The sequence below is a fragment of the Pholcus phalangioides genome, unplaced genomic scaffold, assembly GCF_987345545.1.
Source record: "Pholcus phalangioides strain wild (caught in Gottingen) unplaced genomic scaffold, Ppha-v1.0 ptg000003l_1, whole genome shotgun sequence".
NCBI classification, from domain to species: Eukaryota; Metazoa; Arthropoda; class Arachnida; order Araneae; family Pholcidae; genus Pholcus; species Pholcus phalangioides.
In genome coordinates, this window is record NW_028301596.1 from 6,167,736 (window position 1) to 6,598,724 (window position 430,989).

A 430,989-nucleotide genomic window follows, 5' to 3' on the forward strand; every position below is an offset into this window, starting at 1 on the left:
TTATAAGCATGAGGAAAATCCCTGTTGCTGATTACCATATCGCTAGGAAATCATTTTATTTATCGAGTAAGTAACAGATCAAACATAGGAGATATGGGAAGGAAGGGGGGGGGGCAACTGGTCTAACGTAAATGTATAAATATGAATTGACGTCACCATTATTCTCCCCCCCCCCCCCGCCGCCTCAGTCTTTCAGGTCTATATCCGCTCATGGGATCAAATTCGCCAAAACTTCGCCGAATGAGTGTTCATTCACCAGTGTTGCCAAACTTCGGCTTACCTCCTCAGTTTACAGTAAAATTGCTACCGTTAACAAAAAGCTGGCGTGAAACCTCCTGGCTTGATTCTTCCTAAACGCTAGACTTACATAACTTGGCGGTTTAGCGGTGAAACAACAGAGTAACCGAAAATAAAAGAGTTAAACTTTGAGCTTTCACGTACTGAACTGTACCTAGAAACAATTCAGATTTTGATGAGCGACTATCTACTCAAGTAAATTCAACATTAAATTGTAAAAATACGAACACTTTGGCATAACTACGACTTGGAATAAATTTCCCTTGGCATAACGTGTCTTTATCAACGCAAGACTCGCATAATTTGGCAGTTTGGTGATGAAATTATCCACGCCATTGACAATAAAAGGGTGAATTTCTGAACACTTTCGTGTGAAATATAGCTGGGAACAATTTGAATCTCAACAAATGATGACTACTTAAACAAATTCAGCGTCCCACAACCTAAAACCTCTAAATTCATGTATTATTTCTCATTAAAAATGAACTGTTGTCTTGAACGTGATTCTTAATCTCTTACTTACCATGTATCCCTCTGATTTCGCGGACCCCCAGTATTTAAGATTGAAACACTGAACATTTAATGCAAGTCGTTCACAAATTCCATCTAGAAAGACCCTTTGAACCCCTAGGGGTCCGCGGACCATTGTATGATCAAATGAGCTGTTTTTATAAATAATGTTCGAATTATGTAAATAAATTTGTGTTTGTTTTCATTTCTTAATCGAATATTGGCGTGTTCGTTTCGTAGGAATGAATCATGTTTTTAATGCTGAGGATTTCAAATTTAAGTGCACAATTAAGTGGAAATAATCGATTTATACGCAATATTCTGTTATCGATTATAATTTTCAAAGCCAAAAAAAAATTGTGTTAACACTTATATATGCGTATAAAAAAGAAGCACACTGCCATGTGTATAAGTGTCACGCTTGTATAATTAAAAGGATTGTATACATAATTGAAAATGTAATTCTGGATATGTTTGTCAATCGATGTTATAATACGAAGTGTGGGAAAAAAAACTATTATTGTGAATGGGTAGGGTAGCTACTATTAACCGTGATGAAATTACAATTTGTAATTGTGTGTAATTTGTAAAATTACAATTGCAAATGAATACAGGGCAGATACTATTGACCACCTAATAATTACACACGTGATCCTTGTGAAAACTAATATAGAAATGTGCTTTCCGTTTTAGGATCTGACGAATATTAAGAGAGTTATAACGTTTCAAATTTTTGCGACGTGCCAGTTTTCTAACGGTCAGTTACGCGCCGAACATCCTACGGGGAAAAAAAAATTTCTCATGCAGCGGGTTGCCACTAATTGAAAATGAACTGAAATATTCAATCCCGTTCAGGTTCAGTTATTTTCTTTCACGATTGCCACTTTTTCCTCTTCGTGTAGAGTGATGTTAACCTTGTTATTACGTATTACCTTCGCCCCCACTATATTGTCAAATTTATCACCAGATATATATATATATATATATATATATATATATATATCTTTCCTTCGCTGTTAAGTTTTTTTTTGAGGGGGAAAGAACAGGAAAAAAAACTGGTTTGCACACCTTTAACTTTCTCTATCACGCTCAGGTTTGTAGCATTGCTACCAGCTTAACCGCTTTACGATCAAAGGATGTAATACTGCGTCCAAACGCCAGTGGAATGACTTGAAACAAGTTCTCTCTGTTTTCTTTCCTCTCTCCTGATCATCTCGAAGCTTTGTTGCAACCTTACAATTTTTTCCCCTTTTAGTTTTTTTGTATATCCTGATAGTGATTTTTTTACTCACATATGATGTATCTTTCTTGTGAGAGTGAAACAGGTAGTTATAGAAACAGACAAGGGGGGGGGGACAATATAGTGGGGTGAAGGTAACACGTAATAACAAGGTTAACATCACTCCACACGAAGAGGAAAAAGTGCCAATCGTGAAAGAAAATAACTGAACCTGAACAGGTAGGGTGAGGGTGAAAAGGAATCTAACTTTGTACCTACATTCTTATCACCTTATCTATTATACTGTCTTACTCTTTCACATTTTTTTTTTTTTTATTCTTTTTCTCTAACGTGCGGTTAGGTTAGGACAAGGTTACTATATTTATTGCTGATTCATTAAATATAGAGCATACGAATTTATTACCAATTCACTAGTAAGCGAAGGGGTTAAAAAAGGCCAAGTTATACGTTTGTCGTACGTCTTGTGAGTTTGGCAGGATTCGAAAGTGGCGTCAATTTTTAACGAGTTATAACTTCATAGTTATTGGTCAACTCAAAAAACTGAAGACTCTTTCCCACATTAGTTTATCACAAGGAATCACGTGTGTAATTATTGGGCGGTCGCTAGTATCCACCCTGTATAATGCTTAATATGCATTGTATATCGATGTGATATATGTATACACAAGCTTTGTAGATATTTTTGGAGAACACAGTCGAACTCGGTTATAACGATAATGCCCATAACGTTGATAAACGACGCTACTAGCTAAACTCATGGAGGTTAACCCCTTAATCTTCTGTATCAATAGAAGAAATGCATTCGAGCTCTCTCTTCCATCCTTTCGAAAACTTCATTGGTAATCCTGTGTGAGGTAAAGAATGAGAAAAAAAAATTCATTTTTTTCCCCCTTTTCCCCTTTAGCATTATATTTTATCTTTTCTCCCTTGCTCCAGTTAGACGACTAAAGTGTCCGAGTGGCGCAGTGGTAAGATACTCGCCTCCCAATATGAAGGTGACAGTGGGTTCGAATCCAGCCAAAAAGAACATCAGGAAAAAATTTTAACCTATCGAGCTTGGGGTGATTACCCATAGGTGGCACCTGCATTTCCTATCCAACTCCACTAGTTGGAAATTGCCATATGGCGGTATGTGACTGGAGTTGGTGTGCGGTAAAGTAAGTTTAAAAAATAAGCTATTAAAAATATATTTGTGTGTAGGGAAAGGGTATCTCTCTGGGAGTGGGGAAGGAACGGAAAACTGATTTCAGTTACTGTTCATCAATTTTTTCTCATGTGTAAACAACGATACCAGTTTTGCAGATTTATCTTCGCTCGTTCATCTGCACGTGGCACAAATTTTTGTACCGAATTTTGTGATTTATTTTTTACACATTTGTGCCGTTTTTTCAACGATACTTATTTGAATTTTTAATAATTACTAAAGTCGTAATAATACACACACGGCGTTTTCATATTGTAAATTATAGTATGATAATTGAAACAAAAATTATAAATTTAGATCGCATATTTATCAGGTTTAACGTTTGGTCCTCAATTTTTTTAGAACTTTAATCACGATTAGTGATTGTGCCTACTTCTTGATAGTGGTTTTGATGACAATTGGCGATGTCCCCTACTACGGATTATTATTTAATTAAGATCCCAGTTGACCGAAGATTATTTTTTCTCAATGAAATATGGTCCTCAGATCATTTGAATATTTTTTTCGTGAAATAAATTTTTATCTACTGCGGTTTGTAGCAGCTCTTTATTTCCACACCCTTCAGCAATTCTATCAGTAATATTAGCAAATTTCATTTAAAGCCATAAATTGCAATTTTTGGCAAAATTTAGAGTAATCTCGTATTTAGGATCGCAATTTCCTGCATTCCCCTTCACGATGTATGGTAAACCTAAGTATGAAGTTATAGTTTTATTTGAACCGGTACGGATATATTGCTATTATCAATCACAACAGATAACTTTATCAAATCTGCCTGTGGACCACCTACGCCATCTTCGCGGACCAGATTGAGAAACTCTGGGCCCAGTTTTGACCCGGAGATGTGACTCGCTTTCATATTGAAATCTGAGATAACGTCGAATTTTTTTTCACTGTTTTATTGCGATTTTTTGTGGTGTTTTTTCCTTGATTCTTACACTAGGAAATCAATATAAGGGACGAGCCAGGTCCTGTGCAGAGCTCAATGATGTTGGAGGGAAGGGGACAATTCCGTGATCGTCTGAACATCGTTATAACCGAGTTTGACCGTATTTATTTAAGCACGTATCACCGTTTTAATTGATGCATCATTATCAACATGGAGTGCGTGACATTCAAACAATTGATTGGCACCATAATTATCGCCAGTTAACTGCTGTAGTTATTCTTGAGTACTGATTATTATTATCGTGCCTTTGTGATAATCATAAAATCCACTGCCAATCGAATTCTAAATTGATTCGATGAATGGTCAATAGACTTAATAAGTTGGAATGCAATTCTAATTATGTGTAATTTTTATAATACAATAATACTGTACATAAAATATAATTATTGTAATTGATACGAAATATCAGTTTAAACATATCGACGATTAGTTCTATTTTACAATTTATTTTTTTTTGTCTTGCAACTTAGGCCGTGGCCTATGGTTAAATAAGCATGAAATTACGCGAATAAAATCAAAAGTGGATATGAATATCATTGATTAGCGTGTGGCTAAACTATTCCAAGACACCGAGACTTGCATCATAGAATGGCGCCTTCGTTGCAATTTACTGGTCGGTGAAATAAAATAAATCACTGGACAGATAATAAATTTACTGGACATAAATAAATACCATTTCAGTATGAATTGGACCGCAAAATACGTATATCGAAACAATCTTAAAGAAATATTGTTTATATATTATTATATATTATCTCTAATATAATAGAGCCTGTGTTGCCTGTAAAGATTTTAAATTGTATTATAGGCACTGTGCATAAAGAACTAATTGTATTGCTGGAATTGGCTGCTTTTCTACTTCCTCCGCTATATTGTTTTCGCATTTGCTTCGGTGTATATTTACCTGCATTTTTTGGAGAATTTAATAGGCCTATAGTCAGTGGCACCTTAACGAGAGGGGGGGGGGGCCACAGGGCCCTCCTAGTCAAACATGGTCATCATCCACGAAATATAATTTTGTTAATTCTAATTATTTGATTATCTTTTAAATCTTCTTTTAATTATTTAATCCTCGATTCCTGAAAATATTTTTATTTGTTAAGTCTAAATTTTTATTAATTCAGAAATTATTCGCCTCATCAATTCAGAAACAATTTGTCCTTATTACAAAAATTACTGTAATATAATTATATAAATATGATATAAATTTGCCAAATAATAGTTTAACATTATTACTTTTGAATCTCAAATAATTCGGTATTTGTTTCATCAGTTCTGAAATTTTTAATTTAGTTATAAATTTGCAAATATACAGGGTGAGTGTGGCATGTTCTTCCAAACGAAAGGGGGTGATATAGACGAGTTCAAGTGGAAGATGAAAACCTTACCACCTCTGTTTCATTTCGAACCGTTTTCGAGTTATGGTGGGTAATCGATTATGGGGAAAAAAATGCGTCAAATCTGGAAAAAACAGAATTTGTGATGTTTTTGAGAGACCAACACGTAAACTGCATACACATTTGGAAAGAGCACAAAAAAAAATCCTATGAAAAGTGATGCCAGTTTCATCGAAATATCTGGATTCAAAGGCGAGCTACAAGCGATGAAAGATTGGAGAAGTTCAAAATCGAATTGTGTTGCCAAAGTTTTTCATCGCCAATCACGCGAACCACCTTCTTGCTACAATCGGTCAAATCCACCAAAAAACGTGCCAATTGTACCAGCCTTTGAAACAGCCTACAATAAACCATATCGGCTGCAGCTATAACCATATCCTGGGACCGTCACAGCAACCTTCACAGTGATAGACGAGCATCTTACCACCACGCCACTCGGGCGCAGTATATATGGTCTATAGTAGGCTCTTTCGAAAGCTGATGCAATGTTCAAGTTTTTGGGAAATGACCGATTGAGATACGTAGAAGGATGTATACGTAATTGGCGATAAAAAAATTTCGCGAAAATTCGATTTTAAACTTTACCAATCATTCAGCACTTGTAGCTCGCCAATAAATCCAGATATTTCGATGAAATTAGTGTCCACCTTTTTTTATAGAACTTTTTCTGCTCTTTCCAAATATGTGCTTAGCTTCCGTGTAAGTCTCTTAGAAACTTCACGAATTCAGGTTTTTTTAGAAGACGCATTTTTTTTCCATAGTCGTCTATGCACCATAACTCGAAAACGATATAGGACAGGGTTGGTGTGGTGTTTCACGTTCCACTTGTGTGAGCTCGTCTCTTTATCACCCCCTTTCATTTGGCATTACATGTCACATTCAACCTCCATTTACGATATAAATTTGATAATATTTATTATTACGTATTAACTATGCGTCATGTAATTTATAATTATAACTTAATGGTATTGTTTATAATTTAATAATGTTATTTTCAGTTTCAAATTATTAAGGAATTTTTTTTGTTTCATCAATTCTAAAATACATATTTTTATTTAACAATATTTATTGTCATTAACTACATGTGTTACCAATTGTATTATCATCATTATGTTATATTATTTTTATAGTATATTATGATACGCTCTTCCGTTTATTACGATATTATTTTCCGTTTAATATATGGTAATATTTTCAATATTTAATTTGATATTTTAAATTTTTATTAATTTTGAACTTGTTTCATCAATTCAGAAATAATTATTTACAACTTAATATTATGAATTATTTATGAATTATTATTTACAATTTAAGTGTTCAAGTTGTTAAATATTAATTAGCATTGTTTATAATTTAATTATGTTATTTACAACTTCAAATAATTCAGGAATTATTTGTTTTATTTATTCTGAAATAATTATTTATAATTTAAAAATATTTACTATAATTTATTATAAGGTGCATCAATTGCATTATCATAATTATAGGTTATAGGATATTGCTTTTAATTTAATGTGATATTATTTTTAATTTAATATTATTTTGGAAGTAAATTATCCGGGAATAATTTTTGCTCCATCAATTCAGAATCACTTCTTTGAAAAAATTTTAAATAATTATTTATACAAATACAAATACAAATACAACGCCACAACAGGCAAATTGCCCAACGAGGTGGCTGATCCCCGAGCCCCTACCTACTACACCACACATGCAACCCCCCAACCCCCACGGAACCCCCCAACGAATCGGTACGTGCGGGAATGTGCGTGTACGTGTAGTGCAACCTGACGTAAAGTTTGTTTCTGTGTAATGCTTGTTATGTGTAGTGCTGTCATCTGCCCCCAGTTTTACTAACTATGAGTGAAGTGTTATGATTGAATGATTTACCGTTGTAGGACTGTTGCTCTCTGTGGCGAGACTTTTTTAACGGGGAGATCGGCTCGCATTTGCGCCTTGAAGTTGGGAACCACAGAAAACCAACTTCAGCCGACCACCACTGTGGGGTTCGAACCCGGATCCTCGCATCACGAGTCCGGCACTATAACCACTCGACCACCACAGCGGCAATTTAATAGTACTTACAATTTAATAGTAATATTACTTACAAATCATATGTTATTAAGTATCAATTGAATAATTTAATAATATAATTCAGAGAACTTAGGTAATTCTATATAAAATTATTTTTTTGTTTCATTTTCTCATTTCTATAAAATCTGAATTTTCATTGGTTCTGAAATTATATGTTTCATCAATTCTACACATGGAAATCACTATCCTAAGCATATGGGGGTGGCCCCGTGGGTGACCCCAGCCTTAAGAATGCTCCAGTATACGCTCGCATGTATTATGAATAAACGCTTTATTTATGAAGTTTATATTCCGTTATTTGCTGAGCTCATTATTTGTAACGTGTAAAACTATCAGAATTTTATACATAATTTACATATCAGAAAAATTGTTATGAATCGTATCATGAAATCAATACAAAAAGAGAGATAATAGAAAAGAAAATGATGCTATTTAATAATTAAATGCTTAGATAGTGTGATTTCCTTACTTATTCAAATGCTTTGATGGCGTTTAAGAAAAATAAATAAATAAAAGATGCTATTTTTTGCGTATACGCTTGTGCTTTACGTGGAAAACAAACGCGTTCCGCAATACAACTTGTAAAGATTGTAAATTAATTGTAGCTCAATAAAAAGATTTTTTTTCCATTTGTGGTGATAACTTTATTTGTATGATTTCGAAACTGTAGAGGCTATCATAAGTTTCTAACGTTTCAAAAACGTACTGTCAAACTCCCGGTTATAGACATCGAATATTCCACGAAATTTTGTCGTTATAACCAAGGTTGAAGCCACACAAGACATGTTAAGAATGCAAAATATAATCCGATGCAATCAAATACTGAAAAAAAAAAGTTGTTTCTTAAATGGTAAGGGAGACCATATTTTTTTACAGAACATTGAGATCATGAATACGAGACTGCCAATTCTCGCCAAAAATGTTCCGATTGTCGGTGTAAATTCGTGGAAATCATCCCATGCGTTTCCAATTGGTGTTCCGCTGAACCCTGGGATTTCGTAACAGCTTTTCTGGGGTTCCGCATAATCAAACGCCACGGAACCTTCAAAATTCCGGGAACCCAGAGAAGCTCTTTCAGAGAATAAAACTTTTTTTACTACTATATTTTTCATTCGTAAAGCTGTTCTTTATTTTAAAATATAATGAGATTTTGTCGTTTAAAAAAAAAAAAAATCCAGGCATCGAAACAACTTAGAAACAATAACATTACATTTTTTCAAATATAATTTTTGAACCAGAAGTACATAGGGGAGGGGAATGACAAATCGTCAATAAATTATTTAAATTTACTTGAAATTTTACTGAAATTTCAGTCTAGGATGATGGATTCGATCAGTGATGTTGCTTATATTTAAAAATGTTGATGAATGTGAAGAAAGCCAACATTACAATGCTGATAATAATTTACACACACTTTATTTTCACTTATCGTATTTCAACGTGGATGGAAATCTTTTTACCAAAAATTGAGTCCCAAAAATAAGAGGGGGTTCTTATAAATTTATCTTTTAAACTTTCTTCCAAATGTTAAGCCAAGAAAAATTCCTTATTACACGTTAAAATACGGTAATTTAGTTTTCCCTGGCAAAATATGTGTAGTGCACTTTTGGGTTATGAGGTTGCGTGATTTGGATAAAATGATGGATTCAGGATAATTGATTAATTTCTTAAAATAATTATTTATTTACAACACGAAACATAAGACGAAATAAAAAATCTACGGAGCGACATGTTAAGCTCTTGATGGTTTGATCGCTTCTCCTGCGATTTCCCGCGTGACAATCCAATGGCGTCGGCTTTACAAGTGCCGCCATCTGTGAGATAAAATACAAATCGAATCTCACCACATGAGTTTCCCCCCAGTGAAGGAACATGGTGAGAGAACGATAAATGAGATACAAAATGAAAATGTGATACAAAAAATTAATCATAAGATGCAGAATAATAGATGTGCAAGACATAATACAATGATGCAGGAAATCATGTGCAATAAGTATACACTCAAAAAAAATATGATGCAAAATGTACAATTAAATGCAGAAAATTCAATAAGCTGTACAAAATATATATCGGATGCATAATATAAATGAGATGCATGAAATACAAGATGCAAAAAAAATCAATGAAATGTAGAATTATATGATGCAAAAAAAAATATTATGATGCACAATTCGAAACAAAATTAATTTCGGTTATCAGCCTAGGAATGAATTTGACTTTTCTGCCAGACCTAGTGACATATGGTTGTACTGGCACAGTGTCATTTTTCTTTTCTTCGAGCTTGTTTTTGTCAAGTTCCACACAGACATCGTTAAAAATAAATGCGGGTTTCACTCTATCAAGTGAAACACAGGTCTTTCTCCCATTTACATTTAAAGTGATATTTTTTTCATTACGAGAAATCACTTCATGGGGTCCAGTATATGGTTGTGTCAAAGGTGGTGTGATCTTGTCAATTCGAAGAAACACATGTGAGCAAGTTTGCAGTTGAGGATGCACATAAATTTTGGATTGACCATGAGCTGATGTTTTGCATGGTTTGATACTATTCATACGCTCTCTGAGCTGTTGTACGTATGTGTATGTTGATGAGAGCTGACCGGGTGTATCCGTGCAGAGATCTGCAGGTAATCTCAAAGATGTACCAAAAACTAACTCGGCACTAGAGGCTTTGATATCCGGCTTGACGGCTGCCCTGAGACCAAGTAAGATGGCTGGCAATGTGACGGTCCACTTTGGATTCTCATGTGCCTTCAATGAGCTTTTTAAGACACGGTGGAACCGTTCGACCATGCCATTGGCCTGTGGATGGTAAGCAGTGGTACGAATCCTGCTAGTGCCAAGCAGGTTGATCAGTTCTCTGAAGAGTGATGATTGGAACTGCCGTCCTTGATCGGTTGTTATGGTTGATGGACATCCATAACGGCAAATCCAACCATCGAACAAGGCACGACAAACTGTGTCTGCTGTGATGTCTGCTACAGGTATGACCTCCGGCCATCTGGTGTAGCGATCAATTACTGTTAAGCAGTATGTCTTTCCTTCTGAAGGAGGCAGAGGTCCAACCAGATCGATATGAATATGAGAAAATCTTGCATCGGGTGTTGCAAAGGTGCCTAAAGGTGTTTTGGTATGCTTATGAACCTTTGAGCGTTGGCACTCATTGCAACACTTTACTCAATCTTTGATGTTCCTTCTCATGTTAGGCCAAACGTATCTTGCAGATATTAGCTGAGTAGATGATGTTACACCTGCATGAGCAAGATTGTGGAAATGATGAAAAATAGTCTTGCGGAAGCTCGCTGGAACAAATGGTCTTGGTGAGCCTGTAGACACATCACACACCAGTTCTGTTGCGGTAAATGGACTTGGCATTGACTTGAAAGTCAGTGAATTAGAGTTGTCTTGCTGTAACTGTTTTAATTCAGGATCCTCTCGTTGAGCAGTTGCAAAAAGGTCAAAATCCAGGAATGGTGATTTGGAAATCGAGTTGATTTCTATTCTTGAAAGAGCGTCAGCTACCACATTATCTGCACCTTTAGTATGACGAACATCAGTGCTGAATTGCGAGATGAAGTCGAGGTGTCGCCATTGATGTGGGCTGCATTTATCAGGATTTTGCTTGAAGGCGAAGACGAGAGGTTTCTGATCGGTGAAAATTATGAACTCACGGCCGTCTAGCATGTGCCGGAATCTTTTGACAGCAGTGTACATTGCTAACAGTTCTCGGTCGTAAGTGGAGAACTTCTGTTGACTCTTTGTCAGTTTCATGGACAGGAATGCAATGGGTTCCCATCCTTTTCCATTTGATTGCATTAGCGAACCACCGACTGCTAAATCACTGGCGTCAACCCATAGACTTAGCTTGGCACCAGGAATTGGATGGTGAAGTAATGTTGCACCCGCTAAAGCTTGCTTCGCATCGATGAATGCTTGCTCGGCTGGATCAGTCCACTGAAGGATATCAGCTGGCTTGGTTTGAGTAGCTCTTTTGGATTTCTTTTTGTTTTTTATTCCCTCCAAAAACTTGTGTAGAGGTGTTAAGATGTGTGCAGCTCTGGGCACAAAACGACGATAAAAGTTGAAGAGACCAAGAAAACGTCGTAATTGAGTGATGGTGTTTGGCTTAGGAAAGTTCAGGATGCAATCAACACGATCTGTTAAAGGCTCGATGCCAGATCCAGAAACTTGGTAACCCAAAAATTCAATTGATGAAACACCAAATACACATTTAGAGGGCTTGATGCTGAGGCCATATATTTGCAGACGTTCGAATAACAACCTTAGATGTTCGATGTGCTCTTCTGGTGATTTCGAGGCTACCAGTATGTCATCAACAAAGGCATATACAAATGGAAGTCCACGAGTGACCTCGTCAATAAACCTTTGGAATGTGGCTGCAGCGTTGCAAAGGCCAAATTGCATTCGAGTGCTCTCGAACAACCCAAACGGTGTGATAATAGCACTTTTATGGACATCTTCCGGATGTATAGGAATCTGATGATAGGCCCTAATGAGATCTATATGGGAAAAGATTTTACTACCATGCAATTCAGATGTAAAGTCCAGAACATTTGGAACACTGTACCGGTCTTTCACAGTCTGTGCATTTAAAGCTCGGTAATCACCAACTGGACGCCATTCATCACTGTCCTTTTTCGGGACCAAGTGCAGAGGTGATGCATAGCAGCTGTTAGATGGTCGTAAATGGCCGAGGTCAAGCATCTGCTGAAATTCTTGCTTCACGATTTTCAATCGATCAGGAGCCAGACGTCTTGGTTTGGCATGCACAGGTGGACCAACAGTCTCAATATGATGCACGACAGAGTGTTTCACAGGTTGTCCTGGTTGTGGTGGTTTGATGATGTCGGGAAACTTGCTGAGAAGGCTGTGGTAGATGGTGTCACCTTCGATGAGTTTGATTGAGTGAACTTCTGCAATGTGAAGATCACAGTCAGTATTGAGTTTTGTTGTCCTATCCAGCAAACATCGTCGTCGGAGATCCGGAACAAGATCAAAGTTGAACAGAAAGTCTGCCCCAATGATGGGTGTGGAAACATTAGCCAGTAGGAAAGTCCAAGTGAAATTACGACGGAGATTGAAATCTAATGTCACCCTCTTTTGACCATAAACACTAATGGATGAAGCATTAGCAGCAGAGAGCTTCATAGTGGCGTCGCAGCGTCGTTGTGATGGTGATGCTGGAAGGATAGAAACATCGGATCCAGTGTCAATCAGGAATCGAATTTTGGAATTTCTCTCCATGGTAAAAAGGCGACGAGATGCCTGTGGCAAGGAGCATGTCGCGATTACTCCTCGCCCGCCCCGTTTTTTTGAAACTTGCACGGCGACACGCACTTTTTGGCGTTGTTGCCGAATTTGTTGTGATACCAGCAGTTTTCCGATCGTGGATGCGGACTGCGCGCACGTGAGGTACGTTGGCGAGAGTTGCTACGCGAACGCAGGACGTTTTTCAACTCGCGGCGTAACTGAGCCACTTCGTCCCGAAGTTGCGCGACGGAATCCGGCTGTTGCGGTTTCTCAACTGCGTCAACATGCTGAGGGTTCACTTCATGAATTTTGTCGGCGAGTTGAGCAGCTTTCTCGAGAACGAGTGGAGTGACAGCAGCGAGAATGGACTGAGTTGATGCCGGTAGGTGTTGGAGAAAAAGCTCCATCAGCAATTCTTCGGAGACAGAATGCGATTCCGCTCGTCGTCGCAATTCGCGGAGAATGTCGGATGGTTTCCGATCTCCAATGACCCGCATGTTAAGAGCTTTCGAAGTTGAGTGGACGACGACTCGCTCGACCGTTTAATAAGTTCCGATTTCAGCCTTTCATACGGATCCGTGGCCGGCGGATTAACGAGAATGTCTCTGACAAGAGCCGCACTTTCCGGAGGCAGATTCGCGACAACATAGTTGTACTTTGTGACAGATTCGGTTATCGGTTTCGGAACAGCGAGAGCGAAAGTGCTTTCACACATGATAAACCACAGCGCTGGATCATGGTGGTTAAAAAGTGGTACCTGAACGGCACTTACTTCCATGATGAAAATCCAGGAAAAGTGATGTCAAGTTCCGGAAAGCGAAAGTTCACTCACGGGAAACGCCAGTAGATTGCCTCGTGCTGCAGTGAAGAAACTGGAACTTGTTTGAAGTCCGCGGTCACCATACTTTGGGTTATGAGGTTGCGTGATTTGGATAAAATGATGGATTCAGGATAATTGATTAATTTCTTAAAATAATTATTTATTTACAACACGAAACATAAGACGAAATAAAAAATCTACGGAGCGACATGTTAAGCTCTTGATGGTTTGATCGCTTCTCCTGCGATTTCCCGCGTGACAATCCAATGGCGTCGGCTTTACAAGTGCCGCCATCTGTGAGATAAAATACAAATCGAATCTCACCACACACTCATCACGTCACGTACGGGCGATACTGATAAGTGGTTGAATTGAAGTCATACTTTCGCATGATTTCTTTCATAGTTAACATACTTCATACTTACCAATTGGGAATACATAATTGCCGGTAAAAGTGACAAATGTAGAAAAATGTATCACACTTACCGAAGCGATTGTGTATTTGTGTGTGTGTTGGTGGTTACACATAATTGAGCTTATTTAATGTTACTGTCCATTGGTTAGTTTTTTCTTGCTACGGAATTTCAAACCACGCGGAAAGGGGAGTAGGATGATGACAGCCAAAAAGGTATTTGGTCTTGAAACATCTCAACATTTTGACATAAATGTCAAGCACAGACATTATGAGTTGAAACAAAAAAGAAAAACAATATCAGTGCCACCCCCCCCCCCTTTTCTATTTTCAGTTTTATTGCTTCGCCTGGAGCAGGGGGGGTTCTTTCTATACTCCCTTAGAATTTTTTTTTAATCTTTTGGGAGTTTTTTTCTTTTTTTTGCCAGAGGAATCAAAATAGAGTGTTGTTTGCATCCTATTTTCTTTATTTGCTTATTTCCTGAGTGGAATACGTAACCCCTTCTTCACTTCGTACACAGCATCTGCTGTTGGTGAACAAACAATGGTATTCTAAAAACGGGTATGGCAGTTTTCTTCTTTCAGAGCTGTTTTTCTGACTGATTTTTCATGTTAACAGTGGGGTAAGCTGGACTATTGTTAGAATAGCATCTGCCCTGTTTGAAGGCAACTTGGATTTGTCCGGGAATTTCGAGGGTGCTTGTTAAAGTGTGTAAAAATGTGTGGGGGAAAAAAAGACACGCAAACGGTCATGCCTATAAAGACGTTTCCGAGTGGGACAAAAAATTCCCCTGATAAAAAAAAAAGTGATTCCAGAAATCTGCAAAAAGAGTAAAAGACAAATTTTCTAAAATGCTGGAAGACGCTTAAAATGACACAATTTTTTTTCAGGACAGATGGTAACCCCAAAAAAAAGTGACAGGTTTACAGGATTCCGAAACTTAGAAATGAGGACACATACGCTTGCTCTTGACTATGTCACTTACATATTTTTACAACAGATGGAGCCTTCGTATCACCAAAGAATAACAAAATTGTCTTCTAACCATAACAGAGACACATTTAATATGTGTACAATATTTTTGGAAGTAGGGAAGTACAGCTTCAGGTTTCCTCAAAGAGTTCAAATGTACTTGGAGGAAAACCCAAATGCAGTAAACACACACCGGATAAACAGATTCTTGTTCCTCAGTTCAATGAAAGAAGAAACAAAGAATTCTGGAAGCCTGAAAATGAGTGTAGTGACCTTATGTTCTTTGAATAGTGAGCACTCATGATGACAAGCATAAACAGAAATTTATTAATAAAAAAAAATAAAATAAGAACGTTAACATGAGACGACGATCCTACTCGATCGCTTTTCCACACACTTCTCTCCCTCTGTTTATTTTCGAATGTCCAATTTTGTTTTTGCAATCTTCCGTCTCCTGAGGCTTTTCTTCTTTTTGCGCTCTCGAGCCTTATACCATATTGTTATGTCAAGGTTCTCAACTGAGAGACGCGCTACAGAACACTACACCCCCCACGCAAGATTGGGTTTACCTATAAACACAAACTGAATTCTCTTGTTTGTTCTGCTCTTTGACGAATTTCAACAGCGTGGCTCGAAGTATCTCAGCAACAGTCCTGTATCAGCCAACTGTCTAGATGCCCTGGTCGTTATCACCTCGATGATCTCCACGTCGCGTATCACCGAGATTCGGAAGAAATCCGTCTGGAGGAGTTTCTTGAGCACTTTTCCAGTCGCCGCGTCCCTGCAATGTATGGTACACTCAAGGAACTTCTCGGACGTCAATTCGTCGGACCGATTGGCATGGATCAGCACGTTCACGTCGATGTTCAGAAACGACCGCAACACGTCGGACATCAACGTGATTAAACTCTCGTGTTTTATGTCGAAGCCCTTTATCAACAGCAGGACGAGGATGTCCCCGGTGGCCTCGTGGAAACCAGGATTCGTTCCGCCCCGGAAAACGTGTGACAGATGCACGTACTGCATGAAAAACTGAATGTGTCCCATCTCATGGCGAATAGTGACGAAATCATCCTCGGTTCTGTCTGCGAACATTTTGATCCAGAAGTCCAATCCATTGGACAATTCCTGGACAGACGCGTGGCAAACAATCTTCTTGCCTTTGGATCTGTCGAATATAGACATCTTCCAGAAGACCTTTGTCATCGGCTTCAAGCTCAGCGAAGTGAAAAACCCTTCAGCCGTCTTCACTTCCAGCACTGTCATATTTTCCCCTTTTGATGCCGGAGCGACGTCCACCGATGGCTTCTCGGTAAATTGCTTCACGTGGTCCATAATGCTACCCCATTGCTGGGTCCACATGTCCCCTAAAATATGCGCCGGAACGGGTCCGCGTTCTTGAATCTTGTCGCTACCATAACAGTTCTTGGGCATGTACTGGACATAAGCGTGGAGTTGCTTGTACGGCGGCTTTACCTGATTCCACAGCTTAGACACGGCGTCTTCGAGTATGCCGCACTCGTATCTATCCCGCCACATAGATCTGGTGTCTTCAAAGTCATTGAGCTTCGCGGTTTCGTTGCTGGTCTTCTCGAACTCCCAGAAATGTTTTCTGACGGGTTTACCGGTGACATCTCTCCAAGATGTCCACAAGTATGCCATTTCGTTATAGTCACGAGCTTCCGCTACGATTAGGATCGTACGATTAGGAACTGGATCTTCTTAGATCCAGTTCCATTTGTAGGGTGCACTCCGATTTGCTTCGGCTCTTGGTTGTATTGAGATGGTGAGTTTCTCCAACCTTCTCGCGTTTGATTTCGTAGATTTTGGTGGTGTCGAAATGCTCAGCCAGGTCATCCACCAGCTCAGTCTGCCCTTTGTATTTGTCCTCTGGTAGAGATGACATCTTGTCCTCCTTTTCAATATTCACACTCACGTCCTTCTCACTTCGCTCTGTCGCAGGAGGCTTGTGCTTTTCCCTTTTAGTGGGGAAGGACAATCGCCCTTCTTCGGTGTCTGCAGCCTCGCAAAGTAGTCCATGTACGTTTGGTGGAATAATGCATTGTTCTCGAATTTTATCCGTTACTGCAGCGAGAATTTCAACAGGTTTACAAAAATCTTCGTTATTTCCTATTTCCAACGAAGCACTGATATTCACAAGGGATGCTTCAATTCTTTCTCCAAATGCACTCGCTAAGATGATTTTCCCTTTCTTAGTTATTAGTCCCTGTATACAGTCAGAATGAATCACTGGGATTTGACAACCAGAATCCACTAAGCTTCTGATTTTTCTATCATCTACGCAAATGTCAGCATAACGTAAAGGGTTCAAATCCAGACTCGATTCACTGGAATTAAATAATTCCGATCGAATTTCTGCGATCAACACATTATCTTCCGATTTCTCTTTTGTGTTAGCCTTATATCTTCGGTCACAATCTCGAGCGAAATGGTTCTGTCCACAGATGTAACACTCCTTTGGAGTTTTTCTGATATTCGTGTTCTCGGTCTTTTTCCAGTTCTTATTGCTACGATACTTCCGAGTTGGTGGTTGATATGCTGTTCTTGTCGATGTTCCTCGTCCCTCTCCATAGCTGAAGTGTTTTTGCTGCGACAATGACCTTTCTTCTTCGAAGAAATCCTTCTGCCCCTTACCGATGTCTGCCCTGACGTTCTCGTAGTCGTCCAATTTATTAGCAAGGACGTTGGGTCGCTTGAATTGAGACCACTCATCAATAAAATGATCTCGAATCTCTGACGGTACTTTCCGTTTTATCTGATCCGTAATAATCAAATCAGACAGTTCTTCAACCGTGGTAATCTCCAGGCCTCTGATCCATTCAGTGAAGAAGTTTCTGAGTTCATAAGCAAAATCACACCACGTTGCTTCCGATCGTTTACTGTGCTTCGTGAACATCTGTCGAAACCTCTCGGGAGTAAGCTTATATCTCTTCAGCAAAATGGATTTCACTTGGTCATAGTCATCTGTTGTCTCTTCGTTTTCTCTAGCAATGACTTGCGCCACATCATAAGGTAATAGTCCAATCAGATATGAAACCCAAAGTTCCCTTTTTATTTCGGCTCTTTTCGCTTGCCTTTCAAACAGCACCAGGTAGAGGCTAATCTCGTTGCTCTTCGGATCGAACTTTTGCAAAATGTTCTGTAGCTCTATCCTTGGCCTTGCCATTGAGTTAATCGGGGATTCACCTGCCGCGCTGATGCGAATCCTTTCATTTTCTAGTTGCATTTTTCTGAGTTCGAACTCCATTCGTCTCTCCTCACTAGCTTCCATCCGTTTTCTCTCCTCACTTGCTTCCATCCGTTTTCTCTCCTCACTTGCTTCCATCTCTTTCCGTTTTCTCTCCTCGCTTGCTTCCATCTCTGTCCGTTTTCTCTCCTCAATTACGGTGTTCAGAAACTGTTCGATGAACTCTTTGTCATAGCATTCTGCCTCGATTATTGCGGATTTGAGTTTAAATACTTTCATCTGCATAACATTTTCAAGCCCCATTTCCGCAGCGACTTGCTGTAAGTCCTCTTTTTTGCCTCTGGCTAAGAAAGCCATGATTCTCTCAAAGAAAAGAAAACCAGCGAATTTTCTTATGAAAAAAACACTCACCGCACTTTTCCTTCGTTCTTCCAACACTCTTCAAGTGCTCTTCGTATCGTCTCCTCACGACAAAAGTTCTCTTCGCGTCGCCTTCTCACGACGAAAGTTTTTCCGTTAAATATTGTCCGATATATTGCTCACTATCCTGACCGACTGCGCCAATGTAGTGACCTTATGTTCTTTGAATAGTGAGCACTCATGATGACAAGCATAAACAGAAATTTATTAATAAAAAAAAATAAAATAAGAACGTTAACATGAGACGACGATCCTACTCGATCGCTTTTCCACACACTTCTCTCCCTCTGTTTATTTTCGAATGTCCAATTTTGTTTTTGCAATCTTCCGTCTCCTGAGGCTTTTCTTCTTTTTGCGCTCTCGAGCCTTATACCATATTGTTATGTCAAGGTTCTCAACTGAGAGACGCGCTACAGAACACTACAATGAGGACTTCGAAAATTACTGAGTGGATGTTAAAATAACAGCTGTCTGGTTTATTTATTATCGAAAATCACATTGCTCGATCTTGTGTAAATCAAATCAAAGTTTGGCTGTATACATCGTAGAATGATTATTGTAATGTGAACTGTCATTTATCAACGACAGTTCACACTCAGAGGAAAAATTGTAACAGACTTCTTGTTATAAACAAATTTGCTTTCTTTCGCACTGTGAAAAAATATAAATGGGGGATGGGGACAGCAGAGAATCTGGTAACGCTAGTCTCAATCACCTTTAACATCATCCCACTTAAAACGTTTTTCAGTCCACACTAGCATAATTAGTAGATTAGGCTTACTCACAGCCCTAGTGGGGGGCCATCAATTTGCTCACCATTATTCAATATCTAGGGGCAGCATTATCCGAAAAAATAATTCTGAAGAGTAATTTTACTCCTCCCCAAAATTTTACAGGGTAATTTTGTAAAACATTGGTATTTCTTTTTCTGAAAAACAAAGAAATAACTGTTTAAAAAAAAAATTACTTAAAATTTTTGAAGGAGTACTTTCACTCCTCAACCAAAAATTTGTAGGAGTAAAATTGAATTTTTATGCATATTGGCAAACACTGCCCTGGGGTAATGTCTCGAGATCTGTGACTATATATACAGTCGAATCCCGTTAAAACAAACTCCAAGAGACTGAAGAAATCACTTCATAATAACAACATTGTTAATAAAGGCATTCCAGATTTTTTTACATTGTTCCTCTGTAAACTCATCTGGGGATTAGAAAGGTTAAGTTAAAACAAGATTTTCGCTATAACGGTGCTCATTAAAACAGGAATCGACTGCAATACTATTTGGCAGAGCTTCTGCATATATCGATCTAATTATTTCTGATATTATCTTCAGGGTTGGTCTGATTTTACCCAACCCGAAAAAACCCACCAAAAATTACACCTCAAAACTTCACTTTTTTATAAAAATTTTGCTTTCTAATGGTGTTATTGAAGTGTCACACTAATGAGGAAATAAATTACTCTATGTATTCAAGGTTATTTAGATTACAGCAGTTAGGGGGAAAACCCTTGAAAGGACCCATGACAAAACCCACCAAAAATTATACTTCAAAACTGCACTTACTCGAAAACAGTATAATACAATAGCATCATTAGAAAGCAAGCTCTTTAGATAGAGTATGACAAATTTTTCTCTAACCCCTGTAACCTAAACAGCATCGAATACAGATTTATTAAATACATTAATAAATATATGTATTCAATGCAATTTAGATTATAGGGAGTTACAGGGAAAAAAACACATTTTATCATAATAATATGCAAAATGATTTTCCTCCCACCGCAGAATTTTCTGTAATGAGCCACCACACTGATATAACAATTACGTAAATTATTTCCATACATTACTAGGCCTATTATATTTACGTATAGGCTACAGCATATATATATAACTTGGGGATAATGGGTACTCCAGTTTGGGAGGAATAATAGAACAAATGCTTGAAGAACGGGACAATGGAACAAAAAGTTTGGAGAAACTGGTTTAATATATGATTTCCCAAACCCTTTTTTTCCATTTACAGGCTTTTTTCAAATAAAAAAATCTCTTCTTACGGCTTCCCTCCCCCTAACTCAAGCCAACCCACAGGATCCTATACTAAAACTATAGCTTTTACTACCTGCCCCCAGATGGCGATATTGGCCACTTGAGAAGCACTGCTTTAATAAAATGATAAAACTCAGAACAAAGGCAATGGAGATATCAGGAACCTTAAAAAAAACGAGCCATCATCATCTTTGCTTACGACTGAAAGTCTTGATGGCTCTGGTGATGAAAAGACTCCCACAAAAGATGAGTGGCTGGTTTTTTCACCACCAATTTGGTGGTCCTCCTGTTAACTGACCAGTACCAACGTTAAGGACACATGTATGCATCAACTAATAAATGAAATTTTTCCAACAAATGTTCAAGTGGCACATGTGCAATCAAGTGACGTAACAATATTTTTCTATCACAACATTCCCACAATCAAGGGTACCCGAGATCAGGATATCAAATATGACCTTACAAATATTTTTTATTTGATTAGATAAACAAGAAAGCAATATTAATTAACACGTTTACATGTTATCACCTATAATCTGAAATTATAACAAAAATATATTTCTGATCACTCAATTGCATATGAAGTTGAAAAAGCGAAATTATTGATGACGAAGAAAGATATCAGCTCAGTTCTAATGAATAAAATCCCAAAATGCCTGAACACGTTGGATTTGAAGAATAAATTGGAAGTAAAAACATTGATATACTTCGTATCAAATGTATTTTCCTTTACAGTGAAATTATGCAAAAAAAACTTTTTTTCCCCATTGAGAAATAAAAGACCTCATTATAAGACAGACAATGTTTTGCCCCATTCTTTGACAGTTTTTCCTTCGATGAGGAAATCAATAACGTTCATCGCAGGCTGCTCCCACCAATCACACAGCGCAGCTGCAATGGATGCGTAATGCATTTCTCCTCGTTGGAGATGTTCAGATGCTTTGTCGATGGTCTTAGAGAGTTTGGACAAATTCGGCTGCTGCATTGAAAAATTTCTATCTACTTGAATTGTTGATGGCATAGCTATTACTTTCTTGTGGGTTGAAATTTTATGCAGAAACTGATTGGTACTTTCAATAACACTGTTGAGTGCATGTAAATGATTGCCAAAGTTCAGCGCATTTCGTAAAAAAATTGTGTCTACATCTTGGAACAAATGTACTTGGAATTCGTTTGACAAATCACTTTTCACTGTTTGTTGAAGCATAGAAGACATCAATAATTTCTGAGGAGTATCGTAATGAAGCTTGGAAACTACATCAGAAACAATATTGTATTCGTGTTGAGCACAGTCTGAAGCTTTACTCCATATACTCTGCTGTTCGTTAGAAAGATTCTGGATAACAATCTTGTTTTGGGCTAGAAGCAGGGCAACAGTGTTCCTCATTTCTTTGACATTGTTGAGCAACTCTTGGGTTTGAAACACTGCAGTATCTGAACATTGGAGATCTGCATCCTTCAATATCATCGTGCTAATAAGTTTTCTCATAACCAAATTACAAGACCTCAATACCTCACACAACTTTTCAGCTTTCAACACCGAAAGCTTACCTTCCATATCCTCGGCATACTGATCATCTTGAAAACGAAGGAAAAGAGCAGCATTCTCATTGAAAAGACAATTAGTTTTCTTGATAGCGAGCTTATTCATGAAAAATTTACGGACATGAGCCGCTTGTAGATTTTGAATTTGCTTCAAAGAACTTTTAGAATTATTTTGGCTTTTAAAAACCGTCAAACTCTCAACAGCAGCTCGTGTCATTTGCTCCTGTCTACTCTCGCTGATCTGTTCCGAGAACATCTGCAGGACATCTCTCGCAGTAAAATTGTTGATGGATCCTTCAACTTTCAACCAAACATTCAACACATCACTTTGCGGTTCAGAACCGGGCAAAAATGTTCCCGCACACAAAACAGATATCCCACATATCAAATTCTTGAGATCTAATAGCGAATACAGTCTAGAACCACAAGGTTTATCTGAGACGCAATCATCATCTTTCTCGAAATAATTATCCCTGGTGAGGGGTAGATTCGCCAACTGCATAGAGTCCGCTAAATAGGAAGTTCTACTGCGTGCATTATGTAGAGCCATTTCCCATGTACCAGATAATGAATGTTCACCGTCACTGACAGCACCACTACACTGCAAATCTTCCTCCATCCTAGAGACAAGTTTTTCAAGGATCTGTTTCTTGTCCACCAATGAACAGTAGTGATGAGCCATGCGAGATATGTGTTCATCGGCATTCTCTGAGGGTTCCTTTTGATTGAGACGATGATAGACCCTGAGCTTATTGCGTATATTCAAGACCCTCGATCGGGGCAGCACGTGCCGAACCACGTGGCACCAAATGGGTTGAGTCCTCTTGTCAAAGACATCGTGTAGTTGACTGTACTGTGCACGGGAGAAAGTCTTACAAATAACGGGAAAATCCTCATTGACCCAACGACTGAAATCCTCGGGCATCTGGTTCTTAGAAAACATTGTTTATTCTCTTTAAGATATTTACGTGAATTCAACCTAATATCATGAAGCTACCTTCAACGTAAAAGCTTTGAAAAAAAATACAACAAAATCATTTCAAAATTTCCCCGGGTTTTCGGTTGTTTACTTTTTGAAATAGCTCTACGTTGCCACTACGCTTAAACCAAATTATAAAAGTTAATCGAAATTAATCTCAAAATGTTCATATTCTGAAATTATTTTATTTTTGAAGAGCTTTTAATTAATATAAAGATCTATTTTTTTTGTAAATTGATCCTTGTTATTTTTTCGCTGTTTCGAAGCTTTGTTGAAGCTGTTGCATAATTAAGTCAAGTCAAGCGATGCTTCAGTTTGTTGTTTACACTTGTCTGTGGGTAGGTTTCGCTATGGCAATTAGTTATGAGGGTTGAAAGGTGAGATTGGTGAGCTTTATTTGCAATTCATGTCAAAAATCTCGAATGAATCCAACTTGTAATTATTATTTTATGTCATAATAATGAACTTGTTCAAATTTTTAGTTTTTTTTCTTATGAAATCTCTTCACATGGCAATAAATTAATGTGAACAAAAAATTGTTTTCAACAGTCATGGTACCTGTAAATGCCTTACAAAACCATACGACAAAATTTCAGAATTTTCCTCTCGTTTAAATTGTTTACATTTGAAACATCCATATGTTGCCAATTTTCTTGAACAAAATTATGAAAATATACCGCTAAAACATGAAAAATGAAAATAAATTTTGAATTAATCTGAACATATTCATATTTATAGGTTATTTAATTTTAAAAGAGTTTTGGATTAATGTAAATGTTAATTTTCCTTGAGAAATGTCAATTTTATTCTAAGTTGAACCTTGTATTCTTTTTTCTGTTGGGATTGCTTTGCTGAAGCTGCGAATAATTAAGTCAAGTCAAGCGATGCTTCAGTTTGTTTACACATGCGGGTGAGCAAGTTTCACTATGACAACTGGTCATGAGGGTTGAAAAGTGAGATAGGTGAGTTTTATTTATAATCCGAGTTAAAAATCTTGAGTGAATCCAACTTGTAATTATTATTTTATGCCATAACAATGCGCTTTTAAATTTTTTTTCTTATGAAATCTCTTTATATGGCAATAAATTATTGTACGTAAGGAATTATTTTTAGTAATCACATCATCTGTAAGATGAACATCGAGCATCTTTAAGGGGATGCCTGTGGCCCTGAAAGCTTAATATCCATCGCTCAAACTGACACTGCTCTGGCGGGGCAGGAAAAATTCATCCGTGTTTGTTTTTTTGTTAAACCTTTCACGTGTTGAATTAAATAAGAAAGGATAAGAAAGTAAACAAAATACGTTTGTTTAGGCCCAAATTATGGACCCCTGGATTCATTCATTCTCGCAAGAAAAAGCACTGGAGGGAGAAATGTTAGGGTCATTTGTATGCCAGTATACACTTATATATCATGCAAGATTTAGAGTTAAACAATGTCATTCTCTGCTGTTGTTACAAAGTAAAGGAAATCGATCCACCAATCACTTGTGCTTCGGGTGAATGCTCTATTATAAAGCGATGGAGAACTTAAAATTTTCTCCTCCCATACAGCATATGTGAACACTAAATGGGGCCGCACATGGGCAGCCTCCTAGCTCAGCTAATAGTTCTTAATGACAATTTCCCACAAATATGGGGAGAGGGGTGTATAAAAATAAAACTATGTCATTCTCCGCTGTTTATACAAAGACAATATCAAGTAGAGATAAAGATGAGGAATTTATCAAATGCATTTATGCTTGCAAACAAAGGTACTACTGTATCCATACAATTTTTCAATACAGTACAAAGTAAACAACTTTGATGAAAGAATTTCACTGTATTCACTATGAGTCTGCGCTGCATTACAAAATTGTATGGATGTAGTAGTAGCATGGTAAAGCATAATGCGTTTGGTACCTATGCTGACATAATCCAAAGCAAAGATGGCTATAAAAGAAGTGTGGGGGGGTCTAGGCCTCCAAACTCGTTAAGATGTATCAAGAGGAAAAATAAGAGAACCATTGACTCAGTTGTTATCTCATCACTGTTGTTGGTCAGCCAGGGGCAAGCACACACTTTGCCCCCCCCCCTTTCCCGTAATGTTGAGGGGGAGGTTAAAGAGGGATAGAAATTTACACTTCCTCTGGACCAGCACCTAAGGTACTCGACCCGCCTGCTTCGCCCCCTCCAGTTGCAGCCCTGTATACAAAGCCTTGTAGACTGGTCCTAATCAAGGATACTTTTGTATACATACTGTGAGGCACCGCTTAGCTAAGTTTCTTGAGAGCTAAGCATACTTTTTCTAGAGAAAAATTGTCCAAAGTAATTTTTATCAGTTTTTCAAGATTTTGATGGCCGCTCTACATGTTGGTAGGCTTGTTGTGAATTCCAAAACTTTTGTATTGTCCTCGGGCTCCATTTCAGTAATAATGCTGAAAGCAAATTCTAGGAACCAGTAAAAATTTTATAATTGCTGAATTAAGATTCGTTAAATCCTGGATTATGGTAACATCAAGTTAAAAGGTGTTGGCAAGTTTAGTTCTGATTAACAAAGTAGTATTTTTCAAATTTTTTTTATTATAATAGCGCGCCTGAGCTACCAAAATATAATGATATGTCAGCTAACAAATGTAATTCTTTCTGGAATTACATTTGTTCAATCAAAAGTAATTTCCCATATGTTTCTATGACAACTTGTTTAACACACTTAACTTAAGCCCTGTTTACATGTGCAATATTGCAGTAGAATTCTGAGTTCTAGCACCCGCTTGACTACTTTTTTCCTTCGTAAGAAAAGAAATGAAGAGCAGTCATTGGTGAAAATTCTTGAAGTGGGTATTAAACCCACTTTTATTTCCCATGTAAATGAGGCTTTAGAACTAAATTCATCAGGCTTGAGTGGCTGTAATTCTGAAGGTGATTGCCATAAAAATTCAACTTGCAATGTGATGAATATTTTTTTTTTTTTTTTGAGGAAGTATATTTTTTACTTTCTTCATTCTAATTTACTTTGTTTTAATGTTTCTAATTTTAAAAGATCTACAGAGATGGCAGATGATCCTGATAGAGATCTCATACCTACCAGAGATGTGAAAAGTTCTTACGTTTCTCAGAATGCTGCTTCAGCTGGAAGTAGCGATATATTAGGTATGAAGAATTTCAACCTTTATTATACTTGTGCTAAACGAATGAGATTTTGGGCTTTTATGCATCAGAAAATTTTTTGATGATTGTTGTAAAATAGTTATAAGGAGACTGAATATACAGCATTTCTTAACCTTTCTGAACCACAAAACCCTGTAAAATATCTGATCAGTTCGACAGACCACTAACTTACGGACTATGAATATGATCTTTTATTTGAACCTATGTGAATATTACTTTGAATAATTTTCATACAAGGTATAATTGGAATTAAATTTTTCAAGTCTGTCTGCAGACCACTACCCTATCTTTTCTTACCACCTATGGTCCATCGGCCACCTATTAGAGTAATTCTGTATTCAGATATGCCAAGTTAAAATCAAATGAAATTATTCAATCAATCTTAATAATCGACTAATATAAGATTCATGCGCATAACTCTCCCAAATCAGGTACAGAACGGTCTACATTACTAGAAAGAAAAATAGCTGAGCAATTGTCTAGGAATAATCTGGAAGACCAGCTGTATCATCTGCGAGATGAGAACTTGGAGCTAAAAAAGACGTCAAGGAAACAAGAGGAACAATTGAAAAAGTAATTGTTCAACTGTTCTTTTTTTATATAATTGTTTTAATAAGCTTTTCTTAAAGTTTGCTTTGTGACTGAAATTTGTTTGGCCACAGTTGATTGACTGATAAGTAAATAAAAAAAATGTTTGCTTCATTTATTGGAATCAAGAAATGATATATTTGGTTTCATGAAAGGCTAACGTAAAAACAATTGAGTATTTTGTTCTGTTTATGAGCTTGTAGTTATTTTTATCAAGCTCTATACCAGTGATTCCCATCGCCGAGAGGTGCAGGAGAGCAATCTTGGGGGGTGCAAAATGGCAAAAAATATAACAACGTGTGGACTGATTATTCAGGGAAATCAAAATGATGATAAAAATTGATTTTTTCAATTCCTAAAAAATATATATTTTGACTTCTGCTCGCATAAATGTGTTACAATTTTTCATTGTAAAAGGTTTTTTTTCTGATTAGTAAGTTGTATTTGTTTTCCAATTTTGGTTGAAAAAAAAATACCATTATTTACCTAAACTATTTCACGGTTTGTTTAAATTGGTACCTCGTGTTATTGCCATATTGCGCTTAGATTTGATACTGTCGTGAAACATGTCTCTGGAAAAACTTCAAAAAATTCAGTCTCAAATGCCAAAGAAATAGTAATTTATAGTTGTTGCTGCTGGAATCTGTTAGTTAAAAACTATGTTAATGTTGTTTTTTTCCAAATCTCAAAAAAAAATTAAAAAATAGTGTTTTTTAGTTTCATTTTTGAGTTAATAAAAAGGAAGTCAAAATTAAATATTAGCTATAGCAGAGAAGACATTAGACAATTAGTAAAATAATTCATAGAAATTAATTATTGGATAATTAATGTAATTAATTACAAAAGAAAATCCTGAATCCTGGGTGCAGGAAGGTAAGTCACATTTCTCTAGGGGTGCAGGAAGGAAAAAAGGTTGGAAATCACTGCTCTATTCAGTAGGACTACTACTACTACTTAACCTTACATACACTTCATACACATTCCTATGTGGAATTTCTAACAAATTGGTACATGCCGGAATGTGCATGCACATATTGTGAACCTAATGTAAAGTGTTTCTTTTTTTAATGCTTGGTATGTATAGTGCTGCTATCAATTTTTATAACTATGAGTGAAAAATGTACTGATTGAATAATTCTACTGTTGTGTACAGTAGGACATGTAGCACTTTCAGAGACGCACAAATTTGTTAGAAATTCATTAAGAAATACTTTATTTACAAGATGCATGTACGGTGTAGTAGTAGTATTACTTGTGCAGTTTTAATCGTCCATGTTTTTGGTGAATCTTGTATGTGGTTCAAGCATGCAATATACATAAGAGGGAGGGGAGTAAAATCTCATCAAATCAACATTATCTTCTAGAACTCTTATCTCATGAAAAAAATTATTATCCTATGTCATTTTAGAATGATGAAGTATTCTATAAATTTTTTGCAAACTGTATTAAACCATGGAATTGAATGTTTGGCATTACTTAAAGCAATAAGGCATAATATATAACCCATTTATTCACTTCAAATCTGATTTCAGGTTGGCTACTAAATTATCACGTTTGATAGCAGAAAAGAAAAAGCTTGAAGTAAACTCTAGTCCAGGTAAATAAAGTTTTCATACTGAATAAAGGGTTTATTCCTTATGCATATTAACTTTTGTAAAATCAATCTAATTTGAATATCAGTTTGAATTAATCTTGGTGATCATTGCTGCTAAATTATATGCAGTGAAACCTCACTACACAACGATACTGAGTCTGTATATATAAAATTGATACTCTGTTTGTGTGTGTGTGTGTGTTTTCTATACAAATCTACAGCTTTAAACTAACCATCACCAGATATTGCATACAGTAGAGTCTCGATAATTCGAGGTAGGTGGGACCCAGGCTATCGAAAAATCCAAATTATCTGGAAAACCAAAAAAATGTTTTAAATGTTGGTTTTTTTTAAAAAAGAAACCAATCCAAAGCAGTACTGGGCTACTTACTGAATTTTTAATTCTTGAATAAGATATGGATGCCACATAGGACGTGTTTCAACAAATGAAGAATGTGAAAAGGGCACGGAAATAAAAGAGTGATTGAGAAGATTTGGGGGATAGGATTGATGTTGAAGGACAATGAGACACTAATAGCTTTCATTCAACTGACTTTCCAATGAGTTTATGTAAGCAATTGAAGACAATGCCATTGTCCACTAGGAAGAAAACAAACTTGTTCCTCTTTCTCAGTGACTCCCCCAAAAGTTAGAATGGTCTATGTCTCCATTCTAGAGAGTCTAATATTTTATTACACTAGTTAACTATTATATAGCTTGTACTGCCCAGTACCTTTCAAACTGAAAATGACTCTACAATACGTATGTATATACTATGTAGTGTACTCCTGGAAGAAAGTGAAGAAGCTGGATTCTTGGAGGGAAAAAAAAGAGAGAGAAAGAGGATCAGAATCAAGAAGAGGAAATTAAAAAATTTTTAGTACCTCCGATTATCTGGGAACTTGAACTTTCGGTGCTCTGATTTTTAAGACTCTACCACATATACCAAATGGAACCCGACTTGAACAATAGCCTACTATATAGGCTACTGGAACAATAGGTTCCTCAGAGCTGGGAAAATGTCCGAAATAGTCAAATAAAAGTGTCAATGGTTCATGAGCCTCAACAGTGACCTGCGGAATTTTTACTTTGGTTACCGTAGTTCCCAAACTATTAATTTCAGACATATATATGCCTTTACAATGTAATAAAACATGAAGATTCAGAATCATAAAAAATTCACAAAGTGAATAATGTCTGTACTTGCACTTGCAAGATATTGCCGAACCTCTCTGATCAGTTTTTGAAGATAACTAACTGGAAATTTCCTGAAATTTATTCAAATGCTCAAACATATAACCAATCATGCTTGCTGTCAAAGCATATTTTAAGTATCGTTTTTATGTGTTCCTATTATAAGGTCGGAAACGAGATATTGAAATGGAAGAAGCAATGGAAGAGTTGCATGACAAAGTCAGGAATTTGGAGAAAAGTAATATTCAACTCAGGGAAAAGGTCTGTATGTTATTATGGGTGATGTCTATTTGTACAAAATTCATAGGCCCTACTGTATTCATACAAATCTAATTTGCTTCTTATTTCTTAGTTGCCAAAATGCATATTTTTCCTTAGTATTGCCATTGATTATAACATAATACCATGATAAACAACTTCAACTTTGGAGCATTAAATTTCAGTAAATACATCTAAAATTACAGTTGCTAAATGAAATCGATTTTTCTTCCCATGATTGTGAACAAAAATATGTGCGCATTTAAACACATTTTTTTTTAGTTAAATAATAGTTCAGTTCTGTAGGTATCATATTTTCCTAAGAATTACCATCAATAACCACTCTATAAATATCTTGATGGGAAAAAATATTTTTTTGTGTGTGTTTAGGTGCTTTAATGCTTGTGGGGCTGACGTCCGACTCATGATTATATTGTGTTTTCTTGCATAAATATTTACGGATAGTTTAATTTTCAAAAGTCTATGTAAACTGAAGAAAATTAGACTTTTGTACTATGATTGCACTATGATGTTGATCACTGTCTCCTGTCTCCAAAAATATTTGTCACTCACTGAAATTATGAAATCGTTTCTCTCTCTGATTAGTAAGCTATTTTTTCATTTATTCTGAAATTATATGTTTCAAAAATTCTAAAATTATATGTTTCAAAAATTCTAAAATTATATGTTTCAAAAATTCTGAAATTATATGTTTCAAAAATTCTAAAATTATATGTTTCAAAAATTCTAAAATTGTTTCTTTCATTAATTCTGAATTTTCATAAATTCTGGAATTACTTCTTTTATTAATTCAAAGTTTTCGTTAATTTGTTCCATAATTATTTCTTTCATCCAGAGCCGCCTTTATGATAGCCAAACAGTCTGAAATTTTTTTAATGTTTTTGTGAGATTTTTTTTTATCTTTATGATTTTGCTATTTGATTTTGAAAAATAGACATATTTCTTTATATATTTAATCAGATTTCTTTAATATAAAATTCTTGCTCAGCTTTTGGTGGCAAAGCAGCAAGTCATAACACAAGCAAGACGACCAAATCCATATCCACATGTTCAAGCAAAAGTCAACAGTGTATGTATGATGATTATGCACGTAACACTATGGGTTTAAAATAATTTTTTGAATATAAGTAAAAACAAATTTCAAATATCGATGTACCTGTAATACTTTCAACTAATTTCCTTTGATTTAAAGCAATGATAAAATCTGATAGGCTGATGTCAAATCAATTACAAGAAAGTAATAAATCTATTTTGTGCAACGAATACATATTTATAATAATAAAAAAAAAAATACCCACCACAACACACGCGTAACGAAAAGTTTTTATTGGCACAAAAGAAGAGGTATTTGTAAAGTAGTACTTTTTTATTACTATTGATTTTTCTCTTGAGGTTTAATTAATTTTTTTTCCTCAATTCAGGGAGGCTTTGTGTTTAAGAACTTATTAAAATTCTGTAATAAGCTAACGAAAAGTTAACTGAATTTAAAAAAGCAATGCATTTTGTCAACATTATCATGACAGATGTAAAAGAATCAAATAGGTCTATTTATGAATCATTGACTTGTTTTTTAATGTTGAATACTAGAATTAAAAATTAATCCATTCTTATCATTGCTGTCTGGCTAAAACAGGGGGTTCAACCTTTCATATGCTGGGGGGCCAAATTAAACTTCCCACGTAGCCTGCTGCCCATCAGCTGATGTAATTTAGTGACATCTTAATAAATCAGGGGCATGGCCTCCACATCCTGTAGCGGGACCCCTAGGCTGGAATCTTTTGCGGGCCCCTTCTGTAGTTGATTTATAGCGTGAAAAAGCAAAAAAATGATGATAACCATCCCGGGCCCCAGGGCTAGAGCTCCGTCAGCTTCCCCTATGTGGGGGCCATGATCAGGTGCCATCAGGGCCCTGAGTTAAACAGGGACAAAAATAATTGAAGACTTTCATTTATTCTGAAATTATTTCTTTTATTATCAATTTTGATTAGTCCTGAAATAATTACTTTTCACTAATTCTGAAAAAGTTTTAGATTAATGATTAAATTCATTAATTGTGAAATTAGTTTTAATCTGAAATCACTTTAATTGATTCTTCGTGATGTTGATTTATTATGAGTTACTGATTGTGAAATAATTTAGAAATCGCAAAATAATAATTAGAAATTATGAAATCGTTTCTCTCTCTGATTAATAAGCTATTTTTTCACTGAGATTCTGAAGTTATATGTTTCAAAAATTCTAAAATTGTTTCTTTCATTAATTCTGAATTTTCATCAATTCCGGAATTATTTCTTTTATTAATTCAAAGTTTTCGTTAATTTGTTCCAGAATTATTTCTTTCATCCAGAGCTGCCCTTAGGGGTGTGCAACAGTTGTGGTTACACTGGGGCCCACACACAGTAATAGAAATGAAAAAATATGTATCAATTAAACAATGTGTCTGAGCTTCTGTTGTGAAGACATTAAAATTTATATTAGGGAAAGGCAGGTTGACACTCAGGAAACCCATATGCATCCTTTTTTCATTTAAAATCATGGAGGGGGGGGGGGGGCAATAACAAATGTTTCTCCAGAGTGATTAAAAGCAGTTTTATTTCTAGTCATGGGCCAAAGGGACACAGTGCCCCGTACCAAACAGGGGTCCCCAAATTATTGAAAGCTTCCACTAATTCTGGAATTATTTCTATTTTTTTCATTGATTCTATATTTTACTGAATTCTGGAATTATTTCTTTCATTGATTCTATATTTTACTCAATTCTGGAATTATTTCTTTCATTGATTCTATATTTTACTAAATTCTGGAATTATTTCTTTCATTGATTCTATATTTTACTAAATTCTGGAATTATTTCTTTCATTGATTCTATATTTTACTCAATTCTGGAATTATTTCTTTCATTGATTCTATATTTCACTCAATTCTGGAATTATTTCTTTCATTGATTCTATATTTCACTCAATTCTGGAATTATTTCTTTCATTGATTCTATATTTCACTCAATTCTGGAATTATTTCTTTCATTGATTCTATATTTCACTCAATTCTGGAATTATTTCTTTCATTGATTCTATATTTCACTCAATTCTGGAATTATTTCTTTCATTGATTCTATATTTCACTCAATTCTGGAATTATTTCTTTCATTGATTCTATATTTCACTCAATTCTGGAATTATTTCTTTCATTGATTCTATATTTCACTCAATTCTGGAATTATTTCTTTTGTTAATTCTGAATATTCTGAAGCAATAGGGGTCATAAACATTTTTGGTGCTCCTGAAATTGTCAAGACTCCCTCCTCTGTCCCTGCTATTGTCTTTCCACTGGGCCCTGACATTTGATAAGGGTGGCTCTGCTTTCAGCAATCCTGAAATCATTTCTTTCATTAATTCCAGAATTATTTCTTTCATTAATTCCAGAATTATTTCTTTCATTAATTCCAGAATTATTTCTTTCATTAATTCCAGAATTATTTCTTTCATTAATTCCAGAATTATTTCTTTCATTATTTCTTTCATTATTTCCAAAATTATTTCTTTCATTATTTCCAAAATTATTTCTTTCATTATTTCCAAAATTATTTCTTTCATTATTTCCAAAATTATTTCTTTCATTATTTCCAAAATTATTTCTTTCATTATTTCCAAAATTATTTCTTTCATTATTTCCAAAATTATTTCTTTCATTATTTCCAAAATTATTTCTTTCATTAGTTTTAGAATTAATCATTTTTCAGTGTTTTCAACCATTTTCTAAAATGATCAGCGGGCGAAATGTGGCCTGTGGGCTATGTGTTAAAGACCACTGGACTAAAAGAAAGAAAATAGTAATCTGAAACAAAGCTTTTGTAACCATCATTCGGCAAATAATTCATGCTTTCAGATTATCAGGCGAGGTGGTTGAACATTTTTCTTTTGATGTCTTATTCAGGGTCGTCTTAAGAGTATCATTGGCTCCAGGGTAAATTATCTGAGCCCCCCCCCCCCCCTTCTACCTGACTATAAATGGTAGCATGCCAATTTGCATGCTTAATCTCAAAAATCTCAAGATCACATAACAAGGCACCCTTTGCACTTGAGACACCCAGACCGTGCCTGGGTAGACCCATGCATTAAGACTGCACTGGTTTTGTTGATGCAAGTAGCAAGTGTTTTCAATAAATAAATTATTTTCAAGGATTTTTTACTTATGTTTTTAAAATTGCTCACCACTCATGCAAACAAAACATAGAAAAAGAAAAGCATTCAACCACATCAGCCTAATAACTCAAAAGCTATGAATTTTTTGTGAAAAGAATATTTTAAAATTTATTTACAACATTTGTTAAGTATATCTATTTTCTGGAATAGTAATTTTAAAGAATATCCAGATTCCTTTATGAAAAGAATAATGAAAATCTTCAATCAACAGGTTTCAAACATCTTTCCTCAGTGCGATAATTAATAATTTGTTATAATGATGGATGTGTGTGCAATATATTTGTTTTGTTTGTTATGAATAGGGTCGACCTCGTTCTGGTATTTCCACTTATGTGAGTTCTAGTCATGCCAGGGCTTCAAGCGCCCAGACCAATCTTAGGTAAAGCTTCATGTTTGTAGATATCATTTTATTGTACTGGACATTTTGTGTAGTTTATACTGATTTTCATGGGTTGTTTTTTTTCTCATTAAATCCTTAACATTATAGGAAGAGCGCTCAAGGACCTCTTCCTTCATATGTGATGCAGCTTTTGGATGAAGCAAGAAACGAACTGTTTAATTTGTAAGTGATGAAATTTTGATTTGATATGAAAATATTTTGCTTTTGACTTCATCATATGATCCAATTTTTCTATTCTTTCCTTTTTTTTGTGCATGAAGTAAAAGTATAAAAATCAAGTTTATGCAAATGCAATATAAGTTCAGATAAACAATATTCTCTTTAATCATTATGTAAGCTTCAATGAAAAGAATCTTCAAATGTGATAAAATCGTTTTTTATCTCATCCCAGGAAAGAGCTTGTATCTTCTCAGAAAAATGAAATTGACATGTATGAACAAGAAGTTGAAATTTTGAAAGAGAGGGTAATTATATGTATTTTACTAAAAATAATTTGTTATGCATGATTTACAATTCCTTCACTTTAATGATTAATTTTTTTTTTTCAAGTAGTAATAGCATGAATAACTTAACTTCCCCTAATGTATGTTTTTTCCCTGTACTGGTTTTTTGCAATGGTTTCATAATTTTTTTGAGAAATTAAATAGAATGCTAGAGTATAAAATTAAAGCCTTTATTCCTGAGCATGACATGATTGGACAAGTCTTTGTATAAGCTTTGTTGCATGCCCTGGTAATCAGTATTACAAAATTTCAAAGCCTCCTAAGTCACGCTGAGGCATGAGTACTAAAGGGTTGCCAAATATTGTTTCTTTTTTTCCCCCCTCTCTAGTATGACATTATTTTCATCTATAAATTATTATTGTATGAAAATTCTTTTTGTGTCTTCATGCTATCATAATATTCAATTGATTAATTTATCCGAAATATAATTGTTTATCTAAAGTTGCGCATGAAAGATGCAGAGTTCAATGAAGAAGTTGCTGCCCTGAAAGTCCAGATAACACAGGGTCAGAGGTAAAAAAAATTAATTTATAAATAAACTTTTATATCCTGTTTGTAATAATAATTCATGTATCATGCGCAATGGTTACCAAAAGTTAATTTGCGAATTTCCCCCCCCCCCCTGCCCAGGGCAGACTATCGGGCATAACTAGGATTTTTTGGGGGAGGGGTAAACATGATTTTGCATCCCATCACTGAAAATTGATTATTTTAGAACTGCTTCTTTGTTCCCCTTAAATTTTCCACCCGGGGGCTGTTGCCTTCTTTTTCTGCCTCAGGTTCCTTCCCTACCTGATTATGGAATTATTTAGGTAGTGAACTGAATTCAAAACTATATCAAGCAAGATACGCATACGAACATCTATGCATGGAATTTTATTGGGCCCCAAATAAAAAGGGATTAATATTTTTATTTGAAAAATGCATGAATACCCTTTATTTTCAAGGGATTTACCCTATTATGCAAAGAAATGGGGTTCTTGACTTATATTCTACAATTTATTCTTGTTTTTAACATTCAGGCAACATGTACAAGAAAATCTTGATCTCATTCGACTCCATAGAGAGCTGAAACAAAAAGACTCAAAGCTAATATCCTTGCAAGCTCAAGTAGCAGACTCAGAAGAGGTAGTTTTTTTTATGAAACTTTGTATTAGAAAAATCTTGTGCTGAAAAACATATACACAATTTTTTTCATTCAAGTAGAAACATTTTGACTTTGCACATGATATTTTTAATTATCTATGTTCTAAAATGATGACTAATATATTAGTTTGAAAGTGTTTCAACAAATAAATGCAAAGCATTGATATGTATGACATTACAAGTAATTTACCTTAAATTATTATACATTGGTATCTTGATCAATCATGCAAAAAAATTTATTTTGAGTAACCTTTTTAATAACTTTCAATCTCTGAAATGTTCCAGGATTTTTTAACATGCAAAAATAACATAGAAGATTGAGTATGCATGAGAATGAATTACAAATTTGGTAGTTGAGCTTGATAACACCAGAGGTTTATTTTGTTTTCGATTCATGACAGAGATTAAAAGCACAGAGAGCCTCTTATGATCATCTCACCAAAGAAATAGAAGAAAAAAGTACTTGCATTCAAGAAGAGCAAAAGAAAAGCTTGGAGCTGTTTACAGAACTTCAAAGAAGCAAGGCGGCTTTGCTCCCGTTGGAAGATGTAAATACTTTTTCTTTCTTTGAATATTTTTGAATCTCACATATATCTCGGGCTGAGAAAAAGCCATCTATCTCTCACATATGATAGTCAAATAAAATTTTCATATGCATAATTGAGTATATATATATATATACAACTGTAATATAAACTTGTAATCAATCAACTCAAGTAATAACAATGGTAACTAAAAGTGGCTTGCATGTAATTCATGTTATGAGCAAATAATATTTGCTAAACACATAGACTTGCAAGCAAATATTATGAACCTTCTAAAATGTACTTTTTCATTAATGGTCTTATCAATTTTGTTTTACTTTTTGAATCCAGTGGAAACAGGGCTTCAATGTATTTCAGTATCTATTAATGAACACAATGTTAGCAGACAAAACTTTTGGTCCCATAGTAAGAGGGATGTATGAAGGAATGACCTTCATAGATCGGGGGGGGGGGGAGCACAAAGAATTTCTTACTTCAAAAAGCATTTTAAGTATTGTGTATAAGCAAACAGTATTTTTTTAATATCATATAAAGCTATTTTCTTTCAAAATGTTAGTTATTATACAAAGATATTTAAAAATGTTTTAATTTTTATTTTCTTGGGAGGTGGTATATCCTTCCCTGCGAACGCAGCTGCATGGTAAGTTCATTATCGAGAGGTTTCATTATATTATAATTCAACTAACAAGTATTAAATATGAAAGGTAAAACTTATATAACTTGCTAAAGCTGCGCCTATTAGTAAAAAATCAAAGTAATCAAAAATATTATTTTTCTGCTTGGAATACAGTCTGCTGAAACATAATAACTGATTTTTGTATGAGTAATAACATTTTGGGTTTTTCAGAAAATATCAATTTATGTAACAGTGCTCAACAAATGACCAATATAAAAAAAAATATTAGGCAGCAATCGAGTATTTCAGGAGCCAAACATATATTTTCCCCAGCCAGTAATTACACATAGGAAATTTTAGGTGTCAGTACCAATTTTTTTTTTTTTTGGGTTTGTCACTCACTGTTATTTGAAAATGGTTTTTTTTCCCCCAATATGCAAGATTTTCATAATGTAATACTGATAACACTCATTAATGTGTTATTCTCAAAAGTTGAGGCACTTTTTTCTATTAGTTTGATAGTCACATGAGTATTGGATTAAGATTGACGAAAAGTTTCTGAAGAAAAAATTAGTTTTCTGATGCAATCAATTAGTTTTCTGATGCAATCAATTAGTTTTCTGATGCAATCAATTAGTTTTCTGATGCAATCAATTAGTTTTCTGATGCAATCAATTAGTTTTCTGATGCAATCAATTAGTTTTCTGATGCAATCAATTAGTTTTCTGATGCAATCAATTAGTTTTCTGATGCAATCAATTAGTTTTCTGATGCAATCAATTAGTTTTCTGATGCAATCAATTAGTTTTCTGATGTAATCAGTTTGATTATCTGAGTTGAAAATCCACCCAAACTAGGTAAAATTTGATTTGATACTAGGTCTAATGGATAAGCTCAAAAATCTCTGTCAGTGGGCAAGAAAACCTACCCATTAAGAATCTGTTTTCAACGTTTAAATGACAGTATAATCTCTTGCATGCAATTGATTACTGTGCAACATTGATGGCATACATTTTATATATTTGAGACAAATTATTGAACTCACTTAATGCTTATGAAAATTCTTCCAGCTTCAAGAAAGTCTGAAGTCAATAAGGAAAGAAAATGATCTACTTAAAGAAACAAATGAGAAACTTATCAATAGGTAATTTAATGCTACAAAAAATCATTCCATACCTTTTGCTCACTTTGTATAATTGCTTAATAATGATTATTTAATTCTCAAGTGTTTAAAACAATTTCAAAAGCTGTCTTCTCATGGATGAGGATGATTTTAAAAATTTTATTTAATACTTAAATAGTGTGCTTGGTCAAGATAAAGAAAGAAGTAGTCATTCTGCTGAGCAATCTCTCAGGAACCAGATTTCTCACCTTGAGTCTTCATTGAATTCAGAGTTGAAGAGCAAGGAAATCTTAGAAGAGAACTTAATTGCTGAAAAAGGTTTGAAATGATTACCGTAATGTAATTTCTTGCCTATAATCTATAGTGGTATATAATTCTGCAGAAAAGTCAAAATGTATAGAGACACACATTTTTCTCTTTACATTTTACCATATGCAAATCAGGGTTGGGTTTTTAATATCAAAAACTGGTTGAAAAACCGTCAAAAACCTAAAATGTTTTTAAATAATATTTTGAACACAATAGGTTGATAACATGAGACTTACTTTTTTTATATATTAAGTTTTATTTTTTTAAACACTAATTTATTATAATAATCAAAGCAAAATATTGATTAGAATTTGAAATTTTGAACATACAAAAAAGTCTAGAACAGATTATATGTGATTTTGTGGTCTATTTTATCTTAACTACTGATTACCTGTGTTCAATTTACTAAGTGAAATAGAGCTGTTTATTCAAAATATGTGTGATGGGGCATCAGCATTAGGTTTTGGCTTCAGAAACCAACAAAAACATATTTACTTATGTATTAAAACAGTCAAAAATTTATTAAATGTTGTCAAATAGTTCTTTTTTTAACCTGATAGATATGTTAAATAACAAAAAATAACTTACTTTTATGCAGATTAAAGTGTTTTATATTTTTAATTACCGTAAGTTACTGTATAATATATCTATTTTGATATTTTAAATTTTCTGATCTCAAAATTTTATTCCATATTGAAAGTTCTTGAGCAGCATCTGTTAATGCACTAATTAAACTTATTTATTACCACCTAAACATTTTATCAACTTAGGTTGTATAAATGCAGAGTTTTAAAGAGTATTTCCAATCAAAGCAGAGCTGGCTGCACTTGATATTCATTGATCATTGATCATTTTTGTTGCACCACGGTCATTTTCTGCACACAAGGGCTAATTAGACCGGGACCTACAATTTATTGCCGATTCCGAACAGCAGGCTTGTTGTTTCGAGAGGTTGGTGCGCTAACCCGTCAATGGGGGACTCCCTGCGTTAGCAATTTTTTGCTGCGATCAAGTCACCGTGTTTTGTTGTACTTCATGTCGGGAAAGTTTTCTGACAAGGACGAACCGGCTATCGAACTAGCGACACCTCTAAACGTCCTTTGGTACTTTAGGCGAGCATCTTATCGACCGGGCTACCGCGCCCGCACTCGATATTCAAAGCATTGTTTTGCACGTTTGGATACATCTTCAATTGCAAAACCATTGCATTATAAATTCAGTTTTTTTTTCCAATTCAATTCAATTTTATTCATCACATCATCAAACTTACATTGCACGAAACGAAGAAAATCCTCCCAAGGGATCGTTATCAATCCATACTGGTGGACACGATCATTGTTGGGTTAATTTTCAAACACAAATAGTAGATAATAATAATCATAATTAAAATAAATAACGAACAAAACAAAAAAAACGTGAGACAGAGAAATCATCTATGAATATGACATACATACACACATATATACGTAGGCACAAAATATTACATTGATTTAAATTAAGATGAGTGATTTGTTTTATTCATATCAATAAAATAAATTATAAATGAAGCAAATAATTAGTATTAAAATAAATAATAGCAGCAACGGAAGGTGCGATTCAGAATTTTTTGAGTGATTTTTGAAATATATACCCCATACAATGATAGTAAATATACCATATAATAGTCAAACTTGGTCATCAACGGGAATTTTTAAATTGGAACATGACAGTGAAGACTTTGGGTAAGGCTGATAAATCGAAATTTCAATGACAGATTCGTTCCGGGAGAACAGTCAAGTGCCCGAGTGGCATGGTGGTAAGATGCTCATCTATCATCGTGAAGGTTATTGTCAGGATCCCGGGTTCGAACCCAAAGGAGGATATAGATAAGATATTTTCCCTAACGGACTCGAGGCGACCACTGATTGACAGCGTCTTCACTTCCAACCCATCTCACTAATGGCAGTAAATTGCAGTATAGCGATACGGCCAGAGTTGGTGTTTGATGAAGTAGGGAAAACAGTCAAACTTCTGTGTGAATGCGGATTGCTGTCTTCTGTTCACTAGAGGGGGAGTAATGTGGTGTCTTCCCCAGTTATATATAATTTGCATATTTTCTCCTTGTGGCAACACCACAGAAATCACCAAGTCAAAGTCGCCCGGCTCTATGCTGTTGGTGTTTACATTTGTCCATCTCATCTATGCACATGTCCCTGTGCTCCTCTAAATCTTGTTTCATTTTACTTCATAAATATTGTAAATAAATAATTGTTATATTACTCAATCAAATGTTTCATATATTATATCTTGAAGCCAGCTCCCTTAACTATAAATTCTATTAATTTTATGTGTTACTCAAAATTTCTGAGTTTTTATGGCATCTCGCATACAATTATTTTTCTTGTCCTTGTTTTATGACATCCTAGTAGGAATTGTTAATTTGTGTAAATAGCAAGGTCAATTATATTTGAATCAAATTACTAGTGCAGGAGAACTTTTCTCTTGTTAAATATTTTCCTCAAAATAATATGAATTTGTGATCATCTTGCAAAATCATACCTTTTCTTTTTCTTTCGTAGAAAAATGTAGTCGATTGGATGTGGAATGTAAAGAGCTTCAAGACACTTTTTCGGAAATGAAGAACCAACTTGCAGAAATGGAGTCAAAACTTAATATTTTAAAATCTGTGAGTAACGTACTTATTATTATTATTACATATACAATGAAATTCTGTTATAACAGCATATTGATGATTTTACAAAATGTTATCGTTACAACCAAGCTTGTGATGTTTCTAAGACCTTTTTGATGAAAAATATAATCAGATGAAATCAAATAATGTGCATCAAGTTAAGTTTTTTTCATTTCATTTTGACTATGGTGATCATATTTAATTGAGAAAAATATGGGAAATTGTGGGATAGTTGATATAAAACATCATTGATTTTCACCAAACATATTGCCTGTTTGTCTTTGACATCACAAAATATTGCTCATAAGTAACACTTCGAGAAAAATACAATACTACAGCAAGTCTACTGAATTTCACAGGAAAAAATTAAGCATGACAAATACAGTTTCTTTCCCATAAGAGTAATCTATATATATATATAGACATATCCTGACTGACTGATTCATCATCGCCGAGCCGAAACCAGGGGAGTTATGAATATAAAATTTGGTCAGTAGTTTTATTTTATGAAGTGAAGAAACCCACTAAGAAAGGGTTTTTTCGAAATTCGGCCCCTAAGGGGGTCCAAAGATTATACAGAGAAATCATGCGAGCTGAAACCACTGGAGCAATATTTATGAAATTTGGTTGGTAGTTTTATTTTATGATGTCAGTCATAACCGTGATGTTATGACCGACTCGGAAAGGTATTTACAAAATTTGACCCCTGGGGGGAGGGGGGTTCATAAGAGGGTTCAATGGCTACATAGAGAAATCATGCCTAACCGAAACCAGTGAAGCTATATTTATGAAATTTGGTCAGTAGTTTTATTTCATGACATAAAGACTCACTCTAAGAAGGTTTTTCAAAATTCGACCCTTAAGGGGGGTTGAAATGCTATGTAGAGAAATCATGCCCAGTGAAAACCGCTGAAACTGTAAATTTGAAATTTGGTCAGTATCTTCATTTTATGATGCAAAGACTCGCTAAGAAAGAATTTCCCAAAATTCACTCCCTAAAGGGGTTTTAAGGAAGAATTTTTTTGGATTATCAAATTCAATTGAGCAAAGCCGTGGGTAACAGCTAGTGGCTTATAAGTATCAAACAACTGTCGACGGGGAAAAATGGTTTTGTTTGTTTTTTTAATTCAGTTTAACCATTTCTAATTTTGGATGTAATATATAGCAAATCCTAGCAATCATCACAGTAGTATATAATCAGTGCTAAGAAATCCTGATAATTTTTTAATGTATGATCCCAGATGATATGCAGTAAAATGTGATACTGAATTTCAGTCTGATGTGTCTAGGATCCGCTCGCCTCATAATCCACTCATATCCAGAGAGGAGAAATATTTCAACTATTTGTAAACCACTTTAATCAATTTAACCCTTACTGAACAACAAAATTCAATCTTTGTTTTTCAGTTGCGTTATTTTTATTTTATTGTGTTTATTTTTTTTTTAATTTAGAAAAAAATTCAAAATATATTGAGAAAGCCTCCAAGTTGCAGCATATCGTTTTCAAGAAGTCACATAATATGTTTTATTGAAAATTTAATTCTTACAATATTGTGTCGATCAATCACTTACAGATTGCTTAACAATTGAAGGGTTAAATAGTTTTCACCTTGAAATTGTTTGAATGAAGTACAAAGATTCACAATCTCATTGCTGAGACATTTCTGAAAACAAAAATTACACAATTACTCTTTTTTTTTTTCATTGCAGTTAAGAAAATGTAAAAATATAATTTTTATGTATTTTATACATTTTATTTTAAATATATTTTAGGAAGATGTTGACTTTGATGAGCTGGGCGAGGCTCTAGCTTTGGTAAAGCTAAAGAAACAGCATTCAATAAAAATGAATTTTATGGGTGATATGCAGATTGAAGAAATGGAATCCGACTTGAGATCCAAATTAGAGAAGGTAAAATCTATTATATGTACAGTAAAATGCCTCAACTTCTGAAATTAACTTGTACGTTATCTTGAAGTGAATTTTTCCACACAAAGTAGTGGAGATTCCATGGATTTATTTCAAGCTGCATAAATTCAAGAGTGCATGGAATACTCAGTGTTTGGTAGTAGTATGGAATCTTGAGCTAACTAAGTTACTATAAATTGAAAGCTATCAACTTTTATAACATTAATTTCGTTAGAGATGACTGTTTTTTTTAAAAAAAAGGAGGAAATTTTACGTTTGATTAACATATTCATAGGATTAAAAATTTCTTTTAGGCAGAGAGAGATCACGCAGAAACCATAAAAGAATTGAATGGGGTACGTGAGATGCTCATGACACAATACAAGATAAATAAGGACTGCCAAGAGGAAGTTCGGGCTCTCACAGAAAAGCTTGCACAACAGGAAAATGAATACCAAACCAAATTAGAAGAGTATGCCAATCTACTTGATCTCAGAGCTTCTCGAATACAGGTGATCTTCATCACTTTTATAGATTATTTTTAAGTGTACCTTTTATAACCTTTAAGTGTACCTTCAGACTCACTGAAGTGTTGGTGGATTCATAAAATTCTCAATTCAGCAACACTTAAATCCTTTTTAACAGCTTATTCAATAAGCTATCAAGAAAGGTGAAAAGTTGAAGCTATAGAATTTGGATACATTTGGTGTTTTGATAGTCGAAATTACAATAGTTTTTTCTTTTGTTTCTCTAAAGCATGTACAGCACATATTAATTTAGAAGAAAAGACACTGCTAGCCTTTTTTTTCTATTTGGAAAGCTTGCAAATTTCTTTGCTTAACACAAGGTAATCTATAATGCTTATAAGCATGAGTTTAATAATGTAAGAGTAGATCAACTTTGCCTAAGAATATTAAGAATTCACCAACAAATAAAGAAAATGCATGAAAAATGCAGAAAACTCCTAATGTATTTTGACACACAGTGAATGCCGTCTTCAGGAGAAAAAATATTGAACCGCTGATCACATGCTGACAGAGGATCCCACTTGGGTTGAATACCAAATCTTAACTCTCAGTTGCTCAGTAGAAAAAGTATGTCTGTTCAATTCAAATGTTGTGGTCAGAATGAAGATGAGAGCCTTCGTGTGATACTAATTCAGTATCCTAGTTGGACACTTGCAGAATGAAGCTGTCAGATTGGTCTATTCAAATTTTGTTATAATTTCTGCTTGTAGTGAATTTAAGCCATGGCTTTGTGATTGGTGGCATAGATTTATTATCGTTGACTAATATATTTTTGAAGGCCCAAACATGTGCCTTCGTAGAAATCTAAATCAACTGTTGACTTGACTTTGTGAAAAACTCACTTCCTGCAATTTAAATATATGGCCCTCTTGCCAACAGTAAGTGGCGATGGTGGATTTTTCACATTTCTGATTCTTAACAAAAAGAGTGTGCTCATTTTATCCTGCATTAGTATTACACGCAGGCTCTCAGCTTCATTCTACCCACGATGTTTGAAGTGAACAGACATGCTTTTCCCGCTGAGCAACCGAGAGTTAAATTTGGTGTTCAGCCCAAGTGGGATCCTTGGTCAGCGTGATTAGTGGTTAAATATTTTTCCTCTGAAGAAGGCACCCACTGTGTGTCGAAATACATTAGAAGTTTTTTGTATTTCTTGTGTATTTGCCTTATTCTTTGGTGACTTCTTAATAAGCTTAGTAATTGTTTAAAATATTTTGTATGAACTTTTTCAAAAGGTATGAGGAATTGAATAAATCTTTTGAAGGAAATGATTTTCAGACCTCCAAAAACAAAGATGTAAAAATGTAGGGCTGGATTTGGTATACATGCATTTAAAAAATAAATATGTTTTTGGTGAAAAACTAAATGATCTGCTTTTCAGTGAATTGATTCTATTTTTGATATTTTTTAGAAATTAGAAAAGCAGCTGAATGATATTGCATATGGGACAAAGAAATTCAAGATTAAAGATTACAAAGAAGTAATTGAGATTTTTTATCAGAATTATTATTTTTTATTTTTTTAGCCAATTCTTATAATAGGCATTGGAATATAAGCAGCATATCGGTTTTTCCATTGTCTTAAATGCATGATTTTTTGCACTTTAAGAGACAAGCACAGATTCTTGTTTTAAGTGTGAAACCTTTGAAAAGCTATGATTTGAATTATAATTATTATTTATAACAATATTAATAATTATTTTCATCAATATTATGCACAGTAGTTTTACTTTTCATGAAAATGATATTGTTAAGCTAATGCATTAAACAACTTTAAATAATGTATATGCAACTTATTAATTATACCTGAAGAAAAATACCATATGAATCCAAGGTGGCTAATTTTTGGACACTTAATAAATAAAATATAATTTGTAATTAATAATAAAAATAATTTTTAAGATAGTTGTCTCATAAATAATGTCTCATAATTCTTAAAATAATTTTTTCATACTTTAAAGGAGATTGAGTACAGTGGTATGAGCTGAATTCTATCCAAATGAATTGTGTTATGTTACTTGTATCATGAAAACTTGCACCTTAAAGCAAATTTTCCCATTTAAAATATTGAAGCTCTTCCTTGTACATGTCAAGCTTTTTGCTGAAATTTTTGCTTAGAAGTTAAAATATCTGTACTGGATATTCTTTGCTTACAACTCAAGGTAACTCTATGTTTAGGACTTGAAGTACAATTTATTTATTTTTAATTTCATACAGGACCTTGAAGATATTGAAACTCTAGATCTTAGTAGAGGAGAAAATATTTTTGAGATACACATCAAGAAGGTAGGTACACAAAGATTTTTTCCACATTTAAAATTTGATTTCTTTCATGTGGCATCCATAATCTTTGGCATAGAGTCTATTGCATCTGTATCTGCATTTTTTCTCTCCTTTCCATTCATTTTTCAATTTTGATTTTCTTTTTGTCAAGTGAATAATTTTTGTTTTCATAGATGTCTATTTAAATTTTATTGTTTATAGTACTTTGAATCCTGTCGCTACCAGTATAGTTGTACAATTTTTCCTTTCCAGTTTGTTTACAGTGAGGAGGGTGTGAATTTCTTAAAGAATAAAAATCCGTCCAGTTTTATGACGTGGAATTTTTATGAATTCCAGTTGCAATCAACTCCTGTCATCAAAGGAAAACAGTAATATGACACATATTTTTGAGTTTTTTATTTCTCTCTTACATATGAGGCAGTTAAAGTCAGAAAGTTGGAAGTCACATTTTCAACAATTCTGACTTAAGTCCAGAAATGCAATTTAGAAGTGCTAAGCTATTAAAAGAAAAATGTTTCAAGTCTCAGCTTTAACAGTTTTCCACTAGATTATCACAAAATTTTTGATATGAGACTCTATAAAAACAATTCTAGTAAAACCATTTCCTCAAAATGAGGATTGAATGGTGAATCTACTTTACACCAATCTGACTTTAATCTCCTCATACTGTAATTCCTTATTTTTCCTCCTTATTTCGAATTTTTATTAGTTGTGTGATTGTTTCTAAATTTTGAATTGTCTTCAATTATGAATTTTCATTAATTTTTACTAATCCTGAAATTTTAGAAATTTGCATTTATTCTTTTAATCACTGAATCATTTTCTTTTAATTCTAAATTTTCATCAATTGAGGAATTATTTTTCATCAAATCTGTATCTTAATTATTAATTTCCCTAATTTTGATGTTTTATTAATCTAGTTGTTATTTTTCATTAAATTATTAAATTCTCTCATTAGTAGAGCCCGGAAGTTCAGGAAAAATGCCATAAATGCCATTTTTTGCCTATTTTCAAACTTTTTTGGTAAAAATGCCTTTTTGAAATTTTTGTGCCATAAATGTTCCTATTCAACCTGTTTGTTGTTGCTATGTTTTGGTTTTTTTTTTCACCATAAATACACTGCAAACAAACATGCCTATTTATTAAACATACATACATATTTGGTATTCGATTAAATTTACCAGAGTCGCCTCCAGGGGTGTGCAACAGATACGGGCACACAGAAAAATGGGACAAGTTAGAACTAACTATAGAAATGATAATGATTATTCCAACTAATACAACAAATAAACTAGAATTATTCACAACTCAAGGGAGCCCCACAGATCATTTTCTCTATGGGCTCCACATCTGGTAATGGTGGCCCTGAAATTTGCCTATTTCTGAGGGTCTACCAACATTTTATTTTGGGCTTGAAATCAATTTAACTTGGATAATAATGCAGTTATTATAAACTATATTTAAATCAATAGATTACATGCAACCAATTTTTCAGCTAGTTTTTGGACCCTTAATACCTTTGTTTTTAGTTATTTTTTCTCCTTTTCAAAAATTATAAATGCTTTTTTTAGTGCCTTTTTTCCTGCCTACTGGAGGCATTCAAATTTTGTGCTACTCATTTATGCAAAAATTTATTTGGATACAACAGATATACACACCATATTATTTCACTTATAAATGAAGGCTTAGTAACAAGGTGGGGAAAAATGAACAAAAATATTTTGGAAATTTTTTTAATAACATTCAGAAAGTATTATGTACTATGTTCTAAAATCTTTGATAAAGGATTTTTAATGAGACTTTTTAATGCATATTTTAAAATAATATGTATATTCAAATTTGCAAAACTTTACCTTTGGAGTAATTTACTAAAAGTTTCTTTCCTTGGAGTGGGTTCTTTAGTGATTAGCTCTGATAATTTTTGTGTTAGATAATTATCTACTAACTCTTGGCAATTACCAATTACTGGAAGTGAATTATTTTCCAAGATTTATTGTACGTGTGTTATTCTTCTCTAGTACATCTCTGACTTATAATAAATGTCCTTTTTTTGTGTTATAGGCCAAATTTTGACAGCACATCACAGTTTAAAGTCAAGATGGATGATTTTTTTCTTTTTTATTTACATAAGGTATTTGATTTGGCATTATATATTTGTACAAAAATCTTATATAAACTGGTATCTTGACAAGATACAAGTAATCCAAATTATGAGCAAAAAGTATTTCTTAAAATACACTAGTTCTTTGCAAATAGTCAAACTTTGGATTACAAGTAACTCGGTTTATTGAGTGTTTTGCAAGACAAATCAAAATTTTTAATCAATTTTGACTATAAATGAGCAATATCTCACAATACAAGTGAAAATTTAAGTTATTACATGATAAACTATAAGTTTTTCAAAATATGGGCAGCCATTGTTCAATGCTGTGTGGGCATTGTGCCGGACTCTCATTGTGGGGATCCAGGTTTTGAACTCTGTTGGCAGCAGTGTGGTGATCGATCAGCTGAAATAGGTTTTCTGTAATTTCCCAACTTTAAAGAGTGAATGCTAACCTATCTTTCATTTGAAAAATCTCTCCTCTGAGAGCAGGTAGGTTTTTACCTCAAAATATAGAAGGCAGATGGGAATACCAGTATAACATGAAACAAAAGCAGAACTCTGACAGCATAAAAATGTAAGGGCCACGCAAACACACACACACACACCCTGGAATGTTTATGAGATGCATGTATGGTTAGGTAGTAGTAGCTACACCAAAGCTTTCTAAGTGAGTACTGCTTTATTATAGGCTTTGCATTGTCTATCTGACACACATGATCACAACTGTCTTGGCTAGTTCAGTAGCTGGGACAAAACTTTCTTTGGGATTGTTCTTATTTAATGAAAGACAAAAATAAATTATTATATGATTTGATATCACATGCATATCTGAAATTGTTATTTTACTGAATCGAAAATTCTCAATTTTCTTAGAACCATACCACCATTGAGCTTCACGAATCATTTGGTACAGATTATCGGACGATAGCTGCTTGCCAGCTGAATTTTTCAGAAATATTTGAGCAACCTCAATGCAGACTACATGGCATGCAAGATATGATAAGTTAGTATCATTATCTGAAGTTTTATGTGCATGTGTGGGAGAGCGGAAGTGTGATTGGAAAAGGGATTATTTCAAAATTAAGTTTGATATGAATAAAAGTATATAGGCTTAGTTGGGTGGACCCCCCACAACTAAGCCTATATTGTACAGAGAAAAGCTACTCGGGGCTCCATTCTAATTTAAATACTGCACCCCCCCCCCCTCAATAAATAGAAAATTGCACATGGCCTGCTTTTTATATCTCACTGTGTATTAGACAGTGAGGAAATAAATTCCAATTATTATTGTTTCTTAAAATCTTTGTGTTCTTTTTTGCAAGGTGTTTGTGAAACAGCAAAAGGAATAGTTTTTGGAACTCTTCATTATTGGGTTCGATTCAAAGTTGGTGTTGAAGAGGCTTTCAGATTATATAAGGTACTGTGCAATGTATAACCTGTATGTACTCATTCATATTTATTTATACAAATATGTTTTCATGAAAATTCTACTAACATTGAACCATAACAAAAATCTGTATTTTACCCAAATAACTTCAAGGAATCAATCTGAACAGAGAATAACATCATAGATTTTGTTGTCAATTTGTATTTTTCAAGTACAATTTAAAAAATATATAAAGATTATAATTACTTAAAAAGAATGCAACATAATTAACAACCATAAGTCTGGTGCTTGATTTCATAACTTATTTATTCCCCTAGAATTTTCTGTGGTTTTTTAATATATAAATCAAAACTACTCTTTTTCTTGCTATTAAAAGTACTGATAAAACTATAGATTGAGTTTCAAAAACACAAACAAAGTATATACAGGGTGGACAAAAAGTCCCTAGAAACTTGGGACAAAAAACTGGAAAAATTACCGGAATAAAAAAACAGTTTGCAGGGTTAGCATCGCTAGGTCACAGGAATTTGTTTAAGACAGGAAAAAAAACTAAAATAACAGCCATTAGGTGACACTGATGTACACAAGTCAAAGAAAAGATACTCAAATAACGAACAGAATACCTCCAAATCATTTATTACAGCAGTATGTGTTCCACATGACCACCACCACAGGGATGCGCATTACAGGCAAGTCACAAATCCAGCAACGGCAGAGTGCAGCAGGTCCACATACACGGTTTACAGCTGTGAAGTGGTTGTGGATTAGGAGTGCAAGTTCTTATAACTGTCTCATTTGCATATTTCCACCAAAGTCGTTCGTACCAGCGCCATCTATCGGCTGTTTTTTTAGTTCTCTCCCCTCCCTCCCCCCTCCCTCTTAAAAAAATTCCAGTGACTAGCGATGCTAACCCTGCAAACTGTTTTTTATTTCAGGTATTTTTCCTGTTTTTATTCATTTTTAAAGTTTCTACGGATTTTTTGCCAACCCTGTATTTAAATTAAATATGAGTACATACATGCCCATAATTCATTTCATATTTCAAAACTTTTAATCAAGAGGCATTTGAGAATTTTTTTTTAAATTTCCAATAGGAGCGATTAAAAGCATTGAAATACATTCAAAGCAATGAAAAGACAACTGCGTCTGCTGTTCAGTTATTGAATAAGTCACCTGAAAGCAATCCGTCCATGAATAAGCTTCATGTTAAAATTATCCGTTGCACCAAACTCAAAGGAAAAGAAGAGGGTAAGCTGTTTATGTTTGTTTGTTTTTTCAACTGGTGAGTATATACATGCGTACACCTCAAAAACTAACTCTTAAAATCTTTAAAGGATTTTTATTTTATTTGAATATTGCATGTATAATTATTGATTTTGCAAGTTAATTTTCAATATGCTGTTATTAAACCTAACCTCTGCACAATTTTTTTTTTATTCATTTATTTGAAAAATATTAAAGTGTGATACCATATCTGTTTTTGCTGAAACTTGACACTTTTGATGTTGTAAATAGTTTCAGAGCTTTTCTGGCATCTCCAGTTGAATATTAAAATGCAAGCATATTGCATAATTATGACCAAATAGTTATTTTGATGGAAAATATATGCCATCAAATGAGGCCTGTGTATACATTAGAGGGTTAATTGTATCATGTTGTTGGAAAGTTATCTGTATGGTGGATTGTTCATTTCTTCTTGACTGGTTTTCAATCCACTAGTTTGTTTAGTTATATCGAACAAGGCTTTATTTAAATTTTTGTGTTAAAACTAATCAAGCAGTGTTAAACTGGTTTTATGATAATAATGATGGGCCTTCTAGCTCTATATAGCCAGCAGATGCTATTTTACCAAGCCAATGCTCCCATCTGTAATAATGATTTCGATAGTGATATGATTTCATATCATTATATGATTTTATTATTATCTCTAATAATGATAAAGGCTTTTCTTAATCTATCGTCTTTCATTCTTTTAATTTTGAAATAGATTCTTTCTTTCTTTAATGATGTAAACTTAAATCAGTGCCACTATTTCTCTATTGCAGACTCTCAGCCTTCTCCATTCTGTATTTATAAGTTATATGATCTTCCTGACCAAGACACAATAATAATTCCGTCCTCAAACAATCCGGAGTTCAGTGATCACCGCACTTTTCCTTTCTGTGTCGATACTCATCTGGAAAAATATCTTAAAACCCAGGTAATTTTCATCTACATTGAAAATATATTACCAGTTTTTGCTTATTTTCTTCATAACTGCTTCAAGGCAAGAATGTAATCCAATCTCTCATTCAAAAAAAAGTCTTTCTGCAGAGAGCACGCAGACCTTCAAAAATGATTCTTAAATAACGCCAAAATTTAGGCATCAGTCATTTTCACATAACGAAAGTAAAATTTATGAATTTATTTTTACTAATTTGATTTTTTTAAATTATTATTCAGTGTCTTGAAATTTTCGTTTTTGACGATGATGACTCTGATGCAACATCTTTCATTGGACGAGCGAGTGTACCTCTCTTACCATTATCACAAGGGAAACATATCAAGGGTCTTTTTCAATTACAAAAGGTTAGAATCATCCTCATCGTTTGAGTACTTTTTTCCTTTTAATTATTACATATTTTCTGGTGATATAGGTATGATTCAATTTAAAATTAAAATGCAAGATCGTGAATCTTGCTGTAGTTAATCACAAGGTATCATTCAATATTTTCTCTATGAAAAAAATTTTAATTCTGAAGCATGCAACTATGCTAGATTATTTGAAAGTATGTATTTCTTTTATTCATCCATAATGTAACAAATACTTTGAATTTATCTTTCAGAATAATCAAAATAGCTGTGGGTCTATTGAAATTTCAATATATTGGCAGCATCCTTATGTATCTCCATCTGTTTCTATACCTGAATGTCTGGAAAAGGTATTCATCAATTAGATGTTACTAATGTATATTAAAACATTTCTTTAAATTAGGCGGGTTCTTAATCCCTTGTGTTCGATAGACTTCCTATGCCATGAAAATAAGCACTTCCCTCTTCTCAGAATAATATTCAGAATAAATATAAAAGTTATTTTTATTTGTTTTCTCATCCAAGCTCTCAGACCCTGCAAGACCTTTCCAAGAACCCCTCATTCAGAACCCCCGGTTCTAAATGATCTAACCCTTAAGGTACACGAACAAGATATCTCGCCCCTGTGTAGATTGAGGAAATGCATTCGAATACTCTCTTCCCACCTTCTGAGACTCTTCTTTTGGTAACCCTATAAACGAAAACTTTTTTTTTCTTTCCTTTTACCTCAGCATTTTGTATTTTTTTCTTTTCTCCTTAGCTATGGTTTGACAAGCTAAAAAAATATAGTATTGCATAAGGAAAGTGGGGTCTGGGAGAAGGAGAAAGAATGAAAAAACCTGCTCCTTTGAATTTTTTTCTCTCTTGAAATCTTTTTTTCCTTTCATTCCCTGTGTATTAATAATAGCAATTTTTGAGATTTATCTCTGCTAGTTGTACATCATCATCCAAATTTGTTGCCAAAAGCCTGTATGTAAAGAGCTTAGAAATATATGCTTGGTTGTAATTTGTATACCACAGTGAAAATCTGGTATATCAATAACCCCTATAATGATTATCGCTCATATAATGGTGTATTACTCTACATTTCAGACACCCTTCCCATACTGCAAATATACTCCATCTATAATGATAAATAAATCCTGTGTAACCATACTTTTAATGGAGCACTGTTATCAAGAGTTTCAAAATGTATTTTGAAATTTTTTATTGCACAAAATATATATACAGTCGAATCCCATTATAACGGATCCAAGAGACCAGAGAAATCACTTCGTTATAACAAAATTTCGTTATAAAGGAATTCCAGTTTTTTTGCATTGTTCCTATGCAAACTTATCTGGGGGATTAGGAACATGTTCGTTAAAACGAGATTTTCGTTATATCTGTATTCGTTAGAACGTGATTCGACTGTACTTTTCAGCACATGTAGCATTGTTTACATAGATTGCTTTTTTTGTTCCTTCAGCCAATTGAGTATCCGGCACATCTGAAACCTGAAATCACAGTTGAAAGTGAATTGGAAGAGTCATCGATTGAACCTGATGATGAGTTTGACTACTCCAGAAAAGTTGTGCCAGTGCCAAAACCAAGAAAAAGACTTAATACATCAAAACATTTGATGCATTCTACTCCTATGAAAGAGTCATCAAATGATAAAGTTATTGCATCTGATAATTCAAATGTAAGCATTGCATTTTATAAAGTTAAAAAATGTCCTGATTAAGACACATTTTAGAGTCGATAGTTGTCTGGAAATGATAACAACTTAAGTTTGTTGCTTCATGTGAGGACGACTTAATCTGAAAGCTGATGACCAAATAACGTTGAAAACTTTAACATATATAAGGAATATTTTCCCTCTCTCTTAAGTATAAAAACATGGTATTTTGTGTTCTTTTAGTGATCGTAAAATTTGATAAATATATAGACATTGATTTATGATTGCTACAACCATGGTTTTTTTTTTACATAAAGGGAGAGCAAAGTGCATCCAGTGCTCGGAAGTCAATCAAAGCAAATGTCAGTGAAAATGATTCTAGTGTAGCTGAATCTGATACTACCTCTCAGTCAGTTGCTGAAATAACTGGACCAAAATATTTAGATTCAGCAGATAAAAGCCTTGATGGTGACGGTGAACCCCGTATTGAAAGTCCTGAGCAGGGTGAGAAATTTTCTCACTGATTACTTCAGAGTAATAATTCTCGTAATTATGAAATTCATTATAGATCTAAGTGAGCATGTAAATGATTGATATGATCATGGAAGACATTCTGGTCAGCTTTGTTTGACTGATAATCTCCTGATGATTTTTCAAATTAGTGTGAACTTTTATGTTCAGGTTACTAATTCTCAAACAGTTACTTTATTAGATTGATAGAAAAATTTCTATAAAGTGGAACCTTTCGATAACGGACACCATGGGACAAGACCAAACGTTTCGTCTGCAAACAGGGAGTGATCATTAATAAATAGGGAAATATATTTAGGTCTTATTTCACGTACTTCAAAAGTATGTTAATAGGAGGTGTCTGCTAATAAGGAGTGTCTATTATGGAAGTTCCACTGTACTACATCTGAATAGATTGATCATATAGACCTGACTGGATGGAATTTCAAGAATGTGCAATCAAAATATGAAAATTTTGCAATTTTGATTGCACATTTTGCAATTTTGATTGCACATTTTGCAATTTTGAGAAGGCAAATGATGCCTTATAATCTGGCAGTAATTCAATGCTGAACTAATGTTGAATTTCAGGGCAATGTTTTCATGCACAAGGTGTCTATGATTAAAGTTCTGACCTCTGTCTGTAGCCTTAACCTTATTACGGTGAATGTTTCTATGGACAAAGGCAAGTCCAGAAAACATACATGGAAAATTTTTTCATGAAATTTATGGTTGATATCTCTGAACTGAACAATCAGAAGGGGGAAATACCAGGTACAAATTAAGAAAATTAATTCAAAATAACAATTCGGCCTGTAAAATTTAACTCCTTATCAGAAGATTTTCAAACTTTAGAAACTAAGTCCCTTCACAGACAGAAAATCTTAGCATAGCTTTTAGTGCTGGATTTGTAAGGGAAGGTATTTGTAAGGGTATTTGGTATAGTATTTGTAAGGGTATTTGGTATAGTATTTGTAAGGGTACAGGTATTTGTAAGAGAAGTTTCAACAGCAAAACATTTTGTTGTAAACCCAGTGTCACATACTCTAGTGAAGAAATAAGAATGTAAATGATTCCGCTCAAATGTTTAGGAGTGTGGTATCTCAGGTTGAGAAGATACTTGTCTACTGTACTGAAAGATGTTCAAAGGTGTCACGAGTTTAGTACCGATTCCTCCTTGTTAGAATCTGTCCTGATTCTGAGGTACAACAAAAATTGTGATAAAATGACCACAGAACACATTGTTACCACAGAGTTCCCCACTGGGAAAAGGAGGGGGGGGGGGGTTAGTGTAGAAACTCCTCGATTAGATGTATGAAAAAAATGTTGGATGCTGCTGCTTGGATTGGGCAAGAAACTGTGGGTCTTGGTCTAATTAGCCCTCAATGTGTAGAAAATGATCACGATTTGACAAAAATGATTAAATTACCATGATGTTTAGATGCCCATCCATTAGGCTTGAGTAATTTAGTCTCGTGTTTGCAAAAAAAAATTAGCTTGTGCACTGTATATTCATAAAGAATCCACTGTAGTTATGGATGTCAGAGCTGATTTGTTTTCCCTCTCGATTTCTTTCTCCGTCCCTTTATCGAAACTCTCCCGAATTTTCATAGCTTTCTGATGGATAGTTGAGGCTGTAGATAGCTCAGGACTTGCCATCTTTAACTATAGATCAAGGCCTGTCATTTCAGCTTTTTCCGGGAGGAGGGGGACAAAGAACATGTACCCAATGCATGTATATATGTATAAATATTTTTTTTTCACCTTGTTTTTTTTGGCTATTTCTATTGTATTCTTTAGAGCCGGGAATGATCCCCCCCCCCCAAATGACGGGCCTGTATAGATGCTCTTTCATGCATATGCAACCCCAAGAATTTCAAGTGATGAGTTGAGTTCTGCATAGTCATGACAATATACTGATTCAAAATTTATAAAGTCACCAATGCAGAAGAGTTCCCCCCCCCCTCTTTTTCTTCTGAATGCATTCAGATTGATTAATGTTCATTCATTTAAAACTTTGTCTTTAAAAAAAAATTGATTTCAGGAAAAATTTAATTAGAGCAGTTTTTGTGAAATGCTTATGAAGTAAGCTTCTTTTTTTTCCTGTTTAGGTAATACTGTGAATTCGCCGGAAAAAACTCCGGGGAAAAATTCAAGGAAAAAGTTTATATCTTCTACAACAAATGAAGTAAGATGATATTCATTTGTCTGTTCAACTTTTTTGTTTTCTCAGATTTTCAGAGAGCGTGTTAAATTTTCCTTAATTTTTCTCCATTGTCAAAGTTCTGTCTCTGCTCAGTACTGTCCTGAACACTGAGGCGCTTAACAAAATGAATTATGAGTTACATGAAAAATTTTTTTCAAAGAGACCGTATTTTACAGTGTGTAAGGAACCTCTTTATTCAAAAAATGGGGGGGGGGGGTGTTGTACATGGTAGTAGCAGCAACATGGATGCTACTGTGATGAAAATGATTCTGATGGTGATAATGAACTAGTTAATGTAGCTGATTGTGATGTATCAGATAAGATTGATGACAAATTTAATGGTTTCTGTGATGAATAATAGATAACTTTTTCCAAATTGTAAGCCCAAAAAATCGGGGGTTCTTTGTACAGGAGGGTTTTTATACACGTCAAAATACTGCAATTTTTTTTAAATTAAATCTGAAAGCATGATAAAATATGTGGAACAAAAACTGATAGAAAAAAATAAATTATCATTACTTTGTTAACTGCAATGTTAAAATGTGGATATTTTAGTTCTAATTTTCGTTTCTGATATTGTTTTGCAGCCAGATAGTGATGATACTGTTGCTGGCAAACCACAAGAAATGTTTTTTGAAGGTAAAATATGATGTTTTTTGTATCTTTGCAAATATGCTTTGGAAAAAATCTTGAGAATTTGTTGGTTATGATAGACCAGGTTGTTAAAAACCCCAATCATAGCAAAGGATAGGAGATCCTATTCCAAAAGATAGGAGATGGATATTTTTGGGTGTAGTTCTAGTTTTTAATGGTTTTGCATTATTTCAGGTAAGTTTTCCTAACAGAAATCACATTGCATGAGTATTGTACGTTTTTGATATCAGTTTGCTTACTAAATATGAATGAAAAAATTGTGGAGCACTAAAAAGTATGGAAATTGGTAGGCAAGTACTTCAAGCTTGGTAGAGCCTCAGATCACCACTTTACCCAAGTGCCCATTACACTGTTAAGACAGCCTTGATTAGATAGTGTTTTCTTGATCAATGATGTCAATTGTTCTCTATATGAGTTGTTTCTTTCAGAAATGTCAGATGATGATAACCAAGCACTTTCCCTGTCTGAAACTTCCTCATCAAGTGAAGCGGAGGTAAAAACTACAATTTCAGTAGAAACACATACAAGTACACAATCTCATGCTGTAAGTAAGCAATCACTTCTAATGCTGTAGATTATACTGTGCTAATCAGAAACTTATTTTGAAATAAATTTTTCTTGCGAAAATGTTTGATTTCTCACATATTTCCCATAGATACCAGGTATAACAGTGGGAATTTGGCACTTGACCTTGAAACCTGGTTCATCGGTTCTGAATGACCCTAACATTCAGATGCTGTATGTCGAGTACAGGTTTCTGGACTATCCATTGGAAGAAATGGAAACCCCGTTTTCACTTCCCAAGCCTATTCCACCTGATGTCATTACATATGGCTACCAGAAAGGTGATCAGCTGACTTTAATTTTTGAATTGTGTTCAACACACACAACACAACCATAGGCTATAAAGTTATTGAAAATATTTGGAGGGCTCTGAATTATTGGGTAAGGGTATACCTAATATTTCACATAGGTTACTGTGGAGATGAGAGATAGCAAATGTTAGGGGCCCATGGGCTGGATATAATGAAGCACACATGAAAACACACATCACACATTGATTTTGAGATTGTTTCTTTGCACTTCAAAAATTGCATGGAAATCTTCTGAGCCAAACTTTTCTAATATTGTCACCCTATGTGGCATTACTGATTTGTTTTTAAAATTAGAGATTTGTTCCGGACACTTTGCATTATAAGACATAAGACCATTACAAAAAAGTCTGGTAAATTTTTCTTCTTGTAAAAACAATTTATTTTTTGTAGCTTCACTTGCTACATTCTAATCCAGTGATGATCTTTTGTAACCCTTTCATGAGTTTTATAAACTGTCAGTATTGTCAATAGGTTGTGCAGTACCTAATTCGCTGAGTTCGTTTGTCAACAAAGTTCAAATGGAGTGGAAAGATTTTATCTCTTTTGAATGAGAGAAATGAAAATTTGGTGAATTTTTTTTTTTTTTTGATACCCCATCTTTTCGAGAATATTCAGAGAGTTGTGGCAAGTTATCAGAATAACTCTCTCATGGTTACGCATCTTCAAAATCAGGTGATTTTTCAATAATTAGAATAAACTATAGAAAATCCTAACAAATTTGACGGTTCTGACTTTGAGTGCAGTTAAAAAGGTGTTGATACACAAAGGGCACAGTGAACTGAAACATTCCGTTTGGGAACCACGGATTCAGAGCTATGTATCAAGAGGAGCGACAAATAACATATGATCCTAGTGTCGTCCTGTATTTTATGGGAAGCCAACTATTTCCAATATTATACTGCTCATGGCAGTGGGGCAATCGCCCCCTCCAAAGATTTGAACCTGCATTGGTTTACGATGTGGATTATGTGTGTTCCTGATATTTCGGTTTTCGGAGATTGCCGATAATATGCTATGTTGGCTGTGTGGTTATTGTAGCTAAATTGTTGTCACTGTTTTATCAGATTGTTACCATATTTTCATGTATCGAATACTTTGAAGCATTTTTTACTTATTTATTTTTTTCAATCCAGGTTTTATTTTCTAGCACTGGACATTTTACTCACATACTTTTTTAAAGTCTTTATCCTATTGCCGAATGTGAATTTGACTGGTGTTGTGTTGTTGTGTTTTTTTTTTTTTTTTTTAATTAATGCCTGTTTTATTATTTTGCAGTGTTTGCTTTTGATCCTAAAGAAAATAGAGAAAAATATGGGTTACTGTCAGATATGTTCAACCCTGACATGCCTGAGGCAAGCTGGTATGACAGTTTATTCATCATAATTTTGTAAATAAAAAAAATAAACTACGTGTTCTTCATCTTATATTAGAAAAATGTGATAGTAGAATTTCCTGAAGGTTTTGTATCTAATTAGAGAGGCCATTATAATATATACGTATGTATCATCTCTAGAAACATGAGTAACTTATGAATAGATTAATATGATTGTAACAGAATCTTATTATTACAAGCAATTTGCAATACTGTATCAACGAGCTAATATTGAAGATCTGCATTGCATAAGACTTGTGCATTATAATGACTTTTCCCACTATTGTCATTGTCTTGTTAAATCAGACTTTTTACTGTATTTCATGACTTTTTTTTCTGAGTGTTCATAAATTTTTAAGCATTTCAAAAATTTGTAAAAGCCATAGGAATTGATGTACAGTCGAATCCTGTTTTAACGAATACCATTGTAGCAAAAATCTTGTTTTAATGAACACTTTTCTAATCCCCCAAATAAGTTTACATAGGAACAATGCTAGGTAACATATCACAACACTAATTGTTCTGATGACAATTTTCGCAAGCCAGTGAGAATATCGTTAATTGAAGAATGTGGCATATTTTTTCTCTGTCTGATGGATGCAGAAGATTTCATAACAAATGGTCTTCTTTACACAATACAGGTATCCCTTGCTATAGGGCCATTCAAATATTATGCCATCTCGATGAGGTGGGGGTTCACATTTGTTGACTTTTGGTGACGGGAGAGGTCACTCTCTATGTATATTCTTGAACTGCGATATCATTCAGGGGCATACGCAGGATCAACCTGTGAAAGGGGCACAAAAGGCTTAGGAGGTGGAGTACAGTGAATTTCTTAGAGGGAAATTCTGAGTTACCAGCCTTCAAATAGCATTGCAATTAAAATAAATTGGTTATAACAACATTTAAAGGTATTTTCTTTCTATATTTTAATTTTTTGAAAAATATTTTTTGTATTGTAAATAAATTTTTTATTGTCTTGGGTGACATGAGTTCCCTTAGCACCCCCCCCCCCCTGGTGTGTACGCCTATGGACCAAATATGCAGTAGGAAGGGGGGGGAGGCAGAGCTGATGGAATTTTGATGACTGGGAGAGAGAGGGTCGTTTACTGGCGGGGGGGGGGGGGTTAGAAGTGACTAAAAGTATGCTCGTGTAATACTTGGATGCTCCCCCCCCCCCTACAGTGTTTTGCTCTACATGATTTTGATGTAACACGACTTTTAAAAGTCAATTTTAGGAATTCCAATCTGCTAAATTTGGCTCAGAGTTTAACTTTAATCCTGGAAATGAACTTGTAAATTGAAGGTATATAACCTTGTTGGGCATTTTGCCTGTTGTGGCCTTGTGTATAACATTTAAATCCTTTGACAACAAAATACATTTGATTTGATGATGTAACTGAAACAAATATGAGAGAGAAATTCCCAGATACAACTCTCCAGATCTCACTGATGAACAACCTTTGGTTACACATTGACAATGCCATGAAAAATTTAGTTAAAAAAAAACCAGTTTCAGTGAAACTATAATTTTCATATATGCGAGGAATGTGCGGAATTCTCTGGATTTGTTACTGAAGTTTTTATAAGGAGACGAAAAATGCTGTTTGTCAGCTGAATCTCAACTGCTTCATTAAAAAGAATTATCAGCCTATCATCCCAGGCAGGTTCTTCAGAAAAGGAAATATCCACATCCACTAGAATCAATCAGAAGTAGTGAAGACGGAAAAACTAGTAATTTAATTCACTCATATTGCATTATAATTCACAAGATTTAATCTTAAGATTGAATAACTAATTAGTTCCTTTGCTGTTGGAATCAATTTTTTGAATCTTTCTGAAGAAAACCAACTCACTATCCTTATCTTTCTCACGTTAAATTCAACTCTTTTCTAGCAGTTTCGTTTTATGCAATTATTTTAAGAATCCAATTAATCCCGTAAAATGAGGAACAACTGTATAAGACAGGCTACTGTAGTACACTCAATTTCATATAATCCCACAGCGAAAAATCAGTTGGTGTCAATTTTGGTGAGTGAGGGAGAGATCATTAATTTTGCAGTAATGGCTGAGATTTTTTTTTAAACTTTTCATCAAATTTGTTAAAAATTGCTTCACCGAAGATTTGACGTGAGGTTTGCCGTCTTGCATAAATGAGTGGAGAAGGTCTCGGTCTTCAGTTAATGTGTTTTCACTCGCTTGCAAAGTGCAATAATTTTTATACACACAGATCAATTAAGCAGTATGCTTCTAAACATTTGTCTGAATGCAATTAAGCATAGTTTACCACATAATTTTGTGATTTGAATGTGTGAAGCATTGACCATTGACAAAAACTGCAATAGGTTATTTTTTTTAAAAAAACATATGAATTCTTAAAAACTTATGAATTCTTTCAATTCTTAAGAAATGGCACAGAGTGTAAATAACATGAAAAAATAGCATTGAGAACCATAAATAATAATTGTATTCTGTCATATAGGATCAAGTTCACCATAGTCAGTGAACCACCTACAGATGAAGAAGACCTGGAATGTGAAGATGTTGGCTATGCATATGTCGATTTACGGGAGGTAAATGTGTATACAAGCATATTTGTATACTAATGAATGCATCTGAAGGCAATGCAATCTTGATTCCCTTTTATTTTTGATCAGTTTAAATTGGTTTTGATTGAAGCTCATTTTCCAATATAAAAAAGTGTTGATTCTATATCATCAAATAGTTTTCCATTTTTTTTATGTGAAAATTCTCTTCTCAACTATCTTGCAGTCATATTTTTGATATCTCAAAGTAATTTTAATCTCTCATAGGATGTATTTTCTCTTTAATACCATAGTTGTGGAATGGATTACATTACTTTTTTTTTAAATTATGGGTATAGTTTTTTTATATGGGTATGGTATCTGATTTTCCCCCTCTTTTAATGCCACATCCATGATAATGATAGCCTTTCAGTTCAAGCTTGCCAATTCTTAACATCTTTAGCTGGAGTGTTGATTATGTTTTTTTTTTTTTGGGAGGGGGGGGAGGTCATAAAACCTTGTGATGCTCTTAGGATGTAATTACATAAATTTGCATTAATGATGTAAAAATGATTGAAAAAGAGCTAAAAGTGGCCAAAACAGATGAAAGTTGATAATTCATTCCGGAGAAACTTTTTTATATACTTATGACTAGGGCTCGAATTTTTATAACCTAAAAATGTTGAAAATATGCAAGCATTTATGACCTAAAAAACATTATGACCTTAAAATTCAAAAATATGATCTTATAATTTTCCCATTTTTTTTCCCAATCCTTTGATTCTTATTTTAATAAGTTAAAAAATAAACAAAAAATTCATCAGTTTACCTTTTTAATTAAAGTTTTCTCAAATTGATACCTAGCCGTTTTTCTGCATATCTGGTGTTTTACAATTGTAGGTAGGTCTGGTGCTCCGGGTACCAGACCAGCAAGGGTGGCAAGTTTGTCGTTCAAAATTATCAGGAAGGGGACACTAAAATGGGTACTTTACCTGGACGAGAGTGTCAATTTGTTTTTGGTTGCGAGACTTTTTAATGAGGAGATTGACTCACTTTCGCACCTAAGTTAGAAACCGACAGAAAACCAACTTCAACCATCCAACCACTACTACTTCACCAACTCCAGCTATATTGCAATTTACTGCCATTTATGAGTTGGTTGGAAATGAAGGCGTCATCTGTCTGTCGTTGCCTCAGGGGCTCATTAGGGAAAATTCCTAATGTTTTTCTTGTTATCTACATTCTTCCCTCGATTTGAACCTGGGACCAGACGGCAACCTTCACAGTGATAGACAAGTATCTTGTCACTGGTAAGCCAATCACCATATCACCACCTATAAGATTCAAACTCAGATCCTTGTGATGCGAATCCCTCATGATAACCACGTGACTGCAAAGTGGCTACCATCAGTGCTGAAAATATTCTCTCTGAAATCGTGGAAAAAATTCTGCACTGTTTTACTCTGAGCATGGAGTATGTCATTAATGTAGGAAGTGGTGTTTCAGCACTTAAATTGAAGTGGTGACTTATCCATAGGTAGCTCAAATCTGACTCCAATATTTATTTGAATTCCAGGGAACTGTGAAATATAATATTTATTATTTTTAAGACATGGTATGGTATGTTACACATAAAAAAACGAGTGTATATATTTACAAACACTTAGAAATAACAACTTGGCTCTGTGACAGATAAATCCCGTCTCCAGAACAGTGGAAGAGAGATAAGAAAAGGCTCCCATTTGAGAACGATGTGATGACAGATACACGATAATAGCATCACCAACACATATGCACACTTGCCGACAGCGCCACTACGAGCACTCAGATTTAGGCAGAGCCAAGGTTTTGGTGATAAATGACCAATAAAAAAATCTATTCCTTGAAAATTCAGAAAATATGACATATATAAATCTCAAAATGTTTAAAGTATGACCAATAGCTCCAAAATGACAAAAATATGATGTCAAAAAATATGACATATCATAAAAATCCGAGCCCTACTTATAGATAGATAGATTATATAGTGTAATATTCACACTAGTTTAAACGATTCCCTACTGTATTTTCACAGTAATGTATATAGACAAGTTCAAACTTTTACAATTTCAGGTGTTGCGACACAGCGAAGATGTTGTAGAAAAGAACCTCATAAGTAAGTTCATTATAAATTGACTTCATGTATAGAGTGTAATATGATATTCTTAGATAGTGTAGAAAGCTTGACCAGAGAGGTTTATGAACCTGAAACCAGATTACAACCTAGAAAGTCTGGGAAATTCTGTGACTGCAAAAAAGTACAGCTTGAAAAACATCCCGAAGGTTAAGAATAAGATTTTGAATTATGTTTCTTTTTTGAGGAGTTTTATTCAGGGAACTTGAAAGGGAAATTTCAAAATTTTTGTCAGGTAAATGATCAGACAGATTTTGCTGGGAACCCTGTTTAATATTGTGTGAATTTTCTTGGAACATCTAAAAAAGCCATCTATCTCAATCTAAAAACCTCTTTTTGATCTCAATGTTTCTGTTTGTATCGAATCTTTATATTTCAGAATATAATAAAATAAAATTCGAGTTTTTCTTCCCTATAGTCTAAATCATATGCATCACCTTAGTTAATTGCCAGAACTTTGTAAGATTTTCAAATACTGTCGAGGCTCGTTTTTAACCTCTGCCAATGTGAAAAATAGTTTGTGAAATTTTGAAAGTTTGTAAATAGGAAAGGTGTTTAAAGAAACAGTATATTATCACAAAAATTAGAACTTTGCCTGGTTTTAATTTATACAAAAAATTGACATGCTTTTAAGACAAATAAAATTTTAATTGGTCGACTGGCCAACACATTTCGGCTCTACAACAGAGAGCCGTCATCGGGACCTCGTGGTCAGAAATCACACAAGTGAGTCGTTGAAGAGCTGATGTTTATGTTTGGTCGTCCGGAGAGTTTGCCTTTGTATTTGCTGAGGCAGAGTGGTCTTTGGATGCAAATTGGGGCACCATCTGTTGCAAAGTGTTGAAAATTCTGTCTCGACTGAGGTTAGTAAAACCTGTCCAAGCTGATGAAATAGGTGGCGTGTTCCTTCCATCATTAATGAGGAAATCTTGACAAGTTCTGATAGAACCTATCCCTAGAGAAAATTCAGTTCGGAATTATATGTTACTTTTTCGAAAACAGACGCTTTCCTCAAAATCAAAATTATGTGAAAGTTGCCAAGAGTGTTGGGCAATAGCCGAACTGTTGAGAAGGGACAGTCAAATAGTTCAGCTATTGCCCGATACTGTTGGTAACTTTCACATAAGTTTGATTTTAAGAAAGCATCTGTTTTAAAAAAAGCAGCAATTCCGAACAGGATTTCCTTGTTAATGATGAAAGGAACACGCCACCTATTTCATCAGCTTGGACAGGCTTTATTAACCTCAGTTGAGACAGAATTTTTAACACTTTGGATGAGAATTGGGGCGCCATCTGTTGCAAAGACCACTCAGCCTAAGTAAGTACAAAGGCGAACTCTCCGGACAACCAAATATAATACATTCAATGACTTAGTTTGATCATCTAATGTAGTTGGAACGGACATACTTCAGTACATAATGCTAAATAGTACTTCTGTATAATCAAATATTAATCAATTTGAAGGTTCCTTTTCACTTGTACTAACTTTTATCCAATACACATCGACAGATGTAAAAATCTGGTCAACATTGGCTTTGCAGCTGTATCATAAAGTATTTCATCAATATTATTTCTGATAATGAATTGTGATGCTGCGTGTGTGTTGCCAACCAAGCAGTGCCTTATTGGAAAATCACTCCGAGATATCATTTTTGCTTTACTAGCAGCAAAATCTCTTTACCTTTGTTATTTTCACCTGCAGAAGAATTTCAGACTTAAGCAGCGATTCTCCGTCCCCCAGAGGAAAAAATTATCACTAAGGAAAACTGACATCGGTTAACAGAAGTTCTAGGTGATTTTGGTTCTCCCTCAGGTGACAAAATTTCAATGTCTAGGTTTCAGGCATTTATGGTTGTCAATAAATGAAATCAGCGTAATTATGTTTGGTAATATTAGACTTCTGTATGAATTTGCTGAAATTTTTGTCAAGATAAACCCCGAATCTGCATTATAACACTCATCCAGGAAAATAGAATGCAACCTACAATTTTTTTTGTCATTTATATTGCCAAATGATATTTAAAAAATTCATATTATAATTCATATATGTATATTTTTTTGCAGTATATGATGCTAAAGATAACGAGATGGAAATTGGGAAACTTAATGTTACTGTGCAAGCTCTCGAAGTTTTGCAACTTCTTCAAGGAATGGTATGAGTGTGTGAGGGAAAAAAATCAAAATTTTTAATGAGATTATAGATTTTTTTTACTAGTCAGTTTCAAGTCACCAGTTTTTATACTGCCATTGTATGACAATGCAAAATTTACATTAAATATTTTTAATTTAATGATTGGTTTTTTTTTTCTCTTCTCCTATCTGTTCAAATCAAAGGAGTGTCGTCATTCGATCATTTTCTGCACACAAGGGATAATTAGACTGCAATAATTGTATACCTATACTGTGTATTTACTGCTTAATCCACAAACAGCAAGGTTTGACATTTTTCCCCCCACATATGTCGCCAAGGAGTTAGTTCGCTAGCTCCTCAGTAGTCTTATTGCAATATCTCTGCATCAGGAAAGATTTTGACAAGGACGAATCGGGGATCAAGGTCGTGAGAGTGTCATTAACAGCGATCATATCATTGCACCTTTCCAAGCGTGACCAAAAGCACAATATCTAATTATATATATGATGCAAATAGAATGTTTTATTTAATTGATGCTGAATGGCCCTTTGGTTGTATATCGAGTGAATTGGCATGTCTGCACCAGATATATGATACTGAGTTGCCACCACTCATTCACATTAGAAAAAATGGGGGTTCATAAATAAAAACATTTTTCCTCTACAAAAAAAATATTAATCCATGAAGTTAATTTGGGCTCAGTGGCATTTCCAGCCGTATTCACCAACACTGTTTAAACTGCAATCGCAAGTGAAAGGATTGAAGATTGAAACGGATTGGTTAAATATTGAGGATTTTAACCAATCCATGTTGATCGCTAATCCTTTAACCTGCGATTATGGTTTAAACTCTGTCGTCGAATACGGCCATTGATGTTACATAAACACAGATCCTAGGTGTTCATATTTTTTTTCTTATAGTTTGTATATTTTCATATCACCTGCTTTTTTACCTAATCGCTTAAATTTAATAATCACAAATAATCAATATTCTTAATGATTAAAATTTGTTTTAATTAATAAGCAATCAATTTTAATTAAATTTTCACATACCCTGACTGCAAATCATCTCCTTTTGAGTGAAAAAGGAATGGCCATGTGGTTATACATCTCTTGAATGTTATAGACGAGAAAAAGGAAGCAACATTAAAAAAAATTCTTTAATTTTCTTTTCATGAATAAAACTCTTTTATACATAACCATACAAAAAAACAAATCTGTACAACGGCGTAATTTACATGAATAAATAATGAGATAACTGTATGATTTTGATGTGGAAGACTTATCACAGTAAAAATCAGCTAGCGATTTAAAGAATTTCATCAACCTCTTGATTCTCCTCTCAGCCTAAAAGAAATGGAGTAAAAACAAGACATCAGTGTTTGTGAGGTCATGCTGTTACTAGAACACAACACGTCAATTAATAATTGCAGACGATGCTTGTTTTTACAAACTCATGTTCACAGAAACAGCATATTGTTTGGGACAAGAGGACTGGTTCGTAAAATCCAACAGCAAACTGAACTTAAGCAATAGCCTAGATTATATGCACTCAAAAAATGGAAAAATATATACATTTAACCTTTTTAGCCATGCAATCATGTTTATAAAATGCATATTTTTGCAAAAAATGTTTTCCTCATGAAATTATGGTACATACTTATAATGGGAGTAATTTTGATTGAAAATTTGTTCTTAATATTGGGCCATAACTAGGATTTTTGAGAGGACTAAACATGATTTTATATAACATGATGTCACTCTCCACTTGTTAATGTGAGATATACAGAAAACTGGATGTTGTGAAGATATTTATTATTAGAGATGTTGATTTTTTAAGGAATTAAAAAACTCATCTCTGCCTCCCGGTAGAGGCAGAGATGAGGTTTTGCTTTCCCCACAACTGTGAAATTCAATAATTTATAATAATATTTTGTTTCGCCTACAATTTGCTACCAAATTGGTTGGGGACCCCTCCTCAAGTTCCAGCTTGTTAGCTTATATTAACACATCATAAACGGGGACTGAGATCTCTGTCCAACCTTGTCTGACTGCTACTTCACCACACACCAACTCCGGTCACAACATCACCTTACGGCAGCTTGCTCTCAATGAAGTTGGGTTAAAAATGAAACCACTATCTATCTGTGGTCGCCTTAGGTCTGTTGTGGATAAGAACTTGTTACCTATGTTCTTGCCCAGAATCGACCCCACAGACTTTAACAGCAACCTTCATTTGGTGGAAGACAAGCATCTTACCACTGCGCCACTCAGGCGCAACCTTGACATGGTTGTCTGACTAGAATTTAAAACTTGTAACTACAGGAAGTTGCAGAGAGTGTGGAATCCTGTTACATTTTTAAAGCCATAAGAAAGAAATGTTGGAATTAAGATACTTTCCCCTCTCCTTCTCTTTGTCCGCTGGTGAGAGGGTTGCAATATATCATACAATGTTGTGCCTAAAAGAAACCATAAAGCACTTTTCACCATTATAGCTGAAAATTGTCTGTATAAGATATGTTAGGGGGAGCAGGCTCATCGCAATCCATCTTTAAACAAAAAAACTGTTTTTGCTACTCCCCAAGTGACTTCTAATCATTTAAAAAAAAGGGAAGATAGGGTACAGGAAAAATACTGACATCACACTTCACTCAAAGATGATAGATGATTCAGCTTGGGGTTTCAAGTAACTCTAGCTCAGCGTTTCCCAAAAAAAAAATTTCCACACATTGCCCCCTTCATCAGATTTTTTTTTCATCTTGTTTCTCGCCCGCCCCCCCCCCCCCATTCAAAACAACACATAGAATCCTGTGGCATTGGTATGCCATATTCACCAGTCTGTGGCCCCCAAACGATATCCATCTAGCACATTTGACTAGCAGACTGAAAATGCTGTTCATCCCCTGCCTAGTCATTGAACCAATAGAGAAAAGGTCCTTGGTGTTGCGTCATTAAGAATCGACTGAAAAAAATAGGAAGCTAGAAAAGATTCCGAAGGCTTTGATTGTAATTTATTATACCTTGAAAATATATTTATTTACATTGTTTATCCTATGCGATGATATAAATATGTTTTGTATTATTGTATATGAAATAGAGATGCTTTTCCCCCCAAGCCTCAGAAGGCAATGGTCAAACATTGCTTGTTATACACACTTAAAAATATTAATTATAATGGAGATTTTTCTTCAGAAACTTACATGATTGAATCTTCTCTGTCAGATATCACACTCAGTGTTGATTCGCTATCAAAATTTGGAATTTCATTTATATTCACCCCTTTGGAACCATGAGAGATTTCGAAACTGAAGCAATCTTTAATTGACTCCGGCTCCCAAAACGTATCTTTTGAAATGACCTCCTTCAGATGACTGAAATCACGAGGCAAACCACACACACTACTTGGACCAGGTGGTAACACGGCATCTTCAATTACATCGCATGGTAGGGAAGATGAGGAACTGCAAGTTTCTTGGGCCAAGTCAGAAGTCTGGTTGATCATCAAAATTGGAACCTCTATTGTCGTGACAGTCTCTTCGTCTGTGGGGAGGGTGGCATTTTTTCGAGACACAGCAGCAGCGTTCATTCTTGATATTTTTGAATTTTTTGCTGTCTTTGAAGGAGTAGTTATATTTTGGGCTTCGATAATGCTTTGATGTACGCTATTATGCATACGTGACAATGTATATGGCTACAATTGGATAAAAAAAAACACATTCATAATGTGCATAAACATAATCAATATCCTTGTAAAAGACACAAGTTTAGACTAGTTTAAACCGTGTATTTTCTTATGTCATTTCATTTATTTAAAAACACAAAAACTTGTCTTTTGTTGAAATATGAGACTGAGAAGATTGTACATTGCTAGTTTACATGGAAAAAGTAAGTTGTCAGCTTTTGATAAGAAAACCAATGCCCTGTAAGAGAATGTACAGGGAGCAAAAGAAATGAGTCACAACATAATGGGCAAGCACTCCAACAGTGAAAATTCACAAGCCCATACATAATGAATGACTACTGAATTTGACTTACTTTCACTTCACTACTCTGCATCAAATGATGAGATTTATTCATGTAAAATTTGCAGTCATGTGCTACCACAGCCTACATAATTGCTTTTTTTTCAAGCACTCCTATGCATTCCAGATGTGATTCCAAAGACTGGACTCAAATTTTCAAGATGTAGACGTAAATATCTTTACAGGACACTCATTCAAAACATTTTCCAGAAACAAACATGGTTTCAAGACATTCATTCCCGAAATAGGCCAGTTACTAGCTCACTCATATGAGAAAAGACTTTGGAATTTGCATGTTTTTTTTTTTTTTTGGATGCGAAATCTATCAAGCATTGCATGCATTTGACCATGCATGTACTTTAGAGCAGGGGTTCTCAAACTGCATGGCGCCAACTTTTATCAGGGGTGCCCCTGACAAAGGATTTATAATAATAATAACAACGTGATCCTCACGCATTCCCAAGGGATCAGCATGATCCGTCCAGGGAATTTGTTAGTGTTAGTAAACATCCATGCCCGAACCGGGATTCGAACCCAGACCTGCACAGCTAGAAGCTAGTTCCCTAACCACTCGACTGCCAGGCAGCGAAGTGTTTTCGAAGTGTTTCTTTGCTAAACTGCTCTGGGAAGCTGCAGATAAATGTTGATTGGGGAAAAGGCGTGCGAGTTGAAGAAGTTTCAGAACCCCTGCTTTAGAGGAATTTTTTGTTTTCTCAGCTTCCACAATACTTTTACAAAAAAAGAATAGTTTGCCTCAAATATGTAAAATAAGTCATAACTTATCCAAAAAAATTCAATGCTTAATCGGTTTGAGTTATTTTTTAAATTTGTAACTTCATTCTTTTTATTATTTAGAACATAAGTGAGTGATTCTTTCCTTAGAATCAAATTCTGCTACAACAATTTTTTTAAACGTGAATGTTAAATTCATACGCGGCAAAGCGAATGGAATACTACAAGCTCCCACTCCGGCAAGACTATATTCTCAGAAAGTTATTTTACACGTGCTTGAGGATCACATCAAATGCAGGAGATAAAAAACCAAGGCGATGAAACTTAACTATTTAATAACAACAATTAACTAATGTAATTTGTTAACGATTAACAAAGTTAAAACATTTTTAGGTTGTAGTTATAAAAAACATGCTAGCAGCATCTGACCCGAGGGAAGGTTAAGTGTAGAAAGCCAACAAGAATAGTGACAACCTCCATTTTATAGCCAAAGACCGAGGTAGCGCATGCGCCGCTAAAATAAAATCAGAAATACCTTTATAACAAAATTTTGTTATAATGAAGTGATTTCTTCTGTCTCTTGGAGTTCATTATAATGGGATTCGACTGCATTGTTGGTTTATATTTCATTTAGATTTCTTTTCTTTAAATAAAAATGTTTTGCATCTCTCACTGTGTCAAACACCTGTCATTCCGATTGGACAAAGGTATGAAAAAAGTAATTATTCAACCTTTCAAGGACCAAGAAGTGAAATGATACTGTAAAAAACTTCTGTGGTGAATCTCTTTGACAGATAAAAGCAAATGCACGAAATTTCCCAACTTGAAACCACAGAGTCACATGAGAAACACGTTTTTTAAAAAAGGTGGTTTCATTATGAAAGAATTTCACATTAAAGGACTTATTATTAAAATTATTAAATTGCAAAACTGTTTTTCTTATTCACACAATGAAAATTACATCGTTCAAACTTGGAGTTGAGCTTAATATACATTTTTGCAATTTGGAAACCGCACCCCTTGGTTGCTAGTGATAAATGCTGGAAACTAAATATATCTGCATGTAAAAAGTTTTTTTTTTTTTTTTTTTTTTTTTTTTGTAAATCACTCAGAGCAGGATTCATGTTTTTCTAATTGAAATTTTTAGCACACAAGGTCAACATAAAAAGTCAATTTTTCTATTTTGTCATGTATATGGCCCCTCGAAACATTTATGAAATTTTAAGTAACAAAATCATTTAAAAAATTTTTTTAATTGGAAGTATGTTTCTATAAAGTTAACAGCTGCACAGATATCTGCTGTGCTAACAATTTGGAACAGCCTGTAAAGTTTAAATATCTTATAATATTGTGTAAAAGATGTATCCTCGTCTGATATTAGAGAAAATACCTTCTAAATTTCTGAAAACTGTTGAAATGTTCAAGTTATATAATTTCCATGAGCCAAATATCATTATTTGAAAGAACTTAAATATTTTACCTGTTGGTTTTCATTCTGCATGTGTTGCATCGTCTTGCTTTCCTCTAAATCCTTGCTGCTACCAGCTGCTGCCTCTGGAAGGGTCTTGCTCTTAGTGACAGATCGAGTAACGTACCTCACTTGAGCAGGTTTCAATACCTTCCCAGTTTGTATAAACACTTTCCCATCCATGAACTGGAAGAAAAAATAAAATAAAAGAAGCTTATTTAATAATTCAGTTTCAGAAGAAACAACTTTGATCCACTTTCATGAATGATATGAGGGACATTCCAAAAGTGAGTTTCACCTCTGGTTATTATTTTTAAAGACAAGCTTTTTATCGCAAATAAAAACATGAAATATTAGAACATAATGTAATGTTTCTGCCAGTTTTAGATGTAGTTGCCACATTGATCCATTTGTTGTACAGTGTGCAATCAACTTGAAGAAACCTTCCTCTTATAACTGCCTGAACCCTGCAACTTGATAAATTCTTGAATGGACCTCTGCATTGCTTTCAAAGCAGTGATACAAGATGAATGAACGAATGCCAAACTCTGCTGCCAGTCATATCTCTTGTTGCGAAAATCTCGTCCAGCCCAGCTTCGTGACAGAGTCTGGAACCATTCATTATTGATTTGAAAGAAAATTAAAAGGGAAAAAAAACCAGCACTATGACAGTGCTGAGCTGACATCCCAAATATTTTATGGGGCTTTTACCACTTTTCATGTACTAAAATAACTGTCTGAAAAATTTCAGGACTGAAAAGTGGTGAAAATCAAGAATTTCTATTATTGATATCTCGCTTGATTCATACAAAGTAAATTCTGTTTGGTACAATACAAAAAGGCGCAAATTTCACCAATTGACATTAGTTTAATTTGAGCCTGTATGAATGCCCAGAGTGTTTCAAAAAAGATGAGTAAAACTTTGAAAGGTTGGGGGAATGCATGGGTCAATAACCAAACAATAGTTATGCAAAAACGCTGGAATTCTAGTTCTGAAAATTACAATAACAATTTCCCCAATGCATATCCTTGTCTTACAAGAACTTTAAAATAATGTATAAATTTTTTTTTAAGCTTACTTTGACTCCACATTTTGGACAATGCCTGATACGATTCATCACTCGAGCATCAGTAGCTCCAACATGACAGGCACAGGGACAATCTTTCCCACCATATGGATCGGGCGTCTCAGGTATCTTGACGACTTCTGCACCATCAATGTCCTCCATTTCTTCGTCACTATTTGGAATGATAACCTCTTCGAAGTCAGTTGGGTCTGACATCAGACTGCAAATGATTATTTTAACTCACAGATATTCAAAAAAAGTACACAAAAATATGTTCTCAATTTTATATCTTTGTAAACATTTTTCTCATTCTCTCTCTCATAGATAAAATCAGTCACTTATCAATAGAATTGAGTATTTTATGACAGTAATTTATCCTTTCAAACCAAATAGTTAGTACAAATGAGAGAATTTACCGAATGACTAAATCAAGTATGCAACAGATTTTTATGCAAGCTTTGTCATTCAATGCTTGAGCTTGAATACTCTTAGCATAGAAAAAAATGTTTACACCCATGTGAGTTTGTTTGTAATACATTTCCTGTGTTAGGAGAGATATGCACAACAACCAGACATATACACATGGCCCTATACATCCTGGAGCCGAGACCTCAGGCTATGATTTTTTACAAACTCTTATAATAAGAGATTAAGTGATTTGTTATAAAGGGTATTTCTATACTGTAAATTATTCATGCAGGGCTCCCACTCAAAAAATGAGAAAAAGTAGAAAAACGCAGGACTAAAAAGTAGGATGGGGAAGGGTAACCCCCTTAGACAACATAATCATAGCATAATGGAAAAAAAAACCCTAAAAAAATTTTTTTTGCAAAAAAAATTTTAAATTTTGAATTAACTTTTTTCCCCCCTAGCACTTTCAGTCAAGCCAAAACAAAATGACAAATGACTTGGTTACAAAACCAATTTTTGACCAAAACAGTGCACTAGCAACCACAGATAATTCTTTGCTGTCTCTCCTCATATATATTACATTCTTTTTTGGAGTCTTCCAAAGTGACGAGCTTGTCAACTCTCTTCGACAAGGCACGGCAAATTTCAAAGACATACATCTTTTAAGAATGATGCACCTTCGAGACCACTTTCGAAAGCACAATGCAAAAAATATGTAAATTACAAGATCCGACGTATATATATGGCAATATATCAATAATTTCCTGCTCAATTAAAATCAATTACACAAATTTTGTCGATAGGATTTGGTAAAAAAGTAGGACAAAAACCGAGAAAGTAGGACAAAACCGAGAAAGTAGGACATTTTACCAAAAAGTAGGACGAGTGGGAGCCCTGTTCATGGTATAAAAAATTTATAAAATAATCTGATTCATCACGGGGGGCTCCCATGTGCTGGCCATGCACACACGTACAATGCTGTTAATGATTCATAAGCACAACAAATTATTTGTTAGAAGATTTGCAAAGACATTCCTATGAGGTGCACATGCAGTTTTATGCAGAGTGTTTCAAAATTTTTGCACATTATAGATTACAAATCTATTTTGAAATGAATATGACTATTTGAAAATATTGAAAATTTTGGCCTTTTCCACAGACACATAGGCACATTTGTTTTATCAGATTGTTCAAGACTTGACAAAATCTGTGAGAATGAATGTCTGATATTGCATTAATGATGTTAGTCTTGAGTGCATCTATTGTATGTGGATTATTGCAGTATGACACATTTTTAAGACATCCGCCAAAGAATAATGTCCTGGGGTTACAAGTCTGATGAAAGAGGCAGACTGAGTCTACGCATAACGACATAATTGACAAAAAATTCAGTTAAAACATGAAAACTTTCTTTTGGGATATGGTACTATCCTGCTGAAACCAGTAGTACCATTCATCACTGTTCATCAGTGAAATAAATTATTATATTATTATAGTGAAATAAAAATGTATATACCACACAATCCAAAGGCGTGATATAGCACACCAAATGCTTTTTCTTCTTAATATATAAAGGCATGTGTTCATGAACAATATAAGGGTTTGTAGTGGATCACTACCAAAATTTTGAGCTATCTTAAAAATATGACATACTGCAATAATCCACATATGATTGATGAACTCAAGACTAACATCATTAATGCAATATCAAACATTGATTTTTGCAGACTTTGTGAAGTCTCAAGCCATCTGGTAAAACAAATGTGCCTATATGTCCGTGAAAAAAAACATTTTCAATATTTATAGTAAATTCAAAGTTGTTTTAAACTCTTATTAAAGGTAATAAGGTACAGATCAAACTTATGAATTTATTTCAATTCATAAGTTTGATCTGTTATTTTCTGTTAAATAGTTCATATTCAAAAAAACATTCATAAGAATTTTGAAACACCCTGTAGTAGTACAGGTTGTTCCAACCAGTACAGAGAAACCCGGTTAACTCTAACTAATTGAGACACAACCTGTTTGAATTAGAGAAACATCAGAATTACAATGTTCATTATTTAAACACATTTTTTTTTCAAACATTTAGTGACAGTCACACCATATATGACTAACATGTTTGAATGACCAGGCATTCCAACATGTTAGTGTCAAGATACAAACCTAGGATTAATCAGGGTTATCTTAGCAAAGTTCAGGGAGCCTAGAGCCCAAAAACTTTTGAAGCCCTCCTTTAGAACTTCTGTAAAAACAAATGTCTTTCACAGATAAAATGCTGAATCAAATTGCAAATAACCAGCGTGAAATACTGAAGAAAGAAGAAAAAAATTATGAACGAATATAAAAAAAATCTTCAATGATTTGTGGAAAGAACGTGACATAAAAACTGAACCTGACATATTTGACTTGAGGGTTTTGCATCTCAAAGGTTTGGCTGTTGAAATGCCACTGCTTTTAACCTCCTCAGTGCTGTCCTACGTACCCAAAATGTATGATCACATCACTGTATACTGCCTTCATACATACTCAGTACGTCGTAGCAGACAACTGTATATCTTAATTTTTTAATCCAGTATATTATTTCACAACCTCCTGCATGTTTGATATCATTCGAAAGAAGAATAATGTGGCTTTGTACAAGCATAACTATTATTTTCATTTATCATATTTTATTGTGATTGATGAACGTTTGCTGCCTAGGAGATACCAAGATATTATTGTAAAGAGCATGTTTCAGACCTATTGAGCTAAAATGCCCTGTATAATTGAGTTAGTAGTTCTGTGTTACAGAAAAAGCTAGGTTATAAATCTGAAATTTTGGCAGTGGTAAGAAGAGAAAAACAATATTACCATAAAAGAAAATATGACACAAATTTTTAGGCAATACAAGTGAGACTACATAATATTGTTAAGATCTTTGACAAGATGTTATTTTATAAGCACAAAAGATTTTCAAATTAATTCAACTATTAGTTTGAAAGTTATAATTTCTTTACTAAACATCTGCAAAAACTAGCAATTCCATTTAAATCTCCTCCGAGCTTGAGGAGTTAACAACCATCAAGAAACACATGTACTGAATGGGCGAGTAAAATTGTGCATGGAAAGGGCTGGCTAAAACACAAGAACATAACTAGGAAAGCCACTTGGTTCATGAAGGACAGCATGCTATAGTAATTACAATTAACTTCAACAATAGCGAGTATAAAAAGATTTCTACACGCTGTTTAAAAATAAAAAGATGTTCGTCAATTTAGGAAATTCAACAAAAAAAGAGATACATTTTTGAGAGAGAGCAGAAGAAAAATTTTGTAATATCACCTTGTACAGCAAAACCTCTTCACACCGTCATCCTCTCACACTATCAGTCAGTTTTTTAATGTCCCAGCTGAAGAATAAAGCAATTGGCCTTAGAGCCTACTGATATATATATTACACTGATATACTTTTACCCTGATGTACTGTCATTTTCCATGTCAAAACTATTCTTTTCCTCTTTATACCAATCTTGTTTGACTAACATTTTTTAATCTCCCCGTGGAAAGAAAGCCAATTTCGTTACCCATTTTGAAGCTGGATCAAAATTGGTTTAAAGTTTGCCCCATATTTATGGGGGATACAAACACAAATGAATGTCATCATATATTATTAGTTCCTTATCCTTTGTTCAAAGCTTTACATTAGTTGTGGCTCTATTTATCATTATTGCCTTTTTCGTACTTATATGCAGTATTTGGTAACAGGTGTAGTCACTTTTTTTAGGTCTCCAAGGGTGGAGGTACAAAAAGAGGTTCTACTGTAATGGTGTTAAAAAAATAAAGTCACAAACCAGGGCTTGACAAATCAAACACACATACATATTCAGAGAGAGATGCCAAACATAGATTTTTCTAGAGAACGTTCCAAAGTAATTTTTTTTAATTTTCTGGAACTTTGGTTATCCCTTTCCATATCAGTTGACGTTAATAAATTTAGAAAATTTTTCTTCAGGCCCAATCAGAAAATTCTAGATGGCAATACTGATTTTTGGTGACCTTGCACCTGGGATTTATCAAGCCCGAGTCATACCAAAGAAATATATAAGATAAATAATAAACTACAGGACATGCGGATAAATATCACTGATCAATACATAAACAATATCCTGAAATATAAAAATTAGATTTGAAAATTTCTTTTAACATACCTTTCAGGAGGTTTGGCATCAGGAAAGAGCAAGGTGAATTCCTCAATAAGGTGTGTCTGATTCCTCAGGAGTGGCTGAATTTTCTGTATTATTTCAGAGGCCTGGATATTTGATTTGTGCTGCCATTGGTTCAGGGCTTTCAATATTTTTTGAATTTGATGGGGTTGATTTTTAAAATGTACCTGTAGACATGTGAAATAGGGGAAATTGAACAATTGCACTATCAGTGAAACTAATATTGTACAGAATTATATTTAATGGATTGGATGGGAACTTCAAATAGATGAAAATTGCTTTTGTATATCAAAAAACTACTGTACAGGTTACTGTTTGTATGTATAAAAAATTAACATAATTTCCTGAAAAACAATCCATAGATGCAAATCTGCTACTTTGAGAAAAATGTCATTGTATAGTCTGCAACAGTATATAATCCCCATATGCAAATTTCATTGATCAATAAGAAAGTTTTAAAGAATGCAAAGAGTTGGTTGTGACATTTTGGAAGAAAAACATTTTTAATTTCCTGCAAAGTCTTTTTTTTTTTAAATATTTCTGTTCCAAGGTCTCAGAAAAAAAAGATACAAATTATACACAGCAGAATACTGATTTCCATTCTAAAATGTCCCTATGTTTAAATGTATGTAATGTTTACTTAAATTCCTGTTTTTAAAAGTATAATTCATGAATTATACGCCAGGCTCGTCATTTGGGGGGGGGGGGGCTTTTGAAAATACACTACAAATGGTATATATATATATATATATGCATACCTTCAGTACATGTTCTTTGCCCCCTGGCAAAAGTTTGCCCCCGCCCCCGGAAAAAGTTGAAATGACGGCCCTGTTACATGCACAGGAAAATGCACTACTCTTTCAGTCTAGATATAACAAACTCACTTCAACTTTTCGTAGAAATTTTCTGATTCTCTGCAATAGGACGTGTTCTGCGTATTTCCCACATTCAATTGCTTGCTCTGGAAGAAGAAAACCGGCAAAATCATCTATCAAAGCAGGATGGCCACAGAGTATGTCTTCGACTTCTGTAAACAACTAGGAAAATAAAAATAAGAGTATAAAATGAATTAAGAGCCGCATAATTTCCATGACTGGTGATTTTTCATTAAAAATTACATCAACTAATAGAGTTGATAAAGAAAATAAGGTTGCACTCGTGGTGGGATGAAGAGGTAACAGTTACAAGAATTGAGACTAGGAAGAAAACATTGCATAGGGAGGAAGAGATGTCTGCACATAGTACGAAGGAGGAGAATACAGAAAATGACTGGTTTTAAAATATAAGGGTGTGATGATGATGATCCCGCTGCAGAAGCTTTTTTTTAAGGGGGGGGGGAAGAAAAAAAGGGAGAAAACACTAATCAACAGATTGAGGTGAAAACAAACATGTTTGTCTCGTACCTCATTGAGTGGCCTCTTTCTCTCCTTCGTCTTGCTTCTTGAGTATATGTGGGGTGTGTAGAACAAAACAATACAATTATTTTTGCCACTAGTCTTTATTATACACTCCCATACCTCTTGGTCACATCACTATGTGTGCAGCCTAAGAATTCTCTAATGCAAAGAAAGGGGCTTTCCAGATAATAAACTAACTGCCAGATTTATTTGCCAGTTGAAGAATTATTTTGATTACAATTTTTTCTAACAAATTAAAAATGTTTAGGAAAGTGACATCATTTCAGAAATGGAACTCCTAGAATGACTGATGAGGACATGGTATTGGTGAAATGCACAGCTGCAAAAAGTTTAAGTCACTGTTCATTTACTAAATACAGGAGAAGTTGAGTAAAATAACGATACACGATTGAGTCATGTCTGCCCAAAAAAATGAAGAGCAGACACATTTGAAATATTGCTAGAGGTTTTTGTAAAAAAAAAAGTAATGTGAGCTGAACAAATGTACTCTGATAGCACAAGCAGTTCAAATGGGCAGGGAAGAAATGCTTTATTCACATGATCAAGAGCATCTAGCAACATCAACTACAGGGGATGAAAATTCTTAAAAGAAAACAATATCCAGGCTATTTTCCCCCCACTATGTATCCTAGACCTTGCTCATTATGCTTACTGGTCATCTCAAAACCAACGAAATAACTGAGAGACACTATGACATTTCCAGATGATATTTTCTATATAAAAGTTGTGTGAGCAGTTTTAAAGATACTCTCTTCTAATAGCCTGATGTTTGTATTCAAGATTTGTGTGAGGAAATGGGAAAGACACCTCTCAAATGCAACGGGAACTACTTCAAAAACATGTTCATTTGGAATCATGTGAGAAATAAAACTAGACTAATTAGGCCTACTTCATGATCAGCCCTTAAGCCTTAAACTGCTTCCACTCTGAATAGACATTGTGATGTAAATAAGATGCTGAATCACTTTTTGATGGTTTACAATACACAAGTAAAAAAAGCCGCCGCCCCCCCCCCCCAGCACATAATGAAAGGTTATATTTACGACTAATTATGCAGTTTTTTTTTAGTGTGGTGTAATGAACATGAATGATTTCAATCAAACAATTTTCATTACATAATCAAAAATTAATAAAGAAAATTGTGACACAACAATAAAAGAAATTAGAAATGGCTGAAAATTTTACAGAGTAAGTAATTTCCAAAGCTAAAAAGCTTCCGAAGAATGTCAGTTTCTTGAAAAAATATTATTTATAAGGTGAGCAAAAATAATACTCAGAACAGTTTTTACCTCCACTGGTGATTTTGTACTACTCTCATATTCGCAGAGCACTGTCAAAAACCTCTCCATCTTCTCTGGCTGATCTTTTAATGCACCCATCACCCTAACAAGATAGGACTGTGCAAAGAGTTTATCTCTCTCCTCTTTCTGTAATGAAAACCAACACATAGTTACAAAAAATGTGTGAAAATGAACTTCCAGAAAAAATTTATAATTTCAATATATTTAGTGAAAAAAAAGTTTTAGAGTTTAACAGTGAATTAGAGTCATCCCTCTGTATTTACAGGGGTTACAAACTGAGGTTTAGTAAGAATATGGAAAATTCACGAATAACATGAACCATAAAGTTTTGTTTTTTGGGCATCTCGCTTATACCTGCTTAGGAGAAGGGGGGGCGTTCCTTTTTTTTTGCAATGTTTTCCGAAAAGAACATTATGAACATTAATGCCTGTTAGTTGTTTCTTCTTCATCTCAGCAAATTTGTTAGAGCATAGTGACAAGGCTTTTTCTATCAATTTTTCTAAGTATGAAGAATGTGTCATTGACGAGTCTAGCCTCTCACTGTGGATCAGAGACATGTGGATACAGGGCTATAAGGTTAGTAGGTGGGGCTATAGCAATGGCTGATGAAATAATTCCAAGTTCATTTTCCTCAATACATATTGATTGTAGATTCATCGATGACATAATAATTGGGAACCACAGCAATGAAGCTAAACATGGTCAATATTTCAAATTGTTCTGTTCTTTACTTTCAGGAACATTTAAACAACAGTCTTCTAGGAAAAACAGAAAAACCTTTATGAAAAGTTTTTTTAAAACGTGCAATTTATATTTTGTTCTGATACAAGAATTAACACTGCAGCAGTAGTTTATAGAAAATTGGGAAAGAGATTGCGATACTGTGAATATGAAATCCACGAATACAGAGGGATGACTGTACATTTAGCCAATCTTACTCAAAGTTGCAGAGACATCAAATATGTGCATCATTTCTCAAATTAGAAGTATGATAAAATATTTACTAATGTACTGAATGCAGGCCCATCATTTGGCTTTTGAAAATACATTAAAAATAGTATATATATACATACATACATTTAGTACACATTCTCTGCTTCTTCCCTCCCCCCCCCCCCCACTTTTGGAAAAGTTTAAGTGACGGCCCTGACTGAAAATGCCTCAACTTTTGAATTAACTACCATATATACTCGTGTATAAGCCAAGTTTTTGTGTGGAAAAATTTGTTCCCCAAGTGGGGTTCGGCTTATACTCAGGTCAGTTTTTGATGAGAAAATATCTACCCCACAATCAGTAGTAATTTTTGTAGCAAAGTTCGAGAAACCGGCATTATAGGTATGGGATATGTTTAAACCCCACAGAAACGATAATGTCAAAGCAGAGGCAAAGAAATTCTAAACATCATTGGTGGTGGCTAACGTTGATTGTATAGCCTTTAGTAGATGTGAGCATAAACAAGCCTCTCAAAGACTATTTGAAGAATTTGGGGATCAAATGGATGAGTTCCGATGATAAAGAAACTACAAAAAGTGGTGCCTTGAAGAAACCTGACATTGATGCTGCATGAGCTTGGAGACTTAGAAGAAACGGATTAAAAAGTTTGAGTAATTTTCTATTGTAAATTTCCGTAAGCATTTCCGTATTCATTTTACATGAAAATATAAGATTTTTTTTTTCCCTGAAATGCACTGTTTTTTTTCTTTTTTTTGGTGTCGGCTTATAAACAGGTTATTAATTCATTGCGGTTTTGGTAGTCCTAAAGTGGGGGGTCGGTTTATATCCAAGTCGGCTTATACACAAGTATATACGGTTATTGAAAAATATGAAAAAAGAGTCAACTAAACAAAGTTAAAATTTTTTCAAAGTGTTACAAAATTAAAATTGAAGACAAACAACAGCATGAAACCTACCCGAGTATCTGAATCTACGACATTGGGTTCAAGGAGAGCCAATGTGGATTCCAAGTCCCTTTGCTGCTTGGTTTTTCTCGTCGAAGAACTTCTCTTCCTACTTATTGTGCTACTTGCAACCATGAGCGCTGCAAGATCTTCCTCGTCATCAAGAGGCTCACTTTCACACGAGGATCCTTCTTGTAGAGATGTGGCAACAGTTGTTTCATTTAGAACAATATTTTGGGATGTTTCTCTAACGATGTTGTTATGAGAGCTTTCACTCTCCACAGAGCAGTCATTCGAAATTTCAGAGATTTTTGATTTGTTTTTATTTCCCAAGGTCTTGATCTTTGAGGTGTTTGTGTTTGCCTTGCATGTCTTCTCTCCAAGTTCATTTGTTTCACTGGTAGTTTGAACTTCATTACTATTTACATTTGATAAACTAGATGCACCACTCACTCCAGGTATAACTTTGGGTTTTTGTACTTTTAGGGTGTCTGGGTGTGCTAAATTATTCTTATTTGAACTTGGGAACACTGGTGTTTCTGTTTTTGTTATAATGAAACCAAGTTTTGGTTTTTTGGTTACAGGCAAGCACTTTTTTGGGGGAAGTAAATATTTTTTAGGTGGGATTGGTCCTTTAGGCACAATGTTCCTGTACTGTCGTGGTGGCATTGGAGATGGCATTCTCACTGGATTCGATGAAGGTTCTATTTTTAATGGCGGGACAATGCGAACCCGCCTTTGTTGATTGTATTTCTTCAATATGGGAGATATCTGTTTGAGAGGTGAAGCAGTATTTTTGGGTAATAGAGGCAGAATCGGACGATACCTCTGGGGTCTATGAAACACTGGCTTAATTCTTCTACGCCTTACACATGTTCTCTTGTATTTGCGTTTGGTGATATATCTTACCTGTAATGTGGAAAAAAAATTGTTCAGAACTTATTTCTCAAAATACATTCATGTATAAGTTACTAGCTTGCTAATGGATTTTATTGATATTTCAAAAAAAGAAAACAGCAAATGAGCACTTACCAGCCAATCTGGAAGCAGCTCCTTTGGTATCTCACGAGGAATTACCAAATTTTCTGGATCAAATAGTCGAACATCTCGACAAAATTTAGGAACTTCTTTTCTGCGATACCATCTCTAGGTGGGGGAAAAGGATTTTGCCTTTTTACAGATAATATAACAAATAATACATAACCAAGAATAGATTCAATTTGTTGCTCTCTGTATGAATCAGTCTATTTTTAAATTTTCAAAGCAGCAAAATTTCATGATGAGTACGAGCCTATTTTCAAATACCCCATAAATTTGGCATTGCTTATCAAAACAGACACAATAATTCCATTATATAAAAAAGAACCATTTAACATTATGGACAGATCATTATTCCCAAAACTCTTTTAAAAAATGTGAGGAAATTATAACACACATCAAGACAAAATTTTTGCCACGAAACCCGACTGCAATTTATATACTCTGCCACAAAAATTATGAAAAACTTTGAAAAACCAAAATATGTCTTGGACGCTATAGTGGGCAACACCTACAGCCAGTGCATAAGAAATAAAAAATGGGGGGGGGGGGGATAAAATCTAAAAGGTGGTCCAGAAATTCTTCATTCATAGGTGTAAGCTATGAAAAAAATACCCACAAACAGATACTTTGACTCATATACACACATTGTGATGTTTCTTTCTTTTCTCTGTTAGATGATCAACCTACTCATATTTTTGCACCCACCTATGAAATCTCATTGAACAGGAAACAAATTCGACAGGTTATACAGATCATCACTGGTCATGCTAACCTAGCGAAACACCTACACAACTGCGGCTATACAGATTCACCTATTTGTCCTGCGTGTGGAGAAGAAGACGAAACTCCACTCCACTATGTGGGACGATGTCCCGCCTTCTCTATCCCGAGAAGGAACTACTTCGGTGATCATCAGGTGACACTAAGTGAAGTTGTTAATGCTCCCAGCATTTATAACCTGGTAAATTTTCTCAATTACACTAAACACCTAAATTCATGGTGAGTTTCAATTCTGCTTTAACTTGAACTTTCATGCATTACTATTTAATAACTTCATGTTGAGTTCTCAGCCATATCTCTGAGACTTTCTCTGCTCCTTTTCTAAAAGGGCACCGCAGACAGGAGCAGCCTCAAATTTTCTGACATGGCTTTACCGGTTGCGGTTCTCCATAATCTCCCATATACAGAGATTCAATATAATGTGGTAACAGATACCATAACTTTCGTCCCCGGAGCAGCCACCAAACTCTGGGTATTTCCACAGAATAATGTTTTTCTTCATTCTCGCATGACCCACAACTCATGTTGAACCACTTGGTGTTAGAGCAATGGGCAAAATTTGCCTAGGCTTTTTCCCTATGGGACGCCAAATGATGATGATGACCCGCCTATGAAGAAAAACTCTTATCAAGAAAACTAAAAGAAACTAAATTCAGAACTCACCTTGATAGGATTTGAATCAGATCCCAAAACACCTCGAGAGTTCTTTATTCTAATTCTTATCTGTTCTTCCATTTTAGCCGGCACAAGAAGACCCTGTATCCAATGTATGGGATCTCTCAGAAATGAAAACTGTTCCAATCCCAAAACGATGAGGCTAATTTTGGATTGAAAAAAATATATATACAGTATATGTTATATTCATTTATTTATTTGAAACAAAACAATATAAAATCAAAAATCTTACAATTTCAATAATATATGTTACGGTCTATGTTTGAAGTCTGAGCAATGTGTGAGGTGGCATATAAAAATGCTAAATTTCGAACTCAGCTGTAATGCACGCACAAATTATATGCATGCATGTCACATTATGCTCAAAGTTTTCTAACTTTGAGGCATGAATGTGAGAAGGTCTTCCAATTAGAAAGTTATTCTGCAGAGAGCAGGCAGACCTACAACACAATACTAATATAACAGGAAAATTCAAGCATTTACCATCTTTACTTCAAAATATAGAATACAGATGGAAGTACCAAAGTACCAGCAAGAATACAGAACAAGCACAATTCTGATAACATAAATATGTTAGGACCACACATATATTCATGTACACACATTCTGGCATATAACTTGTTAGAAATGCCATAGACGAATGTGCACGGAGTACATGTATGGTTAAGTAGTAGTAGTAGTACATGTCACATCTAACATGCATTTTTTTATATGTTTAGTCCCTACATATTATATCATACAAATGTATAGTATGCAGGGACTTGATAAGTTTTTGAAAAATTTAGAAGCTGGAGAAAAAAATTCTTAAGAGCCAAGCATGATTATTGCACAAGAAAAACGGTCCTAAATAATAGAAATATAGAGCGATGTTATCTTCTCAGCCCACAGCACATCGAAGAAAGATATTTTCTGGATATTCAGGATGAGCATTAATATTCAGAAAGTCTATTTGTTTGGTGAGGTCCTAAATAATGTTTTTCTGAATTTTCTGGGACTATTCTCCCTCATCCCCTTCTTATATTAATATATGCACAGCAATGAAATCAGAAAATTTTGCACATCATCTTTAGGCTATAGTGTATCAATGCCAGACAGTAAATTTCAGGTGCCAAAAATTTTCTATTTTTGATTCTTCGAGTGGCCATCACAACATACTTCCTGAGATTTATCAAGTCCTGATAATATGTATAGGTCTATTCAATATCAGGAAATCATGTAACACATAGCTCATCCTTTCCCTTCTTTCATTAGCAACAGTAAAAATGTCAAAAATTTCATTAAATTTAAAAAAAAAGGAATCTTTCATTAAATATTCAACTTGTGTACAAATCGTGTGTAATCATTAACATATGAAAACCTTCACAATATTTTAGAACAATGAGTTAGTGGTTTAATCATCACAAAATGTTAAAGTGTCAATCTTACTTGTCTTCAGCTCTGGTGAAAATAATTTTGTTATTTGTGAGTTTTCTTCTAAATCCTATCTTGGGTAACAAATCTGGATATATAAAAACCTTACAGTTAGAAATGATGCGTTTAGCTTCATCTGGTACCCCTGGGGAAAGATACATTTTAAAAATATTTAAAAAAAATTTTAGTACGTCAAGATCCAAAACACTGAAACAATATTACTGGCACAACTAAAATTTGGAACATTTAAAAAAAAACATGCTGCACACTGATAAGTTAAAATTTGACTAAGTCAGATAAAACGCATGACTTGAATTTATTACAATCAACGGTTCTTATAACAGCCCCCTTCGTTTCATGGCAAACGGACGTTATACTAGGAGGTGGTGATATCAAATGTTTTTAAAAAATGATAAAGAGTTTAGCTGCTCCGGAAAATTGAGTATTGTAGTGATGGATTCTAAAAAAATGCTTTCATTCTGTTACAATATTGCAATAAAAAATATGGGGAAAAAACACAATTACAATACATAATACAGTACAGTATGTACATTTCCACTTACAAAATATTATGTAATGGCTAAAACCTACATTTATTTTTTACATGCAGCAAAATAAATTTACTTACACCTATATTCTCCCATGACAAATTAAGTAAAACCACAGCAGTACAAATTTAGGATAAAGAAAAAAATCAATCACATGGAAAGTGAGCCACCACATGAAAAAATAAAGGAAAATGGTAAGCAAAGCTTCCACTGATGGCACCACAGTTAACCATCAGGTTTTCCTTATCTTTAAACCAATTGTTTTTAACCTTTTGATCATTTTTGTTTTACCATCTCACACCCCAAAAAATATTCTGCACCCCCAGTTAAAAACCACTTCTTTAAACCATCAATGTTTCACACCCTTTCTTCTCAGAGCATCAAATGTCAAGGTCAAACCATTCGATGGATTTTGTCCATTTCTTTGGAAAAATACAACAAAAACGGAACAATCAAACCGAGTTTAGTCGTTGTAATGGATTCAATGTTTGCCGGTCGTTTATTGGATAACAATTTGGCAGAAATAGCAAAAAATTTGGGACCTGTTGTTCCCGTCATTATAATGAGCATCACCTGCAATTACAGTACAGTACAAAAGTTTAGGCACACAGTATATTCTTTAATCAAATAAAAAATAGCTGAACTTCATCCAAAATCACAGAAACCATTTATTCTGGAATTATAACCTCATGGTTGTGAAGGTTCCATAAAAATTAAAAGAAAACAAAACTAATTTTTCCACGTCTCAAAAGTATAGGCACAGATCAAATTTATGCAAATTTCAATATGCCATATAGATTTATATTACAAAGGAATGTTTCCCATTGATGCAACATGAACCTTGAATGTTTTTGTGGGTCAAGCACCATACAAAGTCTACTCAGTTCTTGAATAAGGATGTACTGAAGATATAGGTACTGAGATCACAAGGGTAACTCTGTTTCTCAAATTTCTATTGAATAAAATCAATCTAAACGAGGCATCTATAGTGTTAGCACATGGTGAGCATTATAAACCAAAATCAAGATTTAGAGATTTAGAAGACTCAGAGTGACCAGTTTACGTGATGACAGAAAAATATGAAGACGGCTACAAAACAAAATCACCCTGCTAGTGAAATAAAACATAAAACAGAATTGGATATGCCAAGAGAAAATGTTCATAGACAAAGTCTGCTTTTTTCAAACAGAGAAATGATTTGTGTACCCTTCTTGAAACATAAGACTATGTGTTAGGGCCTATATGAGCTTGAGACCATATACTGTATTCAAACTAATGGCTGAGTATACTCTTCAGTGATGAAAGAAAGTGGAATTTAGCTAGCCAGGTGGTTATTCTTATCACTGGTATGATTTAAGAAAGAAACCCAGAACTTTATTCAGTAGGTAGACAGGAGGAAACTTGGTAATGAGGTAATGATACAGGAGTGTTTGGTTATGATGGACAGATCTCATTGGCATTCTTAAATAGCAGTGAGAATTCAGAAATGTACCAAGAAACACTTGAAAGACATTTATTACCATTTGGAGAAACATTAGGTGATTCAAGTTAGACTTTTCAGTGGGATAATACTTCTATCCCCACCTCTCAAAATGAAAAATAATTATCGCCCAATATCGTTAACCGATATATCCTGCAAAATTTTCGAGAGATGCATCGTCAATCAGTTACTTCCATTTGGGCGACGATATGGGCTTAATCCCCTCAGTTCAGTTTGGCTTCATTCCTGGCCGCTTCTTACCAGTGCAGCAGTTGATTTGTCATGATATATGGGAGAGTGCTATAGACTCTGGACAAGAGATTGGTGTAATTTACGTCGATTTCCAAAAGGCATTTGATAAAGTAGACAGATTGCTACTACTGAGGAAGCTAGCTTACATGGGGGTTCCGGATAAAGTTGTGAGGATAATTCAAGAACTGCTGTCAGACAGAGTTCATCAAGTTCGCGTAGCCAGCGTGATGTCTAGAGAATGTCAGGTGCCACACGGAGTTGTCCAGGGATCGGTGTTAGGCCCGATCTTATTTACTTTGTACACTTATGATATTACTCAGGCTGTGTCACCCATCTCTCTATTGCAATTCGCTGATGACGTGAAGTTATTCTCTCCAGTGGACTCATCACTAGGGGCTTAAGAATTGCATGCCAACAACTTTTCCAGTGGAGTTGTCAGTATAAGCTACCTATTTCATCATCAAAAAGTGGATCAATGCATTTAGGTAGACGCACCGATCCTGAATAATACCAACTAGGTAATGAAACGTTACAGCAATTGGATACATGCGTGGATTTAGGTATTGTAATGAGCCGCATTCTGGATTTCACTGATCATTATCATGGCATAGTCTGCAAAGCTAATAGAATTTCATATATGTTACGTACGGCATACCGTAAGTGTGATGCGCATATATTGTCATATGCTTTCTGTGTGTACGTTCGCCCGACCCTGGAGTTCTGTTCGCAAGTATGGAGCCCTTACAAAATCAAGGACATACAGTTCCTTGAAAAGCCACAGAGGTCGTTTACTAAACGAATACCTGGCATGAGCGGTCTATCTTATTGCCAGAGACTTCAATTTCTGGGTTTACACTCACTGGAATGGCGTAGAATCGCTGCAGATCTGAAGATGTGCTACAAACTAGTACACCAAAATGTTTATCTACCATCGAGAGAGCCTTTCTTTGAGATCATAGACAGGCGAGTTAACCTACGTAGGCATCGCTTCCAAATAAGAATACCAATGGTTAGAAGGGATTGCTTTTTCCACGGATATAGATGCCGTGTGGCAAGAATATGGAACAGTCTTCCATCAGAACTTGTATGTGCCTCCTACGCAAGATTTGCTTCCACTATTGGGGATTTCGACCTGGCTCCGTATGCGAAGTGCTTCCCGTACTGACTATTATTATTTTTTTTTTTTTCTTCCAGTATAAGTGCATTTCATGCCTTCTGGGGTTATTGTAAATAAATAAATAAAAAGTGGTTCAGAGTAAAAAACATCTCAGTTCTAGATTGGCCAGTTTTCAGTCCAGACCAACATACAACCCCCTATAAAAAACCTGGCACCCTTACTAAAGCAAATGGAAAACAATATTTTTTGGTTTCAGAGCTGAAAAACTGCATTTAAAACATATGTGATGTGTTAAACATATGTCCGAAACATATGTGATTATAACCCCTTTAGACCTGCTGGAAGGACTTTTAAGTCCCTTGGGGTCACAAAGTGTTTGTAGTTATGTGTTTTTATTTTTCTACCTATGTGTATGTTTGTATTTGTGTATATGTCTTTGTTTTTATGATTTGTTTGTTTTAAAAAATGCATCATTTGATTTGTCCAGAATTGCTACAAAACTTTGTAGTTTCATTGAAAAATTGTGTATTTGATATCTTAAAAAACAATAGCAATCACATAAGTTACTAAAATTACTTATGTAATTTTTTAAAAAGAATATTTAAAATTTACACCTAAACTTTTGTGGTATAGATTTTCATTGTTTTCGCTACAATATTCACGATTTCTGTTTCATTTTTTTTTTCTTTGCGTTACTTATTATTTGCTGCAGGATTCGTGCACAAAATGCGTAAAGCCTCACAATTTACATTAAATAACTTAAAACTCAAAATTAGTGTTGTGCATAAACTTTTGTGCTGCACTGTATATACAAAATACAGTAGTCTTGCTTATTCAACATACAGACCAGCAAAAAGTCGAATAAGCAAAAATGTCAGATAATAGGGGTGTGTTAAGAAAAAGCCTATTAAATGTCAAACTGTTATAATTTTACATATTACAAACCTAATAATCATGTTTTACAATGAAGCAACAGAAAAAATTAACTTACCATTACAGAATATTCTGAAGTTAAATATAGTACTTAAAAAGTTCCGTCTTGTGATGATTTAAAGAAATTTTTTATCGTTATCTGCTTTCCTGATAAGTGTCATTTCTTTGCTGCCAAGTCTCGCCATCTTTGCTGCAACATTTATGTAGACTCCTGTAGCTGCTCCTTGATACTCAATGTATTTAATTGCAGTTTCTAAAGGCTTAATTCCATCGTTATGTGAAGTTCCAAGAGGCTCAACATTTGTTTGATTTCTTTTTTGAATGGGACATCGGATAATATGGAATGTCGGATAAACAAGACTACTGTATATGTGTATTATAATTGTGCACTTCGGTTTCATGAGAGAAAATATTTTATTTATAAAATAATTTATTTTCAATATATAAACATCTATTTCTATTACTCTCAGAAAAATCTGTCCCTTCAAGTTTTCAATTTTTATCAGTCAACTGTATTTCTACAAATTAGAATAATGCTGACATGTCTAGAAACATGCACTAGTGATACTCACTGGGATATCTAGGCACAGTGTCATCCTCCGCAAGAGGTTTTCTCATCACAACTCCTCTGGTCCTTAAATGTTTGATTATCTCAATAGCACCGTCCAGGTTTTCTGACTGGAAATAAGATGGCCTGTTAACAATTCTAGAATGCTTCTCACTGAAGGCCTTCAGCTCTTTCTGAAAATCGGAGAAAAATAATTCAATCACCCAAAACATACACGTGCAAGCTTCAAACAAAAACAACCTTAGGGAGGAATATTCTGAACTCTATTCAAAAACTTACAATGAAATATAAACTCTTCAAGAAGTTATCAAAATATGTGAACAAGCACTTTGTCTGAAACACACCCAAGATGTTATATAGCGTCAAGGCAAAACCTACTACATCAGAATTTATAAAAGCCACTGAGTTACATCTAAGCATACCTGTATTTAGCTTACAGTTTCCAATCCCAATAATTTTTATCGTGGAAGTTGGTTTGCCAACTGAAAACATGCATAGTCAAAATAACAAACTTTGTGGGATTTGACAATGCTGAGAAACACTGCTAGAGTCCCATTCATCTTACTGACAAGCAAACACATTCTAGTATTGAAAAATGGTGTGATCAGTGAAAGTAAGGAGCAGTGGCGACTCGTGGTCAAATGTTCTGGGGGGGGGGGGAACACCAAATTCAAAGATAACAGCAGTCAATTTTCACAAATGTGATTTTTCTGATTCCAAAATTAGATAATTTGTATGTTGAAATTCTATTTTCAATACATCTGTTCAAATAAAAAAAATTCATGCCCAATCTGGCAGCATAGAAGTAAGCAGTCAGTACAGTAGGCCTATGCCTGACTATGATGTTTTCCACAAGATGCTGGATTTAGTTTGTTTGCATGTGCATTAGTTGCATATGTATGTGTAGAGAATGGAAAGAGCCAGGAGAGCAGCATTCACTAATCTTTGCAAAATGAGTGCTCGTCGAGAGGAAAAAAAACAACGTAGTCGAAGGAATTATAAGTCGGGAAAAGTAACAAAGAAAACAAAAATTGGCTTAACCCAGTGGTGAACGAACTTTTTAGAAGCGGGCCAAAAAACAAAACAAAAATTTTGTGGGCTGGACATATTCATGATTGGAATTTTTATGCTTAGAAATGAAGTGGTGGTATGTGTTCTATACTTTGAAGACTGCCACAGTTTTATTGCAAATGAGATGTATTGGTTCATCCTTTGCAACTATGACAAAATAAATATAAGTACAGTATATTTATTGCATATTATGTTCAATTTATTTGCATATGCAAAGGTTTTTAAATCAATTTCTATTTAAATTCTCACAACTATATTTTCCATATGCAAAAAATGGAACAACCCCTGGAATGAACTTTTTGAAAACTTCTACACTATTACTGTATTTTGAAATCTGCAAGCAGCAGATGAGATAGAACCTCTATGCGGGCCACAGTTAGCCCATCACTAGCTGAACTAAAGAAGAAAAACCAATTAGGTTAACCAAATAAAACAATTTGCATATGGCATACTGCAGGAAAAAAACCTTGAAGAAATATATAAGTCTAAAACCAACATATTTGTATAACATTCATTGTAGAAGCTGATGATATCCTAATGTTTTCTCATAAAAATACAAGAATTTTTTCATGAATGAAACATTTTACTGCCAAAATAGTTACAATTGTTATCGACAGATGACACCTGGAAAATTTTCTTAACTTTAGCACCCTCTGCCTGCAATGACTAACATAACTATTCTGATAAGAAATTTTTATTTAATAAAATCCTGTCTTTCTATGCAAACTATATCATTTATATTTTTCAAATTATTAATTTTTTACCTATTTTGTTGCTCTGTGATCACTTTATGGATATTTATTCAAGGAAAATTCCCCTCACAATCTCCCTGTTGAGTAAATTCTTCACACACATTTTAAAAAATGTGCTGCCATCTGTCGATGAAAATATGTAGGCAAGTACACGTGGTACAATATTGAACTGTATGTATAATTTTTGAAAAAAAATTTTTTTGCTTAATATTTATAAACTCAACATTTCCAAAAATGTCAAGAAAATTCCTACGCGGATCAATTTTTCCCAAGGATATGGGAAATTTATCATTAGTTTACCATCACTGGGGTATGGTTTCTAATGTGCCGAGAAGACATAATAAAATGTGTGGGATTTCCCCCCTCTCCACTGTTACATTGCTATATTCTTACATACAGAGCTACAGACCAGGATGCTACTCCTCAAGCGCCAAAAATATGAACTGAACTTGTCGTTTACTTGAATCTGTTGTCTAATCGAATCATATCGAAACCATTTTTCACTTCAGGATATTTTTTCAATTGAACAGTAATAAAATGCACAAAATATATATTAGTTCTGAGACATTAAATTAACATTCAGATAACAGACCAGTGGTCGGCAAACCATGGCTCACGAGCCACATGCAGGCCCCCTTGAGTGTGGCTCTTCCACAAAATACCACGTGTTTGGTATTTTGGAATTTTTAGTGCACAAAAATTCCAGATTTTTGCAAAATCATGTTTAGACATGCATTTTGTTTTCATTCCCTCCCTAGTGAGTCATATTTTTCGAAACTGGGAAGTTTGGGAAAAATTTCAAAAACTAGGCTTTTTCCTACGGTACTACGGGGTAAACAGACGCAAAAGACGAGTCTCCACTCGGAACATGGGGGCAGGGCCAGTCTTAGACCAAGTGGCGCCTGGTGCAAAAGCAGTAGTTGGCGGCGCCCCCCCCCCAGGCGCAAATCGTGTCGGAGGAGGAAATTTTTGCTAGTCATTACTTGTACCGTAAAATACGGGACAGATTTATTCTACCATATTATAAGAGTCTTGGTGTGGTGATAGTCCCCATCACACCCCCCCCCACCTCTTGGTTGGATATTAAGGGATGAAGAAATCGGAAAAGCTATCTTCCTGGAATGGGATTACTGCTATTCTACTTATAAACAAGCATAAAACCCAACTTGTTTGATTTAACTAAAAGATTTAAAAACATTAAAAAAACAAAAGTCACACATTTATGCAGGGTACTCATCATGAAGAGGATCTTCATTTGAATTTTATGGTAAAATACGCAGAGTGCAAGCATCACGTACAGGCTAAGCTGCTAATAAAACTGGTTAAATTACAGTGATATTTTTCCGTACGATTTCTTTCATATTTAAAGAACTCGTGGACTTCATTTGAAATTATCACTTCCAGACCAGACCCAGTACTATAAGAAACGGAAGGGGCAGGTAAACACCAGCTAAAGCACAGGGACCTGCAGCTTGGGCAGGTTCCCCTAACTATTCTGAGGCAACTTGGACGTTGGACGGTACCCCGAGCCGAATGGAGGGGGAGGGGCACTTGTAAGTCCTCCTTTTTTTGAGCATAACTATTTCAAGGAGACTCCAAGAAAAGACTGCTCCCGAGAAAGCAAGCTACGGCCCTGGAGAAAGGGCAGAGCTGTCTCAAGAGCATCATGGGCCCTTGGACAAAGTGGTTTTTCTGAGGCCCTATCTAGTAAATGCCCTGGAGAAAGGGCAGAGCTGTCTCAAGAGCATCATGGGCCCTTGGACAAAGTGGTTTTTCTGAGGCCCTATCTAGTAAATTCTAGGAAATTTTAACTAGATCTCATTTTTGTGAGGCCCTCTTCTCTTGAGGCTTCTAGGCCATGGCCGGGTGGGCTCATGCGTTGAGACAGCACTGGGAATGGGTTGTTTTTCTCTCTGTAGATTTTTTTTTTAACCTCGGGGACTTCTGCTTAAATTTCAACGATAACTCACAATTCTCGAAGTTTGGGCCGAACATTCCTGAGGTTAAAAAAAAGAATATCTCAAGCGAAAAGAAGCAATCGCACGTTTGTGCATACAGGGTGCAATAAAAGGATTATGCATAATCGGAGGTAAAAGTAACAAATGTTGCAAAATTTATCGAACTTACTGAGACCATTGGCGATTATGCATTACCGATATGCTTTACCGATTCAACACACTTACCGTAACATACATTTAATGCTATATTTTTTCAGCTTCAAGAACCTCATTTCGAATATACGAAGACACATATCCAAAATTTCTCTTATTCGAAATGGATTTCCCGCTGTTTGTTTTGAATATGTGTGAGGTACATTACTTTATTTCCATTTCCATGGAAGCCCCTATTAACCTAACCTATTCTGCTGCGTCCGTAGATTATACGTTTAAAAAAATTACGTTGAAATAAAAAAAAAATGTTGGAATGAATTTTTTATTGTGGATCGAAGTTGCATGAAAAGAGTCTTAACTTTGAATTTCTTTTGGCCTTTTACCTTGGATTTGGCGCTCCTAGAGCGGGCAGAAATCATTTTCCTATTTTTTGCCCTTTTACCTCGAACTTAACGACCCTCCTACAGAGGGCACAAATAAGTTTTCTTAAATATATATATTTTTTTACTTTTCCACTTCAGATATAACAACCCTCCTAAAGCGAGCAGAAATAATTTTCTGTAATTTCTTTCAGCCTTTTACGCCGGATTTGGCACTCCTACTAGAGGGGGCAGAAATCATTTCCCCTAACTTTTTTTCCCCCGGTCTACCTCAGAATTGGCGCCTCTCCTACAGCGAGCACTAACAATTTTTCCTAATTTTTCTTTGCTCTCTCACTTCGGATTTGACGCCCTTCTGGAGCGTACCCAGTGCCACCGAGCTGCCCCTGGTTGAAGTAATAGGAAAGTCTGACGAGTCGGGAGACTGGCCAGTGATCGGGCTTTTCGAAAAATAACCGTACTATTATATACACTCAAACCTTTTTGTTTTTTTTTTGAAAAAAAAAATCTTATCTCGGTCATTTTTCATGTAGCTATATTTTATAAATACGTATCTTTTTATACGTAAGATATTTTTCTAGTAATGCATATTTAACGCGTTTTGGCGCCCCCTTCTCATTTGGCACCCGGTGCAGTTGCACCGGTCGCACTGCCCTAAGACCGTCCCTGCATGGGGGGGGGGAGAGAATGCAATGTTTTCCATACTAAAGAACGTCTTCCTCTACCCGGTCAGATCATAGAAGACGATGCTCCTGGGCCACCTGCTTTCATGACAGCCATGGACAGGCTTAAGTATTTTGCAGCCCGGTACAAAAAAAAAATTTGATCCCTTCTGAATAGGGGTTTCCAATACCCCAGGAGGTCCACGGGTACTCTGATGCCCGCCAAGTTAACATTGCCATCCGAGAATGACTGTATAACTACTATTTCATGATTGAGATGATGGTCATAAAAAAATCGTTAGGCAATAAATATGGACGGAAATATCAGCTGCCCTGTGAAAAAATTGCGAGTGTGCCCCCAGGCACTTGGGGGTTCATGGAGGCACTGCCAGGGCTAAAAAACCGATTATTTACCCATTCCTGTAAACTCAAAGGTTATCTACCTTGGACTGAATTTTAAGCTTTCGCTTTGTTGAGAAATCAAAGTCAAAATTTAATCAAAACATTTTTATCCCTCTTTTGCGGCCCAATGCAGCCGCACCCTTCGCACCTGCCTATGTCCGGCCCTGATGATGGCTCTCCCGCAGCCTTTTCTCTCCATCCAACATTGGTCAACACTGCTAGAAGCGATCCACCATCTCCCATTAGAGTTGGAAGGGGTCGACCTCAGCGAACGTACCTCAATCAGATCAAGGACGTTTTTAGCAAAGGCCAGCTAAGGAGTACCCTAATTAAGTTAATAACAATGTACCTACCTATATAGTTAAAGTTTAAAAAATTTGGCTCTCAAAAGAAATTTCAATCGTTTGACTGTTGATATTTGGCTCTGTTGACTAATGAGTTTGCCGACCACTGACTTAGACCATCAGTTTGATGCCTACAAATTCTCTAGGGTGAGGGGAGGCCTTCACGCATTCCTTACGAGCAGCTGGTAACGAGCCCTTTGTTGCTGAGCCAATCAGGATAACTGAATAGAATAATCCTGATGGAAGTAAAAATTCCAAAGATAAAGAGGCAATTAACAACCCATTTACTAATAGACAAAAGCCCCTCTTAACCAGTGATAGGGCCAATTAATTTCTCCTTTTTTAAAAGTTTGAAACTAATAAAATACATTTTTCAGATTAAAATTTTTCATGAATGCATTGACACTAACTTCATCGTGTTCTTAACTGTGTTTTTAAATCAAAAACAAAAATAAAATTATAATAATTGAAATTACTAATTATTTTTCAAAAATTGAAATTAGACCAAAAATCATGCCCGCATATGCCGCCATAACCAGATGACTGGTTAACAGACACTCCTCTTTTATGGCCAAATAATAATTTTCTTATATATTTAAAGCATGTATTTAAAACCCGATTAATGGTTACCCCTCTTTTACAGACATTTTTTTTCATCCTGCAGTTGTCAGCGAAAGAGGAGGTTTACTGTATTTCTTTTAAAAAATACACTGAAATAAAGTTTTCATTCCTTCATCATCCTAGAGAAACACCCCTATCTCACCCCTATGTGATTCAACTCACTTTACGGAATTATTTCATGCAAGTTCGAATCTTCCTTTTGATATAAATGTTTACATGAATCTGAATACTGCTTTCAAAATAAATTCTTATAAGACCTATCTGAAATTATGTAATCAGTTATACATAAGGAAAGTTTACCAGCATTTGTTCGGTTGTTTGATTCACTTCGATAAGCTCTGGAAATCCAGATGACAACAAAAACCCCTGGCACAGTAACTGCACATGCTATTAAAGAAATTAAAAGAAATCATTTTTAAACATGAATGATTCAAATGAGAAAAAAAAATCTGTATTTTCTAAATGATCAATTTCAATTTTGCTTCTGTTTATCAACAAAATATCATTCTCTTTCAAGCTCCACACAAATATTCAGAGGGGCCGAAACATCCATGACACATTTTAAAAATCAATAAAAAATCTAACACTGTCATAAAAACAACTTAACACAACACATAAAATATGACAAAAACAGTGCGTAAATAATGTTTATTAAGATTTGCAAACACAGAATTTCTTGACCATGCTTAAAGCCTGATCTACGTTAACACAGACCTGCCAACCTCAGGAGAAAAAAAATCCCACTCTATCCATAAAAGGGTTAGGACGTTATGTCCCTTGGGGCCCAATATGACTATTGTGTTCATGTGTTGTTCTTTCTATGTGGTTTTTGTTGTCTTTTATATGTATTTTGTGTTTGTTTTTGCAAATAAAGAAAAAAGGGTAACAAGGAAAAAACATTGATCCATCAAATGGATGCTAAAGGATTCTGACATCTTTCAGTGTACTAATACAGAGGCAGCTTGAGACATCACTATGGAGCATAAGCCGCACTAGTAGAACTGCAGCAAAAACTGTGTCGGAAGTGAAATGAAGTGATGTATAATAACCGGATCGGAGGAAAAGGCCATGGAGCCGAAGGGAGACAAGTTGTTGACTGTTGGACATGAGAGCATGTCGAACGCTCTGGTTTAGGCGTCTATGTAAATAAATATAAACATAAGTTATTCTCGTTGGCTCTAGTGTATACTTAAATCGTGATATGTCTAGCGAAGCAAAAACTCCCAGCAGTGTTCCACGCTTTCTCATCGCTGGGAGTGCGGGAATTTTCATGCGGGTTTTTTTCATACGAATTGATGTCAGCCAACAGCTCATCGATGGTATGTATCAAGATGGTATATAATGCTGACCAGTTTGTCACATAAGCAGGAAAACGTCAATATTAGCGATTCTGTAAAAAATTGTATTTTTAGAAGCAAAAGCATATAATCGTATTAACTTGCTAAAATCTTACTAAACACGATAAAATTGTAACAGTTGGCAGATATGTAAACGGGTTTTGATCATCAGTCATCGAAATGTTTCCGGATCTTTGATAATCATTCATATATGGTATAAAGGAAATTCATTTTCATTAACATATTATAATATATACTCCCTCTTTCTGATATTTTAAACCACACACTTGATGACAATATAAATCATTTGATCATTGTTTTAACTCATCGAGAGGTTGGTGGGCTTACCCCTTGATGGGGGGGGGGGATCCCTGGGGGTAGCAATTTTTCGCCATTTCATGTCACCGTTTCTATTGTACCTCTGTGTCAGGAAAGTTTTTTCTGACAAGGAAAAACTGGGTATCAAACTCGCAACACCTCTAAACATCCTTTGATACTTTAGGCAAATATCTTATCGAACTGAGCTACCGCACCTCAACGATATAAATGTTTGAATTTTAAATGGTACATCCTGATTCTTATGTTGAAGGTTCTGTCTTCACCTTCTGTATTTAGGTTCTGTCACTGAAAAATACTAGCTCTTTCAACACCAGAAAGATCAAAACAAAGTTTTGTCGCATAAAACAAACTCCAGCATGGTTTCACAATAATAGGAATTGTAACTAATTGTGAAAATGAATAAAAGAACTTATTTAGACGAATAAATTTTGATGGAAACAAAAATTTTCTTTCAAAATTCATTTCATGCATGAAAAAAAATACAAAACACTATAAAATATTGATAACAAAATCTCACCATTCTCATTTGCTCTGCAACCTGAAGTTTTTCTTTTTCTGTTATCCAAGTTGTTCTTGGCTCTTCTTCCTCCTCCTCTTCTTCAATCACAGTAGATGTACTAAAAAATAATAAAGTGTAAATAAAGAGAAAGAATATGTAAAAACGATGTTTCTTCTAGTTTTGAAAAAATTTACATCATATGCAATTATGTCATTGTGTACTTTCACATTGTATCAGAAAATGAAGCTTGATGTGAAAAAAAGGTTTTTTTCAAAGGCAATTTCATTTGCCTCGTAAGTAATCCATCAAAGTTAGTTAAATTTCTGCCATTTATTACACAATTTCTTTCACCATTATCAACCATTTATATTTTTAAAATTAATACAATGTAGAATATATGTATGAATATAACCTTCATTAAATAAATGAATATTATACAACAATGACATTTTTTATAATATGGAAGATGCACAGAAGTGCAGAAATTTACAGAAAACCGAACCAAACATTTATGACTAGGGCTTGGATTTTTATGCCCTAAAGATGAAACGCTATTGGCGTTTATCAGCAATCAATTTGCTGATAGGTTAAAAAACATGAATTTACCGATCAGCAATGACGTTTCATCTTTAGGGGCATAAAAATCTGAGCTTTATTAATGACATATAACTAAAATTATAAAGTGGCTTTGAAAAAGAATCATTTACAAAATTTAAAAAATTCTGCAAGAGAAAAGAACGTAAATTATTAGATGCTTCCCTACATACAAAGAGAAAAGATGAGCATGCACAAAAAAAATTACACTAACTCTATTTCCTCTTCTTTTTGTTTTTGTTCTCTCTTCTTTTTTTGCACTTCTTCTAATAAGGTGAAATCTTTTTCAGTGTCTTCTAAAAGTTCCTTCATCAGATCTTTAATTTCCCTCTCTGTTTGGAGAGAAGAAAAAAAAAATCTTTTCAATAACATCAAAATATGTACTTTACAAACTGAATTTATCAAAATAGATATTTTCAGATACAAATTTGAAAAGTATATAATTACATTGTAGTACCTGTACATAGAAAGCATGTCTCTGACAAGAGAAGCATCTAATCAGCCATTTGGAATTGGCTTTAAATTTAGGTCTTGCCTGTGAAGTCACAATGATTACGCTCATGTCATGAGACATACAAGATTATTTTTTTTATCTATACCTGTATATTCCCTCTACTTTTGGTCTTGATTTTATTTTATAAAAATGCCATATTATTTTTAATGTCTGCTCGAATTCATTACCTTAACTGAAATTGCGGTTAAAGACGATTTTCTTAATTGTTGATTAAAAATATTGTTATGATCTATAGACGATAGATGGCGCGATTTGTTCGATGGCTCTCAGAAATATCGAAATCGGTTGATACCAGTTTCGGTTTGGCGGAAATACCTGCTGTTGGCGGAGAACTGGTGGGAACATTCTAAAAAGTCCCCCCCCCCCTTCCAGAGAGTGAGTCAACACCCCCATATGGTGGCGCCACCAACTTGGAAACTGTAAAGTAAAATTTTGTAGAATGTTCCTTTTCTCTAAGTTTCGACAGACCTTTAAATAGTAGGGAGTTGTTGTGAGAAGAGGCTCGAATAGACAGACCGGATGAAAATTCAGTTGTGATTGAACTTTGTGAGAAGCTATTAGCTATCTGATTAGGTTGTAAATACGTGTAAATTGCTGGTCTGTAAATAAATCTGTGTTTGTCCGTTGAACCGCTTCTTGTTTTGCAATCTCAAAGTCTTGTGAAAAATTGCCCAGAACAATATTCATATTCAACATGTTCAATATCTTTCAATAAAATGCATTTCAATTCAATGGAAATTTGCACTAAAGTTAACTTTTTAATTTCTGCTGAGACAATTTTCTTTACTGGTAATTTTAGCAATAATTATTGATTCCATAAATAATAATCACTGATAATCCAATAATCACTGATAATCCAATAATCACCAATTTCCCCTTACTTACTATCCCATTTCCAGTATTTTTATGAGTGAAATATTGTTACAGTAGTTAGTTTGGTCACGTTAATCATTTAAAATATAATATATATATCACATAAAATTCATAAGCAAGGAAAAACATGATTTTAACTAAAAAATATGTATTTATATACTTGAAACTTTAGTAGCTTTGTCATTCCTGAAGTCCCACTCATCTTCTTCAGTTTTTTCCTCTTCTTCCAGAAAATTATATTCTGGATCATTCAGATCATCATCATCGGGTTGTTCTTCAATAGAAGCCTCTGCATCTGAAAGAGATTTCCACATGACTTTTAACACTGACTTTCAAACTGAAAACTGGTGATGGAGGTGAGACCAGTTCAATTTCAAGAAAATTTGACTAAGTCAAATTATGGGATTTTCTAACACTTTGTTAAATATATGTATTAATTTCATATAATCCGCTTTAATACATAACAAAAAACACTCTTCCCTTTACTCACATAACGTTTTTTTATCATGATTATTTCAAACCACAAGAATGAAAGTATGGATGAGTTTTTTACACATCTGACGTTAATTGAAAAAAATTCTTAGAGCAAAGGGCCATTGTTCGTACAAGTTCATTTACAAGTATGCAATTAAAATGAAAATTTTACAAGTTCATACTTACAATATCTAATAAATTTTATATTAGCGAGGGAAAAAATTAACAGAAAAGAAACAGGAAAAAGAAAAGATAATTATTTTGCTGCGATCTCAGCAAATTATAAGTGTTTAAAATATTAATATTTATACAGAGAAACCCCTCTTGATTTGAAATCAAAACTGGATCAAACCCGAAAAGCAGATGGTGAATTTCCTATCACATTTACAAACCCAAGAAAACCATTTTCCAAAAGCAGTTTCATTATTTCGCCCCCAGAAACTACAACTTAAATCGCGATTTAAAAAATGATAAAAATGTAAACTCCTTTAGAAAATCGATTATCCATTCTATAAATAACCAATAACATACAACTTCTATACTTTAAATGGAAAATAATTGCTTCAGAAACCATTTTAAAATGATAATAAAATTGAAATTTACATGTGATTGGATTGATTGTGAAAACCATGTTTAAGGCTACTTTATTCACTCTGTTTTATATGTGTGTTTGCCACCAACATAAATATTTTATATAGTTTGCCTTGGAGGGATTGCACTGATCCCTTAGGCGCAAGAAAAATGTGGACCATGTATGTTGTTCCTTTATGTTCGTATTTGTGTCATGCTGTATTTAATTTGTGTTTTTATGTATTGTGTATATGTATATGTATGTTAATAAAATTTAAGTTCAGTTGCCACAGTAAAGCAGTTAATTGTTAAATGGTGAAGAATACTGAGACAGGGAGGTGAGCAATAACTCAAAGCTAGTAAAATACTGTCACGACCCTATGGCAACATCTCTTTAAGGAGCACATATCTTTTTACTTATTTTGATCTGAAAAAAAAGAAGATAAAAAACAGGAGTATCAGGTCAATAAGCGTATACAACTTTAAGTTGTTACGTTCCAGTTGATTAAGCACTCTGGCAGGGAAAGATGATTGTGGTCTGTCAGTCATTGGAAGCGAAAAGACGAATGTAGTCAAAAAGACCATTGTTTGTCCTGTTTGATTATTGGGAAAGCCTATGAATACAAAGAGAGGGTGAAAAAATTTTGACTTTTGTCAGTCCTTTGTTAGAAGTAGGCAGCATCAGAGGAATGTTTCAAAGGGGGGAATGCACAATGATACTGGGTACTAATCAATCCTCAGTATAACTTTTGAAAAGGGGCAAAAAAAAAAACTATCGTGTTCAAGAATTTTTTTCTAACAAATTTTTCAACTTGCTATAGACACATAGAAATGAATTACCTTTTGGGTTAGATAACCCAAGGTAACGACCAACGTTAGTTGACCAAAAATTGCAATTTTGGGCCAACTAACGTTGGTCGTTACCTTGTATTATAGACACATAGTTTGTATCTTCAGCATTTACTTCTTGAGGATGCATTGCACATCACTCGTAATGCCAAGATTCTGGCTGAAAAACATAATCAGTATATCAGACATTTTTTTTACATTAATTACATATAATATAACATTCTACATACCCAAAGGCTGATATAATTCAGCTAAAAATTTCAACCATTCCTCCTCAGGAATATCATCAGTGTACCCATCTGGAGAGATATCGGGAGCAACAAATGATGCTTCAATTGTTTCTAAAGAAGTGTCAGTCAGTGGAAATTTTGAGCGAGTCCTCAATGCAATGCGATCCGCCTATTCAAACACAAAATTAAGAAACAATGTCTTATTATTAATAAATAATAAAATACCAACAGAGGAAATGGATAAAAATAAAATTTCTGGAAAAAAAATTCTAGAATCTTCAACATCTAGTCACCTAATTCGTCCTTCAACACTTAACTTTTGAAACAAGATCACATACTACTATGTTCAAGTTGCAAGATTTATTTTATTACAGATGAATGAATACAGGGTTCATTTTCTTTTTGTCCCACCTTCCAGTGCCATTGTCACTGTAATTCTTTGGAACCTAAGTATTGTTACCCTTTAAGCAAATTCTTTATCTGAGAAAAAAGGAAAAAGTCATACTGGCAAGATCAGGGGGAATAAGCTGGTTGTAAGTATTGGAATTTGATGTTTTGGCAGGTAATTTGACACCAGGAGAGATCGGTGAGCTGGCACATTGTTGTGATAGAGCATCCATGACTTGGCCTTCCAAAGATCTGGTCACTTGCATCTTATCAAATCGTGCAGACGTTTAAGGACTCATTTGGGTCCCTCCTGGTATTTGAGTACCTGTCAAAACATCACATTCTGACATTTCCACAACCAACTTATATCCATCCCTGATCTTGCCCCCATGTGACTTTTTCCTCAGATAAATAATTTGCTTAAGGGGACAACAATTTTCAGGTTACAGAGAAGTGCAGCAAGCAGCGACGAAGGCACTGGAGGATGTGGCAAAAAAAGGCTTGCAATCTACATTTATATCTTATATCTTTATATGAACAATGGCAAAAATGCATAATTACAAAGGTAGTTCCTTCGAAGGTAACACCAAAAAGACAGGTTCACCTGTATTTGTTCTTCCGCAATAGAATAAGTTCAAGAATTTTTTGAACCCAGTAATACACTTATGTGAATGTGTGAAATCACACTTGAACAATAGACCACAAGCAGAAATTTAAAAAATTACCTCCAACTTTTCCTTGGCCTCAGCACTCTCAGGATCAGCTATGACTAGAGGACCAAATAAACCAAATGGTTCCATAAGTTCCGGGTCGGTTTGCTTATTCTTTTCTGAAGATGCATCTCCATCGTTTTTGTGACACTATACAAGAAGAAAAAACATTCCTTTAGTAAGGAGTTATGTATTCCTTTAGTTCATTACTAATGAACTTTTTGTGAAAGCCTCATATATATGATTTATGAAAACATTAGGGAATCAACAACCCTTTGTAGCATAGTTGTTAGAAGTTCCTCATAGGAATGTTTGTAAGAAGCATGCAAGGTATTACAGAATTTGTCTTTTTAAAACATGTAAGAAAAAAAGAGGCATTCTCAGGAACAAATAAACTGCTATAAGCATATCGTGTAACTTACATTGTACTCTTTCGGTTTATACTCTTCGTCAGATGAGCTGTCATCAGGAAACTCTTGTTCAAGCAACTTCTTAGATGGTAGCTCGGCAATGAGAGGTTTTACTGGAGTTGCCGCTAGAGAGACTGGCCAGGGAAGCTGAAAAAACAAAACAAAAATGAGTAATTAACTTTTCAAATAGATGACGCAAATAAATAAAAAATTTTAAATAGGCAGACGACATAATTACTATACACTGAAGCCTGTCTAATATGGACACTGTATGAGCCAGAAAACCATCTTGAATAGAATCAAAAAATTATCCCATCGATGATTAATGCTTCAATGCACCTTTATTAAATAGAATACTATTTCTATGTTGCGATGTTCCATTTCATTCAGGTTTTTATAGTACCTCTTTCACAAAAATTGAGGCAAATGAGAGTATAGGGAACTTTCTTTTTTTAATCAAACACAAACAGCAATATCAAATCAATCCCCAGTGACCCAGTCCATATTCCATAGCAATTTCTAACCCATACATCACAGATACCAAAGTAGAAGTAACTACCAGTGAATTTTTTTTCCCCCATTATTCACTATAGGTTTCACGGTAAGTTTTCTTTAGTCAATTATGGCAACAAAAAATTCATTACATAAATCCCCAAAGCAGAATATGCTGAAATCTATGATACAGCACAGAGAAGAGCAATTAGTGCTACTGCAGAACAATCTAGAAGAATTTAAAAAAAAAATTTAAAACATGCAACTACAGGGATTTTTACTGCAGGACATTTCTACTCAGCCGAGGGCTCATTGCAGAACAATGCAAATTTCGTTCTGCTCCCATTTCCTCCAACAGATGTTTAATTTTATGTGGAAAAGCGTCAAACATTTCCTGTCTACAATCCATGGTGGCACATATGCAGATTTTTGGTAGTTATCTGTATTGCTATGAATTATTTGTCCATAACAGTCTGCTACCTCTTACTTCAGGGCTTGAAAATTTGAAATTTAGGGGCACCACCTCAAAATTCCCTAAAAGGCAAGCATATATATATATGGTATACACCCCCCCCCCCCATTAGCAAGCATGCTGCGAAACTCAAGAAACACCAGCTTCTTATCATGGCAGAAAATAGATACTCTACCACAAGGGCGTAGCGAGGGGGGGGGGGCTTGGGGGGTCTGGTCCCCCCCCCCCGAAATGTGAGAAAATGACCGAAAAAAGGGAAAAAGATGGCCAAATCTATTGTTCTATCACTTTGGTCCCCCCCCCCCGAACGAAATTCCTGGCTACGCCCCTGCTCTACCGGTATACTTTTTCTCCCTCGTTAGACTAACTAATCTTCCCAAAATGGGCTAATCGGATAAGGGGTACCTTTTTTCTCAGAAAAAGATAAAAATAGTGTTTTTTTTCCCCTCTTATTACAGGACAAGGTAACCCCTTCCTGTGTTGGTAGTCAAGCTGACAAAATTTCCAAACATTTTTTGTTCTCAGACTTCAATCTAGTAATCAAACATGTAATAGAAATGTGTGGCGTGCATTGAAGCCAATATCAATTTTCTAGTCCTTATGGCTCCCTGGATTCATGTCAAGCCCTGCCTTAACTATAAGTCTAATATGTCTATTCAGTTATAGTCATTACAAATTATGAAATATAAACACAAACTTACAGGAGCTTGCTTCTCCCTCAACTCCTTGGCTTTTGATCTCGTCAGTTTAGGTTCAAATATGGGTGTATCATCCTCTCCTGGGTTCATTGTTCTACAGACCATGTTCAACACATGTTCATTAGTAATAACATGCTGCAAATACAGAAGAGAAAATTAAAATGTGCATACCTAAATCAAGCATTCATAGAAAAGCATTCGGAAACATACCAACTATGTATACACAGTGGCATGAACAATATACAAGAGTACCTCGGATGCAGCTTTTCTAATAAAATATTTTGGAAATAAAATGTTTTTGATGAAAAATAAATACTTCTTACATGCAATATGCTTTTCACATTAAGCACAGATAAGTTGTTTCTCATAGCTTTTTCTTCCAATAACTGATCAAAATCTGCACCCATATTATCGAGCATCTCATTAATGTCTTCTTCACTAAGATCATTGGGTATTTTCATGCCAACTGGCATGGTGCTGTAATTATTGCTACATGTTGGCGAGGAACTTTCAATAGTTACGTTTGCAGCAACTGATTGTACTGCAATAGTAGAACGACCACTACTACTACACACTGCAGGTAGGCTAGAATGGTTCTGTTCAGTATCAGCACTGCCAATCCCACTATCCTGCGAAGCTGTAATAATGCTGTTTTGTGAAGCAGTAATTGTGCTATTTTGCGAAGCTGTAATTGCACTGTCTTGTGAAGCAACAATAGCACTATCTTGCGAAGCGGTAATAGCACTGTCTTGTACAACTGCTCCAGATTCCAGCAATAGTCGCTTCGCAGCATTGTCGTTGAATTCAGTCGAAGAAAATCTTTTGCTTGGACATACCGGGGTGGAACAATTGGTTTCTGTTGTTGACTTGAGCTTGACTGGCGAGGAAGAGCCATGGTCCATGACTTGAACTTGGTTGGGAGATTGTGGATCTTGCAGAGCAGTACCGTCCCCCATCAACAAGTGCAAGCATTTAAAGGGGTTGGCTTGATCTTAATGCTTCCAATGCTTCCTGTGAATTAAAAAAAAAAATGTCTTTAATTCTTACAAACTTGTTCCGAATCTGTCTACATATTAAATATTCAATTAAAAACCAATGGATTTCACTTTGGTGGGAAAAGAAATACTCTATATTTTTCTCTAATTTATACTGTATGTGTATTCCTTTACTATCCCCCCCCCCAACGAGGAGGAAAGAAGAATATATTCAGTCGATGTCGCTTATTAGAATCATGGATAAAGTTATTCAGGTATCGCTATCACTTTTGCAAAGAACTGAATGGGCCAATATCATAACAGGGGAAAAAAATTTCATACCTACCATGGACCTCCAGATAATACAATTAAAAAAAATTTTGTCGAAAGGTTTTTTTGTTTTTTTTTGCACATTCTGAAGCTAAGGTTCTACCAAACTTTTCCCCCCCTATAAGCTATTGTTCTCAGTCTGCAAGACTATAGGAGGCTAAGAGGTGATCTCTCCCGCCTACCTTGTTGACAAACATTTCCATACTTATAATTTCGTAATTAGTCCATAGTGTATTCGCTGTGACCTATATAAGCATGGAGCTGCGCTTTTGCAATGGCCTTCCTATAGTAAAGGCAAATGTAGGATGAAAAAAGAATTTTCTGTTCAATTTTTGATCAACTTCCTTCAACTGATCAGATTCAAACTTCTTTTCCCCCGAGAGACCTTTCCAAGGGATTTATGTATTGTACATTAAAAGGAATATCGTAATTTGTTATGCACCCCCAGGGCTGTCATTTCAACTTTTTCTGGGGGGGCGGCAAAGAGCATGTACTAAAGGTACGCTGATATACATATTTATATGTATATATATACCATTTGTAGTGTATTTTCAAAAGCTGGGGGGGGGGGGGCAATGGTCCCCCCCCTAAATGACGAGCCTGTGTTATGCACATTAAATAATTCCATTATAATGGCTAAATAATAAAATTGCGGGAACGATTGGACATTTTGCAACCAATTATGTTCTAAAGAAAAGCAGTTGTCCCATTTTATCAACACCTGTTTACCAAACAGGATATATGGTCACCAAACTTGTAAACAGATCTTTTTCTGGATATAGTTATCATTCAGTTATTTCTATCAGAAACCTTGAGCCCCAATGTCATCACATGAAGCAGTGTAGACTGTACTTAAAAAGGATTCATCCTTTTAAGTATGGAACTAACTGTACTTTTGTTTGGGTGATCTCCACTATAAAATAGATAGTTTGCACTTTAAAAAATAAATGCTTTCCAATATTCATTTTACAGTTGAGTACTGAATCCCACTGAGTCTTTGTAACAATTAATTATTGTTATTACTAATTGCTAAATAATTATGAAAATAAAAGCAAAATAGTTAATTTTTATACTAAATCCAACTGAGTTTTGTAATGATGAATTATCGTTAATTGTGACAAAATAAAAGCAAAATAATCGTGGCACCCACAGTTAATTTTCCATAAGTGTGATTAGGGCCAATGTGGAGACTTTTTTTTGCTAAGATTGGAAACCCTAATGGCCAAATCGATATTTGCTGATTTTGCCGACTTTCTAACAATCGCATTAATTAACCATTAATTCAATATTTCGTGTACTTGGTTTATTATACTTGGTTTTTTTTTTTTCACATTTCCTGCATATTTCAATTGATTTATTTCATATTACCACATAGTAGATTAATTTCATGTAATAATTTGCATTTTTTGTGTAACTGTATGTGCTTTTGTTATATCTTGGCGTGAAAAAAATTGCCGCACTGATCACGCTGTTGAGAAATTTACTGCGCTTACTGGCAGCTGATCAGACTGGTTAGGAAGGATGGGAAATATTTTACAGGGTAGCAGAATTCTCGCAAAATTTTCAGGCTCGCCATTGCAGAAATAAAAAACTTTTAACAGAATATCTATCCCTCTTTTCAACAATGTGTTGGCGATTCTTTCCTTTCGCAAAAAAAGACATCTGAAAGCATGACTACATTTCACTCTCGGCAACTTCCCAACATTTTTCACCAAAGAAAAAAAATCTAACACATTGCCAAAAAGGGAATTATACTATAGGTGCTCCAAAAATGTCTTAATAGCACAGGCAGGGAGCCAAGATGAACTACATATATTTTCACCCCCACCAAATACACACCCTCTGTGGTTGCGGTACTATATCTCTAATGCATGTCAACATTCAAGTGGTCATAGTGTTTCAAGTCAAAATAAAAAAGCGAGTCATCAATACATTCAAAAACTAATAACTTTACATCATATTATACACAATCTCCACCTAAACCTGTATTAAGCCAATATATATATGTAGTAAATATAATGAATTACATTTACCAATGTCCATATATAAATTTTAAAAGAAAAACATGCAATGAATGCAATCAAGCCTTTATAATAAGCAAATATATTATACAAATCAATGGTTATAACAACTTAATCAAATGAATCGAAACTGATAGATGAAAAAATAAAACTTGAGAAACATGATTACAATTAAAAGGCCTATGGATACATACTTAAAAGAAACGAAAATACCAATTAGACTATAATCTCCATTAATTAGTTGTGTTTTAAAAGAAATCTCCATGAAAAATGAGTCGGTGTACGAAAATGAGGGAACAAAACAACGAATGAGACTACATAAACGATGATTTATGACCAATTATATACCAATCATGATAAACCCGCTAAATCTCAATGAAACCCAAGCCCACCAAAACATATTTCGAGGAATTAAGATACTGCGATGCGCGATTATCCTTGGTTATTTTCGAAACAGTCTACCGACATCGTGAGGTAAATGATATTTGTTCGCTTTCATTCGTCAATGAACCCACAGATCATAGAAGTGATGCGCCTATAAGAGAGTATGGACTTTAGTCCTCCATCTTTGAACGAAAAACTGGTTCTCTGCTGCCACTGGGCTATAAGTCTCGCGCACGTCTGTGGGACGTGCATCTTCTTCTGGAAGGGTCTTCATTCCAGCTTACTTATAGCTCAGTGGCTGCTGCGGACGTCTAATCTAAAGCTGGCATTGAGGGCTGGCATATTACTCGAAGGAGACACTGCCGCCCTTAAAGGAGAAATAAAGGCGGTAAAAAATAAATAAATTATATTTTTTCTCAATGGTGCCGCCTGGTCTCCACCTTGGCCATGCTGAGTATAGTGTCGCCAACATCATTCGTCGGGCGATCACGTGACTCGGTGAAAACACACGATTTCCCGTTATTTTCTAATGACATAAATAGGAGTTTAAAACAATAAACGAAAGATATAATTTCAGCATCGATGAAAAAGTGAAAATTCCAAAATCAATGAAAGAGCATTTTTTAAAATCGATGAAAGAGATTATTTTTAGTATTAACGAAAGATAATTGCAGAATTAGGGGGGAAAAAAAGAGACAATTCCAAAATTAATGAAAGATAATTCCAAAATTAATGAAAGATAATTCCAAAATTAATGAAAGATAATTCCAAAATTAATGAAAGATAATTCCAAAATTAATGAAAGATAATTCCAAAATTAATGAAAGATAATTCCAGATGGATGAAAATTATAATTCCAAAATTAATGAAATAAATTCTAGAATTAATGAGAGATAATTTCAGCATCGATGAAAGTGATAATTCCAAAATCAGTGAAAGCAATAATTCCAGCGTTAATAAAAGATAGTTTCAGAATTAATGAAATATATAATTCCAAAATCAATGAAAGATAATTCCAGAATTATTGATATATTTAATTCCAAAATCAATGAAAGATAATTTCAGTATAATGAAAGTGATAATTCCAGCATTAATGAAAGAAAATTCCAGCATTAATGAAAGAAAATTCCAAATTGATGAAAATTATAATTCGAAAATTAATGAAAGCAATAATTACAGAATGATGGAAAGAGATCATTCCAAAATTAATGAAAGCAATAATTACAGAATGAAGGAAAGAGATCATTCCAAAATTAATGAAAGAAAAATTCTAGAAATAATGAAAGAAAAATTCTAGAAATAATGAAAGAAAAATTTTAGAAATAATGAGAGATAATTATACAGCATCAATTAAAGGATAGTCGCAGAATTAATGAAAGGATAGTCCCAGCATTAATGAAAGAAAATTCCATAATTGATGAGAGATAATTTCAGCATTGATAAAAGTGATAATTCCAAAATTAATGAAAGTGATAATTCTAAAATTAACGAGAGAGATAATTACAAAATCAATGAAATATATAATTCCAAAATCAATGAAAGATAATTCCAGCATTAATGAAAGATAATTTCAGTATAATGAAAGCGATAATTCCAGCATTAATGAAAGATAATTCCAGAATTAATGAGAGATAAGTTCAGCATTGATAAAAGTGATAATTCCAAAATTAATGAAAGTGATAATTATAAAATTAGTGAGAGAGGTAATTTCAGAATTGATGAAGTGATAATTTCAGCATTGATGAAGTGATAATTTCAGCATTGATGAAGTGATGATTCCAAAATTAATGAAAGTGTAATTCTAAAATTAATGAAAGTGTAATTCTAAAATTAATGAGAGGTAATTGCAAAATCAATGAAAGATAATTCCAGAATTATCTTTCATTATACTGAAATTATCTTTCACTATACTGAAATTATCTTTCACTATACTGAAATTATCTTTCATTGATTTTGTAATTACCTTTCATTAATTTTTCTCACTTTCATTAATTTTGGAATTACTGATAATTCCAAAATTAATGAAAGTAAGAATTCGAAAATCAATGTGATAATTTCAGCATTAATGAAAGATAATTTCAGCATTAATGAAATGATAATTCCAAAATTAATGAAATGATAATTCCAAAATTAATGAAATGATAATTCCAAAATTAATGAAATGATAATTTCAGCATTAATGAAATGATAATTCCAAAATTAATGAAATGATAATTCCAGTATAATAAGCAATTTATCTTTTTTACTGTCTTAGACGAGTTCTCCACTTTTTTTAAATCTTTAAAAGCAATATTTAGAGACAGCTCTACATTTCTATGGAGAAATTGCCAGGCAGGTGTTATTCATCGAGTCACATGATTTCTTTACATTCGATGCTCCCTCCAGTAATATAACCTTGATCAAAGCTGGGTTTTCCTAGGATTAGGTTTTTTGCGCCGCGTGAAGCAAATTAGACCATTTTGCGCCAGCAGAAACGTGTTACATAATCACGCTACGCATTTGTTTTCCTAGCGTGGTGCATCAGATCAGTACGGCTATATTATAGTATATGCATCAAGCTTATATTACTCGTAATATAAACTGGATGATATGTAACATAGCCTTGTTGACGCTCGCCTGACCTTTGCCCCTGATGTAATGGTAATGCATGTGTTATGTTTTATTATTGAGTTTGTGTTGTGTCTATGATACTGTATGTTTATAATTATTTCCTGTCGACTAAAATGTGTTACTTACGGACGTTTTCGGTGCCGACGTGTTACGAACTGTTTTAGGAAGAAAGGGAAACTAGTTTCCGAACTTGCCGCTTGGAACGCCGATGTTGATGGGGGCGCATGTGCGTTACTCCTCATTTGCATGCTTAGTGATTTGGGAGCTATATATAATCACGTCCGTGCTTCAAAGCGGGCTTCAGTCATATAGCGCTAGAATCGCTAATCATCCGAACAACTCGGCTGGTCCGATGTTCCCGTCACGCAAATTCCCGTCAGTTGCTCTCCAAGAATGCCGTTCAGGGATGTCTGCTGGTGTCTGTTCTCGATCTTAATGCCTTCATAGATCTTGCCGACTGCGATCTGGCGTTGGCTGGCATGGTCAATAGCAGTGATCTGATAGTTTCCTCGTATGACGCTGCAATCTGATGCTACCCTTTCGTCACAACGTCCACCATCGGACTCCACCGCTTGAACACCGAAATCCACGTGTAGCACGCCGATGTCCGCGATCTAACGACGCCTCTTCGTCAACGCCCTGGGTTCGTCGAGATATCCGTTAACTGGACTCCATCACTTGATTGCCGAATACCTTGTGTGGTTCTACCGGTGTTTGGGATATAACATCGCCTCATCTACGCTCTGGGTTCGTCACGATATCCGTCATCTGACTTCTACTGCTTGATCGGTGAAGACAAAGTGTGGTTCTGTCGACGTCCGTGATCCGATTCCGCCGCCTCGTCGACGCCTTGGGTCAAAGCGCTTGAAGAGGCTGCAAGCGCTTTGCCTTGGGTTCGTCGCCGAAGTCTTGTGTGATTCTACTGACATCTGTGGTCGAGCATCGTTTCTTGAAGACCATAGCTGAGTGTCACTTCTGCCCTAGTCGTTTCACTATAAGTATACTTTGCGATTTTCCTACTAGTGAAGGGTTTGCCCTTGAATTGATGTCTTAACTAATGTTTTAATTTGTAATAATAGAAATAAATAGTTGTTCGAAACTGTTTTGTTCATTGGCAGATAAAGACATACGTTGCAGAGTATATTGCCTTGACATCAGCTACTCAATGTTCTGGCACAGGACACCTGCTCCTAGGAAAACCCGGCTTAACAGAAGTGAAGAGATCGTCAAGACTAAAGCTGTCCTAGAGCCCTAAGCAGGCATAGAGGACATTAATCTATCTGTGTCTATCAACAAGGGCGCGGTAGCCCGGTCGATAAGATACTTGCCTAAAGTACCAAAGGATGTTTAGAGGTGTCAGTTCAATACCCGGTTCGTCCTTGTCAGAAAACTTTCCTGACACGGGTACAACAAAAAACTGTGACTTGATCGCAGCAAAAAATTGCTACCGCAGGGAGTTCCCCTATCGAGGGGTTTAATGTACCAATCTCTCAATGATTAGACCATTTCGTGCTGGCAGAAACATGTTACATAATCACGCCACGCGTTCGTGTTTTCCTATCGTGGAGCATCAAATCAGGGCGGCTAATAAACAGCATATGGCCCTGACATCCGCTACTCTGTTGTCTGCATACTCCGGTTTGAAGGAAAGGGAAAGAAAATAAGGAAAAAACACACGAGAGTGAATAGAACATCGGCAAAACGCACTGTGCATTTGACTCCTCCAGAAGCAGTCGGCCAATCGTAAAGCGCTGTCATGAGCTGTATTGCGCTCTGTAGGAGAACAGTGATACTGCTTTTCTTATTGGGGAATGGACGGCGTGTCGCGCTGAGCGATTCACTTTGCACGAGGCGCAAACCTGCTCCTAGGAAAATCCCGCTTAAGGCTGGCATTACACTGTAAAAGTTTTCTGAAAGCTCTTTGACAAAACTTGAAAAATACAATCAATAAACTGATCGGTTAGACTAGCTTGAATTTATACAATCACTTTTACAAAACTTTTATAGCGTAATCCCGACCTAAGGCAAGGGAAAGAAAACACAACAAAAATGTAGAGGAGATTGGTGAAACGGACGACGCATTTGACTCCTCCAGAAGCAGCTGGCCAATAATGCCTGACGTAAAGCTCAGTTGTATCTCTGTTGTGGGCTGTATTACGATCTGTAGGAAAACAGTCAGTCATACTGCTTTCCTTATTGGTGACTGTATGGCGTGTCACGCTGGGCGATTCACATTATTCACGACCTGTCCCAAAAGTATCATTTTGGAGTTTCTAGAACAAATTAATTGGACTCATAGATTCATATGGAAATAATTACCTCGGTTCTCATCAGTTTCGGATTTCCTCGATTTCCACGAAAACCGAGGTATCACTGTATAATATGTTTTAGAGTGGGAAAGAAAATTTCCCCAGGGGGGAAAAAATTGGGAAACAGAAAGGAGAACAAAAGGGTGAATTTTCTAAAACATAGAACGCTTGAAATGACATCACAGAGGAGGATGTCTAGACATACACAACCAATTCCGGCATGCACGAATTGCGCTTGTCAGAATTTGTTGTGTATGTCACATGAAGTTTCTTTCTGAGCAATACTTTGTCATGTGTTCAAGAGATGCTGCCACTTGTTTTGCAAAATCAAAAACTCTGCAAGTAATCTTTTCCTGTTGTATTATTCACAGATTTTTTTAGGCCTTATTATAATTATAATCCACAAAGACAGACAAGGTTCAAGCAAAGTCAAGGGACTATGGCTGGAGAGTTTCCTAGCACAGCACACACATTCCTCAGATCTCTCCAGCATGGCCAAATCATATGAGGTGACACTGCACATGGCACAGAGCCTGGGCCATGTCCAGTTGTTACAGCCTATCAAAGTGCCCACAACAAAGTGATGTTCTGTTTATTACCATTGGGAAGGGGAGCTCTCTCTCGAATGCATATGAATCCCTCGCCCCCCCCCCCCAGGTGCAGTATTAAGTGTCATTGAACGTTCTCTGGAACTTTGGGCATTCTCCTTGTGTTATCACCCTTACTTTCCCCCCCCCACTCTATAAATAACTCTTTGTTACCTCTTTAACTAGCGAGCACTCATGCTCACCTGATGAACAGGTCTCAGAAACACTGCCAAAGTGCTCATGGGCTAATGAAGACCGGAATGATTCATTTTAAACAGATGGTGTCTAGTTACCTTGAGTGAAGATTAAAAGACAAAACTAACCACCAAAGAAATATATCGACCAATATACACTCAATAAACCACAATAATTTTATATTTCCCGCAATTAGTCCAAGCAATGAATTTTCAGTGCTTCAGGAGTATTAAATGTTCCATCAGCGTTCATCAAGTTTTCCATCACACATGCGAGTAACACAGGAACATTCACCACACTTCCATGAACGACATCAAGGTAACCTTCAGCTTTATGACCTGTCCCATAAGTCATCTGCAACCGCATACTGAGAAAATCGTCACACTGTACAACATCACCACACGTTATATAATCTTTCCGAGCGGGTGACCACAGTTCAAAGCAAACTTTTCGACTCTCAGCAATACCCAAATTCCTTGCTGATTTTTCAACGACTCTGAAAGGTATATCCAGTAACGAATAACAAGACAGAAGTAACTTATACAGGCTTTCATAACAAGCATCGGTATGCGAGCGTTCAGATACAGCCATCGAATGGATACCAGTGCACTGAACAACATCAAACAACGACATTTCCTCCTGATTTCCATGAGAAGCATTGTATAAACGACCCACAGAGTGATATTTTATAGGCAAAGTGAGTTTATTGACGTTCATGTTCACGAAATAAGCGCATAAAGATTCCAGTGATGCACCGCCGACAAGGTGCTGCTTCTGTCCAGTTTCTCGACTCTTATGTTTAATAGTGATGACATCGTTAACGTCATAGGGATCTTTACAACATGCTTCTAATAAGAATGACTTGCAAAAATCAACGCCCGATAAAGAATGGTAATCATTACTCTGGAAGTGAGAGATGAAAAACTCCATAACAGCTTGCTCGAGGATTGCTAGTTTTCCAGACAAATAGTACGCAGTAGGGCTGAACGTTGAAAATTCTAAGCACCCTAAATTCTTTCCGATAGTAACGTGGCTTACCACACCGAACGCAGAACTCTTGGGGGCTTTCACAACGTGATATATGTCAGATTTCTCTGGGGTATTTGGATGAATAAGGTTCGGTATTTCTTTAAATAGGGGCATAGCGATGTCTTCGATTTCATACACATCTTTTCGAAGAGCTGAATACTCTGTATGTAAAGAACTCTTTTCACTGCATAAATGTTCATACTCTAAGCCCTCTGGCTTCAATGACTGCAAACGATGCACCACTTCTTGAAGCCATTTTGATTTTTCTTTTGCATCATTTTTTAGAGTCCACCATTTCGTAGCAATGTCTCCTATTCGTTGAATGTCCATTGAAATGCCTCTGCAGTCGCAGCTGTGCTGTAAATCCTTGACATGTTTTGATATATACCTGGGATCGATGGTCGGCTTCACGATTTGGTAGACGGCTTCACCGTGTCGACCTGGTACGAAAAGAGTCGGAATGTTATGCCTATCAATATCACGATTTTCAGCGGTTTCCAACACGTTTCTTCGCAGTTCACATAAAAATGGACGTCTTAAAATTGGTGGTACTTTACAAAGACTATGCATGGATATCCTTGAGCACTTACAATTATTTGGATGACTGTGTCAACGTTATTCAATCACGATTCACAGCTTCAATCAATATTTGGAAGAATGTTAACGTTATTCAATCACCATTCACAGCTCCAACCAATAGTTGTTGAAAGAATGTCAACGTTATTCAATCACCGTTCACAGCTCGAATCACTATTTGACAGGATACCAACGTTGTTTAAGACTCGAGTAATAATCGTGCTCTGTATCTGCTGAGGGATTTAGGACTAATGATTGAGTATGTAATTAAAAAACGCTATATTCAATCAGCGTTTACCGCTCATCAAAGCATGTAAACTCGGACGGCCTTAACCTGATATATATATTTAAATCTAACACATGACCATATGGACATTTTCAGTCTGTCACTGAAATGTCCCTTTTTTCAACAAACTTCATTTAAATTTTTATTTTCCAACCATTACAATTTTTTAGCAATTCAATTCATAATTGGCAACTTTTCATTAGTTCAGTGATTTTTTTTGTGAGAATTTTGCCAGAATTTGGGAACTCCATTTACCCGTATTTCCGTCAACAAAATATGGTCAAGAAAATTAAAATTCATCTGATAATGCTTAATATTTTTTTTATTCGAAAATCAAACAGAAAGTAAATATTTTTATAAGAATTTTCACGTTATAATCGAAAAAATAAATAAATAATCCACAAATTTGGTAAATTTTCAGTTAATAAACTTTGTACAACGAAATGGCAACACCACTCGAAACCTCTATTTGTTTCGGAATAAGCGTGTGGTTGAGAAAAGTAAAATGCGCATTCGAAGGCCAAGAGGTTTATCCGGTATGAATATGGTTTTGGCAATCGCTTTGGGTTTCGCTTCATCTCTTTACATCACTTATCCGCTGATGGAGAACGCGCGGAAAGTCAAGGAGTCCAGACAGGAAGAGGTTTCCTCTCATCGCCCCGAGTGATATTCATTTATAGACCGCAGCATTGTAAGTATAACCTATAAATTTCAAAATAATGCTATAATTTATTTGGGATTAGAATCTAGTTCCTCTTTGAATTTGAATGGAGGTCTCGATCTAGTCAGCAACCTATCGAATGCAGGAAAAGGCAGTTTAGTTATGCAGTTATACTTGTAAAATGTGTGCATTCTAACATGCATATCGAGTTACATAGGAAAAAATTACGCTTCAGAATATAACCACTTACAATATGTAAAATTTTTAATTTATGGCCTAGCCGGGGGGGGGGGGGTTCTTGTTTCCCTTTGTTTGACCAAGGGTTGCTCTTGTAAGTGCTACTCGAAAACACTAGTCACAAAAACTATTCGCCAGGGCTTGACGAATTGAAAAAAATGTAGGCGCCAACCATCCTCCTACTGTGAAAAATCTGGTCCAAAATAGTGTATTGTTTGACTTGTCCGAGACTCACATTGGGTAAGTTTATTAAGATTCTCTGGAAAGTAAAGTATCTAGTACTAACCACCCACCAACTCTGTGATATTGCTTAACAGGAACTGAGATGACCGCCGATAGATGGGCCTTTATTACCGACCCAACATGATGGGTCAGAAATAAAGGCCCATCTATCGGTGGTCATCTCAAGTTTGGTAGGGGGTAGGGGTGAAAAAGCAGTATAAGCAATAAGCACAGGGCCGTCATTTCAACTTTTTCCGGGGGGGGGGGGGCAAAACACATGTACTCAATGTATATATATATATCTTGATGGTGTTGAATAGCTTCTGCTGGGCCAAGTAACTTGAAACCCTGCGGAATTTATTTTTGTAGCGATTTTAATTTTGTATTTTTGTGACTTTTAAATTTGGTAGTATGAATTTATTGCCCATTCAAGTCTGTATGGATTATTTCGATTTATAACATGCATTTTGGATTATTTCACGTGTATGTGCCCTAATACAAATACAACGCCACAACAGGCAAATTGGCCAACGAGGTGGCTGACTTAAGAACATCATGGATCCCCGAGCCCCTACCTACTACTGCTACACCACACATGCACCCCCCCCCCCGCGCGGAACCCCCCAACAAATCGGTACATGCGGTAATGTACGTGTAGTGCAACCTGACGTAAAGTTTGTTTCTGTGTAATGCTTGTTATGTGTAGTGCTGTCATCTGCCCCCAGTTTTACTAACTACTAGCTATAAGTGAAGTGTTATGGTTGAATGATTTGCCGTTGTAGGACTGTTGCTCTCTGTGGCGAGACTTTTTAACGGGGAGATCGGCTCGCATTTGCGCCTTGAAGTTGGGAACCACAGAAAACCAACTTCAGCCGACCACCACTGTGGGGTTCGAACCCGGATCCTCGCATCGCGAGTCCGGCACTATAACCACTCGACCACCACAGCTAAGGATTATTTAGATTTTTAACGAGGATTATTGTTATGCGGTGGGGGAAAGAGGATGGGGGAAAACCTGGAATTCACCTGTTTTTTTTCCCATTCTCTTTCCCCCACCGCATAACAATAATCCTCGTTAAAAATCTAAATAATCCTTAATGCACATACACGTGAAATAATCCAAAATGCACGTTATAAATTGAAATAATCCAAAATGCACGTTATAAATCGAAATAATCCATACAGACTTGAATGGGCAATAAATTCATACTACCAAATTTAAAAGTCACAAAAATACAAAATTAAAATCGCTACAAAAATAAATTCCGCAGGGTTTCAAGTTACTTGGCCCAGCTGAAACTTGACTGTGAGCAGAATATCCTGCAACGCAATGGAAGTGAAATGATACGTGTAGTTTAATAATGCATTAGCACAGAAAACGTTTCATCCAATCGCTAACATAGGTTCATGCGAATATGCAAATAAGACGTAAGGAAGAACGTAGTAAAATTCCTACATCTTTGGCATGATACTAGGCTTGGATATATCTACTTCCACTATGGCAGCTGACCCTGAGAAAATTCCCCCAAGACAGGAAAGGTGCTGAGTGGAATGGTTGTAACAGAATACTGTAACTTTAAAGAAGTTGACAGCTCCACGAATCGCACTACTCATTCTTTGTGCTATTGTATTCTTTCTGTGTTATAAAAATTCTGGCACTGATTCTTATGTATTGTATTTTGTAGGAAGATTCGGAAAGGATTAGAAATATTTCACCATGGATCTCACTGAAATACGGTACATTGCTGAAGGCTTCCGATCAGACCTAGAAAGTGTTTTAGAAGAGTATAGCTCATACTCGACCTTTGATTTTAAGATATTCTCGGAAATCTGGAGGAGGAGGAAATTCACCCTAGTCTTTTTGGGACGAGAAAACGAGAAAGAGTTGAGCGAGTTCACGCAAGAAGTCTTTTTCATCACTCTCAGTTGCATCAAAGAATCTCTGTCTATTCATCTCCGCGCTGGAGCTCTGTATGTCCTCTATGCCTTGTATGTTAAGCAGCCTCAAGAACATATGTGTAAGATCAGACTGATGCCTAAACAGTGGCTCGATTTAAAAAACCTCTATGAGTATTCAGTCGAACAGTGCATAACGCATCTCCTTTTTATATATTTGAAGTTGATGAGGTTGAGGGCTTTCCATTTTGTCGCATGCAATAGACTGATGGGACCCAAATCGACGATGACATGGGACCTGGTGTCTGAGCAACCAGATAATATCAAGACCGACAAGAATTCTCTCGCTCAGTTAAATAGCATGTTTGATTTCGAGCATTTGAGTAAGGTACACGATAAGTATGAGAGCAAAATGAAACGCATTGCAGAGAAGTATGAAATGCCTCGTGAATTGTGTGAAAATGAATACAAGGCTATGGGCAAAGATTTTCAAAAGTTGTTAGAGGCAGAAACATTTGATAGTTTCTTGAATTCTACACCCAACTCTCGTATCGACGATGATTGTATAGGTCTCCGTCGCTCACAGTTGAGAATACAACAGTTTCGAGCCGAATGCAAAAGTAAATTTTCCACACGTAGGAAAGAGTTGCTCTGCGACTCAGAGGAGGAGGAAGACGAGACTGAAGTTATCTGCAGCCCCTTAAACCAACTCAGTTTTGGCAAATTTACTTTCAATACTCAGCGGTTGAGAGGCCGCAGGGCCAGGAGATGCAGGCCCAGGAGAGCCAAGAGAAAGCGAGGCCGTCCCAAGAAGAATCCGACTCCACTAGCCGAAACGAGAGAAGAGTCAAAAAACCTTGTCAAGTTTGAAACCGAAGAGGAGGCGAACTTGAAGCAGAAGCCGTTTGAGAAACCTAAAAGATTGAGGTGGCACTACGAGACATATTTGATGAAAGACACTGACGAAAACTGTAGCAAAGAAAAGTAATGATGGATGCTGTGAGAGTAATAGCCATTTGTTAGCTAGCCATTCTTTCTTATGCTTATTTAATAATCTACTGAGTTTACTTTTAACATTGGAGTTTATTATTTTGTTTTGACGAAGACATTAATACTATAGCATAGAACACTAATGAAGGGGGTATTAATTATTTATGTAAAGAAGACTCCTGATTATCCGTGCAGTTGAATGCCTTGAGTGCTGCGGATAATTATCTGATTGGCACCACACACCCACATTGTGTGTAATTAAATTTGTCAATAGCTTTAAATACTCTCAAAACCAGGCCCACCATTTTCCCTGGCTTTAAAAAATACAATAGAAATGGACAAATAAGGTGAAACATATATATACCAAGTATATTATATAGAGTATATGTTCTTTGCCCCCCCCCCCCACAGTAAAAAGTTGAAAGGACGGGCCTGATCAAAACTCTTCGGGAACGTTGCAATGGCAGAGTAAGAAATTTTGAACAATAAAAAAAAATCAGTTTACCACTGATTCACCACCAGAGGGTGTTTTTTATGCAAAAGTGACAAAAATACTCTTAATGGTATAATACTCTCGTTTTCTCACCGCTGAACATCTTCAGCTGTGACCAGATACATTCCAATTTCTTCTTTTAAAGATTTTATGATTGAGTTTACAAAAATATGTTTTGCTGACGAAACTCTTTTATAGTGGGTGTATAGTGATTCTATCAAAAGCTATGCAGAGATTTCTGTTCTGTAATGGTACTTTGAAATTCTAATCTCTTCATAAAGACGTTCATAATTTTCTGATGGATAGTCAATACCGTAGACAGCTAAGAACATGTTAACTTTAACTATAGGCACCCTGTATTCTAAAAAATCCTGTATAATTCACAGATAGTCAGGAGTCTACTGTAGAAATCTTTTCTGTCGAAGGTTGAGTTTTAGGGCTGTCACTGATCAAAATGAGCAGATCCGATCTTTTTTTTTTTTTTTTTTGGATTCAATTTTTAACTATGCAGTAGTTTTTTTTACGATACTCGACATTGTTCTAACATTGATGATGTAAATTGAACTCGAATGAACATTTAATATATAGATTTAATTATCTACATGATACTTCACTTGGTATATATTTTTATATAAAACTTTTGTAATAAATATCTTGGTATGTACGCATGAAGATCACTAAAGTTACTGTAGCCGTGCTATGTAAAGTATTCATTCACTATATACACAACAGTTCATTGCTGATATACAAGCCCCTAGCGGCCGCAAGAACCAATGAATGGAAAATGAGATTTGAGGTATATGTGTTTCAAAGCATGAGCTCGAGAATGAAAAGACAACTATAGCTCTGTTAGAGTCATAGCATCAAAATTTAAAAAAATTCTAATGGTAAAATTCACTTTTATGCATTGATGTGATTGCGCAGCGAAAAATTATGAACGGTGTTGCAACAGTACTTGTAGCATCATAACCACTGCCACAGGAGGCAAACAAGAAAAGATCGTACCAAAGGATTGGTGTGCTAAACCCTTGGCAGGGGACTTCCTGCGGTAGTAATGTGATCTGCATTGGTTGTTTCCTTGTCTGTTCAGTGCCAATGTTTATCATGCCCCATTTATGGTTTTTTTTTCATATACAAGTACAAGGCCACAAAAGGCAAAATGCCCAACAAGGTGGCTGAGAAAAAGATACCCATGGATGTCATATTTCTAACATACAGCAACCCAATTAAAACTAATTATAAAAACAAGACTATATACATGATGAACTATAATACAATACCCATAATAAATTTTCTGGTTGGCTTATTGCGACAATCACTTTGTAATGCATAAAATTGAGCATTGTCATTTGAATTTTTTTAAATTTTGGTTGCTATGAACGTAATCTTAAGTTGCGTTTGTCTCTTCATTCTCGAGTATGCACTTTGAAATGCCTACCATATTTTAACACATATAAGGAACCGCCTAATTTTTTAGGCTTAAAATTTGGAAAAAGTTTAAAAGATACATCTTTAACACTGTCCATGTATTAGAAACCCCTCCTATTTTTGAAACCCAATTTTTGGCAAAAATGGGTTCCTTATACATGTTAAAATACGGTATATTTTGAATTTCGTTTCCATTAGTTGGAATTTGTAGCTGCTATCAGCTTATATATATATCGGCAAAATTATTTTATAACCATCCCCTCACTGTTGGAAAACAGTACTTTCATTTTCTACCTTAATTATTAGAATTACTGTTTGTTATTATTAATTAGTCTATTAAATATGGAAATTGACCCTTTCTCATTGGGGGCCATTATGACGGAGATGTCACAAAATTTAAAAACGAATAAAAATCTTCAATGATTCAGAGTCCTATTGGCCTGCTTGTTATAACATTGTTGCTCCTATACAATTTTGTGTAAAATACCTTTTCCATATAGAGTTACATGGTTTTTAGGATTTTCTGTGTTTGACAAGTGGAAATGTATTCTAAATATCAACACGCATTTACATCAGGCCTGTATCACCTGCATAGATAAGGAAGGGGTTTTTTACACACATACTATGTACTTCGGTGATAAGGGACACTCATAAATTTGCTGATTATAGCATTGTAAAAGAGTTGAGAAAGAAAGAGAGTTGGATAGTTCATCTAAATACCTTTTCTGTAAGCAAAGCCAAAGATGTTTAACAAGTAAAAGATATTTACTTACCATTCTATTTGTTGCCTTCAAAAGACAAGTTGGACTTTTTATGAATATTATCTTATGTTTGAATGATACCAAATACATTTATCTTCTAAATTTTTAATATTTTATGTGTATTGTGATTCTTTATTGTAGTTATTTCTTCATATACAGTAGAACTTGATAAAACGATGCTCAAGGGAGACCGGAGAGTAATCGTTATATGCGTTAATATATCTATTGAGGGCATCGTTATATAGGGTTTTCTCTGTGCATATATTTCCCCTTCTATTATTTCACGTGCATATTCATTATAATTGTGAGATTGTGTTAACATAAAAAAAAATATGAATACTTATATTTAAAATAATTGGTTTCGAGACATGTTACCAACGGCACTAGTTAGCTCGATGCATGTTCTTTGCTGTTTGATTTTTGAAATAAAGTATATATTTCTATATCCTTGGTATTTCATTCAGATCATGTGTGTGCTTACAGGCATAAATCTATTGAAATAATTTTTTATTACAGTGGAATTTCGGTTATTGAGCATAATATGTTGTGTGAACATGCTTGTTATCTGAATCACCCATATATCAAATCAAACTCTTCCCCATAGTACATAATGTAAACCTGGATTAATCGTTTCACAATTATTCATTTGCTTAAAAATGATTAATAAAAATGACACTAAATCAATAAATAATGCAACACAATAAAGTATAACGTTTACAAATTAACTTACTCTAAATGACGAGAGAAAAGACGAATATATTGTTTAAGAGATTCGCAGATACTGATGCGAGCAAACTTCTTTTTGTGTGACTTTGAAAAAGCAGCTTATCCAATGACACTTTTGCCTTCTTTTTTAGGATTCAGAAATGGGAAATTGCATTGTGGTTGGACAGATTCATTTCTCGCACTGCTACACCTTTACTTGAGTGATTCTTTTCTATAAAATTTTACAACATGACTTCCCTCATTTTCAAAATTTTTTATGATCTCATTTGAAGTGAGAGAGATTCCCCTATTCATTCCTCTGTAGGTGAGATTTTATTCATGAGCTCTTGCTGTAAGCATGTAATGGAGATCCATCAGTTCATTTGTAGTCAACTGATGGCCAAGTTCCACCATTTACGTCTTCAATTTTATCCTCACTCACCTTCAGCCCCACTGTTCTGCGATGAGCCCTTAGCTGACTGGAGATGTTCTGCGGTAAAAATCCCTATACATGTCTTTTTTTTGCACTTTTTCTTAAAATTCTTCCAAATTGTTCTGCGCCGTACATCACAGATTTTGGCACATTCTGCTTTTGGGCCCACAGACATAATCTCTTCGACAACTGGTGTGTCTCCTGTTCATGAGCTAATATCTCAAAGCCGTGTTCAATAATGAAACCCCTTTGATGACAAGGGCCCCACCCCCTCTTGTCATCAAAGGGGTTTGAAGGTTGCTTACATCATCAACCACCCCCTTTTTGAAGATATGAAATATTCTAGGCTGCTGACAGGGGGGGAAGGGGGTCAAAAATGGCTGAAAATCTGCTTACGTAATACTTGAATGACCCCTTATGACATTTTAGCAACTATTTTTTATTAAATATTTGTTTGTAGAATAGGAGGAAACATTGATGATGTTTTTTTGATCAGGCTGCTTTACTGTGACACGACATCCTATGAACTATTCACTGGGAAATTTGTAACAAAGTGGTACATGATGGAGCATGTGTTCTTGAGTGTATCTGTGGTCCTAACGTTTCGTGTTCTAATAGTGCTACCATTTGTTTTCCATATTTTGAAGTGAAAATACCAGATACCTGAATTTTAATGTTATGTATCTTGTTGAAGGTCTGCCTGCTTTCTGTGAAGAGTCTTGTTTTATAAAAGACTAATTAACCATACATGAACCTGGAACAGATTCTCTGTAGAATTTCTAACAAATCTGTACATGCCAGAGCATGGTGTTTGTGTTTCCTCCCCCACCCCCTCTAGTGAATTTATAGTGTAAAAAAAGATAATTGTCCCAAGGCTGGGTGTGGTCCTAAGCTATTTATGTTGCCAGAGTTATGTTTCTTGTTTGTTCTTGCTGGTACTGCCACCAAAGGCCTTCCATATTTCAAAGAGAAGAATGGTAAATGCTTGAATATTGAAGGTGAGCCTGCTCTATGCGAACAGACTTTTTCAAATGGGAGATCATTTATTTTTTGACTAGTATTTCCCTGCATGTGCTTGATAAACTAAGAAATATGGTACTCCGATTGAATCAGAATAGATTATAACCAAAGGTCAAAATACTTCATCAAAATGGTATTCGTAGCGGGTTGTGTGAAATGTAAAACATCATATAGGGTATCCCAGGAAATAATTCATGATTTTAATCATGCACAGTTCTTATCATGATATTGCACAGATAAATATACAGGTTGAATTGTATCATTCATGTTGTGTAATTTTTCATTAACTCTTCATTCTGGGGATTGGTTAAAAAAACCTGAAATTCAAGTTTTTTAACCAATTCCAAGGTTTGTATGGGTCGGGAAACTTATTAATATAAATCAGAGTAAATAGCCCATTTTCGTTCTGAAACCTGAAAATTTCTGACAACAGGCCTGGAAAATCGTCACAATTTTCGTCTGATTGAAAGCAAAAAAAAAAATTCCTCACAAGAAGGAAAATTGAGAACCTAAATTGTGCAATCTGATAACGTCGTACATGTTGATTGGTAATCTGTAAATCAAGTATTAAAATGTCAAAACTGCCAAGGAGAAATGAGGATTTCGCAAGTCTGTGTGGAAAAGCATATCGCTGCAACCTTATTGTAACTGCATACAGTGTGTTTCCAAAAACTTATCATAACTGCACATCGAGAAAGCCATGTGTAAAAAGCATCAGGAAAGCTCAGTTGCGATGATTTCGTAAGATGATTTCACAGTGACTTCATGATTTCCATGTGGGTATTTCTTATTTAAAAATGATGAGTGGTAAGAAAGCCGTTTTCAATCTAAAATTGGAGGGGGCAGATAAAAAAACTGAATCTTCAGTATGCTGATTGGATTGAAGCAGTCAAAAATGATTCATGTAAAGAGGACACGGGACGTTCAAATCATAAAAATAACAATTTTTATTTTTTTACATTAAAAAATAGTAGAAACTTCTTAAAATAATTTAAAACAAACTGCATCAAAATCCATTCAGTAGTTTTTTTTAAAATCGATTTTAATAATTCAAAAATCAAGTGTTTACATCATCTGCCGTCATTTAAAGGGACCCTGAATTTAAATGTCCTCTGTCAATTTCAACCTAAACCTTTGTTTCAACTTATTTTTTTGAAGTATTTGAGCTCTTATTCAAAAGTATTGAATGAAACAAATGTTCGGATATATATTGAGCATATCTATTAAAAATAAAGATTCTTTTATCGGAATGGAATTTTCTCCTTCCAAAATTCCATTTTCCATTGCTCTGTTGTTTACATCTCTTGTTTGTTGTTTCGGCGAGTTCTTCCTTGTTTTTTATTCATCTTTTTGCTTTTGTCTCAAAAAACAATGGTCCTTTTCAAAACCAGAGAAGCAAATTATTTCCAATTTTCTTTAATTTTCCGAAGAATTTTACAGTTTACATCTTGTAATGCATTCCATGTGCTCGAGGTGGCGGAAGCCCACTTCTTGAAGGTCAAAGGAAAAAAAAGCTTGGGCTACTGAAAGAGCAAAGTACAGGTGGGAAAAGAATGATTCCAGTGATTCGACAGGTAATGAATCTTCCCAGAATTCTAATGCACTCGTTAGTGCTAGTGAAATGAAGATCACTGCCATAAGACCGACCAGCTCACAAGCTGAAATCTCAGAGGTGCCTGCCTACACTCTTGTAGATAAAACTGTATGGCAAAATATTTTGGGGAATTGCCCATGTGCTGAATGTGGAACCACGGCTCTTGGTATGGACATCTCTCAAAACTTTGGATTTGCATCTAAGCTGGAAATTGTGTGCAAAAAGTGCAAACATAAACATGGTGGCACTTTTTCAAGTCTGCGAGTGGAATAAGGTAGACGCTTCCAAATAAATATGGACATGGTCAAAGCATTCTTGGAATGTGGACGTGGGCATGCTGCAATGGAAAAGTTCTCGATTGCTCTTGGTATCAAGACTATGGACCACAAAACCTTCTCTTCATACATTCATCAGCTTGCTGAAAGTGGTATCGAAGTGAGGAAGAAAGTCTTAGATGCCTCTAGGAGAATTGTTCGTGAACATTATATGGATCTTGACTCAAGTATCACTAAGGAGAGTATAATTGATATTCAGGTATCATTTGATGGCACTTGGAAAAAGAGGGGCCATTCCTCCAACTATGTATTGTCATCGACATTATCACAGGTTTAGTGGTTGATTATGAGATTTTGTCAAAGTACTGCCATGAATGCACAGCAGTTGAAAATAAACTTGCTGTGGACTCCAGAATGCCACGCATGGTTCAATGTACACAAATCCTTATGTTCAAAGAACTTTACTGGCTCAGCTAATGCTATGGAGTTGCACAGATGGTGTGGTCTCTTTCCGTAGACCTGTGGAATGCTCGATACACCACGATATTGTGTGATGGTGATTCAAAAACATTCAATCTTCTTAGCACGCAATGTATTTATGATGGTATCAGTATAGTGAAAGAAGAATGCGTGAACCATGTAGCCAAAAGACTTGGCACGAGTCTTCGCAATAAGGTGAAAGAATGGCGTGTGAAGGGTGTGTGTTTGGGTGGGAGGAAAAAAGGAAATCTTACTGAAGCAAAAATTGTGAAACTTGCCAACTTTTACAGGAGAGCTGTAAAAGACAATGTGTCTGGTGTGAATAAAATAAAAAATGCAATATTTGCATCACTATATCATTGTATGTCAACCGATGATAAACCTCAGCATGGCAAATCTCCTCAAGGAGCGAGTTCATGGTGCTTCTACAATCGAGCGAGTGCAACAAACTCAGTGCCTGACTCCCATGATAAAATGAAGCAGTTGTTTGCAAATAATTGTCTGAAGCAGTTGTTTGCAAAATAATGCCTGTATATCAGAGGCTTGCTTGTAATGAATTGCTAGAAAGGTGTTCTATGGGAAAGACACAAAACTCAAACGAAAGTCTCCACAGTGTCATATGGTCCCATTGCCCTAAAGAAATTTTTGTCTCAAAAAAACGTGTTGAATTGGCAGCCATCTCAAAATTTAACATGGGATGCGAGTCATCATTGATCATGACAAATCCAAATACAAACTCTGTTTCTTTGGGTTCCGCTAAGCGTCGAGATGAGCGAAGGATATCACAGGGTACCAAGCGAACCTCGTTAAGTTTCAAAACTGACGAAGCCAGGAAAAAACTAAAAAAAACTGCAACTGAGAACAACAAAATAAAATTAGAAGGTCTATCTTATGGTGTTGGAGAATTTTAAAAATAAATTTTGTCATGTATGCAGGGCTCGGCACGGGTCACTTTTTTCACTAAAAGTCACTTTTTTAGAAACTGGTCACTTTTATTACGTATTTTCAGGCCCAGGTCACTTTTTCCACTTTTTTAGCAAAAAAACCTCGGTCTCGCGCGCTTTTCTGCTGTCAGTGTTTTTCTTTTCTTCAAGGAGGAACTTTACCTGTTCAATATCGCTAATTTTCTCCCTCCCTTCATTGAACTACTATCGAAGGCATCTTATCTTCCCGGGAGTAAGACGCCTTCATATACCTATCGTGTATTAAGGAGTTCTACCAATACCTTCTAGAGCAGAAGGTATTCTAGAAGGTATTGGTTCTACCCGGGAGCATACCGTGTGACGTCAGCATAACTTGATTTCAAGGCGCTTGGAAAAAGAAAGCTCCTTGGTTAAAGAATCGTCATTTTATGGAAAAGCCGGTCGGAAAAAAAAAACTAGCATAAAAGGCGTACTTACAACAAAAAATTTCCCCCCCCCCATACTACCATTCTTTCTTATTTCCCCACGTGCTCACTCGTTCTTTTATTTACATCTTATTTTAAAATTGATCCTTTATTTTATTTGTTTTAAAAAATTTTAGTCCTAAGGGCCGAATTCCTTTCTTGGAGCATCGAGCAAGTTACATTTGTTGTTTGTTCTATCGTTACTTTTGTTAATTTTTTTAAATGTTATTTGAAATGACGATTAGAGAGCCCGTGCAGAAGCTAACTTACGCGCAGCGGGAGAATACCAAAGCGCGTATTAAAGACGCGTATTATTAATACGTATTAAGCGTATTAATACGTTTTGGAGAATACTCTTGTAGCTGGCCAAGGTTAAAGAAGCTCGCATGTATTTTGAATTTACTTACAATAAAAAAAAAATCATCCGATTGAAAATCGCGATCTATCGACAAATAAAATTCGTACTATTTTTCTAACTGGATTTAAATCTGAGCAAGAAACCGTACCCCCAAATTTGATCGAAAGGAGAACTATTTATGAAAAGATCACAGAATCCTGCAATTCAACATTTAGTTTAACACAAGGGTTTCCAAATCAGATGAAAATTTGTCATCAGGCTGATAAAAACTCAGTTAACGTGCATGGGAGCCGTAACTAGAGGCGGATTTAACGATGGGCACACACCGAGCGCGCCTTTGGCCCCTACTTCACATTTTTTTCCTAATTTAAAGGGCCTAATATTAATTTTTTTTATTCCCGGGCCGTAACTTAATTTAGAGCATCTTCACGATACTGATTGTTACTTAATATTGTTGGATTGTTTTCCTTTTTTTTTCTCTCCATGCACGTGCGGGAACCGGTTGTTCCGACGCTGTATGCAAATCGGCGGCGGCGTACTCTCACGGGAGCACGGATATATACATAGACTTAAGATATAAAGTATTAGTATATAGTATTATTACTCTGTGGATATATAGACTGGTTTTTTCTTTATAGGTGAGATGTCTGTTTTTTCCGCATGGATGTATGTCGGGATTCGATTTGTTTCTCCCTTTTGATTGCCGGCCGTATTTTTGATGAACGAAAATGATCTTGTTTTTTGTTTTTGCAACTTTTACGGAAAAAGAGTTCAAAATGAACTTCTGATCATTGTTTTTCTTCAGCTCAGTCGGTGCGCTCTGCCCCCCAACAAATATCGACATCTTGCGCGCCATTCTTGATGTGTAAAAAAATCTTATTTTTAGACCTCGGAAGTTATTAAAACGTTTGTCTCGAGTCTGTTATGACCGCAATAGGAGAGGGCGGGGGTCTGGTTCCACGGGTGTTGAACGAGGAAAGGTGCCGAGTTTACTCATTTTCTGTTAAAAAGAGTGGATACCGGCCCCGAGCGATAGTAAATTTTCGTTCGTACTTGCGACCCGGATTGCTACATACCGTGATCAGATCCAAAAGCGGGGGGGGGGGGGGGAGAAAACAATGCCTTGGACGGCGTTTTTGATGGAATGGTATATTTAAGAAAAGGCAATAAAAATTCCTTTGCAAAATTATCGAATTTCACAGTCAAGGGGCAGTAAAATTACGTTTCCCCTCCATAAAAAACAATTGTATTACGGCCATGGTAAATCGGGTGTCCCGGATGGGGACGAATTCACTATTTTTGTTCGTTGAAAGTTACGGGAGGAGTCAGCGCTAACGTGGCGACTTGTTTTCGCGCTAAAATAGGTAGCCCTGACAGCAGCATCCATAAACTCTGTATCAACCGCATTTATAAACCCCGTATGTTGTTGATTCAATTTTTGTGTTCATTTCATCCTAATTTTCCGTATTTCCCGATATATTTCTATCGATTTTCGCATATTAGGTTAATTCATATTATAAATTATATATTTTTTTGTAATTTTTTATGTGCCCTTCGTCAGCCATCTTGAATTGACTACCGCAAAACGGCGATTCCTTGGCTCGAAAAAAAGTCGCCACGTTGGTGCTTACAAGGTTCATGGGAAATTTACCGGGCAAGGCCGCTGAGTCTCTTTTTCTGTTAAAAATTACGGGGGGAAGGCCAAAATTATACTTTTTCCAGGGGTAGGAACACTGCGCCAAAATTAACATCTTGCGCCATCCTGCTCCAATAGTGGTTTCGTATTTTTCTGCGCCAAATAGCTAATTTTGCTTCGTATGCCCAGAATTTCTTAAAGGTCGCCAAAAATTTTTTGTTCCTGCTTACCGTGAAACGATTCTTTCTAAGAGCGTGTTTTATATATATTCCACTGTACGCCTTATTTAAACTATCGGCCTTTCCATCGTGAAACCGCGATAATATCCGTGATTGTGCAACTGAAGATAGTTTGCAATAGTCTTTCAGCTTTAAAGTGCGCCGCTGTGGTGGTCGAGTGGTCATAATGACGGACTCGTGTCGCGGGGACCCGGGTTCGAGCCCCATCGTCACCACAGTGGTGGTCGGCTGAAGTGGGTTTTCTGTGGTTCCCAACTTCAAGGCGCAAATGCAAGCCGATCTCTCCGTTAAAAAGTCTCGCCACAGAGAGCGACAGTCCTACAAACAGTATAAATATTCAGTCATTACACTACACTCACTTCACTTCTGAGATATAGATGGCAGCACTAAAAAATCATACACAACACTAAATACGCACTCAGACTGTTAGGTACACATACTTACACTTCCGGCACAACTCACTAGGTAGTAAATTGCCCATGGCGATAGACCTGAGTTGTGCTCGGCTTCAAAAAAAAAAAAAAAAGCTTTAAAGTGCAAATGCGAGTCAGTTGCCGTTTAAAAAAAAGTCGCCACTGGAAGCAGCAGAAATTACGAATGTTAATTTAGAAACTGCCGAATAACGAGTGTCAGATCACCAATCTCGCCAAATAATAAGTACTTAATCGCCAAAGGTCGTGTTGATTCTTCCGAAATTCTCCCCCCTTTTGCAACAATTTCTTTCCGAGTATAAAAAAGTTATAGAAAATTTTTTGCTCATTTGAAGTGCTGCTGTTCAAGACAGCAAATAGTGCCCTCAGTAAGCAAAAATCATCTTAAATAGACTGGTGTGAAAAATTTTATGACAGCCTCTCTTTCAAACGATGTGTCAAAAGCCTGAAACACCAAAAACAAGCTGATGAAAAGATTTTTGATAACAAAAGACAGTGCAGTTTTATTTTGAAAAGGGAGGAGGGTTAACGAAAATATTCTTGTTAATTTCCCTGCTCCAATAAATATCTGCTGAATTTGCTGCTCCAAAACTGCTCAGAATCCTGAATTTTGCTGCTCCGAAATGGACTTTGTCACTTCCCACCCCTGTGTTTCTGGGTAAAGGAGTAAATGTGTTTTTTTTTTGCAGGGGTGTATGCATGGCCCCCACATCCTGAAGCAGGGCCCCTAGGCTGGGATCTTTTACGGGCCCCCTGACCAGACTTTCACGGGGCCCCCCTTTATGATGAATTTATAGCGTGAAAAAACAAAAAAATTATTAAAATCCTCCCGGGCCCCAGGGCTGGAGCCTTGTCAGCCCACCCTTTGTGGGGGCCATGGGTGTATGTTGTGTGTAAAAAAAGGGAAAATATATATTTTTACAAATTTCAAAACTGGTTTATTTTTTCCCTCACCCAAGGACAGTATTATTTTGGTGCCCCGCCTGTAAAATAGTACTCGCCCACTTTTCCTAGTCCAGCCATAGGTGGAGATAGACTTGAAGGTCTTAGGGGTGTGGCACGATGACAATTGATATACATCATATACATGTATACATCAGTAGGCTCTGCCATTGACGCTGGGGGGGGGGAGGGTGGATTGCCCCTCCCTCAACATATAATAATTAAAATAATTTAGTTAATTTAATAATTTGAATACTTTATTCAATTTAATAATTTAAATATTTTATTCAATTTAATAATTTAAATATTTTATTCAATTTAATAATTTAAATGATTTATAATTCAGTAATTTAAGTAATTTTTTAATTTAATAATTTAAAATGTTAAAAATTTAATTTTATGGTTTTTAATCATTAAGTAAATTTCTTAAAATTTGTTGGAACATATTATACAAACCTAGGTATGTAAATCAAATTTGTACTAGTTAAAAAAAGTTTGAGTACATTTTGTATACTGTCATTCATAGCATGACATGAATGAAAAATCCACTGGAATGTAGATGGGACAAATTCTCTCATCAAATTTTGTGTTATTTCATTTTTTTCCCTTCTTTGAATGTGAAAAATTTTTCCCGCTTTGAAGTTTTTCCTGCTTAAATTGATTTTAAGATGGGTTGTGCAAAGCAACATGGGGGAAGGCATTGCTGCTGTTACTTAAAAGGGATGTAATGTAGTTATTCTCTCACTCATAGTTGTTGATAAATTTGATAAGTTATTCAAAACTTTTCTGGTTAGCAGAATGCGTTTGAGTTTGATTTAATTATTTCTATCTATTATGTAAAAAAAGCAATTTCAATGAGTTCTATTGAAATGCAAAGTTAAAACTAAATTCAATTTCAATTCATTCAATTTGGTAATAAAAATTCATTGTCCATTTGGTCTCTCTCTAAAAAATTTTGGTCACTATTTGGTCACTTTTAAACATTTCGGTCACTATTTGGTCACTTTTTCAAACATTTTGGTCACTATTTTCACTAATTTTGAGGCCATGATCCGTGCTGACCCCTGTGTATGCTGTTCTAAGGGAAAAAATATATTTTTTGTTTCTAATTTTCTCGCTGTTTGTTGTTCTTCAAAATTTTTTTTTCAAAATGTCCCTTTCGCATTCAATTTCATTCAATTCACTCCAAATTTGGTGCACTTGTTTCTTAAGACATATATGAGATATATAAGCATCCATTTTTTGATCCAACAATATTTACTACATAAAAAGTAATTTGATTGTTTAAAACGCCTAAAAATTTTAGTTTTTCACTACTTTTTTTAGGTTTTTATTTTTTTTCTCACATACCATTAGACATATCTTAAAATTCATGCTTACAAATGTTTATGTGAGTCTGTGGAAGCCACATGAAAAAAATGAGTTGATTTCATCAAAATAGGAAATGCAGGGAACTAATATCGCTTATTTCAGTTTTGCGGTTATTTTTCGACAAATTATACATTAACCATAAAATTTTATCAAATAATTTGATTAGATACACAAGAATACATTTATTGTATATGTTTAAGACATTTTGAAACACAGCAGAAAATATTAATGAAATATGAATTTTCATATTGAACGTCCCCTTGTGTGGTGTCTGCTTTGCAGCAAAACATTCAATTTGAGCAACATGGACATACAAGCTATTTAGAACCATGCCAAGCATGTGAAATAGGAGGTTTTTAAGCAACCCTCCAGAAGTTGAGATTACTAAACTTTTTCATTCTAACTTGAGTGTGAGCCAACTGCAGAATTGTGATGCAGCGAAACTAACTACATTGATTAATTATGTCACAAAGGAAACAACATCAAAGGCTTAAATTCTGTGAGCATTGAAACTAGTGATGTCCCACTGATCCTAATGATAATTCAAGGATGTTGGGGAAATTTTTAAGGTAATTTTTTCAGACAGTGAATATTGGGGAAAAAGGGAAATCTCACATTCTTTTACTATGTTCCATTTTCCCGTGAGATGTATTTAAAAAGCATAAATGCATGAGTTAATAGGTTACGATTATGATGTTATTATGATATAACAATTATAATCAGTTAATATATTACTAACAAAATTAATTTTATAATTGATTTATATTACATTTTCAATTAAAAAAAAACACAGAATTTAAAAAAATTTTGACTGGAAAAGTCGGGGGAATTTTTTTTTACGAAAATTAGTATAAACCCTGAATCCCCACTCAACTCCAAAATCCTGCTCTTAGGAAAATACTGCTTTAAACTAGTTTGCAATATGGCTGACACATACAGCTCCCCTGATGGAAGGTTCAATTTTAATAGTAGCTTATAACAAGAATTTTGATAGTTTCACCTCAGACTTGTGAACAATACAGTACGTGTGTAAGTTATATTCACGTTTCAAATATGAAGTCTCATCTTGGATTATTTTCTGAACATAATTTAAATAGGTGATCATTTCCCGCAATATTTCCAAAAACAAAGGCTTTATTACACTGAACACTTTCAACCCAAAGTCTTTCAAGCTTATTTGTTCTACAGCCCCATCCCTGTTAAAAAATGTTACAGTGTCCCATTTCATTATCTTGAGACAATCCACCTATTGTACCACAGACTCATATTCTTTCTTTGCATTCAAATTTTTCACATGAGAACGATTATTCAAGTCTCGAATGTGTGCCAGCTACTACTTTTTTGAAATTTTTTATAACATATTTTGAGAAACTCATTCAAAATTCAGGATTTTCAGTGACCGTATAAGAATACCGAATCGACTGGCTGCTTGACCGATCACGTGCTTCTCGTCTCTGTACTTTTTTCTCACGATCATGCACACTATAATGATCAGAGGCTACCCGTTTACGTAAAACCGATCTCATCGCTAAGAAAATTGCTATGCATATAACGATTATTAAAAGTCCCACTAAAATTGCGAGAGGCAAAGTAGAATCAGAGATGACACTGGCAGTATGCACGGCATCAGCATCCCATGCCATGTGCAGCAAGTCCTGGCAAACTGACGTGACTGCTCCGTTGTCCAAATGATACGCGGCTAAACATACTCTATGAGTTATGCCAGGTTGAAATATATGTGCCAGTGAACCATCCTTACAAGGGAACAACTTGTACGCTGCAACTGATGAGTCAGATGATATACTAACATTTAAATGGCAAACTCGGGTGGATTCTCTTCTGTTGGTTTCCCATTCGATGCGAGATGTGGTTGAACTCAGCGGAGTAATATTAAAATATGTAAAGTTGAATGACTTTAAAGGCGATTCAGTCTCGTTCACAGGTTTCTGACTAATGCTGGCATCAGTAGCTTCTGTTATGTTTTGAATATTTTCTGTTGCAGTGAAGCAGGTGGTTCCGATTAATTTGTTTGTTTCTGTGACGTGTACGTTGATGCATGCTTTATAATTATCTGCGGTACCTTTGAGACAATAATCCTCATAATAGCGCAGAGATCGTGGACATGGCAGTTTCTTGGTTATTCTTTTCGTTTTATCAGATATTGAACAACTGATATTGGTGTTGATAATGGAAGTGATCGTCCAATTAAAACATAGAATCGAGTTTACCAGGGAATGTTTAGAAACATCTATTCCAGCTTTTATGGGGGGATTCAATTTTGCTGGGACAGTTGAAAACATGGTCGATACAGACACTGTATCATTTATAGATGCAGTTGTTTCTGTAGTATTTGCGATTCTTGAAACAGATATATTTGTATTTTCGATGGTGGTGGGTTCTGTTTCTGTCTCGAACGATGTTTCTTCTGTCGGCAAGTTAGATGTGGCATTGAAAAAATTGCTAGTTGTAGTACTTTCGTTGTGAGTGGTTGTAGAAACCGCTGTCGTTGTTTCGTATTCATAATCATCATCCAATAAAAATGAACTTGTGCATGCTGCACTCATAATGCATTTCATTTCACTATAATCGATGTCTATGATCCTTTTGTTGCGATGTTCGGCAGGTGAGTCGCAAAGGATGACGTCTATATCAGAACTATCCAGAAGTGTGTTGTTTTGAAGATATCCAGCAAAGTAAGATGCCAAACAGGAACATTCAAGGATGTTACCTGAAACAAAAATATTTCTACATCAGCAGAAGAAATACAAAGCTCGTGTCACTAAAGTTTTCACTGTATCCGAAAATTCTGCGCTTTAAATACCATAAACCAGAGTAACTATGTGACATGCCCCTCAACACACTTTTAAATTTGCTGGGCTTTCCAAAGGGATTGAGGGAAAAAACATTTTAGCAGAGTGTGCCCAGATGCTTCTTTCCTCTCTGCAGGGGACTCTCCGAAGTACATGCACAGCATGTTAATAGCCTTGTAAAGCTATTTCAGGTAATGTGCATTAAGTGATTTTCAGGAAAGTGTTGAAACTTGGTGCTGATGTATGAAACATAGAGCAGCTGTGAATTTCAAAGTCAGTATATCTGAATACATCTATTATAATAATTTGCATTATAATAATAGTCCTGCCCCCCTCCCTTCCGACTTTGAAGTCTATCTCTGCCTATGGATTCTTCATATGAAAGTGATGCAGAATCAAGTAACAGTTGGCTTAAAACAAACTCTGAATCAGAAACAAATGTCATTCCTGCAATCAGGCAGCAACATAAAAAAAGGGGACGAGGATCTACGTTATTGTAGTTTATGAGGCTAAATATTATGCAGGAACGGTTATGCCAAAGTTGGTAAATGAGGTAATTTAGTGAATGTGATCTACAAGCACTGTAGATGGCATAATGAGGACAAAATCTGGTACCAAGACAAAGAAATAGTGAGGAGGATAGGTACCTCAAAAGGAGGGAAGAGAGACATTTTTTATGTTCCTGAAATAAATAGGTTGCCAGCAGAAGTATAATTTAAAAAAATTGTGCCTGCATATTGAATTTTTGATTTTGTACATCAGTTTCTTGTATTTACTTTCAATTATTGCATTCATATGTTCATTTAAAACGAATATATAAATTCATGTTATTTTGCCAAAATTATTCAATATGTTTTATTTTGCCCTTTAGAGGCCTAAAGTAACCATATGCAAGTACAACTTTGTGAGACATGTCAAAATAAAGACTATGATAGGAAAAATAACTCACAGCCACAAAGTTATACTATAAGCAGGGGTAGCTTTGTTACAGTTAATTAGTGTGAAATATCTGTCCAAATAATAATTAATGAAAAAACTCATCTGTAATTAAAAGATGACAGATGATCATGACCTACAACATAATATTTTTAAAAAATATTCATATTTTCATTTAGAAACGTTAAAAAAAAAACGTCAAAAATTGTCACGAAGCAGTCCTGGTTTACAGTAAATAAAAAAAAATCTGAATTTTATTGAATTTGATTGCCACCAATTTTTTTATTTGATGGATGGAAATCAGAGAAAATCTGAGTAAAATAGTGAAACCAGTAACTAAAATATTTAAATGTTTTTGGCTGGGTGAAATAGTGATATCTTGAGTAGCACATATACCAATGCCTCTTAGATGAGGACTAGTCCATAAAAGAGGTTTTGCATATTTCTGTGGTGTTTGGTCAGAACAAAACTCAAATCACATTTTTGAGATATAAGCATTGTCATTTAAAAATCAAAAATAAAGCATACACACAAATGAAAATATATCATACATCAGCATGTTGTTTAGCCGTATGCACATATTTGTGCATTTATATTCACTTCTAATTAATTATAATTAGCAAGATTTACTTTTAGATCAAAAAGCCATATTTTGGAGATATCATGTTCTGATCAAACACCACAGATTTGTGTAGTGAGTTGAACGTCACATGATTACAGCTAAGCTGACCTATCTCTCACAACAGACAAAGCTGTCTCAAGTTCAGGGGCTAAGCCCAAGTATTTTTCGGAGCTTCCCTGCAAAATGGCACATCTTTTTTTAAATTAAGTAGGATTTCTTCCGATTTTCAGAAGGTGCAAAGTGAAGGGGGATAAGGAAAATATAGTCTATCTAGAAATCAAATTTACAAAACATCTGGCTTGTCATTGCTAAAATAAAAAGGGGTTTCTTGACTGAATATACAGGTATATAATTCTAAAACATATACTGTAAAACCTGTCTATAACGACATTGTAGGGACATAGAAAAATATTGCTGTAGCAAGGCTCGACAAATTGAAAAATATTTAGGCACCAGCCCAATTTTTTAGGAGCCAAACATGGTATTTTGCTCAAGAAAAACTGTTCTAAATAATGTTTACTTTTCCCATGTTAAAAAGATGTAGCATAATGAAATCAGAAAAATTTGAGTCGCCCTTAGACTAATTTAGAAATTTACTTCAATTTATCAACCATGTTTAGAAAATTTTAGGCGCTAATACTGATTTTCTAGTCACTATGGTGACCTGGTGCCTGGGATTTGTCCAGCCCTGTTAAGACAGGGTTATTGTTGTAGGCAGTTTGAGCATTTGCAATATTTCCAGTTGGAGAGGAATTCTGTCAGGATTAAAGAGAATAAATTGTTACAAGCAAGTTTATCTACCATTAATTAAACTTACCTTCAAGTTTTAGATTTTTCAATTTCGGGCTGTACTTGAACGTCCCAGTTCTGACAACCTTCAACTGGTTGTGAGCGAGTTCTATGGTTTCCAATGATACGAGATCAGATGTATATTCACAAATGAGCCCTGACAACTTATTGCCATTCATATTCAAATGTTTGAGGTTTGTCAAATTGTAGAACACACCGGTTGCCATGACCAAGACGTTATTGTTCTCCAGGTTCAAGACTTCCAAATTATGCAGATTTGAGAATGCATTGTCCTGTATGGTTTCTATGTGGTTGTCACTCAGATTAAGAACCTGCAGATTCTGCAACCTCGACAAAGCATTTGATTGAATTTCCTGAACTAAGTTAATGCTCAAATCCAAAAATGTCAAATTATATAGATTTTTGAATGTCTCTTTCTCCAAATTGCCCCCAATGGAACAATTGACGATTGATAACTCCTGAACTGAAGATATTATATCAATATTTGTGAAATGGGAGATACTGTTACCATCTAATACCATTTTCTGGAGTGATGAAAGACCTTTTACAACATCCACTGGCAAGATTTGAATTTGATTCAAACTAAGGCTGAGAATTTTCAAGTTCCCAAGATTGTTGAACGTGTGAGATTCAATATTATGCAAATTATTATTATCCAAATAAAGTTCTTCCAAATCTGTTAAAGAAGAAAATGGCTCGGAAATCATCAGTGTGATACTGTTGTGCTGAAGATTTAATATCTTCAAGCTTTCCATTCCTTTGAAGTCATTTTGTGTGAGCGAAACAATTTTGTTTTTTGATAGATCTAAAAAATGTAGTTTGCTCAACACATGTAGAGCATTAGACGGTACATTGGGAAGGAGATTCCCATTCAAATTCAGTTGAAATAAAGATTCATTTACTGTAATAAAGAAATCATCCGGAAATGAACTGAGTCCTGAACCCAATTTCAAATTTTTCATGCTCATATAATGAAACTTGTGAAGGATTAAGTTATCAATATTTATTATTACATAATCAACAACACCAGGTGGATGATACGAAGAAGAAATGTTGAAAATGATGGTTTCTATGTCATAGGATCCATCTTGACGCCCATCGCATTCAACTGATTTATTAGTACATGAACAAGTCAAGTTTGTAGTTGTTGGTCCGCAGCTCCATGCAGAGAGGCAGTTTCCGAGTTCAAGAACCACCAGGAGACAAATGACTTTTCCCAGCATGATGGAATAGCTGCTAGATTGTGATGCCACCAAGCCTAGGGGAAAATTTAATTGATTTTAAAATAATTAAAATACACGTTTTGAACTCACTATACATATATCTTAAAATTTATAATTTTACAGTAGAGTCTTGATAATCCGAAATGAATGGGACAGAGACTACTTCAGATTACTGAAAACTTGGATTTAAAAAAAAGAAATAATAGAAACAACTTCTTTCAGGTGTGTGGGGACTCACTATATTGTTGCCCATTCGTGCAAAATATCATGTATCACAATTTTCTTTTTTATGCCACTAAAACCTTCTTCACCTGTGTTTCCATGTTCTGTAAAAAGGTCAATGTGTTTGACCAATGGACAGCTGTAAAAATGTAATATGACATTTTTACAAAATAAAGGAACACAATACATGTGAAGAAGCTTTAAGTGGCATGAAAAAAAAAATAGAAGAGAATTTTGACACAACATTTTGCAGAGACAGCAAGAATATTGATTCTATGGGTAAATATATGTAGTAAAACATTAACAAAGTAGAACGGCCATTCTTGAGTCACAGAGCTGGAACGTCATTAGTGTCATTTGATGGAATGTAATTGCAATTTACTGACTGAATTCCACACTGGTTAGGGCTGCCACGACCCATCACCACTTTAAAAAGAAGACTGATCAGGGCCTCCAGCTCTAAGAACCCAAATTATGGATTCTATTTTTTTTTTACAATATAAATTTTCTATAGAGGGACTAGTGAAAAATTATGGTCTAGGGGATCCACTGGCCTTTAGGGATCAAGACCCCCTTTCAAACTGATATTACTGTATCGTGAGTATGATTATATTACTGTATCGTGAGTATGATTATATTACTGTATCGTGAGTATGATTATATTACTGTATCGTGAGTATGATTATATTACTGTATCGTGAGTATGATTATATTACTGTATCGTGAGTATGATTATATTACTGTATCGTGAGTATGATTATATTACTGTATCGTGAGTATGATTATATTACTGTATCGTGAGTATGATTATATTACTGTATCGTGAGTATGATTATATTACTGTATCGTGAGTATGATTATATTACTGTATCGTGAGTATGATTATATTACTGTATCGTGAGTATGATTATATTACTGTATCGTGAGTATGATTATATACTCGTATGATTATATTACTATATCGTGAGTATGATTATATACTCATATGATTATATTGAATTTTGAAGAAAAATTAGACAAAAATAAACAAAACCGTTATCAGTGAAATACAGTGATGAGAAGGAATTTTAAAAAGTTCCAGCAGCTCAAACTTTTGAGACTTGAATTAAAAACACTCTACTGTATCAAACTATTTTTAACATGACAAAACTACAACTGTGGCAGAATTTACAAAAACAAATTGACGAAGAATGCACTTCTGCAACTGATGCATGAAAATAGTAGAGATTATGATGTGTATATGATACGGTAAACAACTTATATCAGTTATTATACATAATAGCCAGTTATACATAACAGAAGCGTTCAAAATCATTGGTGGTCTGCTGGTTCAAGACCAGTGATTAAACAGTCGGACCACCATGAAAAAAATTGTGGTGGTCAGCAAGAGCAGTAGTCGAAAATGTCACCAGTCAGTTTGGCACCTGTGAAAATGTCTTATTTTTTTCCTGAATCTGCTAAAAATTGCCAAGATTGTCAATAAAGCCCCAGAATCAACAGTGAACTAAAGTTCTAATTGTTTTTTATGGCTTTTTGCATCCCTTGATGGTATATCACTGTTCTAAATGACAATATATTTGAGAACATGAATTAGTATTCAGAAAAGATTTTTCATTTAGCGAATCAGTAAGTTCTCATATTCACTGGTTCGTGGGAAAAGTGACTTTCATTTTTCAATTCTAAGGCTGATAATAGCCAGTTATTATGCATACTTATCAATTGTCTTGGAAAATTTGATAAATTCAATACCTTTACCAACAAATATGTATAATACCAAAGCGCTATTGGTAAATTTGATGAATGCTAAAAAAATTTTCAGTTTTACCAGAGATTTGGTGAATTTGATAAATATGAAAAAATTTCAAATGAGTCTGGCATGTGTGATGAACATAGTCTCAACCAGATATAACAATAATAAATTTTATGATTGTACCATGATGTAATGATACAATACATGTATGAATGATCATATATAGTATATCTTGTAGTACAATTTATCATGTTTATAGACAATGTCACGCTTGGGAATTATGCATAATTGCTGGTAAAAGTCATAAATTTAAGGAAATTTAACAAACTTACCTAAATGATTGTGCATAATAACCAGACTTATCACATTTACCGAAACATATATATATATTAGAGATGCACCTTGTATGAAATTATACAGCATACTTTAGAGAGTATGCTAATTTTTAAATATCTTTCACATGTGTGAGGGAGAATAATATGCATGCCACTAGTGTTTGAGCTAAGTTCAGTGAACATAGCAATATCAGCAATGGCTTTAATCTACAAGATTAGCCTGAGGAAAAAGTCCAATCATACATGAGGAACCATATATTTATAAATTTGTGTGAATTATGTACATGAAATGAATTGTATCTTTTTCATCAATGATCACCAGTATGATGTATATGATGTATGAATAAAAAATAAATAGATGTATAAAGATTAAAGACAAATTCTGTCTCAGATATAGCAATACTATCAGCAAGGATTTCTTTCCCCTTTAGTCCAGTGTTTTTCAACCTTTCTTATCTCGCAGCACACTTGAATTGAGATTTTGAAAGAATTGTTTTAATGATTCAATTACTAACCAAGGCAAAACAATTTATTTCTAATTGTAATAAAAAAGGCAATTAACATTTCTGAAATAAAAATCATAAGTTATGAAATTATTTTTGGACTTCTTTAGAGACAATTTATTCAATTTCTTTTGAAAATGTTCACAGCACACCTACGAACCTCTCGTGGCACAGCAGTTAAAAGCCCCTGCTTAATGTATGGCATCTATCTTGAGTAGGTCTAAATATGGGGAATCACTATCAAGCAGCATATTTCTTATACAGCTGTCTGGAGCAATGTAGTGCCATTTTGACACAAAATTTACTTGTAAGTATGGTTTTTACTGTGTAGTGAATAGAGAGAGAGAGAGTTTAATTACATTATAGAAGAACTCCCTTCATAAGGGGGGTCCTTAAAACATGAATATTATTTTAAGGGTCGAAGGAGTGGGGCCTAAATTCATGCATATTGGGCTATACAGAAATTTCAACTAACTGAAGTAGCTCAGATAATCAAGGTTTGTCAAGCAATGTCAGAGCCAGATACATGCATCCCCAACAGTTTGTACCGTACTGCAAAACATCCTTGGAATTGGTTCAGAAACCAAGTTTTTTTTTTAACGTGAACCTCACATGTTCCCAAGGGATCAGCATGATCCATCCAGGGAACTTGTTAGTGTTAGTAAACATCCATGCCCAGACCTGCACAGTTAGATGCTAGCTCCCTAACCACTAGGGTGGAACAAAAAAAAGGTGTTTTTTTTCACTTTTTTTGGAAATTTATGTTGCCTTAGTATTCAAAAGATGCCTTTCAAGGTTTTCAGACGTTATACCAAAATCTAGGAAAATATTTTAATATCTTGAGGTTCCTCACGGACCCTAAAGGTCGAGCAAAAAGACTTTTCTAAGTGTACATTATAAAAATCTTTTTGAACATTATATAAACAGTATATATATATATATATATATATATATATAAAATAATCCCTGTGTGGGGGGGGGGGGGAACAAAACTAAAAACTATAACCATGTTCCAAATTATAAAAAAAAACAAAAAAAAACCACAGTTTGACAATATAGGTGTCAGGAGAATGACTCTATTGCTGCCTCTGTTATCACACTGTTATAACATTTCACTTTTTTGCAAAATAGACCACCTTTTATTCAAACGATGGAAGAGTAGTCTATGATTTTATTCTGACTTGAATAGCCTTCACGATTCTCGGTTGTTGATACAGCAAGAGATGCTTCAGTTACGAGTCGTACGCACTGTTCAACTGCTTGTGTGTGACACGGAAAATTCGGTATAGATGGAAAAGCAGGTTCAGATCGTTTTTGTGGGTCCAGTTTCTGATTTTTTATGATAGGTGGTTCAGTCACTTGCACTTGATCCCATGCAATTAGTTCCGAATAGTGCTTAGCAGTAACGTTTATTTTCGGAACATGGAATGTACGGATTTCTGCTTCTGATAATCCTTCATTTCTAATTTTTAGAATTCGCTTGATTCCCAGTTCTTTGCCCGTACTATTTCCACAAGATATCTCTGATCTGCACTTAAATCATTGTTGTCACTGTCCACTATCGGAAGGTTATTAGAGATTGGTTTAAATTTCAGAATAGGTAATCTGACACAATTTTCCAAACTTTTTCCGATATCACCTTGAAGCCTGTGTGGATTGATGGAACATCCATCTAGATGCTTCACAAGATGCCTTAGAGGTAGCTCATTGAAGTGAAAAAGACAAATAAGCCATTGCAAGGGATGGCCTAGTTCTTTCTCTATCAATCTGAAAACACCATTTTTATAACCAGTATTGGTAAAAGTTCCGTCGCATCCAATCTCCGTCAATTCTTTCGTATCGAAATTTTGCTTCAAAAAGTCTAGGATTGATGATTTTATATCCCTTGCTCTACTGCTTCTTGGAGTTGTGTGACCAAGATAAATTGGTCCATGTTCCTGCAATATGGTTATGTGTTCTTCAGATATGGTTCTTCTATGGAAAGAATCACCTTTTTGACATTAGCTAAGGTTTTGTCTTTTCGACCATCAAAATATATTCCTCGCGCATTTTGTTCTAGGAATTTTATCTTGCAAAATAACTCTCTGTGATGCTCTTTCACGCCTTATTTTCATCCGGTCTATTGTCGTATTTGGCTTCTCTTTCGTCAATAACCCAACATCTTCCAGCACAGCATTCGCAATAACTGCAGCTGATCGATCAGACACATCAGTTCTATCACAAGCAAGAGCAACATTTGGTACTTTAGTTCTCATCTGTGAGGATGATGGTAGAACTTCAAAAGCAAATGAAGTACTTGCTTCGGCACCGATTGATGAACCAGCTTCAGTACTGGCAGATGAAAATACTAACTTCAACGGCAAACTGTGTTTTGGCTCATATAGATCACTTTCCTCAGAATCGTTGGATATAGATGAGTTTTCAGTGTTTGGTGAAGTAGTTTCCGCCGTTTCTTATTGAGATGACTTCAAATGGGATACTACTTTCATTTTCCTTTGTTCATTGTTTTTCAATTTCTCCGTTGTTAGGATATTACTCGACCAATCGCCATCTTGCGTGTACTTCTTTGATCTTGCAAGGAATCTTGCTCTAAATTTGGAACCTTCCTCAACCTGTCACACTTACTGTTTTCAAAATCCCATTTGCATGCTGCAATGTCGAACAATTTCTGTGCTTCGCACTGAAAAGATTTCAAGTTCAACTTGAAAGTTTGAGAATCTTTCCTTGCTTTCATATGTTTCTGAAAATTCTTGTATTTACAGTAAAAGTCTTTGAAAATTTTGCATATCCATTGGTGAGAAACCGTAGGAATTGAAGCAGTTTTCCAAATATTTTCTATCTTTATCACGATAATTTCAAAAATGTCTGCAATAGCTAGATTTTTTCGTGATTGCTGTGCCTTCATATCGCGTTAAGTCAGCAAATAACAAAGCATAACATCGCCATGGGTGGGCAAGACCCGAGAATCCAACTCTTTAGGATTTCCTACAATGTCACAATAATAAAAGCTTCTGGTCGTTATTTTTACTGCTATACATCCTCTCAGTTAAGGGGTAAGATTGCTGATGAATACTGAAAACAAGGGGAAAACATTGAGTTCACTGAATGAATCACGTGTTCAGGGGAATACGAAAGCCGCCTCCGCGGTGTCATGTTATAGAATTCCACACGTGCGTAAAACTTCAGGGGCGATGAGGAACCTCAAGAAGTATGAATTTTGGGGGAAAAAATTAGGAATGACATTTCTTCACATAAAGGCATATTTTAAATTCTATCACAATGACAATTTCGAAAAAAAAAAATTTCGTTCCACCCTACTAACCACTCAACAGCCAGGTGGCGACAAATCTTAGATCTACATATGTTCGATTAATACCCATTTAGTTCTACAATACTTCTGATATAACCCTGGGTCTATACATATAGGTTTTTGTATATTATGCATGTTGTTGAAATAAATTCCAAAACCCTTAAAATCTTTACTTTAAAAGTTGGAAATCAGAAAAATCGAAAGATAAGCCCAGAGAATATTGCAAAAACTAACACTTTTCCCATCTTGAAAAAAAAGTTTTTACCTTTTCCTTAAGTAGTTTTTTTAATGGAAAAAAAGAAAACCTGATTCAAAATTTATCAGATTTTCAAACCATATAAATGAGTTTAAAACCTGAAGGAGTAAGAAAATGCATAAGAAATTGAAACATTTAGCAAAAATGAACAAAAATTACCTTAGTTTCAGAACACTACTTGTTTCGATCACACTTATGAAAGCAAGTTTCATACACTAAATTAAAGTTATCTAAGAGTTTCATAGCCAACTGATTTTCACAAAATATAATGAAATGGAGCCAGTGAATGGCATTTGATTTGTCTGACTTGGCCAGGTACTTCCTCTTTCCAAAGACAGGAAGTCGCTTCTTCCTGCATCCTTCCTGTGTCTTACAAGGAAACAAAACAAATTTGACGTATTTAACAGAGTCATATCCTAGGCCTCAATGATTGAAAACAATCGAAGGGATTTTGTTTTTCCTAGTATTAACTCTTCCTTCTCAGAAATTTTTAACATTTGACGTGGAAAATTTTAGTGAAGTGCATACAAAACCAAGCTAATTTTTATGACACAACAATACAACAAAAATCATATACAAGTTCATGATGACACTATTTCAAGGTCACAAACTTCTATCAAAAAATACAATGAAAAGCATATATGTATTTGAAGCTGTAAAATTCAAGCAAAATGCCATAAATTCTTAATTTTGCCTATTTAAATTTTTTGTCCCGAAACTTTTTTTTTCTACCCACAAATAGATATTTCTGGTTTTTTTTTCAGTGATTGAAATTCAATATCTAAAAAAGATATATATTTATAATGAAAACGGGAATGGAAGGACAAAAAGCAAAACTTTATGATAGTTTCATACAAATTCATGCAGGAAGTGTTTGACGAATTGAAAACTATGACTGGAGCAAGGACAGAATATTTATACATACCATTGTGATTTTCGTCACTTTTTGCAAACAGCAAGCAATCTACTGGATATTGTTTCTGCAGTGCATGATGCTGAACTATTAACCAGAACTATTTTTTCCCGGGAGCGAGAACCCTAAAAATTAAAATTACAGAAATATTTAATGTATATGTTTTGGTAAATGTGATAAATTCAGTGATTAAGCATAATCTCAGATTTATCAGATTTATCACTTTTACTGAAACATTACAAAAATTCAAATTACAGAGGACCCAGCTTATAATGTTCCCACTTAGAACATTTTTCAGCTTAGTATTACATTTTTGTGGTACTAACTCTAATACTCATTGAGAGATTTCCCATTTAAAGTGTCTTATTTTACACAGTGTTTTTTTATGATGATTTTTTGAAACAGGAGTAAACATGATCCACTGTATTCCTCTTAATTGTATCATTTTCACAGCTGTATCAGTAGATATCATGAGGAAAAGAAGAAAAATACAACAGCTTAACCACAGCTAGAGTTAGGTAATCAATAGTCCTTCATTACATATTTGTTGGGGGTAAGCAAGCCTCCTATATATTTCTAAGGCTACCCACATACCCACACCATAAACACATTTCCAGGGGTCTAGGTTATGAAATACATACTTATGCATTTCTAGTGACATGTATGCCTCATGTATTTATGGGGGTGGGGTACTTGAAGTATGAAAAGTTGGGCACCACTGAACTATGGTGAAATAGTAAAAAGCTTTCTATGATTACCAATCAATTCTCTCAGCAAAGTTAGTTGCAACAAAAAGAAAAGGTAAATATTCAGATTAAAAAAAAATCAGATTCTTACTTTATCAAGGCTCACATCACTTTTTCTCAACTGAAGAATCTCTGAAAGGTATCGGACAAGTTCTTTATTGGCTTCACCATCAACTGCAGGGGCTGCGATTTGAAGGCTCACAACACCATCTGTGATATCTGTAACATTTATACATGCCATTGAATCTGTAAATTAGGTCTTATTCTATTCAATAAGTCTTTATACAGCAATTGAACACACTGTCTGCTGTCTAGCTCAGTGCTTTTTTTACTTTTTTCAGCACATGGCCTAATTTCAGACCATATTATTTTCTCATAGCTCAATCTTGCCCCCACCACCCCATCCAGAAAAGCGAGACTGTTTCTAGTCATTGAATTAATTTTTTTTTGTGTAAATTTACAGTAAACAATAATTTTATGCATATAGAAATGTCCTCTCCCCTTGTCAATACAAGATTCATTGAAAGACTGGTTATTTGTGGATATGAAGATTACAAGGAAGAAAATTCAAAACTGCCCCCGTGGGGATTCGAACCCCGGTCTCTCGCTTGCCGCACGAGTGCTCTACCATCTAAGCTATGGAAGCAGATAGAATATTTCAATCTCGGAGCGTATATATATGTTGAAAGGCACTGTACATGGATGGCGTCAACAATTAACTAATAGCTCGTGAATGATAAAGGCCAACCAGATGGCCATATGCATATAGAAACGTCCTCTCCACTTGTCAATATATATACGCTCCAAGGTTGAAATATTCTATCTGCTTCCATAGCTTAGATGGCAGAGCACTCGTCCGGCAAGCGAGAGACCGGGGTTTGAGTCCCCGTGGAGGCAGTGATGAATTTTCTTCCTTGTAATCTTCATCTCCACAAATAACCAGTCTTTCGATGAATCTTGTATTAATAATTTTATATACAAAGTTGATCTCTGGGTCCTTAGACTAGAACAATGTTCCCCAATCTTTTTTTGCCATATGCATTCCCCCCCCCCCCCCGCAAGCCATCTTGTAAAATCCTGATGCCCTCATAAAAGACACACACAGGGAAGGGGGGGGGGGGGGGCAAGATTATCAAATATTGAAAAAAAAATGTAAAACAGGTTAAAATATTGTAAAAATTCCTTAAATGCTGTTCCAATCTATTACTGTGAATTCAAAATTATTTTTGAAGGTTAAAACTAGAAAAAATTTCTTTGGAGACATTCTGTCTGTACTCTTCCGAGACCTTAAATTAGCCTGTGCGCTCTCTTCCCCTCCCCATCATTTGATCATTTTTGACGCACCACGGTCATTTTCTGCACACGAGGGATAATTAGACCGGGACCTACAATTTCCCCTCCCCATCAGAATCCATGTGGAGGGAGCCCAAAACCTGGAAAGCCCTTATAACTTGGTCAAAAAAACCATCGGTTTTCAATCTTTATGACAGTGTGGGCAAAAAAAAAATTCTCATGAAGCCCAATAGCAATAAGTCATTGATTCTCACAGTAGCATCTTTGCAGGTAAACCCAATGGAGTCCACAGCTTCCAGGAAAATAGGGAACCCTATGTTATAGCTAGTATCTATGCACTGGCTATATATATATATGCAGGGCCATTCAGAATAGGATGTGGCTTTGATGCTTGTGAACTGTTTACATTTTGTTGCACTTTTGGCATTTTAATTTGATGTTTTTGACACTACAAATTGTTAAAATTTGCTGCTCTGCCACACTTGCCACTCAGGGCTATATAGCCAGCTTAGCCCCCCCCCCCCCATAAATATTCATCTGAGGTCATCTCAACATTATGTGCCTATTAGGTTAAACTGATTTTGTGTGACCTCACACTTAGCTGGGAGTGACACTCTGTAAAATCATGAATACCAATTATAATTTTACTGCTTATATATCTATTGATATCTAATATATATTTTTATTTTGTAAACTTTCACTTCTTTTTGTGTTTTCTAACCATTATCAGTAGCTCTAGAAAAATGAACCATCCTAAACATGTACAACTCAAATTTTGTAAACAAAACATGTGAATGATGATTGCTAAGTGTTACCAAAAAAAAAATTTCAATAAAGGAATAAACAGCAAATATGGGGGCCGACAGTACTCTCTTCCCTGTAACAAGAATTGTCTATATAACAATATTAATCACTGATCCCAGTACACTTTTCATAGTGCTCATATATTCCCAAACATAGTAATGGGTTATAACACACCACTTTTTCCTTTTTCTTTCTTTCCTCTTTTTCTTTACAGTCATCATAAGAATTACTACATAAATACAGGAAATGCCATGGAAGTATTTAAAATGTTTTTTAAAGAAAACAAAAACAAGGAGAAAAAACCAGATTATCAGATCATGTGTACAATGGAATAAATTCACTTCAGAATGTCCAAATCTAAACATGAATCAACAGGTGAATTAGGCTTACAAACCTAGAGATATGAGGTGGGAATATTCTCCTGGATGTAAAAATTGAAGAATAATCGAGAATATTTATTTTTCTTTTAAATAATTTAAATTTTTTTACTAATTTTGTTTTTATTGTGAAATATAAATCAATTTTCATTGTCTGAGACATTTACAACAAAACAATTTTTGGTATAATCACCCCCAATGACAACTTTTAGTTCGAGAATATTCTCCGGGTCATGATGAGAGGTTTTAAAAGTTTGGGTATAAAGATTTTAGAAACCTTGAGATTAAAACCTTAAATTATTTTAAAATTGGATAAATTTTCAGAAATAAATTCACAACAAAAGAAATTAAATCAAAGTTGATTGATAAAGGAAGCTATTCTTATATAATCACCTAAGTCATTCTAAGAAGATACAGAACTGTTGTTTTCTTCAATGCACATACTTAAATTCTGTATCACTCACATTTCTTTAAAAGTTACGCAATTCAGTACTGTTGGTTTAATTTTCTTGCTTTCAAACTTTAATAATGTGGTCTACATACTTGAATATCCCCATCTTGACGGGAAGAGAGATGGGGACAGAGAATATTCTTGAGAATAATTCTCTCAAAGGACTACTATTATAAATTACTAGAGAATATTTTATCAAAAATAATTATTATTCTCAAGTTATTTATCAAGATTATTTATTATAATACATGTTATTACATATATTCTTGATAATACTCTCCGGAAAGATTTTGGTAACTGAAGGAAGGACTATTATTAATAACTTCAGAATAATTTTATTTATTTTCTATAAGAATATTCCCCAGTAATTTATGAAAGCAGTCTTTCCCGAGAATATTCCCAAGGATATTATATGTAACTATATTATAAATAACAGGAGAATATTCTCATCAAGAACTTATAAGAATATTCTCAAGTTATTTATAATAGTAGTCCTACCAGAGAATATTCTCCAAAAGATTATTCTTGAGAAAATTTTATATCTCTATACAAACCTGTAACTGCACTCTCTTTAGCACCAGGTTTCGCATGAATCCGAATAACAATTTCTTTTTTCGAATTTTCAAACACTGGATTCTCTTGAACACTGCTAATCTGAGCGAATAAATAAAATAGATTGATTTAAATGTAGGCCTACATAGAATATATACACACAACACTTTTCGGTATGCACTAATTTATTAGAAATTCCTCCAAGATATGCTCACAATGTGCATGTATGCAGGTTAGTAGTAAACCGATTAATCCTTCGTTAAAAAAAGTGACTGATTGCAGAGCACCAGAATGAAATGAAAGATTAAAATGTACCAAAACACCATCACATCAGTACTTTTTCATTTAAAAAGTTTGTCTGAACCCTAATTTTAACAATTCTCTAGTTGCTGTAAAAACATTTTTTGAACCTTGTTTAACCAAGATATTACTATCTACAACTCTAAGTTCGAGTTGCAAACAAAGAAAAAATAATCACATAATCTGGAGGGACACCAGAGTCAGGGGGACAACTGTTCCTACTACCTTTTCCAAAAAACGGGGGAGCTAGGTGCGATTTATGCTGGTAGTCTCGATTACCCATCATCTAACCCAATATTTCTCTACCTGGAGCCCCATGGTGCCCTTCTCCCTTGCAGTCTTAAGATATTCTGAGGAGGGCCACGAGTAAGAACCAAGGTGAAGGGGAGCCATAACAGGCTGCTAAGGAGGGTACACAAACAGCAGAGAAAAATAATTCAGCTGCAAATAAATGAAGTTTTTAAGTGAAATATGGTGGGGGAAAGAGTGACTAATTTTTCGGAATGAAATAAAACTAACCATTGAATTAGAGTGTCTCAACGCATGAGCCCAATCAAACACAGCCCTGGGGGCCTCTAATGTATAAGATTAGTAGGATACATCTAATACTATAATTTTTGAGAGTATGCACAAATCAGTATAACAGTACTTCTAGCCAAGTGGGCACCCTCTCAATACTGTTTAAATGACTGCACAGAACCAGGGCCATCTAAATGTATGGGCTCATTCGATCATGGCTTTGGGCCTATCAATAGTGTGTGTGTGTGGGGGGAGGGGAGCTACGTGATGAGATCTGGCACTATGATTTGTGAGAATAAGTAAATATTTAAGCTGTTACTTTTTGATGTTGAGATGCTGCTACTTTGGGCTAAGGGTGGAGTCTCAGAACATTTTGTACTAGGGCTAATGGTGTTGAGAGAACACTGCATAGAGCCCTCACTGAATAAAGTCAAGCGTCAACACTACAAATGAAAATTTTGTTCATTATCAATTTACTTAAAAAAATCAAATAAGTAGGATGGCTTTCCTTCATGGGGGGGAAGAGGGTCCTGGATAAAACGGGGCATGCAAAAAAATATGGTTCGAAAGGGGCCACAGACGAAAAAAAGGTTTTTGACAAACCAATCTAATCAATAAGTCTGTGACGTATTGCGATATATTTGATGCGTCATGCCCATGTTTTAGGACATCAACAAAAATGTGATACTATGTAAAAGTCAATGACAATTTGAATAGTCAAATCAATGCCTTTTCTGAATTTTTGTACCATTCTTACCCCTTTTTTTATTTCGGCTCCCTCTGAATTTCCATCTCTTTTCTTGACACTTTTCTAAATTTTTACTAATAATTATATGTTTTCTTAAACTTTGAACAAATTTAAATATTTGCCTTCTTTTATCGTTGCAAAATATGTGTGGACCCAGACATATTCTACCACATTATTTTAATACTTAAATTAAGTCATACCTGTTTAGACGATTCACTTTTGTCTTTTGCATTTTGTTTTTTACTTTTCGGCATCTTGGCAGAGCAATGTATGAAATGGACGTCAAGACTTTTTAGTTTTGAAGGGAATGTCCTGAATGATAACATAAATCTTCCTTAAATGTACCTGAAAAAAAGAAATTGACACAAATGAAATATAACACACACACAATGAGAGGGTGTAAATATTTTATTTCATTACTACCATTAATATTGATGAGATTGCAGCACATTCGTGGCATGGCCAGGGATCATGGGACACTTCCATATCTCTGACTTTGACATCAAAGATGCCTGAGAAAGACCTAAAGCTCGAAAGTCGTTAATGTGCCGATTACCTAGCTAATCTACAGGTTAACTGATTTGATACCTAGATAATCTGTAGAATAACTGATTTCTGCCATTTAGCGGTAACATATAGGGCAGAAATCAGTTATTCTACAGATTATCTAGGTATCAAATCAGTTAATGTGCAGATTAGCTAGGTAATGTGCACACTAACAGCTTTCGACCTTTAGCGGTAACATATACAGTCTAACCCGTCACACATTCCTTCCTCCTGATGTCGGCCAACCCAGCTTAGCGTCAGAAATTTGTAGTGAACAAATCTCCCATTTCTAGCGATCACACAAGTTAATATGTGTAATCTAGGGATTTACTGTGACTCAATGTAAAGCCAAAATACATTGTTATAGTGTCGTATGCTGGGAAATAAATAGTGGCATTAAATTATGGTTTGACTGTATTTACTGACATCATTATGTCATAACACCCAGACATTAAAGTCCATCTCTGCTTCTGAGCATATTCATGATATCCTGTGTTTAAGTTCATTAAATCAAGTATTTTCTCTGCAGGAACCTACAATAAAGGTAAACAAACAAATAAAAAAATGTAATTCCTGATATATTTTGACACACTATGGGTGCCATCTTCAGAGAATGTATATAACCACTATCACCCTGACTAGGATTGGCTACAAATCTTAACTCCCGATTGCTCAGTGGAAAAGATATGTCTGCACAAATGAAATGTTATAGTCAGAATGAAGTTAAGAGTTTGCACGTAAGTCCAATGCAATGTTCTGATTAAATAAAAGCTATTCGATTAATCTATTCAATTTTTAAAAAATATAATCCAGCTAGTAATGAATCTGAGCACCGGCACTGAAATTGGTGGTGGTGTTTCTTTATTATTGTTTCCTAATATATTTTTGAAAACATGAATATATGTGCCTTTGTAAAAGTCTACATCAACCGTACACTTTGATTTGTGAAAAACTTCACAAATTTTGAATCGGTGGCAATCAGAACGTTGCATTAGGCTTAATGCAGGCTATCAGCTTCATTCTGCCCATTGAAGTTTGACTTGAACCCCAAAGCAGAAAGTTTTGCATTGTTCGGCAACAAGCCTTCGGCTGACTAACTGGAAATTTTCCTGCGGTGAAAAAATTCCCATAATAGTGTTTCCCACAACATTTCTTAAAATTCTTGCAAATTGTTCCTGCAGCAACACTGATTGTTCTACAACCTATGTCACAGATTTCGATACATTCTGCTTTGGGGTACTTGAACATACATATTTTTTCTGATGAGCAAAAGGGATTTAAGGTTTGGTACGCAAGTGGGATCCCAGGCCAGGGTGAGTGGTTATATTTATCTTCTGAAGGTAGCACCCATAGCGTGTCAAAATGCATTAGGAATTTCATATTTTTTTAGTGTAATTGTTTTTTTTTTTGTAAGTTCTTTCTTACAAAAAAATAGAGAATATATTGAGAATATATTGGGCAAACGTTTCTTTACTCTTCCAAATCAAGCATTTCCTGAAAATGTTACAAATACTAAAATCGAATGCAATATTTCCCAATATAGGAAATATTTTCTTTTCAGGGGGGGGGGGATCGACTGGATGGAGGGGGGTGGGGAGTTAAAGCTACAGACATAGCCTATGAGTTCACTTATTGGGTGGGGGGAATATTTTAACTCTTATCTAGTGTCTTTCGATAGAAGCTGGTTCGTGTATTTCCCAGACACTTGGACAAGAATGAATGAATACCAGGACCGTGTCACCAGACTTATTCTGTTGCCGATATCTCTCCAAGCTCAGCCATGAGGCAGACTCTAGAACAAAGTGTGTGTACTTACCAGTCTGAGTATGTATTTAGTCTTTGTGAATTTGTGAATTTTTAGTGCTGTCATCTATATTTGGAATTGTGAGTGAAGTATAATGATGATTATTAATACTGTTGCTCTCTATGGAAAACTTTTTTTTATGAGAGAAAGTGGCTTGCATTTCCGCCTCGAAGTTGGGAACCACATAAAACCAGCTTCATCCGGCCACCACTATGGCATTAGTGGGGTTTGACCCCGGTTCTCGTGATGACAGTCCATCACTATGACCACCACAATGGCTAAAGACACTTGCACAATGGCTGCTTTGAAAAGACTTCAGACATGGTCCGTAACACAGGTGGAGACAAATCCCAGGAATCAGATCACTATGGCGACCAGAAATATAATATTTGTCACCATAATGATACTCAAGGGACAGTAGAGATGTATTATAAAGGCTATTTGTTGCATACATAAAATGTACAGTTAACGCTTGTTATATAACCAGAGCCACAACTAGATACTCTATCAGCCGAGGCAAGCTCATCCCCTGATAGTGCCTGGGCACCAGACCCGCCTGCTCCTTCCTAGTTGTAGCCCTAATAAAGACCCCTCCCCCCCACATTACACCAACCATTTTATTGCTATTACCAGTAGAATGAGTACCAAATGCTTTCATATAAGAAATATCCAAAACTTTTATCTTCCAATATAATGACCACCTCCAAAGCAGAATATGCTGAAATCGGCGTATACATCACCGATTATGTGGATCCTGTAATGTAAGCATTCGTGATCCGTTGTTCAGTAATTTGTTAACGATGAACCCCCAAGCCTTTTGGGGGACACACAAAAATTTCTTCCCAGAAATGTTGAGTTTACCACCCTTCAAAAAGCATTTAAATTAACAGAAATTGGTTAATATAGCATTCTCAGTATATAAATGTTTTTTATTTTCAACATTTCTCAATTTTTTAAACGAAATATTACATTTTTTTTGTTAAGTTTTAGTTTTTTAAGTTTTGGTTGGCTTGGGGAGGGGGCACGGGATCCCTGAGACCCTTTTACCTTACATGTTTTGCTCGCTAATGTATACGTGCTTTAGTACCTGCGTCCAATAAAACACATAAAACAAGGGGATTTGTAGGGTGACTATATGACCACGTTTCTCGGAGAACATTCCCTTATTTTTCCGTAACAATCTTGAAGAATTTTAAGAAAAATGTCAAAAACACTATTATAGGAATTTTTACTGCAGAACATTTTCAGTTAGCCGAGGGGTCATTACAGAACAATGCGAAGCATTCTGCTTTAGGGATGACCGTTTACAATTGAATGATGGGGGTCATTATAGTGCGTCGACTGTATTAACTGTAATTATGGCAAGTGCATGTAGGACCAAATAGTAACATCATTAATCATTTATAGAGCAGGGATAAATCGGTCAGCAAAATTTTGTAGTCATTAAGCATTTCTTCCCTTCCCCCCCCCCCCCCGAAAAAAAATCGGTCCAAAATAACGTATTCTTTAACTTGTCCAGGACTTATGTCAGTGCTAGCTGACATAATTTCCGATAACTTTGCTGTGTACTAAGGCTTCAATTCATTCATCATACATGAAAAAAAAATTAAGCATGAATATGAATTTTCTAGTCGCCATGGCAACCTGGGATTTGTCAAACACTCACTAGCCATCATCATATAGGATTTTCACTGCGTACAAATAACAATTTAACAGACTAATACATAATTTATACAACAAGATCAGTCGAACCTTCCACTACAACAACTAGAAGAATCATACTTTTTTTTGACAACGAAAAAAATGTGAAACGATCAATCAAGCATATGGAACCCAGTTGCTACCATCCTCTGGCATGAGATTACCCGTCACCAACAGAACGATATCCACAATCCACCATATGCCAACACCACCTAGAGTCAAGAGCTTGCCAACTGCAGTGCCAGTATGGCCGAGGCAAAAACGGTCCATGCCGAGGAACCCGAGAAGAACGGAGTACAACAGAGTCGTCGCAAAGTAGTGACCAGAGTATTTAATACAGGGGAAGCCAGGCTTGAAGAACGACCTGTCACCGTGACACTCGATGCCCAGGAGGACAGTACAATTGACGGCCGTCAGCTCCACTTCCTCGTAACGTTGGCCACCGAACTTCGTGCAACCGTAACCGAGTTCCTGTTTTGCCGTCTCGTTGTTCTTCAGATCGATCGGATCATCGCACGTCAGGAATTCTATCGGCAAGTGGTCGCATCGCACTAGCGGCGCGTGTGGCAAGTATTCGTTGGCACATTTCTCTTTGGTGCAGTGGCCGCCGGACGTCGATTCGTCGTCGACGCACTCGACGAAAGCAAGCGCAATGAAAATTAGTGCAAGGCAACTCACGTTCATATCATTCAATGATGATTCCCACAAAAAATTTGAAAAAAAAAACCCGATTATCTTCTACAAATCATGCGAGAATTAACGCTGATCATTTTCTACTAAAGAAATTTTGTTTTAACTTTATTCACAAGCTTACTGATTCCCCATCGCGACAATAAATTCACTGTAAACAAAATAATCGGGCAAAGAAATCACAGATGAAATTCAGATAAACGCCATTACCTTTAATGCATTACGGACGACTTTGACCGGGGGAAAAACCCTGACGATAAAAAAAAAAAAAAAAATTTCCCTTGAAACTTTTTGCCATCTATCTAGGGTGACCATACGTCCAGTATTTCCCGGGACAGTCCCGGTATTTTCTCTTTTTTTGGTCGTCCCGACTTTTTGGCAAAAGTGTCCCGGTTTTTCCCGTATTTTACACGAAGCCTATTTGAATTTTTATTCTTTATTGAAGTCGAAGATTGAAATTATTTTTCAACTCAAATTATTTTATGATAGTTACAACTATATATGGGATATTAATCTCCCACATTTGCCTTGGTAAACGTTTTTTTTTCGTGGAATACACTTTAATCCACTGCAATTCGCAGTAATGCATCATTTCCCGCCATTGTGATTTTTCCGTAATTTCAACAATATTTGGCAACTTTGGTTTTGGCGTCGTTTTTGGCGATAATTGGCGATGTCCCGTATTTGGAAACCAGATGTCCCGTATTTCTCTCGAGGAAATATGGTCAGCCTACATCTATTGGAAGAAATTAGTTTCTTATATTTTAACTGACCATACTACAGGAAATTAGGATTCCAAAATACGAGATATTGCTATTTTTCGCCAAAGTATGCGACATTTGGTGCCAAAGGTACGAAGAGTTCCCAATTACTGCTAATATCGCCGAGAAATTGCCAGTGGTGGGTAATGAAGCAATACCGAAAATCATATCGCAGAGAATTAAAATGAATTGTCAGGGGGAAGAAAACGTTCAACATGACAAATATGTGGGAAGAATGTCCATATCCCAATAGCACAACGGCATCGTTAGGATATCGTACCGATACCCGTTCGACGTCGGATGAATACCGAAAGCCGGAAAGACGTCGGAAATTTTTACGTGTCCGATATGAAACGATATAGTAAAAATGTATTCACTCAATAAACGCCCAATATTCTCTTTTTTTCTCTAAAATAGTTTTACTCTAAGTTTTGCAGCATTTCGTTTCGAAGGAGAATATTTTGAACGATAATTAGTCTCTTTTGAATCAATTCAAATTTCCCTCGGAATCTCTGTCGAACTACGTCGACAAAAGTATGCCATTTCTACGTCGTTTGTATCGGTCATTATTATCATCACAAGTAATTAATAGGTTTGGAAAAATAATTTTAATATCTATTTCACTAAAGAGCAGCGGTTCTCAGCCTTTTTAGACCCGCGGAGCCCTTTCTGATCTGCAATTTCTATGGCAGAGCACCGTAGGTCTATTTTTTATTTATTCATCTAGTACATTATTTTTGTTTTATGGCTACCAACTGAGAGAAGATAATTGGTTGATATGAAAGAAAATCTCCTTCTTTTGATTTATGTTATTTGAAATATCTATATATATTTTTTTCAAATTTACTGGTTTTTTTTTTATTTTTCTCGAGCTGCCGCGGAGCACCGGTTGAGAACCGCTGCACTAAAGAATAAAATTCAAGTTGAATTCGTCGAAAATACGTGAAAAACTAGACATTTTTGCAAAAAAAAAAAAGTCGGGATGACTAACGTGAAAATACGGGGATGTGCCGGAAAATACAGACGTCTGGTCGGCTCACCCAATGCGGTAAAATACGAGACATCGACAAAAATGATGCCCAAGGTGAGAAAAGTTGCCAATTACTGCTAAAATCACCGCAAAAATCTTCCGTCTTTGGCGAAACTAGTATTAAATGCTGTCCCCCAAGTTTCCCCGCAATTCCCAAACATTTCAGAAGTCAAACAACCATTAATTAATAAATTGATTTAATTATATAATTTATAATCCACAATTGAAACAATAAGTATACCTACCAAAGTAAACTTCCAGCAAAACTGTAACATATAAGTTAAACACTAAGCTCTGTGATTCAGTAAGGTTGAGAAACGCGGATATAACATATATCTCTTCACTGATATGAGTGTTTGTGTGTGTGTTTCCCCCCTCCCCTACATTTACACGTTTTGATGAATAATCACCGTCATCACCGTTGATATTCTCGGAATACAACAGCAAAAGTTGCAAGCATGGCTGCAAATACTAATCTAACCAGCTTGATCTAGGATTTTATGAAAAGGACTCAGAAAAACACTAAACGAATTCACTAAAACGAAGAATTAGCTGAATGTTATAAAGACAATACTTAAAGGAGTGGATCATGTAATGTAAGCATTCGTGATCCGTTGTTCAGTAATTTGTTAACGACGAACCCCCAAGCCTTTTGGGGGACACACAAAAATTTCTTCCCAGAAATGTTGAGTTTACCACCCTTCAAAAAGCATTTAAATTAACAGAAATTGGTTAATATAGCATTCAGTATATGAATGTTTTTTATTTTCAACATTTCTCAATTTTTTAAACGAAATATTACATTTTTTTTGTTAAGTTTTAGTTTTTTAAGTTTTGGTTGGCTTGGGGTGGGGGCACGGGATCCCTGAGAACCCCCCCCCCTTTCCGGGTGTATACCTCTGGTTTTACCTTGCGTGTTTTGCTCGCTAATGTATACGTGCTTTAGTACCTGTGTCCAATAAAACACATAAAACAAGGGGATTTGTAGGGTGACCATATGACCACGTTTCTCGGAGAACATTCCCTTATTTTTCCGTAATTTCGGCCTTTCTGACTTCGTTTTATAAAAATGCCCAGTTTTTCCATGCAACGTCGTTTCATATTTTCGCCATAAAAATCCTAGCCTTAATCATAACTATCGTAATCTTTGATTTTAGTGAAAAATTAAAGCTCAAGTAAGCCCCATAATAATTAATTGGGCGTTTTTATAAAAAAAAAAAAAAAAAGACGACTGGAGAGCAGAAAATCACAGGAAATTATGGTAATGCCAAAATAATATGGCAATTAATACAGTCATATGGTCACGGAATATAGACGTGAAAAATTTAAACACACCAAATTTTTATATTATTACGCAGTGGAACCCCGGCTCGGACCAATCATGGTCTAAGGCATAGTTTCCCAAAGTGGGCGATGGAAAGATCCGAGGGGGCGATAGAAGCCACGGGTATAACATAGGATCCTATGGGTTGGCTTGAGTTGGGAGGCGATGAGCGAAAAATTTCTCTGAAGAAGGGGGCGATGGAACAAAAAGTTTGGGAAACTATGGTCTAAGGCATAGTTTCCCAACCTTTTTTGTCCCATCGCCCCCTTCTTCAGAAATTTTTTTCTCCCAGCGCCCCCCAAGCAATTTAACCCATAGAATCCTATGCTATACCCGTAGTTTCTACCGTCTCCCTGGAACATTCCGTCACCCCCAGGGGGCGTTAACGCCCACGTTGGGAATCACTGGTCTAATGTATATTTATAATTTTCATATCTTTTTTTATATAAAAAGTCATGAAATATTTTAAAGCATAAAATCGATATTATAATCCCCCCCCCCCCCTAAAAATATTTCTAATAAAAGTTCTCTCAAGCCTTTTAGTTGCTTTGAGGTTAGGAAAATTTCTACCGCCCTTATCAGACGCGAGGCCCGGTGCGAAAATAATGGTGGGGCCAGAGGCATCTTGATAATTTCGGGGCCCCTTAGCCCCGAATTTTATATTGGGAGAATGTGTGTGTGTTCTGCGGGAGAGGGAAATATGAAAATTCAGATTAAATATATATGGAAGAAATAATTCTAGGTCCATGAAAATTCAGAATAAATGTTGGGCGGCTTTTATATAAAAGGTACCAAAAGCGACATTTTTAACATTTTTGAGATATACCGAGAGACATCTGAAGTATTGAAAAAGAGAGGTGGGATTTTTTTAAAATCTAAATAGAACCAAGTGACATATAGGCTGTGATGCCGCCTGTGTGCACTTGAACCAACTACCAAACTGAAGAGATAACTGAATTGAAGATAACTTTAAATAGCTTTTTTCTCAGTTTTGATTTAATGGCGTGTTTGGTTCCTTTTATATGAAAGCCGTCCAATTCCAAAAGTGATGAAAACTCAGAAAGATCCGGAATTATTTCCTTCCAGATGAAAACACGTTTCCAAAATTTGTGAAAGGAATCATCATTACTGTAAGTGCGGGACCCGGTGATAAAAAACTTTCAAGCATGACAAGAATGTGAGATGAATGCCCATATCTAAAGTCATAATTACAGTAGTATATAATTTATATAAGTATCATAATTAATTAATTTTCAAGTATTATAATTTATAAAATTAGAAAAATAATTTCTATCCTGATTCCAGTAAAGAATGATACTTGAATTATCATTCCCTGAAAATACGTGCGGAAATGACTCATTTTTATGAAAAAGTCAGGAATGGTTGCTTATAATCTTTGTTGAGACAGAGCGGCGGGTCATAGGCCTCCGCAGTCTGCTTGTGACGTCAGTAAGTAGTCCATTTTCCCTCAGAATATTCAGGGGAAAAAAATTCCCTGCTCGTGTCAGTATCATCGTTGTGAGGAAAAGAAATGATCGGGTTCAGAATTGGCGATTTCAATCCCCTACATCCAATCACTACGCGGTGTTTGTGAGTCAATCTGGAAGATTCTGCGCCAAAATAAGAAGAAATGAAATAGGATGCTGTCTTTCAAAATGTGGCAAACTTGCTAGGTAGTCTGAATGACGTTTATGGCAAACAGTGCAGAGGCCTCTGGACATGTTCTATGTTGTGGTTAGGAGGAGGAGGTTCAAAATTACGGGAATGTCCCGGGAAATATGGTCATATTACATATGACTCCTATTTCTCAGAAGCATTTCCTTATTTTCATGTTTTTCTTGAACGCTCATCTCACATATTTGAGCAACTTTTTTTTTTTGCAGGTGTACATCCGTCTCCCAACATTTTATGAAAAAAAAAATTTTTCCCGTGTCTGCAACGAAGATTACTCGAATTCATAATCTTAACTGAGTCGTGGGAGAAGTTAATTTTCATAATTTATTAATTACGACGCGATAATCATGACTATTGTATACGTTTTTTGTAATCACCTCACAATTTGCCATCAATGTTTTTTCGTAAAATACATATTAATTCACTGCGACCTGTGGTAGCCCCCTTATTTTTGAAGCCCATTATCAATTTTTTAGCACTTTCAAACGTAATTGGTAATTTTGTCGAAACTGGCGCAAATAACGGCTACGGGTGTTGAGCCGCCTTAATACGTGTTCGTTTTGTTTTCATCTTGAAAAACATCCAAACAGAGTCAACGAAATTGGGGAAAGGACGTGGGTTATCGAACGTCACGTATATACGAGGATTAAGAGCGTCTTTTCAATCTATATCCCGTATGTAGAGCAAGGCTTTAACTGAAGAGGCGTGCGACAAACTTTAGGGGTGGCAGAAATTTTACATGGGAATAAAGACCATCATTACAAAAGTATCGAATTTTAAAGTTGTGGGGGCGGCAAAAATCCTAGTTACGGCCCTGATGTAGAGTGCATGTGTTTCATTCTGATTTTATAAACATTTTCAATTATTCCAGACAGGTACCTTGCACTCTATCGGGGCCTTCGTGATTTTCTCCTTTTTACCGGAGAGGGAGAAATGAACATCACGAAGGCCCCGATTCCATCAAGTGATTCTCTACATCTTATACATTTTTAGTTGCTTTGAACTTAGGAAAATTTAAGTTTTTTGGTTTTCAAGAGCTTTGGTGGTCATGAATACATTTCCCATAAAATTATAGAGATTTACTGTCGTACATCCTTTTAGCGGAAAATTAACGAGATATCTCGCCTCCTTAAATGCTTATTTTAGCATTGGTAAGCCCAAATATTTTGTTAAGTCGATTTCTCAATGGAACACTTTTCCTTCGGTGGTTCGTTCTCTGTTGCCCGGAGTTGTAAGTGCGTGTACCTAACAGTCTGAGTGCGTATCTAGTGTTTTGTATGATTTTTCAGTGCTGCCATCTATATCTCAGAAGTGAAGTGAGTGATGTGTAGTGACTGAATATTTGTACTGTTTGTAGGACTGTTGCTCTCTGTGGCGAGACTTTTTAACGGGGAGATCGGCTCGCATTTGCGCCTCGAAGTTGGGAACCACAGAAAACCAACTTCAGCCGACCACCACTGTGGTGACGGTGGGGCTTGAACCCGCGAGTCCGTCACTATGACCACTCGACCACCACAGCGGCTTTGAGAAACACAGGTATACCCCATAGCTTTCATCTGCTGAAGATCGGAAGAAAACCTATTTCATTTAAAACAATGCGGCAATTTAAAGGGGGATTTGGCCATTTTTGAAGGGTCGATATACTGTATTCCGTGCCCAAAGGTGAAGTGTTCATACAGGGTGATCAGCGAATAAGCCCTTATTTCAAAATTAAATATCTCTATAACAAAGATCAATAGAATTATGCGGTAAACGGTACGTTTATTAGCAAAAACTGTAAGAATGTTGTATATAAATTTCGAAAATTTAGTTTTTTTTTAAATTTTTTAAAATTAAAAAAAACAAAACGAAACTGGAGATTTTGGGGTTCCGAAAATCCTCATTTGTGTGAAGAGAAACCACTGCATTCGCCTAAAGTTACTGCATGGGCTGCGGTATGCGCCATGTGTGCTGACAAATTGTTCCAAAATTGTAACGTAACGTTCAGTAGTAATCGTTTCTCGCACGAAGGAGGGGCCGATAATGCCTCTGGCGCATACCGCAGCCCATGCAGTAACTTTAGGCGAATGCAGTGGTTTCTCTTCACACAAATAAGGATTTTCGGAACCCCAAAATCTCCAGTTTTTTTTTTAATTTTAAAAAAATTAAAAAAAAAACTAAATTTTCGAAATTTCTGTACAACATTCTTACAGTTTTGCTAATAAACGTACCGTTTACCGCATAATTCTATTGATCTTTGTTGTAGAGATATTTAATTTTGAAATAAGGGCTTATTCGCTGATCACTCTGTATGATCGAACATGAGCTTGTTTTTTGAAGTCAAGCACATTTATTCTCTCGAAAAAAATAAAGAAATTTTTTGTCTATGGTAGTGATTTTTTAAAATTTTTGCTACATGTACGGCTTTTTTCTTTAACCTCACAAAATCTATATGCTCTTCTCTGTTTATTTTGCTACCAACACTGGCAAAATGAATTTTTATCCCGTGTTACCTTGCAAAAATAAGAAAGACGAGATTTCACAAGAAACCGAACAGCTAGTAATCTCATCCATATCTGATACCATCATTCATCAATTAAAAGAGAGAGAGAAAGCATAAATATCTTTTTATTTCACACACGATTACAATTTTAGTATTTCTCACGTTTTGGGGGGAAAAAACCGACTTCCAAATCTATTCTCAGAGGTAACTTTTAATTATTAAAAAGTTTTAAATGTTGTCGTACATCACCTCAGAAGTCGTTGTAGAAAAAAAAAGTTACGAAATTAAAAATTTTATATGACTAATCTGAAGTTATACTGTGTTTAACGAAAAAAATCTTCCATGTTTTTGAAGATTGATGAAAAATTGAAAAATCCTCCGTGATCACAGCTGAAAATTATGATCAAAATTAAAATCGAAGCTTTGAATTTCATCATTTTCAGCGATATTTCTCATTAGAAAATGCGACAATTTGTCAAGATTTAAGAATATGTAAAAAAATTTGTATCTAATCACATAATTTTCTGTAGATTCCATCAAATGACGTCAGCAAGTACAATCATCTTGTAAAGTTGATTTCTCAATGGCTCCCTTGTCTAATTCATGATTCATCTGCTGTTCCCAAGAATAGTTTGGTAGACATTTTTCCGTATAAAAGAACAACTTCAAAGCAAAAATAGGGATTTTTCACTCTAGCACCCTCTAAAGTAAATTCACAGCGTAAAAATATAATACAAAAAATAGGATTCATCCCGGGTCCCAGGGTAGAGAATTGGTCTCTGTCAAACCACCTCGTAAGTGGAGGGGAGGGGTAGGAAGGAAGTAATGAAATAACTTGAACAGAAATAATCCAGCAACAAGGATTTTGGACTTCAGTGAACGTGCCGCGAAAAAAAGGCTAACTCAAAATAAATCGAAAAATTGATGATGCTCAACCCTTTGAGTGTATGGGTTGGGTTTGCGTGAATCTCGTAGGACATGAATTCTTCTCATTTACCGACAGTTGGCTGGAACAATTTTCTTGAGGGTCTCGCTAATTTTCTATTTAAACTCGTTTATTTACTGCGCCAAGTTGGGGCGCGATGAAAATTTTTTTCCTGTAACCAGGCAAGGGCAACTGCCTTAAGGCCCACAGCCAAAACGGGGGTGAAAAAATTTACTTATTTCGCATGATAGCCTTTTCCAGAGCAGGCAAACTGCTGCCCCGTGCAGAACTGTTGGAAGATTTATCTGTATTCATGATCAGCGATACCCAGTGCCATCTTCACACATGGGCCCACTCGGGCACGGCCCGGCGGCCTCAAGGGCAGAGGGAGCCTAATGATGATGAGATCTCTAAGATTTTCGATATTAATCATGTAAATTTGTAAGCAGGTATTTCTAGACAGGCCCGAAGGCCTTGATGATACCCATTCTGTGCGGTGCTAATTGACATGGTCATTTTACAAAGGTTGTAAAAATGAGATATGAATGTATATATTTTTATATTTATAAGACCCCCCCCCCTTTTTTTTTAATGTGCGTGAAATAAATAATTTTATGGTTCCTATCAGAATTTCTTTTTTAGTATGATGTTATGAGTAATCCACAGAACTGTTAATTTGAGATTTACTATAAAATAGTACAGCACAAGGATGTAGCGAGGGAGGGGGGGGGGACTGTCCCCCCGAAATGTGAGAAAATTACCGAAAAAAGGGAAAAAGGTGGCAAAATCTATTGTTCTATCACTTTGGTCCCCCCCCCCCACCCGAACGAAATTTCTGGCTATGTCCCTGGTACAGCAATGGTTAATTGCATTCGTTTCAGGTTCATATTGTTGCTAAAATGATGTAATGATAAATGTGTCAAAATACTAAAAAAAAGAAAAAGTATAAATATTACATGCAATATACAATTGAGTATGGGTCTGTGAGACTCAACCTGCGCACTCACAGAACATTTTCTCAACCGTGAACTGGAGGATGAAGGGTTAAAAAAAATAAAATAAAAACAAATTCATGAGAAAAAAAACAAAATTTTATTGTACAGGCAAGAGTACAATAGGAGCTCAAAATACCACAAAAAAAAAAGACATGACATTTCACACCTAATGCCACATGGGAGCGCGCGAAAAATGACAAACTTTTGAAAATGATGAACAAATAATGATAAAAGTCGATTTTTCTCATAGTTGCTCAATATAATGAACAATAAGGAAGCACCCGGAAAGGACAAGGGAGTATTGTCGCTGGATTGTTTTCATATCTTTGTGAAAATTGAATACTCTGTGACATCTTAATATCACCAAATTGCTTACAGAAACAAATTTAACTAGCTTTAATATGTGTGGAGATACCTATATTTATTTTTCTAATTACAAGAGACTATTGTTTATATGAAATACCATATTGTTCAATGAAAATCATTTGGACGGATAGATTTGAGACTATCCAAGCAAAGATAGTTCCCACACAGACACAATCAATCCACAGAAACGTAAAGAAGCAGGTTTTGCATCATTCTCAAAAAGAATAAGAACAAAATGAAAACTTATGTAAATCTTTAATGTAAACTTTACAGCTCAGTAATCATAAATTTATGTGAATTTTGTTTTTCAAATAGCATAATGAAATGCCACAAAGGGTAGATGCTTCTTACAATTACAGTGTGAAAAATGTAATTTATACAGAATTGCCATCATCATTGCAAAATATGATAACAGCAAATATGATATATGATGTTAAACCAATCACTGATATACATATTATATATATACGCAGAGATAGAGAGAGAAAGATGCAATATATAGAGTATAATAATGATATCAGATCGAAAAAATTGTCAATTGACATTATATTCACAGTATTGTGCATATGAAATATGTGCATAAACCTTTCCTATGAATACTCATAATGTAATTTTAATTTTTTCCTTTACATAATGATTGCACGTTTGAATTGCATTTGAACATCACTAATAATAATAATAATTGTAACATAATAGTTATACAAACATAAAGCTGATTGCAACGGTACAATGTTCTAGAACGTTGATGGTTTTCATCAGAAATCTAAAAATAAATTAATCACAGAATACCAGCATATAACATAATTTGTTCTAATTAGTCTGTTTTTCTTCTGGTTTTTTTCGTTCAGCATAAAAGCATATGGCAACATTGCTTGATCTTGGATAAGAGAAATTTTAAAACTTGTTCTCTCAATGCAACAAAAACCACAAATATAGCTTTAAAAATTCAAATGTAATTTTAAAATGAAAACCTGAAATTGAAATGAAACACAGCATATTTTTCACATAAATAAGAAATATATAGGTATTATAATTATATTCACAAACTGGTTTCACTTCTGTACATGATTTCAATTGAATTCTGATCTTTCTTCATGGGTGAGTAAAAAGTATTTATCTACGATACATTTTTATTCAAGCGCATTCTTGTTGCAAAGACTGGATATGTTTCAGATCTAACTATGTTGAGTCAAATGCTTGATTAACTGATATAAAAATACTGAATTGAGTGTTGGTAAACTAAGAACTTTAAGTCAAAATGTTGAGTTGAGTCATGGGCGGGGAGCTGTTAAAGGTGGAGCCGACTGATGTAATGTACATGCGTATATATGAATTGACATCATCATCATGCCCCCCAGACTATCACGTCTACGAGTTGAGTTCTCCAATAAGAATGCTGAGTAAAGTAAGAATGAAAAGTCAAAAAAAGGTAAACTTATGCAATGCTGAGTAAAGTGTTGGTTAACCATTTTGTGGGCAATTTTTTTCTTTTGAATTTCTGTATCTTTTTTGTGATTTATTGTTTTGAGAATAAAAATAAATGAAATACTTTTTATATTTTATTGAATATATTAGACTCATCTAATGGAAAGCCCAAACTATTACAGTGTGATGTGCACTTCCCAAAGTATTCAAGAAGGATGCAGGTGGGAAGTATACTTACCATGGCCTTAGAAAGGGTTAACTAAGAAGCTTGAGCTAGATTTCGAAGATAGGTTATGTTGACGAACCAAGAATGCTGAGTCAAGTTCTTTATTATGCCAATAATAAAAATTTGAAGTATTGGCAAAGTAAGAATGCAGAGAATCAACTGTTCATAAATTAATAAAAATGCAGAGTTTAAAGTGGATAAAATTATATATAAGAAATATGCGCTGCATGTTGAAATTATATTTAAACTGAAAAAAAAATACTATGAGAACATGTATTCGAGAAAACTCCTAACATACAGAGAAGGAAATTCTTGCAATTGAATAATAAATAAATTACGCATAAAATGAACACCCATGACTTTCAAAGCTGCATATTTTAAGCTGGTCAAACACCTTGAACTGTTAAAAAAAAAAAAAAAATTAAGTACTCTGTATCCCTGAGATTCAACACAAACACAGCCCTTACAAAAAAAAAAAAATTACTTAAAAAAAAATCTCCACAGTAAAGGCTATATCACACGACCAGCTATCAACCAATTACTGATGCGGACATCGAAATAATAATAAAAAAAAATTCAACATGAAAGGCAAAGGAACTGAAAAAACAAACATATTTATATATACAAAACAACTGACAAGAGCATCACTGAAGAAAGAGTTGTCGAAACATTTAAAATTTATTTTTGTTTTAAAATTCAGATGATGTCGAAATTTCAATTCTGTCAGGTTTTTTTTTTGCTCCATATATAATCATTGAATACTACAAAATAATAAGTTCTAAACAGGTCTCGGAATACAATACTGGCCACAAAATATTTTCCAACACAATTTGACATAATTCACACCACACACACACACAAAAATAAAATTAATCATCTCCGCACAATAAGTTATAGCATTCGAAATAGAAAAAAATTTTTCTCTCCTTGATCAACACATAAAACGTGAAAAACAAATTTTATATACAAACTATACTGCAAAAAAAAGTATATAATACATCACTATTGACTGCCAATGATTTGCTTCGAAAGATACAATATCCTTGTTTCAATTCCCAACTTTTTAAAGTGATAAATTTTTTGTCGAATTTCATGCATCAATTGAAATATCCAGTAACCCTTGACGTGTTGCGTTGAAAGAGTAAAACAAACATATAACTTTCATGGCTTGTTATGCTCTGCAAATTTCTAAACTAAAGTAAGTAAGAGCGAGATCAACTTTAAAAATGTGTATTACTGTAACATATTGCTTTTATAACAATGAAAGCAACAATGTTTCATATTCACCTGATTTACATGAATACAATTAAAAATTAGGCAGATATCTAAAAGTAACTGATGAAATAATATGAAAAGAAATGAGACAGGCATATGGTTAAAAGTATTTTCGTAGAATAAAATCACCACGAGGGCTTGAAATGATGAGTATATCACATATATCCGCAGACTGATAACATCTGTATGTACTTTACATACAGCGTATGTTACCACGTAAAATTGAATTTTACGTTATGCTTGGTAATACTTTGAAGAAATAAGATGGGAAGGTCATAACAACATAATAAGGATAAAGATTGATGTGGCACGGAAACACAAAATAAAAATTGCACAGTTCATATCAGTAATTACAGATGTCATCGGTCTGCAGTCAACATCACAAAACTCCATAAAGAACAATCACACATACTTTTTTCTTTCGTAAACCTATGCAAGAGAAAAAGAGAGATTCATGTTCAATGATGATGTGCACGAAAATGAAGTTGCGACAATCTTGTAAAATACAGAAGTACTCAGTTTTAAAAGCATGTAATGAAGAGAACGGGAGAAAAAATGCTCAGAATCACCAACCACGTGCATTTCTTCTTCTTTGAGATTTATCTTATAAAGCACCACTCTATACATTTGAGAAATATTATAATGAATAGAAAGATATAATTATATATTTATATGAAGGGTCAGGTCGTATCATCAACAGTTTTGCAGAGATGATATCATTAATGACTGCAGGTATATGTGTCCACCGATAGCACTGTCTTATAAATTCGACTTAGAAAGTAGTCTGAAATAACAGTGAAGGTTTCTGTTTATTTGGTTCCATGAATCCCCTCCCGCTTCTCATTATTCCAGTTCACTAAAAATTGGATTAATGGTCATTAACCAGAGGTGGCGTTGATATAACTCCAGAGTACAGTTTGCATCACAAAAGAGAGAGAAACATCTTGCTTTCCACAATGAAAATGTTCTTCTTCTCTTCAACTGTTCGTTCTGTTTCCTTCTCCGTTCGAACACTTTGACCCAAAGCAGCAAGGCACCATTGGCAGTTGTGTGAGTTTAAGTATTTTGTCCATTTGTCTCTAGGATAGGCGACTTCTATGGTGGCCATGAGCTGCAAAAAGTACACCTTGGTACATGACCCCATTTACTTCCATACTGACCATCAAGGAGCCGTCCATATGAGATCTGCCATCTGGTCCTGCAAAAAAAAAGAGAAACAAAACATAAGCATTCTGAACATCATTAATTAATTAAAATTATGGAAATACAATGCAAAATATAAAATTTCTAAGCAAAATCTGCTGTACAAACAATTTGGGACAGCCTGTACAACTTTATGTATCAATGTCAAATCATGCAGTCTAATCATGAGTAATTCAGTGTACTTTCTAAGAGCACCGTCATTCTTGACTACCAATTCGATAGTAAATTTTTGATTAGAAATTAAATTATTCAATTCGTTAAGTGATCAGGTGTATTAAAAATTGTATTGTAATGTTCTCGCAATGTGAAGAACATGGGAATGTTAATTCGATTTGGTAGTTTGTTTCCTGATGTAAGTAGGTACAGGTAAACAAAAATGACATTCACCTCGGCTGCTAATTTTAAGATGTGCGCTGGGCATACTTTGTGACAAAAGTTTTTCTTCTTCACTGCGTAACCTCTTTGAAGGTGGAGGTGCATCAGTGTTGTTGCTGTTGTTATTGTTGCTGCCACCACTACTGTTGTGGTTGCTGCTTTTTCTAGGTGCCATGTCTAATGGCTTCTGATCACTTCCTCTGGGTACCTCTAAGTTGAGTGCTTCTTGTTGTGGAAGGGCCAACGGTGCTGCTGGGACACTGTTGCAATTGTCCTCTTCGCCTGGGGGAAAGGAAGTTAAAATCAAATTATAAATTTATTGCTATATTTGCATAACTCCTTTCATAAAAAAAGAGGAAATCTCTGAAATACAATTTATTAGGAAATATGACATTAGTTCGAGCAATTTCTGATGCTGACAAAGATAAATCCTCGTCATTTCAGATTAATTTTTCTGTTAAGATATAGCACATCTGTAATATATTTCCAAAAAGAGGGAAGGAACGCTTCTCTAGAAATATTTTTATCAGAGGAAGGAAGCATAAATATCTCAAGTAAAAATAGATTAATAGTCAATCTCTTGAAGGTCGACATTGTGTGTGTGTGTGTATTTTGATAAATTTTAAAAATTCCGCTTAATCCAAAACAACGTTTGCAACACAACGAAAGTGAAAAATAGTCGCGGGAAAATTTTTGAGCGACGAAAAGTGAGGAGGGAGGGAGGGCGTAAAATATTAAAAGACTAAATTTTGAGGGAAGTTTCGCAGAAAAGATGGCGGAGGAGTCATAGGAGAGGGAGGGTTGACATTTTTACGGTTCCGCGCAATTTCTCTTGCGCTTATCTCGACGAAGTTTTGCGCAGGGATTGACAAGAGCCGAGGATGAATGTTCATTAACTTCTCTTGGCGAGAATGTTATTAATTAATTATCGCATCAAGTTGGTAAAAATTAAAAATTCCAAGTTTTAAAAGAGGGACGAGGGAAGAGAATGCACGACGACCAAAGCAAAGAGAGAGAGAAGAGAGGAAACATGGGGGGAAGAAACGAAAAATTTTCAAAATTGGAAACTTAAAAAAAAAGAATGTTCTCAAGAGGTATACAAGTATTGGTGGGGTATAAAGGGTTCCAGAGGAAGGTGGTAGTAGGGAACGGCTCTAAAGGCTTGATGTGAGAGCAGCCGTTACAATTACCGTGCTTCTTTTGATGGCAGAGACTCTCTCTCTCACACACACACACGAAGAGAAAAGTTTTCCCTTCCAAGATTAGCAATCAATTAGCAAAACTATTCGTACTTGAAGCTTTTCGTTCTGATGCCAAAACTAATTCGAAGCAAAACTGCCGCAACGTTTCCTACCATTCATCATAACTGGGTGAGGTGGACGAAGAAAAGGATAAGAGAGAAGGTTCGTTTCTCTACACACCAGCAGCCAGAACTCGATCTAAACGTCCTCTATGTCTTGCTATGGTCCCTCCCCAACACGCTTATACACACACACACACACACACAGAACCTTCTTTCTTACCCCCTTCATCATTTCTCCCCCCCCCCCCCACCCTTCAGACGTCCGCATAAAATAAATTGAGAGCACGACAGGCTCTGGTCGCATTCATTTTTCAAGCCGATCAATCATCAATTTTGTTTGCTTTCTTCACCGCCGGCTCGGATTCCGTTCACCACCCGATTCTGTCTTATAATTCGGGCACCGGTCGTCAGATGGCAGCACCAACATCACGTCGTGTCCTTTCAACGCGAAAAGTTAACTTTTTCGATTCGGGCGGTAGGGGTTGGTGGAAATTCCCGCGAAGTTTACAACAAGCTTTGTTATTCGCCTCCCAACTCCACCCAAAAACAAGGGAGAAAATCAACAAAATTCTATGGAATTTCTTCTGAGACTATCTTTTCTCCCACATGATTGAATTTTTCATAAGGAAAAAAAAAAATCTAAATACAAATATAAAAAGCTCGTGATAAGATTTCATAATTATGACTAATCCCAGATCCTAAATGTACTCATCACACCGACGACGGTCGGAGAAAAGAAAACTACATTCAATATTAACTATCAACGACACGGATTTCATCACCGCTCGCAACAGGTTTCGGTTTTTGATTGCGGCATGTATTAGCAACACAAACATGTTAGTGATTCAAGAACTACTACTTTTATTTTTTATTTCCGACCCGCCTACGCAACTGGCTAGCAGGCGAATACCTGAATTAACCAGTCACCGTTTTGACATCCTATTTACTAACATTAACCGGTTAGGTAGCAGTTGAATTATTTTTAATACAACCACCCAATAAATGTGTCATTAATTTCAGGAAATGAAAATACTTTCAGCCCTTCTTAATCGGGTAATTTATAACATGCTCTGGAACTAAATTTTCTCCCATAAAGACAATGTGAAAGTTCTCCGTTCGATAGAATAATAACTTTTCCCTGCTTAATCGAATATTGAAAATTCACAAGTCAACTGCAAATATATATTAACAACTATATGTATAATTCTCATTAGATGAAAAATTTAAAAAATTATAGCAAATATGTTGTAAGTCTAGGATTTTTATGTATTAACCGACAAGTTATTATATTTGATCATTTTATTTTTGTTTTCTATCAAGTACATAGAGGGAGCTAGCTCACTTTATAAATAAAAGTTAAAATCTTAAAAAAAATCTGTACAAACGCAATGGCTTCACGCGATGTCTTGAAATTATAAAAAATGAACGCGAAAAGAAATTAAATTTCACGCAATAAATTTTAAAGTTTCAGATGCAGTGAAAAACAGAAAACTCAAACCGAAATTGCCAAAGAGTATGGAATTTCTCAAGCTCAAGATGTTGTCTGAACTCCCTTCCGTTTTCTGATCAAGCTTTCGAGAAATCTAATTTCGATGGAGTCGACCAAGCTCTATATTATTACAAAGGTATGCTGAAAAAGCCAAAAATGCATTAACCAACGGCGCCCAAGATTAAGCAAAAAAGCAAAAGAAATCGCCAAAGATGTTAGTTTCATTATCGTTGTAATTAAGAGAGAGGAGCTCAAATGACGCAAACGCAAGGCCCGAGTATATTTGGTATAAACTGTTCAGTGATCAGAAAACAAACTCGAATGATAAACACGTTTATATAAATATTTAAACGTTAATTAAATAAATCTAAGCGCTCGAATTCGCCTTAAAATCACCTAATTAGAAATCCGCTAACAAGAGACCCTGAATATACCAACAATTTCATTTCCAATAAAAATGCTATCAATTAAAGAATCTAAAACATGTTCAGAAATATTCGAATGAATGATTTCATTTACATCCATAAATTTCTAAAAATATTTCTCATCAGAAAATATCTATCTACACACACGCTAATGTATTTTCCCCCCTACTGTAATATATTACGCATTATAATTTCAAATTCTTTTCTTTTGTGTTCAAGTCTTCACCACAGAACCGACGTTAACGGAATACCAATGTCAACGAAATTATCCGATAATAGTTAATCTTAAGAATGGAGGGAGGGAGAAAAATTAAGAAAATAGATAAGGAAGAAAAAAAAACAAAACTAACACATTCCTGAGAAGAAGGTAGCATCAATGTAATAGAGGAGAGAGAGATAGAGACTAATTCAACTCTCTCTCTCTGGATATATCTCGAAGCCTATAAGTTACGTCGGGGATGTAGGGAAAAGGTTTTTCTTCTCTCTCTAAACAAATTTTACAGAACATCCTACTCAGTTATTTGGCTCCTCAATCTTATCAACACCCTCCAAAACAATAACAGCAGCAGCATCAACCGCGGGTGGTTGGTTGCTTTTATATTTTACTTACTTTCCCAAGGAGAGAGTCTCCACTCACTCTCACCAGGAGAGAGAGAGAGGAAAATTAACCACCACCACCATTCATCCAGTATTACCCAAAACTAGATCCCATACTGGAAAACTCTCACTCACTCTCGCTCCTCCCAACTTTTCGGTTGTTTTCTCGTGGCTGATGCCGCCAAAATACCTTCCACCAGCCTCAACTCACTCACAATTCTTTTAACCGATATACACACACACTACGCCACTTGCCTTACGCCATACAACCCGACCTTACCCCCCTCCCACATGCCAAAATTAAATTTACGATTTCGCTCCACTTTCACCTGCTTTACCGCGGCATCAACTATTAATAAGAAATGCCAATATTTATGCCACTAATTAGATAACTTTATAAACTCCATAGCTCGCGAATGTTAATCAGGAATAACAATATATTTTCGTCAGCCCCGTTCCATTAATTTAGCAGTCACGGGGCGACGCACGCTCAGGAGCAGAATTAATGGACGTTTAATGCACAAAATGAGAAGAGTACAGATAATTGTATTTTTCTTCAAGTTTTCTCATTTAAATATATACGCTCGCGCTCTCTCTCTCACTCTCATGCATGTACGTTATAACGTGGAAAACCAAAAGGAGGTAGCATTTGGGGGGGTTGTAGGGGGTTTAGTCGGAGAGAAGGGTTTACGACTAATTTGTAATTAGGTTTTCTCGAATTTCGTATATCTAATTACTCGGCTGTGTGTGTGTATGTATGTAGTTTTAGATGCGGCAACGATGTCTAGAGTTTTACCGAGAGAGAGAGATCCAAAAGAATAACAGGAAACAGCTACGGAATTTTCCAGATTATTATATATTTTTTTTTTATGTGGATATATTTTATTTCTTCAACTCGTTTTACCTTATCATTCCCCGTTATGTTTGTTTGCCAGAGATCTCTCTCTCTCTCTCTCTCTCTCAATCTACCATACCGTGACTACAACAACAACATACGCCACTGGATTTTCTTGAAAGATCTACTCTACTCTTTTTACTCCATGTATGTTTGAAATTCCTACCCATACCTTCCTTCCCCGCCCATCCCGAAGCTTGTCTTAGTAATCACGCAAATTTGTTTAGTTTCATTTGATAAAGCATTTAGAGATAACTTGATTAATTTGTCATTAATTTATTTTGTTGCTTGCGTTATTATACGAGAGAGCAAAAACTTCCGACATGAGACGGAACAACCGGGGGAAAAAATAAAAAAAACCAAAAGCATATTTCATCAAACAAAAGATGCTCAGTTATTAAAGTAATCAGTTTCTCCCTCTCCCTGTATGTTGTTAAGTTCAAACAACAACAATAAAAACAATATTGATACTGAGAACAAGTTATATCGGATACCCATATATCCCATCCGATCTTCGTAATAATAATAAATTAGCTGGTATATGCCAATAAGCCTTCTACGAATCTCATATTCTAGAGACGAGATAGTGATCATTAATTACTCATGAAATTAATTAAAGACACGTGGTGAAAGTTTTCGGATAGACTCTATTCATTATTTTCTGAAAGGGAAGAGAGAGAGAGAAAAAAAAAAACTAATTTCTCTGTATTGAATTGTGTATTTTTCTCCTAGGGATAGGAATTAGAAATTCATAATGGGGCATAAATAAAAAGATCATGTTTTTCTTCGATATTTTATGACAATTTAAATGATTGTGGAATATTTATTTTAAGTAAAAAAAAAAATGGTAATTTATGAAATCATTGAATTTTGACTGATTTTCCAATTGAAGAAATTGGTTTTGATTAAGGAACAAAAAAGGTGATTGTCCTTAGATCTCGGGTGTGGCCAGACTTTTCCCAAGCCGTGCCACGATCAAGATCATTTTCGATGCACGTGCCTTTCTACGAATTTTAACAAGCAAACTATGTCTCGTTTTTACGGGACACGATTTCTCTCCGTTCCTGCAAAATAGCGTTCGACTGCATGGCCGTAACTAGGATCTTTGCCGCCCGGGGAAACATTATTTTGCCCCCACCCTCAACTTTAAAATTCGATAATTCCATAACGGGGTTCTTCTCGTTCCCACTTAAAACTGTCACCCCCTAAATTTTGCCACCCGGAGCAATCACCCCTCCGCCCTCTCTAGTTCCGGCCCTGTTCGACTGTCCTCTTATTTTCCCAAAAATGTTCTGTTTGTCCCTCTTTTGAGTTCTGAATTATTTTTATTTTTGAGTCATAAATTCGATTATCGTAATGCAGATTGTGCATGTATATCAGCAAAAGTTCAGATTATCTACACCATATTGGGCACAGACACCAAAACCTGAGGACCCAAGCTGCTTGCGGTTCCCTCCTCCTCAGTAGATTTTGTAAAAGGGCTTAGCCCTCCAAGAATTCATGGATATACAATTTAATTGTATTATATACATGAGCATTGGGGTACGCAAACGGGGATTTCAGGATTCTAACCTCTCGGGCGAAAATTATAGTGTTATTTTGAAAAAAAAAAAAAACGTAAACCCCCAGAAGGAAAAAAAATCTGAACCCCCCCGAGAAAATTCTGCGTACGCCTATGTACATGAGTACAATGGTATTAAATGCATGTCCTCCATACGAACGATCTTGAATCTCGTACACACATGGATGTTGCTGGATGCTCTTCCAGCAAGTATGTCTGAACATGAAAAATCGAACAGAAAAAAGAAGTCTCTCATCATCTTATAGTTATTATTTTAAGTGTGCCTACTAAATACAGGTTTGGCAGCCTACAAGACCATCTATTCATAAGAAAAGGATTGTTTAAGCGATCTGTAAATGTGACGCTTAGTTCATTTTTACAAAATTGGGCTTGAGGTGGCAGGCTATATCAAATAACGACGAGAGCCACATTTGACCCGCGGGCCATGGGTTAAACATATAAACATGGGGCTTAGACGGGTGGGTCGCAATGAATTTCCTAAATAAATTTTGAGTTCTTAGCCTCCAAATAGTATTGAAATTAACAGAATTAGATCAGGAAATACTATAGGAATAAGATTATATATAACAGGACAAAATCAGACGTTTATTGAAACCAGATTGTAATCTGTTAAATATTTAATATATTATTTTACTGAGACAAATATACATACCCGTAAAACACATAATATTCACTTTTATTGACTGTACTACAAAATATTAATTTCCCGTAATTCATTAAGCCGTGGCTTATGCAACTTTTAGTACCGATTTTTAACTGTTTGTGGTAGCTTTTTTCTCCTGGTATTGCAAATGTGTAAAGTTCGATCAGTAACATTATAATATGTTTGAAGAAAACTGAAAATAAGAAAAATGTACAAATCCAGTTTTATTCAGATTTTTGCATTTTCTTTAGTTTTTGAATGAAAACTACGTGCGGCTTATGCGAAGCTGCGGCATTTCTAAGGAAACTTTTTCTTCCTGGTCATTATTCTTTAGGAGAGTTATTTACTAGAAATTACGGGGAAGAAAAAATATCAAAGTTCGATCCTTGCGTTCTTCAATATCTACAGACACTCTAATATTCTAAAAATAATACCCAAAAATATCGAAATAAAAGATCTATAAACTTCTGGAAACTGGCGAATTTTCAAGAAACTTGAGAAAACTCTAGAATCTTAGAAGAAGAAAAAATTCCTTTAAAAACAAAAAAAACTAATAAAAACGTCAATTATTTTCCTCATCATCCTTTTGTACTATATAATTTTTTAATGTAATTAACCTTCACAACAGAGGATTACTGGTCCCTATTTTTTCACTCTCTCCTTCACCTTAAATATTAACTAACACCAATATTAATAATTCCAGGATATATAAGGGGGGGGGGGAAATCTTAAGCTTTAAGCTTTGTGGTGATAATGATGACGATAATAGTAAGGGGGAAGAAGAAAAAAAGTTAGCATAAATAATAAATTTAGTAATTTTTTCCCATCGTTAAGACCAAGTAACAGGTAGGTTAACAAGACAAGGGGGAGGAGGAGAAAAAAAAAATATCCCGGATGTTAAAAAGGGTTAAAAACAAAACAAAAAAAACTTTTAAATAATAAATATTAGGTAGATGATACAAGTTTAGAAATTCGAGAGTTGAACGCCACAAAAGAATCCAGAAGAAAAAATGACATGAAAAGTTAGAAAAAAAAAATTGGAAATTTTTTTTTCCAGGGCAATAAAGTCCATCCAGTAATCCCTTATTAAATTTTTATCCACTGAATATATATATATAAAAAAAAAAAATTGAAGAAAATCTTTTAACAGCTTTGCATAATAATTACTAAAAACATCAAGGAATTTGAAAAGAATGAATTGATCTTGAATGGATGATGATGTATAAGAGAGAGAGAGAGAGGGTGGAATTTTTTTTCCCCCCTCTTTATTTCCCACGGTCGGCAATTTTTCCCTCCAACTCCCCTCTCTCTATGTGAAGAGGGAGTACGTAAGAGGGGGAAAAAAAATAAGGAAAGAGGGAAAAGATGCATGCTAGAATAATTTTTCTTACGCCCGTTACAAAAGGAATGATTGGAGATAATCCACCATTCAATTAACTTTTTGCTCCCGACGAACAAAAGATGGAGTTTTTCCCTCTCCCTCCAACTCCTCTCTCTAAGGAGTGCGTGTCAAAAGTGCGTAAGACATCTGATAAAGGAGGAGCTAACATGAGTCTTGTTTTTTTTTTTTCACTTATTTTTCTACTCTTTTATATCCTCTTAAAAAGAATTTTTTTTTTTTTAAATATTTTTTTTTTAAATTTATTTTAAGCGATCAAGTTCGTTAATCACCAAATTCACCAAAATATTTTTTCGCCAAAAAAAAACTCAGCCAATTTTTTTTTTTTTTTAAACTCCCACACCGATATTTGTATAAAAGTCGCGGAAAACCGCTATTATTTTTTCGATTAGTTTTGTTTTGTGGGTTGTTGAAGAAGTTGGCTTTGGTAGAAGAAAGAGAAATTTTATTGAAATCACGTTAACTTACATACCGTCGAGTGATGTTATTGGGACCACGTATTATTTTTTGATATCAACTGCGAGTAGCTAATGAAGTGCGCTATGGGTTGTTTCGGTGCGAATCTAAGGTGAAATGTAAGCATTCTGTTCTGTTACCGACAAAGGTTGAAAACGCAATTTATCAGATTTTTTTCACAAAAGGATCGTCGGCTTTTCAGGAAAGGTTCACAGTATGTCTAAAATAGTGTCCGCCAAATAATCATATTTGAATATCGCGTGATTCACAAATCAAAATTGAATTTTACTTCTCCCCCAAATTTCGATGAGGATGAAAATATACGCCTTCACTTAAAAATAATTATTTGAAATTTAGAGTTTATTTCGCACAGATTAAAAAAAAAAAATACCCCTTAAAATAGTGGAGAGAAATGAAATTACCCTTCAAGATTATATTTTCAGATAATAACTGGTCTGAAAGTAGGCAGTTTGTGAAATGGGTGGAGACAAATTTGGTGCTAGACAGAATGACACCAAATAATGGTGATAGTAGTGCAGTGTGTGTCTTTAATATTATTGAAGATTTTTATCAATACCCAAGTCCCCCCCCCCCCCATACTTGTTTGATCCAGGGCTCGTTGGCCCAGCTGTTGAAGAAGCATTTCCGTAAGAACCCGAGAAGAGCACCATAGAACCATAAAAAAAAAGGAATCAATGCTATTGTAGCCATACGGTCTGAACACCTTGCTAATATCATATTAAACACAGATGCAACTAGATTGATTGACCATCACGTGATCTCTCGGCGAAGAGATACTTTTCAATTATTTATTCAAAAATGTGATGCCTGTTATAATTAATATAAAGAAATAAACAAATTAGGTATTTTGGTAGCTTCATAAAGAGTTGGTGTTGAAAGCAAAATACTGTATACACTATGCAGTAAAACTTCTCTGTAAACACATAATTCGGAAAGTTGGCCGCTTCTTGGAAAATTTCAGACCAGAAAAAAATTGGCCCCGCTAGGAACCGGCTCCTCATCACAGAGTTATTCCTATACATACATATATTCTTCAGTATTGTTTTACTAGCTAGTAAATCTTCCAAAATAATGAATTTTAAAACCTTACTTTAACACATCTATAATTTAAGTGAATTTTTCTCATTGATCAGAATTAGGCATGGGATGATTTGTCCGAATAACCGAATATTCGGCTGAATGAACGCCAGGGGCTCTGCCACCGGACTTATCCCGTTGCCGAGATCTCTTCCAGCCCAGCTTCGTGGCAGAGGCTTCGACAAAGCGAGTGCACCTAACAGTCTGAGTGTGTAGCTGGTGTTGTGTTTGATATTTCAGTGCTGCCATCTATACTTCAAATTGTGAGTGAAGTGTAATGATTGAATATTTGTAACGTTGTAGGCCTGTTGCTCTCTTGCTCTCTGTGGCGAGACTTTTTAACGGGGAGATCGGCTCGCATTCGCGCCTTGAAGTTGGAAACCACAGAAAACCAACTTCAGCCGACCACCACTGTGGGGTTTGAACCCGGATCCTCACGATGCGAGTCCGTCACTATAACCACTCGACCACAACAGCGGCCCGAACATTCGGCTAATGTTTCGGCCGACTACCGAATATGCGGCGGCCGAATATCTATTTTCTCAAAATTCATCGCAATTGTGGAGGGGGGGGGGGGTGTTGAGAAAGTGTGTGTAAGTCACATTGGAATTTTTTTTTTCATGACAAAGAAATTTGAATTTGAAATCACTAGCAATCATCGTGTCAGGAAAATTATATTGTTGCTATCTATAGGCTATTTAATCAGCTTCAACTTGCACCACTTCATTTCTAATTGAGTATCAAAATTCTTAGTTATTTTATGTGACTATGTACACGTCAAGCAAATCTGGACTTGCACCATTTCTCAACCCCCCAATTAAGGATAAAATTGATGTTTTTAACTGAAAATAAATTATTGAAAATTTTAAATGATTGATATCAGATTTTGATTTATGCACTTTATCATTTAGGAAAATAATGAAAAACTGGCAATTGAAAGGTTTTTTGCCAAGATACTGCCTACCAAATTTAATGATATATATATATATATTTTATTATATAATATAGTACTTACAGAATCTTTTTTTTCAACACATTTATTCTCAACTTGTAATGCATCATTAAATTTACGACTCGTTTTCTTATTTTTTCTCTTTAGATGTTCTTTGCCTCTTTTAATACCTTAATACTATCTCGTCTACGTACATCCTTCAGTTAGTGAAGTTGTGAAATTTATGCTCACTTTTCCACCTTATTGTAGGATGATTCTATATTTTTAGTTTCACGTTTTCCCTATCCTAGAAATTCACCCTGACATAACCTTTCTCACAGAAAGGTATATATACCACAATAAAATATAACCAGTAAATTCTCAATTTGTGGGATAAATTCCAATTAATATAATTTTTTTAAAATTTAGATTTACCTAGATTAACACAGATATTCAGCCGAATACCTAAGCATTATTCGGCCGAACCGAATATTCGTCCCATCTCTAATCAGAATAAAGATATTCCAAGAGAGAAGAAAAACGAAACAATCCAAAATTACATCTCAATGTATAATTACGTCTTCAGAGATTAAAGAAAAAAAATAATAATATCCGTAGATATTAATGAGCGCAAAACCAGTAAAGGACAAGTTATTATCAATTTTTTTTTTTCGGACCCTAGAAAATGAACTGTCCGTGGAAGAGGGGGACGCGTCCATCACGAAAAGGGCAAGCGAGGTGGTATTCAATACTAAAAAGAGATAATAATAATTGAACCAATCGCCATCTCTCTCTCCATGTCACGTGATTATCTACAATATTTTTTTTTTTTTTAAAAGAATAATAATTTCTTTCGCATGCAAACAACTTGACTTACTGCTAATGTTTCTGATAATTGTTTCTAGTATATACGTATTGCATTTCTTTTTCTCTCTCTCTCTCTCTCTCTTTCTCTCCCATGAACATATGACGTTATAAGCGAATGGAATTTCTTATCGCACAGTTGATGAATTTTCTCATTTTTATTTTCTCTCTCTCTCTCTCTCTTATAAGAGGGGACTGCCAACTAGAAGAATAATTACTCCAGCACGCACTAAAATAATAATATAATAAAAGATTAAAGGAAAAACTTTCATATCTATGTATAAAATTCGGAAGGAGTAATGATTGCAGAGCATCAAATAATAATAAGTTGAAAAAAAAAAAAGTTTCATATGAACGGATTTCGTGATTAGACGTTTGGGTTACTGATGATAATTGAGTTTCTTCTTTTCTTATGAGTTTTCAAGGTGGAATGAGAATCAATGCCCCCTAAGATCCGAAGGGCGACCGCAAAAAAATAAAAATGTATGTTTGGGCATGTAATAGCACGACTTTCATGTGAAGAAATTAACTTAGCCGGAGAAGGGGGGAAAAAAATATAGAAACGGCAAGGGAGGGAGCCCTTGTGTGAGTTCCGCGACCTCCAAAGCTTATTGGACTGGACCTGGCACAAGGGTGGGCAGCGACACGGACACGAATGTTAAGATATATATATATATATATATATAAGATACAGATGAAGAAATTATTGCGGCTGTAATAAAAACTATATATATAAGATGATGATGAGAGAGGGACGTAAGACGGACCTAACACGTGCGTAGGATTATACCGAGATCACGATGTTACGGCACGCACTATGACTGTCTTCTTATGAATGATGTCGATGAAAGTAATCACAGAACTCAATTGATTAGGAGAAACAAAAAGAGAGATTACGATTAGGATCGCGTGAAAATAATACACGCACATACGGACATTCCTGTGTGATTGCTTCATTAGGCAGTTTCTGGAGACAGTGGTGTATGATGTGCGTTTTGAAAACTGGGTGACTTTGGGACTGACCGATATGGTTCGCGTCGGCTACTTCCAGGGTTGATTTCTCTATTCTTTTATATGAATGTAAGTTAGCATTAGAGCCCTAACTAGGAGCAATCGGGGAGGGGGGGGCAATACCACGTGGTCTCACCATTTAAGACAATTAGATGGTTTCGACACAGGTCCAGGAAAAGAATCTGTCTTGATGGTACAGCCACTTTTTTTTTTAGCTTAAACTAGACTCATATTTTATTGACAGTGTGGTAAAAAAAATTTTCTACTATATTGATATAATAAGATTAATCAGTGACAACTTTCGTGGACAACTCCACTAAAAATGTTTTCGCAACAGAAACCAGTTAATTCGATTGTTTCGGCAAAGCAGAATAGGGTGGCAAGATGTTGCTCGTGAGAGTTACCCCGAGAGTGGGGGGTCCACAAACCCCAAAGAAGACCAACACTGCTTCGGAAATTTCGTGGATCCGATCTTGAAGGCTCCACATATGAAGACAATATATCTATCTCCTCCCTCTATTGCCATTCGAGAAAGCTAAAAAAATAATAATTTCAATAGCTTCCCGAAAATAAGAGATAACGTGTTCTAACAGAATTTATAAAACAAAACCAAACTTTATATATTCTGGGTGATCCATTATGAGTAACCTCTCCGTACTAAAACGGATATCTAAGAACAAGAATGACAACCGAATTGCGGTTTTTCCGACGAAAAGAAAAAAAAATAAATACAAGAAACCGCTCTCTCTCTCTCTCTCTCTGGTACCCATTGCAATATAGGATGACCCCAGCGGGCAATAACAGGAATTACGGAAATAGCGATTAAATTATTTATAGAGAAGAGATAGTTTAGGCCCAATATAACGGTGGCGGCCATCGGAAGTGTCTCTCTCTCTCTCGTGGTAAATAAGGTGGGGTCACACTTCTTGTGTGTATAGTGATCACCAGCTAGAAACCATTTCTCTAGTAGTAATAATTAGAGAGTGGCTCTCTTCCGACCTCTCGTGTACGATGTATAAATGGCTATTTTTCCTCTATCTCTCTCGCCTCTATAATATCTCCCCTCAACTTTCTATCGAAGCCAAATTGTTTTCGTATTGGCCGTTACGGGTATTCCGCCGACCCACGTAGCTCTAGAGTTTTTCCCGCTTTATCTATTATAGTGGTCAGTCCGAAGTATAGGGCTTGAATACATTCATGTATAAGAGGCTATTGAGAATGGGTTTCAGAATGACCCCTTCGCTTCATTTAGTATGCACTGGACTCTCGTGTTTTATTGACTGGTAGTATTATAGTACTATCCTAAAAAACAGATTTTATCGGGGTTTTTTTCCCGTCTGGAATTGACCAGTGGTCAATGGGGGTCAGAAGTTGCTTTTGTTGGGTGTCTAGAGAGGAAACTGCTGCGGAGATATGTTTTTTCCAGCCCTCTACTCTATAGGAAATATAGTGAGACCTATCTAAAGGGCCAACTAGGCACAACACGGGCAATTTTCTTTTATCTGGAATCGAAAGCTCTCTAGTGTGGTTTCACTATATATTATGTATAGAATCACTGGCTAGGCCCGGAGTGGGAATAATCACTAGGATCACTTGAAAGAACAAATAATTTTCGATTATTCATAACATATTATTTAGTCGTTTGTATCATTTTCATAACGGAAATGCAGCCGCCCTAATAATCATATTTCTATTACTTCAACTCTTTTTCAGCCGGTCCGGCCCCCCCCCCCAAAATAGACTCGTCCAACTGTTGACTAATCTTTTTTTTACCCTTTCTCCTCCCCCATCTATTAGACTCAAGGAGTAACGCCATCTATAGAAGAAGGCCTACACGCAAAGCTAGTGGACTAGCTATCACTGAAGAAGGTCGTCTCATCTACAGCCATTGGATATGCTACAAAAAAGGGGGGGTGAAGATGGCTGATGCGTCCGCCTGCAATATCCAATGGCTATAGGTGAGATGATCTTCTTCAGTGACGTCACGAGCTTCACGCGGAAACCTTCTGCTATAGGTGGCGTTGTTTAAGGCCAAAACACACTACACCGACTATACGTGATTTAACGTCATGTCAGAGACGTTGTGAATTCTGATTCGTGGAAATTCTGTGACGTGGGAAATTCATGTCACATAATTTTCATGTCACAGAATTTCAATGAATCAGAATTAACAACGTCTCTGACGGGACGTGATAATCAGTGTTGTGTGTTTCGGCCTTTAGACTTGTTTTTCAGGTTTCCGCCTCTGACGAGATATTTCGTTTCCTTCCTCACCCTTCACAAATCCAAAACATATCCATACTCCCCCACTCTGGGCCGTCTTCGGCCATTTTGGATTTTATAGAGTTAAGCGTGGAAAACCCCTCCTTCACCGAACTGGCCCAGGCCAACACCATCTGTAGCAGAAAGCTTCCGCGTGAAGCTCGTGGCGTCACTGAAAATGCCTATTTTTCCCTATAATTATTGGATATACTGCAAAAAAGAAAAGAAAAGATATCGCATGCGTCGGCCTGCTATATCCAATGGCAACAGGTGAAATGGACTTCTTCAGTGACGTAAAAGTTTAGCGTGGAGGCCTTCTGCTATAGATGGTGTTGGCCAGGTGCAGTTGCACTAGTCGCATATCCTCGAAGTAGAGGCTCTGATCCTCCAAATAGTGGTTGAAAAACCTTAATCACCTAATGCTTAATCGCCTTGGCCATCATTTACCCGCGGTTTTCTTGCCTTATCTTCACCAACAGCAACTCACAAAGTGAATGACTGCGAAGAGAAGCACGGAGGCAGCTCTGCGCCCCCAGACATCGTTCATCCGGGGTTTTTTTTTTACCCGTTTTTCTTTTAAACATCCGCTCCCTCAAACTAGTCGTCTTTGCCTCAGTCATCATTCACTCCTAGTTCTCTTGTCTTAACCATCCTGTGGGCGCCTTGTCCTCTATGACAGTGGTTCTCAACTTTTTCAAGTCCGCGGCCGGTTTCATTCATTTTTGTGAATCGAACAGGATCCAATTCTCTTTACCTCTGAACTCGTCAAGAACATCTAATGGACACAATTTAATTTACTATCCTCAAAAAACATTTTAGCTTTCTCATTCCTAAATTTTTTAATAGCCTTCCAAATGATCTCATACAGTCCCCCTCATTTTCAATTTTCAGAAAAAACCTCAAAACACACATGCTACAAATTTTCGATATTGAAAATTATTTCTGATTTCATCCACGGAATTTGAATCACTCCCTGTTGTGTGCGCATTACTGTCTTTTCACCTCCAGCTGTCGAATTATTCATTAAAATACCCTTGCTGTCAACTCTGCTCTGCCAGTCCAATTCATACATAATCATATGTTGATTTATAGTTGTTTTTTTTATGATGACTAAAACACCCCACTGTGACCGTTGCATTATTTATATATATTTGTATTTTATGCATTATATGTGTTTGTGTAATCACATTCCCCCCAACCCCCCCCCCTCCTATTTTGAAAACAAAAAATCATGAAAAATACATCAATCTCAAAAATCAGTACATAGTGACTATTTTACACTGTATGATAATTGAAATGTTATTGAATTAACTTCATTGTAACAACCAGTATGGGACCTTGGTGTCTCCTTGGTGGTTTTCACTAACCTAATGTATTGTTATCATTCATCTAACATAAAAATTGAAATTGAAGGAGGTCAAACACACGATCAAAAGAAAATAAATGAGGGAAAATGAAACAGCTAATCTCTCGCGGCCCGGTATGAATGATATCAGGGCCTGGCGGTTGAGAAACCACTGCTCTATGACAGTCGTGCAAATTGCCGCGTAAATTTCAATCGTTATATAAGAGCACATCAATATCTTCGTCTCGGCATACGAACCTGGACAAAAATGACGCTCCCGAAAGCCCAGAAGCGCAAGTCCCACCCAAGGATATAGGAAAAACTTTTTTTTTCTTTCCCGCAGAAAATCCATTGACTTTCGACAAGTTCATAACTCTCTATATTTTTAAGGCATCAACTTTTCAAATAGTGTCCCATAAATTTGGACGGATTTAAAAATCAACAAATTGACGTACCGTCCTTTGATTTGCGCCCTTAGGCCGGGATTACACTGTAAAAGTTCTAAAGAAGTTCTTTTACAAAACTTGGGAAAAAAAAAAACCACAATAAGCGTATCGGTTACAATCGAGCGAATGTAATCAATAGCCTTATTGGTTGTTTTTTCGTTTTGTACAAGGTCGTTTATAAAACTATTACAGTGTAATCCCGGGCTTAGACTTGTCGAAGAGCCATTTTTTTTTAACTCGTGCCGAAAAAAAATCGAAGTTTAGAAGTCTAGCCAATGATTGAGTCTACGTTAACAAAATGCATGAAAAATATTTAGATCATACAGCAAGCATTTATTTTCACTCAAGAATAATCAGATTCTTTGACAAGTCCAAGGGCGCAAACTGCAATCCGGTACGTTAATTTGATTTTTTTTTAAATCCGTCCAAATTTATGGGAGACCCTATCATTGTAAACACGTATTAAACAAATTTAACGACCGAAATAACTGAATAATCGATCCAAAAATTCGTCATCTTAGATGACCACTCGAACCCATCGTAAAGCCACGCTTTCGGTCGAATCACAGCCACTTCGGAGCTAATGAATAGGTAAGATATTCACTCCACACACAAGCGTATATCAAAATGCATTTTCCAGGAGAGAAAATGATTGATTATAAACACGACTGCCGCGACGGAACCCTTCGCACAGCTCCAAGTCGTTTGCCAAATGGTTAACGCATCAATCTGCAGCTTGAATAGGAATCCCGGGATAGTAGTATTCATCATTGAACCAGGAGCTGAAATACTATCCGCTGATTAACTTGATTAATTCAAGACCGGGCATTCACATATTTAATGGTCTCTGGAACCCCTTTTTTCTTATCCTCGAAGTAGAAAAAAAAAAGATATCATGATCTCTCTTCTAGAAAAGAATTCCACCCGAATGAACTTTACATTACGAGCATTTTGTGTATCTTGTCATAGTAGATAAACGGAAAATCCATTATAAGGTCAAGGCTTGTTTAATAAGCCATGCCAAGCAGGCATTTCGTGTGTGTATATACAAAAAGCCTAGAAAAATAGACAGCGGATAGTTTTTCATCGGTCCGTGGATGCTTTTCTTTGCATGTCAGGACACGGGGGACCCCCTGCAGTGACCACTTCAACTTCTCCCTTTGGCTCGATATCCAGGTGGAATTTCTACTGCCTCTTGGCTCCATATACTCCCTTCTCTCTCTAGTTATATTACATTCATGATTTATAGTATCACGCACGGACTCGGGAATCAAGAAGGACCGGATATTTCGCAGAAGAATGATACCCAAAACTTAAGACAAGGGTGTGCCATTGGATATATCATATACATATTATTCTTTTCTTGGTTGTTTTTTTTTTTTTTGGTGAATGGTTATATGATGCATGATTGCTTTTTGACCTTTTATAATAGATATCGGGAGTATATGTGTCTTTAACCCCCCTTTTCTTCCACGGATTTAGTCTGTAGGTTTATTACTGTGAGGAAATTAATCACTCCTGAGATATGCGAAAGAGGGTATAAAAGTCGCCAAAAGGAACAACGATCCGTGAATGGATGCCTCACGGTTCAGATGTCTATGGGTGTCATTGTCTGGATTGGAAACTCAGCACAGACACGACTTAATTACTGAAATAACCGGTTGGTAAATCCTTAAAAAAATATTTATCGGCAAAATTTGTGCTTTAAGATATCTTTGGGAACTTGCTGGAACGGAATATTCGTCCGATTCTGGAGCACAAAACAACCATTTTAGTCAGATCTGCGTATAATTACGATCCCGGAAACAAATTCCTAATAATCTAATATGCATTGTTTGTCCAAAAGTTAAGCATAGCGTGTTTCCCTGAAAACAAGCCCTAGTATGATTTTTCAGGATGCTCCTAATATAAGCCCTACCCCGAAAACAAGCCCTAGCTAAAATCCTCCATCTGACGCATTTAGCATGTCATTGCAACACATTACGGATGCACTGAACTATATAAATGATAATGTTTTAATTATTATTTACTATCAAACAATAAACAATAATAAAATATAAATAATAATAAAATATAAATAATAATAAAATATAAATAATAATAAAATATAAATAATAATAAAAATATAAATAAATAAATGATATTGAAATTTATACTTGAAATAAATTATAATATAAACAAGAATTGAATATTCGTTAACATTCAAGCAGGCAGGCCTTTGTAAACAGATAAATTTGAGACTAACTTTTATTAAAGAAAACGAAGAAAATTTCTACTCACAGCGCTTCTGATTATAAGGCCGGGATTACACTATAAATGTTTGATGAAAGATCTTTCATAAAACTTGAAAAATTCAACCAATAAGCGCATCGGTTACATTCGAGCAAATGCAATCGGTGATTTCATTGGTTAAATTTTTTAAGTTTTTTAAAGAGTTTTTACAAAACTTTTATAGTGTATCCGTCCTAAATAAAAAAGACAACACCATATGGCTTATATTACATTGTAAAAAGTTTTAGAAAAGTTTTTACTATGTCCTATGGCATATTCCGGCTACTCAATGCAGGGCAGTAACTAGGATTTTTGTCGGCCGGGGCAAGCATGATTTTGCCTCCCCTACAACTTTAAAATTCGATAATTTTATAACTGTTTTCTTCATTCCCATCTAAAACTGCCGCCCGGGGCAGTTGCCCCATCCAGTTCTGGCCCTGACTGAATGAATGCCGTTGTCATAGGCCAGGATTACACTATAAAAGTTTCGTAAAAGCTCTTTGATAAAACTTGAAAAATGCAACAAATCAGGATTTTGAAAAGCATACTTTTTTTGTATTCAAGAATTCAAGTATTCTCAAGAGAAATTATAATTAAGAGGTGTGTTACTGCATCATGTATAATTATGAGGATTGAATTATAATAGAGGTGTGACCTTTAGAAGGGTTTATTGAATCCAATTTTCAATCCGATTATTTCAAAATAATTTTCAACCCGATTATTTCAAAATAATTTTCAACCCGATTATTTCAAAATAATTTTCAATCCGATTATTTCAAAATAATTTTCAACCCGATTATTTCAAAATAATTTTCAATCCGATTATTTCAAAATAATTTTCAATCCAATTATTTCAAAATAATTTTCACCATCGTTTGAAATTTCATTACCATAACTATCAACCAATATAACCTCGCTCCCGCTGCGTAATTCCCATCTCTAACTTTTGGAAAACAGTGTATATATCAGACTAATAGCAATAAACTAGTCGGGATGCTGACCCAGACCAATTTATGGCGCTGTATAGTATTTTCATCGACAGCATATTGCCGCTCTTGAGCCTATAGTGTCCGAATAATACACAGTATATCAAAAACTTTACACTAATTACCACGTTAATAAACGTTCTAAGAACATTCAAACAATTAGGAGACAACAATAAAAACGTTATCGTATTCGGTATATATAGAGGGGGGGGGGAAACGTCACGAACAGCCTAACGTTTGTGTCTTAATGAAGAACAATGGACCAGACCAACAAATCCTTTAGAATAACTGATATATCACCCGAATAAAACAAAAACTTTTAAAACCGTCACTGACGTCAATTAAGATAGAAATTTTAAGAAAAAAATATATTGGTAAAAAAAAAAAAAATGCTAATGCGTTTGACCCAAATACGTACACTTAGGAATCGTAGAAAAAAACAGCAACAAACAATTGCCATTTAATGAACGAAATACAAAGAACTAATAAACCCTCGGAGAAAGGAACAAACGAACCGACTCGCAAAAAGACAGAGATCCGAAATACTCGATGAAGCGCAGGTGCGACCTTCTCCAAAAAAGAACAGCAACAAAAGGGTTAATGACATGCAGGAATGTTACAGCACGAGGTGTATATGCACAGCACTACATACTATAACAAGTGGACGATTTGGGTCACCGGCACGATTCTCATCAAAAATCACTTTCATCTCCTTTAAAGAGAACCGACGAGACACCTTTTTTTTTTTTTTTTTACGAATCAATTAAAAGACGTGGTCTCGTTAACAATAAGAAATTTCGATGACTGTTACGACATGGAAGTGGTGTCTCAATGTTCTTGTCTCAATAGGGTTCAAGTATTGATGTGATCCCATTCGAGTCGGATTTTCTGTTTGCGATTGCTGTAATCTGCAGCCCGTAAACTTTTGACTTCGCGTGGCGCACCTCTTAAATTTGAAATATTTCGCGGATTTTTAGGCATCTCGGCGGCTCCCTGAATTGACATCATGAACTTCTTAAGAATCACAGCACCTATTAAGGGGCCCTTTAACATGATGAAAAAAAAAACTTTCTTATTTTACAGGATGGTTAAAAGTAAACACACTACTCAGACATATGTAGCGCCTATTCTGATGAAACTTCGCATATAGGGTATATGGACCATGGAGAAAAGATTCAATAAAACACTAGTTAAATTTTTGACCACCATGTGAAAAAGTGGCGCTATTTTATTGCAGTTATCTCTCCCCTCCCTCTCCCATCGGTCTGAATAACTTACAAAGTTTCAATGAAATACGTCCATCACAACGGGCGATACATTTGTCTGAGTAGTGTAAGTAAACTTACACTTACTGAGCTTAATTATACTGACATTACTCCGACCCATGTAGTGCCCGTCGTGGTGGACGCATTCCATTGGAACTTGGTATATTTGTTATTTGGACCACGAGGAAAAAGGTATATAACGGCGATTTAAAAAAAAATCGCCACATTTTCCCCTGGTGATCAAAAATAGAACTTTTTTTAATTGAATCTTTCTTTCGTCCCCCCCCCCCTGGTCAATACAGGGCCGCAACTAGATGCTTGGTCGCACACACACGAGTACGCATTCCCCCTCCCCTGTAATGTTGAAGGAGAGGTAAGAGAATGAAATTTGCGCCCCCTCTGGTCCAGCGCCCGGGGCACGAGACCCGCCTGCTACAACCTAGTTGCGGCCCTGGGTCCATACATTCTATATACCAAGTATCACCAAAACATCTCCACCAGAATGGGCGCTACATACGTCTGAGTGTGGAGAAAAAGTGGGGAAAAGTTTATTTTGAATGATCGTGTATTTTTTATTGAAAATATTACTTATCCATTGATTTATTTAAAATTTTTACCACACGTTTGATTGTGTGTGTGTTATCCTACGCCAGTACACAATTTTACATATCTGCAATACTTAGTTTTTTTTACAAATTTTCAAACAGCTTGCACGCATGCTAAAATAACATGACATAAATGAAATTGAATAAAAATTGATTCAAAATAAAGGAACTGTTCAGTTCATAAAATGACGAAAAAGATTTGAGATTCATTAATAAATACTTGTTATAAAATTTATTTAAAAAATTTAATTTTGAATAACACTGAGTCATTAAAATAATGAACTGAACAGTTTCCTTTATTTTGAATAAATTTTTATTCAATTACAGAGATTTCATACAATTTTATCATGCACTGTTTCCAATGCATTTTTTTCCGTTGAAAATTTGTAAAAAAAAATTGATATTGAAGATATGTAAAATTTCGTACAATGGATGAATAATATTACTAATAATATTCCTACATAAGAACGTTTTTTTGCCGGGTTAAAACACCTTAATACGTTTGACATGCATTCCATCAGTGGTTTGAATCCTATGGTATACTACCTCCTTCCACGGGGTGAACGAAAAAATAATCGGGGGGGGGGGGAGGTACGGGAAAAATAATCAGCAATGACAGACAAGACGTGCGAGGTAATAAAAAAGCACAAAACGCTATGAAGTTTAGTGATGTGTCTACAAGTTATCAAGGGTCTGTCCAGCCTTTATGGTTTCGTTAATTTGTATTTTGTGAAGGGTCCGAAAAACGACCTGAATTTCGGCTAGACAGGCCCCTGGTTATGACACAAATTGCAAGTGTGGGGACGCTGACATTTCTGTGGATACGCAAGTTTCTCGAGCATTTCTAGGGGTGATCAAGTCTTCCACGCATATTCAGCGGTGTGAGCAGTCTCCCATGCATTTCTCAGGATGAGCAATTCTCCCACCTCATATCTACGGGAACGTGTCTCCACACATTCAATGAAGTAAGCGAACAAGCCTCCAGTGCACTTTCAAGATGTACGCAAGTCTCATTTCACGGTATACCCCACATTTTCTATGCTGTTCTGGAGGAAGGGGTGGGGGCGGGGAATCGACTTGAAGTGTACGAATTTACGGTACTGGAAATATGAAATTTCAGAGAGAAAGACCACTGTTTTGAATCATTGGCGAATTTACTTTTCAGTTAGTGGCACCCTGGAAATGAGATTAAAATCTTTAAATTTCTTGCGGCATCCTTTGCTCAATGTCAAGGAACTTCGGTGGCACCTCAAAGTGCCGTGACACACCGGTTAGGTGGTATCGCACACGGTCAGAGATACGGGGGCGGGTGGGCGTTGGGGCTCATTGCTCCCAGGGTCAAAGGTGGAGTCGACTGATCTAATGTATATATAAATTGACATCATCATCGTGCCCCCCCCAGACTACCAAGTCTATCTCCGCCTGTGGTATCGCAGCCCTATTTTTTCTTCCAACACTATTATTTATCAAGGAAACAGATATTTTCTGGATATTATATCGAGGTGAACTTGGAAAGAAAAATTATCTGGTCTCCGCCGGGACTCGAACCCAGGACAAGATCTCTTGCAAACGAGTCACACTTAGAAGTAGGTCAACTGTTGCTGATAGGTGGCTCTATAGTTCCTGCTGCGATAAATTTGACACGATCATAGACACCAATATTTCCGGGGATCCACGAGTAAAAGTATTTGGGAACCGCTGCGCTCTGATGCAATCCGCATCAAGTAAATTAAGAGATATATTCTCACAGACATGTAAATGTCTTTATTAATTATTACATAACAGAAAAAAAAGCAATAACAACACACTGACAAAAAAAAAAAAAAAAATTATAATTATCATCAAGATTATAAATATGCACATCCGTAACTCGATTATCATTCTTCCTTCCTCCATCTTGTTGTCTATTTCATCCGCGATAAAAACCATACATTTTTCTATTATTATTATTATTTTATTTTCATCATTATCACGAAACAATGACCTCGTTGCTACGCATGGGTAATAAGCAGTTCATTGTTTCAAGATAACAATGAATAAGGCAAAAGACACACACACACACACAGATATATAGGAAATAATAATAATAATAGTAAAAAAAAATGGCGGACTGGTGTACCGAGGCGCAACGCAAAAATAGCCAAAATCAACGAGCAGGAAGCCAAGAAATAATAATAATAAAAAAAAATAATATAAATAATAGTAATAAAAGGGATAGTAGAATAGAAAAAAAAAATTGATAGCACAAAAGAGTTTTTATAGATTTTAGATTGCGTGTTTATAGATTATTTGCGTGACTCGCGATGATTGCCAGAGACTTCATAATCGCTTAACGTGATTACGCCAGTGTCCTTCAGATTCTTCTTATTCTATTTTTTTTGTTCACATGGATTACGTTTAATAGCATTTTTCGCTTCGGTGGGAGGATATCGCCTTTAATATTGCCTGCTACTTGCAATATCATCATCATTTTTTTATTATTATTTTTGCTCCGACTACTAAATATTTTGTTTTTTTTAATATTTCAGGACAGAGAGGATTAGATTACACGCACGCCTTCGTATCCCAAACCGAGATGTGTGTGTACCGTGTATGCTAATATGGCTGATTAATCCCTTCCCATCACCGACTTTTTTTTTTATATTCCTTCTTCCAGGTACCGCCAACAAACGATAACGCTTATTTATTTATTACACGAGATGATGATCATATTATAGATAAGAATACAATACTGTCATCTAGGCACGTCACATGATATATGTTTATATAATGTGGATAAATTACTTGGACGTTATAGGTGATGTATACTTGATAGGTAATTTTTTTTTTTCTCTCGGGAAAATTTCTTTCTGAATTTCCTTGATTATTTCAGCAGCGGTTCCCAAATACTTATAGTCGTGGACGATCCCACCACCACCACCAGAAATCTTAAAGTCTCCCATGGACCTCCCATTTGTAGCATCTGAAACTACAGCCAGCCATATACAGAGAGAATGTTCTGAAACAATGGAGGACATTCTATCCTGTACTAGTAAAATGAGATTGCCACAGCAATGCGATCTACTGGACTACAAAAGAACTAAAACAATGTTTCACACCCCTATCGAGAGATGCCACCACAAGTATAATTTCTGACAAACCGTAATATTACTACTGCAGTATATCAACGTTGTAGCGGTGCTTTTGCGCTTTAATCTAAATAAAACTTTTTAAGTAATATATATTTATATTTTTCACTTCTTATTTCAACATTAACTTTTTTTTTATGATTCCACAATAGGACTGTGAACCCCTGGGATTCCAGAGACCCCAATTGGGAACTACTGACCTAGAGCATTAATTTCCTGAAGAGTGACTCCTAGGACAGCAAAAACTTTGGACCCTAACATTTTCAGTATCAAACTGAATAAAATTTTTTAATAAATTTATATCAGTTAAAAGTATCAGCTTTTCTCTTAGCAGCTGCCCACACCTCTACCATAGCTATTGAAAAATCCAAGTACTGTACCTGCATAAGGCCTGTGGCACACATGCTACTAAGAACGATGCGGCACGCACACGCACCGGCCTTTTCAATAAGTTTTCTTCTCGGCAGTCTAGCAAATTTTTGTAAACAGTAATTTGCTCCAGAGAACGAATAGTTAAGTTTTTTGAGCGGCATCGACGAGATATCTCGCCTCCTTAAAAGCCTCTTATTTTAGCATTGACAAGCCTAGATATTTTGAAAAGTTGATTTTTTTTTCCTCAATGGATAACTTTACTTTATACCTCTTACTTTTGCACCAGCTGAAAATTGGAAGAAAGCCTACAGCCTACGTCTGAAGGGTTAATCAGTGAATTAAGGGCTGTAATACTGAACATGGGTACAGCGTTATAGAGATCGCAAGAAACTATAAGTTAAACGTGTATAAAATCTAATTCACGTCTTTCTTTTTCAGTTTTGGAATGAAAATCACTTGCGGCTTATACAACAAAGATGAGGCAATTTTACGGAAACTCCAGTTCATTTTTCTGGATGCTGCTTCACATCCCAGTGGTTCTTTCTTCGGCACGTGAAATAAATACCGTATTCAATAATTATGGATGAAAAATGTCAAAAAAATTACTAACATTTATTTTTCTATCACGCGGTCAAAAAATTAGCGCACTTCTATTCTGAGCGTTCGTAATTTTAATCCTCTCAAAGGTATTCACAAGCTTTCTCTCCTTCTTAGGGGGGCCTTTTATTTTAGTAATGACAAATCCAGATATTTTTCACAGCTGATTTTTCACCCACATTTTCCTACCCTTCTTACTTTGCGCCTGCTGAAAATTGGAAGTGAACCTGCATCGTAAAAAAATATATGGCATTTCACAGAGGGTTCAGGCCCAGTTGTTCTAAAACTTTAGTCACCTTCTGCTGCTCCCTTGCCCGATTGGTTCGACATGGTTCATTTGCGGCTCCCCAGAATAGTTTAGTAGAGTGGTTCAAAACCTTTTTTTTTTTTACTCGCGGAGCCCGCATAGGCGTGTTTTTAATTAATTTATTTATTAAATATATATTTACTGATTTATTTTATTTTTTCTCCAGCGGATGTAAAGCCCGTCGGACATGCACAAGGAGACTAAAGGGTTCTGCGGAGCACCGGTTGAGAATCACTGGTTTTAGTGGATATATTTTACCTTAAAAAAAACCACTTGAAAGCATGACTAGGCGCACAAATCAATACCTCCAATCACACCACGAAGCACACTTTGAACAACACTGGTTTAGTCATTTCTGCTACGCCGGTCAAAGGATCAAGTCCACATCAATTGAAGCGATTTACTACCGTTTTCCAACTGAAGAGGCGGGTTCCGTAGGTATATTTCGTTAATGGACCCTAACAATGTGCATGCCTCTGATGCCGCGTGTGGTTAGTGTAAGTTAGTGCTGCCATCTCTCTTTCTGATCGGAAGTAGAAAAATTCACGAATGCAAAAGAAATAACGAAGAGAAAACATGCATTAAAAATTGATGGAATAAATCAGTGGTTCCCAATCTTTTTTTTCTTTTCCGCACCCCTTGGATAATACGCTTTTTATATGTTAGGGTTTTTTTTTGTAACTGGTTACATTAATATTATCCGATGATTAACTTCAATGAATTCTTGTACTTATTGTAAAATGTCTTTTCGGCTACGGCTAATATTTAATTTTGACTTCTTTTAAATTAATTCAAAAACTAAACTAAAAAAAACCACTATTTTTCCGGGAGAAAAAAAAGGATTCATTGAATAGTTCTTCACTTATTGATTCCAGCCTCAACAACTATAAATTAACGATTTTTAGACACTTGACTGAATTTTCTGACGTTTTCCCTGAGCCACGCGTGTTCACGACAGTATCAAATCTAAGCACAACATGCTAATAACACGAAGTATAAATGTAAACAAACCACGAAATAAGTTTAGGTAAATAACGGTATTTTTCTCAACCGAAATGCAAAACAATTACGATCGCTAATCCAAAAGAAAACTTTTACAACGCAAAATTCGTACGGCTCATTTCCGTGAGCACAAGTCACAGGCTGAAGCGTCAAAATATGGGTATAATTCATATTTTTTTTAGTAATAGAAAAATTCAATTTTTTATTATAATTTTAATTTTCCTGAATAATCAGTCAACATATATATTTTTTCCCATCTCGAAACCCCCCAAATCGCTCTCCCACACCCCCGGTCGGGAACCACTGAACTTTTAAATTGATGAAATAAACTAAATTAGATCAGGACCTAGCTTTCAATGCTGCTCTTTCTCCGGGATTCATACCAGATATTAAAGCAAACACCATACACGGAAGAAATAAAAACCACGTCATATATAATCACAAATCGAATACAGAATAAAAAAGATGTCTCTGAATAAAACTCCAATTATTATAGAATGAAAAAAAAAAAAAATTGATAAGTTTCCATTAACATCTCTCCGAAACTATTAACGAGACTTATAATTAATACAAAAACCACCACAAAGACAACGAACAACGGTATTATAAAGACATTTCTTACCTAATTCCCGTCAAATAACCCATAAAAATTACTTATCCTCTCCTCCCATACAAAAAAAAAAATTAACTTAGACATTATCCTTATAACATTAATAAATCCATCATAACGCAAAAATAACAAAAATTCCAAAAAAAAAAAATTTCTCTTTGCTCGACAGGAGCAAGAAAATACTCATCAACTAACACGAACGGGGGAAAGAGGAGAGAAAAAAAAATTGATTAATCAATTAATTAAGTAGCGATACCTCGAGGGATACTCACTGGAACGAGATTCACAATTTTAAAAATTCATATCAGTATGGGGAACGGGAAGAATAAAAAAAAATTAAGAATGAGGAAGAAAGAGTAAGAAAAAAAATGTATATCTTCATTTTTTTTTTTTTTTGATAAAAGAGACTCGAATTAAAAGCCATAGAGTCATTAAGGATCTTATTAGATTAAATGACATCAATAAATCAATTGTTAACAAAAAAAAAAAGAAGACAAAAGATGTCTTCTATTTTCTTGTTGCAATGATGAAAAATTTATGACTTAAAAGCATTTCGTTTATGAGGAAAGAGCGCGTTTGAATTAATAATTTCGTCGCCTCTATCTGAATAATAACACGTGTATGTGGATAACTAAAAAAAAACATTATAAGCTTTTTTCTTCTTCTTCACCCTTCAAGGTAGTAAATGATTATTATAATAATTTTATTAATGAGTAAAAATATATATATATATATATTTTTTTTTGTATATATATTCGTGACGTTCCTAGCATGTTTTTTTTTTTTAGGGTTTTTCATGTAAAAGCTGTGATTGGATTTTTCGAAAAACATCATCGTGTTATCTCTCTGTGGAATTTGGATGTATTAAAAGAAATTGAGGTTTTGCGTGATGAAAACGCGGTTCATATGGTATTAAGTGTTGATTTTTTTGATTGCTGTTGCTTTATTCGGAAATATTTTTTAAATGCCTTTTCCTCTCTAGGGGGGCCAAGATTTAAAAAAAATCAAAATAACGGAATAGTATTAAGTTGAAATATCGATAAAATCTAAATCTTAACCGCGTGTATCAGTTAAAAAATTTGGTAAAATCTAAGTACCGCTCCGATGTTTTCATAGCTGGCGCCACTAAAATAAGGTTTAACTTCTTTCAAACCGAGCACAACTCCGGTCTGCCGCCTAGGGAAATTTACTACCGAATGCACGTGCACTTGAAGTCTGAAAGCGTATCAAATGTTGTAAGTCAGTTTTTAGTGCTGCCATCTATTTTTCAAACTATGAGTGTGAAATGCACTGACTGAATATTTTTACCAATGTAGGTCTGTTGCTCTCTGTGGCGAGATTTTCTAACGGGGAGATCGGCTAGCATAATCTTGTTAATGGAAAAGTAACAAGCTTTTGGAGACAACACTTACAGACAGAAGCGGATTTAACGGCGGGAGGCCCGGGCGCCCCGACATCTTACGGGGCGCCCCCGCTCCGAAAAACTCAACCTTTACACTTTTTCTAATTTAAGGGACCCAATATTTTTTTTTGCGCCCGCGGCCTCAACCGGCTTTAATCCGCCACTGCTTCATTAGAGGGACATTATTTGGTCGAAGGGGTGCAGAGAAGAGCCACGCGTGCTCTTGATGGCATACGGGGCAGAAACAACGAAGAGTGACTTCGAGAGATAATGTAAACATTTTGAAAATGTTTACATTGGAAAAGCGCAGATGTCGGGTGATATGATTGAAGTTTTAACATTAAGTCACCAACGAATAAGGCAAATACACGTCAATGTATCGTGTTATCTTTTTATTTTACAATGGGATATACAATTAGAAAGTTTTTGGTATTTTTTATGTATTTTATTCTGATTGTTGTGTAGAGTTTTCGTACATATTTGATTATTTTATCAATGCAAGCCGTAATTGGGTTTTGACCTGTTGCATGGGGTTTTTTAAATAAAATAAAAATGAAATTACCGTGGTATCCCTTTTACACGTCTTTTATTTTCATACGACGACATTAACGCGATTAAATAAAAACAAAAGCGACGAAAAATATGTCGTTATTTATACCCGAGGTCGTGTTTTCATCGACGTTATAAGCAAGGCTGATTAACAATGTTTTCTACGGGAAACAGCGGCGACCACCAATTATTGGCGTTGTAACAGAGGTTTTTCCCATAACAACCGAGGGTCGTTATAAACGAGTTTTACTGTATAATAGCAAGTATTGAGGAGTAGGATCTTTAAAGGATCGAGTTGCACATTTTCTTCCACAAAAAACTATGTTCAGTGTTCCAACAATTTCGTTTTTCCTCCGGTGCTGCTCATTTACCAGAAATTACGGTAATTCCCGAACGGAAATTTCTTTTTTGTTTAATATAATTTCTCGATTTTTTTCCTCCCATGACAGGAGAAAATAAGAAAACAAACCACGACGGTGGAATTTACTACAATGGCTATAAGGGAGTCTTAAATACCTTTGAATAAGTCTTTCTCTCTCTCTTACTAATAATCCCCATATATATTCTTCACCCAATAATACAGAACATCTCGTAGAGTTCTTATTATATACGGAAACCGCCTTGAAGAAATATAAGACCTAGAAAAATAAAACAAAATATATAAAAAAAAAAACCCATAGAAAATGGTTATCGCCATCAACCGGTTCCTTAACGAGCCCATCCTGTCATAATAAATTCCAAGTCCACAGGTTTGAAAACGAGAAATGGGCGCAAAAAGTTCTCTTCATAAAAATGAACTCAATCGTCACATAAATTGCCATTTTGCTCAACATAAATGAGTACTCAAGGATAAGTAGGAATGAGGAGGAAAAATAGAGAAAGTAAAATAAAAAATACGAATTATCCACACACTCTAATAAACTAATCCTCCCTTAGTATATTTCTAGGTGCTCCTTTCAGAAATCGACCGTAGGAACTCATGTATAATACCCTCCTCTTTCTCATGTCCACTAACTTGAACATTATTTTGGTCCTCTCGCATACAAAAAAAAATATATATATATGTTATTGCCTATTGGAACAAGAGGTCATTTGTTCGTATGAATCCAACACCGCCGCAATTTTTTTTTCTCTTTCTATTAACATTCGGCTGTATATTGGAGTAAATGACAGCGTGAACTGAAATATCGTATACGTACTTGAGGGCCACGGGATGGATCCTATAAATTTATTTATTTTTCTCTACTCCCCCCTGTACGCGTCCCTCGCAACAGATTTATATCGACCTGTGTGCTTCATGGTCACCATCTTCTTCATTCCTTGATGCAAGGTTGAATCGTTAATTTGCGGTTTTTCCTAATAAAAAAGGTGCCATCTCCTTCATGGAGGTGATATGGAGAGAACGGTTGATGATGGGACTGTGGTAGGTCATCGGGTTTTATAACTACAGCGGAGCCTCGATATAACGGTATTCTGCGGACTAAGAAAATATATCGTTGTAAGGATTATCGTGTTATATATATATTGTAGAGGGATTATTGTTATATCGAGAGCAGAGCCACCCTTACCAGACGCGGGGCCCCGGTGCGAAAATAACAGTGGGGGTGGGCAACAATTTTATGACACCGAAAAATGCGTAGGACCCCTCCCCACGTTTGCCCTGATTTTATATACTTTGTGAGGGAGGGAGAATTGGCACCCACTATTTCAAAATGTACACGAATGCTGAGAAATATACATACAAAAAATTTAACATACAATTAAATGTAAATTATTACAAAAATTGATGAAAATTCAGCACTGAAGGTAGTACATAGTTTTCCAAACTTTTCATTCCATCGCCCCCCCCCCCTTCCGGACCATTTCATCTCCCACCAGGGTGCGATATTACCCACTGCGGGAAACACTGGTTTTTAAACTAATGAGATAACAAGTCCCGAAGCTAATGAAAGTTTCTTCTCATTGTTGAATTAAAAATAATCGAAAGAAATAATTCCAGCACCAATGAAAATTCAGAATTATTGTCCGGAATTGATGAGAGAGATGATTAGAGTTGATGAAAATTCAGAATTAATGAGAGAATCCCATGCAGACTCTGAGTCCAGAGAAGCCAAAGGTGGATGTCAGTTGATCGCTGAATGCGTTCGTGGGTTCGCTCACCATATCTGACGTAAGCAGCGTCGCGAAACGCATGCCCCAGGGTAGGATCATGCGTTGCGGATGACGTAAATTAGCGCTATTGCGGTAATTTGCGCAATCACCTCGATGTTACATACCCAAGGAGGTGGATTGGACACGCGGGACTTGTTGCTTGGCCTCCACGTTAGTCGGATCTCAATCCGTGTGACTTTTCCCTATGAGGGTCACCTTAAATCACTCGTTTATGCAACGCATGTGGACACACTGGAGGATCTCATAGCGTGGATTGTCGTCGCTGCGGCAGACATCAAAAGCATACCTGGTATCTTCGAGTGTGCGTCCGGGAATCGTTTTTTCGTTGTTGTAGACTGTACAATGATGTCAGCGTCCACTACTTCCAGCAACTCTTGCGATAATTATTGAAATCTTTTTGTAGTTATTATTGTACTTGTTGACGTTCCAGAGTGACGTCGAAACCTGCATGCGTTTTTCGTGATTTTCACCCTCTCAACGTGGTTCGTGACGCCATGTTCCATTGCAATTTTTGTTCCTCTTTATGTCTACTAACAACCTTCTGAGTTTGTTGGTCCATTAACAGAACACCCTGTATTGTTCCTGTTTATCTTGATCAACTTTAGTGCGTCATACGAAAAGTAGCGATATCGAAAACTTAATTAATACTTTCGGTACCAAAAAGCAGTATTATTAGACGTCCTCCGAAGAACTAAAATCGATATTCAGGGATTTACCCGTAGTAAAGGATATCGTTGTATCCGGAGGGGTTTAACAGATTATACGCGATTCTAAACAAGATTTGAAAAATATATATATATCGTTGTCGAGGAATTTATATAATTATATCGCGTATTAAAATATTTTGCATCGAAGAGACCATGTCACACAAATGAAAGGGAAAACTGGGTTTTTTTCGGTTACATATGGAGACAGTATAATCCGATTTCCCGAGGGTGTTCCCGTATTTTTCGCCGTCCCGATTCTTTAAAGCAATAATTGGCAACTTTGCTTTCTTTTAGAATCATATTTGATGACTTTTCCCGAGAAAAACTACTTACTGTCTGGAATCACACGAGGACTGAAAGAATATTTTCTTCTCAGGGATTTTTCACTCAAGCAAAACACAATGAGGATTTTTTAGGATTTTTCCTATAAAGATACGAAAAATCGGACGAATCTGGTTACCGACGGGGAGATTTTCATAAAACTGAAACATCGGAAGGCTTTCGGACAAATCGGAAACATTGGCACCCATGCGTATACGCCTATGGCGCCAAGTATATACAGTATGAGACAAAAAAAAAGTTGTAATTTTATACTATTTAGAAAAAAAAGCCAAAGGGTACTTCACTTACAAGTCTTCCCAAAACTTCCCTGATCATCTTCCATTCGTGGTCCCTCAAGAATCTATAGACTTTCTACCATAATGCTTCAGCCTTTCAGGCATGTTATCTTGTACATATCGGCTCAAATCGATTTTATGAGCAAATTGAGTACCAATTGCGTCATAAATTTCGAAAAAATTGTCCCAACCACCAAGAGTAGAAAAAGCCTAAATAAATAGCAACATTTCCACATTGAAGAGAAACCTCATTTAAAAATCTCTACTCTCTAACTTGTATCAGTGCATTTCTCCCCCCTCTGATCTTAAACCTCCCATACGACTGACTCCTCCAAGGTCGAATTTGGATCTAATTTTAGCCTTTCGATGTGATACGTGTGCCGAGTGGGGGGGGGGGGGAAAGAGAAACCGTAATATATACCACACCACATTCCCAGTACCGAGAAGACTCATATACGTATGGAGAAAAAATGCCGCTTCTTTTCAGATGAATCTTACCCTTGAAATTTCAGACAAAGTGGCACGTGGCGAATGCTTCATTCAATGTATGGGGGGTAAAAAGGTGCTACCAGGAAAGCACTGTATGGAAGACGGATTGGGGGATAGGTAAAGCTCAGAAAATCCCCCCAAAAAAGTGTAAAAAAAAATCCCCGATTTCGCGGCGAACCATCGGGATGAACCCTATTATTAGAGCGAAGGGGAGAAAATCACAAAGAAAGAAATGCACCTTCTCAACATTATTTTCCTACTACACCTTACTAGAACCAAAAACATAGCAGCACAAGCCTAGTGACGATACCAACACGGAAAACAGCACCCCCGTTGCACCCCCCTTATTACGCAGCACGCGACATCCAGCAGCGCCCTCTACGACAGTGTGTCACGTGGAAGTATTACGAAATAAAATTGGTGAGGGTGATAGTCAGACCCTCTTATCAGGGTGTTTTCTTCCAGCTTAAAATGTCCCTAAAAATAAGCCCGGGGAGTGAAATTTACAGGGGGGGTGGGGTGCTCAATGTGGAAGGACGTCCATATCTCTCTCTTGAGGGACATGGCATCTTGTTTCATGAGTGAATAACTTTTACGTGATAGTGTCGAAATTGGGAGCAGAGAGTGAAGATGCATGAGACGTTTCCACCTGGGATTCGACATCAACGGTTATGGAGAAATAAAATGTTTAAAGCAGGTCTGACACCCCCCCCCCCCCCATCACCGATGAAATTCGTATTTCTCTACCTAAATCAGGGGTGTGTGTGCTAAATCTTTTGGGTCTTTTAAGAGCCACTTCTTTGGAAGCAAACTGTTTCGGGTCGTACTGGAAGAGGTATAAAATGTTTTTGGAGGGTCACACTCTATTTAGTATGTTTGGCGCAAAATACAAATGAGAACGGTGAGATCACTCAATTCCAGAAAAACTGCTCTTCTCCTTGACACGGCATTGACATTGATTTTATTTTTTTCTGAATTTAACACTAGGTTTACCGACACTTCTTATATACCTATCTCTTATCATATCGAAATGGGTCAAAATGACCCGCCCTGGCAAACCTAGTGTTAATAAAATTGCGCTGGACTTCCGGATGCACCCATCCCTTGGAAAATGTCAAATCAAAAATCTCCTCTTGGACATGTGAAGAGGGGTGTTTCTCAAGTCTATCAATGTCCCCTTGATGGCAAAAAAGGGCACTTGAAATGCACCCGGAACGGGTACCAAAATATTGATCTCAAATTGATTGTTGGGCAGTATAAATAGGTATTCTGACGTTCCGTGAATTGGACATCAACTGAAATACAGTAAAAAGTGACGTCTTGACAAAGACCGTACACACAAATTTTTTTCGTAAGGGGGGGGGGGCGAACTGATATATATATAATGGTTGTATATTCTATCATTTTCTGATATAGGGCCTTTCCCTCTCTCACTACGGAACTGAAGACTGCTCAGCTGGGTTGAGGAGCCTTGATTGATTGTAGAGGGTGGTGGGGGGTGGGTTAAGCTGGTGATGGGATGACTTATCAATAGAAGTCTTGTCAAAATTGTGTCTTCAAATACAAATTCACCTCTATCAAGAAGGCGGTACCTCCGTGAATAGTATCCATCCTAGAGAGGTTTCACTGCACCTTCACTTCCAAGCAAGACCACAACTGGGGGCAGATCCAATGCCCCCGGCGCTGGACTAGAAGAGGCGCCAAATCCACAGTCTAATTGCTTTTCTACATAATACGGGGCGCTAAAATGTATGATTGTCCCGGCAGACAAAGTATCTAGTTGCTGCTCTGCGTACACGTGCATAGAGTATATAGTTCGAATTCATCTTCCTTGTCATAGGTTGTAACAAAGCTAATGCATTGTCATTCACATTTCTTATTTATCTGATAAATCTCTAAAGCATAGGTCGAGAAAATGGGAAAAACGAAACCATAACAATCAGACAATAAAACGAGACGAACTATAAAACACCCGATGCGTCACAAACATTTTCCGAAATAAACTAATCAAGCATAACCCATTCTACAACCGATATATATAGATACACTATGGTTAGGTCAGGGGCACTACAAGGGTCACAATCACATACGTGAATTTTCATACTAAATAAACCTCGGATCACTCTCAACACTGATTCTGAATTCACACAGAGTACGGTATTTCTAGAATTTACGAAAATGTCACTCACAAGAAAAATGGCAATAATAATCAGATATTCCATATTATACCCAGCGAAACGGAATATGTATAACGATGATCAGATTATACTACAAAAAAAAATATATTATAGAACAGAGAACAATGGTAATTTCTTACCTATTTACGGATTCATTAGAATTTAGATTCACGTTGTATTGTGTATTTTTTTCTTCTTTTCTATGGGTAAAAAATAAAATTATTCGTAATCACAGAATAAGAGTCCTTCGTAAGGGGGGGTTCTCCAATATCCAATATCCCACACACATAAAAAAAAAGGGACTCATTGTATGCTGATGAATTTTGTCCCAAAGTCAAAAGTTTATTCCGATACGCTTCGTGTGTCTGAGCAGGAAACGAGAACATCAGATTATTTTTTTTTTTTGTGAAGAAACTAAAACCTTTATGACGTATTAAGAGACGCCATCTTGAATGAATGAATCATATTATTATTACCAATAATAATAATAAAAACGAAGAATCTTCCGTGATGAGAACATCAATGAAAATCATACAAGGTCCATTAAAAATCATACATATATTGTAATTTATAGGATAACACCGGATGGAGGTAGAAGCTTTTTTCTCTACAGCTCTAATCTATTATCTCTTCTCTATAAATAACCCCCCCAGTAATCATTCAAATAAATTGGCAGAGTCCTTTTCTTGGAACCTTTTGTCTTTTTTATTCCGACTATAGATTCGGACAGATACGAACTACGTCACGTTGGTGGTGGTTGAGAGAATAAAGGTTATATTTGTTCTTAAAATAATAGAAGATTATAATCAAGTTTGTGTGGGTTATAGGAAATATATATTTCATTCTTTGTTCGATATTAAGCTATAATTTATGCAAATTTGGCTTTTGTTATAACATATATGTATCCTAAATTTAAATTTCGGAGGTTGATTTGGTTTTTGATGGGAGAGAGCAAAGTTTGCCGGGTCATGTAAGAGAGAAATACTATTATATATCGAATAATTTATTTTTATTTCTTGACTCATGAGCGTTACAGATCACTGGAAGAATTTTTGTTGTGTTTTGGAAATGACATGGTATGAATGTGAATTATTTGATGAAGGAAACTGTATTTACATTTTGATCTTACTGTATTGTGACTGAGGTCTGGTCAATTCGTATATCTAAGAGGCTTGTCCGACTGATTCGGTGTAGAAGTTCGATTCAGCGGTTATGGCCAGTTTGGAATTTCTACTACAATTACAGTAATTTCCTGATAGTCCAGACACACACGGCAGCACATAATTTGAGAATTTTGATGAGTTATATCATGGCATAATCCCCATATGTAAGTTTCATTCACCAAATGAAATCTTACTGAGTTGATGGTCATATTTTTGTATAGAATAGAATTTCTTTCTCAACTCGTATTTATATAAGCCATCTATAAATCTGTATGAAAGAATTTTTTCAAGCTTTTTAAATATTTAATCTCACTCCAAACTTCCAAAAAACACAGCTGCAACTCATGAAACCGACCAAGCACATTACGATATTCTGATGTTCTTCTTGACGTATAATCCGGTGATATAGGAAAATACAGTAATTTACCGATGAAGATATTCAAAGTTCATTTAAATTTGCTTGTCACAAGACATCATCCTGATTAATTTTGTGACATTAACAATACATGTAACATTTTTTCCCCCGATATAATCTAACAAAGGATACCCCCAACTTCTCAGATTTTTGAAACACTCCGGTAGTTAAATTAGAATTTCAATTATCTTACGGATACCTTGAACAGGATCTCGAGGAACTTCACTGACTGCTGTCACGAGACTTTGACTGCTATCTCACTATACTGATTACTAATATAGTATATACAATGCAATTTCATTTCCAAAATACTTCACGACACTCCCGGCCGATATTAAACATCCAAATATCCCACGGTACACTATCTAGTAATAGCTGCTCTCTTAGCTACTCAAACTTTTCTCACTGTTCTAGTTACAACAACTAAACACCAAAATTAGAGAATTTCCAACCCAAATCCCACCATTAAATCATAACACATCATATTTCTTGAGAATCAACCAGCATCACATTTCTATTTAAACGTGTAAAACTATTTATGGAAAACAAAAACACATCAAAATTCATAATTCAATTAATCAGAAAACGCCACAAAAAACCACGCAACTCCTTGAAAGCCGCATTTATACCGCCACTGCCATCTTCGGAGATAAATGCACTCAAAAATCCACCCAACTTATTAGAATATTAGAAGATAGGTGGAGGGGGCTACGTGAGCATTACAAAAGTAATTGATGCTAAACGATACTAATTAATATAATTAATTGCATTAATTACAACAGCATCCACCCGGCATTAGCATGACGAACACGTTCTTAACTTACGCATTTATCGCTCGGCAACGATAGTAATTATTTTACTTCGAACATCAAATAGATACGAAATATATCAAATTATTAAGAGATCCTGGAAGGAAATTCTCGAAATTTCATTATGTAACTAGTAAATTTGTTTTTCTATTTTTAAAAATATGATATCCTAGATAGTTGACCAAAAATGGCCGCCAAATAATTTGACAAAATGCCAAAAAAAAAAAGTAAATTCCGTAATATCTATAAAAATATTACAACGGGGGTATTCCTCAAGGAAGTGTGTTAGCACCGATGTTATTTTGCACGCATTTTTAAATTCTTTTTCCCGTATTTATTTATTCATAGAAAAATAAGTAAGCTCTCTAACTTATATCACCGGTAGTTTATTTCCGCACAATTCCAACCGTGATCACATAAATATGGTCAAATGGACAAAAATAGACCAGCCTCCTTACCCTTTGCTTACTTGCCACAAGAGCCGACGAATGCGGTTCTAATCTGGGTAAGTTTTCAAAAATAATAATAATTTCTAAATGCTCGGCTCATGACTGAAGTATTTCTCTTTAAAATCATACCAATAAATTGGAATTTTTTTTTTCTTTTTTTTTTTTTCAAGAAAAGAGAGAAGTAATTCAGAAAAAAGCAGCAGCAACGCATGCTATTAATATCGCGTCTTAAAAGTAGGTGGTAGTAAATCCTGGAATGTGAGCACGGTTTTTTATTAGATGACGGCGGTTCGTAATTCCCACTTAGAACGGATGTTTATGAAATCTGGATAACTCACACGATTTTTTTTTTTTTTGACAAATAACGGGACTCGAGAGAAGCCATTTATACACCGTTTTTATACAAAAATAAATATTTTCAGACTTATTTTTCTTTGGCAATGTTTGCTGCGCCATCTATTAAAAATTGATAGCACTAAATACTATCATGCCAGCTAAGGTCCCAAATATTTGCAGTTTGTAGTATGTTGTTCGTTTCTCTTGTTATTAATTACTATCTCGTTTCTTTGATGTGAGCGGAGTTAGAGAAAGCTGACATCAGATTGTGTGTCAAGCAGCTTCCAAATTGAATGAGGTAACCAAGGAATCTTACTGTTGGCCCTCTATGTTGTAGAGAGCAGTGTTCTTTAATATTTTGCTACTTGTGGACTGGGGGTGAAGCTTAGTGAACAGTTTCGATAACAGGCATGAATTTGAGAAATAATTTGCGAACCGGTACTAAAGAATAATGGGAAAAAAAATTTCCTATTTCGACAGCCAAACTCGAGTCACGGGGGCTTCCCAGATGGGTCGCGCCGATCCACATACAGCCAGGGATTCTTCAGCCATGGGTCACGACTTAAACTTGATTCACCGGGGGCTTCCTAGAAGGGTCACTAAAATTCACAAACAGCTGGGATTCTTGAGATGGGGGTTCACGGCATAAACTCGTTTCCCAGAGGTTTCCGAGATAGGCCGTTCTAATTCACTAACAGCTAGGGATTTTTGAGATGCTGGTTACGACCCAAATTTGATTCGCAAAGGCTTCCTCGATTATTCATAAAATTTACGATGCCAGGGCGGGCTAACAGGGTTCCAGCCCTATTGCCCTTTTTGCCCGAGTGGCACAGTGGTAAGATGCTTGTGTTCCACTATGGAGGTTACCGTCAAGGTCCACGGGTTTGAATCCAGCCAAAGAACATCAGAATGAAGTTCTTCACCTACCAATACTGGGGCGACCACCGATAGATAAAGCCTTCAGTTCCCATTCGACTCCAATGATTGGGAATTGCCATATGGAGATATATGACCTGAGTTGACGTGCGGTAAAGTAGCTCCGTTACCCGGAACACTCTCCTATTTTGCTTTTTCACACTATAAATTCACTATAGCGGCTATAAAGAGGCAGTTTTAACTTGCCCTAGCGGCCAGTCAAGTATTACAGCCCAGAAGCCCCTGCTGCAGGATGCGGCGGGGGGGGGGGGGGGTAGGAGCATGTCCTCTCACAATCCTGTTATAAATGCAATTATTGCGTCACTGGTTCCACTAATTTCGGAAAACAAACGATCCCGAGGGTCACGAAGCTGATCTTGTCGCTAATTTGGGGTCACGGCTGAAAAAGGTCAAGAATCCCTGAATTACACACGTCTGCGATGAAAAAGCTATTTTAAAAATTTTCTTTTTTCAATAGTTTTTTGGATTGTAATTAGTGGGAAAATAATTAAAAATTCTATCACATCGTGTTTTTGAAAGTGAAAATTAAATTTTAGTAATGATGCATAGGCAGCATATACAGGGTGGTTCAGAAAAGATGGGAGAAGAACTTTAAGAGGTGATAGTACACACCAATACAAACAATTGTCATCAAAGAATGCATGGCCTAACATAAAACGCAAACGATCTGAGCGCGTTTCGAAACGGCCGCTCCGCAAACGTTAAAACGGCATTCCTGTTGAAATCTATCGGGAGAAGATCACATCATGCATGCAAATGCAACCTGGGGAAGAAGAAACCGCATGCTAATCTGCACCACAGTGAATAAAAGGCGCCGATGCCACCCCGTACGTGACAGAGCTAGGATATAAATGTGAAGTATGTATTTACGAGGTGATAAATCCAAATATTTTAGAATTTTTATTATAATTATTATAAATTATTTCCCCCATAATATGAAATCGTTAAATCCTTACGTAAGGATATTGTTAAAAAATCCTTACGTGATAGGGAAAAAAAAGGATTGCATTTTTGAAATCAGTACCGAAAATATAAAAATCAGTTATCAAAACTAAAATAATTTCAAAAAGTATTTTTTTGTAGACCTATGCTTATATTCCATCTCTATATTCTACAATTATATGACAGAAATAGCATTGAGATCGGACCCATGCTGCCACCTATCACATAAAAATAAAACTACCTGTATAATTTTGCAGTGAAATTAGTTGGGTTTTAAACCGGTGTGCAGCATGAAAATGAAAAAAAAATGTGGCACGATATTACAGTGCTCATTTTTATGCTGAATACTGGTTATGTTTTTTTGGTACTTACAAAAAGTGATTTTGTGGCAAACGTGAAAACTTATTAACCGATACTACAGCGCTTACGATTCACACCGGTAGTGAGGATATTATACAGTATCATACCATCATATCGCTCATTTCTTTGATGCACACCGGTTTAAAACCAACTGGAGGACTATAACGAATAGCTCTGTTTTTATCTAAGAGTTGGTGGCAGCGGCCCTATCGCAACGTAAATATTCCTCTGAGGAACTGACGAAGTGGCGCACACCGAATATGCCGTGTATGCTTTTTTATCTTATATGTTTACCTAATGTGAGGTTTGTTTTGTTCTGAAAAATGCCTGCTATGTGTTCAAGACGTGCTGCCATCTGCTTTCCAGTGACACAAGCAAACAACTCGGCATGTTATTTTACCTCTTATATTATGCGCGAATCTTCAATGTTGTAGGCCTGATAGCTACTCTCCGTAGAGACTTCTTAAATGAGAGATCGGCTAGCAGGAATGGTAGGATAGGTAAATAAATAGGGTTCGATGAGATTTCACCGTGAGTTCAACGAGTGTACCGATTCCTATCGATATCGAATCAATATGACCGAAAACATTAGTCACATTTCCAGTTACCAAGAGACACAGGGTAATGTAAGATATGAGAAAGAGAGAGAGGGAGAGACATAGAGAGATGTAACATGGAGTGGGAAAAAATGCTCAAGAAGAAGAGGGAGAGGAAAAAACATTCTAAAAATACGTATATTTTAATCAAGGCCCAGATCGTAAATCCAAAAAGTTGGAGGCCCACCCCTGGCATATGGTTCACAGAAGTATATACGATGCTTCAACTAAGGATTGATGAAATAATGTTTATCGGATGTTGAGGTTTATCTTGGTCGGGATGAACGCAAGATCAGTAAATCCACACTGCAACAGACCTATACTAGGGCCCTGTGACTCTGGGATATATTTATCGGATAAACACCACCGAGAGGAGAGAATATGTAGTATAAGAAAAACCAGCAGTGTATGTGTGCGTTATAAAAACAACAGCAGCTTCACTCCCTCAAAGGAATATTCTAGAAATACCCACCTTTTCTTTTTTTAAGCTCAATTTTAGAATCGACGAATAATAACTAGAGAGAGAGAGAGATCTTTTTACCAAATGCCCAAGTTCAAAATGGCTTCGAACATTGGCAAAGCGTTTACTTGGTATTCTGATGCTTCTCAAAAATTGTGGTCCCGGGATATTTCGGGGGGGGGGGGGAGATCAGATAAAATGGGGAGTGATGGGGGGTGTGCAGAGAGTTGTGAAGGAGAAATGCAGCTTTCAAGTGAAATATGTTGGGGGGAAAATATGCCTACTTTTTTTTAAGAATGAGGTGTCTATGGAACCAAGAAAATACTGGCCCACGTCAGGGGCCATGGGTAGCCAACATGAGATCTGATAACATGAATTTCGAATGTAAGCTGTTACTTTCAGCTAAATATAGGCCAAAGAACATCACTTTGTCCAAAGACCCAGGGGGTTGGGGGAGACGGAAACTCTTAAGACGGAAGCTCATACTAGCCCAGAGTAGGCCCATAGTGTATTTTACATAGACCCATTTTTCCCATATACAGGGGTGGGAAGTGACTAAGTCTATTTTGGAGCAGCTTTGGAGCAGCAAAATTCAGGATTCGGAGCAGCTTTGGAGCAGCAAAATTCAGGATTCGGAGCAGTTTTGGAGCAGCAAATTCAGGATTTGGAGCAGTTTTGGAGCAGCAAATTCGAGTTTTGGAGCAATTTTGGAGCAGCAAAATATGGGATTCGGAGCAGATATTTATAAATGGGAGCAGTGAAATTAAGAAGAATATTTTCGTTAACCCTCAACCCTTTTCAAAATAAAACTGCAGCATGTCTTTTGTTATCAAACATCTTTTCGTCAGCTTGATTTTTGTTTTTGGTGCTTTAGGCATTTGACACCTTGTTTGAAAGAGCGGATGTCATAAAATTTTTTGTACCTGTCTATTTAAGATGATTTTTGCTTACTGACGACACTATTTGCTGCCTTGAACAGCAGCACTTCAAATGAGCTAAAAAATTTTTATAAGTTTTTAATTTTTTTATACTTGGAAAGAAATTGTTGCAAAATGGGCGAGAATTTCGGAAGAATCAACTCGATGTTTGGCGATTCAGAACTCATTAGCTGGCGAGATTGGCGATCTGACACTCGATATTTGGCGATTTAACGCTTGTTATTTGGCGATATTGGCGATTTAACGCTCGTTATTCGGCAACATTAGCGATTTAACGCTCGTTATTCGGCAAAGTTTCTAAACTAACATTCGTAATTCGACGGACATGCGCTTTTTACTCCCGGAATGAAAATTTTTTTCACGAAACATCGGGATTTAACACAATGACAATCGACTACAGTAATTTCTGCTGCTTCCAGTGACGACTTTTTTTTTTTAACGGAAACACTCGAATTTGCACTTTAAAGCTGAAAGGCATTGCAAACCATCTTCAGTTCCACGATCACGGACAATATCGGGGTTTCGCGATGGAAAGCCCGATCAGGGGCAGATAGTTTAAGTATAGTGGAATAAAACACGCTCTTCTCGTAAAGAAACGTTTCGTGGCTAGCAGGAACAAAAATTTTTTGGTGCCCTTTCCGAAATTCCGAGCATACTGAAGCAAAATTCGCTATTTGGCGCAGAAAAATGCGAAAATACGCTATTGGAGCAGGATGGCGCAAGATATTAGTTTTGGCGCAGTGCGGCGCAATTGGCGCAGAGTTCCCACCCCTGCATATATAACTCGGCTCTTGGTTCCAGTCAATTTTATTTATATAATGTTTATTGACTAAATGCAATTCAATAAGCTGGAAGGGTCTTACTCCTGCATGAGGGTGGGGTCCTTGGCAAAACAGGGGTCCCGATAAAATATGGCCCGAAGGAGGGGCTGAACAAGAATGAGAACCACTGCGATAATGTCTAATGCATTATTAGAGTGAAGAGAATAATTCGATTACACGCGAGGCCGTCTTAACAGTACCATGGGATCCAGGGCAGTGATATTCTGGAGCTTCTAATTAGCTGAAAGCACCTGCTTATAAATTTTCATGCTTTTTCAGAAAATCGTATCACCAAATCACGAAGTCTCTTATGCACTTGAGTCCCCCGCCGGTCTATGCGTTAATTAGATAATTTTCTGCACACAAGGACTAATTGGACCGGGATCTACAATTTATTGCCGATTCCGAACGGCACCTGTTTTTTTTACAAATTCAACGAGAGGTTGGTGCGCTAACCCCTCGGCGTGGGACTCCCTGCGGTAGCAATCTTTTTCGGTGGTCATGCCGCCGTTTCTTTTGTATACCCCCCCTCCCCAGTGTCAGGAAAATTTCGGACAAGGACGAAACGGGTATCGAACTCGTGACACCCCTTAACATCCTTTACCAAGTATATTAACGACCTGGGCTAACACGCCCGGCCATGCGTTAAGACGGCACTAATGAAATAGGCATTGTCATAATAAAATAACGATGGCGACTTACTCGACGAGAGGCCATGACTGCCGTAGAGCCCGTTCTCTTGAGCTGGAGCGAGATTCAAAGGAAGGTGATGTGCGTTAGGATAGAAAGTGAGAGGAGAGGGTGACGATTGCCTGGATGGCGTTAGTCCTTGGCTGGAACTGTGTCCGTTCATGTGCCTGGCCACCAGGCTCAGCGGCGACGCGTGATGTGATGATAGTACTGATGGGTGATGAGAGTTCCGCGACGGTGGCACCACGTCCCCGTAGGGCCCGTAACTGGACCGCCTACCTTCACGGCGGTTGCCGTCTATGGCGGCCTGCAGCTCTTCCGCCGTGCTCAGCTTCTCCTTCTCGCATTCGTAGGCGTACAAGTACTTCATGTACCTGCGAAATAAAAAATAAAAACCCAGAAATTAACAACTTACACTTCTGTACATATTTTACTTGTTTTTTGTAGTGCATATTTCATTTATTAGGTGTGCAACATGACCATCGAACTTTTGATAAAGTTTCATGATGCAGTCGAATCCCTTTATAACGAACGCCGAGACCGGAGGAATCACTTCGTTAAAACGAAATTTCGTTATAAAGGAATTCCAGGTTACCTAGCATTGTTCCTAGGTAAACTTATTTGGGGGATTAGAAAAGTGTTCGTTAAAACGAGATTTTCGCTATAACGGTATTCGTTAAAACGGGATTCGACTGTAATTTATCGAAATTCCGAGCCAGCATTGATGAGTATTCTTTGAATACAAAATGATCGTCCTCCTTACTGCTATAATTCTTGGACGAAATTTCGAGTTGGTAGAATACAGAAGTGTGACAACGTTTTTCCCGTTGTCATGGACCATCCCCCCTTGTGGCCCGTCTCCACCAGCACCCCAAAATCAAGAAGCGAGACCCTTTCCACTTGATAAATTGATACCTGGGTAAATTTATTTTTGAAAAAAAAACGTTATAAATAGGATGGATCTCCCTGGACCCCCGGACTAGATAGATATACAGCAGCCTTCTTCCACTGGTGTTGTACTGTTCTCCCATTTCCCTTAAATTAATTGTTTAGGTCTCTGTGGCCCTTTCTAATCACTGCCACATTTTCCGTTTTACTTGATTTCCACCCATGAACCCCTTAGAATACTCCTGGGTCACCGGAGGGGGAGAGGCACGAGTGCCCACACTACAATACAAGTCAATTTTTTCCCCCGTCACTGGTAGCCGGTCGGAAATGAAAAGTAAGGGTACACTAGAGGGCGTAGCGGGCACCCATTTGGCCAACGTAAAAATTTCGTTCTGCAAAAATAGGCTTATCATCTCCCTCCTTCAAAAACGAACATAAAATTTGAAAGATAGCTCTAGAGGGCTTTGCAAATTCATACGCTAGCATGAGTTTTACGTTGGCTTTTTTGGCTAGTGAAATTAGTGCTTGCTGTACCCTCGAGACTAGAAGTCCTTTCTGATCACGATCTAAAGCAGAGGTTCTACGGTATCTTTACAAAAATATTGGCCCGTCATTGGGGATGGGGGGGGGGGCGCCTCCAGGCTTTTGAAAATACACTAAAAATGGTATATATATACCTACATTGAGTACATGTGCTTTGCCCCCTGGAAAAAGTTGAAATGACGGTCCGGCTGAAAGGGTTAAATAAAAATTTGTCCCGTTTTCCCTCTTACTTTACACCAGCTGTTCTCAACCTTTTTGTCTCGCGGAGCAATTTTAGCATATAATTTTTAACATGGAGCAACGTAGGCCTCTTTCTTTTTTTTTATTCATCAAATTTACTGATTTATTTTCCTGTCCTGGAGCGGCCTTGAAGCTCTGGGAAATGCATACGGATACACAAGGACTCCGCGGAGAACCGGTTGAGAACCTCGGCTTTAAACAGTAGTTTTCCCAACTTTTTGTTCCATTGCCTCCTTCTTCAAAATTTTTTTTTTCTGTTCTTAACGCCCCACAACACATACGAACCCATAGCTTCTACCGCCGCAGGGACCATTCCAACCCTATGGAAAACACTGCTATAAACAAAGCTTATACGTCAATTTGTAATCTTAATAGAAATCGTGAATGAAGATAATTTTCATTACTTAAAAAGGAAATTAGGATGATTATAACTGTAAATAATAATAATAATAATCTCTAGTGAAATACATTTTCATTCACTACGATTTGCAGTAACCCTTAATTATGCTTCATCGGTAATTTTTTTTGTTGTTGCAAATTCAGCCATAATAGCCATTTTTCCAAAAGTTTAACTTTTCTTGGCGAGAATCGGAAATGTCACGTGCAGCGTGTTCCATACATTTCCGTAAATAGTTTAGAAATTCAAAAAACAATTGACGGAATTGGCATATTTGAATGCGGCTTCCGAAAAAGTTATTCTCTTCAAGGAGGGGCGGAGATTTTTTTTTTTTTACTTTTGGTAAGGGGAGGGGGGGAATTCAGATTTTTTGTCGGTAGAGGGCACTGAATGAAAGCAAACCACTGGAAATATGCCAGGGTCCTATAAAATGCAGGGTGTACGATTAATCACTCATTTCTATTTTCCTGTTGCTGCCGCGTATGTTATGGAATGGAAGCGCCATAAGGTTTTCATTGTAACGTTGGCAGAGTGGATAAGGCACTGTTGGCGAAATTGCTTTACCTCAGCTGCGAATCGCCGGATTTACGAACGTTTCGGGCATAGAAGAGATGGAAGAAAGGTTCAGTTCCAATCACGACTGAATAAATTCCGTGTAACACCCTCTACTGACAAAAAAGTGAACTACATTTTTTTGTATCAATAATAATCCCCCCTCCCCTTCCACGAGAATAACTTTTTGGCAAACCGCGTTCAAATACGAAAAATTCAATTTTTATGAAATTAAAACTACGTATTTACGATTTTAAACTATTTTACGAAAACTTATGGGACACCCTGTACATTTTACCACCCCCCCCCCTCATAATTTGTCCTGTATTTTTTTCGAAACACCCTGCATAGGTTCCCGTAAGTGAAGTTAGGGTCCAAAAATTAAAAGTCGCACAAATAATTCAATACAATTGTAGTAAAGCAAGATAATTCCCATTGTGGCGGCGACTGACTTATGCTAATGTCCAACAAATTAGAGTATATTTGCGACTTTTTTTCGAAAGCACTGCGGTAAGGGCTCATTGATCTGGTAATTATCATCATGCATTATTTCCATATATTAAAAAAAAATAATAATAGAAGAAAAAAGCGCAAAACTTGCATTTACATATCTCCCGATTCCGAATCGAGCATTAAATAATGCTGTATGAGGTACAGCCTGTTTCCAGTCATAACGCGTGTCGCGCCGCATGTAACATTTCCCGCCCCGACATATACACACACACACACACAAATCCAGATAATCACTTTCTCACAGACAACGAACGTTACCATGACATTTGTCCACCAAGTAGCTAGGTAGGCAAGTACACCAGCCCCCTCCCCCCAAGCAATTTAAGGGGGGGTTCCCATAGAGAGCTTTCAGTTCCGATTCCAGTTACGTGATCTGGAAATTTGTTTACTTCTCTGGAAAAAAAAAGGTCATTTAAACGTTATTTTATCGACGTTTATTTCACCGCCACCAAGCACTTAATTTCGACTCCAGAAAAAAATATAACGTTTTATTTTTGTCTTTTCAACAAACGTTTACCAATATAAAAAAAAAAAGCAGTGCTATAAAGATGATTATTATAATGATAATATCAAATGGGAATAATAATATAACGATGATAATAATAGCCTTTCTCTCCCCCCCCCCAGCAAAGTACGATTAAGTACCGATTGATCTGTACCAGTTGAACGTCGGCACACACTGACCAAAAATAATGAAATAAATTATATATAAATTGAGAAATCACCAATAATCACGAATCTCGATTTGTAGTTTTTATCACGGAACTCAGTGTACATATTTAACGTACATGGGATCTGTTGAATCGTGCATATGTACTGAGACACGTGTACACGAAACAAATGGTGGATATTGATCATGAGAAGAAAAAAAATAATAATAATTACAGTAATGATGATTTTAGACTGGTTGCACAGATTAATATGCTTAATAATAGTTATTCCTGGTCATAAAAAGTATGGTCACATGGCAAGGATTCACGTATCCTTGTGATATTGCAGAAAAAAAATTCTGTAATACTATATTTGCGTACGAGCATGGCTAGAGTGAAGGTACAGCTGAAATTTCGGGTCATAAAACAGGTTCAAATTTCACTGACTACGCACTTAGTATTCAATTTCGATTAAAACTGATCAATCGTGGCTTTAAACTCGATTGATTTCACTGGTAGCGCCAACCAAATATCTCGGTCTAAGGCGGTGGGGGGGGGGGGGTGAGGCTGCGTACGTAGGATCGACTTTTAATGGGCGTCACGAGAAATTTGGATTTACTACCCTTTAAAAATACTACAAGTAACAGAAATTCGTTAAAATACAATAAAAAAAAGTATTTTATTTCGATATTTCAATTTTGTTCACAGAAATATCAAATTATTTTTCAAATTTTTTGTCAGCTTGAGTGGGGAGGGACCCAGGAACCCCCCTCTCCCCGCATACACACCCCAGCGTACGCCTCTGGTCTAAGGGCCCCCCCCCCACTTCGTTCCTTGCAAATATTGTGTTGAGAATGCCATGAATTCGGACGCAGCGCACAGACAAGGGGGTAGTCAAATCAAAATTAAACTTTATTTTTTCTACCCATGGCAAAGTTGTCTTGCGGTCCAACAACGTACAGCCCGGTTCCCCATACGTGCACATTAAAGGACCCGTGGTAATGAGATGTAATATTTTGGTTCTTGAGAGTATGTATGTGTGAGTTGGTACTTTTTCAATTTTTTTTTAGGCAGAATGTTTTCGAACATCACTTTATTCGTGGGCTCACGATACTTGCAAGATGGCCCTGACCGCGGTTTGACCACGTTTTATCTCTGTGGTCCTCACAGGCGAATTTATGGCTTTGCCATCAATTATTAAAATTCGACGCCCACCTCACGCCCTGTAAATATGCATCTGGCGGTCTCCATAAGAATTGGACTGACAGGGCTCTAGCGTTGAGGCCTCGGGATGATTATTTTTTTCACATTAAAATTCACTATGTGGGAAGGGGAGCCCGTGGTTTCAACAACGGAGTCGATTCCTTTCAAAAATTACCGTTGCTTTCTTTCACAGTATCTTCAATATCCCAGGGCCACAAGGAGGGCATACGGCCCAGGATTGAAAGAAACAATGGTATACAGTGTTACCAAAACTTTTTGTTCCTTCACCCTTTTTCAGGATTTTTTTTTTTCACATCACTCCCCCAACTCAAGCCGACCCATAGGGATGTTATATGATACCAATTGTTTCTGCTAACCCAGAAAGGCCAATATTGCACACCATCGGTATACATGGTACTTAAGTAAATTTTATATAGTAGGTCTATATATCCATTGAGAAAACATATAATTCTGGAACGAAGATTTAGGGAAAGAAGGAAGAGTGATTGAAACATTTTTGCCAGAATATCATCGATATCGATCTGGTATTAACCACGAGCGGATAACGGATCGTAACTCGGAAAGTCCGTAAGTCGGAAAGTGGCTGTATTGCGAAATTTCGACTGTCATCCGCTAAAAGAACGGAAACGCGTTACAGAGGAATTTACGTCATAGATATTTACGTTATATAGGCGGAGATGAGAGATTCCACGATTAGATGGCGGCACACAAAACAACACGACCAAGAAAACAACGGTATAGATAGTAAGTAGATAGAAACCCGTCAACAGAATAAACCGGACGCGCATACCGAGAAATTATGGTCCGAAAACGGGAGGGGGGTTGATTTATTTGTGTGTATGTGCGTAAGCGCGAAGTACAGAGACGGACAAGATGACGAGAGGAACCAGCTTAATTCGGGCAAATTACTGGAAATTACTTCGCTGCAACGGAATATCAATTAGCTCTAGAGTTATGAGCAACGACACCTTCCATAGGAACGAACAACACGCCAGTCGATGTGCGTATTTGAATTGCACGCGTGTGTGTGTGTGCGCGACGCGAGGTGGGGACGCGAAGAGTGATTTATTAAAAACGTATTGTCAAGTGTGCGATTAATGCGTTCGTCTTTGAAAAATGACATTTTCTCCCCACGCGCATACGCCACTGGGGCTGCGTGTAATCGATGCGGTAATGCCAAAGTGGTACATGGAAATTGAAAAAAAAAAAAGAAATGAATAAACTAAACCAATCATAGAAACAATTTCTAATTTATGGATTTGTTTCCTGGAGGATATTGTTTACCGGAAAAGAATTCACCTGAATTATAATTTTTGATAGAAGATAAGAATTGATCCGTGAACCTGGCAGTAGCATAACATCAATAGAGAAATCAAAGGTGACCTAATATACAGTGCCGTAACTAGGCAGGTGCAACAGGTGTACCCGCACAGCGACCACTTGAAGGGGGGCCCAGAATGAGCCAGAAGGGGTCCTAAACACAAATTCTGGCACGGGGCACAAAAATGGCTAATTACGGCATTGCTATATACAATTAGATGATACAGAGGTTCTCAAACAGGGCCCCACGGCAATAAAATAAATCAGTGAATCCGATAAATAAAACAAAGGCGTTCTATATTCCATAGATATATCTATGGTATATGTATTCCATAGAAATTATGCACTAAAAAAGACCTTTACGAGGCAAAAAAAAGTTAGAACCGCTGACGTAACATATACAGTGAAACCATCGTCAGTGGACAACTCCGATTAACAGAGAGACACATCTTGGAATTCTATAATGGGCTGTACAAAGTATCTCACTACCTATTAATGGATACAAGTTAGCTGACAGAAATTTCGATCCTATGGGTGCCCGCTATCAAGCAGACCACCACTGTACCGCCAACTTGGTTCAAACACGCATCCTCATGATGAGAGGCCACCACGATGCCCACATTAGGCTGCGGTTATAGTAGACCGAAAAGATTGAAATAATTGCGACTAGGAAGGATAAAATGCATAGGGGGTGGAGGAAGAGGTGACCGCACATATTAAACGAGGTGGAGGGTGGAGGAGAGCGAAAATGATCAGTGGGGTTCTGAAATGTAGGGGCTGTCATGATGATGTCTCCACAGAAGAGGGAGAGGAAAAAAGGGTGAGAAACGAACCAATCAGCAGATAGCGAAATTCCCCACATCGAGGTGAAAACAAACACCGTTGTTCGAATCCCGCACTTCGTTGAGTGCCTCTTTCTCCTGCTCTCGAGTATGTAAGGTGTAGAACATAACAGTGCAAAACAATGCATAAACAGTGTTTTTGTCGTTAGTCTCCATTACGCACGCACGTACCTCGAGGTCGCCTGACTATCTGTTCGGCCTTCGATTAGGTGTGAAATCTCACGAGATATAAACTGAGAAGAAAGAGAGTATTCGGTTAGTTCAGAGCAAGTGCTGTCTTGAGAGCATCAGAGACCTCCCCTCCCGGGCAAAGGGATTTTATGCTGAGGCTCCAGTCTACATATACCTATACCAGTTTACAAACTTATCACCAAAAATTGTAACCGGATCTCAGTATTATTATAAGGCCGAACTTTTCGCTCGACGTGCCCCAGTGGGCCCAAGAGTTAAGGCGGCACTGGTTCAGAGTCTTTCAAACTTATTCATTTAGCGCCTAAACCAACGAACTCATGGAACCCTACATTGTACATCTAAACCTTCTACACTTCCCTAAGCCAGTTTTAGCACACACAGCTTCGAAGGTGGCTCAATGTTGGTTCCACAAAAGTTCATTAGCGATTAGCATGCAAAATCATTACAGCGGAACCTCCACAACGGACATCTTCCGTTGACAGACATTTCTGAAATTCTTGGAACAGGGCCTCGAAGTATTTCTATATATGAAGAGCTTATTTTGAAAAGGGAACATTTTCACTTTTTTTCCGAAATGCATTTTTTTTTAACGGTTTATGTGAATCTTTGGGATAAGCTTTGTCAGATTATGCAACCGGGATTATTCAAACGGGAATATTTGGTAGTAAATAGAAAATTTTGGTACATACACTTTTCTTCACACACTTCAGTACTTTTCATCTCTCGATAACGGACACCCATGGGGCCCGAAAATTTTGTACGTTACTGGATAGTAAGATATATTGAGTCCCGTCGATTTTCGGGCACAATCAGTGGAAGTGTCCGCTAACGGGAGTGTCTGTTATGGGAGGTTTCATTTCCACTGTAGAATGATCGTGTTTCTTATGTTAATGACGAGAACGCACAGTAAGGACATCTCTATAGTCTAGTAAAAACCTTCTGGAATCGACATGTGACGTAGAAAGTTTAAATTTTTCAGACTTGACTAGCTCAAATTTTAATCAAAAAAAGGGGAAACATTTCCATTAATTTTCTTTCAAAACGGAACATTTCCAAAAGGCAACCGCGGATTACCTTTATGTTTTCTTCTGTTAATCGGTTGTGTTGAGGGTTCCTCATGGTAACTCCCTTGAGTTTGATCAAAAAAGCATAGTATTTAAATATTCTTCTACAATTCCTACATGCTACCTGTTGGGCTATTTTCTTTGTTTAGTAAAGCAAAGGAATACGTTTTTTACTTCTTAGGGGGGTCATTCAAGTATTACGTCAGCATCGAGGGGGAGGAGGGGGTTTTGGATTTGCTGACTTTTGATGACAAGGGGGGGGGGAGGGGGTTTGAAGGTTACTTACGTCATCAACCACCCCTTTTTGAAGATATGAAATATTGTAAGCTGCTGACAAAATTTTGCTGACAGAGGGGAGGGGTGGGTCAGTGTTTTGCTGACAAGAGGGAGAGGTGGTCAAAAATGGCTGAAAATCTGCTTACGTGATGATACTTGAATGGCCCCTTACTGTAAATTTAGCAAAAGTGGAAATGCTCCCTTTTGAAAATAAGCTCCTCATATATGAACGGGCAATCCTCGTAAGCGGATAAGAATTTCAGCTCCATGGTTGCCTGTTACAAAAAAATTATTCACACTATCATAATCAAGATGATCGCCATGGAGTTCCACATCACGGATAGTGCAGTATACCATCAAGTGACACCCTCCTATTCCTTCAGAAGAAGGGTGCCTACACGCCTCACGGACAGTTATACATATGCATCAAATGTATATTGAATTAAAACCATTTTAAGTGAATCCAGGCCGATAAATCAACATTTAATAAAAGCTGTCGTCAAAGTCCAAACCCACCAGAGATTAAAATATATCCTTCCGCTATTGTTGGTGGAGGAACGGGGAAGAGAAAACTCTCCTATGGATATGGCCGGTGGGTGCCAATGACAAATGATTATTCTTGGCTAACGCTACTTATTCTGATTTTCGACAAAACGACGCACACCACCAAGCATCATACATACAAACATACATTACAAACAGAACTGATCTCTGTGTCTCTCGCCCAATCTATCCACACACATACACACACACCAAACTAAAACCATCAAGTATATATCGCAATTCTCTTTCATAGTCAACGACGGACCGACCGACCGACCGCCGCCATATCGTCGTCGTCGTTTCGTTGTCTGACCTCAATTCATGATCCACCACAGCTGGCTACGAAATTTAATTTCCAGCTCGGCCATTGTCAGGCATTAATTAACGATTGATTAAGGCAATGCCGTGATTAGTTAAGGTTTCAATCAATATTTAATTAATGCGATGTTCCGAAGGGAGAATAGGAGAGTAGACACGGCAAGAGAGAGAGAGAGAGAAAGGAGATCCAGGGAGAGAGCGAGAGAGAGAGAGAGAGAGAAGGGATCTCATTCGAAATCCGGTACGGCCTGTGCTGCATTAATTAGTCTTATCCTCCCATTACATCTGCATTGTGACGGAATATTCCTGTGCGTTCTCCGGAGCAGGATCAAACAGAGCAGCGGTTTCGAGGCCGTAATTAAGGGCTTTGATCGAATGACGGCCACATTAAAGTTGTTTCCTGGAAATTTACGGGGATGCAGATTTGATATGAGTGGGTCACTTCGCCAACGAGGGTCCACACACAAACGAAGAACGGCGGTGGTGTTGGTGGTAGTTGGAAAGCCAGAGGGTGAGGAGACTCACAACAGAGTAGTATCTACACTATACTCTCTCTGGTGGACGACGGCGGCGGTGGTGGGAATCGAGTCGGATTGGGCTAGATGGAAAGAGAGAGAGAGAGAGGACAAGAATTGCTTATGAATAGAATAAACCAACGGCTAGATTAACCGTAAGCTGACCCCTTCGCAAACGAAGGATTGCGGTGGTGTGGATGGGAAGTCGACGACGTTATGCTGAGCGGCGTCCACGCGAACTATGATATTCAGATGAAGCGGAGAGAGAGCAGCAGCAGTTTATTCTGGATAAACTGAGAATGTCTCACTGGCTGAACTCCTCCATATTCGACCACAAGGATGGATCGACACACACACACTCGCTCGCAGAAGAGAAGACATATTTTAATTTCTTAGTCGCGGAGATCTTCGCTTGCTTGCTTGTTAGCCGTATCGAATTTGCGAGGGAAAACGACTCATAGACGTATGCATATTATGCGTAACAGGTGGCCGAAGGGAACTCGAGAAGGACCCCTTCGGTATTGTTCTGGACCGACACTGCGAGAAATGTTGGCTTTTCGGGATGCATACACGCAGATATATACGAAAAGCTTCATTAGAGTTAGTTCAAAGTACTCTAAAGATAGCAACGCTGGACTTCACACCAGTACGACCCTAGATAAATAGGAAACCACGACCCCCCCAGTGTTTGTATACATACAAATATATTCCGCGGGGACAGTACATTCGAAATATTCATGATGGGTTGAAAGAAAGCACTGTCCGGAACTGAATAACGGTCCGAATAGTCAAAGCACTGTATGTACTATGGGTTTGTTGTAGTTAGGACAAATGTCAAACAAGAGTCGACACCGGAATATACTTATACAGATAATAACTACGGACAGGCCTGGTACGCGGTGGCTTCGAAGATTTTTGACCCGAAGGGTCTCGTCAAGGTGACACGTATACCTCTAGTTTCAGTACTACACAACAGTTAAATAAATAAGTACTTACTGCGTCCGTAACGTGAAGGCGGCGCTGGTGATGGAAGAAGGAAGATTGAGACCTTTCGTGATTTCCCTCCAGATCTTCTTGTTGATGACTTCGACTAGGCCCCCTCGGGCAATGACCAGCCTGTACAATTCGTACAGGTCCAACACCTGCTTCGCCATTATCGGAATCCGGTTCACAGGCGTTCCTGCAATCAGAAACAAAAGAAAAAAATAAGTTAATCAGTTAGAATGTAAGTGTATATGTGATATATATATAATTTAAGTATAATGTTAAGTGTATATTATTCAAATATGCCAAATAGTCTAAGAATTTTCGAAAAGTTACTCGGAGCACCGTAGAGAGTATGTTGATCCCACTTGCAAACAGGTTCATTTTCTTGAGGAACTAAAAATCCTAGTTACGGCCTTTATCTACAGCAGTGGTGCTCAAACCGTGGGTCGCGACAACACGGGGGTGGGGGGGGGGTCACGAGAGATTCTCCAAAATAAAAATTTTCAAATAAGAAATTCATTTTTATTTAAAAATATGTCAAAACAAAAGAGTGCTTTTAATCAGCTGAGCAAATTACCATTTATCATACAATGCAATTTCATCAAATTCTACTTGTACAATGATCAATATATCGCTCCGTTATGCCAGAATCACGAATGTGCAATGTCCTTGCAAAAAAAAAAGGAATGTAGGAAATAACGTTCGAATGGTTTCTCAATGAAAGTTATTTTCCATGGAGTAACTAATCAATATCACCTAATCAAAATCGAAACAAGCGTTCCGAAACGGGCTTTCGGCTTATGTCGGCCTATGTCGAGATCACGGGACATAGTCAGCCTATGTAGGGGTCGCCGAAAAACATTTTTGGTCACAAGGGGGTCGCGCTTCATAAGTTTAAGCACCACACTGATCTAGAGCACTAAGATTAAGCCCAGCCAGGGCCGTCGTAACAACATCTTGAGCGCCCCTGGCTAAGGGATGTTCTAGGAGAGCTTCCATACCTTGTATAGAATTGATTACCAGCGTACCTTCTTAAACCACACAGAGGAATTAAGATGTAGGATACTTATGAAACAATTGTGCGCTTAGCACGTGCTAAAAACACCTGGGTGTCCGAACATTGGCTGACTTGAACCAGTACTCCATGTGACACAAACACGACGATGTACGGCCTACACGACTACAACTTGTGACATCCAACGCCCCCAATGGAACTTTGATTACGATGCACCCATCTTTCGGGAACGCTTCGATATCTCCTTGAAGCGGGGTGTGTCCGGTCCTTCAATGTTCGGTCACCAGGGTAATTTACAATCATTTCGCCTCTGAAGATGTGGCTGCATCGAAAGTGATTTTTTGCAGAAACTAACTGTACATTTATGCGATCTGTTCGAGTGCTGCCATCTATTTTTTAAAGACGGACGAAACTGGCAATGAATGAATATTCTTATGAGCGCAATTCAAATTTTTCAAGGTCTGTTGGGGTGAAATTTTTGAAAGAGTTTGAAGTTCACCCCTTGCTGTGGTGAAATTTTTTGAAAGGGGAAGACACCTGCTTGCATCAGTACCAGCCAATAAAATTGTATATTTACTTACCAGATCCCATTATCACGAGGTCCCACTATCATGCACTGAAAGCTTCCGGACAGTACCTGGTTTGGCCAAGTGTCATCTATAGCAGGCCTCCGCGCGAAACTCGTGACGTCACTGAAGGTCATCTCACCTATAGCCATTGTATATACTACAAAAAAAGGGGTAAAGATGGCGAATGCGTCGGCCTGCTATATTCAATTGCTATAGGTGAGATGACCATCTTTAGTGATACATGGTGTTGATTGGCCCCACGCGTTAAGACGACCTTTTGCTCAGCACACATATGTTTCAATCCCAGATCAGCATAATAGGAATATTTAAATAAAACTTGAATGAGCCAGTTAAATGGGAATGTCTATCAAGACCTCGCTGGAAGAACTCGACCACAAAACACTCAGCACTTCAGTGACGATCACTTTCACAGACAGTGCTCGCGATCTAACAAAGTTGGAAAAAAAAAAACCCTGCTATAAAAACAAACCATGAAGCTTATCATTCGTGACCCAGGAGACCATATAGCATGGGTTGCTCACTCTCGATTCCAATCAAGGATGTGAGTGAGCATCTTTCCACGATGATGACAATGAACTCCGAAGAAATCGAAATGAACCAAACGATGATGCCCAAAAAAGGAAGAAAAAAAAAATACCACGAAGGTAAAGAAGACATACAAATACGATCACCGAGAAGCCAAATTAACCAGACACAGCCGTATAATCACAGCCCGTGTGTGTGGTAAACGATTATTATGAAGCAAGTATACACATACACACACACACACACAATGATCCGGATCGTGATCCGAATATTAGGTTGTTCGTATTTTGCGTCTATATTTATCAAAGATAATTTTCCCATGAGCTTTTGTTGATACGATATGTCTAGTGGCCGGCAATCAATGATGATGAGGCGTACCTCTTACCAGTAGACACATCCTGGAATCACCCATAAGCGTCCGCTATATTCCATGTACAGTATATATGATACTGTAAGTTGCAAAATAGCGGCTTCGTCATTGCCCCATTCTAATTAATTCACGAAGCCTGAAACGCATCCGGTGGATCTCTTAGCACCTCCCGTGCACCACGAGGGTCTGCGGACCGCTTTTTGAAAATCACTGCTGTGAACAGACACCTAAGCTGCAACTACTAGCAGTGGTTCTTAACCAGGGAGCCCACGGACTTTCTAGTTAAGATAACCACTAGTTGGCGAGGTTTCAGGATATGAAGTGGATGAGAAAACTATTTATTTATCGTTCGTATACTATTATGTGCTGAAAAAATGTTGTTCGGTGATGGGGTTCGTGGCCTTCATCTTACTGGAAAAGGTCCCTGGAATTCGTCTTACTTTGCACAAAGGGGTCTGTGGAACGGTACGAAAACAAAAGTTTAAGAACCTCTATAAAAAGCAACCTGAGGCAATGCAATCATTGGCGGATTTATGGACACATTTTGTCGCCATACTTGATAAACATATGGAAAAGAAAAGGTTTAGGGCCCCTGTATTCTCCCCCTTAGACTAGAGCCGTCTCAACAACATCATGGGGCTCCGGGCCAACTGATATTCTTGGGCCCCCCCACCCCACCTGATTGAAAGCACCATCGTACAATTTACGTACTTACTTAGGAATCATAATACAGAGGCCCTTTATGCACCTGAAGCCATGCCTCAAACTCGTGTCCAACAATACAGTCAATGTACAGAAAAAACATTAAAATAAAACCCACAGTAATTCATATGCGTAAGAAGGGCCCCCACAAACGATAACGTGCAACCTCACTACTTATTACGATGCATGTTATCGTTTGTGGGGGAAGGGGGGGGGGCGTCACATCCGCATTGAACCGACCAAAAAAGATGTAAATTCATGAAAATTTGTAACGTCCTCCCTTCCCATATATATAATATGAAATTAAAGATGTCGGGCGGGGATGAGCAAAATGGTGGAGCGGAATCGAGGTTATATCCTGTCGTGATTGTAATTTTCCCAGCCAGTTTCTTTATTTCCCCTTAAAAATGAAGGGGAAAAAAAAGAGACATAGATGACAGCTTTATTATAAATCGTGGGATTAAGAAAAAGGCCACTGAATCGAATCGGCGTGGTAGGTTTGCGGCCCGCAAAGGAAGAGGAGAAGGAAACCGGCCTATTCCCGAACACACGGCTTCATAAGGCTCATCATAAGGTTGGAAAATAAAAATTACGATGAGGAGGTGAACATCTAACGCTCATTATAGTCACGAAATACTTTTAAAATAACAATGAATGGCAACGTTAACGTGATGCCAATGGAATGGTTGGGCCACCACCGTAACATGAAAAGTGCCGCCCTCTTTCTTTTCGTTTTCTTACACTGGCAAATGGCAGTCGTATATAAACTACTACGGGGTCCTCTTTTTCGTTTTGCTCATCAAATGTTTCTTGAAAAAATAAGAAAAATCAAGAGTCTATTTCATGGTTTGGTGTAAAAAGAGACGCGAGATTTTTAAATGGCGGCATCGCCGCGACATTCTTTTTTTTGTTCATATCAATTCACTTGACTGCAGAATAGGATCGGGGGAAAAACCGTCCACGACATTTCGAGTACAGGGTGATTCTGAACTAACTTTGAGCGATAGGTGATGTCCAACATTTTTCGCCAGAGCAAATGGGTTCAAGTGACGGGTCTAGGCTCTGGTAACCTATTTAGGCGTTATTGGGTGAAGGAGGGTGGGGGGGGGGGGACAAATGCTCCTTATTTACGATGAGGTAATAATAATATGAGAAAAATAATGGTTCAGTCCCGTAAAATACGGAACGCACGACCACCGTTTAAAAGACGATTGAGATCAATCGCCGCCTAGGCTACTTGAGCGATCTACAAATGCCCCGAATGTTTTTTGCCCCCCCCCCCCAATTCTATATACATTTTCAGAGAATAAATTCCATCAATACATGAGAGCCCCGGACTTCAATTCTTGTGTCCACCTCATCGATAACTCGCACTCTAACAATAAATCGCCCACAACCATGGAACCCGATGAACACGGCGGTGCCCGCGAGAAACAGATCGAAGATTTCTGATTAAAAAAAAAAACCCAAATATCTACAGTTCAATGATTTAATGTAATGATGCAAAAAATGTCAATGTCTCGATCATTTCATGCCAAGAAGAAGAAAAAGGCTTATTGTTGCAGCCGCCTCGGGTCATTTGGTCACCTGTTGGAATCGGTCGTCACCTTCTTCTTTCTTCCACCCGCGGTGTCCATACACCTGTGCAAACATTGATATATTCTCCCTCCGATATATACGATGGAATATAATAAGAAAAAAGAAGACAGAATTCAACCTTCTTTTCTCTTTTATATGCAGTAAAAAGTTGTTTGATAAGCACCTGGAAAGATTCGCGTTGAGCAAACGAATCGAGCTTTGGTATAAAACTTGATTCCACTCCAATCCTCCTTCGTTCGAGGTTAAACATCTATTAGCTCAAGGGTTTATATACACATCTAGATGATCCTAGCTTCAGGTGTGTGAGATTTTCCATCTAGCAATTCTATAACGTTATTATTATTATTATTTGGGATTGAAACGTGGGCTCTTTATTTTTTGTTTCTTGAATGCTGTTGACGTAATGGGAGGGGGACGTTTGTATACAGGAGTTTGACGCCGTGAAAACACTGGCTTGTTTTTCAGTTGATGTCTGAGCGTAGTGTTAAGGACATTAAGGCTCTTACGTATCTATTCCAGTAGTGGTTCCCGAAGTGTAAACGTCGCGGCTCTCCCGGGAGCGTCGCGATGTTTTTATTGGACTAGACCCGATCATTTGCACAACTGTCATCTTCACGAGGGCGATGGTGTAAGCAAGGCAGCCAACTCTGAACGATAAACTAAAAACAAGGGAACTATGGGAGGTGAGTACTAAGGTAAGCCAGCCACATCTAAACGATCCCCGACCAAAAAGGCTGTGGGCAAATTATCACTGGGAGGGAGCTACAGGCCAACGATCATTATTTCAAAGCGAGCCGTGTCCGAACGATTTCTAGCACAAAACTGACGCGTCAAAACCATCATCAGGACTATGAAGTTTTGCCACACAATCTCTACAAGCATGGTTCTTCAGATTGAAATGAACGGCGGACTCCCTTATGTAGTGGAATATTTCCCACCTTTGGGGGGGGGGGGCGCAAAAGAAGCATCTGACAAATTGGGTCCAATACAGCGACAGCATACTCCCCCCCCCCCCCCCCAACAGGGAAAGGAAAGTCTGTTCACCAAGTCTTGATGTTTCGCTACAATGCCTACCAGAATTCCAGTTGCAACGACAGGCACACTTGTACCGATTGTGGTGCCACAGAGTCGACGATACGAAAATCTAAATTTCGGAGCCGTGATTAAATAGTCGCCAAAAAGAAAGAGAACCGCATATACAAACTCACCGAGTTGAGGAAGTTGCTGGTGAATGGTCACTAAGGCAAGAGAGCAGTATCTCTCTCTCTCTCTCTTGACGATTACTAAGGCATCTCTAACGTAAACCCCGGAGTCGCGTACAAACAAGGGGAGGCTCGAAAAAAATCTCTACACGGCAGGACCCATTTTTGGCGCTCGCTGACCACGTTTTTTCAGTCGGGAAAGCTTTTTTGGCCCTTTTAACTCTTATTTTGCGCCCCTCCAAGACCCCTTAGACGGCGTTTAAACAGTGATTAGTGCAAGACGCTGCGGATACATGACCGTTCGCGCAAGGAACTCACGGGAGAATGAATGATTGTCGAGACAACAGCTCTTGGAACGACTACTTACTACTCAACCTTCCTTCGCGGAATTTCTAACCAATCGGAACATGCCGGAGAATGTATGTTCTGAGTGTGTATGTGTGGCCTCTAACATATTCATGTTGTCGGGGTTGTACTTTTTTTTTTTTATGTTCTGCTGGTGCCGCCACCTGTCTTTCTTATTTTGAAGTGAAAATGGCATATGCTTGAATTTTTAAATTAGGTAAGTATCATGTTGAAGTTCTGCCAGCTCTAACTGTTGGAAAGATTTCTCAAAATACTTTTCAGCTTGTACCAATTCGTTCGACGTTCCTCATGGAATCTTTACGAGGTGAATCAGTTTTTTGATTGGTTCTACCACCATGATTTTCTTTATGGGTTAGTTAATTAAATTGAAGATTTCACTGACTAATTAATCTTTAGTTTTGGATTACTACGTAATCATATCAGCAATTCTGAAGACGGAACGAGATCCCAGGCGAACAAGCACATTAGGAATCAAAGCCGGAAAAAATTCTCCTAATCCAGCCTTGATATTTCCCGATTCTTAATTGGTATACGTCCCCAATTTGTTAAATATAACATTGTAAAAGAAAAATTCTCTGAGGGTAAAATTTTTTCAAGTCGAAAAACGCATCAACGTCCCGACGGTATGCCGTGGACGTGGCTCGTCAGTGGGACATCCTCGCTCCCCTGGTTATTGCGGAGATTTTTCATCCAAGCCAGATGTCTTCCAACCTCCAAGCAATGCGAGAAGGCACGTAAACTTCCTAGAAGGAAGAGAGAACCTCGTAAGAAAAATATTTTTCCCCCTTACCTTCGTGGGGTTTTTTAATTGGAGGGTTGAACCTTTTCCAATTGCGGGTCGAATCCTTAGGAATACCATCGAGACGCGAATTTTCTAAGCTTGACAATCCCGGGTAAACATTGTCTATTAATAACTGCTGCCATTCCCCCTTCCCTGGAGATGTTCATCGGCAGATTTTTCTTCGTGGTCCTAACTGGGACATGCTTGACTAGTGTGACATTTGACGCAAGTGATGCCAAGACGAACCTCAAAGTAGAATTCGATATTTTGATCACTCCTGGATGAAATTAGGGGGGTCACTAACTAAGTCATTTAATGACCATGGATAAATATTTCTCAAAGAAGGTCCATGGGTGAAAAAAAGGGTTTAAAAACATTGCACTAGACTAGTGGTTCTCAGCATAGCACCATCTGTCCCTGCCCCTTGCGGTCCTGGGATTATCATGAAGCAGTGTTTCTCAATCGCCGAGCTGCGGCCCGGTAACGGCACGGACATCAGTCAAACCGGGCCGTGAGTGGTTCACTGTTTCATTTTTACCCATTTATTTCCCATTAGTCGTGTGTATGTCCGGGCTTTCCACTAGCAATAAAGAAATCAACCGGGCCGTGGGCTTTCAAAAGTTGAGAACCACTGTCCTAAAGGGACCACGGGTGAAAATCGAGAGGAAAGGAAGCGATTAAGAGAGCTACAGATAACTGCGGGGGGGGGGGGGATGTTTAGGAGGGAAGAAATGAAGTTTTCAAGTGGATTTCAGTGGAAAAAAACCCAAAATTGTAGAATCCCGCAGAACTTCCAATAGAACCAGAGCCATTTTAATGCATGGGTGATGGGACTATCCAGGTATAGCTTTGCAAGGTAGGGGCCCTACATGACGAGACCCGATGTTCTCTGATCTTTCACCGCAACTATGCAAATACAGTATGTTAGCTGTTACTCTCAGGAAAGTATTGGGCCCTATCCGAACATCACTCTGCCCTCAAGTCCATGGTGTTGAGACTGATCTGATAATTGAATCGACTTCCCAACATGAATAGCCCCCCCCCCTCCCCGGGCAAAGCGATTTTCTTGGGTAGAGGGGGGGCTCTACCTTGGCTAGATATAGCTTCCTGCCAATTTGAGCACAACAATTGTGGAACCAAATCTCATTATCACAAAGGGCACCCCCCAAGAACGTCGAGACGGCCCTGCTGTGTTCAACCAAGACAAGATGCCACTGACATCTCGCTCAAGGAGACGATATACCGACCCAATTTATAAAAAATTAACAATTAAATTTACTAAAACAAAAATAAATTGAATAAGTAGGCAGGGTTTCGCTCCTGAATGAGGGTGTGGCCTTAGATGCTGTTTTGAGAAGAAACAGTACAGTCGATCTCACTTAGTAAGACTTATTTTCGTGGACCCAACGATAACTAATTCTCATTAAGGACCCGTTTAAAGCGATTTCTCGCCTACACCGTTTTTATCATGACGGTTTTATTTTGCAAAAGTTATAAGCGGGATCTACTGTAGATTCCAAAGACGGCGGAGGAACAACCAAAAAGAAGAAGTTGAGGAACACTATATTAGACTATTAAATTATTTATAACGGTCTATCAGAGAAACAACTGGCACGGTTCACAATATTTCCCATATAAAAGACATATTAGCAAGAAACGCATACATCCACCGTAGTAATAATTACTATAAAACATAAAGAACAATCAGAAAACTTTTCCTTCCGGTATAGAAATCATTAACATACAGTAGAGAGAGAAGAAGATAGGAAAGTTCTAACACATGGAAATCTCTGCTTGATTTTCAAGCAAAAAAAAAAAAAAAAAAAGAGCACCTCTATCTTTAAACACAAACACACACACACAGAAGCTATAATACAGCCCTTAACTAGAGAAAAAGACGGAGGAGCGAGCAGTAGTAGTAACACAATTTTCATCTAATGAATCAGCGGGAAAATCTCATCCGAAAACTAACGCCATTAAAAGTAAGGGAAAGAGAGAGAGAGAGTTTTCCTTTAGTTGCAAACTAGAAATATTTAAACTACTAATTTGATAAACGCTCAGGCATCGCAGCCTTACATAGCTCATATCACGCCACTGGAATTGATGGTAAAGAGTCAGGAAAGAGGTAGAAACTCTCCCTCCCTTGCACTAATGGTACCGTAATACCAAAACCAGAGCAAGTATTGTGAAATAAAAAAAACAAAATCAAAACAAAAATAAAAGCGCATACTCGCCCCCCCCCCCTTTTACATTGCACTGGGATTTTAATTAAAATAAATGCGGGAATTTTTTTAATTAATGTCTCATAAGGCTCAACAATTAATATTGCCTCATTAGGAAGAGAGAGAGAGAGAATATGTGTGTGTGCGCGCCGCGGGAAATTTACTCAGCTCGTGAATTATTTCAATTACGTGGACTAAATTCGAAATCGGAGCTTTTTGGAGAAGGAAAGAGAGGAGAGAAATTTTTAGTTTTGTGGAAAGAGAGAGGAGCACCGCGCGAGTGTGAGCACTAAAATTCAACTTGGGGCGAAAAGAACATTTTGGATTTACAGAGAGAGAGTGGGAAAAAGGCTTCCATAATGCACCGCAAACAAATACTCTAATTTCATCCCGAATGTAAATCACGGTATTTATAAAAGAGACGTGTTGGAATATACCGACTAGGGTTGCCGAGATTCTACGGGGGCCGGTAATGAGCCTATGAATTTACATGTACGATTTCGATAGTGTTATTTAGATGGCAGCACGGGGAAATGGATGTTGATTTTGTTAAACCATATGAACACAGCTGGATCGGTTATTTATTTATTTATTTATTTTTTTGACAGACAGAGAAGTCTTGGGCCCTTCCGGCGAAGATATGCTTAAGGTCTACAGCTTACCAGACAGGAACCATCAACACTAATTAAGAAACCAGCACGCTGTATTAAACATTTTTTTTTCTTTAACGTTTTGATCTAATCAACATGAGGTTCCCCTATATTTGGGTTGCTCGGGTGGGCCACAAGGTGAGGTGCAATGCCTTGTACTGTAACTTGACCGGCAGCATCATTGTGAAAATAACAATTGCGAAAATTGAATATCTCAGAGGGCAACCACCGATTTCTCAAAAGTCTGGCCATTTGGAGAGATGGCCACTCAACTCTTTCGGTGGAAGGTCGAAAATCTTCCACAGCTTTCTCATAGAGTTAACAAAACCGAACATTGATGGGTTAAAGTTAAATAGAAGCGATTTCCTATTTGAAGGAGAAAATTCCTGAACCAGAAAAAGATCCTTCAGTGGCCCCCCACGTTAGGATTTGAGTTGTAATATTGATTTTTCTAGCGTGTAAAAATTGGAAAAAATAAGGCTAATGGTGGTCCCCCCCTGGTTAGAGCACCACCCAGCCTTCCGTTTGCGGAGGAAATGGATTTGTGGTGTTACAGGTTGTTGGGGCATCAGAATGCATAAAAGTGCGGTAGAAATCAAAGATACAGCATCGGATTCTATTTATTTGTTTAGCAAGAGAGAGGTGCTGAGTCTGAGGAGGACAAAAGTTTGAAGTTCTCTGCTTTCAAGCTGTATCACGTTTTGACTCAGAACTCAGAAACTGCGAAGACCCTTCCCAGTATGGACTGTTGTTTTTCTCAGTCAGCTAAAGTAATCAAGCTCACCAAAGAAGTCTCCAGAATATTATGCTAAGTTTATTACATAGGCATCAACCTGTATTGGGATAGCGCCCTCCCTTATCTTTGAACCCAAGAACAGTAAAATCAATGGCGCATTACCCAAAATTTCGGGGAAGGACACCTAAACATTTAATTCGCACTCATCCCACAATACACGGTAAAGCATGGATGATAGAATCATACGTGGCTCATATAATAGAGATAATACCTGTTAACAGTCTCCAAGTTCAAACTTCATCACGCAGCCTATAACCCAATGACCTAACGCTCGATTATCAACCTTCAGTCTTTGGTTATAAGTACAATGACGCAACAATCAATGAACACCACCAAATCAAAGGTAAAATCTCCTACCATACACACACACAAGACAATCATTCCCAGACCAGTTGATACTAAAAACGTCGAACACCGACCAAAAAAACAATGAGAAATAAAATTAAATAAAACGGAACCAACGATTAGATCCATCGGAAACCCCCACAACAACAACAACAACAAAAAAATCCGAACAGGAACGCCACTCCTGTTTCAACATCCGAGGCCATCCTCCTCACACACACATTCACCATAAGAGAGAGATAGAGGCCAATTTCCATGAAACCGACATCCATTAAAAACCTCAATGAAAACGGCGAGAGACAGAGAGAGAAGCAATGAAAAGCAAGCGCACACGGGCTTATACGGCAAAAAGGGGCGGCAGCGGCGGCGGGGGCGTCCACACGGGAAAAAGGAAGTCACAGTCACACCATTTCCTCCACACACACACACACACACGACGACTACTACAACTATTCCCCAGACAATCGCAAACCATCACGGCGTAAAACAAACCTCCTTGCGTTTGGGGTAATGCGATATATACAGCGAGAAAGACACAAGGAGAGAGAGAGAGCAGTTACATCACATGGGGAACAGTTATTGTACCAAACACCACCACCACTTTCACTCGACTCGGTACACAGTATATGGCACTACACACACACTCTCAACCATGCCAGTCAGCCAGCCAGCCCGACCACACTTTAGTATCACACGCTCCTTCATCTACACACAAGAAAAATTCAACGGGAGAAATTGTCTCCAGCTCTCATTAATCCAAAGAGAGAGTCCCCCCTGATTTTATCGTCGCACGGCGGCAACCCTTAATGAGGCGCCTAATTACGGACTCCCCCTGATCGTTAATAATCGCTAATTACAAACAGTCTGCCCTCACCTTCACACCACTCGTTTTCTGGGAAGCCCCCCCCACCTACCCCCGCACGCACACACCACAACTCCACCGTCATACACCTTGGAATGCTTGCTTGCTTGCATGCATGCCTCTTTCTTCAGGGGGGGCCCCCGCCATTTCCCATCCGATCTCGTGTTTTAAAAGATGCCCAGGACATGGTAAGACACATGCACACAAGTATGTGTGTGAAGGAGCATGTAAGAGGGCTGTGTGCGCGAGTGTGCGGCAATTCCCTCTGACTCTCTCTCTCTCTCTACTCACCACCAATCCTTCAAGCACTTTTCTCTCTCTACCTGTTCTCTAACCACCTCTGAAGAGCACCTCCTGACGGATGGAGGACGAGTACAGAAGCGGGGCGGCAAAAAGGGGGAGCCGTGTGCGGACGGGCACCCGAGGAATTACATTGTGTTTGTCACCTGTCTTTGTTACACCACAAACACATGCTTTCAAGAGATTGAACAGCCCCAACATCAACAAGAAAAAAGATATTATTTTTGTATAAAACGGAGTTGGTTGCTCTTTTGTTTTCCGGGGGGGGGGGAGGCGGGGGCGGCTCTTTCCCATCTCTCTCTCTCTCTCTTCGATAAATGCATCTTCTCCTTTTCTGGGTGGAAAAGAATAAAAATCTCTTTTATTATAATAGAAACTTTTCGAGAGGAGTGGTGCGCCCCCTCCCCTCCTATTTTCCAAGCACGCAAAAACTGCAAGAGTGTGTTAATGAAGGAGGGAGCCCTCCCCAAATTGTTAATCATAGTCTTAAGAGTTCACGTGTATATTTACTCTTTTAACAAGGGAAAGTACCATAGAAATTAGAAGGGGGGGGAAAAAAAAAAATTTCCGAAGAATAATATCAATACTAATCGTCGGTATGTTTGTTCGGGTGGTTGTTCCCGAGCGGTGTGCCGCGGAACTTCAAGAGCCACAAACACACCGAATTATATTGGATGAAATGTTGGAATGAGAATAATAAAAATTTTTTTAATGACTTGAGGGGTGGTGGCGGCGACCTCAAATTGTACTGGAGGCTTGGCTCTGTAGACTGAGGTGACTTGACGTGTTCGGGGCCCCGGGGTTGAAATTTTTCTTATGGAACGTGGGGGCCTGATCGGCGGGATGGAAGGAATGAAAGTCGGTAGCCGTAAACGTGTGATTACATAATTTCAGAACAAAAATATGTACTTACTGAAAAGCTTATTGAAAATTCAAGATTAAAATAAGAAAGAAAAGCAAATTGGAATTCAAAATTAACAAAAAAAAAAAAAAAAAAAAAAAAAAAAAAAATAATAATAATAATAATAATAATAATATCTTAGAATCAATGAAAATTCAGATTCAAGAAAAGAAATGATTTTAGAATCAATGTAAAATATGATTTCAGAATCAATGTAAAATATGATTTCAGAATCAATGTAAAATATGATTTCAGAATCAATGTAAAATATGATTTCAGAATCAATGTAAAATATGATTTCAGAATCAATGTAAAATATGATTTCAGAATCAATGTAAAATATGATTTCAGAATCAATGTAAAATATGATTTCAGAATCGAAAGAAGCCCAGAACCAAAGAAATCCTTTCATTAAAGTATGGGAAAAAACGGGGGGGGGGCGATTCCCACGACAAATTCTTAACGTATGTTCTTGGAAATCTCAATCCTAATCCGTTATCTTATCCACTAACTTATAGTAACAAGTAGAATAACACACACGCAACAGGACAATATCCGAAGTTCATCAATCTCACTTTGAAAAGAAGTCCTAAAGAGGGACCGTATCTTAGGAAAAATTCACGCAAATTCCTTCAGAAATTACATTAAAAGAAATCTTGATATTTCAGTGTGTCGGCTGCTTAAATACTGACCATAGTCTTTGAGGGGAATTTTTCTTAATATGTATACGTTGGGTTCTCCAATTCTGCCCATGCTTATGGGCTTTCCAAGAGCTCCTGGGATAAGACTCTAACGCATACATGCTCAAACCGTGGCCTCTCCGAACTCATCTGACCTGGCCCGCGACCTCAAACCTAGTTTTGTAAAAATGAACTAACTCTAAGCGGTAAATTTCCAAATTAATTAAGTGACTCGTGACATATTCCCAGTTCACTTAAGCAACCCGCAGCACATTTATACACTTAGGCAGGGGCCAGTCCAGGCGTTTTTCATAGTCCCGTTTTTGGGGGAAAGCATCCATAATTTTGTAATAATGATCCAAGGAAACGAAACAATCATGTTGATTTTGTAGAAAAGAAATGAAATTTAAAATTGATGGTTCCGTTAATTTGTATTTCGTGAAGGGTCCGTTTTTGAGATTGGGAGAATTTTACGAAGCGTCCGTTTTAAGATGGGATACGAATTTCGGCTAGACACATCCCTGTTAAGTGACCCACGGCACAGTTACAGATCAATTGAGCGTCCCGCGGCACATTTTCAGATCAACTTGTAGTGCTGTTCCAGATCACTTAAGTGGCTCATGACTCGCTTTTAAATCAATGAAGTGGCACACACTCAACAAAACGTCGAACGCCCTTGCTCTAACGCTCACCACCAGTGGCTTTGGAGTCAGGGGTGCTGTGGTAGCTCGAACAGCTCATGAACAGTCTCTCACGGGTCTAAAATATTTCCGAAGTCCCCTCCCCCCCACCGACGTTCACATTTTCCAGGACTCCCCATCCCCCCAAGCAGTCAGAATTTGCCGCTCGTCCAAGACACACACACACACATTCGCAGGGTTTCCGTATCATTGATTCGATTTCCAAGTAAATTTACAGTACAGCGGAACGCGAAGAATTTCCGGGCCAACAAAATTTCCTGACCGCAATTAGGATACGGCCCCCACCGTCACTTGAGAAGACCCTAAAATACTCGGGGTGGAGAATGGAAAGCCAGAAGGGACTGGCATTTGTTAGTTATTGACATTTTGGCGTCCACACTTCCTGTTAATCAAAATCGGAAATCTAAATCGACCATTTTTACCCCAAAAGAGAAAAAAAAGAAGGGACCTTGAATTTCACCCCTAACTTGTAAACAAGATGGCGGAAGGGGGGGGGGGGGAGAGAGAGGGCCAATGCACCCTCGGGGCTAGGATAAAAAAAATCCTTGTAATGGGGGGCTTGAATGATAGCAGAAGCTAAAGGATATGGGGGGGGGGGAATGAGATGGAATTTTCTAGTATTGGTTGATGGGATACTTTTAGTTGCTGGGGGGGGGGGGAAACTTACTTATTTTTGGGGGGTCTAAGCTAAAAACAGAACGAAAATGAGGGGTGAGAAGACCCCCACGTTAAATGACACTGACCCCTTTTCCTTGAATCTCTTCTTATTTTATTCCTCCCCGTCTAATCCGGGGGAACCCCCCGACGAAGTCATCTCGAGATCCCGCCCCTTAATGAAGAATTTGCTCCCCTTTCCCTTATGGCGGGAGGGGGAGGGGCGATCTTATTTTAAGGAAAAAGCAGATATTCACAAGATGTGATCATGGCAGACATTTTGTTTTCTTTTTGGAGGGGTAGGATTTTCTTTTTAAGGGTCAGATTCACATTCTGAGGGAGTTTCACATTATTTTTGTTTGTCTTTACAAATAATTGAACAGTGCACCAAGGACAGAACTATTTTCTTCATGCAAATCGGATTTAATATTCAATTAAATCCTACCGGAATCCTAAACATATTCAGGATTAAGATTGTGATAATTTAATAAGGAGAAAACTAATGTTTTTTCAAGCTTAAGTATGATTAATCAATTTCCTGAAAAGGGAGCTATAATGAAACCATGGCAAGCGAGCACCTGGGTGAGCACCAAAGACTGCTCTACTTCGTAATCCGATCCGAATCGGATTTATTTCGATATTAACACATTTCATTGAAATAGGAATGGATTTCTCGGGGGTGTAAAAGCTTCTAATGCTTTATAAACACCGGAATTTGAAACTTCTCCCGTTTTATTACCTCGATTAGCGAATAATCCAAGATATTTTGAGGCACCCTTATTATTTGAAAAAGTTCTTTATACATTGATTTTCCTAGTACATATTTAGTGGAAAAAATTGGGAAAAAAAGGGGGCATGTCCAGTCAGTCTCCTTGTTGAAACCTCGAATCTATAAGTTACGAACTAAAAATTCTTCGTAAAAGCCGATATCAATATAAATGGAACTTGCGAACGAATATTCGACTTACGAAAGCGGGCGCGGTAGCCCGGTCGATAAGATGCTTACCTAAAGGATGTTTAGAGGTGTCGTGAGTTCGATACCCAGTTCGTCTTTGTCAGAAAACTTTCCTGACACAGGGGTACGACAAAAAACGGGGACTTGACCGCAGCAAAAAGGGCACACATTCAAGTCGAATCTATTGCAATTATTGAATTCAATTCGAATTTGGTTCTTGTTTCGAAGAATCAATTTTCCTCTTATTGTGGGCTGGGCCCGCTATTAAGTAACTTATCTCTCATACGGCCCAGAAAGTAATTTTTGAATGGAATACGGACCAAACCAAAACCTTTGTGCACTAATGGTCATAGCCTCCCACAAAAAATAGACTTGAAAATGCTCTTGGGCAGTTGCCTTCGACGCGTGGCCGTCGAAGCTTTTTACAGTGGCTCGCCGAAGAAAAGGTTTACGTACTCAACACAATTTATGGAAATACTGGGGGAAAAAAGTGTTCCATGATTGGTGAAAGTAGTAATCGCAAAATTAATGGGACATAATTTCCGAATTAATGAGGAATTTCATAATTAATGAAAGAAATAACTATGGAAATATTTTTCCGAAGTTAAGATTCGTATTTAATGAAAAAAATTCCAGAATCGTTGAAAATTAATGCAGGGTTAGTACGTAACCTCAGAATAAATTAACTCTTCTAATAATGCAAGGGGGTCTCGCTATTTGACTCGAAACCCTGGGCCCCGTTGGGCCAACCCGTTAAGACACCACTATGATACGGCGGTATGACTTGTTAACCCTTGATATTTGTTTCTTAGCCCGCAATGCCTGAAAGACTCTTACTCCAGGGTGGGAGGGGGGGGGGGCCCAGGATCAACATTTTGAATTTTCAATACAAAAAAATTCATGGAAGGGGCTCTCTGAGAAAAAGATCATACTGAACCAGACATCCGAATCATCACTAAAAAATACAGTCGAACCCTGATTTTACAGATCGAAAACGACAAACATCGTTCGTTGAATCGAGGTCCGATTCTAAAACCAAAATAGTCCGTAGATAGCAGCAATTCAATGCAAAAATTAACACACCAAACGGGACATGCGATTATAACATAACCTTGAAAACAAAAATGACCCCTATATCCACGGCCACATGGCGGCGTTTCCAAAAAATGACAGAGAGGAAGTGCGTACCATCCTGTTATACCCAAAATGGACGCCATGAAAATCGAATAAATCAAAGACAAGGAGAAAATATAGTCCCCTAAAAATCTGAAGGACAAAAGGGGTCCCCTCCAAACCAACCCCCCCCCCCCATCTCAGAAGTAGGGCCATCTCTCCTTACAAGGGGGGAAGAGGAAATCAGCAACAATCCCCTGTGGTAATTACTCATTGGACAGTTTGACCTTGAATAAGAGAAAGACAAGGTCAATGCCAACCAACCCATTCTATGAACTTTTAGCTTCTTTTCCACTATTTCCCCTACATATCAACTGATATATACAGCGCGGTATCACTATTACCAATACCCATCCCCTTCCAGACATCATGACTCCTTGTACCAGGTTCCATCAGCCCCGTAGGGGTTACAGAACTCACGGGAAAGAAAAAAAAAGGGTACCCCCTATTTTGTATAAGGGCTTGAGGAAAGGGAGGAGTATTCCCCCCCCCCCCACTATCACTGTATGCATTAATATACATAAGAAGCCATTTTTATTCTTGGGATTGATATCAGATGGAGGGCAGGGAAATGGTATTAGATGGGATCAGAGAGGCCGTGGGAAATGTCTTTTCCAAAAATTGTGAGGATAGCGGTGAATAATTTAGACTTATGCGGTTTTTATAAGCCTTATTTATCCTTCGGGAAGGGCATCGAATGAATTAGATTCGAAGTATATATTTGGGGGGGGGGTATAAATTTGTATTTGGCCCATGGATTTTGAGCGCCCTCTACCCGCAATATCTGCCGCCGTCTCCATAATATCTATTGGGACAGCGGGCCTGAGACCTCAACTCAAGCATCTCCAACTCGTTCCCCGTGAGCACCAAGTACCCAGAGTGCTCGATGCTCGTGCCCGATTTCGTGGTTTTTTGGAGGTTTTTAGAGGATTTTTGATCAACGCTCAAATTTCCACCTTAGAGGAATTGCATTCAAGAATTGAAATCGCGTAAGGGTGCTCTTCTTTTGACGATGGGTTCAAGCAGTGCTCGAGACCGGAAAAGATTGAAGACCTCGGCCTTAACTCAATACATATTTAATAGGGGGATCATTCGATGGCTGACAAACAATAAAAAGCTATACAGCGATAATTATTCTTCACAAATTATTTTCCATTAATTCTGAAATAAATTTCTTTCACAGATTCCGGAAATATTTTTTTTCAATGGTAAAAAGAATTGTATTCAAATTGGTATTCAAATAATTGATTATTGTCATTGAAATTACTTCTTCCATTGATTCCGAAATTATTTTTCATTAATTATGAATTTGAAACGATTTTTAAAATTATCCTTTTCTCTAAAAATTAACTTTTTGAATTTCCATCCGCCCTAAAATTATTTGTTTTGTTGATTCTGAGATGATTCCCCAATAGATTCTGAATTCGTCATTGACATTGAATTTATTCCTTTCATTGACTCTCCGAAATTATCTTTCGTCTATTCTAATTTTGTATCGGTTTTGGAATTATCATTAATCCTAAAATGATTTGTTTTGATTATTCTGACATTATTTATTTCATAGATTCTGAAATTATTTATTAACGTTGAAATAAAATTTTTTCTTTGATTAATTCTAAATCTGTATCTTTAGATCTCGAAGCCATTTCTTTGATAAACTTTTAAATTATTACCATTCTTAAGACAACTTTTGAAAGGAATTTCTTTTACTAATTCTGAGAACATTTATTCCATCAATTCTGAAAGTATTTCTTTCATTGATCCTGGAAGCCTTTAACTTCTATTTATAAAACATTTATTCAACTCTGAGAGTACAGTATTTCTTTCATTGATTCTTATAGCGTTAATTCTATTATTTCTGAATTTCTACAGATTCTGAAATTATTTTTGATTTTGAATTTCCATCGATACTCTGAACTTTTTTTTTTCCAGTTTTAAAATTATTACTTTGATTCTGATTTTTATCAACTCTGAAATAACATCTTCAGGACTCCCACTCAAAAAATTAGAAAAAGTAGGACGGAGGGTACCATACTTAGACAACATAATCATAGCATAATAAGAAAACAAATCCCTGAAAAAACAATTTTAATTGAAAAAATGCCAAATGCTACACAAACATCTCCCCCCCCCCCAAATAACCTTAAAACTATACAACTTCTGCTTTGGCAGAATCATTTTAATGGCAATCTACAACATTTATAATATTTGGTGACATATCGATGATTCCCTCCTCAATTAAAATCATTACATTTTGTCGATAGGATTTGGTAAAAAAGTAGGACGAGTGGATACCCTGCATGTTTCATTAATCCTGAATTCTCATAATTTTTTGAATGCGCATAATCGTATACTCTTTGTGTAGGTGTTCTTTCTTTATGCATTTCTGTACATTCCGTATACGTATATGTAAGCCTTCTTTAAGGTGAATTTTTTCTCCCAAAAAAAATTGTAAAATTCGGAAGCGGAACGCGTTAAGAGAGCCTAAAGGACGCTAAACACCCTACTCTGACGGGGACGTTGTTGAATTCCGATTCGAAGTTAATTCTAACGTGAGAATTCTTACGTCACAGAATTCCACGTCGTCTCTGACGTGACGGAGTCCCACGTCACGTCAGAGTAGTGTGTAGCGGACTTAAGACTGTCAAAACGTGCGTCAATATTTATGTATGTTTTCAGTACATTTCCCATACAAAAAAAGCAATACTTTCTTAGTGCGTGTGTCATAGAAAGTTCATCTTTCTCGTCTTCAACAGACACCAGTGTCCAAGATAGTCTTGTCGATCCCGACAATTAAAAATCAACAACACCAATGGACACGCAGCTGGAATTTCTCAGGAATATCCGGGAGAAAAAAAAATTATTTTGAAGGATTTTCGGACCACACACACACGATCTTTAATATGCGTGTGTTTAGGATAATGGCGGCATTTTTGATATGACGCAATCGGTAACTATGCCAACCCTGTCTCGTAAATGACAAAATGACGACTGCATTAGAAAAGGGCATTTTCGCTCCCCCCCCCCCCGTTTATGCCACCCCATAACGTTTCATTCCAACAACCTTATCCCGCCAGAATGGATCGATTGATGTGTTATTATATGATGACTTCACCTTCCTTCTCCGTCGTACATACACCACACATTCAAAGCCATTTTCATTATACGCCACCGCCATACACACAGACCTCTATATTCACCACCGACCACTCTGGTAATGTACACACACAAACCCCCCAACTCTTGCATATCAAACAGGGGCAGAAGCGAATTGAGAGCGTGCGTACACATACGCACAATTTTCCATTGGGGTCTGGCGCCATTTTTGCTTCCCGCTGATAATTAATCTGGAGAATTTGTCACGAATTTTATTTTCTCGTCGGGGTTTTCCAACAAATTAATGACAACGGCTCGACGCTTTGTTGTTATTATTATTGTCATCTTGCTTCTCCGACAGTCAACGACATCGACGATCAAAAAATCAAAACATTTGATCGACATTCGAGATCGTTTTCGTGGACTCTGAATCCATTGATCTTTTATCTGATCGTGATTATTAACCTGCATCTGATGTTGTCGAATTTCTAACACTGCTTCAAAGTCGATCTCGGGTGGATCCAAAGTAATGCACAGCGCGTAGGGTCGTCTTACATTTTACTCGACACACACAACACGCATTTCCTGATATTATTTACCTCTTACGAAGGTCGATCACACTCACAGCCCTCTCTAGACCCGTACCATATCAGGTATCAGAAGGGTCTAGTCTGGGGCCTCTTTACTGAAAGAGAGGTCCCTAAACTCGAAAAACTTGCCACCCAGTCACAATTCTTCACCGGTCCGTTTCCAGTATATTTTGTAGTGTGAAAAAAAAGCAATAGTAATCCTGGGGCGAGCAGCTTTGTCAGATTCATCTCATGTGGAGGCGATAGGCCCCTGCGTCAGTCATATTCAACCTGCTTTCTCGTAAGCACCTAGGAGTACTCGATGGCTTGTGCAGGATCTCATATTAATTGAGAATCTAACTGAGCACTTTTAAAAGATTAGTATCATGCTGATTTCAGTCTGAGAACATTTACCAGGTTTTTGGTTGGATGATGATGGTGCTCACGACTGGAGAAAGACTGAAGATTATGGGTCTAAATCAGGGATTTTCAACCTTTCAAGAGTTGTGAGCACCGTTTGTGACCAGCATCAAAAAAAGAGCACCTATATGGCAAACTTTGAAACAGGCTTAACCACAATGTGAGACCCACCACAATGTGATTCTTTAACGTTAGCGGGATGGTTTAACTAACGTGTTGATCAAAGAAATCTCGAGCAGTGAACTACACACAATCACCGAGCACTCATGCGTGCTCCTGTGAGCACCGCGGTGATCGCAAGCAACAAGTTAAAGAATGTGTGGCCTAAATCATATATTATATATATAGTTCTTTATATTCAACATCTCCCTTTCTTCAAAAAAAAATTCTCATCATCCTTCAATTCAAGAATTCTATATGAATTCAAAGCTTCTGTTACACTTTGAACTCTCCATCGTTCCCGATATTGATCACTTTAAAAAAAGAGTAGTCTTAACTCCTCAGTGGTGACGATCTTAGGTGCTTTCAGCCTGAACGGGGGAGGAGCAAAATATCACTCTTGCCACCATTTCTTGTAAGATATTCGGAGATGACTGAATCAGTTATTCTTTGACCACCAATTAGGAACAACGAATATTACCCCGGATATCATACAAGGCTGGATTTTCCGCGAATTCAAACATTTATTAATAACGGAGTCTACAAATTCCTCCCCCCCCCCCCATACCTAATTTTGAACCGTCTTCGGGCCCTTAAGAGTCTTCAAAAGTCTCACAGGCGGGGGTTTTTGATATGATCAAGCTAAAAATTTTATAATGCATAAAAATATGGAGATGGGTCTCACCCTGGGTCACCCATCAACCGCATCCTCCTGGGACACCATGGTAGATTACACGGTAATTTTTCAAACGAATTATCGAGGACATTCTTAATTCAGGAGCCAGCGTTGCTCTAATGACCTAAAAATGAAATATCGCCCGTTGCAATTTCATTTGAAAAATTTCAATGTCCTTTTCCAAAGTAATAATATTGAAAATCTCTCTCTCTCTCTCTCGGATACACATACATTCCGGGACGCAGAAGAACACTTAGAAGTGCCTAATGAATCAGAATCACCAAAACCGGAGATGGTGCGTTGGAAAATTTGTGCAGAAAAAGAAGCCTCTGAACGCGCCCGCCGCGGCAACAACCCTTGCGGAGGCGGGAGATGATTCTCACCACACACACACACACACACACACACACCAGTGCGCCTCCGATTCGCTTGCCATCTGTGCCGAATGGAGGAGGAAGAGGACGGCTGAAGCTGCCGCCACAGCTGTGGGACCCGGGGAACGTCCAGCAAGTACAGTTTTCACCAAAACACTGCAGGTAGGGGGGGGGGAAAAAAGCCCACCAATGGCCAATAGCTAAGTACGTAACAAGATTCAAACCACCACCCGATATTACCAGACACACGCTCAATATCACATTACTCGTGTCGATTGCGAGCGATCCAGGGCCCGTAAACTGATCCCGTCCGTAATTTGGACCGGGGCCCCCCACATCTCCGTCCACACCCTTCGGCACACGGACCATGTATGCATGCATCTACATTTGATACCGTTCATTCATCCTGTTTTTATTCTCCACATAGGAAGGGGTTTGTTCGTGATTAATATTCATAACGGTCGGACTAATGAAAGCTATTATGGTGACGTGTGTGCGAGATCACGTGTCCCATTCGCCCCCCCCCTTCCCTGCCTGCTCTTTCCACGGCCCCCCTCTCCCTCCCTCCCTGTAAAACCACCTTCCGGTTGAGGCGCCCTCTTCAACCTACCATCAACGAAGAGAGAGAGAAATCGGCTCTCTCTCGCTCTCTCCTACTTTACTCCATCGCCTCCGCTATTTTCTGGTAACAACAGTCTCCAAAGACGTAAAAATAAGATGCAAGGGAAGCCAAGTAACAATAAGAGCCGATAACAGTGACCAAGGACTGTGTCCCCCCTTCCCCTTCCTACAACGGTTTTAAATATAAGAATGGAATCGATGCGCCATATTAAACATCAACATTTGAGATCTTTTTGAGCCTTCATATCACAATTCTGAAAGTCCCTCGATATCGATAGAGCCTGGACCGGGTAACATTTGGAGCCTGAAGGCCGGTCCTACTAAGGAAAGCCTCTAATATATACTTGAAAAAATTGTCAAGACAGTGGACATATCAATCTTCATTGATTATTTTTGCAATCATGAGCAGTAGCGTAGCTATATGTAAGGTTGGTTACTTCATGGATAGGATACATTTTCTGGATTACCTACGGTTATTTTTCCCGGGCTACACTAGCATTTTTTGAACCGGGGGGGGGGGGGGGGTTCCCGATATATATAACATAGGGAGCATAGATCTAGAACTATTTCAGCAAAAAAAGCAGGCGTTCCCTAACTAGGGTTAAGTTAGAGAGAGAGAGAGCCCCTACAACGTAGGAGTTTTATAGAATATATTATTTTAAGGGGTTACCTAAAAGTGAATATTATTCCAAGTTTTCCTAAAAATGGCTATTACTCTAAGGGTTCCCTAACAAATGTGGATATTACTCCAAGGGTTCCCTACAGAATGAACATTACTCTAAGGCTGTGGTTCTTAACCGGGATCTACGGACCCCTCGGAAGTTCTTGGAGAGGTTTCAAGGGGTCAGCGAGCTTGGATGAGATAACAATTGACTTACTTTTCTTACATTATTCTGTGCTGAATTTTATTCTTAGAGTTCGTTGTAATTGATTCAGTCAATGTCCGAAGCTTGAGCAGCCAGTTCGCGAAGTGCCGAAGATCCCTGGCCAAAGTCCGAAAAGAAAAGGCATAATTCGGGGTCATCCCCACTTCGTCAGAACTCCAGTTTATCCCCTGAGGGGCAGGACGCTAGGACTTCAAGCTTCATCGCCATTTGGCGTATTTTTTTCGTGATCATTGCGTCCACGTTGGCTACGGCAACCCATCATACCGCAGTCATGATGCGGTAATCATTTTTTTTTTCTTAAAAATTTGACAAACTATACGTCTATTATATAAATAATAGTTTTCTCTCAAATTTCTCTTTTTCCTCCTCTCGTCACATGGAGCTAATGCAATACAGCTACTGAAATACAGTCACACGTATCACACGTTAGCGATGAAAAAAAAAATGGATTTGGTGTGTACACGATCAGCACATCGAACATCGGCCAGGGATCTCCAGCCACTTCGCGAACTGACCAACCGTGCCCTCCCACCCACTCTGTCCCCCTCGGGGATATAAGCTGGTTCGTCTCGGGAAACGTGGGCGATGGTGGAACTGACCGGCCGCAGCCCGAACCATTTCTGCAAATCGGACTTCGGCCAATTCATGAAGCGGCCGGTCATTTCGCAAACTGGCCGCACTTCAGGCTTTAGCATTAACATATCCCAAAAAATATACCACGTTACACCATTTGGGAATCATCGCTAAGGAGGAATGAAGTCACCATTCTATTTGTGAATTTTGTGAGATTCATCGTATTGAAAACCCATTATAGTTACACTCAAACCACACAGACCATCAAAAGACAACAAATAAATCAAATAGCAAGAAAAATTCCCACTTCTTCCCAAAAAAAAATCCGAATTTCAACAAGACCACGTGACGAGAAGCACGTGATAAAGAACATCCTCGTCGAATTTTTTGAAAAAAAAATAAACAAACTTGATTCTCTCCCCTTTTAACATATCGGGGACATCAACAGCAGCAGCAAGTGGCGGATGAAGTTGCCGCCAATGTGAATCCTCCTCCTACTCTCTGGTACTTTCTCTCTCTGTCCCCTTTAAGCTAATGTAAAGTGATCCGGATTCAATGAAAGGAGAGAGAGAGAGAAAGTTGGTTGTGGGCCTTGTTCCGGATGGCAAGAGAGACAAGAGGATGGTCGGTGATTGAATTGCACATCATCCTACCCTTCACCACGAATCTCTCGCTCTCTTTTCCAGCTTAACAACCAAACCGGAGGGGACGACGACTGTCAGGCAGACCTTGTGGTTCTGGAGCCGAGGAAGCGCTCCGAGGGAACGGCAACAAATTTAGCAACCATTTACCTTTAGAATCATTACACGGCTGCCGATTTTTAGAGAGATTTTCGCAGAATGAATTTCCGAATAGGGGAGGATTTTTGTGAATAAAGTAAGGGGATTAATTTCTCTACGTTCAAATGAAGTTATAACTGGGAAATTCTGGTTGTGACAAAAGTGCCTGGAAAAGCTGACAAAAACAAATAAATTGTTACCAAATGGGGTAGATAATCAGAATGGGGGGGGGGGGACCCTTTATGAATGTGTCAAGAAAAATTTCAGATTGACGGGAACCAGAAATAAAAACATTTACACTATAGCCCAGTGTCAGTTTTGACGCCTCCTTCGCAGTAATTTTGAACGAAAAAACAGTCAACTCAACATGTTGATTAGTTTTAGACTTCACCAGACGAATTGCAAAACTGTTACCGTCGCAAGAATGTCACGGATACATGACCGACATGGCAAAGGAACCGATTCGTAAGGATTTCTAGGGAAAGGAACCGCGTGTGCCAAACGTTTGAGAACATTCGCCCACGAAACTTCGGAGGGAAAACAAAAAGGCAAATTTTGTTCAGGGGAATTCCCCTTCCCCAATTTAATTTCGGGAATTATTTTCCTCCCCACAAGGGAAATTTTTCGCAATTACGGTAAAAATCCGGGAGATCTTAGAACTAGACTAGCAGTCCGAGAGTTGGAGTTTGAATTCAAGAGCCTTCAGGAAAATCTTGAAAATAGTAATGCGATTGGAAATCATCAAGGATGGAGATACCAACCATCAACGTCACTTGCATCAGAATATTCTGAATACGCGTGGTTGTCATCGTTATGCTTTAATTGGCGGTGCGTTCGAAGGCACCAGCTCCTGTGACTTGGGCTCGCCCAGACATTTGGGACCGACCCCTTATTTAAGGAAGAAAACCCTGGGTTTCGGAAGAGAAAGAGTTTTCGGTGGACAAGCAGCACCATGAATTACCACCTCCCGCCCGCGGTTCCCAAAATCGCCAACCATCCAACCAACGCACACCCGCCACCAGATCCAAATAAGAATTCCGTTATGCTGGTTAAAAGGGAAGCCATATAATTTATAATTGAGGAAGCGACAAGCTTCCTGTGAGCCCGGGCGAGCTACAAACCACCGCCACAACCATGCAAAAGGCTGTGTATCTGCATGTGTATCTCTTTCTCTCGGGCTAGCTATCTATAGCAAAAAGGCTGGTTGGCTCGTAATGCAGCATACATAGCTTTTGCCGGAGCCCCGCTTGTGTGTGTTTGTGTTGGCACGGGCAAAGACATTCGAAATGGTATTCTTCCGCCACTGCCACCATCTCGGTCGGATAAACAAGACTATCTTCAGAGCCTTCTCGGAGTGTGTCTTTTCTGAAAGAGCCCACGACAGATGTCTGTGTGATACAGCATAGATATGTATATCCTTATGCAGAGCGAAATTTGAAAAACCGGAGGGAATGAACGATTTTCCTGCCTCAAAAGCTTATCTCCAAGCTAATCTCAGAGCTATTGTGAATTTTGGATATCGCAATGGTGCCTTCCTGATATCAGCGGGAATTTATGGGGAGAAATTTTTACACAAAATACGCTGGGCCTCCCACTACACCGAGCGATGACATAGTTGGAAATGGACAAACGGTACAAATATTGAATAATTGCACTTAGCTCATACTTTGAAAAATAGATGACAGCACTATACCAAGCATCCATTAAATAATGCAATACATTTCGATGTACCGGTTTAGAATTATTTCAGTGTATTTACACAGGAATAAAACTTTACGTTAGGTTCGCAACACGTACATTCCACCATTGTCAGAAGCAGAGGAATATGGGCGAGGTGGATTGTGTGGTTTAGTAATGATAGTGGTCCTCGCATCTTCTACGTTGTGGCTCACGATTCACTGATGGACAAATCAATGAACACATTCATCTAAAACACTTCAATGATTAAGCGGGAAGAAATGGATAAAAAGCAAGAGCTCGAAAGGCTCTCTGCGTTTTTCGAGCTTGAGCATATTACAGAAGAGCCACAGATACGACTACCTTTTATTTTTTATAGACATAGACCAGCATCTGTAGAAACCAAACGTTTCCCTGGCTGTCTCGAAAAAGAATGTAAGCCTGTCACCTTGTGAGGTTGGGTCATGCTGCAGAGAGCCGAGGATGCTAGGCCAGGGAACTTTCGATGGCATTGCAGCCTGAGCTCATTCATCTGTCATGGTACCGTGGGTCCCTAGGGTCCGCCATCGCAAGGGGTTCAACTAGAAATAGTTATACAAATACAACGCCACAACAGGCAAATTGCCCAACGAGGTGGCTGACTTAAGAACATCATGGATCCCCGAGCCATTTTTTGGAGGCCCTACCTACTACTGCTACACCACACATGCACTGCCCATAGAACCGGGACCACCACGAGAATCTCTACGCATGGGATCCCATCAGGTAATGACCGGGGGAGGGAGATTCCAATATGAACAGAGGGCCTCCATGATGAAATCTGGCACTATGTTTTTCGAGAGTACATGCGCAAGCTGCTGCTTCCAGCTGAGAACACCCCAGCAAATAATCCCCCCCCCTCCCCACGAGACGCGGCTCTGCATTTAACATGTCACTAAACTCAGAAGAGACGGGTTTTGTTCATAAAATTTTTGTTCATTATGAAATTAATGAAAAAGAAGTAATTTAATAAGTGGGAAGGTCCTTACTCATTCCTGGACGAAGGTAGGAGCCTTGGATAAGATTCGGGGAAACGGGAAGAAGCTATAGTCCAAATTGGAGGGGCATGGGCGAAAAAAGGTCAAGAAACACGGATCTGTGCTGTGAGAAGGAATATTCTCCATTTTAGGTATGACAAAAGTAAGAAACATGCTGAACGGTGCCCGAAATTTCAAAATGTCCCCGTTTATTACGCATCTACATCAACTTCCAACTGGGACACGCCAATGACATCATAGAACCCCCCACACAAAACACAATTCCTCTTTAGAGTCTATGGTCGACGACTACCAGATGTAGTCACAATCATGGACTTTACATGATAATAATCGGAAACAGCGTCCTGTGAAATACAGGCGCGCCATACGTGCCATCAGAGATTTGTTACAGCAGCGAAGTTCCAAAGCCTTCATATCACATTATCTTACCAGAAATGTTTACGTATGCCTTAAAAACATTTTTTTCTTCTTCTCTTCATACTCCTTTAGAGCAGGGTTTAGGACATATCCCCACACGCACACACCACCAACCAATGGTCTATATTTCCTCTGTAATCTATTTTAGGCACATAAACAAAATATCCCACAGACATACATGAAAAAGGAAGGATGTGATGTGGCCCTCGCGCTCCTCTACCAAAAGGATGGGAGAGGTTTTTTTACTACGGGGGGGACCTCTACCACACAAGAGCTGGACTCTGTCATCTCACTTTTCAGCCCTAAACACCAAGAATAGATCACTACTGGCTTGCCTTTAAACTGATTGGTCGGATGCGAAGTTTATAAGTTGGGTGAGGGCCTAGAATCGGAGATGAGGAAAAGGAAAAAAAAAACCTCCAGTTTGTTCGACTTTTATAGGCTGGAGATCCTCTACATCTGGAAATAGCTATATATATTAAATAAATGGGTGATACTACTTTTCGAGATATCTTTAGATACGCGAAGGCAATGGAACGGATTGGAACTTTGATGCCTAGCAGCAATGGTATTTGTTGCTAAGCTTTGGCTTCTTGCGTTCGCCAAATTTGACAGATCCGCACGAATACGAGCTGATCTAGTGGCATTCATACTGAACCAATGAATAGCGGGAAAAATGCGGCCCTGAGTCAAACAATGTGCCCCGCGACTCCGAACACACGATCGCTCTCTCTCTGTACATTTCACTACACATAAGAGCTTCCACAACATTTTCTCCCATCGCCCCCGACTCTAGCCAACCCATAGGATCCTATGTTATATCCTAAGCTTCTATCGCCCCCCCCCCTCCTTGCCAATCGATTGCAGTAGATGGTTAAAGGGGCCCTCTGAGTAGGGCCATCTCAACAGCATCAAGGACTCCTCAGCGCCAAGTACTGCACTGAAACCCCTATAAGTCTGACACTATTGATGTGAATTGGTATGCAAGGTCATCAGAGAACCTTGGGCCGTAGTCGAATGAGCCCACGCCTACTTAAGACGTTTCTCCCGATGAATACACAAAAAAAATTAAAGCGGACAATGCTATAATTAAGAAAAGAAAAAAAATAGTGCTGTTATTTCCAGGGCAAGCATAGTTTTGGAGCCTCGATTATGGACGAATAAAGGGTGAACGAGTCACCTGTCCCTCGTGCAGCACCCAGGACACCAGACCCACCCGCTCTTCCCTAGTTCCCCCTCTCTTACGGCTTCTATGATTTATGGGAGCCAAATTTCAACTACTTATATCCACCGACTAATCGTTCATCACAGCAGTTGGGGGCTTATCAATTTTCCTGCTTTGTCTATAGACCTCTTAAAGCCAAAGTTTATCAAAAGACACGAAGATTGGAATTGAACTCTATCTCGTTAAAATAATTCTAAAGGTTTACAGGATATAAATAATCAATAATAAAGAAGTCTGGAAGAAAATGTGTAATAACTATATCTTGTTAAAATAAATTACCATTAAAAAAAAATAAAATCTGATCGCGTCTTCGGAAGATCTTCAGGAGACAGTAACTTACTTTCTTTCAAATCGAGCACAACTCAGGTCTATCACCATCTATGGGCGATTTACTACCTAGTGAGTTGTGCCGGAAGTGTAACTGTGTGTGTACCTAACAGTCTGAGTGCGTATGTAGTGTTGCGTTTGATTTTTCAATGCTGCTATCTATATTTCGGAAGTGAAGTGAATAATGCGTTATGATTGAATTACATTTTTACTGTTTGTAGGTCTGTTGTAGGAGACAGTAACAGAAGGATTTACTGCTGAGATCAATGCAAGAGCAAGAAAACGAAACAATGCCTACAAAATTAAAAACCTGCAATTTTCGATTGGAACAAAAGAACATTGAAACTTCGAAAATTGTTAAAACGACTATGATCGCCAATAATAGGTCCTCGTTTCTGACGATAAATTTCTGAATGTTCACCCACTTACCACGATTTCCAAACGATGCGTAAAAATATTTATACTTCCACAATTGTTATTTTAACAATGAAAGAGAGTCCGGCAGCAGCGGTCATTTCAGCCAGCACAACAAAACACACAGATAAATACCAAGAAAATTCTGACCAATTTTTAAATATTCTGAGTCAGAATATTTAAAAATTCAGAACACTCTGAAGATTCTAGTAACAACGGCTATCTAACAATGCTCACCGTTTTTTCATCCAACAATTTCCCAAAACCACACTCACTCTCCGCACACAAATACGCAAATTAATAAAAAAAATTACCAATTTTAATCCATAAAAACTCACAGAAAAATATCCATAAATTTCAAATTACGTAATAAAAAACATTTTCCCCCCCTACGCGAATGTCTAATAACGTAATAATAACTGCAATGAGAAAAAAAAAAGAGAAATAAAATAACAAAAAAACTCGTAATTTCTAGATAAAGACGTAAAAATCCCGGAAAAAAAAAATCATATAACCCTAAATATGAATAATAATATTAAAAAAAAAACAATAATAAAACCGTTAATTCGAGTCATCACCCATTCAAGGGGGGAAAAAAATTGAAAAAATAATTCCAGCAATTATTACGAAAAAAAAAAAAAAAAATGGCGGAAAAAAACAAGATGGCGGCGGGAGCGAGAATACGAAACTGTCGTGAGCTATTAAATAATAAGATCCATAAAAAAAAATAATAATAAAAATTATACATATAATATTTTTTGGGGGCTTCTCATCTCACGCGAAAAAACGGTTAAAACCAAATAAAAACATATTTATAATAACGACCAATTAAATTTTGCCAAGCGCCCCGCACGTAATAATAATACAAAATTTATAGTTTAATTAGTCAAGCAGGCGTAATCTTTTCTCTTTTTTTTTATTTATTTATTTATTATTATTTTTATTTTATATATATATATTCATTATTATTATTATTCGCCGTCTCCTCTCTTCTCCAACGCACACGAACTCGACTCCGGGGTTTTTAAAAGAGAAGGGAGAAGAAAATTCTGTAATTTATGATCAATTATTGCGGGCCGTGATTTATGCAATTTCGTGATATGACCGGAAAATGTCTCGTAAGCGAGTTTTATTATTCCCAAAGAATAATAAATTATGAGCCGTAATAATCTCGTGATAACGCATAAGTGCCTTTTGGGTTTGAGAGAGTGGAAAAAGCCTCTCTCACTCCTCTCTCTCTCTCTCTCTCTCTATGTCCTTTTTTGAAGAGTCGTGTTACCAGGAGGATCTTGAATTTCGGCTATTATAACGCTTATTACTATCGCCACCGGACACTTTTACGCTCCCGAACCCGTTTATAACGTACATGTATTTTTCTTTTTTTTTTTTAAAAGAAAATGGTCGGGAGTAGAAATTATCACAATGAAATGCTTAAAAAAAAAAAAAAATTCAAATTAAATGGGGAGTATGTTTTTGCGTTGAGAGATAACGACCGTAACAAGTAGGCTACGACGACGACGACGAGAGTTGATACTCCCGTTGTTGTAAGAGAATTAATATGCATGCGGGACGGAGATCATTGCGTAAAAAAAAAAAAAAATTAGGTAAAATAATATTCTTGTGTGTTAAAGTGTAAAAATAACGCGTGGACGATTTGTTTTGCCTATATCAGCGCATGGACTGGGTGCTTAAGATAACGAATTACGTGTATTTTTTTTTCCCTCCTGGTTTACAGTCTAACTCGGTTATAACGACATCTAAGATTTCGCGAAAGTTTGTCGTTATAACCAAGGTGTTGTTTTAACCAAGATCGACGTTTCCCAAGAATGAAAAATAGAGGGGTCGAATAAATTCGTAAATAGTTTGAAAATTAATAAAAACTGAAAAAATTGGTTTTCATATTTGAATGCGGTTTGCAAAAAGTTATTCTCACGAAGGCGTATTGTTTTCGATACGGAGAAAACAATTTCGTTAAATTTTTTGTCGATGGTGTTGAATCGAACGGAACTTTGGCAGGAGTGATTGGACCGGAATCTTTCTTCGATAGCTTAAGCCAGCGATTCGTGGCTGTGGTAAAACAACCTCATCAACAGCGCTTCATCCACCAATAATCAATATCACAATGAGCAATCCATGTAGCGCCAGCAACAGGAAAATTCAGAAATGAGCTGTCAAAGCCAAAGCCATAATTCGTCTGACCGAGGTACCGCGGTGCCCTTGTGGCACCAAATGAGCTGTAAATTGCACACCCAGGATTGTATAGGGCTAATGATTTGCATTCGTGCAACGCCCTCTATCGACAAACATTTGAACTATTTTTTCTCGACGGCGCAACAACGCCTCCCTATATGAGAATAACTTTTTCGCAACCTGTTTATTGAAAAACGTACCGATTCCTTCAATTTCTATAAATTTCCAAACTATTTTCAAATTTATATGGCACCCTGTATATCTCAAAGTAACAACCATTTTTTCAGAATTAGAAGATTTTATAAGTATTATAAAATTTTTGAATGTAATCTAAGTCGAAATTTAACGTTTTAATTAAAATTTGTAAACATTTCATCCTAATCAGAAATGATTCAGGAAAATTATTTTTTTTCGCAATCACATACACCACTTAATATTTCTAAATTATTCTAGTTAAATCAAGTTGAATTAAATCTTCACTTAGCTCCCTCAGACAAAGCCAAGCAACAGCCACACTTGCCTCTTACTAAACAAAATAAACTAATAACATACACACACAATGTTCAGAAATATTTCCCTCAGGAAACCAAGAATTCTGATGAATGTTTTCAGTGAAGACATAAAAAAACAACAACCTAACAAAAGGACGTTGACGTAAAAATCAGAATCCGGCACGACATGTATATTCCCCCCCCCCCCCCTTTCAACCATTCCCCTTGGGACCGTAATAAAGTGTTTTTTTACAAGCAAGAAATCACTGCAATAAACGATGAAATTCCCCAAAAAATCTCAATCCGGAAATATATATACCCACATAAATGCGCGAAATTTCTCTAGCCGCAGTTCTTTTTGCGTGACCGTAACCATACGTCACGCAAACTATTTTCCTCTCCGTCCACGGTTTTTTTCCCCCTTCAAACAAATATTATACACGTATATCCCATCAAACTTTATTACTATCATCATTATAAAAATATTATTCGATAGTGATTACTGGTAGCTCTATTTCAGACGTTCTAAAAAAGATTATGCTAAGCTGCCATACAGGGGCCAGACGTGGGCAGGTGCGATCGCATTAGAAGCCGTATAAAATTGGAATTAGTACATTAATTACGTTGGACTTCTAGATAAAGCCCTGGCTTGGAAATTCTATCGATTTATAGATGATGAATACGAAAAATATGTTTTATTAATGAATACATATAGACTTAGACGGAGGCCTTTTGATTTTCGACAGGATCTCTCCGGTTGCGACTTTTGTTATACAATTTGTTCAGCACTATCAGCCCCTCGGCAAAGAGATTCTGCGTTTCTCAATACCCATGGAAGTCCATGGCCCGGCTGATTTGTTTTTGCGTGTGTGTGTGGAAGGCTCAGTCATACACACAGAGGCGGATTTATGATTTTTTTTTTCGCCCTTGCCCCATTCGAGTCCAATTTTCTTTGTGACCGCTCATTCTTCAAATTTGACGTACTATACAGCCAGCTTAGCCCCAGCTTCTGTAAATACCCGTCTCTAAGTCACTCCAAGCTGTTTTGCTTACTCGCACGCTAGCACGCTGTTTTGGTCACTCGCAATCTTGTCAACGCTCTAGGTCACTCTTTTCGTCACTCACATGCTTGCATACTTTTTTTATCACTCTTTCTTTCTATTCGTGCTTTTCATCACTCACTGATCTGGTCCCCTGTCTTTAGGTCGTTCACATGCTTGCACATACGCTAGGTTACTCTTCTCGTTACTCACATGCTTGCACACTTTCGGTTCCTCATTCGTCTATTCCCTCACTCTCCAGGCAGAGAAGCGGATTTACGGTTTTACCGCAAGTGATCTATAAAAATTTCGCGATTTTCCTTTCCTCAAATTTCCCACCCCTCCGAACTTACCGCCCTGGGATATAGCCCGTTAGCCCTCCATAAATACGCTCCTGCATACACACGACACGGAAGACGTACAGAGCAAAAATAAACAGAAGCTAATTTTTCGTGTCTATGGGCAAAGGCCTTGTAACATCCTTTGTGACACGTGTCTCTTAGCACGTATAATAATATTGCCTGTGCACACCACATACTGCAGAAAGGTTCCCAGGTTAGGATTTTTGGTGGGCCCAAAGATCAGATTTTTCATGGGCTCCACTATAGTGAATTCATGATGGGGGAAAAACAAGAAAATGATAAGGATCACTCCAGACTCTCTCGGGCTGGAGCCCTGTTAGTCACATCCTTTGGGAGGGGGGGGGGGGGTGCACGGATATTGTAGAGGGCCAATGAAACTGTTTTTTTTTTCATCAATTCACACAAATGATCGAGTGTGGCTCTACCTTCGTATCGTACCAAATTTCCAATCGAAATGAATCAAATCACGTCTAAAAAAATTAAAAATTCCCAGAATCACTATGTAACGATTAATTCCAAAACTTATTTCCTAAAAATCAATCGGACGGGAGAAAATTGCTTTAATAACAGTCATTTAGCGATCAATGATCGCGTCAACGATCACGATTATCACTAGAAACAATAGAAAAAATATATATACTTAAGAGAAACCGAAACAAACGCTAAGACAATAGAGAGTTTACCTGAAGCGAGAGAGAGAGAGAGAAAAAAAAACAAAACAAAGACCATTTATATATAAGAAAGTTTCTCCAAACAACTGAAATGCCACCTAAGCCGTACCAAAGAAGCGCCACATTTCTAAGCTTTACACTATGTGTGCGTGTGTTCGCTGTCAGGTTCCGCACCGATCATCAATCCTCCGTTAAAGTCTTGAGAAATTACAGATCTACAAGGATCAAATGATTCACTCACTGTGTTGTTTGTGGGCAAAAGAAAAGAACTATTACACCTCGACACCTCCGAGAAGGTAACTAAAAAAAACACACACACACAGAAGAAAACAACTCGGGCCACCTTCATCAATTTCTTGATGATTGGGTTCGATTCCCTGTCGTCTATCTTCGCTTTCCTTCATTCCAGAATTGTTTGTTCCCCGCCCCTTGGAGGGAAAAACTCTACGAATTAAGTTTCAATGACTCAATCCTTGATGCTTTTATTTTCTTTTTCAAGATGATATTTTCTTGGGAAACGGAACCTTGAGAGCACACCTCGTCTAACGTTTTCGGTAATGGATATCAGGATTTTCCCTAAGACGTATGAATGCGTGCATTGTATATGTACAAGAAGTTTTCAAACTGCGTGTGATTAAAATTCGAAATCAATCGGTAAGACAAGTATGCCGTGGAGAAGTTGAGTTGTTCAGACTCAGCCCTCAGTAAGCTGTCAGAGGTATCCGTGAGTATCGCGGCCCACACACTGGGAGCTACTGATCTATAATCTAAAAGTATATATACTCAACCCGTGGCACTCGGAGTCATCCGATTTGGTCCGCGACAAATAACCAAACTACACAAGTGACAAACGAAAAATTATCAAATCATTTGAGTGGTCTGTGGCACATTTCCAGATCACTTAACCGACCCCAAACCCATTTGCAAATCACTTGAGCAACCTGCGGCACATCTCCAGTTCACTTAAGGCACGTTTGCAAATTACTTCAGCGGTTTCTTGGCGCATTTCCAGGTCATTTACATCACTCTCGCGGCACACTCTCAGATCACCAGAGTGACTCACAATACATTTCCAGAAAACTCAAGTGGCTGGCGGCACTTTTCCAGTTAATTCAAGAGACCCGCGAAACGTTTCCAAACGAATGAGGCACCCCGCGCTCTTGAAAAGGTTGAGCAGCCTCTATCTAATGAATGGACTGCGTGGACAAAACTCCCAAATTAAAAGATTTCAAGCAATAATGAGTTTTTCGCGTTTGTTTTGGTGAGGTTGGTTTTCCAACAATGTCATTTACTTCAACGATACAGAAATTAGAACTTAATTTAATAGAAGGGTAATTTATAAAATTCACAAATGCATTGTGTAGGAAATATCGAGTAGAGACAGTTTTTCTCAACCTTTCGTACCAAGACCCAGTAAAATGTCTGAAAAAATTTGACGTCACTATTTTACAACATGAGAAGTGACAATATATCCCGTATTTCTGGCTGTTCCGACTTTCAATCGTCTCGTTTTTTCAAAGAAGCTTATTAGACATGAACATGTTTTTTGATCTTGCCGACATACGGCAAGATTTTCGATAACAGTTGCATACCTGCCAAAATTGTCGAAACCGAAACAAATTCAGAAAGGGTATTTTTGTTTTTAAAATCTGAAATTATGTAGCACCTGCATAAATTGGGTGAAAATTTTTGCGGACCTGCATAAAATTCCCACGGACCAGCGGTTGAGGAACTACGATTTATATTATTTTTGCCGGTCCGCATTAGGGTTTCTTTACCGGGATCCCACACCTAAAATGCAACCGGGAATCTGAACTCATTTACCGGGATCCTGGAAGAATAATGAACGAAATCTCACATTTTTGTAATCAATTAGACATTCATAAGAAATTTTCATCCAGAAGCACTTTTGAAGCCGCAATCAATGAATTTTGAATAAAATTAATAATATTAATACATAAATTATTAAATTAATTAAATATACATACAGTATATTTAAACCTTTAGGCGGCATCGACGAGATAACTCGTCAATCTCTTGCCCTTAATTTTAGCATAGACAAGCCCAGACATTCGGTAATGTAGGAAAAGTAATTCCGGCAATTTAACGGACAGTGGAAATGTAGAATAAAGTCATTTGAATTCAATCTTTTTTTTCCATTTATTTGAATTCATTTATTTACCCTTTAAAAGGAATTGGGGAGATATCTCGCCTGTTTGAAAGCCTGTTATTTTAGTATTGCCCAGATATTTGGTAAAGTTGATTTCTCAATTGAATATTTTTCCCCATACCGCGATTTCTGCAATTGCTGAAAATGGGAAGAAAGTCTGCTTCATTAAAAAAAGATATGGCATTTTACAGGAAGGGTTAATGATTTCGCATGAAAGGGTGCTGTAAGTGCAGAACGTGAAGCATTTTCGTAACAGCAAATATTTTTGTTTAAAAAATAATTCAATGAAATGTTATTATTGTCGAAAATGAAAAGTTACTCAGCTCAAATTGTTTGAAGGATTGTTCTACAACATAGTTTCCAACCTTTTTTGTCCCATCGCACCCAACGCAATCTAACCCATAGGATCCTATGTTTTACCCGTAGCTTCTACCGCCCCCTGGAACATTCCATCGTCCCCGGGGGTGTTAACGCCCACTTTGGGAATCACTGTTCTACAATTAATAAAATTACTCCGGGGAGGGGGGGGGGCACACACGATTCTTCAGTTCAGTAAATTTTTCCTAAAGAAATTGTTTTATAAAAATTACAGTATTTCCAACATTATGCAAAATACGGTGCGATAATTCTCCCAATAAATGAGAATATTATGGTATAACAGTCAAATTATAATAATTTATTAACCGCACCCATTACTAAAAATTATTTTAGGCTTAAAGCACTATTGGCAATCCGCGAGATATATCCAAACCCCTCTTCTAGACACACTAATCTGTTTTGGAGTTCAACCGTCTGTGAGAAGAGAACAAATTATTTATACAAATCAAAGCATTAGTTATTCAAATTTTCTAACAATAAATTAATTCAACACATAATTATTAATGCTATTAGTTAACAGTACTGCTCATATGTGTGATAACGGAATCCCGGGAAATTCCCGTTTTCCCGGGATTGAGGAAAACCTGAGAAACGCTAATCCCTAGTCCGCACGTGTAAAAGGTTGAAGAACACTGGCGTGAAAACTTTTCACAAACCGTAACCCAATGATAATTACGAACAAATTCAAAATTCAATAAAATCAATCTAAAAATAACAATTAAAAAAAATACATTTCGACATTTTCATTTTAAATAACGTTGTATTGGCATAACGCAAGAAAGAAAAGGATTAGAAGTAATTCGTCGTTGATTCTTGCTTGACTTGCCATATACACACACGAACACAGTAGCAAGACACGGCCATGATCATCTTGATGTAGAGGGGGAAAAATAAAATATATATAAAATGTATAATAACGACCAAAGAAGAAGAAACAAGTAATAAATAACATGGACTGCCTACAGGGTATTATCGTTCATGCAAAACTCCGGGGCCCAATTTTATTGCAGCCACTTGGGCATATTTGCAGTGGATTAGAAATACTAAAATGTCGATTGGAGGCACTTTTATAGCGTTCCACGCCGCTTGAGAAGCCTTTTTTTTTTTTTGCATTTCTTTCCGGAAGATACTCGGGAATAAAGAAAAGCATTGATTATTGATAGATAAGGCAAGAATAAGAAAAATATCTCATCGCATTAGCCACGAGAGACTCTCTCACTCACTCATCATTGCCGAGATATTAACATGGGCTTTAAATTGAAATATATGACGAGGTATTAAAATATTATTATACCCACGGAAGAGCTATTAACGCAGTATCTTTATGGAGATAAGGTCATGGGAAAATTATTATAAGTTTGTGATTTAGGAATGTTATCTGGACGAGAGAAAAATTCATACGATATCGTTCGAGCATGACTCTCTCTCTCTCTTGCGAGATAAATTCTCGCAGGTATCGATATCTTATCGGGAAAAATGATTGTTTGACGGAATATCGCAACATCGCTCATGGATTTTAATGGAAATGATTTAGGATTAAACAATGGATTGGATTTTCCAGAAAAATTTTTAATAATGCGTCTAACGAGTTCTGTTCCTTTGTCGCGTGCATCAATTGTCATCGGTGGATGACACAACAATTTATATTTGAGGATTGCATTGCTGAACACTTGTTGAGGAATATTGGAGTTCTTCAAGGATTGCCGAGTAATCGATGATGATGATGGAGAAATATCGCTTAACATTTGCAACGAAATATTGCGGGCCTTTGAGGATTGCTGAGACACACTGGGAGGCCTTCGAAAAGTACTGAGCTGCTTTTAAGAATTGCTGAGACAAAATGGGACGCCTTTGAAAATTATTGAGCTGCTGGAGAGGCCTCCGAAGATTGCTGAGGCATACTGGCAGGCCTTTAAGGATTGCTGAAACGTATTGAGGCTTTTAGAGCAAATCGGGATTTTTAGGGGATTGCTGAGGCAAATTCAGGCTTACTAGGGATTACTCCTAGGACCTACTGGGGTCTTTGAGGAATACTGAGGGATTATAAGGTTTCGGAACATGGGTGAGGATGGCTGATGGGGTATTTGAGGATTGCTGAGGATTTGGTTATTGTTTCTTATGTGATAGGGCCGCACCACAAGCACAAACGTTAAATCAATCAACACGTTTGCAAGTGGGCCATTTGTTCAGGGACAAAGAACCTTTTTCACCCCTCCTCAAACCTACACGAATTTAAACCTTCGTGAACCTAGTCACGAGGACTGTAAATATTTCCTTTGTCAAACTCATTTCATATGAAATTCAAGACCCCGATCGATTTGAAATCATTCGATTCCATATGAACTTTGACATCATTTATATAAACACAGAGTAACCTCCAGAGAGGTAAAAAGTTTTCAAATCGATACCAAAATAGGACCAAAAAAAAAAAAAAAAAAAACACCATGGATTTTACAAGAAACAAGCAAAATACTATACAGTAACAACAACTATTACAGTTGTCATTACAATGCACGCCCCCGTAAACCGAGCTACGTGACTATACGCCATTGTTTCAGGAATATACATACATTTCTACAGGTAATAATTTCCATTTCCTCTGGCGCTGAATGTTTCGAAGCGAAACGAATCCATCCCGATGATTCTTCTCTTTCTTTTTTCAAAAATACTTATTTTATTTTTACTTTAGTTTGAGTCTCGAACCCACAACACCCAACACTTTCCCTTTTAGCATCGTCACATCAGCACGTAATTGAATTCGGAATTTTCTACAAGAAAGAGAGAAGACAACTGTTTGCCCTTGATTAATGGAGGATAAGAATCGTACAAAGACCGAGAGGAAAAGAAAAAGAAAAAGAAAAAACCAACAAACAAAACAGTCAACACAACAAACCACGTAGTACGTGATTCGCGTCCTTAACTTCTTCTTGAAGAATGTCGTCGTCTTCGACTTTCTTCCCATGTCTGTATGTACCACTAGTCGATTCATAATTGGTCCGACTCACGTTATCGACACGCGTCCGTCTTTTTTTTTACCGGGTAACGATAACGCCCATGTCCTCCAACGTCCAGCCGCTGACATCAAAGGAAAGCATCGTCCGCTTATATCGAGATCATGATTAATGCCCAATTCGAAGACATCGATTTGGAATTCAGAAAAAAAAGAAGAATTGGTATGGTTTTATACCACTCGTGCTTGCTAGGGATCCCGTTCGGTCTACGTCCTCATTACTTCAGTTGTCCAGTCTACTCTCCAGGATTTGTCTGGCTGAGCAGGATCCGGAAACATTAGTTGTAGACCGATAAGGCTCAACGCCGTTTACGTGACTAGGGTAGCGCGACAAAAATCTCTTCCGTCGATTTCACTGAGGCGCAATCAATAAATACACATGCGCCTTTTGCTTTATTATTTTTTTCTCTCCACCCTAACCCCACATCCCGGTTGCGATCGTAGAACTACAGCATTTGCGATACAGAATCCGACCATCGACGGATCTTCTCAAGTTTGGCGTTCGTGTAGTGCGCGTCGCTTGGCTCGCAATCAAATATTTCGTGACATCCGCGCAGTTTGATGAGAAATCTTAACGAACCACTAAGGGATAATGCATAGAACGCGAATGTAGATGCACCTTTTGATGTACCAATAAAGGGATGAGCCAAACGAACTACTGACTGAACTGTCTGGTGCACGCGACTCGTCTCGTAATCTATTCCCATTTACGTACTTAAGTCGGGTTCCCACGACGCGAGGCTTTGGTTGGAAAACCCCAAGATCTCGGTTCGTGAAAACGGTTAATCTGACATATGCTCATATCACTAATTCGGCACGACTTGAGCTCCTTGTAATACCAGGTTGAGCAAAAGTGTGACGTCAGTGTCATAGATATATCCAGTCGCTGTTCCCTATCCTGCTTTGTCCTCAACGATTTCCGAAAGATCACTTGGAGCGGCCAACTTGTTCTTTGTTCAAAAATGTACAACGAGTCCACTTCGTAACCATTCCCACCGGAAGAATGCAAATGTCTAAAAACACGCAGTCACCAGATGTCCAGATTTGAAGGACATGTCCCGGTTGGTTTCTGAGTTTGCCGACCTTAAATAGCCATTACTGGATTCGAATTTTTGGCAAAAATCAGCCAGATGTTGAGGTTTTGTCTTATTGAAATCTGCCATCCATTACAACATAAAATTGGGAATTGTCGGAGGAAAAGCCACTGCTGCCTCTGAGCCAGTCTCACAAACTTTACACGTCGTGAGAACGACTTGCTACCGTTGCAAAAGAGTATAAATAATCTTAGACCTGTAAGTTATCCACCAACTGAATAACAAACATCTTTAGAAGAGCGAGCTCAGCAATTCTAACGATTATTGTAGCTTTACCTTTTGTATTCCACGGATATATCTTGGAGGAACGAAATAAAAACAACTCGCACCTTTCTAAAATTAATCAGTTTGAAAAATGAGTCGATAACATTCTCATTCAAATTTATGACTCCAATAAGGACCTCCAACACCCCTGGAACGTTTCTAAGAACTCCTTCATTTAAAGTCCTTTCCGACGCCATTCGGGACTGATATTAATGGTCATCAAGAACAGTGTCCTGACGAACCAGACCGCATCTGACCACGTGGCCAATAACCTTTCTGGAAATGGATTTTGAATTTATATTAAACCACTGAAGAAAAAGAAATCCCCTTCAAACCACAAAGAAAAAGAAATCAAACGAATCAAAACAATATTACACTTTGTGGTTTCTTTTCTGGTAGCTTCATCAACCACCGATATTCTAATCGACCTAATTTTAGAATCAAAATCACCAGAAATGATTGCCATAAGCTAAATATAGAAAGTATAATTCTATTTATTTCTTTCTCATCTGTGGTCTATCACGAGATATTAATGATGTTGGTCTCTTTGTATGAGTTACTTTCTTCCAAGAAAAGGAGTATCCTTCGCACTTTCTTTCACATCTCGGTAATAATGAATTCGAAGAAACACAGCAGAAAGAAACATTATTCAGGTGAGGGGAGGATTTCCAGAAGTCATTGGCGAAATGTTGCCCAACTTTTCGGCACAGTTATCAACTTGAATAAGCGTCGATTGCTCGAAAGAGACAAGTAAACGCATTAAAGCGGGATTCTTTGATGTCGAAAGTGGGTGGAATAGACAAGTTCAGTTTTGGAAACGTGCGTTTTCGAAATAAACTAAACCAAAGGATACCGAGTATATCAATCCGATAACTAACTTGAACACACACCAACAAGAAATAATTACTCTTTGTTTATAGATGGAATGTTCCGAAATATTTGGTGAAGTGTCAATGAAATCATGCCTATACGTAGGAATGCAGATGGAACAGAAACTTAGATCCTGTAAGCATGCCCCCCTGAAGCAAGGCAGGGTTACCAGCAAAAAATCTGCCTAACCAAAATTCTGGAGAAAAAAAACATTCAAAAAATCCAACCTTCCAAATTTCGATTTTTTTTTCTCTCTCTCTGTCTCCTTCACTGATCTTTTCCGACTTTTACCAAACATTTGAATTTTTCCCAGACTTTCGTCAAATATTTTACATTTTCCCTTCCCTGATTTTCCAGGTCGCTGGGAACAGAGCAGGGATCCAAGGCTGGGATCTTTGGTGGGAGTGGGAAAAGTTTTGTTTGTGATTTCTGCTATGTACAGATGGACGATCTACATCAGTAGTGGACATCCCCAGTAGAGATAACAGCCCAGAGCTTGTTATTTCTGCTGTCTAGAGATGACTGATCTACATCTGCGGCGTACATCTCGAGTAGCGATACAAGCGGAGATTGGGATGTCTTCTGTCCCCTAGACGGCTTATCTGCATCTCCAGTGGATATCGCGAGTAGAGGTAAGGGCGGAGTTTGACATTTTAGCTGTTCAGAAATGGCTGATCTACATCTTTCTTTCTTTTAAACCAAGCACAAGTCAGGTCTATCACCATCTATGGGCTGATCTACATCTGCAGTGGAAATCCCGAGTAAAGATAAAAGCGAACTTTGTGATTAGCGCTGTCCCTAGACGGCTGAAGTACATCTACGGCGGACATCCCGAGTAGAGATAAGAACGGAGTTGGAGATTCCTGCTGTCCAGAGATGACTGACCTACATCTCAAGGACGGGAATTCCACTGCAGATGTAGATCAACCATATCTGGGCAGCAGCAATCACATGCTCCGTTCTTATCTGAGGTAGTCATGTGATTCCTACTGTCCAGAGACGGCTGATCTACATCTGCAGCGGACATGTCAAGTAGAGTTAAGAGCTGAGATTGTGATTTCTGCAGTCCAAAGATCTAATCTACACCAGGTCATACCTCCATCAAAGATGCCACAAATGTATAAGAATATTTGAGCGGGTTTTATATAAAAGGAACCAAGCGCCATTTTTAACATTTTTGGAATATACCGAGATATCTGAACTGTTGAAATAGGTGGGATTTTTTATCTAAATAAAACCAACTGACATATAGGCTGTGATGCTGTCTGTGTGTATTTGAACCAAACTGATAGATATCTGAAAAGATATCTCAATCGAAGATAACTTTAAATAGCTTTTCTTTTTTTTTCAGTTTTGATTTAATGGCGCTTGGCCCCTTTTATATAAAAGCCGTCCAATTACTCCAGGCCAAGGTTCTTTAGTTTGAAATCTTTCTATGGTCGTGAAACTTATATTTTTCTAGTTATCAAAAATAGAGTTGAACACACTCGTTGCGCAACATAACGAGATGGAAAGTGTCACATCAGTAAGACCAGATTGAGCAGAAGGGAAGGATGCGGCTACACCGGCCGCAAAACAATTGGGAGCCACAAAACGAGTCCAAAACTCATACGTATTGCATCGTTTCATAACGTATTTCATCTCGACTCGGCTCGAAACTGTATTACAGTACAAGTAACATGCAAATTATTAACAAATCTTGTTAACACACGAAGTTATCGTAGAAGGCCGTGAAATTGTTTCGCCATCGCACAGCCAAATGCTTAATCCCGGCCCTGCATATAATCTACCGGATACGATCACACAATTTTCAAGGACATCGCACTCAGAAGTTTCACTTTCCCCAAAAATTAATCTAAAAATATTAAAAATCTTACATCCTGACCTTGAAAAATTATATTTAACTCTATTTCGGTGGATACAATTACAAAGTACCTGAGGGAAAGTCGGGATACGCCATTTCCGAGACAATTTTTTTCCCTCCCAGTCCTTAATATTTTTGTAAGGAGCTTCTCCCTTTATATTTTCCAAAGGGCGCGAGGCCCTGAAAAGAACTGTGACTATATAAAAAGGGACTTTTTTTTTTTACTTCAATTGAGAAAAGGAGGGACAACTATAAGTGTAACTAAAAATGTCTCTTTCCTTTACCCCCCTCACTCAAGAACGGACCCCCATAATAGGGCCCCGGAGTCGCGTGGCAATATGAGATGGGTGGAGAACATGATGGAAGAAATGCTACTGTTAAGATATAAAAGAAAGAGGCCACGTAAGAGGAAAAATGAAGAACAGGGAGGATCCCGATGAAGACACCTCAAGACATTTAATTGGGACAATAAATTCTTCGGCTTAAACTGCTTCAAGAGGACCGCGGAAAATCTCCGTCCGTCGCGAAGGTATATTTATCTCGAATGCGGCAAAGCGTGCGAACTGATGTCTGGGTATTCTACTTATTCGATGAATTGTAAGAAAATTATCTAACTGTAGAAATGCCTCTACAATCAATTTGAGCAAAAGTTTTTGCGTATTTTCGGGCCAAGGAGATATTTCAAGGATCTCACAAACGACGTGTAACAAATATGTAGAGGCGTTTTCAGACCTTTAAAAACATTACAAAAACTTTGAGGATTCCTGAGAGAAAGAGAAATTTCTTAAGGATTCCTGAGAGAAAGAGAAATTTCTTAAGGATTCCAGAGAAAAAGAGAAATTTCTTGAGGATTCCAGAGAACTATAGAAATTTCTTAAGAATTGCTCTAGCCATTGGGGAGTCTTTGGAAGAGATAATGCGGCATCATAGAATCTTTTAGAATTTGATATCGTGAGAAATTAGAGGATTCACCACGAGACATCGCGGAAAATCAGAAGATTCCTTAGAAATAGAGAAATTTCTTGAGGATTCCTTAATTTCTTAAAAACAGAGAAATTTCTTGAGGATTCCTTAATTTCTTAGAAACAGAGAAATTTCTTGAGGATTCCTTAATTTCTTAGAAACAGAGAAATTTCTAAGGAATCTAAGGATTTCTAAGAAATAGAGATTTCTGAGATGTATAGGAATTTCTTGAGAATTGCTCCAGCCATCGTGGAGCCTTTGGAAGAGGGCTTATAATGCGGCATCACGGAACCTTTCAGAATTTCAGGATTTCCGAGACATTGGTAAAAGAATTTTGACTGAAGTTTAAAAAAGTGGAAGGGGAGAGCGGTCACCAATAAAATTCTTGTCAAAAGCGGGGTTCCCGCTTCAAGAAGTTTGAGAACCAGTGTAGTATTTAAGCGCAAAAGGTACTGATCTCCCATTGGAACGATGTCATCCAAAGAGATGGAAAAAAAGAGAAAAATAAACCAAAAAATTCTGGATCATTGCCAATTAATGCTCAATCCCAAACTTCTACATGATAATTTGGAGACATGGAAAAACTCGAGAGTATTCACGCACAATTTGACGTACACATTCATAACAAGCTTCGATTCCTTGACCCCGGGGCGATTATTATTCGGTTATTATCCACACAAAGCCGAACAAAATAAGACCATTGTTCCCCCTACAAAAAACGCAGCTCCAACATGTGTTTACATACACACCAAGTTACAAATAACAGAGAATTTCTCTTCAAAACACACACAACAAAATATTAAAATAAACAACAAACAGGCCTTTGATGGATTTACAACAAAAGGTCTGGTGTTCGCCGACATAACATTATAAGAAAACCGTAACTTTTCCTGCGGTGGTGGGAAAACCATCTGAAAATTATGAAACCATTATGGTTTCGATTTGGCGTCTTTTTGAAACGGGCAAAATAGAGTGCATTTAGGTTGTTTTTTTTTTTGCCCCAAAATGAAAGCGCAACCGGAAATAATAAGCTTGAACCAGCGGAAATGGAAAAAATACGAAAAAATAATTAAAAACACATAGAAATACACACCCTTTTTTGGTTATTGATGGCGCAATCGGCTTCGTGTTGTTTTCTAAAAATGATAATAATAGTCGTGGGAGTATTCCGGATATGATCCGGATCAGTTACATGAGAAATGATAACGTCTGACTTCCGTTGGAGAAACCCTGTGTCTTAATTGGTGCTTTTGGCAATCATCTGATGATTTATTTTAATGTCTATATGTGGGTCTTGAATGCGTTCTTGGACCAGGGCTGGACAAATCCCAGGCGCAAGGCCGCCAAGGCGACTATAATAACTCACATTGGTGGAAAATGTTTTTTTGATGTCGCGTGACTGAATTGAAATCTTAAGACGGCACGAAGTTATCGGAAATTATGACAGGTGCGTCTGCTAGTATGGAAAGGGGTTCCCTTAGTCCAGTAAGGACAAGTAAAAGGACAAATTCTGTTGATAAAAAAATGTTTTTTAAACTTTTTTTCCTGATTTCTCACGTCCTGCCTTAGACATAGGTTTCCCCAACTGGTGTTCCGTGAAACCCTGCGGTTCCGCAAAAGCTTCTTGAACGTTCCGTCCACTGTATCAAAAGCAGTAGGCCTATAGTATTTCATTGATGCAATTTATTTTTCATATATTACTTATATTAGAAAAATATTGGTGTTGGGTTCCATAAAGTTGTCTTATACTCCTCCACAGTTCTATGGAACAGTCTGATAATCATCGACGGTTCCCGTCGAAACGTCTTACAATCACCCACGGTTCTCCGAAAGTCTCATAATCATCCAGGGGTTCCGTGTAACGATCACATAATCATTGAGGGTACCATGCGAACAGTTTGGTAATCATCCAGAGCTCCGTGGAAAAGTCACATAATCATACAGGGTTCCTTAGAGCAGCGGTTCTCAACCTTTGGAAGCCCGCGGCCCGGTAAATGTCTTTTGTGTAAGTGAAAGGCCCGGTCATACAAACAACTAACGACAAATTAATGGGAAAAATTAAATTGCGATCACTCACGGCCCGGTGTGACTGGTGTTAGGGCCCGTTATTGGGCCGCGGCCCGGCGGTTGAGAAACACTGCCCTAGAGCAGTCTCATAATCATCCATGGTTTCTTGTAATCATCGAGGACTCAGTGGTAGTCTTCTAATGATCGAGGAGATTCCGTGGTTCTCGTAATCATCCAGGATTCCTTGTACCGCGCAATCAAGGGTTCCGTGTAAGAGTCCCGTAATCATCCAGGGGTTCCGAGGTATAATCTCGTAATCATCCAGGGCTTCGTGTAACATACAGGCCTGCAATCACTGAGGATTCCGTGGTACAGTCTTCCAATCATCAAGTGTTACGTGTTTTACGTGGAACTATTCGGCAACTATCAAGCAGGGTCGCAACTGGGAGGGGGTGGGGGGGGGCAGGCCGGTCTCGTGCCCCGGGCGCTGGACCAGAGGGTGGCGCAAATTTTATTCCGAAACTCTCCTTCAACATTACAAGGGGGCGCCAAAATGCGCACTTGCCACGGGTGGCTGCTATCAAGGGTTCCGCAGGAAGTAGAACGTTGGAAATGTCTGCCCTAAATTCTGTGGTGTTTGTTCAGAACATGATATCTCCAACAAAATGGTTTTTTGATCTAAAAGTAAGTTTTGCTAATTATAACTAATTAAAAGTGAGATACGCACAAGTAAGTGCGTACAGCTGCATAACATGATGATGTATGATATTTCTATTTGTATCTGTGATTATGCTTTATTTTCGATTTTTAAATGAGAATGAGAAAAATGTTTATATCTCAAGATTGTGATTTTCGAGTTATCAAGTTCTGACCAAACACCACAGAGAATTATAAATTTAATAAAGAAATTTCTTCTTTACTGATAATCAATGGTCGAAAATTTCTCGTACAGCGGCATGTCGCAGATTTGAGATTATTTTGGGAGAAGAATCTAGAATCTCTTATCTAACGTTTTGACACGATGATTGCACAGTTGATGTGTCATTCACCGAGATGGGTCCTCTCTTATTGGATTGGATAGCATCTTGCTCACGCAACCAAAACGCATCTCCAGCATAAAGAGTATCCTTTCACTTACTTCAATGTTATAATTTCGAGGACACACAAGAAATATAAACTCGATTATACTCATCTCCTACGTACATATCTATGGAAAACATTTTTGTGATTGAAGACAATTGTTTTGAACATAAGAATACTCACAAACTATATTTTCTTTGTCTTACACCTTAGCCCTCCACTTCTTTCAGGGTGCTCCTAGGACCCAGGGTGCAAACTGGACGATGGAATGATCGGGGGATGGGAAGGGGTAGAAGCTATAGGTGTAATATAGGATTTTATGGGCGAGATTATTTTCGGAAGAGGGGGGGGGGGGGGTGATGACAAAAAAAATCTGAAGTGGGGGGGGGGTAGAAAAATAATTAGAAAACACTGTGTAAAACCAGTGGTTCTCAAACTTTTGTTTTCTGCCCTAATGGATATGTATTCGCTGCTTCCCAGAATATTCTAAGAAAGAACCGCTTCATAGTCATTAAATAGGCACATATTGATAAGAAAATGCTCAATGCGACACCCCAAAGAACCGCGGCGCACGCGTTGGGAACCACTGTCCTACATATACATGCTCCGACTGTGACTCGCGGGTCCAATGTGGCCAGATCTCCCCAACGTCATTTGATTATCAATTCATAAAAATTAGTCAACATTTTGTGGCTCCCCTCCCCTAGTCTTGAATAAAGAAAAGGTATAATTCGGCACTCTCCTGGTTGGGCACCTGTTGGTCCGGCACCCAGGGCAAGCAGTTCTCGTGCCCTGGGTGCCCCTGTAATCTATCTGATAAGTTATACGGAAAGTTGTTCTTGTTTTAAAACAGTCATTTGACTAGAATTGAAAACTATGAATTATTTTTTATTGTGGCCTCTCGACCTGTTATTAAATCATTTAAGTGGCTCACGACAGGTTAGCCCCATTAAAATTTAATTTTTCTATGGACATGGGTGCTCAACGTTTTCGCCAATTATTTAATAAGTGGCGAAAACGTTGAGCACCCATGTCCATAGCACCCACATGCTGCAGCAGGGCCCCCAGACTGATATTCGGCGGATTTTGGGGCCAGATTTTTCACGGGCTTCCTCTATAATGTAAAAAAACAAATATAAGATAAGAATCGTCTCAGACCCTTACGCTAGTGGGGACCATGCCCATGTCGTAGACCAGTCAGAGACCACCATTTTTTAGCAGCGGGCCGAAAAAAATGGGAAAATTTTTGTTAGTGTGAATACAGTTTATTACAAAATTCAATAAAGACCAAAAATATACTACATTATTAGTATTTTAAAATCTGCGGCGGGCCGGATAGAACCTCTAAATGGGAAGCATCTGAACCGCGGGGCTGTATTTTTCCCATCACTGACCTAAACCATAGTTTTTGAAGAGTGCCTGGACCCCAAGATCATATATAGATTTTCTAGTACAGTCGAATCCCGTTTTAACGAATACCGTTATCGCGAAAATTTCGTTTTAACGGACACTTTTCTAATGCTCCCATATAAGTTTACGTAGGAACAATGGAAAAACCTGGAATTCCTTTATAACGAAATTTCGTTACAACGAAGTGATTTTTCCGGTCTCTTGGAGTTCGTTATAACGGGATTCGACTGTAAATATATAGGCTAAAAAATTTGAAAACTGTAATATTGACCTTTGTGCCATCACAAACTAGGCTAACCAAAGAAATCCAGAATTTATTTTTAAAAGGGGATATAGGATTCAAAAAGTCCCTATGTATTATGGACACGATATTACATTAAATCTCCACCAAGTAGTCCGCGCACTAAAAAACCCCAGAGACTACAAACAATGGTGCAGCAGCAGCGGCACCAAACTCTTTCTTCATCAGTGACTGCTTCCCTCAACTAAACCTGCAGTTACGACAGCAATTCCTATCCAGAAATTACGGTGCTTAATACTCAACATAAAATTCAATGTCTTATTATATGAGAGAATCATCAGGCGACGGGAGAGGGTTGGGAGGAAATTGTACAAGGCACATCTAAAAGCTTCACCTAGTCTTTGATAGAAAACGAAGGCCGCGGAGTGAGTGTCGACTTATAAGAGACGATGAAAACGGTGGGGGGGGGGGGGGGAACCCAGCGGTAAAATCGGGTGCGAGGAAGTGCAATTATTGGTAAAGACATAGGCGCCCCCCCCCCCCCACCAAATCCACATCGCCCTCCACCATCTTTGAAGAAAAGGCCACTAAAACTTAGCACGAGGCAAACCATCACACAGCTGACGCACTAAAGAGACATTAAAACCTATTTTATGATAGAAAGCGGAGGGTAAGGTTCGCATCTTTAATAGCTCTCCAAGTATGGGTGTGGCACCCCCCATGCGAACACTATACCGTCGACGAAGAGGGGGGCAAAAGAAAACAGAACAATCTTTAAACGAGAGGAAATATGAAATATTTAAAGACATTTCTCAGTATTTATACAAATTATCTTAATTAGACGTACAAAAATCTTACGAGCGCAATATTCATATAAAAGAGTATTTAGATACCTAACATAAATGCGTATATTGCGATGGGTATCAGCGGGGGGAGCGTGGATAAATGGCGGGGGGTTGTTGTCGGTTATGTTGTATTACCTCGAGACATAAAGGTTTTATTCCACCCAGACATTAAGTTGATTGGTCGATGCAGACGCGTAAGTAGGATATTACGTTGGGCGAATGGACTATAACGTGGTGCCTTATGTTTTTGAACGATGGCGATGGATAGCGTTTCATCTCCAAACGATTTTCCTCCTCCATCTATAGGGGTCGTTGATGACGGTAGGATAGCTATTGCTGTTTGAAATTAATCGTCCACCGATAAAGCTGAATTAAAAACAAAACCAATATCCGTAAATACGGAGTTTAAAAATTGCCGAGACACTTAAAAAAAAAAAAAGAATTCGTCTACCAATTATTTTACACAAATTTCTCAGATTTCACGACTGCGGATTCGCGTAACACCCCCGAGAGCAGAATTTACTAATTTCCTCACTTTACTGATGAACCCCCTGCAGTGTATTTAGAACTCGACCATTTCGCTTAACAAGCTATTGGGAAGAAATTCAGATGATCTCTATTTGACGAATCGGCGATAAGTATGGTAACCTTGTCCTAACCTAACCCCACGATAGAAAAAGGAAAAGAAGGAGGGAAAAAATAGAAGAAAGAGAGGGAACAAAAAGCAAAAGGAAAACAGTACATACATAAGTACATAAGAAAGTAGATCTAGTTCTCTTTCCCTCTTATATGCATATAGTAAAAGGATACATCATTATGGCGAAAAAATTCATTAATAGAAGTATAGACAGAAACGGAGGCAGGGCTCCCACTCGGAAAAGTAGGACTAAAAAGTAGAACGAGGGGGTATTAACACTCCAGTATTTATAATTGTAAGATAAGTACCGACGTTCAGAAGGGAGATTCAGGTAATGTTTATCGAACGCACAGCGTTAACTGGAAGAGCATTTCACAATTCTTTGCCTAGGTGGCAAAATTTTATGCCGATTTTTTTTTTTCTTTTTGAATTTTACGATGGCAAATTTGTAAATAATATGAAGAGATGGTATTTTTTCGGCCTGAAATATACTGAGAAATTGAATTTTCTGGATGTTAATACCGATACTGATATTTGGAAAGAAAAGTGATTTGTTTCCTCCGGGAATCGAATCCGGGTCCCCTTGCATACCGGGCAAGAGTGCGCTAACCAATACACCAGAGATACGCTTTTCAATTCCTCATAACACGCATTAGTAGCGTGAAGCGCTGAGTGGAGTCATAGCAGCCTCCCTCGCTACTACAACAATTTTCGCCCCCGTTGGCGTTTTTGTATGAAGAGATGGTGTATTGGTTAGCGCACTAGGAGGAAAATCACTTTTCTTTTCAAATATTAGTTTCGGCATTAACATCCAGAAAATTAAATTTATCAGTTGGCAAATAATATTTTGCCGACATTCGATACTACGACGTTTTTACTTATTACAATGCGGCGCTTTCAAAGTCGAATTTTACAGAAGAACCTCTAAATTACGGACACATCTGGAATCGAAAATTTTGTCCGCTACCGAGAAGTGTCCGCTAATGGATAGTAAAATACAATTAGTCTCCATCGATCTAATTGAAAAAAATGTGTGTCCGTCATTGAGGGCGTCAGCTAACGGGATGGTAGTTCATTATCGGAGGTCCCACTGTAGAATGATCATATTTCTTATGTTACTCATGAGAGAGTCGTAAGGGTACCTTCCTTAGCTAGGTGAAACCTTTTGGAAATTTTTAAGAACCCCGTTGATTTTAGTTTTCCAGACTTGAAAAAACTAACTAGTCCCAGTTTTGATCAAAAGGTTCTAATTTTCTTTCAAAACGGAAAAAAAAAACCAAAAACAGTTCCAATTTTGATCAAAAGGTAACATTTCAACTAATTTTCTTTCAAAACGGAAAATTTCCAAAATTTGAGCGTAGATAACTCCTTTGAATGTTGATGAAGAAATGTAATATAGTATTTAAATATTCTTATACCACACCCGTTGGGCTATTTCGCACTTTTGTAAAGAAGTCCATTTCGGAGAGGGCGAAAAAAAAGTTTTTTTGATTCTATTCAATTATTGTGAATTTAGTAATTGTGGAAATATTCCCTTTTGAAAATGACCACCTCAATTTTCCAGTGGCACCTTTCAATGTCGGCAGACAAATACACAAATCCCGAAATTTACATTACTTTCCCCACTCCTATCTAATAACCACACAATTTCAGGCGCCATAGTGACCAGAGATTTATCACACCAACAACATAAAAACCACATTAGATTCAATCTACGTCTATTACAATTCCCAGAACAAAAAAAAAAAAACTATTATAAATCAACTCTTCCAAAAAGATTTTTCAATTAAATCATTTAAATTCTTCTCACAATTAAATAATAGAAAGGGAAAAATAAAAAACAAATCACGTAATATAAATGCATTTAAAAAAAAAAATAATAATAACAATTTTATTATTATTATTATTATTCTCTTATATTGCATGGAATCATTTTTAAAAACTGTCAGGTAACATGTTCCAGTTGGTCACGATTTCATTTAAAAAAAAGTCTTTTTCCTCTTTTTCTCCTACTTGTACACATACTAATACCTCATTACTAAACACGAAAGCGTAGATAATAATAATAATAATAAAAGATAATATAAAAAAAAAATAATCAAATCATCATTAATAACATAAATTCTTTCGAAAGAAATATCTTAGCCATTTCTTCTTCAAGGCGAAAAAAAAAAGCAGGATCTCTAATCACGATCAATCATATAACAAGATATCCCAGTCGTAGATATATATGAGAGAAAGAGAGAGAAAAAAATGTATATGTGATGGGGCAAAATAAATAGATGAAATTCGTAATATATACGAGTATTATAAGTGTATAATGCATTTTTTTTTTCTTCCACGGAGACGATAACCAATAGCAGTTTCGGACCTTTGAAGGAGGTCAACAGGTTTTGCCAACCCCGTAAATGGTTTGGGAAGGTTGAACGAACAAAAAAAAACCCAAGATTTATCCAAATCTAATGCTTTCTGTGGTGTTTGGTCAATTATTTATTGACCGGTGGTAGGGAGAAGAAAAATATGTTTTTCTCGAAGATTTTTTTTTTTTTTTTTTTACAGATGGATCGAGAATCTGGGTAATGTTCGTGTTAGAAATGCTTGCGATTACCGATCGGATCGATTGTTATCGGATGATCTGGAATTAAAGAATTATCTAACTGAAAAGCAAGTTTCAAACTGAAGGTGATGTTATATGTCCTCGGTGTAATCTGTATTTTCGCCAAGAGTTTTCTTGCTATACCTCTCGAATTTTTCTGATAGGAATTGCGTACACTCGAGCTTCTCGCGAATACCAAAACAGACACGGAACACACGGCTGGGAATCACTTGCTATTAAGGTTTATGGCGGTGGTTCCCAAACTTTTGTGAATCGTGGCACCCTTGCATAACTCACTGTTTGATCGTGGCTTCGTAGAACAGTTTAATAGGTATTGTGCATTCATAAAAGATCCACTTTAACGCACGAACAGCCACACACACATCAATATCATCAGCTCAATGCGACCCCTCAAAGACCTATGGGTTTGTGGGGGGGCTCATGCCTACCACTATCTATCGCAAGGATTTGAGCAGAAACCTTTATGTGCCGTTAAGAAATCGCCAATCCTCGGGGCTGAATCAGAGATTTGAAGTGAACCTCGTCGGTTAACGTAAAAGATGTTTGGCAAGTCGGTGTTTAAATCTGAGGCTCTAGACAAAATCCCACTTCTACAAGTAGGTACTGGGTAAGCCTATGCTTATCACCACACACAACAAATGTGATTCCATTTCTAACATATCTGGTGGCAGCCCTAGCTAATCTCGAAACACGAAGAAGTGTATCGCGTGAAAAATCACTGTAATGAACATTATTTTGACATATTCATTATTTTTGTGTGCTTGAAAATATATTCCGTGGCATATACTCATCGAGTATGTATGACATCTCTATAATATGACATGAACTATTGTATTATCAGAGCTAAATACTGTATTAATAAAAATAAGTAAAACACTTTCTTAGACACACTTTCTTTCACTCTACTAATTCAATAATACGGTCAAAACATAATTACTATTATTTTTGGAATTTTCTAATATCATTTGTGAAAATATACCCAAATATTGAACATGTGGAAATTCATCAGCTTTGATGAATTTCAATGAATTAAGGCAGAATGGCTGCTATTATTATATTCATATCCAAGAATTACGTTCCAGCTTATCTGAGGACTAAACAGGAGCCAGAACCCAATAACCAACAATCATGAAACCACCAAAATTATTCAAATCTTTAAAAAAATTAATCAAGGTCTTTTATTTTACCATCCCTTTATGCAAATCCAATTCGAGCCTACATTAACCGTAAAAACACACACACAAACAAACAACGGATAGTGCATCGAACTCATGACCCTTTAACGAAAGACAATCGTAAATAACTGTTAATGCTCATAATAGAAACAGGACAGGGGGTCGAAGAATATAATATAACACACTACTAGAATTAACCTAATATACCTTGGAGGGAGGGGGGGGGGGGAGAATGGGAGGTCAAAGTCCACGCCTTGGGCAAACTGTTTGGGAAAGGTTGGGCCCCCTTTATTAAGAGAAAAAAAAAACCCGCTGATTTCCCGTGTGTTAAAAGCGAGGGTGGTAACCGACACTGGCCAAATATAGTATACGAACGTCATAGGTAAATATTAGTTCCACCTTATTTCGCGGGTTCCTTCTTATTTATATATATTAGAATCTCTCTTATATTCGGAATTATATAATTTCAAAGAAACGTGCTGATGCACCAGAAAACGCTATTTATTCATTATTGCAGCGAAACAATGACAGGAAGTTTGGAATAAGAAAGAAGAGAGGGAAGAACATGAATGGCACATGACCTCGTGAACTCTTATATATGAAATCAAGCTGCTGAATGAAATGTTGAATCAAGTTTTAGCCTCTAGAAGGAGTCGTGCAGTTTCTGCGTGTCATATAGGTTATTTATTAATGGAGGAGTAATGATATTATATTATTTCAGACCCGTAGGAACCTGTCTTGTCCCGGACAATGTTGACGTGCTTATATTGTGAAGAAGTCAAGCTGTGATGGCTTCCGGCCGTGCTTATCGACGATGGAAACGTGTTATGGCTTCAAGAACTGTACAATCTGATGGCGTTTATAACGTGATCAAAACCTTCATTGAATAGATCCCCCCTTGATATTCAATGACGGGAAATTAATCTTCTTGTCAATCGAATCACACGAAACCACTAGCTAATTGTTTTTTTTTTTTTTTTTTTACCCCCATTGATTATTATCGGAACGGATAACACTTCCATTGTTTCCGCGTTAAATATATATTAGTTACCCCCTTAATTAAAACTGAAATTCATAGATTAACGCAATGATTCTATTGCTTGATTTCACTCACCTCGTTTCTGCATATAATTAAATAAATCGTCCAAGAACTCCTTCCTCTTTGGATCATCACTCAGTTCGTATAACTGAAAAAAAGGACGAAAAATTCAATATTTCAAACCAAATGCAATACTTCAATATCATCAAACCAATTCATTATCGATAACAATGAATTAAATTTTAATATTCATGTAGAATATTGTTCAAAATTGCGATTCGAACACTTATTGATAAATAGAGCCCGGAAGTTCGGGCATTAAAAATGGTCAAAATAGAAGGCGGCCTTAAAAATGTCTGTACTAAAATGTCTAAGTACTAAAAAAAGGAATTTATATGTGATGAAAAAAAAGGTAAGTACGTAGAAGCTACGATATTAAGCCTACGAAAACTGTCTAAAATCTTGGCTGCACTTACCCAATCTACCGTTTCAATAATAGATTAAAATAACTGCATTATTAGCCAAGTTTGTGATATTATCATGCTAAAGAAAAAATGCTTGTGGTCCCTCAACATTAGGTCGGAGTTAGATTCAATCGAATTCTTAATATGTAATTAGCTGACATGTGCCAATTAGTGCAACCTGAAATGCCAAGACAGTTATACTGCATCAAAACACTATAACGTTTTCATATGGAATTATTTAAAAGATATTTTCATAATACCGGCATATTTTCCTCAAAATTTTCACATTTCAAGCTTTGTATTCGGTCGGTCTGCATCGATCTCTCAAATTCTGGAGATGATTTTTGAATATCTCAATTAACTTGCTATGATTGTTTGCAGTCCATTTATCTATCGTGTAAAAAATACAATCAAAATAACATTGGTTCTAGGGTTATCAGCTTTCACCTCGCCCTGTTGTAGCTATGATGCCAACCAATGGCTATTGGGACAGTCACCGGTCATCTACCCACTACAATGCTGTGCAATGCACGAGAAAGACATGCGATAGGAAGAGAAGCACATGGAAAACCAAACTTCTAATTTATTCTCAGATTTTCTTAAACAATGGGTTGCTTTCATCTAGGATTCTTATTCTCGATGCGAATTCTACGGTATGTTGATTGCTATCTGAGAAAGTTATGTATAGTATCGTGGAAAGAATTTGTTACTTCTATGTCTAACACCAATTTTCCTATTTCTCCGGCACTTAGATGAGGACAGGAGCAGGAAGGCCTTCTGATAATAATTAAAACAAAGGTTTGAAAATTTCACGAAGAACAATTTTTTTGCAGTACTCTATACTAAAAATATCCAAGTTCTACAGAATATGGCTGCTGTAATTCACAAATAAACATAAAACAGCATCGAAATAGACACCCACGACAGGAAAAATTCAAGAAAGGAATTCTTACAAAAAATGTCGACAATAGGCAAAAAAAAGTAATTTATGGCATTTTGACTGAGCTTTTTCCGGGCTCTAATGATAAAATATGAAGCCCAATCTAGAAAATGTCGATAAACAGTGAAGATTATAATTTTTTCTAACAATTTCTTAAAAAAATCAGTCCGGGAATGTGGCCTCTAAATGGAATTGTACTAATGTGTATAGAAAAATTTCTGACCAGAAAATATTAGCCATCGGAGAAGTTTCAATGTAATCAATAAGTTTTTTCATGAAAAACATTACACTACAGTGAAATGGAATACTTTAAATAGCTAAATCATCAAATGACGATTAAAAAAAATTATAACTTCACTTAAAATATTTCTTACACAATCATGAAAAAGATGGAAATTAATATATTGAAAAATATATACTCTTTAAACTGATTTACTGTACTGTAATTAAATTAAACTTGTGATTAAAAATAAGTACGATTTACTCTAATTTTTTCTAAATTTATTAGCATCAATTTTTTCATATATTATTCAACCTTTTCTTCGACAAATAATGGGGGGGGGGGAATCAATGAAAGAGATGAAATTACTTATAGGGGAAACGGAATAATTTAAATGATCACTAAATCATCAAATGAAGATAAAAAAAAACAATAATGTACACTATCTCGAAAAAGAAAATACATACGTTTGAAACGTTATGGGGGGGGGGGGGGAAGACACACACACACGATATTTTAGCATTAAAAAACCAATGACTTTTTGATCCTGACAATGTGGTATTTGAGGTAACAAAAAATTATTCGAAAAGGCCAGTTTGTAGATAACAATAACAGCGGTCCGTTTTCTCCCTCAGTTAAGTTTTCCTGACCAGACGTCCCGATAATTTTTTTAGGTTGTTTCGGGAGAACCAAAGTGGGCCATGCAGTCAGTGACACTTCGGCTGTAACGTCAATAATTGGTGGTCCCGGTTGATTCCCCATAGAGAATAATGCTAATGGATCTTGCCTATAACGTCGATGTAAATGCAATGATTTCTTAAGCCCCGTTTCCATGGGAAATAGAAAAACGGAGCTTTATATAATGACAAATTTTTGCCGCCGTCTCCATCTCCCCGTTTTTATAGTTTTCTCAAGAAATTATCGTAATTAGAGCTCAGCGCATCCATGCAATGCTCGTGTGTTGTTCTATGAGTCAGGCCGAAAGCTAAAAATATTCATTACACATGTAACGCTCCGACTTGCAGATTGACATGCCCCCCCCCCCCCCCCGAGGAAAATTCACGTATAATTTGCCCTTCCCTACTCTTTCTTATAGTAAATGTCCTTTAACGAGGCTTACTTAAATTTCTAGGCTTTTGCTAGAATCGCATGAAAACCAACATGATTTCTTTTTCTAGAATTCAAATTTGTTCGGAATTTTAAGATATTCAACTTACGAAAGAAAATTTGGAAATTTTTATTTTAAAAATTGAAAACAATTGCAAAAAAAAAAACCCAATTAATCATGATCCATTTAATTTGAAGGAAATAAATAAAAATGTGGAAATAATCCAACAGCACATTACCATAATACTATCTGTATTTGACTATTTTTTCGATAAATCACATAAAATTTACCTTGAAATACAATTACATTTTAATCAACAGCAATTGATCCGACACAAAAGAAAACAAAATCAACGAAATGGGTGAAATGACCAATACAAGTGGATAATGCATGTGAATTAAATATTCAAAAAATATAAATAATATCTTTAATTCCACCAAAAAAATTTTAATTAATGGATAATCATCGATAACAAAAAAAATATGAATAAAATCACGACATTAAAAAGAGAAGAAATCATTCCATTAAAAACGAAAAGGAGGAAAAAAACTACACATAAAAGCTCATTTCCACGCAATTTAATAAGAGTGGAAAGAGATAAATTTTATTTATTCAAGCTGATTTATTTATTTTATCTCTTTTACTTTATTTATTTTTTTCTTATATTTCCCCCTCTCAAGAAGTAACAACATACTTAGTATCACTCAATTTCTTCTCACAAGAGAGAAAAGAAACTTTCACCCCGCTAAGAAGAAATAACAATAAAAATCAAATCAAGCATATTATCCTCTTTTTTTTCCTAAAAAGCGCGAAAAAAAAAATCCAGGAAAAAATCGGAGAGAGAGAGAGATTCCCGACTCTTTTTTTTCCCCCCTCTCCTTTTAAGCTGGATAATTGCCACAAATTGTAAAAAAAAAAAAAAAAAAAAAAAAAAAAAAAAAAAAAAAAAAAAAAAAAAAATCAATTTTTTTGGATTTTTTCATGAGAAAATTATTATTTTTTTCCCCCCGTCGAGGGAGAAACCCCGTTTATTTCAATTTTTTTGTGTTGCTGAAAATAATGAAATAGACAAACAGATGCAGTCAATCGTCAGGATAATATTTGGTTTATAGCTTTACGGATGATTTTATTTGAATACCATGTTCTTTTTTTTTTTTCGAATATTATAATTATTATTATATTTATACTCCACAGTTACTATTTTTCTCCATTATTGAACTTTCTGAGATAGGTATTAAATGGAGATTATACTCTACGTAACGTTAAAAAAAAATGTTAATATATGTATATTTAATGTTTTTCTTTTTGAATCAAAGTAAATTTTGGGATTAATATAATAAATATTATTCTCTGAAGAACAAACAAAAAGGTGAATAAAAAATATTTCATATTTGATGGAAACCGGTTTATATATACATAATTACTATATTTGGTTATTTAAAATAATTTTTGTTTTGGATATACAGAATATCAGTTTATTAATGCAGACATTTGAGAGGAAAAATATAATATATATATAAATAAAATTGAATTTAATAATAAAATTTTTAATTTTACGGACGAACCAAAATCGATATTTTTTACTTAACATTGGATGTAATAACTGTTTGTCGTAAATTTCCGGGTAAAAAGAAGACATTTCAGAAATACTGACACACATTTACTTTACAATAATTCAACTATTTACACAAATCCAAATAATTCAAAATAAAATATATTTTTTTTAGAAATTTTCTTATAAGTCATAATGATAGTCCATACCACCAACCGAAAGCAGCAACTTTATGAGTTATGTAATAAATTGAAAATGAAAAAAAAAAGCCATTTCAGAAATTTCGAGAAATAGATTTATTTTCCAAGAATTTATTTCACCATGAAATTTTCACACAAGTCGCTAATATTTTTGAATGAGCATTAATTATTAATTTATTTTGCAACAGTGAAAATTTGTGGGAATAAACGTGAAATTCGTTCGAGGGAGAATGACAATTTATAAAATATATATATTGGCAATTTATTATTGCGAATAATTATAAAAAAATTCATAGAAGCGAATTCTAGTCAGGCCTCGGTATAACGTCATCCCTGGGAACCGAATAAAAATAGATTCGTAAACGGAATGACTTAATAATGAGAAGATCCAATTTTCTACTTTTATGACTCTCCCCCGCGGACTTCAAAACTGACGTTATAAGCGGAGTGGCGTTAAAAGTGGTAAAAATCTCATAGTATTTAGAAATTCTTATTTATACGCCTGAAACAATTCAGCTGGAATAACTAGTTTATAATTTTAATAAAATTATAAATTAACGATCAATAAGTGTGTAATCATCCAAAAAAAAACGTCGGTATAAAGTCATTCTTGGGGAACAGAACAAAAATTGCTTGATTCATAAATTATGCTGTCAAGGAACTTCAAAAACTGACATTATAAGCGGGATAATGTTAATTAGATTGAATAATTAACAAGATGGAAAATAGATAGAATTAAATCGCAAATATTTTCATTCAATAACGCTTTATTAAGAGTCGCACAAAAATCCTTTTACATCTGTTATAAATGCATTGATCTCGTATCAAGGAATTTCCAATCAATTAATGAATAATCTTCGGTACGAAATCCAACAACGAGAGAGAGAGAGAGATAAAGAGAGGAATATCGCGACAGAGACAACCACGAAAAATCACAAAAGCAAAATGTGTTTCACTGCTCTGGCTGCTACAATAATTTTTTCACGCTCCTATAGGCAAGTGATCGAGACATAGTATAATGTACTTACTTACTACATACACACACGAGCTCAGCGAAAAATTGTACTAGGTTGACTAGGCAGCGCAGGGTATTTATTCCGCTCATTTGACCCTCATTAAGTCGATATTCACTGACTGGATGAAAACTTTAAATAATGAGAAAGAGAGCTTCTCTCTCTCTTGTGTCTTTGAACGGTTCGTTGGCCGAAGCTGCCTTTTGTTTCATTTAACCAGGAGGAAGTGATACACGACGAACTTCTTCACACACACACGTAGTACATATATATTCTCATAATTTGATAATATTTATTTTTTTAAGATTTTCTCATCGAAATTTCAGGACCGGAAAAATGGGAAAATAAATCTAACTTCATCACGCAATTTGATTTACAATCTAATCGCTATCTTACGTATATGTTCTTTCAATACTAAACTTTAATTTTCGACCCCATGTCTACGCAATTTTGTATTTATACCGGCGCTTCAGAAGAAAAAGGTTTAGGTGCCGGCTAAGTTCTATAGGAGTCGAGCAGTTTTTCTCGACAAAAGTGGTCCGAAATGAATCCCTTGATTTCTCCGATGACTTGAAAACGCCTTTCACATTTATCCCGAAAATTTTGTGCGGTCCAGAGTCCCCAATTCAGTTATCCCTCATAAAAAAAATTCAGGCGCCAATGACAATTTCTTAGTAGCCTTGGCGACCTGGTACTTGGAATTTGCCAAGACCTGTTTGACATCACTTCCGAAAATTTTGTGCTCATTGAGTAGGCTATTTAATTTCATTTAAACTTTGAAAATATTAGAGTGTTTTATTCTCGCGTGCAGGGGGAAAAAAAACACTTTTGAGGACAGAACGTTAAACAAAAATTAGTGACCACGTGACAGTAGGAGGCGGGATGGGAAACATCACATGAACGTGCTATTTAGGGGGTGCTTCGTCTTATATAGGTAAGTTTACGTTAGTGGTCAGTCGTGAGGCTGAACAGCTTACTACTAGCGGCCCTGAAACAGAAAGAAACGGGTGGAAATCAGGCAAAAAAAAAAAAAAAAAAAAAGCCCATGGCAGACGATTAACCCTTTATCTGCCAATGTTGATCTTAAGCACATAACATGGTTTTCTTATTTTTCACGAATAAAGGCACTCATATTTTGAGCTCGTTTCGGTATTCATGTTTCCAAGCAACTCCTAAACATTCGATTTCTACTTGCGAGATGTTTTAAAGAAGTTTCTCTAATTACCAGCAGAATTGCTCAAAGGTAGACACGGCTTCTATTTCTTGACAAGCCAAGCAAAGAAAGATTTTTGATCCTTGCATTTTGGGAGGAAAATACCACGTGTGGAGGTGGACATATTTGTAGTGCATTCTTCAACAATGATAGAAAAGTTGGCGAACAATAAATGACGTTTTTAAACTACTCAAATCTATGTAAATCAAACAAATACAGTGTGTTCCCTGAAGTGCAGCATCCCCCCAAGTTTTTAAATATTGACGATATTTTTTTTGTCATGCATTCATTGTACCTCATAACTTGATAAAGCATCTCAAAATTTCTCTCCTCTGGATATTTCAATGCTTGGCAATTAAAGAGCTGTGAAATAGCTGATAAATGTGGAAAAATGAAGTATTTAGGTGCAACGTGGTGTGAAACGAACAAAAAACATTTGGCTACTTTTGAAACCCACAAAGGGAGGATTGTGGAGGAGAGAGGGGCTCGAAAATATATCTTATTTATATAAATTTTGTAGATAATAATTTCTTTTACTCAGAAATCAATAGATAGAATAGGCCTCGTTCTTGAATGAGCAAGCTGGTGGTTAAAATCGGGAGGGAGGGGGATGCACAAGAAGAAAATGTGATGTAAAGCCGGGGGGGGGGGGGTCAGGGCGATGTAAAATTTAGAAACACGCCTAGTCACTAAATAAAATATATTCTTCTTATTTCATACAGTGAGTCATAATATTAATCCGCTGATTTCGTATTTAATGAAGTTCTACGCAATTAAAAGTTTCTCTGTACCAGAGAGATCTGTTAAAAATCTCGGCCTCTGGGGGGCCCCGCTAAAGATCCCTGGTAAAATGCCTCAAAGAAGCTATGAGGGTCCTCCCCTCTAAAATACGAGAAATAGATGTATACAATAGTGTTGATAGTCGTAAATGAAAAAAAAAAAAAAGAGGAATCAGGAATATGACAAGCGGAAAATCAATGTTTGGATATTGAAAAGCCACTGACAAACCGAACAAATATTACTTCGAAAAATGGTTATCTCCCCCCTCCCCATTTGAGACGAGACGGACAAAGCGTTGCCCATCATCAAGATGAAGTGTTAATCCATCTTCACATACAAAGAAGAAGAAAAAAAATAATAATAATTATCCAAATCACGTGACAGAAAGACAAGAAATAAATGAAAATTGGAAATGAAAACAATCGCCCTCCCCATCGCTGGGGGTCCATCCACTCCACCCTATACTATAGCATGTTATATCATGAACCAATGACCCAAAACGAGAAAAGCCCCCCCCCCCCCTCCCCCGAAAAAAAAGAACAATAATCACAAACGATTCGTTAAAATTCAATTAAAATAATTCTTCTCCACGAATTGGTTTCATGTCATACTTCTTATATATATACGAGAGATATCTTCGTCTTGAAGAATGGATGAGGAGTCAGTGGATATTGATGTCAGTCCGGAGGTGGGTCTGACAACCGGATTCTAAAGAGATGGACAACCGAGTAATTAGAACAATTTTTCTTCTTAACTTCGTCTCGTGGGCCCCTCCACCGAACTCTCTACCCCCAAGTAAATAGTTAAGAATACTAAAAAAAAAAAATTGGGCCCCCACTATATTCCGTAAAATGAATCGCTTTCTCTTCATATCTGATAATTGGATTTGAATGATGGACGCAGATTAATCGAGGGCTATTCTCCCCGATCCTCGTTGATGATTTCTGTCCGTGGAATCAAGAGAGATGAGGCTATTCACTCTCTCGTATATATATGTTTTTTTTTTTACTTTATGGAATTTACATATTATTACAGAGATGGTTATCCGTTGACTGGAAGAGAGGGAGGTGTTCATTTTAAAAAATTCCCGTGTGATTGGACGTTTATTTCGTTATCTAATATTGCTTAATATGTATATCGATGAATGAAATGCCTGGGTTTCAATGAGACGTAAAACCGGGACAACCTGTCAATTCTCGCTAACTACAGTCTAACTCGGTTGAAACGACATTGAAAATTGTGAAAAATTTTGTCGTTATATAACCGAGGTTAACATTTTCCAGACATTTTTCGACGAAGAATATAATCAGGTGCGATCAAATACTCTGTATGGAGTGCGCGGAAAATTCATCGAAAACAATTCACCGCAAGAAAATTCACCGACTAAGTGAGTGAGTGGATAAGCAGGTGAGTTAATCAGTGAGCAATTGATCAAGTGACTCAGGGAGTGTGATTGAGCAAATGCGTGAATGAGTTACCAGATGAGGAAATGAACGAGTGAGTGAGCAGGTAAGCAAATGAATGAGTCACTCATATGGTCGCTAACTCACTGATGTGGTCAATGACTCGCTTACTCCCTCAATTTACTCAAACAGTCACTCATCCATTCACGATTTCTCTCATACGGTCACTCAATCGCTCTCTCATTAGTCATTCATACGGTCACACACTTGGCCACTCACGTGCTTACTAACTCGGTCACTCAAACCGGTGAATCGCTCACTTTTTCGCTAGTTCATTCACCAACTTGGTCACTAACTCACTCACTTTTTAGATAGTTCACTCAACAACTCATTCGGTCACACACTCACTCACTGCTGACAAACTGTTCGGTGAATTTTCTCAGCGGTGATTTTTCAGCAAATCACGAAGTTGTTACTTTAACATGACTGACCATAGTTTGATCGGGAAATAATAGGGGAAATTGTAATCGTAGATACGGGACATTATAACTTCTCGCCGAAAATCTTGCGAATTGTAGGTGAAATATAGTAATACAAGCAACAAAAAAAAAAAAGGCTGAATGAATGAAGGCCAGGGTCTCTGCCAGCTAGTGTTGTGCCTGATATTTCACTGCTGCCATCTATACTTCAAATTGTGAGTGAAGTGTAATGGTTGAGTATTTGTAACGTTGTAGGCATGTTGCTCTCTGTGGCGAGACTTTTTAACGGTGAGATCGGCTCGCATTCGCGCCTTGAAGTTGGGAATCACACAAAAAAAAAAGGGCTACAAAAGTTTATTTCACTTTTGAATAAAAATGAACATGGGAAATATGAGATTAATACTTATAGAGTCGCATTCATTACAGAATATATAAACTACTCAAATTATATCTTCACCTCCCCCCCTAATTCTAACAAAGGCTAGAAATTTGAGTAAACCTCGTTAAAGAAAAGGGGACATTTCCCATAAGAAACGGTCGGGAAGGGCAAATTATACGTGAATTTTCCGTAAACGTGGCATGTCAATCTGCAAGTCAGAGCATTACATGCGTAATAAATATTTTTAGCGTTCGGCACGATAGAACAAAAAACAAGCATTGCACTGACGTGCTGAGCTCTAATTACGAAAATTTCTTGAGAAAACGCCATAAAAACGGGTTGGACCGGCAAAAAAATTCGTCGTCATATAAGAGATCATTGCATTTTCATCGACACACGTTATAGGCAAGATCCATTAACATTATTCTCTACGGGGGGAAATCAGCCGGGACCACAAATTATTGACGTTACATCCGAAGTGTCACCGACTGTATATTGCTCATTCACGTTATCCCGTCACAACCTAAAAACAGTGCTGAGATGTCTGGTCAGGGTAACGGTGGAAGAAAATGGGTCGCTGTTATTGTTATCAATAAGCGTTACAAATTGACCCTTTCTATTTTTGTTTCCTCAAATACCACATTGTCAGGGTCGACAATTTTTTTTTTTACCTTAATATAATACGGAAAAATCCTTCAAATATTCAAAAATACGATTTTCACTTTCTTCTATCTCCTATTGAAAATAAAAATTAATGTAATAATAGTCATTATGGTGAATATGCAAGGCACACAGAGCGTTAGGAAATTCCACTGAAATGTAATCACGACTGACATCAAAGATAACAAGACATCTATTCTTGAGACAATGAGGACATTTTTTTTTTTAAAAACTCTCTTTTCCTCCTCGATGTACTTTGAAAATTAAAATATGTGGAATTATTTCGATTTAAAACATGCAAATTCAGCCGGAAAAAAAAAAATTACACCAGACACGGGATTATGGGGAAAAAAATATAAGGAATTTAGATATCAATTTCTAATGGACAAGGAAGTGTTATTGAGACGTTATAAAGAAAAATTAAGAGTCCGTGCGTCATCGGTGACGATGTCCGAATTAAATACAGCATACGCTTATCACCAATCAGTGTTATTCTGTCATTACATTTCATCGCCATACGATCTTCTTCTTTTGGTAAACAGAAGTACAAGCGAAAACAATGATATGCACGAAGATGCCACGTGTATTAACATCCTTGAGAGATATAAATTCAACACTTGCTTGAAAACATGCCTGACCATTCGATATCAGGATATGCAGGACTTGTCAGGTGATCATTGGTTGTGAAATTGGATAAATGATCAGAGACTTCGAACACTGTGATGGCGTCTTTTTTTTAACGTGAGCCTACATTGCTCTATAGCAGCGTTTCTCAACCTGTGGTCCGCGACGACGGCGTAGTTGCTCCGGTGGAGGGCTTGATAATTTAATTCTAACTGAATGGAAATTTATTAAACCGTTGTGATTGATATTAGTAATGATGGTTATATGGGTTCAAATAAAAATTACACCTTTAGACTTAGGTTCACCATACGTCATCGAGGAAAATGCGATCCAAAATACGAGATATCACTGAATTTAGCCAGAGAATGCAATTTGTTGCCTCGAATGCAATTCGGTTATTCTATTCCTACAATTGTTGAAGGGTGGAAAAATAACGCTACAAATCACAATAGAATAATGTATTTCACGAAAAATATATTCAGACGATCAATCTCAGATGACCATACTTCATTGAGGAAAAATACGGGACATCGCCAATTGCGATGAAACACGTTGCCAGAAGTACCAAAAAAGCGCACCAATTGTTATTACAATTGCTGAAAAATTGTGTACAAAAAAGTCCTGACAAATATCTGAGATTAATATTTATATTTTTGCCATAATTATAATTCACGACTTTGGTAAATATTAAAAATCCAAATAAACGGGACAAATGTATGAAAAAATCGAAACAACCAAAATTACAGGAATATCCCGTAATACAAGACAAAAGTGGTCCGTCAATTTGCTTCAGACATTTTACTGGTCTTTGGGCTCAAAAAGGTTGAGAAACGATGATAGGTACCTCTCTCTACTACTATATATACACCTCTATCCTACCGCTACTATTCCCTCATTTCAATGGTACAAAGGTTGTGAGCACAAAAGGTCAATTCCTGGACTACAGAGTCCTAGATCTACAGCAGTGTTCCTCAACCTGCGGCCAATTGGCCCCCTTGCGATCCTGAGATACTCCGAGGGGGCCATGGGTAATCAAGTTGAGGGGGAATGAGCCATGACGGGCTGCTTAGCTGTAAAAAAAAAAAAAAAAAAAAAAAAAAAAAAAAAAAAAAAAAATCAGATAAAGAAATTGAGCTTCAAGTGAAGTATGGTGAGGCAAAAGTGTGACTGCCTTCAAATGAAGCAGAACTGCTCATAGAGTGACGGCCGTCTTAACACATGCTCCCACTCATTCACAGTCCGTGGCTTTGTTGAGTGCGTAGCAAGGTCCCCACTATAATGAGATTTGATACTATATTTTTTTCCAGAATAAGTATGCAAATTTGTACACAAGTATTCCAAGGAAGTGGGGGGGGGGGAGGAATGATACTACTGAAACGACCCTGCATGGAACCAGGGTCATATTAAAACATGGAGCAATCTAGGCATGGCCGTGATATCAGTATGGGGGGGGGGGGTCTACACGATCAGCTGTGGTAATATTATTTGAGCGAATAAGTAAATACTTAAGCTGTTCTTTTGCCCGAGGACCCAGAGAGGTGAGATGGCACTGCATAGAACCATCCCCGCTCCCGAAAACCCTCACTAAATCAGGGGTAGACCTTACTCATGAAGTTGTTCGTTAATATGAATGTGCTCGAAAAATCAATTCAATAATAAGAAGGGTCGCACTCCTTTACGTGGAGGGGGCCCTGGCTAAGACAAGGGCGACCACGAGAAAAAATTATGGTCCATATGGGGCCCATGGGCAAAAAAAAGGTTAAGAAACACTGATCTATAGGATAGACTAGCATTCCGACTATATACGAAATGGTACGACATGGTATCTTAGGGTGAAATCAGATCGGTAATCTGTGCCACGAGATAATTTATATTCGGGGATTAAGTCATATTGAAATGCAATGCTGTGTAAACAGGATATTTTTTTTTTTTCAACTTCACTGTATTGTAAAGAAATGACTGCTACAAACAGCCGATTATAGCGAAATATAGATGTGAACAGTAATCGATTATCAAGAAATATTACTACAAACAGCTGATTATCAAAAAAATACATATATAGCTACAAACAGCTGATTCATCAAAAGTGATATTGATAATAAGATATATAATAATCAAGAATTGATATAAGATATCCCTCCAACAGCCTAACTATCAATAAGAGTAGACACAAAAGGACGATTTATCGATAAGAATGGATGCGAATAACCCATTTATCGATAAGGGCTACACATAATCAATTTATCCAAAGAAATTGCTATGAACAGCCAATTTATCGATCGCAGTAAATAAAAAACTGCTGATTTTTATCGTTAAAAGTGACTACAAATAACCGATTTACCAATAAGATAGCTACAAGTAACTAATTTATCCATAAGAGTAGCTACAAACAGCAGTTCATAAAAGGGGAATACCTACAAACAGCCAATTTATATAAAGGAAATATCCACAAACCACCAATTTATTGATATAAGTGGACACAAAAACAGTCGCTTTAAAAAAAACGACAAACAGTCAATTTATCTAAAAAAAAAATACAGTCGAATCCCGTTTTAACGAACACTTTTCTAATGTCCCAGAAAAATTTACACAGGAACAATAGAAAAACCTGGAATTCGTTACAACGAAGTGATTCGTCCGGTTTCTTGAAATTCATTATAACGGGATTTGACAGTAGTTACAAACACACAACCGATCTATATCAACCGGAGTAGATGCAAACTGTACCCATAAGAATACAAACAGCCGATTTATTTAAAACTGTTAAAATAATGAATCATCCAATGGAATTAATATTTATAAGCATTTTTCCCCCTATAAAAAGAAATAAATTAAAAATACTATTTAAAAAAATTGCTTTTCAATACAAAATTTTACAAAACTATTATAAACACTGAATAAATTTCTTAATTAAAACATAACACGATTTATAATATTAATTTATGTAGTTTAATTCTCTCAAAAATCATTCGTTCAAATCATCTTGAACCCTCAAAATCTGAAAGCAAAAGTAAAATATCCTAACAAAACAACACAATGACAACCGAGTACAACTATTACACTGACGTAATAATAAGACTACGACTCCCTTTCAGTACGTCACGGCAGTTCAAGGTGCCACTCGCCCAGAGGTCGCTGAGATCAACGGCTCAAGACGGCAACACAGTAGCGACAAACACGTCGAAATCGAAACACATGTGAGGTACATGGTCTCCCGGAGGGGGGAAAACTCAAAATCAGTGGTGAAAATTATTCGAGCTTTATTACCCACTCCCTCCACCAGAGAGTGAGCGAGCAAGTGAGCACCCGTCGCACTCACTTTCTCCGCGCACCGTATTCACTACCCACTCACGGAAACATCGTCAACGCAAGGAGTTTAAAAGAGGTTGGGCCCAAAGTATGAAAAGAGACAAGAACAGACATAAGAGAGGGTAAAGCACATCTATGCATACATATATATATATATCCACAACATATCCACGTGATAAATGGCTATAAAAGCCGAAAAGAGTGCTGCTGTTTGCTCAGTGGAGCGACAAGTGTTGAGAAATTTCCATGCTTCCAGGATCGCGCCATTAACTTCCAAAGAGCACCAGGAGAAATGAAAAGGGAGAGAGAGAGAGATGCGATGCGCGATTTTCTCCAAATAAGACCTGATAAAAGAGGGAGAAAGTCTCCATCTCTCCCATTCTCCTTAAAAAAAATAAAATACTCTAATTTCTCTCCCATCTTTCTTACCCCGATACAGGAAAAAAAACAAGAAACACCGTGATTGATAATGGCGTTTTTCGGGCCATGAACCCATTGATTTTAATGAAGTGGAGAGATTGTTCCCTTTCCTTCAACAACATCAACAACAAAAAAAACATTCCCCCCCCCTTTTTTCAACATAATACATAAAAATAATTCATAAATACATTATGAAAATACAGAGAACTAGTGCCATTATAAAGTAAAAAAAAAAAGCGGGGGGTTTTACATAAAAATGGAGATATTTCTCTCTTTATCTATTTTAATAAATCTCTGAAGAATGAATCATCATGGGGATGTTAGAATTTTTATATTAAAATCACCCCGTTTTCACATGAGATCGATATTATAATAATAATAGAAAAGATGGGCGGGGGGGGGGGGAGAACGACAAGAGATTATCGATGTTTACGCCAAGTCATTAGCCTGGAAATGGAGAACAATTTCGATGTGACGCCAATTTCTTTTTTCTATCTTATTATGTAATATGAATATTCATTTTTCTTTTGCTGTATCTGGATATCACGGAAGTCATCAAAGCATTATGTATGAATGGATCTTAGATGATATTAATTCGAGCAGCACGAGATAAAAAAGGAGCTCGGGTAATCGTTATTGTGAAATATTGATAAAATGAAGATGGAGAGGGGAAAATGACAATTGATAACCATTGGCGCGGGGTTTTTGAAGATAACTCGGTTATTGTTTATTGGTATTAAACGAGGCAAATTCTTTCTTTGATTTTGATATAAATAAACGTGAATCTACCAAGTTGAAATCACGATTTGGAGCAGCGTTTTCCAACTGGGATTCCGCGGAACTCGTGGGTTCTTAAGAAGGGATTTCCGTAAGAAATGTTATTGTAATCAACAGGCAGACTAAGGGCTCGTGGTCTTTAACTTATTTCGAGTGTAAAGCACTATCAGTACAGTAAAATTCTTTTTTTTTTTTTTTGTCCCGCCGGTGACCGGAAAAAAGGCGTCCGTAAAAGAGGGGTAGCCGTAAATCAGGGGTTTGAAATGCATACTTTTATTATACGACGGGAAATTATTATTTGGCCGTAAAAGCGGGGTGACCGCTCCTGATGGATGTCCGGGGATGTCCCTGATGATTAGGCGGGTTTTACTGCATATTGCTTTTCTACAAGTATTTGTGTTAGTAGCCTAATCTATGTCTTCTCACGTCAGATGAAAACCTTTTTCAGAGCCCCTTGGCAAAAAAAAAAAAAAAAAAAAAAAATTCTACACCAAAAAAATTTTCTTAGCACCCTTCTTAGTCGAAATTTTACCTTTTTTAGCCGCTTTATCTCTTCAGAAGCATAGGATTATTGAGCACCCTTCTCAAACAGAAAACTACCTTAGCACCCTTCTTCTCAAACGAAATATTTTTCGGCACCCTTTCTCCTCAGGCGAACAGAACAAAATTTCCAGCATTCCTCTACTCAGACAGAACAGGACGAGGTGACGGAAGGGGCGGCGTAAGTTTTTTTGATAATCCCGTACTTTACGGGACAGACAAATTTTGCCATATTAATTAGGCTCTTGGTAGGGGCGGTCGTTCCCATGGCCCGCTCCGGATGAGCATCTGAGCCGATTCAGACAACTTCAGATTCAAATGGAGCGAATGCAGACAAATTCAGCCGTGAATAGAGTGGAGGCAGGCATCTTTAGCTTCGAATGGAGTGAAGGCAAACATCTTCGGCTGCGAATGGAGCAGAGGCAGGTGGATCCAGGGTGACGTGTCGGATAAGCGACTTATTGTATAGGTGCATCGGCTCATCCTATATTTTACGGGACAAAAAAAATTTCCCCCATATTATTCGGCTCTTCGGGTAGGCTATCCACCCCCCGTAGATCCATCCGGAAAATAATTGGAAACATAAGTATTAATCCGCGAATTCCGCAAGGGTCAAAAAGTTACAAGACTCAATTTATATCGCGATCGAATCCTACATCGTAGAGACCCACGATCATATCCAATGGTGGATCGATATCAAAAGTTTTTTTTCTTTACCCCCTACAACCAATCAGATCAGATACCAACCCTAATTTCGCAGGCCAGCTAGGCTTCTTTTTCCTCCGCCCAATGGTTAGCTACTGTAAATTCTACACCATATACAGGTTACATCTATAATAATTTCGAGAGAGGAAGGTGCCCTGCCCACTTTGGATCCAAGAACCCCCCACCCCCCCCTCCCGTTGAGCAACTGGTCCACGGGTTATGGTTGGTGATTAATTCTTGAGTGTCATGAGAGATTCTCGTTTGTGGTTTTAGGCAGCCGGGTACCGCCTACTTGGGCGAGGAGCTGCTGCCCCTACCTTTATCCCCTGAAAAAAAGAAAAAACCGAAAACACGAGTTCCACTGAATAACTGACCTTGTCACAGGCATTAGAAACCGAAATTTGATTGATAATCTAGGATCAGTTTTCTTGGAACAAAATAAACAGATTATTCAAGTGGGTGACTTTGGAACCAAACACTCCACCTAGGGCTTTAGTGCTCACCAAATGGCAAAATGGCACTGATGATTGCATTGATGTTGTCATGGATCAGTAAGAATGACTTTCACTTCCATCTCCGAGTTTTTTGAAATAGAAAATTTTAACATTAATTTCCCTCCACTTTCGATGGAGACCCGTGGTTGCTTTCAAGCCGAATTTAGACCTATTCTGAAGCTTACTAATAGGCTTTCATCTGATGTGCAACAAGTATGGTTCATGGAGGAACTGATTCTTCTGAAATTGGACAATCAAAGAGCTTATTTACGAAATTGAGTAACGACCGATTTCTCGAAAAATCATTCCTCGGTTTTAATGTAATTTTTCTAGGGGATTGTAGCAGCTTTCGAGCTCAATGTAGTCCTATTCTGGGTCTCGAGAAGAGGGCTGTTGTCGGTGCAGAAGAAATGAAAACCTATTCTGAAGCTTACAAAACAAACTTTCATTTGATGTACAACAAGTATAGTGAGCAACCATCTCTGCTATAATCGGCCAAAAAACCAAAGCAAAAATTGTCCGTCGTGACTAATTGATGGACTTCTCCAAGGACCTGTCGAGCTTCCTAAGCCGAATGTAGTCCTATTCTAAAGCTCTTACTATATATATATAGGATTTCATTTGAAACGTTGATATTCAAGATATATATAATTCCCTTACAAACGTAGTCAGACGTCGGTCATTATACAGCGATTAAGCTTTGTTTCCGACTGACTTAAAATTATGCGTAAAGCACTTGGACAGAGTTTCTGCGTGTTTCTTTTTTTGATTTATTTTTTACCCCGTTTTTTGTTTCATAATACTAGTTATTTTATGCTGAAATTACTTATTAATTGTTTCGGGTTGTTTCGGGTTCGTTTTTGTTAATTTTGTTATTTGTAAGCGTAAAAATATGGAAATGTTTTGTGTTGCTACCCACCTTAAAATCGGCTTCATAGCCAAATCAACAAAGTTATGTATATAGACTTTTATTTGATACGCAACAAAGAGGGTTCATAAAGTACCAATTCCTCTGAAATCGGTTCCTGATACATCTCGGCCCAAAATCAACAGCTTATCTTCAAATATGAGCCGCGGCTAATTAATCGAAAAAGTTATCCCTTGGTTTTAATGGAATTTTCTAGGGGTTTGTGTAGCGGTTATCGAGCTGAGTGCAGTCCTCTTCTGAGGCACAATAGGCGAGGGTTGTTATAGGTACAAAAGAAATAATAAACCTATGCTAAAGGTTTTTAAATAGGCTTTCATTTGATAGACAATAATCATGGTGATGAACCTTCAACATCGAGCGCGGGCAACCAGTTTTGCTATAATTGGAAAAAAAGAAAACAAAAATTGTCCATCGTGACTATTGATAAACTTGACTAGCGACCCGTTTAATCTGAGTGCAGCCCCATTCTGAAGCTTACCATATCTATATATTTCGTTTGATGTGCAAGGAATATGGTTTATGAGGAACCAATTCTTCTGAAATCGGTTCCTGATGTGTCCCTATTCAAACCTCACTTTAAAGTTTGCACCTCCGCTGATTTCTAAAAAAACATTCCCGGTGTCGATTGGATTTTCTAGCAGCTTTCAAACTTACACAGCACGTCTTCAAACTGGGATAAGGAAAAATTTAAGGATATTTGGAATATTGGAAACTAGTCTGATTTCCGTAATGGTTCAGGATAAGTAGCGAGGCTCATCATTCAATGTAGTCCTATTCGGAGCATCAAGGAGATATGCAAGGGATTTTATTTAAGTACAAAAGAAATAGAAATCTGAAACTTACAAAATGAGCTTTCTTTTGATATACAACAAGTAGAAATGGTGAGAAACCATAATTGGCCAAAAAAGACAAAAAATTGTTCATCGTGATAATTGATAGCCTTTTATCTAGGGACCCGTCGACTTTTTCACGCCGAGTATAGTCTTATTCTGAAGCTTACAAAATACAGTAGCCGTTCATCAACAGTAAGATACGAAATACATTCATTACAATAATATAATACATAAACTACAAGCATAACTTATGAGAAACTAAATAATTTGGCTGAAAGAAATAAATTTGGTCTAGCTCAATTTCGAGTTTAATTAAGAAACTAATTTTCAAAAAAAAATTTCTACGGTGACTTTTAAGGGACTATTCAAGACATCGGTCACAGCTTTTGAACTGAATTTATTCCTATATAAAACTTGGAAAATTTATTCCTATAAAAACATATGAAATCGGCCCAAAACCACACTCAGAATTCCATGTACGAATATGATTTTTCATTTATAATTTCCAAATTTCAGTTCGGAAGAAAAAATGAAAAAAAAAAGAGAATAACACAACATAAAATTATCAAATAGATGAAAAAATAATTGGATTCTTGTTTTTTAAACGTAATCCAAGTCATATCGTCTCCCCCCACCACATAGAAGGATATCCGGTCGGGAGAACAGCCATGAAATTCCTGGGGGAAAACAACCCCAAAAACCCCACATAAAAACGTGACACCCCGTGCAGGGGTGCAAAATATATTCGTATATGTACGACATATGGGTGCGCGTGCAATTTTTCTTTTCCATTTCCCTAAGCTGTTAACAGCACTAGAAAGAGAAGAGAAAAAAACCCCCTCACAGTATATTTGGGATACTCCGACCCCAGTAAACAAACCTGGATTTAGAAAAGAGCTGCTTGCTCATTACAGCCAGCGCAGGCTTTCACTATATCCATTCCCAGAAGCGATATAACAAGCCGCAACAAAAAACCTCGTTCATTATTACCGAGATGATTTTTGATGGCGGACGTCGTCGTCGTTATAGTGTACAGTACGGTCATAAGTACCGTTCCTACCATACTTCCGGAGGGGATCTGAACGGTGCTGGATTCAAACACAGACAGTTATAATACGAGACCAATCACAATATCCTCGATGCCCATGCATGTGTACAGAGCCGGTTGAAGATTGATAGTAGTAAATTGTCACAGTGGTGATAGACCAGGATTGTGTACAGTTTGAAAGAAAGGAACTTAACAAGGCTCATATCTGGGGATATGGCCCCACATCATACAGCAGTGATCATAGGGTGGGACATTTGACGGGCCCCTGTATAGTGAATTATATAGTATTTAATAATGAATAAATATTTACCCTGTATAGTGAATTATAGAGTGGGAAAAAAAAATGATGGGAATTGTTCCGAGCTCTGTTAGCCCCCACCCTTGTGGGGTCCATGTCTACAGACCCATGAATCGACCTTACTTTTGTTTCAAATTTTTACACCATAAATTTTCAGGTATATTCCTGTTGAAAAACTTGGCCTAGAGCCCACGAATAAAAAAACCCTGTTATATGGGTATAAAAGAGCTTATCTCCGTGATTAAATATAAAGAAAAATACAGTCAACCTCGGTTATAATGACATCAAAGATTCCGGGGGAAATTTTGTTGTCGTAACTGAGGTTGACGTTTTCAAGACTTCACCGAGGGAAAATATAATCCGTTACTGTTCATTATGGCCCCCTAAAGCAGAATATGCCATAACAATCCGGAAGAATTTTGTCAAAAGTGCATGCAGAAAACACTTATTAAAGACGGGTTTTCCTGGAAGGAGGTTTCCTGTGCCGCGTGCAACGTAAATCGCCCAGCACGACACGCCGTCCACTCACCAATAGGAAAAGCCGTGTGACTGTTTTCCTACAGAGCGTAACACGCCTCGTTGCAGCGCTTTACGTCGGGCGTGATTGGCCGACTGTTTTTGGAGGAGTCAAATGCGCCGCGCGTTTCGTCGATCTTCTGTTTACTTTTATTTGTGCTTTCTTCACGAGCGAAAACAAGTCACGTGTGTGCGCAGGGTTACTATAGCGGTCCTGCACGTACACGGGACTTGTTTTCGCTCGTAGTAGCTTCTAGTGGACGAACCCGGCGTTATGGGAATTTTCATCACAGAACATTTCCAGTCAGCCTAGGCCTAGCTGCAGAACAATGCAATACATTCTGCATTGAGGATTAGGGTGACCAAATTTGATCGACAAAAATACAGGAAATTGGGATGATAAATACGGGACACAACCAGTTCCAGTCAAAAATGTTAACAGTAAAATCACCAAATATTGCTTAGATAACCGTTAGAGAGCAAGCAATACAGTGAAAATACATTTCACTGAAGAAGAATTTAACATAGCAGTATGCGAGATAAATAATGAATATGTCATTATTGTTATAATATAATTTATATAAATTATGCAAATTATCTTCATCCCGATTTCAGTAAATATTATGAATTGATGCAATTTTCGTTAAAAATATTGGCTATTTTCACAAAAAAACGTAGAAAGCGGACAAATTATCCGAAGCTCCCGCGTTATCATCGACGTTTTCAGCAAGGTTCATTAATATTATTCTCTCTGGCATACATGCTCAACCCATGACCCGCGCGCCAAATGTGGCTCTTGGAATCATCTGATGTGGCCCGAGAACATAAGTGTGTAAAACAAAACTAAATAAATTGATCATATAAGTATATGTTTGGTTGAACAGTAACTGCCCAAGACAGAATACAAAGTTACTACATTGGCCCGCGGCACATCTCTATCTCACTTAAATGACCCGATGAGCAAGTCGGGATCACTGAAGAGGTCTGTGGCACACTTCCAGAACACTCAAGTGACTGTTGCCCATTTCTTTGTCACTGAGGCAACCGCGGCAAATTTCCAGATTTCGGCTGTCTGTCGTGAACTTGAGTGGCCCGCGACAACTCTCTCAAAAGTTTAGCACTCTTGCTCTATGGCAGTGTTTCTCAAAGTATGCGTCGCGATGGGCTGGAGATATCGATTCGTGTGCCTATTTATCGTTTGAAGCGCTTCTTTTATGAGTTTTGATGCATAATTTGATTGTGATAAGTGAAAATATCCGCTAAACTACATCGAGGAGCCGCAGATGAACCATGAATTAATTGGACTGAATGGGCGCCAGAACTTTGCCACTGCAAATTAATTGGATTGAATGAATGAACGCCAGGGGCTCTGCCACCGGACTTATCCCGTTGCCGAGATCTCTTCCAGCCCAGCTTCGCGGCCGAGTCTGGAACAAAGTGAATGCACCTAACAGTCTGAGTGTGCAACTAGTGTTGTGCTTGTTAATTCAGTGCTGCCATCTATACTTCAAATTGTGAGTGAAGTGTAATGATTGAATATTTGTTACGTTGTAGGCCTGTTGCTCTCTGTGGCGAGACTTTTTAACGGGGGAGATCGGCTCGCATTCGCGCCTTGAAGTTGGAAACCACAGAAAACCAACTTCAGCCGACCACCACTGCGGCGGCAGTGGGGCTTGAACCCGGATCCTCGCGATGCGAGCCCGTCACTAGACCACTCGACCACCACAGCGGTCCAAATTAATTAGACTAGGGAGCCGCGGGTGATAAAATTATGAGAACCACTGACCTATGAAAATCGGCTCAGACCACCAATTATTTATCGGAGTTGAAGCCGAAGTGTCGTTATAACCGAGTCCGACTTTATTTCGAGTTGGATTATCACACGCCAAAGAACCCCAATACTTCCTCCTCCAATACATTAAAAAAAAAAAACATGGCGGATTTGACCACGATTCCTTAATGTCCTTCCCCCCCGAAAGGATATAAAAGAAAAAGGACCATTATTCTCCGGACCGAAAGGGGGCAAAAAAATGATAACTAATAATTTGATCATCTTCCTTCAAGAGAAGAAAGACGATAGAGAAACGATACAAGAAGAGAAGAAGAAAAAAAAAAGAATTAAAGGGCATTAACTGATAAAAATCTTTATGTTCCGTGAATTGAATCGTCCTTGAAAAAATAGATGGTTAAAAAGAAAAAAAATAGCAATAATAATAGAAATGACAATGGCCGGAGTCATAGATTAAGCGCAATCAAATTATGCATCAAAACTCATACAAAAAGAAAAATTATTATTTTTTTCTTTTCATTTCAATGATTTCCTTTGCGTCATTTAATGGCGATACTCGCACACAATGGCCGATACCCGCCTACTTTCTTTCCAACAGTGGCTGCAACTACTGGCATGTCTTGTATCTATTGCGACGCCATTTAATAAGAAAAAAAGATGGCTGTACAAAGTATTGGCTTTTTTTTTAATATATTATATATATATATATATATATATATATATATATGTGTGTATATTATTTTATTATTAGTTCTAAAGAAGGAAGGCCATTGATGGGAAATAAGAAAGAAAAAGAGACATATCACTACTACTACTTACTACTCCACTAAACCTTTCATTAATAATGATTCCTGGTGATAAAAATGGCAGTCTTTTCATTATTATTATTATTATTTCTTGTCTTTATTATGTGTCTCTAGATGGTTCTGGGATCGGAGACGATTCCAAGATGACGGTTTCTTTAACTTTGAAGGTGACATCAATCTCTTTCAATCTTTATTCTATTTTTCATTAAATACCGTATTCATATTGATGTTCATCGTTGTTGAAGTTTTTTTTTTTGGATGTGCTTGAATGAAAATGTCTTATGTACTAAACTTTTCTAAGTAGTATTGACTTGTCGTAGATCTATAAGGGCTTTCTAAATAGATATTATGACAGGTAGACGTTATGAGCGAAAGTTCTGAACAGCGTCGGATTTTAGAAAACTGCTGCCGGTCTCGATGGCATCTCTGGATGCCGGTAAAGATGACTTCATAGGAAAGTGACAGCTACGATGGCTTCTTGGGGAAAGGAAAGCTGCCTGTAAAGCGGAACAGCTGATGACAAAGATGGCTTGTTCGATGAGTTCTTGAGAAAGCAGCAGTTGCTAGTAACGTTATTTAGGGACGCGCAGTAGGCAATGATCGCTTGTTAGGAAAGCAACAGCTACCGGCTACGATGTCTTTTTAGGAAAGCAACAGCTACCGGCTACGATGTCTTTTTAGGAAAGCAACAGCTACCGGCTACGATGTCTTTTTAGGAAAGCAGCAGTTGCTAGTAACGTTCTTAGGAAAGCGCTGGAGGAAATTATGGCTTGTTTGGAAAGCAACAACTGCCGGCAAGGATGGGTTGTTTGGAAAGCAACAGCTGCCAGAAACGATGGGCTAAGGAATCAATAAAGCAGTCGGCAACTATGGGATTTTTATCAGCTCTTGATTTTTCTGATAGGTGATCCGATAAGTCCCTAACAGCAATAAATAGCTTATGAAACAAGTTGGCAATAACAGATTATCAAACAATATTCTTAACGACGGCTTTCCAAATAAACATATCTGTAAGTTGGTCTTTTAATTTCTAGACAACAACGAAGCCTCGTATAACAATTCTTTGCCAACAAAATTTTTTTAAACACAGCTAACTAAATTTTCGCAGCACTGAAGAACGGATGCTATCACATCAATGAATCCCCTCTCGACAACATTTAAACAAGCTTCTTCATTCAAAAAAGTCGTAGACAACATCTGAAAACATATGCTAAAATAAAGCGATAAATTTAATTAAATACGTAAATTCTTACTCTATTCATTTCAATGGCAATACCCCCCCGAACACAATCGGATTAATATCATTATTTAGAAGTAATTAGGCGGCATAAAATCTTTAATAAATAATCATTTAAATGTAGAATCAAAATACGGTATTAACTCAAATTTGAAAGGGGAAAAAAATCGAAGTAAATCATGGAATAATTTCCCGCTAATTAATCTCCATTAAAACTAATATTAATTAAAATTAATTTTAAGAATTATAAATATTAAAATATTTTTCACAAGGAATAAAAATTATAGTCATTAAAGGATTAATTATAACCATTTCGATTTTTAATCACATTACGTACAATTACCCATATATATATTTTTTTTAAATTCCAACAAAGAAATTTCGATTTGAAAAGGTTGAAATATTTATGAGAATTTCTTATTTTCTTGTGAAAATTCCTATTACCATAAAAAAAAAAGGCAAGTAAATGGGTGCTTGGGAATCAAATTTGTGGTTGGACAAGAAACGGAAATTCTGTGATACGATTGGCCAGATTGGAGAAAAATACATATGCAAATGATTTTCCCAACATGAATAAGAGGAAAAACGTGACAATGCAATCCGAGTGAGGATCGTTTGCTTTTCCTTCTTGAATCATATTCATAGAATATTATAGTAATCATCCTATATGTTACTTCACGCGAGTAAATAATTCTCATTTTCTTTCTTTAAAGGATTACTGGGAAAAAATGGTGGTTGAAACGGTGACGAGAGAGAGAAGGAAACCAAGAAATTTTTTGCTTTCACGACTTCGAGGCACTTCAGTGGCATCCTAAAGCAGTGATTCTCAACCTGGGGGGACTCCGTTGCCTACTTGCGGTCTTGGGACATTCTAGGGGTTCCCACGGGTGAAAATCAGATGAAAGGGGGAGCCCCAAGTGGTGAAGGGGGACCACAGAGAGCTTGGAAGAAATAAAGCGTGCAAGTGATGTTGGGGAAAAAATGTGCAAACATTCAGAATACAGCAGAGCTGTGCATGGAACCAGGGCAATCCTAACCCATGTGGGCATGGCCAGGGGTCCCAAAGCAGAATGTTTTGCATTGTTCTGCGAGCCCTCACCTGACTGGAAATGTTTCTGCGGTAAAAATTCCTATGATAGTGTTTTATACATTTTTCTTAAAATCCTTTCAGATTGTTCTGCAGTAACACTAATTGTTCTGCGACGTAAGTCTGACTAAATCCGTGACGTCACAGATTTCAACATTTGGGGCTAGGGCTTCAAGGGCCAGGGGGCCGTCATGTCCATACGAAGCCTAAACGATGAGATCGGGTATTATTACTTTCAAGTGTAAGTTACGTATGTAAATATGTAATCTGTTACTTCCAGCTAAGTATGGGGCCCAGAACATGACTTTGCCCGGAGACCCATGACGATGAGACGGCTATGGAGGGAACCCCCGCAAGAAGGAAGCTCATTAACCCAGGGCAGGCGCGGAGCTATGGTGACGTCTCGGGAGGTGCGATTTATTGTGTAGGTTTCTTGGATCGTCCTGTATTTTACACAGAAATATTTTTCCCCTAATTATTCTGCTCCAGAGATCGATCTTATTTATAAAATTTTTGTTGACTAAATCCAATTCATTAAATAGAAAGTGTCCCTCTTTTGGATAAGGGCAGCGGGCCAATGGGTAAAACAGGGGTCACGGGAAGAAAACATGGTCCATGAGAGAGGGGCATGGGTTGAGAACCACCGTGACAGATTGATTGGGTATCGCAGCCCTATTTGTAGGATATTATTTTGAACATTGTAATATCTCGTAGCATAAATGACCGATGTTTCAACGATAACCATTTGCTTGAGTCAAAACTAACTGAAATAGGCATGGAAAAATATGCCTTATTCAAAATGTGCGACACATTTATTGTTTTTCATCCTGATGAGTCGAATGCGACGGGAATATTCAGCGCAGGCCACAGGTTGATTTGACCCTGTTTAACGGAATAGTCTCGGGGTTCTCTCCGCTAAAACCAGGGTCGAATAATAATAGGCCCTATATAAGCTAAGAAGAAAACAAGGGGAAACCTTGGGATGAGAGGTAAAAAAAAATGTAAAGCCCATCACATCTGACGACCTGCTACCACCTGGAAATAATGATCCCGTTTAAGAGAAACATTTCATTCTTGAGCATCCATCGACAACTGGGCTCTATTGTAAGGCTCACGCACGAGAAGAAAAAAGTTTATGCGCGACATTTACATGAAATTACGGCCATCCAAAATGGTAAATAATAATACAAAGAAATAGAATAAGAAAAAGGACCTTCTCTCCTCTTTTGCTTCAAGAGAGAGAAAGTGATAAAAAAAAAAACCTTCTATAGGGAGTTACAATGGGCTCTTTCCAAAAAAGGCCTCTGAGTTACGGCATCAAATTGTCCACCAAATCATGCGCCCGCGCGCATTTCGAAGACAGTTATGTGGCCGTTTGTTTTAAAACGGGCCGCGCGCCGCCCCAAACTCCGAGTAATTTGTAACGCTGTGGTTATGGGTTTGAAAAAAAAGAAGAGAATACACTCATACATATAAAAGGGCAAGGCCTATGAATTGCGTACCCCTTATTGGCCAAAATAAAGAGCATTCTCCTGTATAAACATACATTCCGTTCACCTCTTGGAGGCATTAATGACTCACGGTAACATTGACCTCGCATTAATGCTCGAGGTGATGGCAGAAGGGGACTTTTTTTTTGCTCTTAATTTTGGGACGAGGTAAAATGTTCAAATACAGCTGGCAAAAGTGCTTAATTTTCGTTTAGATCCAGCGGTATCCTATGCATAGGGGGGTGGACTGTAATCCAAATTCATACATAACGCTGGTATTCTTGTGATACTAGCAGTTGGAGAGAACAGAACCAACCAGTCCTTTTTCGCGCAAGGATAAACGGGCACGTGCCCAAAATTCACAGTTTCAGTGCCCAAAATTTATTTAAAAATGCTTATTTTCTCATCTCGTTGGATTATTCAATGATGCTTGTAAAATTCAACTGACGAACTTTAAAAGTTCCGAATCTACTTTGTAAGCATTGAATTTACATATAATTATCAGATAACAATACTCTGTAACAGTTCCTCGAAGAACCTAGGTAGGGGACTAAAAATTAATAGTCGGCACCCAGTACCCGAACTCGTAAGGAACGGGCTTTGACTACAACTATAGAGACACAGGAACCATTAGTTTGACTTACATATGCCGATGTACAAACTATACGTACTCAATCCATAGCTACAAAATTAAACCTGTGAGTGGCATTGCAAGATATCTCTCCTCCTTTAAAGGCCCCTTATTTTAGCAATATGAACCAAAGATATTTTGTTCTGTTGATTTCTCAACGAAACACTTTTGGCATTTTAGAGGGGAGGAGAATCACAGAATGTATAAAATCGTGGCTAAGGGGCGCCGAAATTATTAAGGAGCCTCTGGCTTTACAATTATTTTCGCACCGGGCCTTGCCTCTTGTAAGGACGGCCCTGCTGTACTTGTCAATTAGTTAAGCACCCCCTGCGCTAAACCAGCAGCTTCCAAAAAAGTTATGATAGTTGGCAATATGCCTGCAAGATGGCATTTTCGAACAAAGCAGAAATTAGAATGAAGAGATATAGAAAATATATGCTCGCCCTCTTGGTACCCTCTGTGATAGAACAAGGGTGCCTTCAGTGGGTGCTTTCTGAAAAACACTACTTCTAACCAGTGACAGTCCGTGAAACTTCTTTTGGTGGTCCATGCAGAAATTGACACGTATACTTTTTCTTTAATATTTTAGCAAATCAGTAAATAATGTTAATAAATATCCCCCTTAGTTCCGCGGGATTCGAAAGTGGTCTGTGAGGTCTGAAATTGGCGAATCCTTCTCAAAACGGTAAAATGACAACAAGACAGACAGCAACCATAATGGAACTCGGAAAAATACACTATTTTCAGTGTAAAATCACCAAAAACAAAAACATTTTTCCTTTTTTCCACAACTGTTGCTACTTGTCCCCCCCCCCCCCCATTATCACATGATTCTCAACCATCCATGAGAGAGAGATACGGAAAAAACTACAACCACAACAACAACAACAACCAGATTTACCAAGTTCCAGCAGCCCTCAACCCCCCCAAAAACCACTACCATCACCACAAGGAATACAACCACTCGTAACAGTCAAGTCAGTCCATTAGCAATAGCAGAAACGGGGCAGTCAATGCACAGACAAGGGTAAAATGGGGTGGAAGAGAAGACCAAGAGATAAATGTTGTCCACTAGATCCCGTGACTGGCTATTTATCAACAAGAAGGGAGTGAGATGGGCAAGTAAATTGTATATGTGTGTGCATGTCCCCCTCTACACAACCTTCTTCGATTCTTCCCTGTGCTAATACAACTATTTTCCCCCCACCAACCAACCTTTTCCAGATGACAGTTCGGACTCCGTTCATTAATTAAATATTCACTTTGCCTATCCAGCAGCCTACCCCTCCGCCTCTCCCCCCCCCATATCCCTGGAAATACTGTTAATACCGGAACCCGAAGGCGGCCAGTGAGGGACATGACATAGACACTGCACTACCAGTCCAGTAGGTATATCCATTTTCCTCCCCTATTCTTTCCCCTGATGCATCTATTTGTGTGCCTGTAGGCCATAATACTGTGGGGATATGGAATGTACGTGTGTAGTTTCAATTTCAGCTTTCAAAAGCTCCAGAATAAACGGCATATCGCTCCCCCCACCTTGCCCTCTTCTGTGTGAGTATGTGTGTGAAAACGACCGGTCAGTTTTAGCCTCGAAGACACGCATCCAGTTATCAAAGTGACTACTGTCCTCATTAGAATATGGGAGGTGGGAGGTGTGTTTGCCGTTCCTTATTCCACGTGAAAGGATTATTTCCAGGAATTCAGTTCAGCTGAATAACGAATCAATTTTTTTTTCGGTTTGTAACTCAATGGAATCACAAGAATCCAGCTTAGGGCATGGGTGCACAAATTCTGGCCTTTTTTGAGACATAAATTAATTCATCAGTGTATTTTTATATTTAGCCCTGGAAGAAGTAATTCAGCTTTTACACCAGGCACCTTCAACCCGTTGCTCGTGAGCACCGTGGTGTGCTCCCCTGAAGCGCCCAGACTGCTCGATGTTAGTACACGATTTCGTGCTCGCGAGCACTCTTGGTCGACGTCCCAATTAAATACCTTGATTTTAATATTCGAATGCAATTTGTTCATTCTGATTTCATTCATACGTATGTCAAACTTGCCGAAAGGGTGCTCTTCTTTTTGCTGATGGGTACATGCAGCGCGCTCGCGACTAGAAAAAGGTTCTTTTACACGGCCCAGAAAAAAAGTTATTCTCATTTTAATTCAGTTTTGGACTTCCGGAGAGGTTGTTTGGTTTTATATACGGCAGGGCTTGCCAAATCGCCAATGCGAGTAGGAAATCGGTAATAGCGCCTAAAATTTTCTACATGTAACTAATGTTAGAGTCTGGGGATGACATAAAATTTTCTGATATCATGGTAAAGTGTCTTTCCACATGAAAAAAAAGGGGGAGGGATCATTAAGCCTTAGAAAATTCGACTAAACATTATTCAGGACCACTATTGTTCAGGGGAAAAAACGATACTTGGCGTCACAGAAATCTAGCTAGCACCTATTTGCCACTACCCCCCCCCCCCCGATTTGTCGCACTCTGATATACGGCTTTCAAAGTAGTCACTAGGTCTTTATGCGGCTTCCAGAGAACTTAGCTTTTACAAGACCATGGAATAAATTATTAAGCTTTTTTATATGGTCTCATCGAAGTTATTCAGTTTTTATCTTGGCGTAGAGAAAGTTATGCAGCTTTCATAAGTCTCTTGGAGAAATATTTCAATCTTTTAAAAGGTTAGAAAACAGGTAAAACTTTTATAAGGCCCGGAAAGAGGTAATTAGGATTTTAAAGGCACAGAAAAATGCTATTCAGTTTCTACGCGGCCCGGAAAGAAGTTATTTAGCTTATATGTGGCACGGATAGAAGTTATTCAGCTTAAATGCGACCCAGAAAGAAGTTATTCAGCTTAAATGCGACCCAGAAAGAAGTTATTCAGCTTAAATGCGACCCAGAAAGAAGTTATTCAGCTCACATGCGGCTGCAGAAAGCGGCTTTCCAGCTTCTATGTGGCCAGAAAAAAAGGTAATTCACGTTGTTCTATGTGGTCGCAAAGCACTTCTAGGTGAAATAAGATTCTAAAGAGGAAAAGTTTGTGCATCCATGATGATATTCCTAAAAATTTCACGTGTACGCGGCATTCTCGGTAATTTCGAAACACATCGCGGCACCCATGCACACCTGCAGTCGGTGGCACCCCAAATCATGGTGAAAAAAACCACACTGGTTGAGAATTGAAACTTATTATAACACGTTCAAAATACGTTTTTTATGAAAGCAAATTTCCGCAACGTGAACACTTACATTGTTCGAAATTTCCGAGTAGCCACCACGATCACACACAAACTTTATTTTCCGTCTAATGTTAATCTATGAAAACATGAAAAGTAATTTTTCTAACAATAATTCAATTCATAAGTAGACCTCTAGCAAGATCCTAAACATATCCGGCCCCCTACTCCTATTCACACACCTAACAAAAGTCAGTTACACACCCAATACATAATTATCCATACAAAATCAATAAACAATTCTTTCCCATACACAAAACTGGCTATTACCATTCTCAAACCCCAAGAAAACCGCTAGGTGGAAAAAAAAAGCCTCACAATAACTCAGCTAAAAGCTACCCCCTAACTACATTACACACACAGGATCTCTTCAGGGAACACCACGGAGCAAGCAAACATCCATCCAAGATAGTAGAAACAGACACGAACAAAACCATGACCAAACATCCACAAACACAAGATAAAAAAAAAAAAACCACCAAACCCTACTCGAATTCATGTAACAGCAATTAAGAACGACCAATTAAGTCCAATTAATGACCTCACCTAGCACGGACATCAATATAAAAGCAATTAGCGTTAGGGGGGAAGCACCAAAAAAAAAAGGGGATCACAATCCTGGTTCGGTGTATTTGCTACACACAAGCAAAGAGAGAGAGAGAGAGAGAGAAAAAACCTATACGGCCTGTGTTAATTTGTCCATCGCTTACTACAGCTACCAGACAGTTTAATTGATCATAATCCTTTGATGGCGAACCGCTGAAACCCAATTGTCGATGCATTAGCGTCAAGAACATAAAAAAACACACGCAAATTGGCGGTGTTCTTTCCCCCCACTTCGATATCTACTAATAGGATCTAATATAACATCGTATCCAGATCCTTCTCTTTGACTAAAAACCCCTAAAAACACTAAAGAAATCCCTACAAAAAGAATCGAAAATAATAATAATGATAGTTTTTAAGAGGTTTTTCTCTCTCGTCTTCCTTCTTCAATTTTCTGACAAGTGTATATATATATATATGGAATAAAATACACTGACCACCCCGTAAGAATAGAAAAATAAAAGCCATCAAAAATTATATAATTTCGGTGTTTTTATATTTCGGAGATTATTATTAACTATAATTATTTCACCTTGGGTGGTTCGATGCTCTTTCTCTCTCGCAAAAATAATACATTGGAAGTATTTAAAAGAGAAGTATTTTTTCTTACTTACTTGAATTTTATTTTATGGATATTGGATTTTTCGTGCATTAAACAAAGAGTGATTATTATTCGGGTTAAAAAAAAAAAAGGGAGCTGCCAATCAGATTTGACGTATGGAGTTTTTTCATTTTTATGTACATTTCTGATACTTATTTTTTTTTTTTTAAGCTTTAAACACGTTTCGCACGCGACCCATTAGTTGCGCCTAATTCACGCTATGGAAGAGAGTAAAAAATGGCGGATGGGAGAGAAAATAAAAAAGCCGTGCACGCACTATCGTGTGAGTAGAAAGAAAGCGGTGTTGTCGATTGTCGATCTCTAATAAATCGACAATAATGGTAATAATAATGGAATAATAAAAACGTCCGTAATAATAATAATCGATTATTATCGATTGGTTAGTGACTTTCGAACGGGAATGGGGTGGACATAGAAGGGATGGAAATAAAATTGTTTTATTGGAAGTTATGGATTATGACGGGTAAGGCCGTCTTCAAGTTGACAAGTTGTGATGGGGGGGGGGGGGGGGCATGAATGTTTGAATTGGTTGTAGTTGATTATTGAGAGTGGGTGTGTAAATTAAGCAGGATAATCTTGGAAAATACGGGAGTGGGTCCACGGTACCCTTATACACGGCCGTAACTAGAATTTTCCTCAGAAGGGGCGAACTTAATTTTGCCACTATCTATAGTTTTTGAAAATATATATATATATATATATATACATATATTGCGTTATGTTTGAAGTGAATTGTTTGAATTTTTTTATCCTTTAAGTTTTGCCCGATTCTCAAATACTTTTAGTCACGGACTCCCCGGAAATCACGGTGTCTGCCATGGGCAACCATTTATAGCAACAGAAACTACTGCTATCTATCAACGAGAATGTTCTCAAATTGATCAAAATCTCAAAAAAAGATCAAAAATTCAATATTTTTGATCACATATCTTTACTATCATTAACCCTTTCGCAGACCTTAGTATCACAAATGTGTGGTTTTTTCGCTCACTGCAGAAAGTTTTTCTTTTGACCTCAAGAAGTTTAAGCCCTGATTTACAAGATTGTGTAGGTTTTTAGTTTATGGTGAATATGAGCTTTTTGGGGGATTCCAGAAGAAAGTGCCTCCGGAGAAGTGCAATTTATTACATAAAATTTAGCAAAAAAATTCTGGAAGGAATTGCATGTGAAGATGAATATACCCTGCATCATCTTGGCAGGAAAAATTTGAAGGAAGTGGATTATTTATTCACAAAATAAATAAATAAACTGTAAATTCAAAAATAAAGATTTGCTGACATTTATGTTTTAAATCCAAGTACCAAAAATGCAAAATTTTTATTTTTAAATTAAAAAAAAAATGAATGTGTGTGTTCGGGGTCTGAAAGGGTTAAGGGCCCACCGAATACAAAATGCGTTTTTCGAGAAACGGGGGCCCCCAACTCTATTAGAGGGGGTTTTACAGCCATTGATAACAAAAATGTATTTCCCGAAAAATAGTACCATCTTGGAAAAACAACCATACATTATAACATGAATGATATGCACATATTTTTCAATAGAAGAAGATATTCAATAGTTTCTGACTAACCTTGGATTAATTTATAGAGAAAAAAAATATTATGGAGATAATTACAAAAAATATCATCAAAAACAGAGAGGAGTCATTATAGCTGTGGAATCAATTAAACTATTGAACTTTTACCGATTTCGGGAAAATAATTAAATCGGGGTAATAGAAATACCAAATTACTCTTCTCTGGATGGATTCATAAACATCGATTCTAATTACCCTATGAAACATTATAATAACAATATTATAATAAGTCCCGTCCCCACTATGGAGAGGAATGCGCACGCGGACGGCCGGCCAATGGATAGACCAAGCAGCAAAAAAGAAATCAAACAAATTACCGTTGACCCTTCGTAAATTGAGTTCTTGTGACATTCCCATATCCTCGTCCTCCCCACTTCGCAGGCCAGGGGTCATCGATGCTAAAAGGCTATAAGGTCAAAGGAGAAACGATAAGAGAAGTATTTGCCGTGTTTTTATCCCCCTTATTTTTATTCTTAAGATTATTTTCTTATTCTGAGGGGAAGATTCCAAAAATGGTCATTTTGTATCATGGACGCGCTATTCAGGGTTAAAAGATTATTCTTTATAATTACTTCTTCCTGTGATGAGGGTAATGAAGCTATTAATGGTCATCGTGATCTAGAATCAGATGAGGTTTTGGCGAAATATTATTACTATGGCCGTTGGATTTAGAAAATTCAAGAATAATAATGAAGTGTAGTCAATCGGTCGAGAGCACTGAAGTGCTCTTTCTAGTACTCAAGGCAGCTCAATAGTCGGCTGTATAATTTTAATCCTATTTACTACGCGGATTTAAATTTATTTGTATTTTTAAGTGTTTCCATAAAAGTACTTTTCTTCCGAGAGACGCTTGCGATTCGAAAAAGTTGATCTCTGCAGTGTAATGACATACAGTCAAACTCGGTTTCAACAGTACCACAGCTGATTCCTGTGGAGAATGATTCTAATAAACGTTTAAACGCAACCTCTGATATAACGATATTTTTGCTTCCTTTGTTTCGCACGGAATTATGGGTGTGACTCCTTATACGGGACATTTCAGTATTTTTCCGTAATTTCTCGCCTCAATCTACTTATAAAAATATCTCGTTTTCCAATGAAGCTTTTTTTACTTTAACTCATAATTTTACCTGAAAATCAGAATGAACATAACTTTCAGAATTTATCAATTATATTGGAATTAATATAATATAAAATCCATTTTAATTCACTGCAGACTTGCAGCCAAACTACATATTTCCCTTCGAAAAGTTATTTAATAACTGGCAATTTCGGCGACGATTAATAAAATTTTTTATGTCGAGAATTGGCAATGTCAAGTATCAATGATCGGGTTCACGGCATTTTTATAGCTAAAACATAAGAATTAAATAAAAAGTATTTGATTGCATCCGATTGTATTTTTTATACTTACAAAAGCCCAATTCGGTTACAACGGCAAAATTTCGTGGAATCGTCTACATAAGCGTTTCTCAACCTTTCTGAACCTAAGAACCAGTAAAATGAATGATACAGCGCATATAAATTCCGGTGTGTCTCGCATTTAACGTTGTGGCATTTCTTTATTCTTGGGCGTTCCGACTTTATAAAAGTAAGTCCAGTTTTTTTTCAACGAAGCTTATTTTCATTTGTAAACTTAACTAACTGCGAGTTCCACTTGCCCTTCATTTCCCAGCAACGGTTTTTGTGACAATTGGCAATGTCCCGTATTTTGCCGGCCGTATTTAAGATCCCAATTTCCCGTATTTTCGCAGGGAGATATGCTCACATGGTGCCCATGATGAACACTTTCCTTTTAATGAAATAAATTTCAGTTCACTGAGACTTGCAGCAGCAGCAACACATTTACTTTCCTACCCTTCAACAATAAAAACAATTTTCAAATTTGTCATAAATTTGAAAATTAGTGGAAATTAGCCAAAATAATTTTTTCGACTACAATCAGTCATATCACGTATTTAAGATCATGATTTCCCGTGTATTTCTCTAAATGATATAAAATTACCTCAAGCATGAAGGTGTCTAACTTTTATTCGAACCCATAAGGATATTGTTAATTAATCAATTGCAACAGTTGAATAATTTTTCATTCGGTTAAAATTCAATCATCAATTCTGCTTGCGGACCACCTGTGCCATCGTCACGGACCACAGGTTGAGAAATGCTGTTCTATAACCAAGTTTAACTTCAGACTCACCCTTTCAAGGGGGAAAAAAATCCATTCTATTGAGTCATTTCTCTCCATCTTACTCAGTCTTACGACATCATGATGGATGTAATTATTCTTAACATCATTAATAAATTAAGCTGCTTAACGAAGTTATTACAGATGCGTATATAATGCGTCTTAATATAAATGGTAAATTGAAACAAAAAAAAAAAATCGCCAGAAATAACCTCGTTCCAATTCAGTCTCGTAATAAGCTATATTTAGGATAATGTTGTTGTACACCAAGTATTAATCTTAATTGGGCCCAATGTCCTCTCCAGTGTCTCAGAAGTTGACGACACTGGAAAGAAATTCTCTTAGATATAAAGAAGAACTGTTGATGCAGAACTTCCGCATGGCGGCGCTCTGGACCGCGACCAGTCCTAGTCATTCTCGGACTGTGGACGAGAGTGTGACTAATCCCCCAGAAATGGACAAAATCTACATATCTGGACTGTTTTTGTTTGTCGATTATGGAGGATTATGACGCCGAAGAATCTTATATAACACATATTTCCTCTTAGATTTTTGTTCAGCTGGAATGCTGATCCAACCTAAAATGAAAAATTCCAAATTCAAAAATTCAAATGACCTGATGGCAACTTGGAGCAACGAGTACGGAAATTTGCACATCGAGACGTAAACAAGGAAAAACAAAGTGCAATGCTGTTCATAATCCATAGCCGGATATGGACTTGATGACGTCCGTGTCAATCATCCACCAAACCACGCATAAATTGGTTTTGGAAAGGTCATGCGTTGGTCAAGGGGTTAATAAACAGCATTTTAATCGACGTTTATGAAGTTCAAAAGAGACCATTCTTAGGCTACAAACAACGATTTCTCATGTATCGCATTGGGTTTTAGGCAAAACTGCTTGCTTCAAGGGCATGGCGGGAAGCCAGATAAGATCTTAGAAGAAAAATAAATAAATAAGAGGAGGAAATGAAATTTTGTTTTTCCGGGAATCAAACGCAAACAACTTCGGAAAAGAATCCAGAAAAAAAAACAAAAGAAACCACAGATTCCAGGAAGAGCCACGTGCGACTGATTATTTTTATATAGGGCGATTCTGAAATGAATTTAAGGGGTTAGGACTAATATTTTTCGTCTAGGAATAAGTGAAAGTGACGCGTTTAGGCTCTAGTGGACTATTTAGGCACCATTAAATCAAAAATTATTTATTCTCATCGCCTATTTTTTTCACCGATAGAGCGCACCCATTCGGTCAAAAATCTCAAAAATTGCCATAAGATGCTATTAATTCCAGGAATAGTCATTTGCGACAGTGGTTCTTGGCAAATGATGAATTCCAAGAAAGTAGACATGCGAATTTTACGTATGCCACGCCAAAATTCGCTCTCCACGAGTCAAAAAATGAATAGTAAATTACAAAAATGAGATATTCTATATATAAGGAAATTTAATTAATACTGTCAGTAAGGAATTTGCTGCAATTCTTGTTATGTTTCCACGTAAAAACACTCAAATTTAAGGGTGGCCAACCCGTGCCACGCCATGGTATCCAATTCTTTCTAACTTTTAAACAATCCCGTTCTAATGAATGATGTTCCCGTAGACTTCCAAACCTATATTTAGTACGGTAGGTACTCTTAAAATAATAATCATGCGATGACTTTCTACTAAATGCGCGTTTTCTGTACGGTTTTTTTATCCTTGGGGCACAGTTGCTGGACATTCCACGTGTACGAGATTCAGGATCGTCAGCATGGGGGACATGCACTGTATACGCTAATACAATTACATCGTATATCCATGAATTCGGGGGAGGGGGGGGGGCAGGCCCTGTCACAAAGTCTTTCGGGAGGAGGGGGTGGCAAGCACAATTGAGTCCTCGCGGTTCCGGTATCTATGTCCAACATGGCATGGGTAAAAAAGATGAACTTTTTCTACCGATATACGTACATATACACGGTCTTGCGACAATCGAATTTGTGACTGAAAATAAAAAATAACTTAGAACTGAAAAAAGTGAAAAACTGAACATTTTTTTACGAAAATCGGAGGACACACGAACAATATTTTGCAGGAACGGAGAGAATGCTTGTGTCCCGTAGAAACGGGACGTATGGGTCTGATTAAAAAATTCGTAGAGTGGCACTTGCATCGAAAATAACAGGCCTATGTATCCAAGTGCTTTGTTACACAAACTATTGTTTCACCTGTACATAAACTGTACACAATAATTTTGAATGACGAATGTTAGTTACTGTACAATGCAATGGTCCGGTATAATGTTAGTTGCTGCCCAAGACCATGAAGTAGTAAATACAAAATTATTTTTTCTATCCTAACTCACAAAAATAATTTTCTGAACTGTTATAATGTTATATATATGTATGATTTGGCAACAGCGCAGAACGCGAGCTTCAATACGCGCGCTGTTCGGATTCTAGTCGGATTGCGGTCGGTCGTGTTTCTCCGTAGCTATTGTATTAATGTTTGAATAAAGCTTATTAATATGCTACTGTGTAATTCCGAATGCTCCTTCAGTCTGACCCTATAAATGTCTAGTGAGAGACGTTTCATGAACCTTCAACTGTTCTGGCAGAATCATTAATTGCAATCTACTACATTTGTATTATTTGGCAATATTTCGATATGACTCCTTCATTTAAAAAAAGTTTTCGCGAATTAATTGTTGACAAGATTTGGTAAAAAAGTAAGTAGGAATAGTAGGACAAAACCCAGAAAAAAAGAACAAAACGTAGAAAGTAGGACATTTTACCAAAAAGTATGACGAGTGGGAGCCCTGCCGAAGATAAATAAATAGCAGAAATAATTTGCGGACCGGCAAAAAATAAGTAGGAAAAATGATTTGCAGACAGGCTGAAGGCAAATACAAAAATAAATTTAGGAGAGAGAGAGAGTACTTCTTTTTTTTTTTTAAATCTCAAATTATGTAGATTATAGGCCTATTAGGTGAAATATTTTGCTGCCGATGGATGGAGAACACTGCTTATCTTACGCCTTTAAAATTATAGCATTTCAGAATCAGCCCGCATTTCTGATAAATTCCTTCAGAAAATTAAGATTTTCAACGAAACCACATTGACCCTCAACAGAAGTTATCACGAATCGGACCAATATTGTGTGCAAACTACGAGAAGAATCTCAGCTATTAACCTCCTCGCTCACCGATCGGTTAAGAAAGGATAATTAAAAATCATCAACAACTCGCTAATTGGTAGAGAGAAAGATATAGCGAGAGAGAAAGACACTACTTAGTTCATTTCCAGAGTTCTCGGAATACCTTCAAGGCACTTAAATGGAACACAAAGGCCATTTAGCACACACACACATGCTCCTACCTTCTTTATTCTTTTCTCTTCTTGAGGGAATCGAACCCTTTCCTTTTTCTATTTAAAACGCAAAAAAATATCTCCCCATAGGAGCCAAAAAAAATTTTTTTTTTGTTTTTAATTCCCCAAACTGTAGTTGGTTTCCTGACCGCGTTGATGGTTGTTTGGCGATGTACCAGACTCAAAAAGAAAGGCATTTTTAAAACTCCATGGGAAAAGTGATGATCGAAAAGCGCCGCGGTAACGACTGCTTCAACAAGAATTGCCGCCAAGAAAATGTTTTATTTTATTTATTTTTTTTTCCATGTCCGTCAAGTCAACGCGTTAAGAAACAACAACCGAGTCACGTGACACACGGTATTTTTTTTTTATTATTTTGGTTTTAAAGCTGTGATTGACAACTAAAAAATCTCTTTTGGAGAAGAGAAGAAAACATCACTGCACTTCATGAACTTATCTCTAATAAGGGTCTCACAGGCCCTGCCAAAAAAACAAAAAAAATCACTGAAAAAAAGTTCAATAACCTAAGAGTTCAATTTCAATATATATATATTTTAAATAATGAATAGAAGAAACTAAATTATTATATATACATGTGATGTTAAGACCGAAATGACAGCCTAAACACATGGCCACGGGTGGTCTTTGAAAGAAGCCCCATGTTAGTGTGGGCGTCCACTTTTATATTTTACTTTTTCCTACCTTATGACTGGTCGTGTTGGAAGTTTTTCTTTTTTTTTTCCTGTTAAAAATGGGCTTATCAGATGAAATTTCGAATGGATTATGGGAAATTGGATAAGGTCGGAGTTGTGTCGGAACAAGGGTCAGTTCCATTAGAAATTACTTTTTTTTCTCCTTCCATCACTATTTTTTTTTACATAATATCCCATCGAAACACGTATTTTTGAAAATTTCCTTATCTCATTTACCCCTGAAAAGTTTTAAAATTCGTGTATTAACCCCCTTTCAAATCCCTTGACATTTCAACACATGAAATGACATTAACGTGAAATACTAATTTAGAAAAATTTGTTTCTTGTTTCAAAATATACTTGTTCAAACTTGATAAGCACATTTTTCACATCAGTCATAAAGCTTGGCCTGTTGATAGGTCATCATTTGCGAAATCCCTATGGTTGATCGGTTATTGCTGTTAGAGTTCGCAGAGAGTTACGGGTAATTATATACGTTGATTATTGCTTCATGAAATACCGATTTATTCACTATTAAAGCTGTTAACAATAGATATTTATCCATTATTACACTTGTATACGATTTATCAAAAAGTATAGCTATAAACAACTTAATTATAGAGAAATACACCTAAAAAGTATAGCTATAAGCAGCATACCAACAGAGAAGAAAAGCTACAGATGTACAAACTACAAATAGCCTATTTACCGACAATTATAAGCTGTAAGCAGTCGATTTAATGACAATTATAAGCTGTAACCAGCCGATTTAATGACAATTATAAGCTGTAAGCAGCCGATTTAATGACAATTATAAGCTGTAAGCAGCCGATTTAATGACAATTATAAGCTGTAAGCAGCCGATTTATTGACATTGAATAGTGACTGGCACCACAAGGTTCGATAAAATTTGTCGACAAGTACTATATAAAAGCTACATAAGCAGCCGATTCACATGCAATTAAACGCTATAAGCAACTCATTTATCAGAAATTTTAGCTTCGTAATCCCCGATTTAATTGTCAGTATAACAGCAGATTTATCGACAAGTATAAGCCGCTCAATTTATCGAAAACTACTATATCTTAAAAAAAAAACAACTTAGCATTGACAGATTTATTTGTGTATCTCTAACACGGGATCTGTCGGGAAGTAGGCCTATAAAACAAAAAAAACCCCATTCTGGCAGGTTCAGTGGTAAGTACCACTATTATAAAAATTCAGCTAATTAATTAACCATATTTATCACTATCAACAAGATATTTTACATACAATATAATCAAATTCAAAAATATCCCCAATCTTTATTTCTCGAATCAACAAGAACCAATCAGCTTAAAATAATTTAATTACAAAAAAACCCCCACTCGATTTTTCATAAAACTACCACAAACACTGTATAAATTTACATCGCTTACTTAAAAAAATCCTCCATATTTACATTTGATTATCTATATCATGTATTTTTAAAAATACCTCATACTCCTAAATTTAAAGAAAAAATAATAATTACCAAGAAACTAATCACAAACGCTTAAAAGACAATCCTAATAACTAGGGGGGAAAAAAATTGAAATTGGCACATCACAAATTATAATTATGATAAAAATAATCATACACACGTTTTCTTATTAACTTCTCAAAAGTCTTTTGAAAATTGCCTTCAGAGATAAAAACCGAAAACTTTCCCCAGTTTGAAAACTCATTAATAATGATAATAATAAATTCATAATAAACAATCTGCATCATTAAACAACAAAGATGAGACGACAAAAAAAAAACACGACAAACCATTTTAGACCACATTTCACAGAACTGAAATCGAAAAAAAAAAGAAAATTGAAAATTTTTGAATAACTAATTCTTCTAATGCATACGGAAAAAAAACACCCAAATGAATAAATAAAAATAACCAAAAATTTACCACAATACTCTGAATACTTAATTCAAAAGGTAAATCTGTAAATTCATTTATTCTTTTTTTTTTTTTTGGAATTTTACCTCTTTTCTTCGGTATTTGTGATTAGTAAATAAATTTCTTAAGAGAAGGAATCAGGGATTCCTTATGGCTAAAACGCTTATTATATGTATGAAATTTTCACTTTTTTTTCCTTCTCATCCTTGTCCAATAAGAAAAAAACTAAATAATAATATTCATTTTGAAGTAGTAGTGAGGAAAATTTTCTCCGAGAGAGTCGTCGCATTAGTTATTCCACTGCTAATTATCGCCACGAACCGAATGTAATTAAAATCTTAATTTATAATTAAACGACGAACACAATTGTTTTTTAAACTTTTACATATAGTGAAAAAGTAAAAAGGGACCTTTTACGAGGGAAAAATGAAGTATTTATGAATAATTCCGGCCAAGATGATGACGTCGGATATTTGAAATTATACTTAACGAGTTTTAAAAAAAAAAAATGTATTTAAAGCTGTAGATTATTATTTATAAGAAAAAAGTTTTTTTAAATGAAAAAAAATTTAAAATGTATAAATTTTAAATTCTTTAATTACATTTAGACCGACGGAAATTTCGTTTTTTTTTGTTTAAATTAGTTTTAGGACGTATATCGATGTAACAGGTTCTGGAATTACTGAAAGTATTTTTTGTTTTTATTGGATTTCAGTTTGGAAAAAAAACTGACTAACGACAATTGTCAAAAAAAAATATATTTTCAGGAATTAATTGTTGGAAAATCCATGATAATTTGAATTTTTTTTCATCCTATGGTCTCGTGCCTCTTTAACATGGCAAAAAACTTTCATGTAGGAAATATTATTTATATTCAATGATTTACTTTAAATTTTTATCACATATTTGATTGTGTATAATGCTATCCTACGTTAGTGCGACATATTACGTATCTCCAATACTTAATTTTTTTACAAATTAAAGGGAAAAACAGCTTTCACGAGCATGATAAAGTTCCATGACATTTGAATAAAAATTGATTCAAGGTAAAGGAAACTTCAGTTCATAAAATAACGAAAAATATTTTAGATCCATTCATAAATACTTGGGTTATAAAAAAAAATTGAAATTTTTAAAGTTTAATTTTGAATAACAGTGAGACGATAAAATCTCAACCTTTTTCATTATGTTATGAACTGAAGCTTCTTTAATTTTTAATCGTTTTTTATTCTACATTGATTTCATGCAATTTCATCACTCCTACAACCCGTTTTCAATTATTTTTTTCTCGAAAATTTGCAATAAATTAAATATAGGAGTTGTGTACAATTTTCTACAGGCATGGGATAGCATATACTAGTGATGGGCAAACCACGGCCCGCAAGGAGTTCCGTCTGGCCCGGCTGTGGTGTTCCAGTAGTAACATATCAATACACACACAACACAATAAATACCTAGGCTGATCATAGTTCCTTCATAAAAAGGAATATCAGGATCCATATGGGGCATCACAAATTACCGCCAAAAAAATTGTCAAACACAAATTTAGTTGCTAATTACAACCAAAAAATTTCAAAGTGAAGTTGCCAATTGCGGACAAAAAATTTCAAAAGGCAAATAAAGTTGTTAATTACAGTCAAAACTTGTCTAAGGCAAGTAAAGTTGCTAAAATTGCTGACAAATCACTAATTACGGAAAAGCGGGCTTCCGAAAGACTCCATGGGTGAAAATTTATACTTCACCAAATAAAATGGAACTATATGTTAGACAAATATATGAGAGATGAATATGTTTATAAGTTACTATATAATGAATTAGGATATAAATTATATTATAGTAATTATGAAAAGTTACGAAAAAAATCCTAATTCTTGATTTCAAAAGCTCAAGTAAGCCTCATTGAAAATGACAGGAAAGAAACGGGAAATTTTATCAAAAAGTTGGGACACGTCCAAAATCACTGAAATTGTATGGTAAAACACACAGGTCATATAAAGTTTCCGGCCCGCAAGCCGCAGAAATACCGCATACCTGGCCCGAAAAGTTTGCGCACTACTGGCATATACAATCAAGGTATACGTGGTAAAAATTTGAAAAATCAATGGATAAATAATATTTCTACATAAGAAAGTTTTTACCATGTTAAAAGGTAGGAGACCCTCCTTAAGTCGAAATTCGATTATAAACGAATTTTTCTAGAAAATTTGAAATTTTTTCGGAAACAATTTTTGTACAAGAGCTTACTCGTGTAGTTTACAGTGACATTTTAATAGAAGAGGCGCCCAAGTTGTTATTGGGGTAAAAATAAAATTGAAGACATTTATTTTAAAATTATTTATTTTTTTTAAATTATCAATTTTGATTAGTTCGTAAATCACTGTCTTCACCAATTCTGAAAAAGTTTCTGAATGATTTTTGATCTGAATCAGTCACTTCAAATGATTTATGTATCAATCTTTTCAATTTATCACTTTGAATGATTTTTCAATTATTTATATCAATATAATTATGAAAACTTATTTTCTTCTCAATATATCTTAAAATCATTTGTTTTAATCATTATGCAATCATCTATTCATTAATAGTGAAATAATTTCTAACACAAATTTCCAAATTAAGCCTCTAATTGATTCATGTTTTTTATTTCTCACTAATTCTGAAATTAATTGCTCCAATCCAAAAATTAATTTCTTTCAGTAATTTTGAAAATTTTCATCAATTCATCTGAAATTATTTCTTTCATTAATTCTGAACTACTATCAATTTATTCTAGAATCATTTTTCACCAATTCTAAAATTATTTCTTTAATTGATATATTCTAGAATTATTTCTTCGATTAATTCCGAAATTTTTTCTTTGATCACAATTCCGAAATTATTATTTTTTTCATTAATTCGGAAATAATCATGTATTTCATTAATTCTAGAATTAATCGCCTTTTCAATGTCTTCAACCATTTGCTAAACATGGTCGGTGGGGCCACGACAAACAGCTCCGAGGGCCCAAATGGGGCCCCGCGGGCCATACGTTGAAGACCCCTGATCTAGATAATAAACTAATATGTAAATGAGAGCGAGCGTGTTCTTGCCGAAAGAGAAGGTGGAACTATTAAGTATAGAAAGGGTTGTGCTAGGCTAGCTAACATACACACAGATAGATAATGGCCCGCCAAAGCTTAAAAAGGAATCGATATCGTGCTCTTCGACCGTGTAGCGTGAATGGGTGTGTCGAGAATATAACGCGTACATACCACATAACAGACAAAAACCCCCTTTTTCCGTACAGTCGTATACACCTGTGTTCGGGAGTGATTATTAGCTCTCGGTAGTCCCGGGTAAAAAGAAGCGGCAAAAAGGCGTTGGGTATATGACGTCACAATTTACTTCTTTTTTTTTTTTTTTGCACCTACGCCCATTTGGCACATTGTGCATATTGGGAACGTGTATGGTTGTTTCGTGCAGAAGAAAAGGGGGGGAGTATGGATGGGAAGAGAATTTGTATAACACAAGCGTGTGCTTTTGTCTCTTAACCCTTTCATTAAATAGGAATGATAAAATTGCGGAAGGGATTCCATTTCGGCAGCTGGTTTCGTCGTAGGACTTTTCATCATGGGGGAAAATGGCTGCCGAGACTAAATTTTGTATTCTTCAAAAACTTATCACAATTTGTTGATAATTATTTACCGAAAACTTCGAGAGATTTGTGTCTAAAGCTAGGGTGCTGAACCTTCGTGCAGGCCACTTCATTGATTTGAAAACGTGTCGCGGGCTGCTTAAGTGATATTGAACTGTGCCGCAGGTCACTTAAATGATCTGTAAATGCACCGCGGGTCACTTAAATGATCTGTAAATGCACCGCGGGTCACTTACATGATCTGTAAATGCACCGCGGGTCACTCAAGTAATCTGTAAATGAGCCGCGGGTCACTCAAGTAATCTGTAAACGTGTCATGGGCTGTTTGAGTGATCTGGGACTGTGCCACCGGCAACTTGAGTGATGTGGAACTGAACGCCAAGGCTGCTTAAATGCTCTGTTGATATGCCGCGGATCGCGTGGATGACCTGCGAATGCGATTCAGGCCACTTGAATGTCTTGGGAATGTGATGCTGGACATTTAAGTTATGTGAATCTGCACCAAGGATCACTTAAGAAAACAGTAAATATGCCACGAGTCCCTTGAGTGGCCCGCGGCACAGTTCCAGATCACTCAAGGGACTCGTAAATATGCTGTATATACCACATACCTGTGAATATGCCGCTGGTCCTTTAAGTTATCTGAAAATGAATCACTCAGCTCATTTTTACAAAATTAGGTTTGAGGTCGCGGGCCACATAAGATGAAATCGATAGCCCCATTTCACCCTCGGGCAATGGGTTGAACATGTATGATCCAAAGCATAGATTCCAAAAACTTTTTTTCCACGCCCTCTTCTTCAGAAAAATTTCTTCCCCCATCACCCCGCACCTCAAGCGAATCCATTGGATCCTATGTAGATAAGCTTCTATTCCCCCCCCCCCGGACCATTCCCATCGCCCACTTTGGGAAACACTGGTCTAAAGTAGCGAGAATATTGATAGGATAATGGTAATATTTTGTGGAAGTTACAAATTATTATCAATGACCTTTTTCTTTGCTATTCCCCACTGAAGTAATTGATTATCATTCCATTTCTCTCTGGGAATGGAATTTCAAGTTTGTGAGATGTCTACGTACAGTAAAGTAAAAACCAGTGGCATAAACATAGCGTATCACAAAAGAGCATTCAATCAAAACTCCACACGGTGATTGCCGTCTACGCCCGTTCCGAAAAAGGATTAACGGCTATCGAAAGACACATGCCATGAAAAATAGCCGAAATGATGGAAAATTTTCAGTCAAGTGCGATTTTAAACCCGAAAATTACAACATCCGTTTGTGTCATTTCTTCATTTTTACGAACAACAAGAAGTTTTGAAAACTTGTAATGGATTTCTCAAAACAACAACAACACCTCTTACTTCCAATATTCGAAAATTAGTACTGTATTTTCAACGTCACCCCCCTCCCACCGCAACTCCAACATGCATAGTGCATATTACACTACACATGGTCCCCTCTCTCTCTCATTCCCACACACACATACAACAAATAACTATGGGTGTGGAAGCAAGTTTTGGCATTCTAATATACGTGTCTCTAAAACACCTTCCCCCCCTTCTTATTCCCACCACCACCGCAACACGGTATACCCAGTTTGACAAAGATTTCCGAAATTCCAAAGATTTCGTCGCAGCAGCAGCAGCAGTACACTTTTCCTCTCGAACACAGAGAGAAACGTTTGACGACACACAGACACACCAGTAATTAAAAGCACGCTAAGATCAGGGGCATTAATCAAGTGTTTTCTTAAAGGAAAATCTTACTACAAACGCTAAAACATTAATTCCCGTCAACACATCCGCGCGACACACACACAACAGAACAGAACGGGCGGTGTGGCTGGCTAGTAGATGGCGCGCGTGTAGTGTTAGTAGTATGGGGGGGGGGGGAAAGAGGGACAGGACAGGAGAAAACTTTCTTAAAATTTTCAGTTAAAACGAAAACTTTTAAAATTTCTACCAAGACGGGGGGGGGGGGGGAGAATATGGAATGGTGGAGAAGAGTAAGGAGGAGGCTCTTTTCGTCTGGACGTTATCCCGGGCATCCTCTCACTCTCTCTTCTTACCATGTATCCATCCATCTACAGAACGAATGGAAAATTTAGGTGATTGATTGTGTTCAAGGGAGAAGAAACATCGAAGAGAACATCACTTCGTCTTAATTTTCTTACGGCTCCCTCTCTCTCTTTCTCAACCACCCCCTTACCCATCTCAACACACACCGGGAAACGAAATGTCGACGATGATTATAACAGCCTCTTCTTGTGTTTTAAGAGGTGATGGTTCGAACATCGAGAGGTGGATGACGACAACGACAAGTACAAGAGAGAGGTAGAAGAGGGTAGGTATGGCACCAGAGATGAAACAACAAAAGGCAGTTAAGATGGTGGCGAAGACAGACGGGGGGAAATACCGAAAACGAACGACTTAAAACCGTTTTCCCGTCGAAAATGATAAATGAAAAGACCGCTTTACCACGCTCGATCCCGTAAGATCACATGGATTTCTGTACTTTGGATCTATATCTACTGCTGCTGCTCTTCTCCATTGGCCTTTAAAACGCATCAATCCATGATGATGATGGTGGTGGTGGTAATGGTGGGAATGGAAATAGCAATAAGAAAAGAAACACTGATTTCGGATCAGTTTGAGAGATATTCAGTGTTTCGAGGGGCGGAGAGAGAGAGGGAGAGAAAGACCAACACACAGACATTCCAAGCAAAGAAATATGCGTAAAATTTTCAAAAAATAAAATTATAAAAAGTAGAAGAAAGAGAGGGGCATTTGTGCTAGCCTCTATTCCATCTCCTCTCTCTCCTTTCCCAATAGATGATCATTCTCCATTATTATTCATCTTCGGTGATAATCGATTTTTAGAAAAGGTCTCTCTCTCTCTCTCTGATGTTGGACTTAGATAATGAGGCAGTTCACTAATTGCATTAGTCGAGGCAGAAATGTCCAATTAATTACAGACGTTGTCGAGCACAATGTCGGATATTTTCGGCGTGTGTGTGTATATAGGAGGGAGGTAGGTAGGTAAAGCGGAATGTCCATTTATTTCGGTTTGAAGACAAGTCACGGTGAAGCTCTCACTCACATACATGTATAAACACACGAGAACATCAATTCTCCAACTCGTCCCAATCATTCTCTGTGGATAATTTTTTTTTTTTCTCGTCCCGAAGCCCCCCTTCAATCTATCTCTTCAACCCCTTCCCTCCTTCTAGAATTTTCTATTTACATCATGAAGCTCTAATTCAGTACACGCGGTACCCACCGCGTACGAAAACAAAATATTAAAAAATAAAGAATTATCATCATCATCATCCGAAGATACAGATTATCTGTCAACAAGATGGCATGGACTGAAAATAAGGGAAAAATCCATGAATTTGTGGAAGGAGGAGGAGGGGAAAACAAATTTTCGACTCTAACGGATTGAAGATTACACAAACATATGGGAGGGCTTATGATGTATGAACGTACGCGCACACACACACACTAGCAAAACGCACCAAAAACAACAGGAAACTACGTATTATACGAGTGTATGCTTCAATTATCAACTGGAAAACTTTTCGGGAGGAGGAATAATTATCGCTATTATTATTGTGATTTTACTTTTTTTTTCTTCTTCTTCTCTGGAGTCTTTCCGCCCGCCATCGTCATTTTCCTACAGAAAACTCTTATCACTATTATTGGCTTTTAGGGTCGTTTATGAACAAGGAATACATTGGGAGAAAGGAGGGACCCCCACACACACACACCAACCAACCCTCTCCTATGACTTTTCAGTTAATATAAATGATCTCAAAAAGGCGAATGCAAATCCCAGGCATTAATTAGAGATGGACCAGAAAAGCGAGCAAAAATTTTTAATGCTCAACAAAACTGAACATTGGAGAGAATAGAGAGCGCTATATATTTTTACCCCACCACCACAAACCCCCGTTTTTGGGATAAATAATATCTTTTTATCATCTTTCGGACTTTTCCAAGTCGGAAACATAAACACAATGCGCAATTTACCGAAAAGGAAAATAATACGAATAAATAAAGCCATCGCCATGGTCTTCTCCGCACACACTTTCTCTCTCACCAACCAGACAGTTCTTCTTCTCTATTTCTCATAATTTTCTCTCGTAACAGTTATATCTGATAAAAATAATTTACGGTTACGTTTTAAATGAAACGAATGATATCGTAAATCTTTTGAGCCGCTATTTTGGCAAAATACCATCGTTTCACGTTCAAAACAGGATATACGAGAAAGATGGCGGAGGCGTCGGGGGTGGGGGTTCCGGAAACTAAAGTTTATTTATTCCTGATGACGGGTTTATTTTTGATATAGCGCCTACGCCACTGTATATCCGGAGATATTATCATTGTCTTCGATGCGAATCAGGTCGAGCAAACTTTTCTTGACCGATGATCACTGATCAACGAGATAGCATCTCCAACGCTATATCTTGTACGTCATGACTTTGCAAGTCATCTTCAACCTGTTGCTTGGAAGCAAGAGAGTCATCGATGCTTATGTCATGAGATATCGATTATGAAAAAAATGTTTAGGCGTCAGTCGAAATTCCATAGGAGCCGAACATGGTTTTTGTTCAAGAAATATGGTAAATATAAGGGGGTTTTCCTTAGACTTCTCTAGAACTTAATAACCTCTTCCCATGTTAAGAGACATGCTTTAATGAAATCAGAAAGTTTAGTTTCATCCTTAGACTCCAACGTAGCCATCGTGAATAGAAAATTTTAGGCACCAATGTCGATTTCCTAGCCGCCATAGCATGGGATTCGTCAAGCAAACGCCAAATTTCGTAGCAACTACTAGCATTATCATGATAAGTCTTAGCATATTGGGCATTAACGTGGATAAAAATTGTTGTATGGGTGCTCTTCTGACGATGATGGGAGCTGACGGTGCTCGCGACTTCAAAAACGTAGAAGACATCGTGCTACGTTATGCTATTTGAAAAGCAAATTACGTAATAAAAATAATATAGTCTCTTCTGAAGGGTTCTTGACCGATGGTCAACAATTACGGTAATAATATCCGACGCAATATTTCATGAGTCTAATAAGCATCTTTAATTTGTTGCTTGAGAGCACCATGGTGCTCACAAAGTACCCGAAAATTTTCGAGGCTTATATCAGTTTTTTTTTCACGCTATAAGTATCGATCTAGTTCTCATGAACACTGCATTCAACAATCAGCCATACATATAATACATACCATATAAGTTTCTACACAGGTGATCTTCTGATAATGGGTATTGGCGGTGCTCGCTGTGTGAAAAAATGCTGAGGACCTCTTGTTCACAAAAATTTTATCTTATACATAAAATTATATAATAAGGAATATAATTTATTTCCGAACGGTTCTTTCTTCACTAATTATAGTGTTCGATATTATATCAAATTTTCAAGAGTGTATGACTCATCTTCAAAAAACTCTCGTGAGTAGCGAAGAGTACTCAATGATCATGCCTGATGATTTGATACTCACGAGGCATTTATGGGTCACTTGCCCAAATAAACGCTTCGTTCCCAAGTTAACATTATGAAGTTACAAGTTAACAATGCCGAACAAACAGTAGACAGAAAAGACCTCGACAACAATGGGCTTTCAAGCACTGCTCGAGCAAACAAAGGATTTTCAAACATTGTCCAAGCAACAATGGATTACCCTGGTGAAAAAAAAAAAAGCTTTGACAACAAGCAGTTTACTCACTATCGTATGAAAAAACCGAATCTTGGAGGAAAAAAAAAATCTCCGACACCTATAGAATTTCCATACAATGCTTACGTAACAGTGGATTTTTGAACAAAGCGTTGACAACAATCGGTTTCCATAAAATTGACCAGCAAACAAATGTTATAAAAGTTAGCACATGGGTATTATTCTTTCAACGACGGTGCTAATGACTTGGAGGAAAAAAAATCAATGCATCAATAACATCAGTAGCGTAGTGCGTGGAGTCCACAATAACACGATTTTCCCAATTCCCCCGTAAAAACGACAATAACCGTAAATTATTCACACAAAACGAACCACTAAATCCTCACGTTCAATATTTAATAAAGAGACTCATCCTTGATCCTTTTTAATCCTTTTAAAACATATCAATTATACAAACAACAAAGTTTCCACACACACACACACACGCGATAATACAGGAAAGATAATCATCATCTCACAAGTAAAAATGAAGATAAAACGAGAGAGAGAGAGAGAAAAAAAAAAAATGCCGGGATTTTCTAGATTGAAAAATACATATTTGTTTTTTTAAGTCCCCTCCACCTTAAGTCTGAAAAAAATAGCCGACGATGAAGCAAGTCCAACATGTGTATTGTAGTCGAATAAATGAAGAAAAAGCAGTGGCGTAATGTTACAACTCAGGAAAAGGTGTAAAAAGGTTTAAAGTTTCAAGAAATTTTTTTGGGTTAAAAAAAAAATATATATATACATAGAACATAAAAGAATCCCCTCGCATTTCTTTTAATAAAACCAAAAAATAATAATTTCTCTTAAAAATCTTAATTTGCCAAGACGCCATGAGAAAAGAAGCTCCTTATAAATCTGGCTTAAGAAGATCTTTATTCATGTTTTATTTTTTGCTCAGAAAAGGAATTTCTTCTTTTCCCGAAGAAAATGGATATTAAAATTATTCCGTCATTTAATAAAAAAAATTAAGAATATTATTTTAATTAACCTAAATGGACATCTTAGACTACGTTATTATATTTATTGCATATTTATTTGCGAGATTATTAATTGAAGATTCTTAATAATAATAATAATTTTTTTTCCTCTCTCTCTCTAAAGTGAGTGTGTTGTGTGTGGTGACCGAACTCTTCTCTTGTCAGTGATATTATTAACTTCATTAATCAAAGTACATAAATGTTAAGTTGTTGATTAAAGCGAATTAATAAGAGTAATTGACGACGGATAATGAATTAGCTATGTAATTAAGCAATTTTGTTAATTACGGAGGGTATGTGTGTATCTTTCGCTTTCATTTTTGTCTTCTCTTTTTGCTTTTATCATCGGTGTTTTAAGAAGTTTCTGGAATTTATTTATCGTACTGAAAAGTTATTCGAGGAATAATTTTAAAAATTAGAAATAATATTTTAATGATTGATGATATTTGCATTAAAAATTGATAATAAAAAAAATTTAATTTCCAAAATTCTTTTAACTTCGCTATATTCATTGAAATTTTTCTCGTGTTGTTAATTTATAATAAAAAAAACGCGAATTATCTCTAATAAAAGACTTATAAGTTATTAAAAATCATAAAGTTTAATGTTTGGATTCCAATATTAAAGAAAAGAAATTAATTGATATAAAACAAATATTTGATTTCAAAAATTACACATCTTGAAAATTTTGAAGGAAAAAAAATTCACGGTTTTCAAAAAATGATATACTTTATTGACATTCGGTTTTTGAAAAATTATATATATTATTTTCAATTTAGTTTATATTTAATGTAAAGATTAAATTTTCATCTATTAAGTTTGTATTTTATTTTTAAATTGCAAATAATTGATGAAATGAAATTTAGATTTTCAAGGAGAACTATACAAATTTAATTATCTAAACAATGACTTAAATAAATTAATTCGAATAAATTTTTGATTATGATAGAAAATAGATTTCTAATATTAAAAAACAGGAAGAAAGAAATCGAAGAGGTTATGATGTTCGAAGTAGCATTCTGCACCCGGAAATTGTTTGTAAACACTTTGATGTTCGAAAAACTAGTGTTTGCTCGGGCATCGTGTGAAAACCGATTGTTAAGAAAGCTTTGTTCGAAAAGCCACTGTTGCTCGGACATTGTATGGAAACCGATTGTTGTCCAATCTTTCTTCGAAAATTGTTATCAAAGCTTTGCTCGGGCATTAAATAAAAGTCGACTATTTGCTCAAGCATTGTTTAAACCTATTGTTGCAGAGGCTTTTTCGAAAATCTACTGTTTGCTCGGGCATTGTATAAAAACCGATTGTTGTCAAAGCACTGTCAACATCAGTGCTCCAGCCCCTGTTGCTTGAGCACTGAATAAAAATTGACTGTTAGCTCGAGCATTGTATGAAAACCTATTGTTGTCGAAGATTTGCTCGAAAATCCACTTTGCTCAGATATTGTATGGAACCGGTTGTTGTGGAAGCTTTACTCAAAAATCGTTGTCGAAGCTTTGTTCGAAAATTGTTGCCAAAGTTTTGCTCGGGCATTAAATAAAAATTGACTATTTGTTTAGGCATTGTATGAAAACCTATTGTTGCCAAGGCTTTTTCGAAAATCCACTGTTCACTGAGGCATTGTATGAAAACCCATTGCTGTCTGGATTCCCCCCCCCCCGAAAAATACTCCACGGTTGAAATATTCTATCTGCTTCCATAGCTTAGATGGTAGAGCACTCGTCCGGCAAGCGAGAGACCGGGGTTCGAGTCCCCGTGGGGGCAGTGATGAATTTTCTTCCTTGTAATCTTCATCTCCACAAATAACTAGTATTTCGATGAACCTTGTATTGACAAGTGGAGAGGACGTTTCTGTATGCATTGTTACTACAGTTTACTCACCATCGTATGAAAACCGATAGCTATCAAAGCTTTTTTTTTGAAAATCCAGTGTTTCTAGGGCATTGCTTGAAAATACATGTATACAAGAGCTAATTCTCGGCAAAAAAAAAAGTCCCCATTTCAATTTTATTAACCATTTTTAGCAAGTCATATGCAAAAAATCAGTTCCATATTAATTATAAAAAAAAAGCCGTACCCAAGTAATGCAATTCAATCATAAACGCATCATTGTAAGAGTCGTTACGCAACAGTATTTCAAACAGGGGCGGACGTAAGACAGCGATAAATACCTTTTCGCACCCATTAGGGAAAGTGAAATGTAAAAAGCAAGAGGTGAAAAAAAAAAAAGTGCTACTAGAGGGATGGAACGCTACCAAAATTCGAGTCTAATTTCCCCAGAATTTATTACAATGGAAAAACGGAGGGAAGCTCGAACCCAGTTTAAATAGCAGGAAAAAAAAAAAATTAAATTGAGGAAACCTAAACGCACTGACTGAGTTTGCCTGCCTGCTTACCGCTGACAGCCACAAGGCGGCTGAACAGGCGCCAATTTAAGAAAGACAGCAAAAAAACACCACAAGAGGATGGGAGAGGCCAGTACTTACAATACATTGTCAGGGGAGAGGGGTCTCCAAGAAAATAAAAAGACAGTGAACTAAACTCTAAAAACAGATTCCCGTCGCATTAAAAACACAAGACTAGAATCAAACCGGGAAAAAGGCCAGAACAGTAGCTTCAGGAAAGAAGATAAGGAAAAATTATTTTTCTTAAACCATCTCCAAAGAAGAGAACAAGAGGAGAGAGAGAGAGAGAGAACATCCTCCATATTCTTTTCCACATACACACACATCCTCCACACTTCCCTATCAACCTTAAAATAAATTCGTCCCGCGCACCACACATAGCGAAGTAACCAGAAACCAAAATGAAAAATCTTTTATCGGACCCCAAAAGAAAAGGTTTTTTTTTATTCCTCTTCTTATTTTCGGGACATCAAGACACACAGTCAGTCCTCCCAAAGTCCTCCAGAAATCTTTTTCTTTTAGTGCAAATCTTATTTTGCCTTGAATCTCTTAGAACACACACACACACAGGCTGGCACATGATAAACGCTGAAATAAAAGGAAAACAGCAACAAAGAAAAATGCGAGGGGTGGTTGGTGAATCTAAAATTAAGTACCTGACATACCAACGCCTTTCGTTGCGATACCTTGGATTCGTTCTTGTTTATGAAGATCCGTTTTGTAAATTGGAAACAAATACGAGGAAGATTGAAGACATTTTTCATTCGATTGGATGGAATTTCTCTCGGCACTGCCAGGCATCTCTCTCCCTTGGCTTTTGTTTTTCGCTCCACCTCAAGACAATTTTAAGCATCTTATGTAACATCCAGGTTCATCTTTCAGGTGCGTTTTGGATACACGAAAGAAAGATTCAACGCATTGTTCCGCTGGAATTAAATCAAATATCGGGCATCTTTTCAACCTGTTGCTGTCAGGTACCGTAAAGCGCGATGAAATACCCGATAGCGTTAGATACACGTATCGATTTCAGAATCGCGAGGTACTGAAAAAAGGAATTATTTCTCAACCTTTTTCCTCCACGTTGAGCCATTGAAATGCATATTTTTTTTAGGACAGTGGTTATCAACCTTTGGAAGCCCGCGGCCCTGTTGATTTTCTTTCAATGAATGGAAGACCCGGTCAGAAACAAGACTAATGAGTAAAAATGAAATAGTGACCCACTCAGGGGTTAGGTTTGACTGATTTCAGGACCCCAGTAGCCGGTGGTTGAGGAATACTGCTCTAAACTACGTACTGCTACGAAAAAAAACTTTAACCTGTCACTCAAGAACACCACAGCTCTATGACGACACTGTCATCAAACATTCTTGGATGGAAGTCTCACACTTTCGTTACGACCAGCAGATGCAGTGAAAGCTCGATATAACGATACTGTGCGAACCAAGAAATAAAATCGTTCTAGAGTGATTCTCGTACCACAATATAGGCATTTTCTAACAAGATTTAAAAAATAATTTTTGTAGAAGCATTTCTCGTTGTATCAAGAAACGTTGTAGCGAGGTTATGCTGCGTTTGAATTTGCGCTCACCGATGTCCGCCTAATCAGATTCAAGCCAAAAATGTTGCTCGGACACGGGGCAGCACAACAAACGAAAATTTTTTGTCACTCGGGGCAAGTGTCCATTTTAGCACCCATCCATCCCATAATTTTCAAGGAAAACATTGTAAACTCATCGCCCTTCCTGATCCAGCATCCGGGAAGAAACTCCCCCCCCCCCGCCCTATCCTAGTTACAGCCTTTCTCGGACATGACACTTTCAGGTGCACCTTGCAATGGTAGGCTACTATAATGATCGAACAAATCAGCACCCACTACAGCTTCCCACGTAACGGTCTACCATACCAGTCCACATCGTCAGCGGCATATTAAAATCCGGGACAAAGACATTTTCCACATCCACCTGACTTTCACGTGAAGCTCTCAAAAGATCGGGCCCCCGATTGCTCTCAAGTGATTATGACCCTGCAACAATGTGACTCGTCATCACTGGTAAGGGGACATTCAAGTAAGCAGATTTTCAGCCATTTTTGACCCCCCCCCCCCGTCAGCAAGATTTCGTCAGCAGCTTAGAATATTTCATATCTTCAAAAAGAGGTGGGTGATGACGTAAGCAACCTTCAAACCCCCCTCCTTCCTTGTCATCAAAAGTCAGCAAATCCAAAACCCCTCCCCCCTCGATGCTGACGTAATACTTGAATGACCCCTAACTATCTATTCACCATCAGGGCCGCAACTTCAAGGGGCAAATGCAAGACAAAAATTGACTTCGTCACTAGGGGTAAGTATAAATTTTGATGCCCCTTCCTCGCAATTTTCGAATAAACGCACAGTAAACTTGGCACCCTTTCCAGTTCAGGAACCTGTACATCAGAGCCCCCTCCCTAACAGCGGCCTTTTTCAACATTGTCCGCGAAAACAGGTGTGATCATATCATATATCAGAATTCAAAATTTTGAGTTCACGTTCTATTTTCTATACATATTTACCGAAGAAGTCTATCGACTTATATAACAAACACATTATCGACACGATAATCAGATAAACAGAAGAGTTTGCAAATTAAAAATGGTAATCACTCGCGAACAATGCAGTTTTGTCAAAGGTGATCATAAAGCAACGTTCTTGTATAAACACGACAACCGGTGGTGTAATCAGGACACAAGTGACCCTGGAGATTCTCGTGAAGAAAAGCTATTTTTCATGAAATGATAAACTTTAAGTAGTTACAGAAAAAAAGTACTCGAAAACACACACTGAACACCTAAGGAAACATAATTCTCAGCTCCTGTGAAAAATTACTCCAGCTGATGATGACTCGAAGTCTAGCAATAGTGTTCGGGGGGAAAAAAACCAAAAAGAGCAACAACAAAAAAAATCTCGCTCATCTCCCTTCAGAAATTTCGGTTTTATCTGCATACATTCTTCAATCCCGCCACTATTTCCCGAATAATTTGATGCACAAGGCCTTCCGCGGTATTGATGATGAACACAAGTCCTCAAATTATCTCTCAGTCACCTCCTTTTCAACGCTAATCCCAACCCCCACCACTACCGGCGCGATATTATCCGTAAGTACAAGGGGATGGGAAAAGTCCTATTTTTGAAATCTTTGAAAAATGCTCTCCTCAGCGAAAACAATCTTTTCTGTCGGAAAGGAGAAAATCAACACCATCTTTATATATACACAAGACATTCATTTTTTTTTCTCTCTCTCTCTCTCTCTTTCTCTCATCCCTCGCTCCCTTTACGCCGAGCTAACTCTTTTACCATCATTGATGGTTGGTTGGCGGTGTGTTCTTATTATGATACTCAAATCAGCCTTTTCACCACGGGACAAGCAACTTTGCAAGATGATCTTAACGCCCATTAAGGTAGAAAAGCTTATTATAAGAACAGGAGGGGGAAAATCTCGAAAACTTTAAGATATAATTGAGCCATAAGAAAAGTGGCGTAGCATTACACAATGCCTCTTGATGGGAAACAAGCCTTGATATTCTTCTTCCAATGAGAGCGAGAGAGAGAGAGAGAGAGATATAGCTTGGGGGTCCTAAACTTTATGATCCTAATCACTCAAGCCGCAGTTTAGTGTAATATGATAGTTGGGCCTTACTACAGTAGCCCTAAACCCCTCTCTCTTTCATCCATATTTTTCCCTACCTACCCCCACTAAAAATCCACGGGTTTTCTGGCAATACACGTTGGGTTATTAATGATCTTGTATACAGAATATTCTTTTCCACCCTTCTTTCCAATCCTTCGTCGACCATTTTTTTTTTTCTCCTCTTAGTCTTTTGGGAATCTTAATGAGCTATGTAAGAAAACAGAACGGGGGTATTACAGCGGTATGGAGAGAGAGAGGTGAATCTTAAAACTTAATGCAAAAGATGGCATACACGAGAAAATGAAAGCTGGAAAAAAAAATTGTGATGGTATCCCGCCGAGTACATGCCCGAGATTCCGTGAGATATATTATACGTGTTATTTAAAGGAGATTTTTGACTAGGAGAGAGAGAGAGAGAGAGAGAGAGAGAGGACGAGCAAAACCGGAACCGCGAATGGAATAAGACTTTTACATCAGAAATAAAAACCCCTATTTTTTCTTCTTCTACTACCAAATCCCAGTATTGTGTCAATTTAGCTTAAATGGTTCCAAGGCGAATTGCCAAGAAGTAAAAAAAAAAAATATATATATATAATCATCAAGCAAGTTCAAATTTCCTGTTTAGTACTATAACATGGTGGAATTTATTTTTTATTTCTTGTCCCCCGTATTCCTTTTAGAACGTATCGAATTATTCAACAGAAGTAAGTTCGTTGATAGGTAATGTGCGAAAATGTAACTTCAAGGTTTTTTTCTTTTCTTTTCTCCCTTTGGATGTAGATACCGACCTTTGAAGATGTAATTTAGAGGTAGAGGAATGCTAAAATCTGCTTCTGGATTGATGATAGTGGCGTGGGTGCCGAGCCAACGACGATGGGAGAGCAGTAAGTATACAGGTTACACACGGGAGAAGACATCAATTTAATCTCAGTGACATCTCTGATACTAACTTCAAGTATGGTCGCTTTTATGGTTCCAGAAAATTCTCACTACAGTATCTAGTTTCTCGGTTGATCTCAATTTCACTGTTTATAGCTCATTTAAAAGTTTAAAAAATAATAATTTTTTTTAAAGCGTATAATTAATTGACATGAGAAAATGCTTACTTAGACGTTGAAATTAAATTTAAAAAATCGCGTTGAATACCTAACATCATCCTTAGAAATGCGAAACCTCTCTGAAGGACCAAGCTCTATTCCTCAGAAAAGCAAGCCGTCACCCTTGATAGAGGTGAATTAATATCAGAGAGAAAAAAATTTTTACAGAAAGAATTGGCCCAATCGGAAGTAAGAGAATTAAGGTCTAACATAAGACTGTCTTTCTACAGGCTTGAAAAAAAGGCCTCGGCGGGCTAATGTTGAGTTGGCTTCATAATGGTTTTCTCCCGATTTTTCCGAGGCTTGATGACCCATTTTCATGTGAGAAGACACATCGTTATGGAAATCAAAAAACTTTGTCATTTTTAGACTCTGATTCAGCAAAAGCAAAAAGAAAATTTTATGCGTCAATACTGATGCTTATAATCGGACCCTCCTCATCATCGGGCACTATAAATCCCATGGAACCGAACCTATTAATAGACATGGCCCCATGGCCCGTTAGCGAACATTTCTAGCCAGTAATCAACAGCAGTGTTTCTCAACCTGGGGCCATATGTTCCCCTTGTGGTCCTAAGGTACTCTAAGGGTCACGGGGGAAAAATCAAGTGAAAAGAGTCGTGACAGGTGATAAAGGAAGCAGTAGAAAGGTGAAATGAACGTATGTGAAGGAAAGGGTCAAGTGCGAGGGCAACCGAACATACTTTTGCCAAGGGTTTCACAACTACGGTTGTGCACAGATACGGTTCCGCACCAAGAGGGATACTTACTGGGTCCCAGCCCAGGAGTCCGGAGATTCAACTCATTTATCAAAATTTCACACGAATTTACTCAAAAAACCGATTCAATAACTGGAGAGGGTCTGGTACCTGGATATGACGAGGGGGCCACAAGAGGAAAATATGGTCCAAAAGGGGCCACGAGTGGAAAAAGGTCAAGAAACGCTGAAACCCACTGTTCACCATTACGCATCTAGATGCGGGATCAAAATTCCATTTTACTCCTCCAAATTTCGCTGAGGGGTGAAAATACTCCTTCAACTACGTAGCTTTTTAATTGAGTTATATTTCTATATTTTTCACATTAACAAAATTATCCCTTAAAATTTTGATACGAGTGAGATTATTCTTGAAAATCATTTTTTCACGTAACACTGGTTCCACCGTGTCTCAATTTTCAGGGGTTCATGAGTACATCATTCGTCAAAAAAAAAATAGTATTTAAAAAACCTAATTACTCCAATTAATTCAAAAATAAAAGTTATAAAAATTCTAATGAACTGGAATCACACATTAAAATTCCAAAATCAATTCCATTACACAGTTCCAAATCCCACACAAAATCCGCAAAATGGTTAAATCTTTTTTTTTCATGTATAATTATTTTTATATACACAATTTTTAACAACAAAACTAATTCAAAAGGAACAAGGGAGAATGATAAGTTTAAAAAAAAAAAAAATTCCTGTTAACAATGGTTCCGCGATTGTCGTTACGACATTGTACGGAGACAATGGCGTAACGACCGCGCATTCAAAAGTCCTAACAAAGAGAAATTACTAAATAAAAAACAAAACATTATATATAATGTATAATCTACTCACTAGGAGGGAAAAAATAAAGAACAGGAGAAAATAATTAGCAGAGTTACAGCTGCAGCGATCAAATGAGATAAATTATCACAAAACAACAAATCCAAATAAATTGCTGTAAGTATCAAAAAAGAAAACGAAAATGAATTAAAACAAAGATCAATTAAAACGGAGAAATAATTGTCTAGTTTCGTTTTCTATTTTCTTTTATCTGTTATTATTTTTCTGGGAATAAAACAAAAACGTATATGAAAATATCATTAGCTAGAAATCTAATTTTATAAGATTAATAACGAAATATTTTTTTTTTGTCTATTTATATTTGATAAATTATTATTTTTTGGGAAGGTAGAAATTCCAATTAATGATTTTCTGTTTCGGTATTTCACAGTTAATGACGCTAAAGAAATTATTGTAATAATAAAAAACATGTTGTTATGGAAATGTTCGGGGCATGAATTTAACTTGAACAGTCATTTTTAGTTATGTTATTCCGATCCAATAATGGATTTGAAATCAATATTTAATGATCTAATAAATTTATTTGACAATTACTTTCATTAAAATACTTTATATAAATTCTTTTAATATAAATTACATATAGATAAATTTATCAATCGGAATTGTAAATTTGGCAAATTCTATCGGAATGAATTCTAATCATTATTTCATTTCGATTGATAAATTAATCAGAATTGAGAACAACCGAATTAACACAATGAAATTATTTATTTATTACATAAATTTTAAAATTAATTATTAATTACCAACGTAAGCCTTCTGCTATAAAGAAATTTGTGGAAACATTTATCATTTTTGTGACTGCAATTATTTATTAACGAATGTTAATTACTTTCTATAACTACAGAAAAATTAAAAAATGCATGAAATATTTGAATAATCAAAATGTTTTATTTTATCAAGTGAAATGAATTTCATTCAATATGTTTTTTAAATCGGTTTTTCTGAAAACTAAAATTGAAAATACAGTCCGCTTCGTTTAATGGGGTTTGGTGCACGAAGTTGGCTTCGATACTTTCCTATAGGATAAATCTCCTTCCTTCAAGGAACGCTTGAAAAGTTTCTATCCACTTTAGGCACCAAATTTTTTTTTCTCAAGTACTATGGATATGTTTATACAATTTAACACGAGCATTTAGGGTTTTAACTCTGTTATTTTTTTTCTTGAACTTTAACTTCGACAACGTGCACCTTTTTCAAAAATCACCAAAATTTACTCATATTTTGTGGCATAAAATTTTTTTAACTTTGATAAAAAAAAATTTCATTATAAAATATGTAACATTAGTGTTGAGATACATACAAAGTTTCAAGGCATTTTGAATGAGCGGTGTTTTAAAAAAATGTTCCTCATCTAACAAAAAACTTAGTTTTGAGAAAAGAGCATTTTAGTGGAAAAAATTAGCATGTACAATGCCTGCCAGAAGTTTATACTAAAATAATTTAAAAATATTTCTAGTAAATGTAGAACAAAACCTTTTTAGGTGCAGAAAATTTCATATTATTTGAAAATTGAAAAATTCTACAAAATGTGCTTTTGTAAAATTTGCGTGCATCAACCCCCTGAATCAGGTAACAGATAAATTCTAATACCCCGCTTAAACGGGTAAAATCCTGTGCAACCAAACTTTTTCCTATCGAGGAATTTTCTCTTATATCAGCTTTTGGTTGCCATAATTCATTCTTTAATTTAATAAATAAATAAATTTACACCTATTTGGCCGATATACTTCGTTGTTTTTATCTTTCTTCCAGGTCTAAAGAAATATGAAGATATATGTGCGTCACCCATCGAGATGTCGTCATAGGGGCTATTTAAATATATAATATTTAAATGAAAATATAATTTAATAACTGAAATTTTCCCACGAAAAAATTGTGTTCAAATTTCAAAAATGAAGCGATTCCGATTATTATATGCATTTAAATCTAAATTTATAAGAAATTATTTTCCAATCGATTGCGTAAAAAATAAAACCCCTTCATGCATAGCATATAATTAACATGAGAAACAAACAATAATAATTCCTAAGATTTCTGGAATACAAAAAAAAAAAAAAATAAAATAAAAACGGAAGTGAATAAGAATCAACAAGTTTCCTCTCCTCTGTTCCTGTTTATATCCTCCTATCCAAAAGAAGTAATAATAATAATGTAAGTAGGAGGAGAAAAAAAAAAATGTCCGAGAAAAACAAGAAAAGCAAAAAAAAAAACAAGTAACAGAGATGATGATGATGATGACTGCCACCTGAAGATAATTAGTTCTTACCCCCCATGGTCTTTTAGCGACAACGTTATTACTACAGTATTCCAATAGAATAAGAATAATAAACCGGGGGGAAAAAAAAAAAGACGTCGACTTCTTGGCCGATAATCAACAATGCTAGTGAACTTAGTGTAGCGGGGTGACGAAAACATTAAGGGGAAAGGAAAAAAAAATGGAAAGAAAAAAAATGGGAAAAAATAGAAGAAAAAAATGGAAAAAAAAAATATTTCTAAACGAGCCCCGCAATCCGTGGAAGATGAATGATTTCCTGTGACGTCATATTATCCGGAACGAAGAACTAGCCAATAAATTAACTCTTGAGGATTCATTCGCCTTAGTACCTTTTCGTTTTTTTTTTGTTTTTTTTCCTGTTAAAGTAGAAGATAATTGTACAATCATTCGGTACGGTTTGAGAGCAGGAAAAAAAAAAAAAAAAAAAAAAATTTTCTTTTTATTAATGACTATTTTGTGACTTTTTTCGGAAAACGCACCTGTTGGCACAAGGAATTTTTTTTTTTTTTTTTTAAATACATATTCGAGTGTCAAGAAGTGGAAAAAAACCCAGGAAAAGTGGCGTTTGTTTTCAATTAGAATTCTGGACATTGTCAAATTCAAGGAATGCGTCGAGAACTTTACCTTGAAGGGCCGGAGTCAACGAAGAATTACTGCCTGAAGGGTCGGGATTAAAGAGGAATTCTACCTGAAGGGTCGGAATTTTAGAAGAATTCTGCCCGAAGTGTCGGGATTTAAGAGGAAGTCTACCTGAAGGGCCAGAATCTGCTAAGAATTATACCTAAAGGGTCGGAATTTACTAGGAATTATACCTGAAGCGTCAGAATTTACTAGGAATTGTACCTGAAGGGTCGGAATTTTCTAGGAATTATACCTGAAGCGTCAGAATTTACTAGGAATTATACCTGGAGCTTCAGAATTTACTAGGAATTATACCTGAAGCGTCAGAATTTACTAGGAATTATACCTGAAGCGTCAGAATTTACTAGGAATTATATCTGAAGCGTCAGAATTTACTAGGAATTATACCTAAAGGGTCGGAATTTACTAGGAATTATACCTGAAGCGTCAGAATTTACTAGGAATTATACTGAAGGGTTTATCAGCAAACTTTCCGACACGAGGAGCACCGCCAACGCCAGTGATTTTCAAACAGCGTGCCGCAGGAGATCAGTCAGGGGTGTCACGTGACGGCAATGAAATTGCACATAACGTTGCGAACAGGGCCGCAACTAGATACTTAGTCACTTAGGACAAATCAGCATTTTGGCGCCCCTTGCCATGTAGAAGATGAAGTTAAAGGGTGAATTCTGCGCACCTTCTGGTCCAGCGCCCGGGGCACCAGACCCACCTGCTCCCCTCCTAGTTGCGGCTCTGGTTGCGAACCAAGTTGAATCACCAGAAAACTCTCAAGATCAAAAGCCGTAACTAGATATGTGAAACATACAATCTCACTCTCAAGGGTGCCACGAACGTAAAAATATTCAGAAGCCCCTTAGTCTTAAATAAAACCACCGTCAGAAAAACATCCATGTAACAAACTAAAAAACCCAGATCGATAAATTACTAATCCTTGAACGCATTTCATAAAGTAAATTTCGAATATATATCCTCACTTTGAGTACTGGATTGGTCACAATCATCGAGCACTCTTGGGTGCTCATCAGCAATATAAAAAAAAAAAACCAGACACACATCCTGTTCGAGTTTATAAACACGAACTTTATTATCTATTTCCACACTAAAAAAACAGCAAAACCCCAATAAGATTCGCCGACCGTAAAGGCAAAGACATCTTTATTATTATATATTTTCCACTCAGAAAAAAAAAAAAACTTCAAGGAAAAACGATGATATCTCGTCTTATTTCAGACAGGCCAAGAAAACTAATAATAATAACAACAACGCGATTACCGTTCATGCTTTTCTATTCCGTACACTGTACATACACCACTCGTATATAATGAGAGGAAATCATGGAAAAAGAATAGGAAGTATGTCAATCCGTTTCCATCCGTCCATGTGACATGAAACGATCGTAAAAGAATTTTAATATTCAAGATTGGAGAAGGTACAATCTTTATTTTTTCCACACACACACACACACACAAAAAGACTATGCCTATAGCGTTATCATTATTATTTTAACTTCTTCTATCTCACGCGATGTGACAGTTTTTTTCCCATGCATACACACAGTAGCGTATGATTTTTCAAGACAGTGGAGAAAAAAAAAGGAAGAAGAATTGATGATTTCTTGGGAAAAAATACTCTCTTTTTATTTATAATATTACTCGTGTCTCTTTTGAAATAAATGCTCCAATCATGGTCTTTGGATGAGATTCAGTATAGAAATCTTTTTCTTTTATATATTTATATAGATGATTAAGTTAGATAAGGTTTTTCGCTCTTACTTGGAGAGAGAGAGCGTGCAATGGGACAATTTTTATTTTATTTTTTACATTATTATTTTTTCTTCTTGAAGCCATGGTCCAGCGATGGTGTGTAACTGAATGATTCTCCGAGAAAAAGCTGACGGGCCGTAGAACGACGGATAATCGCCATCACACGGAGAGTTATCCGAAAACGCTATTTTATTTGAAGATCCTATCATTTTTTCAAATTCCTCGTACTTCCCGATTAATTAATCTCAATTAATCCGAGTTGTATCGAGGCACTTTTTCTTCTTAATTGACGGGTATAGGATATACGGGATGAAAAAGCTTGAAATTCGTGGTTTTGATTCTGAATAACGGTCCCGTCTAATTAATCAGTGACGTTCATAGGCGTACGCAGAATTTTCTCAAGGGAGGGGGGGGGGGTGTTACGTTTTTTCCCTGCAAAATAACACTATAATCTCGGCTTCGGGGGTTGAACTCCAACCCCCCCCCTGGCGTACACCACAATGGTGACGTTCATTAATATTTAAGCATATTCAATAACCATATTTATCCATCGATGAATATCCTCTGAAGTTGATAGCATTTCGCAATATGACGATCCCAAAATATATTTCTGAAACAAAAAAATTAGTTTGAATACCACTAGTTCATTACTTGGATTTTCATACACCAAGTCTTCCCTTAGATCCAATAGAGCAGTGTTTTTCAACCTTTTTCATTTTTTCTCATTAAGGACCAGCAAAAAAAATCAATAAATGTGAAACATAATTTGCGAACGGGGAGGGAGAAGGTCGATCCCGCTTATAACATTCCCACTCAGAACAATTTTTGTTATAAGTGGGTAGTAGTTCAAAAAGTGGAACAAAATAAGTGAGACCGGAAAAAAAACAAGTAAATGGGAGAAACAGTTTGAGGGCGTGCAAAATAAATAAATAAATGAAAATAAATCAATGACAGAAATAATAAAGCAAAAAATGAATAGGAGAAATAGTTTGAGGACCATCAAAAAAATAATGAATAGCTGCAATATATAGTTTGTGGACCAGCAAACAATAATAAAAATTAGAATCAGTGAAAAATAAGTAATAAGTAAATAGGAGAAGTAATCTATTAATTAGGGGGGGGGGGGACAGGAGTAGAAAATACTTTACGGACCAGCAACAAATAAGTAAATGTAAGAAATAGTTTGAAGACCGGCAAAAAAAAATAAATAGAAGAAATAGTTTGCGGGCCGGTAAAAAATGAGTAAATGAGAAGAAACCGTTTTTATGGACTAAGAAAAATAAATGGGAGATAAAATTTACGGAAAGGCGAAATAAAAACCGACACGGAGACGGTATAGTATTCAGTTAAATGTAAAATTATCTAGCGGCTATTATGAATTGGCTGAAATTTTTCGCGGACTTGCAGGGAATTCCCAAGGACCAGCACCTGTCCGTGGACCACTGCAATAGAGAGCTTACCATTAAACTTATATCACAGAGGGGATATTCGAAGCTTCTAGGATTCGCCAAGGATCTTGGCGAAACATTGATACAAATCCGGCTAAAAAAATAAGCATATATATATTCATGATATTTAATAACCTCACGTAATCAATGCGTGACTAATTTCTATAGGTCTTTTTTTTTTTAAATTTACCAGGCACTGTAAAGCTCCATTATGGCCATCGAGGATCAGATATTAGACTAGACTCAGGGCGGTCCTCTCCGGGTTCCAGCCAACATTTCATTGAATAAGTGTCTAAATAAAGACCTCCATCGCAGATAAATGCGTAATAACTGAAATATTGGAATTATTATTTTTGGAAATATCGGGAAAATTCCCTCGCTAGTAGTATGTACAACCGAAAATCATCGATATTATGAAATCTGATAAAACCCAATTTAAATTTTTGGAGGGAAAAAATAAAAATTTTCAGACAAAAACTTATTAGTTACTGAATGTTATTATTATTCCAATCCACACAGCCGCGCACCCCCCCCCCGCCGCCTAGAGCCATCGCCCCCACCTCAAAGGGGTAATCCGAGATAAAACTCACCCTTTTCTCTAATTGATGCTCGTCGTATCGAACATCTGAACCATCCACAAGCCCTCTCTTCCCGATACTTATTTTTAAAAATCGTCAATTTCGGTTCAGAACATTTTCCTAACGACATTGAAAGAGTTTCGCCGCCCCCGTCGCCCCTTCCCAACCTCCTCCATCCAGTAACAAAAATTAAAATTACATATAAAAAAAAAATTAGATCCGATTCCCAAGCAGCCTCATCCCAATGCGAACCGCCATTTTTGATGAAGGGGGGCTAGAGAGGAAAACCCTGGAATGGAAGGGGGGGGGCAGTATAAAAGGTGGAGTTTTCATATGGGGTCCCTTACCCCTTTCCTTCATCTCATCCCATTACCCATTTAAATACAGAGCGTGCCCCCCGCTACCCGAACATCATACGTAACCCTTTTTCCATAAAAATGGAATAAAATTAAAAAAAAAATTCCCCCTGATATCAAAAACACCCCTTCCCCCCCCCCCCATGCTACTATCCATAAAAGCGTGGTGGGTATTTGGGGTGGGGGGCGCCTCGATATCATTGCTGACGTCATCTCAGGAAATGAAGGGGGGAGTAATGTGGAAGGTGCTTCGATGGATGATGAAGGCCGTGGGCGGCCGGCCGGGTACATACACACATGAGAGCTAGACATACTGCCAGGAGATAGGGCGGAGAAAATGAGCGAGAGAGCCGGGCGCGAGAGGGGGGTTCAATTAAATAGTTGCGAGGGAGGGCGGCGGAATAAGAGAGCCGGATAGCCGGGTGAGTATAGGGGGGGAGAGGGGCGTTCATTATATCTGGACGGTGAACAAAAGGGTTGCGAGGCAAAATGGCGAAAAGGGGGGGCGGTGGCGATGTAGACGGTGGGCGCCCCCCCCCTCCCCCAGAAAAGAGAGAAAATTTTGAAAGGGAAGGGGTATTGATCGAGTGATTATGATTCAGGTTTTAGTAGTAGTCGTCGTCGTAGTGATAGGAGTTGGAGGTGGCGGGTTCGAATGAGATGGAAGAATACGGCCCAAGTCTGTATACACACACACACACGCGTGCTTTTTGGAAAAGGGTGGTGGTTCGAATACTGTGGTGGTGGTGGGTCGCTCGCCCCCCGCCCCCCCCCCCCCCCCCCCCCCCTCCACACCCTTTCGTGTAGTCTAGTCTAGTCACTCCTTTCCGCTGTATTCCCGAAAACTGATGTGAAGAGATGGAGAAAGGTTTTCCTTGTTCAAATGTTTTTTGATCGCCAAAAAGAGAGCGAGAAAATCGTGAATAATAGATCGCCCCCGCCAGTTCCAGCCACGGCCACCCCCCAGCCATCTGAAAATGGCACACACAGAAAAGCAAGAGTCTATAATTTTATATTGGCACACATTCGTGTTATTTCTTCTTCTTTTTTTTGCCGATTGTAGTTACAATTATTTTATTCCAAATGCGATATTTTATAAGCGGCCATTTCTGCCGTTGAGACTTTCATCGTACGGTTGTATGGTATCCTGGGGGGGGGGGGAGGGGGCGGGCCCACTGGGACATTCTGAGGGTGCCACAAAGAAACGCATAAGGTGAAGGGAAAGCAATGATATTTTCAGCCATTGTGGATAAACTTTGTACAAGTTTCACAATATTGTGCAAGTTTATTCCGTGTGCATGATCTGTTGGATTTGTTAAGGTAAATGTGATAAATCGGTTATTATACATGATAACCGGTTATTAAGCATACTTACCAATCGTTTTGGTAAGTTTGATAAATTTATCACTTCAATAGACGAATATGCATAATACCCACACAAACGTCGCCGGAAAATTTGATAAATATAATGAATATGAATTTAATATTTGAACCCCGATATAATGGCACAGTACATGTAATTATTAGTTTAAAATACAGTGGATCCGACTAATAACTTTTACAAAACCCATCTTGAAAAATGTTGTAAGTGGGAAAACGTTTTTAACGGGAAATCTTAATGCGAATTACTTAGAGACCACAACACACGAAAATAAGTCGTACTAAGCGGGAAAAATCATAAGTGAGAACGTTATAAGCGGAATCGACTGTCTATCATCAGCGACGCGATGGTTAAACTGGAAAAATAACCGAAATAAAAAACGGTTTGCAGGGTTAGCATCGCTAGGCCACGCGAATTTTTTTAAGACAGGAAAAAAAAACCTTAAAGAAACGGCCGATAGGTGGCACTGACGTACACAAGTCAAAGAAAAGACACGCAAATAACGACCAGAATGCCTCCAGATTGTTTATTACAGCGGTATGTGTTCCATGTGATCACCACCACAGGGGATAACACATGCAGGCGAGTCATAAGTCCAGCAACGGCAGAGTGCAGCAGGTGCACATACACGGTTTGCAACGGTGAACTGATTGTGGACTAGGAGCGCAAGTTCTTATAACTGTCTCATTTGCATATTTCCACTGAAGTCGCTCGTACCAGCGCCGCCTATCGGCTGTTTTTTTAGGTTTTTTCCCCCAGACTTGAAAAAACTCCCATGACATTCCATAGCGATACTAACCCGGTAAACCATTTTTTATTTCGGTTACTTTTCCGATTTTCATTCCTTTTTAAAGTTTCTACGGACTTTTTGCCCACCCTGTATAAGGAATAAAATGAACTGATAAAATGAAGAGTTCAAAAGGTCACACTAATCCGAAAACATTCTCGGAACAATCCTTATCACAAGGTGCAGATATTTAAAGAATTACAAATAATCACGTGATTGTTTACGCGAATCGGTTCACGAGACAATCAATGGCTATTCTAATAGCACTATCATCGTGAGAAAAAAAAATGTCCATTTCCCCCCCGACGATACAGCATAGCTTCTTATCACCCTGTAATGTGACCAAACATTGCATATGAGAAAAATTATTCAATCTGTCTATGGCAGTGGTTCTATGAAAGTGTTCCTCACGGCGCATAAAAACGCTAGATCACAGGAGCTGCGATTAATGGAGCAACGTAGGGTAGCGGGAAAGTGGGCACGTGCAACAGGTGCACCCGCACAGGGCCCAATTGGAAGGGAGGGCCCAGAATGGGCCTTAATGCAAATTCTTGCTCAGGGCACAGGAATGGCTATTACGGCACTGCCCCAAGAAACCAGTGGATTAATGTTAGCAGGAAGATAGCTGATACATAAATTACGATCAAAGCAACGTAAACGGTAACTACAGCACGGGATTCGCTGGCGGAAATTTTGGAAATCATTGGGTTATGGCAGCATTTAGGGAGGCGTTAGTGACCCCATATTCTGGCCCGATTATTGACCCATACGGTATGTTATGTAACCGAAAAAAATAATATGGGTAACTTATTATGGAGGAGGAGGGCAGTGGTATCCTACTGGGCAGATACACACCCCGGAAATTATGAAAAAATTATTTTAAATTCATGCAAATTTCGCAAAATGAACTTGTCGAGACGGCCTTAGTAAAGGAGTACTCAACTATATTAGGAGTGTTTCCCAATGGGTGAGCCCTGACATCATAGAGCAGAGGTTTCGGACGCTTTCGGTCAAGTGTGATTTCCGATATAAATTACGGCTCTTGTAACCGCAATCTAAGGCAGGTCTTGACAAAACGTAAAAACATATAGGCGCCAGCCCAATTTTACAGGAGTCAAGAAATGTCAAGTCCAAAATGATATTTTTCGATTTTCCAGGGACTTGGTTGACCCCTTCCCAAGTTGAGAAACATACTGATATTACTTCCAAAAACCTCGCGTTGTCGTCCGACTAGTATTCACACACAATTTATTTATACAATATTGGTTGGCCGAGGCCTATACAAGGGAATGCGGAGGTGAAAAGTTAGACAGAGACGATTGATGTTGCAAAGAAAATCGGATACTTTTGTACAATCAATAATGTTTGGCGGGAGGTTGTTCCAGTCGATTAGTGTACGGGGAGTAAAACTAAATTTGAAACAATATATGGATGCAAAGATGGGTTTCAATTTTTGTGAATGGTTAATTCTTTTTGAAAAGCTTGAATTGGAAAATTCGAGGTGTCAATATGATGTCAATAATCACACATGAGAAATTTAGGTACAATCTAATTTTTCAGTCGCCATGGCGAACTTGGGTTCATTAAGCTCTTCCCGGTGCTCCGGAACCCTACTAGAGAAACACCACCCTAGAGTATTGCAAGATCGGTCAAAAGCGGGAGCCACGAGATCACTAAAATATCTCAATTATCACCTACCGAAATTTTTAAATATGGATTTGGCTCAAGGGACATCCCTTCCCCCGCCTAAAATGTCAAAATTCTCGCCTTAGTCCCAGAAATCTTTCAAGACAGTCATGTAAGGAGGCGGAGGAGAAGAGCAAATAGCGCTTTCTTATTATTCTTCTGCCAATCCACAGTGATAATAGAAGATTCTCTTGAAGAACCCATTTTCGTTGTGTAGGGGGAAGAAAAATTTCCAAAATTAACACACGCACGCGAGGACTGGCAAATTTATTCTCGACTCTCGGCGGAATACCGGAAGGCGGCTTTGGATTTCTTCGCACACAAGACTCGTCTCTCTCTACTCTTTAAAGATGATGATGAAAGCATAATAAAAGGCCTCCATTCTCCCAAAAATCCTCCACCTCCTTTTCATTCAAGGTCAGAGGCACGCGCACAGGTACAAACAACACATTATGCTCGGGAATGTTTTTTTTTTCTTACTTGGTTTTGAAAACGTCCTTGCTCCTTTCGAGCCTTTTTTCCTCCGGAATCAAAGCGACAAGTAGACGGAATGATATTTTTTATTAAATCCGAATCGAACCCAAAGTCGAGGGTAATATCCAAGAATATTACGGCCGTCCTTGAATTCAGTTTCTCACGGATCCTCGAGAAAACTCTGGAGGTACTTACTAGACCGTCATTCACGGAAAATTACCAGAAGCGGACAGACTGGGCTACAAAATTGTTACCTTATTGCCTGGGCCGTTGATAGGGTCGATGAAAATTGTTTCTCGAATTTCAGAGTATATTGAAATCACTCTTAAAGTATCCGACTACGTTCGACAGCACTTTTCTATAGAATGGCACTGCAGTGAACTTTAATAGCATTTTTGATAGAGAGTGTCTCGCAATGGTGAAAACGGTAACAAAAAAAAATTTTTTTTGGTCTATCTGCGTCTTTTTCTATAAAAATATCATTTTTATGTCAAATTTTAGGCAAAATTCACGTAATATTCGAAACACGATTGCAAAAAATTTTGTAAATGAAATGTGCTTTGTGATTTTCACAGTAAATTTAGCTAGTAATGTTGCAGGTTATGAACCAAAATTTAAAGGATTGCATGATATGTTCACACAAGTTGCACCCAAATACGTTAATGGACGTGTGCATTTTTGAAATTTCATCCTACACTTCGTCTATAAAGCACTGTAATTAGACAAATATAAGACCTTTGATAGTGATAGACCTTTGATTTTCATTCACAACCTCAACATATATAGAAAAATATCATATTAAAATTTCGTAATGATATAATGAATAGATTTTTAGAAAAAATCACGTGATTTCACGTCACGTCAGTGCAGGCAGCGTGTTTCGGCCTTGGGACTACGAAGATAAGTCGTATAAGCGGGAGAACATTGTAAATGGGAACGTTACAAGCGGGATCAATTGCAAAATTGGATTCTATAGGTCTGTTGAAAGGAAGAGGGCGATGAATTTTTTTTCCCCAGGCTAACAGGACAACGTTTCAGTACTATGGATCATATTTAAATCAGCCATGTCAGATTTTTGGTCCTAAATTGGCGAATGTTCATGTGGCTAAATTTTGTTTACATCATAAAAATAATTTAAATCAAATATATCGGTCCTGCCACCCAAGGCATTAACTACGCAGGTGCAACAGATGCACCTGCACAGGGCTCACTTGGAAGGGGGGGGGGTCCGAGAATGGACCTAAATTAAAATTCTTGCACAGTACACAGGAATGTCTAGCTACGGCCCTGCTACCAACCATATTGTGGAAAATCACTTGTTCTCCAGTCTAATCTTCAATTCAATTCATAGTCTGTCATAAATAAATAACCCCCATAGACCATAGTTTCTGCTAACGCCGGGGGTTCACTCAATTGCTACTTAAGGATCGATATCACCCACTTTGGGAAACACGGATCGGTAATTGTCACGCTGCGATTGGCGAAGATCACTGGCAGCCGCGTTTCTATCTCAAAGGAAAACAGTCAGCCTTGCGTACCGGAGCTTCGTGAATCTTGAAAATTTTTGTCTTAAATTTTAGGGGAAAGATTTTTGGATCAAAGTTCCATAAAAACAGAATTCACTCTCGACCTAAGACTCCGCCAACAACCGTTAGAGATGCGATTTGATGAATGTTTTCATTGCGATATTTTTAACGCCAATCGAGCTCAAACGGACTAGAACATTCCATGGTAATAATAATAATATAAAAAAAATAGAAGAAAAACTCACATCTATATATCCAGAAAACAAGACATGAAAAAAATAATGTCGGGACAAAAAAGCGCAGATCAGATTGGTGGACCAAAAATAAGTCGTTATGTAGAGAGAGTGTGAGGTCTGAAATTTTTGTAATGATGTTATGCTTGGAACATTGCCCAATCAGGGCGTCGAAAATGTCTGAATTACTTTATACTGAAGAGGCACGCGACGATTATTACAAAAAAAAAGCCACAGAGATCATCGTGACGTGACTTGAAATATTGTTCTCTCTCGCTAGAACAATCCCTCTCATTGCGGGAGGAAAAAAAACAATACGAAAAATTATTTTTCCTTGGTCTTCCACAAGGCCGTATCTTAAGCCCCATGCAACAAAAATATTTTTATTACAGTTAAACCCCGTTATAACGACCTCTAAAAGTTTGCTTTTTTAACATCCCCAGCTCATAAGTAAAATGCAATGGGACGTAACCGAAGAATAAATTCGTTATATTCAGAGGTCGTTGTAGCGAGGTCCAAATTCGTTTTATAGGCAAATCGTCCTCTTGTTAATTAAAGGAGTAAAAACCGTATTTCTCGTGAGATAGTCTGTAGGTAACGAAATATGTTTCATGAGGAAACTAGGCTCTGTGTCTGACCAAAGGAGTTTCAAGTTATTGTTAAAAACAACAAACATTATCAATACCACGCAAACATTGCGAATAGGAAATAACCAGGCCCGTAGTCAGAAAAACCGTTCGGAGGGGGGGGGGGCACTTGCCTTTCCGGGAAGGACCTAAGTGATAGAACAATACATGTGACCATCTTTTCCCCTCTTTTCAGGAAATTTCCTCACATTCGGGGGGGGGGGGGTCTCAGCTACGGTCTTGGCAAAAACTGCGCTCCAGGACACCTTATGACAATGAAATGGAAGCCCCAGATCCCTTGTGACTATGAAATAACGGAAACGGACGCTCTTGTGAAAGGAAGGCCCCAAGCAGTTTGCTTATGGAAGTAGCAACGGACCCTTATGTGCTTATAAAATGAAGGCCATCGGCCCTTTGTGAATAAGAAATGAAGACCCCCAGACCTATTGTGTCTATGAAATTGAGGCCACAGAACATCCCCCCCCCCCACCGCCGCAAAATGCCTTTTCGCCAAATACACTTTTTAGAAAATAATAGTCTATATACATATAGATAATGAATTGTTTTCTCATCCAAACACATGGAACCCCTAAAATATTTCCAAAAACCCCCAAGGAATCCATGTCGTAGTTAAGAGCCCGCTATATTAGGCACAGTAAGAAATATCCTAAAAATAACTAAAATAATCAAAAAAATTGATATTGCCATTATTTTGACTATTGCCATTATTCATATTGAACGCAAAATAATTAACAACTATGGACGACTCGGGGCCAAGGAACTTCTTGAAGAGGGCTCCAACTCCAAATATTCCGGGGCATCTGTGATCATTTTACATATCAAATGAAGGGTCTAATGCCAGGATATACACAACTAGGCCAAACATAGTATTTCAAGATTATAATTTGAAGTGAAATTTTCAAATACGTAGAACTTTTCTATGAAAGTGTCCGTGATTTTCTTTAATAAATATAATCCTAAAATTTTGAATAATACGTATTGTGTGAATTCCTATGAGGTGGCCACCTGTCCAAAATGACCAGTAGGTCTTTCCGATGATCAATTTAGAAATCTATTGTACATTAGGCCTATAATTCACGAGAAAAAAAAAATCCAGCAATGAACGGATTTATTGAGAAAACAAATGTGGAGAGAAGGGGCGCTTTAGGCTACCATAAGCAGCGGCTCGAGGCCTGTAAAAAACTACTCAAACGACCACCAGTAGCCAACCATAAGAACCAATTTTCGACCAACGGTGGCTGCGAATACCTAATATTATTTACTGTATACTTACTTATATGGACCGGGTAGACGGGGGGGGGGGGCCAGAACGAAAAAATAATTTCGGTAAGTGGTTTAAAAAATAACCCCCAGCGTCATCAGTAGGCCATTTTCGTTCTTTACAAATACCTTATTATGTCTGGGACGGAGAAAGGGCCGGCCATTAGCTTTCCTTTCGACTTAAAAAAAATGGGGGGGGGGGGGCTTAAGAAAGAGCAAGAAATAATAGGATGGCACGACTTTGTTCGCGTGGCATGACAATTTCGAAAAAAAAGGTGCCCCCCCCCCTTCAATATGAGCTCGGAAAATTGATTTTAATTCTCGGGTTCTTACAGAATCTTTTCTTGTTGGTGACCTTATCTAAGGGTTCGGGACCTTATACCAAGGCCGTTTTGAAGAATTGGTATTCTTGGAATGAAGTCGAACGTCATATGAATGACCATTGAAGGATGAATTGTTCTTCTTATATCCGTCTGGACATGACTTTCCGAATAACTGAGATTTTACTAAAATGATTTGAAAATCTCACTCGATCGAATGCTACTCCACACTATCACATATGCCCCCCCCCCTTTTTTTGCACTATAGTTTCTTTTCGCGGCCCCACCGTCCTATTCTAGGACCTAGGGCCGTAGCAAAATTTCTTTCTTAGGAAGACAATGGTATCGGGATCAAGGTGAAATAATATACCTACTTGATCTCTCTTTCCATGAAAATCAATAATTTTTCACATTTCGGGGCAGGAGCCAAAGGATTGGACGAGCAGGTCCTCTCCCCCGCAGTAGGTCCTCGTCTTCTCTCTAATAACGACAGTCTTGCTGCGCTTCCCCCGCTTCATTTAGAAGAAAGTCTTTTTTACTTGATGATTTTTTGAATGAACCTCATATTGATCTTGGGGCCAAGTCGGTGATTTTGCTCTACCTATGACTGCCTAAAAATTTCACAATTTCTCAATTTCTTTTGCCTAAAAAAAATCTCAGAATTTTTTAACAGATCCATGGGGTATCTGGGCCCACGCATCAAAGATGGCACAATGCGAACAAAAATGTTACCAAGTCGATCACCGGAGCTAGAGTCCATTGAGCTTATCTCTTATGAAAGTTCTATGCAGGACCGCTGCAACCTAATGGGCAGCCGAGCAGAATGCTATTTTCTGGAACCCTGTACATAGCTAGACGTAGCAACCCCAAAAATTACTCTCGAAAAAATCATAGTACAAGATCCCGTGCAGCATCCCCTCCCGGGCATGCGTATAGATAGACCTGGTTCTATAGCAGGGGTTCTTGACCTTTTGTGTTGGACCCTTTGTGACGAGATGAAAGCCACCTCTTAAACGAATATTTGCATACAATAAAAAAAAATTAGTCCAATTAGGCTCAACGCCTGTATAAAATTTCTCCATGGTGGATAAGAAGCCCTGTTTATATATATATATTCTGGGTCCCCCCCTTAACTCAAGGCACTTGAAATTTTACCCGTGGCCCTATAGAATATCACAGGACCAGAACAAAGGGAGGCCAATATTGCCCTCTGATTGACTCCAATAGCTTGGACTAATTACTCACCAGTATTTGTTTTTACGTTACTACGAGTTATTCTCTGGTTATTTAACGTTAAATCTATAATTTGGATGTAACGTAAGACGTGGGGGAAAAAAAGCCCGTGGCCCAAAATGTTGTTCACCGAATCGTTCACACAAAACGATCGTAATTTCAGATTATCGTAGACACAATGTAGATTTTCGTAAATATTAGGTTTGGGAAGAGAGGTTAGGCGTATAATTGCGGCCATATTGGTTGACTGAGCAGCAACAGTCACTACATGGCAACAAATCGCCTACAGAAAAGAGAATGAGGCGGAGTTTATGCACAGTTAGGACGTGGGGGCATGGCGCAGATGGCGATGGATTTCAGATTTGAGGCCGGACAGACCTAGGTATAGAAGCCAGGTTGACGAAATGTTAATGAGTCCAGAAGTACACGGCAAATAATCATGAAACGTCTATGGTAGCCCATACCAGTGTTAATTACCGTTTTTTTTTTTTGTTTTTTTTTTTTGCCCGTGGTCCCCATTCGGACGATAATTTCTTCATGGGGCCCCCTAGGCTGGAATTTTTGACGGACCCTCAAGCCAGATATTTTCACAGGCCCTTCTGTAGGGAATTTATAGCATGAAAAAAAAATTGTCCCGGGGTTCAAAGCCTTGTCAGCCCTCCACCCTTGTGGGAGCCATGATTTTCTCCTCACAAGGCTCCCTTACTCTCATCCAAAAACGCGAGACTCGACTTTTGAGTAAGCTTTATGGTGAACAAAAATTTTATAAATAGCGTCGATCTCTCCCTCTTCGAACCCCTGAGCTGTTGACACATCATTGACGGGGATGAAGCGGTGTTCTGGGGGCCCGTACTTAGCAACAACTTGCGCCAAAAATCATATAACTTAAAGAAACGGATTAAATTCGGTTGAGGCCCTGGCGCAGAGAAGAAAATATTGGGCCCCTTAAACAAGAAAAAGTGTGAAATTTATGGGGAGGAAAATTTTAGTGGGGGGGGGGTGTGAACTCATGTTTGCCACCCCCCCCCCCAAAATCCTAGTCACGGCCCAGTTTTTTGGCAACCATATTTCACTCGAAAGCTTTATTTCTTCACTGCTCTGTGGCCCTTTAACTATCCCCTAAACTTGATTTTCACCCGCAGACACACCTTCAGAATATCCGAGGACCACATGGGGGTCCAATGGCCTTAGATGTGATTCAGGCACCTGAAAGCGAGGTCATGTGTTCAAAATTCATAAGCGAGAGGAAAAAAAAAAAGTAATTCTATTACGTATTACCTTGTGTCTCACCTGTTTGAACTGCTCTTCGAAGGTGTACTTGGACTGGTCAGAGTCCTGACCGCGGTGTGACGACGGGCTGCCTCCGTTATTGGTAGGACCGGACGATCCAGCCGGGGAAGAACCGATCGGGAACGAGGCCGGATGCGACCCGGAAGGATGGGAGGACAGGACCCCGGAAGCGACGGCCTGGACAGCAGCCAGGCTCGGTGACACGAACCCGGGCATGGTGGGCGTCGCGGCGTACAGGTACTGCTGCCCGGGAGGAGAGTTCGGTGAAGACACGGAGCCCGACGGGCCGTAACCTGCGGACGGCGGCAGGTCGCACTCGCGCTTGATGAGCATGTCCTTTTGGGCCAGGAGTTCGCGCTCGATGTGCTTCCTCTCCTGGATTTCCTGGTGTCGCCGGATCCTGGCCAAGATGTCGTTCGTCTCGTCCGCTACGGGATCTCGGATCTGCAGTTGGTTCATTGCTTCTTGCTCTTCCTCGTCGAGACCGTCATCTGAGTCGTATTCGGACTCCTCGAGCTGCCGTTGATCCTCTTCCTCTTCCGGATTGGACTGCAAATATAAACAGAGCATTTAGTACACACGGTATCACAGAGCGGTCACATCAAGTTGCATAACATAATTTGCATAAAATGGTTTACACCATAGGCGGAAACCAGGGGAGGGCGAAGGGGGTGCCCAACCACATCAAGCATTGTTCGAATGATTTGCCGTTTATTCCAGCATCGGCACTCTGAGGCACTGCTTCAGGGGAGCACAACGTTGATTGTGGCTGGCATTGACTAATATCAGGAGCCGAACGCCTATTGTGGTTGTCTTCAACTGATGCTCGAAAAGCAAGTGCTCGAAGTTTGCGTTCACTGTAGTGCTAGCGAGGCTGGAGATGTTTCGCGAACAACTCAAGTGATCTGGAAGTGTGCTGCGGATAGCTTAAGTGAACCGGAAATGTGCAAAGAGCCATTTAAGTGATGTAAAAATGTGCCACAAAAATATATAAAAATGTGTAGTAACTTATCTACAAATGTGCCACGGGCTGCTTAAGTGACCTGGAAGTCTGCTGCGGACCACGCAAGTGAACCATAAGAAAAGTTCCACCAGCCACTCAAATGATCTGGAAATGTTCTCCGTGTCGCTTAAGTGGATCTGGAATTATGCCACGGGCGGCTTAAGTAATAAGAAAATGTATCAAGCCACTTGATCTACAGATGCGCTTTTGGCCAGTAAATTTATCTGGCAATGTGCCGCGGGCCACTTCAGTGGTGTGTTTATTTGTCGTAGACAACATGTAATGACCTCCGAGGGCCAATGGGCTGAGCATGTATGATCTATATCATACATGTTGAACCCACGACATCAAACCTAAATTTGTAAAAATGATATAAGCGGCACCTTTTTAGAGCACTTGTGCTACTTGCACATTTACAAATCATTCAAGTCACTCGCGGCACAACTCCGGATCATTTAAGTGGCCCGCTGATCATTTTCAGATCACTTAAGTGACTCCCCAGATCATTTGAAGTTGCCAGCGGCACATTTAAAGATCACTCAAGTGACCTGCATCACATTTACAGATTACATAAGTGTCCTGCGAAGCGTTTTCAAACAAATGAAGTGGCCCACTCTCTCCTAAAAAAGTTGAACACCCTTTATGAAAGTAATTTTTACAGGGTAATTTAATTGAATCGTTGATCAAGTGCTCGCGAGCGCGAAATCGAACACGAGCACTAAGCGCTCTCGGTTTTACCAAAGGTTGGAGATGGCTGCTCTAAATCAAACCATCCCCATTTAACTGCATTGGAGTTGCCATATGGGAGTTGTTCTAATGCTAGGCATATAAACTTTGTACGAAACTTTCGAGAGCACCGAGCACTCGAGTGCTCCAGTGAGCAACAACAGGTTGAAGACGCTAAATCCATATTACCACAATCATAACTTTCACTTACAAAGGACATGGCTAATAGGAGAAGGACATGGCAAAAAGCATCATCAAAACAGATTACAAAGATACAGCGTCAAGGCGCGCCACTAGTTACTTATAGGTTAACTGTGGGAAAGCACGAAAATCTCTCTCCAACACCCCCGAAACTAGAGTTGGAAGTCTCAATGAATGTTCCCCCGTGTCATCAACAGCTTCATAATATATTACATGACTCTCCGTCGACTGAATATAAACCATTAAAATCCCGAAAGAGAGAGAGAGAGAGGATTCACGGTAACCACCAAAAAGTTTTAAAAAAGAAATATCCTTCGTGCTTTAGCACAGAGTTTTGCACAGTTGTAGGTAACACATATATAACTTGCATTTCTAGCTGGAAAAATGGAGAAGAGGAGAAGCGGCAAACGGCGCTAAAGAAATAAAATCACCGAATGTTGAACATTAAAGTCGGTAGCGGCCATTAAAATATCCGTGGCTAAAACTCTTTTGGAAAAGAGTTCCACAGAGAGAGTGAGAGCACCATAGAGAGAGAGAGTGAGTGAGAGAGAGAGGTATGAGAGAGAGAGAGAGAGAGAGACGAGCCATCCTGCCCATCGTTTTAAAAATGGAGGCTGTCGGGTTAAATGGGGCTTGATTTATACATTTATGCAAAGCAGAATTTTCGAAGTCCCAAAATTAATTTAGCCAAATATTTGGAGAAATTTAATTTGGGTGAGCCATAAAGCCATTAATTTTACTTAAACCAAGCAAGCGTTAAGAGTGGTGGCGGCGGTAGTGATGGTGGTAGATGAAGGTTCTTGCGATGTTGGGAGGTCGGGGGGGGGGGGTAATAGGGGGCGGGACATCCCCCCCACCCAACATTTTCTCGATTTCATAAAATTAATTAAAACATAATTTTTTTTTTTTGAATAAATCAATTTATTTTTTCTCCCTCCCGTTTATAGGTAGATGAGTGTTGTTCCTCGTATGCGATTTTGTATCATGATGCTTGCTGGTGGTGGCTTCTAGTGTTTCCATTTATACGGTTTTTGGGGGAAAAAATTTACAAGAGAAATGTATGAATTTGCATTACATTATTACTTTTTTTTTGGCTTTTTTTTAGAAATTAGTTGTCAATTTCTCACTGAAATTAATGGTTTATGGTGAAGCATGAAGGGGGGGGGGGGGAACGATAAGTCGTTTCTAAAATTTAATGCTTCACGTACCCCTTTGAAAAGCGTATCTGATTGGCGTAACTTCTTGCAGGGCAGTCTCGACGAATTCGTGGCCACGGCCCAACGTTTTCATGCATTTGGAAATGCGGGTTGATCAAATGAATCGGTTTTTAATAATGTAGCAACGATTTTCTTTCCAAGATCCGTGAAATCCGTAGAACCCCCGCTAATCCGGACTAATTAGGACAAGTTCCGATTGACGGGGTTCGTGGATAAAAAAAAAAAAATTATTAATAGTGGGTACCGCATCATGATTAGAGTTTACAGAACTAATAATATCGTTCAAGAAAAGCCATTCCAATGAGTTCGAAGGTCCGGGGAGGGGGGTCCCTAAATATGTTTGAAATCGCTTCCAACATCCGTTAAAAACATTTCCGGCGATTAAATGTAGAACTAAATTTTCAATAACAAAACAAAATATTGAAGTTGGGAGGGAAAAAAATGCATATTTAACGCTTCGGTATCTCCTTTAATTTAACTGGGCCCCCGAGTGTCCAATCGAGCCACTGAGTGTCTTTCCTCCTCAGAAATTTTGGATTGGGCTAGCGAAAACACACACGGAGACAACCAAACATGTCTCATGGGTTTAAAGAGACCACTATGTCAGATATATAATCGCAGTTGACATCAATTATGGCAGACTTGTGGGAGTTCAGTGGCGTATAAAGTTCGAGATGGACATGCACATGCCTCTGTCGATCCTTTCTCTTATTTCATGCAGTTCGGATTAACGAGGGTTCTAGTAGTGTTCTCATACAGCTTCACTAGTCAGTCACAGTGACAGTTTCTCGCGTGGGCGAATAGCATGTGCAATTCTGGAAGAACATCGTTTATTGCGCTTATCGACAGTGTAAAATGCACAGTGAAACCTCTGTAAAGGGACCCCCCTTCCCTACTGAGCAAACTTTTCCAGGTTCCACCTCTATCGAAGGGACTTTACCTACCATGCCTCATGGCAGTTTTACAAGAATTAAAGGCTCCTTTTTCTGGGCAACTCCCCTTACACCTGGCTAGAATGAATTGGCTAAAAATTCACATACTACTAGACGGAAATTATAACTGGATCTCATTACTATGAACCCCCCCCCCCCTTCCCCGTGCAATGTCTCCTAGATAGTAGTATCTGGGAGGCTTTGGCCGTTCCCGAATGAGCCCATGCATTAAGGAAGCACTGCGGTTTCTGTCTCGCGGTTTCACAATACCCCGAGAGTGAAGAGATCCATTTTGACAAAATCTTCGCATGCGATCAAATCCAATGCGTTTCTTGAAACCGAAACTTTCCTGGCACAAGTACACTATTAGTATACGCTCCAAGAAAAGAACTCGTAATTAGTACACTACACCAACTACAACCACGCAAATTAGCGTTCCCTTAACATTGGAATCATTCCTATCTCCTCGAAAAAAAATAATAGAAGACAGCGGCGTAAAAAAAGGAGGTATTCAAAAGCCAACCCATTGACTAAGACTAATTGTAACTTTTTCCCCCTCCCCCATATCAGCTGATAACGCATGTACTGGCTTTTTTTACTACATGCTACAAAGTGATATTTAGAACATGATTTCACACACACATGTTGATTGACGGGGTTCGCAAGTAGTAATGAAAAGGTTTTTTTCTTAAATACAATTGGGTTAGGATTTCTAGAAACAGTAGCGGATGTGTGTGCGTGCCTTTAAATTTCGTCGTTATAGGGTAAGAATAATGAAACATAGTAATGCGAGTCCCTTTTGCCTTGTCTACTTCCGCACCGCACAGAACACCCAAACCCTACGGAGATCGAAACATGCGATAACATGGATATTCGGATCCAAAAAAAAAAATGGCTAAATTCACTACAGAAGACGAACTGTTTTTTCCCTCCATCCTTATTTTCTCATTAATATATTGAGTAAAAGAAACCCCCGGTTTGATGTATGTAACCTAATATGAAATCTAATTAGAGGATAGTTTAGTTACACCGACAGGATGCTTATGGTATTGCATGTCTCCGAGTCTGGAAGTGACACCTACAGAAGAAACAATCAATTATTTATGAAATTGGGTAGGTCTATCCTTAGATGAGACTCTCAAGAGGAAAGCAATGATAAAAATGTGCATATTAATCTCGATTTTTAATCACAGTGAATCCCGCTTATAACGTTTTTCCAAAAATCGTCATGAAAATAACGTTGCAAGCGGGAAAATCTCGATGAGTTAAATTTCGATCAGTAAGAGTTGGGATCATGAAAATAAGTCATACTAAGCGGGAAAACGTTCTAAGTGAAAACGTTATGAGCGGGATCCACTGTAGTTCGATGTTATTGCCGAACCGGTGTGATTCTATCTCAGATGATTGGCGGTTATGGCAACGGTTGGACAAGAATCGAAGATTCTGAATCGTGTTTAAAAATTACGCAAGTTAATATTGAGAGAGCTAGACTTGAAAAAAAAAAAAATATATATATATATATATATATATATAAACAACAACTATGAGAATTTATTAGAAGCCGGTCACATGGTTTTTCTTAACCCTTTAACCAGCATAGGATTAAGTAACCCTTCAACCGCATATAGAAATCACTCTTCCCCCCTGTAATATGCTTTATGAAGTGGGCTTTCTTCCAATTTTTAGCAAGTGCGCATGGGAAAATTCGTTCCAATGAGAAATCAGCTTCACAAATAGCCTCGGCTTCTCATTGCTAGATTAAAAGGCTTCTAAGACGAATTATCTCGTTGATGCCGGCGAAAGGATTAAAAAAAATTCTTAATATTTTTTCTTCTTCTGCAGATCTGGGTCTCATTAACCCTCTTCGAATGTTTGAAGACAATGGTCATGAAATCAAGAAAATTAATGTCATACTTGGATTTTAATTTCAGGCACCAATTCTCATAGTTTTCCGTAATGACGAATAATGGCTTGTGTAATCTTTCGACTCCAATTTCAGGAAGAAAAACTTTTTTTTTTTTTTTTAAATTTGTTCCTCACGTATTCCCAAGGAATCAGCATGATCCGTCCAGGGAATTTGTTAGAGTTAGTAAATATCCATGTCCGAACCGGGATTCGAACCCAGACCTGCACAGTGAGAAGCTAGTTCCCTAACCACTCGACTGCCACTCGACTTAAGGTGGATTTGCCCGTCGTACTGGTAATCCGGATTTCTTACGCTTTGAATATCTATGAATTAAAAAATTCATACGTATAAATTATTTTTATACGTACTGGACCAGACTTTGACTGGAAAATGGCTTTAGGCAAAGCAAGCACAATAAAACCCTCGTGATTAAACTTGAAAATGTTTGTTTCGAAAGCGCAATTCGTTTCAAATTAGAGCTGACACCCCTATATATCTCACCCGTTTCCTAAAATTTTGTTCCATCACCTCCCCCCCCCCCAAAAAAAAAATATATATTTCCTCGTAGCCCTAATATTTCCAAATCAAGCCCACCCATAGAATCCTACACTAAATTCACAGCAGCTACCGCCACCCCCAGGGCCGATATTACTCACTTTGGGATACATTATCAAAAGGCAACCGTGAGACTCGCCATTATTTTATAAGTTGTACATTCTCAATCTTAAAAAAAACTGAATTGAACAACTTCTGAACCTATCTATCTAGACTCGAGATTCCCCCAGCTAAGGTTAGAGGCATACTATGTCAAGGCACTCTAAAATATCGTGTACATCAGTCGAGAATGACCAACATATTTCGTGGTACTAAGATCATTAAAGCTCAATGAGGCATTCGGATTTTACAGGACACTCTTCCGTAAGCTAATTCAAATTGTAATTTCTATAAAAATAGACATGATTAACCAGGGGGGGGGGGGGGGCGGGGGGCGAGGCCGGCGTACCAACTAATCACAAACTACATCAGATCAAAATAAGTAAAACTCTCACCTAATCTGAACGGTCCTCACTTGTTAAGCTACAATCACAAGCTAAACCTGAATTTCAATGCTAAAAATTTACAACTTCATTTTGAAAAACAATCTAAACCAAACCGAAACTTGAACGGCATTTATCTGTAGAACCAACCACCGCTAAGCCTACTCCCCATCAATAAGTCGGGGCCAATCCATGATAAGATTGACTAGAACATCTTGACAGGTATCATCCCCTCAAGCCAATGACGTCAAAAATACACATTTATTTAGATGGCGTATGCGCGCACTAATACTACTACTAGAGAACGCGAGCGATTTTTACCTCAATCGTAGAGTTCTCATTACCAGCACAATTAGCTTTTCGGAGGGATAGAAAAATAAATAATTAACATACCAACGATATATATATATATAGAGAGAGAGAAGTTAAAACGACACCCGACCCTCCTCGGCAAAACACGGGCGGAACGGGTGGCGGTGTGGAGGTCTTAAAATAAAATTTTACCTCTTTTGTCGCAAAATCCCAGTCGAACTTAATTTCGAAACATTAAAACTTTAAAAGGGAAGGAGCAAAGCAAAACCACACACACACACATACATACCATCGTAACGGGACACCCTCGAACCAGAGAGAGATTTCTCCTTTTCCATCTCCAACTCAAGACACACACAACCCACACCACAGTCGCCGGCGAAAACTCTACGCAAAACGCCAAGTCCACCATACACTCGCACACAAACCTTTTCTTTACTCCTTTTCCCCAGGTTTTCCTTTTAATTAGTTTGAAAATTTAATTTTCCCATCATTAACTACGTAATTACACTGCCCTCTTCCCCGCTTCGGCCCCCCTCCCACCAGTCTCACTGCAAGGGGAGTTTGGCGGCAAGGGGGGGGGGGTGAAAACCAACTTCCCCACCGATGTCACAGAAATATTTAATAAGAGCCAATAAAAATTCAACGGTAAAAATTTTTCGCTCCTAAGAAAAGGTTGACGCTGCCGGAGGTAAAAATCTTCGGGCGGGCAGGCAAAACCGTAGGAGAGCATCCCAGTAAGTCCTTAGCCTCCCCACCAAGTCCTTACGGTGAGCGGAGTGGGGTAGGGCTAAGGGGCGGCTCAAAAATACTAGAACAACGGAATTACCGAGCAGTTCCGATGGATGGATATACACAAGGTAAAATCTCATTCTTTTTACACACATGGGGTAAAGCAGAAGAAAGAGAGAACAACGTCTTTTCTCTGGGAATCCAGTACGGCCGTTTCCTCTGCACCCCCTGGTAGCAGTTTTAAAACTATTTGACAATTAGCTTTAATAATGAATTGCCAGTTTTAAAAGGTATATCTCTCTCTCTCTCTCTCCCCGAGTCTTATTAATAAATTATTAATGAACAATGGGGTATATTAATTTCTTATTGATAGTATAGAGACAAGATAGAGAGATTTTGGCTTTTGGAGAGAGAGAGAGAGTAACCTTTTCTCTCCGACAGCGTTTATATTCCTAAGGACTGCTAGTTGTAATTTCTCTCTCTCTCATTCTCCCTGTGTGTAACCTACCATTCAAACATACATCAGCATGGAGCAATTGTTCGGCTTTGAATACTTAATTTACATTTTTACTCCTTTTTACTTTCCTCTCTCTCTGGCAAGCGATTTAAAACGAACAATTATTTCGTTCAGAGTCGAAATGGGGGGTGGGGGGGAGAAGGAGGAATATAGGGATTCCTCCCCCGTTTAGCCCCCCTCTTTTACATCTATAATTTAAAGTGTTTGTCTTGAACAAAATCTCGACTTTTCCCGATTGTAATTATTAATAACTGCGTCGAAATATAAGCCCAGGGGGGCGTGCGGTTTAAGGTAAGAGGTACTGAGGAAAGTCAAAACCCCTCCTCCCACTTTCCTTACAGGCATGGGGGGGGGGGTTTCTTGTGCAGGCGCCCCCCCTTCTTCCCCCCTGGAATTTATAGAAGATATAGGAGGAGGATGAATCCGGGAGTTTTGTTTGCTTAATTTGCGAGGAATTTGCTCTTATTGTCTCGACGACATCAATAAATAAAATGGTAGAAAAATCCCGAAGGTGATTGCAAAATAAGACGGGGGGAACTTATATCGTTCAGGGTTTAAATTATTTATATAAATTACTGCTTCTTTCCTCAACGTCTCCTAAAACTTTAAGAGTTTTAACCAGTTGTATGAGGTTACAGGGGGGTGTAGTGGTAATAGCAGAAAAGAGGGAGGAAGAATCTTCTATTTACTGTTGCCAACTGTCAAAACCTTTAAAACCGCAGAATTATGAGATTATGAGTAATTTAAAACTGTATGTATTTACATACCTCACTGGAAAAATTTTTCCAACACGTTCTCTCGAGGTAATTTTTAAGGGTTTTTAAGAGCAATGTGGTAATAGAAATATTTTTCTTGCTTCATTTTTCTTTAAATCATGCATGAAATTACGTATGAGTATCATAGATTATGCATAATGTATCTTATATATAAGGAATGTGTTATGGAGAAAAAAGAACGATAGGAATTTGAAGATGCGTTTGTGTGAACTAATTACTGGAAATCAATGTATTTAAGGGGGGACGGGACGTGTAAGAGAGATTCGCGATATGTAAGATAACATATGCATGACGTGTGTGTTTTTCCTCGGGAGATTATGAGCTTTCAATTATTTTATCAAATTTTTCAATAAATTTTTCATCGTTTGCGTGCGCTTCGAACCACATAAACCAGCCCGGAAATTTAAAAATAATATTATGTATTCAACTTTATTCATGTCAGAGTCTGTGGCTGCGTATGTCGTGATAATGAAAAAACAAATTGAGGACTTCTTTTTCTTGCACTCACAAAATTGAGCACTTTCACGTGGGGTGCTCGTCAGAATCGGTGATAACATCGAGGAAATAACACGGATTTTCAGAATTAAGATGCGTGTTGGATTCGTAAATACGATGTTGATCAAGGACTAATCAGCAAAACAAGGATAGGGCAGAAGTCCTCAACTGTTGCTCCGATATACAGTAGAATTTTCCATAACGGACACCTCCTGTTAACGCGAACAGCATTGAAGTTCATATAAAAGGCTTCGATGCATTTTGGTATACGCAGGGACGTCTAAATATCATGGCCACTGGTGACTAGTACGAAGCTGCAAATAACACCTCAAGTATTTACATACTTACTCTTACTAAAAATCATAGCGACAGACCGCATCATATAGCGCCCCCCCCCCCCCAGGTCCACCGGGATAGTCTCACGTGCTAAGATATAAGATAGCCATGGTTCAACGAGCAATTCTATTGAATTAGGGTACGCCTACACTCATATACAAAGTCACAGAACAGTCTAAGTCGCAGACAGCATGGCATGAGACAAGTAGATAATCGTATACAAAATCGTGCAACAAATGTTCCGCGACTTGTCTCTCGATTTAGTGTGGGCATACCCTTAATCGCACTTTTATCTTGAATAATAGCCCTTCCAGCAACATAGCAGAAACCGATAAACCCTCAATAAAGTGTTATATCGGCTCATATGAAGTAGGCTTTCTTCCTATTTCAAGAAGGGACAAATTACGGGCAGAAAAATGTGTTCCATTGAGAAAAAAGCTTTACAAAATGCCTGGGCTTTTCATATTGCTAAAATGGAAAACTTTAATAAGACGACGAGATATCTCGTCAATGAGGATGAGGGAAAAAATTCATTTCACCAATACTGAATTTTTTTTCTCCAACTTTCTGCCCCCCCCCCTGCCCCTAACCATTTATCACAGCACTCCTTCCACTTCATTTCCATCGTGGCCCCTTAACCCAGGACCGTAAGGATCCATATATATGGTCCTAGCCAATAGCGTAAGCAAAATTTTCTCAAAAAAGGAAGATATTTTTTTTCCTTCCCAAGATTTTTTTTCTCGTTTTTTAACCACAAAAAACAAAATAATCTCGACTCGAGGGCACGTCAGTGTGTACACGACCAATGTGCAGTTACCTAAACACTGAAATAACTAGTTACGCACAGTGGCGTAAGCAAAATTTTTTTCGGGGAAAAAAGAGGGTTCACATTTTTTTTCTTCTCAAGAAGAGGATTTTATGTTTTTTACTACAAAAAATACACCACAATCTCTTATGGGGGGGGGGGTTATCCCAGCAACCCCACCCCCCGCGTACGCTACTGATGATTCTCGAAAGAGAAAGCCAGTCCGGCATACAACCGCATCCAGTCAAATTATCAATTATCATCGAAAAAGCTCACAACACAGTCAATACACAAAATACGAAAGGACAGGAGAGAGAGAGAGAACAACGCAACAAAGCTCAAATGTTCTTAAATAAAGCATGTCGACCACGTTTCGAGAAATCCCAGAAAGATCACGCTAGATGTCAAGGAGAAAGTAGAACAACTTATGTGACAACGTAATAAGCAAAAACAAGATGGCCGAAAAATAATAATACAAAATAAGCAATAAAAATAACAAAAAACCGAAAATCACGACAACGGCCATTTTTTTCCGTAAAAAAAAAAAAAAAAAAAATGGGGGAAAAAATCACCTAAGCAATAATCCCAAATGGACGACGTCATAAACAACTTTTAAATTACCTCGGTTTTTTGTAATTAATGCAGCACAGCGTGTGATAAGAGATATACATACATACATATACATCGCTCTGTAGCCATGTATAATACATATAAATTCCATGTTGCCCTTTTCCCCCTGCCTACGCTTTTTTTCTCCCCCTGGAATAAATGAAAATTGGTAAAAATGAGGGAAAAAATGTATATAATATGTATGTGGTGACCATTCGATTTTTTTTACCTATTTTTTTGTTTTTTAAAAAAAACCTAATCAATTCGGTTTCGGACCCGATACGAAACCGGTTCCAAAAAAAATAAGTCCGAACATCTTTCCATTCAGATCATGAAATAGGGCAAATACACACAACATGCGAGTTCCGTTTCGGGACGGACTCGTGTCCCGACATATGTTAGATGAAATGAAGCACCAAATACGTATAAATATATTTATATTCGTATTATAAAGAATAACCAGGAGGTGGTCCGGATCGAGTACATGGAACCCACAAGTTATCATCACAAGTCAAGTTTGTACACGGCGCCTACCTACTCAGCGGTATACTGTAAGCCTGTGTATTTATGGGATATGTGTGGTAACCTTGGTGAGAGATAAATGTGGCAAAAAAAACAAAACTGTATTTACGATTCGAATTTTAAAGATTTTTTCCCACTTTCGTCAACGACGTTAAGACAGGAACCGTACATGCAGGAGCGAGGACCTCCGGGTCCACGCATTGATTCACCTGTGAATTTACAGTGTAAAAAAATTTGAGGGCACAGGCTAGAGCAGCGTTTCTTAATCTTTCGTTTTTTGTCACCTCCTTGTCTTATTCATTGCCCATCCATCTTTCTACTTATTGAATTGAATTCAGTCATAACTAACAAATGAACAAAACGTTTTCAAATAAGGTCTGCAGCTCTGCGAGAGGCGTGGATCCAGGGGATAAGGACGATCATCCCTTCCAAGAGTCGAATTATATGGGGGAAAATCTGAGTCCCGTAAAATACGGGACGATCCAACGAGTTCATACGATAATAAATAACCACTGAATTATTAGCTTATACGATAACCGACATATCACTCTGGATCGGCGCCTACCTTACGCCTGATTTCGGTAAGCTTCTTCCTCGTGGGGCTTCCCATGCAGGGCCGTATCAACATTTTACGTCCAGGGTGAAGTGATGTTCTGGGGCCGCCAAACTTATCTGGAGGTAACAGCTAAATAACAAATATATTTGCATACTTACGCGAAGATCGTAGGAGCAGATATCATCTATACTAAACCCAAAGTTTCCACCTCCCCGCCCCCCGGACTATTCGATCGGTACCAGGGTACAACATTGTCCACGGTGGAAAAACGCTGATCTAAACGAATGAAATAATTCCACAATTTCCATTCTCCAGGATATATTAATTATTTCCTTTTCTCTCCCGAATCAAATTAATTCGTCAAAATCGAGTTATTCTACACCCACCTTCGGCAAAGGAAAATTTTTCCTCGGCGGGGGGAAACGCCAAAACCAGATAAATAATCGTTCAAAAATTAAACAGCTTTAAATGACAGTCGTCGTCACAACGCAAATTTATCACCAACCAAAAGGCAAATACGTAACACACACACACACACACACACATACGCATAACCGTGTTACCTCAGCTGTCATTCAAAAACCCATCATCACCACCACCACCACCACCTCTCACATACACAACCTGTTTTAATAATAATTCCACAACCAAGGAGAAGAAACAACACTGGTTAATTTTTCCAACAGGAGAATCTCTCTCTCTCTGGCATTCATCAAAACTTCTCAATGGATCTTCGAAAAGCCACCCTATCGTCGAAGAGAGTGGAAAATGCATTTATCATCTCTCTCTCTCTCCTCTCAACATTTAACAACAAACCCCCGTTGGCTGTTTCGCTTCTAAATCAAATCTTAAACTTGGGAAAACCCTCTCCTCCTCTCAAATGAAATAAAGTGAGCAAAGGAAAATCGCAAATAACGGAGAGAGAGAGAGAAGACCAAAGACCCACCACGAGAAGGAATGGGGCAGATGGGGCAACAGAGCACAGGGCGATGAAGCTCCTTTTTCGATGTGAAAGTTCCATCCCTTTCACTATTTAACCCTTTTCTTCAACGTGCATGTCACTTAGGAAAGGGACCTCTTCCCTCTCCTTAAAAATCTTTTTCTTACGTACCATCTATTCCTTAGCGAAATTCGATTGCTATAATGTAAATAAAGCAATTAGAACTTTATCCCCCCCCCCCCCTCTCTTTGTTTGCACTGGAACTTCACCGCTGCCAGTTCGGAAAAGTTCTCCCTGACAGAAAATGGTCAATAATTTTCTGTTATGGAGACGAAGTAAATTTATTTTTTGTTCCCATCGATAATGTATAAATTTTATTCGAATGGAGGAGGAGGAAAAAAATTAGTCAAAAGCTAAAATTAGATGACGTACAGTGGGTGGTATCGCCCAGTGCCATCTTAACGCACTGTCCGGGGGGGGGCCTTCAAGTGTGGAGGAGGCTTCATGAAAATGAGATCCCGTTAAAGTTTCGAGAATACCACTGATTGGGGAGGGGGGGGGGCATTTATAGCTAGGTAGGTCCCCTGAAAAATCACTTGGCCCGGGCGCCAAGTGATTTTGAAACGGCCTTGATATCGCCTCTCGGGGAGGGGGGCAGTATAACAAGTGGAATCTCTTATGAGGTTGGCTTAAAAAATACCTTTTAACGCACACTTATGGCCCTCGGAGTCCTCTGATGTGGCCCGCGAACCTGAAACTTAATTTTGCAAGACTAAACTAAGCAGCACATAACCAGCTTCCTTAAGTGACCCCGCATATTTCCGGACCACTTTAGTGACTTTCGGCACTTAATAAATAATCCAGAATAGTGGAGAGATCACCGCCCCCCCCCATGGAGGCGAAACGGGCATGCAGGGATGGTATAAACAAATAAGAGTTGAGGGGTCCTCAACTCTTTCCGTGCCACGGACGCCCGTTCCGTATCAACCCCGAATGAGCGGGCGCTCAGGAATCAAGATCGAAATAAACAATATTCCTCAGGTATTGAACGCGAAACCTTCACAGGAAAGCACAATAAAAAATCGTTTTTTTTCCTGATGCGATCCCATGTCGAGGTGGATTCGATATAGTAGGCTACCGCAAAACGCCAAGTTCGAAAGAGATATAAAAACAATATATACAGTATACATCACCCCCACATTCTGTAGCAGAGCCCCTAGACTAGGTAGTTCGACGTCTCAGTCTATAGTGAAAAAACAAATGGGAATCGTCCCGAGCCCCCGGGCTGGAGCCATATCAGCCCTCCCCCCATGGCTGTATATTATTCTGAAAAATGGGTGTCCTGTTCAGATTATTTATTGGTAACGAGAGGGTGCACGGCACGAGGGGTTCATGGAACGGAAAGGGTTAATTATGTGAGGTGACTTGATGCCGAAGGTCTTTTGAATTTATTTCGAAGTTTAAATTTATACTTTCATTGGCACCTCAGCGCAAGACCCTGGTATTTAAATCGAAGCGGAATTCCAGTATAAAAGCCTGCCCACATGTTGTTCAAGTTGCTTCTCCCCCTCAAAAACGGTAAATTAGAAATTACGGTTTTTGTGGCCCTCCCTACTTCCAAGTAACGGCTCCAAGCACTTAGAGAGGGGCACCCTTTCCCTCCCTCATTTTATTTATTATTCTTAAGGCTAATTCTAAAATGGAAAATCTTGTTTTCGTGCGTTATTAGGCAGTTTTCGGCCTTAGAGGTAATTATAATAAAGCGAAATTACTGCCATCGCAAATAAAGATGGAACACGAAGATGTTGAAAGAAAGAAAAAAAGAAGAACGAGAGAATTATTACGGCCGGAATGTCTCGAGACGGAACTGTCTTTCCTCCCAAAATGCCATTTTAATGTCACTTGGAATGCCATTTTGTATATATGTGCATTTTTCCTTATCTTCTCTGGGTAATTCAATGTGCAGTCGTGATCCAAAATCGCGGAAAATTTCCCCACCTTTTTTTCGTATGAATGTGAATAACACTTAATCAGGTCCCGAATTCAACTTGACACGGTTAGGAATTTTGCGGCCCGGTGAAAAACTATATATATATATATATAACATGGTTAAAATTTTATAATAAACGACCTAAAAGGCCCGGAGAACCTAATATTTTCATAAATTTTCAACGCACTAAATTTTCACCTGAAAATCGATGTACGGCCCTCGAAAATAATTCTAGAACTGGGGGGGTGGGGCAAAGACACCATACGTGCGTTTCTTCTCAAGATAGATCAGAGACGTACTCAGAGGGGCATAGAGGGGCCCATGCCATCCCCCCTTCATGGCGATCAAAAATTAAAGTATCAAAAGAAAATTTGGTAAAAGCCTCTACTTGGTACAAGCCCTTCAATTACTGATCTGGAACAAAAATCACAGTACACATAGTAAAACCCCTTTTGCGGCCAAATAATAATCCCCCCCCCTACAATAAAAGTATACATTTTAAACGCATGATGAAAGGCCACCCCTCTTTTACGGAGGAATTTTTTGTCGCACCGGTGTCCGCTAAAGAGAGATTATACTGTATCTATATACGGTTTTCAACCTATTTTGACTCGCGGAAACCCTTTTTGGTATATAATTTCTATGGCGGAGCCCCGTAGGCCTATTTTTTTTTATTCATTCATCAAAGTCATATTTGTCATTGAAAAGTATTCATTTATTTTTTCAAACCAACCGTTTCTTTTTTCTATTTCCCTCCAGCGGCAGCGGAGTCCCGGGTTCCGTGGAGCACCGGTTGAACCGTGGAGAACCGCCGATCTGTATGAAGTATTTCTAGGCCCTATACCAACTATGAAAAATCGTGGTCTACCCCCCCCCCCCCGCTACAGTATATTACCCCCTCAATACCGACTAGAATATCCCGGACTCATTTTCTCTTCCCCAACCGAGAAGAAAAACCCGACGCCGTATTCAATTTGAAAACTCAAGAATTCAAGTCACGTAGACACCAAGAAAAAGACTTCTTTTATGGGAGAATTCAATAAAATAAAAGCATTATAAGACATTGGGAAATCAAACATCACGGTCCATAAAAGATACAAAACACCGTACATGCCATCGATACACCGTAATTTCTATATCCCCGAATGGCAACACGACGTAAATAGAATATATAACAAAAAAAAAAAACTCGAAAAAAAGAAACGAAAGTTATTACATAACGCTATTTTTTTTCCCCGAAGATTCCCAGGAAGAAGTAATCATCCACGCCAAGCGACGAGCACTCCCTAAGGAGCACTTTGATCCCAAATTTTTTTTCAAAACCATTTTCAATCGGATTGAAATTATTTAAGTATAAAAAAAAACTGAATAAATACACAATATCAAAAATCACCGATCCGTTCTGACGATCACTTAAATGGCTATTATTTTTGTTATTATTCCATAGCCGTATTCGCCATAGATTTCTTTGTCACCCAGGATGCATCGATCATTATAGATAAATATCACTAAAAAACAAAATATATATATATATATATATATATGTAATAAATTTATTCAAAAAAACAAAAGAAAAAACCATGAAAAACCGATTTATCTTAATTTACGTAAATTTGTTGTCTTTTATACTATTTTTCTTCCTATTGGAATCTTCTTTTGTAGTGTTACAAACGGATAAATCACGTAGGTAATTGGTTAGAAAAATCGTCGATGCATAGACACCCGTACACTATTTATAGGTGTATCACGTCCAGTTGCGTGATAGGTATTTTTATTTTAGGCCTCTTATCGCTTATCTTATTGAGTTAAATATTCTTATATATATAAGAACCAACAAAACTTCCAAGAAAGGGGGACTCGGACTGCTCATCGGAATATACGTAGACATCGTGTGTATAATAACCGACTTGTCTCGTAAAAATACTTAAAATAGAATCCTTCCTTTGACGTTCGGATATTTAGCGTATTGAATCGTCTTAAAAACATATGGTAAAATAAGAAATGGCTGTTTTGTCTGTGAGTTTGCGTGTGTGTGTTTAGCGCTGACGTGTCTCTGAATTTCCGGATTACAGTAGGATCTAAAAACGAATGTAGAGGAAAAATAATTAGTGTTTTATCGCTGTTGTTTCAGTGAGAGATTTCAGACCGAGCCATATTAGGTTATGTCTGCATGGAAGAAGAAACTACGGTGTACGCCGCTTAATGTGATCACATCGGGACTCGTGGCTTCTCATAAAAATAATCAAATGATAACTTTATCCGAAAAAGAAATCGCATTTGCAAGTACTGTGACCATGCAAAAAACGGGACAACTGTTTCGCTTTTCCACATAGTTGGTTGCAAAATGTTCAATCATTCTTTATCTGTGAATGAATGGAATAGCTTACCTCCGGGGGTTGTGAATTCTAACACGATTGACACGTTTGAAAAAAGAAATACGATAAACATATTGAGATAAATCGAGAAGCTTTACATGCTAGGATGAGACAACCATAATTTTTTATATATGGGCAGTATACAGCAACCCAATAAGAGAAATGAAGAACCAATAATTGCCACCTGGTTGGGCAATTTCTAAGTTGTGGTCTTTTGTAATTTGTATTCTGTCCTAAAAACGGGACTCCCCCATCCTCCTTTTAGCTAAAATACGGCGTTTTTGTAATGCAGCCATTGCGAGGCGTCAGAATGAAACTGTCTAATGTATACCACGAATTATATCGTTTTTTATTGTACAATACGTTTCATAGATCCCGTGAGAAAGTCTCGTAATCAGGAAAAGCATGGTGCAGTCGAACCCACTGATAGCGAACAAGGATATAACGAATTTCCACATATAACGAAATTTTTCCACGTCCTGTGGATTTCGTATTGCTTGTCTGTGTTACTCTGATTGTTTATAACGAACACCGATTTCAGCAAAGTACGCCTATAACGAATTTTAACCTGGTTTTCATACAGGAATTGTTAAGAATTTCTTCGTAATATTATCTAAATCTTCTTATCTGAAAACTTACGTTCCTACAATTATCAGCTACAGCTGCAAATATATCTCCTTTTTTCTGTCGAAGACATTCAATTAGAGCATTTATGGCTTTTTTTTAACCGATTTCCATTGAATCCTATTTTACTTGAAGAATTTCAAGGGCCCCTTTAAACCTCCATAACACCTTTGCTACATTTTCCTCTCTCTCTCTCCTTTAGCTAGATTCGGACGTTGGCAGTGGTGGTGGTGGTGTCACGTGCGAGTAAATTTGGGTATGTCAAAGGTGTTTTCTTTTCCTTTCAAAACTAAAGCTATACAGTTGGTACCAAGCCAAAAACGACAAAAAGTGCGTTAGAAAAGAAATTCGGAATTGTGCTCGAAGTTCGTTATCTACGACTTTGAGGAGCAATAGAGTAATCGAAGAAACATTCCAATTCAGAGAAAAGAAAGAATCCGATGGTGATCTGTTCATCTGTAAACTAAGATATTCAGAGGAGGAGCTCAAGCTGAAACGGAGGCAGCTCTTATTCTCAGAGAAACTCTCAGAGTTCATATTTAGCATGTTTGTTGGGCAGAAATGATTTTAACACTAAACGTTCAACGTCCACTACCATATTATCAAGATATAAAAACTAGCAGCGATTGATATTTTCGTTCACGTATTCAATAACAGTATTTAATTCAATATTATAATCATCATTTTTTTTTAAATGGTTATATCATTGAAAAATGCGCATGTTCCTCTAAATTATGTTTCCTTTTGTTTGAACGCATTTTCCAAGCCGGTACGGATATAACGAAGTTCGCGTATAACGATCGAATTAGTTTTTTTTTAAGCAGGTCCGACTGTATATAAAGTGCTCATAAATGATCAAAATTCCAGTGAAGCTGATCGGTGATTACTTGTGCATTTCGTGTAGATTTCCTGCCAATAGACACCAGTATTTTAAGCCTCATAGAGTGTCAGAAACAATCGGTGACTAACAATTCAAAGTAGAGAAACTATCATTAGAAGAGACACGTTCAAAAACTATGACGAATTACGAATTCCTTACAAGTTAGTGGCAACGAAGAATAACAATTCCACCATTCATCAAGCAAAGAAGCGACTATTCAGTATGTACAAGAAAGAACATTATACTGACATCCTTTAAAAATGAACACGCACTTTCGACGACTAAATAATTACAGATATGACGTCAGAACCCGAAAAAAAAGAAACGTTTTTGTCGATCACTGATCCGAAAGATAAATATAATAATAATCCAAACCATTACAATAATTATTACATAAAAATGTCTAGAGTGTTCGATCTCCATCAACAAGGAAACCCACGAATTCTGACTTCATTCTCCATCATATATATATATATATACAATAATAATCACGTTACAATGTCTAGTCGATGATCCGATGACAATCTTAGTGACGTGATCAGTGATACGTGGATGACGAGCACTAACGGTCATCGCCGTTAAAAGAAAACCAGAAAATCACGTATAAATAAATCTTTTAAACCAAGGGGGCTGTTCAACCATTTGGACTATGAGGGATACTTCATTGGTTTGGAAACGAGTCGCGAGCCACTCGAGTGATACGTGCCGCGGGTTGCTTAAAAAATTTATGTGGGGGAAATGTACCGCGGGCTGATCAAGTAATTGATCTCGGAAAAGTACCGCGGGTTCCTCAAGCGATTGATCTGGGAATGTGCTGTGGGTTTCTTAAGTGATTGATCTGGGAATGTGCTGTGGGTTGCTTAAATAATTGATTTGGATATGTGTCGTTGGTTGCTTAAGTAACTGATGTGGGAAATGTGCCACGGATTCCTCAGATGATTGATCAGAAAAATGTGCCGCAGATTGTTTGAGCGATTAATCTTGAAATGTGCAGCTAGTTGCTTTAGTGATTTATCTGGAAAATGTCCCACACGGGTTTTTTGAGTGATTGATCTAATAAATGTTCCGCAGGTTGCTTAGATAATTAACCCTGGAAAATATGCCGCGGGTTGCTAAGTGATTGATCTGGAAACGTGCCGAGGGTTGCTTAAGTAATTGATATTTGCTGCGGGTAACTTGAGTGATCTAGAAATGCACGTTAGGTCAATGAGTAAATATTGGTATGTGTCGCTGGAAATGTGCCGCGGGTCATGGGCTGAGAATATTTGTCTTTTATAAACGATTGGGACTACCAAAAAATTTTCAAAATAGTTTCACGAATACATCGGTCATCATGAATTATTGTTCTTCACAAAAAAAGCCAACTGACCAATCAATCCCGCTCTATAACACACAAAACGTCTTAACCGGGTTCGAATATATCCATAGAAGAAAAAAAAACCTATCCATCAAGATAAACCCTAATCAAACCGAGAAAAAAAAATGATTTTTTTTTTAATTACAACAACGAAAGATGAATAGATATAACAGAACATGACCCGCTTATAAGAGACTAAATAATAGAATAGCCGTTAAAAAAAAAAAGAATAACCATTAATTTTTTTATATGTATATAATCTCTATCTCATCGTGATTCATTCAGAGCTTTTATACAGATCGGGGGGAAAAAAAGATCTAATGATAAAGATAAATAAAATAAAAATTGCGCCCCCCCCCCTTTTTATTATTACACAACGCACCATTTGCTACTGGTCTTTTTTTATCCGATCGCGTACAGTTCACGTTTTTGTGCGATATTTCGTTATATCGGAGAAGAAACAAATGAGTTGCGAGTTTAATGAGCAACTATTATCGAATCTCTCTCTCTTATTTGTTTTCTTTTTAATCATTATTTTTGTCGTATCATTTTCATGGGCATATCCTATATAATAAGGCTCTCTTTTTTTTGTTTCTTTATAAAACCCATGATGTTGATTATAGTTTCGGAATTGGTCGTTCACCAATCAACGACAACCTGAGGGATTCCAAAACGCGGCGGTGACGGTGAATAGCAGAGATAGTATTTTATTTTATTTTATTTTTTTAATTGCATTAATCTCTTGCTAACGATTAGCTGACCGAAATTATGTCGTTGCCATTTTTTCTCTCCCAAACTCTCTTATTAAGGTAGATATTTTTTTTTTTTAGGTTCTACTCTTCGTAAAACGATCAAATCGTCGATTAACATCAAAAAACGTGGCTGAGTTAATGGCGTTGAAATTTTAAACGCGATTCATTATATCGGAATATAATCCTCTTTTTTTTCCCCTTCTTTCCTGTTTTTTTTTTTTACGGGATCGGTTCGGTTTTTTAAAATGTCCCAGTGTTTTCAATAGGATAAATGTAGTTATTGTGTTGGATTTTTCGAATGTGGAATTGATTAGTTTATTGATTTTTTTTTTTGACAATTTTTTTTTGCCGTTATTTTGAGATTGAAAGATTTAGTCAAAAATAGATTAATAGGGTTTTCACGCATTTTTTTTAATGGACAATTGCGAATTTATTTATGAGGGGCAAAATCACGGCAGTTAAATAGTTTCAGAATTTATTTGGTTCTGTAAATAATATCCGCACGGACTATCACCCCGCAACTAAGTTTCCACCAATAATTATTTGGCAATAATAAATTAATTCACAATAATGTCGTGGCAAAGGTTTTACGGATTCCTGAAAAAACACAGCGCAGTTTTGTTACAAACAAGTACCTCGCACACACCAATATATTCATTCTCAAAAAGTGACTTCGCAAAAAAAGATTCATTCGTAAATAATTTCCGGAAAAAAACGGATTCGTTCAAAAACAATTACTTCCGAAAAAACGGATTCATTCTTAAAAATAGTTTTGAAAAAACAGGTTTGTTCTTAAACAATAGTTTCACAAAAGAAAAAATTCATTCGTGATCGGGTACTCATCCCTTAACATGGAATTCGAGATCCCAAATTTTGTAATTCTTAATTTGTCCATGACTCCAGAAGGGAATAACAGAGCACTGCTTCAGGTGCTCCGAAGATAAATCCTTATTTAATGTGTAAAAAAAATTACAGTCCATCCCGCTCATAACGTTTCCCACCGCTACTACGTCTACTTTCGTGGTCTTAACTCTTAAGTAAATCTGAGTAAGATTTCCCGTTTAAAGCGTTTCTCCGCATACGACGATTTTTTGAAAAACGTTATAAGCGGAATCCACAGTACATCACTAGAAATGAATGAAAGGGGTTCGCTAAGAGTCCTGCCATGACGCCATAACTTAGGGATACGACTTATGGCCCCCACATCCTGAAGCAGGGCCCCTAGGCTGGGATCTTTTACGGGCACCCCGACCAGACTTTCACGGGGCCCCCCTTTACGATTAATTTATAGCGTGAAAAACAAAAAAATGATTGAAATCCTCCCGGGCCCCAGGGCTGGAGCCTTGTCAGCCCACCCCTTGTGGGGGCCATGTCACATGGTTGGCATCTTCGGTGGACATTTTTCAGCCCGCATAACAAGCCGGAAAAACTAGAGATGGTGCAAAGAAAATACCTACCTCATCAGTGATTTATTACACATCTTTTTTTCCAGTATAATGATTCGACTAATATCATCTAAATTCACGAAAACATCCTTGAAGACGACAAATTATACCCATCATTACGTTATTTTTAAACTTAACGACACGGATAAAACAAAAATTATATACCTAAAAAATATGAATAATATAGTAGAATATTAATAAGTATTTCTTCTAACTCATTACCACTTCACCAATGATTGCTCATGAGCTGAAAATTACCAACGCATTTTTTTCCCTGATGCCCATCATACACAGATAACAAGGGCTAAAATAACACATGACGCCTATTAAGAATTGTGTTTTTTCTTACCTTAGAATGCGATAACAAAATTCGATGACTCTATTATAATCCTAGTTATAGTGCATATAATATTATATTCCACCCAAAAAAAAAAATTATCCAAGGGGAAATAATTATCATAAACGAGCCATTTCGTATTTCCCATAGAATTTTAAAATAATAATACAATTAAGTTCGAGAAAAATCTTGATCGAAAACGCTTATAAGATGTAAACTCTTTTTATTATAATAATGTCGCGTGATGTCTCAAGACATCCGATTGGCCCGAATCAAACTACAATCAAAATAGAGGGAGGAAAAAAAAATTCAATTAAGAATTATTAAACATGCACGGTTTAATTAGGGAATTACTGGGTAGTAATTATCGGGTACGAGACAAAAATTGATCGGCAATGAATATGAAAAGCAAAAAAAAGCCCCCCCCCCCCATCCAGCTATTATTCAATGAAGCTTTGTATTTCGTATCGAATTGTAGAGAATATCGGAAAACAATTAATTGAAATATCGTAACTCTCATTAATTTTTGGAAAAAAAATAAAGAGATAAAGAACTGTTCACAATAACCAGAGGAGATAAGAATACGCTGACATTGATTTGAAGAAGCGGGCGAAAATGTGTAAAAAAAATTATGAATTTCGGGTATTTCTAGATTGAAATTACGAAACAAACGGTTCCAGGGGATCAAGATTTTTTTTTATATACACACTCGCTTCCAAAAGTTAAGCACACGCGACGGCTTGTATGACATAACGACACCACTTCAATCTTGGCCCTCTCTAGATTGCACGGTAAGTGGAACGTAAATGCGTGGTACTCGGGCGCATAGTCCGTTCATGTGGAGCTTTCGGCACATAGTACTGGCAAATATTGTCTTACCAATTGATGCTGCGGCAATGGATGTACTGCAGTAGATTCCGCTTGGGTACTATAGTGATATACCGATCATCAGATGGGGGTGGTAACCCTGGTTGACAGGGCCCATGTCTCAGTTCAGCTGTTTGACATAACGAAAATTTCGTATCGGAATAACAGACCCTTCACAAAATTTCGTATCTGAAAAACCAGACCCTTCACAAAATACAAATTAATGAAACCATGAATTTGGCATTTCATTTCTTTTGTTATCAATTAACTAGATTATTTCGCTTCCCACAAAATTACTTAGTTTTTACAGAATTAATTACCCTTTTTCCCCCCAAAAGTAAGGAAAATTTTCACAAAAACAAGGCTCTACAAAAAATGTCTGAACAGATCCAGATATTTCCCCGCTATTGCCAATTTTTCAGCAATTTTAGACAAATTTTTTTTCCCGTAAATAGCAACTTTTCACTTGCATTTGACAGTATTTACTCCGTATTATTATGAGGAAATATAGTCAGCCCCAAAGGCGTACGCAGAGACGGGCACCGGAGACCCGTACACCCCCCCCCCACCAAGACGATCAGAAGTTAAGAATATTTTTAAATACATTTGTAAAATGACTAAAATGCCTAAAGAAAACACGTTTATATTTGTATGCTATATAAATTAATATTTTATATGCTATCTTGATCAATTCCTGTTGATTCAAAATGCATTTTTGGAAAAAAAGTTGGTAACCAAGAATTCTCTGGAAGAAATTCATTGTACTCCTCCCAAACGCTGTGTGCTCCCTCCACAGTTCAGTTCAATCCTGCGTCCGTCCCCCCAGTCATTTCAGGAGCGAATCCGAGGGGGGGGGGGGAGAAACAGTCTCCCCTCCAAAGAGCCGGACAGTACGGAAAAAATTGGCTTGTCCCGTAAAATACGAGACGATTCAACCTACACAATGGATCGTCCCTTTCGACACACTGCCCTGGATCCTCGCTTGGGTCAGGCTATGCATTTATCGTGTTGTGTATATTGATATTTTTCCTACTGGAACAACTTTCGCGGGCCGGAGGTTACTACACCCCTGATCTACACTTTATTCCATCATCCCCTAAACACATCGCCCACCTCGTTGAACACAGAGAAATAAGACTACTTAAAATCTTCGACTCGTATCACCATAAAACTTCCAATGAATTCCGAATTTCCTTCAACACCAATGGATTTCAATATAATTGAGGAAAACCGAAAGCAGCTTTCTTATCCGAACGAACGAACGAACCGACGTTATAACCAACCAACCCTCTCCTTTTATAAACATGGCGAATTCTCTCGTCGAAGAAAGGGTGGGGGGGGGGAAGAGTTATACAGTGATATACAGAACGACAGAACTTGTGTGCAAGTTTTGTCAAAAGCTCATGGGGTAACAAAGAGGAATGAAAATGAGAGAGAGAGAGATCGACATATACACAGCTTCAGACAAAGAGAGAGAGAGAGAGAGCCTGAGCAAGAAGACCCGGAGAGAGCCGAGTGAGAGTAGATGGAGCCAAGTGAACTGCTTCTGCAAGCAAGCAAGCAGCAACCAACTCCCCAAACATCAAACCACCTCGGGGGATTAATCAAGATTTCATTAGCATCGATTTTTCACCAGAACTTGAAGATGCACTTACACACACAGGCACACACTCACTCTCTCTCTCTGGCTCTACACTATCTTGGCATCTCTGTCTCCTTTTTAAAAAAGGAGGGGGGTGGGCCAAAACTCTACCACACTCTCTCGCACACACCAAATACCACCACCACCACCAATGAATGATACCAAAGCTGAAGTATATAAGGAGACTCTCTCCAAGAGCTATCTCATTGCATGACTTCACGTCACACAAATTCCATCATGAACGGGGGAGGTGGAGAAAGGGTGAGAAACAAAAATTCCATTCCCCTTCACCTTCTTTAAAAGGTCAGACAATAGAAATGTCGGGAAAAACCTTAATAAATGGGCACCAAAAACTGACAAGGACGAGGAGGAGGAGAGGGGGAAAAACAACAAAGAGTGAACTGATCGGAGATCGTTACCAATAACCTTATTGGTTCCTTATAAAGGGACACAAAAGACTTCTTCCCATATTTTCTAAGAGGTTTGTTGTTAATAAAAAAAAAAAACGGGACTCCTGTGTATATTACGCATAACAAGAAGGGAAATATCGGGTGTTGGGAAAATGTACGAGGTGATATCGTGTACAAGATAAGATAATGAAAGAATATTTCCAGCCACCATATGAATTTTTACCTGCGAAGATTCCGAATAGAAAGAGGAGAAAGATCCCATTCAATGAACTTCCGAGGCGATAAAATACGTACGAGTTATTTCCCAAAGAAACCCAATACGAAAATATACAGTATATTCAAGATTATAATACAGTACGGATCAATATTAAAGAGTGAGTGCCTTATAGATCCGAAAATTCTGTCGAGAACTGCTAAAAACGGAGCACAATGGAAAGTTAATACTGTGAGTAATAATCCTAAAGGATTTTTTTCCCCCTCGGTGTCTATAGTCTATTCCTTCACGTGATTGGAATTCGATAGAAGCCATGTTGAAATTTGAAATTTTTCAATCCGAAAAATCACCAATGACACCAAGTGTGTCACCAATAATTTTTTTTCTTCTGAAAATTTGGAAAAATTATGTTCTGTGGAAATACTGTTCACAGTTGATTTCCAGCTATTGGAAATTTCTCCAAGAAAAATTTTCATGTGTAATCATACTCATGGGAGAAAAATGGAAATAACTACCAAGAACTTTCTGACGGGCCATTTTTTTTTCCTGATCCCGCTGTGTATTATTGCCTCTACAGAGAATTTGACTAGCTTAATGAACGGGTAGTGGTTCTCTTAACCCTCTTACTGGCACTGACGAGATACCTCGCCTTCTTAAAAGCTTCTCACTTTACTAATGACAAGCCCAGATATTTTGTAAAGTCGATACCTTTATTTTCCCCCGATCAATGAAATATTTTTCCCTTTACCCCTACTTTGTACCTGCGGAAAATCAAGAAAAGCCATTAAAACCGGATTCCCAGCAAAATATGCATCATTTCCCAGACCAAAACTCCCGAAAAAATAAATACAATTCAAAATCTTAACTTTCCAAATTTCGAATTTTTTTTGTTTTTCGATTTTCAGTTTTTCTCCCTTCACAGAACTTTCCCCGACTTCTGCCAAATATTTCGTATTTCCCCTGGCCATTTCCATTTCCCTCGTTTTCCGGGTCACTAGGAACCCTGGAAAAATATCCGTTAACGGATAGCAAAATGCATTCTAAGCCAGTCGACATAATTTAAAAAAAAGTGTCCGTTAACGGGAAGTTCCACCATCCAAAATGGGTTCACCCCTTTCATTTCGGATCGAGACTTCACTATATAATCTAGAAAAATTCAATTAACATGAAAGAAACAAGCGAAAAAAAAAAAAAAAACTCTGTCAAACAGCTTTACATAGAAACATTCCTAAAAGTCCCAAATTCATTAAAAAAAAAAATCATCAAATCAATAAGAAAGTTAATGTCCAACTCAGAATTTAAAAACAAAAAAACAACAACAACATCCCCATAGTCATTAATTCAATTAAAACCTCGACTCACAGGAAAAAAAAAAAAACTCATTATTAACAGAACATTAATGATAAGCAGGTTAATGGTTAAATGAAAAAAAAAAAAAAAACATTCTTTTAAAACAGGAGATAAATAATAACTATATATTTTTTAAAGTAAAAAAAAAAATAATAATAATTACGTCTTTTCAAAGAAAGATCAAAGAGCAAAAAGAATTTTCTAGATCTTGATGAATCAAGTCTTATGAAGCACGATTTTTACGTCGAATAATAATCATTTGTAGGTGAAACTATTTTCTTTTCAACAGCAGCAGCAGCTCGAATGTCACTTTTCATTCATGGTCTTTTTCGCCTTCATATCCACAGACACTGGCAATAAAACATCCTTAGATAAATTAGACCGATAAAAATTCTTAATATTCCGGTTAGGTACTCATTAATAATATAGGTAGAGGGGAGAAGAAAAAAAAAACGAACTTTTTTTTTGTGAACTCTACAAGGCTTATCGTGGGCACAAAAAAATAACCGAATGATAGAATACAAAAAAAAAAAAAATGTATAAAAAATAAAATATCTAAGCTTTCTTATCTTCATTCCGTTCATTTATATCGCAGTTGTACACCATTAATTCGTTTCTTTTCTTGCAACAGGTTAACCGGCATAAAGAACTTTCTTCTAAGGTTATGAAGTAAGCACAAGAAGAAAAAAAAAAGGAACAGGTTCCCCCCAATGTCTTATAAATCATTGGTTTGAGGGCTATTCGTGATCTCAACGTTTTTAAAGGGCTACTTACTAATACATACCCATGGGTATATATATATATATATGTAGTTTTTTTTATACTTATTATTATCGTGGCTTGAAATCTCCACCCCTTCGATTAATGAAAAAATGACCCCAACTTTGAAATGAAACAAAATGCTCAAAATGGAAAACTGGTTTCTTATTATTCTATTATATACATGGAGAAGAAGAGAAGGGGGGGGGGGGGAAATAACTCGATCAATACGAACGTATAATTTCGATTTTTTTTTTTAATGATCCTTTTGACTTTTTATTATTATTATTATTATTTATGAATGGGATATTGGATTTGTATTGTGAATGTAAGATAAGGATTCTATTAGGTAGGTATTGAGAGTGCTTGTTAAGTATTGATGTTGGTTTGATGGATCCGGGACGGGAATCGTCAAATAAAATTTTGATGATTGGCCTTGGGAAAGGTTCTCATGCATCTGGGATGTGCATGTGGAAATGTTATTTAAAACAGCAACCCGTTTGTCTCAAATGAACCTTTCACCTACCGTCTACGAAGTACTAGGTTAGGTAATTTGTTATGTACTCCCCAAAATTTGAATTCTAAGTTCAAGTCAACCCATAGAATAGGGATGGGACGAATAGTGATATGGCCGAATATCGATCTACTTAAAATTCATCGAAATTATAAATAAAATTGCTGCTGTAGTTTTAAATGGCATTGACTTTCGATTATGCAATTTATTATTTAAATAACTGTTAAAAATTGTGGTAATTGAAAAGATTTTTATTGTCACGAGGCTGACAATCAAATCAACGATGATATATAGTCGAACTTGATTGACTCGAAATCATGTCACTGGAAAGAAATTCGATTTATCCAAAATTTAAATTATCCAATAAATCTATCCTGGACCAGTAAAAAAACATGGGTGGGTGGGTGGGGGGGATAATAGTTATCGATTATTAAAATTTTATCAGTTACGAAACTTTCCCAAATTTTAATTATTTATAATTATAATAATTGATCTTAGCTGCTGTTCTGGAATCAGCATCACTGCAGAATTTCTTGACCATGCTTGAAGCGTAAACCATCTCAAGATGGTCTCTCTGGGCGGTCAGGGGTCACATCTGTCTGTCTGACCATGCTTGAAGCCTTATTTACGGAAATAATTCATGACCATCAATTACGAAACTGTTTCCCAAATTTTGCTTGTCATTCTTATGCTATCAATGAAATACACTTTCATTAACGTATTGCAGTTCGTATTTTGACAATAAAAAGATTCAGATTTTGAACGGTATACCTTGATCCATAGGTTGAACAACGTGATTAGTTACAAGTGATACACATTCTCGATGCCCTCCATGTGAACAATATCGAAATGGACATTTTAAATTATCATAGTAAGAATAGAGAAAAACAGAATATTCAAAATTTTTGTTTTGAAAATTTCTTTGTTTAACAACTTAGTTTAAATAAAACAGAGTCTGACTTTTTTCAGATTCTTTCCAAACTAAATTTGCTGATACAAAAATCATAACTTTCTCCCTCCAACTTCGAATTATTCAAAATATTCGAATTTAGCAAGTAACTTTAACATCAAGTTGGAAAGAAAACCCTAGGGGAGTTCAGGAAAGTTTGCATTATCCAAAATTCGAATAAATCAAGATCTACTGTAGGCCTATTGTATTTTGATAATTACTTAATCAATTTTTTCAACACTTGTCACAATTTCCCATCTAATCAAAAAAATGTCAACCATTATTTACGCTCAATTAGTAATGCATTATAAAATTTACGACTTATTTTCTTATTTTTCCTCTTTGAATGTTCTTCGCCCCTTTTATTATCTTGTCTAGGGGTCAGTCTCTTGTCTAGGCACATCCTTAAGTTAGTGAAATTGTGTAATTCATGCTCGCTTCCACCTCATTGCAGTAGGATTCCATTTTCAGTTTCATGTTTTCTTTATCTTAGAAATTCACCCTGACATAACGTCTTTCACAGAAAGGGATATATATATACACTGCGCAATAAAATATAATCAGCAAAAATTTTTAATTTATGCGAAAAATTCAAATGAATACAGTTTTTTAATTAGTTTGTCGAGCTTGGATTTTTACACAGATATTCGGCGGAATACCTCAGCATTATTCGGCCGAACCGAATATTCGACAAAAGAACCGAATAATGGCCGAATATTCGTCCCATCTCTACCATAGAATCCTGTCATACGATAAGCTTCTACAGGCTTCCCCACCTGACCATTCCCTCAACCCATCCCCCCGGGGGGGGGGGGAATTGCTTAATGCGCAACTTCGAAAAATACTTCACTGAATTGATTTTTAGAAAGCATTTTGTTTTTTGTCTTCTTTTCGAATAAGTTAGATAAAAATTTAACCGATCAAGATAACTTAGAAAAAAAAATTTTCCTCTCTCGTGATTTCAATATTTTTATTGAAGGCTATCTTAAGAGCGTGATGGGCCCCTACCTGCTTGGAAATACTGCTATTTATCACGAGGCATGTTTTAATACTTCACGCCCCGGGTAGGGTCCTAGTGGGCCCACGCTTGAAGACAGCACTGATAATTTTCTCAGGACACAAAATAATTCGAACTCAGTTACAGGGCCAGAACTAGAGGCCAGCAAAATTTAGAGGGCAGAAGTTTTAGGTGGGAACAAAGAACGCTTTTATAAAATTACTAAATTTTAAAGTTGTGGGAGTGGCAAAATCATGTTTTCCCAGGGCACCAAAAATCCTAGTTACGGCCCTGCTCAGACATACTCAACTGCTTGGTACTAGGTTCAAGATCTTGCTTTGAAACTAATTACAAAAAGCAGCTATATCCATGACCTCCATGAACAGAAACCTGGCGGGGTCACAAAGGATTAGTAATTATTTTCAATATTTTTCACATTATAAATTCACTGGAAAATCAACACAAGGAACCAGTGTTTCATAGTTGATGACACGTATAGAAAGATTTTTTAAATAATTTTTCAGGTCATCTCGGATTGTACTGCTCATAAGGACCTCCTCATAATACCTCCTTTAAAGATATAGTATAGCGCTTCAAAAATCCCATAAAATAAATGTATCGAATAAATATTACATTCCAAAAAAAAACCAAATAACCACTTCCTTTAAGATTCACACTATAGTAAGAAAAGAAGATTATGTTTGTAAATTTCAAGGTTAAAAGAAATACAAATAAATTATTTTAACAAGTTAGTGAGAGAGAGAGAGAAATCACAGTCACACACATTGTCGTTAATTGGAAAATCTACCGGCCAATTCAAAACATAAAATGGAAAGAAAATGAATTCAGCTTATGTGCGAAGTCTGAATTTTTATCATTAAATTGGCTGCACTAATGAACGTCTAAAGGATGCTTTGCATCTACGCAAAGTTACGCGTTTAAACAGAACTGGACGGATCGCAAAAAAAGTCTAAGGGTATATAAGAAAAAATTTTTAGGCTAAAAAAAATTTTACTTCAAAAAAAGGTCCAAAATAAAATGCCTCTTTTGACTTTTTCAGGGCATAATGACTCTCTTTCATGTTGGCATGTATGCTGCCATAAATTTCAAATATTTTGTACTACTCTCAGCCAGCAATTTAGTAACTACACGAAGAAAATTTTAGGCGCCAATACCAATTTTTCAGTAGCCATGGCGACTCGGCACCTGAGATTCAGTCCAGTCATGCATTTGTGGGATAAATTTTGATTGCAAAATTGTATACCGGAGTACCTTAAAAGAACGTAACAATTTCTCTAAGAATGCTGAACGGGACGCGAAAACCCATGTTTGTTAGGGCATTAACTTGTGAGAAACGGGCTTTGAGACCCACTCAAGGATGTGCGGCTAAAACCATAGCTAATATTCAAAACCACATCACATGCTATGATTCCAACCCACACTTGCTCGTACAGATATCAATACCCGGGGTACAGTAACTCCAGAAGTGCAATCCGGCCGCATCTATGCACAAAAAAACGTAAAATTCCCACAAGCAAAAGAAATTTCATTTCCTCACAATGAAAATTATCACTCAAAGGGGGAAAAAAACCCAGCCATTTTAAATTCCACGTAACCTTAAGCAATATCACATGATACTATTATCCAAATAAGCCCGAGGAGAAAACAAACACGAGAAATCATCATTTTCCGAGCTGCTCGAGGGCACCAAAAAAACATTGTCAAAAAGTTTATATTATCATCATCATTATTATTATTATTATAAAAAAAAAACCTCAGAACTTCCCATAATAAAGCATAAATAAATAAAAATAATAAGTCATAATATAAAAGAAAATTTCAAAACAGCGCTTTTGTCGTAAACCTTTTATCAGTATTATTCTTACCCATCGAGTCTCTTTATCCAACCACTCTTTTATAATACATACATATAAATGTATATTTATTATGAAGTCGAAAAGTACAGAGGGGGGGAAGGGGGAAATCAAAATGGGTAATTTACGACGAATAGTATATTAAAAGTTGTGGCGGAGCAAAGTACTTTATTTATGTACTTTTATCAGAGAACGGAGAAGAAAAGCCGATAAGAGAGAGAGAGAGAATTCACAAACAAAAAAAAAGGGGGGGGGGCTAACATTTATATATACAGGAAAATGTCGTTTTATCTCGTAGAATAACATGAGAAATTTTCAGTCAGTGCTAGGAACTTTGTGCCCTGGTGACAGTCGCCATTCCTATCTTATCGTTTAAAGATTTTCAACCGGGGTCCCACAATGTTGGAATAAGAATTTTTAGTGTATCTATTAATGCAAACTTTCGCTGGAGATAATGGAGATTAAGAGCTTTATGATTAATGTGACGACGGTGGCGACGAAATTCCTTGATCTTTTTTTTTTTTTTCTCGTTTCCATCCCTTCCCGTGGAAAGAATTTGTCCTTATAATCGAATCAAATTTTCTTCGAGGAACTGACTATACAGTATGAGCCGGTTAAATTCATGGCATATAAGGGTGATGATTCTCTTATTGAATCGGCCGGTTTATTAGATGATTTTTTTATTCAAATACACTCTAGATGAGCCGATTAAATGATCATTTTACAAGACAGTAAATGATCATTAGCGTACGTAAAGGGGAACCACCTCAAGCCGAGATTATAGCGTTATTTTGCAGGAAAAACGTAACCCTCCCCCCCTTGAGAAAATTCTGCGTACGCCTATGCTATCTTGAATTAAAATCTAGTTCATTCAAACTGTCACAAAAATTTTCATTTAAATCTTAGGGTCAGTTGCACCCGTGGTCATAATGACGGACTCGTATCACGAGGATCCGGGTTCGAACCCCCCACCATCGCCATAGTGGTGGTCGGCTGAAGTTGATTTTCTGGGGGTTCCCAACCTCGAGGCGCGAATGCGAGCCGATCTCCCAGTTAAAAAGTCTCGCCACAGAGAGCAACAGGCCTTAGAACAACGCAATTATTCAATCATTACACTTCACTCATAGTTAGAAACATAGATGGAAGCACTACGCACAACAAGCATTACACAGAAACAAATTTCACGCCAGGTTCACTACACACATTCCAACGTGTACCAATTCGTTAGAAATTCTGCAGAGGAATATGGACGAGGTGCATGTGTGGTTCAGTAGCAGTGAGTTGCCAGATGAGAATATTTTTCCTTTTCTTTTTCCAACCAATCCGTACCGTGTTACCCATCTTTTTTTCGAATTATTAAGTTATAGTGCCGTAACCAATCTAAGAACACCCAAACCATCATCTGTGGAAGTCATGTTAGAAAATTTTGAACTTTATCCGAAGTGATCGAAAGACCGCTGAAGACTCCGATTACCTTGAACCGATTTCAGAAACTTCGCCTGCAAAAGCAGGGCTGGAACTAGAGGGGAGCACCAGGCGGCAAAATTTAGGTGGGAACGAAGAAAATCGTTATAGAATTATCGAAGGGCAGCAAAAATCATAGTTACGGATTAACTGATGTGGATACATTGAACTGTGCAGGTATAACTGAGCGTGTGTAGGGGAGGGGGGGGTGTACAACAAGATATTTTTGTACAGCCTAATTCTGACCTCAAGTCCGAAAAAATGGACTGATGTAAACATGTTGGCAATAACTGAGATTGAATACAGATGGACAAGATCGATTTAAAAACATTGACCTACCACGTGGCGAGTCGGTGATCGATTTATCAAAACTTATCAGTGGTCATCTGATAAGCTTTCAATTATCGATTATTTCGTCAGAGTGTGATCATCATAGAGGGATGATTTTTTCCAATCAAATCATTCCAGGAGAAGTAAAAATATCGTCTGGTAACTTCTTCCATGGAAACTTGACCAGTGCCCGAGCTCCTTCAGGAACCCCATGACACAATCCAATTTGAAAAAATTATTGTTCTTAAAAACATTTGATTATTTGGAGGTACTTATTGTTTGGCTGGAGAACCCCGTAGGCCCACTGGTCTCGAGAAAAGAATCATTCCTACTCACCAATTCCGTCAGAAAGGAGGACGAAGTGCATCAAAAGAGTTTGTGAGGGGGGGGATAAAAAGACACAAAATTGGAAACAATTTGCCTACAAAGAAAATAAGACAAGACAATAATAACAGGAAATAAGTAGTAACACTAATAAGAACTCTGTGGGGGTTCCCGTTTTGATAGCATGGACGGAATCGTCATGAACGAGTCGGATTCTAGTCATCAATGGCTGGTTCGAAGACGAACTCGAGAAAAAAAACATTCGAGCCTTCTCTCTCTTTTCTGACTATATAATTTTCCCTAATGCTACAACAACATCATGGAGGGCGAAAAGAATGGCAGATACAGTATAGTATACCCATAAATATACATGCAATGGGGGGAGAGAAAATAGGAGGGCCACCCGACCCAACGACGCCGTTAAATAAAGCGGGAGGAAAAGGGTTGCTCAACACATCGATGAGATGCCGCAGCAACAGAAATCGCCAAGGAATTTATAACGCCAAGAAACTACACGTGGTCGGGGACAAGATTCCCAAGCAAGATTTTTAAGGCAGTGTTTCTTAACCTTTTTTTCCGCCCGTGGCTCCCCTTGTCTTATCCGAGGCCTACCCCCGTCCCCATCAAAGAGCGATAGTCTCCTAACTTATTAAATTGATTTTTTCGGCGAATTTATATTGAAGAAAAATTTCGTGAGTAAAGTTGTCCCCTGATTCAATGAGAATTTCCTTACGGGGGTGATTCTATGCAGTGTCGTCTCAGCATCATTGGGCCCTACGGCAAAAACTGTTCTGGAACCACTTACTTCCAGAATTGCATGTTTTTCAAAAACCGTCAGAGTAGGAACCACGCAGGTGGAACCAGGACGATGTCGTGAGAGGGACGGATTGAGCGAGTTTTGATCGTCCCGTATATTACGGGACAGAAAAATTTCCATATTATTCGGCTCCAGAGAGAAGCGGTAATTACAATCACCCCCCCCCCCAGGATGTACGCCTGAGCGAAGGCAGGCATTTTCAGCTCCGAATGGAACGAAGCAGACTAGCGTTAGCTACGAATAGAATGGATTCAGGTATTTCCAGCTGCGAATGGAGCGGAGGCAGACAGGCGAATCCAGGGCGATGTGTCGGAGAAGTGACGCAACCTCAGTAGGTACATCGCATCATCCTGGGCAGAGATTATTCGGCTCTTGAGAGGGGGCGATCGCCCCCCTCCACCGGATCCGCAGTTGGGACCACGAAAATAAGACGTAATAAGCAAGAAAACATTTCAAGTCAGAGAGTCACGAGCAAGATTCACCTTATAAGCGATATTAGGCGAAAACCGGCGATGTCTCGTGTTTATGATCCAAAATGGTTTTATCATGAAACAATAGTATTCGATCGCATATTTTCCATAAAAAAAATGTGGAAACGGGACAAAAATTCACATAATCATCGTTGCCGTTATAACCGAGCCCGACCGTATTCCTACAATCATGTAGTCGGATTTCAATACAGACGTAGGTCTAATTTCACCAATCACATAAAAAATGACCTCAACAGGGGGAAAAAAAAATCGAAAGAATCATCTCAATATTGCGGAATTAAAATGAAAAAAACCAATTGCGCAACATGAAATTGCATTAATGCTCAGTATGCGGTCTTTTAAGTAAAAAATGGGGGCGAGAGTTGATATTTAACATGTACACGGAATTGATCCGATGTGTGTGTGTTGACTGGACAAACAGCTTATCATCCAAAAAAAACCTGTTTTTTTTTAAAACTTATCCATCGTCAAGTATCGAATTGAATAAACATGAGAGAATTATCAATCACATCATCGAAAAAAAAAAACACACGCAAAAACAAAAAGTTTTTATATACGACGTTTTTCTCCTCTAAGAAGAAAACATCAAATAATCAGTGGCGTAATGTAAATTGCGTAACGCTATGACCAACACTGCGGGGATCTTGATTAATGACGCTTTGATTGTCTCGTGTGTATACACACACACACACAGAGGAGAATGTTATAAACTATATATTAGAAGTCACCGCATGTCGGAGATTAAACATGGCGATTACAAAATTTACATTATGTAACCACCACACACAGATCCGTATTTACATATATATGCTGGGATTATTTCTTCAAGTTTGAATTTCAAGCAATTCTGGAATCATTTCTTTGATTTATTTTGAATTTACATAGTCGCTGGGATTATTTCTTTCATTGTGAATAATTTACATTATAAGTGCTGCAATTCCATTATTTTAGAGTGAATTATTGTGAATTTTTCACATCAATTCTGGACTCATTCCTGTAATTCCAGCAATTCTGGAATCCTTTTTTTTTCATGAGTTAATGAAATTGTTTTTAATTAATACTGAATTTATATGAGTGCTGTAATTATTCTTCTCATTAATTCTGAATTTACACAGTTGATGAAATTATTTGTTTCACTAATTCTGAATTTACACAGTTGATGAAATTATTTGTTTCACTAATTCTGAATTTACACAGTTGATGAAATTATTTGTTTCACTAATTCTGAATTTACACAGTTGATGAAATTATTTGTTTCACTAATTCTGAATTTACACAGTTGATGAAATTATTTGTTTCACTAATTCTGAATTTACACAGTTGATGAAATTATTTGTTTCACTAATTCTGAATTTACACAGTTGATGAAATTATTTGTTTCACTAATTCTGAATTGTCAACAATTTTGTAATTATTTCATCAATTCTAAATTTAATAGTGATGGAATTACTTCTTTCATTAATTGTGAATTTTCATCGATTCTGGAATCGTTCCTATATAATTTCTGGAATTCTATTTTTTTCATGAGTCATGAAATTGTTTTTCATTAATTCTGAATTTATGTGAGTGCTATAATTCTGAATTTACACAGAATTATTTCTTTCACTATATTGTTCTGAATTTTCAACAATTTTGGAATTATTTCTTTCATTAATTCTGAACAGTTGATGAAATTATTTTTACACAGTTGAGATGAAATTATTTATTTCACCAAAAGAGCTTGCATACTTGCCGAAATCATTTCATTCATTCTGAATTTCCATAAATTATGGAATTATTTTCTTAATTTTGAATTTACAGGGGTGTTGAAATTATTACTTTTTCTCGGTTCTAATTTTTGAATTTTTACAAGATGAATCCCCTTTTCCAAATATGTATAATATCGAAGCTGTGGGGCCCCCAAGCGTTGTTGAGGCCCCAAAATTGTCAAGACGCCCACTGACCCCGCTATTATTTTCGCACGGAGCCTCACGTCTGCTGTGGGCGGCCTTGGGTTGGGCCGGTATTACACTATAAAAGTTTTATAAAATAACTTATAAAACAAACCAATAAGCGTATCGGTTACATTCGAGCGAATGTATCCCATAGGCTTATTGGCTGTTTTTTTTTTTTCAAGTTTTGTAAGCGATCTTTTATCCAACTTTTAAGGTGTAATCCCGGCGTTGGTAACAAATTTTACGAAATTTTAATCCAAAAATGTTTGTGACGCCAATTAAATGGCGAAATTATGTTTTATCAGCGTTTCTTTTTTTTCCTCTTTTTTTGTGCTATTCATGCTTGTTTGCCCACGGAATTGCAAATCAAACTTGTCAATGTGTCACAACATGATAATAAAATGGAAAGCCCTTTGTCCACTTGGCAATGAGAGAGAGAGAGAAAGAGAGATATCGCTTCCCCATCGTCATTATCACGGAAAAAGGGCCCCATTCTGCATATATTGGAGAAGGAAGGTTTCTTATTATATTCAACCTTAAAAAAAAAGGGAGGGCCGAGGGTCAGTGTGATCCCCCTACATAGCCCCTCCTTCTGGTCCCAGAATAAGGAAACGCTTCCGGGAAAATTTCATTTCAACCCCACTTTTGGAATCATTGGTTAATGGTCACCTTTATCACAAGGTCACCTCTGGAAATAGCTATTCTCTCCCTCCAGATACAAGGGGTAGATTAGCTGTTATGTCCCCGGGTGGTATTCGATTCCCCCCCCCCCACACCCCTTCCCATCACCCCGTGAGGGTCATGATTTTTTTCTAACAAGGGCAATATGTTAGAAGGGGGGTTAATGGCAAACAAGGGGGTCCCGCAGTACTTTTTTTTGTGGGAATGTGGGGAGGGATTGATGGGTATTTATACCCTCCCGGGGTCTCTAGATCATCACAAGTTGTTATAAACCCCCTTTTAATGTACGAGAATATTCCGATGCAGGGCCAGAAACGATGGGGTTACTGTACTTTCTTTGAGCAAGGTTATTATGGAAGCGATGGGTTGGGTATCTTAAATTGAAGGGTTTTCTGCGGTACCCGCAGTAGTTTGAATGGAAAATAACTATCTACAACTAGCGGCTTTACATCGACATGAACGAGTCATCGAATTGAGGCCTCGCAGATTTAATAAATACTGTTAAATTTTTCGAATTTTAACCCTTTCAGTCCCTGCATGCACAAATGTAGTGGTTGCTGTTTTTTCCTCACTGTAGAAATATTTTCTTTCAACCTCATACAGTTTACTCCTGACTCAAAGGATTGTGTAAGTTTTGAGTTATAAATATAGACGTTCATCAGAGGGCAGCACTTCAGGGATTTCTTAAGATGGCTTCCGGGGGTGGGTTGCTCAGGGGAAAGAGCGGTTTATTGCATAAAATTTAGCAATAAAATTCTGAATATGAATATACCCCTACATCATCTTGGTTGAAAATAATTTAATAATTTCAACAGAGAATTACTTCACAAGGAAAATTGAAAATTCAAGAAAAAAAAGATTTGCTGATATCTATGTTTTAAAAAACAGCTTGAAAATTCAAAAAAATCAATTCTCAGGTCCGAAACGATTAAGATAAACCAGACCGTATACTGAGGGCAGCCTCATGACGAGCCGGAGTCAGGTACCACGTCATCGCCCTGACAGAACTGGTAAATTGCCATTGGCTACCATGGTATTTCAAGTTTAAAAAAAAGTATTAGAGAAGTGATGTCACGCACCTGATCCGATACCACGCCTATTGAGCCAAAGCTGCAAGAGCAACATCAAAGAGATGAGACAGCCCCGGTTGGAAAACGTAATAGCTTTCTTTATAGTGCCGCGTTTACATGTCCAAAAGCGGAATCAATATTTGAGATATCCCCCAAACTGACTTCATTTTCTACAACACCGACGAAAAATCTTACAGCTTTCGCTACCGCGGGACCCCTGAGAAAACTGTTTACTGAACCCCAGGGTCCGACGGAACGCCTGTTGGGAACTTATAGACCTGTGATTCTAGTGTATGAGAAATAGCAGATTCCCGATTTGTTTCGAGACTGTCCATAGACAATTCCAGAATCATAGCCCCCCCCACAAGGGTGGAGCGGACAGGGCTCCAGTACGGTGGCGATATTTTTCTATCTCTTCACACACTATACATTCAATATAGCGCAGTAGTTCCCAAACTGTGCGCTTCAGGAACACCTCGGAACGACAGCACGACAAAGGCTTTTCGAAGAGATTCTCAGTCAAACTGCTCTAAAAAGCCGCGGATAGGCGTTGATTAAGGTAAGGGGCACCTTAATCAATGCCTATGGTGAAAAAAGTTTGTGAACCCCCCAACTATATGGAGGGCACGTGTAAAACCTCAACGGGACCCCTACCAAAAGATAGCCTAGGAACCCCGCTGCAGAATCTGGGGTGTGCCTAGATTATTGTCTCAAGACACTTGTTGCGCGATTTTTTTCGACGAGTGTGTGTGGACGTTCTCGTCCAACCACTCAATTATCTACCAATGAATCTTGTTGAGATGTGGTTTAGTCATCCAATGGAAAAATGTTTCCTCGAAGGGGGGTATATCGCGCGAGACCAAGATTCTGACTATAAGAGGGTCGATTTATCAAAGGAAAAATGAAAATATCAGGACAGTAATGAAGAGGAAATATATGGATTAATCCACGAACTAGTATAATCTATGCAGGATTACCACCATCCCGAGAAAACATGCCGATGATATAAATACAGCGCTTGCTTAAATCTGATGTCCGATCAGTAATGGATGTGAATGCAGCGTATAAACACGTACCCAGAACCAGCATCCATCTGCGAGAGATCTCGACAGCTTTCGAGACGATTATACTCTACGTCTCAGTGCACGAATTACGTATCGCATAACAAATCCCCTCCCAATAAGCCTCTGTTAAACGTTACAAAATGGAGGTGAAATGGATTTTCCGACAGACACGGAGCAGCGCATCATCGAAAAGCCCGTATTTTTAACTCCACCCAAAATGCTCTTAAAACAGGAGAATATATATCTCTCTCGCTCTCTTCACCCGTTGTTCACACTTTCAGGTAGAACCGACCTTTATATTAAGCTACCACGGAACGCCGGCTGCTTCTTGAAAAGCCCACATCGTATGCAAGCACACGCCCCAGAGTGTCGCCACAGAGAGAGAGAGAGAGAGAAATACAAAAGTGTATCACATTCATTAACGTCATCAGTTATTCGGCTATTACAAACAACAGCGGGGCCTGGAAATTGATCAATTTCGCCGCAAAACCTCTCTATCTCTCCCTTTGTCTCTAGGAGGAAAGGAAGAATAGCAAAGCTTTACGTCTCCGTTCAGCATCTACATACGGTGTAGAAATGCTCGAACAGCATGTCACGTGAGCAGCAGGCAATTATGGAAATATTGTTGTGGGAAAAAACCCCCATAAAATAGTGATCGATGGAGGCTCAACAAATGACAATTTTTTTTAATAGCATTTAGCTCTAAATCAGGGATTACAAATGCTGTTCTTTCTGCCGGCTCATGACCTGAAATCTGGATGGTGACATGAGAGTATTTTGAGTTTAGGTACACAAATTACATTAAAGTGATGTCATAATTGTTTATGTAAAGGTCCGGCAACGAAAATGCTTCCTTGTTTTAATTCACATAATACAACCCGTGAATTCATGGAACATGGCTCAGAACTTACGACTCCCTTTGTGAATGAATAGTAATTTGAGCCTCAATTTGATGCATACGAGGGCTGATTAGACTAGGGATTAGGGGATTCCTGAACTGTTAACGTTCATATTACCCTTGGGACTGAAATCGTAAATAATCTAGCGGCACCCACCCCCGCCTCGACTGATCTCTAGGCACCTCGGTGGCACGGCACCCCACACGATTAGGAACCACAACTTCATATTACTTATTAAGATCATTAAAGGCCTAACTTTCTAAATTTGCCGCGGCACCCCAGGCTGGAAAAACTGATCATACGAAAACAAAATCGCCAATCAATACATTTGTCTCGAGTGCCCACTCTTCTTTCAAGAGAAAGCCGCCTCCCACAACTCCCATCATAACCTCACCGATGTCACCATTGACTTTCATCAGTGCTGTCTTATGGCATGAACCTGATCGGGCGCAGCTCGGAGCTTTCAAGAGCAGAGGGGCCTCATGAAAATGAGATCTGCTCAAGTTTTCAGGAGTAAAGATTTAAACTGGTAGGTAGGTAGGAGCTTCAGAAAAATTACTTTAACAGAAGTACGTTACTTACTTTTAAGAGTATATTACTCTTAACCTTTTGCGGACCTATTTCGAATCCATCTCGACATAGGTCTGCATCAGGAAACAACGGTATTTCGTTATATTCCCCTTACGATAATAGGAAAGTCCATGTGAATTCGGCTTCGTAGCAGAACTCGTGAGCTATACAAAAACTTCAGGGACAAACTTCCAGGGACTTTCCTCAATGCGGGGGAGGTACTACATAGCAGTGTTTCTCAACCGCCGCCCGGCCGACATCATTCATACTGGGCCGCCAGTGATATTGGCCATTTCCCTTTTCTCATTCATTTACCGTTAGTCGTGCGTTTGACCGGGCCTTCCACTGACAAAAGTAAATGAAACTGGGCCGTGGGCTTCCAAAGGTTGGGAACCACTGTACGAACAAAGTACGAACCGTTCCAACGAAACGATGGAAAAAAAACCCTGGACCACAAACAGTTGATTAGGGGGGTGAGACACACTGATTGATAAATCAACCATGGATCCCAATAACACCCTTAGAGAATCACTAAATTAGGAAGATGTAAAGGTTTAAGCCAATTTTCCAATAATAAGGCCCTCTTAAGAGGGAGTTCAAAGGTCAGGAATACATCCGATTTTTTGCAAAATAGACATCAACGAAAAGGGCCAACTGAAGGTCCTCGCACGAAAGAATAAAATTCAGACAGCCCAAAGTAATAACTATCAACAATAAAAAAAGAATCCACCAAGCACGCGTCCGCCCAAACAAAAATTTGATTCCGTTTACAGAACCTTCCACAAAATTCTGAATCTGAAAAACGAACGCTCCTCTAAATACAAATTGACGAAACCATAAATTTGGCATTTCTTTTGCGATAAATTAACTAGGTTATTCAACTTTGCACGAAATCATTTTCATTAATTTTGTGAAAAATAAGTAAAGAAAATTTTTACGAAAACAGGATCCTGCAAAAAAATTCTGCACAGACCCCATCCCCTCCACGACAATACTCAACTGTTGAACTTCTCACAAATTCAAAACCACGAAAAATTCTTGATACCGACCGATAAAATTAAGAAAAAAAACCCCTCTAAAACACACACAAATCACCAAAAATAAAAGCCACATTCAAGAAAGCAACAGTGACATCAAACGCTCATAAAAGACAATTATCGCGGGTTTTTTTCCTTCCTTCTCCATGCCGGGTTTCTATTCATTATTTACAATCCCAACCCTAAATGAATTTAGAAGAGGCGTAGCAGCCATTTTCCAAAATCACAATTCATCTTTGGAAAATTACTTTGTACCCGGCTCTCTCTCTTTTTTTGTTTTGTTTTATTAAAAGAATATACAGTATATTATTTGGGAGTAATCGCATATCACAGAGGGCGTCATCATTTTTGACTGTTTTAAAAAAGTAAAGGCCCGCATACGCACTAAAAGGCAATAGGCTCGCACGCCCATGCGATGAACGAACGTTTTTAATGATTGTTGAAAGTTATTTCAAGAGATAAATGTGTATTTATTATTATTTTTTTTTTTTATTCCGAATTTTGCCTGCGGGGTTTATGTAGGTAAATGACAATTCTCTAAATACGGGTTCAATACATGGCACGAGCGTATTGTGATGACACGCCCAAATTACGCTCTGGGTGCCATTTTCAAGATTTTTATTTTTGAAAAAGAGACACGTTTAACCAGTTTTATTGGGGCAGATGTTCTAACAAAAATATGTAAATGCGAAAACTTTAATTACATTTCTGCACAATATTGTTACGATACATTTGCACAGGCTACTGTAAAAGGTCGGAAATTGTATTATAATGTGTTTGATGTAACGATGGATCTTTCAACAATGGGGGGAAGAAACAGATTTGATACTGAAATAACTTTCCCTTTATCCCCTCAAGAAGACCAAAATATAATACAGTGGAATCCCGTTTTACCGAATACCGTTATAGCGAAAATCTCGTTTCAACGAACACTTTTCCCAATCCTCCAGAGATAAGTTTACATATTTTGAAAAATACAAAGGACCTGGAATTCATTCATTACGAAATTTCGTTATAACGAAGTGATTTCTCCGGTCTCTTGGAGTTCGTTATAACGGGATCAGACTGCACCAACAATCAAAAAAATAGAACGTCACCAATAGAAAAGAGTAGCAGCGAATTTTAACAATTCTAAAAAGTAGACAATTTTGCACAATGCAGAAATAGCGAGCCTTTCAACAATGCAAAAGAGCAGCACGAACTTCAAAAATTGGAAAAAGTAGCTGATTTTCAACAATGCAAAAATATCGAGACTTACAAAAATGTAAAAGAAATTTCAACAATGCGAAAGTGCAGCTTGAATTTCAGTAATCGAAACGAGGGAGCCAAATTTCAACAATCGAAATGTAGTAATCGAATTTCAACAATGTGAAAATAGCAAGATTTAGAGCATTCAAAAATTTAAGGAAGTAGCAAGAATTTCAACAATTGAAGTAGCAAGAATTTAAATAATTAAAGAAAGTAGTTGAATTCAAACAATGAAAAAAATAGCAAGAACTTTACCAGAGCGAAAAATAGCGGGACTGAACAATGTAAAAGAGTAGCACGAATTTCAACAATGGAAAAAAAACGCGAGACTTTCAACAATGCAGAAAAGTATAGGCAAGACTGGATAAGAAAAATAGGTTTCAACAATACAAAAGTTAGAAGATACAAGTAGACTTCAGAAAATTTAAAGGTGGATAATAAACTTTAAAAAATGCAAATACTGAAAATTTCGCGGATGAAGGAGTCATTTCACTATTAGTTTTATGAGAAATAAATTTATGAAATTTACCAAACAATCATTTCAAATTTAAATTTAGTTTTTTCAAATAATTTAAAAAAATATATAAAAGTTACGGGAAAAAATCATTCAAAAGAACCCAATTTTTTTAAACTTCAACGATATTACAGATCGCATAAATTTCAACCAAAAAACCCGACACATCCCCATCACCAGCCACATTAAAACAGCCAAAATCAAAATAAATCGTTAACAATATCAACGACAATTGAATTCTTCCCAGAGAAACACAACAATAAATACATATACCATACTCCATTCCCCCACACAAGACAGAAAAAGAAGCATAAATCAATATATACATATATTCCCAATGTATTACTAAAAGTACATACAAAAATAACAAGAATTATTCCCCGCACCAATCACATGCAAGCTCGAGGATGTCTCAGTTATACGCAATAGGAGGGGAGGGCAAAAGAAAAAAAAAACCCACATAATACACATAAATAAAATAAAATAAAAATACACATAATAAAAGAAAGGAAAAACATAACCACGGCAGCTTTCATAAAAACATAAAAATGCTCTCTTTCTGATTTAATGTGAATAAATTGTAGCGGATTGACGTCAGTTTTAGCTTCGGCAAAGCAGATAATAAAAGTGAAGTATATATTCATATTTTATGCCCGTTGAGAAGTTTATATCGCTTTGAATAGGGCCACAAAAACGTGGACATAAAATGCAATAAGCTTTATTTGCGTCTGGTTCGGTCGCGGGAGTGGAAATTTATGTGTTATTGTTCGTATAAGAGAGAGGAAATTAGGGCTGAATTAGACTCTATCTATATGTATGTACAATTTCTCTCTCCTCTCTCTCTATATTTTCTAGAAAATTCCATACAAATTTTTTTTTTATTATTGTTATAAACTACCCGAATTTGTTTCCTTTTATGTATAATATAAATGTCACTTTGTTTCTTTGGTGGGGAAAAAAATTAACAGGGAAAAAATTTATTTTGGTGGTTTTTTTTCCCTTTTTAATCGGTGACAATAGATAATAAAAATAAATTGAGCTTGTTTACGTGATCTAATCTCTCTGGGAAATCTGATGCATGTTGACTGACGTTATATTTTGCATCTTTTTTGTTAATGATAGTGTGAAATGTTGTCGATTTCCTGTTTTTTTTGGGTGTTTCTTTTTCAAGGATGAATATAGGTGATGGATGATAAGATAGTGACATTTTTTCTTTTAATTGGGACATATTAAAAATGTGAAATCTCACGGTTACTCTATGAAGGTAAATAAATTCAAGGACTATTTAAGCACTTTTTTCCAAGGACATTTATATCGTGATTGAGAAAAACCGTGATTTGTTTTCTTAAAGATTTGAAATTAGTTTGATTTTTTTTTTCATTTTATATTCAACACTTACTAATTTTTAATTTCGAGTTTGAATTACTAATTTATTAAATATTTATGATTGTTAAAAAAAAATTATAGTTCTTATTTCAATTTGTAGATAATATTAAGTTCTGAAGGTCTTGCTTTAAAAAAATGTAGTAAATATTTTAGTTTAATATACAAATGAAGGGCTCCCTTTTAAAAAAGAGAAGCAGGAAAAAGCAAGACTAAAAAGGAGGACGGGGGAGGGTACCCTCCTTACACTTAGACAACATATAATCATAAGATAATAAAAAAATCCCTAAGAATATATATATATATATATATATTTTAAATTAGTCCTGCAATTATGATCAAAGATATTTGGTTTGTCAGCAAATGTATATTTCAATTTTGGAGTTTTCTAAAATTTTCTATTTCATCATTCATCTCTTCTTCGGAATTTTTCTTTCATCTTCGCCCCCCCTCCCCCCCCCCAAACTCAAGGATCCAAGCCACAGGATCCTATTCATGTAGCTTCTACTACTCCTTTGGACAATCCCCTCCTGCCAGGGGCAATATTGCCCACTTTGGAAAACACTGGTTCAGGTGAATGCCTCTCTTGCCCACGCGGAAATCAGGCTCCATATAAAGGTGCAGAGAAAGGATTTTAGGCATAGGTCAAGGCTTAAAAAAATAGAAAAAAAAATGTTAGGCGCTAGCCGAGAAGGATTTTAACTTCAAGAGAAACGGTCCTAAATAATGTTTTTTTTCACTTTTCTGGGACTTCCTATCCTTTTTCTTATATTAAAAAAAATTGTGTCATTCATGGACTCCTAGCAATCATAAATAGAAAATTTTAAGCACTAATTTCAATTTTCTAATAGCCATGGCGACCTGGGATTTGTCAAGCACTGACGCCATCTTGTATCCGGCCTATAGGCCCTATCAGCCCCCCTCCCATTTGCAACTACTCTATCTCCATATAACCTATGGAAAAAAATTATTCGAGCCCCAATATTCAAATCTCATTCAATAAGCTGCCATTAAACGTGAAAAGTTACAAATATTTGCTACGGATTCCCGAATTTTTATACGTTCGCGGCACCCCTCTCCGAAATCAAAATTCAGGAAAGAAAGATGGAGGTTCTCGACAAACACGAAATAATCACTTTCACAAGAATAATTACTCGATCCCAAAACATAATATATAATCTGAATACGGATGGGGAAAAGCCCCATCTTCATGGTCCAGTTAAATGAAATACCATCAAAGATGAAGAATAAGGCAGTGGCGTAAGTAAAATTAGATGAATCATCAGTCCTGTTGCCATACATCGAGTATTAATAATGACGAATCGTTGGCCTTTTTTTTTCATAAAAAAATGTTTTCCGGCCGGGAAAAATTTTTTCTCATATTCAAAGAATGAGAATATTTATCCTTTTTTAAAAAAAGAAAAAGAATTAGAATTGCAAAATAGCATTCATAAAACTAAAAAAACGGAGAAAATACGTATTAGGGATCGCGTGATGGTTAAGTCTTCTCCTTCCATCGATGATCTGAACTATGCATGAAAAGCCTCGAAGCAATTTAAACCTTTATAACGAGACATTGAACTTCACAAACACAAAATCTATCACAAAATAACCAATTTTTTATCCTTCTCTTGTTAATTTTTTTCTCTCCAGTCTCCACTCTTCTAACTCTTCGCTCCGTTTAAGATTTCAAATGTAATTTATTGTCAGACGCGCATACTTTGAGCTCCACAGAATGGAACCAATTGTCATCTCCATGATGCCGTGTACACTTTTCCAGTCACAAAAAAAAAGAAGAGAACGCACGATTCTTCCTCACGCGATATATATATATTTTTTTTGTTCAGTCCTGAGAGAAGAAAATAAACGCGCACACGCGCAAGTCAGATTCCACAATAGACAATATTAAACTAAACAAGTGGGAAGAATTCAACGAGATTCACGTGGGAGAAATTAACACCAATCATTTTAATGTGGTTCAAACTTACACGTGGAAACGCGAGAAATGTCCGTATTCTGACAGCTTTGAACGATAATACATCAGACTTAATCCTTTAGCAAAAAAAAAAACGGGAGACTATAAACAGGCTTTTATATGAGATACCCATATTTATGACACTTAATGCTATGGAGAAAGCAGTAAAACTTGGATTTACAACACAGATTTGAATGCAGGAATCTCTCGAGAAGCGGGAACCCCATAGCTGTGGATGTTAGATCGGAATTGAGGGATGAATTTCACAAGTAATAATGTAATAGTTCGAAACCGTCATAACCCTGTGTTTCCCATAAGATTTCCAGGTGAGACTACACGGACGAGCGTAATAAGTGTCTGTTAGAAAGACGAACCCGTTAATTCATTTTTTACTAGAAACAGCATGAATCTTAAGGCTAGATACCGAGATACCCACTGGAGGGGCACAAATATTTTCTTCCTTCCCTAGACATTACCACTCTTCAAAAAGCATTTAGATCAACAGGAATTGATGAAAATAGCACACAAAAAAATGTATTTTCTTTCGATATTTTAATTTTTGTGACCAAGATATCAAACTTTTTAAATTTTTGGTCAGCTTGAGGGAGGGTTGCCTGAATAATTCGGGGACCACAAGGAAAAATTTGATCTGAAGGAGAGATCATTGGGCGAGGAGAAAAAGGCTAAGAAATACTTCAAGGCACGTTCAAACGCTTGCACCCACTCCCCCGGCGAAGTAATTGGCGACAAGGACATTTGAAACGATTTTTTTTTTCCCACTGTTTTCCATCAAATAAATTCAACTCGTATACGAACATCGACAAAAGTATTGCTACCGAAGGTAGTCCCACACCGAGGGACTAGGCGCACCGCCGTCGATGAGTATAGGAAATGCAAAAATGTCGAACGTTGCCGTTCGAAATCGGCAATAAATTGCAGGTGCCCGTCTAATCAGCCCCCGTGTACGGAAAATGAGCCGCGGTGCCGCGAAAATGATCGAAAAAAGTAATTCAGCTTTCAAAAAGTACATTGTACGGCCCTGGACGAAGCAATTCACGAAGATTAGCTTAGAAGACCCGCTTTTGCCGCTTATAGATTTCTCCCCCGAAAAGAGTGATATAAATGTTTCTATTTCTATAAATATAGGAAACTCCAAGTGTCATATTTACACGAAAAATACGAAATACTCTCCCTTTCATGTGTTGAATCGATTTACTCGTTAACGTCACAATCGATTGACAATAACGATAGTAATCATGATAATAATAACAATATCAGGCATGATCATCAAGGTAAAACACATATACAGTACATTTTCTTCGACGAATTAAACACATTTTTCCTGTCCCTGAAATTTCTATTCCTCAATTCGAATTTTCCAATACAGAAATGACATAAGATACTTATTACACAACTTAATAAGGCTCCATTGTCGTTTCAATTCTAGATGTAATGCTGCCCTACAACCCGGATGCCATTGTCTTTATTGTAATCGCGATTCCAATTTTCGAATGTTTTCCTCAAATATATGTGTTCGTTTTCACGATACATGGAAATAATGTACTAGTGCAATAATTCCAAATAATGAAAATCTTGTCACGTAATCCCATCTATAAAAAAAAAATCCGAGACGGATTTACTTAATATGAATATTTTTTCCATCCTTAATGAATGTGACGATTGACGTCAATGCCTTTCGATCACTCCCACTGAAATGAAATAGAAGTCCTTTTGTGCCATATACTTTTCTTGTAGCCCCCATATTCAGGAGTTAGACCCCTTCTACTTGATAGATTCATATTTGAGTAAATAAATATATATATATATACTTTTTGTGCACCTTACATGTATAAGATGGATTTCGGCACCTCACGGAAAAAAAAACCCATAAGTCTATCTCTTCTGTGTGCTCTACGGATAGTATCACTCGTGGTTCCCTTAGAATGACTCAGGGCCACAAGGAGGCATATCAATCATCCCCGGTTCAGAGTTATTGATTCTAGTCGAAGACTGAACACGGGGGTCCATAAAATCTCAGCGGCTCCTCAGTCAGGATATTTTGCGCGGCCCCCTTTTATTAATTTAGAGTATTGTATATAAAAAAACTAAATATATATATATATATACACACACACATATCCCAGGTACTTCAAGTTGAACACTGAGCCCACCTCGGATCCTGGATGATGTGTTGGCAAGAACCAATAATTGTGTAGGTTCATCCCATAGATTAAAGACATATACTATTATTACTCTATGGTTCATCCAGTACATTTCTATAACTTTTTCCCATATAATCCGGATCTTGGAAGGGACTATACTACCATGGAGTGGGGGCACGCTCCGGAGGAAGTTTCGATCAAACCCCCATATTGGCACACTAACTTCTTGAATTAGTTAACTTGAATAGAGGATGGGTTCATATGGGAAGTGTCCATCATTAGGAAATCCGAGCACGAAACAGGTCGTGATGGTGCTGTCAAGGTTGAAGCTGCCTGTACTCAATGACCACGTTGTATCAATGAGCACAATCACAGCAGATTTCTAATCTTCCAATAATCGCCTTATTCCAGCTTCGGAACCCAGAACGCGATAATACTGTATAACCTTCAGGAAAAAATTTCTAGGCGCTATATTTACTACCGAATCCTTACGATTTGCAAATTTTTAAAAGGTAGCTTTAATATTTCGAATATCTCTTCACATGAGTCTGAATAATTCATGAATTAAGGACAAGAACCAAAATATACATACACACACACGCAAGCAAATATGTATTTGGCATCGAAAAAAGAAATGGATTCTCGAGTACGATATTAATGTTAATCTTCTTGCCCTTTTATGCGACCAACCATTACGGAATTTATCGAACCTTATCTAATATCAGCCGTTCATTCGAACGCCATCTTTTTTCTTATACTCAGCAAAGAATTTCTTTTTTTCCTAAGAAAAAAAAAAAGAGCTAAATTCATCCTCCCACATCCTGATTCCAAGAAAGAAAGAAAAAGCCAAGACAGTGAATATATAGAGAAGAGACAACTTAATATGACATCTGTATTTACTCGAGTTGCAAGTTCATCCAGGCCTTAAGTTTAATCGCCTACAAATTAGAAAGATTGTTAAGCAAGGGGGGAAAAAAAAGCCTTATTTCTTTATGGTTGTTATTACATGCCTTAAAAAAAAAACCCCGTCAAGTTCAATCCGATGACGAAATAGTTATATGTCTTCCTATGGATGCTTCGCCGGTCAATCAGATCTAAGAACTTCTTATTGCCTACACGAAATGTCTACTAAGTCTCAAAAAAATGAAGAAGAATGGAATGATATATACATGAATGTATAAACGTTAAACTCCAATGGCCACGGAGAAGCTTTTAATGACAGACACTGTCACTTCCTCGGAAGTGAAAAAAAATCTAAATAATATTACCAATCCACGCGAGACGTTTTTTTGTTTTTGCTTCTGGATATCCTTCAAGGTCCATGTGGGTCGAATCCCGGTCCGGAAATATATGTTCGTGTTATCCATTTCGAGTAGTAATGACCGTCGTGAGAATCGAAATCGATGTGACTACGTTCTACAGACATGCGAACGAGCGCAAATCTTATCGCTCTCGCTGTTATGCTCATAAGTAGGGCCGGCTTGAAGAGTTCGAATCCTTCCCCTCAACGTCTTCAAAGTCTTTAGTGTAAAACTGAATTGTATGCAAATGAAGTGAGAAAATTATATTTTGGACGTGGGGGGGGGGGGGGATGATTTGACTTTGAGCCATTTTGACCCACCTATAAAGACCATTGCGCATGGTATGCAGTCAGAAACAGAACCGAAACTAGTGGGTGAGTACCCGGGCGCTGGACCAGAAGGATATGGAATTCTTCCCGTAACCACTCCTTTTCATTCAACATTACACGAGTGCGCACAAAAATTCGAACTCTCCCCGGCTGATGAAGTATCTAGTTGCAGCTCTTGTTAGAAGCAGAAACGGAACGGTTCAGTCGAAAGCCCCATATACCCAGCCCGTTTAAGCTTCTTCAACGTGTTGCTCGCAGGCAGGGCCGTGACTAGAGAGGGGCGGGAAGCTGTCCCGCGCGGAAACATATAAAATCCTCTGGCACCAAAATTTTTCATATTGTCCCTTAGAGAGAATAATAAAGTTCCCCGCTAATCGAATATTAAGCTTCACACGTCAACTGGTAATATACATCAACCACTATACACATAATGTTTTTTTGAATGGAACATTTGGAATTAAGGAAAATATGTTATCGATTAAGAAAAATTCATTTTCAGAATAGGTACTAGCCTCCAAGTAGCCTTGAATACGTACATTTAATTTTTTTTAATATTGAACCAATAGAGAGCGCTAGCTTTTCTGATGAAAAGTAAAAATCTTAAATATTCTGATCATTGCAATCATATATAATTTTCATTTGATTTTTGATGTCTGATTTGTTCGAGAATCTTTATGAATATTGATCTTTTATTAGTTGCCAATATACAAACTATACTAACGTTGTAAAATAGCAACTGAATTGTTCCCCGCATGAACGGGAGGGGGGGGGGGGTTTGTACAGATCATGTCCAAAAGAAAACCCCATTTTGCAGACAAGACACCAATATGTTAATGGTAGGCTGCTTTAAAATTTTAAAAAAAGCTTTTGAAAAAAAAAAATTCTGTAATGATAAGGAAATGAAAAGCACGTGTAGAAGAAATCCCTCATTGAACAATTCAAAAAAGATCAAAATGCAAAATGAGCCAAGAACCCGGATCGAATACAAAGCAAAACCGATTTTCATCCATGGGGGCTTTTTCCTCATAAACATAATTTAAAATACAATTACATACGCAGAGGAAAAATAGCCAAAACGCGCCTTGATACGAGAATCAAATAGATAAAAAGTCATATGGGCACCGTGTAAACAAGTTATACAAATATAATTTTGAAGAATCGGTTTTCAAGACACAATAGAAAATTTGGAACAAACAGGAAAGAAATTGTAACACGACTAAAATTAATGGACACTTTAATAATAATCGCATGCTAATATCTCTATTCAATGATGAAATACCATATCGACATCGATCAAGGGGAAATATTATTATTCGGAATCGATCGAAATGACACTTTTCGAGTTTTATATTTAGTCTTCAAGGAAACGTCGCTCACTATCATATAATACGACGTCAATCTTCTCATGCGAATTGTAGTACGTACCAGGAAATATCAAATTTCTAACCGTGAATACATACTACCCCCCCCCCCCCACACTTCTCGTCACATACGCTAATTACGCTCAACGTATAAATCTTAATTTTAAGACACGGGGTGTCCCTATGGGTTGTACGCAACGTCAGATGTCTGGAGATGTTGATGGAGGTAATCGAGACGATCATCTGCATATGTAACATAGCACGTGCGCCACCATGAAATTATCAGACTTTGAGATATCTAGTCATTGAAGTTGAGATATCTAGTCATTGAAGTTGAGATATCTAGTCATTCCCAGTGAGAGGTTTCGGGTGCAAAATTCCCCCTATTTCCAATAAAAAATAAGGATCAGTTTCTCCTTGACTTCGGCTTGATTTCACGCAGCCCCTCCCCCTCTAAACATTGATCTTATTTTCCACGAGTCTTTCTTTCTTCAACAAATAATCTTGACAATAGTAATCGCATTCAGTGTTGTACCACTACTAAACCAGACATACACCTCGTCCATATTCCTCTGCAGAACTTCTAACGAATTGGTACATGCTGGAATGTGTATGTGCGGGTAGTGAACCTTCCGTGAAGCTTGTTTCTGCGGAATGTCTATGTGTAGTGCTGCCATCTGCCATTAATTTTTCTAACTATGCATGAAGTGTAATGATTGAAGAGTATACTGTTGTAGGCTTGTTGCTCTCTCTGCGGCGATACTTTTTAACGGGGAGATCGGCTCACATTTGTGTCTCGAAGTTGGGGACCATTCAATGTTTTACCACGAACACTGAGTTTTCAGTTTGAGGCCGAGGTCGGGTGGGGGGGGGGGTTGCCAAAAAATAGGTCCCGAACGTGTAGATTTTTTTCAAGCTGGTCTTATGGGTTAAAAAAGGTTGAGAAACGTTGTTCATACATTATAAGCCAGGGCAGGACAAATTCCATGCCCCAAGTCAACCATGGCGACTAAAAAATTGGTATTTGGCATCTAAAATTTTCTTCGTATAGTTTCGAAATTGCAGGAGAGAGATTGCTGAGAGCAGCACGAAATGATTAGAATTCATAACTGCTTATCTGCCAATATCAAAAACGATCAATATGTCCCTAAAAAAAGTCAAAAGCAGCGTTATTTTGGACTTTTTTCTTCGGGCATTCTTTTTTGGCGCTTACATATTTTTTTTTTGCAATTTGTCCAGCCCTGTTATAAGCCGTGTCCATTTTTTCTCGTCCTGGAAAAAAACCCTCAAATGTGCGTATCCTTCCTCGTACAAAAATACAAAAAAGACGGCCATGACCCGGTCTACATCAACCACAACAAACACGGAATGCCCGGAAATATACTTCCCACCATAATAACCCGAAAAACCCTTTGATGCCCAAAATAATAATAAAAATAAAAAAGCCATTCTCCAGCTGGAGCAAATGAAAACTTTGCTTCTCTCCTCGTGGTCGCCGCTTCTGCTCCTGGCCGGCGGTACCAAAACCGTTCGTTCCCACTCGACGACCCCATTTCCCCTCCTTTTTACAAAACCAAACTACACGGATACTTCGCTGTCAGACGCGTTTAGTACTCACTCGGCAATGTATGTGTGCCTTTCACTCCATTCACTGCCACACACACACACACACATTTCGAGAGATTGTTTTCCGGGGTCGGGATAGGAAAGGATCGATATACGCCGGGCCGTCCTCTCTCCCCGCGACCGAAAACACTTTTCCAAGCGGGAAACTCACTTTATGGGGAGAGAGAGAGAGAGTAAAAGGGTTTCGGAAGAAAGACGGGAGCGAGCGTCGAAACTGCTTCCAGAGCCCGCCTTTTTAATTTTGATCACGGCCAGAAGCGGGGCGAGGGTCCCCACGAAACATCGGGCTATATCTACATACGCTTCCAATTAATGATGGGGGGATCATCTATCGTGGGCCGTGCGGTCAAGAAAAAACAAAATCCATCGACAGGAATCTTTTCATTTCGAGTAGCGAGCACCGTTTATGCACAGCACTAGAAGAGCACCCAGATGTCAGCTTTGAATGCAGGGAGCGGTGCTGAGATAATTTTGATTCGCGCTGCGTAAACAATAGGCATGGCTTATACGAGGGAAAAGATTGTAACCATCAACGCTAAATGACCAGAGATTAACTTTTGTAGTCCATAGATTTAATAGAAAATCAATGTAAGACACCAGTTAGAAGTCTTGGCTTAGAACTCTGTAAGAACCTTGGAAGGTCCTGTCTGAATATAATGGGGATCCCGCTCACACACACATATATAGTTTGTATATTATTGTACGGCCCATTTTCGAGGACCCAACTAGCACTAATGCTCATCGAGAGATTTCCCGTTTAAAGTTTTTTCCCCACTTACAACGGTTTTTTTTCATGATGACATTTTAAAAAACATTATAAGCGGGAATCACTGTACATGTTTGTTGATAAAGCGTAAAACACAAACGTTTGACATATTTATGAATTGACAGAATTTTAGACCGAGTCTTTGTTAAGCAGTTAACGAATGAAGACCTCGGTATAACGTCAGTTACTTCGATCAAGACCTCGCGAGCATGGGATCAATGCTCACCACATCTCTGTGGTGCTCCAGCGAGCACCACAGAGTAGAAGAGCGAAATACAGCCGACGTTCGTTATAACAGCCATTCCATTGCAACGAACGGTAGACCCGAACGTTTTCATATAACGACTGTTTTCCTCTAGATCGCGTCCGTTTTTGACGAGACGAAGGGGTAGGGTTCATTACATCGAGCGTCAACTGTATAGCCATTTGGATGCCTTATAACTCATCAAGCCTTGATGCACCCTGAATAACAAATGAACCTAAAAAAAGGATAATCTATAAAACTGCAACCGACGGTAGTCCCAAACGTTTTCATCTAACGACTATCACATGTGTTTTCCTTTCGATATAACGATCCTCCCAGTATACCGTCCGTTTTTTTACGGGATGAAGGAGGTCGTTATATCGAACGTCCACTGTGTAGCCATTTGAAAGCCTTATAACTCATCAAGCCAGAACAGAATAGCTTTCAAATGTCCCTGAATTACAAATGAACCTAGAAAAAAAAAGATAATCTATAAAATGCCTAATGATCTCAATTAATTCCCCCTCCCTCTCTCCTCCCAGTATAAAATTCAATTCAACAACGATAATTAAATTAATTACTAATGACTAATCTTTAAAAAAAACAAAAAAAAAACAATATTATCAGCGCAAAAGTGAAGGAACCGATTAATGCTAATTATCATCGCAGTAAATGACTTCTATATATACAGTAATTCCTAATAAACGAATCTCTCTTCTTTTTTTTGTCCCAGCGAATTAATGCAGATAAAGTCCATTGAAAAATCATGAAATGTCTCCTAATTAAAATCAAATTAAGAGAAATATAATCAATTGGAATTACTAGTCCCCAAAAAAAAAGCGTCCCTCCCTTGTTGATTGGAATATGGCTTTCGCCGGAACTCTTAAAAGTACTTTGTAGGATTTTCGGAGATTTGTGTAGGATAAAATAGAGATGTCTCTCGTTTCTGAGCATAATAATAATAGTGGACAGAAAAGAAAAGAAGAGAAAAACTCTACCCTAGTGTGACTAAACCTTGTCACAATCACCCGTGGCTGCGTGAACATAACCATAGTCTGATGGTTAGCCGGCTTTTTCCGGTCGAGTGACCATTTTTATTTTCCTTTGCTTGTCAAGGAAGAATGTGACACATGGGGAAAAAAAAAGATGGGAAGGACATTTGTGTGGCGACGTGTTTTTGGACGAACCGGGAATTCACCAAAGAAATATGTACAGTATGTAGAGACAGAAACATCCGCCATCTTTCAATTAAATAAAATCCATTTTTTCTAAGTCAATTACCCCGAATAGTAAAGAATGGACACACCACTGTCCCACCCTTAAGGGTATTCAGGTAACTTCCGTAAATCGGACGTTGCAGTCCTGCCCTGTAAGATACTTGGCGGGGCGAAATGGAAATGCAGCCGAATCCCGTTTTAACGAACACTTTTCTAATCCCCCCCAGATAAGCTTAGATAGGAACAATGCATAAACCTGGAATTCCTTTATAACGAAATTTCGTTATAGCGAAGTGATTTCTCTGGTCTCTTGACGTTCGTTATAACGGGATTCGACTGTATATCCCGAGTCGTGTGAGGTCTGATTCGAGAGGTGGTAATGCCAACCTTCTTAATGTCCGTCGTAGGGTTTAAAACTAACATAATAATGTTATTTATAACTTTTGAGGAGCGCTCTTGCTCCTCAGAGTTCGCAATTACAGTCGAATCCCGTAATAACGAACTCCAAGAGACCGGAGAAATCACTTCGTTATATCGAAATTTCGTTACAAAAGGAATTCCAGATTTTCATACTGTTTTTATGTAAACTTATCCCAAGAGTGCTGGATTTCTAATTCCTGAAATTAGATACCTGCATGAAAGGGTTAAGATTAGCATCATACTGATTCAAGTATGAACTTGCGCCAAAGCTGCCATAGATCAGTGCCATAGATTGTGCACGCGATTGGGAGATTGAAATCGCCATAATCAGAACACCAACTGGACTCGGAAACAGCATTTATTACCCGGAATGCCTTGGCATCTCAGATTTGACTAAATTCTCAACAATCTGGGAGAGAATTCAAAATTCAACACCAAAACTGTATTCAAAACACACGGAGGATGATTATCATTTAAAGAAAAGGGGGGGGGGAGCACTTTTGATATCTGGTTGAGTGGAAAGGTGACAAACCTCTCTTTGGGATCTTTCCCCTCATGCATATATGGACCCCCTACATAGAAGTAAATTCTTTCTTCTTCATACAAATACATACAAAGCTAAGTAGGAGACTTTCCTTCAGGGTACCACGAGGGGTCATTCTTCTTCTCGGTGTCTTGCCCGCCAGGTAGACTCTCTCATCGGGAGAATAGGAGACAGAAGTGAGGGAGAAAAATAACCCTCACCTATTGAATAGATAGATAGATGCCTGTTAACGCACCCCCTCGAACAAAAAGACTGGGGTACATCATGCAGGAGGATAGGCCATTTTTATTTAGTGTTATTCCAAGAAACATCGGCGTCAAAAAGGAGGAGGGGGGGGGGGGGTAAGAGTCCCCTTCGGCTGGAACAAAAGGCTTTAAAAAGGTGTAACAACGGCGACGACGATAAAGAAGTCAAAAGCGAATCCACTTGGGAAATGCGCCTATTTATTACAGATAAAAACCGATTGACAGGTGTTGGCTTTTTTTAATGGAAAATGGCCCGGGTCATCAATGATGGGACGGGAATAATGGACACATCTAGAAACATGGGATGGGCTGGATTTTTTATAGTTGGGAGCCCAGATAAGGTCTCTTCTTTTATTGTGTGTGACAATCACACTATGTATATATTGGGAATTGGAATTTCACTGCCCTCAAGGGGCGAAATTCATCAACAGAAAAGTAGAAATTCTTAGAGAGGAAATATGTATATATATATATATGAGTCTGTAATTCTCTTCCCTCCCCAAAGAAGTGGACGGACACTTTCTTGATAAATTTATAGTGTAAGAAAAAACTACTAACAAGTATGATTCCGGAGCCCCCTAATACAGTGGAAGGAAATACCCTTCAGGAAATGTCGCTGTAAAAGAGCTTGGGATAAAACACAGACACACATCACACAGAGATAGATATCCTAATACAGTGGGATGTCTAAGACACTCGACAAGAACGTAACAGACACTCGCCATTAATGGACACTTTGCGTTTACGGTCACTTCGAAAGTGTCTGACCGCAATGTATTTCACTATACGTTAACGGTCACTCCCCGTTATCGGAGAAAACTTTCGGTTCAACCTGGTGTTCGTTTTAGAGAGAGATTTACGTTGTACAGTGATTCTCAACCTCGGGTCATGGCGTCCCTTGTGGTCCTGGAATATTTCAAGGAGGGAACGAGTGAAAATCTGAAGGGGCGCTTACAACATTTAAAAAACCGTCCTGAAAAAAATTGTAAGCAAGAAAACACTTTAAACGGGAAATATCAATAAGTATTAGTTGAAACAAGGACCATGAAAATAAGTCTTGCTAAGCGGGCAAACGTTTGAGGGGCCGACGGTATTTAAAGAGCAATATGAGAAATTAGTGCGATATAGTGGGAAAAAGTGACTATTTTAAGGTGCCGGCGAAATTGTTCATAAAAATAGACGCATCTTAACAGATGGGGGGGGGGGGCATGTCCACAGCAGGCCCGCATGATGAGATCTGGTATAACAATTCCATAGAGTAAAGTATGCAAAAAATGTCAAGCTGTTACTTCCAGCCGAATATGGAGCTTCTCAGAAAATTATTTTGCTAGGGAACCCATAACACCATATCCCCAAAAGAGCGGGGCTGGCAGGGCTTGGTACAATTACCATCATTTTTTTTTTCATGCTATAAATTCACTATAGAAGGGTCCGTCAAGATCCCGACATTCGGACCCTGCCCATGAACCGGATATCCCTCCCAAAAGGGAAAAGCTCACTGAACTCTTGCCCAGGAGACTGGAAAAGGACCGTATTTGGATAATTTTTGTTCATTATAAATTTACTGAAACAAAAATCAATTCCTTAAGTAGAAAAGATCTCGGCCCTGGATAAAACGTTGGGGGGGGGGGGGGGGAAGCTACAAGGAAGTCCAAAGGGCAGGCCGTAAGCAAGATTTTTATGGGGGAAGCAAACATGACTTTCCGCCGAATCCTCTGCAAAATTCGATGATCTTACAACGGTGTTTTTATTCTTTCTTAAAATTTGCCGCCCGGTGCAGCCGCCCCCCCCCCTTCCGTCGTGCAAGTGTGGTCCACGAGAGCAAAAATAGTTGAGGAAACGCTGTTTTCTCTTCTAATAGATTTATGGATGAGAGACGGCCGGATAATGGCCGTGACGCTGCCGGTGAGACCAACTTTCAATGCGGCCGGACGGGTTTGATTAAATCCGCGTGACTAGCAGCTGTGAAGATTGCCGCGAAATTGACCGGAATTTTTCAAGTGCATTTAATTAACTTCGTGAAATTTACAGAAGCATGAAACGTGTCACAGCATTTCATCTTATGATATACTAATTAAATAATAATTATTAAACTATCAGTGACAGATGTGAGCTCCATTACGTAATATAGTACAGAATGGATCTCTCATATATGCGCGGATGAAAATATGAACCTGTGTATGGTGGGTGTGATAAGTGTATAGGAAAATATGGAGGGGGGGGGGGGGGCGGGCGACTCACGTGTCTTCATCAATAACAATCACATATTAATTCTCTCAACGTGACAACATTAATAATCACTTTGTTTATCGAGATCGATCGACACAGCACCGGTTATCTTCGAGCAGCAATTACGAGTTATCAGACGTGTGTTGGGAAATGTGTTCGTATAATCTCTAATAATGATAACCGGGATTATTTTGAGTCATCTATTAAGTATTTTTTGTTGTAATTTTAATGCCCTTGATACCAACAATGGCTGTGACACTTGTCATTTGATTTTTAATTGTTGGGTTTGGGAATTTTTTAACTATTGTCTTCAATATAATGTCTTCAGGGTGGATTTTCTGGACTGAAACTCTTGTTTTGGATACTTCGGACATTTCCAATGGTATTAATAGTTATGTTCAATCATTTTGACAACAATTGAAACAAAAACTGTGTTGACTATCTTGATAAATTAATCGAATTTACTTGGAGTTACACAACTCTGACATTTTTAGTGTAAATCCAATCTCAACGATAATAATGATAAAATTCTTACTATTGGGCTCGCACCATATAAATTCACTCAACAATTAAAGCACACACACACACAGTGCTCAAAATCTAACAATTAAAATCCCGCCATTCAAATTTAACCAATAAATAATAATTTCAACAGTGCTCAAAATTGAACTATTGATTCCCGCAATACAAATTCCTTCCAAAAAAACCAACACCTGATTATCACGAAATTCCTTCGTCAAGCAAAACAACATAGCATGTCAACAATGCTCCTCAAAATTTAACTATTGGACAGAACCCAATAATTGAAAGCTAGCATCAAATTCTTTCGACAAGAGAAACAGAATATGATCTCAAGAATTCTCAAAATCTAATTATAGTTATTATGTGCATATATCCAATTCAATAACCATATTTCTTCGACTAACCACAATGTGATCTCGAGACAATGCTCAAAGTTTGTCTTTTTGATTCCTAACATTCAAATTTTATACAAAGAATGATCTCAACAATGTTCAAAACTTTACTACTGGACAAAAAATAATCTCAACAAAACTCAAAACCCAACTATCACCAAATTCCTTCGAAAAGGCACTCTTTATCTCAACAATGCTTGAAATTCAACTATTGGATTGGATACACATAATGACTATATTCAAATTCTTTCGACAAAGCATAACATGATCTCAACAGTGCTCGCAATTTTTCTTTCGAATCTCACCATTCAAATTTCACCGACAAAGAATGATTTCAACATTATCAAATTCATCTGACAAACAACACAGAATACGATCTGAACAATGATCAAAATCTAATTAATGGATTGGATTTAATAACAATATTCAAATTCCTTCGACAAAGCATAACGTGCGCTCAACGACGTTCAAAACTTTTCAAATCAATCCCACCTTTCAAATTTTAGCGACGAAGAATGGTCTCAACAATGCTCGAACACAAAATACATCTACCGGACTCCAACAATGACCTTAACAATGCTTAGCATCTTAACTATTGACTTCCAAAAAGTGATATTGGTTTTCGTCATTATTCCGACAAACAAAACACAATATTGTTGGCAAACAAAGTGAAATATCCCACTGCCATCTCAATACCTGGCCGATTTACGACGAGGTCCACTGTATTTGTCTACCAGGATGGTATCCATCAATCCATTAAACTTACAGAACGAATCACTCCGAACCGAAACAAGACAGAGAAGCGTGCACGACCACCGAAACTAGATTGCAAATCACGCCACACCGCACAAAATCGATCGGAATTTGAATAATGATGATGACCAGAGCCTACCGGAACGAGATCACTGGGATCAATCACTAAAGATCTGTGAAAGCTAACGAATAACAATCCAAATTCCCATCGACACTGGGGGAAGAGCCGCAAGTGACAACATACACACACAGGTTACACAACAGACGTGTCGCCACGTGCGCACACACACAAACAGCCGGTGAGACCCGGTTGTTTGGGAACAGTCATCGCTATACCTCCCATCCAAAAGAGCGATCCGTAACAAACCACGAGTAGTCACTAACACACATATAAGATAACAATGTAATACAAACTTACCACGTTTCCATCCAAATCCGTTTCAGGGGGGTCCATCCTGAAGGCAGGAAGAGGCGCTCTGTTTTTGACTCGAATTTTGACTAATTATATCGACACGGCGCACGAAAAATAACTAAAAATAAGGAAGATCAAGATCTCTTTCCTCTCTTCTTCAATAGTCAAAACTTTATATATAAGATAAAGCGAGAACAAAAATTTACAATAGTTTTGGTTTCGTCTCACAACAATACCAAGTCCCGCTCACGGAAACAACAACAACAATAATAACAATAACAACGTAAGAAGAACGGGTGAAAAAAAAAAAGGAAACGGGGGGGAAAAAGAAGCCGATTATCAAGACGGACACGCGAGTGGCATCACCTTCACAAGACACGCGTTCGAGCCTGAATGACATCGCCAAAGCACGCGCATCCCAGCGACGGCCACAGACGCCTACCCGGCATGCAACGCGGTGTTCGGTTTCGGGCCAATGGCGTCGCGCCCGGTGGTTACGTCACGAAGAAAATTGTTGGATTGGTCGAAGGAACTAAACATCTTGACGAATAAGGACCAGAGAAATAGTTTGCTATTATAATAAATATTTTTTTTTTTTTTGTGATCTTGTTTTGTTTTTTTCTTCTCGTTATTTATTCTTTTTTAAACTGCCAGTGTGAGAAATTCTTGGCGTGTTTCTG

The 430,989-nt window shown here is 37.1% G+C and overlaps 8 protein-coding genes, 1 non-coding gene and 1 pseudogene across 13 annotated transcripts; 4 read left to right on the forward strand and 6 right to left on the reverse strand.

Moving 5' to 3' along the window:
- Window positions 1–15,785: 15,785 nt before the first annotated feature.
- On the reverse strand, window positions 15,786–16,829 carry LOC149087964 (angiotensin-converting enzyme-like). Its single transcript, XM_089251393.1, has one exon. The coding sequence runs from the start codon at window positions 16,827–16,829 to the stop codon at window positions 15,786–15,788; it is 1,044 nt and encodes a 347-aa protein (XP_089107519.1).
- Window positions 16,830–23,664: 6,835 nt separating this feature from the next.
- LOC149087965 (protein fantom-like) lies at window positions 23,665–66,730 on the forward strand. Of its 2 annotated transcripts, none has more exons than XM_089243135.1 (38): window positions 23,665–23,746; window positions 24,227–24,331; window positions 26,391–26,500; window positions 26,950–27,091; window positions 28,639–28,703; window positions 30,061–30,155; window positions 31,162–31,242; window positions 34,678–34,754; window positions 34,863–34,937; window positions 35,167–35,239; window positions 35,721–35,791; window positions 36,301–36,406; window positions 36,826–36,972; window positions 38,656–38,729; window positions 38,887–39,026; window positions 41,576–41,682; window positions 43,462–43,599; window positions 43,911–44,108; window positions 45,535–45,603; window positions 46,340–46,408; window positions 46,658–46,773; window positions 48,467–48,536; window positions 49,383–49,512; window positions 49,832–49,926; window positions 50,991–51,144; window positions 51,942–52,096; window positions 52,339–52,464; window positions 52,722–52,817; window positions 53,936–54,151; window positions 54,445–54,631; window positions 56,749–56,825; window positions 57,431–57,482; window positions 57,926–58,041; window positions 58,153–58,342; window positions 59,648–59,732; window positions 62,227–62,317; window positions 64,382–64,424; window positions 66,507–66,730. In XM_089243135.1, the coding sequence occupies exons 3-38, from the start codon at window positions 26,401–26,403 to the stop codon at window positions 66,599–66,601; spliced, it is 3,921 nt and encodes a 1,306-aa protein (XP_089099261.1). In that variant the 5' UTR covers window positions 23,665–23,746; window positions 24,227–24,331; window positions 26,391–26,400; the 3' UTR covers window positions 66,602–66,730. The 2 variants fall into 2 exon arrangements, 1 of the variants encoding a protein (XP_089099261.1); XR_016194017.1 differs by having other exon boundaries at window positions 23,672–23,746; window positions 54,445–54,673.
- A 984-nt stretch (window positions 66,731–67,714) lies between these two features.
- mute (gon-4 like protein muscle wasted) lies at window positions 67,715–111,403 on the reverse strand. 2 transcript variants are annotated; one of them, XM_089243158.1, is made up of 22 exons: window positions 111,208–111,403; window positions 108,012–108,699; window positions 107,692–107,823; window positions 106,039–106,173; window positions 105,632–105,766; window positions 104,520–104,688; window positions 102,557–102,691; window positions 101,224–101,341; window positions 100,434–100,533; window positions 98,541–98,627; window positions 91,902–92,070; window positions 87,015–87,144; window positions 85,578–85,731; window positions 84,126–84,239; window positions 83,106–84,002; window positions 81,184–81,321; window positions 79,361–79,513; window positions 78,462–78,643; window positions 73,874–74,033; window positions 72,807–72,980; window positions 69,773–70,263; window positions 67,715–67,919 (listed from the first exon to the last, which is right to left on the reverse strand). In XM_089243158.1, the coding sequence occupies exons 2-22, from the start codon at window positions 108,642–108,644 to the stop codon at window positions 67,895–67,897; spliced, it is 4,431 nt and encodes a 1,476-aa protein (XP_089099284.1). In that variant the 5' UTR covers window positions 108,645–108,699; window positions 111,208–111,403; the 3' UTR covers window positions 67,715–67,894. The 2 variants fall into 2 exon arrangements, with proteins under 2 accessions (XP_089099284.1, XP_089099275.1); XM_089243149.1 differs by having other exon boundaries at window positions 73,874–74,081.
- A 5,835-nt stretch (window positions 111,404–117,238) lies between these two features.
- Slimp (Seryl-tRNA synthetase-like insect mitochondrial protein) lies at window positions 117,239–119,020 on the reverse strand. Its single transcript, XM_089243171.1, has one exon. The coding sequence runs from the start codon at window positions 118,695–118,697 to the stop codon at window positions 117,291–117,293; it is 1,407 nt and encodes a 468-aa protein (XP_089099297.1). The 5' UTR covers window positions 118,698–119,020; the 3' UTR covers window positions 117,239–117,290.
- A 435-nt stretch (window positions 119,021–119,455) lies between these two features.
- Window positions 119,456–126,120, forward strand: LOC149087968 (snRNA-activating protein complex subunit 1-like). Its single transcript, XM_089243182.1, has 2 exons — window positions 119,456–119,680; window positions 121,795–126,120. Exon 2 carries the CDS (start codon window positions 121,827–121,829, stop codon window positions 122,991–122,993), a length of 1,167 nt encoding a protein of 388 aa, XP_089099308.1. The 5' UTR covers window positions 119,456–119,680; window positions 121,795–121,826; the 3' UTR covers window positions 122,994–126,120.
- A 3,603-nt stretch (window positions 126,121–129,723) lies between these two features.
- LOC149087969 (uncharacterized) lies at window positions 129,724–130,709 on the forward strand (annotated as a pseudogene).
- Window positions 130,710–136,715: 6,006 nt separating this feature from the next.
- Window positions 136,716–150,363, reverse strand: LOC149087970 (uncharacterized). 2 transcript variants are annotated; one of them, XM_089243204.1, is made up of 3 exons: window positions 149,485–149,625; window positions 141,734–142,984; window positions 136,716–139,276 (listed from the first exon to the last, which is right to left on the reverse strand). In XM_089243204.1, the coding sequence occupies exons 2-3, from the start codon at window positions 142,947–142,949 to the stop codon at window positions 137,925–137,927; spliced, it is 2,568 nt and encodes an 855-aa protein (XP_089099330.1). In that variant the 5' UTR covers window positions 142,950–142,984; window positions 149,485–149,625; the 3' UTR covers window positions 136,716–137,924. The 2 variants fall into 2 exon arrangements, with proteins under 2 accessions (XP_089099330.1, XP_089099321.1); XM_089243195.1 differs by lacking the exon at window positions 149,485–149,625 and adding an exon at window positions 150,251–150,363 and having other exon boundaries at window positions 137,490–139,276.
- A 5,871-nt stretch (window positions 150,364–156,234) lies between these two features.
- amrt (TM2 domain-containing protein 2 amaretto) lies at window positions 156,235–160,896 on the reverse strand. The gene is made up of 2 exons (XM_089243217.1): window positions 160,161–160,896; window positions 156,235–156,373 (listed from the first exon to the last, which is right to left on the reverse strand). Exon 1 carries the CDS (start codon window positions 160,761–160,763, stop codon window positions 160,197–160,199), a length of 567 nt encoding a protein of 188 aa, XP_089099343.1. The 5' UTR covers window positions 160,764–160,896; the 3' UTR covers window positions 156,235–156,373; window positions 160,161–160,196.
- A 9,142-nt stretch (window positions 160,897–170,038) lies between these two features.
- Window positions 170,039–430,704, reverse strand: LOC149087972 (protein dead ringer homolog). 2 transcript variants are annotated; one of them, XM_089243249.1, is made up of 7 exons: window positions 430,316–430,704; window positions 367,028–367,576; window positions 287,945–288,017; window positions 230,821–231,004; window positions 219,760–220,121; window positions 174,843–175,112; window positions 170,039–174,450 (listed from the first exon to the last, which is right to left on the reverse strand). In XM_089243249.1, the coding sequence occupies exons 1-7, from the start codon at window positions 430,349–430,351 to the stop codon at window positions 174,332–174,334; spliced, it is 1,593 nt and encodes a 530-aa protein (XP_089099375.1). In that variant the 5' UTR covers window positions 430,352–430,704; the 3' UTR covers window positions 170,039–174,331. The 2 variants fall into 2 exon arrangements, with proteins under 2 accessions (XP_089099375.1, XP_089099368.1); XM_089243242.1 differs by having other exon boundaries at window positions 171,853–174,450; window positions 367,016–367,576.
- On the forward strand, window positions 342,042–342,113 carry TRNAA-GGC (transfer RNA alanine (anticodon GGC)). Its single transcript has one exon. It is a non-coding gene; the product is annotated as a tRNA-Ala (tRNA).
- Window positions 430,705–430,989: the final 285 nt, after the last annotated feature.

Excerpts from the sequence above, each read along its gene's own strand:
- LOC149087964 (XM_089251393.1), bottom strand. The coding sequence starts at position 16,829 with ATGGCATACTTGTGGACATCTTGGAGAGATGTCACCGGTAAACCCGTC.
- LOC149087965 (XM_089243135.1), top strand. The coding sequence starts at position 26,401 with ATGGCAGATGATCCTGATAGAGATCTCATACCTACCAGAGATGTGAAA. Across the intron at positions 46,774-48,466 it reads CCTGTCATCAAAGGAAAACA|GCCAAATTTTGACAGCACAT; the intron begins GTAATATGACAC and ends TTTGTGTTATAG. Across the intron at positions 51,145-51,941 it reads ACTCAAAGGAAAAGAAGAGG|ACTCTCAGCCTTCTCCATTC; the intron begins GTAAGCTGTTTA and ends TCTCTATTGCAG.
- mute (XM_089243149.1), bottom strand. The coding sequence starts at position 108,644 with ATGGGGGACGGTACTGCTCTGCAAGATCCACAATCTCCCAACCAAGTT. Across the intron at positions 107,824-108,011 it reads ATGTGAAAAGCATATTGCAT|CATGTTATTACTAATGAACA; the intron begins GTAAGAAGTATT and ends CTGTATTTGCAG. Across the intron at positions 72,981-73,873 it reads GTCCAAAATGTGGAGTCAAA|TTCATGGATGGGAAAGTGTT; the intron begins GTAAGCTTAAAA and ends TTTTTCTTCCAG.
- Slimp (XM_089243171.1), bottom strand. The coding sequence starts at position 118,697 with ATGCATAGTCTTTGTAAAGTACCACCAATTTTAAGACGTCCATTTTTA.
- LOC149087968 (XM_089243182.1), top strand. The coding sequence starts at position 121,827 with ATGGATCTCACTGAAATACGGTACATTGCTGAAGGCTTCCGATCAGAC.
- LOC149087970 (XM_089243204.1), bottom strand. The coding sequence starts at position 142,949 with ATGCTGGGAAAAGTCATTTGTCTCCTGGTGGTTCTTGAACTCGGAAAC. Across the intron at positions 139,277-141,733 it reads GAAAAATCTAAAACTTGAAG|GTAACATCCTTGAATGTTCC; the intron begins GTAAGTTTAATT and ends TTTTTGTTTCAG.
- amrt (XM_089243217.1), bottom strand. The coding sequence starts at position 160,763 with ATGAACGTGAGTTGCCTTGCACTAATTTTCATTGCGCTTGCTTTCGTC.
- LOC149087972 (XM_089243242.1), bottom strand. The coding sequence starts at position 430,351 with ATGGACCCCCCTGAAACGGATTTGGATGGAAACGTG. Across the intron at positions 231,005-287,944 it reads TAATTATATGCAGAAACGAG|GAACGCCTGTGAACCGGATT; the intron begins GTGAGTGAAATC and ends TTCTGATTGCAG. Across the intron at positions 175,113-219,759 it reads CAGTCATGGCCTCTCGTCGA|GCGAAGAGGACAATTGCAAC; the intron begins GTAAGTCGCCAT and ends CCTTTCCCCCAG.